The following is a 538,521-nucleotide window of genomic DNA, read 5'->3' on the forward strand; positions in this document are numbered from 1 at the left end:
TGATACTATGTTTTACAATAAAAAATAAGTATTTGGTCTTTGGCTGTAACAAAGAGCTCCTAAAACCTTTGGAATTTCCTAAGTGATGAGAATGATAAAGGTGTCTTTTTTTATGTTAATCAGGTGACTTTTGAAATGCTCCTAGGTTACAGGTTAATGGGGACTGATTGCCAGGAAACCAACCATAAGACTGAGGTTTAGAATTTTCAATTCTGTCTCACTACTCATCTACCCCGGAGCAGGAGAAAGAGGTAGGAGATTGAGTTTAATCACCAGTGGCCAATTATTTAATTAACCATGCCAGTGTAACAAAGTCTCCTTAAAACCTCCAAAGGACAGGGTTTGAAGAGATTTCAGATTGGTGAACATGTGGAAGTTGGGAGAGTGACACACGCAGAGAAGGCATGGAAGCTCTATGCTCTATCCCCACACCTTGCCTTGCTCTATGCATCTCTTGCATCTGGCTGTTACTGAGTTATATCTTTTTATCATAAACCAGTAATCTAGTAAGTAAAACATTTCTCTGAATTCTGGGAGCTGCTTCAGCACATTAATCAAACCCAAGTTGAGGGTAGTTGGAATCTCTGATCTATATCCTATAGGTCAGGAGCCTAGTTGACAACCTAAGCTTGTGATTGAAGATGGGAGGCAAAGGGGACAGTCTTGTAGGACTGAACACTTAACCTGTGGGATCTCCACATAGCTAGTATCAGAATTAAGTTGGAGTATAGAACAGCTTGTATTGGAGAATTGCTTGTTGGTATGGGGAAAAAAAACTCCAACATGTTGGATATTGGTGATCAGAATTGTGATGGCTCACAGCAAGTGCTCCTAATTTACTAGCATGGATTTAGAGAAGGGCCCATCGCGTTTATGCAGAGAAAAGCAGTAGTCCTGCTTCTCCCTTGTCATATAGACAAACACTATTACTGTGCTTTTTTAAAATGCTAGACCATGGTGGATTTTTTTTACATAAGCTCTCATTTATTCTCATAATAGTCCTTCAAAGAAGTTATTATTATGTCTATTTTCTAGAAGACAAAAGCAAAGTTCAGAGAGTTTAATTTACTTCAGATCAGGAAAGATGAAGATCAAAAAGATTATAACCTCTTGTAAACTGTAGGGATATATGGAGTGTTATATTTAAGATGTTTGAAAAAAGTTAAAAAAAAGATGTTTGAAAAAAGTTACTGTTGAAAGAATAATTCTGGAGAATAGGCAAAAAAAAAAAGTTGAAAGAAATGAAACTCAGGATTGTCTTTTAGTTTTATGTAAGAATATGTATTATAAAATTTTTCAGACACTTAGCCACGATGGTTCCCAAGTTCTTGGCTCCCTCTCTTTTTGGTCTTTTCCCTACAATATCTGGTCCTTTTATATGTAGGTCCTCACTTAGATGAAATGTTCCAGCCTGACTTCAGTCCTCTGTGCCTTTATATAGTTGGTTTTGCTCTTATTATTTCTGTTTCTTTATTTGAAAGATGCTCAACTCCAATTTCACTTATATCTTCTAATTCTCCCTCTTCTGAATGCCCACTGTGCTATGAAAGCTCTGTATCTGCAAAAATACAGATACTCTGTATTTTTCTGTAAATAAAGATACTCTGTATCTCATCCCCAATAGTAAGAGAAGATTGTTTTTAGGAAATAAAGTGATTATATTACAAAGCCTTCTCTGGAACTAGAATAGACTAAATGTTTGGAGGTAAAATTCTGTATAGAACATTGAAAAAAGCTGAATGAAGTATTAAAAGAATCATTTTAAAAGGAAAAGGAGGAATGAAGAATATCATAGGAATCCAGCACTGACAAGAAAGTCCTGAACCAGAGAGCAGGAGATAAAGAACAGTGTATACCTTTTTTTTTTTTTTAAGATTTTATTTATTTATTCATGATAGTCACACAGAGAGAGACAGAGAGGCAGAGACACAGGCAGAAGGAGAAGCAGGCTCCATGCACCGGGAGCCAGACGTGGGATTCGATCCCGGGTCTCCAGGATCGCGCCCTGGGCCAAAGGCAGGCGCCAAACCACTGCGCCACCCAGGGTTCCCAAGAACAGTGTACACCTTGAGAAAATGTGCTCCTTCTTAAAATCCTAGACATTGAATTTTAATGGAGTGGCCCCTGAAGGAACCAAAGGCCTATGCTGACGTGATACCCACCACAATAAAGCCTGGGGGTAGGGTTAATAAAATTCACAAGAGAGACAGAGTTTGAAGATTGATCCAACAAAGTAGAGGGATTTGGGAATACCCTGGTCTTTTCACAGATTCGATTTCAGGAAGAAGTTATACAACCAAGCCTTTTCAAGTTCAGGGTGATCCACTTTAAGTGAAATTCCTGTTAACACTGAATCAGTCTATCATGTGTATTATCCACAGTATTCTGAGTTTTTGATCCATAATCTGTAGACACATAAAGGAACTGGGAAATAGCCAATAAAAATCAAATCCAAGAGGGCACAGTTGTTAGACTTACCGACTTTGAAACATTGTCTGCTATTAGAATTTATTAAAAGAGTGAGAAATACATGGAAATTATTAGTGAAAACCATGGTCTTAGTAAATTATGAAATTTCAACAGAGAAATGAAATGAAAACTATAAAATAAATGGAAATTATAAAAATAGAGAGTAAAATTGTTGTTCTTAGCAGTAGCAGGTCCACTTCCTATTGGTGGGAAAATCATGATTAACTCAGTGAGTGAACAAGCCTTACGTGGGCACCCATGCTCACCAACGACCACCTGAGGGAGGAGAGTCAGGTCCCGTAAGTAGCTTGTTGCTGAAAAAAATCGTAACCAAACAATGGCCTGAACTTACACCATATGTTTGGATTATAGACCCATTCTTAAACACAAAAAACATGAGAACAGTTACTCTCAAACTCCTAGGTTAGAACAATATTCTTTTCTTTTAAATTTTATTGTGTTAAGAACACTTAACATGAAATCTACCCTCTTAGCACAATGTTGTTTTGGTTTTTTACTTCATTTTATCTACCTGAGCAAAAAGAAGGTGAGGACTGACCATATTTCAACAATAGTTAGTGTTATAAGAAAAATCAGGAAAGTGATCTAATATAAATTTAGGAAGACATCATAGAATAGGGAATAGAACACTAGAAAAAAATTAGAGGATCTGAATTTTGGCCATAATTCAGCCACTTAATAGCGTATGACTATAAAATTCTGAGAGACAAATGTTCCTTGCCTGTGAAAGTTTAGCAATGGATTCAACTTCTAAGGTCTTATCCAGTTCTAACACACAAGAGTTGTGTACTTAATGCCCTGTGTACTCACGACTCTTTCATGGTAAGGAAAACACCTCTTTTGAAAAATAAAGTTTCAGGGGCCTGAAGGACAATATCAGAAATTTATAACCTACCTGTAATTTGGAATCACAAAGAAAAGTATTGATTGAGATAGAAAAAGAAAAACTATTTTAAAAATAGTCTGAGGGACACCTGGGTGGCTCAGCGGTTGAGAGTCTGCCTTTGGCTCAGGGCCTGATCCTGGAGTCCCAGGATCGAGTCCCACATTGGGTTTCCTGCATGGAGCCTGCTTCTCCCTCTGCCTATGTCTCTGCCTCACTCTCTCCCTCTTTCATGAATAAATAAAATCTTAAAAAAAATAAATAAATAAAAATAAAAAATAGTCTGAAAACTCTCCACATTTGACTTCTAAAAAATGTAACTTGTAGATCAGAGAAACTTAGCAACCTACAATCAGAATAAATAAGAAGTACAAGTAGGTATATAATAATTGAGTTACTAAAAAGCGAAGGAAAAGTGAATGTAACCACAAGGAATAAAAGACATTAAATACAGGGAAACAACAATATGAAAGATGATTGAATTTCATCAGAAAATGGAGATTGAGCATCATTTTATATTGTCATGAGGCACTTCATTTGTTTTTCCTATCCATTTCTCTGATTTTCATCCCAAAACTGATATATATTTGTTTTTCTTTATTTTCAGAAGCTCTTTATATTTTATGGATATTAAACCTTTGTGAAGTAAGTATCAAAGTTTATATGCAGTTTTTCACTTTTTATTTTGCTTATAGTATCTTTTCCGTTTTTTTACTTTTTAAAAAAATTTTATGCTTCTGTATTTTGTATCACAGTTGTGCAAGTTTTGCCAATCCCAAGGTTGTATAGAAAGTCATATTTTCTTCAGATGCATTTACAGTTTCATTATTTACATTTATTTTTCCTTCCTGTTTACCCTGAACTATCATCATATGAGTTAGGCATTGCATTTTATTTTTTTCCATCAAGCTATCTTATTATTATGGTAGTTCCATATTCTTATTAAAGAGATAGTTCCATATTCTCTAGAAGTAGTAATAAATGTAATTTATTTGTGAAACAAAAAATTCTTAGTATATGATCATGTTGGGTAACAGTGAGGACTTTGAAAGCCTAGTAGTAAAAAAAAAAAAAAATGTTTATCATCTAAATATTCTGTGCAATGGAATGGCTGGCTAAAATTAGTGTTTAAACAACATTCATTTGGTCATCTTGTTCAGGATGTTAAGTTTAATCAATTGTAACAGGAAGCATGAGGTCTATTGATCAGAAAACAGACCATTTATTCAGAGAGCATTTTAGCAGCACCACACCCCAACTTCCCATGTAGAGCACAATGAGGATCGGATGTCTTTTGTGCATATAGTGTGGTTTGCATCATAGAGAAGGAATTTAGCACTTTATAAGAAGGTGGGAGAGAGAGAGAGAAAGAGAGAAGGAAGAAGGGAGGGAAGAAGAGAGAGACTTTTGCTCTATAAAGCCATAATGTAAACAAATCTTTTCCAGAGAGGGGCAGGGTGCCAGTACCCTGGAAGTAAGCAAAATTCTTTGAAGGAGAGGAAAAACAGCATCTCTGGGTTTTATTACCTTTAGAATGGAAACAAATGACTTTGGGAGGTATATCTTTCAATCATTCTAGAGCAATTCATTATCTTCAATTTCCAAGACTTGTTTACCACTCAGTCTCCTTTCATCCAGGCTGTCAGTACTCTGTGCAGAAAGCCCAGATTGTGCAGAAATGTGGAAATATTCACAGAGAATTGTTTTCCTAACAAAGGCTGGTTGCAAGAGAGACTAACATTAGGAATCTAGCTAGAAAGATGCTTAACATTTAGGTTCTAGGAAATTATCCAGATTCAGATTATTTCATTGGGCATGAAGAGGATGGAATAGATCTGAGAGGCATATTTTATATGAAATTTGACAGGACTTTGTGATTAAATAAATATTAAGGAGAATGAGAATAATGAGTTAAAATTAGTATGTACTTTCAAGGATGGATGATAAAAGAAAATTAAAGGAAAACTTTTTTTAATAGTGGAAAATAGGAATAGATTTGCGTGTACAGTGTTTGAAATTGTTGGGAACAGAATTAGAGTGGCAGATCAGAATTTGCTCTATTGAGCACTATTACAAATAAGGAACTTCTGAGGCACAAGTGTCTGGTGCATGTAGGTGGAGAAAAGGATCTAAAAAGTGGCAAAGACTTTTTTGTGAAACAGAAGGAATAAGAAAGTGGTATTTGTCAAGACAGTCCGGGGTCATGCATTCCAATGGAGGTGTCTTCCAGAGAAGTAGATTGCATATAGCATAGACAGTGCTGAGAAAAATTACAAACAGAAGGTTTTTAATTTAGCATTGGAGAGGCCATCGGTGACTATGTGACAAAAATTCATTAGAGCGGTTGAGGAAGATGCGAGTAATATGGTTAAAAGAGGAGGTGAAAAAAAAAAGAGGAGGTGAGTGGAAAAGAAATGAAAATATAAATGTTACTCCATTATACAGAGGAACCACTATGCACTTGGCATAAAAAAAATAATTCCTCACTGTTCTGACAGCTTTGGCTTTGCTTCTCTTAACCATCCCTTACTCTCAATGCCTTGACTTTGTTTACTTCTGAGACCTCCAAATACAAATGCATTTAGAGAAATTTCATGTATTGAACCAAAGCGCCAGCATTTTCTTTTAATATGTTTACTTTGTTTTTGGATGAGTACTTCTGAGATTGTGTGGGATCTTTAAGGTTTTTTCATTAACTTAATTTATTATTAAGTCAGCAAAATACAATTATAATGGGTCATACTCCAGGGCATGTAAGTAGCTCCAGGAAACAAAAATTTACATTTAGAATATGTTAGTTTAAAATGTAATTTTTCCTGCAAATAAATATACATACATATAATATATATATTTAATTTTTCCTGTGTTTATTGTATTACTCTCTCCAAAAATCCTTGACTTGGACAAAAATCATTTCAAGAGAATCTTTAAGCAATCTTTAGACATAAGTAGCACTGAGGATTATTTATAATTATAATTATAAAGAGAATTTCCTGCTTTGAAGCAAGGGACTAATATCCAAACAAAACTAGAAATCTAATCAGTGGATAAGTGGTAGCAGTGCCAGGTGAAAGTATGACACAGCCATCTGGTTGTTCCCTACGGTGAGAGGAACATTAAAGCCTATCTTGGCTCCGTATTTAGTTCAGATTAATACGCACTCTGCCATGATTCTTGAGAAATCTCATAGTAAAGATTTCACGTGTCTAAAATATTCAGCCCCTGCACACTTTGAAATTGTATTAAAGTAACTAGCGAAAACTTTGGAATTCATTTGGATGCCCAAACAAGTGTAACATTTGGCTTTTCTGTGCCAACTAATTAATTCTGTCCAGGGAGTTTTCAGAAGGAAGTTCATAAGGTTCCAAGATTTCTAGACAGAAGCATATGTCAATATGGTGTTTAAAGCAGCTAAGTTATTTCCATACAATATTGCTCAATCCTTTTATCACTATAAAAGAGAACAGAGAAGGAACTAGATCTATTGTGATTTTTTAAATGTTTTCTTTATGTTAACTATAATTTAAATAAAATCTTTAAAAAAAAAGTGTTGGGATTTTTTTCCCCCTCAAATAGTGGCAAGTAGTTTGTCTTATAAATAGTGTCAGAATAATGAGGGAATGGTAAATTTTAAGGAAAAAAACCTAAATATTATTTTAGATGTCATCCTAGAAAAGATTTATACTAAGGAACTCTGGGAGTAAATCTGAATTTATACCAGGTACATATGCAAGTTACTGTGTTGCATCTCCAATAAAGTGAAATATCCAATTATACATCTGTATCACCTGATGTCCATCAGATAATCTAAAAGTCTCTCACAGTAGACTGTGATAAGCTGAGACAGTGATCTGATGCCCTGTGACTAACCCTGCTTTCTCTTCGGGCGTGAAAGCTGTGTCATTCCCTGATTACACCTGGTTATGGATTACTAATAGTAAGAGATTTCATCAGCAAAATTGTATTAGCTAGCTCTATTCTGTGAGTTTTATATGTATTAATTCACTTACTCATATGTAACCTCATGATGCAGTTGCTATTATGATACCTATTTTTATAGAAGAGAAATTGATGTGACTTGCCAAGAAGAACAAATCATAATCAATTTACAAGTTACTAGGAAAAGCTTGAATGCAACATGGTTGTTTATGGAACAGTTGTAACTTTGGTTCCTAGCTCTTACGCATTAGCATTTTCTGAGTGTTTTTTAAAAATGGAAATTCTTAGCTTTGTCTCCCCAAATTAGAGTCCATCAGGCTCCACCTGAGGTTTTCCTTTGCCATCCTGGGCACTCTGTCAGGGCAGTTGGCCAGGGCAATCCTACAGACCAGTTTATTTCCCTTCCCTCAGGTTCTCTGACCTTCATTGACTAATGGCCAGAGTCTTGAAACCCAGTAGTTTACATGTCTTGTCTGCTTTTTTGTTACTTAAGGCAAGAGAGTAAGTATAGTCCCTGTCTATCCCTTCATCTTGATCAGAAGTAGCTGTTATGTGGAATTAAAAATATACACACATTTTATTGTAATCTCTATACATACAGAAAAGCATATCTGCCATTAAGTACGCAGTAGCATAATTGTTTATAATCTGTGATCAAAAGATGATAAGACCACCACTCAATATCTAAAATAAGATTGTTGAATGCATTGCCTATTTTAAGAAGGAGAGTTATACCACTCAGACACAGTGTCTCTGAGCAGAGCAGATGGTTCATCTTATATAAAGTTCTTGGGAAAAGTGTAGAATTTTGGTATTGACACTTGGTAGAGGTTAAGAGAATTTACATTATCTGCAGTATTCACCTGGGTGAGGTTTTTTTTTTTTTTTTTTAAATTGATTAGTTGTCAGAGGCATGCTTATTGCAGAGAATCCATTTCTGATTAAGTGACTTTTAGAAGCAATAAGCTGTCACTTCTTGTAAAAGCACATTCACAGAGTGGAGTTTTTGATCAATTGAACAGGTTTAAAGCCAGTTCTGGTGGCTACACACAGCCACGGCTATCGAATAATCCATCTTTGCCTGGGAGTATGAAAACTTCTTTTGTCATTGAATATACCTCAGTAAAGAACAAGGAAAAACAAAACAAAAATTTGGAACATTGCTAGTTCCCAGAAGCTCTACCTTGGGCTCTCATCTGGTTAGCCCTCTCTTGAGAAAAGCCATTATCCTGACTTCTAAAAGCATGGATTTGTTTTGCCTATTTTGGCACTTTACATAAATGGAATTAGTATCTATTTTTTCTTGTTCTAGTTTCTTTTGCTCAGCATTACATTTTAAAGATTTAGCCATATTTAATATTAATTAAAATACAGATGAGCATGTATACCCAGTTGTGTTGGCTGTATACCAAGTAATGGGATTGCTGAATCAGAGAGTAGGGTAGGTATGTGCTCCACTTTAGCAGATACAGCTACCCCATTCTCTCTTGTGTTCCACTTGATGCTCCCATCAGCACTATATGAGTTTCATCAGCCTTCACTTTCACCAATACATGCTACTATCTGATACATGTGGTAATAGCACATTGTAATTTTAATTTGTTTTTCCTTGTTGATGAGTGAGGTTGAATAGCTTTTTTTTTTCTGGTGATTAATCCCCCAACTCTGTCCTTATCTTGGATCCTAGAGCCTTGAAAACTAGGTTTTTTTTAATGTCTAAACAAGCATTGGGGGAATTATTCTCTAGGAAATCTAGCAGAAAACATTTAGAGAGATTGATACTGGTGGTAAACCCTAAAGGAGTCCAGTCATATCATTCTATGTGAAGCTTTATTTGACAAATGTGTCCATGCACTCAAAGCTTCCAATCACCAGTCTAAAGTCGAACTCAGGTATGAGTAGACAACCAAAGAACACTAAACAACCAAAGAACACTAAACATTTTAGAGAATTAGCTAACTTGCGATATAGACCCAAACTGGAAAGAAAAAAAAAAAAAAAACCAGAAAATAATTGGAAAGAAATAGTAACTTAATCAAAGAGAAGCACTTATTGTCATAATGATATAAGTGGTAAATACTGGTCTAGGCAAAATTATGCTGTAATTCTCCAGGGAGGATGGATGCATATTTGCAGTGAGTGCATGCGTGGGGTATATGCAGTGGGTGCAAGAGTGTGTAGCGGTGTGGGAGAAGTTATACAAATGATCTGTACTTTCATTGTGAAAAGTAAATATGTGATGCTTAAAATTGAAAAAAATAGAAAAGCTTAATATCTGATTAGATGATAAGGAAAGAAAGAGCAAATAGGCGGCTGCCACTGGGATATAACCTAGTGCTGGGTAGGAAGAGCTGCTTCTTGGTAAGAGTCTTTGTAAAATTGTGTAAGTCCTAAAACCGTGTTTGGGTAAATATAAGAAAAATAACCCAAATTGAAAAATTTCTCCTTTTAATCTTAATGGTTAAGGTAGTAGGTTTTTTGGATTTTTAAAAAAGATTTTATTTAATTATTTGGGACAGGGAGAGAGAGAGAGAAAGAGAACAAGCACAAGCATGAGCTTGGGGAGGGATTGAGGGAGAGGGAGAAGCGGACTCCCCAATGAGCAGGGAGCCTGATGCTGCTTGAACCCAGGATCCTAGGATCATGACCTGAGCTGAAGGCATATGCTTAACTGACTGAGCCATCCAGGCACCCCAAGGTAATAAGTTTTACTTATATTTTATCACAATAAGAACAATAGAAAGAAGCTTCCTTAACCACAATTTTGGTGAATGCCTCAGGAGAAAGAGAAGGTAAATATGTGGATACACTTGGCCATATATAACCAGTAGAGCTCCAATAGATGTTATAAGTACTCACTCCAGAAAGAGAATATCTAAGTAGGAGGTAACAGAGGAAAATTGCATTATTTTTAAATAAAAACACATTCAGCATCACTATATTAATACTCATGTCTCTGCAACGAAGGATACATTAATTTTATGAAAAGATAATAGTAAAATAATACCACCTCCTAAACTGGATTGTTCATTCTCTCATCAAATATTTATGCAGTATCTACTATGTGCTAGATGGTATAATGATTACGATACTTTTTTTTTTTATTTTAAATTGTTTGATCTAGTGGAGGAAATAAAAAACCATGTAATGACATTGCGGGGAGTACCACACATAGGGTGAATGAGCACACCCAGCATATAAACAAACCTCAAATAGCTCTGAACACTTCCCCAAAGAGCAGACGTTTGAGCAAGTCCTAAAGATTAAGTAAATACCATTACACAAGTTATGGAAGGTATCTATTTATTTGATTTTTTTTTTAATGATTTGGAACAGTTACTATGAGAAAGAGAAAGCCAAAAGTAAGAAGTTAAGTCTATAGCTAAAGGCACAAACTCAATATATATATATATAATATTACTGAGTTAATTCTCAGGTCAGCCCCTCAAAGTTGGCTATACATTGGACAAATCCAGTGAGCTTTAAAAGATACTGGTACCTGGGAACCACAATCACAGGCTCTGTTTGAAATGGTCTGGTGCATGGCCTGGGCATACCATATGACTCAGCAATCCCACTCTTTTCCAAATACCCCAAAGAAATGAAAACATATCAAAACATATCTTATATGCATGTTCATTGTAGCTTTATTTACAAAAACTAAGACTTGGAAACAACCTAAAGGTCCATCAATGGGTGAAAGGATAAAATATATACACAGATATACACACACATACATATATATCCACACACACATACACAATGGAATATCATTCAACCATAAGAAAGAAGGAAGCCCTACGATTTGTGATAACATGGATATTCCTTGAGGGCATGATGCTAAGTGAAAGATAAATGTTGTATTATACAACTGATACATGGAATCTAAAATAGCCATATTCCTAGAAATAGTGAAACTGTGGCTACCAGGGTCCTGGTGGGTGGTGGACTTAGGGAAACATTGGTCAAAAGGCACAAGCTTGCAGTTAGAGGATGAAATAATTCCGGAGGCCTAATGTACAACACTGTGATTATAATTAACAGTACTGTACTGTATATCTCAAAGTTGCTAAGAGACTAGATCTTAAATGTTCTCACAATAAAAAAGAAATGATAATTATGTGACTTGATAGAGGCGTCAGCTGTGGTAATCACAGCGCAATATGTAAATGCTTTAGATCAACAGGTTGTACAGCTTAAGCTTAGGGTTGTATTTCAATTATAACTTAATTTTAAAAAGAGATTTTTGATGTAAATAAATAACTCCATAGGAAACTCAAACATGCAGCCAGGGTGAAGAACCAATGATGTCAGTTGTTTTCAAAGCTAAATTTCAGTGGGAGGATATCTCAAGAAAACGGGCTCATTGAATAGGTTACAGCAGAACTCCAGGACCCCCACCGGAGCACATAATTTATGTATTATTTTCAGAGTACAATGTAAATGGTGCGTTTTGTAGTTGTGATATAGGAGTAGCAGAGACTAGGAACTTCATCTCTGAGAAGATCGTTTGGCTTTTATTATTTTTTTTTTTTCGTTTGGCTTTTAAACTTGAAAGTAGTAAAATTTCAGAAATCATCACACCGAATTTTGGGTTAATGTGAATGTTTCTAGAATAGCTTCAAGACTCTGGGCGTTTTGAGTCGTTGCTTTGGCACAGCAGACGTCGGGGAGTGCTGTGGTTTGTCTCAGGGCTGCCCTGCCCAGCACCATGGTCCACTCCCAGCTTTCTGTCCTTCTCACTGGGACACTGGCTCCTTCAGACGCACGTTTATCCTAGACACCTACCTACTGAGTGCGTTTCCCCATAATTAGCCATTCTGTTCACCATAATTTACTCCATTTCAGTGATATTTCTTACCTAAAAGACGAATTTCAAGTAATTCTTAAAGAGATTTTACTGTCAGTATTATTTCTTGGTTTTACAATGAAATACTGTGAAAAATTCATACAGACAAGTACCTAACACAATGTAAACGGTGTGTTGATACACAGACTTCTACAGTGAAGCAGATACTATTTTTTTTCTTTATACTTCTTTCTTTCCTTTTTTTTTTTTGTTTTTTTTTTTTTAGATTTTACTTATTTATTCATGACAGACACACACACAGAGAGAGGCAGAGACACAGACAGAGGGAGAAGCAGGCTCCATGCAGGGAGCCGGATGTGGGATTTGATCCCAGGATCCCGGGGTCAGGACCTGAGCAGAGGGCAGACACTCAACCACTGAGCCACCCAGGCGTTCCTTTCTTCCTTTCCTTTTACAGAAATAAGATGGATGCAAATTTCTCCCATTGATTTCCTTCTCTTTATTCCCAAATATTTTTTATTCTAATATGCATTTTTGTACTCTACTGAGTGTAAGCATAAAATATATGTATGACTTCAGGTGTACATATAATTTTGCAAATGATTCTCCACCACTACCAATGAATATTATATATACATGTTGATATATGTAGAAAGTTAAATTATTTTAACTCTGTTTTAATAATCTGAATGGATAGGGGCACCTGGGGGGCTCAGTGGTTGAGTGTCTGCCTTTGGCTCAGGACATGATCCTGGGGTCCTGGGATGGAGTCCCACCTCGGGCTCCCTGCATGGAGCCTGCTTCTCCCTCTGCCTGTGTCTCTGCCTCTCTCTCTCTGTCTCTCGTGAATAAATAAATAAAATCTTTTTTAAAAATCATCTGAATGGATATAGTTTTTCTACTCTTCTCCAGAAGAATAATTTTTTAAAAATATTTTTTCACAATTATAAACTACTTCTGTGAACAATCGCATTAATATTTTTACTCTATATTTCAGCCATTCTTTTAGATGCTTGGCAGTATCACACTGTTGCTTGAACTTGTTTCCCTAATGAGTTTTCTATGTGATTATTGACCAGTTAGGTATTATGTTTTGTGAAGTGCCTTTTCATGTCTTTTGTCTTTTATCGTTTTTTAAGTTGTTTCTTATTTTTGTATTTCTTGGTAGGAGTTCCTTACATATTCTGGATATGAGCCCTTGTCAGATAAAAGTATTTGGAATATCTTCTTCTCTTGCTGTTTCTGGTGGGCAGAATTTTTAAAGTATTTATGGAGTCCAGTTTATCAGTCTTCTCTTTCATAGTCAGGACTTTGTTTCCTGTTGGAGACAGATATCTTTCTTTTCCCTAAACTCATGCAGATACTGTTTTTTTTTTTCTTTTAAATGGTTAATGGCTTCACCCTTTACCTGTAAGCCATATGATCCACTGCTTATTTACCTTTTGATATGGTGTAAGGTAAGAATCAAGACTAACTTTTTTTCTTTTTTCTTTAGAAAAGTCCATATTTCCCCCCAAGTATTTGCAATGGCAAGATTGGTATAAATCAGGAGGTCATATGTGTGTACATTTCTTCTGAACTCTCTTTTCTGTTCCATTGATTTGTTTCTCCTTAGAGAAACTGAACTGTCTATGAACCTTGGTCCCTGTGTAATTCCTCTAACTTTTTTCTTCTTCAAGATGAAATAATATGTATTATAGGTCCTATGCATCGTTAAGTCAGGTTGTGTGGGGGATCCCTGGGTGGCGCAGCGGTTTGGCGCCTGCCTTTGGCCCAGGGCGTGATCCTGGAGACCCGGGATCGAGTCCCACATCGGGCTCCTGGTGCATGGAGCCTGCTTCTCCCTCTGCCTATGTCTCTGCCTCTCTCTCTCTCTCTGTGACTATCATAAATAAAAAAAAAAAAAAAAAAAATTAAAAAAAAAAAGTCAGGTTGTGTGTATATATGTGTTTTCCTCTGCTGAAAAATCTGGACCATATATATAATTATATGAAATTATATATGAATGTATTTTTATTATGTTATCTAACATAGCAAATATTATATATATTCATATTTTTTAAATTGTTAACTTCTAATGGATGACACTGACGTTGTTTCTGTTTGAATTGTGTTCTATTTCCCTGAACTAATAAAACCTGGTGATCCTATGAGCAAGTGGCTAGGAAAAACTATGTGACTTAGTTCCTTAGTGCATTTTTTCCCTTCTTCTGTTGTTATAGCAGAGAGCACTTTCTTTTAAAGTGGATAGTGAATTTTATTATGTTTTTTCTCTTCTGACTTTTTGTATTGCTTTATTCAAGAACTTCCTTCATCTTTAACCTCCTTTTGTCCCTTCACCAATACATTTCCAAGAAATATGGTGCCTCTAGGCTATCACTCTCTTTCCCGGAAGCCAGGCATCCCTGGGACTGCCACATTAGACCCTGTACATTTGCCAAGACCTTCCCCTTAGGTCCTCACCATCCAGTGCTATCATCTCCCATAACTTGTAAATGATTTCACTAGCGTTTACTATGACCTTCTCTTTTCCTTCAGGGAGTAAACCCTAACTGCTGTCCCCTGTGTACCCCTGCTACGAGAGCCTGCTAACCTTCCCTTTCCTCTGCCCAATCCCTTCCCCACTCCCTCCTGTGTATGGGTGGGTTCTGGTGCCATCTCTGCTGCTTTCCTGATGATTTTGGTGTTTATTTTCTCAACTCCATGTAGCCTGGTATGTATAGACTCTTATGGCTTCTGTTTGTGCTAAACGTGTGAGCTGGGGTGATTTTCTTTACTATCTTAATCTATATTGTCTACAAGAGACTTTTTGCAGTATTTGGAATATATGTGGTCACCATTATCTCACAGGATTCTAGAACACATCTTTCATTTTCAAACTACTCCAAAATAAGCTGACAAATGGCATATTTATATAGATTTCTTGCTTTATAATGGCTTATTTTATATTCCTCCCCACAGGGATAAGCGTGAGCTTATCTATTACTAAAGACTCCTATATAAGTTAGCTCATAAGACATTCTTTGGATTGATGGAATTCATACCTCAGAATACATAAGAATAAAGTCAGGAGCTCTTAAAATTACATATCTGCCCTTACTTTCTGGTCCAAGATAGGGCCCAGGAATCTACATTTTTAAGAAGTCCCTATTCTTTTTTTTTTTAAGATTTTATTTATTTATTCATGAGAGACACAGAGAGAGGCAGAGACACAGGCAGAGGGAGAAGCAGGCTCCATGCAGGGAGCCCGATGTGGGACTTGATCCTGGGACCCCAGGATCATGCCCTGAGCCAAAGGCAGAGGCTCAACAACCGCTGAGTCACACAGGCATTCCAAGAAGCCCCTATTCTAACACAGGTGGAATAAGAATAATATTTTCTGATTCTCCTCATATATTATATGATGAGATATGCAAGTCATTATCTTCTTAGTGATAATCACAGTACTTTATACTCTATGAAATATCTTCAGGCATATAAACCTAAACTCTAATTAAAGAGTGAAATATAAAAATAATTTTTTAGGCCAAGAATTATTTGTCAAAAAATTCAGAATTTCTGCCAGCTAAGTGCTCTCTGATCTTATTCCCAGAAATTCTCCATGCTGACAGTCTATTTTCTAAGAACTGGTTTAAAAGAGATAACATATGATTCAGCAGTTTGTGATCTATGTTCTGAATGATCTGATTTTTAAAAATTAATGATAGTGGAGTTATACCTCATTTATAATTAGTACCTGAAAAAAAATTGCACGTGTCTTACATTGCACATATCTTTTGTAGAAGTCCACCAAGAGGTTATGATTTAAAAGTATCAAAAAAGGACTTATATCCAGGAATGTGAATGCATCAGCTTAAAGATGCATGTTTAGGAGTGCCAGGGTGGCTCAGTGGGTAAAGCATCCAACTCCTGATTTCGGCTCAAGTCACGGTCCTGAGACTGAACCCTGCATCGAGCTTCACACTGGGCCCTCCAGCTCTGTACTGGGCGTGGAGCCTGCTTAAGATTCTTTCTCTTTCTCTCCATCTGCCCCTCTGCCAACCACCTATCCCTCCCCAGGCACATGCTTTCTTTCTCTAAGAAAAAAAAAGTTGAAAGTTCTATTATGATCATAAAATTTATTGTTCTTCTTCTATCTTTAAAAATGCTGTTGTTTTTAATAAAATCCCCTAAACAAAGCACTCTTTATTATAGAATTTAATTCTCTACCTCAAGAATGGAGCAATTTGCCTAAATTATATAACCTTTAAAAAGTGATTTCACATTTCTATATAATGATTTCTTTCACATAGAAAAATGGCTATGTATTATAGTGCTGCTGTACATCAGGAGAAATTTAAAGTTAAGAAGATTTTAAAAACAGCTTGCCTATTAATTTTCTTAATCTAATTTTAAATACTGTATATATTCACTTATTAGTTGACACCAAATATAAGTTAATTCTGCATTTTTCTAATTAGAACATTCCAAAAATTGTTGTGATATAAATTCTCATATATCTAGATAATGTTGTGTTTTCACTATTACAAATATATTTAAAATCCCATATGTGAAATATTTAAAGAACTTAATTTAAAAAAAAAAGAACTTAATTTTTTATACCCACTTTTAACGAAACCATTTTATTTAACATCTTAACACATAACATTGACCTTGGTACCGCTGTAATGACTACAGTCACTCTTGAATTCATCTAACAATTTTTAAGAACCTGTTGCCTTTCTTCTGACTGCCTAAATTGTTTAGATTCATCTCTTTTTAAAATCGGCATGTATATTATCTTTGGAAATTTTATACCAGCCCAGCTACTGATTCACATAACTTTAGGATAGTTTGGGTTTTGTTTTTAATATTTTCTCAGTGTGCTATATATTGGTACCTCCAGTACATTCTACTTAGTTTATGGCTTTAGAAAGGATCACTAAAAGGATTTTTAAAGTAGTGATATCCATCATTTGGACGCATGAGGTTATGCCTCTTAGAAGGACTAAATCTATGGTAAACCTCTCTCTCTCACTCTGCTTAATATAATCTACCAGGTAATCTCTATAAACATCCGAAATAGATCAGTTACTGTCATTGCAGGCTAAAATATCATTCCGAAACAGTACTTTAAATCAAGAAATGGAAAGGACTCTACAATTAGAAGGTGTGTAATGATTTAAATATGAAGCAATTTCTTTTGCAAAGATAATGGGAACAGAGCTTTCCAGTCATGCAATCTACACTTATTATTTATTTATGCCACAATTCATTTCTTCCTCAGAAATATTTGTAATCACAGTTTGGTTAAGCTTCCTTAAATTATCCCGAAAGCAGTAGCTTATATTTTAGATTTATGTTTCTTACTGACAATAATACATCTTGAACCCTTAAATTTTGTATATATATTTTTAATTCTTATCTGTAATTCTTAAATGTTAAGTGGAGAATTTTGGTTGGTTTCTTTTTTCCTATTTAACTGATTGTTCTTTCCCAAAGCAGATTAATGGTCATCTTGACCTTTGCTCATAATCACAATATCAAATTAAATCAATAAAGATTTCATTAAAAACAAGAAAGTTTTATTTATTTTTTTAAAGATTTATTTATTTATTAGAGAGAGAGAGAGAGGCAGAGACACAGACAGAGGGAGAAGCAGGCTCCATGCCGGGAGCCCAATGTGGGACTCGATCCCGGGACTCCAGGATCGCGCCCTGGGCCAAAGGCAGGCGCTAAACCGCTGAGCCCCCCAGGGATCCCCCAAGAAAGTTTTATCACCAATACTTCAATAAAATATTTTTAAGAACCTTAAAAAAAGAAATTTCTATAAATCTCATCTCAGATAATGAAACATAGCTTTACTTTTCCATGTATGTAGAGCTTCTGAAAATATTTTAGCACGCAACGATACATATTGAGTCCTCTAAAAATTGAGTTAAAGAATATTAGTGTATAGGATGAGATTCCATATAGAACTATTACAGTAAGAGAACCAATCAAGAAGTGAATCTGCTTCATAAAGAAAAACTCTTCTTGGGATCCCTGAGTGGTGCAGCGGTTTGGCGCCTGCCTTTGGCCCAGGGCGCGATCCTGGAGACCCGGGATCGAATCCCACGTCGGGCTCCTGGTGCATGGAGCCTGCTTCTCTCTCTGCCTGTGTCTCTGCCTTCTCTCTCTCTCTCTCTCTGTGACTATCATAAATAAATTAAAAAAAAAAAACTCTTCCTTTTCATATATCCGTTTTCTGATAGTGTCAGTGAATCATAACCTAACAAGCCATCCTATGTAGAAGATACTGCAGAAGGAAATATAATTTATGCTAACCTAATTTCTTGGCCATTATTAAGTATAATACAACAGGATTATTCTTTAAATTACTGACAGCATTTTAGGACTACATGTATTATTATAGAAAGTATAATCACCTGAAGACACAGTATTCTTCTTTTGAATGTGCAGGCACAGCTGTAGCTTCAGGTTTTAAAGCACATGAAGCTGCCCATTGTAACAACTTTTTAAGTTCTTCACAGATTTCAATAGTACAACAGTTGTTTGGGGGGTCATTTTTAAATATGTGCGTTTAGTAATGTTGTAATTCCTAGACTCTACTAATAAATCTACTTATTTGGTATCTGTATTCTGGAAGAGCATGTCCTATTAAAATCCCTACCTCCCAGGGCTACATGTACAGTGTACTTTGAACAATTAAATAGACTCTTAGGAGTTATAATCTCTTTTCTAGGCTTTGGAAGTTCTAATCATAAGAAAGAAAAACCTCTCTAGAAGTTACAGGATAAATAAGTGAACATTTAATATAACAGATGTGTTTCAAAAGTATATTTTAATAAAACTTGATTAATATTTTTAATAATGCTGAGAATTTTGATAATGCATATTAAACGCTTTATCTAATTTACATGTCTTCATGTCTTACTTTTTAAAATAAAAGATACATTGTTATAATTAAGATATTTGCCTAATATTTTTTAAGAACTTAAATGAGAAAGTCACAAAACAGAGGGAATATAAAGGTAAGTTTAGATAGCTATTTTCTATAGTCAAATGAGACCTGAATTTCATCCCTCAAGGTTCAGTTCTCTCCCCTCTCTCTCTTTTTTTTTTTTTTAGGTTCAGTTCTCTTGTGGTGATCTGTCCCACAAACTGCTATGCCTCATCAATAATATCACCTTCGATAGAAAGATTTATATAGGCTGTTCTCTCATCATTTCCAATTATTTTTTTAAAAGATTTTATTTATTTATTCATGAGACACACACACACAGAAGCAGAGACACGGGCAGAGGGAGAAGCAGGCTCCATGCAGGGAGCCAGACGTGGGACTCGATCCCGGTTCTCCAGGATCATGCCCTGGGCTGAAGGCAGCGCTAAACCGCTGAGCCACCCGGGCTGCCCCATTTCCAGTTTTATACCTGGCCCAAGTACCAGAATCCATGTCTGCATGGGGCATTCTCTTTCTTTTTTTATTTTTATTTTTTTTAACTTTTTTTTTTTTTTTTTTCATTTATTTATGATAGTCACAGAGAGAGAGAGAGGCAGAGACACGGGCAGAGGGAGAAGCAGGCTCCATGCACCGGGAGCCTGACGTGGGATTCGATCCCGGGTCTCCAGGATCGCGCCCTGGGCCAAAGGCAGGCGCTAAACCACTGCGCCACCCAGGGATTCCGGCATTCTCTTTCTATGGGGCATATTATCAATAAATAATTAAAATTTAAGGGAGGAGAAAATATGTGATAAAAACAGACTAAAGCAAAAAAAAAAAAAACAAAAAACAAAAAACCAGACTAAAGCCAATGGGTTGCATATGTTGTCATCAGAACAATATAGTCTAATGCATTGTTTTTTTCCATTCCTGGAACTCACCCACTTAAAAACTGAGACCCTTTAAAAACATTCTGTTCTGATATGTGCGCCAGGACACATTTTTATCTTTTACCTCTGTTTTTCACCCTTAATTTAAAAAGAAATACTGGTATATAGCAGCTCTCCTGCTACAATAACACTTTAATAGCAACATGGAAATAATTTTTCACCTTTTTGTTTTAAATAATACCATTGACATATGGTATGTCACTTTTTCTCACTTTTTCTCACTTTTTCTGTTTCTGTCAGCTTCTTGGTGACATATAGGAAGCCTCCTTCAAATAGGATATGGATGAAGGAAAAAGCATGAGTTCAGAATCCAAAAAGTTGAGCCTGTTAGTTCTTCAATACAATGATCACAAAATTATAAATAATCGCAAGGATTCAAGGCCTTTTTTGAATGAGTTTCTTCATGTATAAAAATAATGTGGTAGATTAAATAGTCAATAAAATTTTTCATCTATCCCGGGCTAATAAAAATAATGAATGAATGTGTAGAATCTGACAGTTAATAAGGCTTTTTTTCCTATCTGTTATTTCGTTCTACAGCATTCGAGCTCTTAAAAGTCTCATAAATTGCAAAAGATATTTTAATCTTAAAGAGGAATCTTTTCCATAATTAAAAGGTTATTTGGGAAAGTACATTAACTTCAGTTTCTTTATCTTTGGAATAGGTGATAACAAATGTCTCACAGTAATGTATATAGATAGCAGATCTCTCCACAGTGTTTTTTACAGGGGATAAAATTCAACTCTAATTAGCTATTTAACTCTTAGTCATGTAACTAATTGCTATTGCATGTGATTGCATATTTTTTCAGCCACGATTCTATTTATATATTTATAAGGTTTAAGGCAGTCAGTCTGTGGTTTGAATGAAGTAGCAAGTTTATAATAAAATATGTCAAGCAACAGTGGCCAGCATATAACAATTGGGCATCTTTATTTGCGGCCAATAATTTTCTTGCTAACTGGTGTTGCACCACTCAAATTTCCCTTCAAAGAAGCCACAAAAGAACTGTTACTCTTGCTAGTGTGAGTGTCCTTAGGTAACCTTCAGCTGTCAGCCCTTTTGGGGTTATCTTAGCTGGAGAGCCTCCTTGCCCAAGGTCGCATGGTGTACATCCAGTGAATTATGGGCATGGAGGTACAAGGAACCAATCATGTTCTTTGAACTCAGAGACATGAGTTGGAAAACCATTCTCTGAATCTCTCTTACTGTGGGGGTCAGCTGAGGCTACAGCTGCCCAGTTCACTCCCATCCCCTCTCTTCTCTAGATGTCGATCCCAGACATCCCTACTAAACATTCTGTATGCTCAGTTCTTCTCAAAGTCTGCTTCCTGGAGAACTCAACTTGCAAAAAAATATTTATGAGACATAAGATGATGTACAATTTATGAGAGAAAATTCATTCAGAGGGATAACTCACATGAGTTATATAAAACAGTATAATGGTATTTAAATAAGCCTAGAATATTTCAACGGAAAAGCTATAACCCACTTAGGATGAGATCTTATGTTAATATGTGTGCATATGTGTGCATGCATGCTGTACTGGAAACAAACATGTAGGTCTATGGCAGACGGTGCTAACTTTAAACCAAATATAACTTTCCTCCTTCCTCTTTACTAACCAAAATATAATTTTATTCAGAGCAATGTTATTTCTTATTCAAGGCAAAATGCTCATTTTTCTGGTCTGTCTTTACCACAGAACATATTTCAGGTCTGTGAGATAGAAACAGCATCCCACTGCATGTCCTGGGAAGGGTTTTTGTTTGTTTGTTGTCTTTTTAATGATTGGCAATATGGGACTGGCACTTCCCTTTCTAGTCCTCGTTCTGCCTTGAGCACAGATGTGCTGTCTGGAGCTGGGCATACATCAATTGGCTATGAAGAGAAATAAGAGAGGACAAAGGGGCCGGAGATGCTGGCCCTTCCATGGTTGAACTGCTGAGCCAGCCTCAGCAGCCATCTCTTCCCAGACTGCCTGATACACGTGGAACAAGGAGGCCTTATATTAACAGTCACAAGATTGACTTCCTTGACTCTTTTCAGAAGATAGGAAAATGATGTTTTGTCATGAAATTTAAGCAAAATTAATAAATCCTTTTAGTTCTACTTTAAAGTATTAAGAAAATACCAGAGCATCAAATTTTACATAAAAGATGAAGAAGGGGAGAGAAAAGCCAGCCCTTTAAATTCTGGTAGATTATTAAGAATAAAAAGGAAGAGTGAGAAACAATGAGAAGGTCAGATGCCAAGAGTTCTCATGCCTCATCCTCTCCCTTATCCACACCTCAAGTTCGGAACCGTTGAGGTGTCCAAATTCATCTAATGAGGCACAGTATCAGAATGCTGTAGGTCCTTAGGAAATATCTACCCTTCAATTCAGCCCTGGCAAAATGCCTTGGGAGTAGGCAGGCACATGAAAATGGCAGAGGAAAGTAGATGGAAAAGACTAGATGGGCCTGGGGCTGTGTCTTGGTTCCTCAAAGCTTGTATGGCATATTGGGAAGAATGGAATTAAATGTCTGGCCTAGGATTCCTTTCTGTCCTTTAGAAGGGCAGGCAAGAATGCTTCTGGGAAAGAGAGCAGGCACCTAGTTTAATCTTCTATAAATGTACTAATAACTCACTTCTTCAAAAATAAGCCAATATTTATCAGGAGTAGAATTCTACCTATTGAATTCTTTTTGTAGGATATCCCTGCTTTAAGACTGCTTATGGTAAACACATGTAGAATCTGTGGATTTGAGAAATATGACTCCATGCAGTATCATGTGAGCTGTGCAACTATCTGGATATAAGATGGAGATAGGGGATCCCTGGGTGGCGCAGCGGTTTGGCGCCTGCCTTTGGCCCAGGGCGCGATCCTGGAGACCCGGAATCGAATCCCACATCGGGCTCTCGGTGCATGGAGCCTGCTTCTCCCTCTGCCTGTGTCTCTGCCTCTCACTCTCTCTTTCTGTGTGACTATCATAAATAAATAAAAAAATTAAAAAAAATGGAGATATTCCCCATTTTATCTAGTAGCCCCATGCATCTTATTAAGGACCTCATGTATTATTCTGTGTCATAGAGCATGACTGATGTATCCAGGCCTCTCCCTTCTCCATCTGGTCCTGATTATTTGTATTTTTGGCATTATTAGTAAAGCTTGACACTGCAGAAGGTGTCTGGCTTTTATGTCAGTTGGATTTACAATCTGATATTCGTGTTAGCTCATATATATAGGACCCTAAGTTCCCCTTGTGCTCTACAAAGAATAGAAGGCCAGGAGACTAACAAAGAACTGATATTGAAAAAAAATGCTGGGCACCCGGGTGGCTCAGCGGTTGAGCGCCTCCCTTTGGCCCAGGGCATGATCCTAGAGTCCCAGGATCGAGTCCCACGTCAGGCTCCCTGCCTGGAGCCTGCTTATCCCTCTGCCCATGTTTCTGCTTCTCTCTCTCTGTGTCTCTCATGAATAAACTAAGAAAAAAATCTTAAAAAAAAAGATCTGTCTTTAAAAAAAAATGCTGCTATATTCAGGGAAAGAATGTTTGGTCCAGTCTTGGTAAGCTTAATATGATCCAATAATTTCAGTAGAATAAAAGCTCTGTGAGAATGGGGATTTTTAAAATTTTTCTCACCCTATTTCTTTTCTTTTCTTTTTTTTTTTAAAGATATTTATCCATGAGAGACACAGAGAGAGATGCAGAGACACAGGCAGAGGGAGAAGCAGGCTCCACGCAGGGAGCCTGACACAGGACTTGATCCCAGGTCTTCAGGATCAGGCTCTAGGCCAAAGGTGGTGCTAAACCACTGAGCCACCCGGGCTACCCTCTCACCCTATTTCTAATGTGTTTACTAAACACACAGTAGCTTCTCAGCAAGTACATTATATATATGTACAAATAATTAAATATATATTTAATAGCTTATGTAGTCTTTCCTGATAATTCACCTGCTGCTTGGATATCTCAGTTCTATGCTCAGTGCTTTAGCTTTCTTGGGCTTCTCTCAAGACCCCAGGACTCCAGGATCATGCTGTGGGCCAAAGGCATCGCTGAACCACTGAGCCATCTGGGCTGCCCATGGGGTCCTCTCTAAATGGTGTCAATGTATCTACAGTTAGGAGCTTATGCAACCATGTGATAAAAAGGAAATGAAGGAGGTCATTAAATTGATGTTGGAGTCTTCTGAATCTTCTGAAGTCTTTCATGCAGTTCAAGTAAGAGAGATCTCAATGTCAATGCTGGCTTCATATGTTAGAAGCTATAGTCCTACCTATTTGCCTCCATCTATATAATGTCTTTGAATAAATTTCCATCTTTGTTCAGAACCTGAGCAAGCCTGTACCCTGGCCCTCACAGAATTTCGCTATTTCCTCACATGGACATGAAGGAACTTCTAGTTTCCTTCTACACATCACAGAAGACCAAGAGTATTGCCTCACCATAGTTACATTTGCCTTTTTAAAACTTGCTTTTTACCATTTCTCCCATGCTATATTACAGATAGTACTGTTACCAAAGCTAGAAATACCTAGGGGTTGGATTGGTCTCCAGACCCCTGACTTTCCTCCCAAAGGAGCACTGTGCCCTACATGTGTGTACGTTTTCTTCTGGCAAATTTGATCTTAACTTGGAAATCCAGCCTCTAATTACTTGTTTTTCCTAAATTACCCTTCTGAGGGCCCCTTAAGAGGGAAGAAGTTAAATTTTAGCTTTTCATTTACTTTATATCATATCTTGCTAGTATCCTAGAAAATAGACCGCCTGAATTAGCCACCATGTAAGTAAGGGTAATCTTTCAGCAATATTGAATAAAACCCATAACCTGAATTCTCTGTGCTTAAAAATGAAAATTAAAATTTAAAGGGAGGAATGAAACTTATTTCTCTGTACTTTTGGCATTGATAGCCATTACCAAACTACAGATCTGAAGAATCTGCCTCAGGACTCCAAGCTGACCCATGACCTCCTTGTTCTAAGTTAAATGTATCTGTTCTTTCCTGGATAATAAACTATCTGATTAGAGCTTGCATTTGGAAGGCTGTAAGGGAACATGTTATAAGGGCAAAACAAAGTCAATATTTTAGTATTTGCAAGCCATTGTCTCTGTTACACAGACTCACAAAGACCTCTCACCTAATTCTTGATTTCTTCATCCTCTCCTCCACAATCTTGCTGCCTCCTTTACATGGCAGCAGAAAATGGTGGTTGACTCACATGATAGATTGGAGGCCCAGAAACGTCAAAGACACGAAGCTGATGGCAATGGCCACAACCTAAGAAAAGAGAAATGGTGGGTGAAGACACAGAGAAAAGGTTTTTAAGGGATATGAGGTCAATTAGTATGTATGTTCTTCTCTAGTGAAGGAAATAAGCATGCAGGTATGAGGCCCAAGATTAATAACACGGATTCTCTATCTAGACCAGGGCACTTTTAACTGTGCTTAATAGGACAGGTCTCTTCCTTCATCTTCAGTCACTGGCAGATACTTGAACCATCTCACAGAAAGCAACAGAAAGGCAAAGACAGCAAGTTATGAAGATTGTGCAGTGATCAGAATTGATGAGAAATCCCAAGAACAATCTAATGTTTTAAAAGGAGAGGGAATCAAGTCAGTTAGTAGAAGTAGAATGTCAAAAGGCAATGAATTCAGGAGAGTGGGGACGGATGGGTTAGCAGGGCCTTGGGGAGAAAGAGAGAAAAGATGGAGAGGAAAACAATAGAGTGTTGATATTCCTAGGCCTATAATATGAGGAAAGGGAAGAACCTAGTGGGAGTTTAATCAAGTAGTAAACAGCTTTGGGCATGTAGCATGAGAAAGAAAACATGTAGAAAGAAGTTAACTATACTTATAGACAGTCATTCAGGGGCTGCTTAGCTCCATCCTAGAATACACCCAAAGAAAATTTGGCAAGGCTTTTGCTGCAGAGAAAGCAAAATCTGGAAGTGACACATCTGAGGGTTATCAGTCCTCCCACTGAGAAGGATGGCTTGTGAGAGACAACACAATCGTAGAGGAAACCTTTGCTGACTGCCTAATGGTATGTGGAGGAAACCAAGGATCAGCACAATTTAGGAAAATTCACATCATGAAATAGAAGACCTAATATAGACAGTCAGAACAAATGATATGGAAGAGAACAGATAATTTAGGGAACAAAGGAAAAAAATTGTGATGAATGTCCTCAGAGGGATTATAGAGGATGCTGCCTCTGAAAACAAGATCAGGCTTCTAAAAAAGGAACAGCCAGAGAATAACAAAAGTTTGAGGGATATTAAACATAGATTGAAAAGTTAAAAAAAAATCAATGACAAGCATAGATATTTTAAATGACTATAGACCAAAATAAATAATCTGAAAGTTAGAGTCAAAAAATTGCCCCAGGCCTTCCTAAAACACTTTTCTCTACTTTCCTAAAGAGGAGACAGTTGGAAATAGATTAAAAGGTAGGAAAAAGAAAGATCAAAGAAATAAGAAAAGAAACTTTCCTTCACTTGAAGAAAAGCATACTTTTTCATACTGTAAGGAGCTCTGTGGATTGAGCAATGTAACTAAGAAAAGACTGACACTTATACAGACCCTGGAAAAATGCCACAGTTCTGAAGATAAAATCATCTATGACTTCTCTTTTTTAAAGGAATTTAAAAAATATGTGGACTTCAGACATCTCATCTCTAATAATGAATACAAGAAGATGAAGTATACTTTCTAGGTCCTAAAAAATAGGGGAAAAAAAGAACCAATAATTTATTATCCAGGCCTATTATTATTAAAATATGAGGGAAAATCGTAGACTTTTTTAGATGTTAAGGATGATGACATTATACTATGTTCAGGCCTTCTCTGGAAGATTTGGTCAAGTAGGTCCTGTTATGTGTCAAAAAGTAAGTCCAAGTCTTGATAGTTAAGCAGTGCTTAGAAAAGAGATAGTAGTTATTACAGAAAATCAGTTATGTTTAAAGAGTTGTAACTTGAGGAGGACGTAAATTTTGGAGTCAAAAGAGTTGATCCTAACTTGGAAGCATGATCTCTTTCATCAGTGATGATCACCAAGTTAGGTTGCTCTGGACATGAAAGATAAGTGGGTTTCAAACAGTATTCCAGGTCTCTAGGTGAAAGGAATGGTATATACAAAGCATAGATACAGAAAGAGAAAAGTGGCTTTGGGGAATAGCAAATGAATCAGTAACACCGGAGTCATTGTTGCAGCCTAGATGGTGATCAGAATGGAAATATTGATAGGAATCATAGTAATTTTGACATTGAAATTAAAGTCAACAAATAGAATGTTGGTTATTTCCATCTTTCACATCTTTTTTATTAAAGAAAACCAAAGCAAAACCAAAATAAAAACAATCTCAAAGTTTTACCAAATATTCTTATTATTTTTATAGTTCACTTCGTGATTCTTTGGGGAGGAGAGCAGAAGAGAGGACAATTACAGCTACACTCATCAGTACTCTCCTTCTGTAGTCCATATTTATGTTCTTAAATGTAATTATTATATCTTTGTGGTGTTCTGGCTATAGTCCATAAGCCACTCATAAGAGTAAGATAGGTAGATAGTGGAACTTTCTTTACCTCTAAATCAATATTCAAATAATACTATAACTTACTGTGGATATCCTAATAACAATGTGGGTTATCTTTAAATGTTAAGTAAAATATAAAGCAGCAGATGTGCAAATAGAAGAGTGAGTTTAGTAATGCACTTCAGCTGACATGTGATACCCAAAATTTGGTCTTACCTGTGTGAAGAATATGTATGAGCACTGATAGATAATAACATATTACCTGGAGAAGCTTTGGTTTCTATGTGCTCTATGCCAATAGAAAGCCATCGGTGGAATCTTTCAGAGATGCCTTTAAAAATACGTGCAAGTTAGTCATTACCCAACAGTGATGGGTTTCATTAAATTAAGTTGGTAGCAGCCATCTTTCTTCGGTTGGTTGTGTGTCCACCAAAATTGCCACTAGAGTGACACTACAAAGTACACTACAGACAATTGTTGTTTCCAAGTTTTTATATCTAAAATAGAGAAAAAATTTTTGAATGAAGTTTCTTGCCAAGTTTCTGTATTTTAAAAACTGAAGGGAGGGAGGGATGGGAGAAAGGAGGAAAGATTAAAAGGAAGAGAGAAACAGTAAAATGTTTTGTTCTTTAATTTATTTTATGAAAATCAAACACCTCTTTAAGTTAGAGACTTTCCTCATCTTTAGGTAGCACGGAGCTAAAAAAGTTAAGGTAGACAATTAGTTTTCTTAACAGAAAACAATTTCTTTTTTTTTCCTTTTTTTCATTGAGCTTACTTTCTGCTCAGCTTGAGTCCTCTGAGAAGCAGATACCAATTTGAGACTAGATATGCGAATGATTTAGGAGGGGGGGATTGCACTTCAAGGATAAAGAGAGGAAGGAACAGAGGAAGGTGTGAAGAGCTTTCAGATAAAGGTGATGCCTCACACTGGACATCCCCCAGAGGAGAAAGGGGAGGGAGGATTGAGCTGTACCGAGCTATGGCCTGCTGTGTAGTTGTGAGAAAGTCATGGGCAAGTTGTAGAGTCCTTGATTACAGGTTGCAATTAGAGACCTGACTGCAGGCAGAAATGCCTCAGCTCTGGTATTGCTGCTGCACTCAGTCAGCAGCCAGGAGCTGGCCACTGGAAGGTGGCCTAGGCAGCTGGAGTAGTCAAATGTGAAGATGTGGCCGTTGGAGGCTGTCAGCCAGCGAGGCTTCTTACAGCAGGTTCTCTTGAACTTTCGAAAGGGTACAACTCCATGGTAGCTACTTTAAGGTCATTAGAAAAAAAGTGATTAACAGCTTTCAAACCTTGCTTCCTATACCTAGACAGAAATGCTTGTTCCTAACGTAATTTATTGCCACACACCTGTGGGAACCAAATGGGAACAGTAGTCGAGTGCCCTGAGCCCACATAATTACAGAGAAGCTATTTACCCCCTCAGCCATAAAGTCAAAATAATTATTTTTACCTCTCTTATGTCCAAATTCTCTAACTTAGTAACCACATGACAGAGTTGATAGAAGATTGTACTGGGCTGTATAACTGGCAAAGTAAACTTTATGAAGAATCATAAAGGAATGTCTATTTGGTGGAATAACTGCAGATTGTTATAAAGCCTTCAATTTTATGTAAAAGGAAGAATGCATTATAAAAGGATCTATTACATGGGGCTTCTTAACCAAGGGCAATGAAAAAATCTTGATAGACCTTAGCAGAAAGCCTAGGAAAGTTAAAATATGTACTTAAATAACTTGTGGTGATTTGACTTTTAACCATGGAGAAAGAATCAAGAACTTTTTTGGCTAAGAGTTTAGCTCTGAGTTTGGAGAAAAAGTGCCTGAACAGACTGAAACAAACAAAAAATTACATGCCTCTGGAGTATTTTAATTGTTAGGCATAATGGGAGATGAGAACCGAGATATCACTGCTGAGCAGATGATTCAAAAACTTGCGCTATGCATAATTTAGGACACAAGCACAGAGGATATCTCTATCTCCTTCTTGACAAATGGTATGCATTTTTTGAGAAAGGCATGTTCACACACTGAGTTATTTATGTCTGAAGTCTTCATAAGTCTAATAGCCAACAAAGACATGGCCTATAATTCTTACAGTTCTACAATTACCTTGTACCGTGACAAGGCTTCAGCATTGTCAATGCCTTCATCAGTATTCCAAATTATTAGCAAATATATCATATTCAATTCAATAGCCAATATTTCCTAAATATTTCTCACTCTATTTTTTTAACTTTAAAGTACTTAAAGCTTCACATTTAATTTTTAATATTGAGATCTTGCTAGCTGGCCTTCATAATCTGTCTTTGAAGAAAGCATTTGTCATAGTAAATACATAATTGAGGTGATGTGCTGGTTGGGTGACTGTGCTGAAAGCTTGTCATGGTAGAAGAAAATTATAGTCAGTTGAATTAATTATAATTAGCTTTTATTCTATCTTGTTTTAAGAATCTACTTGTGCTTCTGAGTACAACTGGCATTTAAATATAACTTTGAAGTGTTGCATTTTTTAACAGCACTGTTGAAGTTTGTGTTGGTTTGGTAGAACTACCTTAACTAGTATTAAAGACTAGATGGTTTAATAGCAGAAATTTATTGTCTCATAATTCTAGAAGCAAGAAGTCTTAGATGAAGGCATTGGCATAGTTTTGGTTGGTTGGTTTCTTCTAAGGGCTTCTCTCCTTGGCTTGTATATGGCCATCTTCCAGTTTCTTCACCTGGACTTCCCTCTGCATGTGAGGATCCTAATGTCTTCTTTTTATTCTTTTTTAAGTAATTAAAAAATATATATTTCATTTATTTAGTAGAGAGAGTGAGAGAGACAGAGAAGAAGCAGGGGGAGGAGCAGAGACAGAGGCAAAAGGAGGAGACTCCCCCGTGAGCAAGAGAGTAAGAGAGCCCGATGTGGGGCTGGATGTGGGGCTCAATCCCAGGACCCCGGGATCATGACCTGAGCTGAAGGTAGACACTTAACTGACTGAGCCACCCAGGTGTCCCTCTTCTTTTTTTAATCTTTTGATCCCAATTTCTTCTTATAAGGATATCAGTCATATGTGATTAGGGCCCACCCATATGACCTCATTTTGCCTTAATTATTTTTTTAAGGGCCCTATATATACAAACATATTCACATCCTGAAGTACTGGGTGTTAGGACATCAACATACAAATTTTAGGGGCAGGGGCACATTCTGCTCAAATACATCTTCCTAAATCATCTCTGTTAATAGTTTGAGAGTATACCTTCCAAAGTCTATTCAATTTTAAATGTATTTTTTAAAATACAACAAAAAGGAGACACTGCCCTACATAGTTTCTTGCAAATTGTTTAAAACAAACAAACAAACAAACAAACAAACAAAAAACCACGTTGCGTCTTTTTTGACCATATTCATAGGTCCATGCCATTCTTCTTAATAGGGCATTATATTATATTTAATGAGTTTCTGTTAGTTATTTTAATCAAATTCCTATTTATGATGTACATATTGGTTAAATCATTTTGTTGAGTTTAACTAAAATTTATATGGGCTTGGTTAAGCTAAAAAGGAATTAATTGGATAATTTCAAGAATATCACATGTAGGACAGCCCTGTTGGTGCAGTGGTTTAGTGCCGCCTTCAGCCCAGGGTGTGATCCTGGGGACTTGGGATCGAGTCCCACGTCGGGCTCCCTGCATGGAGCCTGCTTCTCCCTCTGCCTGTGTTTATGCCCCACTCTCTCTCTCTCTCTCTGAATGAATGAATAAATAAATAAATAAATAAATAAATAAATAAATAAATCTTAAAAAAAAAAAAAAAAGAATATCCCATGTAATCCCAAGAAGAGCTGAGTCATCACCGGGGAGGATGAGCGAGGGGAATAGCCTGCTGTGGTCAGTGTGGCAAAGCAGCCAGATGATTTACTGACCCCAATCATGAGTCAGCAGTTCTGCCAGTAAAGAAGCCTGGGGAACCACCCACTAGGTGGTCTATTCACAATGTTTAAATTGCATTTCTTTTACTAACACAGGCAGTACTAGACTCAGATGTAATAAACCCCTGAACAGTACTGTCTATGTAATTTGCAAGGCCCAGTACAAAATGAAAATGTGAGGGCTCTTGTTTAGATGCTATAAGAATTTCAAGATGGTGACAGCAGAGGATTAAACCGAGAACACAGTCCTTTTAAACATGCAGCTCTCTGTTTTAAGATTTTACTTATTTTTTAAAATGTATTTATTTTAGGGAGCAAGCGTGAGAGTGAGTGCACAAACAGGAGGGGGGGGCAGAGGAGGAGCAGACTCTGCTTCAAGTGGGACTTGATCCCAGGACCCCAGGATCATGACCTGAACCTAAGGTAGAGAACTGACTGAGCCACCTAAGCACCCAAGATATTACTTATTTATTTGGGAGAGAAAGAACACAAGCAAAGGGACCTGAGCTGAAGACAGATGCTTAACAGACTGAGCCACCCAGGTGCCCCTAAACATACAGATCTCTGTGACTATCTAGGTCACATGCTCATGAAACCAGCCCTGATCCTGAGATAATCTGACAAAATTGGATAAATTATTTTTTATAAATTTCACCAAAAATTGAAAGTTAAAAGATGTAAGTCTGGGGGATCCCTGGATGACTCAGTGGTTTAGTGCCTGCCATTGGCCCAGGGCATGGTCCTGGAGTCCTGGGATTGAATCCTGCATCGGGCTCCCTGCAGGGAACCTGCTTCTCCCTCTGCCTCTGTCTCTCCCTCTCTCTATTTTTGTGTCTCTCATGAACAAATAAATAAAATCTTTAAAAAAAAGTAAGTCTGAAATTTATGAATGTATGTGCATCTTTATCTATTCTTTCCCCTTAGAAAATTTTTCCTAGGTAAGTTTGAAATGCAATTATGTATAGGACACTTTTACTACCCAATAAGGTATATAAGAGAAAGCACACACAGTAAAAGTAAAAAATATTTTTTGTTTCATTTTTAATTCAAAGTTTTATTTTGTCATCACAGGCCAAGGTATAGTTATTTCTAGGAGTATTTATCTCCCCAGTTGAACTCATATGTCACCATAAATCAATGTTGTCGTTTGATAGCAAGGAAAGGAGCAATTTTATGGTTGGCTTAGCAGATGAAAGATTTAATAGTAAATTATTCAAGGCATGTGAACGTTCTGTTAGTAGATAAACACACCTGAGACTAGTTCAATCATCTAGTTATGTTAGACACTATGTCCTTAAAATTTAACCTATTTGTTTTTGTTGACAATCGAGCTCTTTATTTTACTTGAAATTCTTACATATCTATAAAATAATAGCAAATGTTTATGTTAATCGACAATGCGCTTCCGTTTATTAAATACCGTCAGGGTGCTCTAACTCAGCAAACATCTGGCTCCTGCCATGCAGCAGAGCAGTGACACAGAGGTAGGGGGAGCTGCTAAGCATTAGGGCGACAATCTGGAAACTGTCTAAAAGGAAATGACTTCTAGCAGGTGAACAATTTTTGTAAGCCTCCAAATTTGGGGGGACACATGTGGCATTTTTTTGAAGGCATGAAAATATTTTTAAGTATACAGTTTTTTTTAATTGCCAAATTATTTCATTTCTATTTTTGTTACAAAATCTTTGTCTCTGTTTTCATTCTCATGAATTGCCTCCAAAATTCTTACTAAAAAGTGACAAAGTAGGAGAAAGCAATGGATGAAATACTGTTAGCTTAGCATGTAATTATTTTAATCAAGTTTGAGGAAATTATATGTAGTATAACTAAGTCTTATGAGCAATTTGAGGTATGACAGTCTCATGTCATGTTCCAAATCAGCTCCTGAAATGCAAATTAAGAAAACTTTTGAAAAGCTATATTTTTTTCTTTAGGTTACACAATGTCTTTTTCTTTTAAATCGGTGTTTAGATATAGCTGTTCTCTATGGAGATTACACATATACAAAGAAAACCTAAGATGAGTAGCAGTAGTCTTACCAAGAAAGAATTATTTGTAAAAATTAATAAGAAAATCCAGAGAAGAATTCTTTAAACTTCACAAAGTGAACAGTGATGCAAATATTTTAAGAAGAGACCCAGGAGATTATTCAACTCAGGTACACTAACATCTGGACCTCGAACATCATCTATTTTTTTTTAAGAACATGATATGTCCCATGTAATCACTGTGGGCATATAGCCAGTCTGTTGGCTCTTCTCCAACCTTCCCTCCCAATATACATCCACCAGAATAGTGTAAGGTACTCAGTACATGTAAGTACTTGCAAATTCCTCTACATACATTAAGAACACAAATCAAGGCTGCCTGGTGCAGTTCCTGGCATATGAAGATGCTAACAACCTCTTTCTTTATTTTATTTATTTATTATTTATTTATTTATTATAGTCACAGACAGAGAGAGAGAGAGGCAGAGACACAGGCAGAGAGAGAAGCAGGCTCCATGCACCGGGAGCCCGATGTGGGACTCGATCCCAGGTCCCCAGGATCGCGCCCTGGGCCAAAGGCAGGCGCCAAACCGCTGCACCACCCAGGGATCCCCAACCTCTTTCTTTAAAGAAAACCCTTTATAGCTGATAATGCAGAGGCTTAGCAAGGGTCAGTGACTCTCCAAAGGTATGTAGGCCACCTCTAGAGGATAAGTCTATGGATTCTCAGGTCACTGCCCTCTGCATTTCATCAAACTAAGCCCTAGTATAGAAGCCTGTGATGCCTGACATTTATATAATAATAAAAAAATTCTATATGTGAGTTGAGAAGCTATGGGTTTGACACCATTGGGGCATTAGTAGTCTATTACGGAAGTTAATTCTGTGCTTAGAACATTATTATCAGCACCAATCAATACCTAAAACTGATTCCTGAATTTGCCAACGTGGGCAACTACTTTTTGAATCCTTTATTGCCTGCTAAATATTCCTTAGATATTTTTTTTAGAAATCAAAACTCTGTGCACTACAGAATGGAGTTGCTATTTCAAAATTAGTTGATCTAATTAACATAGTTGGTAGTCCTGGGAAATGTCTTCCCTTTCAACATTAGGTCTGATTTATCTGATGTTGAAATCTAAATTTAATAAAAGCAAGATAATCTCTAAAACTCCATTTTATCATTCCAGACACTGTAGTTACTCTGCCACTAGCTTAGCTTAGCAACTGTCAACACTTAGCAGGAACTTTTTTTAAAGATTTATTTATTTATTCATTCATTCATTCATTCATTCATTCATGAGAGACACACAGAGAGGCAGAGACACAGGTAGAGGGAAAAGCAGGCTCTATACAGGGAGCCCGATGTGGGACTTGATCCCAGGACCCTGGGATCATGACCCGAGTCAAAGGCAGATGCTCAACCACTGAGCCACCCAGGCATCCCAGCAAGAACTTATTATGTGAATGGCCTTTGATATCCATTTACCCATCCTAAAATTTATTATATTGTGAATATAGGCAAAGTAACCCTAATGGTCACCCACGTCATCCTTTCATATAGGTGTAAACTGAAGTTTGAAGGGGTATAGATTTGTGGTTAAGAGTGCAGGCTCTGGAGATGGGCTACCTGACATAAAATCTCAACTTGACAACTGAAGGGAACATGGAAAAGCAAAGTAACCTTAATTTTTCTAATCCATAAAATAAGTGCCACAAAGCTTAACTGACATAGTGCTTAGAACAGCACATGGCCTGTTGTAGGCTTCCCAGGTGGGTTAGCTATTGCCCAGATCACAGAGGAGAGCTGTGTTTTGAACCTTTGTATTAAAGTACTAGGTTATACTGCTTCTCTGTGGCTATTCAACACAGTCCCACACCCAGCCTTCGCCTCAAGTGTGCCACGTGTAAGGAGTGGGTTTCTGAGTACAGAATGGATCACGGTTTCATTAGAAGGATCTAGGGCCTTATGACCACATAGGACTATTTTCCCTTTTCAATCTCTCTCTCTCTCTCTCTTTTAAGATTTTATTTATTTATTCATGAGACACAGAGAGAGAGAGAGGCAGAGAAACAGGCAGAGGGAGCAGCAGGCTCCATGCAGGGAGCCCGATGTGGGACTCGATCCTGGGACCCCAGGATCACGCCCTGAGCCAAAGGCAGACACTCAACCACTGAGCCACCCAGGCATGCCCCATTCTCTTTTTATTTTTATGTCTTTTAATTACTATCTTTTCTATTTGTAAATATATGTATGACATGAAAATATTGAAAATTCCCCTAAGCTCTGGACAAGGAGAACAAGACAAAAATTACACAGCACTTACCAAAATTAACAAGATAAATTGTAGCCGCTTCATCTGCAGCTGCATTCAAACTGCTTTGCAATTTGACTGTGAACAATTAGGAAATCAAACTTCTAAAACCGGTATTACTTATAAAATAGTTTTAAAAGGTATACCACATATCTGCTTGCAGTCTACTTACAAATATACAAGTATCTTTATTAATATCTGTGCTCATTCTCTCTTTAACATTTCTATTGTATACTTAAGTAAAAGAACAATATTTTTGATATAGCCACATTGAAGTGCTTTTAGAAAACACTGGATTTAAAAAGTTAATTATGCTCTATTTGGCATTTATCATGATATGTGTGAACTTTATAATTAATTACATGGGATTATCTATTTATAAAGCAGATTTCCTTACTAACTGGAAGAATAATCATGTATTCTAATTTCAAATTATTGTACGGTAAAGAATATTTGGATAAGGCAAATACTTATATGAAAGGATTGCTTATTCAATGGTGTATATATAGTATTAAGAGCAAGTTAATGCATTCATTTGTTTCAAAGAGAATACAAAGATATTAGACCAACGTAGTACAGTTTTACCTGTTTATACTGAGTGTGCACTATGAAAAGAATAATTATTCATTAAATCCTGTTTTAAAAACCAGTCTCACTAAGGGAAATAAAGCAGTTTCAAATGTGTGAAACCACAGGAATTGATAGTATGACATTCTTTTTGCTCGTTAAAATATCCTATCTAAATAGGAAAGGCTTTTAAAAAAGCAAGATTAGCAATCCCACACATGTAGTGTTAAAAGACTTAGTACCTAAATCTTAGGTCCAGAAAAATGCTGTTGACATCACAAAAGGCTTTTTTAGTTGTACTAATGAATTTTTCATGCTCTAAATGTAGGAGGAATTAGTAGGAAGTACAGTTATTCATATAGACTCCCTCAAAAATTCTAGCAAAGCCTTTTGAATATCATTACATGCTTTTTACAAACCAAGGACAATGTATTCCTAATGTGAAATTTTTACTAATATATGTTCAAATAATTAGGAAGCTCTCTTAATTGTTTATTCAGTCAGTAACAAAAAGTTCAATCACTGAAATCACTAAAAAAAAATCACTAAGCCTATAAGATTTTAATTGAAACACTAATTTAATTAACCTGTCTTTCAGAAAAGTTTTCATCATAAAATTTAAATGTTGTGTGGTTCATTTTTATGTTGTATTCATTAATACTTCAGAAATAAACATGGGAATGTTTTATCCTTTACTTTAAAGTATGACCCTTTCTGTGTCTCTTATTTTTAGCAATGTATTCTAACATAGGGACCACTGAGCCACTGGCATACATTTTGTTTAACATAAAAGGAGAATTCAACCCCCAAATGGTGTCACCTTTTCTACTAAAGATCTTTTCAAGGATGATTGGGGAACAGGGCTAGCTGAGGACAAAGCCAGCTGATATCCCAACAAAGGACACCCTCCACCCCCACCTCCACCCCAGCCCAGGGTGAGATATGTGTGACATTCCTCAGGAGGCTTCCAATTGTCTTAAGGTTGGTGCCTTGCTAGAGGGAAAAAGCAATCTTTAACTTGACAATGGCAAGGCTTCCAGGATCTTGCAGGTCCTCCTTAGCATATGAAAATCCTTTGAAATCTCCCTACCTCCCCCAACTCCCAGGTATATAATCAGCCACTCCACGAGCCCAGGACAGCAGCTCTTTCTGCCCACGGGTCCTGTCCTGGTGCTTTAACAAAACCACCATTTGGCGCCAAAGACGTCTCTAGAATTCTTTGTTGGTCATTGGCTCTGGACCTCACCTATATTCCAAAACTTCATCACAGGATACTTTATGAATGTTGCTGAGTAGCTAGGCAAAGGAAGGTAAAATACACTTTCAAGGCCATGGAAATAGAATGAGCAGTTATGTTAATTTAGTTCCAATTTCCTAAAACTCCATTTCTAAGACTGTGACAATTCACATGCTCTAAAAGGAGGTGGTAGGGAAATATCCTGGAGTATTATTGGAATCACTATGCTGATTTTACGGACTTTGCTCTTCAGGGTTCCAGTTAATTTCTACTGCTCTCTGGTTCCCTGTGGTCTTCATAAATCCTGGGCATTCACTTCTCATTCTCCAGGTACTCTTCTTTTGCCCCAATTTTTTTTTCCCTTCTTGCCTGCATCTTGGTTTTACTCTTAAAAATTGGTTAATAGATATATCAATAACTGTTTAGGTCTAAGCCCGTTTCTCTTGCTCAGTCAGGATTTAGACATTTTATCAGTAGCAATTCACACAAAAAAGACCATTGTTGCATTAACATGACACCAGAAGGTGAAGTGTGAAGCATAACGTCCAGCTACAGGGCAGCCCTGGTGGCTCAGCAGCTTAGCCTGCTTTCAGCCCAGGGCGTGATCCTGGGGACCTGGAATCGAGTCCCATGTCAAGACTCACCTAAAAATTATATCCTGGTGCTTTGACTATAATTTCCTGAAGATGGTGACTAATATCTCAGAGAAGGGTCCATATTGGGTTCCCTGCATAGATCCTGTCTCTCTGTCTCTCTCTCTCTCTCTCTCTGTCTCTCATGAAATAATAAATAAAATCTTCAAAAAAATAAAAATAAAGTCCAGCTGCCAGGGAACATGCCCTGGATAATGTCCCTCAAACTATCTATAAGAGCAACCCTGTTTTTGCTGTTGTCTCATAGAATTGCCTGCCTACAACAACAAAAAAACTTAAAATCACCCTTCTTATGATGTGAGAAAGAAAAGCAGGTGGAGAGGGGAGTGTTTAGCATAATATTTTATCACCTTTCTTTAACACTTCAATTCTGAAGGGATTTTCAAGTTTAAGAAGTCACAGAAGTTCTAGGATGCCTGGGTGGTTCAGAGGGTTGAGCCTCTGCCTTTGACTCAGGTCATGATCCCAGGATCCTGGGATCCAGCCCCACATTAGGCTCCCAGCTCAGAGGGGAGTCTGCTTCTCTTTCTGCCCCTCCCTCCCGCTCATGTTTTCTCTCTCAAATAAATAAATAAATAAAATCTTGGGGAAAAAAGTCATAGAAGTTCAAAATCTCTCAGTAAGTTCATTTGCCAGACACGAGAGCTTTCTTGACTCACCTAAAAATTATATCCTGATCCTTTGACTATAATTTCCTGAAGATGGTGACTAATATCTCAGAGGAGAGTCCACTCTCACAACCATTAGTTTGAAAATATGCTTCACACAATGAGCTGGAATCACAGTGATCTTCTAGAAAGATAATTCATCAAACATTTTGTTCTAGGTTAAAGCTCCTTGAAGCAGAATATCCTGATACAGTTACTCCTACATAGACTTGATAAAAGACAGGCTACATTTCCCGTTAAAATTAAAATCATTGGGGCAACCCGGGGGCTCAGCGGTTTAGCATCTGCCTTCAGCCCAGGGCGTGATCCTGGAGACCTGGGATCGAGTCCCACGTCAAGCTCCCTGCATAGAGCCTGCTTCTCCCTCTGCTTCTGTCTCTGTCTCTCTCTCTCTCTGTCTCTCAAGAATAAATAAATAAAAATCTTGAAGAAAAAATTAAAATCATTGAATTATTGATTTATATTAAGTAATATGATAACTGACGTCCTGTATCGTTTTTCCTTTCCCAGTTTCATGACCCTTCAGTAGACTTTGACTTTCTACTGTGTTTTGAAATCTGAGCCCTGTAGTTTCAGTAAGGAAGCCAAAGATCTGGGAAAGGGATTTCTGCTGCCATTCTAAGACCTGTAAGTGATCTTTAAGCAAGACTATTAGGCATACACAAACCCAGAAAAATATCCTTTATTTCTGATTTCCGTTGCATAGTCCAGATTCTTGTTGCAGAATCCACTGCAGAAAGTGGGTCTCCCCAAACAGTGCTCTGGTTTGTGTCCCTACAAAGCTACAGCTCTGAGAGCTTAATATTTTGAGCCTTGGGATCTATGGGGGTGGGATCTTCCTTCACCACACATTTCTCTTATCCTCTCTGTTCTCCACTTAAGTCCCCATAGTCCATCTGTCTGCTCAGTGGGATTCCATTTTGGAGTCCCAGGGGGTTGGAGTGGTGAGGCTCAGAGTGCTCTCCTGTCAGGTTATCGCACTCTAGAAATGGATCTGGAATTGTTGCACAGTTTTCACAAAGAGTGTGTGTCTGTCTTAATACTAGGAGGCAGCAACAGGAGAGAATACAAATCCTAGGACATTTCTTTTCTCTATTGATTGAAATTTTATGCCACTGATATTTTTGTTGTGTGTGTGTGACTTCAAAGCTACAGATACTATAATAATTGTTTTATATGGATTATTTTGCCTAATTTTCATAGTAACTAGATTAATTGTTAAAATTGTGTCTATTTAACAGATTAAAAAACTGAGTCAAAAGGATACATTTCATTGCTTGGGGCAAAGGAGTATAAGAAACTTGCCAAGTAGTGATACAGTTATGAAGTAGAAAATGTGGAACCGAATTCAGATATGTGATTCCAGAGTGTATATACATAACCACTGGGCGAATCTTCCCCATGCATAAATCCACCATTTACTTACTGTTTACTCTGTGCCAGGCATCATTGTAGGTGCTAGAAACACACAGTGAGCAAAATCACATGGAAATTTGCTGAGCCCAAAGCTGCTCTCATTTGCTTCCTGGTCTGAAAGCTCAAATCAGAGTACAGAGCAGGCCTTTCGAGGTAGGATCCATGGTCAGCTCCTCCAACCAAGCCTCTGGCTGGTAAATCCATTAGCTCCACCTGCAAGGCTGACCCAACCTCAGTGAGGTTCCTAGTTGGCAAGCCATCCACCTGCTAGATAGTACGTTGTGCTAGTTTAATCATTTTTTATTAAAAAAAAAATTTTATTTTAGAATAGTTTGAGATTTATATAAAAGTTGTGAATGTGCTACAGAGTTCTCACGTATCTCATATCCAATTTCCTCTATTATTGACCTTATATTATTCATATGGTATATTTACCAAAATTAAAGAATCAGTATCGATGGATTCTTATTATCTAAAGTCCATGCTCTACTCACATGTTCTTTGTTTTTACTTGAGCCCATTTCTCTGCTCCAAGATCCCATCCAGGGTACCAAATTACATTTGTTCAATATACCTCTTTAACCTCCTCTTTGAGTTAGGGACAAACAGGGCCAGGCAGGGGGCCACGGAATCAGACTGACAGAAGTCCCCAAAATGCTGAGGTGTAAGGAAACCAGAGATAGAGGAGCAAGCCAGACCACCTTGCCCTAGGTGTGGGAGGGGAGGGTGTCTTTTTAGGACAGTCACCTGTGACCAAAAAGAATAACCAGACCCCAAAGATGTCACTGTTAGGTTTTCCTTTAATGATCGGTGGAGAAAATTAAAGACAGCAGAGCCAGGCGGTAGGTTCGTGGGTGCTTTAATGGGGAGCGGCCTGGGCGAGGTCCCGGCCGGAGGGAGGCCCGAGTCAAGGACGGCGCTCCCAGGCCCACCGTGGGGCAGCCCGGGTGGCGCAGCGGTTTAGCGCCGCCTTCAGCCCAGGGCATGATCCCGGGATCCTGGGATCGAGTCCCACATCGGGCTCCCTGCATGGGGCCTGCTTCTCCCTCTGCCTGTGTCTCTGCCTCTGTGTGTGTGTGTGTCTCTCATGAATAAATAAATATAATCTTTAAAAAAAAAAGATTATAAAGAGGTTTTGGCGAGAAGGTGGGGGCAGGGAGGCCAGGTGGCATTGGCGGGGAGATGCTGGCCAGGGTGGGCCATGTCGACGTCCCCAGTCTCGCCAGCCCAACATTCCGACCTTTTTGTTTTGTTATAATGCGGCGACGATTCCCTCTGGCTGCTTCCCGCTGCTATAGGGGCGTCGTGGGGTTCGTGGGGTTCATCGAGGTGGGCAGGCGAGTGTAGGGGTGTAAGAGGAGTTGGCTGACCGCCCCCCGGGCGGTTTCTGGGGGCTTTCCCTGCAAAAATCGGGTGACACGAGGGGCAAAGGAGATCAGGATGATTAGGGTACGCAGGGGGCCTGCGGGGGAGACGCCAAGTCTCCGTGGGGGAAGAGGTCCCAAGCAGCGGCGCCCGCCGTGGGGACAGGACGCGCCGGGCAGGCTCCCACGGGCACCTGTGTACCCGGCGCCGAGCGGAGAGGACCTCGGAAACACGCACACGCGGGTGAGTCGTGGCTGGCTGCGCACCCCAGGAGCAAGCCACCGCGCAGGGGAGGCTCCAGGTGGTGCAGCAGGAGGGGAGATGCTTGTGTTCATGCAGCGACGATCGGGGGGCTGCACCATTAGAGGGCAGGAGGCACGTGAAGCTTGGGGCACTGGTGAGGGAAATGGGTCCCCCAATAGGTCCAGAGTGAAGGGTATGATTCGTTAGGGATTTTGGTTAGTTGTTGGAGTGCGGTTAGGTTGATTCCCCTATACTGAGGTGGGGTGGAGAGTTTGGCCAGATTCTGCAATATTATTTTAGACTGATTTTTTTAAAGCCTGGTCCTGTACCCTGCCCCTGTCCCAGAGCCCTATTTGGGCCAGGTAGGACCAACATACTCATCCGGATTTGGGGTAAGCAGTACTGGGAAGCGACTGGTTTGGGTTAATTCAGAAATCCAAAAAGTCCTGCCCAGGACTTGAGTAGTGGTACAGGTCTGGGGGTTTCCTGTGTAGCATTGGGAAGGCATGAAGGTGAAGGACTGAAAACATCGATTGTGACCTGAGCCCCGCATGCATGGGTCACGGGAGTTAGTCATGGGTCCCTGAGGGAGTGTTAAAATGAGAAGGGACACGGGCCAGACGAAGTTTGGTGGGCCCGGGTTTTGGATAGTCCAATCATTTTGTAAGGGGGCCTCTTTAGTTTGGATATATGTACCCACAGGGGAGTGACCCAGGAGTTTTGCGGCCGTAGAAGTGGTTAGGGTAACAGTATAGGGGCCTGTCCACTTATACTGTAGAGTCTTAGCGTGTAATTCTTTTAGTAAAACACTATCTCCGGGGGACAGATCTCACAACATGTCAGGAGTCGGTACCCCTGGAGCAGGAATGACGGAATCCGTGTGGGCCCGGAGAAGGGCTCTCAGGGGAGTCGGGTAAGGTAGATAGGAGAGGACAGGGTGTGGCGATGACCGCACATTATGAGTAAGAAGAAAGGGTCACCCATACAGTAATTTGAAAGGACTAAGTCCCGAGGTTCCCCTTGGGGTTGCCCTAAGCCTGGTTAGGGCAAGGGGGAGGAGGGAAGGCCATGACAAGTGTGTCTCAAGGGTTAATTTGGTAAGCTGTCCCTTGAGAAGGCCGCTGGCTCCCTCTACCTTACCCGAGGACTGGGGATGGTAGGGTACATGCAGTTTCTGGGTGATGCTGAGACTTTCAGAGACCTGCTGAGTGATGCTGGTTGTGAAAGCCGGCCCGGTATTTGACTGTAAGGTTCGAGGGAGGCCGAATCTGCGAAGGATGTGTTCAGTAAGTACTTCGGCAACAACGTCAGCAGTCTCTCGGTGGTGGGGAAAGCTTCGATCCAACCTGTAAAGGTATCCACTAAAGTTAGGATATATCGGAAGGCTTTTTGATAGGGCATATGGGTGAAGTCAAGTTGCCAGTCCTCGCCTGGTTGGTGTCCCCTCAGTTGGTGGTTGGGCCCCGGTTGAGGGATCCCTCCTTGTGAGTTAACGGAGGAGCATGTTTTACAGGCATGGTGGACAGTCTCGATAGCCCTACAAAGGTGAGGGTGATAAAAAAGGGGTGACAGAAAGTGATAGAAAGCCTTAGGTCCTATGTGTAGAGACTGATGAATTTCAGTAAGCAGGGTGCGGAGGACTTTGGGAGGGCGATTTTCTCTCGGAGAAAGATCCATCCCTTATCGGCAGGTTTGCCCCCCATTTGTTTGAGGGTGTTGAGCTCCTCATCCGAGTGAGAAGGGGGTATGGGGTATGTTCAGAAACAGAAGAGGGGCTGGGGAAGCCTTTTTAGCCATTTGTTTGGCCACAGTGTCAGCTTTGTTGTTCCCTCGAGAAACGAGTTCCAGGGATTTTTGATGGCCTCGGCAACGTATAATGGCCACTTTGGTAGGGAGGTTGAGGGGCTTCAACAATTTGGAGATAAGGGGGCCATTAACTATGGGCGTGCCCTTGGTGGTCAGGAACCCCCGTTCTTGCCAAAGTACGGAATGTGTGTGTGTAACCAGGTAGACGTATTTAGAATCTGTATAGATGTTAACCCGTAAATTCTTGGAGAGATGGAGTGCCCTGGTGAGGGCAACTAACTCAGCCTTCTGGGAGGTAGTTCCCGGAGGAAGGGGAGCCGCCTCAACAATGGTCTCCAGAGTGACCACCGCGTATCCAGCATGGCCATCTGGAGCCATGACGGAACTCCCATCTACAAACAGTACCCGGTCGGGATCAGGAAGAGGCTGGTCAGAGAGACCTGGATGAGAAGGGGTAAGATCGTCCAGGAGTTGTGGGCAAGAGTGGGTTGGTTCAGAAACAAGAGGTGTGGGTAGAAGAGTAGCAGAGTTGAGTCGCAGAGAAGTAAATAAAGACACTTGAGGATTTTCAATAAACAGTAGATGATCGAGTTGGAGGCATGAAGGGGTCAAATGGGCCAGGGATCTGTGGCCAACCAGGTCTATTGATCCGTGTGGGGAAAAAACAGTGAGGGGCTGCCCCAAGGTGAGTTTTAGAGCCTCCTTAGTGAGGGAGGCAGCTGGCGCCAGGGCTCTGAGACAGGGTTGCCAGCCTTTAGCTGTGGGGTCTAGCTGTTTGGACAGAAAGGCTACTGCCCAGTACGTTGGCCCAGCCAGTTGGGCAAGGAGGCCAGTAGCAGACCCAGATCGTTTGTCAGTAAAAAGATGAAACGGTCTAGAAGGGTCTGGGAGGGTTAAAGTGAGTCCTGATATTAGTCGGTCCCTGAATTTGGAAAACAGATTTTGGACTGCAGTGGGGTCGGTCAGGGGGCTGTGGGGGGTTTCCTTGGCTGCTTGATATAGGGGTCGAACCAGAAGGGTGAAGTTAGGTATCCAATGTCGGAAAAAAACCACCAATCCCAGGAAGGAAAGGATTTCGGCGGTGCTTTGAGGGGTTTGGAGGTCCTGGAGCAGCTGGATGCGGTCCTTTGTCAAGGACTTGGAGGTGGGAGTTAACCAAGGAGGTGACAGTTGGGGTGCAGAGTTGAGCCTTAGCTGGCATGACCCTGTATCCCTTGGACTCCAAAAAATTCAGTAGAGTGGTGGTATCATCCTCTGAAGAAGAGAGGGAAGGGCTGCAGAGAAGGAGGTTGTCTACCTACTGAAGGAGGGTCCTAGTTTTCAGAGAACATTGTTGGAAGTCCTCGGCCAGGGCCTGCCCAAAGAGGTGGGGGCTATCTCGAAAGCCCTGAGGGCGGACTGTCCACATAAGCTGCCCTGAGATGTGTGTGTCTGGGTCCTCCCAGGTAAAGGCGAAGAGAAAGTAGGAATCGGGGTGTAAAGGGACAGTGAAGAAGGTGTCCTTGAGGTCTAGGACGGAAAAATGAGTGGTGTTGGGTGGGACGCTGGAAAGAAGAGCACACGGGTTGGGCACTACTGGGTGAAGGGGTATAACGGCCTCATTGATGAGTCTTAGGTCCTGAAGGAGCTGATAGGCCCCAGTGGGCTTCCTTACCGGGAGGATAGGGGTATCACAAGGTGAGCTGATAGGTATGAGGAGCCCCTGCTGTTTGAGGCAGTCTATGATGGGCTTTAGTCCCTGTCTGGGTGTCAGGGAAATGGGGAACTGAGGACGGGCTGGATAGGTGTATTGGTCTTTGATTTTTATAGGTTGATGGTGTGAGGCCACAACCGGCTTGGAGGTATCCCAGACCTGGGGATGACAAACAGAAGGCGGGAAGAGGGTGCGGGGGCTTCCGACGCCAGAAGGGAAAGGACAGGGTGGCTAGAGTGGTGGGAGAGGGGGAGAGCCGTATGGTGGCCCTTAGTTTATAGGGAATGCCCCTTCCCAGAAGGGGCACCGGGCAAGAGGGCGTGATAAGGAAAGAGAGCAAAAGGGAACCCGTCCAAGCTACAAGTGAGGGGCGGGGTTGACCTAGGCCCGGAGGAGGTGCCATCAGTTCCCATCACCATGGGGGGGAGGGGGGCTGACTAGGTCCCGAGTAGGAGGCCAGGACAGAATGGTCCCCCCGAGTCCAGCAAGAAGGATACGGGCTTACCCGCTGCCTGGAGCGGACCCCTGGGCTCGGGCGAGTGGGGTGTCGGCGTCTGGGCCGTCAGTCTCCTGCACACCCAGCAGCTGGAAAGCCTCCGCGGGGAGGCGCCGAGGATGCCCCGGGGGGGACAGTCGGACTTCCAGGGGCCCATCATCTTACACGAGGCGCGGCCGGGGACTAGGACAGTGAGGCCCAGGGTCCCTCGGTGCCGCCCTTGAAACGGGCTCCGGGAGCCCGACTTGCTCCCCTGTTCGGGTCCTGAGACGCGGCGCGTGCGGCTTGGGCCCCGTCGGGCCTCCTCTGGGGCCTCGCGGCCTCCTCCCGGTTACAACTTTAAAGGCCATTTTCACCAGGTCTGAGATGCGAGTGCGAGGACCCTCCTCTGCATTTTTAAGTTTTTTTTTCCCGGATGTGGCGCCGACTGGGAAATAAAATGGGCCGCCGGAGTCGCCCCCGGGGGAGCCGCGTCCAAGCGGTCCAGGAGCCAAGGCTTCCGTGAGTCTACGGAGGGCAGGCGGGGTTCTCCTCGGGTTCGCAGCCAGGTCTCGGTTTGTCATGGGCAGACCCGCCCTACAGCGCCCGGGGCACCCCTGTGCCCCCACCGCCCCCAGCTCTCTCTGCACCGCTGCCCAAGGGCTTCTGTCCCTTCACCCACCCCGTGTCCGCCGGGCCCATCTCTCCGGCAGGACCCCGGCAGGCCAAGGACGGGGGCGAGCGTGGCCCCGGATGTTCTGTCCCTCCCCGCCCCGGAATCTGCATGTGGCAGTCCTTTTTAATTGGGGGGTTTTCCATTGAAAACCTTGCACTTCCTGCCCGGGGCCCGGGGCCCACTCCTGCCTGGCAGCAGCGGGCTGGGGAACAGCTGCTCCTCCCAGTCCCCGCCTGCCTGCCTCCGGGACACCGTGTTGGACTCTCCGGTCTGCATCTCCTGCCCAGACAGGACGCTATCTTTCTACCAAGTGGAGATAACTAGCCAGACAGAGCTTATAAAATTCCTAACTGATTTTAGACCTGTCAACAGAGCGGCTGTTTCTCAAAGATGGGGGGCAAGATGTGCAGTGTATTGTAGACCTCACCCACACTTTCTTCTTTCCGTCTCCACTGATTCCTTCTATCGATTTTCTTTGTGCTCACTGGGTTGTGCACCTGAACAAGTAGTGGCAGATTGCACTTGTTCCGCATCTGCATGTCTCAGAGTTGGAATTAACAATCATGTAGGTAGAATAATAGTGATGGCAATAAAAAGGGTGTAAAAAAAACCTTCCTTACTCTGGAGAATTTTTTGTAATAAATCTCTTCTTTAGCTAGAAAGAACATTTCCCTCCCCAAGTTATTTCTGATAAATGTCATACATGAACCCACTTTTTATAGAATTCATTTCTAAAAATCTGTCTTAGGTCAAGAATTAACGTTAGCCTTTTTTTTTTTTTTTTTCTTTTCTTTAATGATCCTTTGTCTCTGGAGATCATAAATTCTCCAGAACTTAGTACTAACTTTTGGAGGAAGTTAGCAGTATTTTAAAATCCCTCATAGATAATTTGATAGATCACCATGCCATAGATCTGACCATAAATTCAATAACAAAATAAAACCCTATTTAACCTTTAGGGCCTGCAATCCATTTTTTTACTTTTAAGGAAAAAATCTGGCCCAACCCAGAAATATGAGTCACATGAGACACCTTCCTTTCCTGAAGATGCCAAATTATATACCACACAATCTCTAGCACAAATAGCCATTCCTGACTTACTTTCCCCTTGTTTCTTACATGAACTTTTTTCCCATTCTAGGATGATCTTATATTACCTCTTTGCAGATGCTCAGGTGTGCCCAAATCTTGCATTCTCACCCCTGTCCCAATCTATCCAAGTCCTACCCAGGCCTCATGAAACCATCTCTCCTTATTCTATTACTTTCTTAAATCAATCATTTGGTATATGTCATAGGCCAGACTGAAACAGTATTCCTCTTGTTAAATAACAGTTTTTAATCCCTTCAACAATGTGCTCACAAAAAAAAACTGACTGGATCCCATGCTTTTTTTTTTTTTTTTTTTTTTAATCCACTAAACTGCTTTCCATAAGAAAGACTATAAATACCCATTGACAGCCTGCTTCTGGGACCTAATAGCTTAAATCAAAGATCCTACACCATCAAATTTTCTCTCCATAAAGAATCTTTCCCATCAGCACACAAATATATTTCTATTCCTAGTATGCTTTTTTTTAAATCCTCTCTTGACCTTATTTCTCTCTCTAGCTACAACCCATTTCTGTGCTCCCCTTTGTAGCTGAACTGATGATCTCACCCAGTATCCTTGAATTTAAATATTCAGTCCATATAATATCTACTAGTTGTATCAAAGTTAGCATGTTCAAAATTAATGCTTATTTCTAACCCAATCCAAAACACTACTACTGTCATCTGCTGCAACACATTTAACAGTAAACTTTACCCTTCCAATTGTTAAATCAGATTCCTTGGAATTATTTTAGACTCTTCTCTTTCTCTTGTACCTAATATCCAATCCAGTGGCAAATTCTATTGCCTGTAACTTCAAAATTCATCTGGAATCCAAACGTCTCTCATCTTCCACACTACTAGTATGATTACTCAGTCTTCTCCTGCTTGGATTATTGAAACAGCCTTCTCTGTATTTTTAAATATTTATTTATTTAAGTTATCTCTACACCAGATATGGGGTTTGAACTCACAACCCTGAGATCAATAGTCACATGCTCTTCCAACTGAGCCAGCTAGGTTCCCCTGTGGTACTCTACTATCTGCTCTGACAACTCCCACCCTTGCCTAGCTTTGTTAGCTACACAGCAGTGGCCAGAATGCTGCTATCCCATCATGTTACTGCTCTGCCTCAGAGTCATCTAATGAATGACTTCCCATCTCAAGTAAAGTAAAAGCCATAGAGTGCCTGGGTGGCTCAGTCAGTTGAGCATCTGACTCCTGGGTTCAGCTCAAGTGGTGCTCTCCTGGGTCTTGGGATCTGCCTGCATGGGCTCCATCCTCAGTGGGGAATCAGCTTGAAGACCCTTTCCTTCCGCCCCATCCCCCACTCAATTTGTGGGTTCTCTCTCTCTCTCTCTCTCATTCTGAAGTAAATAAGTAAATCTTTCTTTAAAAATAAGGAAAAAGCCAAAGATTTGCCAGGGCCTACAAGTCCTACACGATCTTAAACCAACGCTCTTTATCAATTTATACTTTCTCCCTTACTCATTCATATCTTTCCAGCCACATTCACCAACTTGCTTTTCAAACATACCAACCATTTTATGCTTCAGGTTTTTTGTACATTCTTTCTTCCTCTGTCCACGTAGCTTTAGATATTTGCTCTTTAGTTGCTCAGGGTTACCTTTTCACTGAGACTTACATAAATAGTCTCTTTAAAATGGCAATCTCTATCCATGTTAGCACTCCTTATTATCCTCCATTATTTAACTTATCCTCACCTCACTTATTCATATCTGATATAGTATATATTTTACTTATTTAATTTGTCTTCCCAACTAGACTATATACTCCATCAGAGCAGAAGTTTTCTTTTTTTTGTGCTATTGGCTGATTTATACCTAACATCCAGAACAGTGACTGGCACATAATAGTTATTTAGTAAATATATTATGCCTGTAAGAATAGTTGAGTGAATGAATGAGTAACCAAAAGATTAACATTATCTATTGGAAAACTACATTATAGTTGAAATACAATGTTAATACATTTCTCCTGATCATTTTGGAGGGAAATTCCCGTGTTATCTTTGGATAACACAAACCATGTTTTTGGACTTAGGTACCACATATACACTGTTAACTTTTATGATGTTTTCTTAACCCCTCCCTGTTGCTTTGAGCTTTATATTTACCTCTCTAGTAGAAAAGCATAATAATATTCCCCAGGTACTACAGAGTATACCCAAATTTCATTACACCCCCTCAAACCTACTCATTGTGTTATGCTAAATACCTCAGTAAATGACAATACCTCTAGCCCAAGCCAGATATGTGGCAGTTTTCCTAAAATCCTCCTTCATCTTGTATAGGCACATCTCAGCACTCCAATAAGAGATGCAGGGATATTTGCACCTTTTCCTTATCTTTCCAAGAAACCATGGTAAGATAACTTCTGAGAAAGAAATTTGTGTTTTGCATTGTGTTCTGTTTTCCTCTGCTCATTGATACCAAGCAGGTAAGTAGACCCTTATTTTCTTGCCACAGGAATTTTCCAACCTTCAAAGTAGAAGGTGAGGGCATCTCCAGGACAACAGAAGTGAAAGAATATGGGGAAAAGAAAGAGAGAAAACTAAGACATTAAAAACATGTTATTAGTTGCATTTGGTACATGGTGCTCCCAGGGAGGCTTTGTCCTAGGCATAGTAGCGTTTAGATCCCCCCAAAATCCACACTCTTCAGTTAGGACCTAGGAGCTAAAAAGTCCCCACACTGAAAGGAAGGCTGTATGCAGACTATGACAATGTCACTCCATGACTCCAAGAGGATAAATGATCAGTGACCTCCCTTCTTGCTGCACATCTTAAATGTTACCAAACACATGGAACTCTGAATTCTGGTAATGACTGAGACTGAATGTCCCACCAGCAGAACAGAGGCCCTATCAGCTTTAATTCATACAAAGAAAATAAGTACCTATGGTATTTCAACATTTGTAGACTGAAATTTATGTTATTTGATCAATTTGTATGTTCACTCACACTTGCTCACTCTATCACTCTATTGCTCTCTCTCTCTCTCTCACTCTCTCTCTCTCTCCTCTTAAGGGATTTTCTGAACAACCAAAGAATTAAAAAAAATAAAATGTAAAGATCCAAGGACTGCAGCTTTTACCCTTGGGAAAATATAGTCTCACTTCTCCTTTTACCAAATAACATTCAAAAAGTAGAGTTGTTCACTGATGCAAAACAGAATCTGCACAAAAAAGTATCAACTTATTTAGGGTCACAATATGCTCAAGAACCTACAATGTCAGAAAAGCATGAAGTAGAAAGACAAGGAGCTGGCGTTGCATAGGTGATTGGTAAGGGGAGGAAATGATGAGTCTGAGCAAATGAGCCTCGATTTAAGTATATTAATGCATGCATTTTGACTAAGAGTCATTTTAATATAGCCTAAATCAAAATTATAGCTACTTTTATTACTTAAAATTATGAGAAGCAAATACCCTCTACCCTTACCCTTTCCCGACTCTCAGCACTGTGGATAAAGTGGAAAGGAGACATCGATGGTGGAGAACAGACCAGATGGGGGTTAGAGAGTAGCTGCCACACCAACTATATTTAACCAAGTCTCCTATGGTTATTACACTCGTTTATCCCTAAAGGACCATCAGTCTTTCTCGGCAAGGTACACATTGTTTGAGAAGTCCTTTTTATTTTAAATTATCTACTTTTCAAACTTTCTAACTTCTTTCTCAAAATGTATTAGTAGTCATTTAGATTCTTAAAATTTTAAACTATGAAAGGCAGACATACCTTCCTTTTTTAGGCTTCCCGATTATGCTGACTTTGCATGACAAATATAGGACACTAGATGGGATGGTAAAAGGAGTTATTTGTGTGTTTTGACAAGTGCTGGTCAGTTATTTGCAGACTATCTCTAATTTTAGCTTGACATTTCTCCTGATTAGATTTGGGCTATACATTTTTTGGCAACAGTGGACAGAAATGATATGTCTTTCTTAATGCCCTTTTGTGCTGAGATCCAGACTAGAGAACATTTCCAACAAATGTCCTCTCGTTTTAATTTTTAATTTTTTTTTTTTTTTTTTTTTTTTTATTCATGATAGTCACACACAGAGATCGAGAGAGAGAGAGAGGCAGAGACACAGGCAGAGGGAGAAGCAGGCTCCATGCACCGGGAGCCCGACGTGGGATTCGATCCTAGGTCTCCAGGATCACGCCCTGGGCCAAAGGCAGGCGCCAAACCTCTGCACCACCCAGGGATCCCTGTCCTCTCGTTTTAGTAGCTAAAGATCTTTCTTGGTTTTCTTGCTCAACCAGGGTGTGCTTCACTTTCTTCCTCTGTGAAATCTAGATACCAATTGTGCCTTCCTCATAGAGCTGTTGTGACGATTAGAGAAGGCTATACTTATAAAATATGTAAGGCAGTACCTCGCACATAGTAAACCCCATAAATAGAAGCCATAATTAATATTCACTAATAAAATAGAGTTAACACGTATTATGCATTTACTGTGCTTTCATTATGTAACCTATTTAAACTACTGAATGAATCCATCAAATAGAAATTCACCATGAGAGTACTATAGTAATGACGCAGGCAAGATCTACCAATAGACATGCACATTAGTGAGCGCAAGTTTGGGAAGAAACAGGGTATTTGCCTAGGTTCAATGTAACTCTGCCAAGATATTTATTAATTACAGAGGGGAAAAATGACTTTGAGGAGAAGCCTCGCAGATACCACTGTAATTAAAGGATCAAGTTTAACATCACATGTCAATATCATGTACTGCCTGATACGATGCAGAGAGAACAACCATCTGTGGCTCCATTTATTTTTTTTATTTTTATTTTTTTAAATTTATTTATGATAGTCACAGAGAGAGAGGCAGAGACATAGGCAGAGGGAGAAGCAGGCTCAATGCACCAGGAGCCCTACATGGGACTCGATCCCAGGTCTCCAGAATCGCGCCCTGGGCCAAAGGCAGGCGCCAAACCACTGTGCCACCCAGGGATCCCTGTGGCTCCATTTAAAAGAAACAACCTCAGTCTAACTTTGAGATAACAAAAGATACATCCAAATTGACTCACATTCTGCAAAATGTCTGGCTAAAGCTCTTCAAAAGTATCAAGGTCATAAAAGACAAGGAAAGATTAAATAATTGTTACAGACTAGAAAAAATGAAGGAAACATGAAAACCAAGTGGAGTGTGGGGACTCAGGTGGATGACAGACCATAAAATGGACAATCATAGAAAAACTGGTAAAACTGGTATGAAAACTATAGATTAATAGTGTTGTTCCAATGTTTATTTATTAGTTTTGATTAATGCAATGATTATGTAAGATATAAACATGAAATTGGATGAAAAGCATACAAGACTTCTCTATTACCTCTTTGGCTTATCTGTTAAGTGTAAAATTGCTTCAAAATAAAAAAGATTTTAAAAATCCAGTAGGTACTACCATTTACAGATAAAGAAATGAAGTATGTTAACATCACATAGCTAGGAAATGTAAGAAAGGAAATTTTAATCCAATCATTCGAGCCATAGAATCTATATTTTAAAACTATTTAAAATTATAGCCTCTGCCTCTACTTCTAGGACCTTTGCTCTCTACTCCCTTTTTCTTTTTCCTCTTAACACTTATCTCCAGCACACACAAACACACACAGAAGGACACACACACACTTTTATTAATTTCATTTCTCACCATCACTATGCCTTAGAATATGAGCTTAATGAAGTTCCCAGGAGATAGTAAGTGATCAATTTCCTAAATGAATAAATGAATGACTGAAGAGTCCCCACCCTCAGGGGGGTGCAAGGATTCCAATTTAAATTTTTTTTTCTTGTTTCAAGTTTTTTTTTTTAATTTTTTTATTTATTTATGATAGTCACAGAGAGAGAGAGAGAGAGAGAGAGGCAGAGACATAGGCAGAGGGAGAAGCAGGCTCCATGCACCGGGAGCCCGATGTGGGATTCGATCCCGGGTCTCCAGGATCGCCCCCTGGGCCAAAGGCAGGTGCCAAACCGCTGCGCCACCCAGGGATCCCTTGTTTCAAGTTTTTATTTAAGTTCTAGTTAGTTAGCATATAATAAGGGTTTCAATTTTATTTATTTTTATTTTTTCTTTGAAATATTTATTTATTTATTCATGAGAGACAGAGAGAGAGACAGAGACAGAGAAGCAGGCTCCATGCAGAGAGCCTGATGTGGGACTCCATCCCCTGACCCCAGGATCACGCCCAGCCCAGAGCCGAAGGCAGACGCTCAACTGCTGAGCCACCCAGGCATCCCATAAGGGTTTCAATTTTAAATGGAATGCCCAGAGAGGGTGATAGTCATTTCCAAAGGAGGTGAGAGAGCAAGCTATGCATATAATTGGAGAAAGAGAATCTAATCGAGGGAAAACAAATTAAAAAATTCTGCATCAGCAGACTGCCTTGCCCATTCCGGAGCAACAAGGAGGCCGGTGTTGTTAGGCTAAACAGAGCAAGGAGGGATGCAGTGAGAAGTACAGCAAGAATGACCATGCAGTTGGGGGACATACTGATGGATTTTATGGACTTTCCTCTGGTTCAGATGGGGATCAAGTGAAGGGTTATAAGCAAAGGAGTAACATGATTTGATTAAAATTTGTACAAGATCACTCTGGCTGCTGTGTACAGATTCTTGTGAGCAAAAATGGAAGCAGGAAGACCAATAAGAAGTTACTCCAAAAGTCTAGCAAAATGTTAAAATGGCATAGACCAACCTGGAAGCAAAAGTGGTAAGAAGTGTCTGTGGTGTCTATTACAGTTTCCTGACTATATATAGTCAGTGCTCAGCAGTCATGCCCGCAACATTCTCCTATATCCCAGACAAAAACCCTGACTTTCAAGCAGTTCTAGAACCTCTCCTATCATTGCCTCTCTCTCTAGAATATGTCTTCCGTGAGCGATCACATCTCTTTTTGTAGGACTTCAATTCAGAGAAAATTTCTTCACAGTTTTAATTTTCTTTCCACACCTTCATCTAAATCCCCTAATCCCCACAGGATAAAGACAAACCATCCCCTAGTTTTCCTAGGAAAACATGCTTTTCCCTATCTTTAAAACAATCTTATTCCCATCTCTGGAAACCCTACCCAAACAGACACTCTTCCTTAGGTTACCCTGGTTCGATGCTTCAACTCTCCAAAGTCTCTCATGCTGGCTTGAAAGGTATAAAAGAAGAATAATTATATTAGAAGGCATGATTTTGTTTTTTAGTATGAAAACTTTTTTGAACAAAATCCCACATGTACTCCCTCTACGCCCTCTGCCCACATTCCCGCAAGACTATTCTATTCTTATTATTCCTGATTGTAGCTCTATTTTAATAACCCATAACCATAGACTGTAAATTAATGGATCCAAATGATCATTTCTGTTCGATAGGTGAGTAAACAGGAGTATGCAATCCCACTGGGTACAAGGAATTTGGGTGCAGAGCCAATGTTCATAGAGGAGAATGTCACCAGTGTTTGCCACATTATTTGTAGAAATGAGCATCTCAGGGACACCTGGGTGGCTCAGTCAGTTGAGCATCCAACTCCTGGTTTCAGCTCAGGTCATGAAATCAAGCCCCATCCAGGAGTTTGCTTAAGTTTCTCTCTCCCTCTGCCCCTTTCTTGCTCAAGCTCACTCACTCTCCCTCTCTCTCTTTCAAAATAAATAAATAAAATTTTGAAAAAATGTTTAAAAGAAATGTGCATCTCAGTGGTGGAAGGAGCAGTAGAGAGTGAGTGAAATTTCTTCCCGAGAAGTGCTTACATTTTTAAAGGTGAGAATTGTTATTCACAAGTAAATATATAATTTTTAAAATATTATTTATTTATTTATTCATGAGAGACACACAGAGAGAGGCAGAGACATAGGCAGAGGGAAAGCAGGCTCCCTGCAGGGCTTTGGGATCAGCCCTGAGCTGAAGGCAGACCCTCAACCACTGAGCCACCCAGGTGCCCCAGTAACTATATAATTAACAAGAAACTTAAAGATCTTGTCAATTGTGAGGAAGTAGACAAACAGGAAAATGAGATGGAGTAACTAGAGGAGCAATACTGGATCTAGGAGTATGGGAAGAAAAATATTTGATGCAGAAGAAATACCTAAGTCTAGTGATCAAAACTAAGATTGAATGGTTTAAGGAACAGAAAAACAGGCAAGCTGTATAACTGGAAAGACAGTCCCGAGGAGGGAGAAATAGGTAGAAGCGAGATTATGTGGGCCCCTGTAGACCACAGTAACGAATTGGATTTTATTCCAAGGGCAATAGGAAGCCATAGAGATGATAAATTATAAGAGCACCAGAGTCTGATTTACATTTGTAAAGGATCATTTTGGAAGCTGTGTAGAGAATAATTTTAAAAGTATCAAGAGAATTGTTTTCTTCATCTTTCATCCTCAATCCTTTATGATGTAGTAGCTGGAAAATCAGTTACAATTACTTTGGGGTGAAAAAAACTATCATAATTCGGAGCTTATAGGCAAGCAAGCTAAAGTAGGAGGCTAGAATGAGCCTGTGGTAATGTATTACAGTTGGAGACATCGATAAGAATTTGTGTTTAACTTGATATAGGTACAGATATATACAAACAGAATTATTTATAGGTATATATTTATATAGATAGAATACACATATATTTCATTGCTCAGTCAGAAGAGAGAACTTAAAAGCAGCAACATTCTAGTGCAACGAACACACCTTGTGCCCAGTATTTGATTTCTTATACTATTCTTCAATAAAAAGAATCAGAGATCCTTGGAAAAATGATTGATTCCAGGACTAATTCCAGACAGGGAACATAAACGACGAGTCTAGAGCATCTAGTATCAGAAAGTAAAAAAGTAATAAACAAAAAAGAAAGGAAGAGAAAAGAAAATCTAGAATGAAGGGTATGACAAAAGGAAACAGGAACCAACTGAAAAAGCTTCCAATGGCCATGAGTGGAACACTCTGAAGAACAAAACAACTAAAGTAGTATTGGCTCATGACCCAAAGTATACATATCCATGAGTCCACACTGATTGTGTAATTGAATGAAAAATTGAGTACATAAATGGGGACGAAGACACAAGTCTCCTATGCAGAAGAATTCCAAACGGTTAATGGGTATCCTCTACCTTTAGGAGGTGGAGCATGACTTCGCTCCTTAGGTATAAGCTGCCCCAAGTAACTTCTCTCCAAAGAGGACAGCATGGAAAGGGGGTTAAAGGAGTAACAGTAGAGAAACCTGACAAACAGCACCTCAGCTACGTGTTCAAAGTCAACATTCACGATGATAAACTATATTGATCATATGTACATTTGATGTGGTATGGTGAAAATATACTTTATCTCTGATGCCTTTCTCCCTCAAACCTCATTCTAATCATGAGAAAAATATAAGGCAAATCTCACTTGAGAAACTTTGCCAACAAAATGCCATTACTTCTCAAAATTCTCAAGGTCATCAAAAACAAGGAAAATCTGAGAAAATGTCACAGCCAGGATGATACAGGAGAGCTTGGTTCTTGTCACAGAGCCGAAGAATGAATCTTGCGGAGGCAGGAGAGTGAGTAAAGGGATAGAAGTTCATTAAGTAAAAGATACAGAGAAAGCTCTCAGGAGTGAGACGGGTCCCTACAGGGTTGCCCCTGAGGGTTTGTAGGGTTGGTCTTTTATTGGAAGCCTAATCAGGAAACCTAAATCCTTTTAACATTATCTATCGACATCACCATTGAGAAAGGACCAGTGACAACATCTTTAATGTCTTACTTCTTCTTTGGGATCTGGTTATTCTTTTTTGGTCACAAGTAGCTGTTATAACAAGACACCCTCTGCACCCACACCTAGGGCAGGGTGCTCTGGCTTGTTCCCTTATCTCTGGTTTCCTTATACCTCAGCATTTTGGGGACTTCTGTGAGCCTGCTCCCGTGGCCCCCTGCCTGGCCCTGCCCAGCCCTGTTTGTCCTTAACTCATCAGCTCAGTCACTGCTGGAAGATGAAATGGATGTGTGATCACCATTTTATCCTGATCCGTGCCTGGATAAGGATTCCTAAACCTTCTCAAAGGTTTATGCCCAACCACAATCCTCAAGATGAATCTGCCTCCATTTGTTTGACTCAAGGATTCGTTCAACATCCCATTTTTTGTTTTTCATTGAATTTTAATTTGTTTTAGTATTGGCTCTACACATGATAATGTTTTATGAACAAATTACAGTACAGTATTGTTAGACAATAATAGTCGGTAAAAAATGAAAACTTCAATAGCATATTTTTAGGTTTAACGTTATACTTTATCAGACTAGTACAAATTTTCTAGTTTTTAAAACACGGCTATTTTTACAATTGATTATATTCCTTATTTTGTGACTTGATTATTTTATAACTGGAAGTTTGTACTTGTTAATCCCCTCCTTCTATTTTACCCATCCTCCCATTCACCTCCCCCCCGGCACCCATCACTTTGTTCTCTGTACTTAAGAGTTCAGTCTCTCTCTCTCTTTCTTTCTTTCTTCTTTCTTTCTCTCTCTCTTTCCTCATTTGTCTTTTAGATTCCACATATAAGCAAAGTCATATGGTATTTGTCTTTCTCTATTTCACTTAGCATCATACCTTCTAGATTTATCGATGTCACAGATGGCAAGATCTCATTCTTTTTATGGCTGAGTAATACTCCATTGTGTGTGTGTGTGTGTGTGTGTGTGTGTGTGTGTGAATTACATCTTCTTTATCCATCTATTTATTGATGGGCACTTGGGTAGCTTCCATATCTTGGGTATTGTAAATAATGCTGCAGTAAACATAGGAGTGGATGTATCTTTTCAGCTTAGTATTTTTTGTGGAATTTTTCAGGGGGCTTTGGAGCTTTTGTTTGCTTGTTTTGTCAGTTGTTTTATAACCACAAAAAAACAGTATGAAAAAACCCAACTTGTACAGAGAACACCCTGTATGAACAACACAATAAAGATTCAGAGATTGAGGAGTTCCCTTAGCAAGGCTGATGATTTCATCCTCTGGCATTTGGAATTTAGGCTGTGGTCCTTGTTCTTAGATTGATCACAATGAGCATGGCAAAGTCCATGCTTTTCATCAGGTTTGAACAGGTGAATGACCACTTGGCCCAGGTTGAAGTAGATTAAGTGCTTGGTTTCATGTTTCACTTAACTATCACTGTTTCTCCTCATGGTACACTGTCTGGTGGGGTTGCACTTCTTTTCAAACTCTATTTCTGTCTAGGTTGTGAGGTCCTGTGTGCTGTATTTTTCCAGCAAGTCCTATTGCATTTCCTCTGACATATCTGTATTTTTGGCCATGGCTTTTTTTTTTCTTTCTCTTTAAATCTCACGTGGTTACAGTGGAGCATAGGCTGGCTGACTTCAACCATTTCCTGGAAGATTGAGGATTTGTTTTGTTTTATTTGTATTTAGCCTTGCTTATCACACCTGGAAAAAAAATCTGCCCAATATTATGCTCAGCAAAATAATTATTGGTTCCACACTTAAGATACTGAATTCCACTTACACCTCCACTCTAATCAAATGGAAGTTCTAACTGTCCACATTCTCTAAGCCAAAGCAACAAGTGGGGGGAAAAAAGAAGTTGTGTAATACCATTTGCCTTCCTATTGGCTTTGTGTATGCCATGGGATTGGAAAGCCTGTTGAAGTTTCATCTTTCTGGTGCTTCAGTTAGGAACGACAGAGTGTATTGGCCAACTCATGGCCTCTAACATCAGAATGTACAGCGTCTACATTTCCATCAGGCCTCTCCTTTCCCTTTCTCACTGATCTAGTTCAGGCTTCATTATTCTCATTCATTATTTCAGACTTTAATGGGTACAGGAATCACCTGGGGGTTTTGTTAAAATGCAGATTCTGATTTTATAGGTTTGGGGTTAGGTTTGAGTCTGTTTTCTACATGCTTTTGGATAGTACTGATCTAGAAGGTCCAAGGACCTTACTTTGCCCAGAAGGATCATAGACAGGGTTAGAATCTCTGGCTCAAGGATCACTTGGGCTCCTTTTACAGTGTTGTTGTTTTATTTCACTCTCTTTAGTTCTTTCTTCCATACTTCTCATGAACTATTTTGGAACATCTTGAGCTACATTTCACTAGCTCCTCTGAAACAACCATAAATCTAAGCATATGACTTCCTCTTTCCTAGAAAGAGCAAAAATTTATAGAGGTCTATGGTGAAAATACCTTCCTCCAGATTAGACTTTTTTTTTTTTTGCTTTTTGTGCTTTACCTAGAGCCTACTTTAATATTGGAAACATGAAATTTGAGACTGTCTCCTGTAGTATTTAGGCAATTTAAAGAAAGAAGTGAGATATATATATATATCTATATATAGATATAGATATAGATAGATATAGATATAGATATAGATACATTTTTTTTCAGTTCACCCTTGTCCTGTGACCGTTTTGTGTCCTAGCTTATTATTTGGGAGGATCTCATGTCATACCCTATATCATTTGCAGACTCCTGGTTTTCATTTCTGTCCTTCTCATTCAATGAGATTGTTGAAAAGAGAGTTGAAATTTTTCTGAATCAGCAAATGTTCGCAACACAAAAGCAGCTTGTAGGTTCTTCTCTTCCTTCAGTTTTGGCCTGGTAATCCTTCACTGTAATTTTAGCTTTAATGCACCCTAATATTTTTTAAAATGTATTTTGACCAATTTCTTAGGTCTTTTCAGCAAGAAGACTTGTCCAAGTCAGTCAGCTTGCTATTTTTGAAAATAAGAAATCTGTAATTGCCTTTAAAAATATCTGTCTTCCCCTCTACACTATAAACTCAATTAGAACAGGAATTGAGTCTTCTTTGTATATCACTCTATTTCTAGCTGGACACATAGTAGGTGCTCAAAGTGGTTGCTGAATGAAGGAAACCTAAGGTTGAAGACCATCTCTGGCTAGGAAGGCAGGCAGGCAGGCAGAAAGGCAGGCAAGAGACATGATTCCAAGATGGGCTATTAGGCCACCTAAAGCAAATTAGTGAACTGCAGGATATGACCTTGCTTCTGGTGCCAGATGGTTCATCTTTTCCTCAGGATGCATTTGAGAAAGGAATGAAGACTGTAAGATGACAAGAAAGAAACCATATTGTTCTCTTCAGAAGAGGCCTTTCCTCTGTGGAAAATGTAAAAGCTTCTGTTTTAGTCTTTTACTATCTATGATTAAAAATAGCCACCATTTCCTGCCAAGAATGGCAAGGAAATCCATACAAGACCATGATTATCTATCTTGGGGCATCCTTTATTAGATTGATACAATTACTCTTTTTTTCTTTGAAGAGCTCAGATTTTGGATCTGTGATTGGTATGTCTTATGGATGATGAGAATAAAATGTGTAAAAAAATAAAACTTCTCTAGTGGCAAGTATAAATGACTCAAGAATTATGCTGGAGTCTGGCTCATTGATTCATTTCTGCAGTTTAACCATTTGTAAAACAGACCTGTGATGGTTATAGCAGTGTTGTAGAGCTGTTGGTTTTCAAAAGTTTGAGATCCCTGCAGTAAAGGGAAAACATGAAGTATTATTATTATAGGCAGGTTATGGACCATCTGCCAAGAGCAGACACTGATCTTTTTATATGAGCTGTAAGTCGAATGGGGAAAGACATGGGAAGCCTCAGGCAGAATTATATAAAATCCCTTCCATCCTCCGCTTACTCATCAATAATTAACCTGGCAAATCTAGAGCTTGGTTAGAATAAAATTAAACATTCCCCAAATTGCTCCTGGAATGGTGAACAATAAAATTCTTGCTCTATGATTTGAAGTCAAGGCATTTAGCCCTAAGTGCAAATAAAACATGATAAATTGGTAATGATGAAGACAATTTATTATTAGATCATCCTATAAGATCAGAATAATGAGAAATGTTTTCATTATATTTTTTCAAGATCCTCATTTATTTTCCTTCTCTTTGGCTTCATGGAATATTTCTTGGGCAATAAAGGACTACATGTCATTTTCCATTTATTACACTTTTTGGTTAGTTTGTTAGAGAAGTATTATGTACTTCCAATATACTAAATATATTTTACAAGTTCTGAAAGTGGCCACAGGGTATACCACTTCATGAGTCTATCTGTGCACTCTTTAGCAGAAATGGAAGCTATACTAATACAAGTGAGGGAAACAGTAGGTATAAGAATAAGGTTGAGTCAGGTTTGAATTCTCTCTTGTTATAAAGGACCTTAAGAAATTCAAATAACTTTCTCAAATCTCTATTTTGTCATTTTTAAAATGGACAAAAAAATAGTTACATGACAAAACTGTCAGAAGGATTAACAGAGATTAAAAAAAATATGTCAGATCCTTAACAAAGTGCCTTGGTAATACATATAATATTTAGGAGTTAAAAATCATATCACTATAGGATTCCTTAATCTTGATGAAAGCCTTCCTTTATTCCTCCCTAATAGAAGTCCCCCACAAAATAAAGTCTATTTTGTGTTATTCACATTTTTAACCTGAAGACATCTCACTAATGCACTTAATGTCTGTTGGCTGAGCACTCGCTATGTGCACTACTTGATAGGACTGCAAGAGAAAAACATTGTTGCATCATTTGAAAACTCAGTTCTGAAACAGTTGACTGAAGAAAGCAAAACCACATGCAAATAAATGTCAAATGAATACAATTCTCAAAGAATGACTGAATAGTGGCTTCAGAATAGGAAAAGATCATATGATGCTGAGTGGCCCTGAGCTTGGCCTAGGGAAATGCATGGATGGATAGAGGTGAGGGGACAATCTTGCCAGATTGAAGAGGAATAGGAACTGGAGAAGAGGTGAGCATGGCATTTTCAAGGGTCAAAGAGGCACCCAGATCTATCTGTCTGCAGTTACAAAATAAAAATGGAACCAGGATCACTGATGTGGAAAGGATAAAGAGGGGATGTATTTTATTGGTGTTAGTTTCTTCTGCACAGAAGTACCTCTCACTACTGTGTATTAGTTAAGATAAATAACCCTGGTTGACTACACTGACAAAAAGACAAACAAAAATATGCTATGACTGTAACATAATATATATTTCCCCCCTTATTTACATAACTGTCCATGGAAATGGCACAATGGCACAATTCCATTCATGGTCATCCAGGAACTCTCTTAATGGAATCCACCCAAAGGCACTGCCATCTTCAATTCATGTAACCTCTGCAGTGCACCATGGTCTCCATCTTTGTCACCCACAAAGGTGTACATATCAGAATTCCTTTGGTTGGTCCTGGAAGTAGCACATTTTCATCCCACGGAGCTGGGTCAGAAGGACACACAGAGCTGCAAGAGAAGTTGGCAACTGTGGTGTAGCTACTTGCCCAAAAGATGAGAAAAGTGATGTTGGTCAAGAATTAGTATCATTCATCCTATTGGGGGGAGGTAAACAAATCCACACATGTACTATGTCCTGTTACTTTTTTTTTTTTTTTGTTAAGTGTGCCTTTCCATGTAACCAAAAATCCCCTTTGTTTTAGTTGAACAGATTTTGGTCGACATGTCCTGAATTCATGTTCCTCAGTAGGAGGAACCCTTTCAGTCTTCTAGATTAAAGTGATTTTAGGTCTCTTTTTCTTTGAATGGCTGTGCTTCTCTCAATCTGTTACACGTTTTGCAAACTGCAGTGACCAGAATTGTATACCATAGTCCAAATGCAGATATGATACTATTTTTGGACAGAGTAAATCTGTGACTTTTACCTTTTGGTTCAAAAATAATTTCTGATGATGGTTACTGTGTTGCTAACACCTTTGGCTTCAGCTTTGAAGAAAAGTCTACACATTCCCAAGTGCCTCTTTCTTGTCTTCAGTCTTGTAATGCTGGTATTAAAATCCCCAGTCCCTTTGAATAGTAGTTCTCAACCCAAGCTGTATATTACCATCATCTGGGGACCTTTAAAAAATACAAATGCCACCCCTTCTCTCAAGATTTTGATTTAATTTGTCTGAGACGAGGGGCCAGCTATTGATCCTTTTCAACATATCTATAGATAACCTTAATATTTTCTCAGGGTTTTCAATTATTGACAAAAGAGTAATTTTTACTTTTTTTTTCCAATTTATATATCCCTATTAAAATGCATCTATTCATTCTCTGCGAGTAATCTTTAATTTTTTTCCAATTCCAATTTATATATCCCTATTAAAATGCATCTATTCATTCTCTGCTTGAGATAAGAGCAAAATTTTCCAAAGAGTTCTCCCATTAGCTTGGAATTAACACATGGGAAAATTATGGGGCTCTCTGTAAACCTTATAAATCTTACACTTCAGCCCATCTGATAATAATGACTGAAACCTAGATGTCAGATGTCCTTTGTCTTCCAACTCCATGGTATCTATATCGCCTGTATTTTTAATGTATATCAACTTGGATATAAAGCTCTGCATCTCTTTCTGTGCCAACTCCTCACCTCTACCCTTTCTCAAAGAATCCATAGTGCGTAATGCCTTAGGTAATATGCATTTTTTCTGGAATTTACATGAGAGAGACAAAGCTGGGTTTTACCTTGCACAGTCCACAGGAACCACCATGAAGCCTCATTGACAGCTCAGTGCCGCAAAGGCCCCCTAGGCCAAATCACCACTAGAGGTAGCAGTGATGCCATTTCCATTTCCCCTTTTCCACAAAGTAAGTGGCATCACATTCTTTTCATCCCTTATACATTTCTCTACCTTTGTCTTCCCAGTCCATGCTACTCCACCAATTCAAGTTGCTCTCTTCTACAGAGCAATTCAGATAAGCCCTAACATCTCTTCTCAAAATGTCTGAATTCCAATCCATCACCAGGCTAGATAAAATGGAGTATCCTCTAGTTGATGTGATCTTGACTCCTTTAGAAGATAATATGAATGTTAACAGGTTTTACTGGATAGATATTAAAGACACTGTTATATATAGTATTTGTATCATATTAACTTTTAAAAATTCTAAAAATATGTTTGAACCTCTGGTCCCAAATGTTTTACCCAAGGAGCTGTAAGTCTGTAATCTAGCCATCATCTTGAGTAGGACCTTAAGAATGCCACCTTCCTCCCCCAGAAGTTTCTCAAATAAATACATTGGTCTTTCTCAGAAAAATTCTCATGCATACATTTTTCATCTTTTTATATAACTTTATATTTGGATAGCATTACATAGTTGAAAAACGATCTTCCCATATATTTTCTTTTTGAGCCTTTCATGATACAAGTACGAAAGTATTCCGCATAATTGGGCTCTTTCCCATTTATAGTTTAGAAGGGTGGTATTTGGAAATTTTGAACAAATAACTCAAGTCCATCTGGACAGTAAATGGGAAAATAGTCACTAGAAGCAAAGAGTGAAAAGGGAATTTTGAAAGACTATGCATAATCATACTGTGTAAAAACTGGAATATCAGGTAGTTTAACAAAACCCCCCAAAACTTAGTAACTTAACATAAGACAGTAATTATTATAATAACTATTATTCTACTTCTTTGGGTTGATTGGGCAGTTCTGTTCATCCCACCTGATTCAGTGGTGTAAATATAGCCAGCAGATACGGCAGCAGGGACAGGGTTCTCCAGTGGGACTCACCAAAGCCACCGCTGCGATCTCTGGAGACTGGGGTAAATGAACTCCTCTCTTCTCGGAGTCTCACCTCCCGGGCTTCTTCAGAGCACAGAAGTCTCTGAGTATGAAGAGGGCCAGATTGGAAGGTTAGCCTTGGAAGTTACACGCCTCTCCCGCCACATTCTCTTGGTAAGAGGTTCAGTTCTAGTCAAAGGGAAAGGAAACAGTATCTCTTCCTGGAAAGCATGGCAGTCCCCCTGTCAAGAGCAGCTGATGCAGGGAGGTGTGATTCATCTTATACCAGTATTGTAACAGTCTACCACAACTGTGCTGATGTGTTTCCTAGTTTATCTATTTTACTTTTTATTTTTAAAGATTTATTTATTCATGAAAGAGAGACAGAGGCAGAGACACAGGCAGAGGGAGAAGCAGGCTCCATGCAGGGAGCCCGATGTGGGCCTCAATTCCAGGACCCTGGGATCACTCCCTGGGCTGAAGGCAGGTGCTCAACCACTGAGCCACCCAGACGTCCCAATGTGTTTCCTACTTTAAAAGTGCATTTACATCTTATTATTATTATTATATTATTATACTTATTATTATTGTAATAATCACAAGGACCCTATGAGGGAGTACATTATTTTCTCCGTCTTTACAGTCAAGGAGCCTCACATTCTAAAAAGTCAGTGACTTACTAACCCAAATAGATGTTAAGATGTCAGAACTAGGATTTAAAGTCAGACACTGTCAACCAAAAAAATCATAAAGAATAAGACATGCTCACAAATGTCTCCATTTTCCAAAGAGTAGGTTCCGAATTCTAAAGCCTCTTTAGAAAACAGGTGAGTAAATAATGCTGAATCATCTAAGTTATAACCTCATGATTTCTTAGTGATTTTCAATTTATGTAAGGTGGCATAGTAACTAATTTTATTCTTAAGATTTTATACAGCCTATGTCTATAGGAACATATTTTAAATACAAGTAACTTTTTCTTTTATCTTAAATTACGGATTTGCTGTAGAATAAGTATGAAGGGGAAAAAGAAAAAAAACAAAAACAACTGCCTGATAGTCCAGATGTCAGAATTCAAAAATAAATTTATCAAACTTTTTTCTAAAATACTTCTCATGTTTTTTCCCTCAAAATTGAGAAGCTGGTTCATAATCAACTGCAATCTCACTTGAATTTCCTCCTCTGTAGTTGCAAATCTCATTTTAAAGCAAAGCTAACAAAAATGGCTTAGAGCTGCAATTGAGAAGCAGATCAACCATAGCAAAAAATGAAGTCAGACCTTAAACCACTGCAGGTCCTTGCTCCACAAAATTAACACAAATCTCTCTTATCTTCTATTAGAGAAGGAACATTAAAAAAAACGTGCCTATATAAAAATAATGTCATACTGTCTATATTTACACATGAATACATACTTGCACATGTACACTAAAATTCATGATCTTTTAAATATAGAAAGTATAAGAATAGTTTGCATTTTATCACTCACCTAATCACATGAAATCACTGTTAGGGTTTATGCCACGGCATTTTCTTTTTCCAGTTTCTTCATAGGTATTTGTCACAAAACAATTTAGCATTTTGCTTATCTAGCTTAACAGGTTCCATTATTTCTGTTGTTTTAAAATGATTAGTCATAATTATTGGAGCTCTTACATCATAAAAAGAAATCCACATTCATTCTGAAAAATTTGAAAATTATAAAAAATTAGGAAAAGTAATATTGTCTATGATCCTCCCATTAAATATATATGGGTTTTGTTTGTTGGTTGATTTGATTTATTTCTTGGCTTTTTTCCTATGCATTAGAATATTTTAATTTTTTTGCAGAATTGTGATCACATAACTTTATGAAAAATTATCCCATGTATACTTTGTGAAATTTTTTCTATGTTGTAATAAACTCTTTAAAAACATTGTTTTAAATATTTCATAAAATACATTCATCTGGTTGTATCAGATTTTACTTCTCCATTCTCGTTTATTGAGGCAGTAATGGCTTTTTATTTATTACTATTATAAAGAATACTCAAGTGAGCATTTTTTTCCCCACAAACTGGTTTTATAACTCAAACGATCTCTTTAGGACTGATTTCCAGAAGTGTATCACAGATTATGACTCTTTTAAGGCTCTTGATAAGTATTGCTAAATTATTTTCTGTAAAGGTCAAATTTATATACTCTCAAATTTAGCTTATGGTATTTCATAAAGCCTATTTTATAAAAGATTCACTTGTGCTATAATAATGGTTTTAATATGGATGTAATGGGCATTTAATAATTAAGCCAGTATTCAGATACTTGCTTACGAAATAGAGTTTAATATGTTATTATTTTTAATTAAAAGGCTAAATTAAATTATATGAAGATTGTTTAATTGTAGGTTTTTAAAGACTAGTAAGACTACACATTCTTCTATATTGGTGAAGATTATTCTAACTTTAATTTTTGCAAATCCTGAATTTATTCAAGTATTGCACATGTGACACACAAGATGGTCTATTTGATTTAATCCTAGGTTGAGTGGTATCTGTAAAGACATGGGCAGACTGGGCAATTTCATTCCAAGGATTCATTATCTAATCATATTTAATTGTTAATTATCACATTTAGATTGGTTCTAATTGACTAAAATAGGAACTACATGGGAAAGTGAGACAAAAAAGGTAAACAAAGGAAAATACCTGACTTTCGAGAGTTTAGGAGTCATTTTAGAAAGACATAATGGTATATAGGAGTGGAGGTTTTCAAAAATTAATTAATTTCATGACCTGCCTATCAGACTGAGTGAACTGGAGCCAAACTATCAGCTTCTTAAATCTAAATTCAAATGAATAGAGAGCAACAAACACTTTGAATATAGCACCATTAGTTAATTTGCAGAATAAAATTAATTGTGATATTTTCCTGAGTAAGCAAGGAGAGAAAGTATAGATAAAAATCATCTATAACATTTAACTTTTTGTACCCCCAGAATTCTGAGAATTCACACGCAAGTAATGCACCTGGCTTCTGCTCTGGTATTTTCTTCAGATCAGAAACACCTCCCAAGCACAAGCAACTATTAAGCCCAAATGGAAGACTGAAAAAAGAAATACTTTTTGAAACTCACAGGCATAAAGGTCCTAAGGGCAAAATTATTTTAAAACCTCAACAACCAAAATGTTTCCACTTCACAGTCCATTTACTCTTTCTACCATCCATCCCATTTTCCTGTTTTCTGATGATGATTGCTCCTGGGAGAGGAGGGAAGGAGAAGGTGAATGTGCATGTATTCACGATGGGCTATAAGATCCCATCTTACAAATTATTACTTTTTATTTAGTCTGTGCACATTCCTTTGCATACTGATTATCACTTGTTACTACTTTACAGGCTCCTTGCCATCTATAATGGGAGAGAATATAGTTAACAATCTGTTTTGTAGTTTCATCATTATCCTGAGGCTAGACTTTGAAAGTGTTGATCTTATTTCTTTAAGCTTGTGGTTTGTGGATTTCAATACATCAAATGTATTTTATTTTTACATAACTTGAGCATGTTATAGGAAAATAACCAGCGTGTGAATCTTCTCCTTCCTCATCTCCATCCAGTGTTAGTGATTCATAGGGCTATTTAGGCATTGGAGCAGTTACTCATTTTGCCAGAGATTCCAAGTTATGTACCAATTATCTCCTTTTTTGAAGCTAACTCATTTCCAGGAACTATGATGATAGTGTATTTGTCTCCAGGTGTGGCCATCAGAATGTCAGGTTGCCTCATGTCGTTTGTTTGTGTGAGGGGAAAGCACTGTCTTTATTTAAATGTCTGGCTCTTTCCATTTTGACTTTGCAAGTCCTATCTCAGTGAAGTCCTATCTCAGTGTGTTTAAGAGAATCAAAGTTTATGCAAAGGTTTTGTAGGAACCCAACCACTAATGATACTTCATCTGGCGACTAGACGTCTTTGAAAAGCAGCGCCAAGTCACACACTGTGGTAACGGTGCCGTTTTTTGGTTTTGATACAAGCGGAATGCAAATTATTAAACTATTATCATGATCATCGTAAAAACTTGGAAAGTCTCTGAGCAATTTATTCATTTCTGTGTATTTATTTGTTCCCAGGTGTTAGCTTTTGATTTTCTTGAACGTCAATAATGGGGACATCAGGTCCATTTTGTTAGCAGAGGTCGTTGGCAAAACTTGGGCTCAGACCCAGCGCTGCCCTGAAGCCTCCCCTTGGAGGAGATGCAGCGGCGGGGACGGTTCGCGGGTGGGTCGAGGGGGTCCTCAGGTGTCTCCGCGGCTGGCCTGCTGCGTCCGCGCAAGGGAACCGGACGTCTGGGCTCTTCTGTCCAGCCGGTACCCCAAACGGGACTGAGTTCATGTTCTCCAAACCTCACACCACTTTAACCTCTTAATATTCTGGAGTCCGGATCTTGCTGCACTGGCCCAGCGCGCTTTCCCAGGACCCTCTATGTAGTGCGGCCCCTTAGGGACGCCCCCGGCACCGGCGGTCGCTGCCTACCTGCCTGCTGCTGCCGCCCCTAAGGTGCCCAGGTGATCGGTCTGCAGGAGCCCTCAAGGCAAAGCTCCAGTTTTAGCTGCTTTGCGGGAATTAGCCCCAAAGGTGTCACAGGTTCATCTCCAGCTACCCGAATCCATTCCTAACACCTTTAAAAACCCTCTCGTAAGGGGGAAAAAAAAAAAAAAAACCCAACTGGAACTACAGATCCCAGGAATCCAAAGAAGGGCCCAGCGGCGGCCCTCCCGCCCCGCCCCGCCCGGGGGACGCAGGTCGTGGCTCCCGGCACTGGCCAGAGAGAAAGGCCGGCTGCTCCGCCCCGCGCTCGCTGCGGGCTCCCGGCTCCTGGGCGGGGGGCGGGGGTCGACGGGCGCGGGCGCGGGCGCGGAGGGGGCGGGGCGGGGCGGGCGCGGCCGTCACCTGCTCCGAGCGGCGCGTGCGCACTGGGAGGGCGCGGCGGCGGGGGGCGGGGCGCGGGGCGCGGCGGCGGCGGCGGCGGCGGCGGAGGGCGGGGCGCGGCGCGGGCGAGGGGGCGGGGCGCGGCGCGGCGGCGGGGGGGGCGGGCGGCGCCGGGCGGCGCGGCTCAGACGCGCTTCTCCCGGTCGGGGCGGCGGCGCGGCTGCGGGGACCGGGGCGCCATGGAGGCGGCCGCGGGCGTGAGCTGTGAGCGGGAGTAGCGCGCGCCCGGCGTTCCGCGGCCCGAGCGCGGCCCCGGCGGTCCCCGGCGGTCCCCGGCGGCCCCCGGCTTCCCCGCGGCGCCAGGAGGCAGCGCGGCGTCCGAGCGCCCGAGCCATGGGCAACGAGGCGAGCCTGGAAGGGGCCGGGCTCCCGGAGGGGCTGGCGGCGGCGGCGGCGGCGGCGGCGGCCGGCGGCGGGGCCGACGGGGCGGGGAGCTGCCCGCTCGCCGCGGGCCCGGCGGGCGTGGAGGCGGACCTGAGCCGGCTGAGCGACGAGGAGCGCCGGCAGATCGCCGCCGTCCTGTCAAGGGCGCGGGGGCTGCCCCCGGGAAGCGTGGCCCCGGCCGCGGCGGAGCCGCCTCCCTTGCACAGGCACGCAAAGCATGATGCATCTGCCGGGCGGTCGGTGGCTCCGGCGGGCGCGGGCGCGGGCGGGCGGGCGGTGCTTGCGCGGCGCCGCCGCCGGTGTGGGCCCGCGGGTGGGCAGCGGCGCGGCGCAGGCGGCTCCCGGGGCCGGGGCACGGACGGCCCGCAGTGTGTCCCGGCCCGGGAGTCCTCCGCAGGAGCAGGGACGCGCGGGAGCCGGGAGCCGGGAGCCGGGAGCCGGGAGCCGGGAGGGCCGGGTGCCCGCTGTCTCGCGGCGCCCGGGCGTTCCGGCAGGTTCGACCTGTATTTCATGTCTGAAATATCCCTGCCTGATACCTTTAGTCCCCGGAGGTGACCCCCCTCCCCCCCCAGAACAGGAGCTGCCGAGGTGGAAGGCATGGAAGGAAGGAAGGAAGGCACCTTTTATAGTCCACGACAGACCCTAAAATACGTCGTGGCATTAAACAGATGGCTTGGTCGCAGCAGAGCAGGTGCTGTACGTGTATTTCTGAATTAGCATATGCTGTTCTTTAAACTATTGCTCTTTTATATGCAAAAGTACCCTAGTTGGTGGAAAAACGTGTGGATTTGTGTTGCCTTAAAATTAGTTTCCAATACATACTTTTCAAGTCAAAACAAAAGAATGACAGCTTGCACGGGCAATTAAGAGCTAGTCTGTGATATTAACGTATTAATTTCCCTCTCTAGCTCTCCATTTTCCTTCATCTAATGAATTAGTTGTTTTCTAATTAGAGCACTAAGAGGCTATAATCATTGTGCCTGCCTCGGCTTTTTCATTGTAAACAAACCCTTTAACTTTACACCCTCCCTTGGAGAACGGTTCTCTGTCCATGGTGCTGAAGCCAGTCCTTCCTTGTAACTGGACGGAGACCTACAGTTTTCATTTGAGATCTTGCAAATACGAAAGATCTGCATGTTGTAGGTGTAAGCTCTCATCCTCTACTTCATAAAAGTATTTTAACTTGGAAACTATCATATAAGTATATATATGTATATAGTATACAGTATATACTATATATATATATACTTGTAGGTATGTATATACCTTGCCAGGTAATTATTTAAATCTGACATAGAAGTGTAATGGATAGTTGCGATATTTTTAACATAAAATCTTAAATACTTGGAATATATCAGCTGAAAATCCTATGTTCTTGAAGCCACCGCTACTAGTAAGAACTTGCTCCTATATATTCAATGTGCTTTCTGTGTTTTCAAACTAGTAATATATGGGGCTATTTCTTTGGTATAAAGCCTTTTTTATCCATTACCTTAAGTATGACAGTTTATGATATGTACCATTTTTCTCTACTGATGAAAACCTGACTTGAAAAAAAATTTTGAACATTCATATATTAGATTTTCATAGGGTAATAATGAGGTATAATACTTTTTATTAGCCTTTTAGAAATGTATGCCAGCTCTTCTACAGTTTTTCCTAAGGGGTACATGCAACAGGTTTAGAATGCTGGTTACACAGACCAAGAAAAAGTGTGAGCTTTTATACCTACATTATTTTTTTCTATTAAGACGGTGACTTAAAAATACTATTTCAGCCCATGAAACTGTGGTTTTATGCTGTACTTATATTGGATTCTGCACTGATAATTTTGTTATAGTAGAATTTTTATTAATAGATTATTCTGTGGCCTCAACAGTTACTGGTGAAAGCTTCATCTAACTATTTAAAACAATATGCTTCTGATTTTTGAAACTTGTGTATATTTTCGTGAAAGATTTTTATAAAAGGTACATAATTTTTGGAAAGATATTATCCCTGTATGTGATAACCAAAGAAACACTTGGTTTATCATTTCGATTTTTAGAAGCAAACTACCTTAAGAATATATAAGAAAGTATCTCCAAATTATTTAGCTTGAAGAGGTTAACTGTGTCAATTAGATGTGGTATTTTGTTTTTAAATAAGGGTTGAGAGCCCAGAGAACTAGGTTCTTATCCTATTAATTTTAACAGACTCATGACAAATTATGTATGCTTCTCAGCCGTAGGTGCCTCAGTTTCCTTGCCTCCAAATATGGCACTGACATTTGTCTTACCTATATTGTAGAATCATTGAGAGCATTAGTTGGAAATTGACAGGGATGTTTTTCTTTGAATTCTAATCGGAAGAACTATAAATATCAAGAGTAGTAATCTCAGTATCAGCAGTGAATGGCATTGGCAATGATGGCTCCAGACAAATTGTATGTTGAATTCTTCACCATTAGATACATCAAAATAACTCATACCTTTTTTTTTTTTTTTAAACATATGGAAAAGTCAGTGCAATGTAGTGAGACTCCCACTTCCCTTCCCACCTCCACCTGGAGTCTGGATACCAGATGTCTGTGACTAACTAGTTATAACCTTGGATGAATCTCTTAGTGTTTTAAAGCCCTAGTAACCTCTGCATTATAAAAATGAATAGCTATTTCCCAAGTTGCTTATATTTCTAATATCAAAAAATTTTATGTGACTCAGCACTCTTAAGTGTCATTGCCTGTTGTGCTCCATTAAAAAATTTTTTTTAGCTTTCCAACTGCTTTTACATTCTTCTATGTGAACACATTTGCCTCATTTGTAGCTGAAATATTTTTTCTGCTAATCTGTAAAAGGCAAATTTTAATCAGGGGATGATAGTAGTCATGAAAAAGGAGGTTGTATAAAACGTGGGTTGTTACAAGCTAGAAGTTACAGGTTACAAACAAAATGCTTCTGGATTTTTGATTTATTGAAGACCCAGGGAAAGGAAATTTTATCACTTGTTCTACTCATTCTATGTACAGCTATGGATATAAGAAGGGCTGTACTGAAAAATGCTTCTGACTCATACAATATTTTATAGGAATTCTGACTGACTCCATTATTTTCTTCAGTATTCTTTTGGGCCTCTCCTACTGGTAGACAACTCCACAACTTTTTTTTCTTCCTAGAGTAGCAGGCCAAGTCCAGGTTCTAAAATGGATGTTTCCATTCCAGTAGAATGTTTCACTTATATCTGAGGACTGTGAAGAATTTGAAAAAAAATTCAAGAAACATTAATCTAGCATAAAACAAAAACCTGTTTCATTCATTCATTCATTCATTGTTATTCATCCATTCATTCATCAAACACCAATGCTCTAGTTAACAGGTTTGGTTTTGGTGATGAAAAATAGATTCTCTATCTAGGAGATCACAGTCTAGTATTATAAGACACAGATTGCATTTTAGTCATTTTTCTTAACAGAATGTTACACCAAACAAAAATTCATCAAAAGACCACAATTAGCTGAGACACCTTTATATTTTTTGTTCAGTATTAAGCCTATATATTCTTTTAGTTATTATCTATTTCTTATATCCATATTTCCATGTTTAATAGCTAAAATTAGTTTAAATTGTAGGGGCATCTTTATAGCTGTATCAGTATTCTCACGGGGATTTTATTGTATAACATATTTGTAAGGAGGTACATGCAATTATAATTTCTGCTGTAAGCAGATTTAAATTTTGGTGTTGATACCACAAATATTTCATTTTCACAAAGCTTTTTTTTTGTATAATTGTTGGATTATGTGAAACAACACAAAAATAATGATTAAGTTTAATGGTATTTTCAAGAAAGAATAACTTAGTTAAATTAAGAGTATATATATATATATATATATATATATTTTGGTACTCTTTACATATAGGTCTCTAGGACTCTACAAGGGAACCAGTTTAATAAGATACTTAAATGATTACTTATAAGATAGATCCTTCTGAAATGCAGTTCCTGAGAATGTGCCCTTCACCGGAGTGGTAGATTTTATTAATTGAGTGTGGAACATTTTTAGAATAATGTGAAGATCTATACAATGAAATTTTTGAAATCCATTTTCGGTTGTTTAGTATAGCTCGTCTATCTTCCTGTGGAAGGGAACACATAGAGTGGTCAGTAAAGAAACATTCAAAATTATTTTCTCCAAGTGGAAATATAGTACTTTAAAAGATACCTTAGAACCGTTGGAATTAATTAGGGTAATAATTTTAGTTCCTTGTTTAAGTCATCTAAAGTTTTTGCAGCTTTTTTCCTGGAGGAAATTGCCAAAACTAAGAGTTCTTTTTTTCACCTTTTATTAGAATATCACTTCTTGCATAGAATGGCTTTTATAGATTATTTTCTTTTGATTTTTTGCTATTTAGCATGGAGCCTGCTTCTCCCTCTGCCTATGTCTCTGCCTCTCTCTGTGTCTCTCATAAATAGATGAATAAAATCTTAAAAAAAAAATTAAAAATTTATAATCTGGCTTATTAGCAGATAAGTTTTCACAAAACAAATTGAAACCTGTAGAACTTTATTGTGATCATCTCATATTTTCAGTGATGCTGAATAACTTTCTCTTTTTAATTAAAAAATCTTTTTCTAAAATTAAAAAGTTTCATATATCAAATGAAATATTTGTAATTTTACTTAATTCCAATACAGCCTATTCCTATTGGTTGTGATTTAATCAGTAAAGAATGGCTTATTTAAAAAAATTAATGTATTTAATTTTTGGTAAAAAGTATAAGAAATCAGCTATTTTAATTATTTAATCATAGTCATTTAAACGTGATCACGTTTCCAAAACTATTTTAAAAACTCCATCATGTATGTTTGTCTCTGCATTAAAAGAAATTTTGCACAGTAGTTACAGTCTTAAGTCTTTGTCAATTTTATTATAAAATTACCAAGAATCTCACAGTGGCAATAGTAAATGTTATAGAAAACATTCAGTAAAGAGATTATTATGTTTTCTTCTTCTGAGAAAAGTAACAATACTTTCACAAATGAGGTCACAACCAGCTGTTGCTATCTGTATGCCAGGCTATATCTCAAGATTCTTTAAGTGTCTATCCGTATTTTGCATAGAGATCTCATATTAAGAATTAGCTATTGGGAAAATAATTAAATGACAACAGTTTTCTTCTAGAAGAAATACGGTATTGTTTCTCAAAAATTTCTAATTAAAGTAGGACTTCTCATTTTACAAAGTTTAATAAGGATAATATTTGAGGAATATTATCTTTTTAGAGTAACAGGGTAAAATTGAATAGATTATCAACTTTCTCAGAGTCCCTGGAAATGCATCAAGTAACCTCCTTTACTAAAACCTTCCATGATGTCATGTGTGCCTCATATGAGTAATGTAACTTCTTGTAATCAAGTAAAACAAACGAAAACAATTGCAACATGCTCCCACCTTTTAAAATGAATAGTTTTAATTCTTGGTGTTGTTAGTATTTGGAAGAATAATATTCTTCAAACATGAATGTACTAGAACGTAGCCCTGCACTGATTTATTGAGTTAATATATTTAATTAGGTTTTAAGAATGGCCAGATTTGGGATCCCTGGGTGGCGCAGCGGTTTGGCGCCTGCCTTTGGCTCAGGGCGCGATCCTGGAGACCCGGGATCGAATCCCACGTCGGGTTCCCGGTGCATGGAGCCTGCTTCTCTCTCTGCCTGTGTCTCTGCCTCTCTCTCTCTCTCTCTGTGACTATCGTAAATAAATAAATAAAATTAAAAAAAAAAAAGAGTTATTATAATTAAAAAAAAAAAAAAGAATGGCCAGATTCTATTAAGTGTAAATGAAAACTATTATAAGTAATGTCTAACTAGATATCTTAATTTTTTGTCACTTATAGTAGCAAGTATTGATTTTTTCCCCCCTTTTGTTTACGTTGTCGAAAATCTCTACCCATGTCAAGAAAGTAACAAAGACTTAACACATTTAATGATCACTTATAGGATGCTGCAAAAATGTGTTCTAGGTATATTTATACCTGCATAATTTTGAGGCCCTAAGAAAGCAACGGCTCATTGATATTACTTTGAGTTGAGATATTTTCCATTATTTTTACTTCTTTTTGTTTCACTCTTCCAGGAAGCAAGAATTGGATAGTAGTCATCCTCCAAAGCAACCAGGAAAACCGCCAGACCCTGGACGTTCAGCTCAGCCTGGTCTCAGTAAGAGTAGAACCACAGACGCTTTGAGGTCAGAGCAGAAGTCACCTGGACGGAGTCCTTCCACTATTAGCTTGAGAGAATCAAAGTCCCGAACTGATCTGAAGGAAGAGCACAAGTCTAGTATGATGCCTGGCTTCCTCTCAGAGGTTAACCCTTTAAGTGCTGTCTCCTCTGTTGTAAATAAATTCAACCCTTTTGATTTGATATCAGACTCTGATGCATCCCAGGAAGAAACTGCCAAGAAACAAAAAATAGCTCAGAAAGAACAAGGAAAACCTGAAGGAATCACAAAGCCTCCATCACAACCGTCACCTAAGCCAGGTCCTAAGCAGCAAGGACCTGTGAGGGTCCCACCACAGCAGGATGGCTCTCCCAAATCAGTAACTTCTCAGCAACCAGAAAAAATGAAATCACAACCTCCAGGGACAGCAAAGCCAATTCAGGGGCTTACCCAGGCACCTCAGACAGACCAGGCACAATTGCCACCTCAAAGAGATGCAACCAGGCCTCAGACTAAACAGTCAGACACCGTGAGGGGAGAATCTGTTAAACCCTCAGTGCAAAGCCCATCCAAACCACCTATTCAGCAAGCAAGTCCTGGAAAACCTCCAGCCCAGCAATCTGGACCTGAAAAAGTTGCCACACCACACCCTGGGCCTGCAAAGCCCTCAGCTCAACAGCCAGGGACAGCAAAGCCCCTAGCCCAGCCACCAGGGACAACAAAGCCTGCTCCTCAGCAGCCTGGGACAAAGTCTCCAGCTCAGCTTGTTGGGCCTGCAAAGCCTCAAGCTCAACACACTGGGTCAGAGAAACTTCCATCTCAGCAGCCAGGGCCCGCAAAGCCCCTACCCCAACAGCCAGGGCCATCAAAATCCCCAGCTCACCAACCTGGGCCACAGTCTCTGGCTCAGCCACCTGGGCCTACAAAGACTCCATCTCAGCAGGTTGGGCCAACAAAGTCTCTGGCTCAGCAGCCTGGGCCAGGAAAAATGCCAGCTCAGTCTCCTGGCCCAGCAAAACCCCCTCATCAGGCTGGCCCGGCAAAGCCCCCTCCTCATCAGGCTGGCCCGGCAAAGCCCCCTCCTCAACAGCCTGGCCCGGCAAAGCCCCCTCCTCAACAGTCTGGCCTGGCAAAGCCCCCTCCTCAACAGCCTGGCTCTGCAAAGCCTTCACCTCAGCAGTCTGGTCCAGCAAAACCCCCTCCTCAACAGCCTGGCCCAGCAAAGCCTTCAGCTCAGCAATCTACAAAGTCAGTAAGCCAAACAGGAGCTGGGAAACCTCTGCAGCCATCATCATCTCCATCTGCAGCACAGACTCCAGTACAAGGCCTCCCTAAAACCATCTGTCCTCTTTGCAATACCACTGAACTTCTGTTGCATGTTCCAGAAAAGGCCAATTTTAACACATGCACTGAGTGTCAAACCACTGTATGTAGCCTCTGTGGTTTTAATCCCAATCCTCATTTAACCGAGGTGAGTACATTTATTCATTGTGTTCATGCTCTTAATTGATATTGTCTTGCACAAATGATGCTTAGTTTATCACTGGTTTCATAGGATGACATTGTTTTCCTCTCATCCTTTCCTTCCTCCCTCCTTCTCTGCTAATTGTAAATTTAAAGAATTATTAAATATTTTCTTTAATAATAAGCCCAAAATATTGCCGCAATTTTTGATAAGTTTGGCCTATAAAGTAAAAATTGGTTTAAAGATACTGAGCATTTTTATTCGTTGCACTCTGTCCCATACAACCCAAATTAATAGTGTAATATGCAGTGATATTTATTGTTTAGTAAGCAGTGTTATTAGTTTAACTTTAAAGTTCATACTCCTGCCTACCAAACTTAAGGTACTCTTAACTGCAATCATACCTGTAATGGGAGGGAAAAACAGACAATATTTTCGCATTATAAATACAATTTTAACACAAAATTGAATACACTTTTCCAAACTGTATATCCTCTTTCCCTGCCAGCAATTTTGATACATACTGGGAAGGCATGCTTCACTCTTTAGTTGAGAGTCATTAATAACAGCCTAAGTCAGTTCATAAAGTGAAGAAGTGATGAGAGCAGGTTCCCCATTGGTGGGTGTCTTCTCAGAAGTCCACAATTTATTTCTTCAAGTCTTTGGGTAAACCTTCCTGACCTATCAAAGCATAAAGGGGCCACTAGTGACACAGATGAGCTCAACACTGTTTAAGGATAGAAAATTAATCTTCAAGAAGTCAGTTAATGTTAACCCAGCACGTGAAGGCACTACATTAAACAAAAAGATATATATTTTAATAGGTAGAAATTTGGGGACATTCAGGGCAAAGAGGCAAAAAACCCAAAACAGCACAAGAGCTCAGAAATTCTCTGAAGTTAAGAAATAATTATAGTGAAGATGAGATAATATAAGTGAGAATAGAGAGGCTAGAAGAATACATTTTTAAAAGAAATCTGGTGGCTTCTACCCAGTGAGAAGGCACAGAAATCACTTTGTCTGCAGGACAGCTGTTGGTAGGCTATGTGTGTATTATGTCTGTGAAAGCCCAGGAAGGAACTGACAGCAGGCGATGAAGAATTATGTGATTTAAATATTCTTGAGAGAGGAGACTTGTGTACCCTTGTTATAAATGAAATCTATTTTATGATAATAACAGCATTGATGATTATTGATAGCTGTTATATTAGCTGGGATACTTACTCTGATGAGAGATTAAAATGATGTAAATTAAAAATGTGTTAACTTCTGCTGGTTTTCTGAAGTATCATTTACTGTTCTTATCCAAAAGTCCTATTAAGTACCTTAACTTTTCAGATAAGTCATCTTTAATATAACATTGTAATTAATAAGAACATGCTGCATTCAAATCGTAGCAAACATTGGATTATAAGTAATTTGTGTATGTAGTTGTAGCGTTTAAAATTTTGGTGAAGATATGTTTCTGCTTGTACTATATGACATTGACAGGAATGTATGGTCATAATGACTTCCAACAATAGGTCATTTCATGAAATGCCATTTTTTTGGCAATCTATAAAGCAGAAGCATGCAGTCAGACTTTGAAGCCACATATATTATTAGAATACCTGTTATATGGAAAATATTTTAATACATGTTTGGAAGAATGTAAAGATAATTAAAACATAATGCTAATCTTAACATCAAAGCGTATGAAGTGAGATAATACATGCACAAGGCACCACGATATGTGGTCAAATGATAAGAGTTATGAGAGAGATGGACTAACACTCTGGACTTCAGAATAAGAAGTGTCCTTTCCAGTGGGTGAGATTAAGAAAAGCTTCATGGAGAAAAAGGCATGTGAGTTATTTTGAGCTAAGGATGGACAGTGTTTGAACAGGTGAAGGACATGGAAAGGGGTGATGATTTGGTCTAAGACCTAGAGCCAGGAAAATGTAAGGTGTATTAAAGGAATCTGTGGTAAATCTAGGTTGACTGAAGTGGTGGAGGAAAGAAAGATAGATAATGAGATTGGAGAGGAGTCGAAGTCAGATTTTGGCCTCCCTCATTTAGCAGGTTGCGGTGAACATTCTGCTTTATGAAACTTATTTAATGTAGTCGTACCTTCAGTTCCTCATTCATTTTGCAAGTTTATATCAAATGCCTGTTGTGAAGCCCACATTGAATGCTCTGAGAGAACCAAGAATTCATTGGATGTGGAGCCTTTCTTCCAGGAAATAAAATAGGGGAAACAAAAATTGTATATGAGAAAGAAAAAAAGTATATATATGAAAACGTAACTTTTACAAGGCTTTACAGTTGACATAGTTCCTTCCTACTTGTTTTATCAAAATTAAATTTCCAAATAATTTCATGGGCATATATTCTGTTTTCTCTACTATAATAATTAGAAAACTAGTGTTCAGGCGGTTACCATGGTTACTTTACTTCTTAGGATCATCCTGATAGTAAATAATCAAGAATTCACCCTAAAACTCCTGATTACAAATCTGTTTACTTTTGGTAGGAACAGAGATAAAATGCTATGAGGTCAAAGAAAGAACACATCACTATCACTGATGGGAGGTGCATGGGCATCATGACTATCTTCATGAAAAGAAAAGGATTTGGGCTGGAAATGATGAAGCATAATAGGAATTTGGACACTTACAGAAGGAGTTGGGAGTGTGGGGGCAGGTCTACCTCACTAGTTCATTAAAGGAAAGCATTTCCATTACTGATGAGATGAGCTTGGGCAAGTCATTTAAACTTTCTGTGGCACGGACACCATTTGAAGTTTGAATATAATAATGTATTCTCTGCCAAAAGCATTGTATTATTAGGAGGATTCTCTGAACATTTGCATGAGAAGGTATTATTAAGTATATTAGGTGCTTTTTAAGTTGCAATATAATGCAACCTGGATAAGATTTAACTTCTAAAGCTTGACCTCAGCTTGTTTTTTTATATAGGTACACTATCGTAAGCTGTTGGGTTCTAAGGGAGCAATCAGGAGCCATTTGATTTATAGTATTTTTTTTATTTATAATATTAATAGTAACATTACTTTTATTTTTTTCTCCCACAAGTAAAAATGTCATCTGAGTTGTAATTCTAAGCTCTAGGAAGGCACCTTCCCTAATCCTGTCCACCAAATGGCCAGTTCCTCATTCCTGAATTAACAGGGGGTCAGATTGGGAAGTGAGACCTGTGGATTGAGGCTGAAAGCTTCTGGTTGAAGGGAGAAGATGGATGAAATTTTGGGAATAATTGCCACTGTATGTCCATAAGGAAGTAAACTTCTTTGCATCTTCTGAAGAGGATATAACACTCTGGGTCAGATTGTCTTTAAATATTCGGATTGAGTAAGCAGTTTCTCTGCAGGACAGGGACAGATGCAGGATGTTCTTGAGTGCTTTAATTTACATGGATTTATTACTTGTAAGTTTGATATTTATGTGTGAGTAACTCAATACTATTACTTTTGTAGTTTATGGGTTATATAGAATATTCTCTTGTATCAGTTCCTTTTTTTTTTTTTTACAATTTTATTTGTTTATTCATGAGCAACACACAGAGAGAGAGAGGCAGAGACACAGGCAGAGGGAGAAGCAGGCTCCATGCAGAGAGCCTGATGCGGGACTCGATCCCGGTCTCCAGGATCATGCCCTGGGCCGAAGGCTGGCGCTAAACCGCAGAGCCACCCAGGGATCCCCTCTTGTATCAGTTCTTGACAAGATTAGAATTTCTCTGATACTTTTTGTTACCAACATATCAGAATTATGACTATATTTGCTTAAGAATATTCTGGCTCTTAAATGATACCAGTCTGGGGATGAAGGATTGGAGAGGTATCATCATTCAGACACAAGCTTTAGGGAAGGGGATTTTTACTTCCTTAACTAAATTTGTTAGCTTTCTCCTACCCCTGCCACACACACACACATACACACACACACAAACCCTCACACCCTTGGACAACTCAGATATCTGTGTGAAGAGGATGGTATTTAAATCGTCCACTCTGCTGGCTGACAAGATGTGCACTGCTCCAAATAAACCTTAAGAATCTACTGGCTCCAAGCCTAGACTTTTGGTGCCAAGAGGAGTTTATAGCTATCTCTTTTTGCCAGTCCATTAACAGAATAAATCTCAACAATGCAGCTTCTCTCTTTGGGCTTGCTTTCTGACACAGACACTGAACAGTTGCTTTCTAAATAGCAACAACAGCATTTTTTGTTGTTTTTGTTGTTCATTTACTTTCTCTCTTTTGATGTATAGCCTGGGACAAATACAGGGAGAGATTTAAAGACTTGTCCCTAATGTCTGAGAATTCTCAAATTTTGTAATATATGAAGTGACTTCATCATTCTTCAGAATGCTGATACTGAACCAAATATTAATAATGAAAGTGGATTTAAGGTGCTTTGTGGGGGTTTATTTATTTATTTTTTGGTCATATTATTTTTGGTCATGATGGCCCATATGTTAATTAGTTTCTTGGCTATACCAGATATTTAACAAAAACATGGCCATATTTTAGGGGCTAAAAAACCCCAAAAAACAAACCCACCTAAACTTGCATATAAACACCCTCCACTTATTAAAAAAAAAACAAAATAAAAAAATGAAATTCCTCAGGTAGGCAAAATGACTTAACTGGGCACCACTTAGGTGGATAGGCCTGCTACATCTTCCATTTCTGGTGAGAGAAACCAAGGGGGAAAATCTGTTAAGAAAATCTGGTGAGAAAGAAAGTAGAGCTGTGCCCAGTGTCAGGTGCTAGAACCTATAGAGAAAGAAAACCAGTAAGACCTTCCTGATGGTGGAGTAGCTGGAGGAATGTTTAGAAGAAAGAATATTCTCTTGCTTCCTGATGCAGCGCAAAGGTCTTGCACCTCTAATTCTAAGCAAAGACTGCAACATAGTTCCTCTTAAAAAGGAAGACTGGGCACAGTAAGTTCACCTCTTCTTTCTAAAAGTCCCACTTCTTAAAAGATTAATATAGTTTCTTCTTAAAAGAAAATATAGTGGTTCCAGAAAATGGTAAAAGACCACCAATAGTATAAGTTGGCATGTTGCATTCCTAGAAGATAGTAAAATGGGAAAAAGATGACAGAAAAAGACCCAAGGAAACCGCTGTACAAATGGCTTCCTCAGGGGATCTCTGTGAGCTCTAAGCTAGGAATGAACAAATCCAGAAATCAGTCATGGGTTGTGGGTAGTGATCAAACTACAGATTAAAGAACTGGAGTAGGAATCAGTACAACTAATTGACTATTTTCTAATCTCCAGTGGGAAGATGGTGGGTGGGGAGAGGCTTGATTTTTCTTTCCCTCTAGCGAAAGCTAAAGCATTCTCCAGGTGACAGGATGAGCTGCCTACTGGCCCCTCATGAGAAAACTAGGGCCTTTGAAAGAGGATTAGAAGTAATGCCCTTCTCACACAAGAGAGTGATTGAAAGGAGAAAACAAAACATTGTTCAACTGTGTGTCAACTTCACTGATCTCTTACTGTCCTGGAAAGCTGTCCTGAACTTGGACACTGACCCTCTGCCGTCCCATCTCTCATTCAAAGGAGAGGACTAATGGAGAAGCAGAATGTCTACAAACACAGAAGAACCTTTGTTGGTTATCTAGTAAGCTATGGAGACATTCACCATAAATGACTGGTTTGAGAGACACACTTGACATTTTAAGCAATAATCCCACATGAAGGATGCAGGTGACCTACTGAAAAATAAAACAACAACAGAAACACCTGACCTAATAGGAAAGAACTCATTCAGGGAATATAAAAGAACTTACAAAAATTTTTCTTATTCTTGAGAAATATTGAAAAGGATATTTCATAAATAATTACCATATTCAAATTTCAGTGGGTCCGCTTGATGGTCAGGAAAAGACCCAGGATTTTTCCATACTAAGAACTAAATTAAGACAAATAAAAAAATTACTCAACTACTTACTGTATTTCAGACACCATTCTAGACTCTGGGCATATAAGAGTGAACAAAGTAGACAGAAATTCTCCCCTTGTGGAATGTGTGGTCTGTTAAGAGGGACAAATAAAACATATAGTGTGATAGCTGGTAATAAATGTTATGGAGAGAAATGATGTAGCAGAAGGTCAGAGCATGGATCATGAGGGGAGGGGATCATTTGGTAGGTTTTCCTTCCATTGAGGGATTAGGGTCTGGGAATTATGGATAACTTGAGAATCTGGAATGTTTACTGGTGACTACAGATCTAATTTGTGTATATAGTCCTAAATAAAGCTTGCGTTTGGGAGTGATTAAGGAAGAAAAGGATGAGAATGCACCCAGAAATGTGTAAAATTCTGAGATTTTCCTCTTTTCTACTTTCTTTGGTGATGTGGAGGCTGAGAAAGGGGCATTTTATCTCCTATTTTAGTATATGTGCTGCCAAAGTGAGCACAAGGGGATTTGATCTCCTATATGGGGGCACTTTCTGGATACCTGCCCATGGAGTTGTAGACATTTCAGGGAGGTAGTTATTTATAACTCTGGGAGCTCTGGGGATCTAAAAGAAATATTAAAAATCATGAAGAGTATACCTAAGAGCTCTAGTAGGAGCTCCAGAAAGAAAGAATCAAGATGATAGAGATAAGCTCTAGAAAAACATTTCTCTGAAGTAAAGAAAGATTGAAGTCTTCAGATTGTACAAGTCTACCGCTGACCATGCAAGATGAATCAAATAACTGATAGGTACATCCTGAGGAAATACCAGATTTCCAAAGATGAGAAGAAAACCTAAAAGACTTCAACAGAGAAAAATACTACCATCTACGAAAAGATGAGAAATCAAACAGCTACCATACTCATTATCAACACAGAAGATGGTAGTTAGGGAGTGATTTCTTTAAATTTCCAGATATGATGATAAGATGAATTTTGTACCTAGACAAGATATCAGGAGAGAGTATGAGGGCAGCTTAAGAATGTTCTAACACGTGAAAGAATGCATACAAGGTATTACCTCTCTATAGGTATATGTGTATATATATTTTATTGCATGCTAAGATATGCATTAAATATTTCTTGGCTATGGCCTAAGACAGTCCTAAAGTAGTGGTAATGTAAGGTGGTCTTGAAACATTGAAGCTTTTATAGTAGGCTGAAAAAACGTAATATTTTAAATTTATAAATTGAAACTTGATACTATACTGGCAACCTCTAGGAAAATTCAAAGCAAAACTTCACACTGGTTGATTGAGGAAAGTAAGGCTTGGTAGAGAAGATTTTACCTTTAATGTACCGTTTTGCACCATTTTTTTTAAGCTTGTAAATTTATGTTATAATTAACATTTAAGTAATTAAAAAATTCTCCATCAAGTGATTGGTTGAACATTTTTTTTCTTTTGGTTGAACAGTTTTGTGATAGAATGAATAAAGGATTTAGATTCTTGATTTTTATACCTTTAGCCTTGGCATTCTACTTTTTGACATGACGGGAATTTTTGGTTTTAAAAAACAATGATGATTTGAAATGCCTTTATGCCTATGATGACAAATTTGATTAGTTTTTCTTTTAAAAGATTTTATTTATTCTAGAGAGAGAGAGAGAGAGAGAGAGGCAGAGACACAGACAGAGGGAGAAGCAGGCTCCATGCAGGGAGCCCAATATGGGACTCGATCCCGGGACTCCAGGATCTCGCCCTGAGCTGAAGGCAGACGCTCAACTGCTTAGCCACCCAGGCATCCCTAATTTGGTTAGTTTTAATACGTCCTTTGTCACTATCATGTGTGCTTTAACTGACAGTTTTTATATGAATCCAGTGCAGAGAAATAGTCTCTTGATTCTAAATATAATGTTCTTATAGTCCAAAGATAAAGGACTTTTTTTTCAGATTATTCTCTGATAATCCATATGGTATCATTAATAATATTTAAATAAGAATACCCTGACTATAACAAAATTAATTTATTTTCACTTAAAATAGTTTTCTGATGAATTTGAAGGAATAGAAATACTCATTTAAAAAAATCTTACTTAAATATGTTTAGAAACACCATATTTATTTAGCTTTCATTTTCGACAACATCCAGTTTGCAACATTTTTCTCATGACTTGGATGTTCCCTGTATAACATATTGAGCAATATTGAGTAGGAAAGGTATAAAGCCAGTGTTCTTGGACCTTCGTTACTTCGTTATTTTATATGTTTCTGAACATATAAAATATATGTTCTCTATGTATTAGTTTAGTCATTAGAACCAAAGCTTTTTTTTTTTTTTTTTCACTTTCAGCTTTTAAATGACTAAATGTTTCAGGTGACTTTCTGCATATCCAACTTTTAAAAAATCTACTAAGGCTGTTCATACTATTGCAACCAGTATGATGATGTATGTAGCTGGGTAAGGACAGATGTTCTGCTGTGAAAGCAGATACCTGCACCTAAACAAAATCATTTACTGGATCAGTAAACTCAATACAGTGATGAGTGAACGTGCTTATTGTTCACATCTCTTGAGAAAACATCTAACATTCACTCCTATTCCATATCTTAATTAGCGTAGATAAAAGTAAGCTTTTACTTACAGATATGTCAAAGATAATACATTAAAGACAAAAATGTAAATAATCTATTAGAAGTATAATTCTTTTCCTTAAAAATGCCAATATCAAGTTCATCAATAAGGCATCAGATCTAGGGTGTATACTCTTGCTGATATTCCTATGAATTTACTTTGAAGTAGTTCTAGTTACCTCTGATAAGGAAGCAACTACTTTTCTACAAGTGTTTCTTGCCTTTTTTCTTCAGTAAAAGAGATTGATCTTTGGTCACAGAAAGGAGAGATCTTAGTTTGAACACTATGCATTTCAGACTGCAGTAGGCCCTCTATATTCATTTTGTCATTTCATGCTCTTTTATGAGGTGGTATCCACATTTTAAAGACTAGTAAAGAAAAAAAAAAGATGAGTAAAGAGAGTAAGGAAATAAAAATTCATGTTGTAAAGCAATTTAAAATCTCCGATGTTTCTTTATAAGTTAATCATCAGATGGCCCTTTAGAAAAGTGGAAATAAAGTGGGATTTTAGATTAGGAAATGTGAATATGAACCCTAGCTCAGCTACTTACTTGTGATTTGGTCTGATTGCTCTATTTTTCTTTCTTTTTTTTAAAAAATATTATTTTTTTCATTTGTTTTTATTGAAGTTTGATTTGCCAAATATAGTATACCACCCAGTGCTCATCCTATCAAGTGCCCCCCCTTAGTGCCTGTCACCCAGTTACCCCAACCCCATGCCCACCTCCCCTTCCACTACCCTTTTTTTGTTTCCCAGAGTTAGGAATCTCTCTTGGTTTGTCTCCCTCTCTAATTTTTCCCACTCAGTTCCCCTCCTTTCCTTTATAATCCCTTTCACAATTTCTTTTGAGATCACTCTATTTTTCTAAATATTCAGTTTTCTTATTTATGATATAAAACTATTCATAAAGTAAAAATCCTATTTGGCAGTGCAAGTGCTTTGAAATTGAAAGTAGTAGATAAACATTATTTTTCATCTTTATAAAAATTATGATAGGCAAGTAGGGATAGTGCCATCATTGCTAATTCCATTTGTCAGTGAGAAAACTGAAATTAGGGACTTTAGGTGACTCCAGGTCACAAAATTACTGAGCAATGAATCTCATATAGGATGCTAGATCTGCTGACTCCAAATTTAGCATCTTTTTTTTTTTTAAATGGGAGATCATGTTGTCTTTAAATAGGCTATTTCTTAAATTTTTAGGTTAAAGAAAGTGTGTGTGTGTGTGTGTGTGTGTGTGTGTTTGTAAATTTCACATATTCTTAAAGTTAAAAAAATTAACTTTCTTGGCAAGAGTTTAGTTTTGAAATTTAGTGTAAATTAAACGAAGGTCCAAGAACACTGGCTTTATACCTTTCCTACTCAATATTGCTCAAACAAGAGTGTTATATTGCTGGGTTCTTTTTTGTTCCTTAGGAAAACTCTGAACTTCTACTCTGAGCTAGCCACTCTGTTAGATTTTGAAAATATAGATGATGAAGTTGATAACTTTGTTTACTGTCAGGAATAGAACTCAGAGTCCAAAAGGAGAGAGAATAATTTAGCAAATGAAGATGAGATCTTGTTTGTAAAACAGAATATAATAAAATTTATGTAGATGAGATCTGGTCTCCTTTGAATATAAAACAATAAACCACGTTGTCTTTTTTTTTCTCTAATTAAAAATAAAGATTTAAAAAATTGATTATAAAACATTGTGATAGAAATATGGCATATCTGTCATTTGTTCAGTAAAGTCAGAGTTTTCAGTAAAATTCATGGAGCACCTGTTAGGAGCAGATTTATACTTACATAAAACAAAAGAAGTGAGTGGCAGGCTTTATTATGTGAACATGTGATTGGGAATTCTGTGATTGTAAAAGTTGGGAAAAATTTTAATGTGTAGATTTATATGTTTTTAAACTTGACAGAGGAAGGATTAAAAAATGATTGGAAGGAAATAAATGGTAATGAAAAATGTGGATAGGATCTATGAAAAAAATGGAAAGTAATGTAAAGGTGATTAAGTATAATTTTAAAATCCAATTTGCCTTACATTCTTGAAAATGTGCATATGTATAACTGTAAAATATGAGTAAATTATAAGTGGCTTCCATTCATAGAAAGCTACAAGAGGCTAAAATCCTTATGAAATTTTGTTGTTTGTACACAAGATTTAATATACTTAAAGCATTTCATATTTATTTTTAAAAAGTATTTTTTTCCTTTCCAACTCAATATATAGGTGATTATCTTAATTCCAGTGAGCATCTGATTGAAATAAAAATTCATAGCTTCCAGCATATGTAATGAGTTCATAAAGTTTAGGTGACCTTTGGTTTTTACTAATGGATTTATTTCTTTAATTTTTAAATGAAATAAGAGGGCAATTCAGTAAGCTATTTGCAAACACAGCCTAATTGGAACTATTAGATCACAGGCTACAAGAGTATGTGACAGCTCAAGGTGTGTGTTAATCATTCAAGGTATAAAAGTTGAAATTTGCCATATGAGAGGCAGTTCAGAAGTGTTAATGCATAGCATATGTAAATTCAGTTTACTGATTTGGGATCCTTCTCTCTTTGTATGGCTGTACTAGAGTACAAATATATTTTCATGTCTGTGTTTTTGCAGTAATTATTTTTTAAAGTTTTGCTTTGATGAAAGCAGTTTTCTGGTTTTGGACTGCCTTGACAAATATCAAACTATGGTTTTATCATTTGATCCTATTTTTTGAGGATTTACACATGTTATTGCTAGTACTTGGTGAATATTATTATGCTTTAAGAAGGAAAAAGTTTGTGTTTAGTGTACATTTTATGAGGTTTGTTAATGGTTGGTGAATTATGTTGCAGAAATTATAATCCACACACATTAAGAGAGGACATATCCATCCAACTTCTGGGTGGATTGTTTTAAATAAAATTGTTGTACCAAGTTGCTAAGCATGTCATCACAGTTCTGAGGAATGCTAATGTCCTGTTTTTAGCCAAAATAAATTGTGCATTAATATGCATAGCTAAAGATGTCAACCACAGTGAGCCATCTGTAGCCAAACTGAGTAACTGCCTCTGTGGAGGAGGTCATGTGGCTTGGGCAATCCTTGAAGAGCAGAACACATAATCTGTTTACAAGTGATAGCTTGGTGTCCTCTTTATAATAGGATACATTATGTTATTATATAATGCATGTTATATGATTATATTTTCTATGGCATTCAAAATAATGTAAAACATGAATAGCATATTCAGTAAATATTTGAAGATAATTTGATGAAAAATAGGGGAAAAGCTGAGAATAATTCATGAGAAGTGGTCACTTCTTTTGAGTCCATGTGAGGAGAGGAGGGAAGAAGAAATCATTGGAAAAAAATACGAAGCACTATCTGAGTCTAAGTACTGTGGTTCAGACTATGGTAGGAAGAGTTGAGAAAGGGCAGACCTTGGAATATTAAGTGGTAAAGGAGAAAATTCAATGTGCATCCTAAAGATGGGTAGCATTCAGGTAAATAGAGGAGGAATGCACATTGGGCTGTGTGTCATGACCAACGTGAGGGAGAATGAGGATACTGCCATGATGGAGTAAATGGTACAGGTTGATGTCATAGTCTTCAGAAAAGTTTAGTTGTTATGCTTTCAGAAGTTAAGAACCCACCAGGTTCTGGGACACCTGGGTGGCTCAGTGGTTGAGTGTCTGCCTTCGGCTCAGGTTGTGATCCCAGGGTCCGGGATCGAGTCCTGCATTGGGCTCCCTCTGCCTGCATCTCTGCCTCTCTTTCTCTGTGTCTCTCATGAATAAATAAATAAATCTTTTTTTTTTTTTTAAAAAAAGAACCCACCAAGTTTTATTGTATAGGGACAGGATGAAAGCATGACTGAAGAAAATCTATTTAACAGCTAATGTGAATGGTATGAACATCAGCAAATATAAATTCCTAATATTGTGTTATTCTTTTAATGTTCCATTATTCCAAACACTATGCTATGTTGAGCAGAGATTCCATTATAAATCTTTTCAAAAAATATTTATTCATGAGAGACACAGGAGAGAGGCAGAGACATAGGCAGAGGGAGAAGCAGGCTCCCTATGGGGAGCCTGATGTGGGCCTCGATCCCAGGACCTGGGGATCACGACCTGAGCTGAAGGCAGACGCTCAACCCCTGAGCCACCCAAGCATCTCTCCATTATAAATCTTATGTAAATTTTATATTTAAAATTTCCAGTTTGGAGTACATTGAATAGTGGATGTTAGTCATTAGGCCTTCTGGACTCTTTTGGGAGAAATTTCCATTCTGTTCTGAAGCTAAATAGATTAATAACAGTTCTGAGCAAGAATATACTTTAATTCTAGAACCCTAACATTTGCCAACTCACCTCAATGCTTAGATGTATTGAGTTATCTTAAATTATTACTGAAGACACTGATTAGTAGTAACCAATCAAAAGTTTGAACAACTGTTTTTGAAAGTGGCAACATTAATTAAACTATGTGAAGTTCACAACCTTAAGTGGTACCTCTTGAAACATCTAAATAACATATTTATGATTATCCCTCAAAATCCTTAGCTAATGAATTTGTCTAACTATATATCATAGCTCTGATAAATAAGAAAGGTTCAACAAAGTGGAACCCAGAGGATCGGATAAGCAGGGAAGTGTGCGATAGTAATTATATTACAGGTCTGCATTAGAATACACAGTGACCTCAGAAGGAGCGAAAGTCCTGGCTGACCAGTCTCTTACCCCTTTTATGTAGCATATTAAATTAGAACAGTGAATGAACAACTTTATGTATTTCTTTTGCTCCTTTCCAAAGAACTTATTTAATTAGAGTAGCTCATTAAAACAATTGTGTCTCCAAAACTTGAATTCCATTTATGCACTTTTTGTAGGTAAGACTATGAGTGGGGAAAACAAAAGATAACTATTTTTCCTTTTCTTATATCAACTCAAGAATTTAGGAATAGGTGAAGCATGACATTTTTCTAATAAAGTTGGATTCTTTCATTTCAATGTTTATATATAGAAGATAAGACTTCTTCCTGGACACGTTGATATGGTTGTGGGCTTACCTGGTGTTGTTTCTTGCATTTTGCCCATCATTTATCAGGTGGATGCGGATGATTATAGTGTAATGTTAGGGAATAAGTGCTAGTTATTTAAAATTTTTTTTTTTAATTTATTTGAGAGAAAGAGCATGTGTGTGCATGAGGGAAAGAGTATATGAGTGGAGGCGGGGAGGGGGACACAGCTGCACAGGGAGCCTAATGTGGGGCTAGATCCTAAGACCCTGGGATCATGACCTGAGCCAAAGGCAAATGCTTAACTGATTGAGCTACCCAGGTGCTGTAAAAAGTGCTAGTTATGACCCAGGCACTCTAATAAGTGCACTTATAACAGATGCCCCAATTAAGTGCTAGTTATGGGAGGTTGTTTATGAAATATTGGTGGAAGGCTTCTGTGAATCAGCCTTGTCCTTGGATATCGTTTGACTCCTGTGGCATGATGAAGAAATGATAAGGACTAAAATCTAAGATCCTTGTTCATGGTAAGGGTAGAATGAAGACCCAATCATGTAGAAATAGGAGAACCAAGTGTATAATAGACATGGATACCAAATGGAACTGGCAGCAAGTGTCTGAGGCAGTGATGGTAATAAATTCAGGTTCATTTCTCCTCAGAAATAAGTGTTTAATTTTGGAAGTGAAATGAGGCAGTAATTGCCTCTAGGCAGGGAAAATATGTCTGTTTAGCAGGTATGGTGATTATGAGAGACTCAATTTGACTCATAATGAGGAGAGGTTGTCCATCGCCAGAGGTATAGAGTTCTAGGGAGAATGGCATGCAACCAGAAAATGAAGGGAGAAATATGTCCTACAAACTGTGTAAACAATGGCAATTAGTAGAGTAAACACAGGAAGGCTGTAGCTTGAAGAGCACAAACATTTTGAGTTAATTTATTTAATCTAAACCAGCTCAAAAACTGTGGGCATGTCACACTTAAAGGATTAGTTAGACCCCAGGGTGTCAGTGAAAAGACTACTACCAGTAAGTCCTCACCATCTTTTGGGGGATATAGACCAGGAAATAGAAGAATGATGGAAGTGGTTGCATTGTATATTTCAAAATTATATATTTTGAAGTTCTTGCAAAATATTAACTTCATTTCACAATTCTGGAAGAGGCATAGTTAAAGGTATGAAAGAAAGGTATGAGAGGAAGTAGTTGGAGTCCACCCCTTCTGTGGTTGGTTGTTTGACACAGTTACCCTTTTGTGAGGGTGTAAAGTATCTGGACAAGTGAGGGACTTTGGCTTTGGAAATGTGAAAAGATGAATGGGAAACTACCTTTCACAAGCAAACAGACACCCTTGTGGAGTCACTGAGAATGCAGTGAAAATACCACAGCATTTCTGACTCCGATGACTGAGAAGGAGAAGGCACTGTTACTGCCTACCCGTTAGATGCCTGCGCAGAATTGTGGAAGGCACGGTCCACGGTAAAGTACAAGGTGGTTCCTGATGTTGGGGGCGGCTTGTGGATTCTCATTTTCTCAGTGTATGGGAAGTTTGCTTTTGTTTTTATTTTCCCACTTGAATCAGGGAATTGGAAATGCTTCTGTTTTCAGTGCTAGATTGTTAAGCGCTGAGAAAAAATCATTTCTAGTTTCAGTGGATTTGGCCAGTAGAATTAAATATAAAGGAGGCTCTTTCTAAAAATTCCTAAGAGGATAAAAAGCTTTTCATATTGTGATCGCTACAGTGATTTTAACCTGTGTTCTAGCAGGGAGGAGGAACATTGAGGGATCAAAATGTCTTTTATGTGTTGTTTATCAAAATGAAGAAAATGTGGTCATTAAAAGGACAAAAAAGATGGAGCAGTGGAGTTTGTTCAAAAAAGAATGAAGAGAAAAGCAGGATTCTCCTCTATGAGGAGGCAGTGACTTGTGATATCCACCTCTCTTCCTAACTCTCCCTTGTGTCTTTATGTGGAAACAAGAGTCATATATATTTATAAACCACAAGGAGACATTGGATTTTGGAACAAAGGCAGTACAGAATGTGTTTCCCAGTGTTAGTGTAAATCATGCATTTGATATGCTGTGGTAGTGTTCTAATTTTACAGTGTTGAGAGTGCAGTGAAAGCCTAACAGCTAGCTACGCATGAAGCTCCAAAGTTCACATTGCAGAGAGACTTACAATTTTACTGAGAAAACCAAATGAATCCAAGGAAGTATTCAGGAGGGAGCATGGAAGGAAGTTTCCTAGCAGGAAGAAAGGAAAAAAGTAGTCACCACAGTAGTATCAGATTCTTACTATGTATCTGTAATAACCTTGAAGCTGTATGTTAACCTGTTTCTTGTCTGACTTCTCTACTATGATGTAGTCTCCAGGAGGATGGAGATTTATCTCTTTTATTCAGTGCTATGTGCCAAGTAGAAGTTGTTCTATAAATACTTGAATAAAGAAATGAATAGGTTGGCTCGGGTCCCCGGGTGGCTCAGTCCCTTAAGTGTTAGACTCTTGATTTCAGCTCAGGTCATGACCTCAGAGTCATGAGATTGAGCTCTGCATCCGCTCTGTGCTCAGTGGGGAGTCTGCTTAAGATTCTCTCTCTCCCTCTCCCTTTACCTCTCCCTTCCACATGCGCGCTCTCTTTCTCTAAAATAAATAAAACCTTAAAAAAAAAAAAAAAGAAATGAGCAGGTGGGGGTGCTTGGCTGCTCAGTCAGCGGAGCATGAGACTTGATCTTGAGTTGTGAGTTCAAGCCCCATGTTGGGTGTAGAGCTTACTTAAAAAGAAAAATGAAAAAGAAATAGGTGAATGAATTTTGCATCTGTTTTGGTTATAACACTTGTCAAAAAGATTAAAAGCAATTAACTATAATGTATGCAGGTCACTAACCTTAGGAGTTTATAATTTAATGTGGTTAATGTAGATGCATATCTCACAATGTTTTATAGGAAAAAAAATCAGTGACAGAGCCTAGGTAAAGAATTATGTTTTTGATTATATTTTCTTTTGTCTGGCTGCATGATTATGAGCTATTATGGTACCATTTAAGGCTGTGGAAAAAGACAAATGAGAAAAAATGAATAGTAGAACAGCAGAAGTTACATTGACAGGAGGGGAGATGATTGAGTAGGTAGTTGGAGACTTATGGAGGAATTTCTGTTCCTCAAGAAGCAGGTAAAGTGGAGTGAAAGGTTCCATCTTACTTTTTGTCATGGTGCTTGCATAAGTAGCATTTGCTTGTGTTTTGGGATTCAAATATTTATATGTACAAAAATTTATTTTGTGAAATGCTTTAAGCATACAGAAAAGTAAAGATAAGAATATTAAAAGTGCATAGATACTCAGCCCTTATACTGGAAAGAAATGTATTAAACACCCAAGTACTTTTTATTTGTTTTTATTTTATTTTATTTTTTTTCTTTTTTTGTTTTTATTGAAGTTTGATTTACCAACATATAGCGTAACACCCAGGGCTCATCCCATCAAATACACCCTCAGTGCCCATCACTCAGTCACCCTATCCCCCTGTCTACCTCCCCTTCTACTACCCTTTGTTTGTTTCCCAGAGTTAGGAGTCTCTCATGGTTTGTCTCCCTCTCTGATATTTCCCACTCATTTTCTCTCCTTTGCCCTATAATCCCTTTCACTAGTTCTTATATTTCCTGTATGAGTGAAACCATATGCTTGTCCTTCCCCGATTGACCTACTTCACTCAGCATCACGCCCTCCAGTTCTTTCCATGTCGAAGCAAATGGTGGGGATTCGTTGTTTCTGAGGGCTGAGGAATATCCCAGTGTATACATAGACCACATCTTCTCTATCTGCTCATCTGTCAATGGACACCCAGGCTCCTCCCACAGTTTGGCTGTTGTGGACATTGCTGCTGTGAACATCAGGGTGCAGGTGTCCCGGTGTTTCACTGCATCTGTATCTTTGGGGTAAATCCCCAGCAGTGCAATTGCTGGGTCGTATGGTAGCTCTGTTTTTAATGTTTCACATTTTTAAGCAGAACTACATCTTGTTAGAATTGACCATCTCTTTAACTTTCTCCAAACAAAAGTTTGCTTTCCATGATATTGCAAAACAAGCCGTTTTATACCGGTGTATGCGTTTAAATGATTCAGTGTGCTTTTTTATTTTAAAGCCATTTTAATGATTAAGAAAAAGATTCAGTAAGGTTTTTATTTTTTCTTACCAAAAAGGTTTAGCAATGTAAACTGTTAAATGGCAGAAGTTTTTAAGAGTTTAGGAAAGGTTAATTCAGTTCTTTTCAGAAGGAAATTGTTTGCAAGTAAGGAGCATGTTTTTTGCCAGCCTAACACTTCATACTTTTGTACCATGGAAAACTGTTCTCATACCTCTGTTCCACATATTTCGTTTTTCGCTATACAGACTTCTGTACATAGAACCTCTGTGCTAAACTGATATCATTGTTACTTTGAGGGGAGAAGAGTGGATCATGTAGAATTTGACATTCTAAATTACTTTGGAAATATTGAAAATTTTGTATAATTGCATATTATTTTGGAATTAAAAAGGTAAATGTTAAACATAGATACTTTTAAATTATGATCTCAAGTATCAAATTCAGTATCTCCTTTTTATAATTGATGCAGTAAGAAACCAGCAGGCATTTAATTGTATACCTGTGTTTATATATGTGATATATATCTCACATCTATACATATCTCACCAGCTGAATAAGTGTACTGTTTACTTATATTGCTCTTTCTAGTATATCCATAAAATTATAAGGAAGAATATTTCCTCTGTTAAATCATGGTATTATTTATGATAATTTGAAGACGTGCCCTTTTTTTTTTTTTTTTAATTTTCTTAACAGAGAATGTTCTCTTTCTTACCCAGTGTGGTTAACAATTTTTGTTTTAGCACATTTGATTATGTTGCCTCGGAGGGGAAAGTAATGCTCTGCTAATTTAAGAAATTTAGCAATGTGTTAAAAATTTAACAGGCATTATACCAGGTTGTATACCTAAAAACTATTTATGAACCATCAATAGAGAAAATATCTAATGAAACTAATTTATGGAATCTAATATGTTATAGCTCATCTTTTTAATGATACAATGTTTCCTATTTATGGGGGTACAAACTTTCAGTAAATCAAAGGCAAAGAATAACAAAATTAACACTAGAAAAAAATACAAGTATGTTTATTTTTACTTTTTTATTTTCCTTAAAATATAGAGTGCTTATTAAGTCTCTGAGATTCAGTAATTATATTTAAGTGTCATTAACATTATAAAATTTTTGATACAAATTAAGGAAAATAAGTTGATCTATTAAAATATAGATGATGAGAGCAGCCCAGGTGGCTCAGTGGTTTAGCGCCGTCTTCAACCCAGGGCGTGATCCTGGAGACCTGGGATCGAGTCCCACATCGGGCTCCCTGCATGGAGCCTGCTTCTCCCTCTGCCTGTGTCTCTGCTCTCTCTCTGTGTGTCTCTCATGAATAAATAAATAAAATCTTTAAAAATATATATATAGATGATGAGTAACATAGTTTCAAATGATACCATGTGTTTTTAAAAATGTTTTTGTGTCTTTACATTGTTACTGTCTCTGACCATTATTTTATAATTATTTCTAGATAAAAGAGTGGCTCTGTTTAAACTGTCAGATGAAAAGAGCTCTAGGAGGAGATCTGGCTCCAGGTCCATCATCACCTCAGCCCAAACCGAAGACTGCCCCTGTTACTCCTGCATCAGCTGTGAGCAAACCATCCCCACAGCCACAGCAGAGTTCTCCAAAGAAGGATCCTATACCCAAACCGGATATCTCAAAGGCACCTGAGTCTAAGAAGCCCCCACCCCTAGTGAAACAACCAACCATTCACGGTTCTCCCCCACTTGTGGCCAAGCACCCTCCTGTGGCAGAGTCCTCATCCAAGCCAGCCCCTCCCAAAGAGCCTTTGGTCCCATCGGAGCAGGCCAAGGTCTCCACGGCTGAGGATAAACCAAAGCAGCCCAAGACGGTAAAACCAGCCACAGACGTTGTGTCTTCAGCATTAATAGCAGCAAAGCCTGATACTCCAAGCTCTAGAGTGCAGTCAGAGGATCAAGAGATAACAGCCCCTCCTCTAAAAACAGACACTGCCAAACCGTCGCAGAGTTTTCCACCAACAGGAGAAAAAGTCACCCCAGTCGATTCTAAAGTCATACCCCGACCTGCATCAGATTCAAAAATTATTTCACATCCTGGGCCTAGTTCAGAGAGCAAAAGTCAAAAACAAGTGGATCCTGTTCAAAAGAGGGAAGAACCCAAGAAAGCACAAACCAAAATGAGTCCTAAGCCAGATGCCAAGCCAATGCCAAAAGGGTCACCTCCACCCCCAGGCCCACGACCTACCACTGGCCAAACTGCCCCCACATCTCAACAGCCCCCAAAGCCTCAGGAGCAGTCGAGACGCTTCAGTCTGAATCTGGGAAGTATTACGGATGCCCCCAAATCACAGCCCACGACGCCTCAAGAAACCGTGACTGGAAAACTCTTTGGGTTTGGAGCTTCAATCTTCAGCCAGGCATCAAATTTAATCTCTACAGCAGGCCAGCCTGGGGCCCAGTCTCAGAGTGGGCCTGGGGCCCCAGCAAAGCAAGGCCCTCCCCCTTCGCAGCCACCTCCTCAGGGGCCACCCAAATCCACAGGCCAGGTGCCCCCAGCGCCTGCAAAGGTTATACCTGTGAAAAAAGAAACAAAAGCTCCAGTGGCTGAAAAATTAGAGCCCAAAGCTGAACAAGTTCCAACTGTAAAAAGAACAGAAACAGAAAAGAAGCCTCTGCCTGTCCAGGATAGCAAATCTTCAGCAGCTGAGCCTCAAAAGGCTGTCCTTGCCCCCAAATTGGAGGAAGCCTCCAAACCAGAATCAACTTGTCCTCTCTGCAAAACTGAACTCAACATAGGTTCTAAGGATCCCCCTAACTTCAATACTTGCACTGAATGCAAGAATCAAGTGTGTAATCTCTGTGGATTTAACCCTACGCCACACTTGACTCAGGTAAGCAATTTATATATTACTTATGGATGTAAATATATCATGTTTATGTGGAAATATTTTGGTAGCTGAGTTTCTGAGCCAAAAAACCTCCCCCAAACAAACCCATGTTTAGCAAAGAAGGCGTATCAATATTGGTGGCATAGTAAAAGTTTCAATTACTTATTACAGGCTTCATTTCTTACTAGAAGTTCATATACTTTGTTTTTCTGGGTTATGCACCAGAATTAAGAATATGAAATAAACTGACAATTTAAAATAACAATTATCCCAGTCCTTTGTGAATTAAAGACTTGTAGCTTTGGAGTACTATCTGATTTTCACTTACGCCAAGTAGGAGTTGTAATTTATGGTTCCCATTATCTTCAACCTTCCTGCCTCTACTGTCTTAGAGAAAGTTCTGGTTGCTTGCCGATCCATAAACAACAAGAGCTCTGTTATTTTACAAAAATTAGTATAAGTTAATAACATTACCTCCTAGAAAATACTGGTTCAAACTTATTATGTCTAGACTTCTTATAATTCTCTTTGAGCTGTTATCTGTACTTCAATAAGAATGTGCAAAGAATCCCCCAAAAAGTACACAACAAACCAGATACATGGGTTTCAGTGACTAATGTCAAGGAACTGTGTTTTTTAATTTAATTTTTTTTTAATAGGACACTGAGACATTTTCTCCACACTGTAAATGACCAAAATGCAGATGGGCAAATTTCTACCTAATAGTGTTATAAAAGAATGAATCTGTAAACATTAGTAATCTGTTAGGGGCCGTTAGAATATTTGGATCTTGGAAACCTGGGGGGTTAAATGATTGTTGCTGTCTTAGATGCTTAATAAACATGGGATTGAATTTTAACTGATTGTTCATTGTTTTTAGACAAATCAGAAATACTTAAGGATTACTTTATTGCACTCTCTTTGATTTTGTAATTCATTGGAATGGAAAAATTGAACAGATTTTAGTAACTATACAGAAGAAGCTTTAGCGATTCCGGGTGTGGTTTTGAGTTAATCTTTTTAAGGACAAAACCATATATAATTTTTATTTTTTTACTTTTAAAAGGCATTAGGTTGCTTTGACATAATTATCACCATGTGAAAGTGCTATTTTTACAGACTTAAGCAGATTTTTATCCTCTTTATCTGTGATGAATAGAGTTAACTAAGATCCGTTTTAAAGGCAGATAAAATTTGGTTTCCCTCAGCATTTCATGAGTGGTAACAACTATAATTATTACTTACAGTGGCTTGGATTCAATGCAAAAGCAAAACAAAAAGCAAACCTTAAATTTCTCCCATATATTTAGAAGAGTTGTTTTTGGTTTTGTATTCATGAAGCAGAAAATTTTGGTTTTACCAATACAATTGTATTTATTTCATAGACTTAAAAAATTGTACCCTTTAATGAGGAGCCTATGGTGTCAACATAGTGCAACACTGAAAACAAAACATAATGTCTACATTTAAAATGTATTTAGGGCACACTGAAAAAAGGTGTGATGCGGAGGGAGGGCTTTGTGAGTATGTGTACATATGTATATGTATATATTTGGACCATAGTGATTATGGGAATCTAGTCAGTGTTTGGAGGTATGAAATGAGAGCCCTTGGGAAGAAAGACTGAACTCTTTAGGACAATCTTTGGTTTTCTTTGTGTTGGTAAAATTTTATTTGGGGGAGGAGGATGGTTAATTTGGAAAGGAGGTGTTTTGAATAAGGCACTGAATTACCTAGGCTGTATGTATGAAATTTCAATAGTTTGAAAATATAAGGGGTCTCAAGTATTTAGGTGGTTTAGGTGAAGTCCTATTTTAAATATGATCGGTGGTATTTAGACTTACTATTCAGAATATTCTGCTGTGTGGTAATTTATTTGATTTTGGGGGATCCCTGGGTGGCTCAGCGGTTTGGCGCCTGCCTTTGGTCCAGGGCGCGATCCTGGAGTCCCAGGATCGAGTCCTGGGTCAGGCTCCGGGCGTGGAGCCTGCTTCTCCCTCTGCCTGTGTCTCTGCCCCTCTCTCTGTCTATGTCTCTCATGAATAAATAAATAAAATCTTAAAAAAAAAAAAAAAAAAAAGATGTGATTTTGGAAGATGTTTCAGAGGTGAAAAAAAAAGAAAAAAAACTGGTGTAACAAAACCAGTTGGCTAGTGTTCCTAGCTTACCTGAGCTAATCCATATGAAGCCGTCAGTTGGGACATAAGGCCTTAGTGATCTTCCGTCTGTAGGTAAGTACATCGGCTGACTTCGTATCAAGGGAGTGAGTGACGTTCATTGAGTTAATCAGTGTTCAAACATTCCTCTTACTGTTACTCCAAAGGACTTCAGAGGATTGGCAGATGGAGTTAGTTGAAAAGAAAGGCACATTGTGTTTGTGTGTGTGTGTGTACATACATACACATGTATTTCTAGAAAATTTTAAATGCGATTTAGAGGCTTAACTGGTGGTGCTCTCCCAGAGTCCTTACTCCTAATCTCCCCTCATTTCCTTCCGTTAGGAGTGATTAGGAGAGCATCTTCTCCTTGATCCTTGCTTGCTTTCTCTGCTTTCTCCATTCTGCTTGTGATATTTATTTCTTGGGACCTAATATCTCCCACTCCTTCCTTCTAATTGTAGAGAGCACATTCAGAAAATACTCAGACTTCTGCCTGCAATGCAAAGAAATAGTATTTCTAAGAAAGGATTCAACTATTCTGTTTATTTTTCTAATAAAGCATATTAAACTTTACGTTACCCGCCTGTGTCTGCTATAGGTAACCACTGTGAGGCGGGACTTCTTTTCCTGTGGGTACCACTCTGCCCTCCTGTGCCTCTGGGGGTGAGAAGAGCTGGTTATCGCCTGTCACGGGTTCAGGAGTCCTCCCTCCCCCGCCCATTGAGCCAGCACACCTTTCTCTGAGGTTGCCCCCTGCAGCCTCCCCGCAGCCTCCCCCGACATCCCCGCAGCCTCCTCCAGCCTCCCGAAGCCTCCCACAGCCTCCCCGCAGCCTCCCCGCAGACTCCCTGCAGCCTCCTCCAGCCTCCCGCAGCCTCCCGCAGCCCCCCGCAGCCTCCTCCAGCCCTCCAGCCCCACGCAGCCTCCCGCAGCCCCCCACAGCCTCCCCCAGCCCCTGAGCGGTGCCAGGCCTGCCTGCCTGCCTGCGGCCGGGGTGAGCGGCCCGGGTGTAGCCACCGTGGGCCTGAGCTGCGCGTTTGCGTAAAGGGCCTGCGAGGCCTGTAAGGAATGGCCCTGAGACCGAGGAAGGAGTGTCTGGGCGTTGACTCCTGCCAACTCGGGGAACATCCTCCCTTAGCAGCAGTCTTTAAAGTGCAGCCAGGGGATCCCTGGATGGCGCAGCGGTTTAGCGCCTGCCTTTGGCCCAGGGCGCGATCCTGGAGACCGGGGATCGAATCCCACGTCGGGCTCCTGGTTCATGGAGCCTGTTTCTCCCTCTGCCTGTGTCTCTGCCTCTCTCTCTCTCTCTCTCTCTCTGTGTGTGTGTGTGTGTGTGTGTGTGACTATCATAAATAAATAAAACCTTTAAAATAAATAAATAAATAAATAAATAAATAAATAAATAAATAAATAAATAAATAAATAGATAGATAGATAGATAGTGCAGCCGGGCTTTCTGAAAGAGCCAACGGTAGAGACTTTGGAAACAGCCTCAACTGATGCTCAGTTTACCCAGTGAGTCTAGGAACTCGTGTTCGGGTCACAGGCGCGGAGGACTCGGAGTTCCTCCTAGTGGTGTTGATTTTGCTGTTTTCCTGTACCTTTCAAAACTTGGGAATAAAACTTAAAACCGCGTTTCCTGATGTTTTAGGAAGGTCTAGGGTCCTACTTTTGCTTCCTTAGTAAGACGATTCGGCTCGGCCCCAGTGCGGTGGGGAGAGCGAGCGTGTCCTTGTCACTAGGCAGCAAGTGGCCTTCGGAGCCCGTGAGACCCAGCGGTGTAACCCGGGTCCCTTCCCATCTTTGCTCCCCGCCCCCGGGGCTTCTTCCCCAGGACACCTTGGGGACGGCCTGTGGGCACGCGCGAACCTCTTAGTTTGCCAAACTGTGTCTTGCTTTTGCTTAAAAAATCATTACTGAAGGCTTTAAAATCGTATGCCCAATACTAACTGGCACGTAAGTACACACACACGAGATTAAAAACTGAAAGAATGGTAGAAAATCAGTAAGTAGAAAATACTTCTACCAGTAACGATTTTCAGAAGCACGACGTAATGCAGATTTGCATTCTGTGTATTTCTGACACCCGTGGCAGGGAGGGACCCCTGATAGCTATTTTTAACTTACGTGAGAAAGTTGACAAGTTCGTGGGTTGAAACAAAATTTTTGGTTCTTAATTTTTAGGAGAACTTTGATATGTACTTTTTTATTAAGTGACATTTAGTCAGAAAATTCGAATATAGATTTAAAATAGACTTTTGTTTAGACAAGTTTAAACAAAAAATTATTTCTCCATTAGTCTTTTTTTCTATGCATTTTTACATAGTTAAAGTTCTATTCCATATGGTAGGTCTGTATCCCATTCTTAACATATGATTATGTAACATTTCCTCACATGATTAGAGACTCTGTAAATATTATTAAAAATGATTATTAAGTTTTGGATATATGGATACAAGTTTTTTCATACACATTCTTCTCATTTTAGGGATTTAGGTTGTTTCATTTTTTTCATTATAAGTAAGATGAACATTTTTGGACAGAAATACTTTGTATTTTTAATTATCTCCCAAGGAAACTTTACTAGTACTGTTGTTACCAAATCAAGGGACAAGGATCCTGAAGTATCAAATACTCTTTGGAGGTGTGATAGCATTTAACGTTGCCACCACTGGTGTCATGATTCCCTTCTTCCTGCAGCTCCTCCATACTTGAATAAAAACATTGAAAATGATTACATACATTATGAAATGCTTGCCATAATATGTATATCACAGTATTATTGACCATATTCCCTATGTGGCACTTTTTGTGTATGTAACTTATTTTGTAATTGGTAATTTATGTCTCTTAATCCCCTTTGCCCATTTTATCCATTCTATGACCCCTCCCCTTTGGCAGCCATCAGTTGCCTAAGAGTTTGGGATTTTTTGTTATTGTAGTTTGTTTGCTTATTTGTCTTGTTATTTAGATTCCACATAAAATGAAATCATACAGTATTTGTCTTTCTCTGGGTTATTTCACTTAGCATATCCTCTAGGTCCATCATTGTTGTAATAAAAATATTTCATTCTTTTTATGGCTGAGTAATATTCCATTGCATGTATATACCACATCTTTGTTTTCCTTTCATCTATGAATGGACACTTGGTTTACTTCCATATCTGGACTGTAATAAATAGTTCTGCAATCAACATAGGGGTGCATATATCTTTTCAAATTAGTGCTTCTGTATTCTTAAGGTAAATACCCAGTAGGGGAATTACTGGATCGTATGCTAATTGTTTTTAATTCTTTAAGGAACCTCCATATTTTCCAGAGTGGCTGCACCAGTTTGCATTCTCATCAACAGTGCACGAGGGCTCCTTTTTCTCCACATCCTTGTCAACACTTGTTTCTTGTGTTTTTGATGTTAGCCATTCTGACAGGTGTGAGGTGATACCTCATTGTGGTTTTGTTTTGCGTTTCCTTGATGGTGACTGATGTTGAGCATCTTTTCAAGTGTCTCTTGGCCATCTGTATATCTTCTTTGGAAAATGTCTGGTCATATCCTCTGGCTGCTTTTTAAATGGATTATTTGTTATTAGGTGTTAAGTTGTATCAGTTCCTTATATATTTTGGATACTAACCTTTTTTTGGATATACCATTTGTAAATATCTTCTCCCATTCAGTAGACTTTCTTTTATTTTTGTTGATTGTTTCTTCTCTGTGTAGAAGCTTTTTATTTTGATGTAGTCCCAGTAGTTTACTTTTGCTCCTTTCCCTTTGTCTTAGGAGACATATCTAGAAAAATGTCCATATGGCTAATGTGAGAGAAATAGATGCTTTTGCTCTCTTCTAAGATTTTTACGGCTTTAGTTCTCACATCTGGGTTCTTAATCCATTTTGAGTTTGTTTTTTTGTATGGTATAAGAAAGTGGTCCATTTTCGTTTTTTACATGTAGCTGTCTAGTTTTCTTAGTACCATTTTTGAAAGAGACTTTCCTTTTCCTATTGCATATTCTTGCCTCCTTTGTCAAAGACTGACTATATAATCATGGGTTTATTTCCTGGCTCCCAATTCTGTTTCACTGATCTGTGTATCTTTTTCTGTGTGTGTGCCAGTACCTTACTGGTTTGATTGCTACAGCTTTGTTGTATATCTTCAAATTTCCAATTGTGATACCTTCATTTTTGTTCTTTCTCAAGATTGCTTTGGCTATTTGGGGTCTGTTGTGGTTTCATACAAATCGTAGGGTTTTTTAGTCTAGTTTTGTGAAAAATTCTGTTGGTATTTTGATAGAGGTTAAATTGGTAGATTTATTTGGGTAGTATAGACATTTTAACAATATTTGTTCTCTCAATCCATGAGTGTAGAATATCTTTTCATTTGTTTATGTCATTTTCTTTCATCAGTGTTGTATAGTTTTAGAGAACAAGTCTTTCATTTCCTTGGTTAAGTTTATTCCTAGGTATTGTATTATTTTTGGTGCAGTTGAGAGTGGGACTCTTTTCTTAATTTCTTTTTCTCCTGTTTCATTACTAGTATATAGAAATGCAATAGATTTCTGTGTGTTGATTTTGTATCCTATGACCTTGCTGATTTCATTGATCAGTTCTGGTAGTTTTTTGGAGGAATCTTTAAGATTTTCTATTCACAGTGCCATATCATTGGCAAGTAGTGAAAGTTTTACTTCTTCCTTACCAATTTGGATGGCTTTTATTCTTTTTGTCTGACTGTTGTGGCTAGGACTTCTAGTACTATGTTAATAAAGGTCGTGAGAGTGGATATCCTTGTTTTATTCCTGATTTTGGAGGTTAAGCTCTCAGTTTTTCACCATTAGGTATGATGTGTTGGTTTTCATATATGGCCATTATTATGTTGAGATATATTCCTTTACTCTGGTTTTAGTGCATCCTTTGCCATTTAATAAATTTCCATTAAAACCCAGTTCCCTCTCCTAAATTCTTTAACTTGTACTGTTACATGTCTAGTCTGAGGTATCAGTATATTACTATCTTTATTAGTCTAGTTTTAATATTTCAGGATACTAAATATCCATGAAAACCTAAGTTAAAAAAGCCTAGTGATAGCATGTTTATCTGGCCAGGATTTAACTTTACCCTACTTATAAGCTAATAAATTAACCTGTTACTATTTCATAGTTTTGCCCATTGTTGACATGACACTTTTGGGTCAGAGACAAGATCTTTATTACAACACAGCAGGCAGCATGAACATCCTAATATTTGCATCAGTTTACCTTGCCCTCCACTCTCCTGTGGGTTCTATGATATGGACCTGTATTGATACTGTACATGTAGTGGGGTTGAGTCATATATGAAGAACACTCAGCTTGTCGAATCTACTTCTTTTATGTAAACTGTAAGCTAGCCTGCTCTGTGTCATAGAGGGAGACATCACATCATCCTTTAAGGCTGCCCACTGCATACACAAGGTTCAGAAATAGCCAAGATGAAGAGTGGCCAGGGCCTTGCATTTGTTGGCATAACCTGTAAGATAGGAATGCAGGAGTGACCCCTTGAGAACTGTCTTTCACAAGAGGTACTAATAATCTAATGTATTGTAAGCTTAAAATATTATGAACTCCTCCTTAAAATGATGTTAAATATGGAGACCGAGGTTGGAAAACAATGAAAAGTATGCTGACTTAGGCCAACTTCAACCACTTGACTGAGGGGTGGAAGCTGCGCCTTTGGAAACCTCTCTTATTCTTGAGTCTACTTCTCATCCAACTCTATGAAACTTCTCTGAAAGAAGACTAGTTACCAAACTTGCTACTTAGATTAAGAAAATGAGGCTCAGGGAACTGAAGTGATATGCTTAAGATTGGGGCCAGATAGTGATTGCTAAGTACTGAATAAAAATACTCTTTTCATTAAGTTTATTTTCTGCAGCTCCTTTAAAGTTTTTTTTTTCCCTTTACTTAAATTCGGTGAACAACGGGAACAAGAGGACAATTTGTGAAACGGATAACCGGTCTTACATTCAAACAAGCATTGCTCCAGCAGAAAATACATACTTCGTGACTTGATATATATTAACATTTTCTTGCCCAATTGTATGTGGGTTATGCAGTCGTACCTATTAATATTAATATGATTTGAAAATAAATTCGATGGCATTTTCACAGTGCAGACAGATTTATGTACATGATTCTGAGATTACTCTTTCATTAAATTATAGAAATCTAATCAGATGGCAAAATAATGTTTTTGTTTTACATATGACTGTCTACAGTACTGATAATATAATCTACATGGTCATTTTATACAACTTATTGTAGATCTATCTCACTAGGAGAAAAAAGTGGTAATAGATATTCATATAAGTTATTGAAACACTATGTGTTGCTTTAATATTTTTTCACATTGGAAATTATATATATATGCATATTTGTGTGTGTGCGTGTGCACATGCACTTACATATGTATATTTTTAGATATAGAAAGATATAGAAATAGAAATCCCTGAGAAGAAGTTAAGGCTTAAAATACCGCAAGGTTTAATTTTGGGAGATAACATACGTAGTGTTGTGTATTAACATATAGAAATGTGAGTCACACCTGCCTTGTCAGTTTCTAACGTGTGTCACGTCAAGTGAAAATAGAATCAGGAGAAATCAAAATAGGTCCTACGGATTGAATTAGCCATTGAAATAAAAATAATCTCAGATATCTGTGCAGATTGCCTAACCTTGGACTGAGCTACTTTTTGTTTTTAAAAATGTTATGAGAAAATGTGTTTATGGACAGTTAAATGTTAGAAGACGTGTTATGGACAATTAAATTTTAGAAGACCTGTAATTTTAATTTTCCCATTTGAGAAACCACAGAAGGAATGTTCTTCTAAAGTATTTTCAGTTGCTTGTTTTGTTATTACTATAAGGCTCTTTTAATAGCTAGCTAATAGATATTTTGGGTAAAGATGGTTGTGAGTTTATCTTGTTTTTTGTTTTTTGTTTTAATAAATTTATTTTTTATTGGTGTTCAATTTGCCAACAATAGAATAACACCCAGTGCTCATCCCATCAAGTACCCACCTCAGTGCTCGTCACCCAGTCACCCCCATCCCCCGTCCACCTCCCCTTCCACCACCTCTAGTTCGTTTCCCAGAGTTAGGAGTCTTTCATGTTCTGTCTCCCTTTCTGATATTTCCCACTCATTTTTTTCTCCTTTCCCTTTATTCCCTTTCACTATTTCATCTTGTTTTTAAATCCTGAAATTCACTTAGACTACCTTTTATGCATGTCAGAGTAATAATTACTCTACATTTTTCACCTAGCTTCAGCTTACTTCACTGTTGCATAACTTTGTAAGTAGAGTGATTTTTTTTTTCCCGCATACCACCTAGTGTCATTACTCTCATCATCTCAAAGTACCATATCCAGCAGTTTTCTTTTGTACCTGCTAGAAATAGAACCTTTCCACCTGAGTCAAACTTCCAATTACAGCACTCAGAAAACAATATAACTTTTCACTGAGTAAACTTGTGTGTGAGAATGCCTGCTAATTTCTTTGGCTGTTTACTCAGCCTTCATGAGTCTCTGTGGACTTCTGACATCTTATTATGTGTCATGCATTTGTTCTTCCATTCTTGTCTTACTCGCCAACATACTGCAGTAGATGAGGAACTTCTGAGAAAATACTCCCCATCTTAAGAAGTACATTCATACAGAAGCAATTATGTAAGTATTATCTAAGTATAAAAACCATTAATAGACTGAAGAGACTTAAAGAGAGAAGTGTCTGAGCCACGCCAAACAAAAGATCAAATGTGTTTTGTGACTTCTATAAAAAGAACCATCCTCTATTTAAAAACCTTGCATGCTTATCAGAAATCTTAATCACCTAGAGTCAGTTTTCTCTTGGCACTATAATGCAGTATAAAGATACATACTAATTGATGGACCCAACACAATCTGATACCTGTCTGAATAATCTAGGACATTTTCTTTAGGATATTTTACTGAGGTGTGGTCTCACAAGATGCTACACTAAAAACATGTTCCTTGGGCAAGAAAATTAGCAAATGCTTCATATTTAATCTCTTTTATAGATATAAATTGCATATATTAACACTATGAGAAATCTTTCCACATAGAACTTTGTTTTACCTAGTATATAAAAATTTTATTTGACCACACAGTCTTTTTATTTATTTGACGAAAATGGTTTCTAGAAGACACATACCGCTCAAGAAATAGTATTTGAAATATTTAAATCCATTTGAGTTGATGCCTTCATCATCTTATTCTTAGAATTCTTTCTTTTGCTGCCATAAATTATACTGTCTAGGGAAAATTTCCGTTAAAATGTACCACACACACACTTCATATTCAACATGCCCCTTACTGAAGTCATCGTTTTCACGCGCCTGTTCCTTCTCATGTGCTCCCTGTTCTGCTGAAAGGCCTCATAAATCCTGAGAGTCCTTCTAGACTTCTGTTTCTGTTTCATTCCCCAGAAGCTATGGCTTTCAACTGGTATTGATTGTACCTGCTAATGATACCTTTGTGCCCTTATGTCTCTCTTATCCTCACTGTTAGAACCTTGTTCAAGTCCTTATCATCTCTGTTATGGCAGTAGGCCCTGAACACTTTGGGGAAATTCAGTTTCTCCAAATTCGTTCTCCAAAAAGTTTCTGATTGTTTGTGCAATGTCCTTGCTTATCATGTTCTATGGAATCCCTAATCTTTTCTCATAAAAGACTGTATTCAGGGGATCCCTGGGTGGCTCAGCGGTTTAGCGCCTGCCTTCGGCCCAGGGTGTGATCCTGGAGACTGGGGATCGAGTCCCACGTCGGGCTCCCAGCAGGGAGCCTGCTTCTCCCTTTGCCTATGTCTCTGCTTCTCTCTCTGTGTGTGTCTCTCATGAATAAATAAATAAAATCTTATAAAAAAATGACTATTTAGTGCCATGATCAAAGTATACACTTTCAATTCTCTGTACCTTTGCATTGTCCTCAATGTTCTCTACTTCCTTGCATATTTATCTCCTACCCATTTTTTGAGCATTTCCCCCTCATGTTCTAATACTTCAGTCAGCTGTCTTATATAGTATTGCAATTTTCTCTTTATTTGTATAATCTCACCAGAATGTGACTCCTGGAGCACTGTCAGTACCATTAAAATGCCAGCTTATGGTAGGTAGTCAGTACATGTTTGTTCAGTGTGGGAAAAACAGAATTTAGGGAAACAGCATGTAGAGGAAATCCATGCATCATGTTCATAGTGTTTTATAGTTTGAAACAGTTTGAAAGTTATTCAGTCCTGTGTGGGCTATAAGGATTTTAAAGTCCTTCAATAAGTCTTATATGCTAACATGTATCTCTTGGCCCATGTTTTTCAAGTACAGAAGGATTTAGAAGGATGATCTTTTTTTTTTTTTCATGAAACAATAAGAACTTCCTATATTTAATTTTTTTTGTTTAAAAATCACCTTAATGAGGCTAAATTATACCACTGTTTAACCTGCCACCTGCTTTCAATAATGCAAAAATTTCTCAACCTGTTTTCTTTTGTTCATATCATTTATTATCTTGTAACATGGTAGTTAATTTATTAATTTATTACAATTTTTTGAAAATTATCTCTCTACCACTAGAGTGTAAGTTCCATGAGTGCAGGCACTCAACACACAGTATACTCTTAGAAAATCAAGTGCTTGACATACAGTAGACTCACAGAATCTTTGTAGAGTGAATGAATTAATTCTATATAGTTATTACAGTTGGGTCTCTGAATTAAGTAAACTGGAATATTGATTCTGAATGCTAACCTCAGGGTGCCAGGGGGGCTCAGTAGATTATGTTTCAGACTCTTGGTTTCGGCTCAGATCATGATCTCATGGTCATGAGGTTGAGCCCCGGGTCAGGCTCCTTGCTCAGTGGGGATCCTGCTTCTCTCCCTCTCCCTCTGTACCTGTCCACCCCCTGCCCCTTGTGTGTATGCTCTCTCTCAAATAAATACATCTTTTTTTTTTGTTTGTTTTTGTTTTTGTTTTTGTTTTTAAAAGAATGCTAACCTTATATCTAGTTAGCTGCAGATGTTCTTAATGACTTTCCAAGCTCACCTTTCCCAAGGTGTCATTTCAAAAGGTGGAAACAGGTCCCTGGGTGGCTCAGTGGTTGAGCATCTGCCTTCAGCCCAGGGCATGATCCTAGAGTCCCGGGATCGAGTTCCACATCAGGGTCCCGGCAGGGAGGAGCCTGCTTCTCCTTCTGCCTGTGTCTCTGCCTCTTTCTGTGTCTTTCATGAATAAATAAATAAAATCTTTTAAAAAAAAAAAAAAGGTGAAAGAAGACATATACCAGATAGACTTTAAAACTTTCTCCAAAATAGTCATTATAAATTTGGGCTTATGAGGGACAATGTATCTATCTTCTGTTACAACTGAGGGATAAATGAAGGAACTGAGCTTCAAAGAAAAGTGACAGTGGTTTTAGTGATCCGTAGAGAGGCAACATATGTGGTCAGGATGGCACCTCTGCCGCCTTCTAGTGGGTTGGGCATGATAATAAGAGGCCCTACTTCGTGGGGCCCTTGTCAGGATGAGAAGAGGGAATACACGTTAAGCTTTAAGAACAGTTCATGGCAATTGGTAAAGCTCAATAGTTGATAGTTTTGCTGGATCTAGAAGGCATGCGGTTATCAGATACACCTTTCACTAAGACATGATAAAAAGGATTCTTTTCTGAGTCCAGTTTTATTTCTAAGGAATGCTAAGCTGCTTAATGAAATGTGTTTTGATGTTAAATGGCAAGTGTGGGTCTTTACTGCAAGCTTGAAAGATTATTTCAGATTATTTTATATAATGTGGTAAAAAGTAATGGTCCCTGACTAAAATGAAAATACATGTATTGCTATGTTTTTGCGTGCGATGTCAACCATGCTTCTATTTTTACCTAACGAGCTTTTCTCTATGATTGTGGCATATTAATATGAATGCTTTCTTTACATATGAAATGAAGCAAAGTATCTTTAAGATTTTGAAAAGACTTTTATCAAGAGAAGTTTTATTATGGATTTTCTTAAAATGAGTATACTTGGAAAGCTTTAGAAAATTGCTGAGAAGTAATTACCAACAAGAATATGTTGACATGAAAAATGCTCACTGAAATTTATGGCTGAATGGCTTAATTCATGTCAGCTATGGCCTGAGATTTATTTTCTTTTCTGACATCTAAATAAGTTGTTCACATTTTTGTATTTCTGAAAAATTTGAGTTAAATGAAGGTTTTATGTCATCATGATTTTTTGCCAAATGAAGCCCAGTAACTGGCATTATTGATTTATCCTGGCTCTTTAAAATCAAGCATATATTTTGTAATTAAAACACTGTATCACACTCAGGGAAATTATAAATATAGCTTTTGACAGAATATTATTTATTTAAATTATATAAAAATAAACATATTTATAGTTTTTAAAATGATATTTTCACTTTTTAAAATGTTATGTAAAGGAAACCTAAATATAGAATTCATTTTAAAATTGATACTACTCGAAGTTTTAATCGTGAAGTAGAAACTGCTTTTTCTTTTTTTTTTCTGCAGTGGGTATTTTCTTTTGCTCTGTAACAAGTTGCCAATAAACTTAGCAGCTTAAAACAATATACATTTATTAACTCAGTTTTGCAGCTCAAAAGTCTGTTAGGACATGGCTAGGTTCTCAAATCAGAATCTTAAGACAGAAGTCAAGATGCGGTTGAGGCTGTGTTCATATCTGCTAAAGAGAATCTGCTGCCACATTTATTCAGGTTGTTGGCGGAATTCAGTTCTTTGTGGTTGTAGGACTGAGTGAGGTCTCTGTTTTCTGGGCTGTCGGCCAGGGGTTACGGTTAGTTCTTGGAAACTGTGGACATACCTTGCATGTGGATCCCCGATCTTCAAAACCAGTAACAGAATATCCCTTCTGTGATCAGTCCATCTCACACTTTAAGTCTCTGACTAGAAGAAGAACCAGGTTCTTCCAAAGGCTCACCTGATTGGATTGAGCCTGACTGGATAGCATCTCCTTTGATTTACCCAAAAGTCAACTGATGAGTAACCTGATCATGGAAAACATCTCATCATATTTGCAGTTTCCACCCATACTGGAAGGGGAGGGAATTAAATAAGGTGTGTGTGCCAAAGGGTAGAAATCTTGGGGGTGAGAGATATATCTTAGAGTTCTATCTACCATTGCTGCTAAGATATTGCATTTATTAAAGCAAGATAATTTTATAAGGGAGGGCACATGTATTAAATTGTTTTTGTTACAGGGCATACATACATGAATGTACCCAAGTACTTCACTGAAACATGGGTGTAAAGTAGAATTAATTTATCTGAAATCCCATGGCAGGAAAGAGAGTGTGTTAGAGCAGTACCAGAAGTAATCTCATTTAAGGCCTTCCACATAAAAATACTAATGCATTATTCTATTTATTAGGATAATAATGAGAGGTCTTTATGAATTTACAGTTAAATGCTTGACCTTAGTTTTTGTAATCATACCATTCATTTATTAAATGAGCCAGATTATATTGGAAATTATATATTTCTTCCTTCTTTTGGGGAGGAGATGGACTTGATAAGGCTAAGCATTTGATTAGATGTGTGGAAGTAAAAAGACAGATATGACTGCGTGCTTTTCATTCTGAGATACCAGGACAGTGATTGTAAAATCAAGTAAAATTGGAGTATGTTCAATTACTGGAATGTTGGTATGCTGAGGGAAGTTAGATTACTCTAGATCTTAGAGGATATCAAGGGGCAGCATTCCTATTTTGGATGTCATCAAAATAGAAGTGGAGTCAAAGTCATGAAATTAGATTTTTTTTGGAAAATATTTTATTTATTTTTCATGAGAGACACAGGGAGAGATAGAGAGAGGCAGAGACACAGACAGAGGGAGAAGCAGGCTCCCTCCAGGAAGTCCGATGTGGGACACTATCTCAGGACTCCAGGATCATGCCCTGGGCCAAAGACAGACGCTGAACCACTGAGCCACTCAGGCATCCCATGAAATTAGATTATGATATAGAAGAAAAAAAAATGTAAAAAAGCAAACAAAGAGACCTGAGACTAGAAAAGCCCAAATATTGTGGGGGAAAAAGTTGGGAGCAAAGCATTGCATATTGAATGATTAGAGAGAAAGGAAAATTAAAAAGGGCATTTGGGAAAGAAAAAGTAGGGAAAAGAGATTTTGCAGACCTAACTTTGATTCTGGTAAGCATTAATTAAGGAGGTTAATTAATACAGTGGTGATATATATTGATTAATCCTCAGTGGCAAGAAACAATATATTTAGCAAAATACGAACAAAATTTATGAAAAATACTGAACATTCATCCCCTTCTGCCTTTCATGATTAAGAACTAAGAATGGAGTCCAATCTCTTTCAGAATTATGCACTTACATTAAGTGTTCAGAAAATATTTTACATCTAATTTCAGCACTAGTATTTTTTAAAGATAAGAATTGTGTATAAAATTTCATTTAATTTTTGGCAGCACACACAGTGGGGAATCACTTTTAAAATGATAGTTTAGATTAAACTTTTCATGCAAGATATTTTAGTTTTCTGGTAATTGTCTTCATTATGATGGAAGAATGACTGATAAATAGATAAATAGGTAGAGAGACACCTGGTTAGATAGCTGCTGTATGCTAGGATAATGGTGTGAAAAAAAGGCCAAATAAATATGGACTTAGGATCTAATATACAAATTAGAGCGAAGAAGAATATTCACCACTTACCTACTAACTTGTGATTTTTGCCTTTTTTAGTCCATGACATTTTAGGAATTTTTTTTTCTCATATATATGCACACATACATGTATACACAAACTCTTTTACTTTGTGTAAATTATATTTATATATGACTATTCATGGGTGGCAATTACTGTTGCCAAAGAATATCTGAAACTATTATATTTTGAAATTATAGACTTCTTTATATATGTGTGTGTATAAAATTATGTAATATACAAATATAATATGTAACATGGATAATTTTGTGTTGAGTGTTTATCTTTCAATGAATTAATTTTCTAATAAATTTAATTGGATTACCTATACATTTTAAAAATCCAAATGAAGGGCATCTGAATGGCCCAGTTGGTTTAGAGTCTGACCCTTCATTTCAGCTCAGGTGACAATCTCAGGCTCCATGCTCAGTGTGTAGTCTGCTTAAGATTCTCATTCCTCCTGTCTCTCTGCTGCTCCTCCCCCACCCCTTTAAAATAAATAAATCTTTTTAAGAAGTTAAAAAAATCCACATGAAAACTCAAATTTATTTTAAATTCACTCAAAATAATTTTTTTTTAATTTTTAATATTTTATTTATTTATTCATGAGAGATAGAGAGAGAGAGGCAGAGACACAGGCAGAGGGAGAAGCAGGCTCCATGCAGGGAGCCTGATGTGGGACTTGATCCCGGGTCTCCAGGATCACGTCCTGGGCCAAAGGCTATGCTAAACTGCTGAGCCACCCGGGCTACCCTCACTTAAACTAATTTTAAAGGTGACTAAGTGTTGTCTTTCTAGGGGATATTTTGGTAATGATTAATTTACATTTTAGGTCATAATAAAATCCTGAGACCAAAATGAAGCAAACATTATTGTATTTTGTGTATTGACAAATGACAAAAGGGTAGACTCAGGTGAAAGGGATTCATGTTGGTCTTGTGCTCACTTTGGCAGCACTTATACTAAAATTGGATTCATGTTGGTCTTGATTAAATATTAAATTTTGTTCTTCACAACATTTAATTAATTCTAGCAGGTGCTAAATGAAATTCATTGGGGCCTGACAGTGGTGACGTAAAAGTGCTGACGTCTAGATGTGTTCTCTTCCTGTTACATTGGTCACTAATGGAATAAATCATAGGTGTATAGGTGCCTGATGATGATACAGCTGATGATAATACAGCTTCTTTAGTAATTCTGGCAGATGTTCACATCCCCTCACAATTAACAGGTAGTAAATTTCATTTTTTAAAATATTGTTTATATTATTCCTTTTTTTAAAAAAAGCAAGTGGGATTTGGCTCTTGGCAAAATATGCATTTAATTGTTTTCAGTGTTATGAAATAGATATCAATGATCATATAAGCTAGTGAGTTTTTTTGAAAAAATGTATTTCTAAAGGAAGTAAAGACTAAGAATTTGACCTATAAAATAATCCTTGATAACTCTTACTTGTTACAGTTATTGGCTAACATATTTATAGCAGTTGATGTTCACCAAGGATAAGATCTAAATCCTGAGAGAAAACGGAGAATACTGACAATGAAAAAAATAAAATATTGATATGAGATTCTTCTTTCTTCACTTAGTTATGGACAGAATTCCATAGTAAAGCAGCACATGTCTACCCAGTTATATGAGGATAAATGGAAAGAGAAGATACAGATCACTCTGACAAAGATGAAGAGAACTTAAATCACTGTATATATTGACTGTTCTTTTGTTTCTTTTAAAATACACTGAGTCAGGGATCCCTGGGTGGCGCAGCGGTTTGGCGCCTGCCTTTGGCCCAGGGCGCGATCCTGGAGACCCCGGATCGAATCCCACATCGGGCTCCCGGTGCATGGAGCCTGCTTCTCCCTCTGCCTATGTCTCTGCCTCTCTCTCTTTCTCTCTCTGTGACTATCATAAATAAATAAAAATTAAAAAAAATAAAATAAAATACACTGAGTCAAAAAAAAAAATACACTGAGTCTGTATTTGCTGTGTACTTTCCAAGTAGTTAGATGTACTTACTAACCTGTTTGTATAGTGCTTCAAGTATGATAGAAGATGGTAAAAATCTTCACGTTAACATTACTTTTCAGTGATTTTAAAAAGCTGGGTAAAAGTGATAAATCACAGTATTAATAAGCACATGTTTGATATATTAGATCATCTTGGTTAAACAAAGTTAAAATTTTGTTTCTTCTAAGATGATGCTCACTGGGTGATTTTGGTGGGAGACACGGGCTTGCCACTCACTGGGAGTGGATGAGATGGGAAGATGTTTCATCTCCCGACTCCATGCAAACTAAAGCCTGTGCTTTGGGACTCCCCTTAAGGACGTGGTACCTTGGGGATGCTAAGATGATGCCCCGTAGAGTTCACACGTGCCAGACTTGTGGAGGTCGCAGTGCCAGCGCAGCGTTCCCACGGCTACTTCTTGCTCTTGACTTTGACTCTGGTTCCTATGGGCCAGTCTCCTTGTTTCCTGTTTTCAGACCGTTTCTTCAGATTCTCCCTGATTTTGACAACTATACCACATTCTCCCCTGCCCACGCACCAAATCCTTTTCCTGTCAGAATTAGGTTTTTGTTACTTGCAAGCAAAGACCCTACTAATACAGCTGTAAAAGTTGAACTTGCAAGAAAGTCTATTTCTTGATTTCTTTTTAAAAAATTTTTTTTTGGTTGGACAAGTTCAGTAAAGCCAAAAAAGCAAATACTGTATGTAGGGCATTGTCAAACCAGAGAAGGAACATAGCAGGAAATCATTTTTTAGTGCAAAACAGAATTCTACACTTCCCTGATTCATGATGCCCTGGGTTCCCAGTACTTTATTCACAGTACCCCTAGGCAAAAAAAGTGTCTTACAGTTTCTTCTACTAAGAAATTAGATACGAACAACATGATAGTACCACTTTGTGTTGAATGCTGCTGTGATTTTCTTGGAATTTAAAATAGTTACAGTGCCTGTGTGGGCTCCCCGTAGCTTTCTGGGGTGCCTCAACATGTTGTTGGAGGAAACACAAACCTAAAAGATTCTTGGTATTTTGCCACTTTTTAATTTGTGTTTCTCATTTCACATTCAAAATACTCTTACGAGGTTTGCACATGGAGAAACTGATGTTTATGAAAGTTAAGTGATTTGACTACAGATATATATATAGCTGATATGCAGGGTATCGAACCCGAAACTTTATATTCTTAAGCTATCTTGACCATAGCAATTAGACATTATGTCTGGGGTATGTGTGTTTATGTGGCTAAGGCTATGAAAATGGTATTCTGATTAAAAAAAAAAGTGCCAAGATATAATTGTCAGGATAGGAGTTCATGCACACCCAGAGGATAAGTACAATTTTTGTAACTGACCTTTTGCCTTCAAGTATTTCTGGACCATGGATTCCTTAGACATAAGGACTTGGATCTTGTCTGTTCATACCTCGTACCATGGAAACTCTTCTATACTTGGTACTCAGGTAACCAAACTCTGGTTTATTTGAACTTATGTTCGTGTTGAACACTGATAGGTAAAAGTGATGTTTTTACATTAATAAGATTTGTGCTATGGTAGGAATGATTAGGAGTTACTGAAGATGAGTCTTAAATTCTGTTTCTTGATGGTTCATTTGCCCATTCTTTGTTCATTCATTCAATGGCCATGTATCGAGTGGGTACTTCTCAAAATGTTTCATATTATTGAGAAGATTGAGTGCAGTAACTGCCAATAGAAGCCTTTGTCCAGGTCTGTTTTGGACCAATGGCACTAGTTGGGTTACTTCTTTTCTTGATATTAAAATAAGAGAAAGAGCATAGTTTAATAAAATATTTAGAAGATGATAATTCAGGAATCATGAGAATTTCCACTATTATGTTGTGAACTAGAATATCTATTTTTGAATTTGGAAAAAAATATGAATGCATTTTTTAGATAATTAAAATCAGCTTCTTTTGATTGCTTATGAAAATATTACTTTGGAGTGTTAGGGAGCTCTCTAGCCAGGTGATACAGTTTTTCAAGCCATGGTATGATTTTGTTTGGGTGCCTCATTAATAGAGTTATGACTATAATTGAAAGCTATATTAGGTAAAATTTTAGATGGAGCTTGTGTTTTTATCTTACTGATGAACATGGTTTATGGAATTATGGAAAAGAAAACAAAGTAAAAGCAGAATACATGTGTATGTTATTAAAATTGCTGGAATAATTTTTTTACTTTTGCTTATTCCTCCTAAAGATGATATTTTCCTTTAAAACACAATCAGGTATAAGACCAAGTAAGTCTTCTGAATTTACTTATGTGGCCAAATGTGCACACATTTCTGTGGCACATATATCAATTTGATCAACCAGTAATCATTATTAACATGTCTCCCTTTTATATTCCCAAACACACACCAACTTAAGATATTTCCAGGTAAATTGAAATTAGAAAATGGTGTTTCTTTTTCAGATTTCTTATACTGTTACTATGTTTCCTTAGAATTTGTGTTTGAAACTGAACCAAAAGGCTTTTGTAGTTAAGAAATGTGCCATTTGATGAAGTCAATGATTTGCAACTTTAAAAAATAATTTTGGCTCAAAGGGCAGAATCCCTGAGATGAGTCTCGCTTCCATCAGTGTTTAAGTGCATGGTAATTCTTGAAGTTGTAATTTTATTTTTACTGATTGTAGGCAAATATCCTTATTTGCTTAGAAAGTGAGATTTCTCTTTGGGAAGCCCCACGAAGTGTTAGTTTAATACAATAAATTGTTTTGTGACTTTATGATAAATATTGATGGCAAGGAAGGCTTCTTTGCATTTGGTGTTAATGTTTTATGATTTAGTCTTTCTTGACTTTTGTATGACAGCATAATTAAAATTATTTTGAAATTTTAGTGATTATTTTTTTCTATGACAATTTAATAAGCAGCAAAGAATGCTGAAATGAAGTATTTATTATGGTTTGGAAAAGTTAGAAACTGACTTGCATTTGGTTGAGATTCTAATTCTGAAAAAAAAAATTGCTAGGCTTCCTTTTCTGTGTTAAGTATGGATATTTTAAGATAGTTATCACTCATAATTTTATGCCTCATGAATATATTAATGCATAATGATTTGTGGTAAATAGCTCTCCCACCCCCCCTTAAAGAATGAATGGCTACTAGAGAAAGAGAATAAGTAGATGATTTCTGAAGGTCTTTCTGGTCAAAATTTTATATCATGCTTCTTATAGTTTGGCTACCACTCTAAGCACTTTACCCACCATAGAATTATTAGTCCTATTTGTCTTAAGAAAAAAAAAAAAACAAACGTTAGTTGAGTATCTGGCTGGCTAAGTCAGTAGAGCATGAGACTCTTAATCTTGGGGTTGTGAGTTCAAGTCCCACACTGGGCATAGAGCTTAAAAGTAAAAAAATAATAATAATAAAGAAAAAATATAGTAACAACAAGAGTAAATTACTAATATCTTACAGTAGAAGTTCCCACTGCTTGGAGATTTGTACTTACTTGTGAAATATGTTAAAAATATAAGTTTCATGTATATTCAGCCCATTTCTATTAAGCCCACACTATATTCCAGAAATCACATCAACTTCTGACTCTGCTTCACTTAATAAAATAGGCAAGTACCCTCTTGCTATGCCAGTTCCAACATATGGGAGAGCTAGTGATATAAGTGACTCTCTGGACACTACTAACCACAGGGTGGTTTCCTAAAGGCTTCTTTGTGGTTGGATCATTTTAGCTGAAATCAGTAAGGTGAGAAGGATCAAGTGAGTGGGGTCAGGGCCATGAAGAGCAATTCAGGCAGAAGGAATGGCTTGTGTAAAAGGTAGAGAGGATGGTAGAGAAAGCTGAGTTGTGATTTTGAGTAGAGAGAACTGGGAAAAAGTGTCATGAGATAGCACTTCCCATAGCATAGAGGACTAAGATTTGTAAATAACCGCCATTAACATTGACATTTACTCTAGATTTCTTACCAAATTTTAGTGGACATGTTTTCTGATAAGTTTGTTTTGTGAGTAAAAATAGAGGTGTCATTAACTAGAGCATTAGAAGTTGCATTAAATCTGCTCTCTGTCATTTCTATTGAGCAAGGGATTATTTTTCTCCCTTTCATACTCCTGGCAGTTGTGAGTTCCTGTAATGCTTTATTTCACCACAAGTAGTTTCTAGAATGCCCATGAAAACATGAATGTGAATATCGTTTGTTGCATGTGTCCAGGTGGAAGTACATTGAGAACTTATTTTTTGGCCATACTGTGATTTTTTTTTTTTAAGATTTTATTTATTTATTCATGAGAGACACACAGAGAGAGAGGCAGAGACACAGGCAGAGGGAGGAGCAGGCTCCATGCAGCGAGCCTGATGTGGGACTCGATCCCAGGTCTCCAGGATCACGCCCTGGGCAGAAGGCGGTGCTACACTGCTGAGCCACCTGGGCTGCCCCATACTGTAATTCTTAAAACTTTTATGTCTTGGGCTCCTGAGACATCTCAGTACAACGTAGATACTCTTTCACATCGCTGTTGCTTGCTTATGTCAATTCTGTCATAGTTTTTAAAACAGACTATTTTAGGGGCACCTGGGTGGCTCATTAAGCATCAGCCTTCGGCTCAGGTCATGATCCCAGGATCTTAGGATTGAGCCTACTGCCCAGCTCCCTGCTCAGTGGGGAGTCTGCTTCTCCCTCTGCCTTTCCCTGTACTCATGATCTCCCTCTCCTTACCCCTCTCTCTCTTTCTCTCTCAAATAAATAAAAATTAACCCCCCCCAAAACAAGTATTTTAAAAACTATTTTCAAATTGGGTAATATTTCAAATGCCAAGAGAAAATATTAGGAACAACCCATTCAGTCTTGTCAAATCTTAATATGTAGCCTTATTTACTTCTAGTTGTATATCCCTAGGGGTCCAGTCAAAGCATCCCAGGTACTATGCTTTGATTCCATTATCTTCCATTAGTTCACAGAGAAAACTGCTATCTTAAAATTGGTATTTGTTACCCTAAATGGGGTTTTATATCTTAATTATACCTATACATACACATAAGCAATATAAAATATTGTTTTGAACTTTATCCATGAGGATACACGTATCTCTACTTCATTCATCTTGACTCTTGTATAGGTTGGCTTACTGTACAGATGTTTTAGAAATGTACCATGTGATTTATACATTCTCTAGGTAATGAACATTTATTTTGTTTCTAGGTCTCATTTACTCTTCTATTTATGTTCATTGGTATATTTTTGTTTTGCTTCGTTTTTTCCTCTACCCCAAATTTTAATGACTCCTTTTAAAAAGATTTTTTTGATGATAACCTGACCTTATAAGATAAACACAAAAGCATCTTAATTTTTAATCCATTTGAATAGTATTACCAAAATAGTTTGGAATAGATTACAGTTATTACATTTCAAAATTAATAATTTCTTTTTTAACAATGGTAAAAAAAAATAGCTAAATATTTATAGACTTAGAAACATCCTGTTGGTATGTTTTTCTCAGGAGAGCCAATCAGTATTACTACCTTTTAAAAATTTTATTATGATAAAGCCTTTAGATTCCTTGGAAAGGTAGATTTTAATAGACATATTCAATTTATGAATGCCGTATGATTATATTTATAAGCTATTTGGCTTGCTGAACTAAGATAAAACATGCCTTTTTGATATGCAAATTAATAAATGTTTAAGATTTGTTCAAATATCTTTTCTTCTGCAGTAAACATCACACTTATCAGTTAGATGAATTACAGAAGCTGCTCGACAATGTATGATCGGAAATAAATAATTATTCATTCTGCATGATTAGAAAAATCATAATGAACTGTCTTGAGGTTAAATTTACAAAACACCTAACAATTTTTCAACTCTAATAAAACTTGCCCCTCCAGTTCTTAAAGTACCAAAAGGTAATTGTAATTCTTTGAATTCTTTCAAGTCTGTTAGTTTGCTTGATTAAAATCCCATTGTTCTTTTGGCTTGGAGTCACAGAAATTAATGACATTATCTTCTCAGAGAAACAACGGTGAGTTTATTTCAGTTTAGGCTTTTATTAGTGAAGCCCTTAGATGTCTGCTAAGAAATGTTAGACTTCAGGATAGCTCTGGGGAGGATTATCCCCAAATAAACAAATTTGGAATTTTTTGGAGTGTGAAGCAGGATTGCCTCGTGATTGGCAAAGTTAATTTTAGAATATTTATTCTTAGAAGCAACAGATTTCAGCCATTGCTGCATTAAAATGTCACAGTTTCTTTTGCCAAAAGTAAGACACGTATCATTCAAATTGTCCTTTACTGCTGTATATATTAGTTAATTAACATCTACCAACAATGTGTCAATTATTAGGCTTTGTGTTGATAATTATGTGTTCAATTTGAAGTTATACAAATATACTCTCTGTCTTGTGATTCAGAGAGTTCTAAAGGAAACTGAAGTAGGTTATTCAGCTTAATGTTACATAACACTCATGAACAGTTTATCATTTTCTATGTATTATCTAATATCACTAGAATTTCTTAATGAGGGGAGTAATCATTAAGTAAGTAAACCACTAAGTTGAGAAAAGATTTGTCAGTGGATATAATTTATATTATACCAAACCTGTTAAACAAAAGAGAGTTGAAGAGTAAGATTTTTTTTAACTGATGAAAGCAAAACTAACATTTTAGCTAGAGATAAAAAACCTCGAATTTTATGTATAGATTTAGGTAGAATATGCCACGTAAAAGTCACCATACCAGTAAGAGATATTTACATTTTGTTATATAAAACTAGTCTTTATTTCTTTTTTTTTATTTTTTTTTTCTAGTCTTTATTTCTTATGTGTAAAGCCAAGTAGAATGTAGCTTTGATATATTTTATCTGATAAAGTTTTTAAAAGAAAATTTGTTCTTAATCCTAGAACAAATTCTTGAACATAGACTCCCAAAATATGGCACCAATGTATGTATCATTGTAAACGAGAGGGTAAATTTATAATCCTTTAGTAAGAAAATGTAATGCTGAGGATCTTGCATAGTAACAAAATATACCCAGAGGTTCATACTAGAAATGAGACACATGGTACGTCCAGGTTCCGTTTAGGAAGGAACACCTGGGCAAAGCACAGATGTCGTTTTCTCCCTTCTGAACCCTGGATAGCTGGGATAGCCCAGCTATCCAGGCTGCACCAAAGACTTAGTTACAATTTCCACTTTGGCTCTTTCATATTTACTGCAGGAACTTATATCTTTTATATGATTCTGTAACATGTACCTTGGAGAAGCTCAATTCTTCCTGGACCATGTGCACAAAGTTACTCTCTGATCTACTCTCATGCTTCATATACTCCCTCAATTACAAACGTTTACTCACATCTAGAACAGAGATGCCAGTGAGCTCAGAAACAGAGGAGGACAAGAATGGTTCTGATTTAACATGTGGGGTGTTGGTCCACATGGATCTCTGCTTGCCACTGATTTTAGAAAAGAATGAAGCTCTCATTGGAAGCTTATGATTTTTCTCAGCAATATTCAGGAGGCTTTTAATTCCCTCAAATATTAACAATTACACAAGAAAAGGAAAAGCCTAGGTTCTTTCTACTTTTCTACATTTTTTGACAACACAACCAAGCAAAAATCATGATACTCTATGAAAGATTGTTACCTAAAATGAATGATAACAGTGGTAAATATTGAAAATATATTGTATGCAAGTCTTTCTTGTGGAGTAGGGAAGGAGTAACTTCTGGCTCTAGCTTTTTCTAAATATAGCTTTATCATAGTTTCCCTGTGTTTGTAATCACCTGAGTGACATATTTGTCTTCTGACTTCTTTGGTGACATCCTTACATTCTGCGATATAGTAGCCTCTCTGCTACCAGAATATAAACTCTGTACTGGTAAGAACCTTGATATTCTTTCCTTGTTTTTATTCAAGCAAAGAGCAAAGTAAACTTATTTTCTAAAGAATGAATACCCAGTTCATGTTGAAATAAACTGAAGTGAAATCTGTGTTTCTCCAAGGGCTAGAATAAGCCTAGGGCTTTGCTGACGCATTGCTATGGTGTCATGGGCGGTATGCCATTAATATGCATGAATACAACCCCTGTCTCTTCATCCCTCATCTTCTGGGCTCAGTTGTGGGGAATTTCAGAAACCTTTTCTGGATGCTCAGTATTGGAAACACTGATCAAATACCTTCCAGTCTTCTTGGCAGAGGAAATATTAAGTGTGTGATGTATAGGATACTCAGGTTAAAAAAAAAAAAAAAAAGTTGGAATATTTAATTAAAATAAAAACTGAGGTCTTTTCTCCTTTTTGGAAAAAGAATACTTAGGTTGATTTTAGTTGTATAGTCAAAGAAGAAAGAAAGTCTCAGGGATCCCTGGGTGGCGCAGCGGTTTGGCGCCTGCCTTTGGCCCAGGACGCGATCCTGGAGACCTGGGATCGAATCCCACATCGGGCTCCCGGTGCATGGAGCCTGCTTCTCCCTCTGCCTGTGTCTCTGCCTCTCTCTCTCTCTGTGACTATCATAAATAAATAAAAATTAAAAAAAAAAAAGTCTCAGAATGATCTAGACACCCTTTTAAAAAACTTTCACCTACTTACTATTTCTTATCAACTTTGTAGAATTAAGTCCATTGTCCACTGTTGGACAATGAAACTTCAACACAATTGCTATTGTGTAGTCATAATTGTAAATCATGATATTGAGACATAGAAATTTAGATTAGCTAGTCTAACATATAATTTTACCTTCTGTTGTACTTCTTGTTCCTTCAGAGTGGAAATCTGAAGGGTATAGATGTTTGGAAATGAAGGAGACTACCTTTATCTTAAGATTGTCTTAATTGAACTCATTTATGATACTATGATACTTATTTAATGAACTGCCCGTGTTCCTTTAATTAGCTGTGCTGGGCACATATGGCCCTACTCTTTAGTAATCCAGATTAGAAAGGACTTCACTCTGATTCCTTTTGAATCCTATAGAACATTGGAAACGATTTCTTTTTCTTATGGTTATGGTAAAGCCTCTAATTATTTCTCCCTTCTATTTGTATAGCAGAATATCTCTGGTAATTGATGAGCTCAAGTTCAAAGCTAGAGTTAAAGAGACACGGGCAAGTGAAGGACATCCCAGGGTAGGCAAGTTTATAATGCAAAGCAAAAACTCACAGCATTCATGGCCATGCTCTTGGGAGGCACTCTGATAACCATACGTTCTTTCTTTATAGGGCCCAATTGTCAGATTGTTCCACGGCTGTTCTTCCATTTTATACTCCCTGTAGCAAATGGAAGAGGGGGTGGTGCCAGATTTTTCTAGCCTTAGGCTCAATAACTAAAGAGAGGCTTTGCTTCAATTCTGGCCTCAGGCATAAAAACAGAGAAGATAATAATTTTAAAGTCATGTCCAAGGATTGAAGCCCCAAAAAGTAATTTTTAGCAAAATGAAGTCAGTCTTTTGTGTGAAAATAGTTTATTTTCTGTTAATTGTATTATTCAGTCAATTTTGTTCTTTCTTTTGTGTGACATTCTTCTTCTTGAACAATGCATATCCAAGTAAGTAGAGTTACTAGTTAGGTAAGTCACTGATGATGTGGATTTATTTAGCCTACAGTGGTATGTTCTTCCTACTGCTGACCCTTAATAGATTGCTGATCTATCCAAAATAGGCTTTATATCCACTCCTAAGTAAAGTGCATAATAGAACCTTAATACAAGTTAACCCTGTCTCTGTTTTTTCTTTTGTATTGTAAAATTTTACAATAAAAATTTGTAAGAATTTTTGTGAAATTCCTTTCAGTGCCTTCTAATCGGTTATCATTTTCTTTCATAGGCTATGCAAAAAAAGAAAGTTTGTCTTGTTCTCTGTTTTGCAGTATAGAAATAATACTTACATTTAACCAAGAAGTGAAAAGAGATATTGCACTAACTAATTTTTTAGGAACCAGAAGAATCTTTTGCTACTCTTTTTAATAAAGGATCCTAACAAATAACTGTAAACATTAAAATGCCAAAATGCCTTTTGTTAGTGTTTTTACAAATGGCAAATATTTTACTATGTTCAAGAAGTTATCCAGATATTTTATTTTTGGTAAAAAGAGGATTCAAAACCATTATAAAATTTGGCGAGTAAAATTTATGTGTATGTATCTGTGTATATTCATTGTTTTGTTGCTTTAAACTAATTCCAATATTTAGAATATGTGAATTTCTCATTTATAGCATAACCTTTATACTAATTGTATTATTCTTTAGTTGAGCATCATTGTTGGCACGAATCCTATTATATACACACACACAACATACACACACACACACATATGTATAACATGTACATACACACAGAGCCAGAAAAAAGTAATTAGGCATAGTATAATAATAAATTATATTATTTAATATAACAAAATACAGATTTTACTGAATCGTATGTTGTATGAATAGCTTGAAAAAGATAGTATGCTTTCTGATAAACCTCTGCAAAAGACTTTAGTATGTTGATGCTTCTAGTTTTTCACTACTAAATTTAGTGACAGTAGAGGAGGAAGGATGGTTGGAAGTGTTTTATGGAAAGTATCATTTTCTGATTCTAGACTTAGATCAATATATGGTATGTAATCTGAGCAAATTTGCAAGTATATGTTATATCAAAAAGGAAAGTAACCACCAATCTACTCTGCTTCTGTGTTAGTCTTTTTTAGATTCTTTACATAATTATTGCATTGGACACCTTAAGTATATACATTTTTTGTTTTACCTCAGTAAAGCTAGAAAATTAATAAATATTAGTAAAAGCAGAAAGCTGGTAAAAAAGAAAAATTGTATATAACACAAGACACACTGTGGTTTGTCTCTTATTTTGTTTCTTTATCTAGGTTTTTTTTTTTTTTTTTTTCCCCTTTCACAATCCTGGTTTGGAGCCTTCTAGCTTCCAGCCTTCACTGCCTTGTTTGCTCTGGATACTTCTGTTCCCTCTCCTCCCCCTCCGTCATCATGTTGCCATCAGAAGAACAAAGCGTTGCTAGTAAACAGTCAGTGGCTTTCCTTTATCTAGAGAGGAGATTTCAAATTTCTTATCCTAGTATTTTAAATATGTTAGATTTTTATTTAATTTACAGGCTTAGCATTTGTGTAAGCTGTTCAGTGTATCACAGTTAACCACTCCGACTTTCCAGATGTTATTTCATTGGTCCCCAAATACATCTTGTGCTCTCCCACAGCAGGCCTTTGTTCACAGTCTCTTGATGTCAGTCTCTTCTGCCCTATTTTTTGAGTTCTGTTTATTCCTCAAGAACCGGTTTGAATTCCTCTTCTCTTTTGGAATAGCTGATGACTAGTTCAGCTCACCAGTGCCTTTCTTTTTCTTTCTTTTCTTTTCTTTTCTTTTTTTTCTTTTCTTTTCTTTTCTTTTCTTTTCTTTTCTTTTCTTTCTTTCTTTCTTTCTTTCTTTCTTTCTTTCTTTCTTTCTTTCTTCCTTCCTTCCTTCCTTCCTTCCTTCCTTCCTTCCTTCCTTCCTCCTTTCCTTTCCTTTCCTTTCCTTTCCTTTCCTTTCCTTTCCTTTCCTTTCCTTTCCTTTCCTTTCCTTTCCTTTCCTTTCCTTTCCTTTCCTTTCCTTTCCTTTCCTTTCCTTTCCTTTCTTTTCTTCTTTCTCTTCTTTCTTCTTTCTTCTTTTTTTTTTTACCAGTGCCTTTTCTATAATTTGTGTCACCCAAGCAACACAGCAGAAAAAAGGAAGATCACATGTTTACTGGAATGTGAGAGAATGTTTCCTCTTGAGTATAAAAGGGAACTTGGTCAGGGAAGGTAGCTTAATCTCAGTAAGAAAATGCTGAAAGACGGTCATGGAGAGAAAAGCGTGAGAGTTGCAGATGTTTTTATGAACATACACTAAGGCATGTAACAGGAGTGATTATTTGGACTGTTTCTGATATGGATAGAGCTATTTTGAGTCATTTACTTCCTTTATTTTTGCCACCCAAAATTTTAATAATCAGAGTTATTCTACAGTTACATAAAGTTTATAATTCACTGTTACAAAACATACAGTTGTCAGTTGAGCTAGATTGTAAACTTTGATGGTAAGATTTTTGCTTTTTTTGGTGTCCAACACAAGGGCTTATGTGTAGCAGTTGCTGAATTAACTTTTATTTTACTTACTTTATTATTAACAACAAACTAATAGATACAGTTGTATATGGTGCATCTGAAAGAAGTACCTTCTCTGCTCACTTTGCAGTATCTACTAAAAAGGATGATATTTCTTCCCAGAATTAGATATTGATTAATTACTTTTTTTGGTGAGAATTATTGACATATTTTTAATTAATTTATTTAAATTCAATTAGCCAACGTATAGTATATCATCAATTTCAGATATAGTGTTCAATAATTATTAATTAAATGAATTATTTTCTGGGAGTGCTAGTAAGATGTTTTTCTGATTATTTTAATCATCAGATTAGTAAACAGAAAAAGTTTTGATCCTCTAAGTACTCCAAGCCATACTGTGTCAGTACTCACCCCCCTCTCCCAAATTAGAATGGTGTTTTTGTCTTCTTTATGAGGTACATTGAGAGATACTTTAGTTGAATAAACCTAACCTGTCTGATTTGTATTCTTAGACAAATACTCTCATTCATTTCTCTAATAACAATGTGGAACTATGAGGCAATTCAGAAGAGTTCTTTCTAATGCTTATTTTATCTTTTTCATATTATGATTTTATTAGCAAATAATATTAATTCAAGTTGTCATTTATTATAAATAGTGAGATTGGGGGAAGACATATTCATAAAACATCGAGTAGTGAGAGCCTTACAGATAATTTTTATTTGTTAAACAGAGAGTCTATTCCATGTCTTGCAGAGTATAGTAAGTATAGTGAAGATGTTCACCTTTTCCTAGTGTGCCAGACTAATTTTCAAAGGATGATCATGCTCTGGCACTTTTGTTGTTCATTGAAGCCTAGGTATATTTTCCTTTTCCTTACAGTGACAAACTGATGTATTTTCTAAAGCAATTTAAGGCAGTTTCAATATAAAAAAAGTGAAATGTATTATTTGGACTTGTGGATCTAGCAGTAGATAATTCTGGATCATAGTTTGTAAAGCATGATAGTGAAGAACAAGAGGCATAAGCACTTTAACCTATGAAAAAGAAATATTTTTCACATGCCAAAAATGACCAGGCCTTTGCATTTATCTTTTTATGTTTATTTACTTTTATTTACCTTGTTGATTTACTTTATTACCTTCAAAATAGTGACAATATAAGTCAAATTAGAAGCTATCGATGTGCTGAATTTTATGGACAGTCTTGCCTCTTTTTCCATTATACGTGATATGCAGTCTTAGCTGACACACATGGCACGCATGCTCTGTGCATGCTCTCTGAATTCTTTACACATATGAAATCTTTTACTTCTTACAACAGCCCTTTGGGGTATATAGTATCATCATTCCCATTTCGAAGATGAGGAAATGGAGTTAGGAGGCTGGTAACTACCTTGTACAGATCATTCAACTAGTAATTGTTAGAGCCATGGTTCAAGTCCAGCCACTCTGCTGTGTTAACTCAGATAGCAATGAAGTTTCTGCAGTGCAGAATGCGAACCAGGGTTCAAAATGTAGATTTTCCTTCCCATAGTTGTATTATTTACTCATCAGCAAAAATGGGCATGTTACTCTTATCCAACAAACTTTTTAAAAGGGGTAGTGTGAGGATCACATTAGTTACTGTAGAGGAGTATACTCTAAAATTTATCTTGTCATAGTCTTTTTACAGATTAATAATGTATAAAAATAAGAGGATAGAATTAAGAAGTTTAATGTAGGATGTGTTCAATACCATTAATTTTTTTTTAAATGTTCTGTGATGGAATCGATGTAGAGCTCCTATATTTAATGAATGGGCATGCCTTGTTTATGGAGAACAAGATTTTATTTGTGGATTTTACAACCAGAATCTTTTAGACATTTATAAGATACTCCAACAACAAAAGAATGGACATTTTTTCAAGTGGCAAGGAATCATATTCAAGATATATTATATTATGGATCACAAAACAGAGTTTAATGGATTTAGAATAATTTATATGGTATTGTATAGGATGTGTTCTCTAACCATGTAGAAAGAAAGGAGCAATTAGTAAAAGATTTTTAAAAATCTTTGCAAATTCTGAACTTAAGTATACATCTAAATAATGGATGAGTCAAAGTGGAAGGCTCAAGGGAAATTAAAAAAAAACAATGCATTGAACTGAGTGAGTATGAAAATATAGCATATGAACATTTGTGAGACTTACCTAAATCAACAGAATGAAATTTATAGCACTAAACACATACACTGGAAAAGAGGAAAAGTCTCACTGATAACCGAGGCTCCCATCTCAAGAACCTAGAAAAACAAGGCGGAATAAAGGCAAACAGAAGGAAAAGAAATAATAAAGAGCAGATATCAATGAAATTCAATATCAAATAATAGAGAAAAGGAAACCAAGAGCTAGTTTCTTGTAAAGTTCAACAAAACTGACAAACTTTTAGCAAGACTGACAGAGGAGACGCAAATTGCCAATATAAGTAATGAAATAGAGGATATCATTACAGACCCCACAGACATCAAACAGGTAATAAGGGAAGCTACAGAAACCTCTCTACATATAAATTTGACAACTTCAATGGAATAGAATAATTTCTCAAAAACCACAAACCACTATAACTAATTCAACATGAAATAGACAACTTGAGTAGCCCCGTAACTATTAAGGTAATTGAATTTGTAATTTTAGAAATTCTTAAAAAGGGAATTTCCAAATCCATATGGTTTTTCTAGATTACTTGGAAGATAACTTGGAAGAACTAACACCTATTCTATCCAATCTTCTCCGGAAGGTTCCAAAAGAAAGACAGTACAATATAAAGTTTCAGACCAGTCTATTTCATCATTTTTTACATTAAAATCCTTTAAAAATATATGTTAGCAAAGAGAATTCAGCAACATATAAAAAGAATCATACCATCTAGAAATGTTTGGTGGTTTCCTTATAAACTGAACACGTAGCTACCATGTAACCCAACAGTTGCACTCCTGGTCCATTAATCCAGACAAATGAAGGCTGTGTTCATACAAATATCTATAAACGTTTATAGCAGCTTTTTATAATAGCCCCAAACTGGACACAGTTCAGATGTCCTTTAATAGGTAAACAAACCATGCTACATATTTACCATGGAACACCCAGAAAAAGCAAACCCCCAAACTGTTGATACACACAACATGCTGAATAAATCTTCTGGGAATCATGCCGAGTTAAAAAAAAAAATCCCCAAAAGATTGCATACTTGATAATCGCATTCATAATAACATTCTTAAAGTGACAAATTATAGAGATGAAGAACAGATCTACATTTGATTGGATTTGTGTCAGAGTATCCAGAACCTTAGCCTGAGAATGTAACCTGGGTTTAGTTGGATTCTATCGTTAGACTTGGGAGTTAACTTTGTGGACTGATCCAGACTAAGTGATAAAACATAAACTCTGTGTTCGATGCCTCTTGTCCAGTCTTTTCCTGGGTGTCTTCTTACCCTCCTTCCCCCTCCAGCCCCCTACAATCCCCGGCGGTCTTGCCTTTTGAGTGGCTACGAATTCTGAGCCATACAGGAATTAGAGATAATGGCTTAAGGGAGTTTTTATCTTACAGTAGGTTTAAGTTTGGCTGAGAAATTTCTCTGAAGACTGAAAAACTTTCAGGATTGTAATGGCAGGTTGCGAAGAGGGACATTTTGTTGAGGAGGCCCCCGCAGTGACTCACACACCATGTTATAGGCACAGCTGCCAACTCTGGGGCATCCCGTTATTCCTAACAGTGCTTTTCACGTATTGCATCTAAGTTGTCTAAGCACAAGTTTTTAAAAGGAATTCAGTGCTTCCCTCCTCCCCACCCAAATGTAATATTCAGTAGTCATCTGAAATTCCGGTGAGGAATATGCGCATTTTTAACAAACAAGTAATAAAGAAAAGAACTTTGGAATGACATTTCCATATTACTTGTTTTCAATTCAAGTGATAACTCTAGTGATTTTTGATTATGGCATGTGGAAACTTCCATCAGTGAAGTGCATACTTTAAAATGGTTTTCTTCACTGAACCAAAGGCATTTGTTTTAATATGGCATGTGGAAAAAAAAATATGGTATGTGATTAAGGTCTTCCTGGTAAAATGTTTTTTTTTAAGGGACTTGGTAGTATAATTGATTGACCTTACTTCTTATATAATTGAAACGCCCATTTTTCTTTCAAATTGTTTTCCAAAATGCAGAAGCAATTGAATATTTCTTACAAGCAAATCCAAATGTACAAAATCTATATCAGTAAGAAGAGGAAAAAATGAAGAGATGAAATTTTGGAGCACTTTCTTCCCGAGTCTGTTTGGCAAAACTCATCCAAATTGGCAGCTGATTAGAGGCTTTAGCTCTTGCAAATCACTTCAGTCCTTGCTTGTGAGATTACACCATTCTTATTCAGTAATTCTCAAAATCAGAGTTTTATTCCCCCAAATCCCTCATACAAGTGGCAAAGTACTAGGGCAAAAAGTCAGTTTTCTTCAGTTGGCTGGAGAGGATATGATTCTATTTTCCATAACTATTTTTGCCTTATCAATCCTTTGATATATTTTGAAATGAGTGTTGTTTTCTATCCTAATATTCAGTTGGCAAATTACTTTTTAGCTTTCAGACATGGATTGGCATTAAAGAGATGAATATTTTCTCTTTTTAAAATCACTTCATTCCACAAGTCATTATTCAGTTGGGAGGAATCATTATTCAGTGTACATTTATTTGCATATATACTTGAATTCTTTTCAGAGGAAGAAGGTTCTATATTAAAAAAAAATAGTAATCATTATTTTCTTTGAAACTAAAAATGGGGATCCCTGGGTGGCGCAGTGGTTTAGCGCCTGCCTTTGGCCCAGGGCGCGATCCTGGAGACCCGGGATCGAATCCCACGTCGGGCTCCCGGTGCATGGAGCCTGCTTCTCCCTCTGCCTGTGTCTCTGCCTCTCTCTCTCTCTCTGTGTGACTATCATAAATAAAAAAAAATTAAAAAATAAAAATAAAAAAAATGAAACTAAAAATGGGTTGTTTGGATAGCATATTTCATTGTTCATCAAAACATCATTTATTTACATAAGGGATTCACATTATACATACAGATTTACATCTCTAACTGGTTCAAAAAATACTCCGTGCATAAGTTTATTTGTCAGAAACTAAAATCTAAGTGTCTGTAATCCCACTAATACTCCTGTGTGAGAAACAAAGATGGGGGGACATAACATTTTGCATGTAGCACAGAGTTAAGACAACTATTATTTATCTGGGATCAGGGAAGGGAATTTCAGTGAAAATCTAAGTGTTCCAGGTCTAAGTTAATCAGGAAATATGTAAACTTTAAAAACAGCTTTCAGAATAATTTAGTCATAAAAATGAAAATAATAGTAAATCTGTAGGTTCTCTTGATTCCTCTTAGAATGTGTCTTCCCTTTGTATTCATCACAGGGCTTTGTGTGTTACTAAATTATGAGACTTTAGATTTGGGGACACACCTCAGTGAAAGACAAGTTAATTTAATCCTGAAGAAGGTAAGACTCAGCAAGTTTAAGTGTCACGCCCAGTTAACACAGATTATTCAGAACTCCTGATTTGAAGCTGATGATATATTCTGTGAATGCAGAATGTTTATTGTTGGTTGAAAACTTTCTGGAGTATAGTCATGCTGATAGCTTCCTAACTGATGAATCATTTAGGGGAAATCACCTTTATGCTTTGAGAGGGGAATAAATGTATGTCACCTTTCATTTTCTTTTCTGCTTCCTGAATTTCTAACTATATGTATTTTGAAATCCTTATATTTTCAGCACATGTCAACCAGTAAATCACATTTTTGTACAGAAAATGTCTATGACCTCATGAGTAAAAGTTAAACTTGTTGACTTCTGTTTATATTCTGTGTGAATTTGGGAAAATTGGCTGCTCATTTTACATGAACACAAACGAATGGATCTTGAGGAACTTAAAGAATTGCTGAAGTTGGAGTGAGGTCACCTAACTCTTGTCTCGACACACATGGGGTAGGTGATTCAGAGGGCAAGGGGGATTTGAGACAAACCAGGGTAGATGACTGACATGGTACGATGGGACACCACATTTTGCCTCTTTGGCCTCAGGTCATGAGCGCAGAAACTGTCTGTCCTGCCTTCCTTTTTCCCTGCTCCTGCTAGTGGCAATTGCACTGGGTTTTGAAGTGAACCATGCCAGATCTTTCTGTCAGGAAGTGGACAGGTATGTTAAATATTGAGTAGGAGGGAGTTTGACAAATACTGGGTGTTGTGCTTGGCAAAGCTTGGTGGGGAATGAGCATGGAGCATTATCTGTAGCAGTGTGTGGTCTGAGGTCTGAGCCAAGGAAGCGTTCTGGAGAGCCGACGGCCTAAATGTGTTTAGTGAGTTAATAAAAGAAGGAGGAGACCACCATTTCACTCAGATGAAAAGAAGTACAAAGCTACAGAGGCATGAGAGAGCCCAGTATGTTCTAGAATGTGAAGTATTTTAGAAAGACTGGAGAAGAGTTGCCAGGGTGTGGAGGTGGAGAGATAAAGCTGGTGAGATAGAAAAAGTCACTTCAAAAATGGCAGAGTGGAATTCAGACAATTCAGAAAGCTTCAGCTTTTAAATCTCTCTACCCTGAATATGTAATGCAAAATAAAAATTGTACTAGTCTTTAAATAAAACATAAAACTTAACATATATATCCTGAGATGAAGTTCTTTACAGATTTGGGTTGTAGAATTTTAGACAAGTTACTCAGATCTGAACTTGATTCTTTTCTGCACACATACTTGGTCTCCTAGTGTGCAATGCAATTCTGTTGAAGGAGCTTATAAATCATAATAAGATCTTGGAATGATATAGAAGGATTTTCACTAGGGATTTTTATAATCACTTTTGATTTTTCAAAAGATTATCTTGTCAGCATTGTGGGCGATAGCCAAGAGGAGACTGAGATAAGGTAGGAAGAGACCCTTTGAGGAAGGCAGTGTACCTTCCCTGGGGTAATTGAGGACACCACTCAGGTGGTGTTGGTGTGATGGAAATGAGGAAAAGGATCTGAGATATTCCTGAGGCAGGATGTGCTGACCAATAAAAGCTGAGGGTTAGTGAAAGGGAATAAAGGGGAAAGGAAAAAAAAAATGAGTGGGAATTATCAGAAAGGGAGAGAGAACATGAGAGACTCCTAACTCTGGAAAACAAACAAGGGGTGGTAGAAAGGGAGGTGGGCATGAGATGGGGGTGACTGGGTGATGGGCACTGAGGGGGGCACTTGATGGGATGAGCACTGGGTGTTATTCTATATGTTGACAAATTGAACACCAATAAAAAATAAATTAAAAAAAAAAGCTGAGGGTTTAAAAAAAAAAAAAAAGGAAGGAGCCACAATGAGACCTGTCTTCAAGATGGGAGAAAAATAATGAACCAGCGAGGGGCTTGTAGCCCCCCCCGCCCCGCCTCTGTTGAGTGAATCTGTCTGCTGACATAGATCTGGAGACATCAAGAGTTGAAACAATAGAGTGGGCAAGGTGTGGGTTGAAAGGGAAGAGGATCGTATCTCCCAGGATTTTATTGAGGGTCTCAAGGGATCTTAAGAGGAACTTGTTTGTGCATTTTTCTTTCTTCATATTTCTAGTCCCACCAATGCAGATGAAGCCAGTCCTCTTCTTGGCTGCAAAGCTTTGGTTTTCATGTCTGATGTTGGAAGAGCCTTTCTTTACCCTGTTTTTCCTTAGCATTCCATCTCCTGAACTCCTGCAGTTTTGAGGATGTACTGGAAAGTGCCAGACATAATCTGTGATTCATGAAACAGTACAAGTTGTTGTTTTACCACTCTAATTTTTCAAAACCAAAATTGGAGAATGAAGGAAGTGATTCCCTGAGGAGCAATTGGTCTGTGATAGAAAAATTTAGAGGTTGTTCATTATGTACATTTTAAAGGAAATTTTTAATGAAATTACATTTTATTTGATTTAAACTGATTCTATAACATTTTATGAATTATATTTTCGTATGATTTTTGGAGTTGGCATTTGGAATAAAATGTTGAATCAGTTCAGCAACTTAAAATGCAGTTAAAATTAAATGTCCTACAACTGATGCAGATCTCTTTGTAAAGTTGTGATGACCCTAGATTTTTTTTTTTTAACTCTGTGATAGCGTGAATTACCTTAGAATTGCATTAACCAAATATATCTTTCAGGAGTAATATATAATTTGTTAGATATCTTTGTGGTATCTCATTCCATTTTCTCTACATGTTTATTGGATCTCATAAATTTACTAACATTTACTTTTTTCTCTTTTTTTTCTCATTTGAATAGAACTTCATAGTAAAAGAATATTTGAAAAAATATAAAGTTTATTAAGAAAAATGACAAGAATCATGCATTTTTAAAACCTACAGATAAATAACTTTACAAATGCTGTAAGTATGAAGTTTTCCTAGGCTATTAAATATTTGCTAGAAATATAATATTGAGCATTATTTCAGAGTTTATTTTGTGGGTGCACATACTTAACCTCTTCTGTGTATCTGGAAATATATATGCTGGGCATTTCTGTCTTTAACATATTATTACTACTACAAATAAGATTTTGATGAGTATCCTTGAACATACAGCTGTTAAATATCTGCAAATTTCATAAGGATAACTTCTCAGCAGCAAATTAATTGGATCAGGTATTTGAAAATCTATTGATGATGTTGTCAAATTTCCTTTTGACCAAGTTGTGCCAGGATCAAAAAATATTCCGAAGATGTTCTCTAGACCAGATTAATGCTATATTTATGATAGTTCTCTTAAATAATCATAGGATAATGCATTCTTTGCCATTTAAATTAAAAGCAGTCACGTAGTAATGTAGGTCTGTATCTTAGGAAATGGCTTTTTTCCCAGAAGTCAGTTAGCACTGTTGAACTTGCCATTATCAGTAAGAATTTTCCCCCCTGTGTTTAATGTGTAAAAAAAATCATAAGCAAAAAAAAAAAAAAAAAAAAATCATTAGTGTCTGGGTAAGAACTGTCAGATTTATTAAATATAATTAATTATACCATTATTTTTAAGATCATATTGGTTTATTCTATAAATGATTTGCCCATCAAGTCACATTTAACAAATATATTGATGTCAAAATTCAGTATAGCATTAATACCATTTGACTGAAATTTTGAGCCACAGTGCTACAAAAAAACCCACAAGATTATCCATGTATTTATTATTTTCATATCACATAATAGAAAAGAAACTTGGATTACACTGTTTTACAAAAAGTTTTCCATTTGAGAAGACAGACTCTTCTTTAGTCTTTTTTTATTTTAAAGAAGCTGAATTCTTCACATATTAGAGTATGAAAAATGATAATGCACCCGTTAGTGGGAATTCATCCAACAAATATGTACCAAGAACTAGTGCTCTTGGCGCTATGAAATCTGAACACAAAATTATCGAAATAAAGGAGACTGAGCATGTTATACCATTTAGTCCAATTTCAGGCCTGTCATAAGTATGAAGGTGATGGTGGCAGACTTTTGGGTTTTGAAACCTGATGAATTTTTACTAGCATGTGATCCTGGACCACTTTCTTTAAACTCCTAGTGCCTCAGTGGCCTCACCTATAAAACTAGTATGACAGTAGTTCCTAAGTTAGGAGTTACAGCAATAAATGGTATTAGCACAGTGTTTGGCACATGGTAAGCTACTACTTAGACCAGAAGTAAACTAAAACTACAACACGTTTCCTTCCACGTGTCACTTTTGTCCTAAAATGGCACACATTTCTTGACCTGTTGCAGGACTATAACGACAATAGTATAGGACCTTGGCTGATATCAAGGTGAGCTGGGGGTGGGGGGTGTGAACTGTGTATCCTTATTAGTGTCTATTTTTATGATCTTTGAACCAACTGTGTTAAATATGTAAGGAAGACACACTGATTTTCTTCCTCTTGGGCCAAATTATTTTATTTTATTTTATTTATTTTTATTTTTTGGGGGGGCAATTTTAGATAAGATTTTGTTTTGCAAGTATATTAGAAAGAAATTATAATCACATTCAAAGAGGAATGTCTGCTTTGGTCTCTCAAATTCCATTTTAGTATGCTTTGCAACTCTCAGTGTGGTTTTGATAGATGAATAGAGAAATCTTTGCAGGCTGTTAACCCAAGTGGAATTACAGTTGGAGGTTTAAAACTAGTCACAGCCTTCTTCCTGGTGCTAATTGGAAATGTGCTGGTATATTGCAAAATTGATCAAGAGGAAGATGTGTGTAAATCTTTTAAAATCTTAATTGTTTTTAAAGTGTATGTGTGTGGGAATGATAATATTCTTTTTTTTTTTAATGATAATATTCTTGGCAACAAATGCAACTCTGACTCAGTGGTTACATTGAAATTAACAGAATTATTTGTTAATGTAATTAACAACAGCATTTATGGGACCGCTCATCTTTTGAGAAAATACAGTTTAATTCTGGATAGCTACAGAATCTAGAGTTTAATTAGTAGTTAATAATAATTACCAACATGTCTTAACTATAATATAGGCAGAATGAAACAGGGTGCTTTTAAGTTGGGATCCCAATTAAAAGTAAATGTAATGTAAGGCAGTAGTGAATTTTAATGAATTGTTTCATTTGTATGTGGATAGCTTTTCCAATCTTTTGCTTCAGGGCTTCAAAGACTTCTTTACCCTGGAGCCTGAAAAAAGTTATTTCAAAATATTAATTTATAGCTATTTTTGGTCATCTTCTGGAATACTTCCATACTACCTCCAGTTCAAATCCCAAAATTCATAAGTGTATCCAAAGCAAAGCTTATAAAATTTATACTAGCATTAATTGAAAATTAAGAACATCTTCATGCATGAATTCCTGTTGTGAAAGACAGTTGAGTATTATATGTTTTCATGATCTGTAATTCACAAAGATGAACATTTGGAAGAGAGCCTCTTCATTATTCTTACTTTTCTTCCAGGCTTCATCTTTCCCCTTAATTTGGCTGCTCTGACCTCTATTTCCCACACAAACGGTATTCTCATTTTAACTCTGCCCTGTTCCTCTTCGCAACTTGCTCCCAAGAAGAATCTGGAGTATTATATTCACCATCCTCTTACACTCGACTGATGAAATTTAAATGTACTAGCTACTGCTAAAGATCTTATTTTGTGTAAGAGAGAGATATTTGTATCAACGCCATATATCACTAGTGGTGGGATTTAAAGAATCTGTTCCAAATGCTGGAAATAATAGGGATAGGATCATCACAAACACTATCTGAAATCATGACACAGAACTGAATTTCTCTACTTATAGACTTAGAGCACTTACTTTTTTCTTTCTACCATTTTCTTTAACCTATTCACTAATAGGAAACAGATGGGCTAATTTTCCATCTGCTTAAAATTATAATCAAAGGTGATTATAATTTATCCATGAAAATATGGACCGTTTCCCGGTCAGGTTGGGAATAATCAGGGAACACACAGAGGTAAAGGTTAACAAAGAGCTAGGGGAAACAGATTCTGTACATTAATTTTATATATACTATGCAGTATAGACAATCTCATGATATTCTTTTTCTCGAATATAAAAGTACCTTAAAAAACATGAAAAGATAGTATTTCATATCTATAGATAATTAACATTTTTATTGAATTTCTCAGTAAATAAAAAATAACAATTTTATTGAATTTCTCACTTTACATATTGTTCAAAGTTGAGGTCATACTTGATTTTGCATGTTGCTTTTAAGATATACAGGTATTTTCTATGTTAACAAAATAAGCATCGTAGTTATTTAATATTTTATCACTTATTTAAAAGTTTCTTCTAATAAGATAAACATATTTCTCAATAAACATTTGTTACTTTTAACATATTTAACATTGACCACATTAATCATCTGAGATTTGTGTATAGGATATAAAAATGAAGTGTATAGTGATTTTTTTCAAATAGATTGTATCACTCTTCATTCTTAAATAATGATTTCTTCCCAGTGATTTATAAAGGTTCTTTATCATATATTAAATGCATCAATATGTTTGACATTGTTTCTAGATATTGTTTTGTTCTTTTGACAAGCCTATTCTTCATAATGCTTTTAAAATATTGTAGTTTTATGTACTCTATAGCTCAAAGAACCAGTCTCTCCATATTATTCTCTTTCCCAAGTTCTCAGAACTCTTTGCCTTCTTTTTTTCTAGATATCCCTTTTCTTTCATGTTTCAAATATATGCAGTTTTTATTATAGTTTACTTCACCTGTAAATTAATTTTGAAATATGAAATACTTTATATTACTTTGGCTTTTCATCTAGGATTATTATGTAGCTTTTCTTTTAATGTAAAGCAAATTTTCATGTATGTTATATATATATGAAACATCTATAAAATACAAAGAGTAGTATGAGGTAAAGATAAAACAATTTGTGATTGTTATTGAGAGTTGTGTTATTTTCTGTTGCATAGTTTAACTGATCATTGCCCTTATATAGAAATTCTTTATTGATGATTTTTAAAAATGTAGGAAAAATGAAAAATAGAGGAAGTTACAACATCACAGGAAAATCATAAATCTAAGCAGTATTTTTTAAAGTATAGTATATACAGTGTATGTGGTATTTATATATATTGAAGATAGCATATACAGTTGGATTTATTTAACAAAAATTGGGTAGTGTGTGAATTTTAAGGTATCATCAATTTTAGGTTTCTTCCATTTCTTCATTTTCAAATAGTTTAATATAGGTCTGGCTAGTTTCCATTTTTATTTCCATTATGTGGCGCCATGGTGATGGGATGCCAAGGCTGTTTAGAGTCTACTGTGTAGATTGCCTAGGCTCATTCAATCATTAAATTCATCTTTATTTTGTCACATAAATTGTTAAATTCCTGTATGAAACACATGTACATTGATTTCCAACCCCCCCCCAAATAATATAATCCATATTTGTTATCAGAGTACTTTGAAAACGTTGATTTCTTGTGGGTCCTAGGCATATAGTCCAATGTTTATTTGTGTGTGTGTGTGTGTGTGTGTGTGTGTGTGTGTGATATTTAGTTCAGATGAAAGAATACAGCCTTGCAAAATTTTGGAACTTTATCAGTTTTCCTCTTTTTGTCAAATTATCCTTTTAAATCCTGAAAGCAGAAATCAATATAATGAAAATAACACAGTATTTGAAATTCAGATATATTTTGAAGGATATCAAAAAGCACTTTATTTACAAAAAGAATTTAAAAGTATGTTGACTAAAATTTACTTAATTTTTATAAAATATAACTTGTATAAATATAAGAAGAATGATAAATTAGGAAGCTAAGATTTTTGACATTAGGGAGATGATTCAAATCACACAGGAAAATAGATTTTTAAATTATCCTTTGTGATTGACAGTTTTGAATTCATCTGCATATGTATTTTGAGGAAAAATTGAGGATTGCTTTATTTTTTAAATGTGAAGAAACTATTAAATTCTCTCAATCATATAATATTATTTAGCCTGAAAATGTACTAAGCATTCTATATCTACTGAGAAACAACTTCAGCCACCTACAAAAAAAATGTGTAGAAATATAGGTTTTTGAGAGTTAGTTTCCAAATGTAAGGCCTCCAGAAGCCATTTAGTTATTTATCTTCAAACCACAGTTGGAAAAATTTGAAAACCGGAAATTGAGGAGAAGTGCTGAAAGTGGACTTTTTATTTTCTTTCTTTTTTTTTTTTTCCTTCTTCTTCATCAATGGTGTGTCAGAGTTATTTCTGCTGCCTGAATGGCAGGAAGGGAAGATGAGAGCTGATTATTCATCACCACTTCTATTTTTATTTCAGTTGACCCGGTTTAGAAATAAGAATAAAAATAATTTCTGACTTATTTTTATCAGCCATTCTACAGTTTTCATGTTGGTTTTAAGGTAGAACTAGTTGAGTGGATAACCATTTTTGATTATTATTTTGCTCTGGCTTTTATTGGTATTATTATAATGCTTCTGTGTTGAAGTACAGGAATCAACTTTTTATTGTGTGCCCTAAATATCCACCAATAGTGATAATGAAGATAATGATATTTTGCATATAATTTGGTTTATATTTGTATATTAACTTTGCCTCTGCTTTTTGACTTAGATTCAGAGAATTCTGATGAGAATCTTTCAATAATTTTTTTTTTTTTTTTAGTATTATCTATCTAGGGTACTAATAGTATTTGTTGGCTTTAAGTTAGCTATATTCAGAAGCTTTTATCTTTTGCTTTGCTGGTACTGATTTATAAATGTCAAGTTCTACTAAATAGGTTTGCATTAACAATTAATGCTAGCAACATATGGAGTATCTCTTGAATCATAAGTATTTGACCAGATAAGGTGATTTTTTCTACAAACTGAAAGAAAAAGCCCACTTACATGTGCTTTATAAGATTTTCCTCTTTGGAGTGTATCTTCATCATTTCTGTTGAAAAATATACTGGTAAAGGTTGACGTAGGCTATTTTGGGAATAAAAGAGTTGGCTCAGAGCTACCAACCTAAAATTCTATTTGAAAACAACTCCTTGAAAATAAGGCCTGAGTGCTTTTGTATCTAACAAATCTCTTAGCTAAAGGTCACCATTTTGATGTTTTAATAATGTATGTTTGCAGATTACAAAATAATAGTGATAGGTTCAATTTCCATTTATCTGTTTATATTTGAGAAATTAAAAATTTATTTCTCTTAGTGGCCATTATCAGGAGGCATGTGAAAGACTCAAGAGCTCAGAGGTCAGGGCAGAAATTTTTGCTGTGTCTCTGAGTGCTGGAAATAGCTCTTCATGGACTGCTTTAAAATGCATCACCGATCTTGACCCCTGACAGCTATCTGTGCCCTCTCCTCCCTTCCATCAGTTCCTGGGATAATTTGGATCTCTCCCATTAAGTCTGATAAGCTCCTGTATTTTTAGACTTACCTCTTCTACCTCCAACATTGGCCCCTGATGCATTTCAAGAGTTTTGTTTTTGTTATTGTCTCCTTCAGATAAATCATCTTGTTTTCAGATATTTTATTGACTTCATATGAAAAATGGCCAGATATTTGTGGGGCAGGCTAATCCAGGTGTGATTAGATTCCATGTGAACTGGCATCTATTTAAATCACAATGCAATGAGAAGAGCTTCTGGCACAAATAACTGTCTTCATTTGACTGAAACTTTATCAAGACCTGGTTACCTTTTCCTAAAAGAACGCATCTCTTCGTTAAGCATTTTTATTGGTAGTTAGAGTTATCAGTTGTTTTCATTTTTAAAACATTGCATGAAGACTGATGGAAGCTGGTTTCATCCTCTACAGTATTACTGTTATTTGTAATTATTTTCTCTCTCTCTTTTTTTCCCCTAGTTAAACCACTTAAAAAAAAACCCAACAGTAATAACAACAGCAAGGAATCAAGGATGAAACCAGAGAAAGAGGTGGCTGATTCATAGAGGAAGCATTCATGAATTTATGCCAGTCCCTTTGAAATAAATACCATTATTTTTTTAAGTTTTTATTTAAATTCCAATTAGTTAACATACAGTATAATATTAGTTTCAGTACAATACACTCATTCAACACTTCATACAACACTCGGTGCTCATCCCAGCAAGTGCACTCCTTAATCCCTATCACTTATTTCACCCATTCCCCAACCCCCCTCCCTTCTGGTAAACCATCAGTTTATTTTCTATAGTTAAGAATCTGTTTCTTGGTTTGCCTCTCTTTTTCCCTCTTTGTTCATTTGTTTTGTTTCTTATATTTCACATATGAGTGAAATCATGTGGCATTTATCTTTCTCTTGACTTACTTCACTTAGCATACTTTCTAGCTCCATCCTTTGTCATGGCAAATGGCGAGATTTTATTCCTATTTATGGTTGAGTAATATTCCATTATCTGTTATCAATTCCATATCTATCTATCATCTATAATCTATCTATCTATCTATCTATCTATCTATCTATCTATCTATCTATCTATCATCTAATTTATCTCACTTATCTATTCATGAGTTGATGGACACTTGGGCTCTTTCCATAATTTAACTATTATAGATAACACTGCTATAAACATTGGGATGCATTCCTATTTTTGTATTCTCTGGGTAAATACATAATAGTGCAGTTGCTGGATCATAGGGTAGTTCTATTTTTAACTTTTTGAGGCACCTCTGTACCGTTTTCCAGAATAGCTGCACCAGTTTGCGTTCCTACCAACAGTAAGAGGTTTTGCCTTTCTCCACATCCTCTCCAACACCTGTTTCTTGTGTTGCTGATTTTAGCCATTCTGAGAGGTGTGAGGAGATGAAATGAGTCCTATTATTAATGAATGAAAGCCAGCCTTTCCTCCTTCCATTCACCCCTTTTAGTCACAAAAGCTAAAAAAGAGAAATGATACCCATAGAGTAGCAGAGCCTGGGTGAAGTAACAATTATTAAAAGGCAGCAGGACCCTTTAATGTAAAAATAAATGCTATTTTGTTGCTGTACTCTCTATATTAGACTCTGTAAAGTGGCTTCCTATATGCAGAATATCATATTTTAATCTAAAAGGAAAAATATTAGGTACTTTTGAAATCTTTAGCATTTGACACACACATACACATATGCACATATATTGATATACTTTTAAAATTATATTAAAGCAGGATATTGTGTTTTAGATATAGAAACAGTGCACAAAAATGTCTTGAAAGTAACCATGTAAAATTTATCCTGTGTTAATTTTTATTTATAAAGTAGATCTTATCTAGAATAGGCACTGATTCAAGAACTGATTATCAGATAGCTCTTTACCCATAAGAAGTTCACTTGTTCCCCAGACAATTATCATTCACTGATAAACAGAGGATTAAACATATTAGAGAGGTGTTTTTAAACTTGTTTTTGGCTGGAGGAAAGTAATATTGAATAGGAAACAAATATTTCACATGAAGGTTTTAAGAAGTGATTTTCTCAGCCATTTACCTTTTGGGGGATTCATTGGATATATCAGCTGCATGGTAGGGATAAATGATAATATAATTTACAGATATTTCAGTCTGAACTTATATAGGAGACTTAGAAAAATTATGAGTTTTATGAAAGTCTGAGAAGCTAGTTGAGTGGTTTGAGGTAGGGCCATTCTAGAGAGTCGTTCAAGACTGACCATTTCTAGACATCAATTTTCATTTCAGGTCCTATCAACATTTTAATATTTATGGCAACATTATGGTTGTGATACATTCAAAATTATCCGAGAACCAGAAAGCTTTTCTATTAACAAAAATTTTAATCACCTTTTTTTTAAACCAGTCTTTCATTTCTAACTCTTATCTCCCTATAAACCATAAAAAAAATCAGAGAAAATCCCTTGGGTGTGTGTATATGTATATATACACACCCAATAATTTATATATATATAATATTATATAAAATATATAAAATAATATGTATATATTACATTTGTTTAATTAGAGAACATAAATTAGGCTTTTTTGTGTTAACATTTATAATTGTTAAACATTGTTAAAAATTATATTCCTTCAAAAGTTTATATATTACATAGATATGCACACATATATATTAGAATAATTTCCCAATAATCTTTTTTGATATGCTAGATTTTAACTTGGTACTATAGGAGATGATATCTTGGCGACTTACTGTGTTGATGCACAGGGTTTAAAAATGGCATTAAAATCTAATGGTGATTTTAAAGCAAAATGCTACTTGTATCCTATCAGTCATCAGTGTCATTTAATTTACTTTTGACAGAAACAGCATTTGTCATGTTTTAGAACCTATGCATTTTGCTGTTTATTACCTTTTCTGGAGTCATTTGATATTTTAAAAAGATATGTAAAATGTATTAGTTTAGAGCCCAGGCTTTTTTGGGTAAAAGTGTAAAACACAAGACCAGCTCCACTAAAATTGAATCCAGACCTGGTATAATCAGGGTGCTCAGAAAGGGACCAACTGCATTGTAACCTAATTGGCTCTTTGATAAATCTATCAAGTTAATAGCTGACACAGAACAAGAAGTTTAGCCATTAAAACTCTGACTTTTATTCTAGAAAATCTTTTGATACTGTTTTGTACTATACTTGGTGATATGTTTCAATTTTTATTTGTATTTTTGAAGTAGTTTTTAGTTTTAATGGAAAAATGAATGATATATTGATTTTTTTCAATAATCTCTTTTCCAAGTGAGTATATTTTATTAAATACCTATGATTTTGGTAAGGGCCTCTAATGGCTCAAAATACCAACTTGGTGACATGATCAATGAGCTGTTTCAGATGCAATCTATTCAACTGTTTACTGGACTGATTTTATCTTTCCATTAGGGAGCACTTAGACTTTTGTCTCTCTTTATTTCTTTAAGGCAATATTCTGTGACTTAACCATTTTGTTAGGGTAACTCACTAGGTTTTTGGTTATAGTTGAGGCCATAAAATATGAAAGACGTATTCTTCATTAGTTGTATATGTCCCTGGTCTTTCCTGTGAACACAAAAAAGGCCGATGGCAGATTTTGAAGAAGTGTGCATTTCAGACATTTTTTAGGTTTATCAAAAACATTCTCTTCCCCAAATAGGTGTTTTCTTTTTGTTTGTGAACCATCACTTTTGTTAGTTGTTTTATGATTTTCAAATACTTGTGACACTTTAATTTTCCCTCAGTGGCGTACACCATTACGTATTTAAATAAAAGGAAATTGATACTGTGTTGCTCTATCAAGATTGCCTTTAAAATAAGCTCTTGTAGAAGATTTTCATTGTAGCTCAGATCGGTGGGCACTTTGTTAATGTTCTTTGACCATCATTCTAGGCGTGAAAGTGTGCACCCAACTTATTTGGGCATAACTAGGCCTTTTCTTAGAAGATAATTTCATCTCATTAAAGTTCAATAGTAATTTATCCAATAGACATCTAATCATTTTTTGGTTAACAAAATTCCTTTCCACATAGATTCTAGAATGTATTTTTTCTTATATACAGAGGGTCAGTTATATATATATATATATATATAGACAACTCTAGGTTTAGGGTATCTGTTCGAGATCTTTCTTTCACACACCTGAATAAATGCTAAAATAAAAAGTAATGTATGTATTGTATATATTAGATAGTACAACTATTACAAAGGATAAAATAGGGAAAGTAGGTGAATAATGAATTTCCTTGACATTTCATATGGTTATAAAGTGCCAACCTAGACATTTTCAAGAAACATAGGCTCATTTATTCAGGATTTAATATGTTTGGTTTGTATTTAATAATATGCTAAATTAATTTTCTATATCTAATGCCACCAGGATGGTATTGAGATTTAATAGTAGAAGGTTTAGAAGCAAATACCTAAATGGGATTTGTTTTAATTACACATGAAATTCTCTTCATTTGTCACCTCCACATATAGTTTGATTATATGATTATTATTTTGATTAATCATTTTTATTATTTTATTATTATTATTTAAAGACTATAGTTTATTTAAAAATAAAATTCAAACTCGGCTTCCAAAGTTATAATGTCCCAGTATTTATAGTTGCATTCCAATATTACTGTGTGCTTCTTAGATATTTTAGAATTAGTGTCTCACTAAATTCTTACAGCTAAGTACCAAGATATAGGGCAGCTACTTTGTTTACATTAAAAATATTCTTCCTTTGTATTTGAATGAGAGAATAACTAAATGCAAGGCATTCAGTGTATTTTTCTTCCAATGCATTTTCTTCCAATTTCTTCCACAGAATTTTGTTCTGTGTATATAGGATATGTTTTTGTTTACATTTCTGTCTCCTCTCCGAGGGAGTGAGTTCTTGAATGCAGAAAATGGTCATCCCTTTTTCCTTAACATGTAGCATGGAATCTGTCACATGAAATATGCTTCATAAATTGTTATTGGAGTGAGCCATGACTGACTCACAAGGAAAGATAAGATTTGCTCCATGTCAATTTGTAATGACTCTTAGTTTAACTATAATTTCATCTTAGTTTAACTATAATTTCAATATAAATGTAATTTTGATGAACTTTTGAGATTTCAGAAGTTGGGTTAATTGGCATCCTCTTCAGTTCTAAAATGTGGTCCCACATACCATTTGAGGCTCAAAGGTGAGAATGGCTTCCTTGTACCCCAGTGATATTTTCAGTCTGTCATTGCATGATGGAAATGCTATGGCAGGACAACTAAATTAGAACTGTAGTCGTTATGTAGGTGAGTAACAGTAAAAGTCAGAAATAATATTATGGACATGAAAATGCAAGGACAACAGGCTACAGAAAGAGTTAAAAATCTCAAATGAATTTTGTAACGGATATGATGTTGATGATTAAAGGAAGGGAAGACTCAAGAATTATGGATTTCCAAGTCTGGATAATTGAGAATTATGACCTCCTTATCCAGGGAAATGGAGGATAGCAGTGTAGGCAGAGCTTTTTCATTGGCTGAAATAAATTTGACTTTGAGGTGACAGCAAAGGGAAAGATGTACAGAAAGGGAGAAATTATAGAAAATTTGTAACTGAGGAGATATATAGGATCTGGATATCAGATCTGAGAATTATAAAATGTTGAAGCTGAAAAAATAAGTTTAATTTGGTAGCTGAAGAAAGTGAGTCCTTGGAGAATGAAGTAATGTGGCTAAGGTCCCAGAGATACTGGCAAAATGAAAATCAGACTCCTTCTCTCTTTTCTCAGTATTTTTTTTCCCTCAATTTCTTGTGGATAATTGAAAATACAAGAACATGCATGACATTTTTGGTGAGGATTACAGTAAAAGAAGAGGCAGAGGACTCTTTTAGATGAAAAAGGAGAAAAAAAAGCCAAGAAATTTTGCATAATATTATGTTAAAAATCAAGAAAGAAGAGACTTTTCATTTTAACTTTCTAGGCTCGGTGATTTTATGAAGTGTTATCTTTATTTTAAGCTATCAAACTTTTATTGTGAAATGTATGTCCTTCATAGGTATTTATTTAAATGCTTCCTCTAATTGAAATTCCTTCATGAATCTGAATTTTCTCATCCATTTTTTTTTAAATTAGAACTTTTGATAGAAACTATAACAAAACCACTACTACAAAACCTTTATAATGTAATTATTGTAAGAATCTAAGGGGCCATGATAAATTGATAATATTTTTTTGAGAAATATTTTTTCTCAACTTTCACTAAGGTATCATTTTAATCAATAAACATTGACAAAATTAAATTTAAAAAAATAATAAAATAATTTGTTTGAGTTGTGTTTGGATAATTCTCCATGTAAGAAATATTTTAATAACATCCTTAAATTCCAGATAGATCTAAAGCAACCAATGGCAGGATTTTATTCTTAATTCTGGTGTATGTAGGTGTTGTGAATATCATTATAAAGTATTTTCTTTACCCATTCCGTTCCCAATAAGATGACCAAAGATTATTGTAGTCTTCATGTAATTCACTGGAAGTTAATTTAAGTGAATAAAAAAAATTATATATGGCACCTGGGTAGCTAGGATGGTCAAGCTTCGGCCTTCTGCTCAGGTCATGATCCTGGGGTCCTGGGATCGAGCCCCACATCAGCGAGGAGGCCTGCTCAACAAGGACTCGGCTTCTTCCCCTCCCCTTGCTTGTGTGCGCTCTCTCTCTCTCTCTCTCTCTCTCTAGCTCTCTGTCAAGTAAATAAATAAAATCACATATGATCATGAATACATATATATGGTTCTAACTTTCTTTCTTACTCTCACCCATGGAAAGCTTCTTTTCAATAGTAGTAGAGAGATTCCTGATTTACTAATCAGTGATAACACTTGTTTATTTTCCAATTGGGAAGCTCTTTTATCTCATTTATCTCTCTGAAGAGGGAAAGACAGAGGGGGAATAAGAGAAGGAAAGAGAGATTGAGATTAAATAATGATTTTGGACTGAAAAATGTGCCATTGTTTTATTACTGGAAGAATGATCCACTTAGAAACAGTGGCCCGGGGACGCCTGGGTGGCTCAGTGGTTGAGCGCCTGCTTTTGGCTCAGGGCATGATCTCAGGATCTCAGGATCGAGTCCCACGTTGGGCTCCCTGCATGGATTCTGCTTCTCTCTGCCTGTTTCTCTGCCTCTGTCTCTCAGTCTGTGTCTTTCATGAATAAATAAATAAATCTTAAAAAATAAAAATAAAAAGAAACAGTTGCCAAATCATTTTCTGAAACTGACACATGGTTTCAAGTGCAAGAAATATGGTGGTGTTCTTTTGTTTGTTTTTGTTTTTTGGGTTTTTTGGAATGTTCAGAGGGTCTCAAGATATGATTACTAACTTATGCAAAGTATAAAATAATACTTTGCATAAGAAGATGTAGCTATTGTCACATTTAGAAATATTTTAAAGTGGTTTAAGAAGTTTCATTTAAAATTAAGTTGAAACACATATTATTGACAATAGTGATTACTTGCCTTCGTCCCATTGAATAATCCCAGGATAAATCAGATGATGACAAATATTACCAGATTGTATTACAGAAGTGGGAGTTGAGTAATTTGTAAGTAAAAAGCCAGGAAGCTGGTGCTCCATAATGAAATGACTGAGGCTACGACAACTCCTGAATACTGGGTTTTCTGGTCTGATGCTGTCATCATTTTCTTGGATCAGTTTCTATTGGCACTATTTAGGATGAGTATTACTTCTCTCTTAGATTTTTCACCAGGTGTGATCCTCCTCCACAGGGCTGCTCCCATAGGGCTGCTTGCCCCAAAAGAGTGATCAAAGAGAGAAAGTGGTGGCAAAAGCCCCCAAGATGGAAGACACACTGTTTTTGAAACCTAATTTCAGAAGTGACTTTCCATCACTCGACCGTATCTTTTCCTTAGACAGAAGTGAATCACCAGCACTCTCAGGGGAATGGGAATTAAGCTTCATCTGCTGGGGGGAGGAATCTCAAAGAATTGATGGATGTGTTTTTAAAACCACCACAGAGCTTGAGGTTTTACTTTATATCTCCTCTTTGGGCATCTTTTCACTTCTTTAATTGTTTTCTATCTTCAATCTGTATAATTTTTTTTTAAGTCTTCCTAGTAGGGGCTCCTGGGTGGCTTAGTTGGTTAAGTATTTGCCTTAGGGTCAGGTCAGGACCCTGGGATCAAGCCCTGTGTTGGGCTCCCTGTTCTGTGGGGCGTCTGCTTCTCCCTCCTCCTCTGTGCCTCCTTGTGCTCTCCATTTCTTTGTCACTCTCTCTCACTCACTCTCTCTCTCAAAATCTTAAAAAAAAAAAAAAAGTCTTCAGAGTACATACATGATGAAGAGCTAAGCATATATAAAGAATTATACTAATGATGATGATCATGAATATATATTTATATATTTATTAAAGCTTACTATGTCAGTTATTTAGCTAGGAATATTATATGCATGATGTCAAAAATCATTAAAAATAAAAAATTATTTTGTGTATATATAGGTAAATATACATAATATAACTTGCTTTTACTAACTTAAAATGTATATTAAATTTCAAACTAGTGGATTCTTAATTCATATTTCATTAAATAATAGTACTTTACTCCACTTAGCCTTTAACCCTCATTATACAACTGTGATAATTTTAAGTTTTTATTTTAATTCCATTTAGTTAATATACAGTGTTATGTTAGTTTCAGGGGTGTAGTATAATGATTTAGAACTTCCATACAATATCTGGTGCTTATCACAACAACTGTACTCCTTAATCCTCATCACATATTTCATTCATCCCCCCACCACACCCCTCAACTGTGATAATTTTGATAAACTGCAAATTCTCATTAATATAGTTTCTTTTTTAAGATTTTATTTATTTATTCATGAGTCACACACACACACACACACACAGAGGGGCAGAGACATAGGCAGAGGGAGCCCCATGAGCCCGATGTGGGACTCACTGGGACTCTGATCCCTGAGTCCTGAGCCAAAGGCAGACGCTCAACCGCTGAGCCATCCAGGGGTCCCAGTATAGTTTCTTTCTTATTGTTATCTACAACCCTTGTATGTCAGACCATTATCTTCATCTGAAAGGGCGTAGCTTTAGGAAGGAATCCTTACTTTGGTTGAAGGTGGATGTTATCTGGAGATTTGGCTTAATTTTAGTTTTAATCTAAAATTTTGTAGTTGCAACTGGCTGGCTCCGTGGAAGAGCATGCAACTCTTGATCTCGGGGTCGGGGGTCATGAGTTTAAGCCCCACATGGGGTATAGAGATTACTTAAATAAACAAAATTTAAAAAATAAATAAATAAAACCTTGAACTTATATATTACCCCACACTACTATTAGGAGAATTGCCAGCAATTTCTATATAAAGCTTTCTAGAAAATATTATCTCTCATTTTAGTACCTGTTAAAAAAACCTAGCTGAATGCAAACAAAAAGTTATTTACATAAACATAGAAGGGGTGTATTCCTTGGTTTCAGATATGCACACAAAGTATGTGAGGTGTACCCTCGAAGAGTTGCTTATAAATCTTATATATTGCTTTTTTGACCTTTCCTTGTGCAGGAGGGATTCTTTATTAATCTTTAATCTAAATGATCTAAATGTGATAGACCAACTTCCTACTGACTTGGTTCAGAGCAGAAGGAAGGTACAGGGTGGTGCATCTTACTTAGAAAATAAAATATAAAACATGTTTAACAAGGAAAGGTATGGATCTTTGATAACTGAAAACACAAAGCAAGTTGGTGGCTGAACAGAGCGGTGGTGAGGGAGTCTGACCTCTTGACATGATAGTGTTTAGGTGGTGTGGAGTGAGGCCCTGCAGTGAGGGTGTTCCCTCTGGCTTCAACCAGAGGATTCAATAATTTAAAACAAAACAAAAAACAGACAAGGAAACAAAAAAAAAGCCCCTCTTTGCTCTTCTATTTCTCTTTTTTATAATAGTTAATTCAAAAGGTGTGCCTACAAACACAGGGGGAAAAAAACAAAAAAACTCTTGCTGAGAAGGCAAAAATACCAATTTCTCTGCTTTGGAATTTATTTGGAGGAGTATCTCAAGCAACCAATTGAATTGATATAAATGAATAAACACTTCAGATAAAATTTCTTGAATCTAAATAAAATTAAGACTAAGAAACCAAGAAAAAGAAGCCCTTGGACTGAGAAAGCAAGTCAGTTTACTGGCTCTTTTCACATGTAATCTCAGTAATCCTTATGGCAACTCAGGGAAGTGGGTATTGGCTTAATACAGATTGGAAAACTGGGGTTCAGAATACTCGTTTATCTCAAAGCAGTGATCCAAACCAAATTTTATATCATAGGTCCAGATTATTTCCATTTTTCTTTTTGCCTCCTGAAAGGTTCTGCAGAGCTGACTTTGAGGCTTCTTGACACATATTGTACAACTGAAAATGTAGTGAGGTATATTTGGTTATTTGTCAGTCATAATTCAAGTTCAACAGACATTTCAATTATACAGACCCACTGGAAACCTAACACATTTAAAATCACAGGTGTTGATATGCTAACAAAGAGAAAATAAAAATCCTAAATTCAACTCTTTGGGAAATAAAGTAGAATATGAAAATACAAATGGCCAAATGCCTTATGTCTTTGGTACTGGGATATCTTTTTCAACTTATATTTTCGATATGTGCATGCATCCATGTTCATATGCGTGTATATAATGGATTCTTCGGTGAGCAACCATTTAAAGTTCTATTACAGAATTGGAGAAACAAAGTGACTTTTAAAATGGGGAAAATGGCATGGTAGAGATAGCCCATAAAAAGCTAAGAGTAAGCACTAGAAGGTAATGCAACCAATATAATGTAAACATCAGTATAAATGTAATAAATCAGAATGGTGTTAACAGTTAGTGACTCTTGGAAGTTTTAGAAGCTTCAAAAATTTATTTTTTGATATATAGACCTAGAAGACATTGGGTTAGCAGCAACTTTTCCTAGACCAGAGCTGTAAGAACTAGGACATTGTATTTATTCACAAGAATGTAAACTTATGAAGTGTCCAGAAATGTTCAGAAGAAAATGTAAGAGAGAAAACAACATTCTTTTCGTTAGTTCTGTCCTGGAAACAGGAGTATAGGGGGAGGATACATTTAAGGAAACAGAATCCTCTCTTATAGTCTACTGAAGATAGGCTGGAAAAACAGCCACAGGGAGATTATTAAATTCACCTTTTCACCTTTGTTAGATATAACTGCTGCTGATGAAATTTTATCATATCTGTGACTGACCTGCTTTCAACAAAATTTGATTGTAACCACTCTTCTGATTGCCATGTGTATATTCATTTATCTGAGGCATAGGAAAGATAAAAGAAAGCTTTCCTACTTTTATATTTCTTTCTCTTGTATAATAGAAATAATTGTTACTTCTGGCTATCTCTTCATTTTATCTTCAGATTTATCTAAAATAATATATTTTAATAATAAAATTTATTTGAGAAGAAAATGATGTTACATGAGGCAGGAGAGTTTAGTTCTCTTTTTGGAATCTTCAGGATACATTTTAAAGTCAGGAATCTTCAGGATACATTTTAAAGTCAGGAATACATATTTTTGCTTATTTTTAGCTGCATTTCCAAAAAGTGTTCTCTTGAGAGCCTTTGAACCAAATAAAAACCCACTTCTTCAACAGCAAAAGAATTTAGGCCTAATAGGCTTAGTCCTTTGTTCCCTTCTGAGTGAAACACTATTTAAAATAACTCCATGCAATTGGATTGTGTATTTAATTTTCTTAGAATTTGGGGATGTTTTAGAAAGTTTTTCACTCAGTTATTTAGTTAAAAAGCAATAGGATTATGACAGGAGGATAAATATAGCAAGAGAATCATGTGGAAACCAATTTACAGAAATTAAACAGATAAGTAAAAAGAGCAAGTAGTTAGATGACTGTGGCTCCTGAAAGCCTGTTTTGGGGTGGAAGGGGAGAGCACCTTTTCAAGCACTCCATGTTGTTTGTCTCCAAAAACGGGAATACCAAACGGGACTCCAAATGGGCTCAAGATGGTTAGTTTCCACTTTGCTTCTTTCTCGGAACCCAGCACTTGCAAAGATGACTAGCCTGTGATAATCTATGCACAGTGGTTCCAGTGTCTGAGCTGCCGGAAGGGGCTGGGGTAGCACTCTATATTGCCGAAAGAATCTCTCACCTGCAGGGGTTTCTTGTTCATTTTAGGAAAACAAATAAGTGACTTTAAAAGGAAGGACTACTTAGAATGAATTGCTTTGACTCTTTCCCCATCCTTTTCACGTCTGGGAGAGCATGTGTGTCAGTGGCTTTCGAGGGAAGACAGATTAACTTGTGCTTTTCTTCCTGCCCCCACAAATGTGTATTGAGTTTTAGTGGCCTCAGAGCCTCTCTGTCCTTTCAGGGACACATGAACTGCAAGTTTGTGTCCATTTTCTCCCTTTGTCCCCATCCTGTGGCAGATTTTTCTGCATGAAGCAGAACTCTCATCAGTGAGCAATGGCAAGGTATCCTCTGGTGAACGTCTGTGTTTTCTCAGGCCCCACGCTGGGTGTTTTACAAACACTATCTTCTTTCATCTTAATAGCAGCTCTGTATGGTGGTAGGCTCATCAACATTGTAGCCTTCATCATTAGCTGGTACTCAAAACCATACTGCAGCTCAAAGAGAATCTGAAATCCATAGCCTGCCGTTCAGAGTACCTGCTTGGCTTCATCTACTGTTGTATTAATTTCTACTGTTTCATTTCTTATGTTACATTTTTATGAGGCTAGTCTATTTACTCCTCCTCAAGCATGTAACCTGTGTTTCCCTACTCCTATTTCTTCTTTCTCTTCCCATGATAGAGTAGATCATCACTTGACATAATTTTACTAAGCCTCCCAAGTGTCTCATACATGTACAGTGTGTGTTTTACCGTGATTATTGTGTATAAAAATACACTAAATTATACATATTTGTCCCATAATTAGACTAAATTGTTTCATAGCAAGGAAAAAGTTTCATGGAGCATGTATACTTACCCCTGTATACCTCACCATTCTCATTATAGGAGCTTGCCCATGGAGAGTCCTTAATATGTTTGCATTGAATGAGAGCCCACCATCTACAAAGCACTTTCTAATATAAGGTATTTTTCTTTGAGCTGTGAAGGCAGAAGGGAAAAGTCAAAATCTATATTCCTAAATAATTTCTATTCTCTCAATAAGGCAAATGTCATATTGTGCAGCCACATAAGTCAAATGTCCCCAGTATACAAAGACATTTTTATAAGTACAAAAATGAAATAGATGTTCAAGAAGTTGAAAAGAAGGAGCTATTACAATAACCTGTGTCATCTGGACACTTCATGGAAGGCACAGAGCCTGAGATCAGCTTGAAAGATAAATCATACTTGAAAAGGTGAAGGAAAATAGTATTCTAAATGACAGGAAAAGTGCAATGGTGGGAGTAATCCATTTATTTTCAGGAATTAAAAAGAGCATATTCGAGTTCTAGGTTGAAAGCATTTGGGTTTAGTTTCATGGGTAATGGCTTTAGTGCATGTTGTTAATTTACATGAAAAACAGTACAGTGATGATTATAAGAAGTAGCCTTGGAGTCAGATACCTGGCTCTACCTTAGAAAACTTACTGGTTGTTACTTTTTTATTTTTTATTTTTATTTATTCATGATAGTCACACAGAGAGAGAGAGAGAGAGAGAGAGTGGCAAAGACACAGGCAGAGGGAGAAGCAGGCTCCATGCACTGGGAGCCCGACGTGGGATTCGATCCCGGGTCTCCAGGATCGCGCCCTGGGCCAAAGGCAGGCGCCAAACCGCTGTGCCACCCAGGGATCCCGGTTGTTCCTTTTATTAAGTTTCTTCCTCTGCAAAATGAAGATAATAAGAATTTATTTAGCTAGATTGTTGCAAGGTTTAAATTACAAAATGCATATAAACTAATTAGATGAGAATCTGCAAAATGGTACTCAAATACAATGTGGGAAACATGACCTTTTATTAGGAATTTGGGAATATTAATCTAGCAGATATATATATATATATATATTTATTTTTATCTATAAATAAATAAATACATATATATGAAAATTTGGAAAGAGTGGTAATTGGGGGCAGACAAAAATATAGTTGTATTAGAAAACTAATGCAGTCATATAGGATCTTGGTACATGGTTCTTCACAGGAGTGCCGAGAGAATGAAAATTAAGGTGAATGAATTGCATGATGGCAATCAATAAAACTCTCAACAGGGATGAACAGTGGTTGATGTGAGATGTTGAAGAAAATGTAAACTTTTGAGTTTGAAAACGAACATGATGGCAGCACCAGTTGAAACAAAGTAAAAGTTGGATTTAAGACTGTTGATACTGAGTGATTCAGTGATACTGAATCTGATGTGTGCCTCACACATGGGGTCATTCAGTGGTTGTCTGTTGCTGATGAGAAGAACCAGTGAGCTCTTCCGCCCTTGACTAGGTGTTTGGTAATGAGGCTGTTCTTGCTTTTACTTAGATGATGACTATACTTAACACTCACGTATTGTTTATACCCAATTTTGAGATCCTATCAAGAAAGAAAATAAAGGAAATGTAGAAATCTGATTTTTTTCACTTCAACTCAGAATATTTGTTCAGTTTCAAATGACTGTTCCCGGTTCCTTTAATATGGGTTTAGAAGCAGTTTGTCTTTTATCTAAGAGACATCGATGATTTATTATATTTTACAATGTATTTATTATACCCATGATGTAGTAGATTTTACTTTTAATTAATTAATTTTTAAATAGACATTTATTTGGGCAATTAGAGTAGCAATTCAGGAGACACAGATTCAGATAGAAACCTGACTAGTGTTCCCCAAATACTATTTTTTAGCAAGAGCATTAATTCTTCATAATTCTGTAATGGCATCTGATATGTGAGAACGTTGGAAGCAGATCTAATGGCAGATAATTTTTAAAAAAATTTTATAAGTAGTTTCATTAAGATAGTCATTTAAGAAGACCTGTCATGAACTACCTGAAATAAAGTCTGTGTTTGACATATCCAAAGACATACTTCTTAAAAGTATGTACATTTCTTTGCTAATTATAAACCTTATGCCAATTGGCTCTTAGTTACCAAGTGTTGTATCGATTCTGATAACCTGAGTAAGGTCATGGAGGAGGCGTCCGCTTTCTTTTCACTGTCAAATTAAAAATGCCAAAATGTTGAAAATATATGACCTTGATGCCAGAATAGCCTCAAGTTCTCAGGAGTAGGATTGGTGTAAGTCATTTTGTATGTACTCCAAGTACCCTAAATGCTAAAGTCAACCCAGATGATTGTAGAATGAATCTTGAGTGGACTCAGGATTATTTTTAGCTTTAAAGCTAATGGCTTATGACTGTGTTTATTTGATGGGGCATGTGGGGTAATACAGTTCATAGCTTAACTGCAAAAGCAGAACGGATCTTATTTTCAGCAAGGAAATAAATGTACCTGTTCTGCAAAAAGAACTGAAAGGTGCTGGGACACCTGGGTGGCTCAGCGGTTAAGCGTCTGCCTTTGGCTCAGAGCGTGATCCCTGAGTCCCTGGATCGAGTCCCACATTGGAGCCTGCTTCTCCCTCTGCCTATGTCTCTGCCTCTCTCTGTGTCTCTCATGAATAAATAAATAAAATCTTAAAAAAAAAAAAAAGAAAGAACTGCAAGGTGCATATATGGTTAGCATGTATAATTAGAATGCCAATCTTCTATATTAGGAGGAATCTTAAGATGGTGACTAAGATCCCTGCCCCCTGGTGCACATAGCTTTTTTAATCTTCTCCCCTTGGATACAAGGTTATCATTCCCTATATTGTATTATGTTATATGATAAAAGGTACTTTGCAGATGTGGTAAGTTCCTGAATCAACTGACTTTTAGTTAATCATAGTGGAGATGAATCTGACCCAAAAGCTAAGCCTTTAAAAGAAATAAGAAACAGGAGTAGATGATGTTCACAAGTTGGCCTTAAAGAGGCAAACTCCCATGTTTTGGAGAAGGCCACGTGGCAGAGATGGCTGGGGGCCCGTAGTAGTGTAGTACCTCAATCCTTCAACCACAAGGAACTGAATCCTGCCAGCAACCTGTATGAGCTTGGAAGAGGACCCCAAGTTCCAAATGAGAAAGGAGCCCAGCTGACATCTTGATTTCAACCTCCTGAGGGCTTCCCCCCCCCCCCGCCGAGGGCTTTTTGCAGAGAAGCCAGTTATGCCACTCCTGGACTTCTGACCTCCAGAAACTGTGAGATAATAAATTTGTATTGTTTTAAGCCATGAAATTTCTGGAAATTTTTTACACATCAACAGAAACTAGTATACCACCCATATATCTAATCTCATTTCATCCAATAAATTCTATGGAAGCAGGAAAGCTCTCAGGAAATAAATTAAAACTTTCCAGAGTTGAATTTTAGACGTACCTGATATATCTAATAAACTTGGGCCAGCAGTTTGTGGCTGACAGTGGTAGAGGAAAGCAAATTATCAGAATGTACTGTTTTACCCGCAAGAAAAAAAAAATCTTTTTAATGGTATCATCACTGTGGAGCTGCACTCCACAACCATGACTAAAGGGGCAGATGGTATTAGCTCAGTCTTCTCTTCTTGAACCTGTACTCACCTTCTTGCTTGTTCACCTAAGGGACACTGTTGCCCTAGTAAAGTTTGAAAAAATGTGGAACTTTTTTTTGTTTTTTTTTTTCCTGCACCTCATGCTCCAAGGGCATCCTGTAAGAAAGTTGAACTTAGAGGAACAGATTAGTTTCCTAATTGATATTAGAGAAGAGAGAATGGTGTGGTAGAGGGTCAAGGTGACGTCATCAGATTGAAACAAGGGTTGAGCAGTGGCCGGGAGCAGAGGAGCAGCTCAGCGAGCAGCCGCCTGGGCAGGTTTCAAGTCCTCATCTGGTGGTCATTCTGGCACAGAGTGAGTCGTAATAAGCCTTAGGTCAGGTGGCATTTTTGGCAGAGCAGCTGGCGTTTACCTGGAGCAGGGCCGCAGCCAGCAGCCTCAGCAGCAGCCAGAGCCACGTAGGAACAGCATCCTGATTTTATTCCTGGGAGCTTGTAGGGACACTTCATGGGGAGAGCCAAGAGGAGTATGTATGGAGGTGGTAGCTTAATAGGGGTCTGAGGTCCAGCCATTTCACCAATGAAGGCTATCAGACTATCAAATTTGGGTTTAGATTCTTTTTTTTTTTTTTTTTTTTTTTTGGGTTTAGATTCTTAAGGTGACATTTGTCACCTTTACAGTATGGAAGCACCTGGTTGTACTAGTTGCAAAATCACTTTCCCGGGGTGGTATTTTGGGCTGTGTTATGTCCATGCATGTCTTTTTTTGTCATAGTGTGAATGGCTTAAGCCACAGAAAAAGAATATTAATCAAAACTCTCTAGAAGCCATGGAAATCATTAGGTCACTTGTGTTTCTTTTCAGGTTATCCCAAGGCCAAGAGAATAATGCTACTTCATCTTCCTAACCTCCCTTCATGTACTGGTTCAGACAATACATTTAGAAATACCCACTTCTAAAGGATTTAAACATTTCATGTTATGACACGGCTTTTTGTATCTCTTGCCATTTCTGCCTCCTTCTCTGTTTTCCATTTTAATTGGGGAAACTTGATTGCTGTCCCTTATGTTGACTTCTCTGACCTCTCTTCAAGATTTCTATCTTGATATTCCTTTCGGATGGCATAACTCTTCACTTCTTAACCACGAGTCTGAAAGAAACCCATGATTCAGTATTTATCACAGATCCTTCCCTTCTAGGAAATTGCTTATCAATAATGCATAGGAAATTGGTTAGATGTATTTGTGTCATGGCTATATTTTAGGCCTACTTTCAACTTTTTATTTTAAAAAATTCGAGTGATAGTTAATTTGTTTATACTAGAATGAAAATTTCTCATGGTTTTTATTTTCATATTCTGCATTTCTACCTTTTAAAGACAGGAATTCTGTAGTCATCATACATGTTAACCAAACTGTTCCTTATTGGTTGATCCTTATTTTTAAATTATATTTATGTCCTATATGTATATGTATATATGTATATATATGTATGTATATATATAGTGTAGTAAATGCACACACTTTCTCAATCTTAAAGATGCTGTGGCTTATAAAACTATTGATAATTGTGGTGAAAACAAAATCGTTTTTAGTTCTTTTTAATCTGGGGTTATTTATAGTTTGTATTTCTTTTAAAGACATTTCTTAAAGAAGAAATAATAATTTTGTTCAAATGAGTGTTCTCATTGCACATGGTTGCTCATGCTTCTTTTGTAGTTGCAGATACTTCATTATTCACTTTGTCTAGTGCCTGGGTCAGCCTTGGCAGCCTACATGGATATGAGTGACACAGCACATTTGGTTAAGAGGCAGGCTCTGGAGTTGGACTGCCAGGGTTCAAATTCTGACTCCCTGTCACAGTAAGAATTTGGGTGTATGATGTAACTCCTCCTCCCCCATCTCTCAATTTCTTTCCTCATAAAACAGGACATAATAATAGAGCAGTAGCCGTGAGAGTTAAATGAAGTCATGTAACATCCTGAGAACAGTACCAGATACATATTAAGTGTTTGATAAATACCAGCAAATATATAAATTATACTTGATCCACATTGGTATATGTAACAAATTTTACACTCGCCCTTGAGGATAAAAACTGCACAGGAAATAACAGTTTTAATTGTGTCTGTAGTTTAATGCGCTGCTGATACCAGACCATCTATTAAGGGAGGCGCCTTATATTCTTTGATGTTTTTTTGTCTTCCAAAAGGATTTAATACTTTTTGAGAAAATGTCAGACTGAAGTACCATGATGGTGGCTCAGAGTGTGTGCTGCACTGTGAGTTGGCAACGCAGAAGCTGTGGTTTCCTTTACTTTCAGCAAATGACACCGACACAAACAGCTCTCTGTGTGGTGCCTAAATCCTCAGTAGAACATATGAGGCAGACTGTTCTGATTTCAAACAACTCTGAATGTGAGAATATTCTTCCAAATGATGAACTAAAGCCTGGTTTCTTATAGCTTGTGCCCAGAGTTCTAAATTTTGTAGCCACATGATACAGGTCTGCGCCTCAAATCCATGTGAAGGCAAGTTGCCAGGCCCCAACCGTTGTCTGTTCTTCAAAGCGAAATTCTCCACATAAGCTTCAGAAGCCCCTGAACTGCCCAAGACATTAGTGGGTTTTGTCTTGTCCTATTTGGAAATGGAAATGGGAGATGATCCATTCTTTTGGACTCTCATATTCTTATAAGATCAAATTAGCTGGTTGTATTTTATCCAAAAGATTTAGAATGATGCTATCTGTATTCTTTTCAGCATAAAAATAATTTTCAAAAGTGGATGTAAAACATTCCAAGTCTTCACTGCTTGAAATATTTATGTGTCATACTTTGAGTTTAATTATGTGAAAGCATAGAATATGCAAATTGTAAGATTTGGATTTCCTTTCCTTTACAATCCTTAGTAAATTCCAAATCTAATTCTGTCTTTCAGGCACAGTATATTGATAATTATGTAGGCATGAGGTCCTGAGAAAAGTTCATTTTATTTTAATTAATTAATTAATTTATTTATTTATAAAGATTTTATTTATTTATTCATGAGAGATACAGAGAGAGGCAGAGACACAGGCAGAGGGAGAAGCAGGCTCTATGCAGGGAACGCAATGTGGGACTCAATTCCAGACCTGGATCTTGCCCTGAGCCGAAGGCAGATGCTCAACCACTGGGCCAGTCAGGCATCCAGAAAAGTTTATTTTAAAACACCTTACTAGGGACGCCTAGGTGGCTTGGCGGTTAAGTGTTTGCCTTTGGCTCAGGGCGTGATCCTGGAGCCCCGGGATTGAGTCCCGCATTGGGTCCCCTGGGTGCCTGCTTCTCCCTCTGCCTGTGTCTGCCTCTCTTTGTGGGTCTCTCATGAATAAATAAATAAAATCTTTAAAAAAAACCCACCTTATTGATTTAGGAATGACTATTTTACTTTATTTTTTTATTTTAGAGAGAAAGAGAGAGAGTGAGCGCATGGGGGTGGAGCCAAGGGAAAGGGCAAGAGAATCTCAAGCGTATTCCCCCCTGAGCTCAGAGCCCCTCGAGGGCCTGGATCCCACCACCCTGAGATCATGACATGAGCCGAAATCAGAAGTCAGATGCACAACCAATGAGCCACCCAGGCACTCCCAGGAATGAGCATTTTAAAAGTAGTTACATGGCTAAATGATACAAACATTGGTGAGATGCTGATGTACCTAATGTCTGTACTTCATTCAGTTTATGGGATATACAATTTGTAACACAGCTAGGTGAATATAAAATATTAGACATGAGAAAGATTATTCTTAGTAGCCCAAACAAGCAATTAAAAGTTGTTGAAAGGGAAATTGTATTATTTAAGAGACTTAGAAGATAACAACATAAGGAGATTGTGTGATCTAGATAGTAGTAAAAAGTAATGAATTCAACATCATGAATTCTGGCTTTTTGCTTATCCTACGATGATGTCTATGATTTCACCTCTTGTAAAATGAAGTGACTGGACTTCTGAGCTCTTAGTTTTCTCCCAGTCATATTCTCTAAAGTTCTGAAGTCTATACCTCCAACTGGCTTGGATTTGTGAATTTTGGAAATTAAACTGACCCTTCTTAGACTACTGAGAATAACCTCAATGTACATACAGGTGTGAGTGGGGGAGAAGGACTTTTTCTGGTTAAGTCTCAACATGACAGTGGTTGGTGGTTATTTCTCACTAGACTCAGAACTGAACTACGTACAGATAGGTGCATTTATCATTCTAATTCTAAGTAGGTTATTATTGAATAATTTGAATTACTTAATATTTGAGGGCAATTATATATATATATATATGTATGAGTACAACATAAGTTGTACTCAAATATTTTTAGAAAAAATATTGTATATATAACATTTTTCTATATATATATCATATTTGCTATATATATATATAACATTTTTTTTTCTAAAAATATTTGAGTGCAACTTATGTCCTAAGATTGGAGAAGTCAGATTTTCATTTTCTGTTCTTTACTGCAGAAGTATCAGTTCATTTCTTCATGGTAAAACATGGAGTTAGCCCTTCTCAGAGCACACATACTATTTGTCTTAATTTAGTGTCTCTTTGGTTTTATTATGCATAAAGATCTCAGAGTAAGATTGTGGAAATGCGAGATTAATGTGATTTTTGATATCTAGTACTCCAAAATGATTCCGGGATTCTCTCTGAGGTAATTCAGAGACACCATAGTTTGAAAAATACTGATGAATTGCCTAGATCCAGAAAACAAATTTAGGTTGCACTCTGGATGAGAATTCACTGCCTGTAAACTATTGCATTAAAATGTCTGTACCTATGCAAATCATGGCACCCAATAAAGAAGCTAAATGTCTTCTCCCACATTTTGAAGCATTGCAGTGACTTGCTTTCTAAAAGAATAGTAGCATTTGTATAATTGGCCTTAATTTAAATTTGAAAGAAGCATTTTATTTATTTTGAATTACCTTCCTGTCTTTACTCCATAATTTATCCTTATTATGTAGAATCGAAACTAGGAATAAAACAAAATATTTTAGAGAGCCCTTAACCCCCACACATTTCTTTTATTTTTTATTTTCTTTTATTTTTTAAAGATTTTATTTATTTATTCATGAGAGACACACAGAGGCAGAGACACAGGCAGAGGGAGAAGCAGGCTCCATGCAGGGAGCCCGATGCGGGACTCGATCCCCGGTCTCCAGGATCAACCCTAGGCCAAAGGCAGGCGGTAAACTGCTGAGCCACCCAGGCGTCCCCCACACATTTCTTTTGAATATTCAACAATACTGTTCTCGTTTTGGGAAAATTCACAAATTTGTAAAAGCATTTATGCCTATGGACAGTTTTTTATACTGTTCGTCCCTACAAATAATTGGCTGTGGCAGCTTTGCAAATGCCTGCATTTCAAAAACAGACCCAAACCGTGTCAAACTGTTGGAGACAATCATAAAAAGTCCACATGTGCATTGGAAATGCAGTATCAGGGATAATAGATTAACCAAATAATTTTGTGTTGGTATTTTAAGGTTAAAATAGATTCTTCAGAAAGCTCCCTTAATTCCCCTCCAAAAGAAAAGGTCATAATTTTTTTTTTTCTCACAAACCCTCTAGTGATTGTCTTCAAATAAAATCAATAAGTAACTGTGACAGAATGTCACAGGCCATTACGGATCTCATTCTAAAATTCTTCTCTGGCAGTTTCTTTTCCACATTCTCTTACTGCCCAATGAGTAGGAAGGTGTCCCCATTGTTCCACAGCCTGCGTAGTCCCTTAGGACTTAGATTTGGAGTTTATTGTGACATTAGAAGGAAATAGCTTTAAAAAAAACCAATAGCTTGTTTTTTATTTTATTAGCAAAAGCAAACTCTTTTCTATTAGTTAGGATGTTCTAATGGCAGTGCGGTAAATATTGAAAACTTTCGGATTTTTAGGGGTGGAGAGATTGAGTTTACAACTAGGATAATGGTTCAGATTTAGTTCTTTCAGCAAATAAAAATATGCATGATACTGCATTTTTTAAATTTTGGAAACGGTAATAGAAATAATTAAGAATTTCTAGATTTGCAAACGTGTACTTACTTAATAGTGCAATAGTTGAACCGTTTAAATTCTGTTTAAGTTAATGTACCTGCCTATGAAGTTGGTCAACTGATTCAACAAAATTAAATTCATGAGCAGAAATTGTTCCTCATCGGCAGTGCTTTTACCTTAGTGCACACTTGCCTTGACAATTATTTGTATTAAAATTATACTCAGGGGATCCTTGGGTGGCTCAGTGGTTAAGCGCCTGCCTTTGGCCCAGGACGTGATCCTGGAGACCCGGGATCAAGTCCCACATCGGGCTCCCCGCAGGGAGCCTGCTTCTCCCTCTGCCTGTCTCTCTGCCTCTCTTTCTCTCTCTGTGTCTATCATGAATAAAAATTTTAAAAAAATTATAAAATTATACTCAGTCTTGAGCCAGTTGACCTTTGATTTTATGCTGATGAGCTGCTATGCAAATTATGACCTTGATTTTGCTTCAAGGGAGAAGTTTTGTACAGCCATTGGTTCTTGTGTGCCTGGCTTAATGCTTGAGATGATTCCTACGTAAGTCAAATAACTTTGTAATTTTAGTTTTAAAATTATGTCCATCTAATTTATTACCCAAACAAATATTTTTAAAAATGCCATAATATTGAGAAAAATACTTGTGAAGGATTAAATATATTTGGTCATATGTTATGCCAATCCTTGAAAAGGAAAACACTATCATCTCAAAGAGGTTCTTGGATTTGTAATATTAAGGTGAGCTGAATATTACATAAAAGTGTTACCAGGACTTGGTTTTGCAGCATTCCTTTTTACATGGATACTCTTAAAATTATTAAATTTTTCTGTCTTAGTAGCTAGAATAATTCATTTTACCTGAATTGGTAAATATTTTATAGATCCTCTGAATTATATAAAATATCATGTTTCTCTCTTAGCAGTCACTACTGGAAATTTTACTTATATATATATTTTTAAAGATGTATATATTTTAGAGAGAGAGAGTGGGCATGTGAGGATGGGGAGGGGCTGAGGGAGAGGGAGAGATAATCCTCAAGTAGACTCCCTGCTGAGAGTGGATCCTGATACAGGACTGGATCCCAGGACACTAGAACCATGACCTGAGCCAAAGGGTCCACTGCTTAATCAACTGAGCCACTCAAGTGTCCCTATAGTGAAAATTATAGAGCCCAAATTAAGATCATTGTTTAGGTCTGAACTGATATTTATCAGACCTCCATTATTACAATGTGATAGCTAAATGTTTTTCTTTCCTCTTAGGGTGTTTGATAAATGGCCCATAAGATGCTTGTTCACTTTATGTTTTGTAGATTCTACAATGTATGTTTTTCACATTTTAACATTTCTGAGGTGAAAATGTATCTTATAATTTGTCAGAGTTTATTTGACAATTCTTTTTCTTTTCCTGGGATCCATAAATTATTATAATCTTAAAATAAATGCCAACTTAGATTCAATGAAATGAAATCTTACAATATTACTGTGATTTAGGGAATACTTAATCTAGATGGAAAAAAGCAGAGTTACTGAGAACCGAAGATGACTAGATGGATTTAGAATGAATTCCCAGGCTACTCTAAGTATTCAGATAACTCTAAAATGTAGCTCAATTTATAGAGCAGCTCAATTGGAGATTTCCCGTGTACCTTCTGCCCCCATACATGCGTTACCAGCATCCCCTCAATGGTATGTTTGCTCCAATGGAACCTACACTGACCCATCATAATCCCCCGGAGTCCATAGTTTGCATTATGGTTCCCTCTTGGTGCTGTACATTCTGTGGGTTTGAGTAAATGTATGATGAATAATATGTATCCATCATCACAGTGTCATACAGAGAATTTTCACTGCCCTAAAAATCCTCTGTGCTCCACATGTTAATCTTCTCCTCCCCCAAATCCCAAGGACCACTGATCTTTTTATTGTCTCCATAGTTTTGCCTTTTGCAGAGTGTCATACAGATGGAAACATACAGTTGTAGTCTTTCAGATTAACTTCTTGCACTTAGTGCCATGCATTTAAGATTCTTCCATGTTGATAGCTCATTTTCTGTAGGCATTGAATAATATCCCATTATCTGGATGCACCACAGTTTCTCCATTCATCTTCTAAAGGATATCGTGGTTACTTTCAGTTTTGGCAGTTATGGATAAAGCTGCTGTAAACATCTGTGCACAGGTTTTTGTGTGGGCATACATTTTCATCTCCTTTGGGTAAATCCCAAGGAGGGTGATTGCCAGATTGTATGGTAAGAATATGTTTGATTTTGTAAGAAAGCACCAAATTATCTTCCAAAGCGACTGTACTATTTGCATTCCCACCAGCAGTGAATGACAGCTGCTCTTGTTTCACACCCTCACCAGTATTTGGTGTTATCAGTGTTACGGATTTTGTTGTTTTGTTTTATAAATTAATAGACTGTTTTTGGAGCAGTTTTATTTTAGATTTGAAAAAATTATCAGAAGGTACAGAGAGTTATCATCTGTCACATCTTCTCTCTCCTCACTTCCTCCCTGCCCCCAGTTTCCTCTATTATGAATATCTTACATTAATGTGGTACATTTATTAGAATTGATGAGCCAATATTGATACATCACTTTCCTTTCATAGATCTTTAGGTGTTGTATCTGAAGAATTCTCTCTAAACCCAAGATCACCTAGATTGTCTCCTGTTATTTTCCAGGATATATATTTTCCAGGATAAATTTTATCATTTTGCATTTCACTTTGAGGTCTTAGATTGATCCATTTTGAGCTAATTTTTATGAAAGATGTAGGGTCAGAACCTAGATTAATTTTTTTGCATGTGGATGTTCAGGTGCTCCAATACTAATGGTGAAAAGATGGTCCTTTCTCCATTGATTTGCTTTTGCTCCTTTGCCAAAAATCAGTTGAAAACATTGGTGAGGGCCTATGTCTGGGCCTTCTTTTCTGCTCCTTTTATCCATTTGTCTATTCTTCTGCAATACAGTACCATCTCATGCACTCTATAATAAGTCTTAATGTTGCACTGTGACATTCCTCTGACTTTTTTCGTTTCCTTCAGTAGTCTGTTGGCTTTCTAGGTAATTTTCCTTTCCATATAAATTTTAGAATCATTTTGTTGATATCCATAAAATTAATGTCCAGGATTTTGATTGGGATTTTGTTAAATATATATAGATCAAATAGGGAAAAGTTGACAATGGCAAATCTTCCTTCCCATGAACTTGAACTATCTCTATATTTATTCAGACTTTTAAATTTCTTCCATCAGAATTTTATAGTTTTTTCTAATATAGATCCTGTATAAGTTTGTTAGATTTATGCCTAAGTATGTAAATTTTTGGAGTGCTAGTGGTATTGTGTTTTAAACTTCAAATTTTAAATGTTCTTTGCTAGTATATAGGGAAGCAATTGACATTTTTATATTGGCTTAGATCCTATAATTTTACTATATAGTTCCAGGAGGTTTTTTAAAATTGATTCTTTGGAACTCACCTATATAGATAATCATGTCATTGATTTAAAAAAAACAGTTTTATCTCTTTCTCTCTAATTAGTATACCTTTTATTTCATTTTCTTCTCTTATTATATCAGGTAAGATGTCCAATACAATGTTGTATAGAAGTGGTGGTGGTGATACCCTTGCCTTATTCCTAATCCTGGGGGAATGATCATGTTTTCCACAAGTGAGTTGATACTAATTGCAAGTTTTGGGTAAATATCTTTATTAAGTAGAGAAGGTTTTCCTCTATTTCTAGTTTGTTGAGCATTTTTATCATGAATGGGTTTTTTATTTTTTATTTCTTTCTTTTTTTTCTTTTCTTTTTTTATTGGAGTTCAGTGTGCCAACATATAGCATAACACCCAGTGCTCATCGTGCCAAGTGGGTTTTTGATTTTTTAAAGCTATTTTTCTATATTTATAGCATCATATGTTTTATTCTTACTTTGCTTGTTAATGTGATGGATTACATTCACTGATTTTAAATATTGAACCAGCCATGCATACCTAGAATAAATCCTACTTGGTTATGCTGTCTAATTCATTTAAAATTTTGTTGGGTTTTATTTGCTAATATCTTGTTGAGAATATGTTTAAAGTACCACCTTGTATTATCTTATGAGAAGTTTTAGTTTGGGAGTCAGCAGTGTGTAAACGAGTGAAGGTCAAATAATGAAAGTAAATTGTGGTGTTTGAAGCCAAAAAATGATAGTAATAAAAAAGTTGGTAGTATTATCCCTAATAATGAAAATAATAATCACTTAAATTGTTGAGTGTTTTTTCCTTTTTTTAAAAAATGCCAAGTATTGTTGTGAGTGGTTTAAAAAGATTTAGTCTTTAAAAATGTACTATCAGGGGATCCCTGGGTGGTGCAGCGGTTTAGCGCCTGCCTTTGGCCCAGGGCGTGATCCTGGAGCCCCGGGATCGAATCCCACATCGGGCTCCCGGTGCATGGAGCCTGCTTCTCCCTCTGCCTGTGTCTCTGCCTCTCTCTCTCTGTGTGTGTGACTATCATTAAAAAAAAAAAAAATGTACTATCAGTTTTGTATTATGTTTATCCTCATTTACAGATGAGTTAAGGTTAAGTACTGGCAAGTTAAATAATATTCCTGGGAACTGAATTTGAGATACCAAATTGCTCCTTCTAGAGCTCAAGTCCTCAATTACCACATCATATTAATGATAGACTGAGAAGAACAGAAGACTGAGGGCTGGGTTTTGGGAAAGAGCTTTATATGGGGTCATCAAGGGGGAGATTATATAAAACAAATGACGTTAGATTTTGGGGGGAAAGTAGGAGAGAAAGGGGACCAGAATTTTTGTACCATCTATTAGCACTAATTTGAGGACCCTCAGTTAATTTTGTTATATTGCTAAGATGTAACACTTCTTGCCTCATATTATCATGCTTTTGTATCATGTTCTGTGAGGTCATTAGATCTCTCTTTTATACATTAAAACTTTCATTGTTTATGTCATCACTGCCAGATTTCATCAAAATATTAGTGACAGAGCAATCTGGAAGGTTCTCATTTTTTTTTCCTTAAGAAGTGAACTTGATGACTTCAAGAGAAATTAAGTGAAACATCAACAGCAGGTGACCAAGTCAGCTTCATCAAAATCAAGAGGGGACGTGATTGTCATTTGGGAGGACAGTCAACTGTGACTAAGCCACCTGTTCTAAAAGCTTCTATGTGCAAAATAGTTAACTTCCCCAAATTTGTAAAAGTAAGAGGATAGAAATGTATTATCTTTAAAAAATAGGTAAAGCTCATGTTAAATGGACAAATAAGTGGATTATTGTCCTCGCAGAATGGTTTTCTCAGCTGCCATTTGAAAAAGCAGTAAGAAATATGATATTTTGCAACACTGTATTCTTTGAAACTGTGAATAGGGTGAGAATAAAGGGTCTGGAGAATGTAAAAACTGTCATAAATAAAGGAGACAGTAGGAATCTCAGTGTTTCACAAGCTCATCATTATACCTCTAAGGTCATTCTACCCATCTATTACTTACGTATCTTCCTTGGAAAATATGGCTTTGTTTTTAAATTTACCAGATTTCCTACAACATTAGTGGGAGGTGGAAGGGAAATAGAAGAAAATATTTCAACTACCTGATATGTCTATGGATTGTTTGATTTCTGGCTCACCTTGAGTGTGGATCAAAACCCCAGCTAACCTAGGGAGTAGTCAGCTTTGCTTCAGTGCAGAAGATCCTTAAAAAATTATCTGTTTCGAGAATGGTTTCCTCTTCTTTTTCTGGGTAGCAGGGTAACTCAGTCTAGGGCATCCAAACTGATCTGGCCTTCTAGGTACTCTCTGTGCTATAGAACAACAACTTACATAAGTCAGCAACATGTTTATTAAAGAGCACGCTTTATACCACACCCTTTTATGAGATCTACATAGAAGAAACAGACTGCTGGAACAATGCTAGATATCACAATGCTTAAATCCTGTCATAATCTCAAATTTAGAATGTAAACCTCAAATCTCTAATCTAATCTAAATCTAAAATTTAGATTCTAATTAAAGGTGAGGGGACAAGACAGATGCATTTAAGACATCAAAGAAGTAAGGCAATAATGCAACTCAGTCCTAACATTTGGCTTAGATTATTCAAAGTTCAGGGAAGGAAGACATCATTGCTCGTTGGAGTGGTAAAGGGAAAACCTCTGGAATGTTGGGCCTGGTCCTCACATAAAATATCTCTTGCTTATATTCCTGTTATTATCTAAGATTGTTTAATATGCTTCTTTCAACATCCCTTCTGTAGGTGTGTTTCTTGGGCACGTGTGTGTGTCTATATGTGTGTTGTTGGAGTGGTAGATGGAAGCCAGAGAAACATGGGTGCGTATCATGGAGCTGCTAGTTGGTTACACAGGACATGAGAAAATTATTTAAGTTTTCTAACTCATTTTTTTCTCATTTTCATAAAGAGTAAAATATTTCTTCAGATGATTTTTGTGGATTAGATATGATCATCTCTAAGTATTTAACAAAGTACCTAGAAAATAGTAAGCTATCATTAAATGGAAATTGCCAGTACTCATACTAAAAAGTGCAGAATTGCAATTGTTTATAGTGAATTCTTTAGAGTGGTCTCTGCTGTCATTAATATGACAACCAGGGGAAGTGGATTTTGAAATCAGTATGCAAGTAAAATTGACTATGGTAATGTAAAATATTTCCAGCATCTTCAAAATTAGCAGATATTCACTGGATAATATAAGAAGTGAAGGAACTCATTTTTAATATCTTAATCTCTAATAATATGTTTGACTTAAAGTATGAACTGTATATATGCTTTTTTGAAAATTTAATCAGATGTTTTCTGGTATTAACAAATGTTATACTTGTACATATAAAAATATATTTATTTGTAGGTAGATAATCAGTTCTTTTGTAATCTCTTTGGTGTTCAAAATGTGATCAGATAAAGGCAAATTACCTTGTCATTCCTTCCAAAGAGGTGGCAACGTTATCTGGCAAGAGAGTAAACAAATGTGATTTATGTACTAGGAAATCTTCCCCATCATACTTTTTTGTATTTGTTACCTAGAGTTTGAGCCATTTCCTGTTTTTCATTTTGCTTTATATTCATATTAAATTTTAGTAGCCCCTAAGATGAGAAAATACAGATTAGGATCCCAAACCTAGCAGTAGCATTTAAAAAATATTTCTTTAATGTTACTTGGACAGCTTTTTGTCTCATACTGATTTTCTCTTTATTTTTAAAATAATTGCTTCTGAGCTAAAAACAACTATCCTCTTATTGTTTCATATTTGTAAACATGTTAGAGCACAGAGTCTGAGTGATGCCAAAGGTAGCCACAGCCCTCACATTGAAAAATTAATTTCTCAGCTATGGAATTATAAGCACACATTTATGTTTGGGGCCTTGGATCTAAACAAATTTTTATTCCTTTCAGAAGAGGAATTATTTTTTAGCTATTATTAATAATAATGAAATAAGAATTCAGAAACATGTATGTGTATTCATATTCTGTGACTTATATATCAAATCTAGATAATACTGAGACGTAAAAGCATGGAAAAATCTGATTCAGGAATTTTTTTTTTTAAAGATTTTATTATTTATTCATGAGAGACAGAAAGGCTGAGACACAGGCAGAGGGCTCCCTCTCCACAGGGAGCCCAATGTGGGACTACATCCTGGAACCCTAGGATCATGTCCTGAGCCGAAGGAAGGCAGACGCTCATCCACTGAGATACTCTGATGTCCCTGATTCAGGAGTTTTGAAAAGTCAGTTAGGTGAAGGAAGTTTATGAAATGCTTTAAGATTCTCCTTTTTAAAAACGTTTTTAGAGAATGAGAATAATTATTATTCCTAGGAAGATAGTGTTTCTTATTTAAAAATTAGCATTTCGGGGGGGGCACCTGGGTAGTTCAGGTGGTTCAACATCTGATTTTTTATTTTGGCTCAAGTCATGATCTCAGGGTTGTGAGAAAGAAACCCCTGCTGGGCTCTGCACTGCTGAGTGTTGAACCTGCTTAAGATTCACATCTTCTCCATCTCTCCTCCTTTCCCTCTCTCCTTTCCCCCCCAAAAAAGTAAAAAATTAGCAGTTCTTGAACCTATTTATACAAATCTAAAGCAACATAGTATATATAGTAGAGAACAACCATAAGATATATGTCTGCATTAATTCTAGAGGTTTAATGTGGGAAAATATTAGGAAGGTAAAAATATAGGTAGAGATTTAGAAATTCAAGTAGGCAACCTTATGGGCTAAATTGGGCTCCACCTCAAATTTGTAGGTTGAAATCCAAACCCCCAGTATGCTGGAATATGGCTGTATTAGGAGATAAAACCTTTAAGGAGCTTAAGATGTGGTTATTAGGATGGGCCTAACCCAAATAACTGATGTTTTTATGAAAAGAGATGAGGACAGACATAACACAGGCTGAGGGCTTAGAAGGTAGCCCTCTGTAAGCTACAGAGAAGCCTTGGAAGAAACCAAACCAGCCATCAACCTCACATTGAAATTCTAGCATATATAACTGTGATAAATTTCTGTTGTTTCAGCCAGTAACATATATTATGTTCTTATGGCACCCCTGGAAAACTAAGACAGACCAGTATTTAAATGTCATAATATTGCTATTTTGGTTCCTAGAATCCCCACTTTGGTGGTGTTCCTCTTTTGGAATATTGGACAATATTCCATATTCCATTCCAATATGGGCTGTTGTTTCCATAAATGAGTCAGAGTATGTATCTCTCACAGATCATCACCTTTCCAGAAATCTACAAAATTCATTGCCTATAGGGTAGGAGAATGAAAAAAAAAATAATTGTTTGAATATTTCTATATTAGACAATCTGGAGGAAATAAAGAGAGGCCATTGATAAACCTACAGAACCTGCTCACCAGTAGGGGTGATAAGCTCTAAATACAAATGGCTACAATATAAGCCAAAACAGGTTCAGTGCCATAAGAAAGGTCATGCAGTTAGAGAAAGTTCTGAGGAGGAAAGAACTTGATCAGTAGTATTATATGTTCCAGAGGACAGATTAAGGAAGTCTCCTTGGAGCAGGGGGGATTTTAGCTGGATCATAAAGAATATATAGAATTTTTTTAACAGAATTTTCAAGAGCAAATTACATTTTATGCATTAGCAATTCACAAGCAAAAGTACTTTCATGGAAAAACCAATCTCACTTCTCCCTCCATCCCTCATATAGCAACATAACCTTGTTTCTAATTTTTTCCTTTTCTCAAGTGCTTATCTTTTCTTTATGAAAGGATATAGGTTGAACTTGGGAAGAGAGTAGACACTGACAATTTAGCATTTAAGAGCTATTGTACTGGTATATTAGCTCAGCAGGGGGCTAAATAATGCCATTAAATTGGAATTGCATCAGGCATGCCTATGCCTCAGGATAATCAGGTCCTGATCATATTAAATGACTCCTTTGCTGTTAGATTTTTAAAGCTGCCATCAGTTTATAAGAAGCATTGTATAATAGGAATGTATAGTGATTTTACAAGTATTTTGGCTATACATCATGATTAGGAAGATTGCTTTTGTTCTATCATTGTTTTTAACGCAAGCCCTGTTAATAACAAAAGAAACATCTTCCAAAACTTTAACCTCCAATAAACCAAATAGTGTCCTTTCCACCAAGTATACCACCACCATTTGTAGGCGAGAAGTTGTAGTTCACACAATATTGTGAAGATTGTTAGATTCTGAATTAAAATAGACATGTGACCACTTCCCGTTCTTATTATACATGTATTATGTACAATTTAGTATTCTAAATTATCAATTGGTAAAATAGTTACTTTTCTTATTTTATAAGGACACATTTTTACTTGTGTGTGTGTTTCCAATATGTAATCTCTAACAATGTTTGTTTTGGGCGCACCTGGGTGGCTCAGTTGGTTAAGCATCCATCTCTTGATTTTGGCTCTGATCATGATCTCAGGGTAGTCAGATTAAACCCCACGTTGGGGGCTCCACACTGGGAATGGAGCCTGCTTAAGATTCTCTCCCTCTCCCTCTCCCTCTCCCTCTGACCCTCCCAATTTTCTCTCTTAAAAAAACAAAAACAGAAACAACAACAAAAAAATGTTTGTTATGTATAGCAGGCTTATCTAGGTTTACATAGAAAAAAATCGGCTTGAGGCTTTTTATAATTTTGATGATAAAACACACATTTATAATTTAGTTTTTCTTAATTATTTTTGTTAAATTTCAACCAAACAACCAATTAATATTTTCCTGATCATCTTCTATATTGAAGGTGCTAATTATTCAACCATTCTGAAGGGAACCAATCCCTTCAAGTTGAAATAATTTGTTAATTTTACCCAAAATTCTTATACTTGCATGCTTTATGGATATTTAAGATATAAGAAAAAAGATGAAAAAAAAAAACCAATAGAATTGACTTAAGCCTATCTTTTGTGCTTCATCTGAAGAAAGCAAGGTTCTAACTTCATTTCTAGAAATAAAAATAAAACCATTAACTAAAAATGGATTTGTATGCATTGAACATTTGCAGCTGGTTTGCTCTGGTAGGGTCTTGTCCACCCCAGTCACATCCTGAACTTTCTGGTTGCTGTCAGAAATTTTGGGGGCTCCATAGATGCAAAAAGCCCAGTGTGTGGGATGCAAATGAAAATTGAGGGCAATTCAAATGATGCATGAAAGAGAAACAAACACTACTTCAGTTCTCTGTTAATCTACCACTTTCACACTTAAGTGAGAAATTGCCATATGGCTTTTAAATGTAATCTCCTGGCAATTTTTTTATGCTTTTTTGGAATGCAGGAGGGTACATGTAATCAAGTATCCAATGCATTTTCCCCTCTAACAATTTTGAAATACTGTCATTTCAAATGAGCTTATTTACTGTGTGTCTCAATATGCTCTGATACTGAAGGAACAAAATTCAATCAGATACAGTTCTGTATTCAAGGAGTTTGTATATGCTGAAGGTCAAAGGAAATGAAGAGGACAAGCAATCACATTCACATGTATTCTTTTTTATTTTCTTGACTATTATTACAGTCTTCAGCCTTTCTCCAGAACTTCATCATCATTTGATTTTTTTTTTTTAACTCTCTTTTTTCAGCATCATGAATTTTAAAGCAGTGATTGTCCTTTGGGTGAGATTTTTGTCCCCCAGAGGTTACTTGATAGTGTCTGGAGACATTTTGGATTGTTATAACTGGGAAAAGGATGCTTTTGGCATTTAGTGGGTTGAGGTCTGCTGAACATCCTACAATGCACAGAATAGCCCCTGTACAAGTCATCTAGTCCAAAGATCTAATAATATCCTGTTTACCTACTTGAAAGAAAGAAGTAGCTTGAGAGGATAGAGCATGACAAAGCAAGTTAGTCTCATTTCTGTTCATCTTTTCTGCTTTGGGTGCTCTGTTATCTGAAACAAGTAATTTCCTTACCCTGGTCTAGTTTCCTTGTTTATCAAGTGGAAATTTTATTTTATTTTATTTTATTTTATTTTATTTTATTTTATTTTATTTATTTTATTTTATTTTAATTTTTATTTATTTATGATAGTCACAGAGAGAGAGAGAGAGAGAGAGAGAGGCAGAGACACAGGCAGAGGGAGAAGCAGGCTCCATGCCCCGGAAGCCCGATGTGGGATTCGATCCCGGGTCTCCAGGATCGTGCCCTGGGCCAAAGGCAGGCGCCAAACCGCTGCGCCACCCAGGGATCCCTCAAGTGGAAATTTTAATTAGATCATCTACCAAGAGCCTTAAATTTATAAATCTTGGAAAATTAATTTATATTTGTCCTTCTTTTTGAGAAGGAAAAACATGGGATATTATTTTAAAGAGGTCACTAATTAGGTTACTCAAGTCCTTTTTAGTTTATAGTTTTGGAGAAACACCCAATATATATTTATTCAAGCAGAGATACATATGTGACTCACATCAGTCACATTTCTGTACACTAGCTATGAACTACCTGAAAAAAAATTAAGAAAATAATCTCACCAAGGTAAAATAGCAACGAAAAGAATAAAATACCTAGGAATAAATTAAACCAAGGAGGTGAAAATCTGTATACTTAAAAACTACAAAACACTGGTGAATGAAAACAAAGAAGACACAAATGGGAAAGTATTCTGTGCTCATGGATTGGTAACATGTCCATTCTACCCAAAACAATCTATAGATACAGCCCAATCTCTGTCAAAATCAATACTAAAATTTGTATGAATCAACAGAAGACCCCAAATAGCAAACTCAAGCAATGTACATCACAGTTCCTGACTTAAAACTATATTACAAAGCTATACTGATAGAAACATTACTACTGGTATTAAAACAGACATAAAAGCAATGGAACAGAATAAAGAGCTTAGAAATAAGCCCATGTATGTATGGTCAACTGATGGTTTGACAGAAGCACCAGAATATACAATGGTAAAAAGAGAGTCTCCTCAATAAATGAGGTTGGGAAAACTAGGCTGCCACATAGAAAAGAATGTTAATGGACCTCTTAACATAAAGATCAACTCAAAATGGATTGAAGACTTAAATGTAAGACCTGAAACTATAAATCTCCTAGTTGAAAACGTAAGGGAATATCTCACTGACATTGGTTTTGGCAGTTATTTTTTTGGAATCAGCGCCAAAAGCTCAAAGAACAAGTGCAAAATAAGCAAGTGGAACTGCATCACTGTAAAATATTTTTGCATAGCAAAGGAAGCCATCAACAAAATGAAAAGGCAGCCTATAGAATAGGAGAAAATATTTGTGAGCCATATGACTGATAAGGGGTTAATACCCAAAGCATTTAAGGATCTCATATAACTCAACAGCAAAAGCATACACACACCACCACCACCACCAATTAAAAAAATGGGCAAAGGATCTGAATAGACATTTTTTCAAAGAAGGCATAGAAATGGCCAATGGGTGTATGAAAAGATGCTTAACATCAGGAATGACGAGGGAAATGCAAATCAAAACCACAAGGAGATACCTCACACCTGGTAGGATGCTAATATCAAAAGTCAAAAGATAAATTGTTGGTGAGAAGGGGAGCCCTTGTGCACTATTAGTGCAGTCACTTTGGAGAACTGTACAGAGGTTCCTCCAAAGATAAAAAGAAAATAGAACTACCATTTGATCCAGCAGTCCCACTTTTGGATGGAAATCCAAAGAAAATGAAATCAGGATCTCAAAGATATCTGCATTCCCATGTTCCTTGCAGCATTATTCACAGTAGCCAAGATAAGGAAACAACTTAATTGTCCGTACATAGATGAATGGATATAAATTAGTTTGTGTTAATCGTTTCACAATATATACATATATATGTTTTAATATATACTTAATTGTATACTTTAAATACACACAATTTTTGTCACCAGTAAAATAAAAATGTGATTCACATGCTATTCTTTATCAGCCAGCGTGTAAACATTGAAAGAAGCCTGAGAATACAGAAGCTAGTATTCGTAGGTTATATGTGAAATAGTGTAGTAATGTGGTCTATTGCTTTTTGAAATAACACTAACCTTGTCTAATTCAAAAGAAAGCTAGTGCATCTTCAAGAACAAACAGGTGCCTTAATAAAACTTCCATTTCAGTTTAAGTTCGTCGGGAGCACCACAGAATGCACCAGTGTTTATGCTGTAAAATGAGTTTGACTTTAATAATTAAAAATCTGAGTTCCAGTAGAAGATTTTATTACTATTTAGTCTTTTTTTTTTTTTTTTTTTTTTATTTATCATAGTCACACAGAGAGAGAGAGAGGCAGAGACACAGGCAGAGGGAGAAGCAGGCTCCATGCACCGGGAGCCCGATGTGGGACTCGATTCCGGGTCTCCAGGATCGCGCCCCGGGCCAAAGGCAGGTGCCAAACCGCTGCGCCACGCAGGGATCCCCTAGTATTTCGTCTTTTCTGCCCCTATGAACCAAATATATTTTTGGAAGCCCTTGCAGGTGCTCTTAAGTTATTATTTGGAAACACTTCCTGATTCAATTTAGTAGTATGTAGTGTTAAGTGTGTTCTTTTCCTATTAAAGCAAATAACTAAAAGTGAAACTGATACATTCATATGGAAGGATTTCTAAGACACTGTACTAAAATATAGGCTCTGCTGCTGTGAGAATATAAGCCGTTTTCAAGTGTAGCCTTGAACACCCTATGGGGTATTGGCAGGAAATCGAACAGCAGGTCTTTTTTAGTTACTTTGAAGCAAGTAACTGCAGGCTTACTTCATATACACACTTATTATTTGCTATTTCTAAATCTTCATTTATTTTTTGACATAAACTTTATATTGGCTTCATTATGCACCTGAGTCATTTCATGTTTTTGAAAGACACTTTTTTTTTCCCTCAGGGTGCATTGAACTTCACGATATTTGTGTTTTTGATATATTTCTGAACATGATATTTGTGGCTTTGATATATTTCTAAAAGAAGCAGTGATAAAATTAGCAGCTACAATTTTTAAAGGAAAAAAATAATCATTGTCTTTGTCATCATATTTGTCATTAAAAGCTATGATGTTTCAGAGATGTTAAATTTCCTGATTAAATGATATTCCCAGTCTAAACACCACTCACAATTGTTCTTTGAAGTAAATTTTATTAAGGGACGCCCGGGTGTCTCAGCCGTTGAGCATCTGCCTTCGGCCCAGGGCGTGATCCTGGGGTCCCAGGATTGAGTCCCACATCGGGCTCCCTGCATGGAGCCAAGCCTGCCTCTCTCTGTGTATCTCTCATGAATAAATAAATAAAATCTAAAGAAAAGTAAATTTTATTAAGAGTTGTAAGTATGCAGGAGAAATGAGAAGTCATGGTATATAAATATGTATTATGTGAGTAGTGCAACACTGCCAAATTCTGTGTCTATACATACTAGAAGCATGGAAGGAAACAAAATACAGCTATAATGGCTCTCTTCATGGAAATTAAATTGCTGATATAGTTTATATTTCAGGGATAAGATTAATGAGTACTTCTGAAAAAATAAAATTTTGGATTATTATTTGCTGAGTCAGTAAATTAACAAATTGGCTAGTAATTTACTTGTGTTGAAGATGTATGCATTTCTGTCCATTCTTCATATAAGTTAATAGAATGTAGAGAAAACCACAAAACTAGTTATGTTAGTTCTACCTCTTAAAGAGAAAGAAGGCTGTTAAGTGTTATGGATAGTAAAAAAAAAAAGAGTGTCGAAAAGGAAATTATTGATAAGAAAACAATCATGTTATACTTCATTTTATAATTACTTCAGTTTGGATATATTGCAAATCTTTCCGTATATTTGTTATCAGGGGCTCATTTCTAACACGTCACCTAATCCAATATACATACACAACGTTAAGTGCTTACTCTGTGTTTTAGGCTTTTCTCAGCTTTTTCTGATGGCCTAAAGTGAAAGTAACTTCTCTCTCAGTATGCATATAATTTTCTCCCATAAAGTGTAACTACTTGCAGTTCTGGCACTTGGTTTAAAAAATAAGATTCTTCCAATTGGTAAAAGATGTGGAATTCAAGCTTATTAAAAATAAAGCCCCTGGAGTTCCACTTCTGGTATATGGAGATCTGAGGATCTGCAACTCAGTGGAAGTGGTGAAAATTATGAAAAACAACCATTTAAAGTCTCTGGAAATGGCCTTACGGACGTTCAGCAAATGAAGAAGCATTATTTAAAAAATCTGAATTTCCCTAAGAACTGAAAGAGTCTGAGATATTTGAACCAAAACCCTCCACCTTCTTCCTCTCTCCATGCTCAGAGACCTGGAAACTCTAGCCAGTACTGGTACTGCATGTAACCAACTGGCATGAGTTTGCTCCACTGGAAGTCACAAATAGAAACTACACCAGGTGGAGTTGTCCGGCAAAGGAAACTATTTGCAGCAAATAAGATCACTGGGAATCACTTCCAAAGTTATGATTCCTGAGCAAGGGTGTGGTGGGTTCCTTTTATTTGAGGTTAGGATGAATATTTAGATAAGGGAGCCTTGTCATCTTGTGTAGAGGCGTGAGGTCTCACATGCACCTCAAGGAAACATGCCTATATATATATTGTATATTATGTTGATGAGGCTGCCCTTCTCCTTGGGCAGAGAATCTAGCATTATAATGAGGTAAGGTCACTGTAGGTCAGCGAGTGGCCCATCTGTGCAGACATAAGTTGGTGGTTAAGCTCAAACTGGTCTGGGTGGTCTGGGCTCAGGAGCTCTTCATCAGGATGGTGGGCAGGACTTGAGGGGTAGTTTTGTCCATCACAGATGCTATGCCCATGGGGTCTTTGGCTTGAGTTAAAAGATAAGCTGGAAAGAATTTATGGGAGAAAGGCCAGTGGGTGCCTGCAGATTGACAGTAAAGATGACAGTACAGCCTAGCACCCAGTTCGCTCACCTGGGACTTCTGGTTAGAGGGCTATATTTCTAATAAGGGGATTTCTCATCTCGCTCCCAGCTACCTTTTATTGAAACTAAGTTCTGGGCCACCGTGTCAGAGAGGTGGTGGCTCCCTTTTATGACCAGCCCCCACTGCTGGGACAGGGCAACCACTGAGAATACTGTGGTCCTCCTCACCCTTACTTCAGGTCCTGGCACAGGAGAGAGGCACATAAGAGACCCAGGAGCTTGCAGAAGGGAAATGGGAAAGAGAGAGCTGGGAGGAGACTTCCTGAAGTCAAAACACATTTCAAACACTGACCTTGAGAACTATGATTCCTTGAAAGAAACCTGAAATTGGCTAGATTAGTCTGTAAAACAATTGGTGCCCCAGTTGAAAATAATAGAGAAATCAGCTGGCATTAGTGTTTAACAGCTGGGTGTGTTCCAGGGGAAGAGGCAGTCCTAGACAGCCCTGCCAAAACCCGTCATCCCAGGGTGACTGTCAGCATTCTCCAGGGAGTGATCCCTGAGGAACAGTATCAGAGCTTAGCTTCATGATTCAGGCAGGGAAGAGCAGGAGAATAGATTTCATTAGAATAATGTAGCCAGTCCCTACACAAATAAATAACAAATCCCAGACGGGTGACCATTAGTCAGATTTACTAAAATATGTTATCTAACAGATCCCAGTTTCTAACAAAATTATGAATCATGCAAAGAAACAGAAAATTATGACATATCTTCCCAGACAACAAGAACTTGTATGTAAAAAAATCCTAAGGGATACTAAAAACTATTAGAACTAATAGGGTTGCAGGATCAATATATAAAAATCAATTGTATTTCTGTACACTCACAGTGAACAATCTGAAAAATCAAAACAATTCTATTTATAATAACATTGAAAAGAATAAAATACTTAGGAATACATTTAACAAAACAGTGCCAAACTTTAAAAACTAAAAAACAATTGCACTCGGAGAAGGACAAACATTATATGTTCTCATTCATTTGGGGAATATAAATAATAGTGAAAGGGAATATAAGGGAAGGGAGAAGAAATGTGTGGGAAATATCAGAAAGGGAGACAGAACGTAAAGACTGCTAACTCTGGGAAATGAACTAGGGGTGGTAGAAGGGGAGGAGGGCGGGGGGTGGGAGTGAATGGGTGACGGGCACTGGGGGTTATTCTGTATGTTAGTAAATTGAACACCAATAAAAAATTAAAAAAAAAAGAAAAAAGAAAAAAAAACTAAAAAACAATCTTGGCAGATGTGAGAGAAGATCTACACAAATGGAACATTTCATTTAATGGTTGGAATTAAATTTAATTCTATTTAATATTTAATATTGATAAAATGGCGATGCAGGCAGGCCAGGACTGAGGACCCAGATGGGGTCATATAAGACCATCCAAGAAGGTCCCCGGCTGTGTGCAGAGTGGAAATCAAATGCTAGCTGAGAGGAAGTAAGAGCAGAGTTTATTAAAGACATAGAACAGATACAGATGTAGCATCTGGGAAACTCAGAAAAGACAAGAAGAATGAGTCTTGTCTTGACAGAGTCTGGGGTTATTACTGAAGATTGTAGTCTGGTGCATATGTTTTCTTAGGCATCCAGGAACAAGCAAGAGTATTTAGAAGTCCTCCATAAGGACACTTATGCCCTGGGGCCAGGGGTGTTGGTGTGTCAGTGGTCTTCAAAAATGAAAACATTTATGACAGGCCACCTGGTCACTCTTTAGATACTATCTGTTATACTGGAAAACTCCATAGAGATCATTATCTCCTTGACCTTTCTAAGAAGGACAGACATCTTCTGTACTGTAAGGGATGGGTAGGTCCTAGCAAGAATAGAGGCAGCAAAACAGCCTCCCTGGGGTCCCTTCAGTTTCTCTGTCTCAATGACAGTTTTCTCCATTCTCTGCATTCTCTCAATGTACTCCCTGTCAGAAAATACTGGCTTTTTTGTGGAAGTGGATATGATGATCCTAAAATTCATACAGAATTGCAAGCAACCCAGAATAGATAAAATAAGTGCTAAAAAAGAAGAACAAAATTGGAAGATTCATACTTCCTGATTTCAAAGCTTCATACAAAGCGACAATAATCAAGACAGTGTTGTACTTCATAGGATACATATATAGATCAGTGGTATTTAATTAAGAGTCTAGAAATAAACCCATGTGTCTCCAGTCAACTGATACTTGGCAAGGGTGCCAAGACAATTCAATAGGGGAAGAAGAATCTTTCAGCATATGGTACTGGGACAACTGGATATTCACATGCAAAGGAATGAAATTGGACTGTCACTTCACAACTGTATACAAAAATTAGCTTAAAGTGAATCAAAGACCTAAATGTAATGTAAGAGCTAGAAACTAAAAAAAAAAATCTTTGGAGAAAGTATAGGGGTAAATCTGTATGAAGTTATATTTGGCAAAGGATTCATAGATATGACCCCAAAAGCAGAATGGAACAAAAGGAAAAAAAGCATACGTCACAAAAATTTTAAACCTTCTGTGATCCAAATCACATTATCAGGAAAGTGAAAGACATTTCACAGAATGGGAGAAAATATTTGCAAAACACGTATCTGATGAGGGACTTATACCCAGAATATATAAAAAAGTTAAAACTCAGGAATAAGATAACCCACTTAAAAAAATGGGCAAAAGACATTTCTCCAAAGAAAATAAACAAATGGCAAATAAACATACGTTTGACATCTTCAGTTATCAGGGAAGTGCAGATCAAAACTACAGTGAGATACTACTGGGATGGCCAGAATCAGTCAGAAAATAACGAGCATCATCAAGGATGTGGAGAGGTTGCCCCAGCCCCTCCTGCACTGCCAGTGCAAATGTACAGTGGTGCAGCCAGTTTGAGAACAGCCTGACAGTTCTTTGAAAGGTTAAGCATAGAGGTATCATATGGCCCAGCACTGTCACTTCTACATCCATACCTAAGAGAACTGAAAACACGTCCGTACAAATACTTGTACGTGAATGTTGGTAGCAGCACTATTGATAATGGCCCAAAGGTGGACACAACCCAGATGTTTATCACTGGGTGAACAGATAAGCAAAATGTGTGCCTCCATACAGTGAAATGTTATTCAGCCATAAAAATGAATAAAGTACTTGTACATCCTAAACCATGGGTGAGCCTTGAAAACATCATGGTAGGTGAATGAAACCAGTAGCAAAAGACCACACATGTCAATAATGGTACATTAGGCTTAATGCGGCCAAGCAACCTGCTGTAGTTTTAACACACAGGTTTGCTGAACTGTTTAAATCCTTTTTTAAATAAAGTTTTCCATAATGTTTGTCCATAAGTAATAAGTAACATTTCTTCACTTTTTTATTTTTGCTTTTTGTCAAAATATTTTTCTACTTTTTTCAACTCTAGTGGAAAGGTATCAGAATGTTGAATGTCAGATCTGTTTACAAATTCATATTCTTCTACTATTTAGCCAATATTCCATTGACCTCATAAATCATCATTGCCAGACCAGGAAGTAACTTTGAGAAAAGGACATAATGCCCATTAAAGTTACTTAGCCATGAAGAAGCAGCCTTGGAGCTAGGAAGCAGCAGGGGATAGAATGGAAGCAATCACAACAGGAGTGGCAGTCGGAGCAGTGTAATTAGCAGCTGTGTCAAGGGTAATAATTTGCAGACACTATGACAATGGAGAGTTGATATCTCAAGGAGCTTCCCACTCCCTTGGCTTCCCAAAATGTTGACTGTCCTATATTCAGTTTAAGGCAGATTTGAGAAACAAAGGCTCCTGTGTACTGGAGCCTTTAGGAGAATCAGTCCTTGAGCTGATATCACCTGCCCACCTCCCTCCACTATGATCCCCCTCCCGCCCCCGTACATTTCAGAATAGCTTCGCCTATTCCACTTATAGTTTTAACAACACATATGAGGACAGGGGTTCCATGGGAACGAAAGGAGGCAGAGGAGAGGTTAGGCTCATTCAGGGATAGCACATGAGCAATAAAAGTATTAGGATCAAGAAATAGATGATTGTCCAACCTAAATTAATCAGCATTTAGCCTGCAGGAGACTTAGCATTACAATAATCCCCAATTTAGCATGGTTTGTATGATGGTTTCAGCTTTCAGTTTTTCAGTTTTACCATGGTGTAAAAGTCGTATGCATTCAGTAGAGGTTTGAATTTTGATCTTTTCCTTCTCTAGTAATATGTGATACAATACTTTTTCTTGATGTTGAGCAGTGGCATGAGCTGGAGCTTCTGTCAGCCACACAATTGAAAGTAAACAACTGATCCACTTACAGCCACTTGTATCCATACCACCATTCTGTTTTTCATTTTCAATATAGTATTCCTAAGTTATAGGAAATATTCAACACTTTATTATGAAATAGGTTTTGTGTTAGATGATTTTGCCCAACTCCAGGTTAATATAACTGTTCTGAGTGTGTCTAAAGTAGGCATGGCTCAGTAGGATGCTCTTGATGTTCAGTAGGATGGGTATGCAAATCCATTTTTGAACTTAACGATATTTTCAATATATAATGGGTTTATCAGGAGGTAACTCTATTGTAAGTCAGGGAAGATCTATATAAGTTAGTGGTTTTCAAAGTGTGATGTCCAGTTAAGTAGTTGGGAACTTTTTAAAAGTTGCAAATTCCACCCCCTGCCTCTCCCACCCGCACCTGGTGAAACAGCAACCCTGGGGGTGGGACACAACCATCTCTATTTTGTCAAGCCTTCCAAGCAGTTCTGATACATACTAAAATTTGAGAACCATTGTACTAAGATGTTTTATAAGATTTGATGGTCACCTCCCAGATTAGACATTAGGCACTGCTTCAGAGGCAGTGGGATGTAACAGCAGTTGGCAGTGAATCTTAGAAGGAAAGAAATCAAGACAGGACCTCAGTGCCCCCAGAGAAGTCCTATTTGATAGGAAGGTATGAATTCAGGGAAATACAGTTCTTTGTAGGCAGTATACAGAGTCACATAAAACTATTCTGGCTTCAGATAGAGATATATAAACTTCAACAAGCTAGAATCATTTTGTCTCAATTTTCTCATCTCTAAATCTGTGTAATAATAATAATAATAATAATGGTGCCAGCCTTATAGAGTTACTAAAAAAAAATTGAATAAATTAGAGATAACACACAGAGTATAAGCCTGTCACATAGTAAGGGCAGAACAGATGTTAACTCCCATTATGATTTTTATGATATTAAAACTGCAATATAAGGTTTGGATTCCTAAGTTATAATTTCCAAAAGGTTAACAACTGGGATCTCTGGGTGGCGCAGTGGTTTAGCGCCTGCCTTTGGCCCAGGGCGCGATCCTGGAGACCCAGGATCGAATCCCATGTCGGGCTCCCGGTGCATGGAGCCTGCTTCTCCCTCTGCCTGTGTCTCTGCCTCTCTTTCTCTTTCTCTGTGACTAACATAAATAAATAAAAAATTAAAAAAAAACAAAAAAAACAAAAAAAAACAAAAAAAACCAAAAGGTTAACAACATGGCTCTCATGTAATATAAAATAAGCATGTCAAATATTTTTTTAATTCATTAATTAACAAAGTAATGAGTAAATGTCAAAAGTGGGTTCAAAGGAGATTTTGGAGTACAGAGTTTATATAATCTAAGAATGCTGAAATATTTCTAACAGATGTAAAATGGTATAATATCCTACAGACCAATACATTGTAATAATTGAAGTTATCTTTTTTTATTAGACTAAAACCAATTGCATCTCTCCTGGACAACATTTATTTACATTATTATAGACATGAATCATTTACATTTCTCTCAGGTAAGGATCATTTAATTGATATCAATTTTTTGCAAGATATCCTCCAGCCCTACCAAGTTGTAAAAGAGCTTCATCTACAGAAATCAAGCAAAGATGCACACCAGTACTGCTCTAAAAGAACATGCAATAATTGATTTTACTGATTTCCAATTCTGGAATGATATTTCTTGATGGATGTTTCATAAGAAGTAGTGCAAAGGCCAGGTTATTGGAATTGATTTACAGGAACAAAGCAGGACTTGAAGCTAAGGGTATATGGCTAGTTCTTCTGCGCCCTGGAGCATGTCAGGCCTGCAGATAGTAGTGAACAAAACAAAACAAAAAAACCCCCACAAAAACTGTGAACATTAGAGAAACCTGTTGCCAGAGCAACTGAATGAACATTGTAGCACCTAGAGGATGTACACATTATGAAAGAAGAGAAATAGTCCCTTAATTTGAAACATATTTTCTTTATAACTGGTCAACAGAGATGATTTGGAACATTATCCTCAGATGATTGAAATGTTTGCTTACTCCAAGTAGAATTGTAACCAGGGATGGAAGAAGACAAGGATTTTATTGTGTTACTTGTTGTATGACATTCAGTGCATTTTTCTGTAATGCAAATGAAATCAGGTTTGAGACAAAAGCCTGTGCAAGAGACTTTAAATTCTTATCACATAATAACTAGAAAATAAAGTAGGGATGTTGCCTAAGCACGGTAGCAAATCTATATAATTAAGTCACAAATAAAGACAGTGGTTTCAATACAGCATATACACGAGGATTAGATTGATAAATCTCATATGTCAGAATCTTGGCTTAGAAGCAAGAATAAGGAGATAAGTGGTAATTTTCTTATTAAAAAAAATCCTGCATCACTTTGGAAAGTTATATCTGATTTTGTTTTTTGATCAAAAGTATTTTGTAGAGGGGTGCCTGGGTGGCTCAGTCGGTTGAGCATCCAACACTTGATTTTGGCTCAGATCACATTTGCAGTGTTATGAGACTCAGCCCATGTCAGGCCCTGTGCTCCAGGAGGAGCCTGCTTAAGATTCTTTCTCTTGGGATGCCTAGGTGGCTCTGGTTGAGCTTCTGCCTTCAGCTCAGGTCATGATCCTGGGGTCCTGGGATCCAGTCTCACATCAGGCTCCCACAGGGAGCCTACTTCTCCCTCTGCCGATGTCTCTGCCTCTCTCTCTGTGTCTCTCACGAATAAATAAATAAAATATTTAAAAAAAAGATCTCTCTCTCCCTCTCCCTTTTCCTGCCATTGCCCTCTTCCTCTGCCACCTGCTTGCATTCTCTCTCTTGAAAAAAAAAAAAAAAAAAAAAAAAAAAAGATTTTTTGTCAAAAACAGCTTGGTTCCTAAGGGAAAAAAAATATAGGAGAAATTTAGTTCCTTTTATTTTGTTAGGATGTTTTCTGATTTTCTGTCCTAGAATCGAGCAACAGCTAAGAGTAAGTATATTTTTGATATTTTTCATAACGATAATGGAGTCATTCTCGATTTATAGGTATTCAAATTAAACTTATTTAACAAACGTTAATTGAGCAATGTGAATAAGGCTGTTAGTACACAGTGAAGACAAGGAGCATGATGTGATCATCTTCCTGCAAAGAATTTACCATTTTATCTGGGAATGAACTAATTACAGCTCAAATAAAGGTAGAAGGGATATAGTAGGCTCAATAATGGTTTAGGTGAGCAATGGCATTGAAGCAGGAATATTATAAGAGATCTAAAAATATAGTAGGAAGAGAGATATCTCGTTAAAAGAGGAAACAGAAATTGAAAAATGAAGGACAGAAAGTGGCTAAAAAGAAGTGCAAAGCATTTTATGTGTTCAAAAGAAGAAGGATTAAACTAGTATGGAATGGGAGATTAACAGCAAAGCCTTCATGGAGAAGGGAATATGTGAGATGGACGTTGAATAATGGTAATGTTTAAGTGATGTGTGATGTAGGATATTTTAGGTGGGAGAAACAATTGGTACTTATGTACAAAGATAGGAATATTTAGGTAATACTTGAGGAATAGCTTATATACAGAGAAATGGCATAATAATAATAATGATACCATCTATTTAGTGGTATTGTATTATATCCGACTTTACAGACATCATTTTATTTTGCTTAATCTTTACAGGAGCCTATTAGGTAATGTTGTAATTATCATCTCTGGATAAGTAAGTAATGTGGGTAAAGTCAAATAGCTAGTGAGGACTTGGATGGGTATTCTTAAATCTAACTGACTTTACTCTCATGCTTCATTCTCTCTCAGTTGTGTCTCAGGCATTTGGGGTTATAGATGTTAAAACTTCATGATTTGACTCTAGATTATTGGATGTGAGACCTAAATAAAAAGAGTAGTCCAAATGGATGCCAGTGTTGCATGCCGGGTCATTTGAAAGATGGTAGCACTGTCAATGAAAAGAGTTTCATTTGGGCATGCTAATCAAATTTACTAATAGACCTGCAGAGAATTATATCAAGTCAAATGGGAAATTCATATCTTGAGTTCAGGAAAGGTCTAAGCTCAAGTTCAAGAGGAAAAGGGTAACAGAACAAAGTCTTAGAGAATAACTGATGTTAAAAACAGAAAGCAGAGGAGCCAATAAGAGAGTGAAAGATTAACCAAGATGAAGAGAAAGCCAAAGGAGACTTGTGTATTTGCATTAGAAAGAGAAGGAAAAAATAATTTTAAGAAAGAGTAATGGTGAAATGTCCAATACTCAAAGGATGATGAATTTGTCAATTGGGGTACTCAGACTCTTAAGATACTAAGAACTGTATGGAGAAAATAGAAGCTGAATTGAATGACAAACAGATGCAAGAGGCATGGCTGAAAAAGTTAAAGCTTTTAGTTTTACTCCATGTCTTAAGATTACAACCACGATTTTAGTAGATAAGGAAAACCAATGTGAAAACCCCATACTATTCGGAGATCCACATAATAAAGCCTACAGCTGAATTAAAGAAAGTAGCTAATCAAATACCATAAGAAGAAGCCCGGGAGTATAGCAAAGAGTGACATACCAAGGGTAGCCCTGAAAAGGGTGTGAATAATGCAAGGGGAATTATTGAAAAGATTATGTCAGATGTGATCTTAAGCCTATTTAGTGTTAGGTAAGGGCACTGATTTGTTTGATGGCACTTCCTATTTTCTAGTGGGTCTGAAATAAGGGCTGGCATTTGTGTGAGTGAACTAATGAGTGAGTGACTATCAAAGAGAGGGAAGGAGGGAAAGAAGGTGGGAAGACAGACGGGGAGAGGGGCATGTTGCCTTGAAGCCTTATTTCTGGATGTAGGTTTTGTTCCTTAGGTAATTTTTATTCTCTCCCCCCCCCCCCCTTTTTTAAGATTTTATTTATTTATTTGACAGAGAGAGAAAGAGCACAAGTAGGGGAAGTAGCAGAGGGAAAGAGAGAAGCAGACTTCACACTGAGCAGGGAGCCCAACTCAGGGCTTGATCCCAGGACCCTGAGATCATGACCTGAGCCCAGATGCTTAACCGACTGAGCCACCTTGGTACCCCTGTAATTGTGATTCTTAAAAAAGATAAGACATTACAGATGCATTTAACATCTGATTCTGGAAATGGCTCAGAATGCCTTTGCATTTGTTCATAGACTCTATCTTAATTTTATCATTTCCTTTCTACTAGTAATACAGTGTTTTATCAATGAGGATATGAAATTATGCCCACATGACATCCAGGATATTAGAGCTAACAGGGGAAAATACCTGGAACATAATTTAAGCTGGTAGCTTTTACCCTGAATTTAAAGAGTTCCAAGACCTTTGATGTAACTGCCTAGGGACTCTCAAGTGAAGGACCTTTAAGTCCTTTTGGTCTGGTAGTAAAAACATGCATTTTAATGCTCAAAGCCTTAGGCTACTAAGGGAAAATTATATTTGCCTATTTCTAATAGGTTGGTGTGAAATAGATGCTTGGAACATGCATATGACAGGTCTCTGAATTTCAGTTGATCAGAGATTATTGAATTTATGAGCTGTAAATTAAATTTACAAAGCCTTTTCAAAGTATTTTCCTCACAATAGCTCTGCTGTTAGAACAGTTGCTTTTGTCTGTAATTTATGAGTACATATGAATGTTGCAGCTCAGAGGAGCTAAGTGACACCTTCAAGATCCTATAGTCCAAAGCAGAGCTAGGAATGGATTCCTATACTTCAAATCTTCTGCAGCCATATGGAGCCTGTGGGAAAAAAAAAAAAAAAGTAGGCTTCTATATACATTTACTAAAATATCCCCTTTGGGGTGCCTTGGTAGCTTAGTCAGGTGTCTGACTCCTGATTTTGGCTCAGGTCATGATCTCCGGGTCATCAAACTCAGGTTGGGTTCTGCAGTGGGCATCAAGCCTGCCTAAGATCCTCTCTTTTCTTTGGCCCCTTCTCCCTCCTTTTGATCTCTCTAAAAATAATAATAAAATAAATAAAAGAAAAAACCTCCAATTTTTTGAAACAAGCATTAAACATTAATAAAAGCTCTGTAATAACTTTTAGAACGTGTAAATGTAAAGTCCTGCACTGCCCAATCTATTTGCGTGCTATTGTCATTCTTTATAAACCCAGCCATTGCAGGACCTGAAGGAGACCAGGAGGGGCTCTTGCCAACTGAGAACACCACGTGAGGCTGAGGGAACGACTCCTCCCGTTGCACAATAATGCAAGGTTGTAAAATAAACCAATTACCACCTGTCTTTATTTAATGCTTTTATGTTTTATTCATCATGGGCTTTTTTTTTTTTTTTGCATTAATTAAAAAAATGGTTACAGGCTACTGAGCTTTTCCACATCCCTTTACATTTGCTCCAAAGCGTGCTCCTTACTTCCATTGCTCTAGCCCCAGCCAGCCATGCTGCGTAGCTCTCCCCACTGTGCTGCACGGCAGGGGAGCTGCAGGAAGCAAAAGGGCCACAGACAGAAGCTGAGGGAATCAAGGGCAAAAAAAAGTTTACGGTTGTTTTTGTTTTTAGAAGACCGTGAATAGTTCACAGACCATTCTAGGTGTTCTCACTCGATTGTGCCTTTACTCTTGCCATTATATATATATATATATATATATATATATATATATGACATATCTGCTTTCCTTTCATTCTAATGAATCCCAGTATTTTGTTTTTCATTTCCCAGAGCTATTTTCATATTCACATAAGATAATTAAATTAAATTATTTGTGGCTCTCTGCTATATACCCAGGTCTCTGTGTAGATCCTAACTGTTGAACTTACCAAATTGTATTACAGTTTTAAATGTCAGTCTCACTATATCAGTTGTGAGGCCTTGTCTCATCCGAGTGGGTAGCCTTAGCACCTACCGTGGGGCCTGGCCTGCAACCCCTGGGCGATGAATGGTCACCGAGGGGCAGAATGGTGAAGGGGGTCCGCCCCCAGAAATTACTCAACAGGCAGCATTTCTTTCTCCTTAGTTTAAGATGCATTCCAGAGAAAAAATTTCCAGGAATGGTTACTGAAATTTTAAGACCGAGACACCATAAAATTTTTTAGTAGAGAATTTTTAGGGTAGTTACCCCCTTGTACTACTCTGGCGCAGGACATGTTTACTTAATTTTTGACTGAACTATTAAAGCTTGGCCCCAAACAGTATTAAGTTTTCCTTAATTATGGCCCCACATATGATATATTCAATCTTGTTTTTGTTTTTTTCCAAATGAAGACACTGTTGCTCGAAATGTCATCATTTGTCTTGCTGCTCAGGGCCATGATCTTTTGTGCTCAAAGCCCTTAGGGCTTTTACATAATCATCACTTTCAAATTCAAGGATATGTCCTATTCTTTGGTTCTCTGATTCCTGGAGTGTCCTATCCTTGGCTATGTGAGTAGGGTTTCAGGTGAATGGGTGTGTGGATAAATGGAGCAAACTGATGTTTTTTGAACATTTATTTATTTATTCATGAGACACCCAGAGAGACAGAGACAGAGACACAGGCAGAGGGAGAAGCACACTCCATGTAGGGAGCCAGATGTGGGACTTGATCTCAGTATCCCCGATCACACCCTGAGCCAAAGGCAGATGCTCAATGGCTGAGCCACCCAGGCGTCCCAGAGCAAACTGATTTTAAGAACATTAAGTTTTTGTACTGTGTTCTTTCAGCTATAATTTATTTATTTATTTAAGATTTTGTTTATCCATGAGAGACACAGAGGCGGGGCGGGGGGGTCACAGGCAGAGGGAGAAGCAGGCTCCATGCAGGGGACTTGATCCAGGGCCTCCAGATCACAACCTGGGCTGAAGGCAGACACTCAACCGCTGAGCCACCCCGGGCTGCCCAGCTATAATTTTTACATTATAATCTATAAAATCAATAAATGAATAGCTATGGAAATTATAGACTCATTTTGCTATATAATGATATCAGCTTTTTATGTCGATATATATATATATATATATATATATATATATATATTCAATATTCTATATTGAATTCGTATTGTGTTATAATAGCATAGTAGATTCTTACAGTATGTCTGCTCATTTCCTTCACATTATAGATTTAAGAAGTAACCATTTTTATCTCCATTATATGGATGAAGAAACTGAGGGCCATACAGTTTAAGTAACTTGTTCAAGATCCTATTGCCAGTAAATGGGAAAATCAGTTTAGAGATAGGTCTCCCTAGCCAGTGGTTTCAGGACGTTAGCTCTTCTCGATATAATGGTCAACATGATAGTAGTTAGGACACATCACTCATTGTTATCCACTGTCAGCAAATTCTGCACCTCTATGAAATATGGGATATAATCAAACACAACATACAGAACATGGATTTTTTTTTAAGTTTACTACTTTCAGAGAAATCAATCTTATAAGCACTTAGAGATCAAACGGGATATGAGTGATTAAAGGTTTTCTTTGGATGTGTGCCATTTATTTAATAATATTTGTGTGCAGAGCTATGCTAATGCTTTTCAGTTAGTGAATAATTAAATAGAACACATTATATGGGTTAGTTTAAGTGATCTAGTTTAAAAGTTCTACTTCATCTAACTAAAAAGAAGACTTGAAACCAAGACTTGTCTTCTTCCCTTTTTAGATTCTTTCTCTTTTACTTTTGGGAGCCACACTTCTAAGCATTTTCAATTGATTGTACCTTTGAAATTCTTTAAGGGCACTCTAAGAGAGAAGAGTGCTTCCTTCCTCTGTCTCTTGAATTAAGATACTGCATGTTTCTGGTATTTGCGTTTCTCTTACTGATGCTTCAGCATTTGCCCCAGAATTTAAATGGTTATCTAGCTGTAGTATATTCCATAGAAATAGTAATTTGGGATCTATGTGAGAGAGTAACACATAGCTTCACAGAGATATACAATAATAAAGGCCAATTACTGTCTAGTGCATAGAAGTGATATTTATGTAGTAAAAATGAGATGCTAGTTCTTGTACATAATATCTTTTGGTCTTCCTATAAAGATTTTATGTGGTTGAATATTCTTTCTCTTGACCTCAAAGACTAACCTGGAGCAGTTGCCCTTTCTATGAGCTCTTCTAGCAAAGCAAATCTGACTATTAAGAATGTACCAACCTAGAACATTCACATATAACTTTAAATTATTTTGTATTTTTCTTACAATCTTATAATTTAAAAAAGTTATTTATTTGAGAGAGAGAGAAAGAGAGCATGCATGGGTGTTGAGGAGGGGAGAGGGAATCTCAAGCAGACTCCATGCTCATTGGGGAGCCTATCACAGGGCTTGATCCCAGGACTCTGAGATCATGACCAGAGCCAAAATCAAAAGCCAGACGCCCAACCAACTGAACTACCCAGATACCCACACCTCATCTTGTTAAATGTTCATGACTGAATGACCACTGATTATAATACATTAAATACAGTGATTAGATTATAAAACAAAAATTATAAACAGTTTTACCTAAATTGGTTTAACTTAATTCTTTATTTTGCTCCTCTTCCTGCCTTACTCCACCCATGAAAGATTTAAGATTCATTTGGTCTACATAAGCTAAAAAAACTACTCTGTTTACAAGCAAAGCAAAACACATATGTCAAGGGAGCTAAAAATGTATTAAGATTTTTTTTTAACAATTCACAAAATTTGTATTTATACTCTTCTTCGTTTACTCATTCACTCGTTCATTCATTCATTCATTCATTCATTCATTCATGTGTAATACACTGATTTCAGGAATATTTATGGAAACTGTATAGCAGATGCTGTAAAATGTGAGCAGGTTGGAATCTCCGGTGTAACTGGTGATGTGCCAATGCACTCCCTTCACCCTCACCTCCTTTATATCACCTTCCAGACATCTTTTTTTCTGCCGAATTCAAATTCTTAAAAAGTAGTTTCCCTCTCCTCTGTATCTTAAAATAAATTCTAAAGAAAATCACGTTTATTTTTTCTTTAATTTAAATTCAATTTGCCAACATACAGTATATCACCCAGTGCTCATGTTTAAAAGGTAGACTACTTTTAAACATGCCATCAATTCTTTGATGTCATGGAATTTTGCACTCAGTGCAGAGCAAATAATAAACCACTACCTCAAACTACAGTAGAACTCTTCCCTGAAATTTAGGGAAATTAGCATTATTTCTAAAAATACCAATATTTAGGGGCACCTGGATAACTCTGTCAGTAAAGTGCCCAACTCTTGGTATCGGTTCAGGTCATGATCTCAGGGTCATGGGATCCAGCCCTGCGAATTGGGCTCCAGGCTTAGTGTGGAGTCAGCTTGTCCTCCCCCTTTGCTCCCTGCTGCTGGCTCGTTCTCTCTCTCAAATAAATAAAATCTTCAAAAATAGCAATATTCAATATGTATATATTTAACAGGATGACTCCTATGCCTCTACTTAAAATGGGGTATATGATGATTTTTTTTTTTTTGCTAAGAACATTTTTTTTAAAGTTTTTATTTTAATTCCAGGTAGTTAACATACATCGTTGTGTTAGTTTCAGGCGTATAGTATAGTGACTCAGCAGCCGTACGTCACCCTTTGCTCGTCACCCTTTGCTCATCGCAAGTGTACTTCTTAATCTGCTTCACCTATTTAACTCATTATAATGATTTTAAAATACCCCTTATTAGGCTAATTTCATAACTAAGTTATTCTCTCTGGTACATTTCAGCTCAAATACTAAAATACATAAATTCTTTGAATAAAATACCAAAATTTGACATTATTTTATTGCTCTGGTTTTTCTGATTGTAACAGAAAAAATAAAATTTAGAAAACACATGAAGTTATTTAACAAAACAAAACTGGGCAGTGTATCATAATTGATTCCCTTGATGATGAAACTACTCTAAATACTGCTTATTTTCTTTATTCCTCACATTTATTCTAACATTCTGTACATATTTGTTACTTTCTGCATGTTTGCAAGTGTATATTTGTCTTTTTCACCTCACGAAGTTGTGTGGTAAACATTTCCTGTGGCATTAAAAACATTCTGTAAACTTTGGTATGTAAATTTTTTATGTCAGTTGTAGGGCAGTTTATTGTGGAGTCCTTAGCTTGCTTCTAGTTTGACTTTTTAAATAATACAGCTTTAAACACTTGCATGCCTTTTGCAGTGTTTCATTAAGAAAGATTCTTATAATGAGAGAGTAAATCCAATTCATTAATGATACAGTTTCTCCATACCAGAGTTCTTTATTTGGATTTATTTCTTAGCCATTTGAAGTTGTTGTCAAGTCATTTTCCCCATGAAAATCTGAGGTAATTAGTAGTATACCATAGGTCTTTATTATATTGCACACTGTATTTCTTTTCCATCAGGCTTTATATAACACAGTTATTTATAGTTAGTTTTTTAATATCTCTTTTCTCTGAAAATACATCCAAGAAGGTAGGATTTAATGATATAGAAGGCTAATCTGATTTTGTGGCTGCAAATGTAATATGTATTTTAATAACTTCTCAAAAACAGGATGCTGCAATAATAATGTAAAAATAAGAAATCTAGGTGTACCTCTTTGCATTGATTTTTCTTGGAGCTCAGTGAATGCATCTGCATAATTTGGTCCTTTTTTGGCTTGAAAAAATATTGACAAATGTCTATGATGATTACTCTTGTTCCATTTATTCTGAATTCATTCCTTGCACTACTTTGAGTTCTTTAATTCTGTTTTTTTTTTAATTTGTATTTTTTATTTATTTATTTATTTTTTAATTCAGCTGCATTCTTGTAAAGTTCTCGAATTCTTTAATGTTTATGTGGCTCTTTTCTGACATTGAGAGTTTATTTGTATAACTGCTTTATGGATTTCTCTCTTCCTTTCCTCAGTTATCTTCCACTACCTAAGGTGTAGTTTCATTTCTAGATCCTCCCCCCATATAAACATTTTGTAAAAGTGCATCAAAATCGCCAGATCGTTTCCTAATTTTTTTCTGATTTTTTAATAAATCATTTTTTTTTCTTTTTTTTTAATTTTTATTTATTTATGATAGTCAGAGAGAGAGAGAGAGGCAGAGACACAGACAGAGGGAGAAGCAGGCTCCATGCACCGGGAACCCGATTTGGGATTCGATCCCGGGTCTCCAGGATCGCGCCCTGGGCCAAAGGCAGGTGCTAACCCGCTGCGCCACCCAGGGATCCCTAAATCATTTTGACAGTATGTTTTTCTTCTGTGTCTTCATAAGGATTTTGATCTCTCTTGTTTTCCTGTAGATTTTCATGGAGCCAAACTTTATTCACAAAGAAACAGAGCACATATCCACCCTTGGCCCACTTTTAGCCATCTTTTTTTTTTTTTTTTTCTTTTTTTTTAATTTTTATTTATTAATGATAGTCACAGAGAGAGAGAAAGAGGCAGAGACATAGGCAGAAGGAGAAGCAGGCTCCATGCAGGCTCCATGCACCAGGAGCCTGACGTGGGATTCGATCCCGGGCCTCCAGGATCGTGCCCTGGGCCAAAGGCAGGCGCCAAACCGCTGCGCCACCCAGGGATCCCCTTTTAGCCATCTTTTAAATGAGGACTACTCATTCCGTTTGTGATTCAAGCTAATAAAATAAAGTCCTTGGATGACTGTGGGCTCCAAGGACTTGGCTATGCTGTTTGAATCCTTCCTAGAGTCTGAAATCAAAGTCCATGTGTAGTTTTGGCCAATCTCACAGTAGCTAGTGGACTTGTCAGCTGAGCCAGCCCCAGGCCTCGGTACTTCTCATTTCAGTCTACCCTGTGTAACACTAAATAATTTTCTTAATATTTACTTCCTTAATATTGCAGTGATTTCTTGGTTGGTTGACAATGACTTCCACATGCATGAACCTGTCATAAAAGTCCCCCTGTTACAGACCTAGTTCTCCAACATCATTTCGGTTCTGCACATGTGCCCTGTTCCAACTCTACTCCTTATCCAAACAATAACCTTACTTTGAAGCCAAAATCAAAAAGACACATTCTTTAATGGCCGAGACTTCTTTATTTGCTTCTTAGCATAGACTTCCTAAATAAACAGAAGAGACTGGCATTTAAACCTGACCATCAAAAAATAAGCAGTCCTCCTTATTCTTTCTGTTAAAACATTCACACGTGAACTGAGTTCTCAACAACAAATATACACTTTTAATCTCACTTCTTTCAACATTGTTTCTAATTTCAAGTTCCCATTTTCACACATATTTTTTGTCCCATTTCCCTCAACTTAACATGTTTTATTTTATTTTATTTTGACATTTCCAGATCTTGGCAGCAGTGCTAATTCTTAGTCAGTCCATCTGTTGTTGGGCCTCTGATAGTGGGTGTCCAACCTTGTGCCATGTCCTTTTTACATGGGGAACTCAGTGAGCTAGTGGGAGGAACATCACCTGCCTCCCAATGTTGGGTTTTTCTACCCAGGCTGTGCACTTTCATGAAAACAAATTGGGAGCTGGTGCTTGGATGTTGCCAAGTTTCTGCATTTTTTTTTTAAGGAAATAGATATGAGGATGTGTCACATTTCAAAAAAAAAAAAAAAAAAAAAAGCCTGTGAAGAACAGTTGTGTGAAGCAAAGGCTTTTTAACCTTGGCCTTGGCCATGGGAAAAAGCGTATGTTCTTTAGGGTAAAATAAAAGAGCTATCATCTGGGACCTTTTCTAAAAACCTATATTGTTATGGGATAAAAACAAAAAGGACTAATTCATAACATGATAGAATACTGTCATGTATTTCCTTGCTAAGGAAATGGAAAGTTAAAGACTATGCATCATTTAGCTGCTTTAAGATGTGCATTTCTGAGTAATACGTTTTTTTTATTTGACCTGATTTTCATTATAAAAATTTCCTAATGATATTTGTCAGAGTTATTGCCTGTACTATCTGTTATAGTAGGAAGCAGTATTTTATTCATAAAACCCATTGATATTTTTAACAGTAAATCTATTTGAAAATTTATTGTCTTATTTCAGAGATACAGAGGTTATGCTTTACGCATATTTTATAGAAATAGATGAGACTGTGTGGAACTTTGGAGAGTATATGGGCATAGAAAAGTAAAAAGAAAACTCGTATCATGACCAGTTTCCACATGGAGAAGAGTAACTGGCCACCTGAAAATGTGGGGTGTTTTTGTTCTTTGTTTTTGTTATCTAGGACTAACATCGAAAGGCCAGAAATTAATCTTTACAGGGTCTAGAACTGGTGGGGATTGGGTGATATTGATTTATGCCCATCTAAGGTCACAGACATATTTTGTATAAATTACAAAGTCAATTTATAAATGACATAACATATAATGTTAATAAGTTACTGTGAGAAGCAATGTAGTGTAGTATTTAAGAAAGATCAAAGACTTAGGAGTCAGATTGCCTGGACCTGAATCTTCTCCTAAGTGCATGATTTCTAGTAATTATTTCACCTCTCTCTGTCTTAGCTTCCTCATCTGCAAAATGAGGGTAGTAACTGGGCATAGCTTATCAGGTGGCTATAATGCTTTAGAGTGAATTCAGGTGAAGCTTTTAGAACAGTGTCTGGCACATAGTAATTACTCAGAAAATGTTCCCTATTATAATTACTCTGCCTGTGAGAAATGCAGCTGGAAAGGGCAGGGCAATCCTATCCTTTTTCTGGCGTTTTCCTCTCACTCTTGGGAAGCTATCAAGGAAGCTCTATGGTCCTGTTTGGTCTTTTAGGCAGAAAATTAGGACAAAGTTGTTAGTTACATAATTTGATTGTCTAGAGCATTTAGGAAGAGGTAGCTGGGTACATCTGCCTTCACGAATGGTGCCGTCTTGCCTCAGGAGACCCAATAGTCTGTGCACCAAGATTCTCCCCGGTTGGTGCTTAAATGAGCACTGCTGATTTTCTGCCTCTGCTCTCCTCTCTTTTCTATCTTCCAGTGCTGAATAGACATTCCCTTCCACTCCTCTATGACTCTGTATGTATGTTACTTTCAGGCATTTTTGCCTTGAGAGCTTCATAGACCTACATTCATTGATCCATTATGTATTGATTTCATAGTTAGACTTTAGCAGGCATACTTACTTATTTCTACATTCTTAAGAGGAACTTATTTTTATCCTATGTTCTTTATTTAATGCATATGTATATATATATTCTTATATATAAGAATGTATATATAATATGTATTTATATAAGAATATATATAAATAAACTTATTTTTAAGTTTAAGTAACTTATTTAAACTTATTTTGCATTAAATAAACATTTTTATCCTCCTATGTTCTTTATTTAATGCATATATATATTCTTATATATATACATATATATATATATTCTTATAAATTCATGGCAACTGATAAGTGTTTCTGCTAGATTTGGCAGTAGATTAGGCCAGATAAAGACCTTTCTTGGGTGTGGCTTGATCTATTTATACCACTCATTCTGGGATTTGTTCATATGTGGACTTGATTTGTTATTTGCCTTGTGTGTCTCTTGCCTTCCGAGGAAGATAGCAAGTTTCTTAAGAGAAGGGGCATTTTAATATTAGTGCCTTTGTTCTTCATACCAAACATAAAGCTGGACCTAGAATCGATGTTCAAAAAATGTTTGGTTGTCCTCTGTGAAGCCATGGGGTGGTTGTTTTCTCTTGCTTTTGCAGGTGCAAGTGGTGTGAGATAGTATAATAATACCAAGATGTTCATAAGAATTGCTATACTAAATGGATATAGGAACAACAACAAAAAAACCCAAAGACTGGATTTTGTGTGTTTAACAATATAATATGAATACCTGACATAGGTTTTTTTTTTAATAATTGTCCTGTAGTAATTATTATTCTGATATATCCAAAGACGATAAGTGCCTTGCAGATTTGTTTATTCACACAAATGTTCCATTTTATCCATTATAAGACTCAAAATGTGCAGTCTCAGAAATTTCATTTCCATCTATTGCCTCTTTAGTAGAGTTTGAAAATCCTTTTTTTTTTTTTTTTTCTTTTTTTAATTTGGATCAGTTAAAATCCAGACAAACTATCAGGGTCCCAATATTGTGAACTCTTCTGGTGCCGGGATGTACCTTATTTAGATTGACATCTCTGGCATCAACCTTCCAGCTTCTACTCTGGAAAGCATCTAAAAAATCACTTACCTAATAATAAACAGATGCCGCATTTGTAGGTACTTTGCAAGACTTCTGTGTACTAGTAATTTTATCCTGGCAACAGTGAGAGAGCCATCATATCACTACTTTGCGTGAAGAACCTTGGGCACGTAGAGGTTAAAAATTAAGCTGCCCATGATCACATAGAGAATACTTTTCAGAGCAAATATTCTGAGTTTTCTTGGTGTTTTTAAGCTCCAGTAGGTTAAGTTTATCTTTGCCAAATTTGTTGTCTGCCATAATAAAAATTTCAGATATTTGATTTATTTACTTCTGCCAAATCTATTGGAAAGCATCAAATAGCTACATTAATTAGTGAAGATTAACTAGTGAAGACTGATTTTGTCTCTTCTGGTAGAAATTCCATTTCTTTCTTTCTTTTTTTTTTTTTTTTTTAGAAATTCCATTTCTTGTATTTTCTTTCTGAGATCATGAGCTTTCGACAAGTCAAATAAAGAACTTGAAGTTACAGAAATAAGATTTCTTGAGCTGATCTCTTTATTGAGATGAGGATGTGTTTAAGGTAATATTAGCCACTGAAATGTTTAGGGCTAATGTTTGGTCTAGTTCTGAAATGACAAAATTCTGTTTCTTCTTACCATAATGAAAAATCATGAAAGACTTTGCATTTTAATGGATTTCAGGTTAGCTGAGCTTTCTGAGTTATCTCCACCTTTGCTTGCCTTTGATTAGGCTGTTTTACAATTTTCAGAAGTAGAAGTAAAGTTGCCAAAACCTTTTAGTAATGTAAATAATTCCTTTTCGTAGAAACAAAAATTGTTTCCTGTAGGTCACAATTTGTTTTCTTACTATAGATAATGATCAGCTTTGATGCATCAATATGTAAATCGATCTCAGTATCATTATCTGACTATAAATATATGGTTTGGTGCATTGAGTTCTTTTGTGAACCAGTTGTAGCATCTATTGATTACATCATTAATTAAAAATTTAATTAAAATCCTTGATACATGTTCATTTTATGTCTTCATGATAATCATAATTGTGCCTTTTATTTTAAAAATTATCTTTGAAGACTCTTTCTTTGCTGCATTTCCTTTCTGCCTCTTGCCTTCATGTGTCTGATGACATAACCATCTGTTAATCTTAGGGATTTGAGATTAGATATGTGTCAAGCCAGTTATCTTGACCAATGTTAGATTGAATTGCAGATCTTTTGGTGATTGACAACTACTGAGAGGTTATTAAGCAACAGAATGGTCTGGGGATGTAAGAGATTACTCAGGCAACCAAGACTTCAATGTTACCAAAGTTCCTTAAGTCCACCGTATGCATATTTTAATAGAAGACACACACACATATATGTGTATATGAAAGATAATAGTATTTTAGATGGTGTAAGATTTTTTTATACTAATTTGTTATAAGGAGCCAAAGCACTAAGTGAACATTATCAAGGAAGAAAAGGAAACAGTCCTAAAATTTGCCTCCAGATCAGAATCTGTCAGAGGCATATTGATTTCAGAAGACATTGGGTGATAATACATGGTGGTATACCACAGAGAATTTGCTGTTAAACTGAGAAATACTTTATTTTTATACATTTTGCTAGATTGGGAGGTAAAGCATTGTGTTTGAGTTCTCAGCTTCTATGAGACGCCTTAAAAAATGCATTGTTATCATTATAGATTATTTCACAGGTGACTAATTTTTATTCTCATTGTAAATAGCATATTCATGTTTACTCATATTTCTGATCTGGAAAGTATAGACAAACTCAAGATGGAGGAATAAGTGGCTGACTAGCAAGCTAAATAGTAGTAAGAGGAGGGAGATGTGGGATGAGGAATGAGCATTGAACTCATGCTAATTTAAAACCTATCACCTTCTGTCTCATGGAGCAGCATGGGCAAATTGACTTTCCTTCTGTGCCTTAGCTCAACTCCAGTAGAATCTATTAAATTATAAAACTCATTGGTGGGGCATCGAAAGAAAATATATATAACTAAATAGATTTATGTTATTGTGTAAGACTAGAATTTAACCTAGAGGTTTTGATCTGGTGGCCCACAGGCCAGAACTAGTCAATGGGGGTATTCTCTTGAGCTCTACTGTCATGGCTCCACAGTGTTTTCTTTGATTTTTAGAGTGGTTATAATTGATGAGAAGTGTTTGAACCCTAAAGGATTTCATATGAAAATCTGGATTTTGGTCTTCTTAAAATTTATACTATCATGCAGCTCTGGGCTCCTGTTTCCTTAGGGTGACAATTAGTAGGCCCTCAGTAGTAATTTCCCACCTTATAAAGAACACATACTGTCCAGTTCACAAGAGCCTATATCACTTCCTACTATGGACCTAAAAATACCCATAGAATTTATCATTATGCCGATGTGATGGTTTTTCCTTATCTGATTGGCTGTCCTTGTTTGCGTTTCCTGCCTGGCCCCTCTGACCTTTGGAGTGAACTGTGGTTTGTCAAGTGTGAATTTTTGAAGGTAGTGACTATGATGTGCTCACCTCTGAGACTCCCTGCCCAGCAGAGTCTGTCAGTCAGGAGACGCTTGGTGGTGTTGAAAGAATGCACTGATGAATTTTCATTGTGCATTTATTTCAGTCTAATCTAGAGGATAGTTAATCTAGAGAACTTTAAAGTATAAATCAACCAATCATGATTTGTTGGATATTTGGGTTTTCATCAGGCTTAAAGTACAATGAAAATTAGTCATGTTGGGTTTTAGGAAATCAAGTTTAAGAGAGGTGGGTCAGTAGTTTAAAACTAAATTTGGAAGATATTTCTTAAATTCTCTTGAACTTTTTTTTTTTTCAGCTTTAATATAGAAGGATCACACCTTTACCTTGTTTTGTGAATTTATTTGCCTTGACTTTATGTTAGGGAGTTCCTCAAAATAAAATCACATAATAAGATTGGTAGGTAATTGAAATACTCTCCAATACTGGTGTTTGTGTTCTTTGAAGAATGTGTAAATTCCAGTCTATAGAGTTTATCCAAATATCCAACAAGTATCTAACAGGTGCCAGATTAAAGAAACAAACAAAAAACCCCAAAATTTTAAATTTAAAAAAATCATGTAAGATGGTTTAAAACGGCATGATATATTTGTAGATTTTTAGGAAAATTTGTAAAGTTTAGCTAGTACACAGTTGAGTATAAAACATGTATCTAGTTAATTTCTGTTAGTTAAAGATATTTCATTTTTAAATTGGATAGATTTTACATGGTAGTTTTGGGAAGACAAGATAGATAAAATGATAAACATAAAAGTGATAAAGCAAATTAGGCTACTAGGAGGAAATTTCTAATGACTAAAAACTAAATATAGAAACATAATGTAGTAAAAAAATAGAAACATATAGTTGGGAATATTTAGAAATTAAATTTTGTTGTAGGTTTGAAGATGAAGTATGATTTATTCTTACTTAAAGTATTTAAATACATGTACATAGCAATCTTTAAAATTTTTTTTTTTTAATTTCCTTTTTTCTTTGTCTAACATTGCTTGAGTGGCCAGAATGTGGTAGATACTATCCAGAAGTGCTGGGAAATCAGACTATAGGACAAATTCTTCATTATCTCCTGAGGGAGGTAAGAAAAGGAGAACAGAATATCATAGTCTTATAGGAACATATGCTCAGGGTATTAGCAACGGTCAAAAGGGATCATAGTTCACTATGTGGAAGTGAGGGCAGGATCAGAGATAGTTTCACGGATCATATACTCAGACTGCCAGATACATAAGCATTGGGAATGAAGCCAGAGGGAAGAGTGTAGAAGACTGAAGTTGGAAAGAGAGAGTATTATGTTTGGGGGTATGGCAAGTGTTCAGGTAGGTCTAAAGCGCAGTGTGAACTGAGAAAGTAGTGAGAGATGAGGCTAGATGAGATGTAGGGCAAATTCTTAAAAGATTTCTTGGGCCAAAATTTGTGGAGACTTACTCTTTGTATACAGAGGAAGGACATTTGTATATCATAGGCAGGGACTGATATAAGAATATTAGTGCTTGGGATCCCTGGGTGGCGCAGCGGTTAGGCGCCTGCCTTTGGCCCAGGGCGCGATCCTGGAGACCCGGGATCGAATCCCACGTCGGGCTCCCGGTGCATGGAGCCTGCTTCTCCCTCTGCCTATGTCTCTGCCTCTCTCTCTCTCTCTGTGACTATCATAAATAAATAAATAATTAAAAAAAAAAAACAAAGTAAAAAAGAATATTAGTGCTTTGGAAATATTCCTACCACGGTATGTGAAGGGTAGCTGGTTTGAATTGCAGATGTGTGATAAAGTAGAGGGGTGACAAGATATAATTTTAGTAGTTTAAGAGTGAGAGATGAAGAATGGTATTGGCGGTACAAGTAAATCAGCATCTAGGAGGCAGGATTATGTTTGGTGGCCAAAATAATATTGTTGTTAAGTGAAGGATATTTTCTGTTTTCCCAGAACTGCATCGTCTACCAGCTGGGACAGATTTTTGTGGTATTCACTGTGCTTGAATTTGGAGATACATGGGAGTTGGGAAGACTTTTGTTGTGGGGATTTTTAAGATAATCCATTTATTTGGGGGCATGAAGAGTTGAGATGCCTAAAAAATATCCAGCTGGAGATATCAGGAGTTTTAAGTGTGAATTTGAAACTCAAGCTGTCAGTCAACAGAAGGGAAAGATACTCCTCTTCACATGGCTCAAGGATTGTTCTAGGAAACACTGGTATTGAAAGGCATGTAGGAGAGAATACCCATAGTAACAGGGCGAGCATTGTGTGATGGTCACTGCTTGAGCCCTGTGACAACCTGGTGGGGGGTAGGTGCAGACCTTAGTGTAACACCGATCTAGCTGAGGTGCAAAGAGGCCGGCTAACTTGCCCAACAGAGAGAATGAATCCAGAATCCAGCTATGTCAAAAAAATAAAAAATAGATAGTAGTGTTCAGGACTTGTCATATTATAAATTGATGTACTTTAAAAAAATAGTTTAATTGTGTACTTAGATAATACTTAGTACATATATGATTCTTAAATTACATTCTAACATTAAAACTTTGTGATTCTAGTATTTAAAAATGCTTTTAAACATCATGTTTAGGTAATCCATATAGAACTAGTAGGTAACCCAATAGTATTTTTCTTTTTCTGTAATAAAGCCTGACATAAAATTTTCTATTGTAATCAAGTCTTTACCTAAGAAATAAGTATTTATTTTGAATTTATATTATTTCAGTGCCGTGTTGGCTTCTATTGAGAAGGCTTTCAATTTGATAAAAGCTTTCTATTCTTTGTACATTATTGACTATTGTATTAATTAATCTCTTAGCATAGTACAGAAACTGGAAAAGGATTTTATTACGTGCTTTCAGGTCATAGAATGAAAAATGCTCTTTGAAAAGCAAGCTATTATTTCTTTTCCATTACACTTAAACCATTTATCTAAAGTTTATAGAATTCATAATTAAATAGAAATTGGAAATCTTTGGCACAGATGGGCTAAATAACCCGCTCACAAATTACAGAGAAAACACACTGATTTCAGGCTGTCACTGTTCTCAGATGTTAATTTCACAGTACTGAAATTATTTGTTCACATAATTATTTTCTATCTTTATATTAAACATTGTGCCAGTGATTTCATTTGGTGCTAGTGGAATTCGTTATTCCTGAAAATGTTCACGTATTATATATTATTCTACGTCTGTGGTTGATCAGTTACTTACAAGTCAAGGACCTAAGCATGGAGGCGAGAAGGAACTAGTGGCCCTATTATATTTGGAATTTTAAAATATGTTTTATAATATCTACTAAAAACGCTATTTTTAAAAAGTTAAAATGAATGAAGATAAAGGTGATTTTTGTCTATGGGATATTTCTGGATATAGGAATGGGTAGAGAGATTAACTGGGTTTGTTTAGTCTTTACATAAATATCTCTGTAGCCTGTCCTCCTCCCCTATCAGATTTTGAAATAAAAAATCTTAAGATTTAAAGTACTAGCTAATCCATTTCCTCAGTAAATGTAGGAACCTGTTTTAGATAACAGATCAGCAGCCATCTAGGTTCTGATTGAATACTTCCAGTGACAAGTCACTTTCTAAGGCAGCACTCTGTATTTAGTATATGTGCTGCCGAAGCAAGCACAGCAGCACTCTGTATTTAAGCTCGACATTATATATATATTTATACACATTTTGGGGGCCATATTTCTTATCTTCTTTTAAATAATTAAATTTTGATTTCTCTCCCTCCCTTCTCTTTCTTGGTAGGGAATAAAGAAAGCAACAAATAATAAAAGTTCAGCAATTCTATAATATAAGGAAAACCACTAAAAACTAGGTAGATGTCAACATCTTATTATATGTTCTTTGGATATGACTCTTGATTTGGCTCAGGTCATGATCTCAGGGTTGTGAGACTGAGCCTTACGTGGGGCTCAGTGCTCAGCAGGGAGTCTGCTTGGGATTCTCTCCCTCTCCCGGTGCCCCTCCCCCAGTCACACGCATGCTCGCGCACACAGTCTCTCTCTAAAATAAAATAAATCTTCAAAAAAATGTTACACCTATCTTGGTGTAATATTATCTATGAAATGTCTTTTGTGTGTATATGTGTTTGTGCATGACTGTGTGTGCTAATTTGTTTATATATAGCTCTATATGATGTTTTATTAATTTTGAATTTTATTGTATTATGGTCAGATAACATCATTGCATGATGTGAGTTTATTGCTATTTATTGATATTTGCCTTATATCTTGATGGGTTACAAATGACCCATTCTGTTTTTTAAAAATACTAATTTTCTGGTTATTGAGTAAAGTTTCATATATATGACCATCAGATCACATTTGTTCAGTTTTTACTAATTCTTTGGTCAGCTTGAGCAATCAATAACTGAGAAATTAGTTACAATTTCTTCCCCATGATTGTGAATTTTTTCATCTCGGTATTTTGAAGTTTTGCTGTATATATTTTGAGTCTCTTTTTTAATCTACATGTAAATTTAAAATTGTTATTTCTTCAAAGCAAGCTTTCTCTTATGTTAGTACATGTAATACCAGAAACAATGAGATTGTTTTTGAAATCTACTGCTGTAGCTTCACTGGCATTTGTTTGATATTTACTTGGTGTATATATATTTTTATCCTTTGACCTTTATGCCATTTTATTTTGAGTGTGTATCTAGCTATACTTGTCTATCTATGTGTATGTATCAACAATGATAACAAAAGCAACTAATATTTATTGAACATTTCAATGAGTTAGAGATTCTGCTGTATGTTTTACATGGACTTTTATCACATAATCCTAATCATAACTCTCTAAAGTAGATTCAGGTCCTCATTTTACAGATGTATGGACTAAAGCTTAGAGATGTACTACAAAGTTAAGTAATCTGCTATTGTTTTGTGTATTGTAAGTGATACAAAAGAGGTTCAAACACAGGCACTCTGAATCCACAGACCCATACACATAAATTCTATGCTAAATGACCTCTCCCAATAAGTATTTTAAGATACATATATTTTCTTTTCTTTTTTTTTTAAGGATTTATTTATTTATTTATTTATTTATTTATTTATTTATTTAGAGAGGCAGAGGGAGAAGCAGGCTCCATGCAGGGAACCCGATGTGAGTCTCGATCCCAGGTCTCCAGGATCACACCCCAGGCTGCAGGTGGCGCTAAACCGCTGAGCCACCGGGGCTGCCCCGATACATATATTTTCTTACCTTTATTTCCACTTGCTGATAGTAAAAGGTCCTCTCACCATTGTGTACTTTTAAATTACTACACAGTATTTCCTCTCCTTTGATGTGATTCCCAGAGTCATTCCCCTATTCTGGAAAATCTGTTGCTTTTTTTCACAGCTAAAAAAATGAATAATATGAATAATATCACCCATTTTTCAAAATTTTCCAACTTTTTTTCCTGTGGAAAATGCTTTATTGTATCATGCCAGTCTACTACAGGGAATATTTCAAAGTAATACAGAAGTAATCCACAGACTTGACTAAGTGGAGATCAACTGATACAATTTTTTCCCCTTATTTTTCATAGTAATTGCCAGAAATCCAATAAGCTTATTTTTCCAAGAAAGATTAATCTCATAGCTTTGAGAGTTCAGTCCATGTGATGGTCCAATCAGGCTTTACTCCTTGTGTAAACTCCCTCTGAAGTTCATAGCTTGTGCTAGACGTTGTTTAGTTTCCACATTCTGATCCCCCAGTTTACCTGGATTACACTGGCTCCCCTCAGAGTTTTACAGGGGAGTTTTACAGTTTTACAGTTTTACAGTTCCCCCATGTTGGTTGTATTGGTTAGATACCAAAAGCACATGGAGATGTTAACAAACTTCCTTCTTTTCTCATCATAGTAAATTACACTGTGACAGTAACTTGGACATATGAGAAAAATAGCTTACAAATACGATACCAATTTACACAGCTTTCAGCAGTATATTCAGTTGTCTCCCTAACTCCTTGCCAACACCCTGTATTGCCCTCCTGTATAATTTTCAGAGTGCTTTTTCACCGATACTTATTTTGCAGTGTTTACTTTCTCCCATTAAGAATTTCTTATTCATATGCCTTGACTGTTTTCACTTCCCCAATTCTTAACTTCCTTATGTTCAAATGAACGTACCATTCAAATGAATGAACGTAATTACTTCAACAAATATTTATTGAGGCCCTACTATTTGACAGACGGTGGTCAAGGATCTTGGGATACGCCTGCAAACAAAATAATACCAAAATATTCCCTGTCCTTGTGAAGTTTACAGCCTAGGGCATTGGGCAGACAATCAAGAAATTAATAAATGCATGTTAGAATGCTAGAAAATAGAACCTATTAGAATACGGTAAGTGGCAAGGGAAAAAATAAAAAGCCAACCAGCAGAAGGGGTATTGTGAGGGCTAAGGATTGAGGAGGAGAGGGTGGTTTTCAATAGGTGATCATTAATGAGTAGCTGAGCACTGAGGAAAGACTGAAAAGACTTTGTATAGGGACACCTGGGTGGCTCAGTGGTTGAGCATCTATCTGCCTTTGGCTCAGGGCATGATCCCACAATCCCGGGATCCAGTCCCACATCGGGGTCTCTGCATGGGGCCTGCTTCTCCCAATGCCTGTGTCTCTGCCTCTCTCTGTGTGTGTCTCTCATGAATAAATAAATAGAATCTTAAAAAGAAGAAAAGGCTTTGTGTAGTGAAAACAAGTAGGGAAGACACAGAGGCTGCTTTGAAAACAAGTAGGGGTGACACGGTGGCTGCTTATGGTTTTATAAACATTATGGGACTATTTGCAAGTCTAGTAGACACATCTATCTATAATGTGTGATTCATTTAATCTCTCCTTCTCCACACTGTGAGATTCATCTATATGGTACTATCCTTAGGAGTACCTCATTGAAACAAAAAGGATGAGGGTGCTCAACAACTAGATAAAAATAATACTTTATTTGCTTAAATTATATGTTTCCAGGGTCCAATGTGAAAATTAATGATCATTTTGCTGTGCAGCATATTTTATGAAACAGCACTTGTAGGAAAAGAACTGTAAATATTTTAACTTGTTGCTATATTACTTTTCAAGATAGTATATCTGTAAATTTCAAATTCATAAAAATCAATCTTTTTTCAAACAAAATTTGGAAAGTAAGCCTTAAAGTTACTCTTAACTTTACCAGGTTATGTGTTACATTTTCAGTTGCTGCCATGTTTATTGCTACTGTTAGTTTTATTATTATATTTAAAAGGCATAATTCTACTTTTGTTAGGCAGTATATTCTATAGGTTTAATATTTTTGATTTCTATCCTTGCTATTGACTCATTAATACCTCTTAAACTTTGCAGTCCATTGTAAATCTGATCCCATTTAAAAATGAAAAGACAAAATTATTTATAAAGTTGAAGCTCCTCTCCATCCAAAATTCCTGACTGATGTTGGTGTCAGCTCTCATCATCTGCATTTTCTAGTTAATACCAATGTCATATTTGTTTTTTCATTTGTTTTGTTTTTTAGATTTCACAAAGGAGTGAAATCACATGGTACTTGTCTTTTTCTCCCTGACTTATTTTGCCAAGACAAAAGAGCTTAATAAATAGATATGTTCATCATGTTTTCAAAGATACTTGTACTGATAACTTGGGGTAACATAGGGGACCTGGCCATGGGGTCCCCATGTAGAATGTTGTAGGAACATGCCCCCATGAGTCTCATTGCTCAGAATTCCAGTCTTTTTGTACTCACTCGACACCAAAGTAAGTCACCGGGTAAGTGTCTTATTTTACAGATGCGAGATAGATAGGTAACTTACTTTATAGGTGCAGTTACTTTGGTGAATTGCACATCAGCAGTACCTGAGGCTTAATAAACATGTGTTTATTGGAATGCTCCTCGAAGGCTGCCAGAGGAGGCTGGAATGAAAGTCACTGTGGAGAGAAGGGCCCAGCCATCAGCTGGCACCATGCAGCAGGCATGTCCATGAGGCCTTCTGCACATCCCAGTCAACTCCCCAGCTGGAGCAGAAGCCTCACAAGGGGCCCCTGCTAGCACATAGGATCAGGAGAAATGCAGATGGTTGTTTCCTGAGCCACGAAGTTTGGGGAGGCTTGAAACTCCCCAAAGTAGTTGTCTGATTTGGTCCCAACATTGTTTTTCAATTTGAGAGTGAAGGAAGATCCTCTGGACAGACTTAATTTTGTTTTTCCTAATCAGACACACCTGCTAATGCATTCAGTTATGTAACACGGAGTATGAATTAGGCACAAAGGTTTTCTCTATCTGCTAGAGATTGTTTTTTCACACTGACATACATAGCTACTCCTTCAGATAATTGGCATTACTTCTTTTCTATGACAGGAATATCTTGGGTTCTGATTGTTTCTCTTTGTGCAGTCACACATCTCAGAACCTTCTTACCTAAACCTTTAATGACATACCTGAGGGCCGTGGTTTTTAAGACTTTTAAAATTCACACAACATTAAAATTAAAGGGAAAATATGTATGTCTGTAGTTAAGTGTGTCAGATTTTTATTTTATCACCTAAAGTCATAGAAAGGACAAAGGGAAAAAAAGTGTACTAAATGCTATTATCACTAACTATTTTAAGAAGGTATGGATATTGTTAACATCAAAAATGTAGGGAAAACAGTGTAGGAAGGCTATCATCTCAAAATGAAGTAGCATTCTTTAATTAAAAATCTTTGAGTTTATGAGACCTAACTTACATTTTGTTTTCATTATGCTGGAGACTGGTAAAAAAAAAGGGGGGGGGGTTGATAGCATTCATGAACCAATGTGTCAGCACCTCTTCAAGATTTAGTTTGTTTCATCCTTTTGTTTTTTCCTTATTTTTCTCTGATGTATTAACAGTATCATTACTTAATGAGTTGTTTTCCTTTATAACTATAACAGAAAGTCAGGGAAAGTGTGTGCCCAACTGTTCCAGAAGTTTTTTTTGGGGGTAGGGAGCAGAAGTAAAGCCTCCTTGTTATCCCATCAATAAATAAGTATTGTTATTGTTAAGAAAAACTGCTGACATTCATTGTTTTAGGTCTACATTAAGACCCTTATCATGATTATTATACACAGTCCTATAGTATTTCTGTGATTCAGGTGTTATGCACCATTTTACAGATGAATAAACTGACAGGGAAGTTACACAACTCACTCAAGCTCACACAAAACATAGTAGAGACTGGAATTTGAAATCAAGATTTATCTGAATCCAGTGTCATTGCTCTTAACAGCTTTGCTCTCCTGTCTTTTCCACCGAATATACATATCACCCCTCCTCAAGGCAATCAGCTGCTTGATTCTGCATCATTATATTGGTGGATCCCTTGAGACAGGTACTTGTGGAAAATTAGTAAAAGGATATTTTACAGCATGGGACAGTACAAGTTCCACTGGCTTTGAAATCATACTAACCATAGGTGATGATTAATTTTATATCTTGCTTTGGCCAGGCCGCAGTACCAAAATATTTGGTCATGCACCAGTCTAGATATTTCTGTGAAAGTGATTTTTTGGATGAGATTAACATTAAAAGCAGTAGACTCTGAGTAAAGCAGCTTACTCTGCACAATATAGGAGAGCCATGTCCAATCATTTGAAAGCCTTAAGAAAAAGATACTGAAGTTTCCCAAGGAAGAGGAAATTCTGCTTTTACACCACTGTGAGACTCAACTACAACATCAGCTCTTCCAGGGTCTCCAGCCTGCATATTTCAAACCTGCCAGCCCTCATAGTAGTGTGAGCCAGTTCTTTAAAATAAACCTCCCTCTCTCTCCTTCTCCCTCTCTCTGTATTCTTTCTCTCACTCTTTCCAACATACATACACACATACATGCATATAACATACGTACATATGACACACACATACATCTTGTTGATTCTCATTGTTTCTTTGAAGAACTTAGGGATTTTTGAATGAGAATATGATCATTCGGGCAATTCACTCAAATTAATTATCTTATACACAAAAAGGAATTACAGATCTGCCTTGACGACTATAGGATTACGTACTGATAAACCCATTGTAGGTTAAAGATAGCGTAAGTTAAAAATGCATTTAGTACACCTAACTTACCCGAATGTCATAGCTTAGACAAGCCTATCTTAAATGTGCTTAAAACACAGGAGCCTACTGTTGGAAAAATTGCTTAACACAAAGCCCGTTTTATAGTAAAGTGTTGAATATCCTATGTAATTTATTGAACATTGTACTGAAAGTGAAAAAACAGAATGATCATATGGGTACAAGATGAGCATCTCTGTTGTTGACCTCATGATCATGTTAGGATCATGCTGGGCTGACTGGGAGTTGGCGCTCACTGCCAGCGCTTGGCATCCCTATCCCTCCTCTGCAAAAAGATCAAAATTCAAAGTAGAATGTCTACTGAATGTGTATCTCTTCCACACCTTCATAGTCGAAAAATCATAAGTCAAACCAGTGTATGTCAGGGACTGTATCTGAGATTTTTGAATAACTTAGTGCATGTGAAATACTTATGCTAAACATTATTGTATCAACTATGCAATACATGTCAGCTAATTTTTATTGTTTCCCCCCTGCCACTTTAACAAGCCAATCTGTTCTCTCTGTCTTGACTTCTAGAAAGATCAGGCAAATGTTTTATTGCTTAACTTGTGTTTATTATTTTCCATTCCTTTCCTTCCCCACGCATTTTTTCGTTTTTGTGTTTTGTCCTGTGTTAATTGTTCAGTTTTTATCACATTGTCATTTACCTACATAGCTTCCATTTGGGATATAACAGGTGTACAAACACATACATAAACCCAAGCCTCTGCATGTATTTACAATCCAAATGACAGACTAGAATGAGTTTAAACTGGTTCTGCTGACCACAGTTTCCTGCCTAGTCTCTTGACTGGTTTTACCAGAAATTGGAAGAAATCTCATCCGATTGACGAGGCAAGACATTTGACTGATTTAGAAGTGTCATCTTTATAAATTTGTCTATGGTTTATCTTTATACCATGAAAATTTTTATTTTCATGACTCTTATAGTACTTTATAGACTTTTTGGGGAGTGGAGAGGAAGAATTTTTTTTTTTTTTTTGAGGAAGAATTTTTTTGTACCTAATGATTGTAGTTATTGTTAGTGATTGATTAGTATGAGTTACAGTCATGCTTGCTAAAAGAATTAAGATTCAAAGAATGTCAGTTATAAAGAGTATGACAAAAGGATATATTTTTTCAGGTTTTTTTTTTTTTCTGAACGTGAACAGAAAGAGTCTATGATAGTTGTAATTATCTTTGCATTAGTGAGAAAATGATATAAGCAGGTTATATATAAGCCACCAGCTAATGGCTTTATATTCAGTCTGGAGTGGATCCAGCCGAATTTGACCTTGTACTCTCTGGAGATAGCCTGTAACAGCTTTTCCTAAGAGATGGTTGCCATCTTATTTACCTGTACCATGGTCATATCAGCTGGTCTACTTTTAGTCCCCCCGATTTAGTCTTGAGTATTGCTAGTGAGACAGCTCTTTTCATTGAAGGCTCAGGTGCAATTATCTGCTGAAGTGCAGTGATGACCCAAATGTGTTTGGTCTATGATTCCAACTTAGATTCTCAAGTCTAGACTTTCCTTTCTAAATCTTTTTACTTAAAATTAGTTCTAGTTTCTTTCTTGGACATAAATGAAAAAAGTTTTGGACTGTTCTTTTTAACACTTCTTTTGAAAGCTTGAAACTTAACAAAATTTTCACAGAGCATTTAGTATCTTTAGGTGTACCCTTCACCCATACCCATTTGCTTCACGTTTACTCAGCTCACTTAGGGTGTATTGAGTTACATGTGTAGATAGAGAAATTGTGTGTGAGTGTGGGGGTGTATGCATGTGCATTTGATCTTGCATCCAAGTGGCTGAGAGTCTAGAGAAGATCTACACAAAGAGAAAATCATTATAGAATGGCATCACTATAGTGCGCTCTGGGTGCATTAGCTGACAAAACAGTGCTTTGAAGGACAAAGTTGGCTAAGGGAGAAAGGAAAGGAAGGCCCTCTGGACCAATAAACCATGTGAAAAACATTAAGCCACAAGTCAGAAAGTGTATTCAGTGAACTCTCTACTTGTGAATGCATCTGGCAGGGCTTCCAAGCGGACTATTTTATTCATAAGGAAGAAGAGTCACTCGAGGTGTTGGCTGTACCCAGATTTGCATTTTATGAAGATTATTTGCACAGCAGTATGTAGCTAACAAGATTTTTGCTTAAACTTCAGGGATTTGACTAGAAGAGGCTAGTGCTGACACAGTGGCCCAAGGTTGATGGGTTCAGTACTTCAGTATCTACTAAGTAGCTTTGGATTCCTATCAAGCCCCAATTTGTAGACTTTCAGGCTCCAGAGAAAAATGTCTTTAAATTTTTAAACAGCATTTTTCACTTCCAAAAATAGTATTAGTGTTAATTGTGGAAAATTTAGAATGTGTGCTAGAGTACAGAAAATAAAATTGAAATACTCTAAACCCTACCACTCATAATTAGCTACCATCAATATTTTGACAAATAGTTTTTGGTGTACATATATGATTTAGTATATATATCTATATACGTATGGTTTAGTATTTATATGATTTTCAACAAAATCAGGTCATAACAATATTAGTTTCCATTATTGTTGTTATTCTTTTCCCAACATAGTATGCAAAATTTTCATAACACTGTGCATCTTTTTCTAAAGTAATATTTAGTATTTATTATAAAAGTGATAATATCTTCACCACAAAAATAGAATTTACTCTTAAGTAAACAGATGATTAGAATGAGTCTTAATCTCTCCTCCTAGAGATAAAGATAAATATATTTCACTTTTTTTTCCTATTTTTTTTTCCAATTGACATTTGATTATAAGTTGAACAAAGTAATAACAAATACTTAAGTGTTTATTGTATACCAGGCCGTTCTAAGTACTCTACATATGTCAATTATTTTTTTCCCATAGTGTGATGAGGTAATTATTGTCACCAATTTTAAGATGAAGGAGGTGAGGCACAGAAAGATTAATTAACTTATGTAGGACCATAGAGCTAGGAAGTAGGAGAGCCAGTGTTCAAACCCAGGCCACCTGCTGCCACATTTCATGGCCTTGAAAAGACTGCTATATTGGTTCCCTCTTAACATTATATTCATGTCATGCAATTGATTTGTTACCACCTACTCTTCCACAGCCACATTTCTCTGAAGAGTTATTTATATGTTATGGTTGCATTTCCTCATATCCCAGCTACTCCATGACACACTTCCACCCAGAACTTTCTTATATGAATTTACCCAGACTATTAGTTTGTGCTAATATCTCTAATGAATCCCAGTCTGTATCTGGACACCCAACTTATTTGCACTGTCATCGCATCCAGGGCAAAGGCCTGTTCCATCTTCACTCACTGTATTTTGTGGGTTTCTGTGGTACCACGCATCCTTCCTCTGTCCCATCTGTGCTTTTGCTCACTCTTGCTGAGTCTCCTGTGTTAGACAGTTGTCTTCAACCTACCTTCCGGATGTTACACAGTTTCAGGGCTTGGCCATAGCTCCCCTTGCCTATTCACCCTCCACACTTTCTTTCCCTTGGAGTCCATGAATTTCCATAAGCTTAAAATACATATAGTCACTGTAGATCTCTGTATCCTCTCTTTCCTGAGCTTCCGACCGGTATATCCAGTTACCTCAGCATCATCACTTAATATCTTAAAGAACGCCTTTAAAAATATAGGATATCCAAATATCTTCTCCGGTTTTTGCTGTCTTAGTAGATGACGCAGCAATCCATTCAGAAATTTGAGCCAGTAATGGGGAGTAATCTTTACACTTCCTTCCTCGCTGTCCAGTCCTCAAATTCTGGGTTACATCAGTTGTAGTTTCTACTTTTCTTAGAAGAGGTCACTCTCCTACGTCTTCTGATCCCAGAACCTCACGCTCCCTTTCTCATCTGGACTATTGCATCCATCTCACACACGTTTTTATTTCTCTCTAATCCATGTCCCACACAGAGGGATATTTTCGAAGCAGGTAATGGATCAGTTCATCTCCTGGTTCAGCCCTCTTTGATGGCCTGTTTAGGACCTTTGATACTCTGTTTAGGACCTTTCATACGCTGTGTAAGGCCCTGTGCTGGCTCCTCAGCCCCTCACGCATGGTCATCTCCACCCGCAAATTCCGAGTTCCTCATGTAACCACCTTCCTCTGATCATTACCTAGTTGTTAACTCGTCTGTCACTTCCTTGGGGAAGTCTTCTTACTCTAAGTTGCATATCCCTTTCAAAACAGAGACAGACCTCTCACTAACAGTATTCACAATTTACTTATTGAAGCTGTGGGTACCCCTTAGCGGCCCTCTCCTCCGCTGCGCTGCAAGCCTCCCCAAGGTAGAAGCCTTTGGTCACTGCCTTACTACCTGGGACGTGTTAGTTGGTACATAGTTATTGAATGACCAATGATACTTAAAGGACAGTTTGCTGTACTTTGAGACTTTGTATATTTCTTATGTTTTGCTTGGATTCTAAGATTATTGTTCAAATTATGTCCTGCTGTAAAACAGAATTTCCACTCATTTAAAAATGTCAGCAATTAATCTTTTTTTTTTTTTGTGTAATTTAACCTCACTTCAACCTCTATTTCCCAAGTTAGTGAGATATTATTGCATCAACCAACTAACTTTGCTAAGTCTTAATCCAAATTTTTTTTTTAATGTGTTTTTTCTCATTACAAGACATAGCCTATTATATTTAATTAGTTTTTTAAATCTCATTTTACTGCTAAGTGAATTATTTCTTACCATTTTTTTCTATGAAAAAAGATGATTAGAGTGGTAAAATAATTACTCCAGATAGAACTACTAATATGTGTCAAAACTGGAATTCAGATTCAGAACTTTATAAACAACTGCATAGCCACTCCTCCTTCTTGATCTGCTCCTGCTTGTGAAACAAAGCAATTCTGCTAATAGCCTCAGCTTGGTAACTGTGTAGGAGACTCCGAGCAATAAGATATTCTGTAATTAGGAATATATTTATCTCAGACAGTTGAAGGTGTGTCACTTTTTTTAAGACTCTATAGAAATACATTGCATTTGCTGTATCGTCATACAAATTGTGTTTTTGAGTAAGATAGGTTAATAAATTTAATTAATGTCAACAATTCTCTATTGAGATTCAGTTACATGGAATATGTTTGATTATCTAAAGTTACAATCTAGTGGAGGGGGAAATTGCATACTTTAAATATTACGCAGTTAGAATTTCACCTGCATGGTAATATCAAATACCAACTTCAGCGAGTTTAAACTGTACTAAGCCAGTACTAAGCACATTTCTTGATTACCAGATACATCATTAAGGTTAGGTATATTTAATCGTTTAAGTACCCCCCACACACACACACACACTCCCCACAATGTATTTGGTATAGATACATTGATTACTAGATAATCCCTGTCCTACTTCAGGAGATTTTGGAATTTCCAAGTCCTTTCTAAAGCAGTTTCTTTGTGACTCTGCTGTAAGAGTGACAGTCATATAGCTATCCATATCATTTCTGAATTCACAAAATGTAAGGCATTTTTATGAAAGTGTTATAACACGTTCAGGTATGATGCCTGGTGTGGTGACTTAAAATACTTTGTGGACATGTTCTTTTATTTTAAAGCATTTTAGTAGACTTTTTGAAGACTTTTGCCTGCTTTCTCATCTCAGCTAACTACTGTTTTATTTGATATTAATTGTGGAGAGCAGCAGGCACCCGGACAATGGCCATTTATCTTCCTCCCCCTCCAGGGCAAGGCTGTATGATCTTGGAGAGAAACAAGGAGGAAGAGCCTATGTCTTTCTTTGTCACTGTCTATGGAACGAAGGTCACAGATATTAAGACACATTGTTCTGATGGTATGGGGCCAACCTAGGTGATTAATCAGCTTAGCAGTGTTAAGCACTCAGGCCAATAGGAGAAGCTCTTTTCTGTAGTAATTGTCATTATGCTTATGAAGGGACCATGCGGTGATTTTATTGAGATGAAGTGTTTTCTGATGTGGGCGGGAGATGCCTGCGTTCCTGAATTGGATAGTTCTACCTCTCTTACCAGCAGTAGTCTTTCATGTCAAATGCAGTTTGCAGAACTGTACCGAATAATGCCAGCAAACAGTTTAACATCTCAATAAGCATATATAGGGCAGAGGCCGGAAAGGATTGCTCTGTGAATCTAACTTAAGCAAGTGCTGGTAGGGAGAACATTTTCACATTTGCTTTATGCATTGCTGCCGCCGGGAAGAGACACCAGGACTTGTTACAGGGCAGTCTAATAATGGTGCAGTGCAGGTGATTGATAATTTGTTTTGACAGTGAATAGTGTTTTCTCTGAATAAGGCTATAACACACTACAAAGAAAGATTTTAAAATCACCATATGATGCCGCAATGTTTAGGATTTGCATGTATCTCTTATCCTACTGTATGTATCTTTGAAAAGTCACTTTAAAAATACCTAATAAAAATTATATATATATATATATTTTTTTTTGAAGATTTAATTTATTTATTCATGAGAGACACACAGAGAGAGGCAGAGGCAGGGACACAGGCAGAGGGAGAAGCAGCCTTCCCATGGGGAGCCTGAAGCAGGACTCTGTCCTGGGACCTGGGGATCACGCCCTGAGCCAAACGCAGACACTCAACCACTGAGCCACCCAGGTGCCCCAATAAAAATGATATCTAACAATATTATAACAACAAGTGTGGTAGCCATGAGCAAAGACTAATTTGCATGGTTGCTGACAGCCAGCAAGAAGGAATGGTGGCTTCCAAACATCTAAACAGTAATTTGTCAAAACAGAAATGACTTTGGCCATTATACCATCAATTCAGGTTCTTGAAAGAAAATGAATTGTCATAGATGATAAATTTCTAAAATAACAAATGTACACTTTTTATGTTTATCAGAAATGTTGAGGAAAAGAATAAAAAGGGATATTAAGGCTATAATAATGTACATTATAAAAAAGTTTGAGTTAATACGATATACATAAACCACTATAATTTGTGATCTTAAATTTTAAATTATTGCTGTTAACTTCAGTGTTTTATGACACATTTTATTTATTTATTTATTTTTAATGACCAAATCTTTTTTTTTTAAAGATTTTATTTATTTATTCATGAGACACACACACACACACACACACACACAGAGGCAGAGACACAGGCAGAGGGAGAAGCAGGCTCCATGTAGGGAGCTCCACGTGGGACTCCATCCTGGGACTCCAGGATCACGCCCTGGGCCAAAGGCAGGCGCTAAACCGCGGAGCCATCCAGGGATCTCATATGACACATTTTAAAACTACATCAGAAGTCTGAAGATATAGAATTTATTCTATAAATGTACATATATTAACATATAAAGGTATAATATTCCAATCGTATGGTAGCAATACGTGTAGATGATTGAAAGATACAGATACACAATTATCTGAGTGAAAAGGGAACATGTAACTCACATTTATCCCCACTGCGTAGTAAGAGTTCTTAGAACATTGTTGTTGACAATTATTTTTTATGAATAGTATTATTATTATTCACAAATGTTTATTGATTAAATGAAACATAAATAATTGACTACTTTTTTGCAGAATTGGGGTAAATACTATTTCTGACCTATTAGCCAGTACTAGCTGATTCTAAAATTAGTAAGCAAGAAATAAGTGATTATCGATTTTGAAAAACTTACAAATAGCTCATCATGCTTCATTTGATCATTTGCTTTATTGTTATGGACATGTGTGAATTTGGTGGTGATTTTGTCTATTGTACCATGGTGTGCTTTCCTAATAATTTTTCCCTGTTGATGTGATATAATTAATTGTATCAATGTTTAATGCATGTTTCTCCGAGAGCATAATCACATTTAGATATCATCTGGGGAGATAACATGTTTAATCAATAATAATACCAATCATGCAAACAGATCATACATCATTATGCAAAATAAAGTCTTTCTTAAGTACATGATAGAGGGCAAAGTCTTTTCTATTTGCAGTAGTTGTGAATGACAATAGACAATCTCAGATGTGCAAGTAACAAGTTCCACTCAATTATTTATTTGTAACTAAAATCAAGTTCTATTTTGGACCTCATTTATTAAGTTGACAACAACTTAATCTGAGTCAATTTGGAATCCCCCTATGATAGTTTGATCTTTGTACAAGATCCAGTGGATTTATAAAGAGTCATGGCAGGGATGTGATAATTATTACCTCTATGGTAAGCAAGTCATAGGCAAATATTGAAAAATTCATCTTGTCTCTGATCTTAGTCTACTCATTTTAGTGAGCCATCTCTTTTCCTATTTCCATGGTTCTCTTAGTTTTAGGAAACCATAAAAAAGTCACAGAAATGTTGCTGCCCCGTTGGTGTAATTCTGGGGCATATAAAACTCCACCAGATACCTAGTGGTCCTGCACACCTGTACAGTGACTCCAGTGACTCTGGGTCTTGCCCTCAACTCCCACAATTTCTCTGGGAAAGGATTTCTTCATGCCTCCCTATTTAAGTTTTCATAGAAAGTATAACTTAGGGCCCTCCTGCCCCATCTCCTTTCACTATTCTCCATAAACTTCTTTCAATTTCTTTGATCATCTGAGCCTAAGAAATCTTTTTATAGTCACCAAGAAAGATTTTTTTGCTCTTGTTTTAATTTCTGCTGCCTGAGAGTTCTCCCTATATCATGCTGCAGATAGTCTCTTTAATGGGTTCAGATTTAGGAAAACACAGATAAAGAGACTACCAAGTAGCGAATTCTTTTAACCCTCTCATCATTCTTCCCCATGACTCTCAATACAGTATAAACCATCTGATGAAAATGAAAGGGGAAGCCCCTTCATTTCAGCCCCTTCTTGTGGGGAAACTCCACAAGAAAAGGATATTCCAAAAATAATAATCATTCTATCTACAGAGAAGATGTATCTGGTAACCTTATAAATGTTCTATCTTAAATGATTTGCAGAATTAGGGGATTTAAGATCAGATTAAAGACAAGTATTTAAATTCTATTTATTCAAAATCCTATGTAAAACTAAGTACCACAGTTAAAAGTTATTGGCTTTTTCTTTTTTATTGAGAATGTTATATTATCCTTGAAATATATACTTTAAGGACCTAGAAGCACAGAAGCAAATCACTGGATTATAATAATTTTAAGTTCTTTAAGGGGTTTTAAAATGGATTTGATTTTAATGTATTACTTTTCTGCTTTTAAAGAGTTAAGAAAATGGTCGAATCTTTTTCACTAGAGATAATTGATTAGGAAAGTCAAGTGCTTTATTTTTTAGTTTCTATACCTCATTGAATTGCTTTTTGCTCTAAAAAGGGGGAAAAAAAAAAAAACAGGTACTTCGCCAGATAGGAGCTAGCAGTAATCCTAGTTTTTATTTTTTCATTTAGAAGGATCTATATGTAATTTAGAAAGTCAGGCGCTTGAGAAGCCAGTGCTGAAACGAGAAAACCCTGACTCGTCCAACTCCGTGTTACAAATGGATTTGTGATGACCCTCCAGACACGATTTAAAAGCTTCCTTAGTGAAAACTGGCAACATTTTAAGTATGTAAAAATTTAAAAATGGCTAAATAATTTTTGTTATGTTCAGACAATGGAATATTATATTGCTGTTTTCAAGAACAGAAGCAAATATATTAATAAATTGCACCAAGTGTGGTCATATTATAAAGTTAAATGGAAGTCGTAGGAAAAATTGCATATATACCAAATGAATATGTAGCTCCCACTGCACAGATGATTGATGGAGTAAATGAGTATTGTATGATGTCAGCTCTATTAAAATAGAAAATTGGAATAAAAAATAGAATTAAAAAATAGGAAAGCAGATTAGAATAAAATATAATAGGTCACAGATTTATGTCAGATTGTTTTTTCGTCTTTCATTTTCTTTTTTTTTTTTCAAGACACTGAATACGTTTTTATTGAGCCTTTTAGTTTACAACATGAGGTAAAAGGAAAGTCATTTCACCTTAACTAATATTTTACACAGCTGTAGTAAAAATATCTCAAACTTTAGGGAATTATGATGGATTACACATATATTAAAAGTTGGGGATTGGGTAAGCAATATCTGAGTTCTTGAATTTCCCAGTTGACTTTTCCCTTACAATAGTAACCAGCTCTAGTTACATAAGTTTCTTCTAGGCCATGTTTTATCATTGCTAATGTCTTTATATCTGAAGCATTGCTATTTCAATCAATATCCCCTAATTCCACTTCAAAAATGAGTTTTGCATTTGGTGGAATTTTGGCGTCAGGGTGTCCTTTCTTTCCATAAGCCCATTCTGGTTCAATCTCTAGTCGAGCCTTTTCTCCTTTACTTATAGTTAAGAGTGCTTCATCCCATCCTCTGATAACTTTGCCTATTCCAACCTTAAAACTTAAAGGCATTTAAGTTTTGGCATTTTTCTTCTTCTTTGAACTGGCTTGAATATTAGTATCAAAAACAGTCCCATCCTCTAGTTTTCCTGTATACCAGCAGTGAACAACATCTCCCTTTCTGGGGAAGTTGGTTTTATCTCCTTTTTTAAGGACAGATTTTGTATATTATGGTGGACCCTCATCCAGAGTCTCTTCATACTTGGTTTCTTTGGGTTTAACTTCATTAAGCTTCACATTTTTCACCTGCTCAGACACTTTGCTTATACTTTCAGTAACTTTGAAACACTTACTTTCAAAAAGATGGATGTAGGCTGTAACCAAACGGTGCTTGTTAGCTGTCTGGCCACATTTTTTTTTTTTTTTTTTTTGTCTGGCCACATTTTTAATGTTTCCTAATAACTTATGTTCTGCAAGAAACGAATCTGAACCGTGGTCCTGTAGAAATTTGATAATGTCCTTTTTGGGTAGTTGCTCGCTGTGCAGCTGCTCCACGTTCCAGGCCTGCTGTGGAAAGGCTGCCGCCATCTTACCCTGCTGCCTCTGCTTTACTCTCATCTTTCATTTTCTATGTTTTCAATGATTCTTATTTTCTGCCTTTAAAATATCAAACATTTATGCTTTTTATTTAGTCTTCTGTCAGAATTGTTAATAAATTGAGAACCACCTTCAAACTTCTGAGAAGCAAGGAGTAGTAAAATAAGAGACCTTGATAACCCAAATGTTATATAAATTTCTGAATAACAAAGAAAAAAATGTATAAATGGCGTTTTATATATATATATATATATACACATATATATACACACACACATATATATAGAAAGAGAATCTCCATGTTGTTGCTGTTATCTCTACCTCAGAAATGAAGATGACAAATTGATTAATTTTTCAAAAGTCAAATAAATAGTATGTAGAAAAATGAAGATTTTACTTTGTCTTATCTATCTCAGTGCATTAGCCAGTTTGCTACAATTCTCCTTGTATAACCCAGTTAAAATGTTAGTATCCTTGGATTTTCATCTGGAGAAGATGATTGATAGTTTAAACTGGGCCACAAAAATACATATATTTAATGTGGTCACTTCCTACAATGAGTTGTAAAATGCATTTAAATAAAATGGAATACTCCTTTCTAGATATAGGTATATAAATAATATAATTCCTTGGTGATAAAACATGGTATGTCAGGAATTTGATGGAAAATATCCCATATTAATCTCTTTAAATTGTGTGTTCATAGAGATTATTCAAGTTTTTACATTTGAAAAGTAACACATGGCCCTTGACTAACTCATCCCTATGTTACACAGAAGAAAACTGAACTTTAAACTTCCAGTTTTGTTTCTGAAATATTTAGCTTTAATTCACTTGTATGGATTTATAAGATAATCGTAATGTATCAGCCCAAATCCAGTTGGGCTAAATGATATTAAAATACTTGGCTCCCCAATTTACTTGGCCTGCACAGAATAACTGCATTCCAGGTGCTTGTCACAGTATAATCCTGAATTAGCCTCAGGTCACATTTTTCTAAAGCTTGCTCAGAATAATTGTCCTGGAGGTTTGACTGAAGAATGTCATTCTGTTCATTCTTCTTGATTCTCTTAAGGGTACTCTAGAACTGAAGTAAAGCATCAGAAATCCATTTACCTGGAGACTGTTATCTTGCCTGCCCTACCACCATCCCATTATATTTAACTCAGCATCTTGTGTTTGCTTTTGTTTAAGAAACTTCTGCTGAGGAGGCATATTATAATCTTGGTAGGTTATAGATGAAATTTGATGACAGATTTAAAGCAGACTGGCATTAGGTCTGCTTGCTTTTTTTTTTTTATTTTAAATTTTATTTTAGAGCATGTGTGAGAGAGAGAAAGAGAGAGAGTAGGGGGAGGAGCAAAATGGAGGGTGAGGGAGGGGAAAGAGTCTCCAGGAGACTCTACACCCTGAGCACAGAGCCTGACACAGGGCTCGATCTCACAGCCCTGAGATCATGACCTGAGCTGAACTGACAGTCAGATGCTTAACCAACTGAGCCACATAAATCTGCCTTTTAATATAATAGTAAGGACTGAAAAGTGGGTACATTAAAATAGGGTTTTATCTTAAATGAATAATTGAAATATGAAAAATTAAGAGAATCGTTCTCTTCTGTGTCATTGAAGCTTTCCTCACTCAAATATAGTGTGATCTTTAAGGGAAAAAAAAATCGGCTTGTTATTTTAGAATGAGCATATTTGGACTTAGAAAAATCCCTCATCTTGTTCATTATATGAGAGCATGTTCCTAATTTATTTTGGTGCATATTTAAAAATCTGTTTGAGAAGAAAGCTGTTACAAATCACATATGAATGAGGCCATCTGCTGAGGATGCATATAATAATCTTGGTAAGTTATGTTGAAATTTGATGACAGGTTTAAAAACAAAGACAACCTATATATATTTTTTTTATTCTAGTGATTCTCTCAAAATTATTGTGAAGTTCTTATATTTTTTCTCATTCATCTTTCTTAAATATAATCATAATCTCAAATATGATATTGATTAATCTTATCAAAACAACATACTCTGAATTAAAATGTGTTAGTAACCATGATATAAAAATGTACATGAGAAATAAGGCACTGACTAAGCATTTATTTGATACTGTTTCTTTCTTAAAGGTATCAAAAAATGAACATTCTTTTCTAACTTTAATGGTCTTTATTCAGATATATAAAGATGTAAAAAGTATACATGAGGATAGACAACGGTATTATTGTCCCTAGTTTTTAAGTACATTGTTGAATGCAGACATTTTTAAATGACCATACTGGACATATCACAAGATATATTTAGTGGCTAGAAAATATCAATTTTCTTCTGTTATCATTCTTACAATGAAGGACATTTTAATTTTTTTCCTATTCTGTAGATAATATTTTCAGCTCTTAGTAATATGTGCAGCTTTGGATTCATGTTGGTTTATTGCCACATGCACTGACAACTTTAATCAAATATTAACTGAAAATATTTTATGAGTTTGTGATAGACACTACAGAAAGCAAGCACAAAAAGACACAGCCCGTCCTGTTCAATATATCCCCTTGTTCTGCTATCATCATTCATAAGATGATACCGAAATATCAGTTGGACTCCCAGTTTGGCTAAAAAGGATTAAAATACATAGCTCCCCAACTAAGATGGGCTGTGCAGTGTGACTGCACTTCAGCTGTTGCTAATCTTGAATTAGCCTGAGATCAGATAAAGCTTTTCTAAAAAGGTTGGCCAAAATAAAGGTCATGGAAGTTTGCTTGCAGAATGTCCATTCTATTCATTCTTCTTGATTCTCTTAAATGTACCCGAGGACTGAAACAGCACCAGAAAGCCATCTACCTGAACACCATTATCTTGCCCGCCCTACCACCATGCCATTGTAATTGCTTTTCATGAACTGAACTTTGACATTCTCTCTCTTGTCAGCTTTTATTGAGGACATCTGAGGAGATGCGGTTATATATTGGGTCATTTGTGGCTCTCTGAGGATCCATTCTAGGCTCACGCTAACATTAGTTTGACCAAAGAGTTTTAGTCCATTAAAACTCCAGGTTTAAGAACGATTGGGGGGATCCCTGGGTGGCGCAGCGGTTTAGCGCCTGCCTTTGGCCCAGGGCGTGATCCTGGAGACCTGGGATCGAATCCCATGTAGGGCTCCCGGTGCATGGAGCCTGCTTCTCCCTCTGCCTATGTCTCTGCCTGCCTCTCTCTCTCTCTCTGTGTGACTATCATAAATAAATAAAAATTAAAAATGAAAAAAAAATAACCCTGCTAACTCACTAGTAAAATTAAAAAAAAAAAAAAAAGAACGATTGGGTGTGAATAATAAATTATTGTAACATTCCCTCAACTATATCAGTAGAAAGTATTTTCAGCTTCATATTTGATTTTATACAACATTCTCAGAATATTTCCATTTGACACACCTTGTCTACTCCAGGATATTCTTTGAATTAAAATATAATAAATGTTATTATTTAAAATAACACCTGTTCCAATAATTAGGATCCCTGATTGGTCTTAAAAGTATTAAGAAGCATGCATAGATCTCACCCCAGGCTTTTCCCAGGGATGAAGGGCCTGAATTGTTATATCTAGATAGGAGAATAAAATAGGCTAAGTGTGGCTAAGTGAGCAGGAACCTTGGTTAACAGGCTGAGAGAACCAAAACCAAACCAAACCAGGAACAACAATAAAGCAAGCAGGTTTAAGGTAATATGAAGGTAGGAAGATGGGGCCTAGTCACGCGCTGAATGATGTGCTTTTGTTTTCAAGGTCACTGCAATAATGACAGTGTTTCTGGAGTTAACGCTCAAGAGCTCAGTACGTAAGCTCTTGGCCACAATGATGATTTTATTTTCGTTTCTTGTTTATTGCACACCTAATCTCATGACTTCTGTAACACACACCCCATATTTGAAATTGACACTACTATCAGAGAATTAAAGTTTATTTTGTAATAATTCAAGATAAGACTTGTTAATAAGAGATAGTGATTAAATGAGTAAAATAAATAGAATTCCTTAGAATCTTAATATTTGAAAAGGGCAACATAAAATTAAGTATTCCTCAGAAAGAAAAAGGAAATTTTCACACTAGAAAACCAACCTTTGATGTGGCCTGATGTAATGTTACCATTTTGATCAATTTCTTCACAAAACTAATTTTTTTATATTTGTTATAGCCATAATTAATATATCACAATTATAGATATTGAGAGATCATTAAAACAAAACAACAGTTTTTTCATATATCTAAATCCTGAGAATACCAGATGGAATTGAAATCGGCTTACTCTCAAGGTGTCAGTTTTTCTGATTTTATTTTATATTAACTGCCAAAATATATTCACATTTGAAAGTAGTCTATTTAGGATCATAACATCCTTCAGTTGTTTTTCCAATGAGTCCTGTGAGATTACCTTGACTTTAAATGCAAACCTAAAAGAACACATCACCCAAAAGCATTTGGAAAACGATTCCTCTGAAATAAAGATTGATTATATCTTTAGAATACTGCTTCCTCCATTTTGCTTTTTGCCCAAGACCTTATTCACACCTACAATATGATGCTCCATTTCATTAACTTTAGTTGTTTTAGATGATTATAAAATATATACATATGTAAATATATTTACTTAAAAATTTTGGCAAAGTGCACTAAAATATAATTTTTCCTTAGACCTGTAGTATTTATTATAAGGTCTTATTATGTACTATTTAGCAAAATGTTAACATATGTAACATATTCCTTTTCCCAAATTCCTAATTTCTAGGAAATCAAGAGAATCAAGTAAAATGTGTAGTAATAATTTGAATAAGCTAATCATGAGCTGGAATATTGCTATTATGAAATATATTTAATTCAGTACAGTGAGAAGGAATACATAGAGATATCTTTTTTTAAAAAATCCTATGCTATTGTTGATTGTTATAGAAAGGTAGTTTTAAAAATTAGGTCAAATGCTAATTACATTAGAGAGAGGGAGAGAGTGGGAATAAACCAACAAATCAGAGTAGTTTTAACATTGCCTTCAAAGTTGATTGTATAAAATGAGTATCTAAAACATGATAAACAAATAATATTTTCTTTAAAAAGTCAGGAGATTCCCTGAGCCTGATGTGAACAAAGAATAATTATGAATGTCATTTAGAGTCATGTTTTAAAAATAACAGTAAAAGTAATACAAAAACACCTTAAGTGTATAGACTGCTGTACAAATTATCAAGTAACTTTTACTTCATTTTTTTCCACAGTGAATCAAGAAATAAGGTAGAGTGGCTGTGATTATGATTATCCTAATTTTACAAGAAGAAAATTAAAATACAAATGGATTAGATTTTTAAAAGCCTCTTAAGGATGCTGAGTGGCTCAGTGGTTGAGCGTCTGCCTTGGACTCAGGGTGTGATCCTGGAGTCCTGGGATCGAGTCCCACTTTGGGCTCCCTGCATGGAGCCTGCTTCTCCCTCTGCCTGTGTCTCTGCAGACAGAGAGCTGTGTGGGTCATGAATAAATAGATAAAATCTTAAAAAGAAAAGAAAAAAAAGCCTCCTAAATAAAATTTCACCTTGAATTTTATTATTTCATTAATAATTCTTATTTAGCATCTGCTATGTGTGACTATATATGGCATTGGAAAGGCATAAAGAGTAATTGTGGATCCTTGTAACATGCAGCCAGTAAGTATTGAAAAATTCTATTTTAAATGCATGGATTGTATCAGAATATCAGTGATATTAAAACATGAGCAAAATGTGTGTCCTAATTTATGAGAAGCTCTATATTGGGTAGTATACCTTTTATAAACATGTGTCTCAATACTAAATAGCCAGTCCACTTTAATAATTATATACATATACAATATTTATATAACTATACAATATCATCACAATGTGTATTTATATTTATATATTCTTTTTAGTGTCTGCAATGAATGAACTTTATTTTCTGTAATCCTCTATCTTCATGTATCTTCTGTCCCTCAGAAAACAAATAACCAATAGCTTTCCAAAAATATAATGCCAGACACAGAAATTACCTTTATAACATTAAAAATACAAAAAGTCTCAGGCATCTGGGTGGCTCAGTGGTTGAGCGTCTGCCTTTGGCTCAGGTTGTGATCCTGGTGTCCCGGGATCGAGTCCTGTATGGGGCTCCCCACAGGAAGCCTGCCTCTCCCTCTGCCTGTGTCTCCGCTCTTCTCTGTGTCTCTCAAGAATACATAAATAAAACCTTAAAAAAATACAAAAAGCCTGTAATATATCTTCCAGAATGGCCAGTGGCATTATGTTGCACAGCATTGGACAGATTGAGGCCTCAGGAGGTGGCCCCTGTGCAGCCACCCTGCCAGGACCCGCCCACCTCCCCCCAGGGTTCTTCTGATAGGTAGCTGTGTCCCAAGTCAGATTCAGCTGCCCCGAATATACAGGAAGTGTAATATGTCCCAGTTAAACTAAATATCCAATTTATATTTTTGCTTTCCCTTAAAAAACTCAAGGAAGCTTTAATACCTTATGTTTGAAATATTTCTTTAGCCTGGTTCACAAAGTAAAGGGAATATTCTGGGACACATACAGGATGGGTATAAGATAATTTATGGAAGTGTGAGACAGCAGAGTCCCAATTATTGGGCGTCTGCTATGTTGCAGTCATTACTCCCTTTTTGTACACATTTCCTTTCTGGTTATATTAAATTCACTGTTAAACTTACCCCTCGCTTGAGCATCTGGCTAGACTACTTCACCGTCCAGCCCAGTTGTCCCTTCCTCAGGAAGCCCTTATTGGACCCTCTCTACAAGTTGCCTCTTCACTGTGTTTCTAGAGCACTTTCTGCTGCCTTTTAGTATAAGGATACTCAGACTATGTTTTCTTTCTTTCTTCCAGACTTTGGGCTCACGGTAATAAGCAATGATGTGTCTCATCGCTTTTTTAATAGAGGGCACCCAATACAATACTCGTGAGAATATTGGGAATGAAAAATTAATTGAATGAAGGGTTTGAGTGTGATGTCTCGGTAGCTTCTTCAGAAATGCAAATTTTACAGTACTTTCAATGGCTGCATCAGTATCCAAGCATGTAGAACGGTCTCATTGTTGATTTACATCCTGACCAATTTTTCCATTTTAAAAAATACGAAAGAAGAAAGGGAAGAAATATTGAGCCTCATTCTGCAGTAACTAGTTCACATTGTCTAACCATTTAATGCTCTCTCTATATGGAAAAAATTATACCCACAAAGAAATATCTACTTCAAAATCTGATGTCCTTCAAAGCAATATTCTAACATGGAACTTGAATTTCATTCTAAGGTTTCACTTCATTTATGTTTTTAAGTACTTATTTATATTCATCACATAAAGATGAAGCAATGTAATAAACATAACTCCATGTTTTTATGTATAATTATGTATTTAATCACAGGTAAAATAATTGTCTATAGTCAGTTATGCAGGACCCTTGAGAAAAATCTAAACAAGTTTTTGCAAAGATGAGTCAGACAAAGCAAATGATTAAGAAGGAAATCTATAAATGGAGTACAATTGGTTCAATTGTAAAAAGAGACTTGTCTGCCAATCTTTTAGAAATGCGTTATTTAACCTCAGTGCGATATTTGGCAGTATTGCCTTTCATTTCCTTGAAATTCTCATCTTTTTCACTTGAATTTACTAAAAACTGCTGGTTTTCCTCCCACTTTCTTGAATGATCCTGTTTGCTTTTCTGGTTTCCCTTCTTGTTTTGGTGGAGCTATTTTCCAAGAATCTGGTCCCTGTTATCTTCTTTTGCATGTCATGTCTAGGAAATCCCACCTCTAATTCTGACTTAAGTACCATTTCTCTTCTTTGAAATCTAAATCTATGAGCTGTGGCCTCATCTGAGATCTGCCACTTACTGCTAGCTTTAGATAATGATCATGATGTGACTCAGCTTCTGTTCTTCAGTGTGCTCCTCTGTACAGTGAACCTGTTTGTAGATATTCTCTCCTCTGATTGTCATGAGGAGTAAATGAGACAAGTATATTCACTGGCTCCCAGAACCTGTCCCTCCTCTATTTTTAAATCTTTAAATTCCTTGTAAGTTAGGACAGTCTTTTCTGGACAATGTCAATTCCCTCCTTCCATTTCTTCTCTAGCCGCCCTACTCATCTCTGCAAGCTTGTAACCTCTGCAGTGTACTGTCATTGCTTCAGGGTAAGCTTGTCCTCTTCAGATGCAAGTAGCCTTGGGAGGAAGTTATATGCTAAATGGAAATCAGCTATCTGTTAAAAATGAGAATTCTCTTTGATAGTTCTATTTTTCAGCCAGGCACACTGTACACACCTAAAGGCTCAGAAAGCTGTGGGTTTTTTGTTTTGGTTTGGTTTGGTTTTTTGTTTTAAGATACATTTCTTTATCTGATTCTTTCTGAGATGACAGATTCACTGTCATACCGTATTCCTTTTTTTAAAAAATATGTTATTTATTTAATCATGAGAGAGACAGAGAGAGAGAGAGGCAGAGACACAGGCAGAGGGAGAAGCAGGCTCCACACAGGGAGCCCAACATGGGACTTGATCCCAGGACCCCAGGATCATGCCCTGGGTCGAAGGCAGGTGCTACACCGCTGAGCCACCTGGGTGGCCCATCATACCATTTTCTGACTTAATAATCATTTGCCTTGGCCAAGCATGTCAGACAGTGAAGATCCAGCTGCTTCCCCGGGTCGCAGAGCTGCATGTCCTGTGCTCAGAGGCCTTCAGGACACCACAGGTTCCTGGAGATAGCACTCCCACAGCCATCCGGACAGCAATATGGGCAGTTGCGAAAACTAAGCCTTCCATGTGTTTCTGACAAGACCTCTCCTTTTCTTTCTTCCTCTCCCCTCACTCCTGATCCATCCTTGGTGTCGTATTCTCACTGTCTAGGAAGCACTGAGCAGATCTGAGGGGGGGAGAGCGTGATAACAAGGGTCGACTGGGGTGTCCTAGGCTCCTTGAAGTGACTAGTATACATAGACTGCCCTAAGTTCTGGGATCATCTCCAGGGGTCGTTCAAGTTGATGGTAGTTGGAAGGCTGTTGGGATCTGGTTATTAGGATCCATCAGTCAATATCTCTTGTTCTTTAGCCAAAAATAATTGAACTTACGCCCTTTATTCAAAATCTGGTTTATGTGGGCTACCGTTTACTGTCCATTAAACTGGAGTGTAGTCCTAAAATTACTAGTTTTTTCATTGAATGAATGAATAGGGTAATGGTAATGTTTTTGCTGCCTAATGCTTATTAATATTTCTGCCAATTGGGCTTCCTATATTATCCAGTCTCCCAGTCTCAGCTGCTCTTCACTACCATCCCATCCTTACTGGCTCAAAAACCAGAGACAACAACACATGTGCAAGTTAAACCTACTTGAAATATCTATTCTTCCCTGGATTCTGTGAGAAACTAATGAGTCTTCAGACTTTTGAGGGCTACACCTACCTATTTGCTGACAGCAATACAATATAGAGCCAGAGATTGAGTTCTGAATGTCTTGAATGTATAATATATATTATTGGCATATTGTCGAGTACCAGATAGTGAAGGAAATGAATAATATTTTATTTATGGAATTAAACTACTTTAACTACTTCAGTCCTCCCTGTTCTCTTACAGCAGACATTCTGATTTATGTTTGCATTATTGTACTTAGAATATTTCCCCAATAGTGGGGTCATTAAATAAAATATGTAAACAAATAAACAATAAAAATTGCATCAAAATAAAAATTGCATTCTTAAAAAAGTCTTTCAGGTCATGGGACACCTGGGTGGCTCAGCGATTTAGCGCCAGGGCATGGCTCCCTGCATGGAGCCTGCTTCTCCTTCTGCCTGTGTCTCTGCCTCTCTCTGTGTCTCTCATGAATAAATAAATAAAATCTTTAAAAAAAATCTTTCAGGGCATCAGAATATTCAAGATAATGTTTGATGATAGTTGCATATTCAAAAATTTTTCATGAACAGGTAGCCTATAAAAAAGAAACATGTATATTTATGTATTAATCTATATATTTTTAAATGCAGATGGGGTTCAGGTTCAGTATATGAGACTTAGGTCCTGAGGTCTATGATTGGCTGCCAGAAAAAGAACGGCTTGAAGAAATGACCATCTTTAAAACAGATGCCTGTAGTCATACCCTGAGAAACCAACCCCTTCTTGAATGTGTATTTAAATTTGAATTTTTTCCTATCCCTACTAGTTTCAGCCTAGACTCTATAATAGATCATTATCTTCCTTGTATGACCATATATAAATCACATATGAATATATAATTAATGTAAAGATAGTCCTTACTTCTCTTGAATTCCATTTAAGTGTACTTTCTTTGCCATATAACTTAAGATCTAAGATAGACTATTAAAATTACTTTGCACACATACCAGTATTAATGGATAAAAGTGTAAAACATCATGACCTCTTGATAACAAGTTGACTCACCCTGTCTCACTTAGGCTTTAATTAAAGAAACAGAACTAGTAGGAAGCATAGAATCTATATAATAAGGGACTTGTTTTAAGGATTCGACCTTATGCAATTGTGGGAGCTGGGTAAGTGACTGCTGATGGCTGACTAGAGCTTGGAGAGTAGAAGGCAGGCAGAGGAAGGGAAGATGAATTTAAAATAGAGAGCAGGGATAAAGCTAGAATACAGACCAGAAACTCTGTGTGTTCTCAATGTCTCCATCCTAAATGCTAAGGAAGAAGCTGAAGAAATCCAGAGGAAACAGAGCTGCAGGCCTGCCTGCTGTCCCAAGCTAAGCAGTAAGCGACACGTGTGAGCTACAGTGGTACCTGGTGACCCTAGTCCAGCTGTCTGAGCATGCAAAAAGCACTGCTTTGCTTTTGCCCTCCATATCTTGCACAAAATGTCTCTGGTGCCACATGATAATGGAAAACATTTAGGTAAGGGGATTTTTGGAAATATAGTTCATCTTGGACAACTACCTTGCAGAATCAACAACTGATTTTCCCTGCAAAAAAAGCTTCCAGTACTGCACCGTGCCCTGCTGCATTGTAGAAGGACTTACCACCTGCCCAATTTTTCCAACCACCTTGCATCCATTCTCCATCATCTAATCAGTCTGGTGCAACCCCCACCTTCTTACATTTCAGGCTCCCTAGTCTGTGAAAACATCTGTCACAATATATCCACAGTGATGCTAAAATTTAAAAGTTGGGACTACTTTTTATTTATCCTATAAAATGTTCTACAGATTTTACTCAATGTGCCTTAGATAATCTATCTTCCAAATGCAATAGCTTTGTAATCTTAAAATTCCTCTGTGATGAAGTGTTTAAAATCTTCAAAATTAATTATAATTCAATTACTCATTGCCTGTAGTGCTGACTAGTGATGACGTTAGGCTGAAAAGGTATTTTTTGCTCTGATGTAATAATTAACATATACAAAATAGATACACACTTTTTGTAATAGGGATATAAGAAACAAGTCTGTAAGAGCAGAGGTATGAGAACTGATTATTAAAAAAATGAACTTACTATCCATATTTTTAAAATTGTTGGTTATTTTTTATACTAGATTCATATAAATAACTCCACCTAGAATGTAGTACCCTAGAACAATTAATCACAAATAGAAATGCTATGAATCAAAGATAAGCCTTCTCTTTAAGCCTTCTGTTTTCGCTAGAGCTGAGTTAGCGAAAGTCAACACAATAATTAGGGATGATTACTCGTAAGTTTGCATCATTGGTTACCAGTGAGAAAACAGCTGTGTCTTTGGAGTTGTCCTTTATACACACTGGTGGGAGATCACTTACCCTAATGTCTGTGACTGAACCCAAGTCAGATAGATTTGTTAATCAAAGAATAGTCTTAGTGAGCTCACTCTTCTTGCTGACCTCTATACAGATATAAAGAAAGAAGGTGGGGGATGGTTAGGAAGGAAGGAAACAAGAAAGGAAGACATTATAGGGAAATGAGCCCTATGTAGTTCTTACATATATACATATTTGCAAATATACATATTTGCATAAATATATGTATGTCTTTCCAAAAGGAAACTAAGCCTGTGATTTTCTTCAAGTTCTGTCAAAAATGTGTTAAAGGAATAATTAAGAGGTATTTTAATTAATGCATGTGTGTATTTATATATTACTTATTTAAGGGTATTTAAAACATCGAACACTCAGAGATCACTTTCCTACTTTAGAAAAATACATATGAATTGTGATGAGAAAGTGACTAGAAAAATGATCCTGGTTTAGTCAAAGAAAAATGGACAGAAAAAGAATGTCAACTGAAAGTATGCAGTTCTAATCTAAATATAGTTTTAATCCCTGGCATAATATACATGACTTTGGTTGGCATATTGCTATTTATGGAGATAACTGTTAATGTGGTTTACATTATATAGAAACTTATACTAAGCGCTTCAAATCAGTGAAACAGAGACTTTGTGTGGGTGTGAGGGTGTGGGGTCTTAGAGAAATAAGCATCCACATAAAAGAAGAGATGAGGAGATCCCTGCATGGCTCAGCGGTTTAGCGCCTACCTTGGGCCCAGGACGTGATCCTGGAGTCCCGGGATCGAGTCCCATGTCAAGCTCCCTGCATGGAGCCTGCTCCTCCCTCTGCCTGTGTCTCTGCCTCTCTCTCTCATGAATAAATAAATAAAATCTTAAAAAAAAAGAAGAAGAAGAAGAAGAAGAGATGAGTAGAGACATGACCATGGATCAATTTCAACCCAGGAAGAGCAATCGCAGTACAAGTTCCTAACAGCATCCAGTATTCTGTTACGTTTCATTATTGATTCCTACCCTTAATGTTCAGCAATTACATTGGAAATTAATATTTAAATAGCCCATTTGTTTTGTCTTAGTTTTCATGTGTGTATTTATGTTCTAATATATCCTGATAGAATTCTTGCATCTACATAGAAGATAAATGAGGAATAGCCCCAATCATTCATTTATACATTTTGGATACAGGTTTTTCTTGTTTCATTGATTTTAAAAGGAACAAAAATACTAAGGAAGCTATACACTCTAGTAAAAAACAGTGTAATAAGAAGAGTAGCTGATGCACATCTCTTTCATTTTTAGGAGGGACAGAATAAGAATAGAAATACCACAAATACATCACTGCATGTACTTGTAAAGTGCAGCCTCATGAATGATCACAGATTTCTAATATCCTGATTTTGTAGTCTAGCAACTGCTTGTATAATCTGCAAAAAAGACTGCACCAACTGCAAGTTCAATCTTTTTCCCTTTTACAGATAACAAAAGGAAATTAATTTAGAAATTTAAACAAAAAAAATCTGATTTTCAGAATGTCCACTTGAATTATAGAACTCTTTGGGCCCAGGGCACCTGGGTGGCTCTATCAGTTGAGTGTCTGCCTTCAGCTCAGGTCCTGATCCCAGGGTCCTGGGATCTAGCCACGCAGATCCCCGCATTGCATCAGCCTTCTCTTCCTTTGCCACTACCCCCACCCCGCTCTTGTGCTCTATTTCACTATCTCTCTTTCTCTCTCAAAAAAAATTTTTAAAAAGATTTTTAAAAAAATTTTTAGAGCATCTCTTTTTTAAATTTATATATATATACGTATATATACATATATATACGTATATATATATATATATGAATATATATATGTATATTCACGAGAAACACCGAGAAAGAGGCAGAGACATAGGCAGAGGGAGAAGCAGGCTCCCTGTGGGGAGCCTGATATGGGACTTGATCCCAGGACCCCGAGATCGTGATCTGAGCTGAAGACAGATGCTAAACCACTGAGCCACCCAGGCGTCCCTAGAGTATCTCTTAAAAAATATATATATATATATGGACCTTAGGTAAACAGAACACCTTAATCTGAGACTTTGGTGAGACTAATACTAATGACAAGTTGCAGTAACAACTTGCTCCCCAATTTGGGGGTCTGTCAATGTGTAAATAGTGATTTCTAAACAGATTATCAGTGTAATTATTTTTTGCTCAAAAAATAACACCTTGAGTGATAAGAAGATAAATAGACAAACAGGAACCTCTGTAAAATTTTTATTGTCGACTCAGAAACCTAATAGTAGGCTGGAAACTCCAACATATTCAAGCATCAATTCCTTTGATTGCTTGGTTTTCCTTTACAGAATTTTGAGTAGGGGGCACGTCATCTCTGCTTACATATTCTTACTGATGGAAACTGTGAGTTTCCAAATTAGGCTGGTTGGTCTTTTAATGAAAATTCATGCCAACATGTGGTGAAGATTTCTCAGACACAGATATGAATGCTCATGCAGGCTTCGCAAGCCATCATTTCTCTACCATTTTAAGTCTAACGGCCAACTTTGAACCTGCTGCAGGTCTTATTAGCATGCTTCCGAAATGACACTCAGAAAAATAAGTAGGCAGGCCTGAAGTTCTGAGATTTTCCTTAATGGTATTGTTGCTATAGTTACAACTGAAATGTTATATAAAGCAAATTGCTTACTGATGGAAAAATGCTGAGTAGCACAGCAGCATCCCTGTTCTGGGTTTTTATTGCCTTCATTTCCTACTTTCCTCTTAAGATTAATGGATTTGTGGAGCATTGCTTTGAACAAGCCCTGATGATTTGATGTTAAAATAAACATATCCTATTAGCATGTACCAACTGACAATTGAATACATTCTAGGATGTTGTGATCAACATGGAGTTATTTTTTATATATACTCTTTGTTTATCAGATTTTCCCTACTTGGGGATGACTTTGATGTCCCTGGTTATTAATGTTGAAGCCCAAAAGGCAATTGGTCTCATAGAGTCTTCTGAATTTGTTTGATACGTTTGATAATAACATAGGTAAAAAACTTTCATTATGTTTTACATGATTGGGGATATTTATAGAATACTGAAAATAAAACATATTTTAAAAACATAGTGAAACCAATGGAAATAGTCTGAAAGCATCCATAATGGTGACCTGTATGTTAAAAAAAAAAAAAACACAAAACTATAAGTATTTGTATTTTTCAGTGTGTTTTCTTGTATTTTCATAGATTGCTATTGAACTAGAAACATTATGAGTATTTAATGGTGTGGCTGTTGAGGAGCTTAAGAGGGGACATAATATGTTTTTGGACTTCGAAATGTAATACTCTAATGAAATCCCTGAATACAGTGATACAGAAATCCTTGGGATTATTTTTGTTAAAGAATGAAAAAAAAATTGTGAACTACAGATTTTTACATCTTATGTGGTTGTAGAGTATTTCCTAAATTGCCCCTTGTGAAGCCAATTTTTCTAGTAATTGTGTTTGTATTTAATGATGATATAATGATGATATTCTATATTGTCCAAAATGAACTCTCTTGAAAATTCATTTTTACTTTTTACTCACTGTTAAAATTAGATCAGTTTTGCATTTCTCATTTCTACTTTTGAGTTTTACCCTAGCCTCTGCCTTTTCTTACCCACTATCTTGATAAAATTTAAATTCACATATTTAAAGAAATAGAAAAATTTTGGTTACTGTATGTTCCTCCTCTTTTTACTTCCATATTGATGTTATAACTTCCTCTGCTTATTGAATTTATTGGCATTCAAATTTTGGTTCTAGGGCTGCAGAAAGAAGAGACACACATATGAGACTTCCAATTCAGCATTTCTAATTGGTGAAAAAAGTTTTTTTGTGTGATTTCTAAAATATCAAATTCCTTAGGTTCTAAATAAATTCATCAGACAATACTGTTAAAACAGTTACAACCTTTCCATTTTCCTTGCACACATATATCTTTCTACTGCATATTTTAACCTGTATCTTATTCCTTTTACTTGAATGTGAGATCCCTGATGGAATAAGCCTTACATATATACTTGCCCAGTAGTACATGTACTCCATAGATATAAACTGAATAACTATATACAGAGTAGATACATAAGTGAATTATGCTGTCATCGTTATTTTACATGTTAGTAAAGTGAGTTTCCAAATTAATTTTGGTGACAATTAGTCAAAGCGTAAAGTCAAAAGAATTAGACTTGTCTTAACAATCTTATTTCAGATGCAAATCAGGCATGCAACTGAGAGACCACGTATAAAAATAATCAGGTTTAACCGCATATGAATGGAAACTTTACCAAAACAGAAGTTTGATCTAGCCAGTGAGGCTCTGGGGGTAAGATCCTTTTTCTTTTAGACTGACATTATTGCCTTCCCTTTCTGTGCAGACCATAGTAGCGTGGGTTATCACTGCTTGTAGGTTTATCAAACATTATTTTAAACTGGAAAAATGAAGTGCTTTATGTGACACTATGGATTAAATAGATTATATCTTTTGTCCCCTTACCTAAATTTCAAATACATGAAAATAATAAGTATAGTACCTTGAAATAGTCACTTTGTTTATTTTCTCAAAACATTTTCTTTTCTTTTGTGTATTTTTTATTGGAGTTCGATTTGCCAGTAAAACATCTTCATTTTAACAAGAGTTGTGTACCATTGTATACTATACGTAGCAAGAGATAACTTTGTGAGCATAATTTGTTTCAAAAACTCAGATCAAAGGATCACACTATTGATAAAGATTTGCAATGTAATGATATGTTTATTCCTGGTATATTAAAAACTTCCTAACTTACTTACATTAGGACGTGGCCTGACAGGAATGCTTAACACACACCTGCACTGGGTTTTTAGAATCCATGTGACAAAACAGCAATGATGCAGCTATTTGTGTCAGCTTTTGTTTTTTAAAAAAATTCAGGTTCTGAATGAAAATATCTTCAGATGTGGCTCAGCTGAGTAATGGTTTTTAAAACCACAGCACAGATAAAAATTGATTTTCTGTAGGCATAATGGAAGTGCCTCCTCCAGGGACTATTCAGCACAAGGGCTGGAACGAGCTTTACGTATTTGACATAAGGGGTCAAATCAGTTTCTTTCCTAAGACCTTTTTTTTTTTTTTTTTTTTTAAGATTAGGTTTGGGCAGCTCAGGTGGCTCAGTGGTTTAGCACCTCCTTCAGCCCAGGGCCTGATCTGGAGACCCGGGATCGAATCCCACATCGGGCTCTCTGCATGGGGCCTGCTTCTCCCTCTGCCTGTGTCTCTGCCTCTCTCTCTCTCTGTGTCTCTAATGAATAAATGAAATCTTAAAAAATAAATAAATAAACATTTTCTTTATTTATTTGAGAGAGAGAGAAAAGGCATGAGTAAGGGGCGGGGAGAGAAAGGGAAAACAGGCTCCCCTGCTGAGCAGGGAGCCCCAACTCTGGGCTCACTCCCTGGGTGCCAGGATCATGACCGCCCAGGTGCCCCTCCTAAGACTTTTATATCCAGTTCTTACTTGAAGGAGCTACAACGCACTTTAGAATTGTTTAGACCTGAAATTAATAAGAAAATTAGTATTGGTTGGTCATACACACAAAAAAGCAAATGAACCCATGCATACTGATGTTTTATAGAGAGCATTTTACCAAACTTAAATTATGGACTTTTGTCTTTACTCTTCAGATAAATATATAAGAATTATAATGGCTTACAGATTGCAAAACAGTCATTACTAGTCAGCAACATTTTTTTTATATGAAAAAATTAGAAGCTGAAGAAATGAAACTTAGATCCTTAATAATATTCTAGAAGAGTAAGTGATCGTAAGTCCTGTAACTAGAGAGCTTGAAACTGAACTCAGAAAACAGTGTACCACATGAATCCTCTTTGTATGCCCTTCCAACTATGGGCTTTACAGAGTAGGTATTTGTTAAATTTAACAATTAAAAGTTTCACATATAGCCTTTAGTCTTACATTAAAATAGTTATAAGGTAAGAAAAAGCAAACATGTCTCAGTAAGGGAGGAATCCTGCAATCTTATCAGTCTAACATAATCAGTCTCCCATGCCATCATTTGTATGTGAGAGTAGTTTTCAGAATTTAGCTTGCAAAAGAATCAACCAAGAATTAGCCAGTTTATGAACTCCTTCTCCTACCCCAGGATCCTAGTAAAACAGTGCTAGGAGTATCTAGGAATTTGCATGTTTGATGACCTCCTCAGTCCATTGGTACAGGTGGCCCACGGATAACACCAAGGACCAGAAGTATGAGGAGCTGTTTTAGTCAGCAATTCAAGAAACTCTGGGGGGAGATACCAAACAATTTGATCCCATGATTCCATCTTGCTCAGTTGCAGAAGAAATGTGAATGAGTATTAAGAATGAAATTATCTTTCAGTCCTAAAGCAGATAGAGGATTAGGCACAAATGATTCTTGAAAACTTTTCATGTACATTGTAAAGTTCTACTCTAGTAGATAGACCTACATTTGACCCACATCAAGAGATAGGAGATTATACGCTGGATCCTAACAGAACTTTGGTTAATTGCAGTTAAAAGAACATGACCATAGAGGATCCCTGGGTGGCTCAGCGGTTTAGCGCCTGCCTTTGGCCCAGGGCACGATCCTGGAGTCCCGTGATCGCGTCCCACATCGGGCTCCCGGCATGGAGCCTGCTTCTCCCTCCTCCTGTGTCTCTGCCTCTCTCTCTCTCTCTCTCTCTTTCTATCATGAATAAATTTAAAGAAATATTTAAAAAAAAGAACATGACCATAAAATTTAATAATTTTATGTAAATATATGAAATACCAATTTTGAAGCCACCGAGCTAAAAAATATTCCATTTGGAACAAATGGAGATTTTTCACCAAAAAAAAGTGACTATTCCCCTGGCTCTGTCTCCACCCCCTGACCTCTGCTCCCAGCTCCATCTTTAATGCTTTTTTATTTTTATTTTTTCTAATTCCTTGTGGTGAGGAGAGTGAATTGCCAATCTTTAGGGATTCCTCATAAGTTTAGATTATACATAAGTCCTTTTGCAGTCTTCCTCAGAAGTCACAATTTCATTCATTTGGGAAACAGTGACCTTCCTTCTGCCTATACAAAAAAAGCAACTAGAAATCACCAGATGTTAACCTTATGTGGACCAAAACAGATGCATTATGATATAGTTAATCCGTTCATTGCTATTTTATTTGCAGATTCAAGAATGGCTTTGTTTAAATTGCCAAACCCAGAGAGCACTATCAGGACAGCTTGGCGATATGGGCAAGATGCCACTTACACCCTCAGGACCAAAAGCCACTCCTATGCCTGTCCCTCCAGAACAACCATCTCCCAAAACAGCAATGCCTATCCAAGTAAAAATGAAAAAGAAGGAACAAGAAGTCAAAATGGAAGCTGAGCAAATCATTCCAGAAAAAGTGCAAGAAATACTGTCAGTTGAAAAGATTGTCCCAAAGGCAACCACAGATCAGAAACAAGAGGGTAAACTAGAGAAAGACAAAACTTCAGCCCCTCAAGAAAAAAAGCCACCCCCTGAAGACAAAAAGCCACTCCCAGAAGAAAAAAAACCACCTCTTGAAGAAAAAAAGCCAGCCTCTGAAGACAAAAAGTTACCTCCAGCAACAAAACCATCAGCTCTAGAGGAGGAACAGAAACAAGACTTAGTTAAAACTCAAGTACCAACTGCTGAAGGAAAGCCTGCGGGCAGAGTGGCTCCACAGGTGGTAGAGGAGGAGCAACCCCAGACCCAGACCGAGATGGAAGATCAACTCCCTGGTTCACCCTCAGGTTCGCCCAAGGAAGATGATGAGGTGACTCAAAAAGTGAAAGAACAGCCCCAGGCAGCACGCACGGCGAAGCCACATCAGGTGGAACGTGGGAGAGAAAAAGCAGTAAGTCACGGTTTCCTTCTCTTTTCACAGTCTTAAGTATATGAAATTGGCTAATTTTTACCTAAGGACACAGGGTGCTTCATGGTGATTATGTAAGGGAAAGCCTTCGATTAAAGGCACTTTCAGACAAATGTGACGCTTGCCGAAATGAACAGCTTTGGCTTTTGGACAGCTAAATCTAACTTAAATAAAGCAGAGATATCAAATTTATTTTCCCAGTTTTTATGTGTCTCTAATAATTTATCGGAATAATGTAGGGCAATAAGAAGAACTTATAATTTTAAGTTTCTTCTGGTCTCTGCTATGAACATAAAATCAGTATCCACCTTTAATATAAGATAATATGTGTCTTTATTAAGTTTCTGTTTACCTAGACACTTGGTTAAGCAAGTCAACAAGTTTCTTTTCACTTGAGAGCCATTTAAGGTGCCATAAGCCATGAAATAATTAAATAAGTGTGACTGAAAAAAAAAAAAAAAAAGGGTGTGGCTAAAATTCAGGACAAAAATCAAAAATCATTTTTACAAAAGTTAATTTTAGTGTTTAACATGATTTTAATATACTATATTTGGGGTTTGTTTAATGTGTTTAATACTGAAGGATTATTTATAATTCAGACATAATCTGGAATAATATGTGTTCTCTTTCTTTAGTGGCAACTTTTGAGAGTATCCATCTTAACCTCTATCTGCATATGGAATAATGTCATTTTTAGAAGAACTCTGATTGTTTTAGAGCTACAGGAGATCTTACATAATATCTGGTTGAATAATTTTAATTCCCAGATAGCAGCAATGACTTGAAGGAAAAAGAAATGATATAATAATATTAAATTTTAGTATTAGAACTCTAATTAGAATATGTAGCCCATCCTGACTCTGATTTAGTTTGTTGTTGTTGTAGTTGTTGTTGTTTATACTTTTAACAACATGGTTATTAACCCATCTTTGATGTATCACTCATTAAATTAATCCTGGTTTTACTTCATTGTATAAATGGATAGATCAGAGTCAGAGCAGATTTCTGTATATTCGTCTATCTAATGACTGGATCTAGTACCACCACTACCCCCACCCCCACCACCACTACCCCCACCCCACCCCACCACCCCCATTGCTTCTCTTAACTTATTTTGCAGACCTGATGCCTTTTCCTGGTTCTCCGGTTCTCTGTGAAACAGCCCTGGGCTTTCATGACCCTTCCCTTTCTGTTCTCTTTCTCTCTTTCTGATCATGCCTTGTGTGTTCTCCTTGGACTCCCTGTATTGCTTTCTTTCCTAATCTATGATGCGGTGTCCTTTGTGTTTTGCTACAGTTTTTGTTTTTGTTTTGAGTTTTGTTGTCTTAGGGGAACCACATGAGCAATTCGTAAATCTACCAGTGCACCTTCTGGCCCTCTTTTTTTTTTTTTTTTCTGGCCCTCTTTTGAGTATCAGATCTGTGTTCTCAAATATGCAGTGTGTGCTCTGCTTCAAAGCCTCACCATAAACTGGAACTCATTATGTCCGAATCTTACCTACTCTCTATAGAAGCAGTTTCTGCTTCTGACTTTCTATTTCTGGTAATGGCACTATCATTCATCTGTCTCTAGTCTCCCAGTCACTACCACTGTGAGCAATCTGATTTCTTCTCACCAGCCTGCCCTTTGCCCTCCGCATCCAGTTTATCACACTCCTGTCTGTTGACTCTTATTCCTGAGGACTCCTAATTATGGCCTTTATGACCTTTCACTCATAATTTGAATAATTTAATTACTGGTCACTGTGCCTGCTCCGTCTCCCTTCTCCCATATATGTGGCTATCAGATTTTTTTTTTTTTTGCTTGTGTGTGACAGTTTTACTTATTCAATGACCAAATATATTCAAGAACATATTTTTTTCAATTTTTAATAAAAATAACATTTTTATTATAAAGGAGTATTCCTTTTTAAAATTTACTTAAATTCAATTAGCCAACATATAATACATTATTAGTTTCAGATGTAGTGTTCAATAATCCATCAGTTGCATAGAACACCCAGTGCTCATCACATCACGTGCCCTCCTTAATGATGCCCATCACTCACTTACGTCATTCACCCACCCGCCTCCCCTCCAGCAACCCTCAGTTTGTTTCCAATAGGTAAGAGAATTATTTTCCAAAGTTCACATAATTTAACTCTGTCACTCAGATATTGCTAATGGTCTCCGTTGCTTATTAAAGAATCTTAACAAGAATCCAAATATTGTTAATGTACTTTTAATTTTATTTTACACCTTTATCACTTTCTTTTTATCATGTCCTTTAATCACTACTTTTTCTTTTATTTTATGATCTCAGTATGTATATACTTACTTCTTAATTAAATGTATGTATTGATTTGCTAACATATTATTAACATTATAAAACATTTACAAAAACATAAGTCAGTGAAATAAGTTAAAACTATTGTTTTTATTTTATCTAATAGATATATTTGATCACATTAAAATATGATTAATAATAGTATTTTAGAGAGAGCATTCATTGTGTGTCAATATTTTAAAAATCTTGGTCTGAAATTTTATGATAGAGTTATCTGAAATTCTGCTTCTAAGTTAAGCTTATTTTGGTATTTTGATGTCTAGTTTTAATGACTATCCATAACAAGAAAGATAACCCACAAGGATATATCAGAATTAGAAGGAATGGATCAGAGTTTGTACTTGCCAGTTCTTGCTACTCATTCTCTAAGTTTGAAATTGAAGATAAATTTTGTTAATTGTGGAGATTCCACAAATAAATGTCTATCTTCCTTGATACCAGTAATCTGTTCTTGCTGTCAGAAAATGTGGTATTTAAATACATATGTGTAATGTTATACAAACAAATTGCTTTAAAACCCACTGGAGTTCTTCATCTGGAGGGCTTAGAAACAGATTAAAATATTCTCTTTAAAATTTGTTAAAGGAACAGAGATGACAGCTTTTAAAAATGACATGCGTCATTTTATATAGCCTAATCACATAAAATTTCCAAATATCTGTTTTCAGAGGGCTGTTTTCACATCATAATTCTGTAAAAGAACAGCTAGTGTTCATTTTTTGCTAATTCATAAGCATATTGCTGATAACCCAGGTTTACTTTCTCCCATCTACTTTTTCCACCCATCATCCCATTTACTTTATACTATCTGGTTAGTGATAACCACTTGTCATCACCAAAAATTTAAACAAATTTGGCATTCTTCTGCTTCTGTCAAAAAAGAATCAAATCTTCATATTCCAGAAGTTTTAAAATTAATTTCCCATTACATAATCAGTAAACCTCTGTGGTTAAAATAAATTCAGTTATTATCTATCTCAATACAAAACATTAAAGATATTCTTCAAAATATAAGGGTCTCAACCGAATTCAAAATATATCACATCTGTAAAATCCTGAGTCCAATTCTGGTCTACTTGTCACAGATGCAGTAAATGAATTTCACATGTACTGGTCTCACTGTAAAATTACCCTTTTAAAAAGAATAATTCCAACCAAAAAAAGCCACTCTTCAATAGCTAATATACAGTTTTTTCATTAAGACGAATATATATATATATATAGCCATATATATGGTGTGTATATATATATCTTAAACAAATCATTCTATATTGAGTCTTACTCCATTCATTGGTACATTTTTCTTTAGTAGCTTACAGCAGTACTTTAAGTATTACTAAAACAGAAGTACTATTTTAAGCTAAACATATTAGAAATATCTACACTTTGATTCTGTTATTACTAACACTTTTGCCTCTCACTTTGGTCTGATAACTTCTCCCAAATCTTCCATTTTTATTTATTCTTTTCAACAATATTTGCTGACAAAGAAATACAGTTTGACTTGTCACCATATCATTTCATACATATTACTTCATCCATTTTTCCATGGTGGATGAATCAAATTTTTCCAAATGATGTGTGCCTTTTTTGGTCTTTTAGTATTAAATTAAAAGATCAAAAGAAGATTCCCAGTTGTTTATTATTCAATTTATTGAAAGTTGGTAAAGTACTGGAATATTTATATGCAGAAAATTTTGGAAGTTTGTGATGGTGTCATAATGTCACTTGCTATGGTGCTAAAGCATGTTGTGTTCAGGCAAGGTTTATTATTAGCATCAAAGCTAATGTCAATACAGATGTCAAATATGGTTCCTTGATAATGGCAGACATTTTTGGCTACCTGTGTCTGATCCAGTTCAACTTGGTCATCATTGCCTTTATCTTGTAATATTGGTGATAAAAAGCTTGTAATGATATGAGGAGTGTCCGCTTCTTTAGTAATGTGTTTGTCATGTGTTTGTGTATTTCTTATTATCTTTATGATGTGATTTTTGTTTTGTAAGAATCTTTCATCTACCACTTACCTGTTGTAGGAAAACTGGTGTAATTACTAGTAGGTAATAAAAACCAGAAAGCTGCCTAACTGAATAAGAAGCCTCAGTATAAAGGTGGGCAAATAAAGTGACAACCTCACTATACCTTCTCCTTAGAGTGTAACTCACAGTTTTCTCTCAGGCTTCCTCACAGAACAGGTGACCAACTCACAGAAGAAGTAAAAGAATATTAGCATGAACCCATTTATTAAATATTAGGAACATGTAATTATGGATTAAAAAATATAATAAATATCTTAACATGTACTTCATGTAACCCGTTAGATCACTTTACAAACTTGCCCAAGCTTTTGCACCCCACGGCCGAGACTCCTGTATAAATAACTTACTTTGGCTTTCTCGGCCCTGTGGAATATGGCTCCCATATAACTAGCAAGCAACCCCTAATTTTTCCCACAAGTGAGCTATAGAACCAGCCAAATATGCTTTGTGAAATTCCTGAAGGTAGATTGTCCTTTCTTCTCCCTATACCTATACTCTCTGTACGTTGATGTTATACCCTTCCAACCTGATTAGAAACTCCCACCTCGACCTCTAGGCCACTTTTCTCCCTAGTGGCTGTCACTTCTGCTGCTGAAGTCCCTGTATTGACTCGTTTTAAATTTGATTTTGTTTGAAATCAAGATAATATTTTTAATTTATCTCTTAGAATATTCTCAGCACGATGTTAAGTATTTTCTCTATCATTTCATCCACAGAACATTGGATGAGGTAAATATTGTATCTTCTTTAAATTGAGGAAAACTAAATTTCTGTGCCCAGAATCACATGGCTGAGGACTCAGCAAGGCTAAGATAATGGCCCAGTGCTGATTATATAAGAGTAGCTTTTAAACACAACATATTAAAAAAAATAAAAATAAAAAAATAAACACAACATATATGGGACACCTGGGTGGCTCAGCGGTTGAGCATCTGCCTTCGGCTCAGGGCATGATCCCATGGTCTCCGGATCGAGTCCCACATCAGGCTCCCTGCATGGAACCTGCTTCTCCCTCTGCCTATGTCTTTGCCTGCCTCTCTCTCTCTCTCTCTGTCTCTTATGAATAAATAAATAAAATATTTTAAAAAATAAAAAAAAATCAATACAACATATAATTCCTCTTTCCTATGACACTTGTACCTTGCTACCATTACATTATTATAATTATTCTTCTCTCTTAGCAGCTCTTGCTATAACCCCAACAGTTTATGTATTATTTTACTTTGCTCTATATTAATATTATTCTTCATTTATTTATCAATTTGTGTCATTCATAGTTTCATAGTATATTCTTTACATTTTTGTTGCCATATCTTTTTGTATCTCTATTTATTCCTGTCTTCCAAAATATGTCAAATGGGACAAAATGTATCCTAAAATGTAATAAATAATTTGAAAGATACATTCTTCTTTACTTTTTTGTTTAATATTTTAGAATTCCATGTTGCTACAAAATTGTCTCCTTTTATTTATATACTTAAACAGAATATTGCTTGTCTACATTGGATATATTGCATTGAAACACTAGGGCTCTCCTGATGAAAACCAAAATTTGAACATCCTTTACCATAAACTTTTATTTCTGGCTAAAATGACCAAGGGGCTACTATCCACGTTACATATAATTTATTGTATATAATAGCAGCATAATAAAAAATAATGAGGTTTTCTATAGTGTAAAGGATTCCCATGTTGTAGATGAGAATATTTGATTTTTCTCTCCAGTCCAGTGAATATTATGGACTTAATCTTTAATTTAGAGTGTTTGGAACAGTCAGGCTAGCAGACTAGGTCAGTTTTGACCCTAACATTGTATAAATGGTTAAAGATCATTCACTTATTGCTTTACTTTGGCCCATTGAAATAAATAGCTTGGGAAAATTAAGCAATATTGCATCCTTTCTCTGTACAATCTTAAGTTTAATCAAGAATTTGATTCTTAACCTGAATAATATTCAGAAAACTTCCATTTACCTTCAATATGGAAGGCTAAACATTTCAGCGTTTATGAGAGGGGCCAAACTGAGTTTGGCAGTACAGATGTGTCTTGGTACATTCTCTATCACTAGAGAAGGCTTCAAGGTGTGACACCATCAGAAGAGTTTCAGATGGGTTGAAATCATCACTGCCTCTCCCTGACTGGTCTCCAGGCCAGCAAATGGCAGTGGAATACTGGGAGGAAAAGAAATTCTCTACTTTCTGCTTTTGGTTAGTAAGTAAAAATAAATAAATAAATAAATAAATAAATAAATAAAAATAATAATAAAAGTATGTATGTATGTATGTATGTATTATCTGTCTCTCTATCTTAGCCCCTGGAAATTTTGAGTTATTGTTTCATATACACAGAGTAGAAAAGCTCAAGTACCATAATTCTATACACAGGAAAAGTGCAATAACAGTAACAGTAAAAGTAAGTGATAATGCTAAATGTACTTAGGGAGAGCACAGAAAATGTGTTCCTCAGGGGAACTGAAAAATGACATTGCTGTTTTGTTTTTTTTTTTTAAAAAGGTATGCTTAAATTATGTTTGTTCCCTCTCACTGCTTCTATCTAAGATGACAAAATTCTCATGTAAAAAGTAGATGCCTGGAGTTTTCTTCTTAAGTAATCATTCCAGAGATCATTCTAGATTGTATTATCACATGTAAAGGATGAAATAGATAATTTCAACTTCTGATTATCTATTCGAATGAAAAAAATAATGCACACATAAGAAAATTCAGTGATGTTTATACACATACATGTACTACATGTATATATGTGTTATATATAATATATTTGTAATTTAGAAAGAACTATTTGAATCTGTCAATTTCATTAAATTTTAATATAGCACCATAAGTAGTTTAATGTTCTTCTCAGAAGTAAGTATAAACCAAACTTTTTTTTTTTTTTTACAACCATACATTTTTGAAGCAACTAGGAGAAAACTCCCGATCTTTTGGTCTTGGAGACTCAAAAATTTGGAAGGAAATAAGCCAAATTATGCCTCCTTTTCATAAAGCCTTTGATCATATTCCTATAGAGTCATAGTACTTCAGACAGCCATTTGAAGATTAAATAATTAGAGATAACCAAACCCGACTTATACATTGTGTTTTATGTTCTTCTCAGTACCATCTACTCTAATTTGATCAAATTATTCCCTTGTTAAAAAAAATATATATATATTTATTATTAAATATTATATATTTATATATATATATATATATAACTTTGAAGCAAGGAGTATGCGGTGTTAAATCTATATAGGCCAGTTAACTTGTGTGGATACAAATCCTGTTCACCTAGGCTCCCAAAGGAAAGTAGATAGCCACAGGAGGGATGAGTGCTTGCACAGATGAGTGTCTCAGTATGCTCGTCTCTGTATATGAAGAACAGATTTCCTTTTTTTTTTTTTTTAAGATTTTTATTTATTTATTCATGAGAGAGAGAGAGAGAGAGAGAGGGAGAGAGAAGCAGGCTCCATGCAGGGAGCCCAATGTGGGACTCGCTCCCAGGACTCCAGGATCACTCCCTGGGCTGAAGGCAGGTACTAAATCACTGAGCCACCTGGGAATCCTTTTCTTTTTTCGATTGTGGCAGTGGTAGATAAAAAGATGAATCTGTAGGAACCTTAAAGAGGCAAAGGGCTTGGTTGGTATATGATCTGGTAGTTAGCAGCTAACAGTGTAATGAAGAAGCAGGTCACTTGCTTCTAGCAGGAAATTTTACACCTGTGCTAGTTAGTATGAGAAGAATTGACATTATGTATTTTTTCAATTTACCATAGTACAATAAATAAATGACCAACTATTTCTCTTGAACAGTTCAGACAAGTACCCTTTGGTCACCTAACTTGATTTTCTTATTAACCACTCCAAACATTTTATCTTAGACCCACAAGCCTATAGAGCAAAATCTTTGCAGCCTCTTGCTACCTCGCAATATGGGGAGGAAGAGTTATTTAGAGGGGAAATCATCACAGCTTCGTCATACATAAGTAGTGATTGAATCTTTGAGGAATGTGGAGGAAAGAGACCAGATGGGGGCAGGAGGGAGAAGAGGGTAGCACATGGTCCTCAGGAAAGAAAGAAAACGTGAAGACATGGAGAAAGGCCACAGAAGGGGGTTATAGGATAGGTATTTTGATATTTATGTGCATCAGTCTCCTGTCTAATGTATCTTAATTTCCTTTGTTCCATTATATATCTGGTCCTAATCATATTTTTGTAAAATGTAGAACTTGTAGAATTCATTGTATCAAACTATGATTTATTATACTCAATTGTTATATGTATCAGTGGTTACATTTCCTCCATATGTGGATAATTTATTACATTGTTCTGTTTATAACATATGCAGACACAAAATAAAGAATACAAATGACACCTTCACAATTTGATTATGAAAGGTCTTTTTTTTTTTTTTTTTTTTTTACTTTTTTTAACTAGGAGCTTAGGTCCCCCACCCCTCTTGTTACGGTGTTTGCTGTGAATTAGCAAAGGATGGGCAGGCAGATAAGGAAGACAGAAAGCATAGTGGACTCAAAAAAATTGTGCTCATCATCATGTGGACGTGAGGAGATAGAAATATCCCTTCACTGGACTGTCTAGAAAGAATTTATTAGTTTGCTTCACCTGTGTCTACCTCTTTAATGTGCAGATCTTAAGACAAAGGAACCAAAACTAATTGGGTGCTCATCAGCCCTACCATTAAAGGCTTACAACTGCTGATAAGTAACTTTTCCCTGGGGAGACATGTGAAATGACCCAGGGAAGTTAGTTTATGATAGGCCAGAGAATACATACTGTTTTTTGCACTAAAGTTGTGAATAATATATCACTGTGTTTTTGAATTTGAATTGTGTTGCGTTGTAAATTTGGCCAGAGCATTTTTACCATATAATGCATTCAAGATACATCTCTAGGGGCACCTGGGTGGCTTGGTGGTTGAGCGTCTGTCTGCCTTTGGCTCAGGTCGTGATCCCAGGTTCCTGGGTTTGAGTCCCACAACAGGCTCCGTGCTTCTTCCTCTGCCTGTGTCTCTGCCTCTCTCTCTACGTCTCTCATGAATAAATAAAGTCTTTAAAAAAAGATACATCTCTAACGAACAGATATTGAAATGAACATATGTAAACTGACTATCAAACACAGCTTCTGTACTGGAGAACTCCATAGCTAAAAGAAGGAAAAGGAGAAGGAAAGGGAGAAGGAGAGGAAAGAGGAAAGAGGAGGCGGAGAAGGAGAGAAAGAAGGAAGAAAGGTCTTTGTATGTGTTGTTTGTTGTTCAGCCTGACACCTATCTGATCATTTGGGTTACCAGCGGGTTGGAGGAGCCCGTGCTTACAAACCCACTGAAAATAATTGAGGTGGTTAGTTCAAGATACAGATTTAGTGGAATTGAGGTGGCTTCATAGGCCAGGGTCTGATAGCGAATGTCCTCCTGTACCTTGATTTCTGACCTCTTCATTCCATAGGGCTGTGGGGTTAGTTTAATACTCTAAGCATGGAAACCAATTGGATTAGTTGAGTTTCATCTTGCTCATGGGTATTTTTAATTTGGACTTAGGCAAAAAGTCTCTATGTTTAATATTTTCATTTAAGGTTGCTCTGATTCTTGAACCAAATTGCTGGTATGGCCTCATCACAGCCCAAGAAAAGCAGCAGGTCAAAGCTGTGATTTGTCTGCATAGTGTCCCAGCTCCTTGGAAAGCCCATGATCCCATTTACCAAAGTTAGTTATTATACTGGTTGAAAGGATGTGACTTTGACACAGTTTAAAGGTAAAAATTCAAGTATTTTCACAATCAGAAGACATTTATATAGATGATATTTATTAAATAGCTTTGAGGTATGATGCTAAAGATAAATGAGATTAAAAACACTACAAAAATAATAGCTGGATATTTTTCTTTAGCTAAAGCCATGAGTCAGACTAGTTATTGCATAACTTTTTAAAAGTCATTAATTATTAGCAATAACTATTAGTAATAATTGTAAACTTTTTCAAAGTTTCTAAACATTCACTTCAAATGATACAGGATAATAATATTAACAATAGCAAGTGAATATAATGTCTTAACGTTTTTTAAAGTGTCCTTAAAAGGTAGTGCCATATTTAAATCTCTCTCAAAAAAAATGTGTTTTTGTGATTGTTGAGGCAGATATCATTATAGTCATATCACCTGCATATTTCTGTTCAGTAAAATTTCCAACATCTCTTACAACTTATAGCCAGGTACAAAGCCCATCCTCTGATTTTTTTTTTCTTTCTTTGCTTGTCCCCGTAACTCAAAAGTATTGATTATATTGATGAAAACCTCAATTTCTTGACAATTTGTAACTCTCTCCCCAAATAAATGTACTGAGAAAAATAATCACGTGTTTGAAAGAACATGGAATTGAAATATAAATAGAGTGTTAGTGGAAAAAAACAAATGTCGTTAAGAATGGACATTTCATTAAACTTAGATTAAATGTAAACTAACCTTAATATATATCAACTATTTTCATTTTTTTTGTAGCCAAAGATCTAAAAAAATTACTGGCATATAGTTGAAAGAAAAATGCTAGTATTACTGCTCAGTTCATAGCAGTTATTTGGGAGTAATAGGCCCTGTTACTAGTTTAATCATGTTAAGTTTTCCTGTATCTTTTCCTCCCTGCTAGGAAAAGGAAGATGACAAATCAGACACTTCAAGTTCTCAGCAACCAAAAAGCCCGCAAGGTCTGAGTGACACAGGATACTCTTCTGATGGGATATCAAGTTCACTTGGTGAAATTCCAAGTCTTATTCCAAGTGACGAAAAAGATTTGCACAAGGGACTCAAAAAGGACTCTTTTTCCCAAGAAAGCAGCCCCTCCAGCCCCTCAGACTTGGCTAAGTTAGAGAGCACGGTCCTCTCCCTTCTGGAGGCTCAGGCAAGCACCCTCGCAGCGGCGAAGCCCCACGGGAACAGCCAGCCTCCGGAGGTTTGTTGCGGGCTGCCCGTGGGTTCCCGGGCGGAGACCCCGGCGGCGGGACAGGAGCTGGCGAGGCGCGCGGGGGAAGGGGAGCCTTCCACGCAGGACGGCCGCCAGGACGTCCCTTCCATGCAGGACGGTCGACGGGACATGCCTTCCACGCAGGACGGGCGCCAGGACGTCCCTTCCACGCAGGACGGGCGCCAGGACGTCCCTTCGATGCAGGACGGTCTCCGACACGTCCCTTCCACGCAGGACGGCCGCCGGGACGTCCCTTTCACGCAGGACGGTCTCCGAGATGTCCCTTCCACGCAGGATGGGCGCCGGGATGTCCCTTCCACGCAGGACGGCCGCCGGGACGTGCCCTCCACGCAGGACTACGGAGGGCAGTTGGCGTGGGTCGGGGCCGCGCAGCCCCTAAGGCCGCCCCCCGAGTGCGCGGAGGGCCGCAGCGACAGCGAGAAGCCGCCGGGGCCCCCGAGAGAGCGCGGGGCCGGCGCGGGCTCGTCCAGCAGCGAGGACGGTAGGCGGGAGGACAGCCCGGGCTCCGGGGACGACGGCGGCCTGGGAGGCGAACCCGCCGCGGACGCGAGCGCCGACGAGGACGCCTCGGGGTCTGAGGGCGACGAGCCCCCCGGCAGCCAGCTCCCGGACGTGCGTAGCTCCGACGGCCGCCCGAGGGAGGAGCCCAGGGGCAAGGCGAGGGCGGCCGCGGGCAAGCACCGGCGAGCCAGCCGCAGGAGCGCCGCAAGCCTCGACGGCGATGCGGGACGACGCCACTCGTGGCACGATGACGACGATGATACGTTCGACGACAGCCCCGAGCCGAGGTACAGAGAGACCACGAGTCAGGACAGCGACGAGCTCATCGTGGCTGGAGGAGGCGGCCTGCGGCGCTTCAAGACCATAGAGCTGAACAGCGCGACCGCGGAGCGCTACGGCCCGGAGCCCCCGCGCAGAGCCGCAGTGTTGGACTTCGACGAGGAGCCAGAACTGGAAATGGAGAGCCTGACGGACTCTCCAGAAGACAGGTCACGGGGGGAAGGGTCCTCCAGCCTTCACGCTTCCAGCTTCACTCCCGGCACATCCCCGACGTCGGTGTCCTCCCTTGATGAGGACAGTGATAGTAGCCCTAGCCACAAAAAGGGAGAGAGCAAGCAGCAACGGAAAGCTCGGCACAGGTCTCACGGCCCCCTTCTGCCCACCATCGAGGACTCCTCAGAGGAGGAAGAGCTGAGAGAGGAGGAAGAGCTGCTGAAGGAGCAAGAAAAGCAGCGGGAGTTGGAACAGCAACAAAGAAAGACTTCTAGTAAGAAATCAAAGAAAGACAAAGATGAACTTCGTGCTCAGAGGAGGAGGGAGAGACCAAAGACCCCACCCAGTAACCTCTCTCCCATTGAAGATGCATCTCCCACAGAAGAGTTACGTCAGGCTGCAGAGATGGAGGAGCTCCATCGGTCCTCTTGTTCCGAATACTCACCTAGCATAGAGTCAGACCCAGAAGGTTTTGAAATAAGCCCAGAGAAAATAATAGAAGTCCAGAAAGTGTATAAATTGCCCACAGCTGTGTCTTTGTACTCCCCAACCGATGAGCAGTGTCTCATGCAGAGAGAAGGCAGCCAAAAGGCATTAAAAAGTGCTGAGGAGATATATGAAGAAATGATGCACAAAACCCACAAGTACAAGGCTTTTCCAGCTGCAACGGAACGAGATGAAATGTTTGAAAAAGAGCCTTTGTATGGAGGGATGCTAATAGAGGACTATATTTACGAATCTCTAGTGGAGGACACATATAATGGTTCGGTAGATGGCGGCCTACTAACGAGGCAAGAAGACGAAGATGGCTTTCTGCAACAGAGAGGGAAAGAGCAAAAAGTAAGGATTCCAGAACAGATTTATGAAGATCCTATGCAAAAAATAACAGACCTCCAGAAAGAGTTTTACGAATTGGAAAGCTTACATTCTCTTGTGCCTCAAGAAGACATAGTTTCAAGCTCTTACATCATCCCAGAAAGCCACGAGATAGTGGATCTGGGTAGTATGGTAACTTCCACCAGTGAAGAAAAGAAGTTACTAGATGCCGATGCTGCCTATGAAGAGCTCATGAAGAGGCAGCAGCAGATGCAGTTCCCACCTGGGTCCGGTCCATCCCAGCCCCCCATCACGGATGACATGACAGAATCTACTGTGGACTTTGACAGGATGCCCGATGCTTCTTTGACGTCAAGTGTTCTCTCGGGAGCATCTCTCACAGATTCCACCAGCAGCGCAACGCTCTCCATCCCCGATGTCAAAATAACCCAACATTTTTCAACAGAAGAAATTGAGGATGAATATGTAACTGATTATACAAGGGAGATTCAAGAGATAATTGCCCATGAGTCACTGATTTTGACTTACTCCGAGCCTTCAGAAAGTGCCACATCTGTCCCGCCCTCTGACACACCCTCTCTCACATCATCTGTGTCTTCAGTTTGTACCACAGATAGCTCCTCACCCATCACTACCTTGGATAGTATAACCACAGTTTATGCGGAGCCAGTGGACATAGTGACTAAGTTTGAAGATTCTGAGATTTCTTCATCAACATATTTTCCCGGCAGCATTATCGACTATCCAGAAGAAATAAGTGTATCTTTAGCTCGGACTGCCCTACCGGATGGAAGAGCGAGTGCTGATCATATCGTGATTTCCTTATCTGATATGGGACCGCCTCTCGAACCTGTAGGAACTGAACCCGAGGAGCTCATTGCTGACACTATTTCCACTGACTTATCTACATCTGAAAAAGACCCAGTGAAGAAAGCCAAGAAGGACACCGGGAATGGAATTATTCTTGACGTTTTGGAAGCTTACAGAGATAAAAGGGAGAAGTCTGAGGTTGAACCCACAAAAATTGGCTTATCTGAAACCGGGTTTGATCAGCCTCCTTCTCCCGCTATTGCAGTGGAGGAGCAGGTTCCAGGGACACGCTTGCTGTCTGGACAGGTCTTTGATCAAGCTAAACCTGCACCTCACTTGCCATCTGGCAGCCCTTCTCTTAGCTCTCTTCCGACTAAAACTCGTCCATTCTTTAGAAGTTCTTCTGTGGATGCATCAGCCCAACCTCCTCCTCCTCCTCCCCCTCCCCCTCCTCCTCCTCCCCCACCCCCTCCTCCTCCTCCTCCACCCCTTCCTCCACCAACCTCACCTAAACCAGCTGTTCATCCTAAAAAAAAGGTAATCGCTACAGCTCCGGTGACCCTAACTCCTACAGCTACACCGCCAGCTGATGTTGTTACTGCAGCAGAGGCCGCGGCCATTCCAAGAGGTAGTGGGTTACCTGTAACAAAAATATGTACCCCTGCACCTCCTCCTGTTCCTCCTAAACCATCTTCCATCCCGTCTGGCCTTGTGTTTACACACAGACCTGAGCCAAGTAAACCTCCAATTGCCCCCAAACCAGCAGTTCCTCAGCTTCCAGTAACGACACAAAAACCAGCAGATACACACCCCAAACCGGCAGGTCTATCTCTGACTTCGAATATGACACTAAATTTAGTGACTTCAGCAGATTATAAATTACCTTCCCCTACATCCCCACTTTCCCCTCACTCTAACAAGTCCTCCCCGAGATTTTCCAAATCCCTCATGGAAACCTATGTGGTTATCACGTTGCCATCTGAACCCGGGACTCCAACAGATTCTTCAGCCAGTCAGGCAATCACCAGTTGGCCCCTGGGGTCACCCCCCAAAGACCTGATTTCCATCGAACCAGTGTTTTCTTTAGTTCCTCCTCTGACCACGGCGGGAATGCCCAGTTCTGCAGCACCAAGCTTGTACCTCTCAGGATCTCTGGGGACATTGTCTGCTCTCCCGGTCACAACCTTGTCTTCATTTCAAGCAGCCCCAACCTCGGAGACACAGTTTTTCACAGCTGAAGTTTCTCAGGCCGAGGTTTCAGCGGCCAGAAGTGCAGTCCCCGGTGTTGGTCTTAGCAGTGTCCCGATCTCAGTTCCCCCAGAGCCTCTTGCTCTCGACAAGCGTCAGCCTAAGGAAAACGGGAAGGTGCAGCTTGTGGGCGATGCCATTGATTTGCGAACGGTACCAAAAGGAGAGGTGCAGGTGCCTGACAAGGGTGTGGATCTTTCCGCGGCCACCGTAGATCTGAAGAGGCAGAGCGCCGCAAGTGACGTTTATGGCAGGCAGATTAGTGCTGTCCAGCCCTCCGTTATAAATCTCAGCACAACTCCGTCAGCAGCGACGCCGATGGCCCTGCTCGCGGAGTCGGCACCCGTCCTCGCGGGCACGGCTGGTTCAAGTCACGCTGTGGCCGCGGAAAGCCTGGTGGGCCTAGAACGTGGGACGACCGCACCGCTCCAGCTCACGACATCAAAGCCCGCTGAGCCCACGTACAAGATGCCAAGTGGCCAGGCCTTCCCTGCCGCTAGGGAGGACGCGCCGATAAACTTATCTTTAGGCCCTTCGGCACACCCGGTGACATCGGCTCTTCCAAAACCTGTCACTGTGCCTCCTGCTGGTGTCACAAGTGGATGGACTGATAGCATCACATTGCAGGGCATCCCTGACGGGGAAGTGGTGGACCTCAGTACAACAAAGTCGCACAGAACAGTTGTGACAATGGACGAATCCACTTCGGGTGTGGTGACCAAGATAGTGGAAGATGATGACAAGCCTGTTGATCTGACTGCAGGAAGAAGAGCCGTGTGCTGTGATATGGTTTACAAGTTACCCTTCGGAAGGAGCTGCACGGCACAGCAGCCTGCGACTACTCTTCCTGAGGATCGTTTTGGCTATAGGGATGACCACTATCAGTATGATCGATCAGGGCCCTATGGTTATAGAGGGATTGGGGGAATGAAACCTTCCATGTCTGACACTAATTTAGCGGAAGCTGGACATTTTTTCTATAAAAGTAAAAATGCTTTTGATTATTCTGGAGGCACTGATGCAGCAGTAGATCTGACTTCAGGGAGAAGTACTACAGGTCAGTATGATGTGGCTACAGACCTTTCCTTGAAATGTCGTTATGGTGTCCCTCATCTCATTTCAGGATGAAAAATGTGGTCCCTTTTCCAATTTTGTTACCTTTTCTCTTGCTTTGGATGTTTTGGCAACATATTTTGGAGTCCATGTGCACTTTCATTTCTTCGTTTTTTTTTTTGTTTTTTGTTTTTTTTAATTTGTTCTGCCCAGCGTCGCCTGCATGTGCCTGCATGGTCAACATCGCTTTTATTCCACATCTGATTAGGTTAACCTGTGGATTTGCATGCCGTCCCATTCATTATGTTCGTCAAGATTGAGAGGGCTTTCAAACCCAAAAAGCATCATTCGTTCTGGGAACGAGACTGTAACTCTACCCTGTGTTTCAGGTGAGGTAATGGATTATTCAAGCAAGACTGCAGGTCCCTATCCAGAAACACGGCAAGTCATTTCAGAAGTTGGGATTAGTACCCCACAGTATTCCACAGCAAGAATGACTCCACCTCCAGGATCCCAGTATGGTGTGGGGAGCGTTCTGAGGTCATCAAATGGTGTCGTCTATTCTTCAGTAGCAACCCCAATTCCCTCCACATTTGCTATCACCACACAACCTGGCTCCATTTTCAGCACCACGGTGAGGGATTTGTCTGGCGTGCACACAGCTGACGCCGTGACTTCGTTATCCGCTCTGCACCAGAGCCAGCCGATGCCTAGATCCTATTTCCTAACAACGGGTGCCTCTGAAACAGACATCGCGGCACCTAGTATTGATATCAGTGCCAGTTTGCAGACCCTTACGATGGAGACTCTGACTGCTGAGACGATAGACTCGGTTCCCACTTTAACCACAGCATCCGAAGTGTTTTCTGAAGTGGTGGGAGATGAAACTGCTATTTTAATTGTCCCCGAAGAAGATAAACAGCAGCAGCAGCTCGACTTGGAGCGTGAGCTCCTGGAACTGGAGAAAATTAAGCAACAGCGTTTTGCCGAGGAACTGGAGTGGGAGCGTCAGGAAATTCAAAGGTTCCGCGAACAAGAAAAGATCATGGTTCAAAAGAAGCTGGAGGAGCTGCAGTCTATGAAGCAGCACCTTCTCTATCAGCAAGAAGAGGAGCGGCAGGCCCAGTTCATGATGAGGCAGGAGACCTTAGCTCAGCAACAGCTACAGCTGGAGCAGATCCAGCAGCTGCAGCAGCAGCTTCACCAGCAGCTGGAAGAGCAGAAGATTCGCCAGATCTACCAGTATAACTATGACCCTTCTGGAACTGCGTCTCCCCAAACGACCACGGAGCAGGCGATGCTGGAAGGGCAGTATGCTGCCCCGGAAGGGAGTGCGTTCTGGGCCCCTGAGGACGCCACCACCACCGCCTCGGCCGTCGTGGCGATCGAAATTCCCCAGAGCCAGGGCTGGTACACGGTGCAGTCTGATGGTGTGACCCAGTACATCGCCCCACCTGGCATCCTGAGCACCGTCTCAGAAATCCCTCTGACGGAGGTGGTGGTCAAGGAGGAGAAGCAGCCCAAAAAGAGAAGTTCTGCAGCGAAAGCCCGTGGACAGTATGAGGAAATGGGGGAACCCGATGACCCCCGCGGCTTTAAAAAGATAGTGGACAGCGGCGTGCAAACCGACGACGAGGACGCAGCAGACCGGAGCTATGTGAGTAGGAGGCGGAGAACCAAAAAAAGTGTTGATACAAGTGTCCAAACTGATGATGAAGATCAGGATGAATGGGATATGCCTACTAGAGCGAGGAGGAAAGCTCGAGTAGGCAAGTACGGGGACAGCACTGTGGATGCTGACAAGAGCAAACCCCTTTCCAAGGTCGCCAGTATAGCAGTTCAGACAGTAGCCGAGATTTCTGTGCAGACTGAACCCGTTGGAACCATAAGAACACCGTCAGTACGCGCACGCGTGGATGCCAAGGTAGAAATAATTAAACACATTTCAGCCCCTGAAAAGACTTACAAAGGGGGCAGCTTAGGATGTCAAACAGAAGCAGATTCAGACACACAGAGTCCTCAGTATCTGAGTGCCACCTCTCCACCCAAAGACAAGAAACGCCCAACACCTTTAGAGATTGGTTACTCATCTCACCTTCGGGCAGATTCCACATTACAGCTGGCTCCTTCCCCACCCAAATCTCCAAAAGTCCTTTATTCACCCATCTCACCACTTTCACCAGGCAAAGCCTTAGAATCAGCCTTTGTACCTTATGAAAAACCCCTCCCTGATGAGATAAGTCCACAGAAAGTACTTCATCCAGACATGGCTAAAGTGCCCCCAGCAAGTCCTAAGACAGCCAAGATGATGCAGCGGTCCATGTCTGACCCCAAGCCTCTGAGTCCAACAGCAGATGAAAGTTCCAGGGCTCCTTTTCAGTATACCGAGGGCTACACGGTAAGAGTGATTCTTTTTAGTTAGAAGACAATAGATGAGTTGATGTTAACCGTGTGTTTGCAGACTTGCGGAGGCAGTGAGGCTCCTGGTACCTTAGAACCTGATACTGCAGTTTAGGGAGGATTATTTCATTCGAAATTTGGGGAAAAACCAGGAAAGTATACATCCATTTAGAGATACCAAAAAAAGAAGGCACCTTATGTGAGCAGAATGAAAAAGAAGTACAATACTTTATGGTTCCCTGAGATTGAAAGTTTCATTCTGACCTTGAAATCTCCCAAGTGTCCGTTGTAGACTGTGATTTCCGGGAGTATAATTAATATTCATATTCAAGTATGATGGAATAAATACTGAGCATAAACAGATAAGGCGAAGGACGGCCCTAAATTTAGGCCCATGGACCCTGGAAATCTTCATTGGGAGGGTCCTTGGAGATCTTCCAATCAGTTTTGTCTTCCTCCAGCCAGAATATTTTCAGAAAAGGGCTTAGAATATTTACTGTTCAAAAGAGAGCATTTCTAGAGAAGGCAGATGAAAGAGTAATATAATTTCATAGTTCATCCATGCTTGTTTAGTTTCTGGCAACTTTCTTAAATCTAACCTCAGGTAAACCTTAATTCCAGGGCTTATAGAAGCAAAAAGAATTTTTATGTTTCTTTGGATAATAGCCATTAATTATTTTAAAATATAGCGGTATGCTTCAAAGGAGAAAGAACATAGGTATGTTGGACGCATTTGTGAGGATCTCTCTAGCTGAGCTAATAAGAAATGGTAATGATCAGCTAGAAAAACAAGTGTATCCTACTTTTAAAATCTAATATAATACTCTTGAGAAGGCTGTTGATAAATATGATAGTTCAATTTAGATAAGATCCACGTTCAAATTAAAAGTTCCCTCAATTTACTGGTGTTTGAACTCCAGATTTTCAAACTCTAAAGCTTCTAAATAGACTTTTCTGAGACACTGTTATATTTCCGCTGAACCATGTATCTTAGACATTATGGCTGTGGGCTGGGAATATGTCATCAAATATGACTGCAAGTCTATTTATAGGTAGATAGACATCTCTATAGGGATATTAAAAATTACAAATTCATATCTTTTAGTTTCATAGTGACACTTTGTTATTACATATTTTCTTAAGCAGTATGTCCCCACATGAAGTAAAATTGTCTTCATGTGGGGGTCAGAGGTCATAACATGAAGTCAGGAAAGCACTGGTGCATTGAGATTTCATTCAGTTTACAGAAAGTTATTTTTTCCTATGGCTTTGTTTCCAGAATTAAATCTGTTGTGAGAAGTGATTTTCAATTCAGCTATGTGAATAAGTGTTTTTATAGCAGTGGCATCCGGATTCGCCTAAAGAGTTACTTGGAAACTTGGAAAATGTTGTTTTTGACAGGACTTTAAAGTAATATACCATTTACGTCCTCAGAAAGAATAGACTTTCCCAGTTGATGTATTGATTATTTACTTAATATACAGCCTGTACCCTTAATTCATATAAACTCAGTTAAAGAAGAGGTTGAAGTTGTATTTTTTTTTTTCCACAGTATTCACCTTCAGACTTAGAAGTGTGAAATGAAAGATACCGGGAGTTATGTGGGTTGTATTCCAGGTGATGATACTGATTAACTACCTAATCCCAAAGGAAGTTGGGTAGAATTACGAAGTAATTTCTGAGCCTGAAAAATCCTAGGTGGATTGAGCTCCTGAAGTTCAGTAGTTCCTTTTCCTAATCAGTCCAACTCAGTGCTTTAATATGGAATAAGCTCAACTCAAAGATACTGTTTTATTTCATGCACAAGGTAGACCATTTTGTGTACAGGTACCATTTTGTGGCACCTTAGATACTGTGATTCGAACACGTGACTTTTATAATTGGTTTCTTTGCCCATTTCTAGACATGTTGTAAAAAACAAAATTCCTTCATTATAAACATGGATTAGTTGTTTCGAAAAGCATAATCTTCTAAGTGATATTTGTAGTGATATGGGTTTAATTTAAGAAGTTTAGCTCAGTAATTTACATACTGTTAATTTTCTCAGACTAGTAAAGTTGAGAAGAATCACACCATTCAGTAGCCACTGAGACAACATAGCATAAAATAGCGTGCTGTAAGGTAGCAGAAAAGAGAAGTTCTATCCTATATGTGATTCTGTGGTTAGATCTCCTTTTTCTGGAAGTGTGAGGAAATGTTTCAAAGAACATGTTCTGAATCATGAGGGTGAAATCTCTGTTGGACCCTGAAGACAAAAAAAGGAGGTCCCTCTAGAGGAAACAGACTATGCAAAGGTTCTTACTGATGAACAAGCAAAAGGAAAGAGGAGGAAGAAGAGGTTTACTATAAAACTGGAAAAGTAGTAGAGAGCATATCACTGGGAATCTAATTTGCTGAGTTACTGTTTGGATTTCCTTTCCATGGTCATCAAGAGATTAGACCTAAGCCACCATCTTTTTTTCTTTCTTTTTCCTTTCCTTTCCTTTCCTTTCCTTTCCTTTCCTTTCCTTTCCTTTCCTTTCCTTTCCTTTCCTTTCCTTTCCTCTCCTCTCCTCTCCTCTCCTCTCCTCTCCTCTCCTCTCCTCTCCTCTCCTTTCCTTTCTCCATTCCTTTCTCCATTCCTTTCTTCTTTCCTTTCCTCACTCCATAGCTTAAACTCTCCAGTAGATCCTCATCGAATTCAGAATATCTTAGACAGTTCTTAACAGGGACCCATATGATCTTTTCTCTGCCTATCTCACAACCTCATCAGTCGCTCCCCACATTTGCCCCCTCCTCTTGCTCTGCTCCCACCACTGACCTTGCCATTTGCTGGATGTGCCAACCTCATCCTCGTGCCAGCCCTGTGTTGGGATCTCTCTCTCTCTCTCTCTCTCTCTCTCCTCAGATCTTTGTCTGGCTTATTCCTGTGTATAGGTTTCTGCTTAAGTTTTACTACCACAAAGAGGCTCTCCTTACCTCATTCTCTAAATAAATTTTCCTGGGACGCCTGAATGGCAGTCAGTTAAGTGCCGGGCTCTTGATTTTGGCTCAGGTCATGATCTCAGGGTCCTCATTGGGCTTTGCGCTGAGCATGGAACCATGGAACCCGCATGGATGTTCTCTCTCCCTGTCCCTCTGCCCCCTGCCCTGTGCTGTCTCTCTCAAATAATAATAATAATGATGATGATGATGATGATGATGATGATAATATAAAGCACTGTATTGTACCTTTTGTTTCTTCACAGGCAAATGTGGATCATTTCTTGCTTGATTGGTTTGGTTTTGGTTCTCTTTCCATATTCACTTTTTTGTCTTAGTAACTATCTCAGAAACTTTTTGGAGCACTTTAATTACTACAGGGTCAGATCTTCCATCCTAGAGTTTCAAAACATTTGTCTTAATTTTGCAATTTGGAATATCAGAGATTTAAATTTTACTCTATTCCTACCCCATAGGAATTCAACTATGTGACATGAGATCCTTTAACTTGCATGTGGTTTTTCCATTGTGGAACTTGGGTCTTGTCTTTGACACAGGAATTCTAAGGCAAAAGCATGGTTAGTGTTTAGTTAGTGTGTCACTGGCACTTTGAGTTCATGCTAAGCCCTAAGATGTCTTATATACTTAGTTAATTAAAATTAGCACTAATTAACATAAAATCACAGAATAATGTGCACACTGTGCATAAGTGAAGCAGGGAGTTATCTGAGATAATTCTGTGGAGTTATGTAATGTTCCCTAGTGTCTATAAGAGTGAACTCTATCCCTTTTCTAGACTTCATCATTCTGGTATCAAAGTCATAGCCTCAAAGCCAAAATCTATTTTTTGATAACATTTATGTATCCAGTTTTATCTTGTAGCCTACTTCCTTTTACAAATGTAAATTTTTAACTGAGTAAAGATGGAAAAACATTACTGCCTTTTTCCTTAAGTCCTTCAGATTCTCAAGAGATATAACAAAAACAGAGTCAATATTTATTCCTTCCTATGAGGTTAAGCTGTCTACCTAGATATGACTTGATAATGATGCATTTTCATCACAATTTAGAAAGAACAAAGGAAGAAGTATGTTTTCTAATGAAAGGAGTAGGTACACAATGATTTTCTCACTTTCATTAGTAGAACTCTTCCTCAACTAGAATGCTTAATGAAAGCCAAATAGTTAAAAATAGGTGGGTAGTGGTATAGAATGATACAATAACTATCTGTAATGATTAAATGAAGTAAATTTACCACCTTCCCATGTCTGGCAACTGTAGATATCTAGTAATATTGATTCCCTTTCCTCAGGTTGACATTTGACAATATCTGTATGTTCTCAGCACAAATTTGCCTACTGTCCCTTCAGGGCTTTACTTGATGGGTTGGTGCAAATAATTCTCAAATCTCCTAATAACTATGTGGCTTTCATATTCTGTGGAATATATAATGCCACTTCTCTAGAAATATCAGATTCCTGTTCTCTATGATCATTTTAAATTTACTTTTCTGGGTAAATAAACCAGAGCACCAAAATGTGTTCCTGATGCCCTTTATCTTTCTTATATATAATGAGATTGATTTACATCATGTCTCAGATGATCAATAACTTTAGGAAGAAAGGTTAATATAGCATTCTCTACAAAATCAGGAGCCAAAGTGACATTATCCATTGGGAGAAATAGCATTGTAAATTCAAAGAATTTGTTTGGTGCTGGAAGGAGTCTGATTCACTCAAAAGATTTCTTGATCTTAAAAAATACCATTTTTGAGTGATTTATTTAAAAAAAGACATGCATTTCCAAAATAGCACATTTTGCCAATGATGATACATACCACTTTTTGCACTAAAATAAGTTACATTTAAAATGTTACCACCTTTGTATGCCTTAAAAATCCAAGGTGAGTGTTAAAGCTGTTTTTTACTACCCTTAGACTTATTGAACAAGCATAGAGCTTTTTAAATAATAAGGCAAACTCCTTATTAAAATCTTTTTATTCTAGACTTTAAGCCAGGATCCTGTTGCAAAGCAGATGGTACTCATGAGCTGATTTTTACAAGAATATGTTTTGCTTCACTGATTGCTGTTTTGATAGCTATTTTTGAGATTTTTGGAACCCTTTAATATGTATTTCTGAAAGTAATTTCCATAACCTAAAGTGAAAAATTTTATTTCTGTCAATTTTATTTCTGTCAGAATATACAGAATTAAGAAATGACTGTGATGGCCAAGTATGATTTAAAATTAATGTCATTAGAGGTTGCTTTTTATTACTCTTTTTGAAAAACAGGATAAATCAGTCTATTAAAACTGACTTTGATGAAATTACCTGTTTTATAATGGTGGTATTTATGTCTGTCAGTCAAGATTAGTCAGACATTAAAGATAGGTTTTTATAAATCATAATTACTCTTTCCTTAGCTCTATCTTCATTACTAATACATTTTTCTCATGATACTTCTTTATGATTAAAATCTTGTACTTGAAAATGCAACTTTTCTACAATTGAAATAAGAAATACTATTTTAAAGTGTTTTCCAAAATAAATGACAATAAAATAATAATTTATGGGGATTAATTATTAGGATATAAAAATAAAAACTAACGTGTATATATATATATTGTATATACACATTATATTTTATACATTACATTTTATGTTATATATTTACATATATACATATAAATGTTAGTGAGTGAAAACCAGAAAATTTTTAGGTTGATCTCATCAATTTAGTGTTAAGTAGTTAACATTGCTATAGTCCCTATGTTAGGATTAATTTCAAAACAAAGCTTTTTAGACTGAAGGAGAAAAAATGCAGATCATTGTATTATCTTTAACCAGACATCTGCATTTCAAAATATGCAAATAAGTATAATTAGAAGAAATATTTAAAATGTAACACTTAAACATTCAGACCTGCCAGTTTAATGCAGGGGAATTATGAATTAATAGAGCATTGATTTTTACTGGCACAGCTTAAAAACAGAATATTATTTAACATTAATTAATTTCTTAAATATATTATCATAGTATTCATTTCTGATCAATTCACTACACTTTCTTTTTTTGGACAATTTGTAACTGACGTAACAATGAAGCTGCATACAAACTCTCCTAAATACATTCCCTCCTAACGTGCACTTTTGCATATTTGTAGAAATTTCTAAAAATTACTGTATAATATTGTCTAACCTGCATTAACTATGACTGAAAAAATCAAGAAACAACTAAAATTTTTAAAATACAAAAATTTGGAATAGCTGATTTTATACTTTGAGGTATAAGGTATATAGAGGCATCACAATGTATCCTAGTTTTTGACATTTCTTACATCATATTCAACATCAAAATACAAAAGTTCTTCCTTAGGCATGGTTTTGCCTTCCATGGCTTCAGTTTGGATAGTCAACCACAATCCGGAAGCAGATGATCCTCTGAAGTATAATCAGAAGGCCAACAGTAACCTACATCACAAGGCCTGTGTCATTCACCTCACTTCATCCTATCATATAGGCATTTTATCATCTGGCATCATCACAAGAAGAAGGATGAGTATAGTACAGTAAGATACTTTGAGAGAGAAAAACAGACCACATTCACATAATTTTTTTATGGTATGTTGTAATTTTTCTATTTTATTGTTAATTTCTTACTCTAACTTATAAATTAAACTTTCTCTTAGGTATGTAGGTATAGGAAAAGACAGTAGGGTTCAGTACTGTCCATGGTTTCAGGCATCCACTGAGGGTATTGGAACATGTCCCCTCTGGATAAGGGAGGACTAATGTCTACAGATGTATATGCATATATGTCCATATATAAAATATTTCATGTTTTTGTGGCCTCATATAACTAATAAAATATTTTCACATGCAGTTGCTTGGTTGAGATCCAAACCACTCATTTTCTGTAGGCTTTACGTTATTTTATACCATAGTCTAAAATGAGGAGACTGAAGTCCATACACAGCCCCTATACTCAGCCAAGATTAATTCCATTTGCGTCACATAAGGCCTTGGATTTAACAGGGTTTTCTTTGGGTACTGTTCTGTATCTTGAATTATGTGTAGAGTTTGAATTAGGAGAGCACTAGAACAAGTGTGGTGAGTTAAACGGAGTCTTCAATGAACTAACTTAAACAACATTAGTTTATTTATTTAGCCTGAAGCTGTAAACAGCAAAGGGATTTTTAAAACCTGTCTTATTTCAACCTGAAGCACAAGGTGCAAGGGATCAAATTAAAACAGCCGAAAAATTGAACCTTAATGCTTAAAAACAGTATAAGAAATCATGAAGCTAGATTTTATAGAACTACTTTTGAAGAATTTTTTTGATTGAAAAAATTTTGTGGGGACACCTGGGTGGCTCAGTGGTTGAGCATCTGCCTTTGGCTCAGGTCGCGATCCTGGGGTCCTGGGGTGGAGTCCTACATTAGGCTCCCTGCAGGGAGCCTGCTTCACCCTCTGCCTATGTCTTTGCCTCTCTCTGTGTCTCTCATGAATAAATAAAATCTTCAAAAAAATTTTTTATGAAATGGCAAATAAAAACTAATCTTTGTGAAGAACAATAAATAACCCTCTTAAGGAAACAAAATTTCAGTAGAAATAGATTTGTAATAGAAGATGATTATACTTGTCATTTCTCCTTTCTCCTCTAGTGAATGATTATATATGTTTATGAAAAATTACATATATACAAAAATTGTTTGGGCTCTCTAATAAGCCATTTTAGCTACATGAATAAATTACTGTTAGTAGGTTGAACCACATTTTAATTTCTGATCTACTAGGTAGTATATTTTACCGTGACAGGAACAAGGCAAGTCCTCATTGTTCATTTTTATTTTTATTTTTTGGGGGAAAGCTCAGCCATAATCACAGAGCTCAGTCTCTAGGCCTAGAAACTACTTAGATGACTTAGTCATTTACTTCTTTGAACCTTGATATGAAATCTCTGCTGCAAGTACTAATTACTGCTAATTGTAGAGAATTTTATAATACTTCGTGAAAGACTTGACCCCACAATATTAATTTTACTTTTGATGTGAATAAATGTGCATGAATTTCTTCAGAGTGTTGTATTAAAACAATAGAAATGTTTGTAACAGGTAAAACAATGTTATAGTTAAAAAAAGCTTCTTTGCTAGTGGTTTTGCAGTTCTTCCCTTTATGGCAGGAACTGATGCCTATAAATGCTCACTCAAATGCACAGCAATCAATAAGCTTAATTTTCATTAATTATCCACTTGGAAAATCATTTAATTACCCATCCATGTATACCTTTATTCTCATGTAATTGAATGTGTAGAATTGAGAATTGGAAAGACAATTTAACCTCTTAAAATTTCTAGTAAATATTTAGTAAATATATTTTCATATATGTATAAGCCCGTGAGTTTTGTCTTCTAGCAGACTAAGATAGTCCTTGCCAATTTTTTAACTTAACTGCCTTCTTTTATTGCTTGTTTATAGTGTTGTTTTTCTAAAGACTCAAATGGTTAAGCAGCTGATAAGGAATAGGGCCATAATCAAGTACTGTCTGAGGAAAATTTCCTCTTTAATTTGTGGGGAGCTATTTTACATGATTTGGAAAATAAATGATTGATTGATTATGAAAAATAAATACTTAATTCATTGCAAACACATGTAGATGAAAAGCAACTCTGAACTACTTTAATGCCACATTCCAAGATTGTGTTCTATGCCCAAGGATGGATAATCAGTCAATGAAAGAGAAACAAAAAACAATAGAGATTTCTGTGATTTTGTGTTTAGGCTTTTCAAGAGTCTAAACGTAAAATATCTTTATTATCCCAAGATAATTTTTTAGTAGGTACTTTGCACCACTATTAAAATAGTCATTATGTTTTTCATGACTTTTTTGTTTTTAAAGATTTTATTCATGAGAGACATGGAGAGAGAGGCAGAGACCTAGGCAGAGGGAGATGCAGGCTTCATGCAGGGAGCCTGATACAGGACTCGATCCCAGGACCCTGGGATCACGACCTGAGCCAAAGGCAGATGCTCAACTGCTGAGCCACCCAGGCGTCCCTGTTTTTCATGACTTTTGACAGGTAGTTATTGAATCATTCCTCAAATTGCTAATGACCCAGGGCTCTAGAAGACATATCACATAAGTGGTCAATCATAATTCCAATACACCGTGTGGAGAAATGTAGCATAATTAGAAATTTACACTTTACAGCATTTGAAATCAAGTTAATTTTCTTGTGATGAAAGTTTGCCACTGAGGAAATATTTTATAGGAACATAGGAGGTCACTACAATTTCTCTTTTTGGATCAATAATTGTTATCAAAATGGAATAATTCTTGGGCAGGCAGTACTCCCATATTCAGTGTGCAAGAGTGTAAAGAAAAGGTTGCTGAAAAGAAAAATGAGAACGTGTATTTTACTTTTTTATTTATGTTTCTGTTTTAGAATAAAATTTCATGTTAATTCCTGGAAACTTTTATTAACTTTATTATTCTACTGAGATTGTCCACATAAACTATTTAACACATTTTCAGATAAGGGAATATATTCATTATTTCAGAGTGGCGAAGCAGAGCTGTGAATGATGCTTTGCCCTTGAAGAAGGAATCAGCATTAGATTATGGTTCCTGGCATCCGGTGTGCTAGTCCAAAAACCATTTAAAAGTTAAATGAGAAAAAAGGAGGTATCGGTGTTCATTTTCCAGTGTTCTGATATGTTATTTGAATTCTTATGCTATCAAGTTCTCATAGCCTTTAAGGTGTGTGAATGCTTTTAAATTACTTTGTTTCTCTTTATTTTTTTATTTTTTTTATTTTTTATTTTTTATTGGTGTTCAATTTACTAACATACAGAATAACCCCCAGTGCCCGTCACCCATTCACTCCCACCCCCCGCCCTCCTCCCCTTCCAACACTCCTAGTTCGTTTCCCAGAGTTAGCAGTCTTTACGTTCTGTCTCCCTTTCTGATATTTCCCACACATTTCTTCCCCCTTCCCTTATATTCCCTTTCACTATTATTTATATTCCCCAAATGAATGAGAACATATAATGTTTGTCCTTCTCCGACTGGCTTACTTCACTCAGCATCATACCCTCCAGTTCCATCCACGTTGAAGCAAATGGTGGGTATTTGTCATTTCTAATAGCTGAGTAATATTCCATTGTATACATAAACTACATCTTCTTTATCCATTCATCTTTTGTTGGACACCGAGGCTCCTTCCACAGTTTGGCTATCGTGGCCATTGCTGCTATAAACATCGGGGTGCAGGTGTCCCGGCGTTTCACTGCATCTGTATCTTTGGGGTAAATCCCCAGCAGTGCAATTGCTGGGTCGTAGGGCAGGTCTATTTTTAACTCTTTGAGGAACCTCCACACAGTTTTCCAGAGTGGCTGCACCAGTTCACATTCCCACCAACAGTGTATGAGGGTTCCCTTTTCTCCACATCCTCTCCAACATTTGTTGTTTCCTGCCTTGTTAATTTTCCCCATTCTCACTGGTGTGAGGTGGTATCTCATTGTGGTTTTGATTTGTATTTCCCTGATGGCAAGTGATGCAGAGCATTTTCTCATGTGCATGTTGGCCATGTCTGTCTTCCTCTGTGAGATTTCTGTTCATGTCTTTTGCCCATTTCATGATTGAATTGTTTGTTTCTTTGGTGTTGAGTTTAATAAGTTCTTTATAGATCTTGGAAACTAGCCCTTTATCTGATATGTCATTTGCAAATATCTTCTCCCATTCTGTAGGTTGTCTTTGAGTTTTGTTGACTGTATCCTTTGCTGTGCAAAAGCTTCTTATCTTGATGAAGTCCCAATAGTTCATTTTTGCTTTTGTTTCTTTTGCCTTCGTGGATGTATCTTGCAAGAAGTTACTATGGCCGAGTTCAAAAAGGGTGTTGCCTGTGTTCTTCTCTAGGATTTTGATGGAATCTTGTCTCACATTTAGATCTTTCATCCATTTTGAGTTTATCTTTGTGTATGGTGAAAGAGAGTGGTCTAGTTTCATTCTTCTGCATGTGGATGTCCAATTTTCCCAGCACCATTTATTGAAGAGACTGTCTTTCTTTCTAACCAAAGATGTAAAGGATCTACACCCTCAAAACTATAGAACACTTCTGAAAGAAATTGAGGAAGACACAAAGAGATGGAAAAATATTCCATGCTCATGGATTGGCAGAATTAATATTGTGAAAATGTCAATGTTACCCAGGGCAATATACACGTTTAATGCAATCCCTATCAAAATACCATGGACTTTCTTCAGAGAGTTAGAACAAATTATTTTAAGATTTGTGTGGAATCAGAAAAGACCCCGAATAGCCAGGGGAATTTTAAAAAAGAAAACCATATCTGGGGGCATCACAATGCCAGATTTCAGGTTGTACTACAAAGCTGTGGTCATCAAGACAGTGTGGTACTGGCACAAAAACAGACACATAGATCAGTGGAACAGAATAGAGAATCCAGAAGTGGACCCTGAACTTTATGGGCAACTTTGTTTCTCTTTATGCCTACTTATCACTCAAGCCTTCTTTCTGCCTAGCAAAGAGCATATAAACAGAATATGTTTTGCGGCCCTAATAAATTTTTGAAATAGTAACTACAGAAAGAGTGCTTTTAAACTTAGTAATAATAACAATGTTAGGAGATTAAAAGGAAGAGAAAAAGGAGGTCATCCGTAGCTTTAAGCATTTTCTTTTCTCCTAGGAAAATAACCAAGAAAACGTAATGTTAAGTGAAGCCACAAACTAGTTAAGAAAGTTATCTGGACTCTCACACAGCAATGTGTCTTTCTAATGAAAATGTAGAATTTAGAAATATGTCTTCTGAAACCATTATTATCCTCACTTTAATTTTTACACCCTTGTAGTTAGTAGACATTTGACTTTACAGCACTGAAATATCAGAATGTCGTGTTTCTTTAATCCTCTAAAACAAATTAATCATTTATATATTGTTCACTGAAGTTTTGGTCATGGTCTAGGCCTCTACAGACCTTTAAAGACAACAACTTTTCCATTTTTATGTCAAACTTGGCAAATTGGTGCCTTACGTGATTTTTGAGGCCATGATTCTTAAAAGTTCTATCATTGGAACCACCATCTAACTAGATTTTAAATGTGTCTGTACAGAGATAGGGGTTAACTTTGGGTGGCAATCTATAACTCAAATGGTCCCTTAGCAAAGCTCTCAGATTCTGGATATGGCACAGGCCTCTGTTCATGCGACTAAGAAGGGAGAACACCTCTTGTTACTTTACTCTCTTAAGACAAGAAGAACAAGACAACAAAGTTTTCAATAAATTATCCAGCCACGCCATGATATATCTTTCATATATATTTTAGTTTTAGTATAACATGAAAGTAAGTTTAGGTGGCATTGCTTAATTGCAAACAATTGAGTCTGTTTGTCCATATGTAATAGTGTGGCTGGTAACTAAATTTGTAAAAAATTAAGAAAAGGGATTCACGTTTTTTTCACATTTACCTAGCAATGAGCATTTCAAACATGCAAATAGAATACTACTGCCAAAATTAGACAGTCTTTAAAAGCATATCAGAACATACTTACTCATGTGAGGAGTACATTTTATCATATTTGAGTTAACTATACAAAAGCTTTTGTGTAGTTCAGGGATTTAATACAGTTTAGAAAGTTAAAGATTTTTATTTTCTTTTTCTTTTTAAAGATTTATTTATTTATTTATTTATTTATTTATTTATTTATTTATTTATTTATGATAGACACAGAGAGAGAGAGGCAGAGACACAGGCAGAGGGAGAAGCAGGCTCCATGCCGGGAGCCCAATGCGGGACTCGATCCTAGGACTCCAGGATTGTGCCCTGGGCCAAAGGCAGACGCCAAACCACTGAGCCACCCAGGAATCCCCCAGATTTTTATTTTCTATTAGAAATAATAATGAAGGCATGTAAAATAATTTTGACTAGTAGAGTTTATTATAAAGCAAGGCATAGTGTTTTTTAACAGATGCAAGAAATTGTAGCTTAGATTTTAATACTTTTTAATGATTTATTTTAGAGAGAGAGCAGGGGCAGGGAGGAGAGGCAGAGAAAGAGAGAAAGTCTCTAACCCATTCTTGACTGACTGCCAAGCCTAACACAGGGCTCTATCTTATGACTGAGGGTTTGTTTTTTTTTTTTCCACTTTCTTGATGATTACCTTTGATAGACAAAAGTTTGAAATTTTGATGAAGTTCCATTTATCTGTTTTTTCTTTTGTTACTCATATGTTTGATGTCATATCTAAATCTAAGGTCATAAAGATTTACTTCCATGTTTTCTCTAGAGTTTTATGGTTTCAGGTCTTTTATTTATGTAGTTAATCAGTTTTGAGTTAATTTTTGTATAGGGTATGAGGTATGTATCCAACTTCATTCTTTTGCATCTGGATATACATCATCATTTGTTGAGGAGATTATTCTTTCCCTATTGAATGGCTTTGGCACCCTTGTCCAAAATCAATGAGCCATTGATGTAATGGTTTATTTCTGCACTCTCTCTTCTGTTCTATTGATTTATGTTTGTTCTTATGCCAGTACCACACTGTCTTGATTACTGTAACTTTGAAGTTGTTCTGATGAGGAAGTATGGGTCATCCAACATTGTGTTTTCTTTTTAAATTAAATACTGTTTTGGCTGTTGAAAGCCCTTTAAAATTCCATGTGAATTTGATGATCAGCTTTTCTATTTCTGCAAAGTAAGGCTATTGAAGGTTTTTTTTTTTTTTTTTTTTTTTTTTTTTTTTTAACGTTCAAGTTAGTTAACATATAGTGTAGAATTGGTTTTAGGAGTAGAATTTAGTGATTCATCAATTATATATAACCCAGTGCTCATGCCAACAAGTGTCCTCTTTAATGCCCATCACCAATTAAACCCATCTCCCCACCTGGTCCCCTCCAACAACCCTGTTTGTTCTCTGTAGTTAAGAGTCTCTTATGGTTTGCCTTCCTCTCTGTTTTTATCTTATTATATTTTTCCTTCCCTTCCAATGTCTTCATCTGTTTTATTTCTTAAATTCCACATGAGTGAAACCATATATTTTTCTTTCTCTGACTTATTTCACTTACCATAATATACTCTAGTTCCATCCACATCATTGCAAATGGCAGGAATTCATTCTTTTGATGGCTGAGTAATATTCCATTGTGTGTGTGTGCCACATCTTCTTTATCCATTCATCAGTCGAGGGACATTTTTGTCCTTTCCATAATTTGGCTATTGTTGATAATGCTGCTATAAACAGTGGACTGCATATGCCCCTTTGAATCAGTATTTTTTCATCCTTCAGATAAATACATGGTCGTGCATTTGCTGGGTCGTAGGGTAGCTCCATTTTTAAATTTTGAGGAACCTCCATACTATTTTCCAGAGTGACAGCACAAGTTTGCATTCCCCCAAACAGTGCAAAAAGGCTCCCCTTTCTCTGCATCCTTGCCAATGGCTAAGTTATTAATTTTAGCCATTCTGACAGGTGTGAGGTGATACCATCTCATTGTGGTTTTGATTTATATTTCCCTTATGATGAGTGATGCTGAGCATTTTTTTCAAGTGTCTGTTAGCCATTCATATGCCTTCTTTGGAAGGCATGAACAGACGTGTCTGTTCATGTCTTCTGCCTATTTCTTAACTGGATTTTTTATTTTTTGGAGGCTGATTTTGATGAGTTCTTTGTAAATTTTGGATACTAATCCTTTATCAGATATGTCATTCGTAATTCCGTCAGTTGCCTTTTAGTTTTGTTGATTGTTTCCTTTGCTGTGCAGAAGCTTTTTATCTTGAAGAAGTCCCAATAGTTCATTTTTGCTTTTGTTTCCCTTGTCTCATGAGATGTCTCTAATAAGAAGTTGATATGGCCAAAGTCTCCTTGGCCTGTGTTCTCCTCTGGGATTTTGATGGATTTCACCAAGTTAGTGTGTATTTTTGTGCATGGTGTAAGAAAGTGGTCCAGTTTCATTCTCCTGCATGTTACTATCCATTTTTCCCAACACCATTTGTTAAGAGACTGTTGCTCTCTGTTTTCCATTGGATATTCTTTCCTGCTTTTTCTAGGTTTTCTTTTCTATTCCACTCATCTGTGTGTCTGTTTTGTGCCAGTGCCATACTGTCTTGTTGAATACAGCTGTGTAATATAGCTTGAGGTCTGGGATTGTGATGCCTCCTGCTTTACTTTTCTTTTTCAACATTACTCTGGCTACTTTTCTAGTTCCGTACAGATTTCAGGATTGTGTGTTCTAATTTTATGAAAAATATCAGTGTTATTTTGGTCAGGATTGCATTGAGTGTGTAGATTGCTTTGGGTAGTATAGACAATTTAACAATTCTTCCAATCCATGAACATGTAATATTTTCCATTTCTTTGTGTCTTCTTCAATTTCTTTCATAAGTGGTCTTTAGTTTTCAGAGTATAGATCTTTCACCTGTTTGGTTAGGTTATTCCTAGGTATCTTATGGTTTTTGGTGCAATTGTAAATGGGATTGATTCCTTGATTTTTCTTTCTGCTGCTTCATTATTGGTGTATAGAAATGCAACAGATTTCTGTATGTTGATTTTATATTCTGCAACTTTGCTGAATTTATGTATCAGTTCTAGAATGTTTTTGGTAGAGTCTTTCAGGTTTTCTACATAGAGTATCATGTCATCTGCAAAGAGTGAAAGTTTGATTTCTTCTTTGCTGATTGGGTGCCTTTTATTTCTTTTTGTTGTTTGATTGCTGAGGCTGACTTCCAGTACTATGTTGAACAATAGTGGTGAGAGTGGACATCCCTGTCATGTTCCTGACCTTAAGGGAAAAGATCTCGGTTTTCCTACATTGAGGATGAAATTAGCTGTGGGTCTTTCATATATAGTCTTTATGATGTTGAGATATGTTCCCTCTATCCCTACTTTCTTGAGGTTTTTTTTTTTTTAAGATTTTATTTATTTATTTATTCGTGAGAGACACAGAGAGAAAAGGCAGAGACATAGGCAGAGGGAGAAGCAGGCTCCCTGCAAGGAGCCCAATGTAGGACTCAATCCCGGACTCTGGGATTACACCCTGAGCTGAAAGCAGATGCTCAACCACTGAGCAACCCAGGCGTCCCTTCTTGAGGGTTTGTATCAAGAAAGGATGCTGTAGGGAAGCCATCTGGCCCTGAATTCTTGTTTTTTGGGAGATTTTTTTTTTATTACTGATTCAATTTCTTTGCCAGTTATGGATCTGTTCAAATTTTCTCTTTCTTCCTGTTTCTGTTTTGGTAGTTTATATGTTTCTAGGAATTTAGCCATTTCTTCCAGATTGCTCAATTTGTTGGCATATAATATCTCATAATATGTTCTTAGAATTGTTTGTATTTCTGTGGAGTCAGTTTTGAGCTCTCCTGTCTCTTTCATGATTTTATTTATTTGGGTCCTTTCTCTTTTCTTTTTGATAAGTCTGGCTGGAGTATCAATTTTGTTAATTCTTTCAAAGAACCAGCTTTTAGTTTCATTGATCTGTTCTGTTTTTTTTTTTCTTATTTCTATATCATTTATTTCAACTCTAATCTTAATTATTTACCTTCTTCTGCTGGCTTTAAGATTTACTTTCCGTTCTATATCCAACTCCTTTGGGTGTAAGTTTAGGTTGTGTATTTGAGATTTTCTTGCTTCTTAAGGAAGGTCTCTATTACTATACACTTCCTTCTTATGACCACATTTGCTGCAGTCCAAAGGTTTTGGACTTTCATGTTTTCATTATCATTTATTTCCATGTATTTTTTAATTTCCTGGTTAGCCCATTCATTCTTTAGTAGATGTTCTTTAATCTCCAAGTATTTGTAGTCTTTCCAAATGTTCTCTTGTTGTTGACTTCAAGTTTCATTGCATTGTGCCTGGAAAATATGCATGGTATGATCTCATTCTTTTTTGTATTGGTTGGGGCCTAATTTGTACCCCAGTTTGTGATCTATTCTGGAGAATGTTCCATGTGCACTTGAAAGGATTGTGTATTCTGCTGCTTTAGGATGAAATGTCCTGAATATATCTTTTAAGTCCATCTGATCCAGGGTGTCATTTGAAGCCATTGTTTTCTTGTTGATCTTCTGTCTAGATGATCTGCCTATTGCTGTGAGTGAGGTGTTAAAGTCCCTTACCATTATTATATTATTGTCAATGAGTTTCTTTAAGTTTGTTTTTAATTATTTTATATATTTGGGTGCTCCCAAGTTGAGCGCTTAAGTATTTACAATTGTTAGATCTTCCTGTTGGGTAGACCCCATTGTTATGATATAGTGCCCTTTAACTCTTATTATACTATATTGATTTAAAATCTAATTTCTCTAATATAAGTAGATATCCATTAGCATAATAGATGGTTCTGACCTCCTCACTTTCAATCTGCAAGTGTCTTCGGGTCAAAAATGAGTCCCTTATAAGCAGCATATCAATGGCACTTGTTTTTTTATCCATTAGATTCTTTGTCTTTTAATTGGAACATTCAGTCCACTTATTATTCAGACTAACTATTGATAGATATGAATTTAGTGTGATTGTATTATGTGTAAAGTCACTATTCCTATAGATTATCTCTGTTCCTTTCTAGTCTTTGTTGCTTTTGGTCTCTTTCTTGCTCAAAGGGAATTTCTTGTAGACTTGGTTTAGTGTTGATAAACTCTTTTAGTTGTTGCTTGTCTTGGAAACTCTTTCTCTCTCCTATTCTGAAAGACAGGCTTGATAGAGAATTCTTGACTGCCTGTTTTTCTGATTCAGCAAGTTGAATATATCATGCCACTTTATTATGGCCTGCCAGATTTCTGTGGAAAGATATGCTGTGTCCACAGTATAAGTTAAGGACCTTTTGTCCCTTGCTGCTTTCAGGTATCTCTCTTTATATTTGTATTTTGCAAGTTTCACTCTGATATGTCTTGATGTTGACCTGTTTTTGTTGATTTTGAGGTGAATTCTCTGTGCCTCTTAGATTTGGATGACTGTTTCCCCAGATTAGGGAAGTTCTCAGCTGTAATTTGTTCAGTTAAACCTTCTGCACCCTTTCCTATTCTTTTTCCTTTTTTTTTTAATTTTTATTTATTTATGATAGTCACAGAGAGAGAGAGAGGCAGAGACACAGGCAGAGGGAGAAGCAGGCTCCATGCACCCGGAGCCCGATGTGGGATTCGATCCCGGGTCTCCAGGATCGCGCCCTGGGCCAAAGGCAGGCGCCAAACCGTTGCACCACCCAGGGATCCCTCCTATTCTTTTTCTTTTGGGACTCCTATGATATGGATATTATTGTGCTTTGTAGAATCACTGAATTCTCTACATCTATATTCATGATCTAATAGTTTTCTTTCTCTCTTCTTCTCAGCTTCATTATTTTCCATAATTTTATCTTCTATATCACTTATTTGTCCTCTGCTTCTTCCATCCACATTGTGACTACATCCAGTCAGTTTTGCATCACAATTACTGCATTTTTTATTTCAGCCTGACTAGTTTTTAGGTCTTTTATATCTGTAGCCAGGGGTTCTCTGGTGTCTTACATGCTTCTTTCAAGCCCAGCTAGTTTTCTTATGACTGTTGTGCTAAATTCTTGTTCAGATGTATTGTTTATATCTGTTTTGAGCAAATCCCTTGTTGTGACTTCTTGATTTTTCTTTTGGGGAGAATTCCTCTGTCTTGCCATTATGTCTAGATTTCTGTCTTTTGCATGTTATGAAAGCTTGTTATGTTTCCTGTTCCTGAGATTAATACTACATTAAGAAGGGGTCATACACTGTCTAGGGCCTGGTGCTTGTGGAAGTGTTTTTGTGTATGCTGTGTGCACTCAGCTGTTGTGTTTTGGCTCTTCTTTCCCACAGGTCAGTCCTCTGCAGAATTCCTCCTTGCTTGCAGTGGGAAGTATTTAGACCTTTAACTAGGTGCGTTCTAATTGGTTTGTTCAGATAAACCTGATTAAAAATTTTTTAAATTCTAAAACCTTGATCCAAGAAAAGATAAGAAAAGGAGCAAACAGACAAAAACCTGTAAGCCTGATTCCAAAGGAAAAAAAAAAAATAAGACAAAGAACTTAAAATTAAAAAAAAAAAAAAAATTAAAAGGAAAGAAAGAAAGCCTGATCCTATTTCCACCAGACCTGAAATTGACATTTTGGAGCACTCTAGGGTCAGTAAACTTGGTCTTGTGTTGGTTTTCTGAGGGAGAAGCCCCCTATCCTGGGTCAGAGACATGCCCTCATAAAGATTCCCCCCTGCTAGGTGCAGGGGGGGTGAAGTTTGGTTTAAGTGACTCCAGCCTCTACTGGAGGTGTTGAGTTTCTCCCTGAAGTCCAATTTTAATAGAACTTGGAGTGAATTTGTTGATGACTTTGGGGAGTATTGCCAATCTTAACCTTATGTTATTTTTTCTAATTGATGAACATAGGATATTCCATTTATTTAGTTTTTTGTTTGTTTTTTTAGCAAAGTTTTGTAATTTTTACTATACTAAAAGGTATACTAATAAGTCTTTAACTTTTTTGGTGAAATGATCCCTAAATATTTTATTCTTTGAATGCTGGTATAAATATAATTGTTTTCTTGATTTCCTTTTCATATTGGTCTTTGCTGATGTACAGAAGCACCACTGATATTTTTGTGTTTATCTTGTGTCCTGCAAGTTTGCTGTGTTTGTTTGTTAATTCTTAGTTTCTTTGTGCATTCTTTGGTGTTTTCTGTATGCAGAATCCTGTCATCCGTACATAGAATTGTTTTACTTCTTCCTTTCCAAATGGTTTGGGTTTTATTTATTTTTCTTGACTCTAACTTCTCTGGCTACAACTTTCCAGTCTTTCACCATGAAGTCTTTCGTTATTAAGTATGATGTTATCTGTGGTTTTTCTTATAAGTGCTTTTTTATCATAATAATGAAGTACCCTTCTTTTCTTAATTTTCTAAGTGTTCTTATCATGAAAGGGTGCCAGATTTTATCAGAAGGTTTTCTGTATCAATTGAGATGATCATATTGTTTCTTTCCTTCGTTCTCATGTTGTGCTGTATTAAGTTGATTGATGTTAATATTTTAGTGTGTCAACTCACATTGCATTCCTGGGGTAAATCTAAGTTATTCTGTTAATATGTTGTTGGATTTAGCATACTAGTACTTTGTTGAAGAATTTTGCATCTATCCTCATACATGATATTGGCCTATAGTTTCCCTTTTTATGGTATTTTTGTCTCACTTTGGTATCTAATATTCACCTCATAAAATAAATTAGGAAGTCCTTATTCTTCTGTTTTTGGAGGCATTTCAGGACTGGTGTTCTTTCTTCTTTAAGTGGTAGAATTCACTTCGAAGTACATCTAATCCTGGAGGCTGGGAAGTTTCTGTTTACTGATTCAGTCTCTTTCCTTATTATGAATCTGTTCAGATGTTTTCATTTTTTCTTGATTCAGTTTTAGTAATCTGCATACTTCTAGGAATTCTCCATTTTGATTTTGCCTAGGTTATTTAATTTGTTGGCATGAATTTGCTCCTAAAATCATTTTATTTCTGTAAGTTGGCTAGTAAATCCCTACTGTCACTTCTGATTTTATTTTTGTCTCCTCTCTTTTTTCTTAGTCAGTCTAGCTAACATTTTGCCTTCTGTTCTGATCTTTACAAAGGACTATTTTTTGATGTTGATTCTATTTTCTTGTCTATTCTCTATTTATCTTCACTCTAATCTTTATTATGTTTTTCATCTGCCAGCTATAGGTTCAATTTGGGCTTTTTTGTGTGTATGTTCCTCGGATGTCAAGTTATGTTATTGATTTGAGATCTTTCTCTTTTTTAATGTATGCTTTACAGCTATAATTTTTACTTTGAGAATTGCTTTCACTGCATCTCATGCCTTGGTATCTTGTTTTTATTTTTATTCATCTTTAAGTATTTTCAAATTTCCTCTCATGATTCATTTTCAATCCATTTGTTGTTCAAAGTATATTGTTTAATTTTCACATATTTGTGAATTATTTTTTAGCTTTCCTTTATTTATTGATTTCTAACTTCATTTCACTCTAGTCAGAAAAAGTACTTTGTATAATTTCCATAGTTTTAACTTTGTTAAGACTTGTAGTCTAAAATATGGTCTATCTGGAGACTATTTTAAGTATACTTGAGAAAATATGTGTTTTGCTGTTGTTGTACGGAATGTTCTATGTATATCTATTAGGTAGATCTAATACATACATGATTTTTCAAGTCCTCTACGTCCTAGGTAATCTTCAGTCCAGATATCATATCTGAGCTGGAATTTGGGCTGGGTGTACAGTAAGCAAAAACACCATAGTGCTTTCTTACTAAAAGATAATATTCTCTTTCTTCTCTAAGCATTCCCCTATTGGGAATAATATTTTTACTAGATGCCAGAGTTTTAAAAAAAGTTAATTCTGTCCATTTTTGCCAGCTTAATGGTTGACTTTGTGATGTCATTCCAATCACAGCACAGAATATTAGTTTATAATTTGCACTATCTTAATTGAAATGAAGTTTTACTTTTTGTATAATTAAGAATTTACTCATTTAATTTTTGGCTTCATGTGAAGAAGTAAATTCTGTTGGACTTCTCTTTTTTGTAGATATTGATCTTTCTTTAACATTCAAAAAAAAGTGTGGCATACGTGTTGTTTAGGCTTTTCTTGTTTTTTGTTTTCTGGAAGGCAATATGTATTTATACAACCACATTTGGTCTTTACAGTAACAGGAATTATAATATTAGCAGCTACCACTTATTGAGTATTTCGTATTCAAGCAACTACTATGTACTTGAAGCAACTGAGTTTATTTTATCTTACAGCAAACCAATGAGTTATAGGTATATGATCTTCACTTGATGTAGTAAAAAACTAAGAAAAAAATGAATAAGCTGTTTAAAATTGTGCTGAAAAAGTAATTTGCAAAGTCATGATTAATTGAGTTTCTGAGTCTAATTCTTTTCAGCATACCAGGCCTCTCCCTGGTCTTTCTAAACATTTGGCCATACCTATTTTTTTTTTTCCCAATGAATCATTATTAGATTAGATAGTAAAAGCCAAAGATCTTTATTATTTTAGGAAAAGCATTCAGTTTATGAATTTCTGAACTTCTGATACAAAGCAATGAATTATTGCTGCTGTTTTTAAGAAATGCTTGTTAAACATTTGTAGTAATATCTACCATTCATTTTGTGCTTGCCATGGACTAGTAGTATCATATCTAAGAGGTATTATCTAATATATATTACTGTGTAAAATATAATATGTAAGTATGTCCTAACAAAAATATTTTACACATTGAAAATAATTATATCCTCCCTAGGAAAAAAAAATAGGTAGACAGAGGTAGATAGAAATCCAGAGATCAGGAGTTTGTTGGCAACATATTATATATAATTTTTCTAGACATATTCTGAAAAAAAATTTTTCTAGACATATTCTGTAATTATTAGAAGCTTGGACTGTATCATACTGTAGAATAGAAGAGCTTGCTGAAATTTAGAAAGATTATTATTTGATATTAGAGCACATATTGTCAGGTAGTTCCTCAGTTTAAGAAAGCAATCAGTGTATCGTTTTTATTTTATAATAAATGAAAGTAAACATTTTGGGGCTGAATCTCTATACTGCCATTGAATTAAATATGTGTCACATTTATAATAGCATTTTGGTTGCCAATCTACATAGGTAAATAGTTAAATTATTTGAGGTAAAAATGGGTAAATATATGATTGGATCCGTGTATAGATTAATTTAATTAATATACTAAAATGAGTTTTGTTTAGAATATTTCTCTTGCTGAATGTACATTATTTGCCTAAGATTTTGGAGGGGGGACTTTCAAGAAAAATAAAATAAGGAATTTTAGTAATTAAGTTTCTGAAGGAAAATCATTAGCCACCTATGAAAGTCACAAGGGGCTTCTCATTGCCTTTGAATGACCACTATAAAATCTGGTCATCTCTATGCAAGAACATTCTAAATATTTTTTTTCATAAATATAATTAGTGAGAATAGTTTGTATATTTTTATATTTCATATGCAAGGACAACTCACAGTAGTAGCTAACTTCTAAAAAATGTGATGCTCTGCATTGATCAGTATGGTGAACATGTGGAATGATTTCAGAGGAGTGGACCAGGCCTCCTAAATTAATCCCAACACATGACATTCCATCATTAGATTGGTTTCTCTGAGTTATAAAGAACTCACCCAGTAACCTATTAAAGTTTATGTATGCCTAAGATGAGGATCAACTTTTCTGAGAAAAAAATTCACTCATATATGAAGAATCACAAAGAGATCAAGCAAGGATCATTTGCCCTTGGCCTTATTTTGAGAAAATAAGACCTCAAAATGTGAACTGATGTGATCCCCAAGTACAAATCAGTGTGTACTGTGTGTATTTAAAAGCACAATTTGGACAGCCCAGGTGGTTCAGCGGTTTAGCTCCACCTTCAGCCCAGGGCATAATCCTGGAGACCCGGGATCGAGTCCCACATCAGGCTCCCTGCATGGAGCTTCTCCCATGCATGCTTCTCCCTCTGCCTGTGTCTCTGCCTCTCTCTCTCTCTCTGTGTCTCTCATGAATAAATAAATAAAATCTTTAAATAAAAGCATAATTCTTCAGTGTCAGCATCTAAAATATATTGCAGATTTGTAACCTTATTCGGAATATTTCATTGTTTCTTATGTATCCAAATATTAAAAAATGGAAATAGTCTGGGCCTCTCATAAGTGCCATTAAGCCGTATATTAGTTGATTTAACCATACATATAAGTGGAGGCTCTGAGGACTGGAAACTGTTCAGGTGATAAGAATGCCTAAAAAGCTTTTTTTTTTTTTTTTTTTTTTTTTTTGCTCAGAGCAAGCTATTTTCTCAAATGCTTGAAATGCTTGTTGTTTCTCTAAGTATGCAGTGTGAGGAACACTTAAAATAATTTTCACTGAAAAAATCTAATGTTCTAGAAAGTTGAAAACTTCAGGATACATTTCAGAGGCCAAACTGCTGAGATTTTACCCTTTCCCTTGGTGTTTAATTAACAACCTATAAATTATTATTTCTTGGAAGCACCTTAAAGACTGACACAGTCTTCCCCTGGTAGGAAATGTCATCCAGAAAAGAAGACTGAGGGAATAACCCAGAGAGGGTCCTGCAACCCTATAGTGAGTGATTCCTGGCCTATAAATCAGGGCTTTGCAACAGAACATAACCCACAAGGCAAGGTGAAACCGGACAGTCAAGACTCTGCACGTGTAACACATCCTCTCCAGGGAGAACTTGTCAGAGTGGACGTCTAAAGAATGAGACTGAATCTGCAGAAAGATAAACAGGCATATATTCAGATGCTCAGCAATGTTGGATTCTCAGTAAGCATGATTAGTTATTTATTGCTGTGTAAGAAATTACTCCTGAATTTATTTTAAAACAGTAAAATAGAAAAGTAAACAGTAAAAATAGAAAAACAAAGCAAAATGAACCTGTTTGCCTTTCTCTCCAAGAGTGCATTTTGCATCAGTAGTGCAATCCAGCCGTTTTAGGGCATGACTATCATGTGATTCCATTTGTGTGTAATAAGGTAACTCCTCACCGTCAAAGCCCTGATAGGTCCTGAGTAATCTCCACCTCTGTGAGGGCTATGATCTAATACCTGGTTCTCTGTTTCTTCACCTTCTAAAAGCTTATCTCCAGTGCTTATGATTTCTCTTGCATATTGTCCCTCCATTCTTACAATTGCTCTCAGCCGTGAATAGAAAATGATCTACCTTAGAAGTCATCTGTATGACTATCGTATCAACTCGCTGTCACAGTGCTGCTGCCTCATATAAGTTCCCCTTTGTTCTACTCCACCAAGAATTTCTCCTTTGTCTGTTGACCACCCTCCTCTCTCTGCCACTCTCGATCCAAGCCTCATCACCTCAGCAGCCCTCTTGCCATTCCTCTACACTCCCTCCCAGGGCAAGGAATTTGCCCTGCGGCAGTCCAGGCACTCCTCCTTCTCTGTATCTGGCCTGTGGAGCATTTCCAGGGGAGGACATATAATATAGGAATATGAAAATAGAAGTCAGAGCCCACTCCCTCAGTCGGACCCTCCCACTGTCAGAACTCCTACAAGATTTAACTACTCAGCTTCCTTTCTCACTTTCCACTCTGCTCAAACCTGGGAAGTCCTGCCCTAATCATAGTAGGTAAATATACTTCCTGCCTCACAGGGAAGGCACATGCTCGCAAACCTTCAGCCACCGAATGTATGATCATGTTACATCTTTTCAAGGTATCTTTAACCCTGCCTTCTTCCTGATTTTTTCATGTGCAACCAGTCAGAAAGTTCAGTTTATTTTATGTTGTAGACAGCTTCTAAAATCATTGCTTTGTTTTGATATTATGCCCTTGATATAATCCCTTCCCCCTGAGTGGGGGCTGCACTTAATAACTTGATTCTGGTGAATAGAATTTGCAAAGAAAAAGAAAAACGATGTCACTTCCAAGGTTACAAAAGACCATTACTCCCATCCTACTGTCACCTCTCTGGCACGTTACTTGCTTGCTTGGATGAAGCCAGCTGCCAGGTAGGGAGCTGGTCTACAGCATCCAAGATGGAAGGGAGCAAGTGAGGCCGGAAGGGACTGAGACCCCCAGTCCAACAGCTCTCTGGTTAATGAGTCCTGCCAGCCTCCCTGTGTTGTAGGAAGTAGAATTTTCCATGGTCAGAAGTGCCAGGCGTACCACAGCCTTAGCTGGCAGCTTGTTTGCAGCCCTATGAGAAATCCTGACTGGACGACCTGCTCAGCCACAGCAGGGCCGCTGACCTACAGAATACATTTGATAACAAATGTAATTTTTAAGCCACTTGATTTTGAAGAGCTCTGTGACGCAGAATAGGTCACTAGTCTACCATCCACAGTGCTTTGTTAAGGGGCACCTGGGTGGCTCAGCGGTTGAGCATCTGCCTTCGGCTCAGGTTGTGACCCCGGGGTCCTGGGATCGAGTCCCACATTGGGCTCCCTGCAGGGAGCCTGCTTCTCCTTCTGCCTGTGTCTCTGCCTCTCTCATGAATAGATAAATTCTTTAAAAACAAAATAAAATGCTTTGTTTAGAGCATGATTCTGGAGCCAGACTGCTTCAGTTCAAAACTCCTTGTTTCCTCCATTCACATTCTGTCTGCCACCTCCTGGCAGTGTGAACCTGAGGAAGTTGATTAACCTCACTGTGCTTAAATTTCATGGTTTATAAAGTGACGATAATAGCATCTACCTTAACAGATCACTGTAAATTGAAATAAGTTAATAAAGGTGAAATCCTAATAACAAATGCTGAAATCCTTAGTATTTTATATAGTATTAGTATCACTTAATATCCCATAATGACCCTGCTACCACTCTGGTTTCAAAGGTGCATAATTTTTTTTCAGGGGAGGGGACCGTCAGAAGGGCTCTTGTTTTCCCACTGTTCTCCTTCTCATCATACTCCTTCTGCACTGCAGACAGGTAGAGCTTTTCATATGTAAATTTTGTTGGTCAGGTCATTTCTGTGCAGTAGCTTTTCATTGAAATTCTATTGTATTTAGAAATCATCAGTGTGGCTCACGGGGACCTGCCTCCATTTCTAGATCCGTCTCATGCCATCCTCTCTTGCTCTCTGTGCTTGAAACCAGTTTAGTTTAATCAATACACCCCATTCTCACCTGACCCTAGACCTATATATGTGCAGTACCTTCTCTGACAGCTCACATTTCATGAGATATAGCACATTTATAATTAATATTTTGCATATAGTATCTATATTTCTCTCTCATGAGAGAGGGGCCATATGGCTCAAGTTCGTTACTATTTTCCTAAGGTTAAAAGCAATGCTTGAATAACACAATACTAGCTGCTCAACAGATTTTAGCAGAATGAATGGTGTCCTGGACTAATGCAAAGACCTGGCTTCCTAAGTAAAAATGTAAGAAAAAATACAGGTAAGTGTTAGAAATAATGTGGAACTGCCAAAGCCTTGCATGACTTTAAATTCTACAAGAAGTACATAGCAATAATTTTAATATATATATTCATTAAAATACAAACCTACATTATAAAGTATATGTTGTCTGTGGAAAACAGATTTTTTTTGTCTAATAAAATATGGCTAGCTACATTTTGTCACAAATATATACAAATATATGTGTATACACAAATACAATATAAAAAGCAGACAATTTTTTTAAAATAGCATTTCATGGATAACAGCCAGTAATGTTCCAGTCACAGTATCCAATACTAGTCTTGACCTTATTTTTAGTAACTTCTCTGTGACGTCCCAAACTGTTCTTCTTTCATCCCTTTCAGATAGTGAATTTTTCTATACCCAGCCCTTTCTCTGTAATCGTATCTTCTGTTTTTCTTCTAACTCTATATAACCCGTATGGTTTTGATTTTTGCCATCTTTCCCTCCACCTTAAGAACCTAAGAGAGTGTCTTTCTCATGGGAACACATCAAAAATATTGACTAAATAAATATATTATGAACACCTTTACATTGGGATTGTAAAAGGAGCCAAAGGACTGGTAGATCATCATTAGACTTGGAGCATCGTGACATAAAGAGCCCATAACCTAGTAACTGTAGCTTCACTTCTAGACTGGAAGTCACAGACCAAGGTTATGGTTTTGTAGGGAAGAAATTTTCTACCACAGAAACCAGAATTCATGCGTTTGATTTTAAGCTCTTTTTATACTATAGTAAACTTCTGCCAAAATTATCTCCTTATAAATACGTATTATGGTGTCCTATTTTGTACTTGGGCTCTCCTTGCCTACATAATGATGTCTAAACATGACGTTCACGGGCCTACGTGGTCTGATACATCACTCTCTAGCTTCACCTCCAGATACTGTTTCTCCCTCCATATATACATGCTGTAACACTGCATGCTGGGCTTTGTAGGTCCTGGAACATGTATGCAACCATGTTTGTATGCTCTTCACATGGGTTCTGCTGACGAGAGATTCTTCCTCTTTAGACCTTACACTTTTGTCCTAGGATTTTTATTTTTTATTTATTTAAAAAATAAGCTCTAGACCCCAATGTGGGGCTTGAACTCGACCCTGAGATTAGGAGTCACATGCTCTACCAACTGAGCCAGCCAGGCACCCCTCCTTCTTAGCACCTAGAAATATTACACAGGGTGTCTCCTCAGAGGCCTCTATAGAGAGAAAGAGTTGTATGAGATACAAACTGCTCTCTCTATACTCTCAAAGAACCACACAAAAGCTTTTATTATAAAACTTAACATGTCAAATCACAGTGCTTCGTGAAATATCCCTATTAGTTTTCTAAGTTCTGAAAGCTGCTTGAAGGCAGAAATGACACCAGAATCATTCATCCTTATGCCACCATGGCCTAATACAGAACATGGCACCTAATACAGAACTAGTAAATCTTTGTTGGATAGGTGGGCAAAGGGCCAAAAAACAAAACTCACCAATCTCAAATAATCAAAGTATATGTTTCAAGTTAGACTCCTCCAAAACAACTCCTGCTCATTTCATAAAATAATAGTAATTTCGTGAATAATTTTTCTAGAAATTTAGGGAATACACACAATTTAGAGAATGAAGATTGGTAGTTTGAAAAATATCAGATGAGTGTCAAGTTTCAAGAATATTGAAAATAGATTTCAGATTGATAACTAAATTTGTTTACTTCTCATTTTTATAATGATTTGCTTCCTTCAAACTTTTAAATGTACTATTGATTTGATGTATTATATATGAGTGCACTATGTTAACACATGTTCATTACTTATCATATGTGCTAAGGTAGAAATCTTCATTATAGATTAATTTTTAAAATATATTGAATTTTAAATAAATTACATTGTACTCAGTCTTGAACATTGGCATGAGGCAAACATGGTGCTAAATCCCAGGTCTGCCACTTGTTTAGTGAGGCAAGTTTGACCAAATTCTATAGTAATTATAGGTATCTGAAGCCTAGAATTAATAATAGTTTCTAAGAAAAGATATGTCAGGAATTTAATAAAATATATAAGAAGCTCTTAATGCTCACTGTGTAGGCAGTTTTGACGTAAGTCTTAATGTTTGAATTATTACTGTTGAAACAGTATATTATGCCTAACCATTGGATATTGCTATGTAAATATTTTGTTCATTTACTCTTCTCTCTTGTACATCTTCCATCATCGTCCCTCCCCTGCCCCGACCTTCAGACTATATCTTACTTAGGCTTTTTCTCTCTAAAGAATACTCTGCCTGAGAACTCCCACCCCCAAGCCACCACTCATGTCCCTCTTAATCACCATGCTGTGACCAAGTCCGTCCACCCTCACTGCTTTACTTTCTTGCCATTTATTTTTAACCTTGTATAGTCACTGCAGGAACTGCTTTCCAGAGTATCCCCAAAGACTTTTTTACTGATAAATCACAAGATGTGTCTATATCTGCCTCTTTGTAAGGTCTGTATAGTATGTTAGATGGCAGCCAATTATATCATGTTTTTACCATCTGTGCTTCCTTTAACCTTCATTGCCCCATTTCAGAATTATCTCACTTTTGTTCCCATGCCCATCTCTAAAATATTACATTTTCGTATGACAATTTACTTTATTTCATCATTCTTAACTAATTTCATTTTTTTTTATTATTTTTCATCTCCTAAGGAGTTTCTTATATACTTTTCCTAGTCATTCATAAATTTTGAATAGGGGAACACTTCATAAAAATAAAGAAAACAGTATCTACTTCTGGAAAAATGTATCCATTTAGCAATTAATTTAGTTATTGGAGATATTTTATTTAAACATTTGTTTAAATATAACAAATATTTATGGTCTATGCTAATCATAATACTTTGTGGTATAAATTAAATAAAAAATTAGAAACCTGCATATATTTGTCCATGATTCTCTTCTAAATTATAAATGTTGTCATTTAAAAAACATTGCCCTGGCTTTCCTCTACTTACCCACAAAGAAATAACATAATGCTAAACTGAAATAATCATCTCATGTATATGAAGACTTTTTACATAGACATACATGCAAACAAATATACATACATACATACATACATACATAAGTTACAGTTGTGAGACAGATTTAGCAGTTTCCAGGGTTAAAAGTAAATTTAGATCACCCCTCCCTGCTTTCATGTGCAAAGCACACAAACTGTGGCATTGTGTTTAGTCATAAGCATTATTATTTTTTGGACGTTTTCTGTATGTTCTAGTAGCAAATACAATATGCACTTGAAGCCTGATGTAAGATATTTGTGATTTAATTTATTGGAAGAATATGTTAGTGTGAGGGAGTGCAATGTAAGTCCTTGAAATATGAATTGGCATGTGTAAAGGTGCAGTGCAGGAAAGAAGAGCGAAGCTGCAGGCAATTTTGCTACAGTGCTTTTTGGGAGATGATAATGAGAAAAAGGAATAAACAAGATGGGAATGTGAGTCTTTACAAGATCTTTAAAATCCAGGCAAAATGATTTTGGGTAACATATAATTATCATTAGAGGACTTGGCAGGAAAAAAAGGATTCACACACTATTGCTGTCTCTCCGAGATAGCTTGGAGAAAGTAAACTCCTTAGAAAACTGTGTTCGTTGTTCTTTTATGGACAGATAAAGCCTGAAAATATAAAAACCTGAATATATGTGCAGATGATTCCAGAAAAGAATGAGCAGCTCTTAGTAACAGAGTAATAATAAACAAATTGCTGAAGAGAATACTAGATACTGTGTAGAAGAGAGGGTTTTATCCACTTCAAACCAACCCTAGTGATATACTTATTAAGGATGATAGATGAGGGGATCCCTGGGTGGCGCAGTGGTTTGGCGCCTGCCTTTGGCCCAGGGCGTGATCCTGTAGACCCGGGATCGAGTCCCACGCTGGGTTCCCGAAGCAGGAGCCTGTTTTCTCGCTCTGCCTATGTCTCTGCCTCTCTGTCTCTCTCTCTCTGTGACTATCATAAATAAATAAAAATTAAAAAAAAAAAAAGAATGATAGATGAATACTCCAAAGGCATTGTACAATCAGTCCTAACTTTCTTGTGGTCCAAAATCTGTCATTTGACTATAATAAATTTCAGATAAATTTTCACTGAAGCACTCTAAGTGAAACACACTTCTGAGGAAATTTTTGACGGAATATGAATATCCCTCTCCAACTCTCTCTATATAGTGTGTGGTAGTTGAATAAAGCAGTTGCCAGGAAAAAAAAAAGCAGTTGCCAATCTGGGGGAAAAGAGAAAAAGCCCTACATATTATGGCCATTAAATTGAACTATATCAAAGGACTGTATGAACAAAATATACTTTGTTCCGTTCACTGGGATACAGCTGTCTGATTTAACGTTAGGGGAATAAAGCGGGGGGGTGGAGAGGGAAAGAAGGAGGGAGGAAGGGGAGGATAGGAAACAAATACGTAGATGTACAAACATACATACCAAAAAATGCTCACCCTAAAAAACTTTTATGAGGGCCTTGAAAAATACTTTAGACATATCTTAGGAAAGAAAAGAACTTAATCTCTTAGGGACACTGCAGAAAGTACATGGCAATAAGTATTGCACAGAGTGACATCTCTAATGCTTCTGTCCAGTGAGGTAGAAACTAGTTTTCTGCATGGCTGCTCAGCCCAAGAGCAATGACTTTCAGCAAGAAAACAACAAACTGGGACAAGAGGTACATTAAGGAGAAGCTTTAGGATGTCCGATGAAATATTGAGTGCCGTTTGCACAATAGAAGTGGAGAACGTTTTCGTCAGTACTACTAGATTGAGAAATAACTTGAGTGTATGGCTTTAAATATGTCCTATTATTTTGTTTTGATTCTCCTGTTAATACAGTCTTGTAGTTGAGTTGCTCCCTTTTTTTCTTGTTAGAATATCACAACAATTAGCGGAAAACTACTTTTTAAAGACAATTTTATTTACAGTTACAAATGGTAAATTCTCTCCCGTGGCAGGAGAGATTCAATTCTATTGATAAGGATGCCTCTAGGTTTTCAAGAATTCAATGATATTCTCATAACAATGACACTGCCTATTTATAGAGTTTTGATTCATCAAAGTAGTTGTTAAATTATTCCACAGTACTCCAGGTGAAGAAATTTGATGACTTTATTTTGTATGTGCCAGGCCTTGTTCCCTGTTGCAATGCCTAATGGATTTTAAATGTTTTATCAGTTTTTAAAGTATTTTCCCATGAGTGGTATTATTTATAGTTATGTTTTTCACAAGTGACTCCTCTGTTAGCTTTTATTTTTCGTGTATGCCTTCAAGCAGTAGAAATTCTTGAGCCCTTGCACTGAACATTTTGTATGTTTTAGCTTTCTATGGGGGTGGGGTGGGATGGAGGGATTGTGGTAACTAATGGGCCTATTTGGGGGATTCATTATTAATGAAACAATGCATAGGACAGAATATTGAGTATTTTTATATTCAACTATTTCGTCTCATAACTGGAAACTGTTGATATTGGTGGAGAAGAGACCCCTTGAAGGAATTCATGTTTTCATTGACATTTCAGAGTGAAACTTGTTTCCGGTCAATTTACAAGGACGGATATGTAAACTCCTGTTTCCTAACTTACGACCTTATGTTTGCCTTAGATCCTCATCTTCATCCTCTACTCTAACTTCCCAAAGTTGAAGGAATGTGCTAACTTATCCTTATATATTTTAAAAAGATATTTTGTTTTCAGGGGAAAAAAAGCCCTACACATTTCATCATGCCGTCCGATGCTGAAACAGCATCGCTGTCTGTGGGTGACATTTATACCCTAAGAAGACGGACGGGCCAGGTGCAGGCAGAAGCAGTACAGTCTGAGAGAGGAGTAGTTTGTGTAAGGATTATTCTTCCAAGGCCAGGACTTGGCCTCATATTCCAACTATGGCCAGGCCTGGATGAAGAGGCTTCCTGTCCCATAGGACAAATGACCCCAAGAGCAGCTTGGAGTCTCTGCTTCTGTGGACCGTACTGCACAGAGAGCAGGTGCCACTTCTTAGTCACCATCGCAATCCCAGGATTTAGTATTTAGTGCACAGTATGGGATTGTCTCTTTTTCCAAATACTGTGCTCAACTTGTTTGTTTACACAAGGCTGTTAGAAAGATGTTTCTGTTTTTTGTTGTTACTGTTCTTTTTTTCTTTAACTATTTTCTGAGATGGCAAGAATTTCCTGATTTTAAAATTGAGCTTAGCTATCCAAATCATCTCGGGTAGTGGTTCTGGTGTGTAATTTCTCACAGTAAATAATTGCCCCATTCTCTTTGGGTTATAATCTTTTTAATTACATCGTTGATTCTTCTTTTGAAATGACAGTAACAGGCAACTTTTGAAAAAGGACTACCATTACATAATTTTTCAGTTATCTTGGCAATTCCTTTCCCTCTGATTTTTCCCTAATTGCTGAAGCTGTGGAAAAGTTCCCAAGTTTCTTATGGGATAGAAAGATTAATTTTCTGCCCTGACTAATTCTCATAGTTGTAGGCACCTGTTTTTTTCTCCCTGTTCCTAAATAAAACTATTTTTAAAACCTGGTTTATTATCTTTTCAATATTAGTTCATATGAATCCGGTAAATAAGAATTATTTTCTCTAATAAAGGGAATAATTTTAGGATCATAACATTCATAACAAAGCAAAGTAATCTAGTACATTTCTATGCTTAACGATTCACCCAGATTGCTACCACAGCCTAGAATGTCTCTTCTTCTTTCACTCTTTATCCCAGCAGTTCTCTTATCAAGCCACCATTAAATCCTTGGTTCTTCTGAGAAGCTTGCCTTTTCTTTTAGACTAAGGCACTATACTAGACAAATACTGGCATTCTCTTCATCAACTGTTATGTTAAATAGCAAGAGATCTGTAATCTCTTTCTGAAACATCATCTTGTATATCCTGCTCCATCAGTGTTTTTTTCAACCTGTAACTGTTTTCTTCTCTTTTCCTCTGAGATATTTGACAGGGCCCAGTTACATTTTTGATTGACATGACTGGGGGAGGGTGTGCTAACCGAGCCTTGAGACCAGAGTTGCCACTAAACCCTGCATGGCAAAAACAATGGCCCCACCTCATCCTGAGATAAAGCCATGTGGTCAAAAATATCATTAGTGCCAAGACTGAGGCACATCCATTGATTACTTGCATGGTCTGAATGCAGACCTGACAAATTACTTGCTCGTTTTTTATACTCTTGACCAAAACTATGTTGATGATTTTGTCATGGGGCAACATGAAATGCTTTGCTGAAGCCCTGAGAGATTATATCTGTCATTTCTGTATTATCTACATCCTTTGCCACATTATCAGTGAAGGAAATTAAATTGGGTTGTCACAATTTTGTCTTTGACAAAGCCACACTGATTGCTACCCAGGACACTGCATTACAAGTCATTACCAATGCTGGCTCATTTACAGTTTCATGGTTAGTTCTGGTGTTTCACATAACATTGGACTTAATTTGACTAGTGTGTAATAACTAAGATTGCCTTTTCCATATGTTTTTAAAAAATGGGTGAATGGAGATTTTAATATAGATACATCTTTCAAGCCATTTATATGTAAATATACATATATATCTATACACATACACTCACATTTTATTTGATCTTCCATTTTTCCTCTTTCTGTTTGCATAGAACACTTGCTGGATATGTTTCCTTCCCACAGGTATTCATTCATCACCAGGCCATAATGAAGCTAGATAATCCTTGGTGTTTCTCGTAAAATTGGTTTCATACTGTTCCCTCTACATACAAATTACTCTCCTATTTAAGTCCCATCCATTCTTCAATACCCAGTCATTCTGAAAATCTTTAAAATAAATAAGTAAGGGGCCCCTGGTAGCTCCGTCGGTTAAGTGTCCAACTCTTCATCTCAGCTCAGGACATGATCTCAGGGTTCTGGGATCCTGTCCCACTTGGGGCTCTGCACTCATCGAGGAGTCTGCATGTCCCTCTCCCTCTGCTCCTCCCCCTGCTCACTCTCTCGCTCTATCTCTAAAATAAATAGATAAATAAAATCTTTAAAAAAAAAGATCCAGACTTTCTGTTAATGTCTTAATCCATCTTTCCTTCCCCAATCTTATAATAAGCCCTTTTTATTTTGGCTCGAATACACTCTGTTCATATGCGTTTCTAACGTACCTCCTGACTTGGTTATAACAGTGATCTCTTAAAAGGTTATGCTTTCTCTAGAAAATTATATTTATCTGTATCAAAATAACATCAATAAATCTATGTGAAATTATACTGTTTGGAAGTGAATCCACATCTCCATTATCTGAAAGGGCTTTCATGAGAACTTTTCCTGTTTAAAGAACAACCTAAAAACCCAATATATTATCACAATGAAAATTTTCAGTCTTCAGCATTCATGAAATAAAAACATGTTCCTATGTCTCTCTAGTGGTACCACAGTTTAGAAGCATATCTTTGATAACTGACATTAAGAGCTCTTTAGCAAAAAACAAGTAGTGTCTTCACACAGCATCCTAAAAGATGTTCCTGACTTACAAGTTCTTTGAGAATAAGGTTTGAGTTATCTCATGCCTCTTAGTTCTGTGTCTGTAGTAACTAGAACAGTGTGTTTTAGAATTAGACTTTACAACTACTGAAATAAATTAGTAAGTTGAATTTTGCCATATTTATTATCTATAGCAATCAATGAATAATTTTGGGCTAGCATCTGTTTTTAGTTCAGCTTTTTGAAAAAAATAGGTTTCCTTCTTTTCTCACCTTTAAATTGAGCCTAGATTATTTTGACAAGGAGATAATGTATATGCATATCTTTAAAGACTTTGGAGTACTGTGTCCATATACCTTAGCTATTTTTATTAATAGCCCTGACACCTCAGAACAAGAAAAAAATCCTTTCCTTTGCTATATAAGATGCATGTTACAAATGCACTTTTTCTCCCCTGAGAAAAATGTTGTTTAAAATAACTTTGTACAGAAAACTTATCCTGGAGTTTATTTGCCTCTGATCACAATTACTTCCTAGGTATTGCATTTGAAATCAGCTTTTCTTCCAGTCCCTCGTTAATACCCATCTTATTGTTAGGACTTACTATTCCTTTCCTTTGTTCCGCTTTTTGAAAAGCTATTTTAAAATATTTCAAATTTATATATGCAGTATATATATTTTTTTATATTAAGGGCACCGCATCTGTCTAAAAACAATTTTTGCCAAGCTAGTCGTCAAGGAAAATCTTACTAAATGCCAAGACTTTTCTAGATTTTTGTCATCATCTCTAATCATGGCCTCCAGCTACATCATTGTTAATGATGATAAGTCTTCTTCTATACAACTTGATTTTTTTTTCTATGCAATCATATTGTTTGGTTTTGATTCCTGTTTTGGAATTCTGTAGTCTTATTTTATAATATATTGATTGGATTGGAATTAAATAACCAAGTTAGAAGTTATTTATGTTCCTGAAAATCAGTTGCTTTTAAATTACAAGTTGGCTGGGGGATCCCTGGGGGACTCAGCGGTTTAGCGCCTGCCTTTGGCCCAGGGCGCGATCCTGGGGACCCGGGATCGAGTCCCACATCAGGCTCCCTCATGGAGCCTGCTTCTCCCTCTGCCTGTGTCTCTGCCTCTCTCTCTCTCTCTCTCTCTCTCTGTCATGAATAAATAAATAAATAAATCTTTAAAAACATTCTAAGTTGGCTGGACATCATTACAAACTATTATATTTCCATCTGCCCTTGGGAACAATAACTAATCTAGACTTTTCACTTGTTTTATCTCATTTATTCCTTAGATCAATAATATTTTTTAAAAAATACAACCTCCTTTTCCATCTAAGGAAACTGAGGTTTAGCGAGTTGAAGCAACCTGCTACCGGTCTCACAGCTAATGAAACAGCAGAGCTGGGATTGAAACGCTGAGTGTCGGCTCTAGGAGACTTAAGCTTTCAATCACTGTGCTACGCTTCCTCTCAGTCCGAGGAATGTGGCTGAGACCTGGACAAGTCTCCAACATTGTGACCATTTCTATAGTCAGAGTTAAAGGTATTCTGTTACCAAGCAGAGAACAGCAAAGCTATTTAGGTTTGTGGAGAGTGAGTGGTGACCAAGGCTAACTTATATCTACCTTCTAACTTAGTATCTACCTGCTTCCAACCAGCTTTGTCTCTTGCTTCCATGACTCGCATCCATGGCACACAAAATATTAATAAACACAAGTCACACATCTGTGTTAAATATTTGCAACCCTGGAGGATAGCTAGAAATCCCCAGTACCTAGGACACTTCTTTAGCCTATGATTTTATTTAAAAAAAAAAAAAAAAAAAAAAAAGAAAGAAAAAAGAAAAGCAAAGAAAGAAAAAAAGGGAAAAAATTAAGTTTGACTAAGCCTATTCTCTCAGGTAAGAATAGTAAACTGTGAAAAGTAAATTAGGGGAAAAATTACATGTATGAGCAGTGAATAATAAGAACTAACACGGTTCCTCATAGTTTTATTTTTCCTAAGATTATATATATACTCTCATTCCACTCAGTGAATTCTGAGGGATTCAGTTCTTGATGCCAAAGTTTTAAAAATCATTGCAAGTTTTTATGTTACCCATTTATTTCTTCATTCTTTCATTAACAAATATGTGCACCCATTTCATAATCAGAGCCATATCCTAAAAATCAAGGCCTATGTGCATTTTTGAAATTTAAAATATTTGGATGGAGAGCACCCCGGGTGGCTCAGCAGTTTAGTGCCACCTTTGGCCCAGGGTGTGATCCTGGAGACCTGGGATCGAGTCCCTGCATGGAGCCTGCTTCTCCCTCTGCCTGTGTCTCTGCCTCTCTCTCTTTCTCTCTCTGTGTGTCTCTCATGAATAAATAAATAAAATCTTTTAAAAATAAATAAATAAATAAATAAATAAATAAATAAATAAATAAATAAATAAATAAAATATTTGGATGGAAATTCATAGTGAAGAAATGTTAGGAGTCAGTAAAATATGGTGGAGAGATTCTGAAATTGTAGCTTATTCCTCCTCAAAAAATCTCAAGTAATATGGGGAATTGGAGCTCCAAAGCAACTTTTTAGCACATTATTTATTCTTTTTCTCTCACTTTTAATTCCTTCATTTACTCAATACTAACAATTAAGTCATAGGGTTGTTATGAAAATCCGTTTCTCTGCATCCTCACCAGCATCTGTGGTTTCCTGTGTTGTTAATTTTAGCCATTCTGACAGGTATGAGGTGATACCATAGTCTTGATTTGTATTTCCCTGATGATGAGTGATGTTGAGAATCTTTTCTTGTGTCAGTTAGCCATTTGGATGTCTTCTTTGGAAAAATGTCTATTCATGTCTTCTGCCCATTTCTTAACTAGATTATTTGCTTTTGGGGGGTATTGAGTTTGATAAGTTATTTGTAGATTTTGGATACTAGCCCTTTATCAGAAATGTAATTTGCAAATATCATCTCCCATTCAAAAGGGTGCCTTTTAGTTTTGCTAATTGTTTCCTTTTCTGTGCAGAAGTTGTTTTTATCTTGATGAAGTCCCAGTAGTTCATTTTTGCCTTTGTTTCCCTTGCCTCAGGAGCTAGTAAGAAGTTGCTATGGCTAATGTCAAAGAGGTTACTTACCCATGTTCTCCTCTAAGGATTTTGATGGATTCCAATCTCACATTTTTGTCTCTCATCCATTTTGAATTTATTGTATTTGTGTCTGGTGTAAGAAAATAGTCCAGTTGCATTCTTCTGCATGTTGCTGTCCAGTTGTCCCAACACCATTTGTTGAAGAGATTGTGTTTTTTCCACTGGATGTTATTTACTGCTTTGTCAAAGATCAGTTGAACATAGAGTTGTGAGTCCATTTCTGGGTTTTTCTCTTCTCTTCCATTGATCTTTTTATCTGTTTTTGTTCCAGTACCACGTTGTCTTGGTCACTACAGTTTTGTAATATAGCTTGAAGTCCAGAATTGTGATGCCTGAAGCTTTGCTTTTCTTTTTCAAGATTGTTTTGGCTGAATTCAGGGTCTTTTGTGGTTCCATGCAAATTTCAGGATTGTTTGTTCTAGCTCTGTGAAAAATGCTAGTGGTATTTTGATAGGGATTGCATTAAATGTGTACATTGCTATGGGTGGTATGTACATTTTAACAATATTTGTTAAATATTTGTTAAATATTCCATGAGTAGGGAATGTTTTTCTATTTCTTTGTGTCCTCTTCACTGTCTTTCATAAGTGTTCTATAGTTTTCAGGTGGAACTCTTTGATTATATTTATTTCTAGGTATCTCTTTTTTCTGTTTTCTTTAAATTCCAGTGAGTTAACATATGTGGTAAAATTGGTTTCAGGTGTAGAATTTACTGATTCGTCATTTGCATCTAACACCCAGTACTCCTCACAACAAATGCCCTCCTTAATAACCATCATCCATTTTGCTCATTTCCCACCCTCCTCCCTCCATTAGTGCAATTGTAAATAGGATTGATTCCTTGATTTCTCTTTCTGCTGTTTCATTATTTGTGTATAGAAATGCAGCAGATTTCTGTATGTTGATTTATATCCTGCAGCTTTACTGAATTTGTGTATCAATTCTAGTTTGGCAGAGTCTTTTAAGTTTTCTACATAGTTTATTGTGTAGTTGGAAAATGGTGGAAGTTTGACTTCTTCCCTGGCAATATATATGCCTTTTATTTCTTTTTGTTGTCTGATCGCTGAGGCTAGGACTTGCAGTACTATATTAAATAACAGTGGTGAGAGTGGACATCCCTGTCATGTTCCTGATAATATAGAGGAAAAGCTCTCAGGTTTTCCCCTTTGAGGATGGTATTACCCGTGAGTTTTTTATATGTGGCCTTGATGATCTTGAGGTATGTTTCTTCCATCCATCCTTTCTTGAGGGTTTTTATCAAAAATGGATGCTGATCTTTGTCAAAAACTTTTTCTGCATCTATTGAGAGGATCATACCGTTCTTATCCTTTCTTTTATTAATGTTGTCTGTCAAGCTGATTGATTTGTGAATATTGAGCCACCCTTGCAGCCCAGGAATAAATCCCATTTGATCATGGTGCATGATTCTTTTTATGTACTTTGGATTTGATTAGTTAGTATTTTGTTGAAAATTTTTGCACCCATAGTCATCGGGATATGGGCCTGTAATTCTTTTGAGTGGGATCTTTGTGTGGTTTTGGAATCGAGGTAATGCTGGCCTCATAGGATGAGGAAAAGTCTGCAAGTTTTCCTTCCATTTCTGTTTTTTAGAACAGTTTGAGAAGAATGGGTATTAACTCTTTTTAACATGTTTGGTTGAATTCTCTGGGAAGCCACCTGGACCTGAACTTTTATTCTTTGGGAGATTTTTGATTACTGATTCAGTTTATATGCTGGTTATGGATCTGTTCAAATTTTCCATCTCTTCCTGTTTCCATTTTGGTAGTTTATTTATTTCTAGGAATTTATCCATTTCTTCCAGAATGCCCAATTTGTTGGCATATAATTGCTTATACTACGTTTTTAGAATTGTTTGTATTTCCATGGTGTCAATTGTGATCTCTCCTGTCTCTTTCATGATTTTAGTTATTTGGGTCCTTTCTCTCTCTCCCTCCCTCTTTTTTTTTTTTTTTTTGATAAATCTGGCTGGGAGTTTATCAATTTTGTTAATTCTTTCAAAGAAGCACCTCCTGGTTTCATTGATCTGTCTTACTGTTTTTTTTATTTGTATATCTTTTATTTCTACTCTAATCTTAATTATTTCCCTTCTTCTGACTTCATGTTCTTTTTCCAGCTTCTTTGGGTGTAAGTTTAGGATGTGTACTTGAGACTTTTTTTTTTCTTTTTAAAAGATTTTATTTATTTATTCATGAGAGACACAGAGAGAGAGGCAGAGACACAGGCAGAGGGAGAAGCAGACTTCATGCAGGGAGCCAGACGCAGGACTCAACCCCTGGTCTCCAGGATCAGGCCCTGGGCTGAAGGTGGCACTAAACCGCTGAGCCACATGGGCTGCTGGAGAATTTCCTTGCTTCCTATGGAAGGTCTCTATTGCTATATGCTTTCCTCTTATGATTGTCTTTGCTGCATCCCAAAGGTTTTGGACTGTCATGTTTTCATTATCATTTATTTTCATGAATTTTTAAAATTTCTTTTTAATTTCCTGGTTAGCCCATTCATTCTTTAGTAAGATATTCTTTAACCTCTACATGTTTGTAGTCCTTCTAAATGTTCTCTTCTTGTTGACTTCAAGTTTCATAGCACTGCGCCTGGAAAATATGCATGATATGATCTCATTCTTTTTGTACTAGTTAAGGCCTAATTTGTGACCCGATATGTAATCTATTCTGGAGAATGTTTCATGTGCACTCAAAAAGGATGTATATTCTGCTACTTTAAGATTAAATGTTCTGAATGTATGTATCTTTTTGGTCCATCTGATCCAGCGTGTCATTCAAAACCATTGTTTCCTTATTGATTTTCTGCTTAGATATTTTATCCACTGATGTAAGTCAGTGTTAAGGTCCCCTGCTATTATTGTATTTTTATTAATGAGTTCCTTTACATTTGAATTCCTTTATATTTTATATATTTGAGTGCTCCCAAGTTGGGAGCATACATATTTACAGTTGTTAAGTCTTCTTGTTGAATAGACTCCTTTGTTGTGATTTAGTGTCCTTCTTCATCTCCTGTTATAGTCGTTAGGTTTTTAAAAATATTTTTTAAAGATTTTATTTATTTATTTGTGGGGGGAGAAAGAGCAAGAGAGAGCAAGGGGAGGGGCAGAGGGAAAGGGACAAGCAAAGTCCATGCAGAGCCCAGAGCCCAATGAGGAGCTCAATCCCATAACTCTGAGATGGTGACCTGAGCTGAAACCAGGGTTCAGAGCTTAACCCTGAATTAAGCTCTATATCAAAGCTTGTCTGATACAAGTATTGCTGTTCTGGCTTTCTTTTGACCTCCATTAGTGTGATAAATGGTTCACTATCCTCTCACTTTCAATCTGTAGGTATCTTTAGGACTAAAATTAGTCTCTTATAGGCAGTGTATAGATGGGTCTTGATTTTTTATCCATTCTGACACCCTGTGTTTTTTTTTTTTTTAAATTTTTATTTATTTATGATAGTCACAGAGAGAGAAAGAGAGACAGACAGAGACATAGGCAGAGGGAGAAGCAGGCTCCATGCACCGGGAGCCCAATGTGGGATTCGATCCTGGGTCTCCAGGATCGCGCCCTGGGCCAAAGGCAGGCGCCAAACCGCTGCGCCACCCAGAGATCCCGACACCCTGTGTTTTTTATTGGAACATTTAGTCCATTTACATTCAGAGTAATTATTGATAGATACAAATGTAGTGCCTTTTTATTGCTTTTCATGTCTTCTGGAGATTTTCTTTGTTCCTTTCAAGTCTTTGTCTGTTGGTATTTCTTTCCTACTCAGAGTCCCCTTTAATATTTCTTGCAGGGCAGTGTTAGTGGTCACAAACTCCTTCCATTTTTGTTTTTTTCTGGGAAATCTGTCTCTTTCTATTCTGAATGACAGAAAAACTTTCTGGTTAGAGCATTCTTGGCTGCATATTTTCCCCATTCTGCCCATTGAAAATATTGTGCCACTATCTTCTAGACTGCTAAGTTTCTGTGAGAGATCTGCTGCCAACATTATTTATCTTCCCTTGTAAGTTAGGGACTTCTTTTACCTTGGTGCTTTTAGGAATTTTTTTCTTTGTCTCTGTATTTTGCAGATTTAACTACTGTATGTCTTGTTGTTAACCTGCTTTTGTTAATTTTGATGAGGAATCTCTGTTCCTTCTGGATTTGGATGACTGTTTCCTTTCCCAGATTAGGGAAGTTTTCAGCTGCAATTTCCTCAAATAAATCTTCATATTCTTATGATTGTTGCTGTAAGTTCTAGATCAGGCACATTATTTGTATCTGTTTTGATTATATCCCTGACTGTGACCTTTCCTTGTTCTTTCTTTTGGGATGAATTCCTCTATCTTGGCATTTTGTCTAGGTCTCTGTTTTCTTTTCTGTGTTAGGAAAGCCTCTCTGTTTACATCAGTTTATTGAAAATGATCTGTCATGTCTTTTGCTAAAATTGTATGATTCTCAAGACCATTGGTTCTTATAATGCAAATTTATGACAAACCAATTGAAACCAAACATACCTTCCAATTCATCAATGATATACCTTATCAGATTTTTTTTCAAGATTTTATTTATTTATTCATGAGACACACAAAGAGAGAGAGAGAGAGAGAGATTGGCAGAGACACAGGCAGAGGGAGAAGCAGGCTCCATGCAGGGAGCCCGACGTAGGACTCGATCCTGGGACCCCAGGATCATGCCCTGGGCCAAGGATGGTGCTAAACCACTGAGCCATCCAGGGATCCCGTACATTATCAGATTTTTAAAAAAATATATATCTATGAATTTTTATTGCAGCCAGTTCCCTTTGCTTCATGTATAACTTGCTAAAACATTAAGAACAACTAAAATTACTAGAGAATAATAAAATCGAAAGAAAACATAAGCCAAAATGGTCATGAAAATATTGAAGTATTAAATAGAAAATTAGTCAGATTACTCTTTTTTTTGGGGGGGGGGAGGACATTAGAGATTTAAAATTTTTCTTTCAAAACATTTCATAATTAGAATAGGAGTAACAGCCACTCTTTGGGTGCATGGCAGGGGCCAAAATTGGGAATGAGAATATAGAAGCAAACAATTGAACTTAACAATGGCAAACGTGCATCTTCAACAAATATAACTTTAATTTTAGACAGCTAACACAAATACTCTGGGAATACATTTGGCAAATAGTTTTATGTGTACTAAAGAACATGAAAAATGAGTTTCTAGAATTCTTTTAAGAGTCTAACTAAATATAAGCCTGCCTAGCAATGAGTTCTGTGCTTGATTTCAAAATTCACTTCTAATGTTCCAGAAGTTATAATAATAAACAACCTACCAAGAAAGGAAAATTTATTTTTCAGCCAATTGTATGTGTGACTAACACTTGAAGTAATAATATAAAATTTTGTTTCATTATGTTGTCATAGCTAAAACATATACAAAATCATTTTTATGTAATATGTAAGTTACAAAGTTTTTAAATCTTTTTTTCCCTTTGTAATAAAGTTCTATTTTTTGTTTATTTAATTATAGACAAAAGGTTCTCAAACCATGACACCTTCTGGCACCCAGAAAAAAGTTAAGAGAACTCTGCCAAACCCACCCCCTGAGGAGACCTCTACAGGCACTCAGTCAACATACAGCACAGTGGGTACAGTTTCCAGGAGGAGGATCTGCAGAACCAACACAATGGCACGAGCCAAGATTCTCCAGGATATAGACAGAGAGCTTGATCTTGTAGAGAGGGAATCTGCAAAGCTGAGAAAGAAACAAGCAGAACTTGATGAGGAAGAAAAGGAGATTGATGCAAAGTTACGGTACCTGGAAATGGGAATTAACAGGAGAAAAGAGGCATTATTAAAGGAGAGAGAAAAGCGAGAGCGAGCCTACCTCCAGGGAGTAGCTGAGGATCGGGATTACATGTCTGACAGTGAAGTGAGCAGCGCCCGACCAACCCGAATAGAAAGTCAGCATGGCATCGAGCGACCAAGAACTGCTCCCCAAACTGAATTCAGCCAGTTTATACCACCACAGACCCAAACAGAATCTCAGCTAGTCCCTCCTACAAGTCCTTATACACAGTACCAATATTCTTCCCCTGCTCTTCCTACCCAAGCACCCACTCCATACACCCAACAGTCCCATTTTCAGCAACAGACTTTGTACCATCAGCAAGTTTCACCTTATCAGACTCAGCCAACATTTCAAGCCGTGGCAACAATGTCCTTCACACCTCAAGCTCAACCTACACCAACCCCGCAACCTTCTTACCAGTTACCATCACAGATGATGGTGATACAACAAAAGCCACGGCAGACTACATTATATTTGGAGCCCAAGATAACTTCAAACTATGAGGTGATTCGTAACCAACCCCTAATGATAGCACCTGTTTCTACTGATAATACATATGCTGTCTCCCATCTTGGGAGTAAGTACAATAGCTTAGACCTGAGAATAGGATTGGAGGAAAGAAGTAGCATGGCAAGTAGTCCAATATCAAGCATATCTGCAGATTCTTTCTATGCAGATATTGACCATCATACTCCACGAAATTATGTCCTAATTGATGACATTGGAGATATTACCAAAGGAACGGCAGCATTAAGCACTGCATTTAGCCTTCATGAAAAGGATCTGTCAAAAACAGACCGTCTCCTTCGATCCACTGAAACACGTAGATCTCAAGAAGTGACAGATTTCCTAGCACCTTTACAGACATCCTCCAGATTGCATAGTTATGTGAAAGCAGAGGAAGATCCCATGGAGGATCCCTATGAGTTAAAGCTTCTGAAACATCAGATTAAACAAGAATTCCGTAGAGGAGCAGAGAGCTTAGATCACCTTGCTGGTCTTTCCCATTATTACCATGCTGATACGGGCTATAGACATTTTCCAAAATCTGAGAAGTACAGCATTAGTAGACTCACACTTGAAAAACAAGCAGCAAAACAACTACCAGCAGCCATACTTTATCAAAAACAATCAAAGCACAAGAAATCACTAATTGATCCTAAAATGTCAAAATTTTCACCCATTCAAGAAAGTAGAGACCTTGAACCTGATTATTCAAGCTATATGACTTCTAGCACTTCATCTATTGGTGGCATTTCTTCCAGAGCAAGGCTTCTTCAAGATGACATCACTTTTGGCCTCAGAAAAAATATTACAGACCAACAGAAATTTATGGGCTCATCTCTTGGCACAGGGCTGGGCACATTAGGAAATACCCTCCGGTCAGCTTTGCAGGATGAAGCAGATAAACCATACAGTAGTGGCAGCAGATCCAGACCTTCTTCCAGACCTTCTTCGGTCTATGGCCTTGATTTATCAATTAAAAGAGATTCTTCTAGCTCTTCCCTAAGACTGAAAGCTCAAGAGGCTGAAGCTCTAGATGTTTCCTTTAGTCATTCATCACCTTCTGGCAGAACTAAGCCTACCAGTTTACCAATTAGCCAGAGTAGAGGGAGAATACCAATTGTGGCCCAGAATTCTGAAGAAGAAAGTCCACTCAGTCCTGTTGGCCAGCCAATGGGAATGGCCAGGGCTGCAGCTGGACCCCTTCCACCAATATCTGCAGACACTAGGGATCAGTTTGGATCAAGTCACTCATTGCCTGAAGTTCAGCAACACATGAGAGAAGAATCACGAACTCGAGGCTATGACCGTGACATAGCGTTCATCATGGATGACTTCCAACATGCCATGTCAGACAGTGAAGGTAAATTGGGCCTCAAACTACCTTGTTACTCTCAAAACTCAAACTCTTATTTTCCTGCATGTTTAATTTTCCTTCTCCAAGGATGTATTCTACTTTTCTTAGTGCGTCTTTTGCATGTTTACTTCAATTTTATTTCTTGTAAATGGAAATTTAATCTTGTGTATAGATTTCCTAGCATGCTTTTCTTTATTTCTTTTTAGTTTATTATTTTATTGTTGTTTCTTGATTGTTTGCTTGATTTGTTTGGTGTCCACTTTTCTAAAACCATTATCAAGTAATTGTGTCAATAAAATATGGTCATCCTTAAATCCATAGTTGGAAAGTTTTTAATTGTATGTTTTTTATTTTTTAAAAAATGCATTTCAAAATATATTGGTCAGTTTCTTTCAGTTTGTGAAATCATTAATATTTAGAGCCATTAAGTACTATTCTACTAGACTTTGTAATAGAAAATTATTTATATTATTTTTGTGATATCATTGTTCATTAATTCAGAAAATGTTCTCTTTTTGAGAATCTTTGGCTGAGTCCCTGATATTAGTGTAATCTAGAATTTTATAATTCTCCTTAAATAAAGGATTAATATTTTATTTCTCTCACTATGAGTACCATAATTGACAAGGTTGTGCATTTTGCATTACATACTTGAAACCTTAGCACTAAATATGATATTTTCAAAATAATCATATCAATACATAGGAAACATTCTTTATAAATAGAATAAAAAATTTGTTCACTACTCTTGTGAGTTTAGCAAGCTGAAGCCCTCCTAGTTGGTGTACCCATTTAGCCTTTTCCTTGGCTTTGCATTTTGCATCATTCCATTTTTTTTGTCCTAAATTGTTTTGCTAATTTTTCTGTGAATAAATGATTGAAGGCAAGTATACACTTTAACTAAAAACTGGCTTATGATAATTTTGTTGTTGTTGTTTAATCATATAGAGTGACAGGATTTTAGAGAATTATCTAGTTTAAATTTAATTATGAAGATGAGGGAGGAGATACAAGGATATATAGAGTCCTTTCCATGCCAGGAGGACTCATGACCTTTGGTTCTCTTTTTTCCCCTCCCTCTACAGTTTACCTTTGCATGTAGGTGTGATTTGAGTCTTAGAAATAAAATATTTCTCAAGTAAAGATATTATTACTTCATGCCTTTGAAGTCTGCAGAGCACTAAACTAACACAAACACCCCTCCTTTTAAATCGGACATTTTCCCTGAGGACTTACAGGAAAATACGTGTTCATGAAGAGAATTTTCTTTCTACTTCTATATCTAGATGCTAATATGATTTTATAAGTTCATGTCTTGATTTGAATAGAATTAAAATAAATCTCTGGATCTGAAAGTTGAGAGATTCCTTTTCTTAGTGAAATTCCAACAGATTAGTTACTTTCTTTTTCTTTTTTTATTGAAGTTCAATTTGCCAACATATAGTATAACACTCAGTGCTCATCCCATCAAGTGCCCTCCCCAGTGCCAGTCACCAAATTTCCCCATCCCCCCTGCCTGCCTCCCCTTCCAACTAGTTACTTTCTGATTTATTTTCTTCTCTACAGGCTATTGGATTGACCATTTTTATTGATAATTATTCAGTGAAATAAAACACTGTATTTGTATTTTTTATTTTATCAATTGTTTGAATCTCTCTAGTTAAAAAGAGATATGACATTTTGTGGAAGCAGTTTTTTTTTTTCTTTACTTTTTTCACAATCCACATTTTACACACATTTTATACATATAAAACGATTGCTGCAGAAGAATAAAAAGATACTTCAATAATCATATTGGTAAAATAATAAGATAAATTAAAAACTTTAACAGGTTTATGGCATAACTAAACACCTAAGGCTATGTGTGTGCATAGAGCATATATTTGAGAATTTGACCAATTTGTTAATTCATCATGGATGTTTTTCAACATGGTTCCAGACATTTAGATTTTTCTAGATATCCCAAAATATGGTATTTATTTACATGCAACCGTATGAATATAACCAGATGTTTTATTTTTCATTTATATGTTTGGATGATATATACTCCTAATCATTAAGGACTGTATGAAAAACATTGTTTTTATAAATAGATGGTAAGACATCATGCAGCATACAAAATTATGAAATGTATAAAGATGATACCAAAGAAATAATTAAAGTGAAATTTAGATGAAATTACACAATTAAACTAAAATATTTAAAAATTAACCAGATAAGAAATTTAGTTGTAAAGTACATACAGATAGAGAAATAGACAAAGGACAACCATAACAAATTAAATTACATATGTAATATTATGTGTGTGAATTGTAGTGATTATCTTTAAAAGTTGTATGTTTTAAAATGTTACATTTTTTTTTTTTTACTTTTAAATCACGTGAACATATTACTTTTCTTCTAGTAAAGCAATGGCCTACTTTTCTTTTGAAATTTTGGATTTCTTGGGTAATTAAGGGACAAAGCAGGAAAAAATTTTCCTAATTATGTAATTCATTTGTGAACTCATGAAATACTGAGAATTTTTAAAATAAATTTTTACCAAATATATGCTATATCTGTATTTCAATGATAAGAAGATCACTTTGAGAGGTGTAACATTCCAACAGGCTATTTAGTAATCAGTAGAGAAAAGCAAACTTAACTGATTTCAAATTGTTGAACTGATTGTTCATGTGTGCTTTGAGTTCAATTAAACTTTAGTTTATAGACTTACAAGAATATTTTTCAGATGTGTTCTATATGACTTTAGTTAATTTTGAAATAGCTCACTTGAGGTAAAGTCTAGATAAGCATAATTTACATACAATGCTTAGTATTTATGGTCTCAACTTGAAAACTACAATTTGATGTGCATGCATGGTTGATTAAGTACAGAACAGGAAACCCTTTTTTAAAGTGGATTTTGAGGAAAGCTAAGCTAACAATAGTCGAATTATATTTATTTCTACAAACACAAATATTTTGTTGAAAACATTCTTTTGAAGTATACTCCAAGCCAAAAAAAAAAAATCAGTATAGTCACTTTGAAAATTTTTTTTCAACCAATATTTAATACTGAGTAGAATTGAACTATTCCCATAACTTTGAATAATGCTAGATCCCCAAATAGCTTACTTTTATTTTATATTTAAGATTTCAAGAAAATATCATCAGTTTGAAACAAGAAGATATTAATCTCCAGGCAATTATTTAAGTTAATTTGGAAAAAAAATATAAAGTTTAATTTTTAAAATGGAGATATACCATGGCAGATCATACAACTGCAGTTATAAACAACTAGCATTTATGTCCCATTTGCTATAAATTATGAAGACAGAATACAATTTAAAAGTAGATTTGTTCACTCTGGTTGCACTTAATGATCTATAAATGTTTATGCAAAGCATGACAGTTACATATTGTCTTATTATAAGAAATAAACAATCAAAGTATGTAATCAGAAACAAAATGACAAATTTTGGAACAGGTTGAGATTCTGCTTTATTTGTATAGATATAGCCAAGAAAACATGATTTAAAGGATTGTGTTTCAAATGCATTGAGCAGAGGTATATATTCAAGTGAAATCATGTATTACATGATCCAAGATATGCATTTATTTAAATTAGTATAGATGTTTTTAACGAGAAATAAATAACAAGAATATGTAAGAAATAAAATAAGATGATATTACTGTGATTGGGGATAATCTAGTAAGTTTTTAAGAGACCGATAATTAAATCACAGATTTTTTTGATATGTACTTATCAAATACCTATCACATTAAATATTTTTTCATAAGTTTAGTTTTTCATGTCAAATGAAAACTATGAAAAACTATAATAAATTATTATCATGTAGATTGTGTGTGAAGATTACATAAATATTAATGAGGTTTGAGGGGCAAATTAATACTTATTTTTTAATGTGCATATCATTATTAAGATATTTAACTTCTTTTTCTAGTTGACTAATTTTTCTGTTTCATTCATCTCCCAAACATTTATTGAATATTATGGCATTTGCAAGGCATTGTTTTTAGTGTTGAGAGAGGGGGAATAAGGAAGATCTGAGCCTTATCCTCAAACAGCTTAGAATCTTCTGTTAGAGATCAGATAAGTGCACATACAACCACAAACCAGGTATGTAACATTGCATTTCCTCAAACTGAAGAATGACTAAATTATGACACATCATCAGTCGTCATATTTACTGGGGGGAAATGCTGTGGTTAATCACAGGAGGTGACCACAGGACCAAGATCCCAAGACTTATGGAGGTGAGTAGTGGCATATATGCTGTGGGTTTGCCAGTCCTATCAGCAAAGATAAAATGGAAATTGCTTGGGGAAAAAAAAAAGTGTTGGGAAGTTTTGAAAGAGAAGACAATCTAGGATGTAGACAGAAAAAGAAAACTATGATGAGTTAGAAGAACTCAAAAGTATGACAATGTAGATGCTAGCATTTCAAGAAAGCCTAAGTTGATAGCACCATCAACAAACCTTTCAGCATAGAACTTGAGAAGTGCTGCTACATCTGCCATTTAGAAAGCAACAGTGTATTTCCAGAGATCCTTTAGTGATCTTTTTAATTAGTGATCCTTTTGCAAAGAATAAAGCTTTATATGAATTCAAATTCTATATATTAGGTAAAATGGGATTTTTGGTCCCTAAATAACAGCTTCAAAAGACTTTGGAGACACTAAGAACTGAATGGGATGAATAATTTTAAATAATTATATACTTAAATATGGTTGCATTTTCACAAAAGTATTTTGAGATGTCAAGTTTTGTCACATTAGAAACAAAAAAGCAGCTGGTCAACTCTTCAATCTAGTTCCTAAATCTGTGGCTGCATGGAAATAATTGTTTAATTTTTAATAAAATATTATAAAATATTTTTAATAGTAGGGCTGCCAGGTGAGTATGGCACACACATTCCTTGAAGTAATACTTGGGATCCCCTTAGAAAAAATATTTTCATTTACATATTGAGGGTCATAGAAATGACATGTTTTCAGAAATACACATTTGATGTTCAAAGCCAGCAGCCACATATTAGTAGTGATTGATATGACTGTGGGAAAGTGACAGCCTCTTCTATACCGAGGGAGGCGTTATCCTTAGATTTTAGTGGTGGGAGGTAGGTTGTGGGGGAGATGAGGAGACAGGAACTAAAGGGTTGAGTTTGAATAGAATGACTTTTGAGGAATATTCACTTGTTTGCTTATCCAGTCACTGTCTAAATTTCTTCTCATTTAACATTTAATTTTGTTTTATTTTGCTCTGAGAAGTTCAACAGGTGTGTACGTTGTTTTTCCTAAGTTATCCCATGGCACAAAATTTTTATCATAGTGTTGGAAATGATCTTCTTCATCTTCTTGGGAGTTGTATTTGAAATGCATGAATGGTTAACCAGCCTGGAGCATGTTGGTACTTCAGAACATCTGCTGTCCTCTGTCATCTGTATTAGTTGTGGTTGCAATGTTTGATATCTCCTTGGTCTCCAAAGCCTATCACCTACGTCGTGAAGAAACAGATTGGTTTGACAAACCCAGGGAGTCTCGTTTGGAAAATGGACACGGTCCGGATCGCAAACTGCCAGAAAGATTGGTCCACTCTAGACCAGTTAGTCAACATCAAGAGCAAGTAAGTGCTATATTGAGCAGTCTGTTTAGATCTATCCGCCCCCCCCCCCCCGCCACTGCCACAAAAAAACACAATCAATCCATCTATCAGTCAGCCAGCCATCCTAGAATGGTCTCAGTTATCCTAAAATATATGAGACTTTGTTCACTAAAAAAACCTTTTTTTCAGTAATTTTAAGTACTAAATACCTTACTTAATCATCCCTGGCTCTACCAACATTGTAACATAACTGTGGTGCTTCTACTGGCCAATGTAAGGGATTCATTCCTCTGGAAGGTAGTTAAGTTTGTACAACATACCCAACACGTATAAGTGCAATACATGTAGCTCCTAAAGACCTTACAGAATGTTGGGTGGAATAGACTTGGGTGATTTCAGTGCTTTCCAATAACAGTGTGTTCAGATGTTAAGATATAGCAAATAATAGGGTGACCAAACCACGTCAGCTGGGGACAGGGAAGGCTTCAGTTTGGGAAAGAGGGGAACTTAGATTTTAGATTCTGTTTATATGGACATGTTTGTTTTATATTAATTTTTGGATTTTATCATCAAAAACTCAAACTAGATACTGTTATTTAATATCTATTTATTTTGTGGTTTTTTAATATTTAATATTTATTTTAGAGAATGCATGAGCACTTGGTGGGAGGGTTGCTAGAGGAGGGGCAGAGGGAGACGGAGAATCCCAAGTAGTCTCCCAGCTGATCAGGGAGCCTGATGCTGATCTCACAACCCTGAGGTCACAACCTGAGCTGAAATCAAGAGTCAGATGCTCAACCAACTGATACACCTATGCTCTCCAATCAATATCTATTTATAGATGTAAATAAATTTAGAGATAAATTTCACAGGTAAATCTGATATCAAAATTCATGGTCATATTTACTTTAGAAGAAATGAGGTGATGTTTGAGTGAATTTTGAAAGACACATAGGAAATCAAGAGTTGGATAAATTGAGGGTGATTAGTCTGGTAACCCCAATGGCCTAAATCAGTTGCCTTAAAAGATCAGGTATTTGCAGGCTATGTACCCATAATCATTAAAATACCCACAGAAGAGAGAGTTGACTTATTTCTTATAGATTAATTCCTAGATCATCCTGTCTGATTAGGGATTCTCTAATATAGAAGACAAGTGTGTTTTGAAGAAGTGTGTTTTAGACTATATGAACTTACTGTACTTCAATGTTTGTCACATCAAACTATAAAAGAGATGACTTTTGCACATATAAACACCATTGAAAAATAGAATCTATACTCAAATTTGATTTCTTCCAAAGAAATTTCAGTTTTCGTGGACAAATTCCTAGCTGTTAAGTAGAATTTCTTTCTTAGGAGCACCTGAGTGTCTCAGTCAATTAAGGGGCATACTCTTGATTTTGGCTCAGGTCATGATCCCAGTGTCCTGGGATGGAGCTCCACACCAGACTCCATGCTTGGCGAGGAGTCTGTTTCACAATTCTCCCTCTCCCTCTGTCCCTTCCCCTCCTCCCTGTCCTCTCTCTCAATGAAATAGATAAATAAATCTTAAAATAAAATGATCTCAAAATTTTGTTCTGTTTTGTTTTATATATGCTATCATATTTTCTAGAAATCTTGGAATTACTCTCTATATAAGTATTCTCTTTAGTTTTTGATATCTTTAATGAATTTAGTTTAGCCCCATCTCCTCTCTGGAAAACATGGGGGAGGGGGTCAAAATGGTGATGGAGATTAATGATGAAAATAATGGAGTATTTTTTGAAAAGATTTTGGTTTAGGGGTGTGTTTATATAAATACCCATATGTTTTCTACTTCATTTAAATGTATCAGACAATTGAATTAGACTTTTCTTAGATTATCTTATTATTAAAATTCTATTTATAGCTGTAGTTCAATCTCATCAAATAGATCAGCCTGGTGAGCAAGAAAAATAAACAAAATCATTCTGAACATGTTTATAAAATGTGAATTTACCTCTTATCTACAATTACTAAAATAATAAATCTGTCAGCTGAAGATAGCTTCCTTGAGTATATTTTACTGTAAGAATCTCTGTGTATTGACTTACTATTTATATCTTACCGGTCTCATTTTTTTTGTTTGAAGTTTTTTTATTTCCCACAGACCTACATTAAGTCAACAAAAGCACAAATCCTTTTAAAAAATCTTAATAAGATGAAATATATAAACTGAAGCTAGAAAATAACTCCTGTTCAATTATTGCCTGACATCACTATTTCCATGGATACTTAGAATAGCCTTGTCCAACTAATTTATTCAACCAGTATTCTTGAAGGATACATTTTAACATAATCTCTGTCCACCTCAGAAAATATTTTCTAAAATTCTCTTGTATGTAGAGGAAACATTAATAACATTAATGGTGGGGGTGCCTGGGTGGCTCAGTAGGTTAAGTGTCTGCATTCGGCTCAGGTCATGATCTCAGGGTCCTAGAATCGAGCCCCACATTGTGCTCCCTGCTCAGTAGGAAGTCTGCTTCTCCCTCTCCCTCTGCTCCGTCCTGCCCCTGCTCATGCTCACTCTCTCTCTCTCAAATACATAAAGTGTTTAAAAAAGATAACCTTCTGGTACTTTTTGGTTCTAATTTTCTGTTACTAGCATCTCCAGATTTATGATTTTGATCCAATGAGGATATAATACATCATATTTAAACAAAATATATTTATAAACCAATATAATGCCAAAATTAAGCAGAATATATTTAAGAATTATTTCATGAATTTCATGCTAATTTTTATAAAGAAGAAAATGTAACAGTCCTTGTTAGAATTATTTATAGGTAAACGTAATAAAGTAATTTCTTGTTAAAAGTTATTTCTTCCATTTATAAGGCATTTAAATTTTTTACTTTGACATTTAACATACTAACAAAAAACTACACATGCAGTTACCAAAACTAGTTATAAAGTGAACAACCATATAACCAACACATTGTCTTCCCCAGACACCACTATGTGCCCCTTCCAGATTGTAATCCTCAACCTGCTTCAAAAAAGTAACAAATATGCTAACTTCTGTAGCAAAAATGTCTTTGATTTTCCTTACAATTTTTTCTAAACAAGCTATGTGGAAGATGACATACATTTTATTACAGAAAGTTCAAAATTCATGTTTTTTTGCATTAATATTTATCTTCAAATACTGTTTTTGTCATTAACTCATCATAACTGTATTTTGGTCTAGAGAGAATAGCAAAATGGCATTCTCGTTTTATTCACTTGTTTCATTTCTAATCATAAAAAGGTAATATCGAGCTTTTGGTACTAATAAACCAGATGCTTTTATTTGGAAACTTATGCATAACAAGAATTTATACTCATAAAATGCCCCAGAGGCAAAAGTAATAAAAACAAATTGATTAATGCAAACATGAATTTATCTGCTTTAAAAATAGCTTATGCAAAAATACATGAGAAACAAAAAATTTACTGAATTTTTATTAGACTCAAAATTATATTATTATTTGAATATATACATTTGAATATATATTATGAAATATGTATATATATTTGAAAGACAACAAACATGGATTTGCCTTATTCACTTCATCTATAAATAGGACTAATACCCCTGAAATGGTAATTATAAAGGTCAACACTTCTTGACTCGAACCGAATGCCTCCACGTTCTGCGCTAATGCCCATGCCTTCTCCAATCTTCATGCAACCGCAATATCGAGGTACATTAAGCTCCTCTGAGAAAGCCACTCTTCCTATATATTCTGGACCTTTGGATGTCTTGTTCCTTTTCCCTGAACTCTCTTCCTCCTCTCATCTTGGCTAACTCTGCTCATCACTTAGGTCTCCGTGTACCTACACCATCTTATAAGAAGTCTTCTGTCACACTACCATCACCAGCTTCCCACAAATCGGGGCAAGTTTTCTTCTTTTGTGCTCCAATAGTATTGCATGCATTGTCACAGGCTCTAGCTCCTAGAGAGCAGAGGCTCCCTGCTCCATCCACCCCATTTCTATACAGTGCCTAGCACAGTACTTGGAACACAAGAAGGATACTCTCACCCCTGCATCTGGTATGCATGGTGTTTAGGAGAGGGAAGAGGATGAATGTCCATATTAATAAAAGGTATCATAACACAAATGTTACAGTTTCATAAGTATGAAGGCTCAATTATTCATGAAACTATTTATAAGTAGAGAAAAAGAATTCTTTTGCTGAGAGGCATAGAGTTGATAGTTCTTTCAGTGCAGAATCACTGAAAAACAATGGTATCAGAGACCAGACTCTGGGGGAAAGGTGTGGACACTGCTTGACATCAGTCCTGCCCTTGTTCCTATTCATTTCAGAAGCAGCAGCTGAAACCCCATCTGCTGGAGAACTCTGAACATTCACCTGCAGTGCTTAGGAAAAAGCTAAGATCCAACTAGTTGATAGATGGAAGAGAAGATACCAGTGCTTTCTACAGATTTTTGGTCACTTTGATCATAATTAGGGCTGTTTAATATTTTTGATTTTTTTTAATATTTTTGATTAAGTGAGTTCATGATGCTAGCTATAGACAGTCTGAAGCTACAGGAGATTCTATGAGATGTTCTGAAAGCAACATTTTATGGAAATGAAGATGCTAACATCCTTTCTGTTAACATCATCATAGATGCAAATTAGAAAGTGATAATCACTAGCTGATAAAACTCTGATGAAAAAATTGGGGAAATCTTACAACCTTCCTAAACTGTGCAACAAATGCACTTGAGTTTACATCAAATTGGAAAGACTACTGTTAGGTGAAAATGTATTTTCTTACTTTATTGCTGACCAAGTGGAAAAAAGTGACTTTTTAAGATTGTTATCAAATAAAACATGAAATTAAAGATATTTAAAATAAAATGAAATAATACCAATTTTAATTAGTTTTCTACAGTACCAAAGCAAAGTTTAGTTGTGTCTAAGAGTTGTAGTATTTTCAAATACATGTGGTTTAATTTTCAGTAAATTTAAAATCTTGAAAAGCAGATTAGGAGAGGAGGAATAAAAGTGGAAGAAGGAAAATAGAAGGAGAAAATATGAAGGGAGAGAAAGTAAGAAAGGCAGAAAAGAGAAATTAAGAGGGAAGAAGAAAGGAGACAGAGGTAGAGAGACCTGGAGATGGAGGAAACAAGACAGAGAAAATAAAGGGAAAATGTGTAGTCTCCTTGCCATGAATATAAATAAAAAAGATTTTCAGTGGCGTACAAAGTTATAGTGGTTCAAATTATCTAGATGAACTGATTGTACTGACCATAATTTATTCACAATCTTGCAAACAGCAGTTTATTTTTACTTTGAAGAATTCAGATAATATATCTGGACTCAACAGGATTCTGCTGCTGTTCTTTGGGAGAGTGTTTTCTGAATAAGCTTATTCTTTCCTGAAGAGAAGAAAAGCTACGAGCTATAATTTAAGCTTGAATTTTTAATTCACATTTTGCTTTCAATATGTAGAATTCTAAGAGTTTTATAGGTGGATTTACACATTAAAACCACGTGAGTACTCAAGGAATCTTTCTTCATAAAAATCAACATTTCTTGGGTTCCAACTTCTATTTAATATTTTGGCTTAGTATTCTCATATGCTTCTTAAACATATTTTGAAATAGGTAGTATTGCATGTCTCTTTACTAAGCTTTATTTTGGTTGTAATTTCAGCCAAATTTTTTAAGATGATAGACTATATCATACTAATAAAATCCTCTTAATATGGATACGAAATATTTCACTATTTTTATTTTCTATTACTTCACAAATCTCTTTTGAAATCAAAATTCTAGGGCAGCCCAGGTGGCTCAGCAGTTTAGTGCTGCCTTCAGCCCGGGGTGTGATCCTGGAGATCTGGGATTGAGTCCCACGTCGGGCTCCCTGCATGGAGCCTGCTTCTCCCTCTGCCTGTGTCTCTGCCTCTCTCTCTCCCTCTCTCTGTCTCTGTCTCTCATGAATAAATAAAATCTTTTAAAAAAATTAAAAGCAAAATTCTATAAAATACAAAACACAAATATATTGAATTTCTTTTGTTTCAGAAATCCAGGGGAAACTGAGACAATGGAATCTATAGTATTCTCATATTCAAGTCTCAATAATGAGAATTGGAATCACAGGCTTGCAACAATAGCTTTCAGGGTTGATGATTCTACCCGAAGGGATATCAACAGTAAATGAGAAATAACTCCATCAGTAACACATCTTTGAATAAAAGGAGGGCCTCAGAATTAGAATGAGCAAAGGCTTTATTTATGTAGAACTAGCCTCAGCATCCAGTGTACATGGAAACTTCTAGTAGATATGCACAGCAGAAACACAACTCCACAGTAAAATGAAAGCAACACAAATATAAAGCAGTCCTATTAAAGTGATAAAGATGTGTAGTATGAGGATTTTTTTCTGTCTTTTCTTCTCTAGCACCACTTCATTGCAGAAAATTAAAAATACCTTTCCACATCTAGGCTATCCAGAGCAAAATCAGACACTCGCACATTTTCACATACATTGTCTACCCATGTCATCTCTGTATTACTATAGAAATGCACTTCCTTTAGAACCTGTTGAGTGTGCTTATCGATTTCCCAAACACAGAAATTCAGTTTGCAAGAAAATTGCTTATATATTTGAAGTTCATGAACTAAGAAATCAATAATATTATATAGCATTAGGCACTTAAATTGTACCAAAAAAAAACTTAAATTATGATCATTTGAGAATCTGGTAATATTATTGATTGAATCAATGTATTTAAAAAACATGTCTAATTCTGTATATTGCACTCTGATTGTTCACGTTATCACATGTATATCTTAGATTATACAGATGAACGGGAAGACTATGCACTACATCTTTCCTCATGCAAGGATAAAAATGACAAGAGACTCTAAGGATCACACAGTTTCAGGTAAAGGAAATCAAATAATCTACTTTTTATTTTAATGTCAAATTGGGATACGTATTTGGATTTCAGTTTAGATGACTTATCAAATTTTTAAAAATACTATGTCAAAATTGTTTTGGAGAATTTCAAAAAATAAGCAGGCTATACATTTGAACATCAAAGATTATAAGAGCATGGTCACTAACATGACAAATTACTAAGTGGTATACATTTAGACCATTTTTTCCTTAATTGCATGTTAAAAACATACATGGCATTGTAATATTCCATAATTATTGCTCTACTAAGCAATTTGGTCACTGGGTTTAGAACTATAAAACAGTCTTACACAGGAAATGGAGATCTCTGGTTCTTCTAAGGAATAAATCCCTCTCTACCTTGTCAATTTGAACATTATCAGTTATGCTGAGTTTTTGTTTACTTGTTTGTGTTCTTATGTGAACCAAAGCTTATGACAAATTCCTAAAGCTTTTGATTTTGAAATAATTTTAGATTCCTGGAAAATTCTGGGCTCCCAGAAAACAGTATGGTCCGTTCCTCTGCCCATCTTTTACTTAGTTTCCCTATGTTAACATCTATCTAATAACAATAAGATGATCAAAACCAGGAAGTTAACATTAATTACTATGGTACTATTAAAACATCAACAAGCCTTGGGGTGCCTTACTGACTCAGACAGTAGAGCATGCAACTCTTGATCTTGGGGTGGTCAGTTCGAGCCCCACATTGGGTGTAGAGATTTCTTAAAAATTAAATCTTTAAAACATACAGTATACAAGCCTTATCTAGATTTTGAGTTTTCCCACTTACCCACTAAATTCTCTTTTTTTTTTTTCCTGGTCCAAGATCCAATCTAGATCATATTGTATTTAGTTGTCATCCCTCCTTCATCTCCAGTCTGATAGTTTTGCAATCTTTGTGTTTTGTGACCTTGATGCTTTTGAAAGATAATGGAATTTTATATTATAAATTTAAATTTTCTGTTTAGATCTTTGAGACCAAATATAAATTCTGTCAAAATTAATGACTTTTTGAAACAATGAATATTACCTGTATATTACCTGTATATACTCAAGTATATTCCTTATGTTTATAGACACTGTGCATCAACAGAAAATATTCATAAATATATGTTTTATTTAACATGGTATTTGTTCTGGAGGGTTTTTTTTTTTTTTTCGTTTAAGGACTGATATAACGAAGGACAAAAATAGGTATTTTTCAGTATACTTTTTACTGTTCCTTGCATATTTTAGACCATGGAGCATGCAGATGTGCAACAGGTTTTGCTTTGAACTACTCTCCTCACTTTATTTTCATAGAGAATGAATCGATTAGGAGTCTAATGTTGTTTTCCTTTTAAGATTGGGTAATTTTTCTCCTACCAGAGACAAATAATTTAAACTTTCATAGTTTTATTGCATGCACACTGTATTTTAAGCACTGATGGAAATTCCAGGGGTGAATCTTAAAATCCATGGGCTCTATGGATTGGAATAATTACTATGGAATAACTCTATGGAATAATTACTTCTACAAACTAGTTCAGTTCTCTCCAGCTCATAAAGCAAAACAGCATAGTACTTTCTAGCAATGCCCAAATCCTTTTTCAGTGCAAACAACAGAAACCTTACTAAATCATCAGAACTTTCTATCAATATATCTGTCTTCTGTTATTACTTTTATACTGTGTTAATCATCCCCTCAGCCTTCTTGTCTTTTGTAACTCATTATTTTAATTTTCCTTTTGTTCAGAATTAGGGAAGAAAAGGTTTAAAATATAAAAAGGGCAGAAATAAGAGCTATTGATATCTTGTTACAAGTATTCTACCCTGAAAACTAAGTTTAATTTCCTCTGTCTATAGATTTTAGGAAATGAAAAACAAGAGTCACTGTTTTGAACAATATGTTTACTAGTAGTGTACTATATCATCTCTATGCATGCCCTTTTCTTTTGATATTTACCTAATATAAAAATATAAAAATATTTTCCTCGTTGTATTTGCCTGCATGGATTACTACTGAATATATTTTCCATGCATTCTTCTGTGATCTCATCATGATCAGCATGATCTCATCGTAAATTAAATGTTTTGAAACAATTCATGTTGTTTTCAGATAAGTGTTTATTACCTCAAAGGGATTTAAATACATGTATATGCAAGGCTAGAGCCACAAATTACATCTTTGGCAAACAATGTCTAGCTTAAAGCTAGTGGTAGGCAAACCCTGGCACAGAACATTTGTGCTCCTGGCTGATATCTCAGTGTTTGTCACTCAACCAAAAGCCTTTTTTGCTTGACTGAACATTTGGTGATATTAAGAATTTAACTGTTGTTTTTTGGTTAGGATTACCATTTTGATGTTAATGTTTTTAATAAAAATTAAGGGTAGGTTCTTTTAGAGATACATACTAAAATATTTACAGATGAAATAATGTCTTGTCTAGGCTCTCTTTCAAAATTAGTTGTGTGGAGAATGGCTAAGGAATAGATGGAAAAAATTGACCTTGACTTGATAATGATTGGAACTGGAAGGTTGACCACACTGGGTTTTATTATAGAGTTGTATTACTTTTTTATATGTATGACATTTTCCATAATAAAAAGTTTAAGTTCCTGTTTGTTGTTCATATTTAGAGAAAATGAGCAGTGGCCAGTAGCTTCATCGTTAGTGAAAAAGCTATCTAACCAGAAATTTAAATACCTTTGTAATCAAGATGAGGATGTAAACAAGGAAGGAGTGAAGAATAAAATGTAGTATATCTGCCTTCCCAAAGAGAAGGTCCAAATGGTCTTTTTCATTTTGGTACCCACTGCAAGTAGAAATACCGTGTAACTTTTATGATAGCTTCATAAACCATTCTAGGGGTGCCTTGATGGCTCAGTTTAAGTGTCTACCTTCCACTGCCTTCCATGATCCCATGGTCCTCAGCAGGGAGCCCTCTCTGCCCTTACCCCACTCGTGCCTTCTCTCTCTCGCTCTCAAATAAATACAGTCTTTTTTTAAAAAAATTAAAAAAATAAACCATTCTTACAGGATGTACTATTAAAATATTTTATAAGATTTAGGGATCCCTGGGTGGCTCAGCGGTTTGGCGCCTGCCTTTGGCCCAGGGCGCAATCCTGGAGTCCCGGGATCGAGTCCGCGTCGGGCTCCTGGCATGGAGCCTGCTTCTCCTTCCTCCTGTGTCTCTGCCCCCCTCTCTCTCTCTCTCTCTCTCTCTCTCTCTCTCTCTCATAAATAAATAAATAAATAAATACTCTTTTTTTAAAAAAAGATTTATATGAAACAAGTATACCTCACAAAAAAAGAAAAATATTTTTATATTTTGGAATCAAAAATAACTTCAAAATAGAAACACAGGAAAAGAAACTGCGTGTGTGCGTGTGTGTTTGTTAATTGTTTGTCCCGTGTGTTACCCAAAGTTCAAGCAGGAGACCCTCATGGTTTCCAAAATCCTTCCAGGGGGTGCAAAGACAAAACAATTTTCATAGAAAATGGTAAGATAGCATTTGCCTTTGCCGTCCTCATTTTCTGGTAAATATGCAGTAGAATTTTTCAGGATGCATGATGTGTAACATCACAACAGGTCGTATACAGAGCAGATAAGGGAATTTAGCTGTACTCCATTTAGCTCAATATTAAGTGGATTTGCAATAATGTAAAACAATACTACCCATCTGATAAGTGTTTTGTTTTTAAAATAGTCATTTTTTATTTAAAATATAATTATTTTAACGTGGAATTAATTTATTTTGAATTCATTAATAAATATTTTAAATTCTTTAATTTGTAATACAGAAAATCTACAGACCTATAATCCATATGAACAAAACCTCTTTGAAATCCTTAGTAATATTAAAAAGTATAAATGACTCATTAAAACCGAAATGTTTGAGAACCATTACTCTAAGGATGTTCATAAAGAATGTTAAAAAAATATAAGTAAGCTTTATCCTCCTATAAAAAACTTATACAATATAAAATGTATTTTGGAACTCCTTTTATAACTCATATTGGATGAATTTTTTTAAAGATTTTATTTATTTATTCATTAGAGGCACAGAGAGAGAGACAGAGACATAGGCATAGGGAGAAGGAGGCTCCTCACTGGGAGCCCAGTGTGGGACTCAATCCCGGGACCCCGGGACCACGCCCTGAGCCAAAGGCAGATGCTCAACCACTGAGCCACCTGGGCATCCCTGGATGAATTTTTAATTGTTTATTTCTTAATATTTATCTACTGAATACCCTTGGTGGATTTATATTGTGTTGATTGCTAGGATAATAGAATGAACACAACACGTACCCTTATCTACAATTTACTCATAATTTTGATAGTAAAATCTGAAATGTAAGTAATTATTACAATAGAATTTTAGGAACAACTGAGATAAAGTAAGGAATTTATAAAACATCAATGTTCATACCTTTACATGGGTATGCACAAGTGTGTACACACGTATACTTATACACCATTATTATTTTTGTGATGTTCACAAAGAGAAATACATGATATAATCTTTTAAGCAGTTCGTAATTTTTAGAAAATAGATCCTTTGACTACTAACTGCAGACTTCAAAGATAGAGCTATAGGTGCTCATCAACAGCTGTACAATGATCTTGAAAGTATTTATTCAACCAAATAGAAGGCAACAAAGTTGAGAGAATCGGTAGTGAATTTTAGCAGAAAGACCTGAGTTGGACTTCAACTCTATTGCTCATTTAAATTTTTAGAATAAATTTGCTTATCTGTAAAATAAGACCAGCTCTATGTATCTCGCATAATTGCAAATGAGCCTAGCACAAAATCCTGTGCTTACTCTACACTCAACAAATGTTATTTCCTCTTCTCTTAGGGAGAAATTATCAGAAAAAAAAGAGGATAAAATGTAATGTTCAAGAAATGAGTCTGTTTCTTTTTTATTTAAAACCATCTTATGGCTCCAGAAACACAGCTGTTTCAAACAAGCCAAAGAAATTCTTCTGATTTCAAAAAAGATACTTGCTTATGTATATTTCCATAATGGACTGGCTACATCTGCAAGACTAGAAAGACTAATTAGCAAGTGTAATAGGGAAGAACATTAAATATGTTTAGGTTCAAAAAACAGCAGTGTCTTCCATGGAAATAGTGGCTCATTTTCTATTCTTCATTAGACCACCATCTTTATGAGCTTTTAGAAATAGGAGACAAATGTAACCAATCTCATTGGCTCTGAGGTGGTTGCAATACCAAATATGGGTAGCTCTTTTTTTTTTGTTATTATTTAAACTGCTTTAATAACGTATAATTCACATATCATAAAAGTACACATTGTAAGTGTACAAATCAATTACTTTTAGTAAATGTATGGAGTTGTGTGACTGTCACCACATCAACACAGAGATGTTTTAGAGCATTTCAGCCATTACAAAAAGTTCCCTTTGAGCCTGCTGGCAATGTTGACTTTCCACACTGCTCTCCCAGCCACAGGTGAGAGATTTACTTCCTGCCTCTAAGTTTGCTTTTACTGGGCATTTCATATAAATTGAAACATTCAGTGTACAGTTTTGGTGTCCAACGCCTTCACTTACCAATATTTTTGAAGTTTATTTTGTCACATGTATCAGTAGACTGCTGTGATTTTTATTGTTAAGTAGTAGTCCATTATTTGGATATTCTACATTTTTTTATTTTGGATTTTTCCCAGTTTTAAAATATTTGCATATAAGTTTGAGTTTAGATATATGATATTTTTAATGGTTTCCTAGAAGTGGAATTGTTGGGTTCAATGGTAAGTTTCTTTTTAGCTACTTAAGAAACTTAGAAATAGTTTTCCAAAATGAGTGTACCGTATTACATTCTTCCCAGCAATGTCTGATGGCTCCACTTTCTCCATGTTATTGCCAACACTTGCTAATGTCTACCTTTGGGGGTGGATGAACTCGTTTTAACTTGGATTTTCCTAATAACATGGTAATGAGCATATTTTCAGGTGGCTGTAAACATTACATGTCTTGGGTGAAATGTCTGTTCAAATACTTTGCTATTTATTTATTTGGGTTGTTTGTCTTCTTACTGAGTTGTAAGAATTTTTAAATGTTTTGGATATAAGTCCTTAGTAAGGAGTGTGGGTGGTGGGTGCCTGGGTGGCTCAGGTCCTGGGACTGAGCACCACATGGAGCTCAGCAGGGAGCCTGCTTCTCCCTTTCCCCCACCCCTATCACTCTCTCTCTCTCAAATAAATAAAAAATTTCTTTTTTTTTTTAAGTCCTTTAAAGGTATATGACCTGAATATATTTTCTTCTAGTCTATGTCTTGTATTTTTCTTTCAGTTTATTTTAAAGGAAAAGTTTTACATTTTAATGGAATTCAATTTATCAACACTGTTTTCTTTATGAAGCAGGCTGCTCTTGATAGATATTAAGAACTGTCCCAAGGTCACAAAGATTTTCTCTTATTTTTTTATACCAGAAGCATTATACATGTAGGTTTATGACCTATTTTGTGTGGGTTTTGTATATATTGTAAAGCAGAAGTCCATGGTCATTTTTTTTAAGCACAAATGGATATCAATTTATGCAAACACCTTAAAAATAATCCCCCGTTGAATTGCTGTGGCACATTGTCAGAAACCAATCTGTCATTAATATGAGGATTTATTTCTGGATTTTCAGTTTTGTTCTCTTTGAGTATGTGCCTGTTATTTCACCAATACTACACTGTCTTGTTTACAGTTAATTTATATTAAATTCTGGAATCTGGTAGTATAAGTCTTCCTTTTGAAAATCATTTCAGCTATTGTGGATCCTTTTAATTTCCATGTTTTAGTATCAGTCTGCTGGGATTATGACAGAAGTTGCATTGAAATTGTAGAGCAATTTGGAGGGAATTGCTGTTTTAACAATACTGAACCATCCCATCCATGAACATGTAATATTTCTTCATTTACTTAGATCTTCTCTAATATTTCACAGTAAAGTTTTATGGTTTTCAGTGTATATGACTAGCATTTATTTTGTTAAGTATCTCCCAAATTATTTTATTCTTTTTTGTTGCCATTATAAATGGAGTTGTTTTCAGTTTGAACTATTCATTGCAATTTTATAGAAATACAATTGATTTTTATATATCGATCTTTTAGTTTATAATCTTTTTTTAAAGATTTATTTATTTATCTATTCATGATAGATATATATATATACATAGAGAGAGAGGCAGAGACACAGGAGGAGGGAGAAGCAGGCTTCATGCCAGGAGCCTGACGCGGGACTCGATCCCGGGACTCCAGGATCGCGCCCTGGGCCAAAGGCAGGCGCCAAACCGCTGAGCCACCCAGGGATCCATTAGCTTATAATCTTGCTAATATTTTTATTCTATTAGGTTTTTTATGGAATCCTTAAGATTATCTAAGGATGCAAATTCACGTCATCTGCAAATAAAGATAGTTTTACTTCTTTCATACCAATTAGGAAAATTTAATTTTCTTTTCCTTATTACACTTGCTACAATATGTTGTACAATGTTGGACTGAGTAATGAGAGCAGACATCCTTGTTTTACTCCTAAAGAATGTTGGCGACTAATTGTAATGAGAATGTGGGGCTCTGTCCCTACCATAGAATTCCTTCCTCCCCTCCCCTTCTTTAATACTCACTGGAAGGGATTTTTTAGCATAACATTTTTAAAAGCTGAGGAAAAATGTTTCAGAACAGCTTTCAGAAGCCAACAACAGTTAATTAAACTTACCTTTAATTTTTCAAATAAAATTGGATTTCAGAGATGAGTTATGAGAGAAAATTATACTGTCACCAAGAGACAATGTGTGTTCCATCCTAACTACTGGATTGAACGGGTCCTACCAAGTGAGCCTTGACACAGAAATTTCTCCCTCTCATTCAGGATGATTTTTTTCACTTTCATTCTCATTGAAGAGTGCAGTTATATACAATACAATGTCTTGTTGTAGGAGTGCAATTACATATGATACAACTTCTCACTGTAAGCCTTTCAAATTATTTTTAGGGATAAACTAAATATAAACCTATAGACATAGGAGCGCCCAGGTGGCTCAGTCAGTTAAGCAGCAAACTTTTGATTTCAGCTCAGGTCATGATCTCAGGGTCCTGGGATCCTGCCCCATGTAGGGCTCTGCACTCAATGGGGAGTCTGCTTGAGATTCTCTCTCTCCATCTCCCTCTCCCTCTGCCCCATCTCCACTCACATGTGGGTGCACGTGCATGCTTTCTCTCGCTCAATAAATAAATCTTAAAAAAACAACCTATAAAATGCAAGTCCTATTGAATCTCTTCTAAAACTCACAGCTTCTTCCTGGTAAATGTTAATCAAAGCTTGCATTCATTTTCTCAGTAACAAAGAAAGTATTGATTGTCAAAGCCAGTTCCACATAAACATCATCATTTCTCCTGATGTCTGTCAGGTTGAATATTGCTTGCACAATTCTGTTCCTGCTAAGGAAGTGCTTTCCTTCTAACCGGAGGTTGGTTAGCCCATTTTTCTATGTACTCTTCATTAAATTAAATTAAAGGAATTAATGCTTGATTTTGTGAGAAGACGGTAAAGACATTCAAGATATTTAACATGTAGGAGAAGAGGATAGAGGGTAATGTTAACGTAAGATTTAAGGATGTAAATAATGTATGTGAATTGGCCATGGGTAAATGGACAATAAGAAATGAGATTCAATTAAAGGAGTAAGGGTTTATATTGATCTCCCAGAATATTTTCTTGACACTTAAAGTAAGGGGCAAAAGTATATGGAAAGAACAAGGATGTAGGAGTCATGAAAAACAAATGGACTCAAATCTTCACTTCTTTACATGCTGGACAACATAGAGAAGTTTCTAAATTTTCTTAGTCTCAGGTTCTTTGTCCTGAAATTATATGAATAATACGTAATGTAAGAAGTTGTAGAAATATTTTTTTAAGATTTTTAAACTTATTTATTTATTCATGAGAGACAGAGAGAGAGAGAGGCAGAGACACAGGAGAAGAAGCAGGCTCCATGCAGGGAGCCTGATGTGGGACTTGATCCTAGGTCTTCAGGATCATGCCCTGGGCCAAAGGTGGTGCCAAACCGCTGAGCCACTGGGCTGCCCTGTAGAAATATTTTTTAATGTAAAAAAAGTATAAGACTTTTATAAGAAGAAACTCTTGAAGTGTTACTAGGAGACCAGCTAGGAGATGCGTTGCTAGCCATTTATTTGGAACAAGAGTATGGGTTTCACTCTAGCTTTGCCATTTTATTAGGTGTTGCCTTGAGCACTTAACTTCCACAAAGCCTCATTTCCGTCATGTATAAATAGAGAGGGCTTTTTTTTCTTTTTATTTTAACATCCAAAGAGGTAATGTAATTTTTAAGGCATTTTCTAAGAATAGAATAGAATAGAATAGAATAGAATAGAATAGAATAGAATATATTATTTTAATACCCTTATCACTGATACATTAGCCCTACAGGGAAAAATGGGTGTTGTAGTATTTATCTGTTCAGCATTCATGCAATTATGTATGGAGTGTTGCCTAGATGCTGTATGCTTGCTACATGTAATTATACCCGAATCCCTGCATTGCAGAAATGATACACAGAGCTCTTCCTCTGTTTTCGTGGGAGAAAAGATGATTTTTTTTTTTTGTGGCCTATCTTCCCTTTCTTTCATTCCTACCCTCTGTTGCTGCTCAGTCAATGCGGTAACTACTATAAATACAAATATGTTCCACAAATTTTGCTACCAAATAGTGTGTGTGTGTGTGTGTGTGTGTGTGTGTATATATATTGCACAGAAAACTCAGGATACAACTTTTATCTTTGTATTAATTTTCTATTGGTAATGTAACAAATTACCACAAAATTTGATGGCTTAAAACAGCATTGATTGAATATCTTACAGTTTTCTTGGGTCAAGAATCTAAGGCATTGTTTAACTGGGATCTCTGGTCAGGATCTCCCAGTGCTGCAGCCTATATGTTGGCTGGGCTGCGCTCTGTTCTGGACCTTGGGAATATCCTTCCAGGCTCCCATGATTATTGGCAGAATCCGTTTCCTCCCATTATGCAACTAGGCTCCCCGTGTTCTCCCTGGTTGTCAGCTGAGCCACTCTAAGTATCTAGAGGCTCCTCAGCATCTTGACCTGTTATTCTTTCTCCTAACCTCTCACACTTGGCAGATTCCCTTTTCAGGGCCAGCAGACAACTCTTCATCTTAGTTGGCTGAGACAATGTGGTCATGGCAGCGACTACCACCCTACCTTTGTGAGGCCCTCTTGGTTAGAACCAAGTCACAGGGTATCCCTGGGTGGCTGGGATCCCTGGGTGGCTCAGTGGTTTAGTGCCTGCCTTGGGCTCAGGGCATGATCCTGGAGTCCTAGGATCGAGTCCTGCATCAGGCTCCCTGCATGGAGCCTGCTTCTCCCTCTGCCTTTGTCTCTGTCTCTCTCTCTGTGTATCTCATGAATAAATAAATACAATCTTTAAAAAAAAAAAAAAAAAAAGAACCAAATCACAGGATCTTCCTGCCTTCAAAGGGAGTTATTCTAGAAGGGATTCATTGAGAGTCACAATAGAATATGTCTGCCAAGGTCTACACTTATCTCCAGAAGTACAAAAGGAACACTTATTGCTAACTTTTGAATTATAATAGTTTTTGTCTTCTTACTTATCTGGCATTTATCTTTGAAAGCTTATCATAGCGTTACAGTAATATAAGCTTAAACTGTTTTGTTCCCACTGATAATATAGGGTTACTTGGTTGTCTCACAATATGACCATTTTATTATACATAGCAAATGACCCCACTTCCAGTCCTGGACTGTCATCATGAGATCAATATCTAAACAAGTATTAAGGCCATATCTATAAATTGACCCTAACTTCTAATTTTGTAACATCCAATTTCATATCAAAGAATTATTTTATTTTGAACCCTAAGTACTGCTAAATGAATGAAGTTTATTTTTAATTTCCATTTACAAAAGTACCCTGCAAAAAAAACAATAAATAAATAAATAAATAAATAAATAAATAAATAAATAAATAATAAAAAATTCTAAAAAATGAAAGTACCCTGCATACCCCCTCAGATTTGGTCTTACAATTATAATTTTGCATTTGCCTTATATAAGCTAAAATTAAGAAAAAAAATCCATGTGTTATCAAATGAATGAAACATGATTTCCTGAGTATGACAGTCTGGGAAATTTTCTTGGTGGGAATTATTTCTGAACTATTTCAGGAGAACTAAATCCTATGCACCTTTAATAAAATTACTAGTATACAAAATATCTTTTATTTGAAAGATATTGTTCCAGCCAGAATGCCAGTGTCCTTTGATATCTATTTGTGAATTTTGCACATCTCCCTATATATACAATGTTTTATATACATATATATGTGTGTGTATATGTTTAGAAGATATGTGTGTGTGTATATATATATTATAATGTTTTATATGCCTAAGTACATATGTGTATATATATGAAAGATATGTGTATATACACACACATATATATGTGTGTATATATGTGTCTTCTTTCCCAAACCAGTGGCTGTTTCAGGCATATGACATCCACCCTGAGCCCACCCCTTTAGTATGGTAGTGAGTATGAATAGCCTTTTCATGCTTTGTGTAACATTTTTATCTTAGTCACATTATATTAGAAAAGACTAATGTGGACTTTTGTTCCTGGAAATGTGACAAAAAATATTCTCTTTGAATTCTTCATATACATAAAGGATATGTATTTAAAACTAGGAAAAACGGGGATGCCTGGGTGGCCCAGCAGTTTAGCGCCTGCCTTTGGCCCAGGCGCGTTCCTGGAGTCCCGGTATCCAGTCTCGCATCGGGCTCCCGGCACGAAGCCTGCTTCTCCCTCTGCCTGTGTCTCTGCCTCTCTCTCTCTCTCTCTCTCTCTCTCTGTCTGTCTATCATGAATAAATAAATAAATCTTAAAAAAAAAGAGTGAGAGAGTATCTTAGCAAAAAGGATGCTACAGAGCAATTAACTGGATTAGAAAAAGCTAATGTTCTAATTTGTATGCTGAGGTTAGAGTCAGATTAGATTTTGGTGTTAAAGTGATGTTTGCATTTTGGTTTTGTTGGAAGCAATCAAGTAGGGATTGCTATTAAGGCAGTTGATGTGTGCTGTTGTATTTGTAGGAATGTTTTTCTCATAAAAAGCAAAAATCAGTAAAAATAAAGAAAAATGGTGAAGTAATGAAATATTCTTTAGGTCTTTATGTTCTAGTATTGATAAATTAATTACTTGGATAAGACACAAAAGGGAAATTACTATGGGTTTTTAATATAAATTGGTATATTTTCCTAAATATTTATAACCTCAAAATTAGTAGGTGAAAGAATATAAAAATAAACTTTCACAGCCTCACTCAGGAGTATAATTAATGTGTAAACTATAAAAATAGATTTAATTGAACTATCCTTTGGTGACTTTTCTATTATCTTTAGTACTTCATTAGCATTAATATTTACATAGATAATCTTTCTTCTTCTTCAGCCCAAGGAACAACATGACTAAATTGCAATATATCATTATCCTGTGATAACTTCATTGTGAATAATAAACTCCATTGATTTAAAGACTACTGTTCATAAGATAAGCATGTTCACTGATAGAATTTGTTTTTCCTTAATGCTTAGATGTAGCATGTGATAGTATCAAAATGAACCAAGTATTTTAATTTTGTCTAAACTTAATGGTCTAATGGTAACATTATAAATATTCATATATTACTTTAAGAGGAAAATAAAAATATTTTTATAATACTTTAAAATACCAGAGCTTTTAATATAACATGTTTTTAAACATATAAAATAAAAGTAGATCTAAGCTTTAAATTTAAATGGAAATATAAAGATTTTTCTTTAATATGCTCATGTTTATTTTATACACAGCTTATTTTATATAGTTTTTAATTTCAGCTTTATTGAGGTATAATGGACTTATAAATTTGTAAGATATTTAAAGTGTACACCATGGTGATTTGAGAAATGATCCCCCCCATATAGTTAATTAAAGCATCCATTACCTCATCTTTTGTGTGTGTGTGTGTGCATGCTCAAGAATATTTAACTTCCGTTCTCAGCAAATTTCACTTATAGAATACAGTGTTACAACTATAGTCACAATGTTTTATATTAGATCCTTAGACCTTTTCCATTCTATAGCTAAGTTTGTACCCTCTTACCAACCTCTCCCTATTTTCCCCACTCACAGGCCCTGGCCACCACTTTTCTACACTGTCTTTCTATGAGTGACTTTTTCTCTACACATATGTGATACCATGCAGTATTTGTCTTTCACTGTCTAGTTTATTTCACTGAGCATAATGCCCTCAGAGTCTATTCATGTTGTCCCAAATGGCAGGATTTCTCTCATTCTCTTGGCTGAATAACATTCCAGTGTGTGTGTGTGTGTGTGTGTGTGTGTGTGTATACCTTCATTATCCAGTTATCCATCAGCAAACACTTGAGTTGTTTCCATATCTTGGCTATTGTGAATAATGCTATAATGAACATGGTAGTGCAGATATCTCTTTGGATTACTGTTTCATTTCCTTTGGATAGATAACCACAACTGAAATTGTTGGGTCATAGGGTAGTTCTATTTTTAATTTTTTGAGGAAGCTCCATACAGTTTTCCATAGTGGCTATAACCAATTTACATTCCTACCAACAGTGCATCTGGGTTCCATTGTCTCCACATCTTTGTCAATACTTGTTATCTCCTGTATTTTTTTTTATCTCCTGTATTTTTGATGCTGGCCATTTAACAGATGTATGTTAATATCTCATTTTGGTTTTGATTTGCATTTCCTTGATAATTAGTGATGTTGAGCACCTTTTCATGTACCTTTTGGCCATTTGTATGTCTTTTTGGAAGAGTGTCTATTTACTTTATTTATTTTCACTTTGTCTATGCATTGTTCTCCTAACCTCAGTGAACATCATTTTGACCATTATTTTGAACTTTTTATCAAACAACTTCTCTCCATTTTATTTGGGTCTTTTTCTGGAATTTTATCTTAGTCTCTTGTTTAGAACATATTCCTCTATTTCTTCAATTGTTTTGACTCTCTGTGTGTTTCTAAGCATTGTATAAAGCAGTCACCTCTCCTCGCCTTGATGCAGTGGTTTCATGTAGGAGACAAAAATGATGATTCAGCCTGATGTGAGCTCTTGGTTGTCTCTCAAACCTTGGTGGTTATCCAAGCTGCCTTCTTTGTTCTTAATGGCCCCCAGTAGTTGAAGGTATGCCAAAACCAGTTTTTATGTGGTTTTTGTTTTTAGGGTTTTTTTTTTCATTGACCCAATAGGTAGGAGTCACTCTGCTAGATTCTAGATTTTTTTCAGAGAGATTTGCTCCACATGTAGCTGTAGATTTGGTGTGTCCATGGGATGAGAAGAATTCAGGAGCGTCCTATGTTGTCATCTTGGACTAGAACATTAAGAGTGACTACATAGGGATCCCTGGGTGGCGCAGTGGTTTGGCGCCTGCCTTTGGCCCAGGGCGCGATCCTGGAGACCCGGGATCGAATCCCACTTCGGGCTCCTGGCATGGAGCCTGCTTCTCCCTCTGCCTGTGTCTCTGCCTCTCTCTCTCTCTGTGTGACTATCGTAAATAAATAAAAATTAAAAAAAAAGATATATGTTTAAAAAAAAAGAGTGACTACATAATAGCATATTCACCACATAATTATAACATATAATATATGCCTTTTCACTCTTGAAAAAACTGGTATATTTAAATTGTAATCCTAAGATTATAAACATAATACTTTTTTTTAAACATTTTGCTACATCCATCACTGAATTTCTCTTTTCTTATAAATATTCCCTGCTTATTTTAAGAATTTCTGAAAGTTAGACTTTTCTGTAAGACTTCTTCAACCACATCTCTGCTTATATGTTGTGAAATTATTGTAACTTTTGACAATCTTTTATTAAAGCTTCTGTGTTCTCTTTGGTAACTACTGGTCTCTCTAACTTGCTGCACTGTTCATTTATGCAAAACTACTGTGTTTTCAAGGCATCTAACTAAAGAAACATTTTATTAATGTTTTTAGATAGATTGTAAACAGAGAGGCACAAGGTATTTATGTTGATAAAAATTTGTCAAAAGTTGAAAAACTTTTCAGTGATGTTCCACTTATCAGGGACCACTCAGAAGCATTTCAGTTAAAAATTAATATTGCTTCCTGAATTCACCAATTTTTTTATTGAATTGTGCAATTTAGATTTGAGCTGGTATGTTTTATTTTTATAGAAAGGTTTTTGTTAATTTTATCTGCATTTACATAAAATATCGAAGTGCAACTATAGAAATGAGAAATCAAAATGTCCAGATTTAAATAATTAGAAATCATATATATTAACTTATATTCATTATGTCCAAATTAGGATACATGTAACTACTGTAAAATAAACAAGGAAAACCTGTTATAGTTTCTGAGTGTTTTTTATTTTCTATCATTCTATTTTATCACAAATTTTCATATGCTACATTATTGTATACATGAGAAAACATAGCAGCAACCACACCACAGCATCAACCAGAGCAACAATAATGCTTGAAAATTTACAAATGCTTGAAATGGTTTCTTTATATATAAAATTTCATTTCTCTCACTGTTGTCATGACTGTACTTTATTTTCATTTTACCAAAGGTACTGAAGCTTATAACATGTATTTAGAAAGTGTTTTAGGTAATAGAATTCAGTAGCATGAGGCTGCATTTTATAAAAGTAAATGAGTATTTTGTTGTGCTACTTTATTTAAATGGATATAATTATAATTGCCTTATGCTGATCTCTTACCCTGTAGGGTTTTAAAGCTTACTCAGTCATCAAAAATCAAATGGTACTTAACTCTTAAGAAATTTTCATCTACAGAGTGAAACTATAGCAAAATCCTTAAAAATAGTCACTTATACCAACTAATAGAATTTAGAGTTCCACAACTACTCTTTTAGCTATACCTTTACAAGGTATAACAATTCTATTTATAGATTCTTAACATATGGCTATTCCATATATTGTGCCATATAACATATAGTGCTGAAATTGTTTTTCATGGGCTATATTTATCGTCTCTTTTTTAAGCTCAAGAAGAAATAATTAAAACCAAATGCCCTGAGCACTCTACTATATCCTACTGTGCTTTTCTATACTCTAGCATGATGACAAATTTTGGTGTGAGCCATGATCTTGAACATATGCCTATACACTCAGAAAATGTCATAAATCATCTTTTGGGATCTGAGACTGACCACATGTTAAAATTGATATGAATACACTAACCACGTTTGAAATTCAGTATCTATATTTTTATGAAAACTTTAACAAGTCGTAAATTACAGCTCTGAGTGATTCAGTCATGGAAAGTGAAATCAAATCTTTAAGAAACTACTTTTATTTTGTACAGATAAATTCCATGAAAAACCCTTTACTTATCACCATCTATTTTAAAATCCTCATTTTGAATTTTCTGAAATGTCCTTAGCCCACTAAAAAAGTAGCCTAAACTAATTGAATGAAAAGTGGCTAATAACTTTTCTTCATCTTCTACCCTTTATAAATGTATTTATCTAATGTCTTACTATAGAATTAGTCCTGATGACTCCTTAAAGCCTATTGTCTTAAGAACTCAACTGTTTCTTTGAAGACTTAGTTGAAACCAAGTCATATAGCAGATGATATTCTAAGTTATAAGTTAATGTGTATCATGAATTAATGTCCACTCATAGTGATAGAAATGGACCAAGAAACAGGTGACAGGAAAATTCCACAAGTGGGGACAGAGAAAGTTAGTATCTTATTCAACTCTGACCCCTTTATAACAGCAGGAAATATGAAACACACAGTGAATTTCTCTTGTTTTCTTTTTGTTTTGAGGCTAAATCTTCAGAATACTTACCCTGGAGGGAAAAAAAAAAAAAAAAACTAGAAAGGATGGCAAGTAGTGGAGAAGGAGAGAGAGAGGAAAGTGAGTAAAAACAAGGAAGGAAGGGAGGAAGAAAAGGAGAGAGAAAATTCATTTGGAACCACCTTATACCCTGGAATGATGCTTTACCAAAGTATATTAGATAAATGACAAAAGGATTCCATCATCCAGCATTACTGGTTGTTGAATGTTTAACTGTGTTGATGCTGACTACAGTGATTGTTTTTGAAGAGTAAAGTGGGAAGGGAACAGAATCTATGAGAACTGGCTTTTAGCATTCAGAGATTTCCAAAGAGTTGAAAATGGTACTTCAATTAGTGAATAGGAAGAATTTTAATTTAAAGAATAATTGTGTCTTCATTTAAGAAGAATTTTGCTTTCTTTTAGTACTTTTATTTTTAAATACTCTTGGCATTTGTAACAAAAAATATCTGTATACACACACACACACACATATATATATATACACACACACACATTGTTAATTTTTAGCTGATTAAAAGAAAACATAAACTTAAAACATCAACAGTTCATTTCTATCTCAATTAGCTTTCACATAATAAATATTCTCCATCTTTTTCTCCATGTGGCTGCTTACAGAAAAATCTGTTCTTTGAAATAAGAAAGTTTTCTAAGTTGTTTATCAGTCCAGAATAATTTCATTGTACCTCACTTACAATAAGTGGCTTGTTAATGCACAATGTTAGTCAATGAGTTAAAGCTAAAAAGTTAATAATAACTCACTAATTATGATCATGTTTTCATTTTATTATTTGCAATCAATTATATATTTGGATTGTGTCTTCTTAATTTATGATAGCCATCACTACCTTTTTAAGTGAAATACTCCTCAATTTCATAAGTGAACTGTATACTCTGGAGTTTCTTATACTGGGAACATTGTACAATATTTTTTTTCATTATACAATATTTTTACAAAGTATCTGGTCAAAAGTGGACAAAGGTATTTGTATCATATCTTGGTGATATGGCTGAATTAAAAAAAATTATTTTTTAATATCACATGATTCATCATAGATCCTACCAAAATCTCAAAGTATCATATTTCATATCAACTATTATAGAATTCATAATAATATCCTTCTGTTATTAGTGTCCAGACCTAATATTCATGTTGTAGATAGCTTTGGGTACCAGAACCCACTTTTTGTGTACATTATAACTTGTGATAACTCTTGTCTTTTTAAATTATAACTAATAATTTGCTAATTTTTCAATGCAGGTAATGGATTAGGAATTAGAATTGTGGGTGGTAAAGAAATCCCTGGACATAATGGAGAGATTGGAGCCTATATTGCTAAAATTTTTCCTGGAGGAAGTGCAGAACAGACAGGGAAACTTATGGAAGGTAAGAATAAAGATTTCATAGTAAATTAAAATGAACATACTCAAATATAGTTTAATTTCATGTGCAAATTTTATTTTTATTTACTATCTAGGTAAACCTCTCTCTTTTTGGGTCATTATGAAATTTGGGTATAGTAATATGAAAGAAAATGTGTTCACAATTACATTATTTCATTTTCAATTGCATTGTCCTTTGGCTGTTGGTTTGCTATGGGATTATCCTGTTTAAGAAATACTAATTAGTCAATATTTTTACTGACTTGAGTAATATTATTTAAAAAACACTTTGGTTTTGGGATTAATTTTTTATGCATTCTAAGAAAAATTCTATTGAAATAACTGTAAAATACTAGATGATTCAGTATACATTAAAGGTAGGTCACCAAACTATGAACAGCCCACAGGCCAAATCTATCTGCTGCTTGTTTCTGTAAACAGTGTGTTATTGGAACACAGCAAAGATCATCAATATACATGTTGAACATGAGTGTTTCCTCACTACAATAACAGAACTGTATTCATGATAGTGACTAAATGGTCTATAAAGACCAAAATATGTACTCTGTGTACAGAAAATATTTGCCAACTTCTGTGCTAGGTTACTGTCTACTTTTAGAGACTATCCACCTTATTACATCAAAAGCATTTTAAAATAATGAACTTTACAGATGTATCTAAAGGGCCATAAAACATATATTTTATTATTTTCTTTCAAATGTTATAAAGTGCTTGATTCTCAAAATGTATAATGATTTTCACTTGTTAATTAAATGTCATTCACATTTTCCAAAATCTAACATATAGTTTGCAAGTTTTCAGTAATATTGCTTATGATGAATATTTTTAGCATAAAATAGCCTCAACATATTTTATTTTACTCAAAATACTTATTCAGAAGGTGTTTTTCTGTCATTTCATAATTTTATAAAATGTTGCCTGTTGCTTGACATTTTCAGTATGCTGAAATGATTCACTGTCATTTTCTTAAATGTACTGGAACCTACCAAAAAATCCCTTGGATATTTTGATAGACTATTAGAATAAACTTGAAACATTATTTACCCATCACAGTGTTCTTTCTACTGGAGCCAGCTTGTGCCAGTTTACTAAGATATGCTCTTCCCAACTTCACATTCAGTGATATCCCATTGATGGCTTGAATTGGTCATGGTGGGAGTATTTACAAACTGGAAATAGATAAATGTGATAAATTAGGCCTGTTTTGTTCATTTGGTTGTTAGTATTCAGAATGCCAGTTTACCAGGTCATTACTTAATATGTAACTGAAAGTAATTATTAAAAATAGTCTAATGTCATGCAGAAAACAGAAAAGAAGAAGAATTAGCCAAACAACTAAAAGAAGGTAAAGATCGTATGAAGATATCACAATAATGACCAAAATACTGAGTCGGTATGAAGTTTTTATGACTATAATCCTGTCATGCCTAATGCTGGTCTTTTGGAGACTAATTATAGAAATTAAGACTTTTTTTTTAATTGAGATCATTTTTAAGAATGGGAGTGATATCACTTTTATACAGCATACTCCAGCTAGAAATGTATGTAGTGTTTTTATTTTAAAATAAAAATTGCAGCAACTGTTTGTGTTCAAGTTTTGCAAAAATACTTGAACAAAGACATCCCTCTCTTTGTTTACACCGTGGATAAATGCAGCAAGGCTTGCTAATCTTCCAGAGGTTATTCAAGAGGGACATAGAAAAGCAAAAGAATTTGAGAAGATGACTCAATCACTACGATTATTTCGGGAAGTTTCCCTGGCTAGTGAAAGGTCAACTGTAGAAGCTGAAGCTGTCCCTAAGTTGCTGACTTTGATTAAGGAATTATAGACTACATTGGAAGCTTTGAGTTGACTTTGGACAAAGGTGGTAAATTCAGACAACATTATGATCTAATAAACTTTATTTAAAAAAAAATCAGGATGATATGAGAGACAATTTCAGTGAAGCATACTGTGATGAAATGGTATTCTTTTTACTTGGTAGCCTCCGTGGTCCTTTATAAGCTCATAAATTTAAAATTTAAAAATAGATATAATGCAAACCAATTCAAGAGAGAAAATTGAAGTGAACTTAAGTTTTATAAGCTTAGACTGCCACGAAGGTTCTCCTCCTTTTTGGAAGTAGTAATCCTGCAGTTTATCTAATTGGTTTGAGTGAGAAATCATTAAAAGCTACATGCATATTATGTAAGATTCTATTTTAATTAACTATTTTTTTAGTGATACTCCCAAAGATTTGCCTAAGTGCCAAACCAGGACTGAGCACAGATCCTCTAGTTGGAGTCGAGTTCTTGTATAATGCACACCCGTGATTAGTTATGTATGATTTCCAGCTTTGCTTTATGTACTCTGGTCTTTGATAATAGATTCATTGTATTGTCTTGGTTCAGTATTTAGATCCTGTTTTTGAAACATTAAATATTTTTAGGAGTTACTTTAACATATAAGCCATCCTCAAGGTTCTGTGCCACATGCCAGAATGGTAAGAGTTCATTCCTTTATTTCCAAAGATGAACTGACTAGCAGGCCATCAGTCTAAATGGGAATCCACAAAGATTCACCTTGTTTGGTATATTTTCAGGATATATATTTTTATGTATATAACTTATATTTACATAGTTTTTGTTTTAACTGTAAATGTGCTTTATTCATACATGGTATCCTTCGAGCCCTCACCTTCAATCTATGATAGATTATTATTATAAAATTTCAGAGCAGTAGATGATTGGTTAAGACACAACTCTGATTTTGATGCCTGAGGTAAGGCATCACTATAACGATACACTATATACTATACAATGCACTATTACAATATGCTACAAGTGTATATATCACTGGAGTCTTGTGGATTTTTTTATATTTAAATTTTTTTCATTATCCTAAAATTTTATTTATTGAAGGCAATAATGATAGTTAATTCTTTCTAGTTTGAAATTAATTCTTTCCTAAAGAAAAGTTATATGTATGTGAATAGATAGATAAAATATGTGTTTATGTGTATGTAATTGTATTTCTCCAACTGTAGAGTGAATTCTAGGTAGACTTAGGAATTAATTTGATGTCTTACAAGTGTATCTTTCTGAAGACAAAAGTGTATACACTGAGCTTTTATGATTTAAAATAGTCTTCCAGGTAATTTAAAACATGAATGACATTTGGTTCACCATGGAATTCTTAGACTATTTTTTCCCCAATCCACACAGTGAAGCTCTTGTTAAAAAAACAACAAAACAAAACAAAACAAAAAAACAGGTTGCATTTATCATCAGTGTCTGTCGTACTACACTCTTGCAGCACTCAGTGGCATGGATTCTACTGTGTTGACTTTTGGAAGAACAAGAGTATTTTCAGGTTTCTTCTAGCTTTTTGTTCTCTAAATTGTGCAATTAAAACATACTGACCAATCATGTTGGTTTTCCAATGCTCATAAGCCAAGTACTGACTTAAGTAACTAACATTAAATGGAAGGGAAACAGTTCCCACTGTCTTCCTGAGTACACTGAGCTGGTTATTTATTAAAAGAAGATTTTTATTCAATGTTTTTTGAAAAATCTTTCTGAACAAGGTTGTCTATCTTGTTAAATAATGTAGGAAAATGATGTGTTTCAGAGTACTCATAATTAGCAATAATTATTACTGCAGAATCATTAGGCTATTCTCAAGAAATTTGTTTTTAAATACAAATATAGCCTTGTACCATCCTCTGAAGTTAAAAAAGCAGTTAGGGAACATTGTATTAATCGAAATCTCCTGAGCAAATCTTTTAGTTTTACAAAATTCTGTAATGATCCTCTGAAAGAATGTACACAGTCAGATGTTTGAGGGAATCTAATCTTCCAAAATCTTAAAATTTATTTCTCTGCAACATTAATAAACATTCTTAAACAAATACTGGACCAAGAATGATCTTTTGCCACTTATTCTTCCTTTTAATGTATAAGGTCAGTTTTCTGTTGAAGGAAAAAAAAAAAAAGACAAAACATCTGGGAAACTAAATTCCAAATCTAAGTTTCTGAAGTGTTTATTTGTTGCTATTTGCTTTAGGATTAAAATTTTAAACAATTTTAGATTAACAGCGTTGTGGTTGTCTAATGCTCATCAATATTGGGGCCTTAAGTGGTATATACTATCTCTCATTTTTCTCCTTTGATACTGGTATTTCTCTTTGAGCTAATCTGAGCATCTAAAAGTACACTTGAATATGTGGACTTTGAATGCGTATTTAAAACTTGTCACTTCCATTTAAAATTTTTTATTTTTAGTGAAATGATTATAAACCTTATTTATAGTACAATATCAGTACCAGGTGTAATATAATCAGCACCTTACCTAGTAGTCTCAAAAAACTAGATGCTTCCTCTGTAATGAACTCTCTTTTCTCTGCTTTACCTAGTGAAACCTATTCAATATGGTTACAATTTTAGGAAGTTTTGAATTCATGACATGCTTTAAAAATTTTTCCTTAAAAATAACTCTTTATGTGTTGTTCTCAGATAAGAGTTCCAGCTGTCTCCAAATTTGGGGAGCCCATAATTACTCATATCTCATGGCAAGCAAAGACCACATTTTGTTTTGTTTTTTCAATCTGATAAAGACCAGGGTTAATTCTCTATGTTCCATCCATCTGTGTATGTATCAGTTGTGCATGGATCTATTGTGTCCTTTAACAATGGCTTTTTTCCCTACATACCCAGTGCCCAACAGTGTCAAATAAAACAAGATTTCAAATAATATGTATAGAAATGTCAAAGAATTAATTTTTGATTATAAATTTTGTATACTTATTAACATGTTACAGGATTTTGTGAAGCAAATAATAATACAAGGGGTCAGACTCTACTATTTGTAAAGAACCATGAACATTTAAGACAGCATGTATATTTGGTTAATTACTATTTTTGATTACCTTTTCAGAAAAAAATGTACAAAATAGAAAACATTTCCTCTGGGCACACGTTCTTACAACTTTGAGCTTACTGCTCATAAATTTACATAAATATACTCTAGGTTTCTTGTTCTTTGTTTTTTGGGGAGTTTTTTTGGTTTGTTTTTTGAAGAATTGACTTGTTACTGATCTAGAAAAAAAAACAACCCTCATATCTGAAAAATGCAGCACAGTTCTTTGTGCAGTGGCAGAGTATAAGGAGAGAATTTTCGTCTGGCAGTTCTCTAGCCCAAAAGCATTGTTTGCTTTGTGATTGAAGGAGGGTGAAGGGCACAAAACAGAGGAGTTTTAAATTAGAAGTTAAAATCTCAACTCAAAATAGCAAGTGCTCTGTGGAAATGTTTGCTGCCTTACACGTTTGATTTATTTGCACTTAAATGGTGAGTGTGTTTTGCTCTCGAACTTGTGAATTTTACTAAAACAACTCAGTAGTTGAACGTCTCCATTACACAGTAACCACAAAAAGTCAGGGTTTGGTGTTCACTGACTCATTAAGAGTGAACATATTTTTTCTTAGTTTGAGCCCTCTCCCCAATCAGGACAATTGCCTTTGAAGACTCACACAGCTTATTGACACTTCACCTCCTCATCTGTTGAGATGCCCAGCTCAGCATCCCTTCTGTTCCACCTTCCTTGATGGGAGTGGGGCTGCGGGAGCTTCTAAGACCTTCATGGTTTGACATACACAGCTTAATACTTCCTGGGCTGACCTGTAATTTTGATTACAAATGTCTGAGTATACAAAACACTATAGAGAATAATATGGCAGATAGCCACGTACCCACCATACTTACTACATCGACCTTTTGCCGTATTTGTCTTATATTTTAGGGGAAAGGGATGCATATAAAGTCAATTAAACCCTCCTATAGTCACCTCTCTTAGACTTCTCATACTGTCCCTGGATAAATTACTAGACATTATTTGAGTTCACTCTTTTCCTTGCTTCCATTCATAGTTTTATGTATGTATTCTTAAACTCTTCATAAATTCTGATATTTTCTATAAATGATATCTTCATGTATTTTTGCAACCTCTCTTAGTCACATCAAGTTCATACAATTTATCCAAAATGATACATGTGGCCCTAGTTCATTTATTTTCACTATAGGGAGAATTATATTATTGTACATCTCTATTGTAGATTAGTTTAAGCACTCTCTGGTTACTTAAGTTATTTATGAAGTTTTTTTAAAAAACTATTTCAAGCAATGCTGTAATTAATTTTTTTAAGTAGTCGTCTTGTACACACTTGGAGGAGTTTCTTCTACAAGTTAAATTTCTGCACATATATATATGTATATGTATATGTATACATATATATGTCTGTCTATATATACATATATGTCTATATATATCTATCTCTCTCTCTCTATATATATATATATAGAGAGAGAGAGATAGAAAGAAAGAGAAAATACTAGAAAGATAGATGATAGGTAGATAGATAGATATCTGGTTAAATAATGCAGGGGATGTTATGTGGCTTTTTCTACAATAGTCAATTTTTCTGAATTGCTGTCCAAAGTGTTATACTGTTTTTACATTTGTGAATAGTAAATGTTTCTTTACATCTTTGGTCCTCTTTCTCTAAATTTCCTTTTCCAGATGTATTGTGGGATGGTGTGTGTTTTGTTTACTTTGCCTTCAGTAATGTTCAGTATGATAATGTTTTATTCATCTTATTAGCTCCTGGGTTTTTCTCATCTGCAATTTGCCTATTCTTTTGCTTATTCTTTAATTGGATTACTTTGTGTATTTTCAAATTGAATTTGAAGGAATCTTTATATATTCTGGTAATCCTTTGTCATGTAAGTAGGCTGTAGATGTCTTCGCCTGCTATGTAGCTTGTATTTTGTATGTCTTTTTTTTGTTTTTACAGAAGTTGAAATTTTAATATGGTCAAGTTTATCATTTTGTTTCTGTTAAGTTTTATAAATGTTCTGTATTGTTTAGGAAATTGTCCTTGCCCAAGAGTCTTAAAATACTGCTCCATGTTTTCTTCTAAACATTGTAAAATTTTTCCCACTTTACACATAATGTCCTTATACACATAGAAGTAAGTTGTTTTAATCTATCTGTGGTCTGAGTAGAAACTAGGTTTTTCCCCCCTCAATAAAGACAATCAGTTGTCTGTGAACTATTTATTGAATAGTGTATCATTGCTCCCACTGATCTATAATGCTCCATCAGTCAGATATTGAATTTTTTTAATACATGTGTGGGTCTTTTATGACATCTTTGTTCTAGTCTACTGGCCTGTTTTGTATCCCAACATCATTGTCAGACTGTTTTAACTCTGATATCTTTATATTAAGTCCTGACATGTTGTAGGTGCCATATTGCTGTTCTTCACAAGCCTCTTGGGACAACTCTTGACCTATGACCTTTTATATACATTCCTAAATCTTCTTATCAACTTTCAGAAAAATCTTTGTTGAAATCTGGTAGTAAAAAAAGAAAAAAAGAAAGAAAAGAAATAAATCTGGTCGTGATTGTATTGAAGGAATAAATTAACTTGGAAAAAATATCTTTTTATACTGAGTCATGTCTTTTTGAGTCTTAAATGTGTTCACAATACTGGACTCTTGTTTTTCCTAGAGGTTTAATCATCGTATTCTGAATCCCTACAGTAAAATAAGTTAAGACAGTAAAAAAATTAACACATAGCAGTTGTTAAACTTAATAACAATTTTGCGTCATTCTACATCTACTTATAGTAAGATTCTATCCCCAGAAAAGGCAGAGTAAGAAATGTAAATAAAATCAAATATTATTTAGGAGATATAATGGGCCAAATATAATCCTTAATGTGAATATCATTGGTTCTGAGTTTCATTTAATCACTGAAGTTCTCGAACTCATTCTCCAATTTTTTTTAGTATTGTATATCATAATTGTGAAATACATTACTGATATGATACTTTTAAAATTTCAACAATTTCCATAAAAGAACATTAAATCCATAAGAACTGAACATCTTCTAGTCAATGAACCAAAACAATCATTTAGTTTTGAAGATAACTTGTATCTCTATTATTATTATTGATGATTAAATCACACTTGTTTGGAAGATTTTTAGAAAGCCATTTGGAGCCAAGATAAGTATTAAGATCTAAATGTAGCTTCAAGAACCTTTGAAAGAATCAGCAGAGACATAGAATAGAAGAGCAAAGTTTAAAACCAACCATGTCCACTGCTTGCTTTTGGATTTAGCCAGGGCTATATGAAAATTAGCTTCTCCCAGGTCATTACACCTGTTTTTTCATCCACATGTTATTCTGTGAGGAAATATGCCTATGGCATCAATTCTAATTCATGGATATTGTTAAATTCTTAGTTTCTAGTTGTTTCAATGTAGGCGATATTGATCCAGCTAGCCAGCTTTTTGTAGAGATGAGTTGACAGGGTTTCTGGCGAGAAAATGCTGTTGGATTTATGGTTGACTATCCATAATTGGTATGAAGGTGAGGCTAGCTGTTTTTGGAGTGGCGGTTTTGATGTATGAAGTTGGCCTCTGGAAATCCTTGTTAGGAAGAAGACTATGGCAGGAGAGTTAATTCCAGTAGTAATTGCTAGAAGACACACTCCTGTGTAACTTAAGGGAGAATGTTCCTAGGCAAGAAAGTCTCTATTTCTGCTTATGCTTTTTTGGCATATGTTACAGATGGCATGGCAGTGATCAAGGTTGGAGATCAAGAAACACACCACACAGATGAGTGAGCTTCCTTGTTCTTGTTCCAGGGGGATTACCAGGTACGGATTGGTCATTAGCATGAGATTTCTCAAAATTCCTGCAAGCTGGTGTGTCAGGTACACATGACAAAAGATCCCATTTCATGTTAATACAAAGATTTTCTAATAAATATTTAGGAATCTTTCCTATGGAAAGAAAAAGAAGAAATTTTGGGGACCTGGACTGGTAGGTTGTAATATATTACTTTTAGAATGCACTGATATCTTACTTACCTTGTCAGGATATTGATGATTAGCTATGTTGCCAGGACAAAGAAATATATCTATCTGTTTTATCCATTTATTTTAGAATTAATCACAGGAAAATTGTGTTTGAGTCATAATATTTCTGATAGGGACATCAAGAAACCTAAATAATTTCGCTGTTTTATATACTTTTTTAAGTGTAATAATCCACACCCTAATTTGATTCCCTTTATTACTAAGGGTAGCATATCTTGAAATATCTCTGTATGTTCAAGTGATTCTGCTTCTTGATAAACAATTGTTTCTATACGTAAATTTCTGGATTTGTCTAGTCAATACACTTTAAAAGTCTACAATTTAGTGTGTGTGTGAATTGGAGTGGCTATTTTGGAAGCAAGGATGCTGAACCGTCTTTAATATTCATACTAGGCCTTCAGCCCTCCCATGCTTTAGCATGTCCTATATGCACAGAGAATGTTTTTAAAGTCAGACAGAGGGGATCCCTGGGTGGCTCAGCAGTTTGGCGCCTGCCTTTGGCCCAGGGCGCAATCCTGGAATCCCAGGATCGAGTCCCGCGTCAGGCTCCTGGCATGGAGCCTGCTTCTGCCTCTGCCTGTGTCTCTGCCTCTCTCTCTCTATGTCTATCATAAATAAATAAATAAATAAATAAATAAATAAATAAATAAATAAATAAAAATAAAGTCAGACAGATCAGGATTTAAACTCAGCTGTTGTACTTAACTGCCTGGATACATCGTTTTGCTTTTAGTACCTTGGTGTTCTCAGCAGGAAAATTGAGATAATAATGGTCAGATTTAGAAATAATGTACTAGAAACATTTAAATACAGTGTTTGGCATAGCAGTTTTATATATGTGGCAAAAAGATCATGTTTCCTTTCACTTTGGAGATCTTTGATGGTGAGAAGAACCTTTGCCCTATTAAGCTTGAATTCTGTGTCCCTTACACATGTCCCTTATAAATGTACATACATGCTTAGCTAATTGACCATGATCAGCTCTGATCTCCGAAGTGCAGGGACATAGGATATTTCTAATTAACAAAGCACCAAAGTTGAGTCAGAACACAGGAACTAAAAGCCTTCTTCATGATTTTAGTCATGTTACTTATGTTCTCTGAGTCTCCTTTTATCTCATCTGTACAATTGAGAGGTTTTAAGACCTACCTCACAGGAATGAAAGAAACCGATATGTTTTATGTGCTTTGTTAACTATAAAGCACTAGACTCGCCATAGAAGTTATTTTGTTAAGGACAGATAAAATTATTTTCGTAGATGACAATGAATCTTACAAGGTTCAGGCTTCCTATAAGAGATCACTGAACTGTTAGAGCTGTCTGCTATAATGGAATATTATTTCAGTTAACAGGCCTGAATAAATTAAAAACAAACACCTTAATGCCTGAAGTGATTAAGCCATTTCTCATTTTAACTGTAAAACCAAAGTTTTGACTAATCTTTAAAAGGCTTCTAAATTTTATCCCTCATCAACAATATGTTAATCAGTAAACCTCATATCTGATTAAAATCTATGGATGCAAATGCAATGAATATCTGTTCCTGTACCTTTCATGGTCTGTTAGTCACTGAAAACACATCTTGTTAGTGAGCAGAACTGTAGTGTACATGTCAGATATCTGGCTCTCAGTGTCTGGACTCATCTTTCTCATCAACTCCTTTTGTGTGGGACTTCTGTCAAATCATAGAAGCCCACTGGATCTTGTGCATTAAATGTACAGGCTCCTCCGCTAGGCCCTTCAATAATTCATACTTAAGAGACACTTTACCTGTTGAAGAGATGTCAGGGAGAGAGTGAGAAGAAACATGGTTAAAGGTTTGGAACAAGAAGGTGAAACAGTAGCATGTGAGCCATGATGAGCTGATTAAGTTGGATAAAATGAAAATTCAAGCACCAGCATTAAGAATGTGAGGGTGATTACCTGGGACGAAAAGAGAAATGAGATCAGAATGGAGAAATTATGACACTAGTGAAAGTAAGTCTCAGGGCTCTTCCCTCACTACACAAAGCTCCCTACAAATCTTCAGGACGTTCTGAGGAACAGGTGATGTTTATGGCATTTGTGGCCTTTTCAGCATTTGTAATTTGTTGTGTTTTCCATTGTCCTTTTAGCAAATATCCACTTTGTATCTATCATGGTATCCATAACTTTATATTTTTCCTTAAAACTGTACAAGCTTCAGGCCCTGCAAACTGGAATTCATCCTTGCATGAGATGTTTCTAAACGGGAAGGACACTGAAGTGCTTACTGCAGTGTTGTAAGAACATACTGGGGTGCTATGGTAATATACTGAAAAGTTAGATGGAGGCAAAAGGCAGGGATTTGAAGGAAAGGCTGTTGTGAAGGAGTGGAGGTGATACTATTAGGAATACCAGAAGTAATGAAGAATGTGTATGGGTTACAGCATGTACTCCGTAACTACTCTATACAGGTCTATCCTAGAATGCTGACCCTGCTTCGAAGGTGCCTACAGTCTAGAAGCAGTGGATAGAAAGTATTCGCTGTGGAGGTCATGTTTGATGGAGGTCAAAATGGATAAAAATATAAAATAAATCTGAAGAACTAGAAGATACCTTTAAGGGAAAAAAAGCCATTTCTTTAATGACTTTTTGGGGGTACTTTATGTTTTAGTTGCAATAAGAGAAATATTGAGAATACACTGGTTTAGTCCACATGTCTTAGAACCGGTACAGTTTGGGCACCTGGGTGGTTCAAGGGTTGAGCATCTCTCTTTTGCTCAGGTCACAGTCCTGGGGGCCTGAGTTCAAGCCACGCTCTCCTATGGGGAGCCTGCTTCTCCCTCTGCCTATGTCTCTGCCTCTCTGTGTCTCTCATGAATAAAAAATAAGATCTTTTTTTAAAAAAGAAAGAGCCAATACAGTAACTAAGTGGAACTTACAAATATAATTCCATACAAAAGAATCCCAGATAACCTTCAGGTAATTTCTAACAGCAGATTGTAAACTTCTCAAGGCAAGAAACTGTCCAAGAACTGAAACAGATCTTTCCAGGCTTTCATTTATTTCATTTGTTATTTTTTAAAACTAGCTCAACAGAGTTTCAGCGTTCTGCTGTGTTCCAGATAGAGTGATGAGTGTCGACTCAGAAAGAATATTCTGTGGGAATGCAAGTTTTCTTTCTTTCTTTTTTTTTTTTTTTAATGCAAGTTTTCATGTCAGCACTCAAGGAATTCAGATTAAAGGCTTTTCATAAGTATTGGAAGTTACAGTGAGCACTGGAAGAAAATAAGATTTCTCTCTTAAGCTACTTTTGTTTTTTACTCTCTGCTCTTTCTTAGATCCTCATCATTGTCATTTATGGTGCTGGAGTCTGCTGAGGTCTATGAGTAATCCATTTACATATATATATATATAATATATATAATATATCATGCTATATAAAGTAATCTCTCTTGTCCCCTTGGGGACATAAGTGAAGAAACATGGACTGTACATTTTAGTAGGCAAGACAGAAAATGGCAAAGTTATAAGTACCTTTTAAAAATGGTAATATGTGCTAAGGAGAGAAACACAACAGGGAGCATAGATATGCATACAGGAGGGTGAGGTTGCAAATTTAGAGAGGGTGTTCATGGAAGACCTCACCAAGAAGGCAGAAACTGAGTAAAGCCTCCAAGGAAAGGAAAGAGCGAGTCAGAAGTTATCAGTATTACAGCAGACAAATAAAAAGGGCAAAGGCCCAGAGCAAGGTCATGCCTGGTATGTGCCAGGAACAGTAAGACAGCAAGGAGCCCAGTGTGGCTGGAGCTAGTGAGCATGTGAGAGAGGACCGCAGAAGTTCCAGACAAAGTAGTCACAGAGATAGAATCTTGTGGGCCATTGCAAGGACTTCAGCTTCTACTCCTTCAGGATGAGAAGCCCATGGGCCATTATAAGGACTTTAGCTTCTATTTGTGGGGGATGAGAAGACCAAAAGCAGAATGACATTTAAATAGGAATACTCTATTTTCTGTCTCTCTCTCTCTAAGTAAAGAAATAAATCATTATTTAAAAAGGGGAGGGGTGGATACTTGGGCTGCAGTTGAGCATCTGTCTCTTAGTTTCTGCACAGGTTATGATCTCAAGGCTTCAAGATAGAGCCCCGTGTCAGGCTCCATGGTTGGCAGCAATCTGTTGGAGAGTCTCTCCCTCTTCCTCTGCCCCTCCCCCCCACTTATGTGGGCATACTCTCTACCTCTCTCTCTCTCTCTCTCTCTCCCTCCAAATACATAAATAAATAAATCTTTAAAAAATTTTTAAATAAAATAAATAGGAACACTCTGAATGCTGTAACTAGAATAGTTTGAAGGAGTGAAGCAAAGAAAGAGAACAGTTAGGAAACTAAAGAAATAGTTCCAGGCGTGCCATGTGGCTGTTCAGACCAAGGTGGAAATAGGGACATAATGATAAATTATTACATTGTGTGTATGTTTACGTACACACATACACAACATGTGTGTTAAATTTCAGCTCAGTGAAAGGACCTCAATGTGTTCATTCATTTGTTGCCATTCACAGTATTCAGAATCAGTAAACCTAAAGTCACCCCACCACATTTTAACACATAAATCCTTGCATGCCATGCCAGTCCTACAGAGTGAAACCCTAACTTGCCAAAAGTGGGAGGGCCACAGGGGAAGAAAGGTGTAGGGTCATCTCTAAACTGTGCAGTGTTTAAAATAACAATTTGATTATTGTAAGCCTTTTCTCTTATGTCTTATGTTATCAAATGAATTGAGTCCAAGCTCATTATGACCTACAAGGCCTGTGGTGGGCAACACTGACCTGTTGGAACTCATGGTGGCCCATCCTCACTCCCATTTCTCAGCTTCCTACCCGCCAGCCCCAGCAGAGCTCTCTAGACCTGGAGCCAGAGTTTTGTTTACCTTCCTTGATGCTGCTGCTCCTCACTGGAAGCAATCCTGTCCAGAATCGTAACTGATTGACATTAGTAACCCAGAATCTAGTCCCCTCGATCCTCTCTCAGACACAAACTAAATACCTGTCGACTTGATGTGGCAAGTTTTATCATGTTCACGTATTTTGATTTTGCACTAATTCTAAAATATTAACTATAAAAATACTCAAGATTTTATAATTTGGTTCTGTGTATTTTAAACAGAGAAGAAGCCAGTATTTCTGAACTTAGATGAGGAATCAGGAGAGCTAGCTTTTGGAACTACCACTAAATATAATTTCTAAAGCTGAACTTTCTCATCTGTAAAAGTAGGGATACGTTACACTTACCCTACCTATTTTACTGGAATGCCATGAAGAGAAAATGAGAAAAAAGTAGGCAAAATAATTTTGTTAAACAAAAAGAAGAAAAAAGTCCCATATTGATGCTATTAACACAAATGAAATAGGTCTAATTTTACTTATTTTATTCAAAAGGACTTCTTATAATTAGCTGGTATATGTATGAAAGCTTTTATAATTCTTACATATTACCATTAGTCTCTACATGAATTTTAGAGAGCTGGAGGGAAAACAGTTGAGTTTTGTTTTACATCAGTTGGTCGTTATTGATGTTAAACTGTTGTCTTCTGGGGTGCCTGGTCATCTGTCCTGAAGTTTGGCTCAGGTCATGACCCCTGGGTGTGTGATCCAGCCTCTGGGAAATCAGCTGAGGATCCTTCTTCGGCCCCCACCTTCCACCCCTCTCCCCCTCCCTCCCTGCCTGCAGCGCCTGTGTGCCCGAGCCTGCTCACTCTCAAATAAATCAAATAAAATATATTTTTTAAATGTCTTCTTAGGCAATTCTTGTTTCTCAATGGAAAAAATCAGCTATTGTAATATGTTGCATATTATATACATATATTAATTTCATTTTACATATTAAAAGTGATTTAGAACTGCTGAAATGAAATTCTGCCGTCAAATTATATTTGTTATTTATTGAACATCTATCAACCTGATGTAAATTATTTGCTAATTTGATATGTAAAATATAGAATATTAGTACTTTCTTGAAGCAACTTAACACCTAATTCATTTTATTTCTTTAAGATTCTCTCAGGTTAATAAAATGGTTATTGATTTTTCTTTTATTGTTTGGAATGTCTTCTTTGTTTTACTTAGATTCTTTAGCTCCTCAAATGATGAAAGAATTTATACATTAAAAGTTCACCATTTTAATTTTGATTATACCATTCATAACAATGATATACTATCTTTGGCTCAAAAATAAGCAAAACATTCTTGTAATATTGTAACACATTATAATATTTCTACTGATGAGTACTTAGGTCAGGATAAAAACTTGCTTCTTTGTCAAAAGAAACATTTTGTTTCCTTATAAGATAGACCAAGTGTATTTGCATTTACCTTTTGCTTTTAGATTTTGTTCGGGAGATTTCTTTTTAGAATTTTCCTTTTCAGAAATATAATTTCCTTTTTATCTGATTTTACACATGACTTAAAGTTACAATTCAGTAGTCAAAATTCTGTGCATTCTGTCAACCAGTATTCCAAAAGGAATTTATATTGTCCCTATATATGTTAATTCTCGGTAGAGATGATGATGTTGGTGACATTGCCACTGATTCAGATATTCCTGTATTTATTAGAACACTCCTTTCCTAGGATAAAGTGATGATATTTTAGGTTGAAATCTGCTGTCTGAATAGTAGGATACATTTAAATAACATTAAAAAAGAACAATGCAGAATATAAGAATATTTTAAAAGGTTAAGAACATAATTAAACTCAAAATCCGTAATGGTTCACTAGAGATACTTAAAGCAGCAGAGGCAACAGTTAAGGCAAGCGTTTCTCACGTACAGTTGCATCATGTAGCCTGGCTTCCTCTGTGCATACAATTAGCACTGTATGTAGGCATTCATGAGTGCATTTTGGTTTAGCGTGTTACACTCTATTTGATGGTATTAACCTGGTAATACCATTGAATTAGAAAGTCATTTGAAAACATTCACTCTAGGGGACGCCTGGTTGAGTGTCTGCCTTCACCTCAGGATGTGGTTCCCGGGTCACAGGATCCAGTCCCACATCAGGAGCCTGCTTCTCCCTCTGCCTATGTCTCTGTCCCTCTTTCTGTCATGAATAAATAAATAAAATATTTTTTTTTTAAAAAGAGGGAGCCCCGGTGGCCCAGTGGTTTAGCGCCGCCTTCGGCCTGGGGTGTGATCCTGGAGACCTGGGATCGAGTCCCACGTCAGGCTCCCTGCATGGAGCCTGCTTCTCCCTCTGCCTGTGTCTCTGCCTCTCTCTTTCTCTTTGTCTGTCATAAATAAATCAATAAAATCTTAAAAAGAAAAAAGAAAGAAAAGAAAAGAAAGAAAAGAAAAGAAAAAAAGAAAAGAAAGAAAAGAAAAGAAAAGAAAAGAAAAGAAAAGAAAAGAAAAGAAAAGATCCACTCTAGGTGTTTTAACAAAATGAATTGGGAAATTTAAAAAAAGTTTTGAATTTATGAACTTCAATCTACTTCAAATGACGTGATGACATCACATACCTATCATTGGATAGATCCACATGATATATTATTTTCCCAGAATCATTAAAGTTTTACATACTATTTTCCTGTCTTACTCAGCCACATTGTTTTAGTCTGTTTCAAATAATACATCTAATTCTAAACATCATAAACTATAGCCCTAGAGTGACTTTAGCATCTATACCAATCCTTCCAGGAAATGAAGAGCATGATTCTAGTTTACTTTAGAGGTTGTGGTGATTAGAAACACAATCCTATCATGATAATCTTCAAATTGAACCACAAATCACAGCTAATTATATTCCCCTGTTTACCTTGACTCTATTTAAAGAGCATGAATTTGCAATACCCCATAGGAGTTCTTCCTTTTTAAAGGCTGAACAGCATTCTACTGTATGTATAAACCATTTTTTCTTTATCCATTTATCTGTCAATAGATACTTAGGTTATCTCAATATTTTGACTATTGGATAGATAACTATAATGAGCATGGAGTGCTCATTTTAAATCCTCATTTAAATGGATCTCTCTTTGAGATCCTGATTTCAATTATTTTGGATAAGTACCTGGAAACAGGATCGCTAGATTGGGTAATTCTGTTTTTAATTTTTAGAAAATATCATACTGTTTTTCATAATGGCAACATTTTGCATTCCAACCGACAAGAGTACAAGGATTCTAATTTCTCTACCTCTTTATCAACATTTACTGTCTTGTTTTTTTTTTTTTTTTAATAATGGCCACTCTAACATGTGTGATTATTATTTTAATTTCCCTGGTAATTAGTGACGTTGGGTAATCCTTCCTATATTACTTTCCTCCTATGGCAGTGTTCAGCATAATCTCCCATCAGTGTGCCTGTGTAAGTGTGATATTTGCTTATTTTCTGGGACTGGAGTGGAGAACAGAGAGGAGAAAGTCAATTAGCCTTTTTTTCATTCCTAAATGACATTGTTTATCCACCAGAAATGGTGTATTCCACCAAAACTTTGTTTGTTCAACAATGTTATTTTTCACATGTGCAAGTCTTCAAATAAAATTGTCACAAAGAAAATACAATTTTTAGATTGTCTTTTTATTATAATTAAAATGGCATTATAAATAATGTATGTGTTTTTCGTGCTAGGTTTTGCGTGTTTGAGCACCATTTATATTTAGGTGGGCTATGAGGTAGGTTTAGTTGGTATAAATGGAATGAAATTTTCTATTTGCTGGTACTAGTGATACGGGAGAGCTTGGTTCTCCTCTCACAGAGTCGAAGAATGAATCTCAGACAACAGAGTGAGCAAAGAGAAGTTTATTAAGCAGAGATACAGAGAAAGCTCTCAAAATGTGAGAGATCCTGACAGGGTTACCCCTGAGAGCTTTTATGGTCTCTCTTTTATAGGAAACTGACCAGGGAACTGGTAAATTTCTTGTCAATATTAGGGTGGATTTGTAAATATCATGTCTATATTTAGAACACGCATGGTGTTCTTATAAATAGCATGAGCACAAACAAGGTGTTCCCTTCTCTCTGGTCAATACTCCTCCATAACATTTCTCTGCATCTGGGATTTCTGTGAGCCTAGTCAGGTGGCCCGTGGCCTTGAGATTCTTGTGCTGTCTTGGCTTGAGCAGGGTCTATTGATAACACCTTGATGACCTATTTCTTTGTGGTCTGGTGAATTTCTGTGATTACTTAGTAGCCACTAAAGGAAGGATATTCCCTAACACTTTTGGAGCTAGAGAGACAGGTTTATTTTTCTGTTTTTACTGTCCTATCTCTGTTTTCTTGAGATGGGTAGGAACCTGACTCTGGCACCTTTCCGGGTTTATGGGAGCCCACTGATTCCTGGGAGCCTGACTCTGGGCCTTTCCCTTCTCTTTCTCTACCTAGCTCCATCTGCCCCTGACTCATTCCTACATCACTAGCATTGGCCTGAGGGATAGATGGAGTTCATAATTCTGCGCTACCATTAACTAACTCTGTGATATTAGAAATCATGTCACCTCATGTTTCATCTTTCTAGTGTATTCTATAAGAAAAGAAAACTAGGGCATGTGCAAGGATCTTCCTTACTTTATAACATGAGTCTATAAAATAGTTGTGACTTGCTTTTGCAACACATTTTGTTTATATGTTTTTTTAATGGCCTTTTTATTATTGACCGTTAATATTGCAAAATATGTGAAAACGTATTTTCTTTGTAATTATGTTTTTTATGATTGGAACTAAATCTATTTTAGATCTGTGAGTGTAGAAGTCATTGATTCTAAATATTTCAGTGTATTCAACCTAGAAAAAAAGAGTGGGTAAGCCTAGACAGTTCAACTACAGTTTCTTAGATGTTTTTTTCTATTTACGATGTTGTGAGAATTTTTATTTTGTAAATTAATTGCATTTGAAAATGTATATATGTATGACATACTTTGCTTATTTTAATTGCTTATTCTTCATTAAAAGTGTGAATGAAAAAAGAAACATGGAAAGTGAATTGCTCAAGACCACACCCCAAATTAATGGCAGTTTTAAATACAGACAGAATTCAACTTCTTTAATTATGAGCTACCAAAAAATTGGGTGCTTAGGTGACTCAGTTGGTTAAGCGTCTGACTCGATCTCAGCTTTGGTCTTGATCTCTGGGTTGTGAATTCAAGCCCTGTGTTATACACCTAAACAAGCTATATAAAATTACTCAAAGAACTCTCATTATTATTATCATGGCATATACATTTGCTTAACAATCTGGTTCATTTATAAACAGATTGTTATTTATTTATGCAATTTATATTGTATAAAAATACAGTAGCTTAAAGCAAAAACATAGAAAGTTACCTGAAATCTCATATATATATATATATATATATATATGTTTAATATTACTGAAATTTGGAAGAATGTATATTTATAAAATTTATGTTAAATATTCTAATGAGTTTAATTCTATTATCTTTATATTGGGAAGAGAGGATATTGTGATATATCATATTTTTTAAATGTATAGTTTAATAGAGTTAAAATTCTGATATTTTAGTTTGAAAATAGCTTTTAGTTTGAATGGCATTAGCACTTCGGCTTATAAATAAAAAAATTTTTTCATCGTTTTAGAAAGAGAGAGCGGGGAGGGGGAAGGAAGGAGAGGGAGAGAATCCTAGGCAACTTCATGCTGAGCGTGGAGCCTGATGTGGGCTTGATTTCACCACCATGAGAATGTAACCTGCGCTGAAACTACGAGTCAGTTGCTTAACTGACTGAGCCACCTAGGCAGGTCTGGCATGTAAGTTTAAACCAAATTTAGATTCAGAATACAGATTGAATGTTCCAACCCCTGAGTTAACCAATCCAGAAATAAATGTGGCAATGCTCAGAGAAGATTAACTAGATATGATGGTGGCATAGGGGGCCCCTGGGAGCCAACACCAGCCCAAAGAGCCTAACCATGACCATAGAGAAAATGTGGGGAGTGCAGAAGAGAAAAATTAGATGACATGATTCCTGTACTTGGAAGTCCTTGTATATATGTAAGGAAAATTTGTAGATGAGGAAAAATCATGTAAAAAATTGTAGAAATTTTAGAATCTAAAGTATTTGTTCAAATTTTCATATAAAGCTCCAGCTCAAAAATTACATTTTCATAAATTGCAAATAAGAATTTGTTCTTTCATTGTGCCATAGTATTCTCCCCCTTGTAGAGTAGAAATAAACTGAAATAGTGATCTAGGACTATAATCTCCCTTGAGGAAGCCAAGGATAGCAAATTATCCAGTTTGCTGAAAGTCACAACAGCTTGTAAATACCTAAGGTAAATGTGAACACAATATGATTATGGAGAAGAGAAAGTATCAACAGTCAGCAGTACACTGGTTCATAAAACACATCTCTGATAAAGTATTTATCTTTCTGAAAATAGTGCATATGCTCCTTATTAAAAGATAGGCAGATTTAAATTTTTGAATGCTAAATATCAGACACACGCACACACTTTGTTGCATTTGAAAGTACTATTAGACTATTGGTTTTTTAAAAAAGCAACATTTTTATAGCCCTTTATAGCAAGTCAGACTACATTCTCAATAAAATGGAATTCAGATTACCTTCCTTTCAGGGTATCTTTAGCGACCTTGTTGTAGTTAATGGAAGTTGTTCTAATGACCTATTAAGTTGTGAAGTCATTTTATTTTTATTTTTAAATTCTATTTTATTTAAATTCCATTTGTTAACATTTAATGTATTAATGTTTCAGGGGAAGAGTTCCCTGATTCATCAGTTGTGTATAACACCCCGTGCTCCTTATATCGTGTGCCCTCTGAGGTCATTTTAAACTCAACTCATTCCAGTAGATTGGGAAACGGGGTTCCTGAGAGTGCCTAGGAGAGGCCTAGAGTGGGAACTGAAGAGTGAGGAGGGGGGAGCAGGCAGAGAGAGACTGCTTCAGTGAAAGTCGTTCCAGGTTCATATATTTTCTTTACCGAGGCTCTGTTTTAAGTTTTGATCAAACTATCTATTCCAAGAGTAAAAATAATAGAAATCATAATGACAGTGGCAAAAGTGGCAATAACATTATGAGATTAGCTCTTCAAGAAGATACTTTCCAACCTTAAGATTTTTATGCTTCTAGGTGAGTTTTCTGTGGGTTTTTAATATCTTAAAATACATTTCAGATACATACATCTGGGTTTTTAGTATCTTGTCATGATTGAGGGAATCTCTTTTATCCTGTAAATAAGCAGGATGCTATTCAAATACTATTTTTTCCCTTTACTGAAGATACCATTCTTTTTTCCCTTCCTGATTTTCCCTTCTTCCACCATTTCTTTCTTTCTGTCATTTCATGTTAATGTATAAATTGGTTAAAGTCGTAAAATATTGAAAATTAACTTTATAAAACAATAAAACCCATCTATATGCGTTTCTCTTACGTTAACACTCCATTAGTCATACTAATTACTATAACTGATGTGGACAATATATTGGATCCCCGAAACTCACTTACAGGGTTTGTTCATGATTTAGAAAGCCAAGGCAAATGACCATTACAGGTGCTGAGTTTTTCCTGCTGCTGCTGCTAATTTATAAATGACTTTTGAGAGCAAATGTCCAGATTTAGGAAATTAATCTATAGTCATGGTTCATAATAACAGTGGGGAAAAAGTACAAAACAATAAATTTTGATTGATTTATTATATATGTATCTATTTTTTAACTAAGTTTGGGTTTTGTTTTGTTCTGTTCTGTTATCCCAGTGGCGTTAGGTTCTCATACCATAGCCCGCCAGCTTCATTGGCTCATGTAAGTTTCCCTCGTGTGTGTGTGTGTGTGTGTGTGTGTGTGTGTGTGTGTGTATGAGTGTCTGTGGTTTTTGTGTGTGTTGGTTGTTCATTTATTAACTCATTCATTTTCCTCTATCTCATTTTCTTTTTTTATCTCATTTTCTTTTCCCACTTCCTTCTTCTGTTCATGAGCAACTATTATAATTTATGAAATTTCTGGGGGTTTTTTGAAAAATATATAATGTTATTTGGTACAAATAGCACTTTAATGTACATAAAATGTCATTGTCCTATAGACAGATCCTGTTTCTCACTTGTTCTTACTTGGAAAATAGTTTTAAGGTGGATCCTCCTTTTGGTTTTAATGCCCAGTTACGGTCTTTTTTCCTGCACTCTCTGCCAGGTATTTCTGTCTTGAGAAATTACTACACTCTCATTGTCCCATTTCTCCTGATACTGCCTGCTACCTCAAATAGACTCTCAAGATTTCCGGGTCATAGAGTGTATACGTATTTAATTTAATGATGCTCTCCCACATTGCCCCCCAGAGGGGTGCACTAACCTACATTCCCATTTGAATAATCACATATTTATAGATTGTAAACACGCAGTTGTTTTATTTTCACATGACACAGTCATAGTATTCTCACATCACAGAGTGAGAGTAAAGCTCAACAGCCATCCAACAAGTGTAATTTACTTTGTAGTAAGAGTCTTCTGATTATATATCCTGGTCAGCACATGGTATTTTCTGGCTTTTAAACTTTTTGCAATATGATGAGAGCTAAGTAGTATGTCATTATTGCCTTAATGTATACTTTCTCATCACTAATGAGTCTGGGCCTTTTTTGATAGACTTATAAAACTTTTAAAATTCTTTCTCTGTTAATCAGCTTAATTTTACTAACTGCCAAGATGTTTCTGTTTTTTTGCTAGTGGAGTATCATTTTTTATTAATTTTTATGACAATATACAGTATTAGACGCCAGGTGGTGATCACCACGTGAGGAATTAATTATGTAGTGCCTGCCACTTACTAGGTGTGGAAAAAATAGTTATGGAATTTTTTAAAAAGCCATGAGCTTGGGATCCCTGGGTGGCTCAGCGGTTTGGTGCCTGCCTTTGGCCCAGGGCGTGATCCTGGAGACCCGGGATCGAATCCCACATCGGGCTCCCGGTGCATGGAGCCTGCTTCTCCCTCTGCCTGTGTCTCTGTGCCTCTCTCTCTCTCTGTGACTATCATAAATAAATAAAAAATTAAAAAAAAAGCCATGAGCTTTTGTGTGATATATATTTGGATATACATATACGATTTCAACTGTTCACTCAGTAATTTTAATCCATAAGATGTTTGTGATGTAATGGTAAATATTAATTATAGACAAAGAAATAACATACCTGATATCGTGCATTATAAAGAATACCATTCATTAGTTTTAGGGGCACATAAAGTTAAGAAATCCCAGAAGTTATAAAAACACGTAGTTGATAATGTTTTATGTTGATTTTTTTTTAGTTCAAACATTACCTGATTATTGTCTTTTTTGTTTTTTAATAACATGTTAAATATAAGATTCTGAGCAGCAAATCCTGTCATCAGCTGTTGAACATTCGATAAAAATTCAGATGACCTTAGTTGTCCTATTAAAAGCTATTAGTATAGGTACTTTCTAGGGATATAATTGAAATATCATCTGTTGACTCTCAAAGTTGAGCAGTTTATAACATACATGTTTCATATAATTTAAGTATAAAGAAAATGTAAATGTTTGCTCATAATGCTAAATAATAGATATAACCCTCTATGTGTACACTATCCTCCAGGAATTATTTCTAAAAAAAAGTCAGAGTACAAAGTTATCTCTCCTCTGCTTCCATTCAAGTCAATTAAATGATAAAATATTACTTTAGTGAACCTCAGTGTGGCATGATCATGTTCCACAAATTTTCACAAGCATTTTAAAATAGTTTATAGGATTTTGCAGTTAACATTTTTCAAGAATGTTATATTTGAAATCATATCATACTTAATTCTCATAACGATTAAAACCTTGTTATGAATTAAGAAGGAATAATTGGTTATATTCACGTGGTTATTTTAGTATGGCTCTTGTAGGATTTTTAGAGATTAGGAGAGGTGATGCTTAAGAAACTTGTTATTAAAGGACAATGTACAAGTCATCACATACCCTATGGCATCTGATCCTCACCAATGGAACCAAGAATAAAAGGACAAAAGTACTAGCAAAATCTTTTGAACCACTGTCCTGCATGAACTCTGGTGGGAAACTGAATGAAGACAAAAGAAGTTTAGCCTGTGTATCATGGAACAGAACAGATTGTGTAGTTTATGACCACAGGTGTGTTTCTAGGCAAGATTCTAGTTATCTGTTGCTGGGTTGGTTTTGTTTTTGTTTTTTCTAGAAATTTATCACTGATTCTAAATAACTTTCCCTTTGTAATACCAGAAGCATTTTTAAATTTTGTTGGGTGATTATGTTTTGGAAATTTGCCCCTTTATTTTGAGAGATGAAATATTAGCTAATCCAAGAGAAGAAGCATGAAGATTATGCAGCTATTTCTTTTCATAGAATATGCTTTTGCCGAAAAGTGACAATGCAATTATAACACTAATTGTTTCAATTCAAAATCATCTGTATATAAATATACTCTTTATCTTGACTTTTTTTTAAGTGTGTTTTTCAGCACGATTTTCCTTTTGTAGTGGTAAACTTTTCTTTAGTGGTGTCACTGTTGTCTCTTATGTAATTTTCTCATTTTATATGTACAACAGCCTGGGATTGTTGAATTAAACCTAAGGCCCATCTGAAGATAACATTTTGTTGGAGTAAGTTCTAGAAAAGCCGTTTCTGTTTGTGTTATTGTGGACATTTTTATGGACTTCTTTTGCCATTTCACTCTAGTAAAAGTATTTCCCTTGTTTGTAACTGGTAATAATGCTTTCCAGTGTAAATCAAAATCATTAAAACCTTTAAAGATTCAATTAGGCCATATTTAGAGTTTTCCACTGAAACCAATGGTGAGCAATAGAGAATTTCACATAGGCATCTGTGAAGCTCATTGAAATCCTAATTGTTCCACAAGTATTTCCTTTTAATTAAATTATAGCCTAGTTATGGCATGCAGATACTGTCTTAGGTAAAGCTGACAGCACTCACAAATATTTGGGCACTATTACTTTGGATAGTTTCATCCAATTTATATCCATTTCACATAGCTACATATTAGAAAGAGGTGATTCATGCCAAATATGTACTCCTGAGTTATTTGACAGCTCATATAAAATGGACCAAAGAAGCAAAATTTAAAATGTTGTTACTATTTTTTGAGGTGAAAATTATCTTTCTAGATAAAGAGAAAACATGAAATGCCCTCTAATTAGTCCAGCAACATAGTTAATGTGATCCAGCACAAAAAGATGATGTAGAGTTCTTTGTTGAAACATTATTAAGAATTTCAAAATTGCACCAGTGAAGCATTAAACCAAGCATGGGCCCTTCTGAGCACAGGGTCTTGTACTACCGCACAGGCCACCCCCCCATGAAGCTGCCCTTTCTGTAACACGCCTGCCGATTCTACTCAGGAACGTCTTGCATACAGTGAAGAAAGAAAAAAAAAATACCACATGGAAATCTGTTTTATCTTAGCAAAGTTGAAGCAATACCAATGTCTTAAAACCAAACTACTAAGACTTTTTTCTACTTCTCCCATTCCATGATGGATTATGAAAGTCTATACTCTTCTAGATGCTTGTTTCCCAAGGAAAAATTATATTGGTGCTTGTATGTTTTTTTTTTCTTCTACAAAATTGGCCTAAGCAATATATGTTTAATAATGTTTTCTTTATTAAAGCAGTGTGAACAAAATGCATGTGTTTGGTAATATTTAATAGATTTTCAAAAGTAATATTTTGCATGTTGTCTTAGACATATTTGATGTGTTCAGGTAAGTGATGAAATTGAACTACATGTGGTTATGGTATTAACATTACGGAGAACTTTGAACTGGTGTTCTCTGAAATGGTGTGCTGAGTTGGTTTTTAAATGTTTTCTATGCCCTATAGACTCAAACTTGAAATACAACATATTTTTTATTTTATACTTGAATTTGTTTTTTTAGGGATGCAAGTATTGGAATGGAATGGAATTCCTTTAACTTCTAAAACGTATGAAGAAGTGCAGAGTATCATTAGTCAGCAAAGTGGGGAAGCAGAAATATGTGTAAGACTGTGAGTTTTTCCCCATCTTTTTGTTTCCATTTTTTGGCTATTCATGGCTCTTTTAATTTAAAATTGTTAAGGTGGAACCTTTGCCAGCCAGCAAGATTTTCAGTAATTAGAAAATAAAGTGAATACAAGTTTTATAGATTTCTTGTGTTCAGAATCAAAGTCTAAAGCATAGAAAGAATTCAGCTAATTTTGTGTCCGATCATGTCAGTAGTTCTCCCCCTTTCATGCTTTTATTGAAACATGCTTCATTTAAATGAAAGCCTAAACCTATTTAGATTTTGTGTATGTGTGTAGTATTTCAAAATGAACTTACATTTAATCAATAAAGATTTCACCTTAAAAAATCATTTTTATCAGCTGACTTTTAAAAGCATTGCAAATATATATTTGGTTAGGAGGGTGAGCATGCTTGGAAATGGCTTTATATCATTAACCACTTCTCATTTACCTACTGAAAAAAAAATCAGGGCAGTTGGAAAAAAGGGCCTTTTGTCTCCTATTTCCTCAATTTCTTTCTTAATTTCTTTGTTTTAATTTTTAGGGATCTCAATATGCTGTCCGACTCTGAAAATCCCCAGCAGCTGGAACTTCATGAGCCACCAAGAGCTGGTAGGTGAAAGGAATCTGCTCCCAGCTGTGGGTAAGGGTGAAGGTGTGTATGTAAAGGAAATTGTAGAGGCAGATGATGCCTCTGTATGATGAAGATATAAACACAAACATATTGTTTGGGCAAAAATGTAGGTATAGACCAATAGGCGTTTATTTACTTATGTAATCTTAATCAAAACCAAAAGCACTGCAGCTATGGATGTAGCATCCTAGGGAAACACATACTTGTGTGTCAGACCCATTAAAGAAATTCATACAGAATTCTTGCTGTGTGCGTTTATAGTTTTAATTCTTTAAAAATGAATTCATCCAATCAGAGTAGGCCATGGGGCCATTTATTTGAGGTATTATAGAAGTTTTAGATCATACTTGATTCCTTTTAGCATAACTGGATTATGGACCTTTTGATGGCCTTTTTCTAATAAAGAGAAAAATCCATGTGTCATTTCATAAGGACATGATGAAATGGATTTAGCTCTTTCTTAGCTAACAACTGTAGTCTTATAAATGTAGATGTCTTATTACATTAAAAATATGGCTTATTTCTTTAACAAATATTTCTCGAGCGTTCCATGTGCTACAGCCAGCATGGAGAGTTTGGGTTACTGCCCTCAGGAACAGGGAGAGGCCTGTATAACTTCTCATACATCTGTGCGTGTAAATTCCCTTGTCATCTAGAACTCATGTAAGTTCTATGGTATCAAGTACCTATGAAATGGAGAAATACATAGCCACTTCATTTTGTTGTAGTGGATAAAGCGAAATCCCCAGGGGTTGATCCCAAGCAGTTGGCAGCGGAGCTCCAGAAGGTTTCACTACAACAGTCACCACTTGTTCTGTCATCCGTTGTGGAGAAAGGATCTCACGTTCATTCAGGTCCTACTTCTGCAGGATCCAGTTCCGTCCCCAGCCCTGGGCAACCAGGGTCTCCCTCAGTGAACAAAAAGAAGCACAGCAGCAGCAAGGTGAGAAGTGACCTCTGAGTTACTTATTTTCCAGCTCTGTATTCAATCAAGGACAGAGGAAATCCAGTATCATCTTCTCAGGTGGTTTTCTTGTGATCTCTCATTTCCTAATGATGGATTGAAACAAAATGTCCATTTCTTAATATATAGCGGATCAAATGTTATAAAGATGAAGTATTTCTACATTTCTTAAAATACTCTAGCAGTTATAATTATGAGGAACTTGAATGGTGTGTCTAATGCTTTGTATTTCCTGGTTCTTCTTCTTTGTAGTTGTCTGAGCCCCTTTGTGTATGGAACGTTAGCTTTGTATCTTTTTGGAAATGCAAGATAGACATTACATTGGATTTGATAATTTAAATAAAAGGTATAAAGGACACAGAGATAAAATTTGTCCTAAAAGAATTTAGGACAATAAGAAATAAGGAAAATCAGTCATATGGAATTGCCACTTTGAATTTTATCCCTAATTCTATACTGATTGGGGCACCTCAGTGGCTCAGTTAGTTAAGCATCCAGCTCTCGATTTCAGCTCAGATCATGATCTCACACGGTTGTGAGATCGAGCCCCATGTTGGGTGCTGCGCTCCACAGGAATCTGCCTGAGATTCTCTTTCTCCCTCTTCCTCTGCCCCTCCCCTCATGCTTGCTTGCTCTATCTCTCTCTCAAATAAATAGATTAAATCTTAAAAAAAAAAAAAAAGAAGAACCAGTAATATAGAATTGCCATTTTGAATTTTATCCTTAATTCCATACTAATAAATTTTCCTTTGTTGCAAGTCTTCTTTTGAAATAAATACTTCTAACATTATTATTTCCAAGTCACTGGGCAATTAAAAGAAAACAGAATTAATTTTTTAAGTTTATAAAAGCAGATGAAAATATAGCTTTTTCCTCATGCATTTGATTGCATCATTTGATGACTTGTTTCAAACTAAATATAGCAATGCTTCTCAAAGTGCAATTTCGAGAGTAGATTCAATTTCAAAACATATTTTAACACAGCTGTATTATACCACATGCAATTGTGTATTAGTGTCTGAGAATCACCTCATGGAAGCTCGCTGTCTCCTGAGTTACAGACTGATGGTATTTTTCACTCCTTTCTCAATCTCCAGGTAGAAGTCCTCAAGACATGACAAACTCTGCTAGCAAAGTTTCCAAACCAAGCATATTATAGTTCTATGAGTTTCTCATCCTAATATTTTTTTATTTCAGCAACTGACATCACCATCCTTCCAGGAAATTAAGTACAAATTTAAGACCTCCATTGCTCTTCTTTTTTCTTGATTCACAATGTCTGAATCTTAATCCTGAGAATTCTAATTTCCTAAAAAGTCTGTAGCAATTTTCTGTCTTCTCGGAACTCACCAATGATCTTTAGCAAAGCATTATTTTTTTTCTAACATTATTGCACTCACTACTGGTAACTCCATTCACCATTTTTATTTCCTTCCTCTTAAACTACTCTCCAACTGTCTGATCTGTGCTTAATGATCTGATTGGGTCACTACCTTGTTTAAAAAGTATCCCTACTCCCCAGAAAGTTGGCTGCCTCACCTTTGCGTTGGACCCTACCCTGCTCAGTCTAAAAGGGCTCAGTTAGTGGTTTTTCTTGGGAGGTTATTACAGTAAACATAATGTCCAATCTTTACAATAGCCTTGATAAAAAGTACTCTGTATATTAGGGTTTCCAACTCATTCCTACTTTTCAGACATTTTTGGATGGCACCTCAGTGTCAGGGGTCACACTTTGTATAGGATACAAAGATGGATAAAATCCTTTCCCTGCATAGTAGGTAGACCAGTGGTTCCTAAAGTGTGATTCTTTTAACAGCATCAGCATCATCTAGAAACATGTTAAAAATACAAATTCTTGATCCTACTCTATGCCTTCTTTAAGGATTAGACCAAGAAACAAGAGTTTTAATAAGTTCTTCAAGTTGTGTGCTGCCCCTTGAGGTTTAAAAGATACTGGTCTAGGTTTACCTGGGTGGCTCAGTTGGTTAAGCATTTGCCTTTGGCTCAGGTCATGATTCAAGTCCTGGGATCGAGCCCCTCCCTTGTCAGGCTCCCACCTTCAGCAGGGAGTCTGCTTCTCCCTCTAGCTCTGGCCTTCTCCCCACCACCCCTCGCTCATGCTCGTTCTTTCTCTTTACAATAAATAAAAAATTAAAAAATTAAAGATACTGGTCTAATTACAGATGAAGAATGATATGTAACCAAATTCAGTGAAAGTATAATATTAGATGCCATGAAGAAATACAGTGAGGGCATGAAGAATGAGGTTAGGAGAGCTGGTATTTAGCTAATGAACTGAATCAGTAAAGGGGATAAAGGGAGCAGCACTCCAACCAGAGAGTGCAACATGAAAAAAAATCTCAGAAACAGAAATTGCCTCCCTAGAATGTAGGTGTATAAAAAAATACAGGGGTAAGAAATAAGAGAAGCCTAGATGGTTGTAAATTGGAGGATATTATGTGCCATGCCTGACTTTTACATGGCAATATGCCGGAAATGAAGAGCCAGTGATAAGCTGTAAGCAAAAATGAAATAAGAATAACAGGAAGCCTTTGTCCATGAAATCTTTCCATAGTCCAATCCTGCCTTAAGATCAGAAGGTATCCTTTTTCCTTTTCTCCTCCCTCTGAAATGCCTCTATGCTTTATGGATCTCTTAAGACAATTTGCATCTTAAAAAAAAAAAATATATATATATATATATATATTTATTTATTTGAGAGAGGAAGAGAGCACAAGCGGGAAGTAGAGGGAGAAGCAGGTTTCCCACTGCAGGGACCCTGACATTGGATTCAATTCCAGGACCCTGCAGATCATGACCTGAATCAGAAGCAGACGCTTAATCAACTGAGCCAAGGAGGCATCCTACTTTCTATATACTATGGTTTAAGTACATAATAGGGGGCTTATACAGCATAGTAACAAAATAAATATTCTGATATAAATATCAATGGCACTTGTGTCTCTATAACATTATGGAAGTGCAAAATTTGATTTTTTGTAATATGTTAACTATTATGGCAATGATTAGAAGATAAAAACAAGTACAGTAGAGCAAGCATCAAGGAAATGATATTGACATGTTTTATGATATGCAGTAATTCTTTTCCATGCCACAAATGTGGCCTATGTGTTTTGCTGTATTTTTGCTGAAATAAAAATTTATAGAACTATGTTGTCCATAATGGTAGCCACATGTGACAGTTGAGCCCTTGAGATATGGCTAGTCTGAACTGAGATATCCTGAATATGTGAATTAATGCCAAATTCTTTAGACTTAATATGAAAAAATATATAAATTATTTCATTACAATTTTGATACTGATTTCATGATGTAATTATAATAGTTTGCATAAATTGAATTAACTAAAATATATTATTAAAAATTAGTTTCACCAGCTGATTCTTACATTTTTAAGTAACTACTAGAATATTTAAAATTACCTCTGGCCTCCTACCATTTAGTGATGATAGATAACTTAACTCTTGCCAATAGTAATAACCATAATCAAATCTAACCACTTTGGGAATGTGTATGTATATAATTATATGAACATTTCTCATTGAAACACATAGTAACTAGATACTAACATTCTTGAAGAAAGAGACCGTTACTTAGTCATCTTTTGGGACATTTATCTTCAACATCTAGCTGGTATAGTTTCTTGAAACCCTTTTTTTCTGAACAGATCAATGGATAAATAAATTTAATTTTAATATTTCTTGACCCATCAACATGTGGTATTCATAAAAGGCAATACATTTTTTTCATTTGTTCTCCAAATCCTACAATGTTAAAGAATTTTTATTGAGATATTACAGAAATAGGGAGTGACTGTCTGAAACTTACCTATCCCTGTCAGGTAGTATGTCCACACATGTCATATGTTCTTCAGATAATTTATAGAATTATGGTTTTAACTTCTTTGTGTTTTTATTAGATATGAGACTATTAAATAATAAGACATTAAGGTAATGAAATGTATTAAATCTAAAATATTTAAATATAGTTAGCATAATTATACATTTGGATACTTAGAACACCATCTAGTAAACATTCTAAATAATGATTCATAAGTAATTATTAATCTGTTAATATTCTAAATGATTTCTGCTGAGTATATGTAGGCAAAATATGAATCTAAATTATTTAAATAAATGTTTAAATTATATAAGCTATGTATATGACTATTTTAAGTGATTATTTTTCTTAAACTAATTCAATACAAATTTTTATCTTCAAATTTTTTATTTTACCATCTCAAGCTGTTTTGTCTCTGAAATTCTAACCAAACCTTCATCATTTTATCTTTAAAGATTGAATGATTTCTTTCAAGGCATGGTTTGAATAAATGATTCAATTAAAGTACTTAGTTTTAAGTGTCTTATGAAATAGGTCATTAGTTTCCCAAAGTTTGCTGGTCAGAGTACCCTGAACATCTCAGTAATTGTTTTTCATGGCTGTCTTCTGCCCAAAGATACATCTAAAACAGTTTTATTTGTTAAGTAATTAGTTAATTAGTATCTGAATAACCATTGGAAAAAAATAATACATATAAGATGAAATAAAAATAATGTATTTGTTTCATTGCTAATAATTACATATCACTGGAATATGGGCAGCTGATAGACATTGCACAATTCAAACTATGAAATCAGACTGCATACTAACAAAGTGATTTCTTGTTGTACACTGTCCTCGCTGATCTTCCTGAAGTACATTTTTTTTATCTTTGCAATCGTTAAAAACCAACCTCACAAAGATATGACATCATTGAAAGGAAAATAGTTGGTCTGATCTTGAAGGGTAACTACCTGGGGCTCATGGTTGGCTCAGTGTCCAAAAAGATAGTGATCTTTTTCCTTCTGTAATTTAAAGTATCCCTCTCTACCCTATTGAGTTTAGTGTCACACCCCAGAACAATTAAAAATGGTCCATAAGTTTACTAAATCTAGTTATATTTGCATGATTATATGTCAGATAGATACAACTGTCAAAAAGAGATCAAAACAAAGTAAGTTACCAATAATAATTTAGCTTTGTGTTTTATGAGGGGTTTTTGTGTCTCATTTTTTTGTTTTTATGTGTGTTATTCTTGTTTTCCTCTTTGGAATGCAAAAATAACTGCTTTTCGGAAATTCCCCATCTTTACTCAAGATACAAATAGTTTCAGAGGCTTCTATAGTCCTTTTTCTGGATCCAGTTTGCTTTTCTTTGAATTTAAGCGGTAAAGTAATTCTGAAGTAAATATACTTATTCATTAACTAGTAGCTTACCCTTTGCAGCCAGAATTTCAGTATTAATGAATGGACATTCTTATAAAGGAGCTCAACTAAATAAAGGATATATGGCTTGGAAAATTTAACCTCCACTCTATATAATTTTACGAAAGGTCACATTATTTGTATCCTTAGTTATTTCCTAAAACAAGACCTGGAATAGTCTTCTTTGGATTGCCCTCATTTCTAGAATAAAAATATAAAGGAAAGGCAACAAGTATATCTACCTAAATATTAAGGATCTTTCCTTTTCCAGTTAATTATTAAAACCAGGCCAGTATTATGTACATGTAGGCAGACAGGGCCTTATTTTGGGGGTAGCAGGCTGGCCTCCATCTTAATGAATATCTCCCCATGTCAGTGCCACATTGCCTGAAACTCTATTGCTGATCTGGAGTCATGGACATCATCTCTCCTTTTGTACAGATACTGCACTGAAATGTAACAAATCAGCAATCTGTCACTTTTTTCAGCATTATGAACCAGTTTACCAGATCACATTCCTAACTGCTCTTAGGGCTTTACTGACATAAGGAACTTATTAAGAAAGTGAGAACTTACATAGAAGAGGATAGAACTTTCATTAAGGAATGTGAACTATGAAGAAGTGATTGCCTGGGTGCTTTACTCTAGAAGGCAGCAGTGAGGGGTTGAGCATCCATCAAAGGAGCTCAAGGATGGCATTCTATAAGCTCTGTGCTCCTAGGCAGTTGTTGTTGTCTAAAAACAACGTCTTTTTCATTTCTCTATAGATCTTTAAAACCTGTAAATAGCTAAATTGAGTACTTTAAACCAAAGTATTCATTTCATTAAGTAATTGAAAATGCAGTCCTATAGGTATAAAATTATAGTTTCACAACAGGTTGAGCAAAATGAAAAAACAGATTTATGTATCTATAAAATTAAACACAAATTGAGAAGTAGAAATAGACCCCATAATCCAAAGCAGCCAGATGGATGAAATGCATTTTCCAGGCAGTGTGTTCTGACCAAATAGAAATTAATTACAGAAGGAAGTTGAAATGGTCAATTTTATGATGGGCTTATCCATTAATACATGTTTTTAATATTGCAGCCTACTGATGCAACAAAGGTTGTCTCTCATCCGATTACAGGGGAAATTCAGGTATGAAAGTTTTTTAAAAATCATCATTGTACCATCTTCGTTGGCTGGTTCACACCCCCTCACTGGTCTACTGTAATTCTAAACACTGTTAGGACCTTTCCTGTTTTGTATGTGTTATATATTACACATTCAGACCTGTGAAAGAAAAATACTATTTTATAGAGCAGCATTTTGGTACAAATATATAGTTTATAAAATCTGTTTATGGAATTCTATAACTTGACATATGTGTCTGATGCCTTAGCAGTATCAGTATGTTTTACGTCTTAGTTTATATTTGTTGAATATGTTTCAAATATAACAGATTCTCCCAGAAGTGTGAGGGTTCCTCTTTAAGAGTTTCATGAGTCCAATGCTGTCCTCTTTCCTTCCTCCTACCAACAAGTGTTACATAATTATTGAACATTTCTTCTAGAGTAGTGTTTTTCATACCAGGGGTCATAACAAGTTTGTAATTCATAAAATCAACTTAGGGGATTTGACCAGGAGCATAGAAGAAAAATAGTACACATCTCTTTTTTTTTTGACATCTATAAATGCATGTTTTTGTGTGTATATTATATCATAATCTATATTTCTTACTGTGAGTCAAAGTCAGAAATGTTTTAAAAACTGTGCTTCAGATGATGCCAAAAAGTAATTCAGGATAGATAAGAAAAATCACATAGAAAAAATAAACACAATGTAAAATGATAACTATTTGAAGACGGCAGGTTTCAGATAAGGGGGAGAGAACAGGAAGTCTTAGAGCTGTCTCTCCAACATAGTCTAGACGAAATTTTCATGAATGATTTCACAAAGGACAGCAGACTTGAACAAATTAATTTGAGGCTAAGCCCCGAGAAAAGGGGGATTGTGTTCCTGTAGGAAGAAGAGGAGAGTTTCCGCTGCCAGAGAGTAATAATAGGCAGGGATCAGCTTTGCTGCCTTGAAATGTTCCTGTACAGAGAAGTTGAAACTAAATATAAAAAGAGCCTTCAGCACAAGCTCAGTGGTGTTAGCCCTGCACGAGGGTGCCCGGTAGGATTCTGGAGTAAGGGAGACCGAACGGAATACGTAAGAAGATGTCATACTGCAGTGGCCTCCAGAAGATGTTACAGGGGGGAGACTGCAAGTGCGAGGACCTCAGTGAAGCGGTCATCTGGGCTCCCGCTGATGAAAGCAGAGCGGGCGTGAGCCTGGGATGGGAAGAAGGGCCCAGGCCTGGCCCCTTCCATGCTGCCCGGCCTGCCTCCTCGCTGCTGCTTCCCCCTTGCAAGAAAGCCAGACCTGATCTTCCTTGATGTCACCAAGAAAACGCTAGATTTGCTGATTTTCTGATTCCTAGATTTTTTTTTCTTTTTTTTTTTTTTTTAAACTTCTTCCTCACAGACCAATATTTGCCATGTTTCGTTCAGGCTTGAGGTTATTTATTCTTGTTTCATTTTCCTTTTCCTTGAGCAGTGATATTTAATTCTGTAGTGGGAATTTACTCTGATAATATTCTTTCTAATGTGTAGGCTGTTTTTAAAAAATATTTTCTCATGACAGTGATTTCTAGTTTATTTATTTTCTTATACCGAAACTTTTTTTTTTTTTTTTTTTTTGCAAATGAAACATTCTGTGGTCACCCAAATGATCAATCTGCTACCCTGGAGTAGCTCTGGTTGAAATCTGGTTGAAAGAAATGTCTGGGGACATTTCATTCTGTCTCAAAAGTAACATCTGAGCAATCCTGAGTGTTTTCTAAAGCACTGCAGGATAGTTTCTGAAAAGTACTTTCTTATGGTAGCCTGCAAGTTTTCATTTAAATAAATGGTTTTGGTGCCTTACCAGATAAAAGTGGACATAAAGGCCATTAAAGAAAAGAGTACGAGGGGAAGAAGTTCTCCTTAACGATTTGGAAGCTGTTCTAAATCTCAGTGTAAAAATTGGTGCAGAATAATTCCATTTTTCAATTCCCATTAGGGTACACAGTTACTGAATTTCTTTTTTTTTTTTTTACTATTATTTATTTATTCATGAGAGACATACAGAGAGAGGGGCAGAGACACAGGCAGAGGGAGAAGTAGGCTTGCTTCGGGGAGCCAGATGTGGGACTCGATCCCGGGTTCCAGGATCACACCCTGGGCCGAAGGCCCTGAGCCACCCTGGAACCCCAGTTACTGCATTTCTAAACTTCTCATTTTTTGTCTTTCTTCATGGTACTTTGTATTTTATATGTTGCCTTTGCTTTCATAATGGTCAGACAAATTGAGCTTTTCTGTGTTGAGAAAAGCAACTGAAGATTCCTTGTCTGCCAGAAAATATAACCAGATGAAAATTATGCTTATATTAGGTAATTATTTTAATTATCAGATTTTAGGGGCAGCCCTGGTGGCGCAGCGGTTTAGCGCCGCCTGCAGCCTAGGGTGTGATCCTGGAGACCCTGGATCGAGTCCCACGTCGGGTTCTCTGCATGGAGCCTGCTTCTCCCTCTGCCTGTGTCTCTGCCTCTCTCTCTTTGTGTCTCTAAGAATAAATAAATAAATAATCTTTAAAAAAAAATTATCAGATTTTAAATGAAGTTTGGCTTCTCTAAAATTTCCCATTTTCAACATGAGCACAACATACCTGCTTCAAATGATAATTAAAAAAATCGGTTAGTATTTTTATATATGAATTTTTTCCTCTCACATATAGATCCTTTCCTTTCTGTCATTTGATAAGCAAAAGCAGCATCAAGCAAAATTAAGTTTTATTGAAAATGATGCCATAAGAATATTTAAGTTTTGAAGGAGAAAAATTAGTCAACTCCATTATCTTGAAATAAGTAGGCTTCTCAAATATTTATTTAAATTGTTAATCTTTTCCTCTTCAGTGATAATTATGCAACAGCCATTAAATCTAGGAGGCAGGGCCTCTTCTTTCCTCTTCAGTGTCTAAAATTAAAGAACAAGATCTTATTATCTTATATTCTGACAGTATTAGAAAAGCAGGCACAGGAAAAAACTATCAGTAATATGACATACTATAGAAAGAGATCAAATCTACATGTTCTTAAATATTCTTTTCAGACTAACAGCTCTATCTTTAAATAATGATTCCACCTACTGCTAATTATCTGGTAAAATGCAAAAGACATTTTCTAAAAAATTCAGCAATTTATTTTCAAAATCCTAGTAATTGTATTCATGAACGCTGACAACATGTAGTATTTTTCTAAGAGTATAAATTTAGCATCAAAATATAACTAGCAATTCACTGTATGATTATACTTTTTTTTGTATGATTATACTTCTAAATGAATTTTAGACAGGCCAGAACTTTAACCATGGAAAGAATGAACAGCACATTTTCTAGTAATTAGCATGTGCCTGGAAGCTCTCAATTAAATTAGACATACACTAGTCTGTTCAGTTTCAAGTAAAATGGAAATGAAGGTTGGTGCTCCCTAGGACACTAAAAAAAAAAAAAAAAAGAGTACTGGTAAATTATTGAATAATAATGTATTATAGATTTCTTAAGACAACAGCAAAATATTCATGGAATATTTTGATGTCCCTTTAAGCTTCAAATCAACTATGATCTCGGAAATCTCATAATCCATATTCTCCAAGCAAGAAACCTTGTCCCTCGAGACAACAATGGTTACTCGGACCCCTTTGTTAAAGTGTACCTTCTTCCTGGGAGAGGGTGAGTAAAGAAGCAGTGTCTTCTAAGTATCACATGCCATGGATTAAAAAATAGTGTTAGTATTTCTTCCAGTCTCCAATTTTAAAGTTTAATATCTGTTCCTTAGTTTTATTTATATGTCTTATTTATTTATTTTCAACTATTAGGTAAGGTGGAAATAAAAATTTGTAATTAAGCCCTAAAGTGTTCCAGGAGAGCCCTGATCATGATAAAACCTGTTTTGACGACATGTCAGCCTTTTGAATCTAGAAACCACACTCACTAATCAGATGAACTGTGAAATCATTTAAGGAATTATTTGTAGCAAATTTAGAGAATTAGCTTTACCTTCCTAAATTCATTTGCAAAACCAATGTTCAGGGACTTGTAAGTTACTGTTTTATCTTATAGGACATCATTGTCTATCACATTACATGTTCATTAAGTGACTTATTGATGTATCCCTATTTATATGAATATTTTCAAATCAATGTTTTAAGAGTTATAAAATAAGAAAAAATAAGAATAATATTTGAAATGTTGAATATTAAAACATGTTTAATAAGTATGGTAAATATTTGGGAAATAAATGAAAAATGACTGAATCGCATGTCTATACAAACTGTTCATATAAAGCAAGTGTTCTTTGGGGATGTTTAATTTTCACATGATAAATGCAAATTGCTACGTTCTGGTGTATAAATCAGTACTCAAAGATGATGTCAAAACAGTGATTTGGACCCAACGGATCATTATACCTTATATGAACAACTTATAGTAGCCAAATTAGCATGATGGAACCATAAATAATCAACAATTGGAGGCATAATAAAAAAGAATTTGAAGCTAGTAATTTCAAGGCTCTGGTTTTATTTTTATCCATTTTTTATTTGAGGGGTGACATTTGAATATTACTTTTTACTTGGAAATTTCGAATTGTTGCACATGAGTAGAAAGAATGACCCACCACTTATTCATTACTCGTCTTCAACAATCGTCATTTCCTAGACAATCATGTCTCATTTTTACCCTTATATACTCCCTCTACGCAGATTATTTTAAAGTATATCTCAACTCATAACTTTTTCTGCAAATACTTTACTATATATTTCCAAAAGATAACTCATTTAAAACATAATCATAATACTACATGTAACCACTGTCCTTTCAAAATGTTTAAATAATTCCTTATTTCCCCAATTGCCTCCTAATTGAAGTCCTAATTGATATTTATAGAATTCTTCCCATCAATAGGAGAATACATATTCAAGTGCATGTGAAACATTCACCAAAGATAAGCTATATTGTGGGCCATAAAACAAACCTGAACAAATTTAAAAGCACTGAGATCATACAAAGCATGTTTGTGACTATAGTTGGTTTGTTTGAATAGGATCCAAGTTAGAGTTATACATTACCTTTGAATCTGTTGTTTGTTGACTATATCACCACCATCAGATCACCATTTCTTTTGAGATTAATCTTTCTTGTTGATAATGACAGGGCCAAGGAAGCAAGCAGAGCCAATAGTTTTGTCAAGAAATCAAATAATACTCAGAAAATAATTTGAAAATTTCCAGGTGTTTTATCAAACTAAGTATACAGCCTTTAATTTTATCCTAATAATTTTATTTAGAAATTTAGAATTGCTGGTTTTGTGATTCTAATTTTAATTCATTGAATTGAATTTACAGGGATCACCAATTAGCCATATAGCACAGAAAAGGGGGGTTTTTATTTTATGTTCATTTAAATCTTTAGTAGTTACAACTGCAGTTTGGCTATCTTTTTTTAATGTGAGCAGAACAACAACAAACTGATAACTTCATTCTGCCTTTGATTGGGTCATTAGAACTCCAATGTTATTTAATGACAATATTAAGGGACAAGAAGAAATCACTGCCAAGGGTATATCCCTAATTAAGCATTTGCAAATGAATGAAAATAAAGCAGTGTATTTTACTTTCTGTCATCTCTAATAATATCCTAGAGAATATCGCCTTTTATACAATATGAGAGTACCTATGTTTTATTTATTACAGGATATGTTTCAATTAGACTATTACATACTTGAATAACCCAAAAGGGCAGCAGGTAACATGAATATCTCAGCCATTCACGGGGTAACAGGAAATGAGGAACTATAGTGAAATAAAGAGTGAGTTTCCACCTAAAGCCATCTCCATGTATTTTGTCAGATAAAACATGCCTGTTCTTTGGGATTTGCCCCAAAGGGAGCTAATGAACTACGCTTATTCAATTCCTAAACCTTTCCTTAAATTACTACTAATGAGTACAGTGGCCAAGGCATTTGTGACCTGTTATTTTCACTTTAACTCTAAGACTATACTCTGCCTCATGTTATTTATATGTGTAGCTCCTCCAGTTATTATTCTCATATTTTCTTCCTTATTTCTGTTCCTAACTTTTTTTCTTCCCGTCTTCCCAACTTGCCTGTTGTATCCTTCACTTTCGCTCTCGGAATCAATGCAGTCAAGTCATGGTTGTCCAGAATGCAAGGTAGAGTTGGTTCTCTTTCATTGTCAAGCTACATTGTAATGTCTAGAGTTTTATTTTTTGCTGATTTGTGTATATTCACCTGTGGTTCAGTTTGGGCTATAATTTACATCTTTTTATAGGTTGGTATCATTGAATTAGGCTACCAGCAAATTGTTCTGATTACAATATTACTAAATAGGTTTAGCAGATGTGTGCAATAGAACATTGAAAAGTAGACAATATTAAAATATTTTAGTATTTTTATATCAAATATGAATATGAATAAGGAAAGACCACCTGAAATTAGATATAACTGGTTTTCATATGTAATTTGTCCACTAAAATTAATTTAGCTTCTCATGTGATAACCATGGCTGAAGTTCTCCTGAGTCTTCTATTACAAATAAAAATAAAATCTAGTCATTTTTCTCAAGAAATTAACTGATCTTCCAGATGTCCAATACTGGGCATAAATCTGATCTTAAATATCATAGTTCTCTCGTCTTTTTCCTTACTTAGCCCTGACACTGAGACATTTCCATGCCTTTATACCTTCTGCACCATGAAGGCATTGCCACGCAACAGGATGCCATAATCTGCCTGCCCCAGTACATTGGCAGGAACATAAACATTCTCCTTTCTTTGCCAATAGTAGGAAGCGGTTTTCTAACAGAGCTTATAACTTGGTACATCATCACATTGTCAGACAAGGGTATCTTTCAGACACATAACGAAGAGCATTCTTCTGCACATCTTATTACATTTATATGAAATGTGCTATTTAGTTGGGGAGGAGAATCTTGCACCATCTATTGCAGTGGGGTGATGAGAATTTTAATTCTACCCAGAATATTAATGTTATAGGGTTTGTTTTTGTCTGCAAAATTAAAATTTGACATCTTTATTAATCTGGACAAGCTGTTGCCCAAAAGAGGCTGTTTCTGATTTTGAATGGCGTAGGTATTTAAATATTGAAAAGAATAGGATTAGTCACCACACCCTTTCTGTGGCCAGAAACTTTTTTTTTTTCCTTGCAGCCACATAATCATGGTAAATTCGATTCTGTGAAAGGTTGCTTGTGATGACTAGTTTGTTCATCTCAGGACAGCATCCAGATCTCTCAGACTGATATGCAAAATTAGCTCAATTGAAAGAAAAGTGTCATTTTAGAACAGACATTATCAATCATTTTTTTCAGAACCTTCCTACCCTTATCTAGAGAACCTGGGGGGAAATTGTCTATATTTAATTTAGAAGAGAGCAGGTTTTGTAAACGTAAATAATAGTTGAAATAGTCTGGGATGCGTTGGTTACAATTTTGAAGACCTAGAAGTCACTCTCTTATCCTGTGTTTCATCTAGAAGTCACTTCTACCATCTCTTTGAGAATTGTCAGTGCAAGAAAAAATAGTAATGACAAGGTACTAACGTTATAATTTTGGCTGATGAGGCCAGTGAATAAAGTCCTAAAGTACTTGGGTTTGAATTTCAGCCCTGCCTCTTAGAAGTTGTGAGGTTTCTCTAAAATGATTTCCTCTTCTGCTAAATAGGAATAATAATAACCCCCCTCCCAGGATTTTTTTTAAAACACACAGAGTAGTACACCAAAAGTGAAAAGCATAATATCTGGCACATAATAAGCTCTCAGTAAACGGCACTTGATATTATTGTATTATGTACAAATACACTCTCTTAGGGTATACCACTTTGAATTTCCTGAAGCAACTCTAAAACTGGCCTAAATTTGTTGTGATATGTGGGTATAATACAAATTTATACATTTTATATACATATATATGTGTGTGTGTGTATATACACACACACACACACAGAGAGAGAGGTGAAGAACTTTAGACTATAGGGTAGATTATAGGGAAATAACCTATATACACTTCAGCTTATAAAGCCTGCAGTTATGAAAGTTAATGGATTATTCTTATTTTATGATTGGCTATATCAAGTCACTAGTGGTCAGTTATTCCTACAAAAAAGAAATACAGGTACTTGGGCTATTGGATTACACAGAATTATTTATCAACAGTCTATAGGAAACCAAACAACTTTGTTTCTTCAATAATAAAATATAATAATTTGTCATTCTTAAAATTGAAAAAAAATCCTGTTAACTGATAAGAATTTCACTGGTCCAACTTTCTCATATCCTCTCATTTCCTTTTCCCCACCCTCGGATCAATATACTCATAAACTCTGAAAGTCTAACTGTCAGCACCGAGATGAAGTGAAACAGGGAAGAGTATTTGTCCCTGGATAACTAAAAAGTGAAAATGAGCGTATCTGAAGGATCTCATTCTGGTTTTCTCTCATTACTCTATTTGACAAAGTGCAGACTTTTTCCCATTAATGAAATTTTGCTATGATTGAAGCTGATTTTAGCTGTCATGATACCTGGAAGTTCAGTTCCTGCCTGGACTTTCTCTAAACCTCCTGTTAGCATATTAGACTATTTTCTCCAGGACCTATATAAAGCAGGTGTTGCATGCATCTACAATTCAAAGGACAAAACTTTTTTCATTTCAAAAGATTTTAAGGGGAAAGAAACCAAAAGCATTTTTTAATGATCCATCCAACAAACATTTCTTTAGCACAAACTGCTCCAGACATTCTAAGATGCTGAGGGTAGAACTGATAAACAGCCATAGGCTCTGACTTCAGGGAGCACAGATGTGATGTGGCCAAAACACTACTGCACGGAACAGTAGGGTTTATAAAATGGCATATGATCGGATTTCTTTCTAAATTAAGGGAAAATCCTTAGAGGAGTAATTAAAAATAAATTTGTGTGTGTGTGTGTGTGTGTGTAATTTCCAATAAAGGACAACCAAATAAAACAAAAGATTAAATAAAATTATATTTTAGATAATTCTATGAAAGCAAAATAGAAAGAAGCCATCATATTCTTTCTTTTTTTTAAATTAAAAGAGAAACATAAAGAACTATGTTTTTTGCCAGTGTAGGGGAGAATAATTGAATTTCAAGGCTTGTTTTTTTTTTTTTTTCCTGTCTGCCTTAAAAGCATATCTACTCAGGAGAAAGCAAGGGGTCAATAATTTAAAAAATGAAAGATAAAAGAAGTTAGTCAAACTTCGAGAAGACGAAGGTTAATTTTTTTATTAGCATCATGCCCCATCTTGATTGACTTTTTATTTCCCTTTATTAAAAAACTTCCTGATTTTTAGATACAGCCTAATTGTCCTAATATAATATCATTATTTCCATCTTCCCATGAGAGGATACAGTGTGTTTTCCAAAGAAGGGAAAGGAAAATAAGCTCTACTTTTTTTCTCAACCTAATTTATGCTCACATTTAAGAATCCCATTGCTTCCCTAGCCAGCTTCAACTTGTAAATCCAGATTTTGATGTGGCTGTGGAAGTGCAAACAGTTTTCAATTGTGTCAAGTGGCAGCACAGCCCAATGGGGTCATGCTCAAGACAGTCACTAAATGTAGTTATAAAACAAATGTTATTGAAGGAATGGCTTTGTGTGACCATCTCTGTGTTATAAAATTCAAGTACAAAAAAGCTGCAAAGGATTTAATTATCATTTTTACAGCCCCACCAGAAATAGTAGAGGCCAACTGTATGTATCTACTTTAATCCTGAAGGCAATGGACACCTTGAGTCTGGAGAGAATTGAAGAATAAAACTCACTAAAAACATAAAATCCCCCCAATTTTGGTTATTTCTGAGTGTGACTGGGCAGGAATAAATATTTATTGCAATTATTCCTCAGTCCACAACATCTTTTAGGATATACTATTCAGAATTTCCCTAAATAACTCTAAAACTGGCCTGATTTTTTTATATGTGTATATATACACACATATTGCATATAATTTACCTATATAAGAAATACATATATTTAATTGAAGTGAAGAACTTTGGATTATATGGTAAAGAAGACAAACTAGGTACTTCAGCTAATAAAGCCTGAAATTAAGAAATTGATGAATTATTCATATTTTGTGAGACTAATCAATTGAGTTCATGTAGCATATGTTTACGAACAACCATTCCGTTTCCCTCTATTTGAATCATGGTCCTGCCAGTTAATAAGTATGCAGCCTTTCCAGCATACCTTAATTCTGCTGAGCTTCATTTTTTCTGTCCTGTCTCACAGAATTGCCATGAGGATTAAATGAGTAAACACGTAAGAAGCATTTAGAACTCTGCCTAGGAAAAACTAAACATTTAATGAATGTTAGCTCTTTTTTATTTTTATGTGCTTACGTTATAAATTGTTTTTCATACATAAATTAAGAACTTTTTGCTAAATGTGTAAGTGAAAAAATGACTAAAATATGCAGGTGAAAAATTATAACAATTATTTATATTCACATTAAGAAAAGATGATATCTTTGGAAGGCATTTTAATAATACAGACTATTTTCATATATATTGACATATCTAGAATTTCAGTGAAAGTACTTGAGTTTGCATTTAACACTAATTCCCACCTTTTTAAAAAGTTATAGATTTCACTTTTCTTCATTGATAAAAAATGTATTATCCCACTGTATTATGACTCTTGTCCTTATGTTTCCCCACAATCTCATTACCTTAGTAACAAAGTCCAAAACAAATAGAAGCTTTAAAACTCATGAGTTTTTTTCTTCTGAGTTTTTTTCTTCTAAGTATACCTGCCTAGAGAAATAGGCATGAATTCTAAAGTAGTAACCAAGGCTTGCTATTATCTTCAAAGTGGTCACATCCATTCTTCCTATGCCATCATAAAAATATATATATGTATATAAAAAACATAAGATATAAAGAACATAGATTACCAAAGTTATTTTGAATTTTATTGTAGAATATTTCAAACTACTGAAAATTATAGAAAATAACTAACAAATACCTGTGTTCTTGCCTTTAGTTCTATCAAATTTTAATATTTTGCTCTATAGGCTTCAGATTTTTTTATTAAAATATATTTTATAGATACCCCTGAAGTCTTCTGAAACCATTCCCTTGTCCACCTGAGATAACCACTAACTAGAATTTCTTACCTATAATTCCCAAACTCTTAATGATTTTTATACATTTATTATATATATACATGTATTCATAAACAGCTTACTATATTATTTCACATGATTTTAAGATAATATCCATCTTGATATATAGAGATATATTTCATTCATTTTAACATTTTACTATTTCATTAAATGAATATATCATAATGCATTTGTATATTTCTTATTAATATGTTATTAGAAACAATGTTTTAGTGAATGTTTTTAAACACATTCCTTGTGCACAGGTGGGAGAATTTCTCTAAGGTAGAAGTGAAATAAGTCAAAGTAGAATTTTCTGGGTATTTGTGTACATAGATTTAAACTTCACCAGTTTAAAAAAAAATAAAAAATAAACGTCACCAGTTTTATCTAAAAACTGTGTGCAAATTTATACTGTGTGTGGCCTATGAGAATTCTTGTTTCTTTAAATCATTGCATATACATTTTCCCAAACTGTTTGCAATTTATCTTGAATGCAAAAATGGTTAAATCCTGCTTTTATTTTTATACAAATGAGTTGGTTAGAAGTGAGAAGACTGATGCTTTTTCTTAAACTGGATTCAATTCACAGTGGCTGACACGTGAGGTCTTGGGGAATCCTAAATTCAGTGGTTCGCAATCTACACATTAGATTTACCCGAGAGAGTAAAAAAAATTCTGATACTCACGCCTAATAGGAGATCCTATTAAATCAGGATATGCTTGGGGGTGCAAGGCTGGGAGATCTAGACGTGGCAGTTGTTGCTCTACTTCGAAGCCTTAGAACTCAGATTCCTAGGTGATCCCAATATGCAGCCATTGTTGGGAATTATTGTCCTTCTGCATATGGCTGATAAGAAAGAATAAAGCAAAAGAGAGAAGAAAGACATTTTAAAAGTGAGTGGTGAGCTAGAACTGGATTCTCAATAGCTATGTCTAGAATGGATAGGGTAAATTAGTGCCTGGGAAACAATAGGATGCATTCCAGCATGTGGCTGTGCTTGAGAGCGGGGACTAGCAAGAGTTAGTAGTCAGCCCTTAGTTGGGAATACAACATCAAGTCAAGGGGCAGGATCCAATTCATGTAGAAAAGACAATTTGCAAAATCAAAGCACATGAAAGGACTCTAGATGAGTAGGTTGGTTTTCAGGGCTCTGGTGCCCACCAGAACTAAAGTATCATCTAGGACCTGAGCTATAAGGCTAGGCAGAAAATTTGGGGAAAAGGCAGTGAGGATTGGATAAAGGCATTGTCTGTATGGGTAACTTTGATAATAGCAAACAACAATAATTCCAAACCCACCAGCTGGTTGAGTCAGCTATAGGTGTTCTGTTTGTTTTAATTAGAATAGGTTTGGGTTATAAACTTCTAACTGTTGCTCAGATGGAATGGAAAAGTCAAGGAAAAATTCAAATGCCCCAAGTTATAATGAATGAGGAACTATTTTGATCTGGTTCATAATGGCTTATCTGGGCTATTGACATAAACCAAGAAATTATATTGAATTGCTTTATAACTAAATATCCTATTTTACTAAGAGTGTCAAAATATGCTTTAAATATAAGGTAACAAGTGTTCATGGAATCTCAGCGATAGTAACAAACATTTCTCATCCTTTCCTCATCAAAACAATTACTATGATTTTGTATAAGAAAAAAGTGAAAGAGCATTTATTTGGCTTTGCAGATATGATTAGAAGTAAAACTATTGGAAAGCTAAATACCAAGTTATTATTTATGGGGCAAGAAGATACTGATGTTACCATATAGTTCATGTAATTGTCTCCTGCATTCAGGAAGGAGAAAGGCTCTAAAATTATGGTATAGTTAGAACACCTAAAAGCTTTTCTTTAAAAACCACCTTTTGGGCAAATAAAACTAAAGGCAACCAACATATTTTTAAATTGTCATTTTGTATTCAACTTAAGATAAGGTTTTAGACAGGAAGGTGATGGGATGATTACAGAATGATTTAGAACAAAATATCATCTTAAAATGTCTGCATGCCCTTCTGGCTGACTATGAAGAAATCAGTTAAGGTAAATAATCAAGATAACTCTTTTTTTTTTTTTCTCCTAATTCAGTGCTGAGTACAAGAGGAGGACTAAATATGTTCAAAAAAGTCTTAATCCCGAGTGGAATCAAACAGTAATTTATAAAAGTATCTCCATGGAACAGGTATGCAATGATATTTTCTATGTGACAGATTTAGACTAATGTTAAGAATAGCGATGACAAAATCATTGCAAGATAGTGGTCTATCAGTTTTGCCTCATAAACAAAAAGAAATGAGTAAAATACAAATAATAAATGTAGCCAGTGAAAGAAAATGGATACAGTTCAAAGTTACCATGAGTTTACACTGTTAAAATGTGTGCATTTTAACAAAGCAGCCAAAAAATATAGAAATAAGACCAGTGTAACCTTTTTCATCAATTATTGCAAAATTTAAATATTTCAACAGGCTGGGCCACATTTATCATATTTTGAGGAAAAGTATTTTCCAACTGCCTATGTATTTTTTAAAATTTTGGCCAATCACTTTCATTTTTTTTCAAGTTTTACTGAGATGATTGACATAATACATTGTATAAGATTATGGTATACACCATAATGATTTGATGTGTATATATTGCAAAAATAATAGCTGGCAATATTTTGACTTTCACAAATAATACACAGAAAATATTCAGTGTGTATAAATGTATTATTGCACCAGGCAACATTTTAGGAATTCATCTCTTCTCTAAATCAAGACCTCTTAAGAACCTCAGAATTATGGGGCTAAATCTATGGGCCAAGACATACAGATGACTAGCCTAAAGGATTTTAAAAGAGAGATTTTTTATTAGTCCTCGGAAAGTTTATAATTTGATTACGAAGTTGAAGCTAGGTGCAAAGTGTAACCTGGGTTCTTGAATTTAAAGTAAGTTAAATTTTGAAGAATAAAAAATAAAATAAAATAAGTTAAATTACCTGCAGAAATAAGAGAATGCTATGGTTTTTTGGTGATTTACTAAAATCAAAAAACTAAATATTTTACCTAAATAACCTAGACAGTTTTGCATCCTACAAATTCCATGTATTTGAAGAGCATTTATAGATTCTGCATTTTATTTATAAAAATCAAGGGAGGGGATTTAGAATAAGAAGAAATTAGTAAAAGTTTGAGGTCACTTACGAACAAACACTAGGTTCGACCATAAAATCACTCATATTTTATATAATATTCAATATAAGCCCACATTTTCAGATGAAATTTGAAGCCTTCTGACACAAATAGAAAGAATTCAAGGAAGTGAAAGTCAATGAGTCTATAATAGAGTGTGATGCAAATGTATGATGATATATGGGTTAATGACATTTTGATTTAAACTGTAGCTCAAGAAGAAAACACTGGAGGTGACGGTCTGGGATTATGATAGATTTTCTTCCAATGACTTTCTTGGTGAGGTGAGCATCTGATTTCCTTTTCCTTATTTGCTTTCACTATGAACCAGCAATCAGAGCTTGTTCCAAGCATATTTCTCAAGTTTATAAAATAATCATTTTGGGTAAAGTTTTGTTTGGTAGATAGGACATATTTCCTGATTTATTCCTTGAATGGATGAATAATAATTTGAGAAATGGTTTTCAGTCTACCATTTGATGTACTTTATAATTAATTTGTAGATGAATTATAAATTCTTTTGATAGGAGGTATATAATCATGCTGTGAATCCAAATTTGAGATAAATTATTATGAAATGAGCTAGATTTTTAAAACACATTTTCGGATATTTAATTGCTATTCTTCAACTGCATGTATCAGTGACTTGATGTGACATTCTACATCTATTTCTTCTAAGTGTCCCATGAAAAATCTCTCAAAATATTTTACAAGGCAAAACTAGAAGTAGGAGAAAGCAATAAAAAAACAATTTTATGTTAGGTCACATGGGAATCTAACCTAATCATGAAATCTGGCAGAGTGATAAGATCCTGTGTTTTTTTATATCTATCATATTTCAACAAAATATATTTTACTTAGTAATCTTTACTTAAAGCATAAGTTATGAATTAATGTTAAAAAATAGAGCATCTCCAAAAAAAAAAAAAAATCACCCAGACGATATGACGTCCCTTCCCAGAAACAACAGCAAACAGTTGTGTGGTCTAGGTGCCATGAGACCTTGTCTGGTTCCAAGACTCTGCACTTTTCTTTCCCATCAAAACTAGACCATTTGACCTTCACTTGCAGGCTCCATGCTGGTACAGCCACTGAGACTAATCTCCATCTTTGGATAGTTCTAGGACGCAGTATTATATCTAACGTCCCATTTCAGTAAACTGATTTATTGTAGTCCTTATAATGTATTGTTCACATGAACCTAAAGCATATATCCATTATGTTGGTTCTCATTTTTTTATATCTCATCAGATCTAAAACGCCAGCAATTGTAAAATGCACTATTACTCATGAACTCTAAGAAAAAAAATGGTGCCAATTAAACCATAACACAGTACTTTTTTCTCATCATAAATGGTTAGTCATATCCTTATTTCAAATATGAACTGAAGTAGGTTTTAAATACAGGGAATAAGTTAGTAATTGCAAATTACCCATTCTTTTTATCTTATCCATCTCATATCTAAAAATCGATCTTTAAAAATGATATTCAATGTTAAAAGCAAAAGATATCCAAGGGTAGCACTGAAATGTGTTCATTTAACAAGAGATAGCTTTCATTCATAAAGGAATGGAGTTGTGACTCTACATTTTCACATCATCTCCAAATAATTTAATTAATAGTCAAAGATTTTATACAGTTCAGTTTAATCAATTCATTTATTTTTTAAAAGACTTTATTTATTCATGAGAGACACACAGAGACAGGCAGAAACGCAGGCAGAGGGAGAAGCAGGCTCCATGCAGGGAGCCCGACGTGGGACTGGATCCTGAGTCCTGGGACTCCAGGATCACGCCCTGGGCTGAAGGCAGGCGCTAAACCGCTGAGCCACTCAGGGATCCCCTCAAATGTTCATTTAAAAAAACATTATTTCAGAGAGAGAGAGAGAGTGCACAGCGGGGAGGTGCAGTGGGAGAGCAGAGCAGAGCCCAGTGTGGGGCTCAATCTCACAACCCCGAGATGATGACCTGAGCCAAAACCAAGCGTGTGACACCCAACCGACTGCACCATCCAGGTGCCCCTAATCAAATGTTTATCAAGCATCTACTATGCACAAGACATTGTTCTCAATGTCATGTGTAAAGAAAAATGAGGAAGACAGCCTTGTCATCCTCAGAGTCATACCATATCTTTTGACTTACTTCCTTGAGTTAAATTTCAGATCACAGAAAAAATGAATGAATTATATCAATTTCATTGACTTACTACATTTTTTTTTCAGGTATTGATTGATTTATCTAGCACATCTCATCTGGATAACACCCCTAGATGGTATTCTCTCAAAGAACAGACTGAAAGCATCGATCATGGCAAGTCTCATTCTAGTCAGAGCAGCCAACAGTCTCCGAAGCCATCTGTCATCAAAAGCAGAAGCCATGGTATCTTCCCTGACCCATCCAAGGGTAGGAGATATTTCAAGTAGAAAAAGCTTTTATTCTATTTGTTCACCCAGTAACTTCCTGAATATGAATGCCTGTATATTTAATATACTTTAAAATGTTGGATTCTACTGCGAAGTATGTAATATAATATCCTGCAAACAGTAATGGACATGGAATCAGGAAAAATGAGCGTTAGTCTCAGATCAGCGCATAATTAGGTGTAGGACGTGTATGACTTTGTGATCGTCGCCTGACTCTGGTTTTCAACCAGCACAAGGAACGAGGAGGTTGGGCTGTACGAGCTGTTGGGTTATTTCCAGCTCCCGAAATCCATGATAATATGATTTCACGAAGAAAAATAAAAGTCCTCGACAGTCCATTGACCATACTTACCATTACCATTTATGCATATTTCTTCTCATCGTTTAAACCCGTTTTTTTCATAGGTATATTCTAACTCATATATTATATATGTAATGTATGCACACATATAATTTTGCACCCTGCGTTTTATTTATATCAAGAACATTTAACCCATGTCATCAAAATAATTGGTACGTTGACATTTACTTAAACCTTTGGCCTCAAGCTAATTCTGTAACTTTTCTATAAACTACCATCATCACATCTGAAAAAAACGTTGTCCGTTGGATTTGGCAGCACGCACAGCACCCCCTCTGAGCGAGCTTTTCCCTGGAGAGGTTCGTTGCCAATTCCCCACAACTTGAATCTTCATCATGAACCGAGTTCTGCCTGGACCACATAACCGTGTCCTGTGCCGCGTAGACATACCGACCTATGTATTCTAAGTCTCGGCTAGTGTTGTCAGTGTGCCCGAGCGCCGCGCCCGGGTCTCCTCCTCCCAGGAATGCACCAGGCCCAGGGGCTGCGCCCCCCGAGAAGGGGGGTGGCAGGCGCGGGCCCCGGGGAGGGGCGCCCCTGGCCCAGAGCCGCGCCTCGGGGTCCCCTCGCCAGGCCCGCTGCGCCCCGCCTTGCTGCCTCGGACCCCTCGCCGGGTCCGCGGCGCGGGGCTAGTGAACGGCCTGGGCCGAGCTTCTCTGCACCCCGACACCTCACTGCGGGCCCCAGCGCGCCCCTGCCTCCCCCCTGCGCCCCTGCCTTCCTTCGGGCCGCCCGGAGGCTCACAGGGCCGGGTGCCTGCCCGCCGTCCGCAGGCCGTCCGCCTCCACCCTGCCCGCCGCGGCCCACCGCCCGGAGCCCCCCTCCACCCCGTGCCCCTGCCGCCTCCTCGTGGAGCCCCTGGCCCCCCCCCGGTGGAGCCCCTGTCTCCCCCCCCCCCGTGGCGCCCCTGCCACCCCACCGGCGCCCCCGACCCCCGCGGCGCCCCCGCCCCCCCCACGCCCCTGTCCCGACCCCCGCGGCGCCCCCGCCCCCCCCACGCCCCTGTCCCGACCCCCGCGGCGCCCCCGCCCTCCCACCCGTGGAGCCCCAGCCCCCCACCCCGCGGCGCCCCTGGCCCCTCCCCGTGGCGCCCCTGCCACCCCACCGGCGCCCCCGCCCCCCCCCCGCCCCTCCCCGCGGCGCCTCTGCCTCCCTCCGCGTGGAGCCCCCGCCCCCCCCCCCGCGGCGCCCCTGCCTTGGTTCGGGCCGCCCGGAGGCTCGCAGGGCCGGGTGCCCTCCCGGACCCCGCCGCCGTCGGGCCTCGGCTCCCGGGAAGGCGCCCCGCGTCCGGCCGCGGCCGAGGCGCTAACCCCGCCCGCCTTGTGACCAGACATGCAGGTGCCCACCATCGAGAAGTCGCACAGCAGCCCCGGCAGCTCCAAGTCGTCGTCCGAGGGCCACCTGCGCTCGCACGGGCCGTCGCGCAGCCAGAGCCGCAGCAGCGTCGCGCAGAGCCACCTGGACGACGCGGGCGCCGCCATCGCCGCCGCCGAGGCCGCCGTGCAGCAGCTCCGCCTGCAACCAAGTAAAAGCCGCCGATAAACCCCGCATGGCCGCTTGCGCCGCCCGCCCGGCCCGCCCCGCCCCGCCCGCTCCCCGCGCTTGGCCCCCGCCCCCCGCCCCGCCCCGCTCCGGCCTCGGCCCCGGCCCCCGGCCCCGGCCCCGGCCCCGGCCCCTGCCCCGGGCGGCCGCCGCTCGCCCCGCCTGCCCGCCCGCCCGCCCGCCCGTCCGTCCGTCCGTCTGTCTGTCTGCTGGCGCGCACTGCACTAAAACTGGCTGTTTCCCCGTCTGCACCCGCCCCCCCCGCGGCCCGGGCCGTGGCCGCCACGAGCGCAGCCGCGCGGGGTCCCCTGCGCCTCCCCTGCCCGCGAACACCCCGCAGAGCCCGCGACCGTAAGCCAGACGGACGCCGGCTTCCCTGGAGGCCCCCCAAGGGCACGGCCCCAAGGGACACACGCAGGCAGCCCCCCAGGGGCACAGCCCCCCAGGGGCACACACGCAGGTAGCCCCCCAAGGGCACAGCCCCCCAAGGGCACACTCGCAGGCAGCCCCCCAAGGGCACGCACACAGGCAGCCCCCCAACGGCACAGCCCCCCAACGGCACAGCCCCCAAGGGCACACACACAGGCAGACCCCCAAGGGCACAGCCCCCAAGGGCACAGCCCCCCAAGGGCACACTCGCAGGAGCCCCCCAAGGGCACAGCCCCCAAGGGCACAGCCACCCAAGGGCACAGCCACCCAAGGGACACACGCAGGCAGCCCCCCAGGGGCACAGCCCCCCAAGGGCAGGCACGCAGGCTCTAGAAGCCGCCGCGAGCCGGGGGCGCCCCGAGGCGGGGGGCGAAGAGGAGGGCGTCCCGCAGGCCTCGGCCCCCAGGGCGCCAGCCACGGTCACACGCCGCAGCCCTCCCTGCGGGGACTTCCTAGACTTGGGGGGAAACCGTGACAAAAGTCATGTCTTACATTTTCAAAAAGAAAACAAAAACAGAATATCGATCATATGTGTAGACCTAGGTGACGAGGCGTGTGACCCCCTTAAGGAGCACAGCGCGGTCCGCGCCGTTGGGCCTCGCCTTGTACGGGATACCGGAGAGTTTATGGGCATTTTCCCCTCTGGATCCTCACGCAGTCAGGGTATCCGGTGAAGCCCAACAATCCACCCATCCGAGTCGCGGTACTTTCATTTGCTTTCTGACAATTTAGTCGACCCGTATATCAAAACGTAAGGAGCACAGAGATTTTGCAAAGGGAGGTGCGCTTGGACTCCCAGGAGGCATTAGCCGGCCAACAGAGAGACATTGATGGTTCCCCCATCTCCCAAAGTCTTCTTTCCAAAGAAACAGCCAGTTTTAACCCCTTCAGTGCTGTGCATGTGGTGTCATCTTGGCATTCGGGAACACAAGTTCTTTAAAAAGAGCGAAAGATCACTTCTGTTTGCATGACTAACATGTAAGCTGGTTCCATCTGAGGATACATACTCTGGGTTTCCATTTCACCCACACCGCCACAGCAGCACATAAGAGCGGTCAGGCTAATCATGCCAGGAAGCAGCACAGACACAGCATAGCAGGCGTCCTCCCCATTCAAAGAACTCAGTCTGATAATCTGCCTCCACCAGCCAATGGCAACCAAGACCAAAGCCAGCTAGCCCTCAGGAAGGTGATGTCTGATGGACCAGTCAAGCCAGAAGGAGGTGAGCAGAAAGGCGCTATTCAAAGCACACAGCAAGAACGTCCCCCCAGTTTAAAGCCCTCATCTTTTCATTTTTAGAGATTGTCTGATAAAATATGTTTATCCACTTCTTAATGTGCTTTTGTGGGCATGGCATTTCAGGACTTCATCATCACTGTGTAAGTCCCCAGATCAGTCCCATAATATATTGACTACAGTGATTTGTATTTTTCTATGCACCGGGCATCTTTTGACTTCTGTTGGGAAATAGATTAACAATATTCATATTTGCAGAATGGAATGCATGCTACTAACCTAATCTGTTCAAGCATGACTATAAATATGTTGCATTGTGATAAAAGTTTAAACTGCTCAAAATTCGAGTTAGCATACCGGTTGGAATGTAGATCAGTTTTTGTTGCATATTATTTCAAGTGTAACTTTTAAAAAAAAATCAGTGGATTTTGGAAATTCTTTAGAGGAAAGTAAGGGAAAAATTGTTAATGCACTAATTCACCTTTACATGGTGAAAGTTCTCTCTTGATCCTACAAACAGACATTTTCCACTCCTGTTTCCATAGTTGTTAAGTGTATCAGATGTGTTGGGCATGTGAATATCCAAGTGCCTGTGTAATAAATAAAGTATCTTTATTTCATTCATAAACCACTGGGTTCTGAGCCATTGTTATATGATGCAGCTTAAAATGAGTGTGTCAGTTTTTGCTTTCTCATTTGATTCCTTGCAATAGAGTATTGATAGTTCCCATTCCATTGCTAGTGAGACCTCTAACGATAGAACATTTTGGGGGCAGAACAAAGTTTTGTGTTGAAACATCATTAGCTAGATGGAAAATAACTACCAAATAAAAGCACCAAGCATCCATAACCACAGGAGTAAATAATGGTGTTGGGCTATTCTGGGCCATCGGTCCACCATGTCTTGCTGCCACATCTGATCTGCTCCACAATCTTCTCAGGTTCCTGGCTAGACGGGTGGGATCCTCTGAGCCCTGGTTGTGGAGGTGCATCCAAACTTGATTCCATAGCTGTGTTCAGAATGGAAAGCAAGTTTGTATCCCTCCCTAACTAGACCCCAACGTTCTGGGGCTTTCCCCAAGAAAGAGGGCCACTGCCAGTCACAGGAATCAAACGAGGGTGATTACAGAGTTATCTCCAAATTTGATCCAAAAATATTTCTAAAATAAAGGGTTTAAGCAAATAGGAGAGCTGTGCCCCCTCGAGTCTCTTCCCACCCTAAAATACTTGATTTAATGATTCTCTACGTGTCCCCCAATTACAATCAAGTCATATATTTTTTTCTATTGTATTTCCCTTTATTCCCCCAAACCGACCATTTTTAATACAGTCTTGTCCCAACCAATCAGAGATTCACGGGCAGTGGAAGACCTATGTGTCAGAAAGCATGGTGATGTTTTAGGAATTAGCCAGGTCACTGTCCCCTCTGCAGTTTGCCTTTTCTGATTAGGTCACTAGTACTTCCCAAAGGTACTTAAAATCCCGCCTCTCACCTTTTCTTCCATTTGAATAAATTCAGTTGGTTTCTCGGTGTTACTCATTTTTCTTACTTCAAATATTCCATAGCTATAAGTGTCACAGGAGTGAAATGCTTCCCTATTTCACTCTATTTTAAATCATCATGACTTCAGGATTACGATACTATATTTTGAATGATTTTTTTTTCTTGATGCGGTTCTTAAAATTTGTAGCAAAATATTTTTAATTCCCTTTCTTTGCACAATGCTGTAATGGATATTCTCACCCATTAGAAGGTACTGTGACTATCTGAAGCCATTCTGTATTGAAATAATCAAGATAACATAGGCTGCTTTCTTGTTTAATTTTGTACTGATGATAAAATGCCATTTTCTGTAATATAATTATTGTCCTGCTACTATAAATATACCAAGAATATAATTCAACCATGCATTTTGCAGAACAATTAATAGTCAACATGCTATAGGATTAAAATTATATAAAATGGTGCATAAAAAAGCTTGAAAAAGCTTTTAAAGCTTAGAAAAATTGGTACAAGATGTAAACATACAAAGAGCCAACAAGTTCCTTGTTTTAAATCTTTTTTTCAAGTTCCTTAATTTTAAGTGTTTAGATAAAAGCCTTCCATTTCAACCTCGCAGTCAAATTCATACAGTCCCATCTGCATTCTGATGGTGATGCCCTTCATCTGGACAGTTCTTCCCATCGCACCGACTGCTTTGTCACCCATCTTCTCATTCTCTCCCACCGGTTAGATGAGGTATTCATGGCGGATATTCTTACCCCTGGTTTCTGAGTGAACTATCAGAGGGCTGGGATAATGGATAGAACACGCAGAAAGTTCTAGAATTGGCAACCTGACCCTCATTCCCAGGCCTAAACCTTGGCCGCTTAAGTGCATCGGCTCCTTTGAAATCACAGCCTCTCATTTCGGTGAAAACAACGTCATCCACATACTTGGTATTTATCACTTAAGCTCTCAGAACTGATTAGAAGTTGCTAGAAACGATGTCAGAATGCGATGTAGACTTGCCCTCCCAACATGATCCTTTCCTGTGAAGGCTTGGAATCCAGCTGCCAGACCAAGGGAATGACCCCTGTGCTGCGTGAGCCTGGGGCAAGCGAGTCGCAGAGGCTGGGTGTGCATCTGAAGTCTCCTCCAGCAGGGGGGCCAGTGTCCCTAAAGAGCCTTTCGAATATTTTTTGTGAGCTTCTCAGCAGATTTCTGCCTGAAGTAGCATAAAATATGGGTCAGACAAGAATTACGGAGCGAGCCAGAAAGCTCTCTGTCCCCCTGCAGGTTTAGCTGTGCTAGGAAACCTGAAGAGAAAGATGAGACAGATTGTGCCAGATAATCCTGATGCCTAAATGACCCTTTTGTATTTAGAAATCCCTGGAAACTTTTTTTTTTTTCCAAACCGGTTGGTTTGGCTGAACACAGGCTCCACCATTTCAGAAGGTGACAGCCACAAGGGGGTGTGGGGGTGTTAAAAGTGGTCCTTTTTTCAAAACCATACTCAAACTGAAACAAAGTGAAGCATTCTTACAACCTTAAATAGTAACTTAGTTGACCTCAACTACATTTTAGGTGCATTTTGAAATTCCTGAGTTATTTTTGTTTGGTACTAAGATTGTATGTGAATTTTAAACTTAGTAATACAGGTTGAGGAGAAATGTCCCTCCACCCTGGGCAATGAGGTCAGAGCCATCAGGATGGGCTGGAGCGGGTAGGTGAGCAGACCAACGGCTAAATAAGGTGCATGAGGGGATTAGGGTAAAGCATTCCCGGGTGTGGCCCAGTTGTAGGAGAAAGGCCTGAAGCTCCTTCTGCAGACCACTGCTGGGAACTCCACTTTCAATAAGGCTCATGTTCAGCACCTGTCAAAGAAGAGTTCCAAGTCCCCATGTTGCCGTGGTGAACTCTTACTAACCGCCACCTGTGGGAGCTGCTGTCTTGGGCAAGCCGGTGGGGTGGACGCCGGTGGGGTGGAGGTTGGTGGGGTGGAAGGCGGTGGGGTGGAAGGCGGTGGGGTGGAGGCTGGTGGGGTGGAGGCTGGTGGGGTGGAGGCCTATGGGGTGGAAGCCTATGGGGTGGAAGCTATGGGGCTGAGAGGAATGTTGGTGACCAAGGGCAGTAGCTAATCGGTGTCCTAATCTCTCCTGACCAGAAGTAGGTGGTCACTTTGGGTCAGAAAGATTTAGCATTCTCTGTTTCTGGGAAGGACAGGGTTGGAAAGGAAGTAAAGGAGAAATCAGAAGAGAAATTAAAGTGAGGTCATTTGGAGGTGAAGTCTTCCACCACGTATGTAAGAGGCTAATAAAAACAGATTTGCACTCCTCATTTCAATGTGTTCCTGTATAAAAAAAAAAAAATACTTAGATAAAACTTTGGGTAGTTTAGAATAAAAAGAAAATTGAAACTGTAATGATATGAACACAGCAAACATCCAACAAAATCTGAGGGAATCCAATTGGATCATCTCAGCTTTAAAGTTTTCTGCTTGTTTCTCTGGGGGTGAGGGTTTTCTTTGTTGTCTGTGAAGATCAAAATGCTCTTCTAAAGTTTTTCTTTTGTTGTTTTTTTTTTTTTATTTGCGTTTCCATGTTTTCTTAGAATGATTGATTACCCATTTCCAAATTTTCCTTAGTCATTTGACATTCATTGCCAGGAGTATCTCTACTAGCCATGCGGAGCCATAGAGAGTAAATGTATAGCTCTGACCAGGTGACACCGTCTCTCGTTTGTGGACGTTTATTTACAAAGGTGAATCCACTGATCTACCATCAATAGGTGCTTTTGTTCTTTTCCAGTAAGAGCTGTGGGTCTGCACCAAGCCATCCACATGTCTGGTTCACACTAGGGATTTATATGTTCATTTCTTCTGACATGAATAGCAAGACCAACGGGCCAAGTATCAGATTTGCCTTCAATATCACTGCACCTTAGTCAAATGATCTAGCTCTAGGCCTGGATGTGACTGTGAATACATGATCTGATTTTAACATGCCAAAGTCCCTTAAATGCTGCTTATGACGTAGCTTTCCCAATGTTCAACTTAATTTTTAAGATACAAATTATTTTCAAAAAGTTAATTAATCAAATTACCACCAGGGAGGCAGGAGCCTGAGAAAATGAGACAGGCAAATGCTGATGGAGGAGAGAAATGAGAAGCATGGAGCATGAGAAGGCAGAGGGGGACACAGTGTGGGACCACAGAAAACATGAGCCTCTGCCTGGGAGTGTTCCCCTGGGTAGGAAGGATCATGGAACTGGGGGAAACACTACTAAGGAGAGGCAGACGGATATCATCTGGCTACTTAACAGTATTGCCTAAATCTGGATATCTAACTACCCATGAATTACTTTATTTTTTCCACTTTTCATCTGCATGTACTACATTATGTAAAACCGTGATATTTCACCCATTCAGCATTGTGCAAGAAAATGGGGTGGGGGTGGTGAAGAGAGGGGGGACTCAGTTACTGGGATAGGAGGAAAGGAATCTTCATGTGTACTGAACCAGGCTCTGAAAATATCCTCTCTTTCTTTTTATTTTATTACTGCATTGAGTGTGTAAATTACAATTAATTGTTGAGCCAAAAAAAAAAAAACTTACTGATTTTAAATGGAAACATGTCAGAAATGCAGAATTTTGATTGGGATGTTGAGTTTTTTAGATACAGGAATAGTAATAATGTAGACAATCATAGCTTTATAACAATGTATTTCAAGATACTCTAAGATAACTGAAGATTTCCATGAAGATACTGAAGACTAAAATTTAATTAATTAATTAATGAATTAAGTGCATAATTTGAACAATGTCTAATAAAAATATTGATATTATAAATCAAATAAAAATGGATAAACTTTTAAGAAGAAAATGCTTGATAAAAGAAGCATGGGACCCTTTTCTAAATCTAAAAGCAAAACAGTGGAGTAAAATTTCTGCTATATTTGTTTTTAAAAGAATAAAAGGAACAAAATCCACTTTTCATCATTTGAAAATAGGTCACATTATAATTTTACCTGATTCTCTCTATAAAATGTATTTGGAATCTGCATAAATCTATAAAAAGTGGACTTTTTTACAGTATATAATTTAAACTTCTTTATATATGGATATATGGATCTATTACATGCTTTTAGTTTGTTCATTTGTTCTCATTGCTGATGACATTTCATAAAGTGAACAAGTACTGAATCCTATTTTGGCTTCATCCAACTATTGAGACACCAGCAAATTAAAGACTTTATGTAGAGAAAAACCCATTTTTAGGAGAATGTGCATTATTTTATGCCTGCCAAATATCATTATTTATTGTGGGTTTCTTCATACCATAAAGTAGCTTTTTAAAGCAAAAGTAGAACAGACAAGAATAATTTTTTGATATATGTCATTTTTAATTCACACCTTCTCCTTTGTAGAGTTGTAAAGTTCAGTACAGAACAAATTCCAAAGCTAGAGAGGTTAATAAGAATAATATCAATAATAATAAATCTTTTTTAAAAAAGGCTAAAAGCTTGATATTTTTCACTGTAACCATAAAATACAAAATGAAAGGCACAACAGAATAGTCATGTATATAGTGATTTAAGATGACTATCAAAGAAATCTGAGGCTACTTGGGTTCTACACATTTTCATACTTAATTTTTCATTTCTATTATGGTAAATCTTAGACCAGTAATTCTCAAGGGCTCCCCGGGGCCCTTTCAAAGGTTTACCAGGTCGAATACAAGAATATTCAGTGTTGCCTTTTTCCCTCTCATTCTGTCTCATGTACAGTGGGGTTTTCCTGCATTTACATGAGATGTTATGACATCATTGCTTTGAAGGTTAATGGAATATATGCTTATCATTGCTTATTTAAAATTTTTCTTCATTTTGAATATGACAAATATTGATAGCTATAACTCAAAATAAAGTTCTTTGGAGAATTCAATATTTTTTAAGTATGTGAAAGCGGTCTTGAGATCAAAATGTTGAAGAGCCACTAATCTATACCTATTCTATGCACAATCATAATTTTTCCAGTAGCTGAAGACAGTAGGTAACTGGAGATCTCTTCCAAGATATGTCATAGTTGTCTCTAAACTTTCTATGCTTTTCTTCTTTTAAACTGTATTTCAGAATCCCTTCTTTCCTTTCTCATTTAATGTTAATTTATAATTCTTAAGATTATATATAACAAATGACAATATTTTATTTAATATTTAAACTATTTTATTGGGCTTGATTTAGGTCAGATTATGAATGTATGTCCATATATATTATATATTGTTTTCTACTTTCAAAACTTGACTAGAAAATTGCCTATCAGCTTTATCAAGCTGCTCCTAACCTAAAGTAGAGAAGGGATATTATAAAGTTAGAATAACTGTTATCTGTGTCCTTATCTTAAAGATAAGGCTTATTGGAAAAAATTGTTATGAATTGTTTCCTTTTATCTCCTATGGTATTATCTATATTACTGGTCTCATATATTTAAATTAATTTTGTTGGCACTACACTGAGGATCATCACTTTGATTCAAATTTGAGAAAAAATTTTACTTCTTACCTAATTCTTGACTTTTATTGTCAAGTAACAATTTAATGTGTTTTCAAATAATTAAAGCTAAAAAGGAATTCTGAAAATATTTATCATTTATAGACAATATTATTTGAATAACGTATATTAGCTCATCATTTATTCATATTCATATACACACTTTTTGAATGACTATTATGTTCCAGAACCTCTTCAAAGCATTAGTGACCCTGCAGTGAACAAAACACATGAAAATTGCTGCATTGTTGCCTTTTAGGTAGATTTCCCTGGAAGTCTCCCATCCTAGTAATATTTATTGAATAACCAATTAGATATCTGGGAAGAATTAGGAAGAATGGGAAAAGTGTAGGTTTTGCTCCCCTGAGTTTGAAAAAGAAAAAATGCCTTATGTTTATATGCATTCAAACATCCTCATGTTTAGAAATATCTGGAAATATAATTAATTATATTTTTATTTGTCCTGGCTCTGGTTCTCACTAATGATCTTTACAGTCCCCTGTGCTATAACCAACTATAGGAGGGGAGAAAGTAATAATTGTCCAAACTCCTCTTTATTCTCTGCCCTCTGACTACAACATATAAATGATTGGAAAAATAATAGTGTTTGTTATAACGTTAGCCATGTAAAACAGTCTGCTTTGGGCAAAATGTTAATATAAATCAAACTTTGTGGATTTGATTTAAGGAGAAAATCTTTGTTATCTACATGTTCATGATCTAAGTTACCAATTTCAGGATTATGTAAGAACGTTTTCCAAAACTGATTATTTTTAAATTACTTTCCACTCAAACAATCCTGCATGTTTTCCAATCAAACTGCAACAGAGAATACTTGTGGTTCAAAATACAATTAAATGAATATTGAAAAATTAGGAGTGGCTTTTGAGAACTTAATTCAGATCTTGCATTTTTTCCAAGTATGAGTCTCCCTACTATTAATCTTTTAAAGATAAAAACTATTTCTTGTGTTATAACAATTATGGTAGCATGTTTTAGCACAAAACCAAAACTTGGTACTTAGTAAATTCTTTGTTGATTCTCTCTCTTCAGAAACAGATAGATTTAGAGCCTAAATTTATTAAAGATAAAATATTTTTTATCTTATGATAATATCTTAAACTTTTTTCCATTAGTTACTAAGAAATTTTGGTTCCTACTTAAATTGTATTTATTTTAAATATTTTAAATATTAAAATGTCAATATTTATTTAATATATTTAATTTAAACATTTAAATATTTTATTTACTTCTTTGAAAACTAGTTCTGAATCAAAAACCTTAAAAACAGAAGATGTACCTAAAAGGCAACAATCCAGCAAAAATCTAAGAACTATAGCATAGTGAGCCATCACATATATTTATGTAAAAAAAAAAAATCCTCTCTACTATGTTATTAGTTAAATTTTACTCTCCCTTACAAACACCTGTTATAGTAAAGTTATGTATTATTACTTCTGGGAGTGATCATTAATCCCACTATCTACAAAGCTAGAGAATGAATGACGAGTGAGTACAGGGAAATATCTGAAAATTACTGATAGCATTAGATAAAAACAGATCGCATTGACTATTGAAATGTCTTGGAAATTCAGTCCTAAGGCCAATATGGATGGAGAAGGAAGAGTGTGAACGTGACTAAGCTTTACCACCATTCCTGGGACTTAGTAAATAAGAGGCATCCTTCCTCTCTGAAAGAAGCTACTATGTGAATATGGAATATCTGAAGGAACATACTTTGATTTTTTTTTTTTAAATATTTATTTATTTATGATAGTCACAGAGAGAGAGAGAGAGGCAGAGACATAGGCAGAGGGAGAAGCAGGCTCCATGCACCGGGAGCCCGATGTGGGATTCGATCCCGGGTCTCCAGAATCGCGCCCTGGGCCAAAGGCAGGCGCCAAACCGCTGCGCCACCCAGGGATCCCCATACTTTGATTTTTATAAGGGAAAAGAACTGCAACATTCCATTTCTCATAGTTTGTTATAACTTTCCAAAATTATATATATATATAATATACATATATATATATGTAATTTGCCATTTTAAAGAAATGACATAGAAGTCTGAGGTGTTTTCAGTACATTCATTTGTAAAAACTTGCAATTTGGAAGTATGTGGAAACTCCTACAAGTAGCCATATCGAAACTACCTATCCTATGGGGGGAGAAGAGGATGGCTGGTTTCCTGAGAATTTTTCCAAATCAGATAACGAATACACTGAAGTAATATTTAAAAATATTAAATTGTAAAACACCACACTTCATTTTAATACCCCTAAACTGTCATAGGGAGCATAAAAAATGTGATTGGACCTAATTCAAGGGAAAACCTAACAAATTATGCTGATAACAATGGAACTTCAGGTTCACGTTCAAAGCAAATCAACTCATAAATGAGATAAAACTGCCAAATATCATTAGTAAAAATAACCAGAAAAACAACAGCAATAAGAATGGACACAGAGAGAGAAAGACAGGCAGTGGGAAGAAAGTACAAAAGGTCACCAAAATAATGCTCAGCTAAGTTAAAGTTAAAGCTAGCAAGAGAGGAAAATTGTGTGTGTGTGTATACACATAATACCTAAAATAGCCAATTATTTCGGTTCCATCATCAAGCTATTGAAATAAAATAATTACCGACTGATTTAGTTTCGATCTATGAAGATACTACTGTGTCAACCAAGTAATTTGAGATACTATAGACTACCAATATTATAAATCATTCCTAAAATATTTGGATATAACGGAGTTGGACCAAGGATGTAAAACCAGTGATAGAACATCGCAGGCAGCAAGGCCTTGTTCTGCATCCCAAGCACAGAATTCTGAGGTGGGCAGAGAACTCACAATATCAGTTTGAGACCATCAGATGTGATAGAAAAGTGGATTAGAACTTTTTAGTTTTTATTTTTTTTCTCTCATTGATTAGCGTGTGACGTGGAGCAAATCACTTCATCTTTCCAGGGCTTGGGCTTAGTTTTTCTATAGGCCAAATGATGGTTCTGGGGCGGGCTATCTCTAGAATCTTTACCAGCTTTTAATTTCCATGATTCCACAATTATAGTCTCCAATTCTGATCGACGGACTGTAAGCCCAGTGCTGCCATCGTGTGGTAGGTACACTGATAGTTCTGCATTTTTAAGTTTGGTTGAGGAGGGAAAAACCAACAGAGCAAACTAATTGAAGACAGATGTGCAGTCGAAAAGACACTACCAGGTTTAATTAAGGTTAGCCACAGTGGAGTAATAAAACAAAATGATGTCTAACCATCTAGCATCTGAAGAAAATGAAGAGGTCAAAAAATAATTTAAAACAGATTGAATTGCTTCACAGAAGATAAAATATGTTTACTTGAAATGCCCCCTCAATAATTGAGTATGGAAATGATTTAACACTCTAGGATATATTCCTCTAGGGTACAGGAGCCCTCTCTGTGGGAGTGGGCTTATTCCATCATATATTTATGTAACACATTCTTTCTCCTAGTTGGTACTTAATAGTACAAATAAGAATTAAAAGGAGAGTAGATGCAAAAATGTAGGTCCATGGTATCTGAGACTCTGATTAAAAGAGAATAAAGCAAATGTGGAATCGTTTTAAATTATTAATTTGGAATCATAAGACTATGGAAAGTCAGATTTAGTTTGAATGTTTTAAAATATTATTTTAAAATAGCACTGGTTTTAAATATTATTAAATGTATATTGAAATATAAGCCAGTGTTTGCCAGTCCAGATCTGGAATCAGCACAAGTACTAATGTCTGTAAGAACACAGTCTTGTCCTCCCATGGAATGCTATTTATACTATTTCTTACTGTCATTCCAATTTGAATGCATATATAAAATATCTATGGTCTGTTATGAACTTTTAAAAAAAATTCACAAAACTTTTTTAAAAATTCACAAAAATTCACTTCTTTGTTTAGTGCGTGATCATTAAATATTCCTTTCAATTACACTGGCTTCAGAGGGATTAGGAAAACAAAACATCTAGTTGAATGATTTTTCTCTACAATATGACAGATTAAATTTGCATCTCTTTTTTGAAAGCTACAAGAAAGTTGTGTTGTCCCCAGTTTCCTTGACAAAACATGGAGAGAAAACCCCTCCCACCTCAAGTGGTGGTGTTAACCAGAGATTTATGATTTGCATAGTGGACACAGCCAGGTGAAAAGTAAAATATCTACTAAATCATTTGGATGTTTCAGTTGTTGGGTTGAGAGAAAGAATTGTTAATGTTATTATTATCATTTCATGGGATATTGCTTCAGAATAGTTCCAGGATAAGCTTTTAAGAAGGCTACTGTGGAGAACACAGGCTCAGCTTCCAACAGCAACATGGGTGTGACAAGCAGAACTAAAGACAGAAAGTGGTCAATGCAATAACAGAGCTGTGATCTGTGCTGGAGAGCGCGGGTGTAAAAGAGTTGGTTTCTGAGTGGGGGGATGAGGGAAATGCACAGAGCAGGAGCAACCCGAGCTGCGCCTTTATGGACGGGTACAATTTTGATTTGAGAAAGTGATGGGGGCAGAGAAAGGCATGGCCAAATTGGAAGAACCGTTCCAGCCACAGGTCAGGAGAAAAAACAAAACAAAACACAATGCCAAACCAGAGGGAGCCAGCCTGAGTGGTCTAAGGGGACTTCTGTGGAAAACATACAAAGGAGAATGATGGGAGAGAAATAGATGCTTAAGGACTTTGAGAGGCAAACTAAAGAATGTGACCAAACTCATGATATCTTGAAATTACATAAGATCTAGCCTCTGATATCAAGTCATAAAAGCACTTTATTCATTAACGTGTTTGAGATAATGCAGGCTTAGCCCAGTGAAATTAATATGTTCTTGTTTGGAGACTTTTTCAAGAAAAAGAAATTAGAAAATCTACACATTTGATGACAGTAAAGTGTTTCATTCAATATCATACTAAAAAAATAATAACAGCACTGTTGATTAGATTACATGATGCCAATCAAAAAGTTTGGCAGCTTTCCTTTATTTACAACCAGTTGACTAATCTGACTCATTCTGTGTTTGATTATACAGTTTAATTTACCTTATAAATGTTCATAATTTTATATCATAGTCAGATATCCTTTATACTTTTTAAGTTATCCTTTTAAAAAGTCCTTACGTTAACACTAAATACACCATCTGGGTTTCTTCTACAGAAGTTAAAGAAAACATCAAACAGTACAATGTTTTTCTGTTTCCTCAAATCTACTATGCGTTACTAGTAATTCACTGCCGATTGGTTATTTAACAATATTCAAGCCTTTTTCTAAATAGCTAGTCCCAACTTATAGACACGTGATATATTACTGGCAAACACTTCTTCCTTATTTCCTTATTCTGAGAAAGTGATCTTGCCATCACTGGAATATATATAATAGCAATTCCTGGTGGGTTTAGAGAATCTGTTGTCCTGAAATAGGAAGAAGCCGGGAAGTAAGGAAAAGCCAAAACCTTTACAAGACTTGATCCTGATTACCCGGATGGTGGATTTCCTGTCCTCGAGTGGTTTCCCTCACAATGTCTGTATTCTTCCCTTCATTTGGATATATTGGTTTTATTAAAATTCCACAGAGTAAGAGTCATTATTTTTGTATACATCCCTTTTAAGAAAAATATAGGTATCTCAAAATCATTAAATGATTATCAATTATTTGCCCAGCTGTGTGCATCTATCCAATTGCTTAACAAACTCCTGATTGAATGCAGGTGTATTTATAGAAGAGAATGACTCTAAGTAGTTTTGTAGCCTAGAACATGTCTAGAATTAGAAAGAAAATCAAGGCAGATTCATTGTCAGGACTAGATATGCTCAGAGATAATAGGGAGTCGCGATTGACAGGAAAGCCCAGAAGAGGTTGGGAGTAAGGCAAATACAATCACAGGATGAGGAAGAGAAAGTCACTGAGCTCCTGCTTCATCTCACTCCTCATGGTCACAGTCTTGTGAGCTGAGGTATGTGTTACTGACCCCACTATTTTCAAATGTGAAAGTTGAGGCTGTTTAGATTTACTCCAGAATGAGGTAGGATTCCAAATCCTGTCAGTATGATCAAAGCCCATGCTCTTAAATTCTGACCATGTGGCAGAAGACAGAATTATAACTTTAAAAATCTACCTCGAGAAGCTTCTCTCCACAAAAGAGCAAACACTTGCCTTCTGTTTTTTTGTTCCAAAAGGTCCCCCCAAGTCTCCTCTGATCTAGAACTCCACTAACAGTATTGGAACTGTACTCCTCCTGTATTGAGCAGCACAGAATTAGGTTTCTATGGGAATATGGGTTCCTTTATACCAAAAAAAAAGTCACCCTTAAGGAATTTTTGACACAAGTCCCAATCATAAGTGAAGACATGCCAAAGGGGAAGCAAAGGTCTTCAAACTTTAAAACCTGCTGGAGATAGTTATTAGAGATACATGCAAACAAGAACAGAATTCTTCAATCACATCTTGAAATCATCTGGTGTGTTTTGCATCTTCACTTCTCAGAAGAAAAAGAGATTATTGATTATTTCTATTTAATATGGAAAATAATTGAGAAATTTTCCCTTATCTTGCTGTTTCACTCTACCCAAGTCTTTCTAAATTCCTTGCTCCATGAAATAGCCAAAATTCATATATGTTACTCATATTCCTTACTATAATACTGTACAAATAAACCACAAATAGCAATAAGAATAATGGTAATAGTCATAGAACAGCTACATACTATTTACCTCGGTCTATAATCTGATGTTTTATTCCTTGAAACAATTGAGGTTTTTGTTTTGTTCCTTTATGTCCAATAAAAATACTCAAGCATTTAGTGTTACCACAGCACGTTCTTGGCTAAGGAAAAGAAACTGAAAGGCAAGTTAAGAAATGTGGAGTTCTTGTTAGAGCTGTGTCATTATCCATGTAAATGAAGAAAACATTTTATTATGCATTTGGAGATCAGTGGGAGTTTCATTGATTGATTGACTGTGGTGTTGACTCTTCCCACACCATGCAGCAAAGCCTACCAACCACCGGCCTGCAGAAAGCTCCGTGTCCACCGGCTCCTCGGGCAGCAGCTTTGGCAGCGGGTATAGTGTCGACAGTGAAGGGAGCAGCAGCACTGCAGGGGAAACCAATCTATTTCCTATTCCTAGGATGTAAGTGTTTTTTTTTTTTTTCTTTTTTTCACTACAAAGTTAACAGCATGATGACTAAGCTTTTCTTAACACTTAACAGGAAATAACTAGATAATTATCCAGTTCTGAGTCATTGTCCCTGAAGCACTTCAGCTGTTTATGCCTACATAGAAAATAGAAGATTCAGGAAAGATTGGATTAAGGAGGAATGCTGGTCACTTCCAGGACTATTTAATCAGGGCAATCTGTATTTAATAGAAAAACTGCCAGCATAATAACTAAATTAAGTTCAGCAGCAACAGTCTGTTGATGCTTCAATCACATCATGACCACACACAAATATTATTGGTATTTGAGATAAAGTTAGATTAATTTACTTTGAATAGGGAGAGATTTAAACAGATTTAAAAGCTCACATATCATTTTGGAAATAGATAACACATTGGGCTTCTTGTAGACACTTTTCAGTTATAAATCTTACCACAATTAAAATGGAAGATTTTGAACTAGAGCAAAATCAAGGAATACCTGGATGCCCATAGATAATCTTGGAATAGAGTTCATTAGTAACAATAGGTGAAGCCTCAAGAAAATGAAATTGCAAATCGAATGCAAAATGAAAGCAGATTGTATTTAGAATGTGTCATAATGGATCCAGTCATGTTGGTGGCAAAAGTTAGCATCCGAGATACATATGTAGGTTATGTCTGTTCCAATATCAGAGTCTATACTTTTCAGCCTTTTCTTCTCCTCCGAGGTAATTAGTTTTCCGGGATTTCAAAAACATCCTCACCACACCCATCTCCAGGATCTAGGTCAGGGCAAATCTAGCTTTGCAAGGTCTGTGAGCTAAAAATGGCCTTTGCAGTTTGAAATGTTTGGGGAAAAGACACCAGAAGAAGAATCGCATTTTGCAACATACAAATTATATGAAATTGAGATTTCGGTATCCATAAATAGGGTTTTATTGGAAGCCACACCCATTCGCTTATGTCTTACCTAATGTTGCTTCCTCACTATAGAGGCAGGAGAGTACAGAGACCATTCAAACCATTTCCTATCTGGGCCCCTGGGAGTTTGCAAACCCCTGATCTGGGCCCCTGTTAAAGGATCTTCATTTCTCCAATGTTGAATGAAGTCATTTCCAGGAGTAGATTTTCTATAGTAGATTTTCTATATATAGATATATATATCTATATATAGATAATGGCTCAGTTTACAAAAGCAAAATAATGGGGGAAAGGAGTTTGGACAGTGAAAAATGTGTTTATTTTGTGATTTTCAAGTTATATTTTTCCTACTTAAATTGCTATATTATCGGATCACCTCCCCATCTTTTTTTTTTTTTCTTAAGACTTAGGCTACAGATTCAATACTTATATTTAATCAGGTTTTTTTTTTAATTGGAATTATTCTAAAAGGAATCTAATCTCATCAGTCCTCTGCCTCTGATGATCTTGTATGAAGAGGATTTCAGCAAATTCCTTACATTTCTCTCTCAGCTATGAATATCATATGAATTTGTAATTTTTTAACCACACATCATTTAATATCCTTCCAACTTATCCACACTTTTCAAAATAATTTAACACTGATGATAAAGTTATAACTTCAAGAGAAAAACCACGTTATTTCCTCAACATCTAAATATCTGAAGTGGAAATAGATTATGTATTTTTTGCATACACACCAATTTCCAATTTTATTTTTCCTATTTTCTTGTTCTCTTATAAATCAAAGCTTTTAAAAACTGCCTCAGACACATTATGTTTTGCCATATTGTTTTGCCAAAGAAAATTCTCTTTTCCAAAGCAGTATTTGGTATTTCTTTTATATGTCCTTTTGTGTCTAACACAATTATTGCTTAGGCCAACATGAGAGTTCAATAAATTTTTGGTGATTGATTAACAAGTATAAATTATAAACTGAGTAGTCAGCATGTTCTGAGATGAAGATTATTTCCTGGGAATTCAGGAAAATTGCATCCTTCATATAATCCACAGTTGCATTTCCTTCGTATTTCATTTAGCTTCACGATGCTGCAGAGGTACCTGTGGAATCTTAGAAATGCCTCTCCTGCACATTTTGTCTGTATACCTAATGTTACAGTCAGTTTTCGTTAAAAACAAAGACTGCAGCAGAATAGCAGATACCATTACAATTTGAAACCTAGGACTCAAGAGCAAATAAAAAGTTACCCGAATTTTACTATTACTAAAAATTATGAATATTTTGTTAAAATTTGGCATATATAGAATAGTAATTTTTCAGTACTCTCATCTGTTAGATGAACATTACTAAAATGATTTTCCTTTTCATTTGAGTTTGACTCAGTAACAAGCTGTCTGGTTCCCCTCACTAGTCATAGTAGCTGCCTACAGTAAGATTGCTACTGAGTTATTAAGCTCTTCTCTCTGTCTGATTGGCACAGAGCACAGTTAATTTTTTTTTTAATCTATCGTCTACTTGTATTGAATCTCACTGAAGCAGTTAAACAAATTAAAGTTTTGTGCGTTGCTTAATCAAGACTTTTTTGGTATATATTCAGATGCAGATGGTATCTACATGTATATAAGTGTGTGTGTATATAAATATGATATCTAACATTTTTGCAAGTCCTTCGCACTTGATAAAAATTTGTGTTGAAACCTCTGACCTAGAATAGTCATAATGGAAGATGTAATGGCTTGCAAGTTAAAATAATTTCGAAGTTTATATCTATTCCTCTTTCATTATGTGCAGGACCAACTCTATAGAATGGTAAGAGGATTTTTAGAGCAGTTTTCAAGTGAGATGTAATTGGATTCTCAAGAAAGAAATATAATTACATCTTCAGCAAATTCAGCAAACCAAATATTTTTGTGAAAGTAAGAACTAATTATCAGCAAATCCTGCCATGTCAGAATTATTGTCTAGAAAGTATAGTATCGAGATGTTATTTTGTTCAAACACCCTTTTTAACACTTAGGTGTTTTTATTTCATCATTTTAGAACATCTTATATAAGTATGTATAAAGGCAATTCCAAAATCTTTTCTATGCCATGTAGTTTTTTTTCTGACTGAAGAAATAAGAGGTAACCTATAGTGTTTGGACTGTTACATTATCAATATTCTGAACATACAGTGCTCAGAGTATCATGAATCCTTCATCGATTTAGCCTCCCAGAAAGTTCGGGGCTGAAACTAAAAGAGTACTAGACTCTGGCTGAATCCTAAAGTTGTTAGGTGCATACCTACTTATTAATATTTTCTATTTATTGAGTTTTATATTTCAGGCATTGTGTTAAGTACTTTATATACATTTTCCATGTGATTTTCTCATACCCAAAAGCTAGCTAGTGTTACTATCTTTACATTAGAAGAGGAGAAACAGATTTACCAGATTGAGTAGATTGCCTTAGATGACAACATAGCATGAAATAGTGAAGCCAGAGGCAGAGACCAGGAGGTCTGACTTCAAAAGCCAATATGCTACCCACAGTTGAAAATACAGACAAGGATCTGAAAGTCATTAAGTAAAATAAAAATCTATTATTACAATCTGTTATTATCTGTTATTACAATTAATTGTTATTATTATTACAAAAATCTGTTATTATTTTTGTAAGTCATTTAATTCAATATTTCCCTTCACATCAAAGGGTCTATACAGGTCATCATAACAAAACAAAGGTATAAAAAGTCTTCTCACTTCCTGAGTTTAAAAAACGGAGAAAAAAAGCAACACCCTAATTCTAAAACAAAATTTGAAAATTTCATGATAGTCTGATCTTTATAAATGAGTCTATGAATAAGACACTGAATTTAGAGGTATTCTGTTCAGACTAAGTACAAATAATAGGCCCCTATTTCTAAAATCAACATGATACAGAGGAATTTATTGTGTTCATACTTGCCCTTCAAGTAACTTATTTCAGGTCTGCTTATATACCGCCATTCTAATTTTGTGAACTGGGTTTCCTCATCGGCATTTAGGAGACCATGACTAAATATGTAACCTTTTATTTTCTTTTTAAACAGAGGGAAGATGGGACAGAATGGGCAAGAGCCCGTAAAGCAGCCAGGAGGAGGAGTGGGACTAGCCGACCCTGAAGGTAAGTCAGAATTGACAGCGTGGGATTCTGGTCGAATCTACATGTGATGCTATAAGTGTTTGATTTGTTTCCTTTGAATATAAATGTACATTTCTAAGTGCTAATGGCAAGAGCCCTGGCAAGGATGGCATCATTCTCTGTTACCTATTACATTAGAATTATTTCGTAATTTCATTGGACAATTTCCCAATTTCTTGATTTTTTTTTTCAATTTCTTGATTTATATTTAACGTGTAAGTACTTTGGGGTACTAAAAATATAAAAGAGAAAGAAGAGTGAGACGAGTGACAGGAGAGAGACTCGGGAGACTTTTTCAGGAAAAGCAAATATCTTGTTGAAATTTAAAAAAATTTTTTGTTCAAATACTGTGCAAATAGAAAATAAATCGTGAAACTTCACTTAAAATGGGAATTCTTAAATGTATGGAGCTCAGAAGAAATTAATGGAAAAAATCATTTTATAGGAAAAAAGACTTTTAAGGTGAAAACCCAATTTGAAGTTAAATTTGGTTTTATTAAACAAATGGTAAATGTATTACAAAATGCCAGAAAACCCTTAACTTCAGCAGACACATATTCAGTATCTGCAAGGTGCACAGTGACCAGCTTGTCTTTCAAGATACTGTGATAAGATCTGACGGCACGCTATCCTTCACTGAGTGTACAACCTCTCAGTAATTTCGACTATCTTAGTTCCTTTATACCAGCCTAAGTACTTTTCATGTATTATCTCATTTAATTGTTAAAGTTACCCATGAAGGTAAATAATATCCTATGCTGGTTTTACATAAGAAGAATCCAAGGTGCAAATATCATATGAGAGAAGAGCGAGCAACTTGAGCTCAGGCAAATGATGCCAAATCACCTGCTATGGAAAAGGATGACTAATGGCATGGTATCCCAAAGACACTAAATGGAGGAATAGGAAACCCAAATCCCTGTTATCTCACTGGTGACGGGATCTGTCATCAGAAACCTCATCTGGCAAATGCTGGATGCTAAGGATGCCAAATCCCTCGTGCATTTTCTGATTCTACTAAAAGTTTTTCTTTAGATTCATTCGAAGACTGTGTTTTCTTTACCTGCTGCCAATTTCCCCAGGGTTCCACCCTCATTCCACCAATCGTTTTAGACACTCTTTTTCTGCATAGACTCAGAAGTTCTCATCTATATGTTGATTAGTCCCAAATTTACCCTCCAGACTCCCTGGAATTCAGACTCCAGTAGTTCATGTCTGCCAGGCATTCATGTTCAACCAAGAGAATGGAAACCATGCTGAAGATTTATAATAGGGAAAGTTTATGGCTGGCAATGATTACATAGTCACGGTCTCCCTGAGAACCCGAGCCGGCGGCAGTGAGCTAGCAGACCTCTTAGGACGCAGAGGAGAGCCGCTGTCCCTGAGAGCTGAAGCCAGGGTGAGCCAGAAATGCAGGGAGCAGGAGGCAAGGAAGAGGAACAGCACTGTTACAAACAGATCCCAAGATACACAAGGACAGGGGGTGGGGTGGGAAGGTCCTGGTTACTTCTTCCTCCCATTCTCCAATCTCCACCAGTGTCTGACCAAATCTAGCTGGGGGCCACCTGCCAGGGGAGCCTGGGAAACATTCTTGGTGGGCAGCTGCCCTGATGGGAGGCGGAGAGACAGAGAATGGACCTAAGGTCCAAGAAGCACAGGGCCATTGCAGTATTTTGCCTGGAGATCTTATAGATGAATCAGATAACATATGTCCTGAACTTAATTCACCCTCTTCCAGATTTTGCCTCCTTCTCCTCCTATGCTCTTCTACCACTAACAAAGTCTACTCCTGTTTACACCATAATTTGCATATTTTGGTGTCATTGTTCTTTGACTGGAATGTACCTGTTTTTATGCCTGTGTCCTCCATACAGTTGAACAACAGTTAGACTAGGGCTATGCTTTAGTCATCCTGGTGGCCCCGCACTTAGCAGAGACCCTTGACAATAGAGTCGCTTCAAGAATGTTGAATAAATGAATGAATGAATGAATGAATGAATGACATAATTATGTATGAAAGTAATGTCCCTTGATTTTCATATGACTCTAGAATTCATCAATAGAGAAGCAATTCATGGGCACTTATTTCCAAGTTTAGTTACTTAATTTCACTTTTCTTTTAATTTTAAGTTTATAGATAAAATTAGTATAAGTGTTAATAGCTGCTAATGAATAAAAATTGTTCATCCTAATACTGTTTTCTTCTTTCTCATCAGTTCCACAAGAAGGAGTCAATCATAAACTATTTTATATTTTACTTAAACTTATGAGTCAATATGTTTATATTTTAGTGAACTGACTCTTACCTGTAGTTAATTTTGGATTAGCTATTGAGCAGAGGGCTGGAGGTTTAGGATGGGGATAAGATGGAATACATAATGTAATATAAGTCATTTATAGGTATGTGACCTTTTGGTAACAATAATCTGAATGGGTTGTTTTTGACTGAGTTACTTCTGAAATGTTGACAATAAGCAAATTCATAATTTACACATCTATATGAAGTTGAGCATGAATAGTTCTCTAAGAGATATATGAGATTGCTAATAATATAATGGAGAAGAAAACTGCAATAAGTATTTAACCTTTACAAATAATTTTAAATTTAAAAGAATACTTAGAGGGGGACCTGGGTGGCTTAGTTGATTAAGCATCTGACTTGGTTTCTGCTCAAGTCATGAACTCAGAGTTGTGAGACTGAGCCCTGTGTCGGCTCCGTGTTCAGTAGGGAGTCTGCTTGAGATTCTCTCTCTCCCTCTGCCTTCCCTCCACCCCATGCACATGTGCTCTCTCTCTCTTTCTTTCTCTCTCTCTCAAAATAAATCTTAAAAAAATACATAGAGAGTAGGGAGAAAATTATTAAATTATACAGGAATTTAATTATTCTGAGCACATAAGAAGAAAACATCAATTTAACATGCAAGATTTTGTTTTGTCCCCATAGAAATATTGAATCAACTCTGCTGTAAAGCAGGTATATTTATGATATACGTTTTGTTTTGAGTGATCCAGAGGACCGCTTTCACTTCCTTTTGTTGTCAGTCAGTATATATAGCCAGTTTATGGAGAACAAACAATCAAAATAGAGTTAGTGCAGTTTGTTCATAGACATTATATTTAGTTTCTTGACTGGATTTTTCCTCCTTTAAATTCTTCAGCAGGACACCAGAAAAAGCATCTCTTTGTAATTGTTAAGATTTTCCTGCGTGTTCCACTTCACCTTGAGTCTTTCATATTACTCATTTAAGCACTTTGTTTTATGCATACCTTGGTCCACTCTAAGGGAAAGTAATCTACGAAGATATGCATACGTTATATCAAGAGTGTATCATAGATTTTAAGTAATCACCCTTAGACAGTTTATTTTAGTAACACTTTTACTCTTGTTTTGGAGCTATAATGCACAGAATTCAAAAAGTAATGTTTTATGGGGTTAAAATTTTATGTGGAACATTTTATAGAATTTTTTTAATGCTAGTCATGTCCTTCTACTTACTGAGTAAATCTATTTATTCTTCATTCTGATTTTTTAAAAAATCATGTTCTACTTAGTCATTTTCTCCAATACTGTTGCATCTTCCCTATAGCAGTGACTCATAAATTTTAATCTCATTCTGATTAATCTCATGCTTAATGGGTCAGAATATGAGATCAATCAAAGGTTCTGAGGTTCCAACCTAAGTTGTAGTAGAAAATGGTAATATTTTGTGGACTATCTTTGAACTTTCACAATTTAAATAAGTGCACAATGTAAAGTAGAAATAAACACTATGTTTAACACATGATTAACATCCATTTCAGGGATCCCTGGGTGGCGCAGCGGTTTGGCGCCTGCCTTTGGCCCAGGGCGCGATCCTGGAGACCCGGGATCGAATCCCACGTCGGGCTCCCGGTGCATGGAGCCTGCTTCTCCCTCTGCCTGTGTCTCTGCCTCATTCTCTCTCTCTCTCTGTGACTATCACAAATAAATAAAAATTAAAAAAAAAATCCATTTCATTGTAGCTAATATTAAATTAAAACTGAATATAGGGCCGCTTGGATGGCTCAGTCGGTTAAGCATCTGTTTTCAGCTCAGGCCATGATCCCAGGGTCCTGGGACTTGGGCTCCCTGCTCAGCCTGGAGTCAGCTTGTCACTCCCCGCCACTCACGTCCAGCCCCTGCTCTCTCTAGCTCTTTCTCAAATAAATAATTTTTTTTTAAAATAAAGACACAGAGAGAAGCAGAGACACAGGCAGAGGGAGAAGCAGGCTCCCCATGGGGAGCCTGATGTGGGACTGGATCCCAGGACCCCGGGGATCACGACTTGAGCCAAAGGCAGACACTCAACCACTGAGCCACCCAGGTGCCCCAATAAAATCTTTAAAAAATAAATTAAATAAATACGTTTGAATATAAAAGAAAGCCATTTGGATTCCATCCAAGAGTGATATTAGTCAAGACTGACAATATCATGCGCTCTTCAGAAGAGCTCTACAAGTCTACTCCTCTTAAAGATTTAGATCAAAGAAATTAGACTTCCCAGTTGTAATGATAAGTGTTTTCCCAGTTTCCATTAAAACCCCCTAATACCCTTAATAGATGATCCAACCCTTTCCTACATTGTTTTATATACTTTTTTACATTGTTTTAATTAGGTATATTTAGTAGTGTTACTGTTTGTGAGTGGGCATCCATGGGTATTACATATAGTGACTGGCTTTACCCATTTATTCTCCTAAACCAGGTGTTCCAAGCTTTAGCAGCAGGCATTAAGAATTACACTTTGTATGAGGTTTAATTTGCTTGGCTGCATGTATTTAAAAAACAAATAACATTAATACATCATTTATTTTCTTAAGTATCTTTAGAAGCCTTAATTTAATCACTCAATTTCCATTTTCAATGGGCCAGAACAAATAAACCTCTACCATTAGAGAAATATGCTAAACTCTACCCACAAATGTTTTCAAATAATTGAGTCGGTGAAAGCACATAACCAATAATGCTAACCCAAGGAGGCAGGGGCCAGGGAGTAGGAGAGAGAACAAGATTCAATTCAACATCTTCCTGGAGGTGGGGTTTTTGTTGTTTTGAAAAAGCATGACAATTTATGTAGAAATAATTAAAGTCTATAATGATCACAACAATTTCATTTTAAATGGCATCTCAAGTCTATTTTATACACATATATATATTTTACATAGCTCTAAGGGTGATTAGTATGAGTTCTTTTAAGGTGAAAAAATACATTTTGCAAAGTCCATGAAACAAGTGCAGAACAGAAATGATTTCTTGCATTAAACCAATAAAAATTTAGGCCTCAGGATTGGAATTTCTATCTTGTTATCCTGTTTGAAGGCACGTAATTTTTCTTTATGTTCTGTTTCTTATATTCATTTAATTTTCTCTCTTTCCATGACCAGTTGGGTTGTTTAAAGATTAGCTCACAGAGAGAAAAATATAAAACCACTCTGAAAGACCCTCAATTAGAACATAACAGCTGGTCTAAGGGCAACCAAGTTACTTATCGAACACTTGTGACCAGCACTGGGATGAGCCCTGGGCTGCCGTGTAGAATGTGACACAGTCCTTGCCCTTCTGGAGCTTCTACTAGAGTTCCCACAACTCAGATAACAGTTATAATCTTGATCGTGAAGAAAAATTCATTTCACCCTCAAGACATTTCCATTTCTTCAGGCTCTATTTCTAATTAGACTAAGGAAATTTCAAATTAAATATGAAATGTCTTTTTTTTGTGTCTTTTATATATCACTTCTCCTTCTATTATTTTGGAGTTTTATGATCCTTTTCATTTTACTGATGTCAAGAATGATCTTTCAAGCAGCTAATTAATTAATCTTATTATTAAAGTATAGTTGACATTCAATGTTATAGCAGTTTCAAGTGTATTTCATCATGATTTGACAATTCTAGACATTACTCAGTTCTCATCATGATGTGTAGTCACCACTTGTCACAAATAATATTATAACACTAGTATAACAATATTATTGACAATCTTCCCTATGCTGTACTTTTCAATGCTATGACATTTATTTCATAACTAGAAGTTTGTATCTCCTGCTCAAGGAAGTAATTTTTAAATAAAATGTTATCTTTACTTAAGTTTGGTTTTATTGAAGATGACAATGGACAAAATTTAATTACAATATATTTACCATTGTAGATGTTTTGTTAAATTAATTAAGAAAATGTGATGTTATTTGATTTTTAATTCAATTTTGAGGTCAAGGGAAATGTGAATAGTGGATTATTTTCTATTGTTTGATTACTTGTGGCACACAAATTGTGCTTAAATATTGACCAAAAGATGCACATTATATTATAAAATTGTTTTCATTTTTTTAAATACTTTTTATTGAATTTCAATTTGCCAACATATAGCATAGCTCAGTGCCCGTCACCCAGTCACCCCATCCCCACATGCACCTCTCCTTCCCCTACTCCTTGTTCATTTCCCAGAGTCAGGAGTCTCTCATGTGCTGTCACCCTCACTGATATTTCCCACTCATTTTCTCTCCTTTCCCCCTTTAATCCCTTTCACTATTTTTTGTATTCCCCAAATGAATGAGACCATATGTTTGTCCTTCTCCGATTAACTTACTTCACTTAGCATAATACCCTCCAGGTCCATCCACGTCAAAGCAAATGGTGGGGATTCGTCCTTTCTGATGGCTGAGGAATATCCCACTGTATACAGAGACCACAGCTTCTCTATCCATTCATCTGTTGAAGGACATCGAGGCTCCTTCCACAGTGTGGCTGTTGTGGACATTGCTGCTATAAACATCAGGGTGCAGGTGTCCCAGCGTTTTACTGCATCTGTATCTTTGGGGTAAATCCTCAGCAGTGCAATTGCTGGGTCATAGGGCAGCTCTATTTTTAACTCTTTGAGGAACCTCCACACAGTTTTCCAGAGTGGCTGCACCAGGTCACATTCCCACCAACAGTGCAGAAGGTTCCCCTTTCTCCGCATCCTCTCCAACATTTGTTGTTTCCTGTCTTGTTAACTTTCCCCATTCTCACTGGTGTGAGGTGGGATCTCATTGTGGTTTTGATTTGTATTTCCCTGATGGCAAGTGACATGGAGCATTTTCTCCTGTGCTTGTTGGCCATGTCTATGTCTTCCTCCGTGAAATGTCTGTTCATGTCTTCTGCCCATTTCATGCCTGGATCGTTTGTTTCTTGGGGATTGACTGATTAGTTCTTTATAGATCTTGGATCCTAGCCCTTTATCTGATGTGTCATTTGCAAATATCTTCTCCCATTCTGTAGGTTGTCTTTTAGTTTTGTTGACTGTTTCCTTCGCTGTGCAGATTTTAATCCTGATTATGTCCCAATAGTTCATTTTGCTTTTGCTTCCCTTGCCTTCATAGATGTATCTTGCAAGACGTTGCTATGGCCAAGTTTAAAAAGGGTGCTGCCCATGTTCTCCTCTAGGATTTTGATGGAGTCTTGTCTCACATTTAGATCTTTCATCCATTTTGAGTGTGTCTTTGTGTCTGGTGTAAGAGAATGGTCTAGTTTCATTCTTCTGCACGTGGCTCTCCAATTTTCCCAGCACCATTTATTGAAGACCTTTTTCCCGTGGATAGTCTTTCCTGGTTTGTCGACTATTAGTTGACCATAGAGTTGAGGACCCATTTCTGGGTTTGGTATTCTGTTCCATTGATCTATGTGTCTGTGTTTGACATCACTGTCTTGATGACCACAGCTTTGTAGTACAACCTGAAATCCAGCATAGTGATGCCCCCGGCTCTGGTTTTCTTTTCCTTTCTTTCTTTCTTTTCTTTCTTTTCTTTCTTTTCTTTCTTTTGATAGTCATCACAGAGAGAGAGAGAGGCAGAGACACAGGCAGAGGCAGAAGCAGGCTCCATGCAGGGAGCCCGACGTGGGACTCGATCCCAGGTCTCCAGGATCGCGCCCTAGGCCAAAGGCAGGTGCTAAACTGCTGCGCCACCCAGGGATCCCTGGTTTTCTTTTTCAATATTCCCCTGGCTATTCGGGGTCTTTTCTGACTCCATACAAATCTTATGATTATTTGTTTCAACTCTGTGAAGAAAGTCCATGGGATTTTGATAGGGATTGCATCGAATGTGTAAATTGCCCTGGGTAGCATAGACATTTTCAGATTATTAATTCATCCAATCCATGAGTATGGAGTATTTTTCCATCTCTCTGTGTCTTCCTCAATTGCTTTCAGAAGTGTTCTGTAGTTTTTAGGGTATAGATCCTTTACCTCTTTGGTTAGGTTTACTCCTAGGTATCGTATGCTTTTGGTGCAATTGTAAATGGAACTGATTCCTTAATTTCTTTCTTCAAGTCTCATTGTTAGAGTATAGAAATGCCACTGATTTCTGGGCATTGATTTTGTATCCTGCCACACTGCTGCATGTCTGTATGAGTTCTAGCAATCTTGGGGTGGAGTCTTTTGGGTTTTCTAGGTACAGTATCATGTCATTGGCGAAGAGGAGAGTTTGACTTCTTCTTTGCCAATTTGAATGCCTTTTACTTCTTTTTGTTGCCCGATTACTGAGGCGAGGACTTCTAGTACTATGTTGAATAGCAGTGGTGAGAGTGGACCTCCTTGTCGTGTTCCTGATCTTAGGGAAAAGGCTCCCAGTGTTTCCCCACTGAGAATGATATTTGCTGTGGGCTTTTTGCAGATGGCTTTTAAGATGCTGAGTAATGTTCCCTCTATCTCTACACTCTGAAGAGTTTTGATCAGGAATGGGTGCTGTATTTTGTCAAATGCTTCCTCTGCATCTATTGAGAGGATCCTATGCTTCTTGTTTTTTCTCTTGCTGATGTGATCTATCACATTGATTGCTTTACGAGTATTGAACCAGCCTTGCATCTCGGGAATAAATCCCACTTGGTCATGGTGAATAATCTTAATGTACTGTTGGATCCTATTGGCTAGTATCTTGTTGAGAATTTTTCCATCTGTGTTCTTCAGGGATATTGGTCTATAATTCTCCTTTTTGGTGGGGTCTTTGTCTGGAATCAAGGTGATGCTGGCCTCATAGAACAAGTTTGAAACTATTCCATCCCTTTGTATCTTTCAGAACAGCTTTAGTAGAATAGGTATGGTTTCTTCTTTAAACGTTTGATAGAATTCCCCTGGGAAGCCATCTGTCCCTGGACTGTTGTGTCTTGGGAGATATTTGATGACTGCTTCAATTCCCTCCCTGGTTATTGGCCTGTTTAGGTTTTCTGTTTCTTCCTGTTCCAGTTTTGGTGGTTTGTGGTTTTCCTGAAATGTATCCATTTCTTCGAGATTGCCTAATTTATTGACATATAGCTGCTCATAATATGTTTTTAAAATCATTTGTATTTCCTTGGTACTGGTTGTGATCTCTCCTTTTTAATTCATGATTTTATTAATTTGAGTCTTTTTTCTTTTCAATGAGGCTGGCTAATTGTTTATCTATCTTATTAATTCTTTCAAAGAACCAGCTCCTGGTTTTGTTGATCTGTTCTGCTGTTTTCTTGTCTCTATTTCATTGAATTCTGCTCGAATCTTTATTAACTCTCTTCTTCCGCTTGGTGTAGATTTTATTTGCTGTTCTTTCTCCAGTTCCTGTAGGTGCAAGGTTAGCTTGTGTATTTGAGTTTTTTCCAATTTTTTGAGGGAGGCAATGTATTTCCCTCTTAGGACTGCTTTTGCTGTGTCCCAAAGATTTTGAACGGTTGTATCTTCATTCTCATTAGTTTTCATGAATCTTTTTAATTCTTCTCTAATTTCCTGGTTGACCCGTTCATCTTTTAGCAGAATGCTCTTTAACCCCCACGTGTTTGAGTTTCTTCCAAAGTTCTCCTTGTGACTGAGTTCTAGTTTCAAAGCATTGTGGTCTGAAAATATCAGGGGACAATCCCAATCTTTTGGTATGGTTGAGACCTGATTTGTGACCCAGTATGTGGTCTATTCTGGATAAAGTTCCAATGTGCACTTGAGAAGAATGTTATTCAGTTGTGTTCATATGCAAAGTTCTGTAAATATCTGTGAAATCCATCTGGTCAGTGTATCATTGTTTCTTTGTTGTGATGTTGTTTCTTTGGTGATGTTCGGCTTAGAATGTCTGTCATTTGCAGAAAGTGCCGTGTTGAAGTCTCCTACCATTAGTGCATTATTATCTAAGTATGTCTTTACTTTGGTTATTAACCGATTGATATACTTGGCAGCTCCCACATTAGGGGCATAAATATTCATGATTTTTAGGTCCTCTTGTTGCATAAATCCTTTAAGTATGATATAGTATCCCTCTTCATCTCTTACTACAGTCTTTGGGATAAACTTTAATTTATCTGATAATGAGGATTGCTACCCCAGCTTTCTTTTGAGGACCATTTGAATGGTAAATGGTTCTCCAACCTTTCATTTTCAGGCTGGAGGTGTCCTTAGGTCTAAAATGAGTCTCTTGTAGTCAGCAAATAGATGGGTCTTGCTTGTTTATCCAGTCTGATACCCTGGGCCTTTTGATGGGATCATTTAGCCCATTCACGTTCAGAGTAACTATTGAAAGATATGAATTGGGGATCCCTGGGTGGCGCAGCGGTTTGGCGCCTGCCTTTGGCCCGGGGCGCGATCCTGGAGACCCGGGATCGAATCCCACGTCGGGCTCCCGGTGCATGGAGCCTGCTTCTCCCTCTGCCTTTGTCTCTGCCTCTCTCTCTCTTTCTCTGTGACTATCATATGACTATCATAAACAAACAAAAAAAAAAAGCAGCCAGTCTTTAAAAAAAAAAAAAAGAAAAAGAAAGATATGAATTTAGTGTCATTGTAATACCTATTCAGTCCCTGTTTTTGTGGATTTTTTTTTGAGCTTCCTCTTTCTTTTACAGGGTCCCCCTTAAAATTTCTTGCAGACCTGGGTTGGTGGTCACATATTCTTTCAGTTTCTGCCTGTCCTGGAAGCTCTCTCTCTCTCTCCTTCTATTCTGAATGAGAGCCTTGCTGGATAGAGTATCTTGACTGCATGTTCTTCTCATTTAGGACCCTGACTATATCCTGCCAGCCCTTTCTGGCCTGCCAGGTCTCTGTGGAGAGGTCTGCTGTTAATCTTATATTTTTCCACATATAAGTTAGGGGTCTCTTGTCTCTTGCTGCTTTAAGGATTTTCTCTTTATCTTTGCAATTTGCAAGTTTCACTATTAAATGTTGAGGTGTCGAATGGTTTTTATTGATTTTGGGGCGGGGATCTCTCTCTCTCTCCTGGATCTGAATGCCTTTTCCCTCCCCAAATTAGGGAAGTTCTCAGCTATGATTTGTTCCCATATGCTTTCTGTCCCTTTGTCCCTCTTGGCGCTCTCTGGAACCTCAATTATATGTGGATTTTTTTCCTCCTGATGCTGTCATTTATTTCCCTTAACCTTTCCTCATGGGCTCTTAATTGTTTTTCTCTTTTTCCCTCAGCTTCCTTTCTTGCCATCAACTTTTCTTCTATGTCACTCCCTCTTTCTTCTACCTCATTAACCCGTACTATTAGGACCTCCAGTTTGGATTACATCTCATTTAATTGATTTTTAATTTCGGCCTGATTAGATCTAAATTCTGCAGTCATGAAGTCTCCTGATTCCTTTATGCTTTTTTCCCAGAGCCACCAGTAGCTTTATAATTGTGTTTCTGAATTAGCTTTCTGACATCAAATTGTAATCCAAATTCTGTAACTCTGTGGCAGAGAGTACTGTTTCTGATTCTTTCTTTTGTGGTGAGTTCTTCTTTCTAGTCATTTTGCTCAGTACAGAGTGGCTGTATGAGTGGGCTGAGTCAATAATATCAACCATGACCTAAGTAAATTGCATCCTAGATGATTCTTGTTGAAGCGAAAACCCTTCTCTCTGTAGTGTTCCAGGTGTTCTCTCTTTAAATCTCACGTCTAGTAGATCCCTGGATGGCTCAGCAGTTTAGTGCCTACCTTCAGCCCAAGGCATGATCCTGGAAACCCGGGATTCAGTCTCACGTTAGGCTTCCTGCATGGAGCCTGTTGCTCCCTCTGCCTCTCTGTCTCTCATGACTAAATAAATAAAATCTTTCTTTAAAAAATAAAAATAAAAATAAATCTCAGGTCGAACTCGTAGGTTTTCAGGATGGTTTGAAGGTTATCTAGGTATGTTGGTGGGGCCAAGTGAGTTGAGGATTCCTACCTCTCTGCCATCTTGCCCTGATCCCTATAAAATTGTTTTCAATGGATTGAATATGTTTGCTTGTTTTGAGTTTCTTACCCTAATTTTACTAATACATATACTTTGTTTTTTGTATATCTAAAATTGATCAGTGCTAAATATGAGTATTATCTATTATGTGAAACATTGCATTAAAAATTTGGATGTAACAGAGATTAATTCAATATATATGCTGATCTGAGCAGGATTACAATCTAGGATGGTCCTATCTCATAATCAACCAGCAAGTAAACTAGCATAGTCAGTCAAGGGGTAGAGCCGAAGCATTCACAGTGGTTGGAAACTGTGCCATACCTGCTGTTAAATATTTTATTACCTTTAATAACTATAATGTAGAGAAGAATTGTGATAACGATTCATAAGTTCAAGAGAAAATTATGGGCTTTAGGAAAGCATGGGTATTGCAAAGCCTGGCTAACTCTGTGCAAGTCAGGAGGCCTGATTCTGTGGAAGTGGTTGCAGGTGGTGACTGCTTTGAAATATGGACGAGATCTAAATAGATAACAATGAGAGAGGCAAATTCCCAGCTGAGGGATCACGGTCAGGAAAGGTGCAAATGGAAGAAAGGATATGGGGTATGGAGGGTAAAAGCTAATTCAGTGAAAATGGAGCAAAGTGTGCAAAGGAAGAGCAGAGAAACTGGAAATTTGAACAAAGTGAGATTGGATATGGAAGTTCATACTTCTGTGAACAATAGGAAGTATTGAATGTTAAGGAGAAATTTAGACAGTATCAACTCTTACAGTATTGAATCTTTCTGTGGAAAAACAAGGTTCTTTCTGTGGAAGAACAAGGTTCTTCTTTTACATTCAAATAATCTTTTAGAACTTTTTTGGGATTGAAGTATGGTTCACCCTTGAATAACACAGGGGTTACGGGGTGTGGACGCCCTGCACTGTTGATCATATATAACTTTTACTCACCCAAAACTTAACAACTATTAGTCTACTATTGACTGGAAGCCTTACTGATAACATAATCAGTTAACATGTATTTTGTATGTTATATATATTCTTCAATTCTTAAAATTCTTTTGTATGTTAAATGTATTATATGCCATATTCTTAAAATGCTCCAGTAAGCTGGAGCAAAGAAAATATTTAAAAAATCATAGGGAAAATATTTACAAGGCTGTACTGTATTTATAAAAGAAATCCGCATGTCAGTGGACCTGTACAACTCAAACTATGTTGTGCCAGAGTAACCATATATGTGTGAAATCCAAGTAGAAACAATACATATTATGTATTTGGACTGTGAATCTAGACCTCAGGATATAGGTCTCAGTTTGGATCTAGATTCAGAGTCATAATGTAGTAACATTTAGGGAATAGCTAACATGAACCAACAGCAGTGAGGTGCATTATCTCTCTTAAGCTCCATCCACCAGAAAAAGAAAAATCTCAGTAACAACATATACTAGCCTTCCCTTCCCCTGTCACCTTGCTGCAAGTCGTATATAGAGCAATTGAAAGCCAAAGGATTTTAGTGCTTTTGGGAGCATAGTCAAGACACAAATCCATTTGTGTCTGCCACCGAAGCCCATACTCTTAACCTAAACACAATGCTGCCTCACCAGGGTTTAGGGATGGCATTTGAAGATACTGAGATTACTGAGAAAAATGAGGATGTTTGTTTAGTTCATTGATATGAGTAACATAATATGTGAACAAAGGGTTGAGTCCAGTGCTTTCAAAATGGCAATTTATTTTTTTTAATTTTTAAAAAATATTTATATATTTATTTTAGACAGAAAGAGAGAGAGCATGTGCGTGTACATGTGCAGGAGGGGCAGAGGGAGAGGGAGAGAGAATTTGAAGCAGTCTCTGTGCTGAACATAGAACCAGGCACGGGGCTCAATCCTAGGACCCTGAGACCATGACCTGAGCTGAAACCAAGAGTTGGACACTTAACTGGCTGAGCCACCCAGGTCTTCCTAAAATGGCAATTTGAGCCCCTGAGTCCTGAATTTAAAAACAAATATACGTGGGGTCAAATTTATAAATAATTTTGTAAACAAAATTATTTCTTCCTTAATTATTTGCTTAGGGATTCTTTACCCAATTGAGGATGTTAGGTACATAATGATTTCTATTTTTATCTAATTCTTTTGTTGTGTGAAATGTAATATTTAACTAAGTCAATTTCTTTTATGCCATGTGATGAAGTAACAGCAAATCAACTTTCCTGGAAACATTTGTTGAATAAACTTTCTTTGCCTCACTGATACAAAATGCCATATTATTCACACTCAAAAAATTTAAGTATACAAATGTCTTGTAATGGGCTTTCTGGAATATTTTATTGATCTATCTGCCACACTTGTTTAATTATCCTTTTATTTTCAGTTTCTTAAATTGACTGTTTTTACCTGTTTATTTTTTTTAAAAGAACTTTAAATTTCTCTTTGTTGAGAATCAGAGAAAATTCCACATAAATATTCATTGAAATTATATTAAAACTCTGATATAATTTGAGGTAATTGACATCGATACATGTCATATTTTATCAACATGCCATATTTTTATATGCCAATTTGGGCATGTTAATTTTTATATGCATGATATTAGGCAAGTTACTGAAATTAAGTCTCTAAGTCTCTGGTTCCTAGTCTACAAAAATAAGAAAAACAATAGTACCTACCTTACCAGTGTGTTGTGAGAATTGATAGAAATAATGAGTGTAGAATGGGTGATGGGCACTGAGGGGGGCACTTGATGGGATGAGCACTGGGTGTTATTCTATATGTTGGCATATTGAACACCAATAAAAAATTTATTATTAAAAAAAAAAGAAATAATGAGTGTAATGTGCTTGGCACTGTAGCTGACTTAGAGTCAGTAAATGCTGGCTATCATTGTTCCAATTATCCCCTGAATCACGTAAGTGATTATTCCTGGCCTAATTTTTCCCAAGCCTTTTATTTATTTATTTTTTAAGATTTTATTTATTTATTCATGAGAGACACAGAGAGAGAGGCAGAGACATAGGCAGAGCAAGAAGCAGGCTCCCTGTGGGGAGCCTGATGTGGGACTCGATCCCAGGACCCCAGGATCATGCCCTGAGCTGAAGGCAGACGCTCAACCACTGAGCCACCCAAGCATCTCCTTCCCAAGCCCTTTAAACTCATGTTCTCTGAAATGATCTTTTTTTTTCAGCCTTTGGCTTTCCAGTAAAAAAAGATGTTTTTAGGTCCAACATTTTCCATTTGTTTCCAAATACTGTTATTACAGTATTCCAAGGGACTCTTCGCCCCCCAAATAATTCTGATGTAATCTCTTGTGTAGGAATGCCTCCTCTCTCTTGAGGATGGCTTCCTTAGACTTTATCATATTTTCCTAAACTTCCTGAGTTTAAAATCAGTGCAACTGATTTCTGAACCTGGAATACTCACTGGGAATTTAAAATTAAGAGTGTCTACTAAAAAGTAGTCTATTGTTGAAATATTTAAAAATTCTAGGTCTTTACTCTGAGCCAGATTCATCTCTGCAGGTTATTAATGGACCATTGAAAATTAAATTTCTTTCAGATACCTTGGATACTTCTTAGCCATAGTACAAATCAAAGAACTGGCAATTGCCAAACTTAAAGCCCAGGATATTTTAGACTTTCAGAAATTAGTATCTCTAAATAGCAATTTTTATTATTTTTGTAAAACGTCTTTTATTACCCACAAGTCCCTGAAATGCTTGCTTTGGGAGTTAGTGCTCTAATTTATTTATTAGAGAGCAGCTCCTAAATCAAGATAAGAACATTAAAATGGAGCAAAAGGTACTGAATGTATATAAGCCAAGAGCATTCTCTTACCATAGATGTAGAAAATTAATAAAAAAAGATGCATATATATTACAGATATGTAGCATTTATTTTGTTCTAAATGCATTTACATTATCTGGTTCATGTGTCACAAAACAGCAGGGGATATATATATGAAATAATGATTTAGCTTTATAGTTATGGAAACAGAATCAGAGCAATGAAACCATTCGCTTAGAGTCACATAGCAACTACTTAAATAGTCTGGGTTAAAACTTAGAAAGTACAATGGGCAAGAGTCAGAGGACAGTAGATTATGAATTTCTAACATTTTTATCTTAATATTGTTAGTTACAGCACTACTTCATGAAAAACTATTTTAAATTTATAAGATGGTCTGCAAAAATTGTAAAGGAAAGCAAGCATTCAACTGTGTTGATGAGTATGGCCAATTAACTACTATCAATATCAATTACATTGTAGGCACTATGTCACTTACCAAAAAAATGTTTAAATCTTGTTTTATCAGACATTTAAAATTTCCATAAAATTACTGTACTCAAAACAGTGTTGTATTAACAAAACAGACGTGTACACAAATGAAATAACATAATCTATATATGGTAATATGACTATAAATTTTAAATGAGGGGCACCTGGGTGGCTCAGTCAGTTAAGAGTCTGCTTTTCATGTCATGATACCAGGGCTTGGGATCAAGTCTGGCATCGGGTTCCCTGTTCAGCAGGGAACCCTCTGCCCCTCACTCTGCTCATGTTCTCCCTCTCTCTCTCTCTCAAATAAATAAGTGAAATCTTAAAAAGAAAAGAAAATTAGTCTACTAGATTATACTATATACCTAGTAATTTAAAGTTGGATTAAGGAGATAGAGTTAAAAATAACATAGATATTTGAAAAAATTTAGGAGACTATTTGTGTAACCTTGGTGGCATTTGCAGTGTAGCCTTCTAAGCATTAAAAGAAATCCATAAATCATCAAAGAAATAATAGATGTTTTTGTCTACAAAAAAAATAATAAAATTTATATGGTGAAAGAATCAAAACCAAAGGCAGCAAGCAAATGATGAAGGCTAAAAAAGAAATTACATGTGATCACCAGATATTCATTATCTTAAATAAATATCTCCTTAAAGATCTCCCATATTGGGGATCCCTGGGTGGCTCAGCGGTTCAGCGCCTGCCTTCGGCCCAGGTCGTGACCCTGGAGACCTGGGATCGAGTCCTGCATCAAGCTCCCAGCATGGAGCCTGCTTCTCCCTCTGCCTGTGTCTCTGCCTCTCTCTCTGTGTCTCTATGCTTATCATGAATAATAATAAAAAAAAAAATCTCCCATATTTTGCTCAAAGAGGGGGGGAAATGGTCAGAAATTATGAAATAGCATTTCAGTGAAATTGATATTTTGCCAAAAATAAATTATCAATTAACTTATAATTATTAAAACAAGAAAATTAAATGACAGAGCCATGAGGTTCAAAGTCTAATGAATAGTAATTCCACAGAAAATAATAAGAATGGAGAAAAATATTACTTAAAAAATAGCATTTTTCTCCCCCAAATGGAAGAAAATACATCTCCACATTGGAAAGACACAATGAAGAGACATACAGCTGAAACAACATCATAATAGTTCAGAACACCAGAGATATAAAGATTGCAAAGATTTTTAGAGACAATTAGTTAAAATATATTATATACAAAAGAGGAAGGATGAGAATCCATAAAATTTCTCAATGACAAAATAGACACAATAGAGACGAATGGGTAATGTCCTTAAAATTCCGAATGGAAGGGGTTGTAACTGACAGTCTATCCACAAACTATCCATCAAGTGTAAGGGTTGAGTAAAATCATTTTGGAGAAGGCTAGGTTTCAAAAATTTTACTTCCTCTTCTACCTCTCTGGATGAGTGAGTGGGGTGTTAGTGCTACAGGGGAAAAGAGAAATTGACAGAAGTCATGACCAAGAGAAAAATGGTTTTGAGAGAGGGTTTAGTACTCTTGGTTATTTTGCAAACAATTAGGGGTAGGTAGACAAAAAGCTAATCAAAATGTAAAACAAAAATAATTAATAATTTGCGGGAAAACAAAAAAATTTAGGTAAAGAGGCCCATGTTACACCCAGAGTCTCAGACATGAACAATGTTGGTCAAGTTAATGTAAAACCCAAATATGAGTATAACCAAGATTGCAACCTAACTATGTTACGAGGGTGAGAAGACTAAATCTTCATCTACCAAAATAAAAAATCAATGAATTATAATGGTAATACAACGTTATTTTAAGAAATTAACATAAAATGAACTAAAGAAACAGAAAAAATAGTTGACAGTACATCTTCTCGGCAATTTTTTCAAGGGTTAGGTAAAATGAAGCATAGATTGGAACATGGGAGAATTAATTTTTGAAAAAGGCATAAAACGTACGATTCAACTTTTCGTTATATGAGAGAATAAAAAAATAGAGCTAGCTAGCGATCAAATAGTATTAACAAGTATAAGAAAAAAGTGCCATTCTTTGCAGTAAATAACTTCCTAATATTACCCTAATGATTATGAACATTCATTCTTTTAAAACTCCTTAGTTGGGATCCCTGGGTGGCGCAGCGGTTTGGCGCCTGCCTTTGGCCCAGGGCGCGATCCTGGAGACCCGGGATCGAATCCCACATCGGGCTTCCGGTGCATGGAGCCTGCTTCTCCCTCTGCCTATGTCTCTGCCTCTCTCTCTTTCTCTCTCTGTGACTATCATAAATAAATAAAAATTTAAAAAAAAAAAAATAAAAAAAAAATAAAAAAAAATAAAACTCCTTAGTAATAGGTATTGCACTTAAATGCTTTCTGTAACATACTCATTTGTTAAAGATATTCTGATACCACCCCTATCACACAGGCAAAGCCTTTTCACTTTTAAGAATCCTGACTTCCATGACAATAAAATACAAAATCTCTGGGGAAGAAAAGACTGTGGAATTCAAACTAGCAAGTTGTTTTAACATTTTTTTTTACATGTCACTCAAAAGTTAAAAGTGAATTTTATAAATGCTCAGCAACAAAAATTTCAGAATTTTATAGAATGCTAGAATTCATTGAAGATAATTTGTTTTTCTACCATTTATATTATTATTTTCTCTGATTGAAACACTCTTATTTGTTTTTATCCAGGAAGTCCTTTAAATTTTTATATAATTTTCTATAGGAAAAAAAAAAACCCTCATATTTAAGTAAAAAGGAGAACTGACTTCCCTCCTTCCCTTGAAAAAAGACCAGCAGATTTCACAAAAGAAGTCCTTGTTCAACCAAATAACACTTTCCCTGAAGGAACCAGTTTTACAGATAAGGAGGTAACACAGACCTGAGATAATATACTCTGAGGAAAGTACACGCTGCTTCTTTTTAAATGTCTAAAATAATCAATACATTCCATTTGCTTTGCAACAATAAAAATTATAGGGAAAAAAGCATTCACCTGCTTAATTCTTTTATTTTAAAAAAGAATCGCTATCTATTCAACTCATTTTTTGCATATCGGTATCTTCCTGCACCAAGCTGATGCAATTTTAGACTGTTATCAAAAGCAGATGCTTACTTGCCCACAAAATAGCACACCATTGTCAATTCTGCAATTTACTTTGCCCTCTGAAGTCTGGAAACTGTCACTGGTGCTATGGAATACTAAGAAGCTGTAGCAGGGCTTTATCCTACACATTTTATTATGACACTGTTGCTGATATATCTACATATCTATATCCATCTGTATATCTCTATATTCTGTACCTATGTCTACATATGTTATATACATGTATGCTTGTATATATATAATATTTTGTATATATGTATAACTTGTATATATATCATATATATGTGTTATACTTGATGACTCATCTTTTCAAAAAAATTAGCACGGCCTCCTCAACATCAAGAACCACAACATCATATTGCCATCTGCTTGCTAAGCACTCTGCTGGTATCTTTAAAAATTTGGTGGCCTCATTTTTTTTATAACAACTCTCTAAATTAGGTATTAGGTATTATACTATTTATGATATTCCCAGTGTCTAGCACAGAGACTTGCACCTGATGCCCACTCAATAAATATTTTTTGAATCAAGAGGCCAAAATTCAGAGACTGAAGAATAAATCAGTCTCTGTGACATTGTCAATATTGACACAAAAATACTGAGGTAGTCTCAAAACTTAGGATTCTTTGAATATACCTGCCATACGCAAACATCTCTAAAAGTAATATTAATCATATACATTGATGTACAGCTTTTTAGGGAGTTTGCTACCCTAAAACTGAACTCAGAGTGATGACATTGTTTCAATTAAAACTACATAATCTACTTAAAAGTTTAGTAATTCTGCATTTGTATTGGTTGTGCTTCTTTTTTCATAAAGCCCAGCTGGGTCTGCAGGAGATGATTAATTATGAATCTCTACCAGAAAGAACCAGTGCCCTGGGGAAGACAGATATGTTCATGAACAATTATGATAAGAGTTATAATAGAAGGGAATGTACATTGAATATTAACGCACTTTGCTTTAGATTGGCTGGAGAAAGCCTTCCTGGCAGGGGGTGCTTCTGTAGCTGGTTCTTGGAAAAAAAAAAAAAAAAGTAGTAAGAAGCGTAACTGGAGGAGGGCCGGTGAGCTTTCCAGGAAGAGGAAGCTTCATGTTCAAAGCCTTCAAATGGTGAGAGAATATGTGTTGTGGGTGAACTGTGGGCACTCCTGTGGTTGCAGCGGTTTTGTGCTGGAGGGAGACAGGGTTTGAAAGGTAGTCACGGTTTGGGCCCCTTAGGGACACTGTTAGGAATTCAAACTCCTCCCTGTCATTGGGCTACTGGAAGCTATAGATGGACTTTTAAGACGAAAATTATACGATCAGATTTGGTGCCATGAAGGATGGATTATAAGAGATCACATTTGTAGTCAGGAGAGGCAATTCAAAAGTCCAAGTAAGAAATGAGAAAGACTGGGATGCAGGCAGAGGCAATAGGAGGAGGAAAGGGGACAGACGGCTCTGAGACGTGTCTAGGGAGACACACCACACTGCGTTGGCTCCATAAATGATTCGAATCAAAATGCAAGTAGAGCAGGCTAGGCACTGGCACGGTAGAGGTGAAATGAGGTGATGATGGCCACTTTTTAAATGATCAGTTGTTAAATACGAGTATGATTTTAAAAGGAGAAACTAAAAGTGTTAACAGGGGTCAGTGTAAAAGGTGGTAACAGGGAAGAGTGGGAAAATGATAAAATGCAAACCTGGGCTCTGCAGAATTTTAAAGAAATTGTGTTTTAAAAGGCCATATGGCTCGCACTTCAGAGAACATTTTTAAGATGAATTAAAAGAGTAAAATGGAGTTTGAATGAGGTAGACTGAAATCGTGCTCTTTTAGCTCTCAGTACACACAGTGTCACGGATCTGTCACTCGGAAAGCTGAGTGGACCTGTCCTCGTGCACTGATCTCTGTGAGCCGGTGTGCCTGTGCCCTGAGTCAAGGGGAGAGTCACTGGCAAACAAGCTCAGATGAGGGATTGGATTTTTTAATAAAAATTTCCAGGCTCTATCCTGAAGACAGTGAGAGGATTAGTTCAGTACCTTTTATTTCATACATCTCTGGTATTGTACAAAGAAATAAAAACTTCAGAATGCTCCCATAAGGTATTGAAAGCAGGTTTAATCAAAAGAAGTTACAATTCTATATTTGAAAGTGAATAAATGTTGATAGACGCATCTTAGAAAGTTCTCTGGGAACACTAAGGGATTTTTTTTTTTTGAGCGGAAGACATGGAATTTATCAAACCACTCTCTCTTCTAACATTAATTGAATTATTGTTTTACCTTTTGAAACTTTTTCTTAGTCACTAATATATTGTTAAACCCAAGAAACAGGGTTATTGGTTGAACAGCGTGAATCGGTCAGCAGGCTTTCGTTCCCAGGAATCTGAGTGAATTCCACAGTCTCTGGTTCTGTGTCGAGTTAAGCAGGAGTGTCTGTTTGGCCTCCCAACTTTTTTAATTGGTGGAAAAGTATTTTAAAAAGATTTCAGTTACTGCAAGAGGCCAGAAAAGCCAGAGTCATTTGTCAACAATTTATTTTCAAGACAGATAAGCTTTTTCTGCAAGTGTTTGTTCCTTTTGATAGTTTGATAGTTTGAGTTCATTTCCTTTTAGTTAATGATGATTTGGCTGGGTCAAAATTCAGGTCAAGTCGTGCAGTTTAGTTTGATTTTGTCTCTGCCGTGATATTTCTCAGCCAATTTACAATTTGCTTTTTTAGAGTCAGCAGTGAGGTTATCTGGGTAAGTTTAATAGCAGCTGTTGCACATTGGTTTGTGGATGTTTTAGAGCTGCAATCAGATCTGTTTTCAGAATGTTTTTCTTGTGAATCTAGAAATATGAATTAGCAATCTCAGATTGAGATCTTTATAGCATTTGATTTAATATATTAAACTCTTATATAACTAAGTTTAATTAACTAATAACTTCTTTCTTCCTAGATTTTTTCCTTAATAAAGTGTTCAGATATATTCAAAATAAGATATCTTACTAAAATGTTCCAGAAAGTAATTGTATTATAAATTAAGAGAATGGAATGATATGTTGGTGAAAAAAAAATCTTTTTAAAAATTAAATCTTTATTAATTCATGATTAATTATTCTTCCTGCCAAAGTATTACCTAAGATTTAGTCTAGGTTGAATTATTATCATGACAGACATGATAACATGGGGCTGTGTTATGGAAATATGCAATATTATGTTACTTCAAACAATTTATTGATGGGAAAAAATATGTCATATTTTAGTTGAATTTAGGAGAATTTTAATAGAGGATAGAAGGGAAGACTATAGCTCTTCAACTATAAACTCCTTCTCCCATATTTTATATCTCTGTATTTTATTTTCTCTTTTCCACCTCAACAATGACCCAGTTGTAGGTTTTCATCATATCTCACCTTGAGAACCTCCTGATCTAAGTGTTCCCTGATCCAACAGTACCATCATCTTCAAGATTATCATTTGACAGCCACTGTCTAGTGTGGCCTGGTCCCTCTAGTATAAAGCATTTCTCTGGGGATCCCTGGGTGGCGCAGTGGTTTGGCGCCTGCCTTTGGCCCAGGGCGCGATCCGGGAGACCCTGGATCGAATCCCATGTCGGGCTCCCGGTGCATGGAGCCTGTTTCTCCCCCTGCCTGTGTCTCTGCCCCTCTCTCTCTCTCTGTGTGACTATCATAAATAAATAAAAATTAAAAAAAAAAAAGCATTTCTCTGGACCCCTATCAACTACTTAACTCTAACTGGGTTTTAATTACAATAATTAGTCTAACATAATAATTAGCCTGTAGAATATTCCATTTTATGTTCTTTTAAGATAGGTTACTGAATTCTCTACTTAATAATTTAACTTTAACAGTAATTGTGTTTTATGTTTATCAAGAATATTAATAATCTTGAATATTTCATTTACTAGTGAAGCCTAAGGTCAGTGCCACCACATACAGATGTGTAGGATGTGCATAGCCCAATTCCAGGAGGCACTGTTAACATAACTCAGTTGTAAACAACACCTTCTGGAGTTATCGAGATGATTTTCCCACCAGAGAAATATGGTACATTATATTGTCTGGACTTGCAGTATAGAATGACTCAGGGTTTACAAAAATTAGATGTTAAGGGACAATTTCTATTATAGTAAGTTGGACTGTTAATAATTTAACCTATTGAGAGCTTAAATATGCTGAGCTCATTTAATCTTTGCAAGAACCTCGTGATATAAAACTGCTTTCTCCATGACCCTTATTATTGTGTCTAGAAGATAGAGAAGGTAGATGTGATGCCTGGATATATAGTGTGCATCTTGCAACTTAAGCAAAAAGGGTGTAAATGAATACTGAAAAATGACAGGATAGGAATACAGAAAGAACCCAAATTCTTGAACTCACCATCCTAATGGCAAACCTCTTGTCTCTGTATTTTTTGTTATATTAGAAAAATAAATCCCCATTTGTTTCATCATTCTAAGTAAGTTTTCATTTCTTAGAGCTGAAAGCAATTCTTAGGGATGCAGAGGAGAAAGAATAGAAAGAAAAAAAAAGGACTTAAACAGAAAGTAGAATTAATTACATATCACCTCTAATTCTCATTGATGTATTTAAATGACCTCATAAAAGATGGATTTAGGTTAAGTAGATTAAACATATCTAGCCAAATGCTATTTACAGAAAAATATACATAAAGTAAAATCTCATAGAAAAGTTGAAAAAAGAAATGGAAAGATGCATATCATGCAATTATTATTCAAAATAAAGTTGGCAAAATGGTGGCAGAGTCAGATAAAATGGGACAGAAAAATCAAGGTAGAAAACAATAGCCAAAAAAAAAAAGAAAGAAAACAATAGCCTTCTGACGTCACCGGTATTGGCCACTTCAATAACACGAAAAAAAGAAGTCTTTTCACAGTGGCAGCACAAAGTCTAAGATTCCAGGAAATAAATATAACCGAATACTCATAGCACCTTATGAGAAAAATGTGAAATACTGTTGAAGTTCATAAAAGAAGACATGAATGAGTAGGCATAGAGCGCATGTTATAAAAATTAATATCAGAAATATTGCATTTGTTCCCAAGTCAATAATGTGACTACCAGGAAAGTTCCATTAAATAACAAAAGCTTATTATAGAATTTTGAGAGCTGAGCCTAAAATCCATATAAAAGAGCTAAGGGCCAAAAAATTTTTGAATAAAAATGATAAAGTAGGAAGAGTATATAAGATGCTGGGATATAGAAAAGTGTGATCTAGTAGGCCAATGAAACCAAACAGATGGCCCAGAAAATATCCTTGTGTATATGGAAACTTTATTTACAACAAAAATTGCCCTGCAGATAAGTAATTTGGAGAAAATTGGCTGCCAGCATGAAAAAAATTACTGCTACCTCATACTGTAAAAAGCAATAAATAGATAACTGTGGATGGTTTAATTATCTAAAATGAAAAGTAACACTTTCAAACTTTCATAAGGAAATAGGGTCTGTTTTCCTAATTAATGGGAAAATACAGAAGAACTGTTAAAACACAAGACCAAAACCATAGTGTAAAAGGCTAATGAATTTGACTATATTAAAATTAATATAAACTGTTCAAAAAATAACACCATAAACAAAACAAAATAATAAAAACAGATATTTGCTATGCATATAAAGGAAGTAGATCAGGATCCAATATGCCTGTGTGTAAACACGCATGTATTATTTTTCTAAAATTCATTAAGAAAATCCAGAATTTGCAGAATTGTGACAAATGGAATTAAATACAGTTGATAGAAGAGTAGTACATAAAATGATAGTATAAACATTTTGGAGGCCAACTTGACAATAACAACTAAATTTATAAATTTGTATACAGTTTAAGCCTATGATTCCAATATATCCTAAATATTCTATATCCTAACCAAACTCGTTTATCCATGTGGAAAGAATTTCAAATAAATGTTCACTTTAGCTTTATTTATATTAATGTAGAATTGGAAAACTATATTCATGATGAAATGATGATAAATAAGGGTTTTAAATTCATTAATATTATAATAAAAGTATATAGATGAAGAAAAATATCTTGAGTTACATTATACACCTATTTTTGAGAGCTCCTAGTAAATTAGGAAATGTAGGGCCCTTCCTGAATTTGATAAAGATTTTATATATATATATATTTTATATTTTATAGATTTATATATAAATGACTATTAGTCATAAATGACTATTAGTATATGTTTTTATTTTTTAATGTCATTTTACTTAGAGCAATAAGTTTGATGTGTGTTTGTTCATTTGGGTATTTTTGAGAGAGACAATGTGAAAGATTGCACACACAAGTGAGAGGGTGGGGAGGAAGAGGGAGAGAAAATCTCAAGCATACTGTCCACTGGGTGCAGTGCTCCGGTGTGGGGCTTGATCTCACAACCCTGAGATTATGACCTGAGTGGAGATCAAAAGTCTGGCTGGTGCATGTTGTTTAAGATCAGACTCAAGGATCCAGTATCACTACTAATATTTGACACAGCATTGGTCTTGATTCATCTGTAAGGAGAGAAAATAAATTAAAAGGTACAACAATTGAAAGGGAAAAAAACATTATTTGTGGTCAATTTGAATAATATATGTATATAGAAAACCTGATAGAATCAACAGGTAAACGTTAGAACTAATAATTACTCTAGATCACCAATAAGTAACCATGAATACACGGCAACAATATCACTCATAATACCAAAACAGTCACCATATCAAAATATCTTGGAGCTAGCTTATAAAATAACAAGATATCTACAGAAAAATAAGAGCAACTTTAAGACTCCATTAAAGGGCATTAAAAAAAAATACTTTTGGATGAATGTAGAATCATTCCATGTTTCTTAGTGAAATGACAAAACAGAAATCTAATAGAATTCCAATTAAGTTACCAGCTGAATATTTTTGAGGAACTCAATATCCTTTTTCTAACATTCGTAGAAAGTGACAGAGAACCTCCAACATCCAAGTCAACTTTAGATAAGAGGAGCACAAAAAGCCTTGGTGGTCATTAGTGTTACTACTTCCACTTCTCTGACTCCCAGCCTGCTTGGCTCCCTGGTGGGTTTTTTGCCTGGTTCTAGCCAATGCGTGGTGGGTGGTTGGATGTGATGTATGCCGTTCCTGAACTGAGCATTAATTGCCTCTGTCAGACTTGTGGAGTTGTCGTCTCTTTCAGGAATGGCAGTCAGCAGAGGGAGACGGCTGCCTATCCCGTCAGCCTAAGATGCTGTGACTTTCAGTTTTAAATCACTGATATTTTGGTGATATTTGATACTGCAACAGAATCTGACCTATCCTGATTGACATAAGGGTGAAGTTACTGTGCAAGGTTTTCAGACACAATGAGAAAAGCACTGGGATTAGGGTTAGGAGTTTGGTATTTGTGCAAGATGAAGGGAACAGTATCCGAGAATACAAAGCATAGACATAAACCCAGGAATATATTGAACTAGAAGTGGCACCACAAATCAATAGGTCTGTTTCACAGATAGACCATTTCTCCTTATAAGAAGAAAATAAAAACAAAAGCAGAAACCCAACAAACCCTTGGATTACGGTCTAACTTAATCTGTAATGATTGTTGTGCTGTGAGCCCCTAGCAAGAAGCAGTTGACATATTCAAATGGAGTAGTCCGAAGAATTTCGTGAAAGGGCCTTGAACAAAGTGGGGAAGGTTAAGGGATCCACCAAGGAAAGGTAGACATTGAAGAATTGGTCACAAGAAAAAGCCACTCCCGCTCCTGAGCCCAGTGAGGGGTGAGGTGGGAGGCTGTGGCCAGAACCCAGCGAGATTGTGGGCAGGAGCTCTAGCCTTTGTAGCAAGGCACTATAGCCTCTGCAAAACAAGCCAGCAAACGAGGTGGGGGCAAAGGCAATAAATAACTCGGCCTCTATCCTCCTGCCCTCAGGCTGCCCGCTGACTCCTCATTGCTAAAACCAAGGTGATATAGTTCAAGGGTTCTTCTTCCCGGGGCAAAACAGGGCAAGACTAATGAAGAGGAGAGAGACATAAAAGAATATCTAGCAAAAGTGGGTTGAGAATAAATAGTCGAGGTGGAATTCTAGTTCATTCTTTTAGCTTGCATGGCAGTTAAGGACAAAGATAAAGTGACAGCTGAAAAAAAAAAAAGGATCAAGGAAGGCTTTTATAGGATCTTCCTAGATGTTACCTTAGCACAAGTGAAAAACTGAAGAGCCAGTGAAAACTGAAAGGAAGATCACAATGACTGTATGGTAAGGCTGGTAGGATTGATTTAAGAACAAAGAGATGACATAAATAACTTGATGGGCCAACCTAAACATTTGATTCCCATAATCTATTGAGCCTCCTTTAACTCCTCAGGTGCTATCCACAGGTTTATTCAGAGGTTACTAGTTGCCAGGTCACCTTCCACTCCTGTGAGAAGCTGGAAGTTTTTCTACAGTAATTGGGAGATTCACTCTTACACAGACAAACTATATTTCCTCACAGGAGCTCCTGGTTTCCCTGCTATTAAGCAATTACCTGATTTTATTTCCTAAATTCATTACACTAGGATGCTAATATTTCTCTGTATTGGGAGAATATATGGAGACCCACCACTACTCCCCATTGGTGAATTTGCCTACTTTTAGATCAAAGGTCAAGACAACTTGACCCTTTTGATCTACAAGGTAGATGGGAGGTCAAGCCAAGACCTTGTGAACTCAGAAAGCCAGGCTTGAGTTCTTAAACTTGACTCTCCTCTGGAAAAGAGCTTCACCACCTTACTTGCTCCACCCACCTGCTCTCCTACTTCACTCCTCCTGGGATTTATTTTCCTGAGGCTTTTGAGAGTCATTCCAAAACTCCAAACATTTTAAATGTGATGTCCTTTTAAGTTTTCAGTTTTTTCTTCTCTAATAGCAAAAGTTCTTTCCTATTTTTTTTTTTTTTGGTCTCATACAAGATAATAGGAAGCTTTCAATTAAAATTTTTTATAAAGAGCTCTGGTTATTTTCAGTCACAGTGAAATGAATGCTAAGAAACATGTACCAAAAGGACAAAAAAATGCCAAAAACATTGAAGGAGATCAATCAGAAAAAAATCTATTTTTTCCTCCTAAAATTATGTTCTTTCTGGCTTTGTCTCAGAAAGAAAGGATTTCTTTATGTAACAGAACACAGAGAGAATGTGCAGGCTTGTCCTACTTTCATAGAACTCTTAAATCATGTTAGGCCAGAATGCCTGCTTTTTGTATAAAATATCTCCTTGAATCTGGGTTATTTCAAATAAAGGACTTAATGAAAGCTTACAGAACTCTTCTCCCATGGAAAAAAAAATAATGAAAACATAATAAAATGCTTCCTCTGTCAGCCCCCACGAAGCCCTGAGACATGAAAATGTATTAGGATGTCACTACATAGCTTTGAATAATAGAGGCTTGGATATATACGTAAACAGAGAATGAAATTCATAAACTGACATAAAAGCATTTATTTTGGGTGACACTATAGGAGAAAAGAAAAATCCCAAAATATCTCAATTCAGTGGCCTCAGCTTAGCTTCGAGAAGAACATGGGCTTTGACTTAGGCCTAATAAATCTCTGTCTTCAGATGTGTGTGGAAATGATACCTATCTTGTGGGTTTGCTGTAGAGATTAGAGATATTTTATAGTTTATTCATTAGGCATCTAATATGTACTAGGTGTCTTTTCTATCAGCTAAAAAGACAAGGGTAAATGAGGCACTTAAAGGCAGTAGAGTGATACACAAAGTGCCTGGAACACAAGAGTTGTTCAATAAATTGAATACATTGTTGTTGACATTCCAGCAAATTGTAACTCCCTACATGTAATGAATCAAGAAGTTTAGTTCATAAATTAAGGCATTGGAAAGGAAATGGGTAAGAATTTATTCCCTCTCCTGACTGTTCTTGTCTTTCCAAGACAGCTTCCCCATAAATCTTGAGTCTCCACAATCCCCAAATCCCTCCGCCCCCCCACGTGCTCAGAAGCATGCACATGAATTTGGCACACAATCACTATCACATATTAGATTTTGACAGTTTTGGCAATACTCTTGCGCTGCCTTGCTGGAAAATCTAATCTAGCTATGTGACATTTGGCAAATGCATCAATCTAAAATTTACAGTCTTCTTTTAAGTGAAGTTAGTAATATTTCTATGACTTGTGTAAACACAAGTTTACATTGCATAGTTGGTATTCATCATTCATAATATTATAATATTGTTCTCTTAGCTCTGGAATAGTGTATACTTAAACTGTGAGTAGAAATTTGTATTTCTTGAGATATATTTGGTATGAAGATTCATTTTCTTTTCTTGAAAACCAAATCCATTGAATTTCGCTGTAAAAAATTATGTATTTATATCTGATCACAAAGTGTTTTACAAATTGTCTCAGAAATTCTCTTTCTAATTCTTTATTATAGCATGTGTTAGTAGGAAGTGCTAGATCCAAGCATTTGTAGTCCTCTGTGGGATAGAGGTAGAAAAGTCGTCAGGCAATGGAGCCAGCTGCATGGTGTCATTTCGTTGTCTGAGCAAGCTGATTAATTGAATCAACGTCATGAGATGGTACAGTGAAGGTAATAGGAATAGAATTTAATACACTATAAAATGAAATAAATTAGTTCCATCTTTCCTTCCCCCTTTCAAATATTGCATTACCAGGATAAACCTTCAAAGCCTGTGGTTCTTCACCCCCTCTGTTTAATCCTGCATATAATGAGGTAAGGGGTAAGAACCTTTGTTCTGAAGACATGTTTGTGAGAATTAAGTTTAAAACATATTGATGGCTTGAGAAACAACAATTCACCAGGAAATAACACTCAATGCAAATAAGATTCCTAGACCTGGTGAAAGGTCTAATAGCTTTCCTCACTACTCCAGGACATGGTGTAAGAAAAGAGAAGTGCCAGTTGTAAATAATTATTGAGTGCTACAGTCACAAGTACCACTTTGAACTTTTGGAAGACAGAGATATAATTTCAGCATGGAAGATAAAATTATTATGGATTCTGTATACCTGAAATTATAGACAGAGTGGTGAATAGAACAAATTCTAGTGAGCTTCCTTTCTTTCTTTAACAAGCTCAGCAACGTGGAAAAAGGACTCTTTTTTTTTTTAGACATTTCTATTTTAGGAGCTCCTGGATGTCTCAGTAGTTGAATGTCTGTCTTTGGCTCAGGTCGTGACCCCGGGGTCCTGGGATCGAGTCCTGCATCGGGCTCCCCGCAGGGAACCTGCTTCTCCCTCTGCCTATGTCTCTGCCTCTCCCTCTCTTGTGAATAAATAAATAGAATATTTTAAAATTTTTTTCTGTTTTAAAAGTATTGACTCGTATGAATATCTTGAGATGTTTTGTTATCTCAATAAATTGAGCAATTGACCTAAGGGTATAGATATGCTTGCTAGGTGTAAACTGTTTCTTCTAGAACTGATTCTGCATTGCATCATTATTGAGACATAAGAAGAATATAAATGCTTACCGAGCAACTGTCATTTCAGGCATTGTGCTAACAATATACCTTTGTATACCAGCATTTAAAAAAAACTCATTCATAATGCCTGGGTGGCTCAGTGGTTGAACGTCTGCCTTCAGCTCAGGGCGTGATCCTGGAGTCCTGGGATCGAGTCCTACCTGGGGCTCCCCACAGGGAGCCTGCTTCTCCCTCTGCCTATGTCTCTGCCTCTCTGTGTGTCTCTCATGAATAAATAAATAAAATCTTTTAAAAAAATTAAAAAAAACTAATTGTGTAGACTTGAAACTCATAAAATAGAAACAATTGGAAGGAAGAAAATGCAATTAAATGCGAGGGGGAACATACATCACTATTTTGGCTATTAAGTCTGAGGACATTAAGAAGACTTTCTGTAATGGCTGAGTTTAGAAATCCTGAGTAAACAGATAAAATTATTTAGAATAGAAGACGTTTCATAAAGGGCTAGGACAAAATCATATTTAGACAATATCAGAAAATGCCACACATTTATGATCCCATAAAGCTGAAAGAGGTATTGTATATAGTTCATAAATAAGCCTATTATATGTCTTCATTTTTCAATATGAGGAGACACAGAACAGAGGTATTTAATGACCTGCCGACTATCCAGATTTCCTGGTTTTAAAATTCTACCTTAATTCCACTTTAAACTTTGCTTCGATTTGGAATGAGTAATAGGAGCTAAATAACCAATTCTGAGGTCATAGACTTTCAGGGCTAAATATACATCTTACCTCACATCAGTTCAGGCTTCCTTAGCCCCTACCAGTGACCTGGGGCATTGGTATGTAGGATTGATTAATGGAAATTTGCAAAGAAACCTAAGTGTTGATGGGAAATGTATTCACCTTATGCTTTCTTTCTTTTTTTTTTTTTTTTAAGGATTTATTTATTTATGAGAGAGAGAGAGGCAGAGACACAGGAGGAGGAAGAAGCAGGCTCTCTGATCGCGCCCTGGGCCAAAGGCAGGCGATAAACTGCTGAGCCACCCAGGGATCCCCTACCTTATGTTTTTTCCCCCCATACAAACTTGCCTTTTACAAAGTGCCATTCTCTCCTTCTTTCCTTTTCCACATTTTATTTCTTTTCAGTTAACTAAACAGTTAAATAAACTAAACAGTGCGTCTAAAGAAACTTTTTGCCTACAATGGTCTCTCTTTGCCAAAAGCTGCTCAGACTGCAATAGATTTCTTAGAATTCTGAGAATGAGTAAACCTTGATTTACACCACGCACAGTCAAGTATTTCAGATGCAAATAATATTAAAAAAAGATTTTCTTAATTCATAGTCACTTTTTACAATTATTTGGAATGTTTAAACGGTCTCCATATAGGTTCTTATACAACTATGAATATTTCAGGAAATATTTATTGCCATTTTGTTGTCTAATATAAATAACCTGCATAATTGAAGTAATAGTGTATATACAGACAATAACTTCTAGCTGTGGTTTTAAAACCCCAGGGTATGGAGTGCCTGGCTGCCTCGGTTGGTAGAGCACGTAACTCTTGATCTCAGGGTCATGAATTTCAAGCCCCATGTTGGATATGGAACCTACCTAATAAAAAATTTTTTTAAATGCCTATCATGTCACGAGTAAGATGCAGAAATATATCCATGAATCAACAACCCACAGTTGCTTGCTGTCTTTTCTGCTTGCTAAGGTCCTGTATGTGGTCAAAGTAAAATAGCAAATCCTTTCATTCCAATAATATTAAATATATATGTATTATATATTTATCTGTCTTGTACTTACTATCGTCAATGAAATGTTTATTTAAGCACATCATTCTCTTCCAAATAGTTTTCTTTCAAGTTGTCAGGGCAGCCTATTTTTCAACTTCTAGAGCTAGCTAGCATCACTTTAATGTTTTCCCTTAAATACTCTTAAAATTTGTTGTAGGAGGGCAGCCTGTGTGGCTCAGCAGTTTAGTGTTGCCTTCGGCCCAGGGCGTGATCCTGGGGACCCAGAATCGAGTCCCACATTGGGCTCCCTGTATGGAGCCTGCTTCTCCCTCTGCCTGTGTCTCTGCCTCTCTCTCTCTCTCTCTCTCTCTCTCTCTGTCTCTCATGAATAAATAAATAAAACCTTTTTTAAAAAAAATAAAGAATTTCTTGTAGGAGATATGGTTGTTGGTTTTTTCAACTGAACTTTGTTCTTTGTTTTGCTTTGAGGTTTTTTTTGGAACTTTGTTCTTAATTTCAAAAGAAATGCAGCATTTGCAGCATTTCCGTCTCCAAAAAAAACAACTTGTTATTTTATCCATTTGTCTGTTTGTTTATTTATGTACTTATTTAGAAATATAGTTAACATAGTGTTATGTTAGTTTCAAGTATACATTGCAATGATTCAATGATTCTATACATTACTTGGTGCTCGTCACAATGAGTGTAAAAATCGTATGAGAAAATACAAGGGTTTCATGAGAGACTAGAGCTCTGGACTTAAAATCAGAGGAGCTAGGTTAAAGTTATGCCTGGGCTACTTAGCCATTTGGTGAATTACTTAAAACACCGAAGCCACTGTTTTCCCACTTATAAAACTTCACAACCTTATTTTTTGTTGTGAAATAATAATTGTCCTGTTAATAGCCATGTTTTCTTAAAATGCATATCTCTAAATAGATAAATCAGATGGAAGTATAACCAGACCATGTGTACAAATGTGTGCCTACAGATATGACCTACACTTGTTTTTCAAAGATGAAATATATAATTTTTTTTCTGAGGAAAAGAGCACTGCATATCTTAATGGAGAACAAAGTGCCAGAAAATGTGAAAGAAGAAAGCTGTGGAAGATAAAAATAAGTCAATTTGACAATTGTACTTAAGTTGGAGCACTTTAGCTAAAGATATAGAAGGACACAAACGATTTTGTTTAATAGAATTAAATTATTCAGGGTCTTTGTCAAAAAAAATGATACGACTGAGTTTTTTTTTTTTATTTTAATGAAGAGGCTAGATTATGGTGGAAACAAAGGAATAGTTTGACTTCAATAAATATTTTAGCCCTATTAATTTGTAAGAAACCTCACTAAGCTCAAGAAGCAAAATTGAAAATATTGAGGTTAAGCAATTATGATTTTCAATACTATATTTCAATTTTAAATTTTATTGATTAATTCTCCGCTTAAAGGAAATCAGCATGCTTCCACTTTCTTCCTCTCTCCTCTTGGATTTCATATTCATCTTTCCTTCTCTCCTCCCTCCACTTCTGCCCTCCCTCCCTCCCTTCCTCCCTGTCTCCCTGCCTCCCTGCCTCCCTTCCTTTCTTTCTCTCATTACTAGATCCTCTATTTCCTCTGCCACAGGCTTTTAAATATTTTCAAAAAGGTACTTTTTTCCCTACATTGATGTATTCATTCAGGGGACATATTTTTTCCCCTGGCTCCTTTAAAAATGTTTTCTATATTTTTGAAGACGCTTAAGTGGGAGTTATCAGTGTATCAGCTAATCAATATTTCCCAGGAATACAGGATACTCTTTTGATCCACAGATTTACTTTTCTGTTACTTCAGATAAATACCTTTATATTTTAAATACATGTGATTTTCTGGTGTCTTAAAATTTACTTTTCCAAAAAAAAAAAAAAATTTACTTTTCCTGAGCAATCAGTTATATTGGATCCTATTTCTCAGTTTGACATAGCCATCACTTTTTTCTAGTAAAGAAATTCTCTGTTTTCCTTTCCTTTCTATATTATCCTAAGCCTTCCTCCCTCTATGTCAGTAATATTGATTTCTATCTCATTTGATTTTGTTCCATGGTGTTTCTAATTCATTAAGAGTTTTAAAAAGGGACTATTTGTATTTTAGCACTGTAACCCCATTTTTTATCATCTCATCTTTGAACTATGCTCTCAACATCCCTTTGATGCGGAAGAGCTTGGTTCTTGTCACACAGTCGAAGAATTAATCTCGCCAACACAGAGTTAACAAAGCAATACAAGTTTATTAAGCAGAGATACAGAGAAAGCTCTCAGGAGTGAGAGGGGTCCCCACAGGGTTGCCACTGAGGGCTTGTAGTGTGGGTCTCTTATAGGAAACTGATCAGGGAACTTGGTAACTTTCTTATCAACATCAGGGTGGATATTTAGAACAAACATGGTGGACGTGTAACCTTCCTAATAACAAACAAGGTGATTTTTTGTAAATATCATGAGCACTTCTCTCTGATTAATACTCCTCCATAGTGTTTCCTACATCTGGGATTTCTGTGATTACTTAGTGGCCATTAAAGGGGGATACTGCCTAACACTGTGGAGCTGGGGAGCCAGGTTTATTTTTTGTTTTCACTGTTTTGTCTCTGTTTTCTTGGGATGGGTAGGAGCTTGACTTTGGGGCCTTTCCCCTATCTTTCCCTGACTAGCCCCATCTGCCCCTAACTCATTCTTACATCACCTTCATCCCTTCCTCTTCTTTCTTCTTTTTATTTCTGTTTTACTATTCAGAGTACCAGATACTATTCAGAATTTTGATTCATTAATTTTATCCACTATTTTTCTCTTCTTTACCTCATTAATTTTAGTGTATATGTCTATTATTTCCTTCTTTACACTTTCTTTTGTTTTACTTTATTCTTTTTCTAACTCTTGGAGTTGGAAGTTTAAATTTCTTATATTAAAAAAATTTTTTTTAAGATTTTATTTATTTGACAGAGAAGGAGAGAGAGCACAAACAGGGAGGTGATAGGCAGAGGGAGAGGGAGCAGCAGACTCCCCACAGATCAGGGAACCCAATGTAGGACTTGAACCCAGGACCCTGAGATCATGACCTGATCTGAAGGCAGACACTTAACTGACTGAGCCACCCAGGTGCCCCTAAAATTCTTTGTAGAACATTAATGCATATGTGGAGTTTTTTAAAATCATTGTTTTAAATTATATAGGTGTGTAAGGCTATTGATTTTCTTCCCAGCATTACTTTAACTCTCACAGATTCTGATACATAGTATTTTCATTATCATCATTTTCAGAACTTCCGTATTTTCTCATTGTATTTCACCATTTGCCCAAGAATTATTTAATTAAAGCCTATTTGTGTGTGATCAATGTTTATAATAGCTTCATTTTATAGAACTTACTGCTATCTTCTTTGTAACAGTATGGGTGACTTTGGGGAATGTTCCGTATGTAATTGAGAAAAAGATCTATTATCAGGGTGTGGTACTTAATTAATATACATGAGATCTGTTTTATTGATTATAATATCTCAATATTCTGTGTCTTTACTTATTTTGGTCTACTTGCCCTAACTTGTATAACAAATATTTTGTAAGTCTTTTACTGTTATTCTCATTAATCTCCAGGAAAGAAATACATCAAAACATGTCCCCAAAATATCACAAAGTTTAATCAAAAGGATTAAATAATTACCATCTCATATTTTCATAGTTTTGCACAAAATGCTTTTATTAATTTAGTGTCTTCTCAAATATGATCAACTATAGTCTGTATTCTATATAATGTTTACATGCATGCACGAGATCAGAATTATTTTTTAAATATACTGAGACATTATTTACCTTTTCACTGTGTTGACATTTACATTGATAATGCAAAAGCAATGATGCAATAAACCGCTGGGGACCTAGCACAAAGCAAGGCATATTACCAGTTACTGTATTTATCTATTTTTAACTGGCATTCACTTATAAGGAAAATGCTGGTTTCACTCAAGACTGTCCTTAATGAGGAAGTTTAAATTATTGTTTTTAAACCTAGACCCTAAGCACATGTCTTTCTACATCACATGACACAATTCTGTGAGATGAAATGGAAATATACATAAAGCACTATGCTGCCTGCCAAATTATGATAGTTGACTTGAGGAAACCTGTCTGTGCCTTTTTTTGAGTCACAAACTGAACTAGCCTTTTTAATAGGAAATGTAATTTTTGCTAAAAAAGAATAACAGTAGACAAATGCTACTTATTCTCAAAAATTAACAAAGTGAGTTTGTCACTTTAAGAAAAACAAGTGATGATAGTTTTCAGTGATAAAATTCAGCTTTTGGGAAGCCTGGTGGCTCAGCAGTTTAGCACCACCTTCGGCTCAGGGCATGATCCTGGAGACCTGGGTTCAAGTCCCATGTTGGGCTCCCTGCATGGAGCCTGCTTCTCCCTCTGCCTATGTCTCTTCCTCTCACTCTCTCTCTGTGTCTCTCATGAATAAATAAATTCAAAAAAATCTTTTAAAAAATTCAACTTTTAATTAAAAATAGAACTTTAGAAAACTTGTATCTGCCTTCCTGAGCTTAGAGGCTTCTCAATATTCAAAGACCTTTCTGATGATATTGGTAGTGATATTAACACATGTGTTTTAAATATTTTATGAAAGGGTCAACAAGACCTGCATAACCCAGTGAACGAGTATTTTCCAAAATGAACAATACGCTGTTACCAAGTCAGGCATGGTTAAAAGAGCCATTCTAAATGCAAGATAAAATAATTCAGGATAGATTGCTGTATTTTAAAGCAATCATTCAAAAAGTCCATTGATATGATTTCAGATTCCATATTTCCTTTAATCTGTAAGAAATTACCTCTTGTCAAATTTTAATAATCTAACATTATCTAAAGAGGATATTAAAATACTTCTCCCTTTTCCAACTATTTGTATGAGTTAGACTTTTTCATATATTTCAACTAAAACAACATATTGAATTGGATTTAATAGAAACAGATATGAGAATCCAGCTATCTTTTATTAAGAAAAACATTAATGAAATTTGGAAAAAATAAGAAATGGCATTCCTCACTATATGTTTTTGTTTTGGAAAATATGGTTATTTTTCATTAAAACATTTACTTATTATTGTTATTTTAGTGGAATCAATAAATATTTTAAAATATCTCATTTTTCATTTTAATTAGAAATGTTAAATTAAAAAAAAAGAAATGTTAAATTTCTAATATTGGTAGCTATAAAACACACAATGGTTCTTTGAGGACCATTCGTTTTTTTAGAGTGTAAAGAGGTCTGAAACCAAGATGTTTGAGAACAAGTGATCTATCTCCAAACTTAAAAATCTTCAGTAGTTTCCTATTGTTCTAAGTATAAAAACCAAATTGTTAACATGATGCCATTTAACAATATGTAATAATCACAAGAATATACATTTAATTCCTCAGTCTCACGATGTTCCCTCCTGTGCACACACTGTTCCTTCTCTGTAGCATGTTCTTAATCCATTTCAACTAGTTAACTCTTTCTCAATCTTCTGGTTTCAGCTCACGTAGTTCTTCCTCAGGCTCTCTTGGAGCTATGCTCTTGTATTTCATTACCTTTTTTCTTTTTCTAATTTTGCATTTATGGATGAAAATAATTCATTAAGGCTTTCTTCCCAATAGGTGGAAAGACCATAAAACCAATAAGCATGTGTGTTTTGACTCACCATGATAGCCATTCTTCCTAACAGAGTGCTTATCATAGGGTAGGGTGGGAAATAAAATATTTGTTGGTGATTGAATATATAGATGCATATATGAATTGACAGAGGAAAGGACCAATCATTCAAGAACAGGACCTAACATGAATAGCTTCTTCAGTTATACAAAGATCCAAGATAAACACTTGAAAGAAATACTTTGGATTCCTTTAGGTCACTCATTGTATGTTCCCTGGTGCAATTTCATTACTACACATTCCTTTGGCTACCTCTTTTATAAAGAAGTATGGATATATGTCTTCTTATAGTCTCATCTCTTTCCTTTTTTGCCCTAATAATCTACAGTTAAGTAATACTTATCTACTCGCATTTCCTCCATACCTCCCTGTTCACTAGTTTGTTGTTATACTAACACACTTTGTTGTAAGTGTGTAAGTGTGTAAAGGAGGTCTTACACTCCTTAAGGGCTCGGACTGTACTTTATTCATCTCTGTATCCACAGGATGGAGTAAGGTGTTTAGTACTTGATAAACACTCAACAAATGTATATATGAATGAATTACTGAACTACACATTTAATAGATGGCATTTAATATTCCTTAATATTTTCATTAAATTCTTCCAGTCAAGACTCAGGTAATGGGAGAAATCAAGATTGCACTGAAGAAGGAAATGAAGACAGATGGTGAACAACTAATAGTTGAGATTCTCCAGTGCAGAAATATCACCTACAAATTTAAATCTCCTGACCACTTGCCAGGTATCTAATTTTATGATAATGAGCAGTGTAATATATCTAGGAATTCTGTAGGAATGTGTCTTAAATAATCTGGAAAAGGCAAAGTAATATTTGGGCTGTATGGCAAATGTATCAGAAAAATGGAAAATAAGAATTAATCTCTCTTATATACAACAAGTTGATAATTTACTAGTTTTTACCGAACTTTTCTTAACACCCAAACTGGAGGAATGTATTTACCATACAATAGGAAAACCGAGTTGCTAAGAAAAATGATGTATCTCTGAATCCTTTATGTTGTCTGAAACAAATTGAAGATAGTCTGCTCGCTTTGTGTAAAATATAGAGGAGCTCTCAGTGGACACTTATAATTCTTTGAATAGGAAATTCTATGAGTGATGGACACTTTACAAGCTGAATTCTTGTTTTCAGATTTATATGTAAAAATATATGTGATGAACATCTCTACCCAGAAAAAGGTGATTAAGAAAAAAACGAGAGTGTGCCGACATGATAGAGAGCCTTCATTCAATGAAACGTTTAGATTCAGCCTTAGTCCTGCTGGGCATTCGCTTCAGGTAACTCCATCTTATACTGCTACTGTTTTAAAATTTTTGATCATACAGTATGTATTTTCCATTCAGTTGTTTAATATGTGCATACTGATCCTACAGTATGAGACATTTTACAAGTTAAATAATTCTGAGGGGTATCTCTCCAGTGGCCCTTAGAATTGCACAGCCCAGGGACACCTGGGTGGCTCAGCGGTTTGACGCCTGCCTCCGGCCCAGAGCATGATCCTGGAGTCCCAGGATCGAGTCCCACATTGGGGTCCCTGCATGGAACTCACTTCTCCCTCTGCCTGTGTCTCTGCCTCTCTCTCTCTCTCTCTCTCTCTCTTTCTCTATCTCTGTCTCTCATGAATATATAAAATCCTAAAAAAAAAAAAAAATTCCACAGACCACCCACCCATCCAATTAGCTACCAGTCCTCTATGTCTACTCAGTTTATTCTGTATAGATTTATTTCCATACACACTGCCACTAATCCTCTTTGAGTCCTCAATTTTATTACTCAGATCATTTTAGCAGTCTACCTGGCCTCCTTGCCATCAGTGTCTTGCCTTCTTAATCCATTCCATCACACAGAGGGCAGAGGTTATCTTTTAAAAACACTGGCTAGAAGGGTGGGAAGATGGGTGAAATAGGTGAAGTTAGTGAGAGTATGCTTAATGTGATGAGCACTGAACAATGTCTAGAATTGCTGAATCATTATGTTGCACACCTGAAACTAATACAACCCCATGTTAAGTATACTCGAATTAAAAGTAGGTAGATAGATGGTAGGTGGATAGATAACAACACTGGTTAGTGGGTTCCATTAAAGCCCTCCAGGGACCCACCAATATCCCGACTCATTCATAGTCCTCTAAGGTGAGCTCAAATTGTATTGATTTAATTTCATCTCCTTGTATCCCTCCCAACACACTCTGTACTCCAGAAACACCACAGTCTTTTCAAATCAGGTTAAGCCTCCAATGTTTTGCTCCTATTTCCCTTCTCCTTCAATATTTTCTTCATCTCTTTCCACCCATCTCACTAGCCCACAGTGTTCCAATGTAAACTCTGCCCTTTACTGATGACCCTAGCTGTAATCCGTCTTGCCTTATTCACATGACATTTTGCTTATCTGATTAGGCTACCAATCCTAATCTGTGCTGTTACAATAATGTATATACTGACCTCTCACTGCTTCTGTATCAGCTGCTTCTCTAGGGCAAGGCCTGGCTTTCATTGCTCTGTGTTCTACAGCCTCATACAATGTTGGGACATAGTGTGTCTTCAGTAGATGGACGGACAAGGAATGAAAGAGGAGAAAGGAGGTGGGAGGAAAGAGATGGAAAAAAATATGGGAAGAGAAACAGCATCTATCATATGGGCACTTAAAGGCCCACACTAAAGACAAATATAAGAGATATTGCAGGGATGCCTGGGTGGCTCAGCAGTTGAGTGCCTTTGGCCCAGAGTGTGATCCTGGAGACCCGGGTTTGAGTCCCACATTGGGCTCCCTGCGTGGAGCCTGCCTGCTTCTCCCTCTGCCTGTGTCTCTGCCTCTGTGTGTGTGTGTGTTTCTCATGAATAAATAAATTAATTAAATATTTTTTTAAAAAAAAGAAATATTGCAAAGCTAAAACTGCAGTGAGAGTACTGACAGACATTATGGCAGAAAGAAGTTTTTCAGAAAAGTAAAGGATATCTTCCAATCTGTGAGGACAAATGTGTCACACAGAAATTAAGTAGTTAGAGAGGGGATCTTGAGGGAGAAAGATCACAGGTTTGTTTCAGATGTGATAAATTTGATAAGAAAACAGGCTCTAAGTGAAAATACACAATGCCATATGAAATCTCAAAACTACAGTGCAGAAGAAATAATTGTAACTAGAAATGTAGATTTTGAAGTCAGAAACATAAAAGTAAACTTTTAGCCAATAATGAAGATGAATTCTCTAAAGGAGATTCTGAAAAGAGAAAGAGTGAGAGACAATTGTCAAGGATTAATGGTTAGCAGCACTAATGCTCTCCACCTTCCTTTCAACTCATCTCTAAAAGAGAAAAAAAAATGTCTTGAATTTGAGATTCTATGGCATTTCAACTAATATAAGCTCTACATATGACAAGAAATCACTTTGAAAGTGCATACCATAGTAAAATCACCAGTAAATGAAATGTTAAATAAAGTTAATGTTGCATTTTATCTGCCTTGTGAGCTTTTACTCAGCACTCAAATAACTTCATATTTGAGTTAATATTTCATAAACTAGTAGAAACCTTACCTAGGTTTCTGTAAGCACAAACTTAGTCACAATTAGCTGCTAATACGTGTCTTATCTAAAATTCTCATATCCTCCAGGATGTGTCTTTTCCTTTGGGAAATGCTGATGTGACTTAATTAATATTATGCACATCTTTTCAGAACATCTTGAGGATTAGTTTTCAAGTATAGCTGCTACTTCCTCTCACCCTTTCTTGTCTTTGTTATTTCTTTGATGATAAAACATCCTTAAAAATGGTTGAAAAAATATATGCAAGTATATATTTTTGGCTATTTTTTCCAGATTTTACTTTTCTCTAATGGAGGGAAGTTTATGAAAAAGACCTTGATCGGTGAAGCCTGTATCTGGCTTGACAAAGTGGATCTCAGAAAAAGAATAGTCAACTGGCACAAACTTTTGGTCAGTGCTACTCAAACCCATTGAAGAAATGTGTCTGCTCAGGGCATAAAAACAGCTCTAAATAATTGCAAATCAAGACTCTGGTTGGATACTATTCTACAATGATCTTATGGGTAGACATGGGAGGAGGATCAATAGGCAGAAACATACTGCAAGCTTTGTGAATGTTTTGTTGTGGAATACAGAAAAAAGACTCAAGCGAAAAAGTTCTTCTATTGGAGACCAAAAGGAGGAGCTTCGAGTCCTTGGATTGCTGCAAGAAAAACAGTGAGAGCTATTTTGATTATTTAATGCACACATCTGTGAGCAGAGTTAAACTATAGTGAAAGGCAGCTGCTCGAATATTAATATGGTTTCTAATGCAAGACAAAGTTAATCATTTATGCAAAAGAACTTGGTAGAAAGAAAAGAACTGATGTAACAAATCTCAGTTTTCAGAAGTCTAAAAATCCTTCTTCTTCATCTTATTTTCTCAGCCAACTCACTGTTTTTAGATTCTGACACAGGATACAATGAGAGTATGTGTTCAAGCCTAGACATGAGGTGGTTGAGTTCAGAGGGAAAGGGTACTGGAGATGGAGAAATGATGGCTTTTAGATTTTCCCTCTGCCTAAACGTTATAAGAGTGAACAATGCCAACTTTGGAATTCACGTTGTGAAAGCACATTTGTCATTTGTATAATTTGAAATGATGTAGAGTGAAGATAATACTGAGTAGAAATGGAATTACATTTATCTAGAAATGAAGCCATGATTGGCTAACAAAGAATGTTGCCCCACAAAACTATTGGAACCTTGGCTGAAAATATCAAACTCTCCTTAACTTACCATTAAGCCAATACATTTTCAACAAACATACTGAAGAACATAGATTAAAATGGAAAGTTCTAAGATGCACGATAAGTTGTTCTTTGTGGAATTGCAAATATATGTTATTCCACATATTTCTTTCCTCTTGGGTGAAGTGTTGAAAGAGAGAAAATTTATCCTCAGGCACACAGATCATAGGAACCTGTGACATGGATAAATTAACTTGGCGTCATTTGCTTCTCTTCCATAATACTTTTTTTTTCCTTTACTGCATCAACCAATTATATAATGAAAACCCTGACACCAAACTCAAGTTCTTTAGAGTGCTCTATTTGCCTCTGTTAGTGACAATATTGCAGTGATCCAGTTCATCAATATGAGGAAAATAAGTGAAAAGTCAACATTATATTGAGAATGATATATAATGAGCTATTTTATTAATACAGAATAAAAAGACCAATATCTAAGTCATGAAAATGAGACATCCTCTTCTTCATCAAGCAACAGTAAAGACAAAGGAAGTAACATGGAGTTGTAAGAAATGCAGTCAGCTGGTATGAAAAGCCTGGCTTCTGTCTTGGTCCTGCCACTGACTAATTGTGTCACTGAAAGTCACTCTTCCCCAGTGTTCTTATTTGTAGGATGAAAATAATTATGTATTCCTGGCCTTCCCAGTGGAATGTTGGGATGATCAAGCCAAGTGAACTGTGAGGGAAAAAAGAAAGCACATCTCCAGATATAGTTTTATACATAAAGTGAGGAATAATTATTATGCAGCTTTTTATTTCTCAAATTTTATATGCAAAGACATCCTCCATGTTGATGGTAAGCATTGACTTGGATAAAAGTAGTGTATTAGCTTCAAAACTAATTTTTTCTTTAAAATGCAAACGTGTTGAACCTGAGAAAAGGTGAAGAATTAAATCAAAATGATTTGCAGATTGGGGTATGATAAATGAAATGAATCATACCAATCTTATATTATTCCCATATCCTACCCCAAAATAAACTGCTTCTGAGTTTAAGCTGCCTCTTTATTCAAAGGTAAGATTTTAGTGGGTTTAGACAAATCATCTCAATATGTTACTTGGATATTGAATTTTCTCATTTTTCAAGAAAACATACTTTAAATTTGAGAGAAATTGATTAAATGTAACACATGAAAAATAAAACAATTTCTAATAAATTCCAGGCTATATATCTTTATTACATTCATAAAAAAATACAAATTCACTCTTCCCCAATCCAAGGAAGAAAACACTTTTCTTCCCTCTGTGTTTTTAATCTGTCCTGCCTGACAATGCAGTGTCATTTACCACTGATACCGCTCTAAAATGAGCATGCAGGGAGGGTATCGCTGAAGATTTGATACTGCTAGGATTTTATTTTTAGAGACAACTAGATCTGCTGATGGTTGCTATGGATATTTCCAGCAGAAGTTAGCACTTTAGGGAGTTTGTAATCATCACTCATAGTTGGGGAAGGGAAGGATTCAGGAAGATCTCTTTCCAACATAAAAAGGTTCTGCTATCTGCCCTTAAAAGGAAAGTGGCTCACCTTAGGCCTCTTCTGCAACCACTTACATCCAGAGGTTGTATGACCAGTAAGCTTTACTTCATTCCAGTTGCCGTTTCTTTTAGAATAACACAAATGAGGTGCCACCAAAACAAAGATCATCCCTTGGTAGCTATTTGATCTGAAGGGGTAGGAGTCTTTCCATTATAGGTGCCCCTTTGTTCCAAGGAACTAGTGATGGGGCCAGGTCAATCAAGAGAGCTAATGACAGGGCTTCTTTTCGTGCACCAGCATCCCCCTTCAGAGAGCATAAGATCCTGCCAAAGTGTGCCAAGTTTGCAGCTGACCAGAATCCTAAATTGTACTGGAATTATTCTATGCAACACTGATCCTTGAACAAATGCATTTCTTCTGAATGATGTCGATTACCCTTCTTATAACAAAACCGTTTCTTTTTTAATTGCAAATAGGGCTCTTGGCGTTTTTTACTTTTTTGTATATATCACAACACATAATTTTACTTTTTATTTTATTTTATTTTTTGGAATCAGTTTTTTTTTTTTAATCCTACTGATGACAAAGTTTGTAATCTCTAATATGTGACCAGTTCAACTGCAACACCTATTATCTTGAAAAGCATCTTAATTTTTCCCACAACTTCATTGAGTCATCAGAGACTGGAGTTGCTTCTTGGTTTCAAATCTGGTTCTAAGGAAACTTTTAGCTGTAGAAACAAAAGCACAGAGTGAATTTTTACAAAAGACGGGGATTTATAGAATGGTCATTACAGACATAGATAATAGTATACACAAGAAGTTGGTGTTTCCCCTGTTTTTACTTATGATTAAGAACATTTTTGGTGACTCTGTACTCTTTATTTACCATTTCTGTTTAAAAAAACAGTATCCAAGACTAAGCACCAGTAATGGTCTTTGTTCCTTAATGTGCCCATACTGTAATTAATCATACAAATCAATGCATATTTTCAGCATATCAGTGGAATTAGTTTTGTGGATCACACACATTAAAATAGTCATACTGTGGGAATATTATAGCTGGTAACCAGCTGATATTGATTCTTACTATAGGAATGGTTGTGATGGTAGTGGTGATAGTGGTAGTGACACTAGGTCGGTGGTCATGTGAAGTAAAATAAAATTATATACCCTCTTGTGCCCAATTTATTAGAAATTATTTGATCGATGTTTCATTTCATTAAGATATCATAAAGATGTTTATAGTATTTTTTTACTTTATTATTTAAATCATAACTAACAATATTTTTAAAAACTTATTTTCATTGCTAATAATGTCTAATATTCCAAAAGCAGCCAACTACAGCTATATATATGTTTATAACTCTACATGTGACAGAGTGAGTTTCCGTCTTTTTGAGCTTGAGATGGAAGTGAAAGAAAGCTCGATGAATAATTATGAGCCGTCTCTTTAATAATTACTTGCCTTGATGTAATACAAAAATGAATGAGTGAAATAGATATTCTCATTGAATATGACACATTGATGTTTTCTGTATGTTCCATGTTGTTGTCATTATTAAATATACCCATTAAGTCAAAATCATTTAATCAAATGATTCCTTATCTGATATGTAGATTGAAAGCATTTTCTTAAATGGTTACCCTGTACATAACTATACATTTGGTAAAATAGACAAAGTTGAAATATTAATTTCATTTGGCATTCAGCATGTGAATCTGATTATCGTCTGATTGTGTCTGTATATTTGTTGGTGATGTGCTCAGGTGCTCCCACTACTACTTAATGTGTGTGCTAATATCTTAACAAAAACACATCTGATATTAATGGAAGAAAAACCTCTTGTCTGAAAAAGTAAAAATCTAATAAAATTGATTTCAAAATAAAAAATAAAGTACTTGGAGATATGTCTTGTTTCTAACTACATGTTGCATGCCTTGTTGGTGATTTGCTAATGTTTTCTTTTCTGTTCTACCCAAATCTCTCTGGAAAAATCTAATGAACAAATACAAATTCTTGGGCTAAAGGTTGTATAAATTGAACTGAAATACATGAAATTGTACTAAAAATGCTTGTAAATCTGTCTTGAGTTTTACTCTATGTAAAAATATGTCTTGGTTTTGTGATTGTATACAAGATGTATCTTGATAACTTATGCAGATCGTGCTGTATAAAAAGGCTGTTGCCTCAGCCTTACTAATAAATACTGAAAATGTCAAGTTTGACTTCTTGTGTTTACCAACTTGATAAATTGATACTTCATTATAGAAATAGAACTTCTCAAAACATCTTCTCTAAACATTGTATCGTAAATACGTATTCATTCACCCAGTTTAAAAAACAAATTTTAAGCCCAGCACAGATACAGAAAACAGAATTAAGTTAATTTATTGTTTAATAAATTATTATATGTCAGACACTCTTGTAACCACCCCCCCAGGTCAAGAAATTAAACTTTGCCAGTCATCTCATAAGACCTCCATTTCACCCCTCCTTCTCCCAACACCCTCCCAAACCCTAAATGTAACTACCACCCTGAATATATGTATAAACGATAGTTATTTCCTGGGTTATCATCACTGACATCTACCTGCCTTAGTCAACAAATACTCGAGTGATTTTGCTGTGTTTTTTTTTTTTTTTTTTTGCTGTTATTTTTAAAATGTTTTCTCTTTCCTAAACTACATATTCTGCCCCAGCCCTTCTTTTTTCAGTGACTCTTACTTTTTGAAGAAACCTGGTCTTTCCACTAAATCAGGTCTTTGCTGATTGCTTATTTACAGTGTAGTTAACAAGTTCCTCTCTCTCTGTATTGCCTGTGACTTGGTCTTTCGCTCTAAGATTTGACATGATTCTGGTTCCAGCTCAAAAGCTGGCATTATATTCTTCTATTGGGACATATATAATGACTGTCTTCCATTTTGTCCTGTTTACAGCCACTGGTGCTCAATGGGTAGTATAGATCTATTAATTAATGAAATATTACAGAATGGTAATATTCTAATTCAATCATCATTTATTCTTGGAATACCTTTTAAAAGATAAACTTCTCTCAACCAGTATTCGATTACCCAGTAGTATAGTTTGTATAGGAAAGTTAGGTAAAAGGCGTAAAAGGTTGGACAATTTTCCTTTACTTACCGTTTTTCAAAATAGGAAATGGTTCCCTATCATCCTCCAAAGATGACTAATAATCTTTTGTTTTTATTTTTATTATCACTGGTAACGACTCAAGGATGAAAACAAATTTGGTAGTTTTTTTTTTTGTCTTTTTTTTATTTTTGTTTCAAGTTTTTATTGAAATTCTAGAATTTTGGTTAGTTAACATATAGTATAATATTGGTTTCAGAAGTAGAATTTAGTGATTCAAAATTTGATATGTTTTAATTCATTGAAACCATTATTAATGGTCAAATTTACCTTTCTTAATGTGTTGGGGACATCCTTGAGTGAACTTACGTGTTTCTTATATTCTTTGATAACTTCCTCTCTATGGTAAGGAAGTTATATATCATTTCCTTAACTTCAAAACAATATAGGAGATTTATTTAACTTGAATTCTTATTTTCCTATTTATCTCTATAAAAATAACCAAATTTAGGAATGCATTAACACTGATTGATCAACTTTTATCTGATATGCTATTGCTTCTTGGCTAAGAGCAAGTGTAGTATCAAGTGTAGTATCTAATATGGTAAACTTTTAAGAGCATTCTTATCCATAAAGAAATAGATAAGAAAAGTCAATGGTATCTTGAACTATTTTTTGAAGATAATGCCAGATCTAAAAGGTTGTAATTAGATGATGACTAATGATTTCTCTGTTTATTATCTAGGCATTTAAGAGCTGAAAAATCCCCACATCTATAGTTTATAGCTTCCATAGGAAATTGAGCCAAAATAGTTTTCTATAAAAAAGTAATAATAAAATTATGATGGCAAAATGTTGAAATCTTTTCTCTCTGTTTAAATGACAATTCCAATAAAGTAAGTTTATTTTTAAAATTTTATTTTTTATTTTATATCACATTTTTATTTTATTATTTGTAAAAATTAAGATTATTTCCATGGATTATGCAATAAAAAAATGACCTTCCAACAATTTGATCCTTTGAAAAAAAGTTCAACAAAATTAACAAACGTAGCAATCAAAGGAGAAAGATGTCCAAGTTACCGTTATCAGGAAGGAAAAATTAATATATACACCAAGATCCAAAGATCTGATAATGTATGAAAATGAAAATGATAAGAATCATGACCAAGCTGAATTATCCCAGTTACATAAGATTGTTTCAATGTCAGAAAATGAATTAATGAAATCTAGTACATTTGTACTAAGGTACAAAAATCATAAGATTCTGGGTAATATTTGATAAAGTTAAAAATCCATTCATAATAAGAAGCTTTATAGCAGACTTGGAATGGAAGAGTACTTTTTAAATCTGCTGAATATTATTCACCAAAAACAAACAAATAAACAAATCTTGCTGTTAAAAGGACAGAAGGCTCTTCCTTTGAGATCGGAAATAAAGCAAATATAGTCACCATTCTCTTCAACACCTTTACCAGAGTTTCTAGCCATTGTGTCAAAGCAAGAGAAGAAAAATACAAGTAAAGGAGTAAGAAATGGGAAAGAAGAAAATAACTATAATTATTTGTAAATTATACATCTTTGTGTGCAGAAAATACAAAAAAATTAACAATTTGTTTTCAAATATGTAAGAGAATTTGCCAAGTTTACTAACTATAAAAACTTCACAGAAATAAATTTCTTCTCTTTGAACAAGAAATCACCAGAAAATGAAAATTTCAAGAAATGAGTTTTACTGGTATCAAAAGTATCAAATCCCTAAGAACAAATTAACAAAGAAATTCAAGACTTCTACAAATAAAATAATAAAAAATTTTAAAGATACTAAATAAGAGCTGAATACAACATTCATTGATTGAAAAACTGAATATAGTAATGATAGGCAGTTCTTCCCAAAACACAAATCCATGGAGTCAATGCAATTAAGTTTTTTAAATGTGTAAGGGATTTGATAAACTGATTATAAAATATATGTTGAAGTAACATAGGGCCAAGGAAGAGCTCACTGAAAAAGCAAGAACTAGATACAAGAATATTTTTAACAGATACTAAGACTTATTATAAAGGTATAAAAATTAAGAATATAGGGCTGTTGCAGTTTAAATTGAATGATGGAACAAAATGGTCTATAAATGATCACTATATATAGAATAGAGGAGATAAAGCAGGTCTGCAAAAAAACCATGAACTTGCAATAAATAGTAAGGGTCAATGGAGCCACTTGGAAAAAATAAAAATAAATGATTTTAGACCCTGTCTCTCACAATTTGCAAATATAGAAATCTATGCAAATTAAAGACTTAAATGTGAAAGACAAATCTATAAAAAATATGGAGGGTAATATAGGAAAATAACTTCATAAACTTGAGAGGAAAAGATTTCTTAAACAAGGCACACTATTCAGAAGGAAAATAAGGTAAATACTACTACGTATAAATAAAGACTTCTGTTCCTCAGATACCATAAAGAAATGAATAAGAACAGTCAAAAAATTAGAAAAGATATCTGATATAAAAAAACAGAAAAAGGCTAGTGTCAAAAATATGTAACACAAATCCGAAGTAAAAGAAAAGCAGCAAAATAGAAATACAGGAAAAACACTTCAACAGATACTTGAAGTGAGAAGAAATCCAAATGGTTAAGAAATAAATGAGATGTTCAAGCTCATCAGTTTCCAGGGTAATTCCATTTAAATTACAGTGATATTATATGCACATACATAAGGAAAAATCTAGTCTGAGAAAGACAAATGTTGGAAATGGAATTCTCATTAAGTATAAAATGGTAGATGTATAAATCGTCACAACCATTTTAAAAATAGCTAGAAATTACCTTGTATGTTGAAGATTTCCATACCTTGCCACTTAAGAATTACACTTCTAGATATAAACATCAGAAAAACTCTTGAACTTGTAGGTCTGGAGACATTTTCAAGTGTTTTGGGTGGCTATTTAGCCAGTATGTACTAACAGTGTACAGAGAAATTTATTTCTAGTTGGTCTGGCTTCCATTCAGGTGGGTTTGACAACTTGTGATCAGTATGTGACCTTGCCATATACACCAGTAAGGATTTTGAATATCATCCGTGTACGTGTACTTATAGCAGTATCAGTTGCTGTGACCCCCAACTCAAAACAGCCCCCAAATCCATCTATAATGACATGGATATTTTGTAGTGCAGCAATGGAACAGAATAATGCAAGACAGTAAAAATGAATAAATGAGAGCCATTCATATCAATATGAATGAATCTCACAAAAACACAGAGGAAAAGTAACATGCCACAAAAATAACAACAACAATAACAAAACAACCAACAGCGTGATCCTAAGAACCATGAAAACAATAAAAGGACTGATGAGCACAAAAGAAGAATAGGTTCTTCCTGGAGGGATAAAGCAGATGTCATTAGGGAATAGCGTTTACGGGATTTCTAAGACACTAGCAATGTCCTATTTCTTAATCTGTGCAGTAATTATATGTACATTTGCATAGTAATTATTGTTTAAAGCACACATTCTTTTGCGTATTGTATTTTTCACAATTTAAAACAATTTCAAAAGAGCAAGAATAAGTAATGGTTAAAAAAGTGAAGCTTTTCAAAAAAGAATGAAAAATACGTTTGGCAAAACAAGGTTAATTATAACTTCTGTAGGCTGTTTCAGTGGAACGATGGGGACAGAAACCAATTTTTAAAAATGGATTCAACAAGTATTTAAGTCTTTTTAGACACTTGGATTGGATCAGGGCAGACTGGAAACTTGGGCAGAAAGCAGACACCACAGTCCACAGGTGGTATTTCTTCTTCATTTTGGAACGTAACTTTTGACAGATTTTAAGGCCCTTTTAAGTTCTTCACTTAAAGTCAGCTGACTGGAGATGCTCATCATCTCTATGAAATACTATCACAGCAGGTATAGATAGTGTTTGGATAACTGACTACCACACCCGATCAAGTCAACACATAAAAATGACCATCCCAGGTATGAAGAAGTAATCTGAAGTTTTTTTTTGTTGTTTAATTGGTTGGTTGGTCAGTTGGTTTGGTTCGGTTTGGTTTGGTGTTATTTTTAAGGTGAGAGAGGATTGAGTAAATCTCAAAGTCAATGGGAAGGAAATATTTGAGACGAAATGATTCTCTACATTCTGGCTACATACAAAAAAGAGGCAGTGAGTAAATTTTAGTGTGCAGTAGAAGGAGATGGAATCAAAGTACTTGTTAAACACACACACACACACACGCGCACACACACACACCTTTCAAGAGGAGAAAGGAAAATTTCTCTAAGGGTCAGTTCCCAGCCCTGACTCCACATTAGAATCATCTGAAGAGCTTTAAAAACCATGGATAGCAAACTCTAAACCAGATCACTCCAATCATCATCCCTGTTTTTTGGGCCAAGCCTAAGTGTATTTTCAAAGCTCCCTAGCTGTTGTCAGTGGGCAGCCAAGGAATAAAACTAGTGCCCTGAGGCATCTGGGTGGCTCAGTGGTTGAGCGTCTGCTCAGCAGAAAAAGAGGTTATTAGTGCAAATGTAGAGAGGCTGTATGTTGGACAGGAGGATGTTAAGAGAGTTCCCTTCTGATGCCTACAAGTTTCTCATTGAGATAAGATGTGAGGTCATCTGCTTACAGAGAAGAGGAAGGGAATATGGGTTAGATCTTCAAAGAGAATAAAGGAGGCTTAAAATAGTCCCAGAGATGACTGGGAGAGCAAGTAGGGAGAGAAAGGTGTGCATATTGACGCCCCATTGGAGTTTAGAGACAACACACAGTGACAACCATCTGCCTTGTCACATGACTTTCCCCAGCCTTGACTTGGTGTTTACATGTAGCGGCAGAGAGTAAATTTTACTGAGATTCAGATTAACAGATGGATTAGACATAAAGATATGGAAGGGAATTTGGGGTTCAGGACCAGGTGGCTTTCAATTGTTGGATCATAGATTATGTAATCATTGAAGAGGGAAATAAAGAGAGTAAAGACCCATGACCTGGGGAAAGAAATCACAAAAAAAAATCAAATCCAAAAATGAAATGAAGAATTACTTCCAGGGAACATCAGGCAAATTGCAAGGAAAGGAAATTATGAGTAGAGTCTTCCAAGGAGACTAGAACTTACCAGTTGAACTAAGAGAATAAGAGTTAAGGGTTAGGGAATATTGTAAACATGTAAAGTGTTGTGAAATGTGTTGCTTATTTCAAAAAACACCGGACAACTGTATTTGCCAAGTATAGTTTGCAATGATCAAGAAGAGCTGAAAAGAGAGGTCTGTAAATCATCCAGAATCAGATTGTATCAAGTGCCATACATTTTGATTTGTCGGAATAATGGTATTGCTCTTAAATAAGTGTTATGATTCAGAAAAGGCAGTATCTGATTGTATATTTTATTTATGAATGGGAAAACTTGCAAGTAAAATATACAAATATTTTACATATTTAAGAGGCATATTTAAGGCATATTTAAGGGTCTCTAGTTCAGAGCATGTTTCCATAAAGCAAGGGATTACCTTTTTCTTCACTGTCTACAGAACGGTACCTAAAAGTCTGAAGGAAGACAGCTGAACCAGAGACAATCCTGATTAGCAAAATTGACCAATTTTCTTTCCTTCCCCATGAAATGCCTTGCCAAGCTCATACTGACCTCAGGGTGTTCAGCTGACATTTCTACTTTCAGTGAAGAAAAGTTTCTGCTGTGGGGCCAGCTTGTTTCTGTGGAGCTGGAGAATTTCATTTTCTGTTCTACCTGCAAAATTCAAGGAACTACTATCATTAATTGATTATAGAGTTTTCTAATGGTTCAACTCTTGCCTAAAAGGGGCTATTCCGATGTACTGCTGTCGCCTTCTAAAAGGAGGTCACAGACTGCTGAGTCACTGCCTTTAGTAGCAGTTAGGACTTGTAGACTAAAGGAATTGTATCTGCCTAGAATATTTAATTCAGTTATACCTCCCTCAGATATTTCCTTCTTTTTTTAAAAGAAGATTTTATTTATTTGAGAGAGGGTGAGCAAGCACGCACATGGGGGGAGAAGCAGAGGCAGAGGGAAAAGCAGACTCCCCACTAAGCAGGGAGATCATGACCCGAGCCGAAGGCAGACACCCAACCACGGAGCCCCCCAGGCGCCCCCCAGACCTTTGCAACTCTTACTTGGATTTCACAACGGCCTCTTTGTGGCTTTGTTGCCTCATCTCTTCCAAAAGCATCATCCACACAGCCGCCTGTGATCTATCTGAAATACAAATCTGACCATAACATTTCCCTATTAAAACTCTTCAGTAGTTCCTATTGCCAGAACCATGGCAAAAAAAAAAAAAAAACAACAACATCCTTGACACCATCCTCCCTCTCTTTCTCCCCCTCAACCTTAAGGCATCAAAAAACTCATCTTTCACTTTCTTTAATTCTTTCCTTTGGACTATTGCAAACACTTCCCCTTTAGTTACTGGCCTGTCCTGGGGAGTTGTTGTTGCATAAAGTTTCAATTATGCAAGATGAGCCAATTCTAGAGACTGCTGTATAATGCCTAGAGTTCACAGTACCGGACTGTGCACTTAAAAAGTTTAAGTTTCATGTTAAGTATTCTTCCCACAGAAAAATGGACATGAGGAAACTTTTGGAGGTGATAAATATGTGAGTCACCTTGATTGTGGTGATGGTTTCACAGGTGTTACATACGTCCAAACTCCTCAAATGTACCCATTAAATATGTGGCTTTTTGTATCTCAATTATACCTTAATGGAGCTGTTAAAAACTAAAAACCAAAACTTAAGTAGGCACTAAGGAAGAGGCAGCAGGGCCCTGGGGGAAGGAAAAAGCCTGCCAACGTTTGGTTCACCTGGGTGAAATGCTAAGGCCGCCTTAGTCACCTGCTTACTTCCTACTCACACACACACCCAACACACACTCACCTACATGCACACGCATGTGCATACACATGCGTGCGCGCGTGCGCACGCACACACACACACACACACACACACTTTCCTTTTCTCTAGGGAGAAAAAAAGGGCTGGGGCACATGAGTTACTCTTTCAGTTAAATGTCTGCCTTCAGCTCAGGTCATGATCCCGGGATCCCAGATGGAACCCCACATCAGACTCCCTGCTGAGCAGGCGGTGGGGGGGGGTCTGCTGCTTCCTCTCCCTTGCCCCTCTCTGCTTGTGTTCTCTATATTGCTCACTTGCTCGCTCTCTCTTAAATAAATAAAAATAAAATCCTTTTTTAAAAAAGGGAGAAAAGCACGAAAACTAGGTGGAATCAATGTCAGGAGAAACACTGATAGATCAAAGAACTATTTCTCTCTTAGAACTTTGGAAAGAGGAAGGTTGGGAGCGAGGAGATAGCCTGTCAGGAGATGCAGTGTGGAGACAAAAAAGGTCAAAGGACCGAGAGACCAGAATGGCATTGGTATAATAATAAAAGGCTTTTTTGAGTTTTGATAGTCTAGAGAACAAGAGAGGTGAAAAATTCACTTAAACTTTCTTGGCCCTTCCTGATTTTAGCATCCTGTCAAATCTCAGATAAGAGTATCCTTTTTCTTACAAATTTTGGGTAAACATCTCTTGTCATTAAGTATCTTTTGTCAATGAATTTTATATTAAGTGATCACTATTACACAAAATACATGTGACATGGTAAAAGTATTTTACAGTAAATGTATTGAACTTGTGAAATAGAGAAGGAGAAAATTACTCTCACATAAGGTTTTATCACCTTCTGATCTCAGTATCATCATCCAGGTGATGGAAATACTTGTATTGATGAAGAATCTGAAAAAGAAAGGAAAAAATTTAAAGAAAACCGGGGTGGAATACTGATTAGCTAGTGCCCCAGAAATAATCTGAAGTTTAGAATCTGAAATAGAAATAACCCTGAAAGTGAGATGTTGTTCTTAAACTGACCAAAAGTATATAAAAATTTTAAATGAGATCTTAGAATTAAGGATGGAAAATCCACAACCTCATCTCAGGAAGGTACATGGTAATCAAAGAGTCCAACCGTAAAATAGGTTAATTAACATTTTCCAAAAGATATTTGCTCTCAAATATGTGAGCACATGACTGAGACAAATTATTAATTTGGGGATTTTCAACCTACTCTCCATCACTTTTCACACTTTTTCAGCACAACCACCACTTTCTTGGATTATATTTTTAAGTCTTCCTTTGAAAGAAGCCAATGGCTTCCTTCAGTTATTGAGGGCCATCATTAAGATAAATTAAGAAATCACTTATTTCAACGAATATGAATTTCATATAAGTAACCATGGTAATTTCAAATAACATTATTTTATGTTCAAGAGACTATTGACTTAGTGGAAAAATTTGGCAGTCAGGATAACTGGGTTCTAACCATACTTTTACCATTACCTATGCTCCAACACAATCTCCCCTCGCAAGGCCTCAGTTTTCCCAAATTAAAGGGTTGGAGCATAAGAAAATGTTTCTGTTGAAGGGCACCTGGGTGGCTCAGTCAGTTAAGCAGTTAAGCATCCAACTTGATCTCAGCTTGGGTCTTGATCTCAGGGTCCTGAGTTCAAGCCCCACATTGGGCTCCATGCTGGGAGCGGAGCCTACTGAAATAAAACAAATAAACAAACAAAAACCTTTCCATGGATTCATTTGGTGCCCATTTTATGTAATTTCCTGCCCCTCACTGCAAAAGTCAATATAATTAGCCAAGTTTTAGAACAAGATTTATTTATTTTCTTTTAAGATTTTATTTATTTATTCATGAGAGACACAGAGAGAAAGGCAGAGACACAGGCAGAGGGAGAAGCAGGCTCCTTGCTGGAACCCGATGGGGAACTCGATCCCAGGACCCCGGGATCACACCTTGAGCAGAAGGCAAACACTCAACCACTGACACACCCAGGCGCCCTAAACTAGTTAAATATTCAAAATTGAATTCAAAATTCAATTCAATATTGATTTAAATTCAATATGAGTCAATACGTGAATCTAAAAATATGCAGCCAACAAAATAAGGCTCACTTTCGGTGGAATTTACTGTTTTTCTGGTAGAACTCTGTCTTGCTACCTAATTGTATTGATAATTTTCTTCTGAACTTCATGACTTGTTTATATAATTGCTATGATTCTTGGCTTTTAGATCTTAAGCACAATAGAAAGAAAGGTATGAGAAAAAATTAAAAGGCAAACCAATAAGCACAAACATTATCTAATCTTTGTTTATGTTCAAGAAACACCAATATGATGGGCTGTGGCCATTCCATTCATGTACCTAAAAGGCCAGTTCTGAAATGGCCAGTGACGAAAGTGGCTGATGTCAACTGGTCAGATCATCTGTCGACTTCATTGTTCAGTGTCTTTTCTTCGGTGGGTGCTTTCTGCTGGCTATTAACATATGACTCAAAAATCGTACTCCACACCAACTCCCAAGTGTCCATCCACATGCTACCCCAGAACTTCTCACCTCTGATTTTCAAGGCTTTTCCTTCCATGCTGCTGACTAGCCATTAGCAAACGTCCGGAAATCCGGATGTGTTCTGCCCTCGGGCGCCTTTCATATAGAATGGATGGCCAGGTTCTCCATTTATCCTTCAGGAAGATTCTCCACTGTTACCAAGCAACACTGTGCACTGTTATCCAGCTTCAATTTGCATATATGTCCTGAACCTGCCCATCCACAAATCAAGCTTAGGTTTTTTTTCTTCTTTCTTCAGCTATTCATGGGGAATTTATTCACAAAGGAGCACCTAGCACAGCCGTCATAAGTGAGTTGGGGTTTGGGCCATCTGCTCATGCTGCTGGCCTTTGGCCTCTGTTGTCATTTGGACTTGATCTCGTATGTTCCACTTCTAACGTCGATGGACTACTGTTGAGCCTTCTGACTTCCTGATATTGCAGGTCTAAGGGAACTCAGCTCAGTTGGGGCAGTTCCAGACACATGGTCACTTGATGCCCATGGTCAAGTTTCTGTGCCAGGGCCAAGCATCATGCCAGCAGGTGATTCTTAAATGGAGTATAATTCTCTACTGCAGATGGAATGGCCTCTTCCCAGAACCCCAACAGCATGCATTATGAATCTCCCACTGGGGTTTGCGATAAGCTTACATTCCATCTTTTCTCACCATTGACATTTCCAACAATATAGATCCTGCCAGATTATATGGCCCAAGTGGTAGGGCTGCTTATACCATAGCCTAGACCAATTGCAAAACCCCTTCTGCTCTGAGATTCGTTCAAAGCTGAAAGCCTTCCATATTATTGGACGTAAGGGTTATAACAGTATTTCTATGTGAGTAATGTATTCCAGCCAGAACTCTAAATTCTCTATCAGGGGTTGTGCTTTTTATCTGATAGGTATTGGAAGATGCATCAATTTGTCTCTTACCTTGTAGGGGATATCTCAAATGCCCCTGACTACTAGACCTCTAAAAACCCAACTCAAATAGCAGTTCCCTGAAATAATGTCTTAGCAAGGCCTCTAACGTATTGGCCACCTGTTTTTTGTTGTTGCTGTTGTTGTTCTACCCAAATCAGCATAATATCATCAATGCTATAAACTGTAAAATGTTCAGATGGTCCAAACTTTTGAATAAATTATGACGAAGGGGTGGAAGAGTTAATATAGTCCTGAGGAAAAACTTGAAGAGAATATTGTTGTCCATTACATACAAATGTAATTTTTCCTCCATCTTCTAATAATTTTAAAAGGTATGCATTTGTAAAGCCCATATCTGTATATCATGTACCTGAAGACTTCTCAGTCAGCTCTTGCAACAATACCACCTATGGTGCAGCAGCTGTGACTGGGGCTGCTACCTGACCGAGCTTACAGTAGTCTACATTTTCCAAGACGCGTTCAGTTTCCGGAGGAGCCAGAATGGTGAATTAGAAATATGTTAGGGCTGTGCCGCTGCATCCTTTAGGTCTCTAATGCTGGTGCTAGTTTCTACCACTCTTTCCCATCCCCAGGGGCTTTGATTAATTGTCTTTCCTGGGAGTGGAGAGGGCACAGTAATTTTGGAGTCCTTCCCCTTGGCCTTTCCAATAAAGTACAAGGACCCAACATGGAGAATGCTCCAACTGCCAATGACATTTACTTGGAGACCAGGAAATGACCACCAAGTGTATCTGTGGACACAGTGAATCCACTCTAAGCCAACTTTAGCAAGATTCCATTTATTACATGGTTTCTGTAATCTTCATCCTAACTAGGGTGCTAGGATGATGCAGTGAGTCTCTCTGTATCAATGTCAACTCAGACTCTGTGTCCAATAGACCTCTGTCTGGATATTTCCTTTTCCCTAGTATATGGTCACATGAGGAAATGGCCATAAGTCCTCTGGGAAAGGATTTGGAGAATCATTACAATATATACTCGCTGTGGTGTTATAAACTTGTTCCTCCGGGGTGCACGGTCGTCTCTTCAATCAGTGGATTCTGTATCTCAAGATTGGTTTAGAGTGAATAATAAGGCAAAGAATTGCAACTTTTGATTGAGGCAACAGCCCCCAGCTTTCTGCTCCTCCATTTGAACCTGCTTCTGATTGTAGTTGTCAAATAGCACTCTCAATGGTTACCTGTCTAATTTGCACCTGGTGACATCATGTTCTATTAACTATCTCTACAACTCTCTGAAGGTCAAGCCCTGCCTCCCGTCCCCAGCTACTGCTTAATTCTTGTGGGTCCCTGGCATTTGGCACTTAAGAGCTGCCAGTTAGCTTCACTTAGTTCAAGGCTAAATCAGCCTCACGAACGCTGATCATCAGATGAGCTCTGTGAGCAGATCTCCTACAAACAGCCCTGTCACTCCTGGATGAGCTATCACAGAGGTTCTTATGAATGTTGTGCCAATGAGTGCTACCAATGCATTCCTGATGGCCTTGATGAAAGCTGGATTCCATAGGACCTCCCAGGAAGCAAAATCTAGCTTCATATAATGTTCATTCCACCAGGCCCACATTCCTGAATCTTCTCCTTCCTCTACGATCTGCCTTGCAATATAGGCATTCACCTTCCCTCAGTGTAGGCCATGATTTATGCGTAACCTGTAAGACCCACCCTTGGCAGTGAGTTTGTTCCATTTTGGGGGTCTTTACTGGGGTGTAAAATCAAGTATTCCAAGAAAATGCTGCCAAGTCAATAAAATTTTTATATTCAGTTTCTAATTCAGGCCCTCTTGATCAAGAACCCTCAACACTTATTGCCAGAAGTACTCTCTTGGCTACTGTTTGTATATGATAGCTCATTCTTACAGTTTCTTCAGGGTAGAATGACATTCTTCCCTTGTTGGGACCATGCTGTCTCTAGTTAGATTATGCTAGAATTTAATCACACTTAGCCTGGGAGCCAGGAGGGGCAGGGAGGGATAACTGTTGAGAGGGCCACTTGTCTTGCAGCCTCTTTCTGCATGTGAGAAATGCTAGATCTCAGTAGGGAGAGACAGCACAGCTTCCTGCCCTGTGTAAGTTGTCAGGAACAGAGGGATCTGAAGAGCTGTAATTCTCAGCAATGTTGTTAAAGCAAAAACTGCACAGGGCTGTGTTGAACAGGGGTAGGAAGACTTTATTCAAGGCTATAGAAATAAGAGAAACAGAATGGAGTCTGACTTCAACTCCATGGAAACAAAGGGCAGGAAGGATTTTAGGCTCTGGGGTCAACCAGTGGAAAAGTGCTGGGAGACGGGAGGGGGAGTTGGAAGGGTTGATGGATGGAATGTATCTAGCACACCAAGTTTGCTAATGTTTTTCTCTGTTATTAGGCCGTCTGTGTTTATTAATTGGTGTCCATGGAAACTATCCTACCCTCCCAGCGACTGGAAGATGGTACACTACCTTCCCTGATGATTAGATTTGGAAAGGATGGCTCTCTGACCCTGGAGAAAAATTTCTGTGAGCTGAAGAACAGTCAAGAGGCTTTTAAAAAGATTTATATCTCAAGGAGGCAAAGAAAAAATTACAGTTACACACTTTCCAAAGTAAATGTTCTCAGGAAAGAGAGGTCAGGAGCTTAGAGGTAGGAAGAAGTCTCTCTAAAGCTCAGTCACGTTGAGGAGATCATTGAGGCCCTCTGGGTCAGCATTCACTCAGGTGTTCCAATTCTGTCAGAGTTCCAGATTTTTCCAACTTTTGTCCTCCTCAGGGCACCAGTATTGTCTTTGCTGAACATTTAAATGTCTCTGGAGTTCTGCAATTCTAACGTGAAATCTGGCTCTTCTCCTGCATCGGCTCTTGCTTTGCAGGAAACAAGGCCTTCTGGGCAAACTCCCTCGAGGCCCTCCGGCCGTCACACTTCAATTTAGCTGTTAGCTGCCCTCAATTTATCCTTATCCCTCTATAAGGCATCAACTCCAGTGAGTGGTAAACAGTTCACTCTGCTGCCCTTATAGGCATTAGTCACCCTGTGTTTTTCAAATGCTTCAGTCATCCCATTGTCAAGAATGTTCCTTTCCTTGGGGACTTTTTCTTAAGGCACCACACACGAGATCATCAGCAGATGGACTGCCACTTTTATGCAAGGGCTGTGCAGCCCTCAGATCTCACCATTGGCGTCAGTTTGCATCTTCCACGAAGTAAACCCCTGCTCAGGACTGGGTGTGAAAGGGATTTGGGGTATTTCCATGAAGGTTAAAGCAGTGGGGAGGAAGAGCAGGCAAGACAGAGCCTTCAAACAGATGGAAGGATGAGCATTGTGAAGAGTGGCAAGACTAGGGTTGGGGAAAAGGGAGCCTCAGACCACAGGGGCGTTCTAAGAAAATCTTGGGCCACTGAGGAGAGGCCCTAGGGGATGTTGTTCATCAGAGGAGTGTCACCTAAGCAGGTGCGGGTTGGCTCCAGTCCCCACGGCCTGCTCAGCCATGGGCTAGGAGAGCTCTGAGGTGCATGGCCTCGGTGCTGGGGGGGTGGGTAGCAGCTAACGGTGTTGGTCTAGGTGCTCCCCTCACTAGTTTTCACAGAGCGGGGAGGCACTGCCACAGTAACCAGTCATTTGCAAGAATCCACTGAAAATTACGGACTCCCCAGAGGAAGGCTAGGGAAGGTCAATGGCAATTAAAATTTTAGTCTATGAAAATGTGGGGGTGAGGTTTAGAATTAGAAACTGATGTGTCTCATATGACATTCTAATTTCTTAAAAAGTGTTATTTATTTTAGAAAGAGAGTAAAAGCACAGGAAGGGGCAGAAGGAGAGAGAAACTAAACTTGAGCAGACTCTTCGCTGAGCTTGGAGCCCACGCGGGGCTCGATTCCAAGACCCTGAGATCCTGACCTGAGCAAAAACCAGGAGTGGGAGGCTTAGCTGTGAGCCACCCAGGGGCCCCTCCAGTCTGTTTCGGTGACCTCTAGAACACAAATTTTAGGTTTTTTTTTAAGATTTTTTTTTAAATTTTTTTATTCATGATAGTCACACACACAGAGAAAGAGAGGCAGAGACACAGGCAGAGGGAGAAGCAGGCTCCATGCAGGGAGCCCGACGTGGGATTCGATCCTGGGTCTCCAGGATCGCGCCCTGGGCCAAAGGCAGGCGCCAAACCGCTGTGCCACCCAGGGATCCCCATAAATTTTAGTTTTAAGTATATTTTAGGTGTTTAATCCAATGAACGTGGTTCCCTGAAAAAGTCAATTTCTTACACCAAATATGATATATTTTTTTTTTTTTAAGATTTGATTTACTTATTCATGCGAAACACACAGAGAGAGGCAGAGACACAGGTGGAGGGAGAAACAGGCTCCATGCAGGGAGGCCGATGTGGGACTCCCTCCCAGGACCCCGGGATCATGACCTGAGCAGATGCTCAACCACTGAGCCACCCAGGTGCCCCCCATATACGATATTGTAGAGGTAAAGTCTTCCCTTAAAAAATGTACTAAGAAACACTAAAAATGCTAAGATGAATAGTGTTGATCCCATGACTCATTTGTTGGTGAATAAACAAGAAGCGACTTTTTAACTAAATCATTTTAGGTAGCTCGATGGTCTTCTAACATATGAAAAAAAAAAGTTGCAGCCTGCTGTAAACATGCTTTGGCTTCCTGCATGTTAATTGGCTTTTAATGATGGTGCAGCACACTTTTAGCAGAGCTCAAAGCGCCTCCTTTGACATACTTCAAAGCAAGGCCCAGAGCTGCGGTCCCTGCGGTCGCCCAGGACTCTTGCAAGTGGAACATGAAAGTGTGTCTGCTCCCAAGGAAGAAAAACAAATCCCAGGACCTAGATACAGTCCAGTATGTAATCGCGACAGAAATTATTTTTTCCATTGAGATCCACTGCAGCATATGCAGCCTATTGCCCTCTTACTATTGGTTTTCTAGTTCCTCTTGCCTTTTTTTTCTATTTGCACGGTTTCCTTCTTCATCTTCCTCACTATCATCAACAACATTTTTTAAAGCCATTGATATGAGAGGTGTCACTCTGCCCTCCATGTGTTAACGTTTACCTGATCCGAGCTAACGTTTTCGGTCTCCATGTGCAACCGGACAGGTTCAGGGCTGAGGGCCATCTGCGTGTGAAAGCGAAAAACTCGAACCCATGCTTCTCAGAATCGTTGAGAGTGACTGCTGGAATCTTGAGTTGGAAGGTGAGAGAGAACTCATGGAGTTTTTCTTCCAGTTGTCATAAGGTTGACCTTTGGATGCAGAGGGCCCTGACCCCAGCCCCAGGGGAGGACTGGTTCACAAGCTCTCTGAGACCAGGAGATCCTGGGCAGACAAATCTTTATGAAGGAGTTGGCCTCTCTAACAGGTTCCCCATATTCCCTGAATAAATTTGACACCAGGAATATTTTTTTTAAGTATAACATAAACATCTTAAGACGTTGGCCTAAGAAGCAAAGTTAGTATTATTCAGTGTTTTGTTTTGTTCCAATGCTGTTTTGGAATTCATTATTAAGAACCCCTATCAAGCCGTGGCTGCTTTTTCACACAATCACTTGTCCTCCTGAGATACGCTGTTAACTTGGCATGAAAAATGTGGGGTGTTTTTCTTTCCCCCAAATTCTTGACTAAATAAAGCAGCTCATAATGGAAGAAACATTAGCCAAGCATTTTTAAAAATTGTAATCAGTAAAAAAAAAAAACATTCTGTAGTTAAATATTTTAAATATCTTACTCAATAATTAATCTCTCTCCAGAAAAATAGCTTTCTGTTTCTTATGGCCTCCTTTTTTAGTGTAAGGAGCATGAATTCGATGATATTATCTTGTTCTATTAATTACCTGAATATAGCCCACTGCAAAGGGAAAGGGATCTGAGACTGAAACGGGCTGGAAATTCCAGATCCATCTTCACATACCCACACAGAAAAACATGTATGTGTATACGTATAGCTATGTGTTTACATATGTACAGAAAACCAACACATATATGTATACATGTGTATATATTTACACTGTATATGTATTTTACAGTTCATGTGTATACACATATACTGTGAATTACATACTCTATATACTATACATATCGTAAACGTATAGACTATAAAAATAAAGTATATGTCTACATACAGTATGTATGTATTGTACAGTATTTTGCAGTCTACATGTTTACAGTCTATAAAGTGCATGTTTGTACAGTGTTTGCGCGACTACGTGCTTGCCCTGCTGCAGCATTTGTGAACAATGCCCTCTGGTGGAGCCCCCTGGGTTCAGCCTAAGGTTGTGGAAAACATCTTGCATGATTATACCCACTGCAGTAACAAGAACACGTTGGTCAGTGATGATCCCACTGGTGGAAAGATACACAAAATGTGCACTCAGGAGTCCCTCAGAGATGAAGCCTTTCTACTGTGATCTATTTGTGATTTATTTCTTAAATGATTACTGAGGCTTAGTCCAATTTTTCTGACAGCTTGTGGTCTTCAGCTTTTTGCTTTTATAATTTTCTGTCCGTAATTTAATAATCTGTATTCAAAGTGTTTTAGGTTTTTATTCATCTATATAGCAATATATAGGTAGGAGTCATATAGATCCGTAGAAATGTAATGTACACTTCCCTCCTTCCACCTCCCAAAACTTATACCTTTGTCTTCCACAAAAGGTCTCTTTCTACAAACAGTGTAGCTGGGGGGCATGAGAAAAGTCTTCCATTAAAGAAAATTGCACTTAATATAAACCCAAATCAATCTTTATGTCTTCCAACACTGCCGATATCCTGCTCAGGTTGTCCTAAAAGAACCACAAAGCAATTCCTGTAGAAAAAAGAAAATAGGGATTCCTGGGTGGTGCAGCAGTTTGGCGCCTGCCTTTGGCCCAGGGCGCGATCCTGGAAACCCGGGATGGAATCCCACATCAGGCTCCTGGTGCATGAAGCCTGCTTCTCCCTCTGCCTATGTCTCTGCCTCTCTCTCTCTCTGTGACTATCATAAATAAATAAAAAAAAATTAAAAAATAAAAAATAAAAATAAAAAAAAAGAAAAAAGAAAATAGACTGCAGTTTAAGAACATCCCAATCCTAAGGACACCTGGGGGGCTCAGTGGTTGAGCATCTGCCTTTGGCTCAGGGCATGACCCCGGGGTCCTGGGACCGAGTCCCACATGGGGCTCCCTGCATGCTTTGCAGATATCTTCTCCCATTTAGTAGGTCACCTTCTCATTTTTTAAAAGATTTTATTTACTTATTTAGAGAAAGAGAGTGCAAGAGAGTTTGCAAGCAGGGGAAGGAATAGAGGGAGAGGAGAGAGGAGTAGAGGGAGAGGAGAGAGGGAGGGGAGAGAGAGAATCCCAAGCAACCTCTGTGCTGAGCATGGAGCCCAACCTGGGGCTTGATCTCATGACCCCAAGGTCATGACTTAAGCTAAAATCAAGAGCTGGATGCTTAACTGACTGAGCCACTCATGTGCCCTGGTTGCCTTTTCATGTTGTGGTTTCCTTAACCATGCAAGCAAGAGCTTTTTATTTTGGTGTAGTCCCAATAGTTTATTTTCGCTGTTGTTTCCCTTACCTAAGGAGACATATGCAGAAAAAATGTTTCTATGGCAAATTTCAAAGAAATTACTACCTGTTTTCTTTTGGGAGTTTTATGATTTTAGGTTTCACGTTTAAGTCTTTAATCCAACTAGTCATGACTCCTCTGGATAGATCCTCAGCTACTACGATAGCTTCTAGTAACTGGAATTGTATCTTTATGTATTAGTTGAAATTCCTGAGACAGTGGATGGGTTTGGCCTACTTAATCTTATGGAGACTGGCCCCATGTTCATTTGTTACCTGCCACTTGTGGGTCTGCTGCCCTATTAGTCACATGCCCGCACCCGATCCATGAACTCTGGAAGCAGGTGTCCTGGAGATGAGCCACAAGTCATGGCCACTTGGCACTAAGGAACTGTTTGAAGGACACTTTCACTTAGAGGAGAAACCTCATCATTCATCCCCAGCTTTAAGTTTCAATGGTTTTCTACTGCTTTTAGAATGGAACTGATCAAGGCTGACGTGTTTCAGCCCCTGCTCAGCCTCTGTTTTACTCTCCTCTTTCTCTACCGTAACCATGCTGACTTGTGCAGTTTCCCCAAACACCCTTTTTTCCCTGTTGTCCCAGGGCATTTTCCCAGACACTTTTTTGCTAATACTCCCCCCCATTTGATTTCACTTCAAATATCACACTTTTAATGTCTTTGAAAAAGTCTACAGAACAGTTTACTTTTGGAACCAGAAGCCACCGAGTAAATACCATTTTATGATAAATCTATTTGTGGCCCCCTAAAATATAGGATGTTGGTCTTAAATATTGACAAGGTTCTCCATACACTACTCCAGAATATGACACTGTAGCATACTGAATATTTTAAGCTGAACAAATGTGAGAAATAGCCTATGCAGAAAGGACTGTCTGACTTTCCCCTGACTCAACCGTCATGATACGGTGCCTTCCCTGTATCTGGAAGAAAGGTACATCCCTATCTCCATGACAGTGAGGGGAATCGGATGAACAAGCCTTGCAATTTTCCCCAGTGTACCACATCAAGCTCATAGGCTTGTGTCCTGACTTTCCACTGTTCATCACGCCAAGCATAAAAACACTCAGGTTTAACCGCTTCTTTGGGGCCTCACTCCTTATGAGGCTCCTGTGTCACGTGACACTTTATATAATAAAAACATATAGGCTGTTCTCGGGTTCATCAGTCTTTTGTTAAGGCTGAGAACTTAGAAGGGTAGAAGCAAAAGCTGTTTTTCTTCTGGCAACAGCAATGAGTTGTCAGCAGCAGCTGACAAGTTTCTAGAAAGTGGGAATAGTCACAGTGTGTTCAGTAGTAATTGTCAAGGAGAAAAAGCATAGGAGCTGGGAGTGGAACACTCAGAAGTAAGCTCTCCCATCTTTGAAGTCTCCTAGTAGTTGCTATTATACATTGAATTATTCCCATAGTATTTTTGTCTTGCCTTATCCAAAAAGCTCATTAACAACCACATTTCTAAGGTGCAGCTTAATCAGTATACCTGGATGCTTTGGTACACTACACCTACAAAGTTTTAATAATCACTGAGTAATAAATAAGCCCCGTTGAAGTCTTGTATCATCACATCACCACACACAATAGAGAGAAGCCTTTCATGTTCTTTTAGGTTTCTCTATTCCATTTTTAAGAAATTTTTTTTTAGGAAGAAAAGGAAATTTTTTTCAAGTTATGTTAATCTATGGAATTTCATGGTTCTCTAAATTCAGGGAGCTCTGTATTAGGAAATATTCCCCTCCCCATCCCCACATTCATGAGTAAACTTCTGCAAATTGTTGGCATGGCAAAGTAAATTAAAGAAGCCACTATTGGTGTATATGTTAACAGAGTGATAATTGGATACTGATGAGTGAGAATTAAATAGGAAATGTCAAGATGGGTTCTGAGAAGTTTCAGTAAGAGAAAAATAGGAACATAGGAGCTTACAAGCAATTAATTATTTTATGCCAAATGGATTTTAAAAATTAATTTCTTGGGATCCCTGGGTGGCGCAGCGGTTTAGCGCCTACCTTTGGCCCAGGGCGCGATCCTGGAGACCCGGGATCGAATCCCACATCGGGCTCCCGGTGCATGGAGCCTGCTTCTCCCTCTCCCTGTGTCTCTGCCCCTCTCTCTCTCTCTCTGTGACTATCATAAAAAATAAAAAATTAAAAATTAAAAAAAAAAATAAAAATTAATTTCTTCTGATCAGAGAAATGTCAACAAGAGGGGTGCCTGGATGGCCCAATGGGTTGAGTATCAGAGGCTTGGTTTAGGCTCAGGTTGTGATCCTCTTTTCCTCTGTTACCTCTCATACCTCCCCCCAGTCAGTGTCTCTCTCAAATAAATAAATAAATCTTTTTTTTTAAGACAAATGCCAGTAAATAGTAAAATCTATATTTGAGCTGATGAAAGTAGTAAAACATTTTCTGATGAAAGTTATCAAAAGAATAGTGATAGATAAATGAATGTATTTCACATAAGTGGTAGATTAGATAAATGTTTCATTTGACTATTCATTTTGAAAATAAAATTGAAATAATATAAAATTTCCATGAAAGTTGTGCTGGCATTCTAAATCAATTATCTCCATCATTTTGAAAATCAAGATATTCTGGAAGGGAAAGTAGAAAGCTGGGATTTGATCTTAAATATTTTTCTAAGTGGATTTTAAAAACACTTATAAAATAGTTTTAGGAATGTGTATTTTACGTATATGATGCATATATCTACAAACTTGTTTGTTAAGCATCATCAGCTTTCACATTTGTCCAATGTCCTACTTTTTTTTTTTAATTTTTATTTATTTATGATAGTCACAGAGAGAGAAAGAGAGAGAGGCAGAGACATAGAAGCAGGCTCCATGCACCGGGAGCCTGATGTGGGATTCGATCCCGGGTCTCCAGGATCGCGCCCTGGGCCAAAGGCAGGCGCCAAACCGCTGCGCCACCCAGGGATCCCCCAATGTCCTACTTTAACTGAGTTGCCTCTAACACAGACCCTTGATGCTGGCGAGCACTGACTTCGAAGCCCCACGACAGCTGTTCAGTTGGCTCTTCGGTAGCTTGCACACTGAGCAAGACAGTGACTTCACAGCTAGATCCTGCCTCTGCAAGATTTGCAATTCTCAAGTTAGAAATGTATTTCTCATTTTTAGTTCTCTGCTTAGAGATTTTATTTTTTCATTCATTCATTTACACTTTTTGATCAATATTTGTAGAACTTCATTTGTTTTCTCTTGTGTAAATAATTCTTTTTTTAAGTTTCATGCTTTTCTCTTTATTTTTTTAATAATAAATTTATTTTTTATTGGTGTTCAATTTGCCAACATACAGAATGACACCCAGTGCTCATCCCGTCAAGTGCCCCCCTCAGTGCCCGTTACCCATTCACCCCCACCCCACGCCCTCCTCCCCTTCCACCACCCCTAGATCATTTCCCAGGGTTAGCAGTCTTTACGTTCTGTCTCCCTTTCTGATATTTCCTACCCATTTCTTCTCCCTTCCCTTATATTCCCTTTCACTATTATTTATATTCCCCAAATGAATGAGAACATATAATGTTTGTCCTTCGCCGATTAACTCATTTCACTCAGCATAATACCCTCCAGTTTCATCCACGTTGAAGCAAATGGTGGGTATTTGTCATTTCTAATGGCTGAGTCATATTCCATTGTATACATAAACCACAGCTTCTCTCTCCATTCATCTTTCGATGGACACCGAGGCTCCTTCCACAGTTTGGCTATTGTGGACGTTGCTGCTGTAAACATCGGGGTGCAGGTGTCCCGGCGTTTCATTGCATCTGTGTCTTTGGGGTAAATCTCCAGCGGTGCAATTGCTGGGTCGTAGGGCAGGTCTATTTTTAACTCTTTGAGGAACCTCCACATAGTTTTCCAGAGTGGATGCACCAGTTCACATTCACACCAACAGTGTAAGAGGGTTCCCCTTTCTCCGCATCCTCTCCAACATTTGTGGTTTCCTGCCTTGTTAATTTTCCCCATTCTCACTGGTGTGAGCTGGTACCTCATTGTGATTTTGATTTGTATTTCCCTGATGGCAAGTGATGCAGAGCATTTTCTCATGTGCATGTTGGCCATGTCTATGTCTTCCTCTGTGAGATTTCTCTTCATGTCTTTTGCCCATTTCATGATTGGATTGTTTGTTTCTTTGGTGTTGAGTTTAAGAAGTTCTTTATAGATCTTGGAAACTAGCCCTTTATCTGATATGTCATTTGCAAATATCTTCTCCCATTCTGTAGGTTGTCTTTTAGTTTTGTTGACTGTATCCTTTGCTGTGCAAAAGCTTCTTATCTTGATGAAGTCCCAATAGTTCATTTTTGCTTTTGTTTCTTTTGCCTTTGTGGATGTACCCAGGGCAATTTACACGTTTAATGCAATCCCTATCAAAATACCATGGACTTTCTTCAGAGAGTTAGAACAAATTGTTTTAAGATTTGTGTGGAATCAGAAAAGACCCCGAATAGCCAGGGGAATTTTAAAAAAGAAAACCATAGCTGGGGGCATCACAATGCCAGATTTCTGGTTGTACTACAAAGCTGTGGTCATCAAGACAGTGTGGTACTGGCACAAACACAGACACATAGATCAGTGGAACAGAATAGAGAACCCAGAAGTGGACCCTGAACTTTATGGTCAACTAATATTCGACAAAGCAGGAAAGACTATCCACTGGAAGAAAGACAGTCTCTTCAATCAATGGTGCTGGGAAAATTGGACATCCACATGCAGAAGAATGAAACTAGACCACTCTCTTGCACCATACACAAAGATAAACTCAAAATGGATGAAAGATCTAAATGTGAGACAAGATTCCCTCAAAATCCTAGAGAACACAGGCAACACCCTTTTTGAACTCGGCCACAGTAACTTCTTAAATAATTCTTTATATTCCATGATAACTAAGGACCAAGCTGGTGAAGTGTTGTCTTTGCTCTACAATCATTTTGCCACAAGATGGTGGTATAACTCTTTGAAGTAAAAAATCTTTCAAAATCTGTTTCAGGGTTTATAAAAATAAATATGAAGAAAAATGAATACAGCTTATTTTTGTTCCACAGTTGAATTTCTCTCTTTTGTTGTTTTTAAAGATAGATTTCTTTATTTCTTTATTTCTTTATTTCTTTCTTTATTTATTTATTTATGAGAGAGAGAGAAAGAGAGAGAGAGCCCATGAGCAGAAGGGGCAAAGGGAGAGGAAGGGTGAATCTCAAGCCAATTACCCCATGAGCATGGAGCACAGCATAGGGCTGGATCTCGTGACCCTGAGCCAAATCCAAGAGTCAATGGCTTAACGGACGGCACCACCTAGGGTCCCCAACAGTTGAATTTTTCTATGGCTCTAAAAACTATTCAAATTTTCTATTGTGAATACATTTTCTTAAACAATGATGTAAATTATAAGAATTGATATCATTGTAATAATGATAATGATATGCAATAATCACAACTAACATTTCTTAAGGCCTTATTTTATGCCGGACTCTATATCAGATGTTTTACATAAAATGATTCTGTGCTCACTGGCCTATCATTACTTACATACACTGAGGATTTCAATTCAGCAGGTCATGGAAGGAGACCTACTAAACTGTATTTTAAACAAATGCCCCTTATGATTCTTATTTTATATATTTTATTTATTTATTCATGAGAGACACAGACTGAGAGAGAGAGAGGCAGAGACACAAGCAGACGGAGAAGCAGGCTACCTGCAGGGAGCTCGAGGTGGGACTCAATCCCGGGACCCCAGGATCAGGCCCTGGGCTGAAGGCGGCGCTAAACCGCTGAGCCACCCAAGGATCCCCCTCTTATGATTCTTAACACCAAACAAGTTTAAAAGCTATTCATTTTAAAAGCTATTAATTGATGTCTTTAAGTTTTATTGCTCTGCTTATGTTAATGTTTAAAATCACCTATTTCCAGAACTGTATCTTTTACTTCAAGATTTAAAAATCGAGACTATAAAATCAAAATAATATTTATTCAGGCTCTTCAATAATACTGTTACCCCCAAATTTTGAGAATTTAGGTGAGCAATGTGTTGAAGAAAAGTTTAATGCTTTTGTATTTTATTTTACAGTAAAGTATGATTATGTATAAAAAGTATTTTGTGCTGTCTCACAAAAATATCCCAGCAAAATTTATGCTACATATTGTAGTAAAAATATAGTACTTTACAAATTCAAAGTTATTTTAAAAATCTAATTTGTATTTTAGTAATGCTTGCAAAGTATTAGCAACTCAAATGTCATATAGCATTAGTGAGTGAAATTTCTTATAAAATAACTGATACCACCTCTTTGAAAAGTATGTCATAATTTGCCTCCCTAATTTTACACTCCAAAAGTAAAAACAGCACAGACTACAAAGTACTACAACAGGGAGCAAAATATCCCCCTTTACGTCTAAAATGTTAATAGTGCTCTGTGTGTTTAGATTTCTCTTAAATGACATGTATCAGTATTTTCATTTTTTGCCATTTTTTCAGAATAATCAAAAATTCCTGTCTATCTTAGATCTCCTGTCCCTATGATAAACCTCAAACCTTTAACTGGATTCAGATTTCCCAGAGAAAAATATTCCATTATCTTGCTGATTTCCGATATTCAAGTATGTGATTGAGCAGGAAATAGTATTAACAATATGATTCAGCATTGTAATAATAATGTACTTACTATAAAACTGTGGTAAAGTAACGGCATAATTATAAAGAGCAATACATTTCTTGCCTCATTTTTACAACAGGATGATTGAAACCTGCACTTAAATGTGACCTGCATTCATAGGGACAGTGACAGAGCAGAGCTCATGGGTCCCAGATTATTGCTTCTCTGGGAATACTCTTAACCTATCCAGAGGCCTGGCACAGCTGACCGTGGATAAAGCATAAGTTATTGATTCAATCAATGAACATGTAAATACATCTGAAAATAGACCTATTGAAAGTGAACTTTCAATAAAACAGTGACACCAAATACTAATGTTAACTAATTTGAGGGGTGAGTGAAGCGAAGGAACAATCGAGATTTAGAGCTTAAAAGATTTAAAGCAGGCTATGAATGAATTGGATTCTTAATGTAATTGGACGAAATGTTCTTAAAACATTCTCATTCCTACCTTCAGGTGAGCAATAATGTCTTCTGGTTCCACGCTGAAATGATTGCCATTTCTAATTTCTTTGCGGTTGGAGAAGTGTGTAATTTAAATTCTTTGACTCTGATAATCTCTGATTAAAAAGACAAGGACTTCATTCTGAAAATCTGCTATCCAGTCTAGTTGGGACCAGCTGGGCTATGAATGTAGAAGCTGTTTGTCTCACTGATTACATTTGTGGTTTCCTACGTCACTATTTGAACAGATTTTAAATGGGTTAATTAGTAGTTCAGTATTTCCAGCGGGCCTATAATTTCTCTTCCTTTCATACAAATTTAACAACGGATACTTCTTAAAATAAAATGAAACATTTTAAAACTCTTGTTTGTTATACCAAGAAATGCCAGTAGATGTCACTAATCACTGGGAAAATTTACCTAAATCTGGGCGTAGCCATAGAACTAGATCCCATAACCTGAGCAATTAAGTTGGGTCTCTGATGGTAGTTTTCATTGCATTGAACTTTACTGCTACAACTTGGTAATTTGCCTATTGATATTCCAAAATTCCACTTAAAAGAATTAAACTTCCCATTTATGTATTAATATAATGGTAGCAGTTTTATTCATAATTGCCCTCAACTGAAACATTTACATTAGTTATTTGGCAGACATTTGAGTGTACCTTCCGGATCTGATGCACAGCCAGCCTCTAGCTACTGGCTCCTACTGCCTCAGCAGCAGAGAATCACCTACTACACCCTCTGAGGGCAGCCCACTGCTATTGACTGAGCAGGATGGAAATATAGACACTTGGCCATTTTGGCTCTCTGCAGAACATTACTTAAAAAAAAAAAAAAGAGAGAGAGAGAGATAAATGAAATACACTGCATTAGTTTTAAGTTTACAACATAATGATCTTATATAGATGTATAGTGAATGCTGTGATGAGTTCAGTTAACATCCATCATAACAGATCTTTTTTTTTTCTTGTGATAAGAACTTTTTAAGATCTACTCTTAGCAACTTTTAAATGTACAATAGTATTTTAATGTATTTTAAATGTACAAATAGTATTGTGACTCTAATTACCATGTTGTATATTATGTCCCCAGGACTTACTTATTTTATAACTGAAAGTTTGTATCTTTTGACCGGTTTTGTTTATTTTGTCCACATCCCACCTGTGCCTCTACCAACCACCAATATGTTCTATGAATTTTTTAAAGATTCAGCATACAAGGGTTATCACATAGCATTTGTCTTGCTCTAACTTATTTCACTTAGTGTAATGCCCTCCCGATCCACTCGCATTGTAGCAAATGGCAGGATTTCTTTCTTTTTTAGGGATGAATAGTATTCTACGGTATATATACAATATACAGTTTCTTTATCTCTTGATGGACACCTAGGCTATTTCCATGTCTTGGCTATTGTAAATAAGGTTGCAGTGAACATACGGGTGCAGATATCTATTTGAAATAGCGATTTCGTTTTCTTTGGATAAGTATGCAGAAATGGAATTGCTGGATCTATAGTAGTCCTACTTTTCTTTTTCTGAAGAACCTCTGTACTGTTTTCTCTAGTGCCCCACCAGCTTGCATTCCTACCACCAGTGCATAATTTTTTTCCATATCCTCACCAATACTTATTATCTCTTTTATCTTTTTGATAATAGCCATTCTAAAAAATGTAAGGTGATATCTCATTGTGGCTTTGATTTCCTCGATAATTAATGATAATGAGTTTCTTTTTCATGTACCTGTCAGCCACCTTTATGTCTTCTTTGAAAGACATTTTCTTTGGAAAAATGTCTACTGAAATTCTCTGCGTATTTTAATTTAATTTAATTTTTTAAATATTTTATTTATTTATTCATGAGAGACACACGGAGAGAGAGAGGCAGAGACACAGGCAGAGGGAGAAGCAGGCCCCATGCAGAGAGCCCGACATGGGACTCGATCCCTGGTCTTCAATATCACACCCTAGGCTGAAGGCAGCGCTAAACAGCTGAGCCACCCGGGCTGCACCCTGCCTATTTTTATATCAGATTTTTTTCTATTGAATTGTATGAGTTTTAAATACATTTCACCACTTATCAGATATATGCTTTGCAAATATTTTCTCTCATTCCGTAGACTGCTATTTTATTGTATTGATGATTTCTTTTGCTGTATAGCCTTCTTGTTTGATGTAGGCTCACTTGTTTATTTTTGCTTTTGCTTTTGATAGCAAATCCAAAAAATCATTGCTAAGACAATGTCAAGTTTACCCCCATGTTTTCTTCCAGGATTTTGATGGCCTCAGATCTTAAAATGAAGTCTTCAATTCATTTTGAGTTTGTTTTTGTGTCTGGTGTAAGATTGTGGTCCAGTTTATCCTTTTGCACATGACTGTCCAGTTTTCCCAAAAGCATTTGTTGAAGAGACTGTCTTTTCCCCATTGTATATTCTTGCCTCCTTTGTCATAGATTAACTGACCATGTATGCATGAGTTTATTTCTGGGCTCTCCTTCCTGTTCCATCGATCTATGTGTCTGTTTTTATGCCAACACCATACTCTTATGTATATTAGAACTTTGTAATATAATTTGAAATCAGGAAGTATGATGCCTCTGCCTTTGTTCTTCTTTCTTAAGAATGCTTTGGCTATTTGGAATCCTCTGTGGTTTCATGCTAATTTTAAGATTGTTCTACTTCTGTGAAAAATGTCATTGGAATTTCAATAGGTATTACATTGAATCTATATATTACTTTTGGTACTATGGCCATTTTAACGATATTAATTCTTCCAAGCCATGAGTATGGAAGGGGTTCCATTTATGTCATCTTCAATTGCTTTTTATCAATGTCTTACAGTTATCAATGTATAGGCTTTCCACCTCATTAATTAAATTTATTCCTTAGTATTTTATTGTTTTTGATGCAATTATAAATGGGATTTTCTTAATTTCCCTTTTTGATATTTGCTATTAGTGTATAGAAATGCAACTGATTTTTCTATATTGAATTTTGTATCCTGCAACTTTATTGAATTAAATACATTTATTCTAACAATTTTCTATGGACTCCAGGGTTTTTTTATATATAATGTCATGTCATCTTCAAATAGAGACAGTTAAAAACAAAAACAAAAACAAAAACAAATAGAGACAGTTTTACTTCTACTTTTCTGATTTGAATGTCTTTCATTTCTTTTTTCTTGTCTAATTTCTCTGGTTAAGACTTCCTATAATATATTGAATAAAAGTGGCAATAGTAGGCACCCTTGTCTTATTTCAGATTTTAAAGGAAAAGTTTTAAAGTTTCAGTTGAGTGTGATATTAGCTGTGGGCTTGTCATAAATGCCCTTTATTATGTTGAGATATGTTGCTTTTATACCTATTTTGTTGAGAGGTTTTATGAATTCCTGTTAAATTTTGTCAAATGTGTTTTCTGCGTCTATTGAGATGATTATATGACTTTTTCTCTTCATTTTATTAATGTGATATATCACATTGACTGATTTATGGGCATTGAACCATCCTTACGTTTCTGGATAAGTCCCACTTGATCATGATGTCTGATCCTTTTTATGTATTGTTGAATTAAGTTTGCTAATATTTGTTGAGAATTTTTGCATCCATATTCATCAGGGATGTTGGTCTGTGATTTTCTTTTTTTGTAGTATCCTTGTCTGGCTTTGTTATCAGGGTAATTCAGGCCTTGTAGAATGAATTTGGAAGTAATTCACCCTCTTCTATTTTTTAGAAGAATTTGATAAGAATTGGTGTTAGTTCTTTAAATATTTAGTAGAATTCACCAGGAAAGCCATCTGGTCATCCACTTATGTTTGTTAGGATATTTTTGACTAGTGATTCAATTTTCTTGTTAATAATTCGTCTGCTCAGTACTTTTAACTCATGATTCAGTACTGGTAGATTGTACGGTTCTAGGAATTAATCTTTTTTTTTTTTTTTTAGATTGAACGATTTGTCGGCACATGACTGTTCATTGTGGTCTCACGAACCTTTTTATTTCTGTGGTAACAGTTGTAATATCTATTTTGTTTTTTAATTTTATTTATATGAGTCTTCTCACTTCTTTTCTTGGTGAGTTTGGCTAAAAGTTTGTCATTTTATTTATCTTTTCAGCAATCCAGCTCTTAGTCTCATTGATCTTTTTTTACTCTTCTCTTTTTAGTCTACTTCATTTATTTCCACTCTGATCTTTGTTATTTCCTTCCTTCTATTAATGTTGGGGTACTTCTTTTTTTCATGTTTTAAAAATTTGAGGAGGGTTGACACACAATATTACATTAGTTTCATATCTACAGCTTAGTGAATTGACAAATTTATACATTATGTTATGTTTTTTTGTTTTTAAAGATTTTATTTATTTATTCATGAGAGACACAGAGAGAGGGAGAGAGAGAGGCAGAGACACAGGCAGAGGGAGAAGCAGGCTCCCTGCAGGGAGCCCAATGTGGGACTCGATCCCGGGTCTCCAGGGTCATACCCTGGGCCAAAGGCAGCACTAAAGCGCTGAGCCACACCGGGGTTGCCCCGCTGAGCCACCAGGGCTGCTACATTATGTTATGTTTACCAAAGGGTGGTTACTATCTGCCCCAGTATATCACTGTTACAGTATCGTTGATTATATTCCTTATGCCCTGCCTTTATTCTCCTGACTAGACACAACTAGAAAAATGTTGCTGCAGCCAATGTCAGAGAAATTATGGCCTATGTTCTTTTCTAGGATTTTTATGGTTTCAGGTCTCTCATATTTAGGTCTTTAATCCATATTGATTTTATTTTTGTGTATGGTGTTAGAAAGTGGTCCAGTTTCATTCTTTCACATGTAGCTGTCCAGGTTCCTAGCAACATTTATTGAGGAGACTATCTTTTCCTATTGCATATTCTTGACCCTTTTGTCATAAGATTAATTGACCATATAATCATGGATTTATCTTTGGGCTCTCTATTGTGTTCTTTTGATCTATTAGTCTGTTTTTGTGATGGTACCATACTGTTTCGATTACTAGAGTTTTTTTAGTATATCTTGAAATCTGGGATTGTGATATATCCAGCTTTGTTCTTGTTTCTCAAAATTGCTTTGGCTTTTTGGGATCTTTTATGCTTACATACAAATTTTAGAATGACATGTTCTAGTTTTGTATATCATGGGTTTTTTTTAGTTCCTTGAGGAGTAATGTTAGGTTATTTATTTAAGATTTTCTTTTTTCTTAACATAGACATTTAGTATTATGAACCTCCCCCTTAGAACTGCTTTTGTTGCATCCAATAAGTTTTGGTATGTTATATTTCTATTTTCATTTCTGTTGAGATTTTTAAAAATTTCTCTTGTGATTTATTCATTGACTCATTGGTGTTCAGTAGCATGTTTAATTTCCACGTATTTGTGAGTTTTCCATTGTTTTTCCTGTAATTGACTTCTAATTTCATAGCACTGTGGTTGGAAAAGAGGGATGATTCATATGATTTCATATGAAATCAATGTTTTTCATATGAAAAAGATTTCAATGATTCAATCATTGAAATATGATTTCATATGATATCTTTTTAAATTTATTTCATATGATTTCATATGATTTAAATCTTTTTAAATTTATTAGGATTTTCCTTTGTAGTCTGACATATGATTTCTCCTGGAGAATGTTCCATGTGTGCACAAGAAGTATGTATACTTTTTTGCTTTTAGGTAGAATGTTCTGTAAATATATGTTAAGTCTATCTGGTCTAACATTTCATTTAAGTCCAAAATTTTCTTATTAATTTTCTGTGTGGATGATCCATCCTTAGCTAATACTGTTTTGATTTCTATTCCCTCTTTATGGATTATTAATATTTGCTTTGTATATTTAGATGCTCCTATGTTGGATGCACAAATATTTATAAATGCTATATCCTCTTGCTATCTTAATCCCTTTATCATTACATAATAGCCTGCTTTGTCTCTCCTTAGAGTCTTTGTCTTAAGTCTATTTTGTCTTACATATGCATACTACCTCAGCTTTCTTGTGGTTTTCATTTGCATGGAATATTTTTTCTATCCTTCCCTCTGTCTGCATGTGTCCTTAAGGCTTAAGTGAGTCTCTTGTAAACTGCATAGGGTTGGGTCTTGTCCATTTACCTTTTATAACTCTAAATGAGATCCACGATCATGAAATAATATACTTAAAAATAAATGCCATTTACCATTAACATTATTATAAGGAATAATAAATATCAAAATATTTGCTATATTCATTTGGCTATCACTATTCATGGAAGTGATTTCCGACAAAGAGAAATTTGATCTGGGATGCCTGGGTGGCTCAGCGGTTGAGCCTCTGCCTTTGGCTCAGGTCATGGTCCCCAGGCCCTGGGATAGAATCCTGCATTGGGCTCCCTGCAGGGAGCCTGCTTCTCCCTCTGCCTGTGTCTCTGCCTCTCTCATGAGTAAATAAATAAAATCTTTTTTTTTTTTAAGAGAAATTTGATCAATTAAGTCTTGTTAACTCTAAAAGAGTTGAAGAAAGAAGTGAAGAAGTCCCTTTTCTGACTCCATCTGCTCTTCTTTGCTCACTTTGCTCCTGCCAGATGGGCTTTCTCATTTTCTAACTTGCTAGGGACACTCTCCAGAAACTTTCTTCTGGTTGTTTCTTCTGACTGAAAAACTCTCCTTTGAGATGTGGCTTGCCGCATTGTACCTTCTCACAGAAGCCTAACTGTTCTCATAGAACAACACCTTTGCCACCATTCCTTCATTTCTCTACTTTCCTTTTTACATAGTGACAAGAGCTCCCTTCTTGACCAAACTCTAGAATGATCCACTGAGCTCTTTTTCCACTAAGAATCCTGTCAAGTTGGTTTAACGAGAAATTCATTCTTTACTCCTGATGTTTCCTCTTAGTAATTTTCAATCCACTGACCCTCCACCCCACAGCTTGGCTATAGATTCACACTTTCCTTGTTGTAGTCAATATTGAGCCCATTTCTGTACAGGCATATTTTTCCCCTATTGCAATAGTTTCTGAAATTTTTTTTTTAACCACTTACCTGCCTTTAGGCTCTAGTTTTCTTTGACAATAGTACTTACCACCTTCTAACAAACCACATGGTTTAATTACTCTTGTATGACTTATTGTCTGGCTGCACCTATTAGAGTGTAAGCTTCACAAGGCAGGGGTCTTTTTTTCTCATTGATATATTACAAATACCTAGAAAAGTGATGAGCATGTAAAAGGATCTCTATCACATCTGTTGGATTTATTTGACTTAAAATCAATCAACAACAATTGTGTACCTATTATGATGTGTCTAGGTCTTGTACAGAAGGCGGGGGGGAAAGGAAGTTATTTTCTTCCAGTGAATTAAAGAAGCATTAATTGCTTCAAATTCATGACCTATATTATATTTCTCCTGGCATTTGATGTGCATTAAATCAATGGTCACTATACATCACCAGTTATTATGATAGTTTGTATTGTACCCATAATGTACATGTATAGTTCACATATTTGATATGCTTGCACTTACTTTCCTGTTAAGACAATGGGAAGAAACTGCCTTTCTATATTTAGCCAGAAAATGGAAAAGAAAAAGAATCCAGAGGAGATGCAGTTAAGGACTTGTGAAACTGAAAGCTTCAAGAACCAAAGAGGAACCTCTGCCTTGAGTCGAGATCATACTGATTTACTATTAAGAAGATCCAAATTTCACATATTACCACAAGGCAATGTTTTTTCAAAGATTTTTATTCTTATTTAGGATTGTGTAAAAGGAGGTTTTAATTGGTAGACAAGGTCCCACATTATCAAATAAGCTGTTATTTCAATGTTGGAAAAATTTAAATATTATCATAGGATAAAGCATAAGAGGCTGTTAAGTAGTAAAAGTCTAACATATTGCCCCTAGAAATGATATTTATTTATTTATTTATTTATTTATTTATTTATCTATTTATTTTTAGAAATGATTTTTAATAATATTATTCAAAAAAAGCTAGAACATGCATGCTATCCCCAGGTTAGAGTATACTCATAGCTCAGGTTTCAGACTAAGATCTTGCCAAAAAAGAACAGGTTAAGAACTTTTCCTTTGTTTATCCTGCTGGTACATTTTTATAGAACCCTATGATGGAAATAGAGAATGAGAGAAGCTGTAAAGAGATGTAAATAGAATTGAATTTGGGGTAACTAGGTTTAGGCCAATCCTCCTTAGCAACAGAACAGTTAGAATCTGCATTTAAAGTAAAAATTGAACTATGCTATTAAGCAGTTCATTACCTGAAACTAGCAACAAGGGCCATGATACAATGATATGAAAATTGAAACCTATCTAATTCCTTGTCCCTGTGCTAAACAATATTGAGACAAACACATATATGTACATCCCTGTACTAAGCAATAAACAAGAGTAGGTATAATAACTTAGCTATTTGATCCAGGAAATATTTGCTTCTAAAAAATAGCAAAGAATAAATTAAAATAGCTTAATTATCAAAATGAAGGTGTTTGTTCATCAAGGCTCATTTCAAGATCATCACCTTGCTGTATTCACTAATCCATAACTATTCTACCATAAACTCAACTCAGTCCCAACCAGTTCTTCACCTTGCAGGGCCCACTTTAAAGTCCCCTAGCCAAGGCCCTAAAACATCAAAAAATATTCTCCACTAAAAATTCTTTATTTTAAGATACTACTAAGACTTTCAAGGTGGGGGGCCCCTGGGTGGCTCAATCAGTTAAGCATCTGCCTTCAGCTCAGGTCATGATCCCAGCCTGCTTCTCCCTCTGCTGCTCCCCTTGCTTTTTTGTGCTCTCTGGATCTCTCTCTGTCAAATACATAAATAATTTTTTTTAAAAAAGACTTTCAAGGTGGAGTTCTGCAATAGGTCTAATAAACTTAGTTTTGCTTAATCAGTGAGTGCCTCTGTTGGTCTTTGGGGAGGACAGTGTTCACCAGATAAAACTAACTCAGTGTTGAAAGACAAAGTACAAAGTCAATGTCCAGTAGGCTAAGACCATTCCAAATACATTAAAGTTGAAGAAAATTGGGGAATGAGGGGGCAGTAATCATTACCACAAAAAACCACACGCTATGAGTATTCATGAGTGTGTCTCCAAAAGAGTGTGTTAGAAATACATTATAAAATTGGGGCATTTATTAGGTGATTTTGGGACAGCTTGAAGGAAGATTTGGATTGAATATTGAATGTTGTTTGTGGATTGGATGTTGTCAGGAATTGGAGGCAATTCTAGAGTTGGCTATTATTTTTAGCTTTCTATTGCTGCATAACAAACTACTACAAATTTAGCAGCTTTAAAACAGTACACATTTGTCTCATCATTCTGTGGGTTGAGACTCTAGACATAACTGAGATGAATCGTCTGCTTTAGATCTTCTCACAGGGTTTCAGTCAAGGTGTCACTTGGGCCTGTGGTCTCATCTCAAGGATCACTAGGGAAAGGATTCATTTCCATGTCCTTGGCTTGTTGGAAGAATTCAGTTCTTTATGAGTTGTCATACTGAGGACCTTAGTTCTTTGCTGGCTGTCAGCTGGAGGCCACCTTCAGTTCATTGCCACATGGGTGTCTCCATATGGCAGCTTACTTCATTAAAGTCAGCAAGAGACAGCTAGTCAAGAGTCTACTGGCAAGATGAGAATTAAAATTTTATGTAATGGAATCATGGAAGTAAAATCTCATCATCTTTGCCATATTCTACTGGTTCAAAGCAAGTCAGGGACTCTGCCTACATTCAAGGGACAGAAATTACATAGAGGTGTGACTGCTAGGAGGAGGGATAATTGGGCCATGTCTGGAGTCACTCTGCTTCAGGCATCTTAAGGAATCTTACCTAGGACAAGGGAAGGATAGAGCACAGCTAAAGCTATGAGTAATAAAGCAGTAGTGCTAACTCATATTAACTAGGATAGGAGGATAATTGGATATTTTTGTGCTTTTGACAATCTTTGCATCTTTATCTGTTTAGACATTAATATGAAGTGGTCTTATTTTGGTCTGCATCCATTTATAGTCACAGATGTTGGTGGCATCTGTGATATTGTCTGATGTTGGTGTCGAAAATTGTCTCTTAGGACTCTGTTGTATAAACTATACAGACTTATTATGCACAATTTTACATAAGCTATCATTGCAAACATAGTTTTACTCAATAATGTGAATATAGACCTTTTAAAATTATTTTTTGTTTGGCTTTCTAAAAACCTGGATTAAAAGATAATGAGAGATAGTTGAAACAAAAGAACTTTACACTGTTAACTGTCAGGTTTCTGTTCCCCAAAACCGGCATAGCAGGAATTTCAACAATGTTTTTTTTAATCTTAGAAAAATGACTTAGAAAAAATTATGAATATGAAAATTATAGGAAGTGTGATGACTTAAATGTAATCAAATAAAAATTTAGTGATTGCAATGGTGTTTCCAAGGTTTATGGTTGAAGAAGAAAGTGCAGAATGGGGTTAAGCATCTCCCTTCTATGCACAAGAATGTCAGATGATAAAATTATGTTGGTCCGCCACTGAGAACAATTATATACTTGAAAAAGTGTCCCTGTGGAATCTATAATCATGACATCAAACTTCAGTAGCTGTTTCTGTAGGGAAACCATGACAATAGAACATGATAATACTTAGTACCAGTACTAGTACTCTATGAAAATGGCAGGTAATCCATGGTCAAGATGTCAAAAATTGTCCCTAATTGATTATCTTTCCCAATGTATTTGAAGCATTCCTGCAGATACCAAGGCTATGTCCTTTATTTTTTGACTATTTAATTTGCTCTAGTGTTTCTGAGTCAGATTAATCTACAAAAAAAAAGAAAAAAAAGAAAAAAAATCTGCTTCCCACCCCTGCATATGCTCATTAATCAGATTCTTTCCTAATGTTTTTTGGTCTCCTATGCTACACACAATAGTTATTCAACAGTCAAAGGCACAGTTCTCATTTACATTCTGTTTCCTGTTTCTCTTCTTAAAAGAATCTTCATTGTCTGTTTCTTTTTGTTTTTCAAGTCAAAGAAAATATTCCTAGCATTCTAGCATCTTCCTTGAAAACACTTCTGCTTCCATCCCACAGTCCCCAGTAGGTGCTGTTCTGCAGTAATTTGATAGTAACTTGCTCCTGCCTACATCAAAGTACTTATGCTTTAATCATTGAGAACCCGATTTCTCTTTCCCTCTGCTAAGAAAAGTATGTAAAACTTATAAAGGGTTTGCTCTGTTTTTTTCTGTTTTTTTGGTGGAGGATTGTTAGGCCCAGCTAGGGATTATGTGATTCCTGGGAGTTTGTGTCTTTGTTAACTTGCTCTCCTATTATTGATTTAGAGGATATATAACTCTGTCAAGATAGTTGTTAACTGGTAGACTGAAATTATGCTTGTCCTATAGCAATGCAGTCCTGTTGTCCTGTACAACGTTAACTAGGTTTATATCTAAATTAGTAATCTTGTTCAAGTATTCATTCTTTTCCAATTCTCCAATTAAGGATTTGACATACATTCACTTTAGGTTCATATACCAGTTATATATTCAACTTTTTGAAAATTCTACTTTGATACCACTAATCTCTTAGAGTCTCTGCCTTTCAACCTTACAGTCAATGTTTGAAATATAGCAGGTGCTAGGGAAATGTTTATTAAGAGTTTGAAGTGAATGTTGCAGAAAAAGAAACTGGACTTGAGAGGAGAACTTGTTTAAATTCTAATGATTCTGGTGTAATAGTGAAATTGGATTGAAAAACCTCAGTTTTAAAATTTTAGTCCAAGGATATTTCTAATGGAACATGACAGCTTGAACACCATATATAGGACTAGATATTCAAATACTATGGTTACCACATGCTTGGAACAAAATATTCTGTTACCTGAAATAAAACTGAAAAATGGCATAACTGCTTTAAACTTTATTATAATATTCAATCACCTTTATGAATGTCAAAATTATGTATAAAAGTAATGTAAAGTAGGTAGTTAACAAAATTATATCACCCATTATATACTTAGGGAACAGTTTTATTACTATACTATCCAGATATTAAAATTTTCAATAACAAAATGTAATAAATATGAGTTATTTTTAGAAAAAGGAGCACAGCAGGTCATAATAGTGCCATATTTTTTCAATTTTTATGAATCATAATATTTATATTACAGTTTCAAAAATGTGCATTTGTAGAACAAGACAGAACATCACACAATCTGGCATCAACTTACACTGTCTTTCAGAAGATAAATTCTAAAACTCTGGCCAAATAATGCCCTCATTTTATGTAAAAACAGACAGACAGGGACAGAGACAGAGAGAGAAATCATACAGTTGTTCATGAAAAGGTTTTAGGAAAGTGACTTTTGGTTGAAGTCATTTAGAACTTCTCAAAATAAATAAATACACGTGCCACCATAGTCACAAACCAATTTTACAGACATGTTTGTCTATACCACAATGAGATACAAGAGAACAAACAATGCTTTCTCTGAATATTTATAAAGTCATACTAAGTAATCTTCATAAAAATCTCCTCTCATAAGGAAAATTTTAAATTAAATATAATCGATAATATAAATAATAGACATACATATCTTTCTGATTCTGTTTAAGTATTTGACAATTTTCTCTGTAAGGTCTTGACGGGGCCTTGGTAGGGATGTGACATTAAACAAAGCATTGCTTCTGCCCTCAAGAAGATTCATTTTCATGACAAAAAATATGTAAATAAAAAATAACCATGAAAAACAAAGTGATAGAAAGACCCCCAAACGAGAGACAGTATTTTCCCATGGAGGTAATTACCATGAAAAAGGTAACATTTGAACTGACCCTGAAACTGTCAATTCATTCCACAAACTTTTAGTGCATTTCTACTCCTTTCCAGTAAAATGTAACATACTCTGTGGAGGTGAAAGTCATTGCTTTTGGCTTCAAGAAGCGTACATTCTAAAGGCAGAAATGAAAATAGCAAAGGCAAGTCCACCAAGTGTGCTGGGATGGAGCTGTTGCAGGAGTCCCTAGGAACACAAGAAAGTGGTCAATTCAGCATGACCAGGGATGACAGGGCAAGAATGGGATTAAAGGCACAAAAGTGGAGGGTAAATTCAGAAATTGAAAGTGACTAAAAAATGTTCACATGAGCAAATGGTCATGATATATCACAAATGAAAAGAGAGAGGGTACAAAACTATGAGCTTCTGGTCAACACTGTTAGTGCCACACATATTTACCCAGAGGAAGGAGGGAAGGCCATCATAGAAAAGCCAAAATGTGATCAGTGGTGCTATGTGGGTAATAAGATTATATATGATTTTCATTTCCTTGCTTACACTTTTTATGGTCAAATCTGTTACAGCATATCTTTAATGAAGAAAAGATGATAGAGGCTATTTTAAAAAGTGGTCACGGGTTTCTGGAGTGTCATTTTCTATCGTGTGTAGTAGTAAGGGCTAGATAAAAAGACCTGCTGGAGAAGGTGGCAGTGCTTCGAGAGGCCTGTAGGGGACTTTACCTTCCTAGGTTAGCAATTCTGTGTTAATCTCTCAGCTCCCAAATGCTCACTGTCTGCAGTCTGTGTGGCTGCTAGACATTCACTAGGAGTCACACATTTGGCTTCTTGTAGCTTTTAAGTGTAGTCTTAATGAGTCTTACTGTCAAAATAATAAGGGAATATGATTTCTGTCAAAAGCTATTCAGGAGTAACAGAATCGGCAACTCAACCCTCTGAAAATCATTAGCAGGGACCCTAGGTCACTCAGTTGGTTGAATGTCCAATTCCCAATTTCAGCTCAGGTCATGATCTCAGGGTCACGGGATTGACCCCAGCAACAGGCCCCGCACCCAGCAGAGAGTCCACCTGAGATTCTCACTCTCTCTCTCTCTTCCCCCACCCCTTACTCATGGTCTAAATAAATAAATAAATAAATAAATAAATAAATAAATAAATAAATAGGGACGTCTTGGTGTCTCAGCAGTTGAGCATCTGCCTTTGGCTCAGGGCATGATCCTGGTCCAGAGATTGAATCCCACATCTGGCTCCCTGCGAAGAGCCTGCTTCTCCCTCTCTCTCTCTCTCTCTCTCTCTCTCTCTGTCTCTCATGAATAAATAAATAAAATCTTGTCAAATAAATAAATAAATAAATAAATAAATAAATAAATAAATAAGAGGTATAAAGGCCTTACCCTCAAAACTAGAATCTTCCATTATTCACTTGCATATACTTAGAAGTTTATGGGCTTGTAAACTGACCTAAAACAATGGGAGAACTTCAAGTCCCTGCTTCGTTAAATGTAAGAGATCAGGAAACTAGAATAATCCAAATTTTAAGACATGTTTAGAAATATTTTATTCATGAAAAGGCATTAATTTTTAATCATTTGGAAAACTCACTTTCACTTAAGTGGGTCATTTCCTGACAATGTTAGAAAAATACAATTATTATATATTCAATGATAGTATAGAACACTAGCTTTTTTCTTATTAATTCTGACATTTCTATTTGACGTTTTTTCTATTTATTGTTTTCATTTGGGACTGGCAAATAGTTTTTAGAAAGCAAGAGGAATGCAAGAGCTTTAAAAGCTGAAATAATTTGAGATTTTCTACACTATACTATTTTAAGCTTCCACCACAGCTTCCTTTAAAATTTTCATCATATATGTATTGGGAACTAATTCTAGCATTTCTACAGCATTTCTCAACAAAAAGCATTGACAGTTGTGTTCAAGGATGTGTTCAAATCTGCTCCAAATCAGACTGGCTTACATCACAGGGTAATAAATCTAAAGTCTTCCTTCCTGGAGGCATTGCAGGGTATTAATGTCTCTTTGTGGAAGGTAGGAGGGGCAGGTCTGCCAACAACTCCTACATAAGACCAAGATCCCCTAAGTTTCAAGGTTATTCAGCTGTGCCACAGATCTGCAGTGGGTGCAGTAGGCACCTTGGCCCACCGCCACGTTACCCCCTATGGGACTTGGGAAGAAATGGGAACATGAAGTATATGCTGTCTTTTGTGCCTCCAATAAGAGATGATTTAAAGCTTTTTGGGCTTGTTTTCTCCTTACCAACCAAATATATGGGAAGTATGGCAAGCTGACCAGTCGCTGCTCCTTAGGAACCAACAGTTCAAGAGATTAAAATTTGGGATTGTAAGAAAATATGTTTTTGGGGGCATTTATATTGCATGCATGTAAATTAATAGTCTGCATTTGTTTTAACAAATTCCAGAGATTTTCTATTTAAATACGTATCATCGGGATGCCTGGGTGGCTCAGTGGTTGAGCATCGGCCTTCGGCTCAGGTCGTAATCCCCAGGGTCCTGGGATCGAGTTCTGCATTGGGCTCCCTGCGAGGAGCCTGCTTCTCCCTCTACCCGTGTCTCTGCCTCTCTCCGTATGTCTCTCATGAATAAATAAATAAAATCTTTTAAAAATAATAGTAATAAATGTGTATTATCCTTAATGTGTCAAACATTTACTTTAATATTATAATTTCCTAAAGTATTTTTGGAGTACCTCCTTTGGAATTATCTTTAACATCTGTTTTTAAATTGCACATGTTATAGCCATATTTTGTTTCCCTCAAAAACAGTATCATTCACCTTGGTCTTATTTTTATTAACCAGATTTGTCTTTGACTGGCTTTCAGCTTCTGATATTCTCATCAGGGATTTTTTTCTAATAAAAAGAACTGAATTTCAAACTAAAGTAAATTCTAAACAAAGTATTCTCAAAGTATTAAATATTTTTTGACCCCTACGTGGATAAAGAAAGAAGAGAAGGAAGGAGGAGGGGGAGGAGGAATCCGAGCCCAGAAAACTAGTTTCTTGGATGATTTATGCAGATTTCAGGTACTTTTTACAAAGTTTTCCAGTTTTGGGGTTAATTTTATTTCACTAATTCAATTTAACAAATGTTTTAAAAAACTATGTATTGTCAACTGAGTTCATCCACCTTAGATGAGATTTTACAGTAAAACAAACCTTATAAAAATAAATTTTAAAAAACATGTAAAATGTTAAACAGTGATTTCCTTTCATTTGAGCCTCCTCACTCAGATTTAGTGTAGTGAACCTGAGGAAATAGAAGTAAAGCCGCCTGGAAACCCTACTAGGGAATAAGACGTATTGGATCACTGAACTTTTAAGAGGATCTCCAGACTAATCCCATCAAAACACAGTGCTATCAAGGACCCTCATGACAGCTAAGAATAGCCAAGAATTTCAACCCCATGCTTCTGGTTCAAAAATCTGACCCTATAATCTGTCCTCCCAAATTTTCCCTTGTCCTCACCCTCTTTCATGAAGTTCCTCTTGATCTCCCTCCCTTTATATTAAATCCCCAAAGATACCACTTTCCCTTTAGCCCTCTTAAAAAAGACCGAATTGTTGGCCTGTTTCTCTCTGACATCCAATCAATGGGAAGGCAGGAGACAGAGTATCCATATGCTTTATTCTGACTTGCCCTCTTTCAAACAAAATTTTCTTCTTCCCCATCAAAAATCTTTCCTCCTTTGAAGCTGACTATCCATCAAGGACATCGTCCTTACACTTTCTCAATTTCTCTATCTTATAACCTGTCAGTCATTCTCCCTCATTAAAAAAGACTTCTACTATATTGTCTTTCATTTTAATCTTACTTCCTTCCCAATTTTTCATGACCACAGCTTTCACATAAATGACAAAATCTGTATTCTCCCCTCTTGATTCCTTTGCTTATTTGTCCTCTGTCTCCAAAACATCTCCTTCCATCTCACCCGTATGCTCCATTCCCACGGTCCTGCTCTAACTCCCCACTACCCCCTGCCCCCTGATGCCGGCAGGGGAGTAGTAAGCAGCTAGTCTGTCGTCTGTTTCTCGCCCTTTATAGGAAGTAGGGAGGAAACATTATCAGAAACGAAAGGTCCCAGATAATTTTGTAATTATTGCAATAGTTTGTAATAATTTATATCTCAATGTAAAAAGGCTAATAATTGACTCTCAGATGATCAATCAGCTGGTGCATTCTAGGAGGGAAACATTTGTCTGTGGGTAGGCTTTTGTCAGGACAAGCCAAAATCTCTAAGTTTATCCAGGAAAGCTTCCTGGAGAATGTTATATAAGCTGTGTAACTCTGCAATTACAGAATGGATGTATTTCCTAACTTGAAATACTCCCTTTTCTGTTGGGTAAGCAGCACAGCTCATTCTGAGGCTTTATCTATTACTCTGGGCCAGAAGGCAGGTCCGATGCATGGAGGAAGATGCTGAGGAGCCATACTCTGGATCTTTTCCTATGCTTCTTGATTATTTATATGAAGCTTAATAGTAAAATCTATAATTTTAATGAATCTTATTTGACAAACCAATCCTTTCTGTCAGTTCAGTCAACAACTACACTATCTCTTAATTACATACTTTTTTTTTCCCCTCCTAACAAAATTCTGGAAGCAGTTGAGACTATCTTAGTAAAATATGATATATGATCATAGCACATTGTAATTGTATCATTTATGAAAATCTATTTTTTGTTCTTTCTCTAAATAAATCTAGATTAATCTCCATCTCATCCTGTGGCTTTAAGTATCAACTCTATGCTAACAAGTTACAAATATTTAGCCCAGACTCATTCCTTCCACTCCATAATCTTACTTGACATTTCAGAATGTTTACTTGACATCCAAATCCAGTGGGTGCTAACAAACTTCTTGATTTTTTTAAATCCCTTCTACTTATTATCTATCTTAAGAAATAAAGCCATCAATCACTCAGTGGTTTAAGCTGCAAACATGGAAGCCATTCTAATTTTCTGTCTTTTTCTCAAGCTCCCTTTCCCAAAGCTAATTCATCACCAATTCATGTTGATTCTACAGCCAACATATACTTGGAATCCATTTGATGGATTCCATCTTCACTGGCACCGTCCTAATCTAAACAACCGTCATGTTTACTACAACAGTTTACAATGGTTCCAGGTTGATCTCCTACTGCCACTCTTACTTCTTTCCAGTTCATTCTCCACACAGCACCCAAAGTAAACTCGTAAATTCTGATCTCAACACCTCTCCTACCTAGAAACCTTCAGTAGCTTTTGAACACTGTGGAATAAAAACCAACTTCCTTATTATAATTTACAGCAGTGCGTGTGACTTGGCTCCTGCATGCCTCTCAGATCTTATTCTATAAACAATCCCTCCTTACAATATTTGGTTAAACTGGCCTGTTTTTCCTTCCTCAAGCTAGCTAAGTACATTTTGGCCTTTACCCAAGCTCTTTATGTAGCTGACTTTTCATTCATTTGGCCTCTGATCAAATGGCTTCTCTTTGGAAAAGTTTTCTGTTCTTACCCTCTAAAGCACTTTCTCTACTGGATACCTTCCACAGTATCATTGGACAATTTATTTAAATCATCTTTATTTATTGTTTTACCTGGTTTTTGTCTTTTCATTTCCCACTGGTTATAAACTCCTTGAGTTGATCTATTTTGACTATTTTGTTCATTACTTTATCTTCACGGTCTGGCACATATTAAGCATTCAATAAAGGTTAGCAATTATCATTGTTATTTTAAAACAAATATTTATTAATTACTTAGATTGTTTTGGATACCTCATTCCTTCTTCACAACATCCCTATGATATATATATATATCCCTATGATATATGTATATATATATACACACATATATACATATATTTATATATTCACACCTCTATATATCTTATAACTGAATCTGTACCTATATATAGGTATAGATATATTTTTTTGATGGGGGAGTTGCATTTTTTTCAGGGTTATATTCATTCCTAAGTAATGATGCAGTAGAACTAAGATTCAAACTTCAGGAGTCCTTGGTCAAACTGTCTCTGTTAAAATTCAGTTTATAATGATTATTACATGTCAGTTATGGTAAGAAATTAGAATAAAACAATACTATACTTGACAGACTCTGGTAACCAAAAAATTAAACAGTATTAGATAAATTATATTCTGAGCTATAAGAAATGCTTTTAGAAACTCTAACACTTTGAGTTATTCATAGTATTTATGCTATGAGTAAAAGTTGGAATCAAGGGAAATAGAAAACATCCAGTAACTCTCTGATGCATGCGTTTTCTTAGACTGCTACCCAGGAGGTTTCACAGAAACATGAAACTTTGACCCAAACTGGAAAGGAGTTCAGGAATTATTTTTTGTGAGAAAATTTGCATTATAAAAGATTTATACAATTGCCATACATATTAATGTCCTATTTGGGATATTATTATTACATTTAAAACATTAGGTAATGATTACTTTTTAATGGAGAATTTGAGACAATTGAGGCTTGAATTATAACAATGATATTTAGCTATGAAATCCTCTTTAATATTTTTATAGTACTTTTACTCTCAGTGTCTTGAATGATATTCTAGGATAATGTTTGGTCACAAGTTCTATGATGTTTGCTCTGTGAGAACAACAAAATAAAACAAAAATAATAGTACCAGTAGAAGTATGATATATTTGATGAATATGTATTGAACTAAAACTCATATTCCAAAGTTCATGCTAGATATTTATCTCCTAACCAAAAGGTCAAAAGAAAATAATGTTTAGAATATGAGCAAGAAAAATTACAAAGAGGGTGGCAAAATTTGAACACCCATTAATTCAGCTACAGTGTCAGAATATTTAAGTTCAGTTGAATAAATAAAGAACATTCCAGGGGTCAAAGAACAAATATATATGGCATGAATTTTGAGAACTGTTATGCTTAAGCTTACTTTAATACTTTAAATTTCATTTTGTGTGGCTTCAAAAATAGCCATCTTTACAAAAGTTACTCAGTTTCTATCTCTATTACTTTCCTATCGCAATATTATTTTATTTTTTTTTTCACAATATTATTTTATATCCTTTTCACTTACTGTCTGAGCCACTAAGTTCTGGCAATCCTCTAAGCACCTACTTATTGGTGCATTCTATTTCCATGTGACAGACGTTATCTTTCAGCTTGATTACTATCCACTAGCATTCATCATAATAGGCAGAAAATTATTACCCATAGCCCTTGGGCTTCTCCACATTTTCTATTTTGCTAGCTAGAACCCAACCTCTCTGAGCCTCGGTAACACACATACAAAAGTGGGCTAATCCCAGTCAAGAAGATTTGGGATGATAACTAAATTGAGGTAATGTTTATAAGCATGCTTTATAAAATAGCATGTCATAAGAATATAAGATATTATTACTGAGTTGATTTCACCAACCTCTCTATCCATTCCATTTATTGAGCAACCTGAATTAGAAGCAAAAAATATTAAATGATTTTTCTAGACTGAAATTTTGCCTCTATTGCTTGGGCAATTATGCCTTATTTTGTCAGAAGTGCCTAGAGGCAGAAAAGTATATGTAAAACAAAAAGCATTGCGTGAAGATCAAATGAGTCCCTAAGAATTTCTGGGAGTACTAACATTTCAAACTCGAAATCTGGATGTAACTTTTATTCTAGTCCTATTAGCTTATCTAATGTTGAACAATGAAGTTAAATTGTTCAAACGCCAGGTTAGGAAAAGAAGGGATGGATGGTTTGGTCTGCATTAAAAAAATTAAAAATACAAACATACAGCATTATTACTGACTGTTCTAGGAGGAGTCTCAAAGTATAAATTTTGTTATAACCAACCCTTGTGATTAGCAAACCCTTTAAGGGGAAATAATGAAGCAAGATACTTTAGTTGGTTACAATTATCCATTAAAATATCTAAACAAAGATCCAGTACTCACCAAAATCAATGTGAAAATAATTTATTCCCTATTCAAAGACTACAGTATTCCACCTAGCAGTTATATTTCTTGTTAAATAATACATTAAACACACACACACACATGGGGAGCCTGGGTGGCTCAGCTGGTTAAGCATCCAACTCTTGGTTTGGGCTCAGGTCTTGATCTCAGGATTGTGAGTTCAAGCCCCACATTGGGCTCCACACCAAGTGTGGAGCCTACTTAAAACACATACACACAAACACACACACACACACACACACAGAGGCAGAATTTAAGTTTTAGAAGTCTGTGTAAACTGAGAAGTATGCCTGGACTTAGTGACAAGCAATGCTTTTCTGAGAGAAATACTAAATGACATAATGTATAGCATATATAGAGAGAATACTATGACAGACACACATGATAATATAGAGTACAGCATTCATCTTTACTCTAATTTTAGGTAAAGATCTTTGCAAACACTTACTTTGTACTCCAAACTTTGACCTTGAGCATTTTAATATGATCATTACAATTAAATAAAATTTAATTCAAACAATACTTATTATATATCTAAGTGGCTGGCACTGATTTCAGTGCTAGAAATACAATGGTTAAAAAAAAAACTCTGAAATAATAACTCCATTCAGCCCTGAAATTGGCATTCAATATTGAGGTGCTACTCCATGCAGGTAGCAAATGTACCATTTTACAATCTGTAAGAAGATACCAGGGGATTTAGGACAATTCTAAATGTGTGCATAAGTTGAATGTTCAGCAGAAATCTAGATATCACAACATTTAAAAAAAATCTGTTATTATTGGAAAAAAAATTATTTACTGATCTTTTAAATAATTGTTTTACCTTGAGGGATGTTGAATATGTAAGCATTCAGTCTAGTCCCTGATTGGAGCTACTTCATACTCACAATGGTTCTTCCTCAGCAACCCCAGAGTAGTTAATGACAGTAAGTACTTGGGAGTTCCCTTAGGATGTAAGGATCACCACTATTGCTTTTGTTGAAGCCATTTACATACCATCATTCCAGTGATTAATTGCCTTTACCTACTCTTTATTCATTTAAGAAATGTTTGCCCAGCTGTTCAAATACATTATAAGCTGTAACTGGAACACCAGCTCATAAATTACTTACTCTCTTTCTTTCTCCAACTAAATTAGTGATTGTATCAGTAGGGTAATTCAAATATTCCAATATGTTTGACTATTGTCATTTCACAAATGAGAGTAGATACAGTAATGCCCAGGAATGATCTTTGAGCTTTTCCACAGACTTTGAGCTTCTCTACAACCTTATATTAAGGTGACGCTGAAAACAAATATGGTAGGACTTTCTGGCTGCATACACCAACAAGATAATGTGATAGAACAACTTTCTGTCCACATAGACAGGAGTCGGAGGTCAGTGGGTGAGTATAGCACAGAATATAACATGTATTCTAGTATAGATATTTTCTTGGACATGTCAACTAGAGAACTCAAATTCAACCAGGCTTTGGAATTATATATGAACTGAATGTTTTTCTGGAAACCCCAGAAGTTTTTATTGCATGCAGCATGATATTTTACCAGGTTCCCCTTCCTAAGGATTTGTGAAAATTGCTGAGAAAATTTAATATATTCTAAAATTCATCCTGCTTGTCATTTGCTAGTTTGGCCAGCCTCCTGCCTCCAATCATTTGATCCAATCTGCTGCAAGATCTATAATCCAGCGATCTGCTTTTCCCAAGCTAGGGCTACTGTCTAATGTATCACATTCCAGTAATTCTTGTTTAATATCACCCATTAATGCTTCAAATCCTAGTGTTTTTCTTGCCTTCTACTCTCTGGCTCATACTTTATTGATGGAAACTCTCTCATCTCATCCATGAGTCTATAGATGTGTCTTTAACTATAGGTGAGTCTGTAGACATGTCTTCAACTAGAACTGTTTTTTCCAGTTGTTAAAACAGAGAACATGTTCTCCTACTTGAAGACCAATTGGGGGACGCCTCGGTGGCTCAGTGGTTGAGTGTCTGCCCAGGGCGTAATCCTGGAGACCTGCGATCAAGTCCCAGGTTGGGCTCCCTGCATAGAGCCTGCTTCTTCCTCTGCTTCTGCCTGTTTCTCTGCCTCTCTCTCTCTCTCTCTCTCTCTCTCTGTCTCTCTGTGTGTGTCTCTCATGAATGAATAAATAAATAAATAAAATATTAAAAAAAAAGACCAATTGATCCATGTATGTTCAGGATCTCACTTCTTTTCACCTGTAAATAATTTCTCCTCTCTTAGTTTACCTAATACCTTTTAAAATAATCTGTCATTTTTAGTCTGATTGATTTAAGTCATTTTTTCCCATTTCTTTGTGATATATCTAGGTATAGAATTCTTTTATTTATTTAGATTCATATTTGTTTGGCTGCTTGAATTTAATTAAAGTCTACCATCAGTTCTAGAAAACTCTAACAACTATCTTTTTTAACATTGTCCTGTTCCATTCTCTCTTTTCCCCTGCTGGAATCCTGATTAAACTATGTTATTTTTTCTTTCTCGCCATATCCTTTATGTCATTTCTCTGCTCTTCTGTATTTTATTTCTGTTTTCTTTTTCTTTTTCTTTTATTCTCTCTCTGTTAACTATACTTGGAATGTTTTCTTTTGACATAAATTCTAGTTCATTAATTTTCTCTTTAGCTATATCTAATCTACACTTAAACTGATGTCTTAATTTTTAAAGTTTCTATTATTGTCATTTTTTTATTCCTATAATTTTTTGGTTTACTTTTTATAATTTCATCACTTTGACTACTTTCCGATTTTCAGCAAGCATCTTTGAGCCTGTGTGTTGCTTCTTTAAATATATTTGATATAATAGTTTTAGAGTTTGAATATGATCATTCACATACATTAAGCCTTTGAAGAGCAGTTTCTGGCACTACTGTAATTACTGTTTTGCCATTTCTATCTCCTGAAATCTACCTACATTTGGGCCTAGTTATCTTTGGATTCATTTGTGACTACGTTCAATTATTTAAAGAGATAATTTAAAGCTTTTAATGCAATAAATAAGATACTTGTTTGTTCCTGCTCGATATGTGAGGTTATTATCAGTTTAAGACTATCTTACACTAAGATAAAGTCCACAAATTTTGTACGCATCCCAGGAGACTTTAACAGACTATAATTTCGTGTTATCTGTTCCACACCTGGTTCACACTCTCCTTTAGGGTACCATATTTCTTTTTTTTTTTTTTTTTAATTTTTATTTATTTATGATAGTCACACAGAGAGACAGAGAGAGAGAGAGAGAGAGAGGGAGAGGCAGAGACACAGGCAGAGGGAGAAGCAGGCTCCATGCACCGGGAGCCCGACATGGGATTCGATCCCGGGTCTCCAGGATCGCGCCCTGGGCCAAAGGCAGGCGCTAAACCGCTGCGCCACCCAGGGATCCCTAGGGTACCATATTTCTAAGACATTCTTGTCTCAGACCTACATTTTCCAATGTGGTTGTCATGCAGTCCTTCTGGTTTGCTTAAATATGGATATAAGTGACCTACTTGATATTACAATGCTTACTTTATATTACTAAGCCATACAAAGCAGCTAATTTTTTAACAAAACATAAAATTATTTTCATCCAATTCAATTACTATTCAGTTCCATTTAAGAATTCTTATAGAATACTTGAGAAATCAAACAATAAATAAACTATTATTCTAAATCCTACTGACAGCACACATCCTTATAAATGTCCTTTATGTTTTTATTCCATTTACTGAATCTAAATAGCCATCTGACTGCATTTTTATTTAAAAATAAAAGAATAGAAGATGATAGGCATAACACAATGTCTTTGGAACTGAAAACATTGCCTACTGTTGCAAGGCATATACCTCCTGGGAGTATGCTGTGATCCTAGTTTCAATTATAGGTTTAAAAATCAGAGAAACAAGTAAGTAGTAATACTAAAATATATTTTTCTTTAAAACAATCTATATCCTTGACACAATTTAACAAATAGTGAACAATAACAAGGTATTTTATCTAGCTTTCAACTTTAAGGGATGGCTTCTAAAATAAGCTTCTGGAGAGCAGATAGATGGAAGAAAGGAGAGGATGCTGTCTTTAGAAGAATAAGAAGCTAATAAGGAAGAGGATGTCAGATTCATGAAGATGCAGCAGAAATCACTGTTATATCTGCCCTCCATTTATAACCTAATCCTATTATATTTCCAAAAAAATGTGGAGATTTTGGGGGCACCTCATGGCTCAGACAGTAGAGTATGCACGTTTGATCTTGGGGCCATGAGTTTTAGCCCTATTTTGGGTACAGAAATTACTTTTAAAACATTCCATTGAAGAAAATGAAGATTTCAAGATAAGATCTGACCAGGACTAAGTAACTTAACTAAATTCATCCTCTTATAGGGTATCTGGGTGGCTCAGTTGGTTACGCATCTGACTCTTAATTTCAGCTCAGGTTATGATCTCAGGGTTGTGAGATTGAGCCCTATGTTAGGCTCTGTTCTTGGCATGGAGCCTGCTTAAGATTGTCTTTCTTCCCCCCCCCCCCCCACCTCACTCATGATCTCTCTTTCTGAAATAATAAAATAAAATAAAATAAAATATAAATTCATCCTTTTACAGGTCCATAATACAAGTCCATAATACAAGCACACAAGAGTGTCCTATGGTCTTGTTATTCAAAGTGTAGTCCATAGCTGGTAGAACTTAGAAATGCAGTGTCTTGGGCTCCACTCTAGACCTGCTAATTCAAAATCTGCACTTGAACAAGAGTCTCCAGTTGAATAGCCAAAATAAAGTTATGGAAGCAGTGATTTAAGGAAATTCAAAATTACCTAGTGAAATTTTTGATATAAATGTTACATTAATAAAGATTGTTTTAGTTTAAATAGCAAAAGCACTTCATTTAGCTTAGTCCTAGTGGTCATTTTATGAAATATTAGAAAATTACAAATAGATAAGATGTATAAATGCTTCTGAAATGTATACCAATGAAATTGTGATTGTCAGGTCTTGAAACCTCACAAAATAAAGAGATTACAAAGATATTTACAAGGCAGACACCTGGGCAAAAGCAAAAGGAAGAAATAAATAATAAGTAACTATTAATACAGTCCTGCCTTGAATGGTAAGTGTACTTTTTAGGAGTTAGGTCAGTATCTGTTCATCTGATAATTCTGCTCCCTAGGGATTTTTCTTTTTTTTTTTAAAGATTTTTATTTATTTATTCATGAAAGACACAGAGGAGAGAGAGAGGCAGAGACACAGGCAGAGGAAGAAGCAGGCTCCATGCAGGGAGCCTGATGTAGGACTAGATCCCAGGCCTCCAGAATCAGGCTCTGGGCCAAAGGCAGGCGCCAAACCGCTGAGCCACCCAGGGATTCCCCCTAGGGATTTTTCAAAATAAAAAGATTCAAAGGAAGAAACATGTCATATGTATGAAAAAATAGACATCACAGATTTTTCTTTGAAAACATTAACCGAAGACCAATAATCTGAGAAGTAAAGAAGCATTAAATTGCAAGATGTTTATAGCATAGAATACAAAATTAGAGGTATAGAAATAGAACATGTTTATGACTTGGTATCAAGAAATAAGAAATCAGGGGTGCCTGGGTGGCTCAGTTGGTTGGGCATCTGCCTTTGGCTCAGGCTGTGATCCCAGGGTCCTGGGATCAAGTCCTGCATCAGGCTTCTTGCTGAAACAGAGCCTGCTTCTCCTTCTGCCTCCTTCTCTTTCTCTTGTCTCTCATGAATAAATAAACAAAATCTTTTTTAAAAAAGGAAAAGAAAAAAGAAATCAAACTTAAAATCCTGATTTTATTATACTTGTATAAATGCATTCCTATGAATGAGGGCTAGAAAAGCATTTAGAAACATGTAAATTGATTTCTTAGTGTCATGAGATGACAGCACTTTTCCATTTGTAATAATAAAATTTGCAATTTAGAAGGCTAACTTGTGGAATAGTAAAGACTTCCAAAAATCTATTCTTCCATAAAAACAATAAGAACATGCAAAATAAACATTTTCAGAATGCTGGAAATTAAGTAAAGTGATGAAACAAGCCAAGGAACATTTATTCAAGAAAAAGAGTTGGATCTTAGTATGAACAGAGCTTTATAGCATTTAATTTGCCCTCATCCCATCTTTTCTCTCCTACTCTGTGGTAGCCTTGAAAACCCAAAATCTCACAACTACAATAACTATAAAAAATAGCAGCCTGTCAGGCCCTAAAAAATCAGATTGGTTTGGAACATCCTAAAAGCCGCATCCCCAAAGAACTATTACTATTTGACCTACCTGGCAGCATGCTAAAAAGCCTCAGGACTAGTTTTTATTTGATTCAGCTCAGAGATTCTTCTGCTGAACAGCACTGACCCCAGGACATTAGTAGAAAACAACCAGTGGAGTTGTTTAACATTGGAACTGCCTGAAATAGCATTGCCATTTGGGGCTCATAACATGCTGACCAAAAAAACTTAAAAGGAAAGACGGAAATCTTAGCAGTCCATAGGGGACTCTGTTATGTTCCTGGGAATTTCAGAGTCCACATGCATATTTATGGCTGTGTTTTTTATTACAAAACACCTAAGAAGGCTACTATCTTTCACTTCTGGCTGACCTTGAAGTTCTTTCTGCACAGCTAAGTGACAGCTAAGAAGAGTTCCAAATTGCTTGCTGTAGCATTGAAAACATACCTATACACACACAGCTCTTTGGCAAAAGCTGGGGGACTTATTTATTCAAAGTATTTAAAGGAATTTCTGTTCAATCATTACCTGAACACTAAGGTAACAGCAGAGATTTCAATGAGCACACACAACAAAGATTAGACACTTTTAAGTATTAGTTCAGGAAATTCACTAAGTAAACAGGAATAACAAAGCAAAATAACAAACCTGAATCAGTGTAGTGGGATCTAATTTGCAGTTGGAACATTACGTTATTTATCCAGTTTTTTAAAAATAATAATATTAAGAGATACGTAAAGAATCAAGAAAGTATGGCCTTTACGCAAGGAAAAAAGCAGCCAGTAGAAACCATCTATGAGGAAGCCCAGATGTTGGACTTTCTAGACAAAGACATTAAATCAGCTATTATAAGTATGTTCATAGAGCATAAGACAAGTAATAGAAAATGCATTTTAATATACTTGTTATCTGCAGAAAGTACAACATGAGCTAGAAAAGCTTTGGTATTTTAGGGAATTTTTAATTAAAAATATTTAACATGCTACACATGGTAAATGGGTAGGAGTGAAGAAAACAATATTCTTGTTTCAAATAAGTATTTATTCTTTTTTCTGTCTTATTTTATTTAAATTCAATTAGCTAACATATAGTGTATCATTAGTTTCAGATATAGAGTTCAGTCAATCATCATTTGCATGTAAACCCAGTGCTCATTATATCACATGCCCTCCTTAATGCCCATCACCCAGTTTCACTATGCCCTTACCCATCACCCCTCCAGCAACCCTTATTTTGTTTCCTATTATTTAGTACAAATTCCTATAAATTAAAAGTATTTCTTCTTATTTAATGTACATTATATTGTATTCTAGTAAATATTTTAAAAATAGCAATTTACCTATGACATCTTAAATTATCAATGGGGTATTCTCAAATAATGAGGGTTTTGGGAAATCTAGTCTTTTGGGTTATTAGAGAAAATCTGTACAGGACAATGACATTCAAACAGCAAGAGATGAAAATGATAGAAGCGTTCAGAATAGGATTAGCAGAATATGATGGCTCCAGAAGAGAAATTCAAATGAACCATAACCAAAGCAGTGCTCTGATCCACACCTCATCAATGGGTCTTACTAATTCTTCAGTGAGAAAGAATTGGAAATTGTTATCAGACACCCATTATATATTATGGATACTTTATTGTTTATAATTAAATTTATAGTAATCATATAATCATATATCATATAATCATATAATAATAATAATCATATAAATTCTATATGTTCAGTACTTTATTATTTTCATAAATTGTTTTAATCAAAACATAGATTAAAAAATCTCTTCCTGGTATTGCTATAAATACATCTGTATAGCTGGCAGCATTCACCTAGAAGTGCTAGTTAGCATTTTGAAAAAGAGACAGCCAAAACCAAGTAATTAGCATTGTAAACAAATGGTTTATTTCTAGGCTAGAAGTCTCATGAAGGTAAGGAGATTTTTATTCTCTACTGAATCCTGAATACCTTGTCTAGAACCTGTCTGGAATATGTGGCTGTCTTTTTTATTAAAGTGCATATACTCATGAATAAATGATTTACCACATTGTCATAATCAGATGTATTTTATAAAAACTAAAGATCATATTGGAGTTATTCAATATTAGCTAAGCATGAACATCTAGACATGGAACAGGATGTCATGTAAAAAGCAGATAATTCTATTATTGGTGATGTCAACCAGAATTTAGATGGCCACTTGCCAATGTTGCTTTAAAAAAGGATTCTGGTTATGAAAAAGAAGTCTAGTTTCTTTTCATTATATCTATACAGAAGGGTTATTTTCCCTAATTTATAAGATCTCTCATTGTGAAAATAAGGTACCTTTTTCCCAGATGTTAATCCATACTGGTATCTCCAACCACTTAAGGAAGGTTCAGAAAGAAATAAAATAGTTTAGTATACTTAGTGGGGAAATTGCATAATAAATGAAAAAGTATATTTGTGTACTTCTTCAAATTAAATATGAATATACCTACTAGAGGGGCTCAAATTTTAAAACAGTGACAATGACAGATATTCACAAGGTTGGGAACAACACAAACTCTCATATGTTGTTTGTGAGAGTATTAAATGGCATAACTATAAAAACCACCTGGCTATTTCTTATAAAATTAACCTAGGTGTAACTTATGACCCAGAAACAAAAGCATATATTCACAAAAAATCATATAAGAATGTTCATAGCAGTTTTATTCATAACAACAAAAAACTGGACATGTTCCAGGTGTCCATTATTAGAACCATGGACTGTGCCATATCCATTATATGGAATATGAAACACCCAACATTGAATGACTAATACACGACATGAGTGAGTTTCAAAAGCATATGCTCAGTAATTTTTTAAAAAGGCTGACACAAAGGCCACGTACATAATTCTATTTATATGAAAACACATGGAAGATTCCATTTATGCGAAGTTCTGGGTCAGACAAATGTAAGCTATAGGGGAAAATCAGAATGTCCTTTAATTCTGAAAACAACAGAGTAGGAAATGACTGGAAAGGACATCTGAAACTTTCAGAGAACTCCAGTGGTATTTACACCTAAGATCGTATATTTCATCGTATATAAACAAGTATTGGATTTCTAGCTAATGATACGCATAGGTATATGCTAAAAAGTAAATATAATATTAATCATAGAATCTAGTTGGCAAGTATTTGGGTGCTCCATTCACACCTCTTTCAATTTTTCTTTTGAAGATTTTCATGTTAGAAAAATATAGCTGGAGCGGGAATTTGAATCTAATAATTCACAGAAGTTAAAATGAGGACAAAGAATGCAAACGTATAAATATGGAAAACTTAAGTTGTAAAATTAAAGTCAGAATATAAACGCTGTGTGGCTGTCCTTCTGTCAGCTCTTTTCTTTTCAAGAAATACAAGAATGTGAAAACCTAACAAAAATCGAGTGAGTCTTCAGTGGTAACATGATAGACTTTTAAAGTATCAAGCTGATATGCTACTTATGTGAAATTTATTATGACAATGACGAAAAAAAACAGAGGAAGCAGAATAAAAGATCCCAAGACATGGTTCTTTCTTCTTTTATTCTTTATTCATTCTTTCTTTTTTTCTTTTTTTGTTTTGAAATATACTTGATATGTAATGGGAATGTAAGGTATATAACATGTGGCTTTGATACATGTACGTACCGCAGTATGATTGCCATGGTAGGGAGAGCCGACACCTCTATCACATCACAGCTCATCATTTCTTCATGGTGGTGGGAACAATTGCGATCTAGTCTCTTAGCAAGTTTGATATTTATAATACAATATCATGTAGCTCTTTTAAATGTTTGCCACCACCACCCCCCAACTGAGGGGAAGTTCAGCCTTCTTCCCCTTTCACTTTCTCTCTCCGCAGGCTGTGCCTGGTTCTGCCCTGAGAACTCAGCCCCCCATTTCTCCAGTAGACTGGAAACCCTCCCAGGCCTCTGTCAGGGAAGCTCAAGAGTAGCTTTTCTTTCATCATCTTACTTGTCAAACACAAAACACATTGAACTAAACAAAGAGAGACTTTATTTAAAAGGATTATTACAAGGAGCAGAAGTGAGGGAGGTAGGAAAAGGACGATTAAACCAAGGAGAGCTCTGACCAGAAGTTCTGCAAGCTTCTCACGGGTTAGGCAAGAGGAATAAGGCTGGAAAGAAACACTGTGGGGAAGCAGGGTGAAAGAGTGGTTTGATTGTGTTGCCATGGAAAAGTCTGCATGCGTAAATGGAGGTCTTGGTAGATTCCCCACAAAAAGATTCATGTGAGGATCCATGCTTCAGTAAAGACAGCCAGATGGAGGGGCTCTGTGGGTTAAGCCTCTGAGTCTTGGTTTCAGCTGGAGTGATAATTTTAGGGTCATGAGACTGAGTCCCCCGTTGGGCTCTGAGCTCTGCTTGGAGTCTGCTTGTGATTCTCTCGCTCTCTCTCCCTCTGCCTGCCCCGCCTCATGCTTACACTCTAAATAAATAAATAAATAAATAAATAAATAAATAAATAAATACATAAATACATAAATACATAAATACATAAATAAATAAATAAAATCTTTTAAAAAAGAAAAAGATAGCCAGATGGAAAGTACCAAGAGCAAAGCAGCCAAAATACACTCTCAAGGTGGGAGACCCGGAAGGTTCCCCAAGGTGGAACCCACCCCCAAGCTGTTTTGGGATTGGATTTTATTGGATCTCTCTGGGCTGGGAGGATCTGCAATGTCTGGTCGGTGGTCTCTAACGGAGGCTGCTTCCAATCACTTGGGGGAACTCCTCCCACAAGTTGGGAGGAGGGGTTTTTGACCCTACCATGTTTGTACTGGAACCTTCGTGGCAGCCTTTGTCCATAGAGGTTAGGGGGGCAGGTTGCATTGTAACCACAAGCAAATACATTCTAATGAGCCTAGGGGTAAACCTGGGGCAGAGATGGAAAAGGACAGAGCAGGCTCTGCACTTGTGGCCCTGAGTCTGTTAGCCTCAAGGTCTAGGAACTCTGGCTCAAGGCTTCCTTCTTCCTAGTACCTAGCTTCTCCCTAACAACTGCACAGATCAAAGAACATTTTGCTGTAAGACCAACAATACCCTAGAGAGGCTGTATTGCTAGCTCAAGCTGAGAATGGGTCAAAATTCAGGCGCCGGCAACCAGAGAAGTTTGTTTGTTTATTTATTTATTTATTTTAACCAGAGAAGTTTAAACAAAGTTAAATTAGCAGTCATTTTGTTCGCATTCATCAGTGGGAGCAAGCAGTTCAATTAATCCTTTATGAGGCAAAAAAAAAAGAGAATTTGGAAGATCGATGTCTTACCTAAATCATACAGGGAAGCATGGTTATCTGCAGTGAGCCATCTCCTAGACATAGAGGGTAGGGGATTTCTTTAACTGGGGCTATTTTTCAGTAACACCGTGCTCCAGTAAATTTCAACACCGTCCTATGTTATACATTCATCAGCATGACTATCTGACATACGTGTATCTCACCCATTAAATTATGTTACGAGGAAATATGAGCCAAGTCCATTTTTGCTGCACATCACAATCTCAGAGTCAAGCGGGCTGGGTGTTAACCAGCATACAAAGGAAAGAATGAGCAAATTGATTCACAATAGTTAAAAGAAACTTTATACCTCAGTTTTCACATCAGTTGACTGAAGGATTTAGATAATTATCTTCCTATTCTGAAATATTTTGGTTTCATAAGACAAGGTATTTACAGAAACACATAGCATATGGATAGAACTGATTTACCCTATTTTTTAGCTGTTAAGGGCAAGATGGCATTTCGTTTGGTATTTTATCTCATGCATTTGAAGTTTTGTTGAAGTATAATTCATGTAGTGAATAATGGCAAAATAGAGATTTTAATTTTTGACAATGTAAACTTAGAGTTTAATTGCCTTTCTCCTTCATCTTGCTGAAAGACTGAATACCATTATCAGATTTGTGGTTGCACCCTCACTACGTCTGATGACTCTCATAATTTAAGAAATCAGCCAATCCAAAGACTTGCCCTGCTTCTAATATCCTGCCCTAAGAACTCCAAAGCTCAACGCATAAACAATAAAAAACCTGCTCTTACTTCCCCTAATGATTGCCATTTTGGAATTGTCAGTGTAATGCATTCTTCCTTGAGGCAGTGAGTCAAAAAAAACTCTGTTTGTTTGTATAAAAACAGCTTAACTTTATTCAAGAGGGCTTTTCCAAAACTTCAGTCCAATGAAACTGAAAGAAACTTGACCTCCTTTAAGAAAAGGAAACATTTGGAAAAACCCATTATGTAAGTCACCACTCCTTCCAAAACTTACATCCGTTTGGGGTAGGACCAGGTGGGGAATTCTCATTTAGGAAAATAGGGTCTAAGTTATAAGCAAAATGGGAATCTCATATCTCATGTAGACCAACTGAGGGTTTCAGCAGGAAAATTTCAAAATCTAGGATACGTCTACTCTTAGAGGTACTCAAGGGAAAAGTTAATGGTAACTGGAGAATCTGAGAAACCCTAGGTCATTGGTCTCCTTTCCCAGGCACTTTAATATCGAACCTCCCACTTCTCAGCAGAAGAAACTTAACCCAAGGACAATTTAGTAGAACTTTAAAACACAGAAGGGAATTTAAAAAATTTTTAAATTTTAGTGGGGGTTGAGATGGTACTTTGGAAATAGTTGTGATTTTAAAAAGACCAGTGAGCTTAGGGTGGATCTTTAAGGAAGGCGAGGATCCTACCTAGAGACCCTTGAGAATTTAAAGCAGTGCTTTGGAGTATAAGGTGCATATAAATCACCTGGAGGTCTTGGTTAAACTGCAGATTCTTATCAAATCTTTTAAAAAATATTTTAGTTATTTATTTATTTGAGAGAGAGAGTGTGAAAGACAGGGAGAGAGAGCAGAACAGAGAGGAGAGGGAGAAGCAGGCTCCCCGTGAGCAGGGAGCCCAACCTAAGGCTGGATTCGAATCATGACCCGAGCCAAAGGCAGACACTTAAGCGACTGAGCCATCCAGGCGCCCTCTCCCCTGAGTCTTGAGTAAAACCTGAGATTTTGCATTTCTAATAAGCTTCCAAGTGATGCTCACGCTGCTGGTTCTTGGTCTACACTATGAGTAAGAAAGGTCACATGGAATGTCTGCAAGGACACCCTAAGGCCACTGATGTTCAGCAGTAAGGGGAAGTGATACCAGGAACTTGACCCCTGATCGTCAACCAGAAGTCTAGGCTTCATCTGGATTTATACAAGGAAGGATCTTTGCAGAGTTTCTTTGGTTTCTAGGCCTAAGATTTCTAGGCCTAGCATGCATTACACAGGCATGTTTAAGGGTTTTTTCCATATGTGCATTAAAATTGAAATTTATTTTGTCTCCTTTAACTCTCAAAGTGTTTTTATATATATATATATATATATATATATAAATACGATCCTGCTTACAATTTTCAACTCAGCGAGGGGGGAAAAAAAGTCCCTGTTTATTAAGTCAGGACTTTGCCAATCTTTTAATTTAGTGTTGTCAATCTTTTCTGGTGCCTACTTGCTAATCCCCCTATAGGCTTTAGGCTAGAGTTGTGACTAACCAAGTATTTAACATGGAATGATGAAAAAGTGAAAGACATCTTGTTCCCCTGAAGCAGAATGTAAATTCATTCCTAATAGAAATCAGGGCTTTCAATCTCACAGTGCCTTAGTGAATCCATAAAACATTTCTAGCATGTCAATATTTGAACCAATTTAGGAGGAATTTCTCACAATGATTCATCTATTTATCAGAAACACAGGTTTAATATTTTGCATGGGATTTTTAAATGTTTTTAATTTAATGTTTTGGGTTTTTATAACATAGTTTTATGTACTTTATTAAAAACCTATTTAGAAATAGTGCATTCATTTAACTGTATACTAATTTTCAGAAGGTTTAGACAAAGCAATTGCTATACAGAACTAGGCATAATAAAAAAATACTCATACCTATTCAGCTCTCCCTAAACCCAAAGCTAAAGCATACATTTTTGCTAAACAAAACAAGAATGATCTTTTAAATTCAACCTCCATCTCCCTATGTGGGAGCAGAGGGCTTACTTTATATTCAGTAGAGTCACAGATGATAACCAGTTCCCCAAAATTTGCATTCCATACCCAGATTTTCTGTGGAACTCTAGGATGGTATTTTGTTTACCTGCGAGAAAAATTCACTAGAAACCACTAAGAAACTAACTTATTTTCTTAAATAATTTTTAAAATTATTAGTATTATTTGTTTCTCAGTAATGATTCTGGAGGACACATACATAGTGAGACAATTGTTACTAAATATTTGATTTTATGATTTTAAATCATTCCTCTTTATAGAGTTCTTTTACTTACAGTTACAATGTAAGGATTTTTTTAAATTACTAACTACATTTTGAAGACATTTGATAATGTTCACATGGAATGCCATTCCATGGATGTTTTATATTTAGGTTGGATATTTATGATTTTTTTTCTAGTTTTCTTAGCAATAAATGTTTTCTGCTTGACTCTGTGGTTCCTTCAAGGAGATATTTATGTATGTTTTGCTTTTCTTTGTCCTATTACTCAGTTAGTTGTTACCTTAAAAACATTATTTCACTCAAGGATCTTCTAAAGCAGTGAAATTTACTGTTTTCAATATTTTGTTTTAGAGTCATTAATTGCATCTTTTATTTATTTATTGTTAAAGATTTTATTTATTTACTTGACACAGAGAGAGAGAACAAGCAGGGGCAGCAGCAGAGGGAGAAGCAGGCTCCCCACTGAACAAGGAGCCAATATCAGGGCTCAACCCCAGGATCCCGGGATCTTGACCTGAGCCCAAGGCAGACACATAACCAACTGGGCCACCCAGGTGCCCCTAATTGTCTTTTAAAGCAATCTGGAGACTTCCTTCTGATTCTGTCCATGTATTTTAGAAGGCAGAAAAGATAACTTTATTACTATGCCCTTTTTTTGTTTCAAGGACAGACTACATCTGATGTATTTCAAAAGATATATGGAACTTTCCATTTTTATTCTAATTACCCTTTTTAATGATGTTTAATGTTGTCACTTAACAGTGAGGCCATAAAACACTATGCACGGAGGATGCAGATGTTAATGACGGCTTCAAAGGAGTATAGTTTGGGGAATGTGCAGTATTGCAGACAGGAATATTTTCTCCCTTGTCTCTGAAGGGATTTTCAATGCAGCAGTACTCAGAGGACTCTCATCTATGATTTTGCTGAGTTTACCTCAAAGACATTTTCTGTTTTATCCTTTCTTTATTTGCCAGGCAGGCTTCAAGCAACAAATTTACATGAGAAAACCATAGTGTACTGACTTTTAATTAAAACTTCACACCCAAAATGCATTGGGATTTAATTTAAATATTTAATTGAAACACAACTTTAAAATGAAGATAAGAAAAAAGAATATGAAACTAAGATTGCATGACACTCTGATTTAACCACAACAAGTCCACCCCTCTGTCAATGTGCAGGGAGATCTCCTCACCCATGGACCACTGAAGTTCTCTAGCTAATGAGTAGCGCCTCCTATGGATTTTGCAGGTACTAAAACTCAGGTCAACCAACACTGAACTCACAATCCTCTCACTCTCTTGTCTTCGCTATTGTGATGAAGAACACTGACCTGCAACTAGTTGTCAAAGCCCGAAGTCCCTATTTCTCCTATTCCTCTCTTCTCCTAATCCAGTGTCCTTTATGAAGATGAACGGCACAAAGCTCTGCTTACACAGGGACACTGCTAACTGGCTGAGTAATCAGGTTTTTTTTCTTCTTCTTCTTCTTCGGTTTGAGCAAGGAATTTAGAAGAACACAAAAAGCAGTGGAGTCAAATCAATTCCAGAACATAATAGCAGAGATCAATGAACTCCTACTGCAGAGGGCAACAAAATCATACAAGAGCCAGAGTTGGATTGAACTCAGAATAGTGTTGCAATATTCTATGAGGTATGGCTGTAGCCATTCTTGACTCTTCCCTGAAAGGTGGAGGTGTGTGTGTTTTTTTTTTCTCAATCCCAACGAACTTGACCCACAAAATACAATGCCTGTTCTTAATATTCCCATATTACCCAAGGAAACCTAAGCAAGCCCCGCCTGCTAATAGCCAGTGCATAGATGATCCGAAACTATCATGTCAAAAGGATATTGGTAGACAGCAGTATGAAATGGGCATAAATAGTTAAAAGCAGAGATTTTGGATTGATTCCTGGTTCTGCCACTTACCAGCTGTGTGGCCTGAGGCAGATCACTTAACCTCTCTATATTTCAGTTTCCTTATATGTAAAATGATAATAGGGCTTAATTCATGAGAATTCCCAGTTTATATGATGGGACTTTTTTTCCTTCGAGTTCTTCATTTGATTTATAAGAATATTACATTGTATTATGAATAGTTAATTTTTATATGCATTGCATGTATTTTGGGAGATGTATTTTTACATTAATTTTATTTTACTCCTGGCCTTGTCTGTAGATAAGAATTATTCTGGTCTCTTGACATACTATTGTGATGTCAGTCCAAGAAATTGTTATGTACCATGGTAATGACCTTAAGTGGAGTAGCATTGCTTTGTATTCACTTCCTAATTTCCATGGTTTATTTTTCTAAATGTAGATTTCCAAGATAATGGTACTTGCAGGAACCACACCCAAACGGTATGAAAAAGAGATATCTTTGGGATCCCTGGGTGGCGCAGTGGTTTGGCGCCTGCCTTTGGCCCAGGGCGCGATCCTGGAGACCCGGGATCGAATCCCACATCGGGCTCCCGGTGCATGGAGCCTGCTTCTCCCTCTGCCTGTGTCTCTGCCTCTCTCTCTCTCTCTGTAACTATCATAAATAAATAATAAAAAAAATTAAAAAAAAAAAAAAGAAAAAGAGATATCTTTGTGTCATTTTTTTCAAAGATCATTTATACATATTTTTCTTCTATAATAAAGCAATAATACATTAACACTTTCAAGTTTGGTGTAATAAAGACTACAGTCTATTGTACTTAAAAGATTGACTGTAATTCCTCTTTTGATCATGTCATTAATGAGCTTGTAACTGCTTGCTAGAAATAAATCTCATTCCGTTCAGTGGCATGCTGCAGCCAGCTTATAATGACTATTGCGAACACCAGGGTTGAAGTTTTAGAAATTTGTATGCCAGTTAACATCACGCTGGTGACTTAAAATTGAAAATGGTGGGAATATTTACACCAAGGAAATCAATAAATGCCACAAATCAGGGTTGTTGGGGTTATTTTTTCTTATTTTTTCAGAGAGCTAACTTTTGAAGACTTACTAGCACACCACCGATACCATGATTTTGTCATATCATGTTTTCCCTGTTTTGAAACAGAATGACTCTTTCAAACCCCAAATTAATCCACTCAAACATTTGGCTCTGGCATTTATTCCACAGAAAATGTAAATAGATTTATGAGAGAAGCCCAGCATCTTCTATCCTTTGTAAAAAAACAAGAACATAAATCCTGTCTGTCCAAAATATAGGCAGAGTAAAGAATGTTGCCCTGTCTTCCTTATCCCATCTGTCATCATAGGTAAAATTTCAACTAAATCTTTTGAGAAATCTGAATAGAATATTTATAAAGCCTTATATTACAGGCTGTACTCAGCAACTTCAGTTTCAGAAAAAGGTGATTTTTATCCAATGAACAACAAGAATGATCTCTAAAGGAATATGCATACAGATCATAGAGAACTTTTTAAATTTTGGCAAATATGCAAATCAGTAAAGATCATTTTCTAATCTCATTCAGGCCACTTCTGAGACAATTATTAGTTCATCATCTCTGATAGTAATATTTGGGTGTTCATAGAGAAACCTAGCCATATTTATCTTTATTTTGTGTTTGATAAGGAGAATTCTCATCAATAAAAAACACAACAAGTAGAGATAAATGCACTTCATGTAATGTTCTAAGATGTCCTATCTATAGAATCCTCAAAAATAGCCTTCCCAAATGCAGAGCAAAAGATGGACTTGTTATGTTAGACGTGCTTTTATTTTTTTCTTGGGTAAATAGATGGTAATTGAATTACCCAGTTATATGTTAAGTATACATTTAGCTCTCTAACAGACTGCAGAACTATTTTCCAGAGTAACCGGTTATGCGGGTTTTGCACTCCCACAAGCAGTATATGAGATTTCCGGTTAATCCATGTCCTCACCCACACTTGGTATTATCTCATTTTTTGAATTTTGACATTTTAGTGAATCTGTAGTAGTATCTCTTTGTAGTTTTAATTTGCACTTCCCTGATGACTAGTGACATTGAGCATCTCCTCTTGTGCTTATTATGTGCCTTCCCTTTTGCCCTTAGTTTTTTTTCCTACATATACCTATCATGTGTTAGTAGATAAACTACCTACCTTCCGATGCAAGCAGGTGAAACTCACCTGGATTGTTTTGACTAAGAAGGCACTTTATTCAAAGAATACTAAAGAAACCTAAGAAAAGTTGTACAATTGAGTTTAGGCAAAGAAGAATCCAGAGCATCTCTGGTATCTTTTGTATAAATGTACAAAGAGATCTTTTTCGTACTTATAGAGCTGACAGTTAGGTGACTCAATTCTACAGCTTTAGCACATCACAGTTCCAAATTCTGGATGTCTAGAAAACTCTTATTGCTTCCATTTGAATTAAGATCTTCTTTAGAACATTTTACTTCTTAAATGCTTTTCCCTTAAATTATGGTAGAAAAAGTCACATTTGACACAATTTCCTTTCTTATGTGATAGTCTCATTAGTCTGATATTTTCTTAAAGAACAGCTTATCCTCATATTCAGCTTTATGGGTTAATGATAAAGATTCTAAATGCACAGAGAAGGAAAGAGGATTGAAAATCTGCCTCATATCCACTACTTTGATGATTCTTGTGGAGAAGAAAAACAGACCGTCAAGGGGAATGTGCTCACCTGTAGCAGGTGGTGATTGAAGGTGAAGTGGAAGATGGGCCACAGGGAGAGCATTATGCAGAGGACATGCTCACATCAGAGAAAGTATACCCTGGACCTCTGAGGCAGAGAGCAATTTTTTGCCTACATAGGCAAGTGTGGCTGTGGACACACAGAAATTTGTAGGTAGGTTATTTGGAGGTAAAACTCCTCTTGCTTAATGTTCTTATTTTCTTACTTAAGAATTTTAATGCTGAGAAGAGAGGTTGTAGGACCTGAAGAAATAAGGAAAGAAAGTAGCTGAGGTAAACAATGGCTTTAAGAACCAAGAAAAATCTACACTTACCAAGCAGTGCTGGATAGAGGCTCAGAGGAGGCTATGGTCCACAGGATTGTAGGGATACTACCTGCATAGTTTTCTGCAAATTTTTTAGGAATCAGCTGTGGAAGAAAGACTGAAGTGAGTAAGAAGAAAAGGGCTAATGTGATCCACCATATTTTTTTTCTGGAAGAGAAGAAAGTAGAGCCCAGACAGAGTATGAAGTTTAATTGACCTCAACGTTTTTGGTATCTGCTTTGGCTTGTGTGGTGAAGTCCTTCACTATTTATTTTTAAGATTTATTTATTTATTAGAGAAAGAGCACTCATGGCAAGGAGGGCCGGAGGGAGAGAGAAACTCAAGCAGATTCCATTCTGAGTGTGGAGCCTGATTCGGGGCTCAACTTCTTGACCCTAAGATCATGACCTGAGCTGAAACCAAGAGCTGTGGCTTAACTGATTGCACCACACAGGCACCCCAAGTCCTTTATTTTTTTTAAAAAAAGGATACAGGGGATCCCTGGGTGGCTCAGTGGTTTAGTGCCTGCCTTTGGCCCAGGGTGTGATTCTGGGGTCCCAGTATCAAGACCTGCATCGGGGTCCCTGTGTGGAGCCTGCTTCTCCCTCTGCCTGTGTCTCTGCCTCTCTCTCTCAGTCTGTGTCTCTCATGAATAAATAAATTAAAACTTAAAAAAAAAGGATACATATTTGTGTTACTTGCTAATATTTTATTATGTTTATTTTATTATGTTTAACTGGTACTAGTAGTTCACACATTGTAAAATCAACTTTATTATGTATTTGTTATGTACTTGTGATAAAATATATTATTAGTTTTACTGAATAATAATTCTAGAAAACAACATTTTGGCAAAATGAATGCATGAAATCAATATTTTAATGACCTGACCATTACTTTTTTCCTATATTCTTACATGTAAAATGACTGTCTTCAAACATATAAACACTTCTAGCCAGTTTATCAAGCCTACATTGAGAAAATTACCGGTGAGAAGAAAGACTTTCTGAGAATAATTGTATTCAGAATCCAATCTTGCTATTTACTACCTGTGTGACATAATTGTGTTTATTGTTCTTATCTGTTAAAATGGGATGATGATAATAGTACTAACTTCATTGAGTTCTGACAATGAAAAGTCAATGTAAGTATAAGTCTTAGAGATCAGAGCATGAGAAACTCTATATAAGGCTTTTCTTTCTTTCCTTTATAAAGATTTTTAAAACTTGCTTTATTTGAGGGAGAGGGAGAGAGAGAAAGGGAGAGCACTCACACAGAGAGAGAGAGAGAGAGAGAGAGAGATGGAGAGGGAGAAGCAGATTCCATGCTGAGCAAGGAGCTGGATACAGGGCTCAATCCCAGGACCCTGGAATCATGACCTGAGCTGAATGCAGATACTTAACCAACTGAGCCACCCAGGATTTATTTTCTTTCTTTCCTTTTCTTTTCTTTTCTTTTCTTTTCTTTTTTTCTTTTCTTTTCTTTCTTTTCTTTCTCTCTCTCTTTCTTTCTTTCTCTCTCTTCTTTCTTTCTTTCTTTCTTTCTTTCTTTCTTTCTTTCTTTCTTTCTTTCTTTCTTCCTTCCTTCCTTCCTTCCTTCCTTCCTTCCTTCCTTCCTTCTTTCCTTTCTTTCCTTTCGGCAAATTAGATGGATCTGTGATGGCTTTCAAGATGACCCAGATCTCTCAGCTTCCCTCCTTACACTGAGCATGCTCTTGAGAGTAACAAAGTTCCTGTCACATAATTGATGCCCTATTTACCCCTTCACTCTGGATTCCTTCTTTTCTTCCATCTGGACAACCTCTGTACATCCTACATCCTACAACACTGGCTCATCTTAAAATATCACCTCTATAGTAAACTTTTTTTGACTCTTCCTGGTCCTTATATAGTTCTTTTTATTTTTTTTTAAAGGCATTTTCTTTTTTTTAATTTTTATTTATTCATGATAGTCACACAGAGAGAGAGAGAGAGAGGGGCAGAGACACAGGCAGAGGGAGAAGCAGGCTCCATGCACCGGGAGCCCGATGTGGGATTCGATCCCTGGTCTCCAGGATCACGCCCTGGGCCAAAGGCAGGCGCCAAACCACAGCGCCACCCAGGGATCCCCAAGTTCTTAATATTTTATAAAAAATCTCTATTAGCATAAGTCACAGAGTTTGGCAACTTGTAGTGTGAATATTTGTTTTTTCTACTATAATTCAGCACTTCCAGAATAAAAGCTACATCTTTCATTTATTCTTGCCCTAATATCAATCACTTACAATATTTGTTCAGCAGATGAAAAATTTGGAGAATCAAGAAATAAAGCAGCCCATTAGCCAACCAAATATCTTTAAGAGAAACGTTGGATAATAAATAATAAGAGTTAATATTTATTGAGCCTTATGACATGACATTCCCTTCCTCATGTGCTTTTCTCATTACATCTTCCTAAAAACCCTATGTTTCCCCATATGGAAACTGAGGGTTGGGCCAGGTAATGTACTTGAGTACACAGCTAGTAAGCAATAAAACTGACATTTAGGTCCAGGAAGTCTGCCTACAAAGCTTGAGTAATTAAACTAATATCATTTTTTGTTATATTGGTGATAAATATAAAAGCCATTCATGGATGTATATAGCACATGTCTCTATAAAACCACAGCTATATATCTATATATTTATGCAAACATTGTGAATAATTTCCTCTTTTGTATTTTCCTTTTATCCTTAGTATTATTTTCCTTAAGAACGGACTTGCTCTGATATAGTAATGAACACCTGCCTAATCTACATTTAATGAATGGCTAATTACAATTTGCTAATTTGCTGTGATTGATTGCTTTCTATATTAAATTAACTTTTGTGTTTAGATAGTCATGTTTTTTTTTAATGGCTTTGTAAAGTCCCTGATATCAAGATCCATGATTTAAAAAATAATGACAAAAAAAAATAAAAATAAAAATAAGTAATGATGAGGCCTTCCTCCACATTCTTATCCCATATGCTATTCATTCACTTATTTTTTCATTTGTGTAATAAGTCTAACTAAAGCATTAAGTAGGTTTCTAAATAGTGATCTAAACATTAAAAAAACAAACTCAGAAATCATTGTCCAAAGTCCCTTTGTTTTTGTTACATATGAGATTAAAAATAAATATTTATTCCTAGAAATGTAATGAAAATGTATTATAGGAAACTGTCATGTGCTGATGAACTCTTCTCCTCTTAATAGATTCTAATCTCAACTTGGCACCCAGGATCCAGTGAGCTATAACTGACTCGCACAGTTTTGGTTTAGTTTTGTTTTTATGTAAATTTGATATATTTGGCAACATTTAAAATTCAGGAGAATTCATACAAACTATAGTCCCTGCTTTCTTGTCTAAAAATCAGATCAGGCCACACTGAGCCCACCTTTCTTCAAGGCAGCAAGTCTCTCCTCCTGAGCAGTGATAACCCCTTAAGACCATTAATATGATCTAATTTCCCTCAGTCCTCCCCATTCATTAAGTTCAATCCAGCTCAATTCACTTGGTTATATAACCTTCCCCATTCCTGCAGACATTTAATTTTGTATCCTTTATTCCAAGCTGACTTTATTTAATATAAGCACTCCTAAATGGCATTTATAACTTATTATTCATAATTATTAGTTGTAATTATGTCATTATTCAATAACACTCTTTGTTTTCTCCTTCTTAAACTTTAAAATAAATGGCATAGAAGACACTAAAAGAGCTAAGCTGTTTTGACAAGCCCTGCAATATCTTTGGATTTTCATACTCGGGTCATAGTGTTTAATGAAAGTGACTAGTCATCCTTGACATGCTAAGAACCAGGGAGAAATGCAAGGAATAAATTACATGGCCTTCAGTTTGACAGCATCAATGTATCTTAAAGTTATAACTTTATAACTTCAATTTCTATTTTCAAGTGCAACAAAGAAAATGAAATCACACATGGCATGAAAACATCTAGAACAACAAAAGGAATTTTCTTGATCAAAGAAAACTTGGAAATGAGATATAATTATTAGAGAAAAATTGTTGAGTCTCAGGAAATAATTTTTGCTGCAAAAAGATATTTTTAGCATATTGAATGGAAGTCATATTTTTATTCACATTTTAAATATAATGTAATTTAATTCAATTGTCCTTAGTAGACAGGGAAATTACTATGAAGCTATCTTTGTATAGAAATACCATTTGTTTGTGAATACATTAAAATTATGAATCTTGATTATCTCCTATGAAAACTAGTTCATAGTCAAATAGAGGAAATGGACACATCAACAAATACATGATCAAGAATAACAAGTGTTATTACAGGAAAATGACTTTGGTAGTTTCTCTTGGTTAAGATCCAGTTTCAAAGAATAGAATTTGCTCTCACTAAAATAAGCAGCAAGAGATTTATTATGGACAAGTAGGATAATTGGGAAAGCTGAAGATGCAGGTCCTAACTTGAGCTTTCAGAGATGATTCTCAGAGCTCCACCACCAAAGCAGGCTGCCAAGAAGCAACTGCCTCACCTGTTGAACTGAGATGCTTCCGTCATGTTGTCAGTACAGCCAGGATGAAAGGTAACGGAATGATATTTTAAATGGTGACATTTGACCAAAGCAGATATACATCTGGATATGACAGGTAAAGAATATGGAGGAGAAACAGACTTTAAGAAGAAGTCTTCCATTATAAGCAGATTTGGAGAAAGAATGTTCAGTTTTGGAGCAGATAAGGAGAGGCAATGTTCAGGTTTGATTGTGTGGAGTTTGAATAGTCTGTGAGGCACCCAACAGAAATGTCATAGAAGCAGTTGAATATAAGCCTGAGAGAAGTTAGAGTTCAAGATAGTAGTCTGGAAATTGAAGTTAAAGGTGGTAGTAGAGGTTGTGAACTTAGTTACGTTTGCTTAAAGGAAGAGGAAAGAGGGGAGCTCTAGCAAGGACCACATTTATGAGCAGGTGATAAAGGCAAAAATCCAGTAAAAGTGGTTGAGAGATGAGCTCTAGAATGCAGCAGGGTAGATAAAAACCTTTAAAAAAACTACAAGAGAGTGGCAACCTCTTTGAATGCTATAGAGAGGTCAAATAAATCATTAAGACTGTCAATTGTTTCCAGCATTGGCAACCACGGCTACTTTGACACGAATGCTGCCTTGGGAGCTGAAAAGGGCAGAAAGTAGATTGCAGTAGATTGAGGAGTGGTAGGTAATGAATCAGAGTCAGGAAGCAAAAACACACTCTTCTAAAATGCTCACCGATTAGGGTAAGACTTAAGATATCCTAAAAGCCGGGGAAAAAAGATTAAGATGAAAAAAGCTTTGTTTCTCTTTCTTTTTATTTATTAAACAAGAAGATAAATGAGTATATTTATATGTAGAGATGAAAGATCAGAATGAAAGATAAAAGTAGAAGAAGGAGAAAAAACGTGAATACTTGATAAAACAAGCCTCTTCAATATTTGAGATGATGAGCCTTGAAAGGAATAACTTCTCCCCCATAAGACTGTAGGAAAAAGAGAAGGGAATTGTCAGGTATAGGTATTTTGTTGTAGGGGAAGAAAGACAAAGTCACATTTGAAAGCCTCAAATCTTTGAGCAGTAGGATATTGACTGTCCTTGAGTGGCTGTGACTTGCAATCACTGAGGAAACGTGGTGAAGGCTGCACTGGCCTACAGTCTTGGTCTCTCTCTTGAGATGTGTATCTACTATCTGGCATAAAGAATGCATCTTATCACACTGCCACAATCATAGGAGGTCAGTTTCACATACAAAAAAAAATTATAATTGGTCCAAGTCCCTCTTCATTTTGTAACGTTTTTCACTGTTTCATTAACCTTTCCTTCCATCTCTGTAAGTACCAATATCTAAAGTAAGATGTACGGGCCACAGTCATGAGCATCTAAAGAAGTAACCTCTTTGATTTCAGGAACTCATGTGATTATTTTAATTTACTCTTTGAACCCTTCCTATGTTGAGGTATGCTTTTGAAAATAGCCATTTAAATTAGTCCTCTTCAAAATTTTGGTACTAGTCTTATTGTTAGAAACCATAATTGTGCTTCAGAAGTTGCATGTCCATGGATGAATAATAAGCCAACATTAACTTGTATAAAGCCTATATAGCAGATATGCTAAGTTAAAAAAATCCCAACTCTATGCTCTAATAGGAAAGAAGACAATAAAAGAGATACAGAGATATATGGAATATGGGGTGTCATTAGAGGATATGGTGAAGTAGATTTGGGATATTCAATGTCAGACCCCCAGATGGAACTTCATATTATCTTCATTTTGTCTATCCCCATCCACCCTTATAAGTTCCCTTGATGGATACTTGTGCATTTTCTGGAAAAGGAAAGGAAAAGGAAAAGGAAAAGGAAAAGGAAAAGGAAAAGGAAAAGAAAAAAGGAAAAGGAAAAGGAAAGATGTATTAATATTACAAGTTGTTAGAAATACAACAGTCACTTGTTGTATAAACTGATGTGGGGAGTGGGAGAAAATGACTCAAGACAGACACAGTAGTGGTGGAACAGCAGTAAGGGCAGGCACGAGTAGGGGAGCATCTGTCCTATAATTTTCTCTAGCACCTTACAGTATCACTACAAACTATACAATTGGCCTTTAAAAACATTTTGAAAGCAGTGTTGATTACATATATTAAATGTGGTTAGATTTTCAATATACTATGAAAAATTATTTTAGAGACAGAGTCTCTAAACCAAAATTATTATCTTTATTTAAAATACCAACCTGACATTTCAAGTAAGCCAGTCCACTTATTGGTTAAAAACATGTTGTATAACATCAATGAATAAGCTATTCATACTCTTGTTAAGTATTGTGCTGATCATGTGGACATTCAAATCTTGCCATTAACATTCTCTGAAAACAAAAATGGAATCAATATAAATAAATAAAGGAAAAGAACAAAGGATAGAGTCCTACAAAATCAAACATAAATGAAAAACTAATGTAGAGCTGGTATTACCTCAACAACATGTGCTTAGGAGATGATAAATATTTCAAGAAATAGTAGTTGAGAGAAGAAAAATCGACAGGAACCAAGATATATTTATCCACAAGCTGTTAAATGATCATTTCCCTGTTTTTTAGCATCTTGTTCTCGCCATATCTACCTTATGTTTAACACACTCTGGTAGAAACCACAGACACTTACTGGAAACAGTTTCTTGAGAATAGTTTAACCTTTAAAAACATATATGTGTGTGTGTGTTTGTGTGTGTGTTCTATATTCATATTAAAATATGGATTCATTTTGGGGCACCTGAGTGGCTCAGTTGGTTAAGCATTCGACTCTTGATTTCAGCTCAGGTCATGATCTCAGGGTTATGGGATCAAGCCTCACATTGGGCTCTGTATGGAGAGTGGAGCCTGCCTAAGATTCTCTCTCCCCCTCACTTCCTGCCTCTCCCCTGCTCATGAGTGCTCTCTCTCTCTCAAAACAAGAAGCAAACAAAATAAAAATCAAACCCACATGATAATAAAATAAAATATTGATTCACTTTTTTCTCAAAATACAGAAGAAACTAAAATAGCCCATATCCTTAACACTATCTATTGAGAAATATTTGGGAATAATAGATAAATAAAATTATCTATATTTAAAGTATACAAAGTGATGATTTGATATGGATATACAATGTGCAACAATTACCAAGATCAAGATAATTCACACATCCATCACCGCACATAGTTTGTGTGTGTGTGTGTGTTTGCATGTGCGTGTGCATGGGAATGCTAAAGATCTACTCTAAGTAATTTTGAAGAATGTGGTACTGCATCCTTACCACCTTCTTGACTGCTGTGACAAAGATATGTAATAACAAAAGATATGTAAAGTATTATGTAGTGTTAGAAAAGTTTTATTTTCCAGAAAATTACAAAATGCTTACCACCTGTTCCTCTCCTCAAAACACCCACTATTAATAGTTTATTGTGACTCCTTCCCCTCACCAAAATATACATTTATTCATATACTCACAGTCAGTTTTAAATTTACTTTCACAAAAGAGATCTTAACATATTGCCCTGAATCTTTCTTTTTTCCATTAAAATAGATCTTAGATATCTTTTCCTACTAGTACATATATCAATATTCATTATTTATTATTATGGAAGATCATACCATTGTATTATATATTGTAATGTATTAATCTGTCTCCTTTTCATCAATTATATTCTGGTTGTTTTTAGCATTTACTCTTATAAAAATATCTGCATTGAGTATTCTTGCACATAAATTTGGACAAACTGATAGATTAAATCTAACAGTGAGCCAAAGGTGTAAGTATTTTAAATTTTGACAGATACTGTGAAGTTGTCCTGCAGAGGATGGAACAATTTATGTTTCCAACAGCAATGTATGAGACCCTGGCCAGCACTGAAAAAAATCAAGTATTTTAACTCTTGTAAGTTTAGTAGGAGAAAACTATGTATTTTTTTCATAATTTGCTGTTCCTCCATTGTTATCGAGATCGAACATCGTTTGCATACACTTTACGGTCATTTGTATTTTTTTGGAGGACACCTTGCTTTTTTATGAAACTTGTTTGTTCGAACAAGGGAAAAAAGGAGAGAGAGAATGACAAACCAAGAAGCGACTCTTTTTTTTTAATTTAATTTAAGTTCAATTAATTAACATGTAGTGTATTATTAGTTTCAGAGGTAGAGCTCAGTGCTTCATCAGTTATATATAACACCTCATGTTCATTACATGATGTACCTTCCTTAATGTCCATCACCCAATTATCCCATCCCCCCAACCCCTTCCCCTCCAGCCACCCTGTTTGTTCCCTATAGTTAAGAGTCTCTTATGGTTTGTCTCCCTCTCTGATTTTGTCTTATTCTATTTTTCCCCTCTCTTCCCCTATGATCCTCTGCTTTGTTTCTTAAATTCCACATATGAATGAAATCCTATGATAATTGTCTTTCTCTGATTGACTTATCTCCTTTAGCATATTACCTTCTAGTTCTATTCACATCATTGCAAATGGTAAGATTTCATATTATTTTGATGGTTGAGTGGTACTACATGTGTGTGTGTGTGTATATATATCTTCTTTATCCATTAATCTGGCAGTGGACACCTGGGCTCCAATGCTTATAGCAGCCGTGCCCACAATAGCCAAACTACAGAAAAAGCCAAGAAATGACTCTTAACTATAGAGAACAAACTAGGGGTTGCTGGAGGGGAGATGTGGGGTAGGATTGGGTGAAATAGGTGATGGAAATTAAGGAGCGCACTTGTGATGGGATCTGAGTGATGTATGAAATTGCTGAATGACTATATTGTACTCTTGAAACTGATATAACACTGTGCTATCTATACTGGAATTAAAATAACATTTTTAAAAAAGAAACTGGTTTGTTTCATATTGAGTTGCATAAGCTTTAAATAAATTAAGAAAATTACCCTTTTGTCATATGCATAATTTTTTTCAGCTTGTTATTTTTCAGTTTTCTTTTTTGGAATATATTGTCATCTAGAGTTTTTTGTTTTTAATTTTGTAAGGTCAAATTTTTCAATCTTTTAATTAATGGCTATTCCAAAAGGCTTTCCCTGTTCCAATTCTATTTATAGATTCATTCATACTTTCCTCAGTTTTGCTAATCACCTCAGGTTTTTTTTTTTTAATGTTTTAATCCTTTGGCATTAGGAACATATCTTTTTTGTTGTTGTTTGTTCCAATTAGCAGTACTTTCTATAACACTGAACAATAATTTTTTGTACTTGAAAATTTGTATGCCATAATTATTATCAGTCTAATACCTCTAGGTGCTTGGATCTATATATTTAAGTTTCTGTTTCATTGCCTGGACTCTTTTTTTCCCCTGGATTATACTGCCTTAGGTATTTTCAGTAAGAGTACAAGAGTTTTACCTGGTGACTTTGCTTTGAAACACTTCATTTATTCAATTGATTTTTTGATTATGACTCCCTAGAGGTGAGTGGAGGTGGAAAATATCTGACTTTCCCTGAGCACTTGTTTATGTCACCTCACTGAATTATTTGATTGATTCCTAAACCATAATTCTTCTATACAGGTGTTAATTATCCAATATCACAGAAAAAAAATCAGCTTCAAAGAGGTCAAGTATCTTGTGCAAAGTCACATAGCTATCAAGTGGCAGAGCTGAGATTCAAACCCATTATGTGTCTGATCTTAAAGCCTATGCTTCTTCCACAACCCTAAGTCTCAATATCTCATCTGAGATACAGGGTCAGGGACACACGGTGACAGGGTCATCCTCCAGCATTAAATATCACATAGAGAGTTGGAATTTGAGGTAGGATGCTAAATATTAGAAGGGAGGTAGGAGTAACCAGCATGGCATTCCTAAATCTGCTAGACAAGAGAGACTATTTGGGTTGGCGGATAGGGTTTGTAAAGGAACTTGAGAAAAATAAAAACTCAAAATGGAGTTTGAGACAGATGGTAGAGAGCTTTGATTACCTGGCTAGAGAGATTGTTTTGTATTTATGGTCTCATTAGAAGGAAAGTTTTTCCTTCTGTGCAGTTGTGAGTGTTCTTTTAATTTGACTAGTGCAAGGGTCAGCCAAGTGTCTACTACAGGGCAATTTTGACCAGCCCATTTTTGTTGTTGTTGTTATAAATAACTTTTAGGGAGATATAGGCACCCCCCAGTTGTTTTCGTATTGTTTGCTTTTATGTTTCAATGCAGAGTTGAATAGTTGCATAGAGCATGCCTAAATAGCCTAAAAATCTGTCCTCTGTAGAAAAAGCTTGATAACCCTTATCCTAGGATATTTTTGCAAAATGTCACAATAGCTGATCTGCTAAACAGATCAATTTTGTTTATATGAATAAAATGTCAGAAAAGGATTTTCAACATTGATTCAACATTGATTAATTGATTCTTCAACCCATGTCACCATCTAAAATTGCTTGAGGTATCTTTATACTAAAATTGGTATTTATTTAATTTTGTTTTTCTATAATGACACAACTTAAATCATTTGATGCATTCAGAGAAGTAAATAAAAGATATGTCAAACATAAATTGATCAATGAAGTTGTTTATAAGGCCTGATAAAATACTCTGAAAAGCACTCTTTTAAATTTTGCACTAATATGAAAAAATTTAGAAGTAACCCAAGGTATATATCAAGAATAAAAACCCAAGCATCTAATATAAGGAA

At 36.5% G+C, this 538,521-nt stretch overlaps 1 protein-coding gene, 2 long non-coding RNA genes and 1 pseudogene across 14 annotated transcripts; 1 reads left to right on the top strand and 3 right to left on the bottom strand.

The window, feature by feature from the left end:
• Window positions 1-70,457: 70,457 nt before the first annotated feature.
• PCLO (piccolo presynaptic cytomatrix protein) lies at window positions 70,458-461,245 on the top strand. Of its 6 annotated transcripts, none has more exons than XM_077863838.1 (26): window positions 70,458-70,729; window positions 76,638-78,192; window positions 97,329-98,732; window positions 245,379-246,074; window positions 257,111-262,391; window positions 262,777-264,785; window positions 308,834-311,021; window positions 316,507-316,643; window positions 323,434-323,524; window positions 341,729-341,854; window positions 367,645-367,753; window positions 368,295-368,362; window positions 369,113-369,327; window positions 375,703-375,753; window positions 379,283-379,407; window positions 381,880-381,906; window positions 388,981-389,074; window positions 390,278-390,349; window positions 392,288-392,468; window positions 394,180-394,374; window positions 395,860-396,042; window positions 410,090-410,231; window positions 414,232-414,305; window positions 453,359-453,493; window positions 453,905-454,050; window positions 456,588-461,245. In XM_077863838.1, the coding sequence occupies exons 1-26, from the start codon at window positions 70,473-70,475 to the stop codon at window positions 456,726-456,728; spliced, it is 15,702 nt and encodes a 5,233-aa protein (XP_077719964.1). In that variant the 5' UTR covers window positions 70,458-70,472; the 3' UTR covers window positions 456,729-461,245. The 6 variants fall into 6 exon arrangements, with proteins under 6 accessions (XP_077719964.1, XP_077719967.1, XP_077719968.1 ...); XM_077863841.1 differs by having other exon boundaries at window positions 262,777-264,311; XM_077863842.1 differs by having other exon boundaries at window positions 262,777-264,044.
• On the bottom strand, window positions 225,518-226,393 carry LOC144292896 (peptidyl-prolyl cis-trans isomerase FKBP3 pseudogene; annotated as a pseudogene).
• On the bottom strand, window positions 378,542-382,576 carry LOC144292898 (uncharacterized). Its single transcript, XR_013360298.1, has 2 exons — window positions 380,805-382,576; window positions 378,542-378,653 (listed from the first exon to the last, which is right to left on the bottom strand). It is a non-coding gene; the product is annotated as an uncharacterized LOC144292898 (long non-coding RNA).
• On the bottom strand, window positions 459,537-487,337 carry LOC144292897 (uncharacterized). Of its 7 annotated transcripts, none has more exons than XR_013360296.1 (5): window positions 487,150-487,337; window positions 469,837-469,892; window positions 468,270-468,351; window positions 467,764-467,865; window positions 459,537-459,753 (listed from the first exon to the last, which is right to left on the bottom strand). It is a non-coding gene; the product is annotated as an uncharacterized LOC144292897 (long non-coding RNA). The 7 variants fall into 7 exon arrangements; XR_013360297.1 differs by having other exon boundaries at window positions 468,270-468,364; XR_013360291.1 differs by lacking the exon at window positions 487,150-487,337 and adding an exon at window positions 471,559-471,774 and having other exon boundaries at window positions 467,764-467,882.
• Between the last annotated feature and the right edge of the window lie 51,184 nt (window positions 487,338-538,521).

The sequence above is a fragment of the Canis aureus genome, chromosome 21, assembly GCF_053574225.1.
Source record: "Canis aureus isolate CA01 chromosome 21, VMU_Caureus_v.1.0, whole genome shotgun sequence".
NCBI classification, from domain to species: Eukaryota; Metazoa; Chordata; class Mammalia; order Carnivora; family Canidae; genus Canis; species Canis aureus.

Coding starts and splice junctions, on each gene's coding strand:
- PCLO (XM_077863838.1), top strand. CDS start 70,473: ATGGGCAACGAGGCGAGCCTGGAAGGGGCCGGGCTCCCGGAGGGGCTG. Junction 396,043..410,089: donor ACCAGTCAAGCCAGAAGGAG/GTGAGCAGAAAG, acceptor CACACCATGCAG/CAAAGCCTACCAACCACCGG. Junction 454,051..456,587: donor CTGCTGGGCATTCGCTTCAG/GTAACTCCATCT, acceptor TATTTTTTCCAG/ATTTTACTTTTCTCTAATGG.